The 576,716-nt window shown below is 46.5% G+C and overlaps 5 protein-coding genes, 1 long non-coding RNA gene and 1 pseudogene across 9 annotated transcripts; 5 read left to right on the forward strand and 2 right to left on the reverse strand.

The window, feature by feature from the left end:
- Positions 1 to 554: 554 nt before the first annotated feature.
- On the forward strand, positions 555 to 26,351 carry LOC144249864 (fibulin-7-like). The gene is given in 8 exon segments (XM_077792063.1): positions 555 to 657; positions 12,856 to 13,015; positions 16,741 to 16,911; positions 20,594 to 20,719; positions 21,640 to 21,789; positions 22,271 to 22,408; positions 24,546 to 24,684; positions 26,102 to 26,351. Coding segments are annotated over 8 exon segments (1,209 nt in total). The 5' UTR covers positions 555 to 582.
- A 36,661-nt stretch (positions 26,352 to 63,012) lies between these two features.
- LOC144249722 (uncharacterized) lies at positions 63,013 to 86,669 on the reverse strand. 3 transcript variants are annotated; one of them, XR_013342278.1, is made up of 4 exons: positions 86,463 to 86,669; positions 84,995 to 85,041; positions 84,182 to 84,320; positions 76,353 to 76,637 (listed from the first exon to the last, which is right to left on the reverse strand). It is a non-coding gene; the product is annotated as an uncharacterized LOC144249722 (long non-coding RNA). The 3 variants fall into 3 exon arrangements; XR_013342280.1 differs by lacking the exons at positions 76,353 to 76,637; positions 84,182 to 84,320 and adding an exon at positions 63,013 to 63,090; XR_013342279.1 differs by lacking the exon at positions 84,182 to 84,320.
- A 56-nt stretch (positions 86,670 to 86,725) lies between these two features.
- Positions 86,726 to 86,965, forward strand: LOC144249727 (mitoregulin-like). The gene has a single exon (XM_077791888.1). The coding sequence runs from the start codon at positions 86,726 to 86,728 to the stop codon at positions 86,894 to 86,896; it is 171 nt and encodes a 56-aa protein (XP_077648014.1). The 3' UTR covers positions 86,897 to 86,965.
- Positions 86,966 to 90,456: 3,491 nt separating this feature from the next.
- Positions 90,457 to 132,319, forward strand: LOC144249726 (nephrocystin-1-like). Of its 2 annotated transcripts, XM_077791886.1 has the most exons (12): positions 90,457 to 90,532; positions 94,277 to 94,337; positions 95,348 to 95,472; positions 97,416 to 97,629; positions 99,077 to 99,178; positions 103,649 to 103,732; positions 105,051 to 105,179; positions 113,460 to 113,542; positions 122,867 to 122,943; positions 124,151 to 124,250; positions 129,202 to 129,364; positions 132,144 to 132,319. In XM_077791886.1, the coding sequence occupies exons 4-12, from the start codon at positions 97,492 to 97,494 to the stop codon at positions 132,237 to 132,239; spliced, it is 972 nt and encodes a 323-aa protein (XP_077648012.1). In that variant the 5' UTR covers positions 90,457 to 90,532; positions 94,277 to 94,337; positions 95,348 to 95,472; positions 97,416 to 97,491; the 3' UTR covers positions 132,240 to 132,319. The 2 variants fall into 2 exon arrangements, with proteins under 2 accessions (XP_077648012.1, XP_077648013.1); XM_077791887.1 differs by lacking the exons at positions 124,151 to 124,250; positions 132,144 to 132,319 and having other exon boundaries at positions 129,202 to 129,354.
- A 10,533-nt stretch (positions 132,320 to 142,852) lies between these two features.
- LOC144249643 (xylosyl- and glucuronyltransferase LARGE1-like) lies at positions 142,853 to 398,786 on the forward strand. The gene is made up of 13 exons (XM_077791753.1): positions 142,853 to 142,920; positions 148,049 to 148,131; positions 159,667 to 159,790; positions 189,072 to 189,243; positions 290,963 to 291,067; positions 325,462 to 325,574; positions 327,753 to 327,878; positions 349,772 to 349,927; positions 363,663 to 363,826; positions 373,553 to 373,831; positions 389,961 to 390,107; positions 395,232 to 395,427; positions 397,314 to 398,786. The coding sequence occupies exons 1-13, from the start codon at positions 142,888 to 142,890 to the stop codon at positions 397,509 to 397,511; spliced, it is 1,896 nt and encodes a 631-aa protein (XP_077647879.1). The 5' UTR covers positions 142,853 to 142,887; the 3' UTR covers positions 397,512 to 398,786.
- LOC144249885 (BH3-interacting domain death agonist pseudogene) lies at positions 275,715 to 276,633 on the forward strand (annotated as a pseudogene).
- Positions 398,787 to 463,529: 64,743 nt separating the features above from the next.
- Positions 463,530 to 480,567, reverse strand: LOC144249815 (hibernation-associated plasma protein HP-27-like). Its single transcript, XM_077792020.1, has 3 exons — positions 480,463 to 480,567; positions 467,690 to 467,818; positions 463,530 to 464,984 (listed from the first exon to the last, which is right to left on the reverse strand). Exons 1-3 carry the CDS (start codon positions 480,503 to 480,505, stop codon positions 464,518 to 464,520), a joined length of 639 nt encoding a protein of 212 aa, XP_077648146.1. The 5' UTR covers positions 480,506 to 480,567; the 3' UTR covers positions 463,530 to 464,517.
- Between the last annotated feature and the right edge of the window lie 96,149 nt (positions 480,568 to 576,716).

Consider the following 576,716-nt stretch of genomic DNA (forward strand, 5'->3'; position numbering starts at 1 on the left):
TAGGGCCGACCTAGATTTGGATCTTCACTCTGCTCCCTGTCCCTGGGTGATATCAGCCTCTGTCTCCCCGATTGGGAAATGAGGATGGTCTCGCGTGGACCAGCCCAGGATGGGCTACTGGTCTCCAGCACGTGTGCGGGACCCCGGCCGCTCTTTCCCGCGAAGGCCCTGAGGATGCCCACGCTCGTCCTCGGCGTCGCGCCCGGCCTCCTCGGGGCGCCGCGGCTTGGGCGCGCTCCCAGGCGCATTCCTGGCCGGGCAGCCCCTCCTCCCTCGGTCTTGGCCAAGGGGCTGGCGCCTCCCCGCCTCGCCGGGGCCGTCTCGTGCCGGCGGCGGCGGCTGCGGACGCTGGTGGCCGCGGGGGCTGCAGGGTCCGGCGCGCCGCGCACCTGGCCCAGAGACTGCGCCTCGGCAGCGCGGCGCCGATCCCCGAGGGGCCGCGCTGCGCCCGGCGCCTCCCGGGTCCCCGCGCGCCCGCCGCTCCGGGCCCTGCAGGGGCAGCTGCGGCATCTCCGGGAAGGGCTCGGCAGGGAGGGCGCCGAGTGATCTCCCTTCCCAGGCAGCGAGGTTCTGATTGGCAAGATGGTGCCCCACTCTTGGCGCGCGCTCTTCCTTCTCCTGCTGCTCCTCGCCTGCCCTGCGTCGCGGGCTTCCCAGGTCAGTGTCCCTGCAGCCCGCCGCTCCCTGTCCGGCTCGCGGGAGAGGCACCACTGAGGCGGGAGGGACCGGGCTTGCCACATGGCACTCGGACGCTCGGGGCGGGGGCTTGGAGCGAGTGTCCGGCTGCGCTTCAGTTTTCGGAGAAGCGCAGAGTCCCCCATCTGTCATCTCAGATGCGTCTCGGGCCAGGCGCCTGGGAGGACCCGGGCGGGTCTAGCGGGGCAGTTTGTGCGAAGCGTCGATCCGCCGGGAGAGGGCTCCGCGTGAGAACCGGGGAGGAGGCAGAGGTCTCCCGGACTTCGGAGACGGGGTCTTTCTGGGTCTCCGTGAGCGCTCCCAGCCATCCTGTAGGTTGGAGAGCGTCCCGCCCTCCAGCCCGGCATTCACACTGTGACTGGAGTGTTCCTGGCGCCACACACCTCAAACCCCACAGAACTTTCTTGGCCGGTCAGCTCTTCCCAGGGGGACTGACTGGGGAGCTTCTGAGTCCGTGCGCTCCGAGCCCGCGACCGCGTTTTCTTCCACGCACGTACAGGCAGCTTGCTCTCTTTTTGCGGTTTATGTTTGTTCAAGTCCCACTGGGTTTATTTACTCCATCAGATTCACGTTCCCATTAACTATTAGGAACTGGTTTTTAAAGCCACAATGCAGATAAAGATGCATCTTATTGAGGTGGACCTGGAATCGCCAAGTTCAGAGCCAGCATCCAGCAGACGAGACTAACTTGGGCAGTCAGAGATTCCTTCCCTCTGAGAGGGGCCTGGCCCTGGACAGCCCACCAGTTACCCAGACCTTCACTGCCACCGACAGCAAACAAAGTGGCTGTATGTGGAGGGGAGGGGACAGATGCCACCAGGATTCTGTAGGCTTCTTCCAGGCACTGCATCCTCCTAGCAGCCGGGAAGCAGGATCCTGGTCACCCCCATGTTGCAGATAAGGAAATTGAGACCCAAGGAGTCTGTGACTTAGTCAAGATTACACCTCCAGGAAAGAGAAGTGTAAATCCAGCGGCCCTTGTGAGACTCCAAGCCTCCCTTGCTTGCAGACTCTTAACTGTACTCCTTGCATTGGGGCAAAATCCTTGGAACAAAAATTGGGACAAAAGCCTGGCAGGCATGCCCCAGGCTATCTGGAAACCCCCTGGAGTATAAGAAGGGACTCCCGGGAGGGAAAATTAGCTTCAGACCAGACCTGGTGAGGATAGTGCTATCAGTGGTACTTAGGCTTCTCGGGGCTGCTCAGCAGCTAGGCACTCAGAGGCCCCATTTGGGGCCACAATGAACCCATCCCCAGAGAAATGGAATCTCCCACTAACTTCACAGACACCAAACAAAACAAAATCTGCATCCTGAGTTCATCCCAGCAGCACAGGAGGGTGCATCCTCTAGGGGTTCCCTAGCCCTGGCCCTGGAGGGGGCAGAGTATGCAATGAGAAGCTTGATGCCCAGCCCTGCATCACCTGATCTTAGGTGCTCAGGCAAATGCCTGCCTCCTGAGAGCACCTGGGAAACAGGTGAGACTCAGGCAGCTGTCCCCAACATTGCAGCTGCTGCACCCAAAATGAACCTTCTGGGGCACCGTTCTCAGGAGATGGGGATCCACTCCCTGCCTGCCACATCCAGCTGTCTGCAATTCTAAGCTGTAAGAGCACCTGACTCAGGGGCAGGGGAGCAAGAGAGACTGTTCATTGATGCTTATTTCAACGTTCATGTGACTTGCACTCCCCACCCCTCCTCCACTCCAGCCTGCCCAGGCAAGCCTGAGGGGTGAACCACAGGGAGGCCTCCGGCTGGCCGGCCCCCATGCTTGCTGGAGTAAGCATTACCTGGCTTCTTCTCATCTTTCAGATCTCTGCTCAGATAAGCACCCCTCTGCCAAGGCCTTCCGGACCTCCTCTGTCCCTGCATTTTCTATTATTAAGGGAAGTGGAAGGTGGCTTTGCGCAGGGTCTGCAGCAGGGACCCTGGGCCTGGCCAGGCTCCCAACACCCCTCCTGTCTCCAGGGCTTTCCGCTACCTCCCACTTGTGAGCAGTCTGTCTTGAGTCATTTTTCCAGGTGTTTTGTGACTGGTTGATGGAGAGTGGGTGGTTGCTGGGAGGCAGGGGAGGTCAAGCAGCAGGGGGACCTTGCAAGGGTGGCTGTTTCTCAAAGCTGTGCCCTCTTTTCCCACAGGAGAAAACTGGCTTCACTGGGGAGACAGGAAACATGTTTACCCACCCCTGCTACCCCCCCCCTCCAGCCCAGAGGTTCTAGAGAAGCACAGGCTCCCAGCTCCTCCTTGCCTGTGAGGTGGGCAAGGTGTTAGAGGTGGAGGGGTTGGGATGTTTCAGAGGCTCCCCCCTCCCCAAACCTTTCTGACCTGAGATGTGTCAGGGTTCCAAATCCCACCATTACAGGGTTATGTTTTGGTCCATCACTTTCTTCTTCTTCTCCTTCTTCTCCTCCTTCTCCTCCTTCTCCTCCTTCTTCTTCTGCTTCTTCTTCGTAATGTGGTTGAACCCAGGGACCTTAACCACAGAGCCACATCCCCAGACCTTTTTTAGAGGCAGGGTCTCGCTAAGTTGCTGAGGCTGGCTTTGAACTAGAGATCCTCCTGCCTCAGCCTCCTGAATTGCTGGGATTACAGGCGTTCAACACCACACCCAGTTGGTCGATCACATTTTACAGTTAAATAAAAACACATGTTTTTAGTGTTCATTTCCATTATTTTAACCATAGATCTGTGGCAACCACACCACTACAATTAGGATACAGAGTGGTTCCACCACCCCCAAAACTACACCATGCCGCCTTGTGAAAAGTCACACCAGACCATCCCCTATAACCATCATCTGTCCTGCGTCACCAAAGTACCATCTTCTCCAGTGTCATAGCAATAGGATCAAGCGGGGCAAAGCCTTTGAACTTGGCTTCTTTAGCATCAGTGTTCCAGGTCCCCCTGTTGGCGTGGGCTGCACAGCGCCCTACCATGGTGTCACCTCCAGTTTGGGGCAGTTATGAGTAGAACGGCTATAAACATTTACACACAGCTTTAGTGTGGCTGTAAATTCTCATTTCTCTTGGGAAATACTTAGGAATGGAATTGCTGGGTCATTTGGTCAATGGAAGTTTCACTTTGTAAGGAATCGCCAAGCTGTGTTTCTTTCTTTCTTAATCTTATTTATTTACTTGTTTTGGTGGGGTTCTTTTTTTTTTTTTTTTTTTGTCTTTTTTGGAACTGGGGGTCAAACCCAGGGCTGTGCGAGTGCAAGGCAGACGCTTTGCCACTGAGCTACACCCCAGCCCAAGCTGTGTTTCTTAACTGATGTCACCTTTTACATTCCTGCCAGCATCACATGAGACACCCAGTTGCAGGCTGGGGACATGGGCTCCGTGTGCTAAGGCCCTGGGTTCAATCTTCACTTCCTGTGCTTATTTGCCACGTGACTAGTCTGTTGGGTGAAGCACCCATTCAGGGTCGTGTTGTTGTTCAGGCTGGCCTCTGACCCCTAGCTTCAAGTGATCTGCTGCTCAGTTGCCACGTAGTTGGGACTACAGGGTGCGTCACGGTGCGTCACTGTGCGTCACTGTGCATCACTTGGCATCACTGTGTCAAGCTTGCCCGCTCTTGTTGCTGTTGTTGTTGTTTGTTTGTTTGTTTTGTTTTATATGGAGACAAAGCCAAGGGCGCTTAACCACTGAGCCACATACCCAGCCTTTTTATATTTTATTTGGATACAAAGTCTTGCTAAGTTGAATAAGGCCTTGCTAAATTGCTGAGGCTGGCTTAGAACTTGTGATCATCCCACCTCAGCCTCCCGAGCCGCTGGGAGTACAGGGGTGTGCCACTGCACCTAGCCAGCTTGCTCATTTTAAAAATGTTTTATTTATCTTCTTGTTGTTCAGTTTTGAGTGCTCTTTACATATTTTGTATACTAGTTCTTTTTTTAAACATGCGAGTTACAAATATTTTCTCCCAGTTTGTGGCTTATTTTGTAACTTTTTTTTAAAAAACAATGTCTTTTCTAGAATAAAGACTTTCAATTTTAACAAAGTCCTAGTTATTAATATTTTTATTTTTATGGATCAAGTTTTTGGTGGTCAAGTTCAAGAACTGTTGGTCTAAGGTCATGAAATTTTTCTTCTAAAATATTTATAGCTTTACATTTTTACTGTGGTCCATTTTTAGTGACTGTTTTTGGACCAGGGACTAAATTTAGGCGTGCTTAACCACTGAGCCACATCCCCAGCCCTTTTTTTGTATTTTATTTAGAGACAGTGTCTCACTGAGTTGCTTAGGACATCTCTAAGTTGCTGAGGCTGGCCTTGAACACTCAATCCTCCTGCCTCAGGCTCTTGAGCCACTGGGATTACAGGTGTGCGACACCAGCCTGGCTTTTAGTGACTTTTTAAAAAAACTCACAGGTGAGGTGTGTGCGTCCCTGTGCATCCCTTGTTTATTGTTCCAGTTTGATTTGTAGACAGATAGTTGGATTCCCATTGATTCTTCCTGGCAAGTTGGTCAGAAGTCAATTCGTCGTCCACGTTTGGGATACTTCTGACCTAACTTCATCCATTGAGAAAGTCAGTCCTCCAGCTTTATCTTTCCTTTTCAAAACTGGCTATTCTCGTTTCTCTGCCTTTTCAATAGAAGTCTAGAATCAACTCATCTGTATCTACAAAAAAATCCTACTGATTATCAGTATTGCAATAAATATAGATCAATTAGGAGAGACTCAAGATCTTAAAAATATTGCACAGTGCTGAGCACAGTTTATTTAGTCTTCATTTAATCCATTGGAGTTATTTTTTTTCTTTTTTTTTTTTTTTTTAGTTGTAGGTGGACACAATACTTTCATTTTATTTATGTGGTGCTGAGGATCGAACCCAGGGTCTCACACATGCGAGACGAGCGTCTACCACTGAGCCCCAGCCCCAGCCCCTCTGTCAGAGTGTTTTAGTTTTTAAGTCAAGCATGGCTCATCAGATTTATATGAAATAATGAGTTATTTCATTTTTGAAGCTATTTTAAATGGGACTTAATTTCCAATTGTGTGTTTCTAGAAGATGCCAATCCAGTGGGTTTTCCTGTGTTGTTCTTATGCCTTATGACCTTGTGGAACTCACTTATCCGTTGTATGGATTTTTTTTTTTAGATTTCCTCATTTTTTAAATACACACAACTGTATTGTCTGTGAATAAGGGTGGTTTTATGTTCCTTCTACTCTCTTCTGTGTGTTATCTATTTAGTTTTCAGCCTGACAACATGAACTAAAACTCCCAGTACTACATTTAGGAGGAGAGTGGACAGGCTTGTCTGTTTTTTCATCTTGGGTTGAACCCCTGTTGTTCCACCACTGAGCCACATCCTCAGCCATTTGTATTTTATATTTTGAGACAGGGTCTCGCTAAGTGACCCAGCCTGGTCTTGAACTTGCAGTCCTCCTCCCTCAGCCTCCTGAGTAGCTAGGAATCCAGGCATGTGCCACTGCGCCTGGCCATGGCCATTCCGTATTTCTAAGCAGCTGGTCTCCTGTGGTGACAGATGGACACTTTCCATTGTTCACTCCCCAGGGTACTAACCTATTTTAGCTTTTTTGCTGCTGTAACTCAAGGACCCAACCAGAGTTGCTGTAAAGTAGGAAAGGTTTATTTAGGGGCTCACAGTTTCAGAGGTCTCAGTCCATGAGAGGCTGGCTCCATTCCTTGGGCTCGAGGTGAGGCTGAGCATCAGGGCGAAAGAGTATGGCAGTGGGAAGTAGCTCAGGTGATGATCAGAAGCAGAGAGAGACTCTACTCATCAGAGACAAATATATATCTCAATCCCCACCCCGAAGCCCCCTCCTCCACCACACCCACCACCTCAGTTTCCACTCAGTTCATCCCTATCAGGATTAATTCACTGAGTGGGTCAAGCCTCTCACAGCCGAATCATTTCTCCTCTGAACCTTCTTGCGCTGTCTCCCACTTGAGCTTTTGGGGGCACCAAGTCTAAACCACATCATGAACCTTTCGAGCTGTCTATTGCCTGGTGCCGTAGGTGGGTTCTGCTGAGGCCCAGAAACTGGTGGCTGTAGCCTGCGGTTGGGAGCAAGGCCAGCGGGGAGGGCGACGGGGGAGATGACCTCGTGTGCTCTCCCCGACTGACTCAACGTCCACTGGCTTCCCGGGAAAACCAGTGGCTCTTGCCAGGGCAGGATTCATGACCTATTCCCCAGTCTGAGGACGAACGAGATGAAGAGGGTGGGAGAAGGGGACCCAGAGCATGTCCCTTCCCAGAACGGTGTGGCCCTGCACTTGGCCCTGGACTTGGCCTGTTAGTTGCAACTGATGCCAATGTGGTCAGGCTGCTGGGACCGCCAGGAGTGTCGGTGGGGATAGACTGCTGGTCACTTGGGAGCTCACGCTGATGAGGGGTGTCTGCCAGGGTCACAGCTCCAGAAGTGTTTGCCGACCCTGCAGGAGCTGGAGCCTCGGAGTCTTGTGCAGAGCCGAGACGGGGTATGTGGTGAGACACCGATTTGGTGCCCACAGTGGCCCTGGCACCGGGAGCAAAGCAGACAAGGGCAGCCCAGCAGTCCAATGCTGAGAGGCCTGGCGAGGCTGCAGGTCGGCATGGCACCTGGACCAGGCAGCAGGAAGTGCCAGGCAAGGTGGCTCCACGTCAGACAAGCAGAGAGTGTCCTGGCCTCGCGCTGGTTCATCTGTGTGCTCGTTCAAATGAGCACCTAGTGTATACTCGGGTCCCACACTCCACAACAAGGTCCTGGGTTATCTGAGACTTATTCTGTGCCCAGGAGAGATGCAGGGCAAGGGAGAGGTGGGATGTGGGACACTCTCTGCAGCAGGTCACATCTGGTTCTGGAGCAGATGCCCTGGGGTCCGAGTCCTGGACATGTCACTGTGGCTAAGAGACATTCTGCCTCCTCAGATACAGAGTGGGCCATCGTGGCACCCACGTCCTGGGCTGCCTTGGGCATGTAATAAAGCATTCATGTGACACATGGTTTAAGTGCCTGCTCTTGGCTCCTGCCATGACCGTCATCGCCCCTGTGACTGTTTTAGAACACAGACAAGAAGGGGACACAGTGTGAGTGTAGAAACATGAGCAGCCAGAGGAGGTAGAGCTCAAAAACTTCCAGCACGCGGGGCTCAGAGCCCAGAAGGAGGCTCCGTGGTGGACTTCCTGTCCACCTGTCTAGGCCTTGGTATCCTGGTGTTGGTCAACTTAAGTGTGGGTGGTGCTGGGAGGCATTGTTCAGAAGCCACTAGCCTTCGATCAGTAGGCTTTAAATAAAAGAGATCACCCTCATGGTATTATGGCTCGGCCTCCTGCAAAAGACGGATCCACCCCTCCCCCAGAGGAGGGGATTCTACCTTTGAGGCTGCCCTTGGACTTGAGCTACAGCCTGCAGACTTCCCTGGTCTCCAGCCTTCCAGCCCAGGAGCCGGTTCCTTACAGGCCTCTATCTTTCTCCATGTGACTTTTAGCATGTTAAATATGTGTGCTATGGATTACACAGGGATGATACCTGATACATACTAAACACGTGTTCTATGTCACACTTATAGGAAGCAGACATACGTTAAATAAGCTTGTTTTGTGTGTATTCCTACTGCCTGCTTCTCCGGAGCACCCTGCCTTACACCAGGGCCCTGGGCCGCTCCCCTGGTGAAATCCTCTCACTCCCCCAAGATGTGTCCCCTTTCCCTGCTCTCAGGCAAGGATGCCGGGTGGGGTCCCCAGGATGAGGGAGTTGAGGAGCGGTAACCGGCCTCCAGTTTGGCCTGGAGGAAGCCTTCGCCCCCTTGGGCGTGACTCCCGCTCCGAGGGCGTCAGGTCCTGGCCAGCAGGCGTACATCTGGCAAGTGCACGGTCCCTAGACCTGAAGACATCCAAACATCTGGGTTGCTGTTAGCAACGCGCTGACCTCACACATAGCTGTGGCTTAGGCAGACCAGCGCGAGAGGCAGCCCCTCCAAGTCCGAGGGGTCATCTGTGGCCATCTGAGGCTCTGGACTCTCCTGCCATAGATGGGACTCTTGAAGGGTCCTCAAACCCAGCCTGACACTGAGAAGGAGACCTTTCCGCCACGCCTCGAGGGCCACCTCCCCTGGTGCCCCCACACACCCCTGAAGGCTTTACCCTGCCTGCAGGGCCTCAGGAGCAGACTCCAGGTCTGTGAGCTCCAACAGCAGGGGCACCTGGCTAGGACGGAGGGTCAGGCCTACCAGGGTGGGGTGTGGGGACCAGGAAAGCTGGGGTGTCACAGTGATCTTTGGCTATGTCCACCCCTGGCCACAGGTGGGGTCTCCAGGTCTCACATGCCTCTCCCGGGGTGGCCGTGAGCTCTGAGGAACCTCCCATGGATGCTCTGGAATGAATATGGTGAGGAATCGGCCTGGGGAAGATGTGCTGAGGAGGGGTGTGGCTGGAGTATGCTGTGGGCCTCGTTCTTCCAAGAGCCTTAGACCACCCCCCTCCATAGCTATTGGCACTGACCTGAATGTTCCAGAACCAGCTATGTCACCTCCTCCCAGCTCAGGAAGAGCTGTGTGGGCCGTGCCTGCTGTTACTTCTCTAACTGTTCAAAGAGTCTCACCCCAGAGATGGCAGATCTTGACTTTTTCCTCCTCAGTGATGGAAGAGTTTCACAGAATGTCTTTTCTTGACCCCATTTCCAATAAGTGACTACTTCAAAGAGGAGGGGATTCTAGTTTTCATTGCTTACTGTCCACAGCAGAAGCCAGGGAAGGAGCCGGGTCTGGAAGGAATGGAAACGTTTTTCGGGGATCTCTTTAGGGAGAAGAGTAGAGGGACCCAGAAGAGGCCAGAGGAGTCAGACTCGATGTGGCAGCTTCAGACCTCCTAGGTGCAGTCCCCTCCCGGTGTGCAGTCCTCCCTGGCCAGGGGTTGACCTCGGCCTGTCCATAGCCCTGGTGAGCTTTCCCGCCAGGGTAGGGGTGGCACTGAAGGAAGTGACTTGCTCCCATCGCAGCTCTTCTTGGCTCAGAGAGATGGAGGCAGGGGCATGGGAGGGAGGGGAGCAGAACCGAGGCTGAGGGTTGCCCTGCTCTGTGACAGGTACCATGGCCATGCCAGCCTAGAGGAGGAGAGCAGAGGCCAACCCTGAGTCACTGGCACGCGCGAGCAAGAGGACATTGAGCCTTGTGCACGTGGGTCCCCCTGAGAGCTGGAACCCAATGAAACGCTCACAGATTGTGGTCCTGGGACACAATCTTTGTTTTGATGTTGTTCCTGTTTTGCACTTGGTTTAGCCAAAAGGCTAAGGTGTGGTGTGGTGTTTTTCTTTGTTTCTGAATTGTTTTGCAAGGAATATGCTGTCATTGTAGGATCGAGCAAGATGGTAAAGTTTGAAAGGGGAAACGCTTGGATTCTCAGTCCCCCTCCTGCGACCTCATTTTTCCCCCTTGCAGAGGGACTCAGTTCCACCCGTGCCCAGGCTGAGCTCAGGTGGCAGATTCTGAGCTGGCTCTGATGGCTGGTCCTTGGGGATCTGCCTGTTAGGAGCTGCTGCTGCACATTCCCCCAGATCCCCTGCGGAAGGCACTCATTCTCTGCTTCCCTGGCGCCTGGCCCTGAACCTGGCATGCTGGCCTCCCCAGAGCACCAGGGACCTTCCTGGTACCACGTTGGCCGTGTTAGCATCGTCCCAGGAGATCCTGAGGCCCTGGACTTCCCTCAGCGAGGCGGCCTGCAGCCCTTCCATCTCCCCGCTCGCCTGGGTGCTGCCCGAGTTTGCTTGGTCACAAAGGTTTTAATATTTTCCAGTTGCAACCAGGGACATGAGTGTGTCTCACCCCTAATGTCCATCTCCGGGAAAGCAGCTGGTTTCCCTAGAAACAGCTGTTCCTGGAGCCAGGGGCACTGAGGTTGGAGACACTGGCTGGCCTCTTCCCTCCACCCGCTCCCCTTCCCCGGTCAGGGTTTGGAGCCTACCCCACCACCCAGTCTGGGCAGCTGCCTGCTCTTCCCAGCAGAGCCCTTGGCATTGAGTTCTCTCTGCTTCAAGACAGAGTTCTTCCATGTCCACCAGGACAGCTATGGCCCACAGAGCCCTCTCCCAGCTGTCTGGGCCCTGGGCAGCTGTGGAATTCGTGGTGAGGATGTTTCCTCCACCGCTTCCCTGCCCCCACTGTCCGACCTCAGTGCACACAGGGTTGACCCTGCTGTGGGACACTGAGGTGCCAGCATTTCACTCCCTCGTGCAAATTCATCAATAAGACCATTCATCATACAGGGGCGTGTGAGAACCAAAGAGAACGCCCACCGGGCATGGGGACTGGGCTAGAAGTTGCAGGAGCAGGGGACGGCTCTGCTGCTCCTTGGCTACACCCATCTGGGCCAAGTCACTTGATTCCTAGCCTCCCTGTCTTCATCTAGGAGAAGGAGACAAACATATCACAATAACAAACCCCAGTGGAGACTGTCTTCTCCCAGGGTTGCTGCCGGCTCGTGGCTGCCGGTGTTTCTGGAAGAACTCGGGTATTCTCCCCTGTGAGGCACTTCACCAACAGGACTGACACACAGCCACGGAAACACCTCCGAAGCAGTCCTGTTTTCTGTGAGAGGGAGGAGGCTGGGTGGGTCTCCCTGCTGGGCAGGTAGGGATGGCAGGAGGTCCCCGCCGGTGCCCCCAGGCCCTGCGTGGGAAGGCCTGGGGGTTGGGGGAGGAAAACAAACAACTTCCATTCCAGGCAAGGCTGTGGGGCTGTGCCTCTGAGGCCCTGGTGTGGTGGGGCCAGGAGCCCCCGTGGATTAATGAGTTCCAGGGGCAGTTGGCAACACAACTTTGACAAAAGCGTCCATTGAAACCGGCCATGAGTCATCTGCTTGGTAAGAGCAGCGGGGTGCAGGGGCCTGGCAGTCTCGCAGCCTCCCTGGGAGAGCAGACGTGGCTCTGTCCACGTGGCCACCGTGGTGGCGTCCAGTGGGCGAGGCTGGCAGCCTCCCAGGCAGCAGAGGCCTCGTGCCTCAGTTTCCCAACGGTGCCGCTGGCTTTGAGACAATTTCCCTCAAATCATAAAACTAATACTCTATGGACAAAAAAATCAGTATAAGAAAAATAAAACTCAACACATAAATTTGTCCCTAAGGATATCCTTGATCTTCATCTTGACCTAGCTCCTTTCTTCCCAGCAGGTGACACAAGTCAGGTGACATGAAGCTGTGCCCCAGCTGCGTGTGCACAACCTTAGAAGCCAGTGGCCCTGGATGTCAGGTCCCCCGCCCACTCACCCAACTCGCCCTCCCCTCTCCCTCCCCGTCCTGGCACTTAAAGTCAATTGAGATTAGAGACTCTGGGATCTTTATCATTGAACATGATGCTTACCTTGCTTTAGGAGTCTATCGATGACAAGCACAGTTCTCAATTTTTCCTTTTTTTTTTTTTTTTGGCATTTAAAAAATCATCAGAATTGGCCAGAGATGGTGGCTGGCGCATACCTGTAATCACAGAGGCTCAGGAGGCTGAAGCAGGCAGATCCTGAGTTCAAAGCCAGCCTCAGCAACTTAGCAAGGCTCTAAGCAACCCTGCAAGACCCTGTCTCCAAATAAAAATTTTAAAAAGGGCCAGGGATGTGGCTCATTGGTTAACTACCTGGGTGCAATCCTGGTATAAAAAGAAAAAGAAAATTATCAGAGCTGGTCGTTGACTTTTATGAATGCCTCTTTAACTGTATTGAGCTTTTTTCTTATTTTCCCTTGTACACTCGTGTGCACGTACACACACATACACACACACACGCAGATGCATCAATACTGTTTTTGTGGTACTGGAACTTGAACCTAGGGGTTTGCACATGCTAGGCAAGCACTCTACCACTGATAGAATCTCAGCCCTTTTCATTGTTTTGAGACAGGGAGGGCCTTGTGAAGTTGCTGAGGCTGGCCTAGAACTTGAGATCCTCCTGCCTCAGCCTCCCCAGCCACTGAGATTACAGGTGCAGTCGGGCCCTCATTTGGGTTTTTTTTTGAGAGGTGAACTGGGCTATGATACACGTGCTGTCCTCTGGTGATATAACCAGGCAGAGTGGGGCTGGAGTGCTGGGCAGAGAGGGCATCTCAGGAGGCCACTTCCAAATGGTGCTTAATAAGAGAGGTTTGGATCCTGTGTTTGGGGATGTCTGGAAGCCCAGAGCCAGCACGTGGGTCTGAGCCCGTCCTGATTCGGGGTGGGCTCTTCTCTCCCCAGAACTGTCTCAGCAAACAGCAGCTCCTCTCGGCCATCCGCCAGCTGCAGCAGCTGCTGAAGGGCCAGGAGACCCGCTTCGCGGAGGGCATCCGCCACATGAAGAGCCGACTGGCCGCACTGCAGAACTCTGTGAGCAGGGTGGCCTCGGACGCGCCCCCAGGTGGGTCCCCGTGTTAGCACTGCTGGGGCCTAGAACCCACTCAAGCGGCCCGCAGTTCTGTCCCCAGCCCAGGTCACCCCTGCAGGAAGCCCTGGACGGTCCTCCCTCCTCCCTCCTCCCTGCCTCCCTGCCTCCATTTCCATCAGAGGGCACATCTTAACCCTGGCTGGAGTGTGTGTGTGTGTGTGTGTGTGTGTGTGTGTGTCTGTGCGCGCGCGCGCGCTCGTATTAAAACTGCGCCTACTGTCTCCCCCGACATGTCACCCTCTTTCCTCTTACACCTTCATTCTGGGCTACACAGCCATCATGGCCCTATGATCCTGCAGAACTGCCAAAGCAGTTGCTCAATAAATGTGGATGGCATCAATGAATGGATTCCAATTAGTTAGAAATCAATCGTCAATCAATCGTCTCCACTTTCCTGCCCCTACCCAGTGGGACAGCAATGGGCTTGTCATTTAACAAACTTTTTTTTTTTTAAGCACTCTTAATGGAAATAAGGGCCTTGCACATGCGCGGTAAGCGCTCTACCGCTGAGCTTTACTCCCCATCCTTAAAGGGCTGTTTTTTAGGGCAGTTTTAAGCAAAACTCCTGGGAAAGCGCCAGAGCGCAGGCGCACGCCCCACCCGGTGCTGGCGTCCCGCAGCGGGTCGGCCCCGCTGCTCTGTGCGGGAGACTGAGGATCGCTCCGAGTGTTCAGGCGTGAAAAGCATCCTCCAGGGATGTTCCAATGCGGGGAGGCGGGGAGGGTGCCCCCGGGACGAGTCCCGCTTGTCTGTTGAGGTTGCAGCGCGGCCCGAGGCTCCTCTGCAGGGGACAGCTCCGACCGCACAGGGGCGCCTTCCCCTGGGTGACCCTGCGGGCGGGCGCGCTGGACGCGGGCGGGTGCTTTCCTCTGGCTCCCTGTCCTGGGGCGGGCGGGGACCGAGCCTCTGGCCTGACCGCACCTGCTCACCGCAGACACACCATCGGGGCGCTCTTTGCGGTGGAGACCGTTTCCTGGGCCGCTACTTTACAGAAGTTGTGGTGCAAATCCAGAGGCTCAGCGCGGAGCCCCCTCCTGCTTCCCTTGGCTGGGCTCAACCTGCCAATCAAAACTCACCCTTCCCAGGCAGGTGATGCCCCAGCCCTCACACACCAACTCCAAGGGGCAGTCAGGGCGTCCTTCTCCCTACAGACTGGGAAACTGAGGCCAAGAGAAATGGGTTAGCAGCCTCGGGCCCTTGATCCAGTGATTCTATTTTCTCCTGTTAAAGGCTGGACTCCACAGAGCCTGTTCCACGGGATTGCAGAGAACTGCCTGCAGGGAACCTTAAAGCACGGCCTGCCCGTGTCTTAGGCCCCTGTCCACCAGACCCACGGAGAGGCAGTGCTCATGACATAACTCCTCCTCTCATCCCCAGCTTGGGGCTTTCTTCCCTGAGCCAGGTTAGGTTTTTTAAAAGTGGTAAGTTCTCTTTTTAAAAAGTGCCCATCGTGTACTGTGCCTCACAATAGGTGCTGGACGCAGTGCTGGGTGCGTCACAGGGGTCCAGCCCCGGGACAATCCTATCAGGTTGTCTTGAGGTCCCTGGGCCTCGGGAAGGCCAGACATTGCCCCAGATCAAATGGCCAGTAGTGGGGAAATTATCTTCTGCTTTGTTGTGGGGGCAGGGGCATTTGCTGGGGGTGAGCAAGAAGAATTGCTGGTCTTCCTGTTTCTGGCACCAGGCCCTGTGTCTCCCTGACCCCAAGCTGCTGTGATGACTTATCTGCTGATCTCATTCCTTACACACTAACCTCATTCCAAAAGGTGCAGGGAATTCATGTGGCCCTATGTACTCACCAGGACATGCTCATAAAGTGGATCCACCCAGGGGTTCCTCCTCATCCTCCACTAGAGCAGTGGCCTTCAGCTCTCTTTGGGGATGTGATTGACCATTGATTTCTAACTAATTGGAATCCATTTATTCATGCCACCCACATTCATTGAGCCACTGTTATGTGCCAGATACTATTCAAGCTATCTAGGTACAATTACTTGTGTTGTCCTTCTTGAGGGTTTTTGTTTTGCTCTTGGGTTTTTTGTTTGTTTGTTTTTTCAGTACTGAGCATTGAACCCAGAGGCTCTTTACCACTGAGTTACAGCTCCACCCATTTTTTTAAATATTTATTTTTAGGTGTATGTAGATGGACATAACACAATGCCTTTATTTTTTTATGTGGTGCTGAGGATCGAACCCGGGTCCTGCCTGTGCTAGGCGAGCGCTCTACCACTGAGCCACCATCCCAGCCCCAACCCCCCACCCATTTTTATTTTTTATTTTGAGACAGAGTCTCAGTAAGTTGCCCAAGCTGGCCTTCAGCCTGAAATTCTCCTGCCTCAGCTTCCCAAGTCACTGGGATGACAGGCATGTCCTATCATGTCTGGCTCTTTCTTGAGGTTTTTAAATATTTCTTCTTCCCAAAGACACCCTATTCCTTTCCCCCTACAGTGTTTTAAACTTTGTCAGCATGATAAAGTTATTTAAAAATAACCATAGAGTCACCTATCTCAGGCTCTGGGCAGCGCCCTGTGGGCCTGCCGGCCTCTGGATGTAAGCTCCCTCCTGCCTCAGGAACTCCCCATTAATAAGAACCCCTGAGAGCTTCAGGGATCAGCTCCTGCCCTCCTGCCCCTCCAGGCTGCCCTGGCTGCCCCGTGGAGAACCCTTGCTGAGTCTGGCCGGGGTGCAGTATCAGGGCACAGTGCGGTGGCCTCTTGAGGGCTGGGTTTTGTCTGTCTTGGTCGCCAGTGGCAAATTCTCTTTTTAAAAAGTGCGTTTTACCTGGGGACGCAGGGAGAGCCCAACACATGATGTGTCATTCATCTGCTGGTTCAAGAACCATTTATAGGTCATTCACTAAGCGCCAGGTATAGGGCTGGTGCTGAGGACACAGCGGGGACCAGGCCAGACGGCACCCAACAGAGAATACTAACCCCAAGGTGGAGACAACCCGGCCAGCAAGGATGTTCAAATGGTTGCCAATCTAAGAAGAAAGTCAGGGAGCTGTGGGGCGAGGTGCCCTGGAGGTCTCGGCTGGCCATGGTGGCCCGGGAGCACTCACTCTGGGCGGTTCTAGCATTTGAGTAGAGACCTGAAAAGCAAGAAGGGGCCAGCTGGGAGAAGTTCTGGGGAACATTTCAGGCAGAGAGGCCTGGAGATGGCCTGAACCTAGCCTGTTCAGGACACTTAAAGAACCCGAGTGAAGCCAGGGCTGGTGGTGGACACCTGTAATTCCAGTGTCTTGGGAGGCTGGGGCAGGAGGATCACAAGTTCAAGGCCAGCCTCAGCAACTTAGCGACGCTCTAAGCAATTTAGGGAGACCCTGTCTCAAAAATGTCTGGGGATGTCGCTCAGTGGTGAAGCACCCCTGGATTCAATCCTCAGTACCAAAAAGAAAAAGAAAGAAAGAAACCCAGGGGGCTGGAGCTGCCAGAAAGCAGAGCCAGTAAGTGGCAGCGAGAGGGCGAGGCAACCATGACAGGGCGGAGTCCGCCCCTCTCTTAGGCTCCCACTTGGTGTCGCTGAGCCTTGTTGCGCCTTTCATCAAGCAGGCACCCCAAGAGCCCCTGAGGACTGGGTGAGAGGTGTGTCCTGCATGGCACAGCCTGCAGCGGGACTCACAGAGGTCCCCCTCTGTAAGCCAGGAAGCCGACTATGGCCCGGAGGAGGGCTCCTCACCCTTCCTTTTCTCCTTACAGTTTCCTGCCCGGCGCTGAGCGCCCCACCTGACGGCAGGAAGTTTGGAAGCAAGTACTTGGTCGACCATGAAGTGCATTTTACCTGCAATCCCGGCTTCCGGCTAGTGGGGCCCACCAGCGTGGTGTGCCTTCCCAATGGCACCTGGACAGGGGAGCAGCCCCACTGCAGAGGTACGACCCAACGCACTGCTCGGGTCTGCTGGGTAGGAAGGGTTGCTCCCTGGGACACTTTCGCTTGATTCTTTAATCATTCCTGGACCACAGAACATGGGGAACTTGTCTTGACTCCAGGCCTGGGCTGATCTCTGCATGAGTTTGCTAAACCCTCACAACAAAGTCATGTTCTTGCATAGAGGGAGATTGAAACCTTGTGGTAAGGTCACACAGCTGGGAACACTCTGACCCCAGAGTCTTTGTTCTTCAACACCTTCCTCTGCCCTGGATTCTGGCAACTGGGTCTTATTAGTTGGGGGCAAGAAGCCATCCGTGCGTGAGGAGAGGGACAAGAGGCAGGGCCTGCAGTGGTCACTCTGTTCTGGGGTTGCGGTCTGCTTGTGAGCTGCAGGGGTTCCTCAGGATGGAGGAAATCCCACTGGTGTCCTTTGTGTCTGTAGACAGGCTCAGGGAGAGTGCTTTGAGATGTGTGGACGCAGGACACGATTTTTTTCTTTATGCTAGTTTGAAAACAGAACTTTATGATGTGGAGTGCCGGGTTTCAGTTCTAGCAACTAAAAGGCTCAGGGGTCATTCCAGTTGAACTGGGCTGACTGGATTGTGCAAAATAACCACACAAGAGACACAAATACCTTTTTCTTTGGGGTCTCTGTGACAACTCCTCTGACCTTAAGGGTCCGCAGGAAGAGAGAGAGTGAGAGCACATGCTGACCCCTTTTATTGAGAAGAAGCTATTCAAATGAGGCAAGAGATCAGGTTTCAGGGGGGCTGAGTCTGTCTTCATGATGTCCACTGTCAGCAGGTTGACTGACACCTAGGTAGGCCAATCAGGTAAATTCCTGTTGAGAGCAGAGTGTCAAGGCAGCTGCAGTCGGCTAACTTGGGAGAAGCCGTGTCCAGCAGCTGCTGAGAGATGGGTAGTGACCTACGAGTACTTCACTGCAGCTACCACAGGGTGACCACCACGCCCAGTTTATACTTAGATGAAAAATACCCTATCCAACCCATTCTAGGACTGGCCACTACCTTGCTCCCTATGCCAACCCTTCCCAAATGTTAGTATACGTGGCCCTGGTATAAGTCCAGGTGGGCTGCACCATGTGGTCCTCTGGTGGGGAAGGACAAATGGCCAGGAAGGAGGCTGCAGAGAGAGAGCTCAGGATGAGTCTGGAATGAGCTGGGGAGTTGAAGATCAACAATCAGGAGAGCACCACGTGGGACCATGGAAGAGGTCAGCCGACTCACCGCCATGGTTGGCAGGCAGGACCGTCCACTCCACACAATGATCTTCAAGGGAGAATCTGACCTTCCGGGCTCTGACTTCGGTGAGGGGCTACGTAGCTCTCCCAAGACATCAGGCAAGAGGCAGTGAGCCTGTTCGGATGTCCCCCCTGGCCAATGGGTACGAACCCTCTGTCTAGTGTAGCTTGCTTGTGACTGGCACCACACTGGCTGGTTAGGGCCCCAAATCCATCCATGCTCTGAAACTCTCAGGATCTTCTCTGCTTCTAGTAATAGCAGGAACAAATACAGGGAGTTTCTCAAAGTTGAGTTAATATCAGTAATAACTAGAGAATATACTAAAAGTGCCGATTTCCTTGGTCTTTGGAGGCCTCAGTGCCTGCTTCCCGTGAGCTGTCTGGGTGGCTCTGGAGCACACTGCACAGAGTCATGGAGGAGGTTCTGCTCAGCGTGGGGAGTCCTCCCTCATGACGAGAGCACCCAGGATCCCTGGAAGACACCCTCTTCAAGTCGCAGAGACAGAGCTCAGCTGGGGGGCGCCAGGGGTCCCACCTCTGTCACGCAGCTCTTTTCCATGCCTGGGCTCCTGGCCCCCACGTTTGTAGCTCTCTGCCCGAACACATCCTCCCAGGTCTCTTCTCTGATCCACTCCTCTTGTCGTCTGAATCACACGATGCTCACCATAAATGCACGCTCTCTTCAAGGACAGAGAATATGGGTGGTACCCAAACAGTGAGCCGGCAGCACCAGGCCATAGAATGCCTCTGACTGCACCTCAGATTAGAAATGTGAGCGGTGTGGTGGTGCACACCTGTCATCCCAGCTCAGGAGGCTGAGGCAGGAGGATCACCAGTTCAAAGCCAGACTCAGCAACTTAGCAAGGCCCTAAGCAACTTAGCAAGACCCTAGCTCTAAATTAAAAATAAGAAGGCTGGGGATGTGGCTCAGTGGTCAAGCACCCCTGGGCTCAATTCCTGGTACAAAAAAAAAAAAAAGGTTAGAAATGTGGGGAGTTTGTATGGAGCCTGTCAATAAATGAGCATCCTGGGCAGATCCAGAGAAGGCAACAGGACGGGTCCAGGGGCACCTGTGTGTGTATGTGTCTGGCCACTGAGGCCCCAACAGACTCCAAGTGGAGGCCAGACTCTGTATCTTCCACTGGAGGCCCCCAAAGAGAGGCAGTGGCCCCCAGCCCTTGGGGTCAGGCTGAAAAGACACCAGTGTTCACACCTCTTGACTCTCTGCCTCTCCATGGCTTAGTGGTGGCCCACTCTTGGAGTGGGCTGGTGGCCATGATGGGGCTGGACCACAGGTCCACACAGCAGTCCAAGCTCCATGGCATTTGTGAGCAGTTGTTCCAGCCCGAGTCCTGGAAACTGGTCACCTGAGAACAAAATGGCTGGCGGAGGGCACAACCAGGCTGAGGTTATAGAGCCACGGAAATGGGTCCTGTCCCCTGGGCAGGTGACATTTGCACAGTCTGGGCCCTATGGACAAACAGAAGCCCTCAGACAGTTTATATAACAAGGCAGCCCCACAGGAAGCCAAAGTCCTCTTGAATCCCCCCAAACAAGGCTATGATTCTCCTCAGGCAAAGCACCTCCCTCTTAGAGGGGTGGGCGAGGGGCTCTTAGGTTGATGAGGGCAAGGGTTCAAGTTCCCATATGCTGCCAGCAGGTCAGCAGGCAGACCTCTTCTTCCTGCGCAGATGATTTGTACCTGGACTGAAACCCAGCTTAGGAAATCCATAACAAGCACACAGCCTGAGGGCTTTGAAAATCATCTTTACATAACTAAGATATGCAGATGAGTGTTGGGGAAAGTGGATGCATACCAAAAGCTATAAATAAGCCAAGAACAATCACCTAGCACTCAGAGAAAAATGGAGTGCACTTTTACAGTCCGTGTGTCTACCTAGAGCTCTTCCACAGACCCGTCGAGGGCATGAGCAAGGAATGGCATTACTGAAAAGTCAATCACTCCTGCCTGGTGAAGCATAGGAGAGCTTGCGGCTGTGAAACTGGGGGACTCACTGTTCCCATTCCCAGCATCCTGCTGGGCTATCCCTCCCCTTGACAACACCCCTGAATTTCACTCCTGTTTAAAGGTTGTTCCACTTTGACGCTGGCTAATGGGGACAGAGGGAGTGGGCAAGAGGACAGAGGCCTCCGCCTGGTTACAGCTGTCTACACTGCAGCTTTGCACACTAAATCAGTGCCTCCGGTGGAGCACGGCCAAGTGCCAGGCCCACTCCTCACAGAGAGCAGGGTTACTGAGGAGAGGAGCCAGGGCAGCACGTCAGCCAGGTGGAGAGGGCTGCCAGGTCAGGTGGGAGCAGACAGCTGGAGGAGTCCCGTGACAAAGGAAGTTGGCTCATGATTGCCTTTTGTTTTAGAGCTGGAATCACATCTGTGTTTGGGAATCCCTTCTCTCCTAGGTACCAGCGAATGCTCCAGTCAGCCTTGTCAAAACGGCGGAACGTGCGTCGAAGGCATAGGCCAGCACAGGTGCATCTGTCCCCCAGGGAGGACTGGGAGTCGCTGTCAGCATCAGGCTCAGACTGGTACGTAGCTGCTGCTGGCTGGTGGCAATGCTCCACTGCAGGGAGGTGAGGACCCTTGTCACTGTCACCAAACACAGATGTGTTGGGAGCTCAGTGCCCCTCAGTGGAGTGTGTCTGTCCTCTCTGGTGGATATCCTCCCCGTCCCTAAGGTGGTCACTTGGAGGGAACCTGGCTCTCCCATGCAACCCAGTAGCTCCGCCCGTGAGGATGTGGCTGGGAAGCCTCACTGTGGTCCTCTGCTCCATCAGCATCTCAGCCAGCAGAAGTCTTTCCTCCAACCTTCACGTGCTACAAGATGGGCAGTTGCTGATGCAGTTCAAAGTATTTGAAAATCTCAACAGCCAGACATTTGAGTAGTGAGTCCCAGTATATTCCCAGCAGAGGTTTAATGTGCCACACGGTGGCTCGTTTTGCACATGGCAAGAAAACCTCATGACAAGGGACCTGTGGAGAATGGAAAGGTGGTGGAATGAGATGGACATCATTACCCTAAGGTACATGGATGGCTGCACGTAAGGTGGGACGCTGTGTCGTGCACAACTAGAGAAATGAAAAGTTGTGCTGCAGTTCTGTACACTGGATCAAAATGCATTCTGCTGTCATACCTAATTAAAATACATTGATTAAAAAATAAAAAGCGCTGGGGGTGTTAAGAAAATAAAATAAAAGGAAGGGGGACTTCGCGCCCTGGGGGGCCTTGGCGGGGACCGTCTGGTGGCCTGCGTCTCCACGCAACATCTCACTCGGGCGCCCCCGGTCCTCGAGGCTTGGGCGCCCTGCCGGGGTCCTGGAGACCTGCACGTCTTCCTTCTCCACTCCAGGGGCAGCGCTCGGGAAGGGCCGCGCGGGGCTCCCCAGGGCTGGGCCCCCCCGCAGGTGCACCCGGCCGGCACTGAGGAGTCCCGTCTTCTCCCCGCAGCGGCCCGAGAGGACGAGGACGAGGGCGACGTGGCCGGCGACCCTGCCTTCAGCCGCGCGCCCCGCTGTGCGCAGGTGGAGCGGGCGCAGCACTGCAGCTGCGAGGCCGGATTCCACCTGAGCGCCGCGGCCGGCCGCAGCGTCTGCCAGGGTAGGCGCGGGTTCGCGGGGACCCCGGGACACCCGGGGAGTGGGCGGGGCTCCCTCCGCAGCCCGCCCACCTGCAGGGAGCCCGCCCCGCCCTGGGTACGCGGGAAAGGAGAGGGTGGGGCGGAGGCCGCTTCCTGGGCGTGGTCTCGGAAATCCCCGCCCACTTCGCTGTTTTGAGGTTAAACAAATAGATGTAGCTGCTGGGTAGACCGTGGGGGTGCTCCTCAGAAAGCCAGCCTAGAGAAAGCAGCGGGGCGGGGTGGGGATCCCAGGCGCCTCCCCTTGTCGGATCCCGGCCCCGCCTACGTGCCCAAGCCACGCCCCTTCGTGGCTGTTATCCAAGTGCTCTACTGCGGCTCAGGCTCAGCAGCTACCCCAAGTCCAGCAATAGCCTCAACTGCTAGAGAATGGGGCCACCCTAGTTGGTGGCTGGATGACACCGGCTTCGTGGCTCCTGAAGTCAGCGGCCTTTCTCTCCTCAGATGTGAACGAGTGTGAACTCTTTGGGCAGGAGGGGCGGCCCCGGCTCTGCATGCATGCCTGCGTGAACACCCCGGGCTCCTACCGCTGCACCTGTCCCAGTGGATACCACACCCTGACTGACGGGAAGACCTGTGAGGGTGAGTGAGCTGCAGCAGGGGCAAGTGGCCCTGGGTCTGGACAGTACCATCTGTACCTGATCACCAGCTGCTGCCGCCACGCATCCTAGCCCCGACCTCACAATCAGTGTCAGTGTCTCAGGTCCATTGATCTTTAAACACAGCAACAAAAGGGCCTCTCAAAACCAGACCATGCCATCTAAATAGGAAATGAGTTGCTTAACCTGTGGGAGTGACTGTTTTCAAGGTCAGATCATTTCCACCCAGCTGGGGCTGGACCCAGAGGCAGAGCAGCCAGTCAGCCACTTCTGATGTACAACCTGGAGAAGCCCATTAGATTCCAAGGCCTTGTATGGGCATCTGCAAGGCCACCTTTAAAAGGGATGATACCTTACAGTCACTGTGCCTCCATGTGGCCAGATACACAATGCTGGCCATGTCCATGTCCTTCCGAAGGTGGAAGGCCCAGGGACTGGCAAGAGTGAGGGCTGCCACTATCCTTGTGCTTGAGCAGTGAGGAGAGGATGGGGTTTATCAGAGCCTCCTAGATGGCTGGGGGGATGCAGATGGCTGGGGCGGGGTGCAGATAGCTGGGGGGCTGGTGGCCACCACCAGATCTGGCCCCAGGCAGCGACCCTTCAGAGGAGCACACACCCACCCTCCTGCCTCCAATCTGCCAGCCCAGCTGAGAGTCCAGAGGGCTGAGAGTCCAGAGAGAGCCCAGGCCAGTGAGCCTCCTAGAACAGAGGGGGTTGGATGGGCACAGGTAGGAAGGACATGACTGGCTTAGGTTCTACCCCTGCTGAATCCTGTCCCTCAGTCCTGGGGGACTGGGTTGAGCTTTCTAAGGCTGGTTCCAGGAATGGTGACAAGGGGCCTTCATGGACAAGTGGGAGTGGGAGGCACCCAGGGGGCAGGGGAAGAAGTGTAAGTGGGAGTGGCTGGCAGAATGGAGAGGCTGAGAGCTCTTGCAACAGTCACTGTTGTCACCAGCCCCAGGGACAGGGACATACCAACAGCAGGCCTCCTGTGACCCCACCTCTCAAGTGTTGACATTAATAAACACGAATAGTCCAGTTCTCCACAGCAGCTCGTAGTCAGAGCGTGGTAGTCCCCGTCATCCCTGGAGGGTACGTTCCAAGACCCCCAGTGAATGCCTGCAGCCAGAGCTGGTATCCAGTCCTGTGTACATACCTATGTTCAGTGCAGCTTATAAATTAGGCACAGTAGGAGATTAACAGTGAAAAATAATATTAGAGCAATTATTAAAATATACTCCAATAAAACTTATCTATAACATGAATTATTTCTAGAGTTTTCCATTTCATATTTTTGGATCATGGTTGACCACTATTAACTGAAACTGAAGAAAACAAAACTGTGGATGGGGAGGGACTGCTGTAGACAGCCCAGGCTCCTCTGGGTGCCAGACCCTGAGCTCTGGTGCTGTAGCAGGCCTCTGGCGAGAATTGAATCTACTGACGTAGAACCACCACACACTGGCAGGACCCACAGCCCTGCTCTCCCCCATGTATCCCCGTGGACACAGTACACTGAGGGCAGTGCTGCCCTCTAGGGCAGTGGCAGGGGCCTCCTCCATGGGCAGGAAGAGGTGGCTCCCTGCTAACTTCTCTTGGGGGTCCCCTGCAGGCTCAGGGGGGTCCACCTCTGGGACTGGAGTAGCAGGAGGCATCCAAGGAGCTGCCCCCCAGCCCATCCCACAGCTCATGGAGGCCCACAGAGGACTGCTTGAAGTGGGGAGAGATGGTCTTCAGCGGGGGGGACTCCCTGGGTGCTTGGAAGGAGAGCAGAGCAGGGGGTGTCTGCATCTGGTGGAGGAAGAGCCCAGGAGGAAGGTTTTTCTGGAGATTTGAACCTCAGCATGCAAACACCAACACAGAGGCCTTTGGGCTGAGAGGGAGGGAAAGAGGTCAGATCCTGGGGAGCGTGCTCCCCAGCATGGTTCTGCAGCACTTCCGCAGGTCCCTGGTCTAGATGGCTGGGGGTGGTTCCTGCCTGAAGATAAGTGCCATTTGAAAGTCCACCTTGTGTGGAGTGCTGCACTCAGAGCCTGTTGGGGCCGCTCCTGTGGTTTGGTGATGGAGGGAAAGTCAGGAGTGGGTGGATGTTTACCCTGGGTTCCTGTCTTGTATTTCAGATATTGATGAGTGTGCAGGTCCACAGCCCGTGTGCCCGCAGGGGACCACATGCATCAACACCGGGGGAGGCTTCCAGTGAGTCAGCCCTGAGTGCCCCGAAGGCAGCCACAATGTGAGCTACGTGAAGACTTCTCCCTTGTGAGTACAGCCAGGGCCACCCACAGCTCTTTGCACCCAGGCTCCCACCTGTACTTGTGGCAGGGCTGGACGCCTCCAGGCCTTGGAGGAGGGAACAGCTGTGTCACAGGAAGGATGAGGGCCAGGGAGCTGGGCGACCAGCTTCTCTGAGCTCCCATTTCCCTTTAGAGGTTTGCATTTAACACTTTGCCATAAGAACCCATCTTGTCACGGGAGAGTAATGCACCAAGGGCTCCCCTGCCACAGATGATGGTGGCACTACAGCCACCTGTGGGCATGGCCAGGGAGGGCGACCAGACAGAAGCAGCTGCCTCTGATGTTACCTTGAATCCCACAGCAGCCAGAGGCAGGTATACATGACCCGATTTGGAAGATGGTCATTTTCTCAATTCCACGTAGCTGGTAACTAATGGACCGAGTCATGCACTGCACTTTGTGTTACATCATCTGCTTTTCCAACAGTGCTAGAAGGTTCAATGCCCAGTATGCTCCACACTTAAACAGTAGAATTGCCTTTTATGGGAGATGGACATTTAAGGGTAATAACTATCCCTAGCACAAAGCCCCCACACTTCTCAAAAAGATCCTGAGAGCCCTCACACTATCTTTAAGATGCAGAGAAGTGACTTCATAAGCTTAGTTATTTAAGTTGCTCTTTGGATCAAAGCGGAAATTAGAAGCATCAGGAAAATGTGTGGCACCTAAGAGTGACAGTTATAAAAGAGAATGAGGACTCCAGAACCTTCCCAAAGGAAGGGACCTGTCTGTTGTGGCCTCCAGGGACATGAGATTAACAGGTGAGTGTGATATTTGATCTGCAAAATCATGATGGTCAGAATCGCCAGACACTAAGTTTTATTTGTCTTTTGTGTTTGATAAGATAGAGAAATATGGAAAACTTTTCTATGGGACCCTGATTCCAAGTGGGTAAGGAAGACAGGGTTTCCTGCTTTAAGAATAAAAGTCATTGTATTTGGAAAGCTCGTGTGTGCTGTCCCACACTGCAGCTGACTGTGGGGGTCCTTCCATGACAGGGGGAGGTCTTCCCACCTGCAGAAAGGGGACCTGGTTTGAATTCCAGTGTTGCTATCATTATGAATCTTCCCAGGCTTCGTTTTTCTTTAAAAACTAAAATAATAGCACTTCAATATAGACGTGTACACACACACACACACACACACACACACACTCCCCACATGAGTCAGCAGGGCTCCCAGGACTGGAATAGATGCAGAGTCCCTTCCCTGGACATGCCTGACGCCAGCCACATTCACTTGCCTGCAGCTCCGGAGCCCCTGGGTGAGGGACTCAGGGCTGGGGAAGGCCCCCTGGTGATTTTTGCAAGCTGGCAGGTCGGGGGAGGGGGCCCTCTAGAGCTTCCCCAAGTCTGACTTCGTCCATCTTGCCTCTGCTCCAGCCAGTGTGAGCGAAACCCCTGCCCCATGGACAGCAGGCCCTGCCGCAGCATGCCCAAGACCATCTCCTTCCATTACCTCTCTCTGCCCTCCAACCTGAAGACGCCCATCATGCTCTTCCGCATGGCCACGGCCTCGGCCCCCGGCCGACCTGGGCCCAACAGCCTGCGGTTTGGGATTGTGGGTGGGAACAGCCGTGGCCACTTTGTGATGCAGCGCTCAGACCGACAGACGGGGGAGCTGATCCTGTGACCCGGCCCTCCTCAGGGCAGGAGAGGGGTGAAGGGGAGGGCTGCTGTTTGCTGACAGCTATCTTCTGGCTGCTGCTCCAGGCAGGTGGGTGACTAGAAGGAACATCATCATACAGAACCCACCCTACAGGGAAGGGGGAAAACCAGGGAAGAAAATCCATACAGTAAGTGGCCTGGTGATTTCCCAAAGTACTTTAACCTAAGGGACAAAACAATATCTGGCTACTGTGTTTAATTTTAAAGATAATCTTAACTTGTATGTCTGTATTAGCTTCCTTTTTCTTTAAAAGTAATGACAGTTTTACTAATACATCTTCAAATTCACCCTTCTAAACTATATAATCCAATGGATTTTTAGTCTGTACACGCAGTTGTACAGTCAACACCATTGATAATTCCCAAACATTTTCATGGAATATTTTAAGAGAAATTCTGTACTCTTAACAGTTACTCACATTTTCCATCCCACCCCCAGACTCTGGAGACCACCTTTTAGCTTTCTATAGATTTTCCTACTCTGGATGTTTCCTATAAGTGGAGTCATAGAATAAGTTACCTTTTGTATTTGGCTTTTAGTTAGCACAATATTTTCAAGGTGCTTCTGTGTTGTAGCATGTAGTATTCTGTTCCTTTTTATGGCCAAATAACATTCCATAATATGGAGATAACATTTTTTTTGTCTTTGCATCAGTTCAAAGGCTTTTGGATTTTGTTTCTGTTTTTGCTGTAATGCATAATGCTGCTATCAACATTCATACACTAGATTTTGCACGGACAACTGTTTTCATTTCTCTTGACTATACATACATAGGAAAGGAATTGTTGGAGCAAACAAAAAAAAAATCTATGTTTAACTTTATGAGGAACTGTCATACTGTTTTCCACAGTGGCTGAATTATTTACATCTCCACCAGCAGTGTGTGAGGGTTCAATTTCTCCACAATCTTACTAGCACTTGTTTTTATCTTCTTGAATACAGCTATCAGCGTTGATATGAAGTGGCATGTCATTATGATTTTGATTTACATCTTCCTAATAGCCAATGATGTTGAGCGTGATTCAAGTGTTTTTATTAGCCATTCATATATCTCTGAAACACTATTCATACCATTTTTCATTTTTTAAATTGGGTTGTCTTTTTATTGCTGTGTTTTAATAGATACAAGTATGAATTAGTCTACTCAGGCTTCCATAACAAAATAACACACTGTGGGTAGCTGAAATAACTGAATTTTGTTTTCTCACAGTTCTGGAGGCAGGAAGTACAAGGTCAAGGTACTGGCAGGTTAGTGTCTGGTGAGGGCTTTCTCCTTGGCTTGCAGATGGTACCTTCTTGCTGTCTCCTTACTTGACCTTTCCTTCACGCTGGGTGACTCTTCCTCTTATAAGGACACCAGTCCTATTGGATTAGGGCGCCTCCTTTATGACTCCATTTAATCTTAGTTATCTTTTTAAAAACCTCATCTCCAATTATTGTTCCATCGAGGGTTAAGGTTTTGACTTATGAATTTGAGGGGAGCACAATTCTGTCTGAATGGGGTGTTTTCTGTATATATCCAATTACCCCAGATCCAGTTGTTGAGAAGACTATCATTTTCCCAGTTAAATTGTGTTGGCCTGCTTGTTAAAATCAATTGAGCATAAGAGCTTGCTTCTGGGCTCTAATTCTGTTCTGTTGGTCTATGTGTCTACTCTGTGCCAGTACAGCACAAACGTGGTCGTTTGGATCTGAATTGCCTCCCAAAGCTCACATGTCAACGGCTTGGTCCCCAATGCAGCATGTTCAGAGGTGGGCCTTAGGGAAGTGATTGGATCCTGAGGTTCTAACTTAATCAGTGGATTAACCCATTGATGGAGCCACAATTTAGTGGACTATTGGGAGGTAGGGGAAATTTAGGAGGTGTGGCCTGGTTGGAGGGAGTGGTCCCTGGCAGCATGCCTTTAGGACCTATATGTTGTATGGACACCTTCCTTTCTCTCTTGCTTTTTCTGCTTCCCAGCCACCATGAGGAGAGAAGCTTTGCTCCACCACATGTTCCACTCCAGAAGATTCTGACTCACCAAGGCCCAGAAACAATGGAGTCAAATAACCAGGGACTGAAACCTATGAAACAGGGAGTCAAAATAAACCTTCCTGCCTCTAAAATTGTTCATCTCATGTATTTTGTCATAGTAATGGAAAGCTGAGCACCGCTGTAGCTCTTTGAAGTAAGATTTGAAATCAGGATATGAGTCCTCCAATTTTGTTCCTTCAAATTATTATTATTATTTTTTGCTACCCATGAGTTTCTTGCATTTCCATAGGAATCCAAGATTGTCTTACCAATTTTTGTTAAAAATAAAATAAAAGTAAAAAAGCAGCTGGTATTTTTTTCAGAAATTACACTGAAGTTGTAGATCACTTTGGATAGTATTGCCGTCTTCATGGCATTGTCTTCTAATCCATAAAACATGGGATGTCTTTCACTGATGGAACTTCTTTCCGCCATGTTTTGTGGTTTTTAACTTAAAAGTCTTACATTTCTTTTGTTGAACTTATCTCTAAATATTTTATTGATTTGGATGCTACCCAAAATGGAATGACATAAGCAGTTTTAAATGGAGTGATACTGCTAGGCATACATGGGAAAAAGAATTAAAGTTTTAAAAGAAAACAAATAATTCCCTTAGGGTGGCAATCATTAAATCTTCCTCACAAACTTTTCCTGTGGGCTTTCCATCGCTTTGTCCTCCTTTCCCTTTCCTTTCTGTGCACAGCTTTTCCTGGACAGACTTACTTAAGACGTGTAGGAACAAGCTCTATCAGCCTCTCCGAGGGGAAAAAAAGAAAAGGGAAGCTGAGTCAAGAAGCAAGGAGACCAACTGTTCTGTTTGTTGAAGGCTGGCTGGAGAGGCATTTTCCCCTGGAGTTCGTGTATTTGAACCACCTAATATGTCATAACCCAAGCGTCTTCCTTGAAAAAGGGGGAAAAAATGCTTAAATAGAAAAACCAACCTACAGAAAGGGTGTCCTGGGATTTGCCTTCATGCTAGATTATCCTGGTGCTTATTATGTCCAAGACTGACCTCAGGCATTAGCAGAAAAGGCTGCCAGCTATGCAGCCCGCTTTCATGGATTTATGGGAACCTCCCAGCTCAGTAATTACCTGAGAGAACTTGCTAACTACAGACCCCGACTTCTGGACTTAAAGGTTGATTCCTTTAGCTTGAGGAATAGCACTAAGAAGCACTTGCCTCTGGGATGGTTTGTGCAGGAAGGCTTGGAAGTCCTTTGTACCTGAGTGTATTTTCCTCTCTGATCAGGTCTCTAGAGCATTATTTCACGGAGAAAAGGGCAGGAGGGTATCCGGCCAGGTGAGGGCACAAAGTGAGCCAGATAGAGCAAACTCCCCCATTGCACCCGAAGGCCCTGCTCATCAGATTGTAACTCCTGTGTCAGGAACAGGCTTGGGGAACAGAGCACAGGTATTAGACCCAACTTCCTCCTCCTCATATTCTCCTATGGATGAGTCACACTTCTAGCCTGAACTGACTTTCCACAATCCTGCCCTTCCTGGCCTCTGCATATGTTACATACAAAGAAACTACACACCAAACAAGAGAAAGAAGGGAAAAAAAGTTAGGAAAAAACTGTAACCTGGGCAACCTGTCTCCTGGTACATGAAGTCTAGCTGCTTGAAGAGTCAGGACTGTGTTCTATTGGAGTGTTCTCTTGGAATCCAGGTGTGTGGTGTTATCAACAGAGCCACTTCTTAATCATATGTTAAACTATTCAGGATCACAAGCCCCTAACTAATGTGCAATTTGGCATTAGTATCTAGACTTAACCCAGGCTGTCCCAAAGTGTCCTTCTTCTATTACCAAAATTCCAATACCCCAAATCGATCTCCAACCTGTAATAGAATTTTGGGGAAAGACCAAACACTTGTAAGTAAGGGAAATGCAAAAACTCCCTTAAAAATTACTGTAGGCTTGAATATTCAAGACCTCTTCTAGCATTGCACAGATGAGCTGTACATGAGGCTAAGATGGCTGAGGCTGAATGCGATCTAGAATATTCCTGACACTCTCTTGGGATAAGCATATTTGAAGTTTTCATTATCACCAGGTTGGGCTACGTCTTCTTTGACAGACACATAAATAACATTTCTGTATGGCTGGTGGGAAAGCTATTTCTGGTGTGCACTTTCTTTAAATGGACTATCCCAGTTGATCCTGATGCCATCAAAGAAGAACTTGGCTTTAAAATTAGATGCACAGAGGCTCATACTTGATCCAAGGAAATAACCTCTCATATGCCTCACAGCTTGTGATTCACAGCTCCAGACTCCCTCAATGGGCCCTGGGGGTGGAGCAGACCCCAGAGTGAAAGGCTGCCCTCTAAGGGATTGGGGAATTCCAAACAGCTCTGGACATGTGGGGACTGAGATGAACTATGAGGTCTAGTTTTCCTCTTCAGATGTCCCCATTTTGACTGAAGCCATTAGGACAGACTGCTGGCTGTCTATCAGGGGCTGGGCCTTCTCCCTCTCTGCACTCAAGGTTAAAGCACATTTCCCAGCCTCCCTTGGAGCCTGGAGTGGCCATAAGATCAAATGCTCAGTGGAAGGAAGAAAACATGATTGTGCCCTTAGCAGTCCTGGGCTGTGAAGCCTCCTGGGAGCTCTTTTCTATGTCCTTGAGCTCCTTCCTGACACCTAGGGTGGCCCCAAGTAGAGACTTTTGGGATGCCAGAGATGGGACACGGCAGACTGCCATGAGACTGGACCCCTGAGTGGGTGTGTGGAGCAGAGAGCTGCTGACCTGGAACCCCCACATGGGACTGTTACACATAGGTGTCTGTCCAGAGCTGTCACTTGTTAAGGTCTCCTTGTTACAGTGTTTGACTTGAGCACCTGTCCCTGTGTTTTTGTCCCATTAACTTTTTTATCCTCCTTGGTATTTCTTAACCTGCTCCCCTCTAACCCTCCATTGCCCCTGTTATTCAAGCCATTCACCATCTCAACAGCCCCCTAACTGGATGGCAGAGCCTGACCCCCTGGCATGGTGAGTAGGGCCACCCCCAGTACACCCTGCCCACCCCTACAGCCTCAGCTCCCCATGCTCCCCCATCCTGGCTTCGTGTCACACTGAGAGACAGAGACCCACAGGCAATTCCCAGGCCCTCTCCGACTTTGTCACCTTCACAGAGCGATTCCTCTCTCCCCAACCCTTTTCCTTCTCTACACCTGCTAAACTCCTACTCAGCTTCACGGGAAGATGCACCTGATATCCTCAACTGGACCATGTGGCTGTCTCTGTCCTGGGAGCCCTGCCCCTTCTGGTTTCCTCTCCAATGAAACAAGTTTCTTCTGTCAGCTTAAGTGCACAAACATGCAAGGGACAAAATGATAGATACACATTAGGAGCTTCAAATGCAGAGTTACGAAGCCACTCAAGTTCCCCTAGTCAGAGTGACCTTTACTTCCCCCCTCTCGTCTCAGTTCCTGTGGCCAGGCCAAAAGGTCAGTGGGTCCTCACAGAAGGTCTAAAACCCTGTCTCTGGCAGAGGTGGTGCCTCCCACACTGAGCAGCATCAACCCTCAGGCGCAGCTCCCCACGGCAGGCCTGTGCTGAGTAGCTAGGTTGTGTGGCATAGGGACTCTGTCAGCTAAGGGACTTGCCAAGGTGACCCACAGGCTTGGGGTGAACAGAGAGTGAAACTGAGGCCTGACCTCCAGCTGTCCTCATCCCCACACATGAGGCCCTTTCATGCCACAAAAGGGAAGAGGCCATGCTGCCGCGTGACGTGGGGATTGGGATAGAACAGCCTCATTCTGTCTTATTGAATGGGGACATTCCTGGCCACTGGAGCTCTTCCAGCATGGGTTCATCTGGGAGAGGAGCTGTACGCAGTCCAAGCTGCCCAAAGACAGAACTGAAGAGAAACAAGGAAACAGACGTGTCCTATGGCAATGACCTACACCTTGCAGCACCCCCTTCCCATGAGGAGGGTTTGTGTCTGAGTTCACACACCCTTTTTCCTGTTTAACCATAACAAGATATTTTTCTGATTTTTGCCTCAGGTTCAGTGATTATATGGATGGAGAGTGGGTCATGACAAATAACCAGAAAGAAGTTCAACAAGCAAAACTCACTGAGCATAAACCCTACCTTTATAGAAATACAGCAAAATTTAAGCACTATGTTTTAAAACTATTAGTGTTAACAAATAATTTAGAAATATTATCCACAACTTCAAGTCCTCATGTTCTATAGCACAGTAGGGTGACTGTAGTTTACAACTATTTATTACATGTTTTAAAAAGAGACACCCCAAACAAAGGAAGGATAAATGTTTAAGGAGATGAAAAGGATAATTATTCTGATTTAATCGATACATATTATATACATGTATCAAATTATCACACTGTACCCGAGAAGTATGTACGTTTATTAGGTGCTGATTAAAATTTATAAAAATAAAATTCAAAAAAATTTTTAAAGAAATATTATTCAGAATTTTAAAATGACTTCTAGTTTTCCCCAATGAGTCAACTTCCATCTATGCAGTGGGTGGCCAGGGCAATGCTTACCCTTGGACTGGAGATCAGGAAACAGGGGCTCCAGCTCAGCCCTATTGCTAATTTGGACTCGAAGGAGTTCACCACCTCACTCAGGTTATTTATGTGTATCTGGGGCCTTTTGCAATTCTGTAGCTTGTATTTCTCCCCCAAGGGAGGCTGGGGGCCTTCTCGTAGAAGATGCTGGACACTAGCCCAGTCCAGGCTGAATACACATAAGAGGATGCCTGACCCACAGTGATGTCGTCCAATGTCATAAAACATCAAAGACCAAAGAGGGAGATCAGTTAAATTCTTTGGGGGAAAAATAATGCTAGATCCCAGTCTTCTGTACACTTTCTGATTTATTCTGAATGTAATCCTTGGCCTCTTTTCCCCACCTCCTGACCTTGAAATATTTCCATGGTTACTGGAGCTCTCCCTTCTTCCAGAATGTCTCTTGAAATTCTTAAAAGTTGAATTTCATGGTCAGTCTAAGGTTAAGTGTGGGATTATCTTACTGCCCTTCTTTCCCTACCTCCTCATTCCATTTCAGAGGAAAACTACACTTCCCTGCTTCCCCCACCATCCACAGCCCAGAGGACAAAAAGATACTTGCAGAATCATCAACATTTAATGATTCTGCTGAAATTGGCCTCCTTGGAGGTCACTAATGGAGAATGTGTGTCTGCTTTGAGATTCATGGCCTGTCCCCAAGGTGGCTCAGGTTCTTACCTGGCCCCTTTATCAGATCTGGTCATCAGATCCCATCATTGGATTGATTTCAACTGGGGCTCTTTGGCAGAGGAAACAATCAGAACCGGTTAGCTGAGGTTTCAGGGTGCTGAGCTCTGGAATCCGGGAGAGAGGCTGGTTTCAAAATTGATAGCAACACTGGATGTTACAAGCAAAAGAAATGTCATTGGCTCCAAAATAAAGAAGAGAAAAAAAATGGCAAAAAGCAACACAAGCTAATATTTATTTCTAATGCCAAATTATAAATTTATTATTATTATTAGTGGTACCAGAGATTGAACCCAGTACTCAACCACTGAGCCATATCCCCAGCCCCTTTTATTTTTTATTTTGAGACAGGGTCTCACTAAGTTGCTTAGGGCCTCATTAAGTTGCTGAGGCTGGCCTTGAACTCGTGATTCTCCTGCCTCAGCCTCAGCCTCCTGAACAGCTAGGATTATAGGCATACACCACTGTGCCCAGCAAAATCTTTTTAACTTTTTTAAAAAAATGTGAAAAGTGTTTTGTGAGGACCATCAGCTACTTGAGTGTGCCCCATGTGCTCTGGTAGAGAGGGCTCTGGACCAGGAAGAGGGGAGAACTCCAGATCCTACAGAGGTGCCCAGGCTACATTCAGCCTCTCGTGGAGGCCTCAGCAGGCTGGATTAAGGTGTGGCTGGTGATACCCAGAACAGGTGTGGCCCTTCCCTTGCTCAAATATGTAGTGCCTTTTGCCAGGGTGCACCCCGGGCATACCCATCTCCAATCTGGGTCCAGCTTTGAGCTCTATGACATACCCATGGGACCCCTTAATTCTCTCACTTTGATTAATCCAGATTGAATTCGTTTTGTTACTTGTAAATAAAACTCTTAGGAAAGAATCCAGCCTTCGTTATCACCCCCCTTCCTGTTTCTATAACTGGTCAATCAGTTAGTTGGCTGAAATAAGAAGTAAAATATTGAAAGCATTCAAATCAACCTCCATAGTTGTAGATTGGTTTGGGGTATCTGGATAGGTACTTCTTTTGGAATTATCCAAATAAATAATTTGTTGCTTATTATATGTTTGCTTTTATTATGTTTATCATCTAGGGTTTTCCTCTTTCTGCTAGGTATGAGTTCTAGGCAAAGTGGGGATCTTTACTTTTTCACTGCTTTACCAAAGGCTTTATAAGGTAGGTGCTTTATATATGTGACTTAGAAGAATGATAAGCAGTCTTGCCAGAAACACTCAAGCCTAATATTATTAATCTTATTACAGCAGTGATCCATTAACTATAGTTTCACTTTCCATAGTTTTAGTTACCGAAGGTCCAAAAATATTCAATGGAAAACTCCAGAAGTAAATAACATTATTATTATTATTATTATTATTATTATTATTATTATTATTATTATGCTGGGGATTGAACCCAGGGCCTTATGCATGCAAGGCAAGCACTCTACCAATGGAGCTATATCCCCAGCCCAACAACTCATAAATTTTTTAAAAATATATTTTGTAGTTGTTGATAGACTGTTATTTTATTCATTTATTTATATGCAGTGCTGAGAATCGAACCTAGTGCCTCACACAAGCTAGGCAAGTGCTCTACCACTGAGCCACAACTCCAGCCCAACAACTCATAAATTTAAAGTAAATTTATTATAGTATGTTGTTATAATGATTTCATTTTCTTACTAATAATGGTAGTTAGTCTCTTTACTGTGGCTAATTCACAAACTTTATCATAGGTATGAATACAAATTAAACTTTATCATAGGTATGAATACATGTATACAAACTGATAGTATGTATAGAACAGGTTGTTCTACCTGTAGTTTCAAGCATCATGGGGGTGTGTGGATTGTAATGTGTCCCCCAAGATAAGGGGGGGACTACTGTATTAGAAATAACCCTGTTAGGTTATTATCAAACTTTTTGTATCCTTTCAAAGAAATTGAGGAACAAAAGATTTTAAAAGGGGTAAATTTGATCTGTTCCCTTTATTTATATATTTGATACTGTGGATTGAAGTCAGAGCCTTTACCACTGAATTACATCCCCAGTCCTTTTTATTTTTTATTTTGAGACAGGTTTTTGCTAAGTTGCTGAGGCTGACTTTGAACGTGTGATCCTCTTGCCTCAGCCTCCCCATTGCTGACATTACAAGTATGTATCACCACACCTGGTTGGTCCCTTTATTTTATAGATGAAGAAAAACAGTCTCAAAGAAGGGAAATGACTTGTCCAGCATCTCCCAGCCCTGAAGTGACAGTTGAGGACTATAGCTTACCTCTCCCACTCAGATATCTTCCTGTAATACCACACAATCTCTTATTCCTATTACTTATAGGAGAGTCATTGGGCAGGTTTTTTTTTTTTTTTCCTTCTGCTACGAGGTGACAATACACACCAGGACAAGCTTGTAATTACTAGATGGTAGAGGATTTGGCTTTCCTGTCACCAAAGCACCAACAAAGCAGGAACATCCACCTGCAGGCTGTGGCAATAATATACTTTCTACTCTGGCCAATAGAAGGGTGTTATTTCACTGGCCTGAAATTGTTCTGTACCTACGAACAGCAGGGATCCCAGGCAATGCCCAAAATGATCACACCTTTTTCTTAGCCCTGACTTTCCAGATTCTTCCATGAAGCAACCCATCTCTCAATCACTTTGTCCCAGGCCAGGACCAATTTGGATCCCCTGCAGACAGGTAATAGAAGAAATTCCCATATATGGGCAATATTGTCCACTTTTGTATTCCTGAAAACCCCATGGTTCAGGATGGGGGATATAAGATGATTCTAGCAAATCCTGATAGTTGAGCCCCTGAGCTTCCCCTAGATTACTAAGGTATCCAGGAATTGATGGAAATATCCAAATGATTGAATGATGTACTCCATTAGCAAGTAAGAGTGCATCTATTCAAAATGTCCCTGCTGAGAAAGTTCAATGTGCTGTTAAATTGTGATCATTGTAGAGTATTTTCATTTTATTTGCCATCTACAATTTGTTAGATCAAAGAATAGTAATGTGTATATAATGATCATGTCATAAAATGAAGTTAGAAATAAGATGTAGCAATAATGTGACAAATCTGATAATGTGGCATGAAACTAGTTCTATACATAAATTTCCCCCTCTTAATACATTTAGAAAAGAAACTAGACAAAGCTAGGTACTCGACATGTGGAGACCTCTGGGAATGGAAACCTGATCCTAGGCATTGGAATAGGAACTATAACTCTAGAAATTAATTTATTCTTCATTTGGAGAGGTTTTGCCTGAAAAAAAAATCCTGATTTGTCACCATAAGAGAGTAAATTTTCCAAGGCCAGGGTTGTGGCTCAGTGGCAGAGAGCTTGCCTCACACATGTGAGGCACTGGGTTCCATCCTCCGTACCACATAAAAATAAATAAACAAAATAAAGATATTATATTCATATATGACTAAAAAATGATTTTAAAAAGAGGGTGATTTTTCCTTCAAAGGAGTCAGTTCCAGCTGGATGTGGTAGTGCACTCCTGTAATCCAGCAGTTTGGGAGGCCGAGGCAGGTGGATCATGAGTTCAGAGCCAGCCTCAGCAATTTAGTGGGACTCTGAGCAACAAAGAGAGACCCTGTCTCTAAATAAAATATAAAAAAGGGCTGGGGATGTGGCACAGTGGTTAAGCACCCCTAGGTTCAACCCCTGGTACCAAAAAACCAAAAAAACAACAACAAAAAACAGCTCCACAGTCCTTGTCTGAGACAGCTGGTCAAGACAGCTCTAACTGTGGGCCCTGGTGGCTGGTGAATTATTTGGCACCCCTTCAAACTGACATTCTTTAAATATTTTTTCAGCATTTTCTTAGTTGGGGTAGAAAGAACAGATTGTCTGCTAATAAAAACTGTATACCTCTTTCTGTACATTAAAAATAAAGGAGTTATTATATGCCTCTGAAATAAAAATTCACTGGAAATTAAGGAGCTGATTATTCAAAATGTTGCAAGAGAAAGAACATTCGTGGATGAGGAACTCCTCAAGGTAAAGGAAGAGGACCATTGTTTATTGAAGCAGGTAGACCAAGAGCCAACCATAAGGCCCGCAGCACTGGGAGAAAATTGGGCAATAAGTCTCATCTAAGTCACTCAGGAAGGGGGGATATAATCAGTTAGCCTTTTTTCCAGGACACAAAAGTTGGGGGGATTTCAGAAGACAGCAGGATGGTGAACTTCTTCATTATTGCCCTTTTCCATGAGCATGTGGCTCCATTAGATATTGTCAGGACCTATTTGACAACATTCACAATTTTTTCAAAAAAAATTTTTTTTTGTGTGTGTGTGTGTGTGTTTTATCAGAGGGGCTCTACACTGAACTTCATCTCCAGTCTTTTTTTCTTTTTTGTAACAGGGTTTTGCTAAGTTGTCAAGACTGACCTTGAACTTGCTATCCTCTTGCCTCAGTCTCCCAAGTAGCTGGGATTAGAGGAGTGTGCCATCATGACTGGCCATTTGAATGTTTTAAGGGAGGTTTTGAGTGTGTGTTTGTGTGTGTGTGTATGTGTGTGTGTGTGTATACATGAACCAGGTCCTTGTGAATGCTAAGCATGTGCTCTACCACTAAGCTACATCCCCCCAGACATTTAACTTTTTCTTTCATGTCACCATTTTTCTGCCATTTGTTGCTGGACAGTGTACATGGCATACACTTCCAAGGATATGCTCAAAACATATCTACATGTTCTTTCTTCTGGTTTGCATATGACAAATACCTCCCTATTTTTCTGAAGTTCTCGTTTTTCAGTTTTCTTCTGTTAGTTTCTGAATTTGGCAATTTCCTGTCAAAAATACTCAAGAGTTTACAGTTTACATAATAAAATAAATCACTCATCTCTATTATTAGCGCTAACCCAGGCAATTCTTTGTCTAACATTATCTTTGGGGGACTGTCAGCTGGTTGGTCTCAGACTCAGGGGTGTGTCCGAGGTTGCTCAGAACACTTGCTTGAATGCATAGAGGAAGACTGTTCAGTGGTAACACTAGTATTGTTGAGGAATGGTACATTTGTTGATTTTTTTCCCTTTGAGGACATTTTGCCAGTTGTTTGAAGATTCTTGTGTGGATGCTGGTGTTAGGACAACCTACTTCCCATATATTCTAATGATTTTTTTTAAAAATTAGCATCATCAAGACATAATTCTTATATCATAGAAATCACCCTTTTAAAAATGTACAAGTCAATGTTTTTGGTACATTCATAAAGTTGTCAAATCACCATTTCCTTCTAATTCTGGAATCTGTGATGGTGGGGGAGGTGGTGCTGGGGATTGAACCCAGAAGTTCTCTAAAACCGAGGTATACTTCTATCCCTTTTTATTTTTTGAAACAGGCTTCCCCTAAGTTGCCCAGGCTGACCTTGAACTTGTGATCCTTCTGAATCCTGCAGCTTCCTGAGTTGCTGGGATCTTAAGCATGAGCCAGCACACTTGGCTCTATTTCCAGAACACTTTGATCTTCCCACCAAAGAAGCCCTGAACCCATTAGCAGCCACTCCCCACTCACCCCTTCCTCAGCCTCTGGCAACCGTTAATTTATTTCTGTTTCTATAGATTTGCTGATCCTGAAAATTTCATATAAATGGAAACATAACCAATGTGGCTTCCTTTCATTTGTATCTGGTTTCTTTCACTTGGCATGTTTCTAAGATTTATCCATGTTGCAGCACAATCAACACTTCGTTCCTTTTTATTGCCAAGTAATGTTTCATTGTTTTGCTTTTTTCACATTTTATTCCCTCATCAGTTGATGGACATTTGGGCTGTTTCCACTTTTTAGTTATTCTGAATAATTATGTTGGGAATGTTTCTATACAAGTTTTTGTGTAGACATGCTTTCATTTCTCTTGGTACCTAGGAGTAGAATTGCTGAGTCTTAAGGTAATTCTATGTTTTGCTTTTTGAAAAACTGATAACTCTTTCCAAAGGAGCTACCTCAATTTGCATTTTACATAGTGATGTATGAGAGTTCCAATTTCTTCATATCTTGTTCACTTTGCTACTGTCCATATTTTTTAATATAGAAATCCTCGTGGGTACAAAGTGTATCTCATAGTAGGTTTGATTTGCATTTTCCTAGTGACTAATGCCTTGAGAATATTTTCCTGTTCTTATTGTCACATGTATATCTTTGGAGGATGAAGATTTGGGGTCATATTTCTGAGTTGTAAAAGTACTCTTTATATTCTGGATACTAGTCCCTTATTAGCAAATATTTCCTCCCATGCCTGGTTTGTCTTTTCACTTTTTTGACAGTGTCCTTTGAATCATAAACATTTCAAATGCTGACAAAGTCCAGTTTTTCTATTTCATTCTATGACTGCTTGTGCTTCCAATGTTTTAGGGCCACATAGAGCTTATGGCCCAGTTAGCCAGTGGCCTGACCCTTTCCTTGGTCTGGTCCATGTGAGGCCCTTGAAAGCTTTGAAAATACTATTACACATGTGTTAAAAGAACAACTTTAGACAAAGTAAATTTATCAGAATTTATTTGAGCCAAGAATGATTCGTGAGCCAGGAAGCACTCAGAACAAGAGAGGCTAGAATGCTCTGCCTGGCAGTGTGAGCAGTGAGCTTCCATAGGCTGAGTGCAGAGCAGACTGAGTAGGACATCACCTGATTGGCTAATGCCTGGGCATTTGCCACTTGAGGGGAATAATGTGATCAGTTAGCTGCCTCCATTGGCTGAATCTTGGGTGTTTGTGATTGGCTAAAATCGTTATTTGTTGCAAAAAAAAAAAAGAAGAAGAAAGAAAGAAACAAGTAAGGGGGGCTGGGGATGTGGCTCCGGTGGTGGCGCGCTCGCCTGGCATGCGTGCGGCTCAGGTTCGATCCTCAGCACCACATACCAACAAAGATGTTGTGGCCGCCAAAAACTAGAAAATAAATATTAAAATTCTCTCTCTCTCTCTCTCTCTCTCTCCTATCTATCTCTCATTAAAAAAAAAAAAAAAGAAAAGAAACAAGTAAGGTATCCAGGTCAAGTTAGGTTGGGGTCCATTAAGTAGGAACTCAAGTATGGACACAATCTCAGGCTAATGGCTTCCTACTTATTGCATTCAAGAACAGTTTATTGCTGTAACTACACTTTTTTTCCTTCAAGACAGCAATAATGGCAATGTCTCTGAGCATTGTCTCAGAAATACCAATGATATACTATGGAGCAAAGTGCTGACACCTTTTCCTATTTGAACTTTCAGAAGAGTTTGAGCATTCTTCAAGCCTTTGATAAAGCATTTCCTTCTCCTGCATTCCTTGGAATTTTCTTTCCATGAAAGAACAAAGGCCTTAGGTCAAATTTGAGTCTTCCACATTGCTCTCGAAGATTCACAAATAGATATTATAATAAGTTCTCTGAAAAGTTCTGTAATAAATAAACATGTTTAAACTAAAGCTGCACAAAATATTTCACCTTGAAACTATTCCAATAAGGACTTGATAGTTTTTCAACTAGTTCTTGCTTGATTGACGAGAAAGGATGGATGTCTTAGGAAAATCTCAACCACCTGACACAATCACAATTTATTTGATATTCTCATCAGAGTCTGTGAGAGATGAATGGGCCTCCCCTCTCTTATAGCCACACCCTCTGGGATATGTGGATTCTGAATTATCGGGGAAAGGAGAGAAAAAATGGGTGGTCTCAGATGGAGAACTTAAGGACTAGACCTAGACATCACTCTCCATTACCCTCTGCTCATCCCATGCTCCTTTGGCCTGGACAGATGGTCCCCAGTTTTTGATGATCTAACTTGTGAAATTTTTACTGCCTCCAGTAAAAACCATAGTTAATTTTTGGATTTGGGTCTTTTCCTGGACTGGTGATGTGTGGTATGATCCTCTCTTGTTTTGCTGGGCAGCAGCAGCAGCAAGCCACAGCTTACAGTCAGCCCCTTAGTCATGAGGTGAAGCAACTAACACTCTACAGTGTGCTGCGTTGCTAAGCTAGGAAGCTCAGTAGGCCAGTGGACTGAATGTATTTTGGACTTAGGATATTTCATACTTAGCCATGGAGGTACATGGATATAACTCCATCATAAGTTGAGGAGGAACAATTGTTATCTCTCTAGATGTAATGTGGTCTACCTGTGTGACTGGGGGAAAAGGGTTTTGACACCTAGTGTTGTATGGGCCACATACTTTTGGAAGCACTACTCGATTGGCTTATGTGCCTACAGAGTAAGTGCATATATTGACTGATGTTATGGGAAGAAGCTTGGTGTCTTATGTGGCCTCCACTCCTGGATGCCTCCTGATGGTGATGCTCCCTCTGAAACCAGAGAGAACATTGCTTATTCTGACCTTGCACATATCTGTCAATAATGTATATTCCTACAATCAACAGAGAAACATTTGGGAAATTATATGTCAAACACTTTCACATTTATATTTCATCAGAGGCAAAATTGGAAAGAACAATTGAGTGCAGTACTTTAATTACACCACCAAAAACCAGGTGGGTGTGATTGCTAATGTAAGGATATGTCTCTGTGGACATGAAGACCAGACAGAATTCTGAAAAATGGAAATAGTTGATGCATTTACATGGCCAGCCTTTATCTATTATTATTTAGTGTCTGGAGATGCAGTAAAAAAAGAAAACAAATGACTAGTGCTAGTGGTAAATACTTGACATTTTCCCAGAAAGAAAAATAGATCTTTCTGTGGTTGGTACATCGGTAGATACCATATGCTGTGTTCTAGACATCCATAAATAGCCCTGAAAGACACGTTAATATTTTACACAAGAAAATCAATAACCCCCTACTGTATGCATATGATTGCTATTATGCCTCATTAAAGTGTATTTAAAGCCTTTTCCATATCAAGTGGGATTGGAAAAGTAATGAGAGTCCCTGAGCATGTGGTGTTGAAAAGGAAGAAGTGACACAAAGGCTTAGAAAAGGTCCTCTGAGTAGAAGTTGAGGGGCTTCGGAGTGTCCCCAGATGGGGCACAGGCCAGGAGCAGCTGGTCCCCGCTGGCCAGCCTACCTGACACTCTCAAGGCTCTCCAGCATTCCTCTGCCTTCCAGTCTGGGCTACTGCTGAGACCAGCCTGTGCCCTTTCCTGCTGAAGGTGGCTGCCAAAGAGGATGCCCCAAGGTGATCTGTGCTCCAAGGTGCTCCAGGGACCAGTTCTCAGCATCTAGACAGAGGCAAATCTTGTTTTGGGTGAAGCCTAGAACAAAGGCAGAGTGCTGCTTCTGTTCAAGTCCCTGACCCTCCCAGCCAGGCCTGCTTCCTCCACTGTTCCCAGGGGCTACCACTATGCCCCTCCCTCTTGGGACTACAGAGAGGCCTCCAAATACCAGTGAGCCCTGATGCTCCCGTAGTTTTCAGGATAGTAGCCATCCCTCTTGCTGTTTGCTGGTATTTCGTTTTCCATTTTAGCACCCCCACCCGCTTTCTGTACCCCAGAGCTACACCCTAGCCTGCCTCACTGTGATTGCTCCCTTTTACATGTGCTCCCACCACTGTGTTGTTGTCCACCACAAGGACTTAACTACAGTCTAGCTCTTAAGTGTCCCCAAAAGTCATGTGTTAAGGGTTTGTTCCATGTCCTATGGTGCTACTGGGAGGTAGCACCAGACCAAACCAAACCAAACCAATATGAATTCACTCATGTTAAATGCCACATTATACATCTGGAAAAAGATCTCAAACAGACCAGATTTTCAAAAAAAAAAAAAAAAAAAAAAAAAAAAAACTTAAAGGAAAAAGATCTCAAACAGACTAGATTTAAAAAAAAAAAAAAAAACAGGAAATTCCAGTTTACCCAAGTCAATCTAACAAGAAAGACTCTATGCTTTAACCATTAACAACAACAATGGTAACCTGAAATAATCTGACACTAACTGATCACCTTTTTTTCCCTCTACTATTTGGTTTTGAAAACCCACAGTTTATAAAACCTACTGTTCTACCATTGCCTGGTAGGAGTGCTTATTCTATCCTATAAAATGAAGCCTGCCCAATTCATGAATTGCAAATAACAGCTTCATTATTAGTCTATTTCTCATTGCCATAACAGAATAAATATCTGAGGCTGGATACATTATAAGGAAAACAGGTTTATTTGGTTCACATTGCTGGAGGGTCAAATTCATGGCTGCTGGCATTGGTTTGGCTCTGGTGAAGGCTTATACAGTCAGCTTATGTTAGTCATATAACAAATACCTGAAATAGTCAACTTGTAAGGAGACAAGCTTTATTTTGGTTCATTTAGAAGTTTCAGTCCAAGATCAGAAAGTGCTCTCCTCACAGTCAGGAAGCCAAAAAGAGAGGCTGAGGAAGAGACTTGGGTCCCACAATCCCCTCTGAGGGCACATGCCCAGTGACTTGAAGGTCAAGCACTAGTCCCTACTTCTTAAAGGTTCTACCACCTCCTAGTAGTACCATGGGACATGGAACAAACCATTAACACATGACCTTTGGGGACACTTAAGAGCAAGACTGTAGTTAAGTCCTTGTGGTGGACAGCAACACAGTGGTGGGTGCACTGTAAAAGGGAGCAATCACAGTGAGGAAGGCTGGGGTGTAGCTCTGGGGCACAGCACCTGCCTAATGCAGGCAAGGCCCTGGGTTCCATCCCCAGTCCCTCAAAACAAACCAACCCCACACACTGAGGCATTGAGGCAGAGGAAGCAGGTGGTACTGGGCACAGCAAATGACATCATTGCCTTGACAATGGATCAAACAGAACATGGAACCCTGGTATCCAGGAACCCACTTCACTGACCAAGCCATCCGAGCTCACTTGGTTGGAGCCACTGGAGGGAGAAGGATGTTCTCCTGTGGTTGCAGACAATGCCGAGCCTCAGGCTCCCAGGAATCTCAGGGGGGCCAACTAGCCCTTTTGTGGATACACTGGGTGAGGCTTCATCTTAGACGCCAGAGGCTCTGGCGATTGTCGCAGAGGAGCTCAAGAGTAACAGTGAGTAGCACAGGGCAGGTGAGCCCAGCAGGCCCTCTAGTCTGATCCCTGATGAATGGCCCAGGACTCCTATTCTGACTCTGTGTGTGTGTGTGTGTGTGTGTGTGTGTGTGTGTGCGTGTGTGTACTGATGGGAACTGTCCCATTGTGCTTTGACTCTAGTGTATTGGCACAAGTCATTTTTCTGTTTGTCACCATTTCCATTTTGAACCCACCATTCTTGGTCCCAACCCAGGGTGAAAATGATCAGAACACAGAGGAGCCCTTCAGGGTTCAGAGCCTTGAACCTTACAGGCAGGACCAGCTTAGGAATGAGCTCCTGCCTGTCATTTGTGGGAGGAACCTACAGTTCAGCAGCAACATGGGGTTAATCTCCTGGGATTTCATCCCCACCCAGCAGGTGCTGGATCTCTTGTTCCCAAGGTAAGCACCAGACCACCAAGCCCAAGTGTGTAGCCCCCTCATGCCTCTGTCTTGGGGCTGCCATGTGCCTCTCAGGGACCCAAAGGTTTGTGATACCTAATGAGATAGAGGACCACACTCATAGTGGAATGTCAGCCCCGAATGGTACGAGTCCTGGAGGTGCCTGCCACAGCCTTGCAAGGGCAGTGAACTTCCCCTCTCAGGCAGAGAAACCATCCTGACTCCAGCTGATCCACAGAGGTCCGTGGAGCAGTCCCCACACACTGGGCACCACAGCTCAATGGTGTGCACTGAGCTCATTCCCAGGTGGACTCAGTGAGGCCAGGTGGTCTTTCTGGTGTGATGTTGGCTTTGTGAAGAACGTAGAACTGTACCAGAGGCGTCTCAAAACTCGGGCCTTGGGAAAAGCACTTTTGGGTTAATAAAGACATGTTAGTTTCCATAGTGGGACAGAGCGTCCTAGCTGGGACATAGCTGGACAGGGGCTTTGGACATGGCAGCTCCCACACCCAGAGATATGTGGGAATCAGCAGTTTGGGCTCATTCACTGGTGAACATGGAGAAAGCACCCACTGTGTGAAGACACGTTTCCAGTCACGTTTCATAATTCAGTGAAAAATGGGGTGCAAATGATTGCCATTGTGTCCCTTTTCATGGGGTCAGCCTAAACCGCAGGTGCCATGAGTACAAATCCTACATGGGACTGCATCCCTGACTCCATGAGGCATAACTGCACGCTGTCCTGTTCAGTGACTATGGTGGACCCTTGGACCAACTTCAACATGAAATGGGCTTGGGGTCAAGAGGGTGGGCTCCTGTTTCCAGAATAGGGACCTGCAAGGTGATTTGACTTGGGAAGGCTGAGGAAAGACTGCTCTCCCCAATTCTGTGTTCTGCCTGCAGTGTAAGGTGTGGGGCTTCAACAGTAGGAGGGGTAAGGCGGGGAGTTGTAGGTGGAGTCAGGGTCCTCTGGGGAAGGCCCTGGGATAATGGATCCCCCCACACCACACCTCCCTGTCCTCCCCCAGGGCCACAGAGATGTGGTCTGCACTCATGGGAGAAGAGAGGTCCACCGCTACTCAGGGGGACTCAGTGAGCTCACAGAGAATGAGGTAGCATTGCAGCCCACGCCAGGGGCGGAGGTGTCTCTTGAGCCCAGAGAAGAGTGGGCAGGAGGACAGACACTCCCAGAAGGTGCATTCCAGGTTGGAGAGCATGTAGCCAAGAGGAAGAAGAGTGTCAGGCCTGCCCAGAGGAGGGGAGAGCTGGTCAAACCATGGATCTAGCGCTCCTTCGTTGAAGGTTCTTTGCCTGTAGCGACCTGTCCTGACCCTGCCTGTACAGCCACTGTGTCTTGCCTGAGGTGGACTGGTGTGTTCAGAACCAGGGACGGTTCAGGAGGGTAGGGTCAGAGGTTTGCTCTGGAGGCCGTGGCGAAGGCAAGGCCAGGGTTTTGCTGACTCCACACCTGCCTCCCCACAGTGCCTCATCTTCCTTCCTGGGGACCTGGGTGAACTTCTACTCCGAGGCTTCCCATCAGCCTCCAGGCTCTCTGAGTCTGCAGCAGCTGCTGCCGTACATGTGGCTCCTCCTGAGTGGCTTTAACCTGGAGCACCAAGCACACCACCTGCTGGCCCAGGTTGAAGATGGCAGATCAAGCCAGGCAGAGCCTGAGAGCCAGGCGGACCGGGGTGAGTACCTAAGTACCTCAACACACCTCCAAACCATACCCCTCCAATTAGTGTAGCCCTGTATGAGTAGATGAGTCCACTGTCAAGGTGGAGGCACCCACCATCAAGTGCTTTTCCACAAACCCACCTGTGATCATTGCTGCAGTGGGGAGAAAACCTTCAACACATGAGTCTTTGGGGACCAATCCAGATACAAAGTCTAGCTGTTTCTCTTTGATGGGTCCAACGTGAACTAAGAGGTACTGGGGTACAAGGGGCTATTTCCTTGAAAGGTGTTCCTGTAGTGGACCTCCTGTGCATAGAGGGTCCTCAGGGATTAATCAGTGGGGAGTCTTTGGTGGAACAGAAGCTGGATTCGGGGGCTCTCAGGTCTGTGTGTGAGACCTGAGCTGGCAGAGGCTCTCAGTTGTGGGGGATGTTGGGTAGTGTATTCCTTGAGTGTCACCTACCACGCCTCTGCCCCTGCCTTTCCAGAGCTGAGGGTCCCTGCTGATGCGACAGTATATCACGGCCTGATTGGAGGAGTGCATTATGACTTTCTTCTTAGGGAAACAGATGCCAGCAAGTCGTTGAAGGTCAAACCAAAGGAGGTAAACAGCCACCTTCTTCACTCTTTACTCCTGGTGCCACTCCACATCCTCCAAGGGGACAAGAACCTCAGGTTCTGGATGGATGTTGTAGAATGCCCACAGAGCCAACTGCCAGGCTGGGTGGGGTGCAGTTGCTGGGCTTTGCTGATGTTGTAATCCCCCACAGTTCTTGGAACCTTCTGTGGCAGTGGCATCCAGGACCCCAGCAGCTGTGAGCAGCAGCTCTGCAGTGGCTGCAGGATCATTGCCCCAGGCCACCCAAAGCAATGAGTGCTGCATGAGAAAAGTCACCAGTAGCAGCTCCTCACTGCTTCACTCCAGCGAGCAGGTGGAAGACAGCCGCGTTGTTCACGTCCTCCTAGAGGGACAGAGCCTGAGGGAGACAAAGCGCATCCCGGTAAGCCCGACAGCAGGGCTGCCTCCTGGGTGTCCACACAGTGGAAGGCAGGAGACACAGCCAACCCCAGGGCTATGGTGGGAAATAAAGAAGAGAGAGGTCCGTCTTAAGGGCTTGACCTGAGGAGGGAGAGCATCAGCATGCCCAGCTTCAGTGGTGAGTGGGCCTGTGTATTGTGGGTTTTGCAGGCCATAAGTGCAGACGGAAGTGCTGTGGACAGATGAAGGCAGAGATATGTCCAGGGTGCAGGCTGCAGTGCCTAGAACTTGGTATTCTCAATGAGTGAAGTTGGAGCAGAGGAGGTGGCAGTGACTTGTCACATGTGTAGGAGGGGATGTGTTCCTGGTGGCAGGGAAGAGAACCTCCTTAGCATGACTAGGTGTAGGAATTTGGGGTCGGGATCACCTGGGGGGTCATGCCAAAGCTTCGGAATGTTAGGCTTTGCATGTATGTAAATACGGAGCTAAAGGGGTTCTTGGCAGAATTTCTATGGATGTGCAGTAGACACGCTAATGCTGCAGGTGTCCAGCTGCAGAGGAGACATGTTCAGTGACTGCCAGTGCTGAGTCAAGTACATCATTACAACCAGACCCGCACCGAGCTTCCAGAGGCCAGGGCCTCTCAAAGCTATCATGAAGCACTCAAGTGCACACTCTTGTATCTGAGTCTGTTTTGTGTCATGGCAGTCAGGACCCAAATTTTCAGTGCATCTGCCTCTTCCACCCACAAAGGCAGCCTGCATCCCAGATCACACTTGGTGCGCAGATCCCTGGCCCATTGCTCTCATCTCAGTGAGATGAGAGTGTGTCTGTGCATAGGCAGTTTGGTCCTTTGACATGAGTGGAATGTGGCTCCCCAGGGGGAGGGGAGATGGCAGGTACAGGCAGATATTTGTACCAGGATTGTTCTAGTAGCACATTGCAAGAACCCAGGTGGTATATGGAGGACACACTCAGGTAGCAGGATAACAAGATTGTGCCCTTGTATATGTAGCTGAGATTTCTCCTGAATGTTTGACCACAGTCTTCTGGGTAGCTCTTCTAAAAGCCATTCTCTGATGACATTTGTCCCACCCTGATCCAGGTGACCTTTCAGGAGACGGTGACAAGCCTCATCCGCAGGGCCTTGGACCAAAATTTGTTGCAGCATGAGGATGTGGACAACTTTGAGCTGCTGTATATGATGTCTGAGGATGAGAGTAAGTAGGACAATCAGACAGTGGGGAGACATGATCCACAGTGGGCTCAGGATAACTGACAGCCAAGAGAAAGTGGGCCTTGGCCCCAAAATACCAAAGTGTGATGGGCCTGGCGGAGACTCTCAGGGGTTGTGGGTGTTTTGTGGTATAATCCTTGAGTGCCACCTAACAATTCTCTCCACTTCGCTCTGCAGAAATCAAGGTCTCTGACCACGCACTCGTGTGTCTGTCCATGAATCTGGGAATACAATATTTCATCGTGAGGAAACGCCCCCAGGTCAAGGGAAAGGAGGTAAACACCTACCTTATTCAAGCTGTGCATGTGCTGCCATTCCACTCCGACCTGAGGAAATAAGAAGCCTCAGCACCTGGACATATTTGCTGGAAGCCCATAGAGCCAACTGACAGTCTGGGGTGGCTTTCTGTTTCTGGGTTTGCTGATGTTCCATCCCCCACAGTTCTCAGAATCAACCTGCAAGTCCTCCAGGCCGCTTTCCCACAAGCAGGTGGGAGACACCTGCTTAATTCGTGTCCACTTAGAAACACAAAGTCCAGAGATGGCCAAGAGTGTTCTGGTAAGCCTGGGAGCAGGGGTGTCCCGTGGTACTTACACCTGGATGGGGAGCAGACACTGGTCCAATACCATGGACTACTCATGCCCTCTTGAATTTGGAGCTTCTGGATGATCAGGAGGATAGATGGGAATCAAGAAGGGAGAGGTCAGTGTGAAGGGCTGGAGCTGAGATGAGCGAGTGCAGCAGCTTGTCCACTGCCATGTCTGAGGGAGTCTGTGTGTCAGGTGGCAGCATGCAGTCCAGAAGGGCAGGGACAGGTATGGGTGACAGATGAGAATAGGACAGGAACTAGGTTGCAGGTTCCCTTGTATGGGATGCTGACGTCTATGGAGGAGGACAGCAGTGTGAGGTTCTCCATGTTCCTTGAACAAGGAGCTGAGAGAGTCTCTCTGCAGAGTCGATATGGATGTGGAGCAAGCACACTAAATGTCCAGGTAACCCAATGACCACCCTTGCCGGATGAGGTGCCCTCCTACATCCCAGCCAGCACTGAGCCTCTGGAGGCCAGGAGCTCTCGTGGCTATCTTTCAGCACTCCTGTGTGTGGTCATGTTCCTGGGTCTGTTTTTGGCCCTGGCAATCCAGACCAAAGCCTCTAGGTTTCGTGCCTAGGCCATTCCCAATGCCGCCTGCATCCTCGGGCATACCTGGGATCTTGGAGGCTATTGTCCCATTCCTCCCAACTTGTGGGATGAGATTGCATCTGTATGCAGGTAGTGGGGTCCTTTCACTCCGAGAGGAGTGCAGCTCCACAAAGAGCAATGGCAGGCCCAGGAAGTCCTATGTACAAGGATTGGGCTAGTAGCCTATGGGAAGAGCCCACACGATGAGCAGGAGGTCAGCCTCAGGTAGTAGGGTCATGGATGTTGCCCTTGTATTTAGAGTGGAGGTGCCTCCAGAATGCCCCTGCCCACTGTCCTTGAGTAGTCACTTCAAGGCCCATTTCCTGAAGGCCTGAAGGCCTGTCTCCCATGCTGCTCCAGGTGACCTGCCAGGATAGGGCTCCTGTTGTCATCCGCAGCGCCCTTGACCTACACTTCCTTACTGAGGAGAATCCAGAGGATTATGAGCTGGGCCAAATCATCTCTCGCCGTCAGAGTAAGTGAGACAATCAGATGGCAGAGAGCAAGGGTCAGGATGTGGACTCAGGTCAACTCTTAGCAACAAAGAGTAGTCTCTGACCCCCAAGAACACTCCAACAGGTGTGTTGGGTTCGTGCACAAAGCCAACTGCACTTCTGCTGGTGGAAGGTCTTGAGGTCCAATAGTATACCCCAGTGGATATTGCGGCTCCCCACCAGGTGCCCTCCCCTGGACATGAACAGGCATCCAAAGCTGACATCTTTGAGGAGTGAGGAGGAAAGCCTCTCTCCAGGAGCAGTATGTTTTCATGGTCTGGGATAGGAGTGGTTTCAAAGGAACATGGGAATGCATGGGCTAAAGAGGGAACTGGCATTTTGTGGACTGAAGCAGTACTATTGAAAGCCTTCTGTGTGACCAAAAAACCACTGCCTGGGCAGAGCATTGCCAGGATTCTAGCAAGCAGTAACAGGATGAAATTGGGAAGAAAACACAGCCTGGGAGACAGCCTGAATCATCTGTTTTTGCATAAATTCCATGGTCTTACGCACCTGAGTCCACTAGGCAAGGAGTGATCACAATAGCCAGGTTGTGATCCCTAACTAAAGTCAGATGAGGGCTTCCTGAGCACTTAGCCACAGAGCTCATCTGATAATAATGCCAGCGCTTTTTTGTTGGTTGGTTGGTTGGTTTTTGTGAGCCAAACACCACAGCAGCCATTATCCCAGCCTATGTACCCTGAAGACCACCATCCCTATGAGTTCTAGGATCACTTGTCTCCTATCTTAACCTACTGTTAGGTTAGTAGAGTCTATGGAAGAGGAAGTCTGTCTGGGGCCTTGGTAGCCTAAGAAATTCATAGCAGAGATCTCCACATCCAACCCAGAAGGGATGGAGAACAGGCTCTAGGTTAGAGGAGGGCGACAGGAAACACATGTTCAGAGGAAGGAGAAGCGGCTGTTGTATTCCCCCACTCGGGGTCATGGCACCACTGGGCCATACACCATGTTGGAGGGAAGCAGTCCCTTTGCTGGTCTTTGGAACCATTGTTCTCAGTAGGGCAGTATTTGGAATGTGGCCTCCATTCTCAGAAGCCTGGTTCACATGGAGGCGGGCTCCACCAACGCAGAAGCATGGCTCTAACGTGGTATCCGTGCTGGTCAGCCTGTCCTCACTGAGGAGGAATCCTAGGCCTTTTCTCTGGGTTTTATAGCTTTCTCTTTGGTTGTGCACTGAGGCTGTCCATAAAGCTCTAGTGTGTGGCAGTGGAGAGCTCCTCAGCCCTTGCCACAAAGGCATAGACTGGGAGAGAGAGAACGAGGCTGGCAGAGAGGGAGAGAGAGAAAGATGGAGAGGGAGGACCTCTACTTGGAGAATGAGGATTCAGTGGAGCCAACAGGAACAAGGTACTGTTGCCCAGGGCACAACCCTGTTTAGGTCTTCCTCCAACCATGCTCAACCTTTCTTCCAGTCCCTCCCACCCCCCAGTAGTGTATTCATCTTGAATGAGAATTTCATGTTGACATCAGAGCACTCACCATCCAATGCTTCCCTCCAAACCCACCTATGAAGATGGCTCATGTGGGGACTGAATCTTCGGCACAGGAGCCTTTTGTGGGAGATTTCAGATGCAAACCCTAGTGGTGTGCTTTGGCAGATGCAAGAGGACCTGAGATATTCTGGAGTCCAAAGCCTTTGGTAGGAACAGACATTAGGTCTGTTGAAGTGCTCTGCCTAGTTCTTCCTCAGGGAGGACTGTGGAGGCTGTCTTTGTTGGTATTGGTGCTGAATTGGAGAGCTCTCAGGTGTGTGGCTCTGGCCTTTTCTGGCACAGGCTCTCAGATGTTGGCGTGTCCTAGGGAGCACCTCCTGAGTGCCACCTTCTTTTTGTACACCCCTCTCTCCCCAGAGCTGAGGATTCCAGCAGAGGCCAACGTATTTTATGCCAAGAATCCTCACAAAAAATCCAACTTTGTGCTGAGGAAAAGGAGCCTCTCCCAAAAGAATGATGGGTGGATCGAGCCTCAACCTCCCTCTCGTCCTGGAAAGAAGGCTCCTGCCCTCCTGAGGATGCTTGCAAAACCATTCTGCTGCTGTGTGCCTGGGTGGGGCTGAGGCAGCCCAGGAATATTTACATTGATTACTATTTTCTTCAAAGTTTGAATCTATAGTTTGCCATTGTCCTTGACCTTGTTTAGTAACACAGTTGTTACTCTATCCTGTATTTGTTGTTTCCATTAATATATTATTATTTTAAAATATATATGTTTTTGTTACCTGATCTACTGTGATGATTTGAGTATACTAAATGTAGCAGTGATTCCTAAAGGACACATCCAAACCAACAGGAAGGAATGTTTCATTCTATCAGCAAGAACTTTGGTTTTTAGGAGTTTGGCAGATGGCATTATCTGAGTCAGTTTTCCAATGGGGGCAATGAAGTATCAGCTATGATGGTACAAACACAAACAAAGACACACAAACACACACAAGAGCACACACACTCACTGAGAGATAGATAGACAGATGGAGTTGGTCTCTGCTGAAATACTTTGGAGACATGGTTCTGATTTCTCCCCTTTTGGAGTATTTTCAATTGCACAAGGTGTCTTGCAAATGAACCCATGTCTGAGGAAGACATGCATGTGTACTTCACATGCCACTTTTCACATAGCAGGAAGGTCATGTAATATTTTTCATGCAGCTGTCTTTTGACTGTGAACCATCCCATGAGGTCAGCTGTGGAATTTTCAACTTGTAGCATCACAATGGGGATCCACTCTTTGGATTTGGGGATATTTCCGATTTTCTTGATTCAGATTGGAATGATATATATATTAGTTTTTGATGAAAATTCTGCATTTGGTGGTAATGAATGTCGTGCATCTAGGAATCTGTAGAGTGCAGACAATGAATGGATGCCTACTGTTGTCTGGACTGGTCTGAAAAGTCCTGTAGCATCTGAGCATGTGTGAGGGCTGTACAGGTCTTGCAAAAAGTCCAGGTCAGATGATCCTGCACAAAGCTGAACTCCTAGTGGTCTCCACAACAGTGTAAGGGCCAAGGAGAAACACACTTCCACACAGAAGTTGGGAAGCTACCTTATGAAGGTGATCATAGATACGGGATCCTCTTGGTAGGACCCATTTTCTATTGGGCCAGAACTGTGCTCTGAATGTGGTTGCTAGAAGAACTTGGAATTTTCTAACTGAAGCAGTTCGTGCAAGCTACTTCCACTTGCAGGAACAAAGTGTGTTCTCATTGAGCACTTTAGGCTGTCCCTGGTTGAACTAGAGTGTCAGAAGCACTTGTAATGATTGGCATTCACGGTTTCACATTGAAGCCTCTGTGCCATCTGTCAACCAGTGATGGCTGCAAGTGGGGAATGGAAGCCATTTGCTGCAAGCAGTTTCAACTTGCAGGACTAACTTTGTTGTAAGTGGGCACATGGTGTTTTTCCTGTGTGAGCTAGAAGAAAGCAAAACTGCTTCTTACAGGTGACAGGCATGCTTTCACATTGAAGCTTTTGTGCCGTTGATCCAAAACAGTTCACTCATGTGGGCACCTGCACTTCAACTGTATGTTGTAAACAAGTGTGACAAATGGATGTCAGTGAGACTTTGGAAAACGGACCTTCTCAGCTGGTCCTCTTTCCTCCTGCAAGTTGGTGATCTCTTTCTGTCACACTTTGTGTTTCATGCCTGAACTGTGCTCTGAATGTGCTTGATGAGAACAGTTTAGAAGTGCAGAAGTGAAGCTGTTTGCAGAAGCAGCTTCAAGTAGCACAAGCTAACTTGTTCTCATTGAGCACATGGAGATTTTTCCTTAGGTGAAGCAGTGTGAATGAGAATGGCTTCTCAGAGCTGGTAGGCATGTTTGCATTTGGCAAACATTGCCATCTATCACCCAGAGTTCCTTGCATGCAGAAACCTTCTTTTTAAGTGTTCTCAGAAAGGTCTGATGAGTGGATTTCCATGGAATTTCGTGGAATTGATCTTTTCAGCAGTCCTCATTGGCTTCTCAAAATTGGTGATCCTGGGCACAAGGACTCTCTTGCCAGCCAACATTGTATTTTGGGCCTGACCTCGGCTCTGAATGTGCTTGCTGAGAGTAGTTTGGGAGTACAAAAGTAAAGCAGTCTCTCAGCAGCTTCAACATTCAGGAGCTCATTTTGTTCCCAGTGAGCACATTTGGGTTTGTCACTACTTAAACTAGCATGAAGAACCACCGCTTCTCAGAGGTGGCAGTTTCCCTCTGAAGCGTCTGTACAATTGGTCAATGCGAGTTCAATGCAGGCACGCACTTGGATTTCAAGTGAATTCTGTGACAAACAATTGAGCAATGGATTTCAATCCACCTTGGGGAACTGCTCTTCCCAGTGGGCCCACAGTTCTCCTCCAGTTGCTGAACCTAGGTCCAAGGGCTCTCTTGCTAGCACTCTTTGCATATGGGCTGAAACTGTGCTCTGAGTGTGTTTCCTGAGAATATTTTGGAAGTGCAGCACAGAAGAATTTTGGCAAGCAGCTTCCATATTAGGAAATGACCTTTTTCTCATCGTGCCCATTGAGCTTTGTACCTGGCTGAAGTAGCCTTAAATCCAATGGCTTCTGAGAGCTGGCAGGCCCAGTTTCCATTGGAAGCAACTGTGCTCTTGGTCAATGGCAAGTTGGTTACTGTCAGGTACCTGCAGTTTCAATGAGTTTTTAGAAGAAGGAGACCAAGGGGATAAGATGAAACTTGTGCAATTCATTTCCTAATCAATGTTGGAGATGCTAGGCCAGAGTGGACTTTTGCAATGATACTTTCTCATGTTTTCTTCAGGAAATGTGTTCTGAATGTGCATCCTGAGATGCATTTGTAGGGGGCAAACAGAAAAAGTTTGTGCACAAAGTAGATTTGTTCTCAGTGAACACGTGGCGGGTTTTCCTTGGTTGAACATGCAGGAAGTAGAACCTCTTGTCAGAGCTGATGGCACCATTTCACTTGGAACCATCAATGCACTCAATAAAGCAGAGGTCATTGGAAACAGGGTCATGCAACTTCAAGATAGTTTTCAGAATCCGTTTGAGGAATGGATTCCAAAGAATCTTTGAGGTATTGACCCACCCATCAGTCCTATCACTTCCTATCTGAGCAAGTGCTCCGAGGTACAAGGGCTCTCCTGCTAGCACACTTTGGATATTGAGCCTGAACTGTTCTCTGAATGTGCTCAATGAGAAGAGTGTGAAGTGCAGAAGAGAAGCAGGGTGTACAAACAGCTTCAATTGCAGGATGTAAAAGTGTTTCTAGAGAGCATATTGGGATTTGGGCTTGGTTGAACTAGTAGGAATTGGAATCCTTCTTAGAGCCAGCAGTTACGGACGGGCTTTACTTAGAAGTTTCTGTGTCTTGTGTAAAGCAGAGTTTGTTGCTCATGGGTACCTTCGTTCCCAGTGAGTTTTCAAAAAATTTGAGAAAAATATTTCAATGAAACTCTGGGCCATTAATCTTGTCAACCATCCAATGTTCCACGTGAATATTGGTGGTGTCCCAAGGGATCTCTGGGTAGCACAATTTGCACTTTGGTTGTAAATGTCGTCTGAACGTGCTGGCTGAGAAAGCTTGGAAGTGCAGAACAGAAGCATTTTGTGCAGGCAGCTTCCAATTGAAGGAACGGTCTTGTTCCCTGTAAGCACATTGAGGTTTGTTTCTGGTTGAAGCTGCATGAAGTGGAACCGCTTCTCAGACCCGGCACTCTCAGTTTCTCTCTGAAGCATCTGTTCCATTGGAAATGTAGATTCCCTTCAATAGGGCCTCATCTAGGGAGCCTGCCCATGTGCCTCCCACTTGATTCAAAACTCCAGTGCACTTGTTGTCAAAGCAGGGACTCCGAGGAGAGAGGGGCTCTCCATTCTCCACACTGACATCTCTCAGCAGGGAGGACTCCTCCATGCTTGGATGGCAGGGCTGTGATCACCTGGGAAGGTGGAAATAGGAGGCTGGTGGTGTTCCTAGCCAGGATGCTGGTGATTGCAGTGCATTTAATCTATGGATCTCAAGGAGCCTTATGCTGCAGATTTGTGTACTTCTGCATCTGTATGCACACAGTTCTTCATGTGGGGAAAAAGCAGTGTTCTCAAAGTTTGCTTTATATTATACTCAACTGGTAATTTACAAACCCCAGTGTCCCATCTTAGCCCAGAGCCATTCCATCAGCCCAGGGCCAGTAGGAGGTCCAGCGGTCAGTACTATGCACAGCTCCCAGGTGGCTCCAGTGTGCAGCTGAACTTGACAACCAGTGTACTGTAGGATTTGCCCTTGAGGTTAGAATTCATTGACTTCCTCTTATGTCATTTGACTAGTCAGGATGTCTCATTAACTATCTGTGAAATCTTCAAGTTAGCAATCTCTGGTCATTTCTACCCTCTGAGGCACCTGGTTCAGCGGTTGGTCATGGTCATGGGTAGTCCTGGGTCACAATGAGGGAGAAAAAGACAATAATGTGGAATGGTGGTGTAGAGAGTAAGGGTGGGGCCAGAGCCCACACTGTGGTTAGGGTAGGGAAGGGATCTGAAGAGACTACCTTGAAAGCGAGCTCTGGCTGCATTAACCAGGAATCAGGGCCTGGAATTGGAAGCCATGACAGGGCTTCTGACTAGAAAGGACACATCCTTCTGGGCTGAGTTGGAGGTCCATCCAGGCAGAGGCAAACAGAGAGGATGCAGGAGAGGGGGATGGTCTAGATCACAGAGCAGCTCCGTCATCATATCTTAGAGAATGGATTTTTTTCTTCCAGTTGTTGGTAAATGCTAATTCATTTACGTGTTACATTCACATCCACCTCGTCCATTGGAAAGGCCACTCAACCACCATAGGCAGTGATATCTTGGTGGATGTGTGCATTCTAAAAGGAGGTGAGGTTGGCTCCAATAGAGTGTGTGGGCACTCAGGCATTGGCAAGCTTGCTTTGGAGAGTGAATCCTCTAAATGTTATTGGGATGGCTTTTGAGAGCTCCTGTGGTTTGGCTAGACGTAGAATTCTTCCACACAATTTAGCATGGTGTATATTTTAGAGAGCATGATCACTGAGGGGCAGCTTGCCAGTTTGAAGCTGTGAGCATTAACATCTTTCAAGTTTCTCACCTGGAGTTGGCTACCTACCACTGGTGACAGTGTTTTGCTAATGCTGAGCAATACTGAACAAGTTTCTGGGCCAGTAATCCATTGCTGAACTACATCACCAACAAAAAGACACTGAGTGAAGGTGAGGACCAGAAGAGCCCGGGAACCACCTGACAGCAGCCCTGAAGTCCTGAGCTCTGGCACATCGTATGCCAACTCAACTGGGTATCAACCTTGTCTTCCTGGGCTCATTAGAACTGTGTGCTTCAACTTTCAGAAGCAAATGCAGAATGACAGAATCTTCTCTGAGGACACTTTTCTAAGTCTTATTTGCAGCACGTCTTCACTGGAATGAGTAGTCATTTGGCATTCTGTTGTACTTAAATTTTCATGAGATTCTACCCCTACTTGGTAGGTTGTGTGAAAGTGACTTGGCCTGAATGCATTTTACATCCCAAAATATGGCTTGTCTTTCCTCCTAAACCTATCAGGGCAGTCAGAGCAGCCAAGGAGTACTATAAATTTAGGCATAAAATGGCCAGATAGACTGGGATCACTGTACATCTTTCTAGAACCTTCTTTCATGCTCTGGCTTCCCTGAGGTAAAGTGTGGGGACTCTGGGATCCAGATTTGTTAGAAAGTAGTTTTCTTGGAAGGCGATGCTAGAAAACTCCAGGTGGGAACAGGAAGTGATTAGGAACTGGAAGACAGGGTGTACCAGCCAGTTGTTGTCATTGAGTGACTAAACACAGTTCTGATAAGGAGTGCTGGGGGTCCATGTAGATCATGCTACTAATAGAAGCCTTCCTACAGGGTGAGAGAGCTGGGGGTTCTCCACCCACTCCTGCCAGCCATGGCAGGATTCTGCTGCTGGCCTTCACTGTAGGCAAATGGGCCATGGTGCTGGGGGCTGGAGGTCAGCTGGGGTGTGAAGAAATGGCATAGTGCTGGACAATGTCATCCAGCTTTGAATCCCCAGACTGGGATCTTTAGCAGGGCAAGGTTAGAGACTGTACTCAATGCAGCGTCTACTTCTCAGCATAGTGCCAGGCATACAGCAGAACTTCATCAATGCCTGTGGAATGTGCTGGCTCACCCCAGCCCTGCTCCAGGCCTCTCTCAGCTGGGCTCTCTCTGCTGGTCCTGTATGTTCTAGTATATTCAGCTCTTGCTTCTTTGTATTTCGCTTTCCTGAATTATGTCCTCTTTCTCCACACTCCTGTGGTCACTCTTTCTCCACACTCCTGTGGTCCCAAATGGCTGTCTGGTGGGACTGTGGCAGAGAGATCTCATTACTACCAAAGATGGAGTTTTTAAACCAAATAAGACACGTGCTCTGCTGCTTAGGATTGTCTTCAGCATAACGTGAGGTAGAAGGTTTGAAATTAGGATTGTCCTCCCAATCTTAAGGCATGTCATCCCTGTGTGCAGACCAGGAAGTGCCCTGGGAAGAAAGGCAGGTGTGGGTTTGGAATCAGAGACCAGCATGAGAAACACTTTCACTGCTTACTAGACAATGAGCTTGGGCATGTTCTGTAACCTCTTGGGACCTCAGTGTTTGCAAATCTGAAATGGGGATAGTTGTATGACTGACTTCAGAAGGTGGGTAGACAGAATCCTAGAACTAGAGGAAGAAAACGACTGGCATCTGTGAAGCACCCCGTCCCCATCTTTAGTCTTTCCATGATTTTCTAAGCGTGTGTTGATTGACTGTTGGTTAGAGCATGCCTGCAGATCTACCTGATGTCCCGTCTAATCCACATGGATGGAGAAGCTCACTTTTGCCCAGTTGCCACATTTGCAAAGGCACCTTCTAATAGAATCGGATCTAGGAAGCTGGGGTCCCTTTGCAGAACATACAGGATCCACAGAAAAGTTCAAGCCCCTGAGACACAGGGCTTCTGCTGGTGTCCTCATGTCCTCATGGGCACTGCAATGCCTTTCTCCACTGATGTTCATTGAGAGCCTGGTCCAGGCCAGGCCAGGGCTCCCTGCTGAGGATGTGGCAGAGAATGAAGCACATGCCTGGCTGGCTTGTAGGGGACTCAACAATCAGGGGCAAGACAGGCCAGTGATGGTGAAGACAAGACCAGTTTGTTGACTTGTCCGAAGGTCTTGGAGCCAAGCACTCTTCTAAGCACCTTATCATAAAAGCTTCCTCATCCCTCAATAGTTGCAGGAGGAACAGTGCTTTGGTTGTCCCCATTTTCCATAGGTGACAACTGAGGCACTGCAAGATCAGGTCACTTGGCCAAGGTCATGGAGATAGCACAGGGGGAAGTGTTGGCTGCAAACCCTCCCAGGGGGCAACAGCTTTGGGCTCTTTATCACCCATGGCCTGCAACCTCTTGGTCATGCTGTGGCCCCTGTGACTTGTCTGTCACCAAATAGTGATTCACTGCAGGGCCTTTCCCGAGTCCTCTTCCACCTCAGAGTGCCTGTGTCTCACAGAGAGTTAACCAGTTTCCTGGGCCCCACTGGAGTTCCTGGTTTTGCCAATCTGGGGTGGGGTCTGAGAATGTGTGTTTGTAACAAGGTCTCAAGTGACCCTGAAGGTGATGGGTCTCAACACACGTGACTTTCCCCCTCCCCTTGGGTCATTTGACAGTGCCTGGAGACCTTTTGTGATATCATAAACCAGGGGTGCTGGTGCACAGCTCAGGTAGAGGCCATGGGTGCTGCTGAAAGTCTACACTGCTTGGGGAAGACCTCTACAGACTAAGAAGGATATGGCCTGATGGGCCAAGGGCATCAAGGTGAGGAACCCAGTGTGGAGTACAAGCACATGAACTTGGGTGTGTGAAGGTATGGCCTCAGGGCTTGTTTCAAACATGGCTTCTGTCAGTGCAAAATTCCAGCACCTCTGAGTGGCAGCGTATCTGACAAGCTCTGAGCAGGGATGCTGGTGCTGCTGACCAAGCGACCCCACTTTGAGTAGTCAAAGTGAAGTGGAGTTCTTAGGACACCATGAACTTCTCAGAAATGCAAAGTGGACATCTCCTGCATTGGTTCAGAAGGAAAGAAACTCTGAGTTGGAATAATCCTCTTTGGACTCACCTAGTTACAAGTTTGCCCTTAAAGCAGCGCTGAGACAGCAGGGCCAGGTGGGGGACAGAGCTCCACTTCTCTCCTAGCCGCAGGCAGAGGCCTGCTGGAAATGAGGAGGGTGCAGAGGTGGGTGAGAACTGCCTTGCTTCAGTCCCAAGCATCCAGTCAAGTCTATTGTCACCTGGAGTGGTGGCTTCTTTTCCAGGGTCCACGCTAGCATTGGGGTTTGCATCTGCCTGACTTTCAGTTCTGTGAATGGAAGGTGGGAACTGGCTGCGTGAGACATGGTTGCTCTCTTGGGAGAGGGTATGGGAGAAATGACAGGACGCCCAGCCCTCCTGAGCCCACACCCCTGCCCCTGTGATAAATGGCAGCATTAACAAGGTTTGGTTGAGAGGGTCCCCCAGATTTGTGACTTCCTATGTCCGCCAGGAGATGTCACTATGGCTGGCAGAACAGAAGGCCTTTCAAGAGTGAGCTGGGGGGAGCAGAGAGGGGAAAATATCATCAAATAGAAGGCAGAAGCCAAAAGTACCCTTGGCCTAGTGGGATATGGTCCATACTATCATTTTAGGAATGGGGGACATTCTCCAATAAACCCACTATCAGATCGTGTCACTGAGGTCCAGCTTCTGAGAGTTAGGCAGAAACTCTCCAATGAAACACAAAGTTCCTGGCTTCTCTCAACTGAGAAAGTCTCCAGGTTTTGACTCCTGGCCTATATGTATCAGGAAACATTTTCTTGAAGGAAACAAACACCTTGCACTGAATAAACATATATTTGTTGTAGCTTACCCTGAGACATCATATTGACGGGTTTTAAAAATTGATTCATTTTACAAATTCAGCAGCTTATTCTGAAGTTCCATTGCCCTCAAAATCCCTTACGATTGGCACATTAGCCAACAAGCAGAATTCTCTGAAGCCCCAGCAAGAAAAAAATAAAGTCAAATTCCTATTTGTTGACATTTGAGGAAAACAAGGGAGAAGCAAGGGGCCCCACTCATTGGTGACAAGGTCTGATTGAACATCTTTTATCTAATGCTTACCAAGAACGGTAGCAGAAACAGCACTGGTTCCTCAAACAGGGCAAGAGAGAGGTTGACACAGATGAAGAAGTATGTGGCCATCCGCATGGCCCAGTGATTATAAAAATAGTAAAGTCTGGAGAGGAAAAACAGTAAAGGTGGTTATAACCACTGAGCAGGAGTTATATAACACTCAAACTTCTGTGCTAAGACAAACAGGGGCCGGGGCTGGGGCGGCAGCTCAGTGGTAGAGCAGTACCCAGCACGCACCAGGTCCTGGGTTCCATCCCCAGCACTGCCAAATAAACGGGTAAATAAACAAATAAATAAATAAGACTCGTGATGGGTCACATGCCCTTTAGGTTCTCAGGAGCAGGGGTGATATTACTTGAGCTCAAACTATAAAACACTAACAGAAAACATCAAGATGATGATCATATCTCAAAGCACACTTGATGGACAGTCTCGAGCCAGGTTTAGCACCTTCTTCACGGAGTTGTTGTGACAGTAATAAGAGAACACTCTGAACCAGAGACTGACAAGGTGAACCCTCAGTTAAAGTGACCTAATGCCATGTGGGCGTAGCTGAGTCCAATGTGATAATGTGCACAGCCTGTCTCAACGCGGTATACTCAGGACAGATGTGGCTGCCACACGCCAGATCCCTGCAGGGTGGGACAGTTCCCCACTCCTGCTTGCAGTCTGGGCATATGAGGTGTTTGTTGCTTTTGGAGACACTGACACCGAGCGCTGATGTAAGAGTGGGTTTTTCCTTACTCTAGCCAAGGGCTTGGTCTTAGTTGAAACTTTAGGGGGAGATAGAAAAGGCTGGATTCCCAGGAAAGCAGTGAATGTGTGGGTAGCATTAGGAGGTGACAGAAGGGAAAAGAGAAGCCCTCTTTTGCACTCCAGGTAACGCTGGCTAGAAAGAAAGGTGGCCATGTGCGTCCAGCTTGGGCACTCCATCTCCTGGCCTTGGTGGTGTCCATTACCCCCGATCTGCTCTTAACTGACTGGATGCTCCCTGCACGTGGGACACTGTGCTCTTAGAACTTAACCCAAACCACCAGGCTCTGGGGCTGGGCTGCAGCTCCGTGGTGGAGCGCTTGCCTAGCACAGCCCCGTCTCTGGGTCGGCTCCCAGCACCGCAGAACACAACACTCTTGGGTTTTACCCAAATTATGTGCAGTACCTAGACCCCTCTGAAAAGTTTCTGTAGAAAGAATGCCTCCAGGTTTGTCTCAACCTCTAGAACTTAAGGTGGACAAGTGGGACAGCTAGATGATTAAATTACCTGATAGCCTGAGGGGAAGTTTGGAATGGAACATTCCTGTTGTACTGGGCATCAGAAACATAGGCAGCTCCAAGAGAAGGTTCTGGAAGGGAGAAAACGTCAGCAGAGGAACTAAACTGCTTTTTCCTAGTGGGAATGCATCAGGCACAGAGGGGAGCCCTGCCCCTCCACCTCCAGCCTGGCTCCCTAGAGGTTGCCACCATCAGCAGAGCCATAGGTGCCTTTCCTGGTGGGTCCTCTGGGACCAAGGATCCTGCAGCAGAGCTGGCCACGTGCACACTGCATTTTCTAGAACTCAAATACAGGTTCTCATTTGAGGAAGGAAAATAAGAAAGCACTGAACAGAATATGTACATGGCTTATGTGGCATATTTACACATAAATAAAGGTTCCATCTGTCCAAAAATACATATGAGTATATGCACACAAACCCAAGTATAGAAACCCAAAATTATATTTAAGCCACTTGGTGGGTGATTGAAGGGATTTTTGAGGTGAAATCTGACAAGTGAATTATCCATGTCTTCCAAATCTACTTAAGGTAGATCTCTATACATACATGGAACTGAAAACCAGTCACAAGGCTTTCATGTAACTCATGGTGGACACTTTTCAGCCAATATATTCTGGACTTTATCCCCCTGTCAGGACACAGAGTTGTATTCTTCTTAACAAGCAACTTATCATTCTGATAGTACTCATTTTTTTTTCTATTCAAACATAGTTGCATTACATATTCTTATGGGGGTGGGTACGACGGAACTCAGGGAGCTTAACCACTCAGCAACATCCCCAGTCCCCCTCCCCTCCCCCAGCCTTGAGACAGGGGCTTGCTAAGTTGCTGAGGCTGGCTTTGAACTTGCAATCCTCCTACCCCAGCCTCCAAGTGCTGGGATTACAGGTGTGTGCCAATGTGCTCAGCTCAACATTCTTTTGTATATTATACACACACACACACACACACACACACGCACACACACAAGAATATCACACGTGCACACATAAATATCTTGGGGCCCTATGAGTGTTTTTGTAGGATTAAAAAAGTGCATTACTTCTTGATGAAAGAAGACATAGATATCCCACAGGCTTCCAAATGGTATGGGAAAGAAGACATGCAGGTAAGCATGCGCATGCGCACGCCCAAACACATACACACGTGCGTGCACGTTCTCCTGCTTGTCACTAAGGGTGATGAGATTTTAAACAGTGTCTAATACCGACCAGCCAAAGGGGCTTCTAGAGAATTTGTTTGCCTTTCCTTAGGACCAGGACTGCTGCCTCCCTGTGTGATGATTCACATTCTGATTCTCCATCGATGAGATAAGAACATACACACACTGACCAGCTATTTAGCCCTTTCCATAGACTTCAGAAAGAAAAATAGTCTGAGAAGCTAATTGACTGCCTGAGCTATCCACTGTAAACAGAAGCCATCTTCCTGCCTGTTTGGAATGGGTGTCTCTTACTGGTCAGGCAAGTTAATCTTAAAAATGCATCACGTATTCATAGGGTCAAAAGATTCCCAACTGTATGCAGATGGTCAGTCATAGTTCTATAAAGCTGTTAAAAATTATCCAAACAGAAAAGAAATGCTTGAATTAAAAGTTGATGCAGAACCATATCCTTAGAGATGGATTCACTGCTGTAAGAATGGATCGCTTTTGGAGTCTCACGCATTCCAGGGCAGGCGGACACTTCACCAGGGCACGTTACCAAAACCTAAGATGCACTATATATGTTTTTGACACATTATACATTTTTCTTTAACATATCTAATAAAATATTAATAGAAAAACTATTAATATCAATTATTTTTCCATCAAGCATCTTTAATATTGAGCAATAAAGAGTTTCCCAGTATACTCTTAGAATTCTGTTTTAGGTAAAAACAACTTGTATCAATAAGAGTTGATTTGTTTCTAGCTTTTTTCAGTGCATGCACATCAACTTTAAGAAAATTCTTTACCTTATATAAATGTTAAAATAGATTCTACTGTCTTTTATGCCTAAAAAAGAAAAAGAAAAAAATAAATACATGTTTAAAAAAAATAAAGGCCTATTAAACCTCAGAAAGATCATACTGGGGCAGCAAAGAATTCTGACTTTTTCAAAAAGTATTTACAGCAATATCTTTTTAAAGTTGCTGCTGTTCCTGGTTTGAGAAGATGACGCAGGGTTTGGTGTAGAGTGTGTGCTCAGCCTGTGCAAAGCCTGGATTTGATGGACACCCAGGAAAAGAAATTTAAAAAATGAAGCTATTAACATCCTTATGACTGGACCCTGAGACAGGAGCCCTTTGACACTCCTAAGCTTCATGTAGACCATTCACAGGCCCTCCAGAGGGAGGATGGGGAAAACCACTCCCACCATCCCTGGGAGCCAGGCCAGGGGGTTATCTCCCTGAGACATCATCCAGACCATAGACCTTAATGAGACCAGCACAGGTTTCCCTCCAGTGCCCCTGGCCATCCGGACACCCCTGGTTGTCAAGATCTGCTCAGGCTCTGTAACACCAAGCCTGCTCCAGGACAGCCCACAGAAGTGCTCTCGAGGCTTTCCCTGCCTTAAGAGGAGGCACATTTCTGACATCTGTCTCCACTTGCAATCTCCTCTACTCTGCCTTCTGGGCCTACTTCCCTCCTTCCCGTTACTGTGCAACTTCTTTCTCCTGCCCATTTCATTGGGAAATGTTGTTCTCAGCAGATGAACTGTAGTAAGCACGCTTACTTGTTGTACTAAAGCCATTTGTGTCTTCCCAGAAAACAAATTCTTTTCATCCAACCCAAGAATGTGACCTATCTTAGACACCCCATTCCAACACTTTATATTCAAGTTCATATGGTGTATTAGTTGGCTTTCTGCCACTGTAAGACCTGAGGTTGCTCATTTATAAAGAGGAAAAAGTTTATTTGGCTCACAGATTCCATATCCAGTTCACATTTGATTGACCCTGTTGCTTTAGACCTGTAGTGAGGCAGCACAATATGGCAGGCAGTGCATGGCAGAGCTACCCACTCACCTCACAGCAGCTGGGAAGTAGAAAGAGAAAGCCAGGAAGGGACCAGGGTCCCAATATGCCCTTCAAAGGCACACCCTTAATGACCTCAGATCCCCCACTGGAGCCCACCTCTGAAACATTCCACTACTTGCCAAGAGAGTCACAGGCTGAGGATGGAGCCTTTAATATATGGGACTTTGGGGAACATTCTTGATCCAAATGATAGCCTTTGGGAACCACTGTCAGTATCTACCGTGAAAATGGCAACCACCAAATACAGATGCTCCCCTGGAGGCACCTCATACAGGCTGCACCAGCCCACAGAGGGCCCTGGTGGACACAGGGGTTCTCAGTCCCCACGGCAGGGGTCCACTCCCTGGGGAGCTTTCAAAGACCCTGGTGCCAAGAACACCCCACACCAGCCATGTCAGAACCCACAGGAGGCGGGACCTGGGATCCGCTTTTTAAAGTTCAAATGTGACTTGACGGTCCAGTGACAGTGGGAAACACGGTCTACACTGGCCTTTCCCTGCAGCTTCCCTCCTGCAGTTGGTTCTCACTGCACCGTGAGGGATACACCTCCCCGACTCCCTTGTCTCCTCTTCTCATAGCTGTGAGGTTTCCTCTTCTCCTCGAGATTGAAAACTGGATTTTAAACAGTTGTGTTTCCTCCCTCCCCTCCTGACCCAACTTTGTAAGCCTTAGAAGGGAGGGGAGAGCACAGAAAGGAGGGACAGATGACTCCAGAGGTTCTCAGGGGAGAGCAAGGACGTTCCTTCCAAACGCCCAGCAGACACCCTCTTCAGTCTCCCCTGCCCTAGGAGTGACCACCGCGAGCCCCAGATTCTGTCAGGCAGGCAGGCGACAGGAGCCGGGAATCGGAAGCTGCTGATGGAAGTGCTTTGAAAACACACTAACATGTCTTGATGATATAGATAAGAAAATCAGCAAAACTAGCCCTATCTCAAGGTCAAGAGAAGTCCCCACACGTCTTAACTTACATTCTTCCACTCGGGTTTTTCCTCCCATTGCCAACACTCCGTCTGTCACTACAAACAGTCTTGCCCCGTCTTGCCTGACTCCACTCCTGCCATAAACTCATCCTGCACGTGGATAAACAGAGCAGGCCCCCGTTTCCCAGGGCCCCCTGTGCAAAAGCTGCCAGTGACTTCTCTTCCCTTAGAGCTACTCTCCTTTCCCAGATAACCAAGTGGGAAATCCTTGGCTTGGCCTTTAGGGGCCCCACAATCCCCTCTCTCCAGCTTTCTCTCCCTGGCTTTCCCTCCAGGAACAACATTCTTTGGAAAAAACAGATGGGATTCCTTGTCCACTGCCCACCGCGGGCCCCCCCTCCACACCTGATCTCATGCTCAGGCGCTGCCCTCCCACTGTCCTTCCTTGGACTCCATCTCACACTGCAGTCTCTCCTGGAGGACGAGCGATCCCACATTTCCACATGGAAAGACCACCTGGAGAAGCTGGGGCAGTGCCTGTACAGTGCGCATCCTGTACAGACAGCAGCCACAGGTGGAGGGCACCGGCCACTCTGGCAAGAAGGGTGAGTGAGTGAGTGACTGCAAACAGGCATTAGGACAAACACCTCGTGTCCCTCAGCATAGCCACTTGCAAACCAACAACCCACAGGCCAAGTGCAGTCTAAAGGTATGTTTTGTTTGGCCTGTAGAATGTGTTTAGGATGTTGGCTACTAATTCAATTTTTTTTCAAAACTGGAACTTACACAAAAGTTTGAAATTATGATTTCTATTTAAAAGATGGATAACATCTGGTGAGGTGGGGCTGTGTTATGGTTAGTTATTGCTGTTCGCCCCAATACTTCATCACCTGAACTTCATATTTTCCCATGTTTTGCGGGTCAGCTGGGCAGTCCTTTTGGAGTCAACTTAGCTGATTCTGAAGGTCATGAGCACTGGGTGTTCTAGGAGGATCTTGCTCACATCTCTTGGCCATGTGCATCCAGAGCATCGAGAGAGCAAGCACCAACACTCATGGGCTTCACACACCTCTGCTTGTGGACATCTGCTAATGTCCCATTGGCCAAAGCAAGTCCCATGGCCCACTTCATGTTCAAGGGCTGGAGAAATGGACCCTAACTGTATGGAAAGGAATTGCAAAGTCATCTTGCCAAGGGGCCTGCATTCAAGGATCAGAAGACTTGGTGAGCATTTTTGCAATCGATGATCAACCCCATGACACAGCTGGAGGTGGGTGACTGTGCTTTTCTTAGGGCAAGGGATATGTCCTCCATGTCATCACAAGCGCTGTCCCCTCTGTCACTGAATCATTCCCACCTAGCTGGCTGGTTTTATGTTGCTCTTGAGGGCACTGCAGATTAAACCAACACTGCTCTCTGGTGAGCCCAGGGAGCCCTGGCCAGCCCTCTGCAGGCTTCTGGTAACTGCCATCTTCCCCTGACACGAACTTTTCTGCAAATGGCTATAAGGTAACACCAGGGACCCAAGAGCTTGAAGACAGAGTAATCACAGACCTGCATGAAAAAGTTGAAGAGTGAGAACATTCAAATAGAAGCACACAAAATATCAAGAGGTGACCACAGAGGACAGTTGACAAGAAACAGCTTGGGGCACAGGCTCTCAGCCCTGGCTGCACCTCAGAATCCCCCAGCAGCCTTAAAGTTACTGGTGGCATGAGCCACATCCTCACCAGTAAAATCAGAATCTCAGGGGCAAAGCTGAACAAAGTACCTTCCTAAAAACTTCCCAATGAGTCTGACCAACAGTGAGGTTAGGAATCCCTAGCATTGGGATATTTGTATTTCAACTCTGAAAGGGAGGGATGCTGATGCATTTTTCAGGGACTATGCAGTTTCCTGTTCTGTGACCCAAAGCTAACTTACAAAAGATAAACCCAGTCAACTGGCCACCCACCTCCCCATATCTAGATGTTCTGCCGCCTCAGAAAATATGGGGCTCTGCTGAGGACTGTCTGTTGGTACCAGGTGCATTACCCTTAGTGCCTGCTGCCTGGAGGAGGTCTCTTAAAGACCTGGAGTCACCAAATCTCTGGCTTCTGTAGACATGCATTAAACAAAACGGCTCACACTGGAGTCAGCCAGGACTCTGACTTATTTTCTGTTCTTCTTCTATTTGCTAAGTTGCTGAGGCTGGCTTTGAACTTGAGATCCTCCTGCCTCAGCCTCCCCAGCCACTGCGATTTCAGGCCAGTGCCACCATGCCCAGCTGTATTTCTTGATCTCTCAAAGTATTAGTCATTTGCATGTGTCTCTTATTTAGACAAAGAAATATGAAACACACAGAGGGAGGGCATCGAGCATCTCTGGCTAAAATGATTTTCTCTCCACTGAAGGCTCTCATGATCACAACGAAGCCTGTCATTTTGTAGATGCTGGGACCAAGGGCAAGACTGGGAACGAAGAAACCATCTCCTCCTCCTGTCCTTTGCCTGATCACTCATTCATTCACCCACTCACTGACAGAGAGGACTTAGTAGAATGCACCTGTTGGAAGGGGCCTGACTTCTGTGGGAGAACAGCAGGCCAGATGGGAAGCCCAATGTTCCACCCCACACATAAGGGCCCTGTGGACTCTCTCCAGCAGGCTACTAGCCCACTGGGAAGCAAGGGAGCAGGGGATGCCATTCAGCCCAGAGTTGAATGACAGGGCCAGCCCAGGAAAGATGGGAAGCAGGACTAAGACACTCTGACCTCCTACACACTTGCATGGCCTGAAGGAAATGACCAGCGTCACTGTGTGCCAGACACTGGGCTGGATCCAACCTGCGTGGTCATCCCACAAGGTGACTGCGATTTACCAATCCCACCTTACAGAGGCTCAAGGAGGAGACCAGCCCATGATCTGGAAACTGCTCCATCAGAACAGGGGTTCTTGCCTCTCTCTCCACCCTCTGTTTCTTATCCCTCCAAAGGAAGCAGCCTAAGAGCAGATGCTTGGAAGCTCCAAGTCATCCAGAGGAGCCTGTCTGTCACAGCAAACACACAGAGCCCACCCTGGAGCTGGGTCCCGCAGGCCCAGGAAGAGCCAGGGCTGCAAACCCCATCCTGCACTGGGAACCTTGGTTGTTTTCCTGCGGGTACAGAGTGCAGTGCGCAGCTCTGGAGCCAGGCCAGCAAGACCTGGAATCAGGTCTCCACGCAATCCAGCTCAGTCCCTGCGGATGGGAGGCCTCTCCTGTGGCACAGGCTTGACAGCTCCAAGTGACCACCAACTCGCAGGGCTGCCCTCCAGCCCACTGTGCGCTTTCCGGCTTCGCAGCTCTCCAGAGCAGCCTGGGCTCTCTGGGCGCAGAGGACAGAGAAAGCGCCCAGAGCAGAGGGGCTCCCCGTCCCATGTCTCCACAGGGGCCCTTGTTCGCAGCAGCCGGTGCTGGCTTTTAGCCGGGTTTGTTTTCTCCCGGGGCTTTTCTCTGGGGAGGCGTCTGGCACGGGGAGGGCGACCCGATGCGCTGGGATCAGGGCGCCCTCGGGCACGGGGGACTGCACCCCTTACCTTTTGGGCGAGAGGCTCATCGCGGGGCTCCAGACGTAAGCGACTCACCCCCCGCGGCTGGGCCGGTCCGGGGCATCACGGCTATGGGGCACCAGAAAGGGATGCTCCAGCATCGGGACCGCGCCAGCGGACTCTGCCCCCAGCAGGCTGGCGGCAGGCCTCGGTTGCTGCTCCAGCCAGCAGCGAGAGCTCTGGAGGCCCCTTCCAGGACACGCTGGCCGGGGCGGGGCGGGGTGGACCGCGCGGGTGGCCTGGTCAGCAGCCCTTGGCCCAGTGTGCAGACTGTGCGCCCCAGCGCGACATTGTGTGTGCTCTGCTTTGGGATCAGCGGAATATGAAGGGAACCTTCCTCCAGAGCTTCTTTGGAGAATTAAATGAGCTAATATATGCGCAGGGGCGGCTGCTGCTGGGCGCTGGTAAATATTGGTTCAGTCCTGCCCTGGTGGAGTCCCCCAGAGATGGGGTGCGGCCTCCTATGGGGGATACCCCCAGGGAAAGAGATGTGGGTCCTCCTTTCTTTTCCTGGGGCTTCCCAGTACCATCCTGACCTGGAACTCTGGGTTGCCAGAAATGCTAAATTTTCAGGAGAAAATGGAAATGTGAATTTGTTTATTTATTTTTTGTGTACTAGGGATTGAACTCAGGGGCACTCAGCCACTGAGCCACATCCCCAGCCCTGTTTTGTATTTTATTTAGAGACAGGGTCTCACTAAGTTGCTTAGAGCTTCGCTTTTGCTGAGGCTGGCTTTGAACTTTTGATTCTCCTGCGTCAACCTCAGGAGCTGCTGGGATTATAGGCATGTGCCACCAAGACCAGGAGAATTTTCATGATCCTGTTCCTGAGTTTTTTTCTTTTAATGTTGGCTATGAATTTAAAATAATGATAAATCCTTCCATGCCACCAAGGGCCAGCAAGGGCAAGTGTTGCTGGACACCCGTACCAACCAAATCCCTGGTCACCTCCAACAGAAGGGCGAGGCCTGGAGAGGCTGTGACTGGCTCTGTCACCTTTAGGCACATACTGTCCTTCTGGATGGTTCAGCAGGAATCTGCTAGGTCCTGATGGCTGGCAAGTCAAGGTCAGAGAAAGATGGGCAGAATTACAGCCCCAAGGATTCTATCCCTTATCCCTGGAAGTGTATAATCTATTTCTTTTCAGACAAATGAGAAGTTTACAGATGTAATTCAGGTTCCTAATCAAGTGACTTTAAAAATAGGGAGGTCACCCTAGATGACCTGGGTTGGCCCCATGGAATCCCAAGGGCTCTTAATGTCAGCAGAGGACGGAGGGGAGGTGAACCTTTCCAAGCCCACCAAGGACCCTGGGCAGGTTGGAAAGCTGTTACCTCCACCTGCAGGGGCAGCCCCAGACCTCCAGGAAGGAGCAAGGCTCAGCCCGTGCATTTATGGGTGCCTGTGAGACCCCACTCAGAGGATGCGGCCTCGCCTCACGGACCTCTGGCAATACAGGCTGTGTGAGAAAGTACTTCAGTCTCCTCAGTGTGTTAAGGTGGAAACCTGGCAGAACGCTGGCCTGCGCCTCAGAGCTCACATCATGCTCCAGTCACAAGGCTGGCCCACAGAGCCAACTGTGTGGCCTCAGCTCCCCGGGGGCGGCCAAATCCCACATCTGCAGCCCCACCTTTGATTGTTCCCGCCAAGGCCCCACCTCACATCCCCTCTGAGCCCTCCTCAACTTCTCAAGGCCAGCGGATCACGTCCTCTCTGTCCTGACTCTTCATGAAGACAGCCACGTGGCACTTTGCAGATGTAGTCCCCCCCCCACCCCTCAGGCCACAGCATCTGTCAGAGGAAGAAGACAGGCAGGCTCTATCTTTGAATCCCCAGCACCTGACCTAGAATGGTAAAGAAAATTCACCCTGGCTGCTGGCCACGGAGCTGTCTACAGGATGTATCCAAGACTCACCTTCGTAACTGTTGAGTGAATGGATTATATAAAACTGCCTGCCTGCTCTTGAGAAAGGCCAAATATTCCATTTCTATCTTAAGTGACAACTTATAGAATGGTTGCTTTATGGTAGTGTCTTTTAAAATGGCTTTTTTTTTTTTTTGTAAATGTGTTCAGTGTGAAGAGTTAAAACAACTAATCAAAGATCGAGCCACTGTGAGCACATTTTGATGGACAGCCTTCCCTACAGCTCCTTATCTGCACGTACACAAGCAGGCACACATGCTTCTGTAAAACAAATATCCTACCTGCACCCACTGTGGATAGCCTTCTACCCTGCATCCCAGGCTCAGGTCAGACTTTCACCCCTCTGTGTGGGAGGCCAACCTTACAGGTAACTGAGTTACACTCCCCAGCTGGGTGCTGAGGCACTTAGTCACAGAAATGGGTGTGTCTTGCTACAGCCCCATGGGTGAAGCTATGTTCACCTGTTCCTTTGTAATATAAACCCTTGCCCTGTTTAGGATAGAATCTTCCATGGAAGTGCCTTGTGTGTGTCCCCTCCTCTTACTGTGCCCTTGGGTATGGCCTACCCAGGTGTCAGTCAACCTGCTGACAGTGGACATCATGAAGATACTCAGCCCCCTGAAACCTGACCCCTTGCCTCACTTGAATAGCTTCTCCTCAATAAAAGGGGTCAGCGCGTGCTCTCTCTCTCTTTCTGCGGACCCTTAAGGTCAGAGGAGCTGTCACAGCAACCCCAAAGAAATAGGTATTTGTGTCTCTTGTGTGGTTATTTCGTGCAGCCCAGTTAGCCCAGTTTAACTAGAGTGACCCCTGAGCCTTTTAGTCACGAGAACAGAAACCCGGCACCTCTGTCCACAGGAGGTTCCTCCTTGATCTTGGTTAGTCTTCACAAGGAACTTTCCATAAGGCAAGTACATGACTGAAGTTTGCTCAAACTGACTAAAAAGAAGCAGCGGGTTGAAGGGGAGAGATGTCCTTCTCTCTTCCTCTCTTGTGCCTATGAAAGTAGACTTTAAAAGCATGTGTTCCTGGCTGGGTGCAGTGGTGCACGCCTGTAATCCCCGTGGCTCGGGAGCCTGAGGCAGGAGGATCATGGGTCAAGGCCAGCCTTAGCAGTTTAGCAAAGTCCTAAGCAACTCAGCAAGACCCTGCATCAAGGAGGTTTACCCAAGGCTTCAGTGCCCAGAGGTTTTCTTGGGACTTGGTCACAGGCTGCGTGGCTAACCCGTAGACTGCCGCCTATCTCTGGGCTAATACCTTTGGTTTGGTTCCTCTAGAGGTTGGAACTAATACTCCATAGCCCAGAGCCCCCAGGCAAACTCCATGTTTCTGCCCAGCAGGATGTTCCCAGTCCAGAGGATCTCCCAGTGACTGAGGGCAGAGGCTAGATCTCTCTTTGGCCAGGGTTAGTTCTTCACCACATACTTGTACTTATATTTGTTTTCTTTTTGCAAATTCTCTTCTTTTACTATTTATTCTCAAAAGGATAAAACAATCTAAATATTCACTAAGAGGGGACTAGTAGAATAAGCCAGCTAGAAAAAAAATGGGGCATATACCTATAGACCATGAGGCGATGGCCAGTATGTTACTCAGCTGTCCATCCCTATAACAAAATACATGAGATAATTAACTTATAAAGAGAAAATGGTTATTTGGGGCTCAGTTTTGAAGGATCTAGTTCATGTTTGGGAAGACCCAGTATATTTAGGCTTCTTAGTGGAATTGCTGGGTGGCAATGATGGGGACCACGTGGCCGAGAAAAACTGTTTACCTCGTGTCCAAGAAGCAAAAGAGAAGATGAGGGGGCACGGTTCCCAAATCCCCTCCAAGTGTGTGCCCCCAGAGACCCAAAGACCTCTATGAATTCTCCCTCTGAAATCCTCTACCACATCCCAATAGTGCTACCCTGAGGACCAAACCTTGAATACACAGGTTGCTGGGACACTTAGCCAAACTGCTGAAAGGAACTATTTAGTGAAAAGAGAAAGACGATGTTCATAGCAGCACAATTCACAATAGCTAGACTGTGGAACCAACCCAGATGCCCTTCAATAGATGAATGGATAAAAAAAATGTGGCATTTGTACACAATGGAATATTAATCTGCACTAAAAAATGACAAAATCATGGAATTTGCAGGGAAATGGATGGCACTAGAGCAGATTATGCTAAGTGAAGCTAGCCAATCCCTAAAAAACAAATGCCAAATGTCATCTTTGATATAAAGAGAGCAACTAAGAACAGAATAGGGAGGAAGAGCATGAGAAGATGATCACCATTAAACAGGGACGAGATGGGGGAGGGAGAGAGAGAGAGAGAAGGGAAATTGCATGGTAAAGGAAGGAGACCCTCATTGTTATACAAAATTATATATAAGAGGAAGTGAGGGGAAAGGGAAAAAACGAGAGAAATGAATTACAGTAGATGGGGTGGAGAGCGAAGATGGGAGGGAAGGGGAGGGGAGGGGAGGGGGGATAGTAGAGGAGAGGAAGGGCAGCAGAATACAACAGACACTAGTATGGCAGTATGTAAAAACGTGGATGTGTAACCCATGTGAATCTGCAATATGTATACGGGGTAAAAATGGGAGTTCATAATCTGCTTAAATCAAATGAAATCAAATGAATGAAATATGATATGTTAAGAGCTTTGTAATGTTTTGAACAACTAATAATAAAAAAAGAAAAAAATTTAAAAAAAAGAAAAGAGAAAGTTGGAAAAGACCTGGTTGGAAAAGACCTGTACATGTCATAACATCATATTTCTGTTTACCTGGAGGGGCTTGAATATGTAAACAGTCACTCATAATAAAGACACGAAGGAAGGTGATACTAGAAACCTTTTTAAAGGTCATCTCGGGGGAAAAAAATAAGGTCATCTTGGGGAATAAGAGAATGAGGCATCTCCCATGTGCAGATGCAGTTTTTAAATAGTCCGCATTACTAAAAGGAGAAATGGCTTATTCCAGAGACGGAAATACTCTACTCCTTGACTTGCAATGGGCCACAGCCTAATAAATCCATCACAAGTGGAAAATGTGGGGCTGGGGTATGACTCAGGATACAGCACTTACCCTGCATACATGAGGCCCTGGGTTTGTTCCACAGTGTGCGCGCACGTGCGCGCGCGCGCACACACACACACACTCACACATTTTTAAGTCAAAAGTGCATTTAATAACCTCACCTATGGAATATCATAGCCTAGCCTTGCCTATCTTAAGCATGTTCAGAGGACTTACATTAGTCTACAGCTGGGAAAAGTAATCTAATGTGAAGTCTGTTTTATAATGAAGTGTCAGGTATGTCACATAATTTATTGAATACTGTACAGAAAATGAAAAGCAGAGTGGCTGTATGGATATACACTCACATCATCCCACAGTCAAAAGATTGTTAGCCTGGAGTGGTGACATGCCTGTAATTCCAGCAGCTACGGAGGCCGAGGTAGGAGGATTGCAAAGTCAAAGCCAGCCAGACTCAGCAACTTAATGAGGCCCTAAGCAACTTAATGAGACCCTGTCTCAAAACTAAGCATTTTTTTAAAAAAGGGCTGGGTGTATTGCTCAGTGGTTAAGCTGAGAAAAAAAATGTTAATTCACAGCATCATTAAGTCAGGGACCCACTGTACACATATGAGCCTGGGACATCTTGTCATGCCAGAGAGCAAGGGGACTGACCTGAGAGGACTGGTCATGTATGGAAGGATTCAGGGACCAGCTTCACTGGCCAGAGATGACATCGTTGGAGCACCAACAAGGGCAATCATAGCCACAGGCTGAAACATGAAGTAAGCTGAACTCTGTGAGTTCCTAATGACATAAAGAGTTCAGCCAGAGGGGGCCTGGAAACCAATTCATTATTTGGAGAACTGGTAAATGAGGAGAAGACCCAACATCTACCCCAACTTTAATCTCATTTAATGAAACTATATTCAGGATACCACTGGGTGGACGGCAGGAGGTTTCTCCTTACTGCCGTATTCCAGGTGAGAAGTGAAGAAGAAATGAAGCAGTAGAGCATGACCTTGTGCAGTTCCTGCTGAGCTCATGGGTGAGGGCCAGGGCCACCGCGACTCCTGACATCATTGGGAAGAAAAACCACGTGCCTCTGTCTCCCCATAGCACCTATGATGTACCCAGGCCGAAAGTGAACTTGACAAGGTCTCTACACCTAAACAATCACTGTGAAGAAGAGAGAAAGAAAAAAAGAAAGTGAGGGAGGGAGGGAAGGAGATGGAGTGAGAGAAGGAAGGAAACATGGGAAGGAGGGAAACAGAAGAAAAAGAAGAGGGAAGCCAGGTGCCGTGGCACAGACCTGTAACCTCAGCAGCTTGGGAGGCTGAGGCAGGAGGATTGCGAGTTCAAAGCCAGCCTCAGCTACAGTAGGGGGCTAAGCAATTCTGGGAGACCCTGTCTCTAAATAAAATACAAAATAGGGCTGGGGACGTGGCTCAAGGGTCGAGTGCCCCTGAGTTCAATCCCCAGTAATAAAACAAAAAAGGCGTGAAAAATTCCTCTAGACATGGATTTTATTATTACATGCAAGTGTGTGGAGTGGTGATTATACACACACCACGTACAACGTGATTAGCATCGCCCTCCTCTTAAACATTCACCATTTCTTAGTGTCAGGAAGCTCTAATCTCCTCTCTTCTAGTTCCTTATAAATTTGTGATACGCTGTTGTAAACCACGATCGCCCCACTGTGATCTAACTGCACTTGAAACCATTATTCTCCCCAGAATGTAGATTTTAAGAAGAGTTTTGATTCTAAAAAAGTCGGAGTACTGTTGATGCTTGGTATTCTTGTCCTAAAGTCCCTGACCACTGAATTAGCCATGTTGACTGCCGCCCCTCGGGGTAGGTTCCTATGGGCTATGATCACATTTTCATCCACTGGTCAGGCTGCAGCCCTGTTCAATGTGCACTTCTGTTTCCCTCACTTAACTCACAGCTGACAGCACTGTATCTCATGCCCCAGTGAAGCTTACCTAGCATATTTTCCCCACAGGTAAGTCCCAGATCTTGCTCTTAGGAACACTACACAGCACTTCAGTGCTTGCTTGGGGCCACTTGAAACAGCAAAATCTCTAAGAAAAAAAAAATGCAAATATGCAAAAAAAAAAAAAAATCGTGGACTCAATAGAAAAGGACACTTGTTTGTAGCAAGTGAGAACTGAAGCAAAAAGTCAGAGTACCACTTTGAATGACCTCAGCTGGGGGTGTGCATGTGAAAGGACCCAAGGCTTGGCAGTTCTGCAGATGTCTGCAAATTCCTTGAAAAGCACTATGAGAATTGAGTACTCTGGGTATTGGTTTTGGAGTTGCACATACGTTTTAGCAGGTTGTCAAATTCACAGAATCTGGAGGAATGAGGAGTAATTGTATTTCATAGATCCAGGATTGTAGCTAGGTGAATGGACTTGCTCCAGGTAGGCTGTTTTTGAAAGAGCCATGGTGGTTTTCCAGTGATAAAGACCTTTGATGCAGCCATAGAAGTTTGTGCAAGCTTCTCTGCCCAGCTGAGAATCTTCCTCCACAGTGTGAACAACCCCCGCCCCAGTGCTGTCTCTGGACAGCGGATGGTCCTGTAGCCATCGGGTTAGTGCCGCCCACCTGGTCCACAGGTCCCACACAGTACCCAGATCCATCTATACCTGGTGCCTTACTCTCTCCCAGCCACTTACTTGTCTGTCAGTCTCCTGGATGTGCCTTGGGTGCTCAGAAAAGGTGTGCAAACTGACAGACACCAGGCTCTAAGCTGGACCTCTGAACTCGAAGTGAAATACAGGAGAAAGACCAGGTGTTTGGGGATGGAGGTGGAAGGATGTGTCACTCTGGTCCGGTAGGGGAAAAGTAAACAATTAAACTAGGAGGATCTGAGGCGGGTTTAATTAAAGGATGACTTATAAAAGGATAGGGGCTCTAGAATAATCTTTAGGGCTAGCCAGGCTGATCTGGCACCATCCTCAGCCCCCTCCCCAGGCCAAAGGGAGAGGGAGACGCAGCTGCTTCCGGGGGAGCAGGGAGGATGGAGACATGTCTGCCTTCAGAGGGGCCAGAGCAGAGTAAGAAGGCAAAGCCCTCTGTCCAAAAGGCACGGTCACTGAGAGGTATTACAGTGTCTACAGGGGGTCCTCCTGCTTCCCCTCTTCCTCTCTCGTGTTTTCAGTTCTCCTTCTCTCTCTCTGTCATGTTGCTTTTCATTGACTATTTAGAGTCGCACTCCCTCCAGAGAGGTTACAGACCCTCGCAGGCATCTGCTCTGGATCTTGGCAGACCCTTCCTCCCCACTGCAGGGTTCTGCTGCCTCCAGCCACAGGACTGGGTGGATGTGTCATGCCCCAGCAGGAGGCGAGCAAGTGGAGCCAGGCATCCTCCATTCCCAAGAGCTGCCACCCCAGCCAACATGGCAGGAAAAGCAACCCCCCAGGAATTAAAACCTTCACCCCAGGATCCACCAGGCACCCGCATGAGCTGGGGAAAAGGCGCAACCCTTCAAGAGGTGCCTATGGAAATGGCCAGGGTGCTGCCGACTTGTGGGATGGTGGAGGACGGCCACAGCCATGCCCCAGGTGTGGGCACCCTACCCTAACCCCCCATGCACCCACACCGTACCTGGGGGGTAGCATGGCAGCAGTTGCTGCACCAGGGGAGAAGGGAAGGCTAGGTGAGGCCAGGGCACTCAGTGGGAAAGCAGGTGGCTGAGAGCCCACCTTGGGAGATGGGCCTCTCCTGAGGCAAGGCTCCAGGTCCTGGCACATCCTCCACTATCCCGATTGAACTTCCCTTTAAAATGCAAATTCAAAACAAATTATTAAGAATTTCAAGATGGCCACTGCAGAGCCAGGGCCGTTCTGAATGTGGGACCCTGTGTAGCTGTGCCAGTCCTACACCTATGAAGCCATCCCTGAGAGGAGAGGGACAAGACCAGCTGGAGATGACACCCTAGAAGGGCAGGCAGGGAATAAGACCCCACCCTCGCTTTCCTCCCCATTTCTGGGTGGGTCTCTTCAATGGGAGAACCCAGATGCCAGCCAGAAGGCAAGATTGCCAGTGGAACAGAATCCACAGAGGTCAGCCTCCTGGGGCCGATGGAAGGACGAAAGATGTGGAGAGTCTAATCCCACCCAGTCTGCACCTTCGCCCCTCAATATTCACTCTTTAATATGGGTGGGAAAGAGCTACCATATCACTGGAAGCTAATGTCAGCTTGGTCATTGGTATGGTCTGAATGCTTGTGTCCCCCAGATTCATGTGTGGATCCCTAACCCCCCATATGATGGTCTTAAGAGGTGAAGCCTCAGCGACATGAGGGTGGGGCTTTCAGGAATGCAACTGGTGTCCTTATAAATTTCCATTGTTTATAAGCTACCCTACCTATGGTAGTTTGTTACAGTCACACTCCCACCTGAAACAGAAAGGGAGCCACCAGCGACATCCTCTATATAAAGTAGTGGGACTGCAGGCAACAATGAAGTAACAGCAGCATGACTGCAGAAACCCTGCTTCTGTAGCTGGTCCCAGGACCTACGGGGTAATGACATCCCTTCACCTGCTCCATGATCCCCTCAGCCTTTGCTAAACAGGAATCTTTAGCTGGCAGAGTGATCCCACCTTCCTCTCCTACGGGAACTCCACTGGCAGTCCCGTCTTACTTGGGTTGCTATAGTTTTTTTTCCATAAACTTGTACAGTGGGACATAGAAATATAATAAGAGATGTCCAATGCACCTCCAAGACTCCAGACCTGGCTCTCCCTGCCCCACTGTAGAGCAGATCTTCCCTTGGCCATTGGGACTACTAGCATAGGCAACATAGCACCCCTCCCTGTGCATGTTGTTTGGCAGCAAGAGGAGCCCAGAATAGGCAGGGATATTCTACTTGCAGTGCTTTGGTACCTGGTAGAGAGAGTCTCCCTTAAGTTCCAACACTGCTTTGGTTTGGAAGAGTGTATCCTACAGGTCCATGAGTTGGAAGCTGGGTCTGCAGGGTGATGCTATGGGGAGGTCCTACGGGCCTTTAGGAAGTAGGGCCTAGGTCACTGAGGGAGCACCCCAAGGTACATTCTGGGACCTCATGCCCATCCTCTCTTTTTCTTTGCTTCCTAGCTCATGATGTCAGCAGTTTGTTCCATTGTGCACTCCAAAGCCCCGAAGTAGTGGGGGAGTCACAAGGTCTAGGGATGGATCCCCCAGAACCATGAGCCCAAATAAACCTTTGGGCTATTATTACCTTCTATCCCTGGCTAAACAACCACCTTGCACATGAACCTATTTTGAGCAAGGGCCAGGGAGGCAAGGGAATGGACGTCTGGCACCCACAGGAAGGGCCATCTTGCTAGCTGGCTTGTTGAGCACCTTCTCTGTGTCAGGTGTCCCCTGGTGGTCATCCAAAACAGGTCCACTCATGAACCAGGAATGGGATGTTTCCAGAAAATTCTCCCGGTCCTCCTGAGCATGCAAGTGCAGGCTGAGAGAGAGGCAGGGAGCTGGAGGAGAGGCCAAGGGAATTTTGAGCTGGTTGCTCACACAGTCTCCCTGGGCCCTTGAACAGGCCCAGGCCCAGTCTCCCACTTATTATTCTCTCTTAAAAATGAGGCACTGCTGTATATACCCAGTTATCAGCCATCAGTAATATTCCTTTCACAACAGTCCACTCAGGCTCCAGAGTCCTTGAGATCACACAGGCAGGAGTGTAGCTTCTACTTGGGCTGACCAGCAACACAGGAAGTGCTGTACTAAGAGCATTTGCCACAGAGGAAGACGGGAGGTCTCCCTTGCAGTGCTCTACGTGGGGCTCAGCAGAAGCTCCTCATCTCATCCTCGTCACTGCCACAGATACTCCCAGTGCCAGAGCTGGCTCCATGATAACAACCAGGGGCAGAGCAGCTCGCCAGTCAGTCTCATGAGCTGCCAGGCTGGAGCAGCACCCCAACCCCCAGACCCAAAGAGACCGGCCACTAGATGTATTGCCAAGCGCAGCTACTTCCCGTTCACTTTAGAAGGGATATCCTGACCTGCCCAGACCACTGGACACCTGGACACTCACCATGCAGCTTGACCCTGAACTTACCTGTCTCTATGACCTTCCGACTTGTACCTGTCCTACAAAGGCACCCACAGTTCCTACTATTTCCTGTTACCAGCCCATTGCCATGAATGGACCAGCATGCTATTTTGCAGGATTTCAAGATTGTCAAGGTTCCTCTGAACAAATGGACAGAACCCTGAAGCAAGGCAGAGAAAATATAAGGCTGTCCCTGCAATAGAAATGCAAATTGCTTTTGACTTCTCATCTGATGGGAATGGGAAAGAGAGCCTTTACCAGGTCAATCAAACACTATGGTGAATGCCAAAAATCCATGTGCAGAGCTGCAAACTTCAGACTTCAAACTACAGTCCGACCACTCCAACACTACTGTAGCATTGTCTAACTTGAAGACATATATATTTTACTATATAATTATATTTTGCCATTTGTCTATGCTTAGTAACAAATTTGCAATTTTTTATTTGATATAACAAAGGCTTTGATGTAATTTCTCTTAGATTTTGCATTTTTCATTATTATTATGCTTAACCTCAAACATATTGATTCTTATATAATTGTATTAGTATTATGAACAATCACATGAAATGTTGTGAATATAATTATAGGGCTGTTTTTCATCTAGTATGAACCTTTCCATCAGTGTGGAAAACTAAGAAAATTTCTTCCCGCTGTATAATCTGGGATTTGTAGCTTAAAGTTTGTTTTTCTGTGAATAAAATGTACTCAATAAATGCTTATATAATTATAGCAAAATGGATTCTGCTGTCATGTATGACTAAAAAGAACCAATAAATTAAAAATATATTTAAAAATGCAAATAAAAAGATGAAAAAAAACCTATGGTGTTTAGAAATGAAATATTTGGGAGGTGATTAGGATTGAATAAATTCACCCCAGTGAAGTCCCCATGACTGGATACAGGTGACTTTATAAAGGGAGGGGAGTGGAGATTTCGGAGGATACCCATCCTTACACTCGTGGTTCTCGCCATGTGAAGCTCTGCCCTGGCTCGGGACGCTGCCAGCCAGAAGACCATCCTCAGCTGCTGCCCTTGCCCCTGATGTAGACCTAGGAAACAAACCTCTCCTCTTTATACTCCTCCACTCTGGTACTGTGTTATTAGCGACAGTGACTGGATTAATAGAAGGCAAATGCTCTGTTTTAATCAGATCACAGATTCATCTTTTATGGGCACATTCAAGTATAAAGTGACCACTTTACTGCTCAGGGCCTGGGAGTTGCAGAGGAAGGTAACGTCATTTATATACTTTAAATGAATTTACATAAGCAGCAAAGGTTCAGAATGGTACATGATAATGTCTTTTCCCTTGGTAAGTGCTTCAAACAGCAAACTCAACAGCAGCAATTAATGTATCCTTCAAAAGACACTCTGTAATCTATTAACTCATGACATTTGACTATTCAGCCTATTATTAATCCAAATTTAATATTCACCTCAAAACCAGTTTACTATTATCAAATCCACTAAAATGTCCTACTGAAACAATTTTCCAAGGTGAAAAAAATACAAAGATTCAAGCTGGGGACATGTTGGCTTCTTAAGAGGGATTTTAAGATTGTAGATCTTTGTCTCTTCCCAGCAGCTCTCTGAATATGACCCCAGTTTCCTCATGTTAAAATAAGGGCATTGCATAGTCTGGCTGGCTCTGCAGGTCTAAAGCTCCCATGTCCAGGATCTGCCTATTTTCAGCCCAAGGCATCTTAGGGATGAGGCCAGAATTCCAAATGAGGTTCAAATTTGCAACAACACTAGTGGCCCAGGTACACAGTCTCAGAAAAAGACTCCAAAATGACTTAAAATTAACACATCATACCAAACTTTTTGTTTTATAAGTGAGAAAACTTAATTAAGGAGAAATTTCATGTTTTCTTCTGATTAACCTACTTATCTTTCAAAATTCAGTTCTGAGCTGGAGGTACATAGCTCAGTGGCAGAATGCATGCCTAGTCAGTGGGAGGTCCTGAGTTCCATGCCCAGCACTGCAGGGAGGAAGAAAAGGAAGAGGAAGAGGGAAGGAAGAGGAGGACAGGGGGGGAAAGAGAGAGGACCTGAGAGGAGAGACTGATTTAATTTAGCCATTCACCCAGAAGATACAGCTGGCCACTCCCTACTGTCATCAACATCAAATATTCACTGTGTGTCAGTTATCTGCCAGTCCCTGTTCTAAGCACTTAGGATTCATGGTGCACAATGGAGAAGAAAATCCTTGCTCTCAAGTGGCTTATATTCTAGGTGGGGGGGGAGGGCCGGAGGCACTGCACTGTAAATGTAATAAGTAAATCATGCTGTATGTGGAAGGGAGCCAGTACTAGAGGGAGACAGAAAAGGATCATGGGGATCAGGAACACCAAGAGTGGGAATGGCTGAGTTTGTGAGTGACTTGTTTAGTTAGTTAGTTTTGAGTTTGAGATTTTTACCTAGTCTGATAGCTTCATAAAGAGGTGAAAGTTGATTAAAAAAAAAAAAAAAACTTATAGGAGATGGGGAAAGGAGCCAGGGAGTATCTAGAAGAAGAAGGGCAGGGTCCCACCCTGTGAACATTCTCCACCAGTTCAGGTCACACAGAGCCCTCGGGGCCACCACAGAGGCTTTTACACTCCAGGGTTTGAGTAGAGCAGTGACATGATCCAACTTCTTCCCTGCAGGCCCACCTGCTCTGGTTGCTGTGTGGGGAATAGAACATGGTGGACAGGAAGAGAAGCTCTGAAAGCCGGTGGGGGCTGTTGCAGCCTCTCAGGTAAGAGGCCAGGACTGCTTGGACCCAGGGCGGTGGCGGAGTTCGGCTCTGTCCTGAAAACACAACAGGGTGAGCTAAGAGATGAGATGACACTAATGGGAAACATAAGTAAAGTGTTTCCTTGAGTTTTGTGAGCAAACAAATCAAACCCGTGGACAGGGTTGTGGGAACTCCTGATTTATACCTGTCGGAAGTATAAGTGACAACCTACCACTTGAAACTGGCAATTTGAAGGGGGTGGGGTGTGGTCAGAGTCTTGTGATTCTGACTTCTCAACTTGTAGTATCTGACACTATTTCCAGATAGAATTGGAGGGCATTCAACTGCTGGTGTTCACTGCAGAACTGGTTGGTGTGTGGGGCTTCTCCCACATCTGATGTCTGAAGTACTGAGCGTCTGCATAAGAGGTAGTTGGTACTGAAAACCAGAGTGGGAAAGTGTTTTTCCCACACTATGTAACACATTGCTGCAAACTTTGCAACTTAAAACAATACACCCTTATTCTCTCACACTTTCCATGGGCCAGGAGTCTTTAGCTAGGTCCTCTGTTAAAAGTTTCACAAGGCTGCAACTAAGGTGCCAGGCTGTGTTTTCATCTGGAGGCCCCAGTGAGGAAAATGTGCTTCCAAGCTCATTCAGGTTGCAGACAGTTGGTTTATTTGTGGTTGTAGGATAAGGGATCTAGCTGTTAGCTTGGAGCACCCCGCCATTCCCAGGGGTCACTCACAGTTCTTTGATGTCAACTCCTTCAACACTTCCACCCTCTTCATCAAGCTGTAAGGAAAGTCTTCAATGTAACATAAAGCAATCAGAGGTGACACCGTATCACCTTTGCTTTATTCTATTAGTTAGAAGCAAGTCTCTGGATCTGCACACTTAAGTGCCTGAACACCAGGAAGTGGGACACACGCGGGATCACAGTGACCTGTATCATTAGAAGTGTGTGTGCCCCTCATCTCAACAATTCTGTCTCCTGTTAGCACTGGCATAGCATGGCTAGTGTGACAAAAGAACTTCATTTTCTTTTTAAGCTTTTGTTTTTAGTTGTTGACAGACCTTTATTTTATTTATTTTTTATGCAGTGCTTAGAATCAAACCCTGTGCCTCCCACATGCTGGGCAAGAGCACTTCCACTGGGCCCCAGCCCCAGCCCCAGCCCCAGCCCTAAGAACTTCATTTTCAATTTAAAGAAATCTAATGATCAATTTAATTTAAAAACCCATAGTAAACTCAGTTTCAGGGAAAAAAAATTTTGTGTAAGTAAATGAGACTTCTTTTTCAACTGTAAATTTTATAAAACTAGATACAGATCAAATATCTCCACTGAAAACTCAGTGTTTAAACAGTATGATTGATGTTAATTGTAAAGATATACACCAAGTTTCAAAGACAATACAAAAACCAGAAATCTCTTAAATAATTTCCAAACTGATGTTGAAATGATAAGATATATTATTAAAAACAATTTTATCTGCTTGTACTTATTTTTGAAAGAAACGAGTTACCAGAGGATTTTAAGTTGCACACGTGGTTCAAATTCTATTGCTGAGCAAAAATAAAGAGGTGCTGAGCTTACACTTGGCAAGACACCAATGTCAGCTAATAGTACAAGGAAACATCTGATGGGACACTGTGGAGGGCTCAGAGGGGTGCAGACGGGCTCTCCAAGAGCTGCAAGACTGTTAAGGGTGTGTGGGTGCATCTCGGGGGAGCCCAGGGAGCGCTAGAGGAAAATGGGGTGGTGGTCATTCCGCTCTCCTGGGCTCCACCGCGGGTGCCAGGCGCAGCAGACCTAGGAGCGCTGGCTTGGGAGCCCTGCCGCCCAGACCCCGGCTGCCCAGCCCCTCCCCCAGCTCGTGCGCCCCTGGGTCAGTCTTTACAGACACAGGGTCCACTCACTTCTCAGTGTCTACACCCCTGTCCTTGCTTACCTGGACCAGCCCAGTCACCGGACCTGTCCAGGGCTGCACCTTGGGCCTCCAAGTCTGCCCCTAGAAGGCTCCGTGGGCATGTTGAAACGTACCTAGGTCCCAGGCTCCTGGCACCCACAAGGCCCAGGAGCAGCCCGCTGCTCTCCTGCTCTCATCCCTCAGGTGTGATCCAGCCCCAGGGCCTTTGCCCTGGCTACTCCTGCCAGCTGAACCCTCCTCCCTCTGGTGTGCCTCACTCAGGTACTGCTTCCCCAGGAGGCCTACCTTGCTGTTGAGTCCTCAGCGAGGTGCTGCTGCACACCTGTCACTACTGGGGGAGAAGCTGAGGCAGAAGGATCACTAGAGCCCAGGGGTTTGAGACTAGCCTGGGCAGCATAGAGATCCTGTGTCCGTTGCTGACACACGTAGCAGGACGCCCCGCGCCAGCAGCTGCTCCACCGGCTCTTCGCCCGGTGCCCGCGTGAACGTGCGGCGTTGCTTGACCCTCGCGCAGCGCCGTAGGCCCCGAGGCACGCCGGGAGACCGCGATGGCGGAAGTGTCTGAGAGGACGCTGCAGGTGTCGGTGCTGGTGGCTTTCGCCTCCAGAGTGCTCGTCGGCTGCCAGGCGAACCGGCTAAGGAGGCGCTACCTGGACTGGAGGAAGCGGAAGCTGCAGGACAAGCTGGCGACGACGCAGAAGAAGCTGGACCTGGCCTGAGTGGCCGCCTCGCGATGTGCGCGCGCGCCGGCTTCCTCGCCCTCCCGCCCGCGGAGGCGTGGCAGAGGAGATGCTGCTGCGCGGGCCGCGGGATCCGCTGCAGGCGGTGCGGCGCCGCAGTCAGGAGCTGAAGCAGCAGGTACGGTGGGGCCGGGCGCACCCCGGGGTGGGCGAGGGGGCGCGGGGCGCAAGCAACTGCTCTGCGGGCTCTTCGCCAGGTGTCCGCTGTGAACGTGCAGCGATGCTTGACCCTCGCGCAGCGCCGTAGGCCCCGCTGCACGCCGGGAGGCCGCGATGGCGGACGTGTGGAGAGCACGCTGCAGGTGTCGGTGCTGGTGGCTTTCGCCTCCGGAGTGCTCCTCGGCTGGCAGGCGAACCGGCTAAGGAGGCGCTACCTGGACTGGAGGAAGCGGAGGCTGCAGGACAAGCTGGCTACCACGCAGAAGAAGCTGGACCTGGCCTGAAGCAGCAGGTACGGTGGGGCCGCGCGCACCCCGGGGTAGGCGAGGGGGCGCGGGGCGCCGCGGCGCTTTCCTCCCAGCGACCCCACTCCCTGGGAGCCGGCGTCCGACCCAAACGCTCCGCACCCGCGACCTCCCCGCGCCAAACCCCGCTCCAGCCCGCGCTGCGCCGGGCCGGGCCAGCCACGGAACTCCCGACCGTGCACGACCGACCGCGTCCCCCGCCCTGACGGCCCCCAGCCGCCGGGTCTGCAGCCCAGGGCTGCGCTGGAGCTGCCCTACCCGCGCCCGCCCCGCGCTCTTCGGGGTCCCTGTCCCTGGAGCCACCGCTCTTGGGGCCCAAGCCTCAGGAAGAGTCCTACTGTGTCAGGACTGCAGGACCTGGAGGGCGAGCAGGGACGTTAACTAGAGGACACACAAGTGATGTCAGCATGAAAATTAGCTTAAAAGACAAACCAGTGGCAAAGGAGATGAACTCTCCCAAAGACTGTGAAAATGGCCACTCTCAGTCTTGGGGAGGTGTGGCCGGCCTGGCACCTAGACTGGCTGCTCCAGGGTGTCAGGTTCAGCTTTCTGGAAAGCACTGTGACAAGGTATAGCCCATGTGCATGCACCCAGGCTGGGTAGTGGAGTTCCAGAAACCTGCCCTATGTAATAATGAAACGTTGGGACAGAGATTGAAAGATAGTAAAAATACTGGTCTCATTGTTGCTTAATAGAAAAAATGATACACTTTAATGAGAAGTAATAGGGCAGTGAATAACTTTTGATGGGATATAATAATACTATCACTAAACTTTTGTTAAATCTTAATGTGTTAGGGAAAATATTTGTGATCAAATGACAAGTTAACAAAAACAAAACGGAATAAAAGGTATCTTAATGACGTTTTTCTATATATAGTACATGAAAAAGATATAAAAGAAAACATGCTGAAATGGTATCTCTGTAGTGGAATGCTGGGAGTAGTGTTTTTTCTCATTTTTAAGTACACAGAACGCCTATGCCTTTTTTTTTTTTTTCCCCCCAGTACTGAGATTGAACCCAGATGTGCCCTATCACTGAGCCACATCCCAGCTCTTTTATTATTCATTTGTTTTTGTGGTACTGGGTTTAAGTCTGGGGCCTTGTGCATGCTAGGAATGTAAGTGCTCCACCACTGAGCCACATCACTAGCCCTTTTTATTTTTTATTGTGACACAGAGTCTGGCTAAATTGTTGAGGCTGGCCTTGAACTTGTGATCCTCCTGCCTTAGACTCCATAGTAGCTTGGATTATAGGTGTGTGCCATTTCATCCCAGGTCTATTACCTTGCGAGAAAAAAAAAAGTAAATAGCAATTAATAGGTTCATTTTTTTTAGATTCTTAATCAGTTTGCTAATTTTATTTTGTAAAAAGGATCTATTGCCAAGATTTTTACTCTAAATAAAATTATTTTATATCAGTTAAAAATAAGCCAGGCACCGTGATGCAGGCCTGTAATCCCAGCAGCTCTGGAGGCTGAGGCAGGAGGATGGTGAATTCAAAGCCAGCCTCAGCAAAAATGAGGTGCTGTACAACTCAGTGAGACTGTCTCTAAATGAAATACAAAATAGGGCTGTGGTCATGTGCCCCTGAGTTCAATCCATGGTACCTAAAAAGAATTTGAAAAAATAAATTTTAAAATGTACCAAAGAATTTGGCACATAAATATTTAAGTGACTTTGTATTGGAATCACAGTGGTACAGCAAAAGCAAAATTGTCTCCTGGTAGAAATGAAAAATATAACTTGATGGAGTATTGACTTACTTACCGGTAACTTACTGTGGTTCTGCACTTAATTTTAAATTTAGTGGGACATTAAGAGAACCAGGAAATTTTTCAAAAGTAAAGTATAAAAGCAGTTAGTAAAGCAAAAATAAAAGATGATTACAAAATTATTCAACTTGGGGACAAATTGATTCAGGAACCACTTGATACCTTGAATATCTGGAAAGGACGTTTTAATAGTATTAGCTCATTCTTTCTTGTATCCACAAAAGAAACCTGAAAAGAAAGTGGACGGGGCTGGGGATGTGGCTCAAGCGCTAATGTGCTCACCTGGCATGCGCTGGGGGCACTGGGTTCAATCCTCAGCACCACATAAAAATAAAGATGTTGTGTCCACCGAAAACTAAAAAATAAATATTAAATTTTTTTTTTCTCTCTCTCTTAAAAAAAAAAAAGAAAGTGGAATAAATTTCCAGCATGGTATCCATGGGACAAGGAATCAGCTTCCTATTTGGGTCACTGAGTGTATGAATTTTGTAAATGACTCAGGTGGATGCCAAATAATAAGGACAGAGAAGAAGCTAGTGGAATTTACTTTTTTATCTACTTTATCTTTTCCACATAATCTGCAGAAAAGAAACCAAGGAAAGGTGTGCCTTTTTGGAGGGGTACATTGACAAAGATGCAAGTAGTCTTTAGTAACACAGGAAGTCAGGACAAAGTCATGTAACATTCGATGCAATGAATACTATTTGGTAATACGGAATAAACTTATGATACAACAGTGTGGAAGCATAACATTACATGGTTCATGTAGACAAGCGTTCATACTGTACAAGTTCATTTATATAAAAGTTCAAGAGCAGGCAAAATTTAGGGTGGAAGAAAATCAAGACAAGTTTGTCTCAGGAGGAATGGGATGGAATTTACTAGAAAGGACAGTGGAGTTCTTCTATGAGGTTTCAGTTATAAACACACATGTTTGTCAAAATGCAGCAGATATACCTTTTAGGTTTGTGCATGTCTTTGTATGTCTTACATCAAATATTCAGCTCTCTTAGTGGTACCTATAGCACATTATTTAGGGGGCAGTGTATTGGTGACTGCGGTTGACTTCAAAATGCTTAAAAATAAAGTGGGTTGATGGATAGAAAGACCAAATAAGTAGGGTAAAATGTGAACAGTAGAATCGAGGTAGTGGCATATAGGTATTTGCTCTAAAATTCTTTCGACTTTATTGTATGCCTAAAAGTGTTTATTTCATAAGGGGAGAAAAGTAAATTTTTATTTCCTAAGACAATAGACATAACTGAAATGTAAGAATCATAACTTAATATGATGTTTTCCATAGGTTGATAGTCTGCTTTCTGAGAGCCGATTGAAAGAAGCTCTAGAATCTTATAAAAGTCGAGATATTTACCAAAGGTAAAGTATGCTCAATTATTGGGTTTTCTTGGGACTAAGCTTGTATCTCAATGAGTTGGATTTAAGGCACAGAAGTTGTTTGAGACTTTCTTGCCCTCTTTCCCTTCCTTTCTTGCTTTTTCTTATTATTTATCTATGTTTCACCCGAAAGACAAAATAATAATGGTAGATAATATTGAGGTAACAGTGAATAAGATTTTCTAAAATGTACTTTTAAATATTTCCTATCATTATCTATATCTACCTGGTCTTAATTTGAAATGATAAGATCAAATAAAGAATAGTAAATATTAAAAAGAAGCACCCTTCATTTATTTTATACCCTGTATGTGCCGGGCATTATAGTCTGTACTCCACAAACTTTTTCTTAAATTTTTTCAATAATACCATAAGGTACTTATTAACATAAATAAGAAAATCAAGGCTCACAGCAGTTAGTTAGTGCATCTAGCATTACTTGGCTTTAAGACACTAAAGTTGGGAGCCTATGAAAATGTTTTAAGGTGGCTAAGAAATGCAGAATTCCTTGAAGCAAGGGAGGGCACTTGACGAGAATCTCAGAGGTGCAGGGTTTAGTCCATTACAACCAAATGGAAGGATTGCAGGGTGATGTCATGAAGGTCTAGAAGGAACCAGCTACACCTAGTGGTTGTGGGCTTGTTGCTATTGTGCAGCAACTAAAATCTGCTCAGAATGCACTGTGGTGGCTCACGCAGAATTACCCTAGCCCAGAAATGATCAGAAATCTTGCTAGAAGCAATTTGTCTTTGCTTGGGATAATGACCTTTAATTTTCTTGAAAAGATACTGTGTTCTCTATATGAGTAAGTAGTTTCTGGTTTTAATCCCTGGGAAATTTTAACATTAAATAGACATAATGAACTAAACTGAACTAGACTGCTAACACTTTTGCATTAAGTTCAGAACATCATTAAGTAAATCTGCATATTTGGGGGTATTTGAAGAGTTTATAGCATTCAGAAGAACATGAGAAGGGGCACCAGGAGATAAATAGTAAATACTTAAGTAATAAGACCATGGGGAAGAAAAGAAAAGAGCATGAGATTCATTCTATTCATTTAAATTATTTATTAGAAGTATTTGGAAAAGTTTTAATTTAGCCAGGAATTCAAAGTGCCTAAAGGCAAAGTAAAATATAAATAATTTTTTAAATGTCAAATGGAATTTAATTTACCATTATTGGCAGGATTGATTGTTTAAGGAATTATTTCAAATTAAGTTAATAATAGTGAAGAAAATAATAAAGGTAATTGTGCTTGCTTTGCTAGATTTAAAAACAAAATAATATATACAGACTATATTTGAAGCCTTGGGGAAAGCTAAGTTTTGAATTTTCTTTTAAAAAATATTAAGCATTGGGGCTGGGGATGTGGTTCAAGCGGTAGCGTGCTCGCCTGGCATGCGCTGTGCGCTGGGTTCGATCCTAAGCACCACATAAAAGTAAAATAAAGATGTTGTGTCCACCGAAAACTAAAAAATAAATATTAAAAATTCATATTCTCTCTCTCTCTCTCTCTCTCTCAAAATAAAAAATATTAAGTGTTTATGGGGAGAAGAGATTGAACCCAGGCCCCTTTGCCACATGGTTACATCCCTCGTCCTTTTTATTTTTTTCTTCTGAGACAAGGTCTTGTTAAGTTGCCCTGGCTGGCCTCAGACTTTCAATCCTCCTCCTCAGCCTCTAGAGTTGCTGGGATTGTAGATGTGTGACACCCCGCCTGGCAATAATAAGTATTTTTAAGCCATAGTTAGCTTGGGAATAAAATGATCCCTTCACCGTCCCTTAAAAATTCACACTGATGTTTGCAAGTCTGAAAATGTCATTTTGCCCTTATGTTTGATTAATAGTTAGCTGGTTATAGAATTTAAAATAATTGCTACTAAAACTTTTGAAGGCATTATTCAGTTTTCTTTGCATGCAGTGATGCTGGTAAGTCCAATTATCGTTCCTTAATAATTAGCCTGTTGACTTTTCAGCCTTGGTGTTTTGAAATTTTAGCACAATATATTTTGGCATTGTTTTTATCTGTTTAGCACCAAGTGGATAGTTTCATTTTGAAAACTCATATATTTCTCATGAGCTCTGGGAAATTTTATTTTACTAAAGATCACTTCTTTACTTCCATTTATCTATTTTTTCTGAAACATCTTTGAGTCGGGTATTGAGTATCTTGGATAGATTATCTAGGTTTCTAAACCTCTCATGAATACTTTTGTTGCTTGTCTTTTTCTTACGCCTGGGAGATTCTCTTGACTTTTTTTTTTCCTCCTAAATGGAATTGTAATTGAGGATTGGGTAACAAATACTGACAGTATTTTGTATAGCAGCCACAATTAAGTCCATCAGACATTCCAAATAAAACATTAACAAAAATTTTTATAACTTCTATGAATGTTTTATTTTACTGATCATGTTGTTCATTTACTAGTGTTTTTTCTTGTTTTGAATCTTTTTTTTTAGAGTATCATATTTCTGCTTTCAGATTTTCTCCTTCCATGCTTAGGTTTGTTTTAAGTTTTCTTCTGTTCTTTGAATTGTCTTGCTTCCTTGGTGCTCGGATTCCTATTTATTTATTAATTTTACATTTCATCCTTATGTTGCTGGTTTTCTTTATTTAGTCTGGTGGCCCTTTGCTATTCATTTTTATTTGAGAATGTGAGCCTGGGTTGGTTATTCTAGAGCCCTTTCTCGGGTTCTTCCACTGTGGCATATCTTGGTGTCTTTCCTGTTAGCACCATATGCTGAATGCAAATCAAGTTCTTTGCAGGTGGACAGGGCTCATCATGGGGTCAGGAACCAGCCTTTAGTCTGAGGAGCCTTCAGTGCAGGAATAGGTGTGCTGGAAAGTTCTTCAGTAATTATGATTCTCCCCAAATCATTTATTATTATTATTATTATTATAATATTTTAAGAAGAATTTTCTGGTTCAGTGGGAAAACAGAAGGTGAGATAAGAGAAGAGAGCTAACAGGCTCAGGATTTCTGTTAATAAACTTTAAAAAGTTACTACATTTATTACAAAAGAGCCTTAACTAAATGTAAACTTAATGAGAATCTTTGCTCTTTCCCCTAGTAATACAAAGACCCCTGATGGCTTTAAGATTGATTTCCCTAAACGTGCACCCATGTGCATCCTAGACAGACCTTCAATGCCCAAAGCATTGAACCTGTCCCGAGAGCCTGTTCAAAAGGGGTGTGTAGTGGCAGTGGCAGTGGCAGGAAGAGGCAGCCACTGCCACTGCCACTAGTCCGAGTGCCCACTCGGAGTCCGAGTGCCCACCTGCCCTGCCTGCTGCCCTCCCAGGGACCCACTGTGGTTCTTTTTAGAACCTTATTTTCTCTGCCTGGAGTCGGGCTTGTTGGGAGACTTACACAGCTGTGGTGGGGGTCAGTTGTGTCTCATGTCCAGTTCCTTGGCCTTGGGAACTGTAGAGCTGGGGAGGCGTCTTAGAACCCAGAGCCCCTCCTCATTTTAGACTCAGGAGACTGAGGCCCCAGGTCCCTGACATTTCTGAGCCTGGTTTTCCTGCCCAGGGCCTTGGAGCGCCCCTTGGATCATCTAAAGCAATGGGTACAAAGGTTTTTACATGTGGATTTTTAAACATTATTCTTAACAGTAGCCAATGGCCTTGCCTGCTTAGTGATTGAATGATTTTTTTTTAAATAGCTTTCTAATTGTGACAACAGAAAAATCATTATATTTTCTTTCTTTTTTAAAATTTAGATGTATCCAGTTAAAACAGGCAATAGATGAGAATAAAAATGTTCTTCAAAAGCTAAGAAAAGTAAGTATTATGTGAATCATATTAGAAAACAAACTTTTTCTATAAATATTTTCACTAAGAGGAATGAATTGGAGTCGGTAAGTTCCTGGGTTTGCATTAGAAATAAAGCCCAACCCAGAGGTGCTGAGTGGGGGCATGGTCTCCCAGGTGTGCTTCAGAGCAGAAGAGAACCTCCAGCCCTGCTGAGCTCTTCAGCATTAAGGACCCAGAAACCCAGACACTGCCTTTCAAATGTGTGCATTGTATAACTTAGATGAGGGGCAGTTTAGAGCCATTTTGATTTTAATCCCACTGTGGGTAGAGTCTAGCCCCGGGTGAGTGGAAGGAAGTCTGGTCTCGGTGGTGGCTCTCACAGCAATGACTGCCAGATTGGAGGAGCAAGCTGTACCCTTGGCCATCCCTTCAGGACCTTTTTTTTTTTGTATGGGCCTGAGTTTCATCTACGTGTCTAGGGCTAGAGGCTCATGGAGCAAGTGGAAGTCACCTGAAAGTGTCCCCTGCCTGTGTCTGAATCCTTGTTACTGCATCTGAGAGTCTCTTCTGCATTTCTGCAGTGACACAGAACTTTTCAACGCAGGAGGCAGGCTCGCCCCGAGTTTGAAAACCTAGTTAACCCATTTCACAGATGGGAAAACAGCCTTCAAAGGTGAAGAAACAATGTCTCTGTCAGTAAGCGGCAGAACCTGGGACCAGCCCTCTCCTTTCTGACTCTGGAGCCAGTATCCTGTCAGACCCTGTCCCTTACTTGACTCTAGAGTGTCTGCAGTGCTCAGCAAGAAACAAAACGAAAACAAAACCATGTGGTTTTGTGTTTTCATTTGGCTTGCATTCCAACTCAATTACTTAACTACATTTCTTTTAACTCTGATGTATTTCCCTAAGGTAAGTATAATCTCACACTAGTCTTTATTTTGTCCTACAGCACTTACTGTGGTTTTTATTGTTATTTTTTTAAAATGAATGTAATTAGGAAACTAAAATTCATTTTTCAATGAAATATTCTCTCCTAGGCGGATGAGTCTGCACCTGTCGGGAACTATAATCAGAGAAAGGAGGAGGAGCAGAATTTTCTGGACAAGCTCACTCAACAGCTGTAGGCGCTTGCTGTGACCACAAGCAGAGAACATAGAACTGAGTATGCCATCTTCTTGCCTTCATTCCTTTCTTTCAGATATTATGTTGCTATCATTTTTACATTTGATTCTGAAGTAAATATATGCTATAACAGCATAGATATGAAGAAATGACCACAATGGTCTGAATAATGAGCAGTTTTATTGTACATGATAGGACATGTAAAATCCCAAGAGAGATGTAAGGATGTGCACGTCCTAGTCTTTGCCCTCAAGATGTAGCTGGGAAAGCAAAACAGAGGTGCGAGAAGCTACGTAAATAAGTGTTAAATAACTAGGATGATGCCCTGAGTGTCAGTGTTGATGGGTAAGGAAAATGACTTGCAGTGTCTACTGACAGGGTCTCCTTTCTTATAAATGTTTTTTAAAAATTTGAAGTAGACACATAATTGTTTTTCTGCTGGAGAGAATGTTAATAATCTCTCTTACAAATTACAAAAGACTTTAAACAAACCCAGTTTGTAAGGAGCAACAAAATATCAATTATTTAGACCCTTCAAATGCTGTTCCCCAGCTTTTTACACTGTGGGAAAAATGCTAAGAATATTGACTCGAAGATTCTAGAATTTTCACTGAATTCTAGCATTAAGAATGTCAGAATAGCTGATATTTTACTTAACTTTTCCACCACAAACAATTATAAAATCTGTGCAAATAAATAATATACATTCTTTTGAAGTGAACATATAACATTAGCCAAAATGAGCCATATAGGACCAGAGAGCAATTTTCAATAAATTTCAAAGAATTGAAATTGTATATATTTTTTGATCTCTTAGAATTATATTAAAGCTCAGTGACAGAAAAATAACTAGATATCATTAAAAGTCTGCAAATTAAGTTACATACTTTATCTGTGTGACCCATTAATTCAAGAAAGTGTTGCACTGGAAATTGGAAAATATTTCAAATGATAAAAATGTATGACTCTGGGGCTGGGTTGTGGCTCAGCTATAGAGTGCTTGCCTAGCACGTGTGAGACGCTGGGTTTGAGCCTCAGCACCACATAATACCTTTATTTATTATGTGCAACTACAACTAAAAAAATATTTTAAAAAGTATGTATGACTCATGGGTTGCAGCCAAAGTAGTGCTTAGAAAGGAATTCATAGCTTCAATGAATAATTTTAAAAGATACCAAAAATCAATTATTGAAGCTGTTAACTTAAGAAGCCAGAAAAAGAACAAGGTAAGCCCAAGGGAAAGGAAAAAATACAATGGGAACAGAAAAGAGTGACATCAACAGATAAACAGTAGGTGCAATCAGCAAAGCCAAACATTGACTTTTCTGTAAATATTAATCAAATTGATAAATTCTTAGCAACACTGATTAAGAGGAAAGAAATACAATAGTGATGAAGATAAATGGCTCTAGGTATATCCAGATACTCCAGGTATACATTCAAGATCTCTACCACTGAGCCACCGCCTCAGCCCGCATCTTAACTGGCTCTGATGGGAAGCTCACTGCAGGCAGACATTGTTCTAAACACTTTACGGATTGTCACTCACCTGATCCTCATGACAGCCTTAGGAGTCAGGTTCTGTTGTTATCTCAGCTTTATTTATGAGAAAGGGAGAGCTTACAAGAAGGTCACCCACGGAAGAGAGAGAGCCAGAATCAAAACCCCCACTTGTGTTTCAAGCACTGTGTGAGAGCACTCAAGCAGTGTGTCCTGAATGGGGGACCCAGGCCGTGGGTGGGGTGCTCTTGTAGCACAGGCCTCGCTCATATCAACCGGCTCCTTGTCCACCCTCAGTCCTTCAGGTCACGTGTGCTCAGCACGGTTTTGGGAACCATTAGTTGTACTTTCCTTTCATTGCTTTTTTTTTTTGGCCAGTTCCAAAAATGGAACAGTTCTTCAAGGTACAGAGGTTCTGCTCCAACTGGGTTTGTACTCGAATGTTTTTTCAAGAGATCTCCTCATACAAATGCTTTTTGTAGAACTGATGTGCTTACTGACAAAGAGGAAGATGAGGATTCTTCTGAGGAAGATGAAGAAGATGAAGATGATGACAAAATGGAAGAAAGTGGTGGAGAGGAAGAAGAATCAGAAGAGGAAGAGGAACAAGAAAATGAATCTCCTAAACAAACAAGTAGAAAATACATTGCTCTTGGAGATTTTAGTGCTCAGCAAGTTGGGGACCTTACATTTAAGGTAAGTAGAGAAGACGGGGACCTAGTGTAAGGAGAATGTTTCTAAAGGCTCAGTCTGTTTAAATAAGGAATTATGATTTACAAGCAGTATTTATGTGAGAGTCTATTATTAAAGTTACCTGTTCTAAAGATGTGGCTTTAGTGTTGATAAATCTTAACAAGGGGTAAAATTTTATAATTAGTTTCTGAATGTCATATGTACCAAGTTATTCAGGTGGGTTAGGCAGTGTTCTAGCTGAGGTAGGGGGAGCACTATCACACTTCTTCCTGTTGGCTTAGACTTGAAGGGGCGCATGTGCATTCTAGGCCTGTGCATAGATAAGTGGCAGGTAGGATAGAAAAATGAAGTTGTGGGGTCTTGTTTGTTTATGCAGAGCAGGGATCAGACCTGGCCTAGCCGGGCAGGTGATCTACCCCTGAGCTACAGCCTCAGCCATGCAGGTGTGGTTTGTAAAGGATTTGAAACAATTTTCTGCTAGTGAAATGATTCAAAGAAATTTTTATTGAATATATAAATCTTGATCTTTTGTTTAACTTCAAAGTGTGACACTCATTAATAGTAAAATATGCAAGAATATTGTACAACTAATATATTTATTGTTTTTTGTTTGGTTTGGTACCAGGGATTGAACTTGGGAGTGCTTTACCACAGCTACGTCCCCACCCCTTTTTTATTTTTACTTTGAGACAGGGCCCCTTGCTAGGTTGCTTAGAACCTCGCCAAGTTGCTGAGGCTGGCCCCAAACTTGCAGTCCTCCTGCCTCAGACTCCCAAGTCACTGAAATTACAGGCATGTGCTACTGCACTCAGCGAATACATTTTAATTCATAGGTTTTTTTTTTTTTTTTAACTTTTCCTGGAAAAATGCCACCAATACTAAATAATAATGTATATTCTAAGAAAGTCTTTGCTTTTACATGTCTTCAGTAGTGGAAATTACTGTTTTTCAAGGATGGATTATTCGTACATGAACTAGTATTGTTTTCAATGGACAATTATTGTTGAAAACATGGATTAGGTAGGTAGGAACATTGGGTAAACTATTTTTGTTTCAAAATAGGGCTTAACTTAATAGAATCATTTTTCTTTAGGGATTTATATGATACTCCTGGAAGAAATTTTGCAAAGAGAGACTTACAAATTCAAAAATATTTTCTGCAATAATCAAATTGCTAGAATAAGTATGGGTCCTCATAAATGCTTGTGGAAATGGTCCCCATTTGCATGTAGAATTTGAATGTGTATTGAGCAACCCAAAGGAATGATTCATTTATAGTCACAAAGGTATTGGGGTATGGCAGTAAGGAAGCATTTGATAAAAGTTAGGATAAATATTGAATTAAGGAAATGTTTCCTTTTTTCAGTGTATATTTTAAAGCATTAGTAATGAAATGCTACTCATGACTATTGAGCTTTATTTTTAAATTTGTACTTTGTTTTGCGTTAAGAAAGGAGAAATTCTTCTTGTAATTGAGAAGAAGCCTGATGGTTGGTGGATAGCTCAGGACAGCAAAGGAAACGAAGGTCTGATTCCCAGAACCTACCTGGAGGTGAGTCTTTGTTGTTTATGCTTTCTCCTTCAGATAGATCTAATTTCCAGTTAAACATTAAGCTATATTCTTGGATCAGTTGACTAGAGAATGACTTGAAATTTAAATTTAGTTTTACAGAGACAGGGCGTGGGGAGGACATTGTGTATTGAGGTCCTGGGGCCTGTGAAGAGCTCCGGTGAAAGTGAGCCCTGGAGCGTTCTCAGCAGGAGGTGGCTCTGTGAGCTGGTGGTGTTTATAACAACTAAGAGGCATTTATTATCATAAAACATGGTCACTGTCCACTTGGTGTTTACTTCCACAAATACATGACCCCCTTACCAAGATATCAGCATACTGTCCATGCCTGCTTGGTCCTGAGTCACAGCACATGCTGCGTGGTGCAGACACCTGTCTGGATGAGCTCTGTGGGATGGAAATAAGAAAACCCACACACGGGATTCCGAGTCTTCCAGTGACCACACTGAGTTCCTGACAGGGGGCGGGGTTATTCTCTGATACCACGGGTGTCATTTTCCTTATCAGCTCCTTAGCACCAACCAGTGTCCAGCAACTCAGTTGGATTCTGGCCTTAACTCCTGGATTTAGCACAGGTGTCACACAGTAAGGGCACAGTCCCACTAGACTGCCCTCTGTTCAGATGCCAGTCACATGTCCCAGCAGCCACTTGTACTTCTGACTGATTGGCTAAAAATTCAGAAGTCTCCTCTCCTTCTGCAGGGGTCTGATGATTCCCTAGGGTGACTCAGAGAACTTGGGAGAACACTTTCCAGTCTGTCCTCTGTATCTGAGGATACAGAGCAAAAATATCTTAAAACAGTTGCATCTATATTGAACATGTACAATTCTTTTTCTTGTCATTATTTTCTAAACTATACAATATAATAATCATTTATTTGGCGTTTACATTGTGTTAGAGATCATAGGTATTTTGTATATGATTTAAGGTATGTGGGAAGATGTGTACAGGTCATATGCAAATACTGTATCATTTTATATAAGTGACTAGAGCATCCTTAGGTTTAGTATCCATGGGGATTCCTGGGACAACTATACTTGGATGTATCAGTTTATTATAAAGGATGCAACTGAGGAACACCAGTGAAGAAGACGCACAGGGCAAGATGTTGAGGTGGGGCATGCAGGACCTAAGCATGCTGTTCCCCAAAGCCTTTGTGTATTCACCCACCTGGAAGATACCCAAGCCCCAGCCTCCCGGGGGTTTCTATGGAAGTTTGTTTATTCTCATTAACTAAATCACTGACCATTGGTGATGAATTTAATCTCTAGGTCCTCCATCCTCCCTAAAGTTTGGAAGGAAGAGCTGAAGGTTCCAACCTCTAATCCCTTCCTGAAGCTGTCTGGGGGTCCTCTAGAGGCACCTCACTAGCCTGCACACTAGAATGGTTGAACTTCTTAGGAATAAGAAAACTTCTTATGAATAAGAATTCAGGAAATTCCAAGAGTTTTAGGAATTCTTTGCCAGCAAAAGACACAAATATATATTTTCATTACACAGATTAAGAAGTAAACAAATAGGGGGAATTATTTTTAATATTTTATATTGTCTAATATATCAAAAATATCATTTCAACACATGATCTATATTTGGACATTGAGTTACTTGTTTTATATTAGGTTCAAAATCCAGTGTGTGTTTACGTGGACAGCACATCTCAACCTGTGCTAATGTGAAGAGTTCAGTAGCCACGGGTGGCGAAGGGCTATGCACCACGCAGGACGGGTCTAGGTCGTCCTCTGGAAGGCAGCAAGCATTCCAGCTTGTGGTGACATTTATTCAGGGTGTTTGCAACCTATAATCACCATCAATTATGCCACAAAGAACCTAAAATTAGCTTCTATGAGTTACCAAAAAATCTCCCCAAAGCAGCTCACCTGAGGTAGCTGCGTCTTCTCCCACGCATGGAAGGAGTGTGGAGATGGCTTTCTGGTGCTGGTTCAGGCCCCACCTGGAACTCCATAGCTCCAAGTAAGGCAGCTCTTCCTGGGTTACCTCTTTAGTTAAGTCAGTGGCCAAATCCTTTAATGATTCTGAGCAGCAAAAGGGAATTGAGGAAAGAATCAAGAAATATGAGCTGCTATCTAAGGAGGTAAAAAGTTTTCTGGAAGTTAGAAAACTTCAGCCATGTCTTGACGACCAGCATATTTAGTCCCCAGGCCACACCTAGCTGCAAGGGAGGCTGGCTGGCCAGATGGAATCTCAGCAGGCCCAATGAGTCAGCGGTTCTGCTAGAGAGGAAGAGGTGGAGGGTGGCCACCTGCAGCCTGTTTGGATCAGTCTGCATGTACCTCTTTGTAGACTCTTGGTTGTTCCTCTTGGGTGAAATCCTACATGCTTGTCAGTGCTTCAGAGGGTTTATACCTTTATATCTTGATTTATTTTGCCAGTTTTGTCTTGGCAAAATTATGGCCTCCAATGTCAAGAGGGCTTATTTCCCCATGCATCTGCCGAGGCTGGCCAGTACCAGTCTTTCTCAGCCTTTGCCAATGTGATCAACAAAACAGCCTCATAGATTTTATTTGTACTTGTGATACTCCGAATGAGGCTGAGCATCCTTTCATATGATTTACGACCATTTGCATTTCTTCTTTGTGGATAACCAGTTCAGTTTCTTTGACCATTTTTCAAATGAATTTTTTAAAAAACTTTTTCTTGATTTATAAGAGCTTTTTATAAAGTTAACCCTTAGAACTTGGTGTTAATGGTTTCTTTATTGACCTTCAGCTGCGTGCATTTTTTATTAGTGAAATCTGCTAGTATTTCCATTTATGATTTTTTAAACTTTGGTATCATAACTGCAAAGGGCTTTACCCCACATTTATTTTCTCCTATCAAAGGTAATTCTTTTAATTTTTTTCATTTGAATAAATTCTAGCTGGGATTTATTTTGATGAATTTGCTGTTTACTTTAGTCTTTGTCATTGTTTCACATAGTGTAGTTATCAGTCATGGGTTGAAATTTTTTCCCTGTCACATATAAATTCCCCTCTGTGCCTGAAAGTTTCTGAAAGTCGTAGCATTTTTATTGGTTGATTTTTGTGTTAGTTGGAAAGCACTTCCTGTTTCAACAGTTTTCCAGCCCTGTGCTAAGGAAGAGGAGCAGGCGACAAGTGAAGAGGGCAGTGAGGAGGACACCGGGGGGACGGAGGGTGAATCTGAAGCTAATCAGAGGTACAGAGTGAGGGAGAGCGAACAGCTTCTGCCGACTTTTTATTTATTTTTACTATTAAAATAATGCAAGATTTTCTTGAAATGGAGTCAGCTTATACCTGGAGAGCTTTTCATATTATTGTTGACCTAAAGGTCATGGCTACTTTAGTTTTGCAATTATTTTTAGTGCATTTAGTTCTAGCTTGGCCTCGCCTAGAGATTGTTTGGTCTTCAGAATCTACTGAGTGTTTGTACTTGTTCTCTGATTCGTGTGGTGAGGGGCAGAGGCTGCGCCTGCACTTACCTGCTCTTTCATTTCCCCAGAACTGATATTCGCCGCAGTGCTGTTCAAAAAGCTATCTCAGAGGCTGGTATCTGCTGTCTTATTAATAATACTTTATATTTGATGTCGTATAATATTTTTGGCAATTAAGACATTTGGGATGTCTTAAGTGTTTTATTACCTATAGTTCTGGTTGAGTTCAGATTCAAACCAGGATGGAGACTCTTTGAGACTGCCTAGATCTACCCAGGCTCAGGTGTGGAAGGTGCAGGGCAGAAGGCTTCTCTTTCTGCCTTAGCAAGCCTGAGCTGCAACCAGCATTTCTCATTAGGGCTTCTGTACAAGAAGAGTAGATCATCTCATTCATGGTGTGATTTCAGAGCTCGCAATCTTTCTCATTGATCCTATCCAGATTATTTATCATTTTGGCAAAGGCTGGCATTAGATTTTAGTTATTATTTGAAAAGTCTGAAAAACCCAGAAAGGTAAGACACTATCTGTTATCCTGTCATTTAAAAAAAATGACATGACAAAATGAAAATTCTCCACCCCGTGAGTAATCACCATGAACGGTTCAGTTAGCATCTTCCTGACCTTTTACTGCTCTTCTAACTCCCAAGGAGATGCTCTCGGTGCAGGTGGTTGGGGGTGCACTTATGCAAAGCACCTGACAGCTCCTTGGGCGTCAAAAGCGGTATCATCTGCTGAATGGCAGTGCAGTTGGGGTGGGCCTGGAGCAGGAGCATTACAGTCAGAATGTACTTGAAGCAGTGATCTAGAAACACAAAGCTCTGCGCCCAGCACTATGTGGGCCCCAAGTCCTTGTGAGAGTGCAGATCCAGTGATGGCCACGTCCTCTCAGGAATTGGGTCACGTTGCAGCACTTTCCCGACATGTGCATGTGGTGTTTTCCCGTTGGGTTGGGCTTGCTGTGGTGCTGAAGGGACACAGTGGGGAGGTGAGGAATCATAGATGGAAGCAAGCAGACCACTTTTGTTTGTCCTCTCCTCTGCAGATGAACGCCGTGGATGTATTAACCAGCATGGGGCTATCCCTGCAGGCTTCAGGCCTTCCACACTCTCCCAGCTGCTGGAGGAAGGTACGGTGGCGCTCGGCCTCTGCAGCCATGCTTGGAGGCTAATTTTTCTCTGGTAGCTAAAACAAGTTGAGGAAGATGCCGAGTCTCACTTCTCTTTGGAGCACATCCTTTCCTTGTCCCTCTTGTGATCATAAGCAAGGACTCCAGTTCTGTGAGAGGACCATCTGTTTACCTGTGTTGTGGGCTCCAGCCCTTCCCTATTCTCTTTAATTGCCAGCCCTTTCCTGCTCTCTAGCCTGCCTGTCCTGCCTTCCCCTGCCACCACTGTGAGCAGCGCACCACAGTGCCACCAGCCCATCCCGTCCCAGCGAGGAAGCCTCCCTTCCTCTGCTCCTCTTCACAGCAAGGGCTCTCCTAGAGCGTCCTCAGTGGGCTTTCTGATTCCTGTTCATCCTGGATTTCCCGGTACTTGGCAACTTTTGTCTAGAAGCTCATTTTGAAGGGGAGTCATGAGGGGCAGGCTGGCTCTTGTGTGCCTGAGCCATTAACTGTGGGTGGAAGGGCTGCTTCAAGGTTACTTGCCCCTAATCCTCTCACCCTGAGCATCAACTGGCACCTTAGTAGGAGGTGCTGTATTGCAAGTGGGCAGAGGGGCTGCTTGGTGCACCAGTGCTTGAGCAGATCACAGTTAATGCCGTGAACTTGTGCCCGGGAACTAAAAACCCAACTCTCATTACTTAAATAAAAAGGTGACAGATTATTGATATTATCTTATCTTTTGCAACAATATAAATTATTTAAATGAAAAGCCTTGTGATCATAAAGCAGAATGTAAAGTTTAGCTCATTGAAGCTGTTCTTTAAAAATAAAAATACAGAATGCCAGTTTATTTATTCACAATCTGACTTTTATCTGTGAAATAGATTTGAACAGTCAGACCAAACATTACATTCTATGTCAAAGCATCTAAGAGCCAAAGAGGAGGTAGCTGGGTGACATTAATGCCAGGTATCTTGGTTGTCATGCTAGGGTAACTGTCTACAATTCCACACATCGTATGGGAATGGGCCTGGAGACTAGAATACAGTGATTCGAGGGTCAGGTCATATATTTTACCTGCTAGTACTAGTAGTCTTTCATTGAAGTTTTTAAGTAGTTAAGAAAAAAATGCAAATATTTCAAATATAACTTTATGCAAAATTTACCTGAAATAACTGGGGTTGATTTTGAACAGACTATTGAAACTCTGTGTATGTATATCCATGTAAAAGTTTTCCTTTTTGTATTCTATGTATATCTTCTTAAGCTATATTTTACAAATGATGCTTTGGAAATGGATTTGTACTCCTATTAATAGGGTTTTGTGTTTTTCTTTCAGATTAAGTCAAGGCCAAGTCGTGTTTCCTTGATCCTCACCCTGTGGAGCTGTAAGATGATTCCTCTCCCAGCAACGAGCATCCAGGTGCTCAGCAGACATGTTCGCCTCTGTCTGTTTGATGGCAGTAAGGTAAGCTCATTGAGTTGAACCATCTCACACAGGATGATGGAGAAGCCCTTGTGTGGTACCACACATTAAAGGTGGAGTGCACTGTGTGTGTGAGTGTGTGGTACCACAGTGGGTTAACCCTGGCTCTTCAGTGTGTGATGTTGGTACACACACAGTTAACCCATCTGGGCCTTAGATTTCTTCACTTATGAGAGGGACTGGTACCTGTCTTCTAGTGTTGTGTACAGTTCAGGTCTAGGTATAGAGCATTGCGTTTTTGAAAATGCAACGTATATCCAGCTCCCCAGGCAAGATATGGAGCATGGCCATCTCCCGGGAGGTCTCCTGGAATCCTTTTCTGCTCAGCTCTTCCCTGATTCCTAAAAGACCACTTTTTACCTAATACCAAATGATAGTCTGAATGACTTCTAAAAAAATAATGTATCTTTCCTGAGATGTAGCTTAAGTGGTGCTTAGGTAGAAATTCGTAGCTTTAATTGCATATACTAGAAAGAGGGAAGGTTTAAAATCAGTGGTCTAAGCTGGGAACTTAAGAGACTAGAAATTGAAGAGTGAGTTAAACCTAAGAATGTAGAAAAGAGGAAATAACAAAGAGTGGAAATTAATGAAATAGAAAACAGATGGACAGAAGAGAAAATCAATGGAGGTGAAGGTTGATTCTTTGAAGAGATTAATAAAATTGAAAGATGCCCAGAAAGACTGACCAAGATACTTTAAAAAGAGTGAAAGAAAGCTGGGCGAGGTGGCACATGCACACCTGTAATCCCAGCAGCTCTGGAGGCTGAGATAGGAGAATCGCAAGTTCAAAGCCAGCCTCAGCAACAGTGAGGTGCTAAACAACACAGTGAGACCCTGTCTCTAAATAAAAAAAAAAAAAAAAAAAATAGGGCTGGGGATGTAGCTCAGTGGTTGAGTTCAATCCCTGGTACAAAAAAAAAAAAAAAAAAGAAAACAAATTATCAATATCTCCCATTGAAATAGAAACATCATTACTGATCCTGCAGACACTGAGGACAATAAGGGATATTATGAGGAATTGTATGCCAGTAAATCTGACAACACTGATGAAATAGATAATTTTATAAAAAACCATAATTTACTGAAACTGACATAAGAAGAAATAGAAAATTTGAATTTCTCTTTTAACGAAATTACAACTTCAATTAAAAAACTTCCTACAATGAAAACTCCAAGTCCTTATGGCTTCACTCTAGTGTCTTCCCGCAAACATTTAAGGAAGAAATAATACCCATCTTATTCAAACTCTTCCAAAGAATAGAAAAGGAGAAAACATTCCCTAACGTATTTCCTAAATCTAGGAAAAACATGACACCAAACGATGACATTACAAGACCAGTATCCTTCATGGATATTGAAACTAAAATCCTAAACAACATTCTCAAGTTGGATCTAGCAATTTATAGAAAGGACAGTAGGTCACGACCAGCTGGAATTTCTCCCCATGTTCAGATGTACACACCTGTGCATCCAGCATTGGACATGCGAAATTGTAATGTTATTTCATCATATTAGTAGACAAGAAAAAATCATGTGAACATCTCAATAAACAAAGAAAAAACATTGACAAATTCCAGTGCCCATTCACGAGTTTTAAGAAATTCCCTACAAACCAGGAACAGGTGGGAACTTCCTCAAATTTATAAAGAACAAGAAAAACCTAAATTTCTATCATTGACAGTGAAATGTAGAATTTTTTTTTTTTTTAGTCTAAGATTAGGAACAAGTCAAGGATGCTAAGAAATAAAAAGATAACTCAGTTTTTTAAATGAGCAAAAACTTGAACAGGCCCTTCAAAAAAGAAAACATGAGAAACCAATAGGCATATAAAAATATACCTAACATGTAATACATTATTAGGGGAATGTAAGAGTTTACAGTGAGAGACCCACTTAGATGCTCCATACAAGAAGCCCACCTTAAATAGAAAAGGTAAGTTAAAGGGAGGAGGGTTCACTATTCAAGATATTAATGTCAGGCTGGGAAAGTGGGTCTGTTGCTGAGCGCTTGCCTGGCATCTGCAAGGCCCTGGGTTCAACCCCCAGTGCATTAAAAAGAAAAAATGTCAAACAAAGTAGATACATACCCAGTCACCCCATGTTAGAGCTTCAAAACACATGACCTAAAACTTGATGGAACTGAAAAAAGAAATGGGAAAAGCCACCATTATAATTGGAACCTTCACTACTGTTCTCTCAGGAATATAGAACAAGCAGACAGAAGATGAGAAAGGATATTTGGAATTGATTAACCTATTGACAAACTAGGTAGAATCAGTATTGAGCAGCACTTCACCTCTAAACAGTAAGATGCATGTTGTAAGTGCATGTGGAATATCCTCCAGTCTACACAGGTGGACCTGGGTCAGAAAATAAACCCCAACAAGTCTAAAAGATTTGAGAGCCATGTACCGTATGGCCTTTGAGCACATGAGATTAAGCTAGATATCAGTAACAGAAAGATCCATGGGCAAAGTCTTCAAATGCTTGGAAATTAACAGATTTCTAAATAATCAATGAGTCAAAGGGAAATTAGAAAATATTTTGTACTAATCACAAAGTGGAAGTGAAACAGTCTGGTAGATGTCAGCTAAAGCCTAGTTAGAGGGGTTCCCAGAGTGGGTGGGAGCCGCAGAAGAGCTCCTCACAGCCTCACCCCCTGAGCTGAGGAGCCCCAGGCCTCCATGGGACTTGCAGGCAGAGGCCCTCTGGGGAGGGGACTCCAGGGGGAGCAGGGTGGCCTCCAGTGTGGAATCCTGACAGGGAGTGTCTGGAAGGCAGGCAGTGTGAGAAGCAGTGCGCATCTGTCCTAAAAACAGCAGAGGGCACTGAAGGAGGTGACATGATGAGATTCATGTTCTGGAAAGATCTCTGGCTCCTCTCCGAAGAATAAATAGAAAAGGTAAGTTAAAGGGAGGAGAGGGCAGCCAGAGGGGACTCAAGTGGACCACTGGGGGCAGGGCTGTGGCACAGCATGGCAGGCAGAGGACAATAGGCATCATCTTGAAGAAGCAAAATCTGGATCCAGCTTGCTTAGGATTGCCCCTGGCGCTGGCATTTGCACAACATGGGACCTTGACCTTGCTCTCAGGCTCCTCCTCTTGTACCTCCTGGGATCAATGTGAGCAAACTGGGTTAATATAAGTAAAGCCCGGAGAACAACACATGGAGCATAATAAGTGCAACCAAAAGAGTGATGAGGATTACAGCTTGGGTGGAGATGAGGTGGGGGGAGATGCAGGAGGCGGGAATCAACGGGATTGGTGGTGGGCTGAGTGTGGAGGGTGGAGGGAGAGCAGGTGTGGAGTGGGCAGTAGGTCTCAGACATCCACCCCTGGATAGACCATGGTCACATGCACACAGATAGGGAGGCCTGAGGGAGGACTGGGTGTGGCGGTGCCCTGGTGGTTTTCTTCCACCTGAACTTGGAGTAAGGGTGACCACAGGGCTACTGTGCACAAAAGCACCACCGCAAACGCGCCAGGAGGTGTCAGCAGTGACCAAGAAGAGAGGACCTGCTGTACTCTCCTGTTCTCACATGAGAACCGAAAACAAAAACTAGAATTTCACTTTTTTAACAGAAAATATGGGATTCATTTTTTATCCAGATCCTAGAAGTTCATTTATGAAATTAATTTTTATCAGAGTTCGAAATCGAGAAGTTTTACATTACATTTAATAGTTAGAAAAATGCATTATTTGCTTTTTGAAGGCTTCTTTAACAAATCTAGCCTATTACAAATGGAAAGCGCTGTTGTGGAGCCTGGGCAGCGCCAAGCCAGGACGCCCTCCCAGCACCCACCGTCCTTGCAGGGCAGGTGCACCTACACCTGCAGCGTCGGGGGGAGCCTCAAGCCTCTGGGTCTGCTGCCTGCTTTTCTTTTTTGTTTTATTTTCTAGGGCTCGGAGGGAGCCCGGCTTTGTTCTCTCTCCTTGTTGTCCTCTGTTCTCTTTCCTCCTTCTTGCGTGTGGCTTAGACGTTTCTTAGAACTCCATTCTGAATTATCCGTGGTGTTGAGTGGTCTCTCTGGGTGGCTTCCTGGGTGCTTGCTGTAGGTGTCATTTTAGACACCCAGCTAATCACAGTGACCACAGGCAGCGTTCTGGTTGGAGGGAGAGGCAGAGACTGCCCCTCTCTCTAATTCTCTTTGTCCTCATTCACTCACAACTGGCTTGCTCATTTCCTCTACATACACTGAAACCACATCACCCAGTCTTACAGTTTTTGCTTCAACCATCAACTGAGAAAATTAGTAGTATTTAGTCAGATCTTTACTGTTCTCATTGATCTCCTTCCTGATGTTCCAAGATTCCTTCTTTAGCTTGTCCTTTCTGTACAGAGAGTGTCCTTTAACCATCCTTTCAGGGTGACAGATTCTCTTAAACTAGCTTTATCTGAGTATCTGTCTCCCTTCCTTCCTAAAGGACCTTTCCATTAGATGTCGGACTCTGGATTGACAGTTCTTTTCGTCTACCACTTAAACAACCTGGTGCCACCTCTTCCTGGCCTCTGGTTTCTGCCGAGACACCCACTGCCATCTGAGTCATTCCCCTGGCTTAACCTGGCTGTTTTTCTCTCTTGCTACCTTCGGTGTATTTTTTTTCCTGTTTACTTTAGAAGTGTGTTGTACCTGGCACAAACCCTTTTGGATCTCCCCTGTTTGGAATTTGCTCAGCTTCTTAAATCTGTAGGTTTCTGACTTTGGCTGAAATTGGGGATTTTTCAGGCATTATTTCCTACAGTACCTTTGAAACTCCTCTCCTCTGGGACTCTGATGACACAAGTGTTAGATCTTCTGTTTTAATCCTATAGGCTTCTGAGGTTTCTACCTGAAGTGTCACTTCCTCTTCTAGTAAGCATATCTCAGATATGAGTATTCACTTGATGTGGTTTATTACTGTCACAAGGGCACAAATCTGAATCTGTTTTCTCAGCTCCTTCATTGTTTTATTAATAAGTATTGGGACCATTGTTTTCACTGTTTGAAAAGTTAGATGCATACTATATTGGATGTAGAAAGAAACCCAGATCTTACAGAACTGCATGAAATAAAAAATGGAAGCCCCTCCTCTCCCTCTGCCCTGACCAGTATAGCCACTGGTAATTATCTGGGACTCAGAAGGGTGATGTTTCCAAGAACTTCCTACAGCCTGATCTGAAATCGGAAAATCTTTCAGGTCCTGAGCAACATTGACACTGTGAGGGCCACGTGGCAACCCCAAAAGCCCAAAACCTGGGCCTTTTCTCCCCAGGTAAGAAATCTGCTGAGTAGCAGAACAGGAAACACCCTGCTTTCCTCCTAGGCGATCAGCAGTTAAGACCTAAGACGAGGCTGTGGAAGCGTCACATTTAGCACAGAACACATGGAGCCACATGTGAACCCTTAGATTCTTTACTGTTCCAGGAGGACTTTGATTAAAATTATTTGTGTTTCTGACTCACCAAGGTTACAATTCCAATGAATCATCCTATTCATTGGATTTCAATTTTAGGAAATGCCCATTTGATGAAAAATGCAGACAAGAAGATAAAATTTAGGAAGTGAGGTGTTTTTCAGAAATGGAGTCTTACAACTGCACTAATGACAGTTATGTTTTCCTCTGATGAAATGAAAGGTGACGCCTAGGGAACCAGTCCACTCCGGACTGTCAGAACTGGGAGGAGGTTAAGGTTTATACCACTGAGTCAGGCTCGCAGGGATGGATGCTAGTGAATCCAAGGTGTCTCTCTGTTCTTTTTATAATACAAATTGTCTGTGGTTCACCTACTTCTACCCCCAGGTTTCATTACTTGAGTGTTTACTTCCCTCCCTCAACTAACTCCCTTTCTTACTGCACCCTAATTACCCTTCTCCTAATAAAGATCTTAACACAAATGGGGGTTCATGGAGAGGGCACTGGCTGTGAGTGAGGCCCGCAGCTCGCTGGGTGCTGCACGCATCCTTGCTTGACTACAGCACAATGCCTGAAAGTGAGCGTGGCCTCCTGACCTCCTGACCTCGCTGCCTCCAGGGAGACACACCACATATTTTGGGGTCTGTCATTTCACAGTTCTGTGACGCACAGTTGTGTGTCATGCTTTCTCAGGATATAAAGGTGAGCTTTGGGAGGAATAACTAAGTGCTTGTCACCTTCCTGAATGAACTGAGGTATCTGTTACGTGCCCACATTCTTCCTAGGTGCATGAGGGTTTACTTGTATGTCAGTGGGGAAGAAACACAGCTGCAAATAATAAGAATGCTCTCTACTTAGGATGCTGTAGCCACGCACAGGCCCTTGGGTCCCTGCTGTATTCAATCCTTAGAGTCGCCCTTTGGGGGGGGGGGGTGCGCTATGGATTACTCTGATCAGGCAGGCTGTGAGGATATGGGTCTCCAAGCTCTTTGGGAAACACAGAGGAGGGGGAAGTTAATTCTAGCCCTTGAGCCTCAGGAGGTTTTGTAAAAGAAAACTAGACCTCAAAGACCGGGTAGGATTTTATAGGCAAGAAAGGGAGGATGTGCTGTGTAGGGAGAGGGGTGGGAGGAGCCCAAGGGGAGGGGGCCTGTTCCAGGCAGGCATCAGGAAAGCCCAGCAGACATGTGTGCCCAGCCACTCAATTCTGTTTAAAATGAACAGCGATTGGCATAAAAACCTTATAACATATGCCAAGCGGGCCTCGAGCACCTCTGGGTGGTTTGCCGCACAGGTTGTATGTTAGCCCTGCTCGGAGAAAAGTAAGTGAAGAGAAAGGTGTTTCCCTCAACAAGGGAGCTGAGTGTGTTCACCAAGTCCGTGGTGTGGATGGGTCAGTCCATCTGCTGTTAACTTTCCTTAAAAGTCCTTTGTGGTAATGCAGAGGCACAAGCCTTGTGCCTTGGACAGGACAGACCGCCCCTTCCCACTGTGCACTGTGGTCAGTAACCCACGTTTCTTTATCGTTCCGGGTCACTGGCATCTTGCCATGCTTGCTCCATGGCGACTGTTTTATCAGGTCCAATTCTTCATCTCCAGACCTGGGAATATTATTTGAACTTGGAATTTCTTATATTCGCAATGTATGTCAGGCGCAAGATAAATGTCACTTTATAATATACCAGTTAAAAGGGAATTGGCAGGCCGGGTGCCGTTGTGCAGGCCTGTGATTTCAGCGACTCAGGAGGCTGAGCAGGAAGATGGCAAGTTCAAAGCCAGCCTCAGCAACTTTGAGAGGACCTAAGCAACTTAGTGAGACCCTGTCTCTAAATAAAAAATTCAAAGGGATGTGGATGTGGCTTAGTGGTGAAGCACCCCTGGGGATCAGTTCCCAATACAAGAAAAAAAAAAGGAGTGCTGGAGTGTGTGTGTCTGTGAGTGAAGTCCTGGAGGGTTTCCCTAGGTGGGATTTTCATCTCTGGTGGAGCGAGCTGGCAGTGCTCATGATTCTTATGCAGTGCTGCTTTCTCAGTGGCAATTAGATGAACAGGACCTGCTTACATGTGTAGCACCAGTGAACGCCAGAGCTCCTAGAGAACAGAAATTCAGAACAGAAGGGGTTTTCAGAAATTGATCAGAAGCACTGTGGCACTCCAACCCCGGGACCCAGTGCACCTGGCCCTGCAGTCAGCAATTCTTATTGAGAGACCTGGCCAAGTGGCGGTTCTGTGCAGGGAACACCAGAAGCATGGTGTCATGTGAACTGCTGGAGCCGAGGCGTGGCCATGTTAGCAGCCCTCCATCTCCCACCCCCTAGCAGCATCTAAATGCAGTATAGGAACCCGGCCCCTCGTAGCCCAGAGCCACCACAGGTACCCTGTGTACTGCATCATCCCGTATTTCTTTAGGACAAGTAAACCCAGGGGAGTCGCAGATGAGTCAGCGCGAGGAGAGGAGCAGCCCGGAGCCAGGCCCAGTGGCCTCTGGCAGTGGACAGTGGGGCAGACTTCCAGGTGTCAAGGCCTTTGCATGCTGAATCCCCACAGTCCACTGCAGGGAGACAGAGCTTGCTGATCCAGGAGCACCCATGTGCCTCTGGGTGATGCCACAGGAAGTGCTCAGCTCCTGAGGCACCTGTTGGCACGTCATTAGTTTCAGGGATTTTCAAGGGCAATTTTGACAAAATGTGAGCATCACTTAAAGTGCCACCTGTGCTGTACTGTGGGACCCACCACGTTTCATTTGATTTTCTGGGGCAGAACTACTTAGCCCTAAGCGGGGATACTGGTCTTGTTCCTTTCAGGGGCTTGCATGTGCTTATAATTTGACTCGTTCAGATGTTGTTTCTCAGACTTGTTTTATTTCCTAGTCAACGGGTGAGAGAGGAGAGTTAAGTTGCGGCTGGGTGTTTCTCAGGCTCTTCGATGCCAGTGGCGTTCCGATACCAGCAAAGTAAGTGCGCTGTGTATTCCTAGCAGTTGTGTGATTTTGTAGAAGTTCTTTTTTTAGAATCAAGGAACTCAGGTTTGTTCTGTTGGCATGTCAACAGCTTTTGGGGTGAGGGCTTTTAATGTTGATTTTAGTGTTGTATAAAGTAGTGTACGAAAGCAACACACGCACTCTCACCCAGAGAGGGAGAAGGACACATAGGACATGTTCTAGAATATGCTCGCACTGTCTGCCTGCTGGGACTGTTCCCTGAAGTACTGGCACATTCCACCATGCTGAAAACAGTGCAAAAGCTAAGTCCAGGGTCCCCAGGTCCTCTGTGAATCTGTGTAGGACATTGAAATTCTAGCAGTTTTTTTAATATTTATTTTTTAGTTGTAGTTGGACACAATACCTTTATTTATTTTTATGTGGTACTGAGGACTGAACCCAGGGCCCCGCACTTGCTAGGCAAGTGCTCTTCCTCAGGCCCAGCCCTCCTGTAAGCAAATTTAAACTTTAAAAGCACAGTGCAAGCTAGAAGCAAATATCATCATGCATACCACAAAGTTGGAATGTTGTTAGCCCTAACGTAAAAAGAGCCCTTGAAAATTAATAAGTAAAAGATCATCTGAATTTTTATTTATTTATTTATTGGTTCCAGTGATTGAACCCAGGGGTGCTTAACCACTGAGCCACATCTCCAGCCCTCTTTATTTTTTATTTTGAGACAGAGTCTCGCTGAGTTACTTAGGACCTTACTAAGTTACTGAGGCTGGCTTTGACTTGTGATCCGTCTGCCTCAGCCTCCCAAGTCACTGGGGTCATAGGCATGTGCCTCCTCACCCAGCTCATGTGAATTTTTAAATGGGGAAAATAAAGATCTAAGTCTAGGATATAAACAGGACATTCACCGAGGGCTACAGATGGACAAGCAGTAGGTAGGATAGTGATCAGATTCTAAATTTGTCATTACGGAAACTCAGGGTGCTGGGTCCCACACTGCCTGTATAACAGGAGGTATGCGCCACAGTATCCAAATTCCCCCCACCTTTAATCTGGGGGAATAATTCCTACCCCACAAGCTCCTGGTGAGGATTAACTTGGATAACATGCCCTGCACAGCCTCCTTACCACTGAACCCTAGTTTCTAGCCTCATCCTAGCCGGAGCAGGAGGGGCGCCCCATTATCAGGAGTGAATACAGAAACTCAAGTTTCTTATGATTCTTTAAAAAATAAGGAAACATCCAAAATTCCACCTTGGCAAAGTGAGGTCCCAGTTATTTCCTAGGAGATGGAGCTCGATCGATAGGGAAGCATTGTTAGGAGCCACAGCAAAAATATTGATACAGGCACCTTTGGATTTTATTGACTGCCAGCCAGCAATTCACATTCATATGGTAATTGGACTCATGCTGTCCAGCTGGGCCCAATTTCAGGACTCAGGTTACTCATGTCACTCTTGTAATGGGAGAGTTCCCATTGGTTGGAAAAGGATGGTAGGAGGGTGTTCCGGGGGAAGTGGAAACCCCCCCGGCTCAGGTAGACACACGTGGCGGACCCACCTGTTAGGGAACGCACACGGCCTCTCTCTAAATAAAACTTTGTCTCAGTTTGACTGGCTTGTGTTTTTGTGCCCAACCGGGTTGCAAGATTGCAAGCCCGCGTGCACTGACAGCTCAGCAGGGGATCGCTCAGCAGGGGTGCCGCAGGCAGTGCTCGGCAGCAGGAGCGGGACTCAGCCGGCCCGGGGCCGGGCAGTTTGCGGCATTTTGGTGGCCCTGTACTGGGAACGCCCAAAACTTAAAGGTGAGTAATATCGCTCGCCCCTAAGGAAAGGCGACAGAATGGGTATTTCTGTTTTGATTTATTCTGCTCTTATTTCAGGCTCTCTAGCCTTACAATTTTTCCAGACCAGTTGGGATAAATGGCTAGCTCAAGGTTTGAAGTTATTCGGCCCTGAGAGAGAGAAAATTGACATAATCATTTTCCTCCTCTCCGTTTCTGTTTCATTCTGTTTTGGCTTTCTTCTATCCTATCTTATTGGGTTACGTTACCTTTATAGTAGATTAGAATCTAGTAAAAAACAAACCGAAAAACTGTTAAGTAAATTGTTAGAGGTCCAGGCCATGGCAGAAAACATATTAGGTCAAGCAAAACAAAAGGTCTCTCAAGCTAGTCAGATAGAAGAAAATTTGAACAAGGCAAGCTCAGGGAAAAAACGGTCATCAGATAGGGAGGCTGCTACTAACTCCGTTCCACCACCAGAGGGCATAGTTCAACCAACAGCTTTACCTGCCTCCATAGATGATGAACGGAATCCTGAGGCAGGACCCCAAAAACTAGCATGCCCTGTAGTTGAGCAGGGAGAAGAAAAAGAACGAGTTTACCGTGCCTTAGATTTCAAAATAATAAAGCAATTAAAGGAAGCTGTAGCAGCCTACGGCCCGGCCGCTCCCTTCACAGTCAGTATGGTCGAATCTATTACCGGCTGGAATTTAACACCAGCAGATTGGGCTAACGTGTGTAATTCTGTGCTAAATAGAGGACAGTATTTATTATGGAAAATTGCCAATGAAGAATTTTGCAAGGAGACAGCTAGGCGAAATGCAGAAGCAGGTTACCCTGAACGAGACCTGAAGATGTTACTGGGAAAAGAAGATTTTCAAGAGCAGATGCATCAGCTCAGATATGATCCTGGCGTATACGCTCAGATCGCTATAAATGCAATTAAGGCATGGAAAACTTTGAAGGGACAAGGGGATTTTCAAGGTCAACTATCTAAGATAATACAAGGAGTTAATGAGCCCTACGCTGACTTTGTAGCTAGACTTATTGAAGCAGCCTCTGAGACATTTGAAAATACAGAACAGGCAATGCCATTTATAAAACAGCTGGCTTACGATCAAGCAAATCGTTGCTGCAAAGAGGTCATTAGACCGTGGAAACAGGAAGATTTAAACACATATATTAAATTATGTAGAGACATTAATGAACAAGGACAAGTCATGGCAGCTGAAGTAAAACAGGCTTTAAGTACCAAGCCAAAAACATGCTATAATTGCAATCAAGAAGGGCATTTTAAAAGAAATTGCCCCATAGGAGGAGGGTTTAACAAAGCTAGGTATCAAAAGAGTAGAATCCCGGGTATTTGCCCACGATGCCATAGAGGAAGACATTGGGCTAATGAATGCCATTCTCAAACCACCATAGAGGGTATTCCGTTATCAAAAAATGGACAAAGACCAAGTGTCTACCCACGATATCGTGGAGAAAGGCATCAGGCCCCGTTGTCAAAAAACGAATTGGAGGGCCCAATGCCCCGGGGCCCAAAACCACAAATATACGGGGCAATGGAGGAACCCAGCAGCACCATCAAGGTGGTGCCCAGGACGCATTATCCATCAGATCCCTCATCAGACAGACTAGAGGGAGCGCAGGGTTGGACATCTGTGCCTCTGCCAGAGCAGTATTAACTCCAGAGATGGGAGTTCAAATCATTCCCACAGGAGTAAAAGGACCTCTTCCCCAGGGAACAGTAGGCTTATTATTAGGACGCAGTTCTTCTACACTTAAAGGACTTATGATAAGTCCTGGGGTAATTGATCCCGATTATGAGGGTGAAATAAAAATCATAGCTAGTTCTCCAAGAGGTATATCAGTAATTTCATCAGGAGATAGAATAGCACAGTTATTAATAATACCAAGCCTACATGATAAATTTTCCAGTTGTAATGTAGAAAGAGGTTCCAAGGGATTAGGCTCCACAGGTGTAGATTGGGCTATGCTATCTTTAAATTTAGATTCTCGCCCTATGCTAAAATTAAATATTCAAGGGCATGATTTTAATGGACTGCTGGACACAGGCGCTGACCTCAGCATCATATCTCGCCAGGAATGGCCTAAGCATTGGCCATTACAGCAAGCGACCCAAACGCTTAGAGGCCTAGGAGTGGCAACTAATCCCCATAGAAGTGCAATGGTATTAGATTGGAGGGATCCTGAAGGATGTGAAGGAACTATACAGCCCTATGTATTGGACCATCTCCCCATAAATTTATGGGGACGAGACGTCCTAGATCAATTAGGATTGACATTAACAAATAACGTCAATCCTAACGCGCCCACTACTAGGGCAAAACAAGGCTTTAAAAAAGAAAAGAGATTAAGAGATCAAGAACAAGATATAACAGCACCAATTCAAGTAGATCAAGAGATAGATAAACATGGATTGGGTTTTCAAAAAGGGCCACTGAGACAATCAAAATTACTTGGAAATCAGAAAGACCAGTGTGGGTTCCTCAGTGGCCCCTAACTAAAGAAAAGATACAAGTAGCCCATGATCTGGTCAAACAGCAATTAGCGGAAGGACATATACAACCTTCCGTATCTCCCCATAATACTCCCATTTTTGTTATTAAAAAGAAATCTGGTAAATGGAGATTATTACAAGATTTAAGAGCCATTAATAATGAGATGGTTATTATGGGACCTGCTCAATCAGGGATTCCCCAACTGTCTGCTTTACCAAAAACGTGGCATGTTCTAGCTATAGATATTAAGGATTGTTTCTTCTCAATTCCAATTCACCCCGAGGATAGTCCACATTTTGCATTTACTATCCCTGCACTGAATCATGAAGGTCCTGATCAGAGATATGAATGGAAAGTACTCCCTCAAGGGATGGCTAACAGCCCAACTTTGTGCCAAATTTATGTTGATAAAGCAATCCAGCCACTTAGAAATCAAAACCCTGAACTACAGATATTTCACTATATGGATGATGTGTTAATGGCACATAAAGATAAAAACACATTGCTAGAATGTTATGCCACGCTTACAAACTTATTAAAAAATTATAATCTAGAAATAGCAATAGATAAAGTACAATTAAATCTTCCAATTAATTATTTAGGAGTTCTATTATCCTCAACCATGGTCCGTCCACCAAAAATTCAAATACGAGTAGATCAACTCAAATCACTTAATGACTTTCAAAAGTTATTGGGAGATATAAATTGGATAAGGCCTTATCTAGGCATACCAACAGGAGAATTAGGACCTTTATTTGATATTTTAAAAGGTCCATCAGATCCAAATTCACCCCGCATGTTAACGCCTGAAGCTAGAAAGGCATTAAAAATCATTGAAACATATATGGAAAATATGCATTTGGATAGAATTGATATAAGTTTGCCTTTATTATTTATTGTATTACCGACAAAAAATATTCCTACAGGGGTATTTTGGCAAGAAGGTCCATTATTATGGATACATTTATCTTATTCTCCTAATACTATTCTTACTAGATATCCTGAGGCTGTAGGGCAATTAATACTCAAAGGAATAAAAGCAGCAAAAGGAGTGTTTGGGATTTCTCCCAATAAAATTATTACTCCATATACTATGGATCAAATTGATGAGTTAGCTAATGAGTTAAATACTTGGGCAATAATCATGTGTAAATCTAGTGTTGCATTTGATAATCACTTGCCATCTAATCCTTTGTTGTCCTTTTGGTCTAAGCATCCTGTAGTTTTTCCAAAAATGACAAGAAAAACCCCTATCATAAATGCTCCAAATATATTCACTGATGGGTCAAATAATGGTACAGCAGCAGTAGTTACTCCTGATCAAACTTTTACATTTTTAGTACCCAAACAATCAGCTCAAAAGGTAGAGCTCAATGCAGTATTGCAAGCTTTTATGATGTTCAAAGATTCTACATTTAATTTATTTTCTGATAGTCAGTATGTAGTTAATGCTATCGTATCTCTTGAAGATGCTGGTAGGATTTCTCCTTCCTCTACTGTTTTCTCTTTGTTCTCTGCTATACAAAGTCTAATCTGGGATAGAAAGGATCCATTCTTTATAGGACATATCAGAGCACATACAGGATTGCCTGGAGCCCTTAGTTTGGGTAATGAACTAGCAGATAAATCTACACATGACATACATATTTTCTCCACAATAGAAGAAGCTATAAATTTTCATAAAAGGTTCCATGTCAATGCTAATACTTTACAAAAACGTTTTAAAATAACTAAAGAACAAGCCAGACATATAATAAAACAATGTCAAAATTGTGTGACATTTTTGCCACAAGTTAATCTTGGAGTCAATCCTAGAGGACTGATACCTAACCATATTTGGCAGATGGACGTCACACACTTGCCAGAATTTGGAAAATTAAAATATTTACATGTTACAGTTGATACTTCTTCTGGATTTTTGATGGGCTCCCTTCATCCCGGAGAAAAAACTAAAGATGTTATAGCTCATTGCTTACAAAATTTTGCCACTGTGGGTGTTCCTAAACAATTAAAAACCGATAACGGTCCTGGTTACATCTCCAAGTCTTTTAAACAATTTTGCTCATCATTTGGCATTACTCATATAACAGGAATCCCATACAACCCACAGGGACAAGGCATAGTTGAAAGAGCTCATCAAACTATAAAAATGTACTTATTAAAGCAAAGGGAGGGAATTAGTAAGGGGTATATATCCCCCAAAGATAAACTTAAAATAACCCTTTTTACTCTAAACTTTCTAAATTTGGATTCATCAGGACTTAGTGCTGCGGAAAGACATATGTATCCGAAAAATGTACATAAGCCTAAGGTACTTTGGAAAGATATTCTAACAGGACAATGGAAAGGTCCGGACCCAGTAATAGTCTGGAGTCGGGGCTCCGTCTGTGTTTTTCCACAGGAGGAACAGCAACCAATTTGGATTCCAGAGAGATTAACTAAAACAATTTCTACAGAAAAAGAAGATGATTTGACTCAAATCCATAACAGCTGATATCCAGAGTTCCAGCCTGGCTATTCTTGCATCTGCGACAGTGATTTACCACGGTGCCTTTTTCAATATCTATTTTATTATTTGCATTTTTCCCACATCATAAAGTTCTATTTTATTTTATTTTATTTTATTTTACCTTATTTTTTAAGCTCATACAAACCTAGGTTAATGTTTTTCTGATCAGTTTTATTTTTTTGACTGTGTTTTATTTATTTATTTATTTTTTTTTAACTGTAAAGTTTTTAAACATTGCAATGGAGATTTCACCTAGCTATAGCTACAAGGCCTTTATTTACTATTGTCTTATATGTTCTATGTTATGTATGCTGTTTTGTGTTGTATGTGTGTATGTCCATATTTCATTTATAAGGAGCGCTCATGTATATATAGATACAAGTATTCAAAAAAAAAAAAAATTTAGTCACGTGACTTATATGGTTTAATTTACTTTAGGTAAACAGCTGTTATTAAATTTTGTTTTTAAAGGTGGTTAACAGATATGTTTGTTTACTTTCACCTTTCCTTTTCATTATATTTCATAATTCTGTTCAGGATAATGTCTCTTTAGCAACATGGCCATAATTCCCATCTCCATCCCAGTGCCGGTGAAGACTAAGACCAAACTACAACTTTTATGATAGCTATCACTATAAACTATATAAATTGATACATCAATCAAAATAACTCAATAAGACTGCTCAATCAAGGACTTAATTTACTTTGGGAGGAAATGGACATATTGATAGACTCCTCCAATTTGAACTGCTCAATCAAGGACTTAATTTACCTTGGGAGGAAATGGACATATTGATAGACTCCTCCACTTTGAACTGCTTACACAACTTGTCTGGACTATGTATCACCTGTATGCATTGTGTTCTATTTGTTGATACAGCGAACTGGTAGTGCTAAATATCTTAGCCGATGTGTCACCAGTGTTTCCATAGGAGCCTTCAATTGGCTTGGTGTCGTGGCAATTCTGCGTCTTTCTCCCTTCTGCTAGTGATGGTCTAAATTTGGGGGCCAACAGAGGTGAGGCAAGAACCTCACCCCCCCACTGGCACCAAGGTTAAATTTGGGGGCCAACAGAGGTGAGGCAAGAACCTCACCCCCCCACTGGTGCATAGGCCTATTACACAGGTATGGCTATATACTGGACCGGTAGTCAGTGACGGGTATGATTCGGTTACAGTGGTATCAACCTAAGCCAGGAGACTGACGCAATAAGGTCAGTTTTCCCATGACGGGTAAGAACCATATGTGAATTGGACATACCTAACAGGCACGGTCCCTAGCCACATTTGCCTGTTGTTTATTTAAACAGTAGGGGGCAGATGTTAGGAGCCACAGCAAAAATATTGATACAGGCACCTTTGGATTTTATTGACTGCCAGCCAGCAATTCACATTCATATGGTAATTGGACTCATGCTGTCCAGCTGGGCCCAATTTCAGGACTCAGGTTACTCATGTCACTCTTGTAATGGGAGAGTTCCCATTGGTTGGAAAAGGATGGTAGGAGGGTGTTCCGGGGGAAGTGGAAACCCCCCCGGCTCAGGTAGACACACGTGGCGGACCCACCTGTTAGGGAACGCACACGGCCTCTCTCTAAATAAAACTTTGTCTCAGTTTGACTGGCTTGTGTTTTTGTGCCCAACCGGGTTGCAAGATTGCAAGCCCGCGTGCACTGACAGCTCAGCAGGGGATCGCTCAGCAGGGGTGCCGCAGGCAGTGCTCGGCAGCAGGAGCGGGACTCAGCCGGCCCGGGGCCGGGCAGTTTGCGGCAAAGCATTCTGATGTGTATTGTGAGGCACAGGGAGTCACAGGGTGGGTGACAGACAGGGCAGGAGACTTACTGAACTAGGGGGAAGGACAGAGGAATTTTTCACTTTTCACGTGTCCTGTCTATGCCATTCCAACATTTTTCTTAAATATTTATTTTTTAGTTATAGGTAGACACAATATTTTAATTTTTTATTTTATGTGGTGCTGAGGATCGAACCCAGTGCCTCACGCATGCTAGGCAAGTGCTCTACCTCCAAGCCACAACCCCAGCCCCCATTCCAACATTTTACAACGATCTGTGTTACTGTTTTATTTTAAAAATCATGTAAATTCATAATGGCTTAATTTCAAATATTGATTCAACACATTTAAAAACAGTAATTACTTGCTATTAACAAGTCATTCAAGTCAAAACATCTTTATTTTTATTTGTTTATTTTTATGTGGTGCTGAGGACCGAACCCAGTGCCTCACGTGTGCAAGGCAAGTGCTCTACCACTGAGCTACAGCCCCAGGCCCATGTTAATAACAAAAGTCTTTCTCATTTTCATATAAGTACATTTCCTGTGTTGATGCTTGGGACAGAGTCTCTTTGCTGAGATGACACCCCATGGAAGGGTCAACACTGTCATTCTCACTCATCAATGAGACATAAGTAGAATGAATACATTTGTGCTAAAAATGTTTCACTTCTGGTTCGGGTGTCTACGGAAGGCCCGCCATGCGCAGCCATCATAGTGTGTTATTCCTTCACAGAACTTACGAGCTCTTCTTGAATGGTGGCACTCCTTATGAAAAAGGTGTTGAAGTGGACCCTTCAGTGTCCAGAAGAGGTACTGCAGTGGTGCGCTGCCTTCTGTCAGCTTTCGGTCGCTGTGACAACGTACCTGAGATAATCAACTTCAGAAGAAAGAGGTTTATTTTGCTTCGCGGGTTTCCGTCCATGATTGCTTGGCCGTTGCTTTGAGCCTGTGACATCATGGTGGGAGCACATGGCAGAGGAGGCCTGTTCATCTCATGGTTGCCAGGACTCAGAGGAAGGGTTGGGGTCCAGTATCTTCAACTGACCAGTGTCCTAGCCTCCTCCCATAAGGCCCCATCTCTTAAAGGTCCCACACCTTCTCCCTCAGTGCCACAAGCTGGTGACCAGGCCTTTCATTTGTGGGCCTTTGGGGAACACCTCAGATCCAAACCGTGGCACCTCCTTTTCCTTAAAGATGAAACAAATGGCAGAGGCTTCAGAGAAGGCAGCCATATTCCAGTAAGCATGACAGTTTCTACTTGGATTCACATGTTTTAAGATGTGCCATTTGGTGATGTGATCTTAGTCATTTTTATCTAAGTGATTGTTATTTTGGTAGCACGTGTAAGACTATAATGTTGAAAATCGTGAGAAATGGGGCCCTGCGTTAGTTCTGTCGCTGAACGCTGAGCTGATGCTGTGGCAGGTACAGAGTGAGTGAAGCCGGCTGCCTCAGAGATGGCCCATTTCAGGGTCAGGGCGTGTAGGCATTGAAATCGTGACATGCATGCCACTTCACCCTCCAGCCACCCTCCAGGAAGATGGAGCACCCGTCAGTATGTCTGTTGGCCAGGGGACACCAGGGAAGGGAGTGGAGGGCAGCACAGATGGGCCCTCCCTCGGGGAGCTGTGGGCTGACGGCTGGAGCCCCCTCGCACGCCTCAGCCCTCCCATCCTTGTGTGGTCCAGGACACCAACCCTGGCTGCTGCCCCAGTGCCAGGCTCTCTCCTCCTTGGAACAGGAAGGAGTTGGGGTTTGGGTGCAGGTGCTTCTTCCTGGGGCCGCATGTACCCTTCCCCCTTTCCCTGCGTGCTGCTGCGGCCATCTGCCCTAGTGGCCGGGGGTGCTGTAGGGAGGCCCCAGGTTGTTGTCACCGCCAGGTCTCTTCTGACAGCCGGAGGGATGTGGGCGCTTCCTGCCTGCTGTAACCACCAGTTGTGCTGACCTCTCACTTAATAGTCTTACCAAACGCCCGTTCCGAGCGCTGACGGATATGGGTCTGTTTCTGTTTTGACAGAGCAAGGCAGTGTTTTCCAGCAGATGATGACCATGCGGAGGCAGCCTCAACTCCTGGTGAAACTGAGGTCTCTCACCCAAAGGTCATGGAGCATGCTCAGGTGCGTCCCGCTCCAGGTGGCATCTGCCTTGGGTCCCCCCTGCTTGGCTGTCTCTTGTCAGTTACTTTTTCCCCCATTAATTATTTTTGCCAAAGAGCAGAAGAGAAATAGAAAAATAATAAAGCTTAGCATCATTTACTCTTCTTTACCACTTAGCTCAAGTGACAGACTTGGTAATAAATCCTTCAGCTACTTTTGAACAAATGAGACTTCCCAATGCCTGGGCCTATCTTCAGGGAAATCTTTTTTTACTTATTCTTTTTGGTTTTATAGGACAGGAGAATGTATTTTGACATATCCTACATACATGGTGTGCGACTTCACATTCTTGTGGTTGTACATAGTGTGGAGTTCCACTGGTCGGGGGTTCATATATGAACACAGGAAAGTGACGTCCCACTCATTCTGGCTGTCTTTCCTATTTCCAGCCCCTCTCCCTTCCCCTCATATTCTTTGTCTAATCCAGTGAACTTTTCTTCTTCCCTCCCCTCCCCTTATTGTGCGTTAGCATCTGCATATCAGAGAGAACATTGGCCTTTGGTTTTTGGGGACTGACTAGCCTATTTCAATTAGCATGATAATCTTCAGTTCCATCCATTTATTGGCAAATGCTATAGTTTCATTCTTCTTTAGGCTAAGTAATGCTCTCTTGTGTGTATAGATACCACATTTTCTTCATCCATTCATCTGTTGAAGGGTACCTAGGTTGGTTCCATAGCTTGGCTAGTGTGAATTGAGCTGCTATAAACACTGATGTGGCCAAGTCACTACAGTATGAACTTTTTTTTTTTTTTTTTTTTAATGTTAGTTTTATTTAGGTTTGACTTGCATGCAGTAAAATTTATGATTTTGGGGGTTGCAGTTCCTGGAGTTTTGACAAATGTACCGATCACATGACAATCACCACAATCCAAAGAATATTCCCTTTGCTCTCAAAGGTTCTTTTGTGTCCCTCTGTGGTCAGCTCCTAGCCCCGGCCTCGGGGAAGCACTCCTCAGTTTTCTTCCCCAGCACTTTGGCCTTTCCTAGATGACATAGGTGGATTCATGCGGCCTGCGGCCTCTGAGTCTGGCGTCTTGGACCATCATACATCCGAGGCTCGTCCGCGCTGTTGCCTGTGTTAGTGATTTGTTCCTGTTCATTCTAAATGGTAACTGCTGCATTTGATGGACATGCCACCATGTGTTTATCATCCTCTAGTTGGTGGTCATTTGGGTTTTTCTAGGTTTGGGTAACTATAAATAACCCTGCTCTAAATATTTGCATACACGTTTCTGCGTGTGTGGACGTGAGGCTACCTACATCTCAAGTAGGACTGCCTAGCAAAGGATTTGCTGTTACATCTGGTGTTGGTCTGGCTGCTTCCCTGAACGCCTGTGCCATTGACCCTCTCACCCTCACTGTGCACGTGTTTCAGTGATTCCGTGTTCTTGGCAGCATATGGTATGATTTTTCTGTTTAGACCAGTTTAAAAAGTGAACAGCAGTTTCTCACCATGGTTTCATTTGCCTTTTCCTGGGGAGATCCCAGAGCTTCCAGTTCTCACTGGATGCCCTGTAGTCATGTAACCTTCTCTCGGGGTTTCAGTGGCTGCCTCTTTAAAATGGGGATAATAGCAATATCAATTCCCTCCAGCTGTAATGAGGTTTAATTGAAAGCAAGTATATAAAACACTTAGTCCATATTTATAGTCCCTGGCTATAGGGAAACACAATGGTGTTGGCTATAATTATCTATATCATAATTATTTTATATCCAAATAAATGTCAGTGCACACCAGATAGATATGTGGTGCCATTTCCTGAAATTTGTTCAAATGAAGAGATGCAACGCAGCTGGTAGGATTGAGGAATTTAAAACAGTTGTTAACAGATTGGAGGGATAAGAGGGCCTTCCTCCAGGTCACACAGGGGACACGAGACAGTGAGCCTGATGCAGGTTGGGGAGCAGCAGGGGAAGCAGCCTGAATGGTGGCTTCCGCCCCTGGGTCAGGGCCTTGCTTTAAATATCCCCTGTTCCTTCTCCAGAGCTGACAGGTGCTTGTCGTCACACACGGTGTTGAGTCTTTCAGTAACTGTTAATAACGTGCTCCTGGGGATTCATCTCTCTCCTTACCTGCCCCACCTCTTTTTTCTTTCCTGGATGTTCGTGGCCCTTTTTTGGCAAATCTTTCCTCAGAAAATTGTGTTTTTTTTCCCAGTGTGAGGAGAGCAGCACAGTAGCGGTCTTTGTCAGGGGCAGCCGGATCCCATGGGGCCTAGTTCTCCCTCTTCTGCTGCTGCCAGCCGCTCCTCCGGGAGCCCAGGGCACCCACACAGCCCTGTCAGCACAGCGCTTCCGGCAGTTTCTGTGGCTCCAGATACTAGCTTTTAGGTCCTTTCACCATCTCAAGGTCAGGTTTGACTGTGGTGCAGGGGGTGGATGAAACTAGGAGCACTCTTCTGTGTGTTGGCTTACTAAGAAGGGCCCTGGGTCCTTGTCCCCAACCTCAGGGACTGAGGCTCTTGCTTGAGTATAGTGCACCGGGCACCCAGACCTTTGGTATCAGAGCATGCCTCTCAGGAGCCCTGCTGCTGCCGCCCCTGCCACTTACCCAGACTTGAGGGCTGTCCTGGCATTGCCTCTGCACATGGCGGGATCCTGCCGTGTGCGCCCCTGGTGATGCTAAGGGTGGGTTTGGGCACCCTGCTGGTGTGACCCAGGGACAGGCTGGCTCACCGACAGCAGGCCATGGCAGTGAAGCCAGAGGCCCTAGGCCTTTCCAAAGCCGTGGACCATGGGCTGCTGTGTACGTAGGTCAAGGTCAGGGGCTGGATGCGAACTTTAGGATGTGGCTGCCCTGCCTGAGAACCTAGGGGCAAAGGCAGGACTGACCCAACTGGGCATCCTCGCCACCCATCCTGCTACCTACAGAGAGAAGGGAGCGAGTGTGGCACCTGCAGCCCTCTCCTCTCTTTCCAAGGAGCATCCACCTCCAGCCCCACCTGTCCTGCCTACCAGCTCCAACTTGGCTCAGCCACGTCTCTGCTCACAGGAGACAGGAGGGGTCTTTCCAGGACGCCAGCGAGCACAGAACAGTGGAGCAGCAGCGCCAAGAGCAGGAAGCCCAGTATCTGTCTCAGAGCCCATTGTCCCCTAGGGCCCTAGCTGCCCCAGCCCACAGTCTTACATGAGTGTAGCCTGTGGGTGTCAGGAGACCTTGAAAATGAGGATGAAGCTGGGCAGACCCGTGCTCTCTGGAGAGAGCTCCAGGGTCCTGCACAGGGGCCCAGCAGACTGTTCAGTGAGCTGGCTGGGCTGGGACAGGCTAGGGGGCGCTGTCAATGTGGCAGGGAGCACACAGGTGTCTCAGGCTCCCTAAGGCTTGGCTTTCTGACTCTGGAGCTATTCCAGATCTAACTTAGTGCTCTATATTGTTTAGCCTTCTCTCAGGGTTAAATAGGAATTACCTTTCTCGTTCTGGAGCTCTTGTACAAAGGGTTCAATTTGCAGTGATCAGGTTCTCAGCCCCTTAGGGGAGGGGAAGCTCCGAATTTGAACTCTGAGTTCTGAGCACCAAGAAGTGCTGGCCTGCAGAAGCAAGCTATGTGCACGTGTGTGTGGCGGTGCTAGAAATGGACTTCCCTTTGCCTTTTTGATGCATTCTTTTTTATTTCTTTAATTTTTATTGTTGGTTGTTCAAAATATTACATAGTTCTTGATATATCATATTTCACACTTTGATTCAAGTGGGTTATGAACTCCCATTTTTACCCCGTATACAGATTGCAGAATCACATCAGTTACACTTCCATTGATTTACATATTGCCATACTAGTGTCTGTTGTATTCTGCTGCCTTTCCTATCCTCTACTATCCCCCCTCCCCTCCCCTCCCCTCCCCTCCCTTCTTCTCTCTCTACCCCCTCTACTGTAATTCATTTCTCCCCCTTGTATTATTTTTCCCTTACCCGTCACTTCCTCTTGTATGTAATTTTGTATAACCCTGAGGGTCTGCTTCCATTTCCATGCAATTTCCCTTCTCTCTCCCTTTCCCTCCCACCTCTCATCCCTGTTTAATGTTAATCTTCTTCTCATGCTCTTTGTCCCTACTCTGTTCTTAGTTACTCTCCTTGATGCATTCTTTTCTTCTCTTTTAATGCTGTTATATTATTGCTAAAAATAAATAGGATATGGCCTACCTGAGGCCCATTCACCCCAATCACAGCACCTCTGCCACCAGAGACTGCTGGTCCCCGTGTGAGGTCAAGAGGATATGTTCTTACTTCTTCAACTCAGCTAACCTTTGGTGACACAGAACTTTCTGGCCATCTTAGGTTTGGAAAAATCAGGAGGTTTCTCTAATGGAATTAAAAAAAAAAAAAAAAGTAAGCAGCATTGCCTCATGGAGTGGGAAGGTGCCAGAAGGAAAGGCGTGCCCACTGTGGGAGTGCCGTGCCTGCCAGACAGATGAACAGGGAGGTGGGCAGCAAACAGCAAAGGAGGGGGTGAGAAGGAAGGAAGGAAGGAGGGCTCCACCCTTCCCCTGCACAACACAGCCACCACTGTTACTCAGCAGCAGCTGGAACACAGGCCATGGGGGCCTGGGGCAGAACAGCCTCTGGAGTCGCAGCATGACTGCTGGGTGCACGAGGCACTGAGGCTGACAGTCTTCAAGTCCTAGGTCAGGAGTAGACGTGGGAACCTGAGTGGCTTCAAAGAGGGCTGAGGCTGCTCCCACCTAGAGGTGGGGGAGGGAGAGCTGGCCGGGAGCAGCCAGGGTCTACTCGCCCACAGGAGAGTGGGACCCCTGGAGGACTCTGCCACCGCCCTGGAGCCTTGGTCCCTGGTTGCCTGTCCCCTGGAGCCACCAGGGCGGTCCCCACGGCGCCCACCCCGCTGTCCAGGTTCTCACCTGAGGGCTTTTCCTTGGCAGAGCTGCTGTTCACAGCTGGGTGGATTTTGATTTGCAGGGTCCTGTTCAGGATGCGGTGGCCTCAGCAGTGTGGCCTGCGCCATGGACCTCAGAGGAGAAGAGGTGGCCTGACCTGCAGGCTCCCTGGAGAGGGGAGGGCGACTGAGGAGCCCAGTGTGACCTGGGGAGCAGGAGGCGGTTTAAAAGACAGACCCGCCCAGGTATTTCAGGTGTCACTGACTCTGTGTCTCCTTTTCCTGTTGCACCTGTGGATTTTGTTTTAAGTCCTCGCTTTAAAAGCCCTCTCTTGTTTCCTTCTGACCCATCATTTTAAACCATGTTCCAAGGTCACTTTTTGGTGTATGTGTGGTTCTGGGGATTGAACCCAGGTCCTTGAGCCTGTTAGGCAAGTGACCTACCTGAGCTCCATCCTCAGAGACCCTTGTAATTTTTTCCCCATTGGCCACAAGGTCTAATTGCCAAGGCTGACCTCAAATGTTCCTCTTCCTCAGCCTCCCTGGTGGCTGGCATGACAGGCATGCACCTGGGACTGTCACACTCGAGCCTGTGATGGGAACTCATGTGCATCTGTCCAGGGCTGAGCATGTTTCTGCAGAGCTGTGCTCCAGGCTCCCTGCAGGGCTGTGGAGGCTTCTGCTGCCCAGCAGCCCTGGTGCCATCGCCAGTGCTCCTCCCAGCTAAGGGCAGGCAGCTGCCCATTGCTGTAGGCTGACCTTATTTTCTTCTTATGGCACTCGTACATTCTCTGGAGTATGTTGGATGGTTTGTCCATTAGGAGTCTAACAGGTCCTCTAGAACCTTCAAATAATTAGTAAAATTCCTAAAGAGTAAGTGAGCACGCGCAGAAATTGGGCTAATGAGAAGAATGATGTTGGATGATATTTTCATGGCTTGAATATATTATCCAACATGAAGTTAGATTTTATTACTTACAAAATAATAAAATAATGAAGCAATACCATGGGCTGAGCCAAAATATATCCTCAGGATCTTAGGCATTCTGTAATAAATGTGCATCATTTGAAGGATAGAGTTGATCATCTCTGGGTAATGAAATGGAAGTAAAGGTATCAAAGCCAATGATCATCTGTTTCCAATTTTCTGTGATTTGGTTCAAGTGGTAAAGTGGTGATATTTATTAACAATGGACCAAATAGGTTCATAATTGTTTTAGAGTACAATTAGATGCCTTTACACTTTAGGCTATATGGGCACATTTGAGAACGGTTCCAGCCATTCTCTCATCCTTTGGGTCATTCCCCTCAGATGTCCTGTGAGACATTTTCTATGTGAGGCTTTAAGAAGAAGTAGAGAATATTCTGTAAAGAAAACCTTGTGATCTGTGCATTATAAAATTGAATGGGTTCCTTCAGAAATCAGAATTTTTATTGAAAGATATTTGCATGAGCCAAATAAAACCTATTTCTAGGCGTCCTGGTGAAGACAAGGTTTTATCTTTATATGTCTCATTGTTTCTGCCTTGCGACCAGCTCGAGCTTCATGAAAGAAGGTTCAGTTCATAAGAAATTGCTAGTGAGTTTTCAATTAAAGAGACAAGACTCTCATTACCTTTCACACAGCTCTGCGTCGGCTTCTCCTAGCTCCCACTTCTAGCCACCTAATGTGGTGGCGAGGTTTACACAAGAGACTAGGGAGAGAGGGAGAGCACGCAGGGAGTGAGCTTTTACTGGGGAATAAAAAATTCAAGGGAAAATCCCATCCAGTGAAGGTTAAGGGGGGCAGCATCCCAAGGTCAAGGACAACGATTGGGTCTTCAGGTCAGTGGCCAGGCACGCCTCTGCATGGACAAGCCCTCGGACCTGGGAAAGGGTGGGGAATGGCTCTGACACAACTGTGTTTGAGCGCCTCTCACCCAGCCAGGGAGGTAAGTCAAATCACGTGCGAGGATGGCCTCCCACAATTGTCTGTTTTTGTTTTTTTTTTCTTGTTGTTGTTGTTAAAATGAAATTCATAAGATGGCAGACCATTTTTTCAGATGTGTAACTAGTTGCCCACCTTTAAATGGTAGACATTTTGTACCTGAAAACTGCCTGTCGGCACCTTTTTGAACAGCCAGTCTGGGCTCAGGAGCCCAAATACCAATATTAGCTGGAATATGTTCTTCAGTTTGGCCTATTTGCCAGTATCCCCTGAGGTTATCTGTTCAATGAGCTTCGTTACTTCTGCTCCCTCACTGGCTTTCATAGAAACCACATACTGTCTATGAGTCAGGGACACCAATCCCACAACATTGTGTTCTTTGAGTATCCAAAGTCCCACTTTTCACTTCACCATGTCTGACATAGACAGTAATATTTATCAGCAAATGTGAGATTTTCAAAGATCCAATTCTATGTGCTCCTTTCTAAAAGAGCATTAGGCAGGGCTAGAGCATACATAAATATTAAGTAAAGGCCATAGTTTTAAAATGGCATCCATTGAATAATTGACACATGTCTGAGATACTTTTTATTTTGGAGGAGGTATTTTTTAATAGGGAATTCCAACAGCTACATAATAGTGAAAGGAGAAGTCTTGCATCCATTTTATTCTTTGTTTCTTATGATTTTTATCAGTAAGGATAAGATACTTCCTTGTTCCAATGCAGATGTTGCCCACTTCTGTAAATGGATGTGGGGTGTCACCTGCTACTGGCATGTCTGCATGTTGTGCTTGACACTAATATCGTACTTGGTAGGTGGCAGAAAGTCAATACTGAAGTTAAGCTCTTGTGTTGTAGCAGCAGAGCTGAAGATCCTTGGTGTGCCACCTTCTGCAATCCATGCTGCTCTGTTGGAGTCCTTTAATGACTTCCTGGTGGTGAGCATCATGGTCTCCTGGTCTTTGAGAATGGCCAAGCATTGCTCTGTGAATGTGGAAGAGAGTCATGTGGAAGGCTACAGGGAGGAGGGATCATTGAACATGTACTCTAATCCATATGCCTGTTTAATGACCTGTTTTTTCTTCTTGGGTTTTAAGGGAGACACTGCCCTAAAACACTTCTGTGCAGCTGGGAATGCAGGCTTCTGCTTCACCTTGCAGGAAGCATTAACGAATCCTTTCCAGAAGACATGAGAAGAGAGAAGTGAGCCTCTGGTATCATGCAGGTTCCTTGCATTGCCCATGGGCTAGAAGAGAGAAGAGTTGCTTCATGAGACTTGATCCCCTTTTTCCTGAAAAGTTCCACACAGAGGTGAGTCCCCAGCATGTTTAGAAATCATTTCAGACTGTTGACGGAAATGAATCACACCCCCTGAGGACCTTTATTCATTGACTTAGTTGTTAGTGATGATGGTTACTAAGACTAAGTGACTCTTTCAAGTCACATCACTTGCATGGTAGGGCTAGAGCATGGATCTTCCTAATTGATTTCATGGGACTCTCTCATGGAAACTGTGACTGCCTCCTAAACACACACTCTACATTTGGAGTGTCAAAATTCTTGGCACTGCCTCCTTGGCAAGTGTATCTTGTCTTCTACGTGGGAATTTCACAAATATTTTCCTTTGGTTTGTGGAGGTCATGCAGAAGGGATTTCATTTGAAATAGCCCAAACAAGAAATACCAGTTGTCTTTTTCGCACATGGATGTGTGTAGTGAACATCCCTTTCTGTGTGCTTGCATGAGTTGCTCCTTTGAATTTGTTGAAGAATGGTTGGCTGGGGAGCAAGGTAACGAGAGATGGATATCAATGCTTGTCCAGTATTCTGAAGTGAAGAATGTATTGAGGATGTGAAGGCTTTTCTAGCCAGTTCCTATGGCTCAGTCAGGGATCAGTCAGAGGATTCTGTCTGGTAGACTCTTTGGAACATATGTCAAAGTGGCCTGGTCTTACCCTGTCCAGGACTGAATGCTGAGCTTGAGTGGGAGCTTCTTATCAGTTCAAGTACTTCCATGAGTCTGTCCTCTGTTCTCTTTGTTTTTTTTTTTTTTTTTTCAGTTTTCAGTGGACATATCTTTATTTTATTTTATTTTATATGGTGCTGAGGATCGAACCCACTGACTCGCGCATGCCAGTCGAACACGTTACCACTTGAGCCACATCCCCAGCCCCCTCTGTTCTCTTTTTTCCGAGCAGTTTCTAACAGGAAAGGAGAACAAACATTGAAAGTACAGTGATTGATTATGTATACCAATGTTATTTGAATCAACTTTGTATAATTCAAAATTAACTTTTTGCTAGTAAAATTTCATATGTTGAGGAAATAATGAAAATATTGGGGTTGGGGGATGAGGATGGGCAAATCAAATATTTTTGAGCACCAAGACCTGTTTTTTTTTTTTTTTTTTTTTTTTAACTTAAATCATAAACTGCCTGAGGACCACAGCAAGTAGATATTTCCAGAGACAGTGGGAAGGTAGTAGCACATGAGGAAGGGAAGAGCTCTCAGGATGGGAAGAGGGGGCCGCTTCAGGACTCACCGGGCAAGGCACGAGGCTGCTGGCCATGGTACATGCCTGGGCCCACTGAGTGGGGAAGATCCATGCTCTGTGTCCCTCCACCCTCCTCTGTAGCTTGTGTTGGCAGCAGATCAGGGAATTGGGGTCAGAAGTGCTCCCAGTAATATAGGCACCAGCCCCCAGAGTGTGTTCCTAGCCCTTTCCCCACCTGGCCTGACTTGGTGCTTGTGTTGATGCATGGCTGAAACCCTACAGTCATCAGAGTGTGTCTGCGGTCCAGATCCACCCTGCATGGCCAACATGCTCAGACCTTCGGCTGGGTCCTAGGCCTGCTACAACCAAACTCTGTCAACTGGGTGGCCAACAACAGAGGAAGGGCCTTCCCTCAAGCTCCAGGGGCTCAACACACAAGGTGTTGGGCGGTCTCACTGCCAAAACACCTCACAGGTTCCTAGGGGACTGTCCCCCCAACTCTCCCAGCCCTTGCCCACTCTCCTATTGCTGCCCACGATCTGTGGTTCCCATATGGGCATCCCGCCCTGGCTCCAACCTCACATAGCTGGTATCCCCAAGTCTCCCTGGTCTCTGGGTCCAGACTCTCCTCTTCCTACAAGAATATCAGATATTGGATTTGGTCCCAGTTGATGCTGTGTTCCATCATGTGAGCTCTTAGCTTCATCACTGTGCAAAGACTCTTTTCCCACACAAGTTCGCACGACTTTTGGCTGGCTTAAGAATTTTCAGGCGACACTTTTCTAATGAGTACACTTTCCTTCCTTCCGATCTCCCCCCAGTGAGCATTCCTCGCACCCTTGTCCTAGTTCCTTTATGGCAGTTTCCCTCCTTATGGCTGAGAGGACCTAGTGACCCCTGGATTCACACGTCCTCCTTAATCACCAACACACTGCAGAATTCTCCAAAGGGCCATATATGCTCCTGGAAGTTGGTGTTGGAAATAGTTCTCCATCCATTAATCACTCCCTCACTCACTAATGTCCTTGTGTCCTTGAGAAAGGCTCTCCCTTTCCTGGTTTTCCTGAATAGAAATCCTCTTGCCTCTTGGGTGAATAGGGTTATGGGTTGTGCAGAGGGTGTTGGTCCACTGAGCATCTTAGAGACTGTCCTTTATGGAGCCTAATGATCCTCACTGGGGAATGAGGCCAGGGTCCTAACTGTGGTTAGTGTGAGGACACCCTGGGTTCAGAGAGGGAAAGAAGGACGAGGGAAACTCAGATGTCCCTTCATGGCCCCTGGAGTTAGAGGACTTACCCCTTTGCACCTGGGATCAGGAGACCTCATTTCCTCAAGGACACGCACACTCAGACATTAATCTTGAGTGTGGGTTCCTTTCTGGGGTCCAGGGCTGTTGTTAGCCACCAGGAATGACAGTGCTCTCCATGCTGAGTGGAGCCATTTTTGCCAGGAAAGAGCCCGTGGTCACGCCTTGTGCAAAGCATCCCGCGCCAGGGGCTCCCATCCCTACATTCCTGTCCTGAAAGGAAACCACTCAGAGGCAAGGTGGGTCCAACCACCTCCCATGTGTTCACTCATCACTGTGTTCCAGCATCACCCCAGTTAACAGTCCTGATGGGATTGGATGTGGCTCAGAGTGTCACCCTCATGAGCTCTACCCTGCCACAGCTGCAGTTCTGCAGTGGGAGAAACTCAAAACCTCAAAACACATGCACATGAAAGAAAAGAGCAAGAGCCAGAGCCCAAACAGGCCAGGTGTGGCAAAGACAGCTGGAGTGCCTAGGTTGGGACTCAGAATTCTGTCAGTGGGGTGGCATTGCTGCTGGCACCAGCATGATAACCGAGAGCCAGCCCTGCTCATTTTGGGGAGCAGTGTGTTGGGGAAGGCAGCAGAAATTGAGAGGCAGGATTGAGTTTGGCCCTAGGAGGAGGTTGGGTAAGAGGCCAGTGTGGGTTGGAGGGCCTGGGCAGATAGAGAGAGGCCAGGGCACACCCCAAAGCCTGGAGACTGCACTGGATGTCCAGGGTTGTGAAACACCCTCCCCTCTTACTCACAACTGAGAGCAAGGGGCATTGATGAGTTCAGTTTGTGTGCGGCTGCATCCAAGGTGGCTCGGCTAGGCACCTCTGTTTCCTTGACTCAGGAGGCTGGGAGTCCAGGCTCCACCGAGGCTCGGCTGGGAGGATCGGACTCTGAGTTTATGCCTGTGTTCCTGGTAGGATCCATGTTGGCTGAGCCTCAGTGTTTTTGTAATGAGAGGATGGGTGACCGTCATGTCTTTATCACAGGACACACTTGCTAAATGGATTTGTTTGCTCTGAGGAGGAAAGAGAGAGGGGGGAGTGGTGCTGGAGACAGGGATGCAGACAGGGGTCATGGACTTGGCATAACTCAGTCTTGGAGGTGATATCCCATCACCTGTACCCACTTCAATTCCCATGAATCCAGAGGCTGAGCCCCCTTGAGGTGAGGGGTGAACCGGTTCTGGGCAGCAGGATGCTGTGGTACCTCGGAGTCTCTGTGAGACCCCAACACTAGACACACTTGGCCCTTTTGAAATCTTAGGAGAAGCCTTGGGAAGTTGTATGGCAGAGGGGAGCAGCCTCTGCATCTCAGTCCCCTCCAACTTGCCATGGTGTAGAGAGGGAACTGCAGCCACGATGGGACGGACATTGGCCATGTCCCTGTGTGGGACACAGGCCTGATTGAGTTAGGGTGCATTCTTTGTCTCTCCCCTTCTTGTGATTGTCCCATCTGTACATTTGTGCTTTAGCCACCTGTGAGTCCCATCTCTGGTTTCAGAGAGAATAGAGGGTGTTAGGGGCCAATAGACACAATAAACCCTAGAGATTAGATGCTACCCTACTTTCCAGAAAAGACTGGGCACACCATGAGTTGCACAATGATGGGACCAGGGTCCAAAAGCTGCTGAGAGGGAAGGACTGGTTGTGAATGCATTTTTGAAGGCTCCAAGCTGGAACTCTAGTGGCACCAAGCAGGGCAGATGCTGGTGGGGATGTTTGGGTAGTTGTTGGTGAACACCTGCGCACCTGAGATGGGTAGGCATGGAGGAGAAATCAGCAGCCCATAGGGCTTTTGAAAGTGGTCTTATGTGAAAAGAGGCTCAGGTATGGGCACAGGAAATGACATCATTGCCTTGACAATGGATCAAACAGAACATGGAACCCTGGTATCCAGGCACCCACTTCACTGACCAAGCCATCCGAGCTCACTTGGTTGGAGCCACTGGAGGGAGAAGGATGTTCTCCTGTGGTTGCAGACAATGCCGAGCCTCAGGCTCCCAGGAATCTCAGGGGGGCCAACTAGCCCTTTTGTGGATACACTGGGTGAGGCTTCATCTTAGACGCCAGAGGCTCTGGCGATTGTCGCAGAGGAGCTCAAGAGTAACAGTGAGTAGCACAGGGCAGGTGAGCCCAGCAGGCCCTCTAGTCTGATCCCTGATGAATGGCCCAGGACTCCTATTCTGACTCTGTGTGTGTGTGTGTGTGTGTGTGTGTGTGTGTGTGTGTGTGTGTGTGTGTTTGTACTGATGGGAACTGTCCCATTGTGCTTTGACTCTAGTGTATTGGCACAAGTCATTTTTCTGTTTGTCACCATTTCCATTTTGAACCCACCATTCTTGGTCCCAACCCAGGGTGAAAATGATCAGAACACGGAGGAGCCCTTCAGGGTTCAGAGCCTTGAACCTTACAGGCAGGACCAGCTTAGGAATGAGCTCCTGCCTGTCATTTGTGGGAGGAACCTACAGTTCAGCAGCAACATGGGGTTAATCTCCTGGGATTTCATCCCCACCCAGCAGGTGCTGGATCTCTTGTTCCCAAGGTAAGCACCAGACCACCAAGCCCAAGTGTGTAGCCCCCTCATGCCTCTGTCTTGGGGCTGCCATGTGCCTCTCAGGGACCCAAAGGTTTGTGATACCTAATGAGATAGAGGACCACACTCATAGTGGAATGTCAGCCCCGAATGGTACGAGTCCTGGAGGTGCCTGCCACAGCCTTGCAAGGGCAGTGAACTTCCCCTCTCAGGCAGAGAAACCATCCTGACTCCAGCTGATCCACAGAGGTCCGTGGAGCAGTCCCCACACACTGGGCACCACAGCTCAATGGTGTGCACTGAGCTCATTCCCAGGTGGACTCAGTGAGGCCAGGTGGTCTTTCTGGTGTGATGTTGGCTTTGTGAAGAACGTAGATCTGTGCCAGAGGCGTCTCAAAACTCGGGCCTTGGGAAAAGCACTTTGGGGTTAATAAAGACATGTTAGTTTCCATAGTGGGACAGAGCGTCCTAGCTGGGACATAGCTGGACAGGGGCTTTGGACATGGCAGCTCCCACACCCAGAGATATGTGGGAATCAGCAGTTTGGGCTCATTCACTGGTGAACATGGAGAAAGCACCCACTGTGTGAAGACACGTTTCCAGTCACGTTTCATAATTCAGTGAAAAATGGGGTGCAAATGATTGCCATTGTGTCCCTTTTCATGGGGTCAGCCTAAACCGCAGGTGCCATGAGTACATATCCTCCATGGGACTGCATCCCTGACTCCATGAGGCATAACTGCACGTTGTCCTCTTCAGTGACTATGGTGGACCCTTGGACCAACTTCAACATGAAATGGGCTTGGGGTCAAGAGGGTGGGCTCCTGTTTCCAGAATAGGGACCTGCAAGGTGATCTGACTTGGGAAGGCTGAGGAAAGACTGCTGTCCCCAATTCAGTTTTCTGCCTGCAGTGTAAGGTGTGGGGCTTCAACAGTAGGAGGGGTAAGGCGGGGAGTTGTAGGTGGAGTCAGGGTCCTCTGGGGAAGGCCCTGGGATAATGGATCCCCCCACACCACACCTCCCTGTCCTCCCCCAGGGCCACAGAGATGTGGTCTGCACTCATGGGAAAAGAGAGGTCCACCGCTACTCAGGGGAACTCAGTGAGAGCTCACAGAGAATGAGGTAGCATTGCAGCCCACGCCAGGGGAGGAGGTGTCTCTTGAGCCCCGAGAAGAGTGGGCAGGAGGACAGACACTCCCAGAAGGTGCATTCCAGGTTGGAGAGCATGTAGCCAAGAGGAAGAAGAGTGTCAGGCCTGCCCAGAGGAGGGGAGAGCTGGTCAAACCATGGATCTAGCGCTCCTTCGTTGAAGGTTCTTTGCCTGTAGCGACCTGTCCTGACCCTGCCTGTACAGCCACTGTGTCTTGCCTGAGGTGGACTGGTGTGTTCAGAACCAGGGACGGTTCAGGAGGGTAGGGTCAGAGGTTTGCTCTGGAGGCCGTGGCGAAGGCAAGGCCAGGGTTTTGCTGACTCCACACCTGCCTCCCCACAGTGCCTCATCTTCCTTCCTGGGGACCTGGGTGAACTTCTACTCCGAGGCTTCCCATCAGCCTCCAGGCTCTCTGAGTCTGCAGCAGCTGCTGCCGTACATGTGGCTCCTCCTGAGTGGCTTTAACCTGGAGCACCAAGCACACCACCTGCTGGCCCAGGTTGAAGATGGCAGATCAAGCCAGGCAGAGCCTGAGAGCCAGGCGGACCGGGGTGAGTACCTAAGTACCTCAACACACCTCCAAACCATACCCCTCCAATTAGTGTAGCCCTGTATGAGTAGATGAGTCCACTGTCAAGGTGGAGGCACCCACCATCAAGTGCTTTTCCCCAAACCCACCTGTGATCATTGCTGCAGTGGGGAGAAAACCTTCAACACATGGGTCTTTGGGGACCAATCCAGATACAAAGTCTAGCTGTTTCTCTTTGATGGGTCCAACGTGAACTAAGGGGTACAAGGGGCTATTTCCTTGAAAGGTGTTCCTGTAGTGGACCTCCTGTGCATAGAGGGTCCTCAGGGATTAATCAGTGGGGAGTCTTTGGTGGAACAGAAGCTGGATTCGGGGGCTCTCAGGTCTGTGTGTGAGACCTGAGCTGGCAGAGGCTCTCAGTTGTGGGGGATGTTGGGTAGTGTATTCCTTGAGTGTCACCTACCACGCCTCTGCCCCTGCCTTTCCAGAGCTGAGGGTCCCTGCTGATGCGACAGTATATCACGGCCTGATTGGAGGAGTGCATTATGACTTTCTTCTTAGGGAAACAGATGCCAGCAAGTCGTTGAAGGTCAAACCAAAGGAGGTAAACAGCCACCTTCTTCAGTCTTTACTCCTGGTGCCACTCCACATCCTCCAAGGGGACAAGAACCTCAGGTTCTGGATGGATGTTGTAGAATGCCCACAGAGCCAACTGCCAGGCTGGGTGGGGTGCAGTTGCTGGGCTTTGCTGATGTTGTCATCCCCCACAGTTCTTGGAACCTTCTGTGGCAGTGGCATCCAGGACCCCAGCAGCTGTGAGCAGCAGCTCTGCAGTGGCTGCAGGATCATTGCCCCAGGCCACCCAAAGCAATGAGTGCTGCATGAGAAAAGTCACCAGTAGCAGCTCCTCACTGCTTCACTCCAGCGAGCAGGTGGAAGACAGCCGCGTTGTTCACGTCCTCCTAGAGGGACAGAGCCTGAGGGAGACAAAGCGCATCCCGGTAAGCCCGACAGCAGGGCTGCCTCCTGGGTGTCCACACAGTGGAAGGCAGGAGACACAGCCAACCCCAGGGCTATGGTGGGAAATAAAGAAGAGAGAGGTCCGTCTTAAGGGCTTGACCTGAGGAGGGAGAGCATCAGCATGCCCAGCTTCAGTGGTGAGTGGGCCTGTGTATTGTGGGTTTTGCAGGCCATAAGTGCAGACGGAAGTGCTGTGGACAGATGAAGGCAGAGATATGTCCAGGGTGCAGGCTGCAGTGCCTAGAACTTGGTATTCTCAATGAGTGAAGTTGGAGCAGAGGAGGTGGCAGTGACTTGTCACATGTGTAGGAGGGGATGTGTTCCTGGTGGCAGGGAAGAGAACCTCCTTAGCATGACTAGGTGTAGGAATTTGGGGTCGGGATCACCTGGGGGGTCATGCCAAAGCTTCGGAATGTTAGGCTTTGCATGTATGTAAATACGGAGCTAAAGGGGTTCTTGGCAGAATTTCTATGGATGTGCAGTAGACACGCTAATGCTGCAGGTGTCCAGCTGCAGAGGAGACATGTTCAGTGACTGCCAGTGCTGAGTCAAGTACATCATTACAACCAGACCCGCACCGAGCTTCCAGAGGCCAGGGCCTCTCAAAGCTATCATGAAGCACTCAAGTGCACACTCTTGTATCTGAGTCTGTTTTGTGTCATGGCAGTCAGGACCCAAATTTTCAGTGCATCTGCCTCTTCCACCCACAAAGGCAGCCTGCATCCCAGATCACACTTGGTGCGCAGATAGATCCCTGGCCCATTGCTCTCATCTCAGTGAGATGAGAGTGTGTCTGTGCATAGGCAGTTTGGTCCTTTGACATGAGTGGAATGTGGCTCCCCAGGGGGAGGGGAGATGGCAGGTACAGGCAGATATTTGTACCAGGATTGTTCTAGTAGCACATTGCAAGAACCCAGGTGGTATATGGAGGACACACTCAGGTAGCAGGATAACAAGATTGTGCCCTTGTATGTGTAGCTGAGATTTCTCCTGAATGTTTGACCACAGTCTTCTGGGTAGCTCTTCTAAAAGCCATTCTCTGATGACATTTGTCCCACCCTGATCCAGGTGACCTTTCAGGAGACGGTGACAAGCCTCATCCGCAGGGCCTTGGACCAAAATTTGTTGCAGCATGAGGATGTGGACAACTTTGAGCTGCTGTATATGATGTCTGAGGATGAGAGTAAGTAGGACAATCAGACAGTGGGGAGACATGATCCACAGTGGGCTCAGGATAACTGACAGCCAAGAGAAAGTGGGCCTTGGCCCCAAAATACCAAAGTGTGATGGGCCTGGCGGAGACTCTCAGGGGTTGTGGGTGTTTTGTGGTATAATCCTTGAGTGCCACCTAACAGTTCTCTCCACTTCGCTCTGCAGAAATCAAGGTCTCTGACCACGCACTCGTGTGTCTGTCCATGAATCTGGGAATACAATATTTCATCGTGAGGAAACGCCCCCAGGTCAAGGGAAAGGAGGTAAACACCTACCTTATTCAAGCTGTGCATGTGCTGCCATTCCACTCCGACCTGAGGAAATAAGAAGCCTCAGCACCTGGACATATTTGCTGGAAGCCCATAGAGCCAACTGACAGTCTGGGGTGGCTTTCTGTTTCTGCGTTTGCTGATGTTCCATCCCCCACAGTTCTCAGAATCAACCTGCAAGTCCTCCAGGCCGCTTTCCCACAAGCAGGTGGGAGACACCTGCTTAATTCGTGTCCACTTAGAAACACAAAGTCCAGAGATGGCCAAGAGTGTTCTGGTAAGCCTGGGAGCAGGGGTGTCCCGTGGTACTTACACCTGGATGGGGAGCAGACACTGGTCCAATACCATGGACTACTCATGCCCTCTTGAATTTGGAGCTTCTGGATGATCAGGAGGATAGATGGGAATCAAGAAGGGAGAGGTCAGTGTGAAGGGCTGGAGCTGAGATGAGCGAGTGCAGCAGCTTGTCCACTGCCATGTCTGAGGGAGTCTGTGTGTCAGGTGGCAGCATGCAGTCCAGAAGGGCAGGGACAGGTATGGGTGACAGATGAGAATAGGACAGGAACTAGGTTGCAGGTTCCCTTGTATGGGATGCTGACGTCTATGGAGGAGGACAGCAGTGTGAGGTTCTCCATGTTCCTTGAACAAGGAGCTGAGAGAGTCTCTCTGCAGAGTCGATATGGATGTGGAGCAAGCACACTAAATGTCCAGGTAACCCAATGACCACCCTTGCCGGATGAGGTGCCCTCCTACATCCCAGCCAGCACTGAGCCTCTGGAGGCCAGGAGCTCTCGTGGCTATCTTTCAGCACTCCTGTGTGTGGTCATGTTCCTGGGTCTGTTTTTGGCCCTGGCAATCCAGACCAAAGCCTCTAGGTTTCGTGCCTAGGCCATTCCCAATGCCGCCTGCATCCTCGGGCATACCTGGGATCTTGGAGGCTATTGTCCCATTCCTCCCAACTTGTGGGATGAGATTGCATCTGTATGCAGGTAGTGGGGTCCTTTCACTCCGAGAGGAGTGCAGCTCCACAAAGAGCAATGGCAGGCCCAGGAAGTCCTATGTACAAGGATTGGGCTAGTAGCCTATGGGAAGAGCCCACACGATGAGCAGGAGGTCAGCCTCAGGTAGTAGGGTCATGGATGTTGCCCTTGTATTTAGAGTGGAGGTGCCTCCAGAATGCCCCTGCCCACTGTCCTTGAGTAGTCACTTCAAGGCCCATTTCCTGAAGGCCTGTCTCCCATGCTGCTCCAGGTGACCTGCCAGGATAGGGCTCCTGTTGTCATCCGCAGCGCCCTCGACCTACACTTCCTTACTGAGGAGAATCCAGAGGATTATGAGCTGGGCCAAATCATCTCTCGCCGTCAGAGTAAGTGAGACAATCAGATGGCAGAGAGCAAGGGTCAGGATGTGGACTCAGGTCAACTCTTAGCAACAAAGAGTAGTCTCTGACCCCCAAGAACACTCCAACAGGTGTGTTGGGTTCGTGCACAAAGCCAACTGCACTTCTGCTGGTGGAAGGTCTTGAGGTCCAATAGTATACCCCAGTGGATATTGCGGCTCCCCACCAGGTGCCCTCCCCTGGACATGAACAGGCATCCAAAGCTGACATCTTTGAGGAGTGAGGAGGAAAGCCTCTCTCCAGGAGCAGTATGTTTTCATGGTCTGGGATAGGAGTGGTTTCAAAGGAACATGGGAATGCATGGGCTAAAGAGGGAACTGGCATTTTGTGGACTGAAGCAGTACTATTGAAAGCCTTCTGTGTGACCAAAAAACCACTGCCTGGGCAGAGCATTGCCAGGATTCTAGCAAGCAGTAACAGGATGAAATTGGGAAGAAAACACAGCCTGGGAGACAGCCTGAATCATCTGTTTTTGCATAAATTCCATGGTCTTACGCACCTGAGTCCACTAGGCAAGGAGTGATCACAATAGCCAGGTTGTGATCCCTAACTAAAGTCAGATGAGGGCTTCCTGAGCACTTAGCCACAGAGCTCATCTGATAATAATGCCAGCGCTTTTTTGTTGGTTGGTTGGTTGGTTTTTGTGAGCCAAACACCACAGCAGCCATTATCCCAGCCTATGTACCCTGAAGACCACCATCCCTATGAGTTCTAGGATCACTTGTCTCCTATCTTAACCTACTGTTAGGTTAGTAGAGTCTATGGAAGAGGAAGTCTGTCTGGGGCCTTGGTAGCCTAAGAAATTCATAGCAGAGATCTCCACATCCAACCCAGAAGGGATGGAGAACAGGCTCTAGGTTAGAGGAGGGCGACAGGAAACACATGTTCAGAGGAAGGAGAAGCGGCTGTTGTATTCCCCCACTCGGGGTCATGGCACCACTGGGCCATACACCATGTTGGAGGGAAGCAGTCCCTTTGCTGGTCTTTGGAACCATTGTTCTCAGTAGGGCAGTATTTGGAATGTGGCCTCCATTCTCAGAAGCCTGGTTCACATGGAGGCGGGCTCCACCAACGCAGAAGCATGGCTCTAACGTGGTATCCGTGCTGGTCAGCCTGTCCTCACTGAGGAGGAATCCTAGGCCTTTTCTCTGGGTTTTATAGCTTTCTCTTTGGTTGTGCACTGAGGCTGTCCATAAAGCTCTAGTGTGTGGCAGTGGAGAGCTCCTCAGCCCTTGCCACAAAGGCATAGACTGGGAGAGAGAGAACGAGGCTGGCAGAGAGGGAGAGAGAGAAAGATGGAGAGGGAGGACCTCTACTTGGAGAATGAGGATTCAGTGGAGCCAACAGGAACAAGGTACTGTTGCCCAGGGCACAACCCTGTTTAGGTCTTCCTCCAACCATGCTCAACCTTTCTTCCAGTCCCTCCCACCCCCCAGTAGTGTATTCATCTTGAATGAGAATTTCATGTTGACATCAGAGCACTCACCATCCAATGCTTCCCTCCAAACCCACCTATGAAGATGGCTCATGTGGGGACTGAATCTTCGGCACAGGAGCCTTTTGTGGGAGATTTCAGATGCAAACCCTAGTGGTGTGCTTTGGCAGATGCAAGAGGACCTGAGATATTCTGGAGTCCAAAGCCTTTGGTAGGAACAGACATTAGGTCTGTTGAAGTGCTCTGCCTAGTTCTTCCTCAGGGAGGACTGTGGAGGCTGTCTTTGTTGGTATTGGTGCTGAATTGGAGAGCTCTCAGGTGTGTGGCTCTGGCCTTTTCTGGCACAGGCTCTCAGATGTTGGCGTGTCCTAGGGAGCACCACCTCCTGAGTGCCACCTTCTTTTTGTACACCCCTCTCTCCCCAGAGCTGAGGATTCCAGCAGAGGCCAACGTATTTTATGCCAAGAATCCTCACAAAAAATCCAACTTTGTGCTGAGGAAAAGGAGCCTCTCCCAAAAGAATGATGGGTGGATCGAGCCTCAACCTCCCTCTCGTCCTGGAAAGAAGGCTCCTGCCCTCCTGAGGATGCTTGCAAAACCATTCTGCTGCTGTGTGCCTGGGCGGGGCTGAGGCAGCCCAGGAATATTTACATTGATTACTATTTTCTTCAAAGTTTGAATCTATAGTTTGCCATTGTCCTTGACCTTGTTTAGTAACACAGTTGTTACTCTATCCTGTATTTGTTGTTTCCATTAATATATTATTATTTTAAAATATATATGTTTTTGTTACCTGATCTACTGTGATGATTTGAGTATACTAAATGTAGCAGTGATTCCTAAAGGACACATCCAAACCAACAGGAAGGAATGTTTCATTCTATCAGCAAGAACTTTGGTTTTTAGGAGTTTGGCAGATGGCATTATCTGAGTCAGTTTTCCAATGGGGGCAATGAAGTATCAGCTATGATGGTACAAACACAAACAAAGACACACAAACACACACAAGAGCACACACACTCACTGAGAGATAGATAGACAGATGGAGTTGGTCTCTGCTGAAATACTTTGGAGACATGGTTCTGATTTCTCCCCTTTTGGAGTATTTTCAATTGCACAAGGTGCCTTGCAAATGAACCCATGTCTGAGGAAGACATGCATGTGTACTTCACATGCCACTTTTCACATAGCAGGAAGGTCATGTAATATTTTTCATGCAGCTGTCTTTTGACTGTGAACCATCCCATGAGGTCAGCTGTGGAATTTTCAACTTGTAGCATCACAATGGGGATCCACTCTTTGGATTTGGGGATATTTCCGATTTTCTTGATTCAGATTGGAATGATATATATATTAGTTTTTGATGAAAATTCTGCATTTGATGGTAATGAATGTCGTGCATCTAGGAATCTGTAGAGTGCAGACAATGAATGGATGCCTACTGTTGTCTGGACTGGTCTGAAAAGTCCTGTAGCATCTGAGCATGTGTGAGGGCTGTACAGGTCTTGCAAAAAGTCCAGGTCAGATGATCCTGCACAAAGCTGAACTCCTAGTGGTCTCCACAACAGTGTAAGGGCCAAGGAGAAACACACTTCCACACAGAAGTTGGGAAGCTACCTTATGAAGGTGATCATAGATACGGGATTATTAATATATCCAGGTTGGCATCTATTATTTTTTTAGCTTTTGACTTTCGCAGCTGTGGGCATCTTGACAACCATCAACTCCCTGTAAGCACAGACAACTCTATAAGAACCTGAGGATAAATTTCCCTGTGCATGTCCCCTTGTGAAACTGCTTAAGCACCGCCTGGTTTACACACAGGTGGAATTTCTAGGTCAAAGTGTGCATGTTTACTTCTTTGACTAAGCACTGCCAGGTGGCTCTTCTGCATATCTCTACCTGTGGCCAGGATTGTATTATCTAGCTTTCTAACTTTTGCATGTTGAGTAGATACATAGTGGGAGCACACTGTTTTTGTTGGTATTTTTCTTGGTATCTATTCTGATGCTTTTCACTGGGGGATTTTTTCCTGTGAAAATGGGCTTCCTCTACTTGACCTTATTTTCTTCTTTTAAAAATTTTTTCAATGTGACTTTTTAATTTTAGTTTTATTAAAGACATTGCCCCTTGCTTGCATAGTCTATATCTAAAGCACTAGTCCTTGCTCCAAGGCCCAGCTTGCTCTCAGCTGCCCCAGGAGGGGAACAGTCTTTGGCGGTAGACAAGAGACACCCCTGCAGGGGGCACAAGTGCTTTGGCCCTCTGGTGTCTTGCCAGCAGTGCTTCCCATGCTCACAGAGGGTTTCAGACACTGAGTCAATGGTCCAGGTGGTCTTTTGTTCAGTCTGATCTCAAATTGAGCTCCTCTGAGAGGTCATATTGAAGTCCTTGTGTGTACCTGATCCATCATTTTAAACAATATTCCAAGTTCACTTTTTGTGTGTACGTGGGTTCTGGGGATTGAACCCAGGGCCTTGAGCCTGTGAGGCAAGTGACCTACCTGAGCTACACCCTCAGAGACCCCTGTAAAAGTATTTCCCCTTTGCCTCGGGGTCTAAGTTGCCAAGGCTGACCTCAAACGTTCCTCTTGCCTCAGCCTCCCTGGTGGCTGGCATGACAGGCATGCACCTGGGACTGTCACACTCGAGCCTGTGATGGGAACTCATGTGCATCTGTCCAGGGCTGAGCATGGTTAGGCAGAGCTGTGCTCCAGGCTCCCTGCAGGGCTGTGGAGGCTTCTGCTGCCCAGCAGCCCTGGTGCCATGGCCAGGGCTCCTCCCAGCCGAGGGCAGGCAGCTGCCCATTGCTGTAGGCTGACCTTATTTTCTTCTTATGGCACTCGTCCGTTCTCTGGAGTATGTTGTATGGTTTGTCCATTAGGAGTCTAACAGGTCCTCTAGAACCTTCAAACAATTAGTAAAATTCCTAAAGAGTAAGTGAGCACGCGCAGAAATTGGGCTAATATTTTGGGAAGAACAATGTTGGATGATATATTCATGGCTTGAATATATCATCCAACATGAAGTTATATTTTATTACTTACAAAATAATAAAATAATGAAGCAATACCATGGGCTGAGCTAAAATAGATCCTTAGGATCTTAGGCATTCTGTAATAAATCTGTGTCACTTGAAGTATAGAGTTGATCGACTCTGAGTAATGAAACAGAAGTAAAGGTATCAAAGCAAATGATCATCTGTTTCCAATTTTCTGTGATTTGGTTCAAGTGGTAAAGTGGTGATATTTATTTATTCACACAAACTGTGTGAGCCATGGCCTCTCCTCTGGACCCAGGTGGTTGATTTATCCTTTCAGGGTGTATTTCTTCCTCCTCTATTTTACCAGTCATCTTTGTCTTTGTGCTTGGGGGCAGGGGACACAGTGTTTGCCTATTTGAACCAATCACCATTTCTCTCGTCCCCAAAATGTAATTGAAGAGTCTTAATGGCTTCCAAATGATGATAGCTCCATAAACCAATTAAAAAGGCTTTAATAAAACTGTCTTGTGATCCTCTCACAGAGGCAGATGGTGCCCTTTGTTGTCTAATGATCCCAACTTTAAAGAAGGGCTTTTGCTTCCTTGCGGGGCCGCAACTCTGGGAAGGCCATCTCCTGCCTGTCTCAGTGTTCATCCTGTGTTCTTCTCCTCCTCCCAGACGATCCACGTCGCCATCGTCTGTGCCGGATACAATGCCAGCCGAGACGTCGTCACCTTGGTCAAGTCCGTCCTCTTTCACAGGTAGGAGCATCCTTTACATTCTAAGGGCTGGGGTATCTCCCTGGCTGCCTGGGGGAGGGTTAAATAAGAGTGACATTACACCCATCTTTCTTGCTGCCATGAAAACACAATTTTTCTCCCCAGTCCTGGGAAGGTTATTGTGGTCATAATGTTTCCTGGCAGCAGTTAGGTGCTGCCTTGCCATGGTGAGAGTTGTAGCTCTCAGATGTCGAGGGACCTTCCAAGTCACCCCAGATTAGGTGCTGCCATTCACCAGATCTGCTGCCATTCACCAGATCTCTCTTTTTATATACCTGCCTTGGGGAAGGTTATGTCTTGTGTCTCCCCAAAATTCATATCTCAAAGCCCTAAACCTGATACATCAAAATTCCACTGTTTGCTGATAAGAACATAAAAGAGGTGTATAAATTTAATAGATCTATTTGGGTGGGCCCTAATATAATATGACAGGTCTTTTAGGAAAAAGGAGATCAGGACACAGACCCTTAGAGAGGGAGACCATGTGAACACACAGTGAGAAGACAGCCCTCTGCACACTAGGAGGGGTGGCCTGAAGAGATCTCCGATTTCTAACCTGCAAAACTCAGAAAAATGACCTTCTGTCATTTCAGCCAGCTATTTGGGGCATTTTGTTATGGCAGCCCTCCTAAACTAATACACATTACTTTCTCTGGCCCATCTCTGGGTTTTTGTGACTGTTGAGAAGTCCTGCTTTATATTAAACTGAAATCTACACGTGCCCATAGCTTATATTCGTTGGCCCTGGTGGACTCAGTTATGGAACCAGTTTGAGAACTGGTTTCTCATCCACCTGAAAGCAGAGGTGCCTCTCGAGAGTCTTCCCTAAGTTAAACTTTCACCATTTACTTGCTTTCTCATAGGATGTTTCTTCTGTCCTCTCACCATTTGGTTGACATCTAGACATACTCACATCCAGAATCATGTCTGCATTTCCAGCTCGTGGCCTCGGCTCTGTGCTGACTTCTTACCAAGAGTTCAGAGGAAGCTCATCCACAATAAATAGTGCAGGGTATATCAGATGACCAAGGCAGGCTCCAGAAGGTTCTCGTCAGAGTCAGAGTCTTGAGAAGCTCTCAGAGTTCAGGGTAAAGCTTTACACCTGAATTGCAACATGTGGCCCAACATGTGGCCCAACTAGGGATGGGCGATACCAAGACATGCCAACCCTGCGAGACCCTGGGGTTCCACCTTCTCCCTCAGTCCCCCCACCAGGCTGTCTGTCATCATGCCTTGCGGCTCTCCGTAGATGTCCCTCAGGTCCACCCCTTCCTCTGCATCCCACTGTGGCTGTCACAGCCTAGGTCTACCTGTTCTCTGACTCACAGATGTCTTCCTGCCCTTCAGACCCACCTCTTCTGACACCAGAATGCTGTTTCAGACAGGCAGCTGTGAACCTCTTTGCCCGTGACATTATGACAGTGTGTGTGTGTGTGGGGGGGGCTCTGAGGCCATTCTCCATATCCCTGTCCCTCCTCTCCTGCTTTGGCTTCATGCCCTGCAACTCTGAGCTGCTCGTAGCTCCCTGGCCTCTCCAGGGGTTCACTGGCTGATCTCTTCCTGGCAGGCCATCTCAACACTTCGTCCCTCTTCTTCTTCTGCCACACCCACAGTGGCAGCTCCCTCCACTGCTTGTTTTGTGTTGCTGTGACAAAATACCTGAGATCAACGCCTTAGAGAAAGACTGATTTTGGCTCACAGTTTCAGAGGTTTCAGTCCATTGTTGGCTGGCTTCATGGGGGGGGGGCTTTTGGTGAGGCAGAGCATCATGGTGGAAGGGCATGGTGAAGTGACATTGTTCACGGCACCTGGGGCCAAGAAAGAAAGTGACAGAAGCAGTGGGGACAGACTGAGAGAGAGGAAGGAGTAGGATCTACCTTCTCTTCTTATTATTTTTCATTTTTTTACTTGTAGATGGACATGACACCTTTATTTTGTTTATTTATTTTTATGTGGTGCTGATGGTCGAACCCAGTACCTCAAATTGCAAGGCAAGAGCTCTCCTGCTGAGCCACAACCCCAGCCCCAGGGTGTACCCTTTAGGGGACATCCCCAGGGGTCTTCTTCCCCCAACTGGACCCCACCTCCTACAGTTTCTTCCACCTTCCACTGATGGCATCCAATTACTAATGCATCAATGGATTAATCTACAGAGGAGATGAGAGCCCTTATGATCCAATCACTTCCTCATAGCCCCGCCTCTGCACATTTTTGCTTTGGTGACCAAGCCTCCAACACATGAGCCTTTGGTGACGTTCCAGATACAAATCATGATAACCTCTTACCATGGAAGTCTTCACAGGTAACCCTTTAACGGAGAGCCCTTCTGTGCCCCTCACCTGTGGTGTTGGCCTCTCTTCCACCAGATGGCAGTACCCTGTGCATCTTTCTGTCGTATTTCCTACCTTGTTCTCTGTGTATCCAAAGTATGTTTTCTGTGGCAGAATGTAGGCTTCACTATACCTTATTTTTCTGTATCCTCCATTATCTTAGCAAATATATGTCTTAGCAAATATCTTGATGCTTGATGAATGTGCACTTGTTTACCAAGTGACTCTGGGGCCTCGGGTAGTGAAGAACCTGGAGATACATTCATTCAATCAACCAGCTGACAGGCCCAGCCTAGACTTAGTTCAGTTTCTGACTTTATTCAGAATTGCCACCACACAGCTGAGTGACTTTCAGCGGGTCACTTAAACTCTTAAGTTCCTGTATCACTTAGCTTTTGCTCCGAAGCCGTTCACTCCAGCTTTCTTGGTTTACATCATGGACCTCTTCTTGCACTCACCTTGGTGTTTCTTTTGAACCGCCCCCTCCCCCCACACACACAGGTGGCTGTATGTAGCTGCAGGTTAGCCAAACATCAACTTGGCTGTCCTATTGCAGTGGGGACCTGGTGGAAGAAGGGAGCAGGAAACCTACATAATAGTGTCAGTTAGAGAAGGGGTCTCCCACCTCTTCTTCCTCCTCTGTCTACTTAGGACTATGATTTCAGTTGCCCACTGGAGGAAGAAAGAGGACTGTCAGGGAAAGAATGGCCAATGGGCTCAACCCCGTGGTCTTCCGGTTCCAGGGGGGATGTGCATCCCACACGGCCCAGGCTGCTGTGCCATGTCCGAGCCGCCTGTGGTTCTGCAGCCTTTGCCTGGTGCTTAAAACCAGGGGCCGTGTTAGCTGAGCCGAGTCAGATGAGATGAGTGAGTCTCTGCTGGTGTTTGTTGCCTGTCTCCCTGATAGAAAGAGCCCACTGTTCTGAAAAAAGGGTATTTGCATGATTATAGATATTCAATTATGCTATTTCTCAATTATGACTAATTTTAAGGTCACAGGATCTTCCTAGGTTATTGTCGAGTATAAATTTTATTCCTGTTGCTTTTGCTACAGATCACATCATCCAGTAGTTGCTGAAATTGTGAAAACCCTGTTGAGTATAAACTTTCACTCCTACAGTCACCATGCAGCACAAAGAGGTTAAAATTAAAAATAGCAGTTTTATTGTCAGCAGCTGCCGGCAGGACTCCCTTCCATGTGGGCCCTGGGTTTGGGGAATACAGGCAGTTTAATGTTTGTAATGAATATTCTGCCACTCTGTGAATGGCTGCTTGATCTTCCTGGACCAAATACCACTGAAGCCCACCCCAGTCTCTGAAATCCTAGGAATAAGAAGGATTGTGTGAACTGAAGTGCTGGTGATAATGAGTTGGGATATCAAGACAAAAGGACATTAAACAGACTTTCAGCTCAGAAAGTCCAGCTATAAATAGCTTCATTGCCTCCCAAACACATATGGAGATTTACTAAGACATGATTATGAAATATGTTGACAAATGAAGAGCCTTCCTAATGTTAATAATATAATAATAGTGACACACAGTGCTTCTTTGGGCTTTCACTGTTAATTACAGTCATTATATTTATTTTCCATGCAGGATTTTCAGCAAATTTCCACTTAAGTGTGGCTTTGTTATGTCAATTTTCCTTCTGCAGTGGTGACAGTGAGCATCCTATATTTTAAAAGGCGGTGAGAGAGTTATGTGAGCACTCTTGTCCACCAATACTCGCAGAGAAAATTTGTTGCTGTAAAGTTTTGGAAACAAATTTCATTATATATGCCAAAGGCCTTGGCCTTGTCCTCATAGGATGACCCAAGCTAGAGAAAAACCTTTTCAAAAATATTGAATGTATTTTAAAACAATAAGAATAATTGAATATCTTCTTATAATAAACCGTGCACTCAGCTTTAGAAAATATGTCATCACACAGAGCAATGCAGATGATCTAAAATGAGCAAAAGTAAAATTGAAAATAGAATGTGTCACCTGAACTCCAATGTCCAGACAGGCATGCACGCACGTACAGGGTCAAAATACAGGGATGAGAAAATAGCAGAAAATATATGAAAATGTCACTTTTGCAAATAGTGTTTGGTGAACTTTGTTTATATTTTCTCCGTTTCGTATATTTTTGGGTCCCGTCATTACACAGCCTTTATGTTGATTAAAAAAAAAAAAGGTGGATGAGAAAAAAAGATACAAGGTGTATGTGATGATGTTTTAATATTAGTAGAAAATAGCATAATACACACCCATGTCACCTCCGCAGAAGAATATTCAGTGAAAAGTTTGGAGAATGCCAGGAACACCAATCCCAATGGTAAATCAACTGGGAAATATTGCTGCTCTTGAAGAAAACCCAGCACTTAGCAGGCAGAGAAAATAAATATTTATTTAGTAACTAAGCATTTACCTCCTGGGCAAGAGGGTGGATGGCTTGTAAAATTTTAATGTTTTTTTGCCAGGATGATCTACTGGCTCTCAGTTTGCATTCCTGTTGTCAGGGAGAAAATAGTTATTTCCCTTACTTTGCATATCAAGCAGTTTTTCTTCTTACTGTTTTTAAAAACTTCCCTGATGCCCCTGGAGAGCGGGGAGGGTAAAAGCGTGTCTGTGGCCAGAGTGTGCCTGTGGTTGTCTCATTGCTGATTCCAGGACACTCCTGCAGAAAAATCTTTCAGGTTGTCAAGGTGGGAGTGAGACTTGACTGTGAACAGGAAGCCCACCGAGGTGCTAGTTTCCTCCTGGCAGGAGCTGGTGACCTAGGCAAGTCACTGCGCTTTGGCTCATTCCCCACCTACCAGAGAGCTCCCTCTGCATCAGGTTCTGTTCTAAGTGCTGAATCCCCTATGCCTCCTTGCAGGGGCACTTTCATTACGTCATTTTCCAGACAGTGAAACTCAGGACCAAGAATGTGAGGTCATGACCTAAGGTGACTCCAAGAGGGTGGTCCAGGCCAGCTTAGAGCCCCCTCAATATAGCTTCCGAGTCTGAGCTCTTTACCAGAGCAAAGATACTATCTTTAGTATCTTTATTTTTGTTTCTAGTTTTAGTCATCAATTTGGGTGGTAGTACAGACATCCTGCTCATTACTGTGATCTTCATAATTATCTTTCTCCTTCTCAGACTTGTGTTTTTGAGGTGCTGAGTGTAGATGCATAGAGCTTTTAAAGGCTGGGCTTCTGGCATCTGGACAGACTGAAGACGATAGCATGGGTGAGGAGCATCTGTGACCAAAGAGGAGCTCTGTGCTCTTTGGCCATGCTGCAAATGTGAGTCCAAAGAGAACTCACCTGATAGGTGAGCTGCCGAGCTCCACGTGGGCTATTGCATTGGAACTTCTCAGCCCGATACAGTGGATGCTGCTAGTCCAGCAAATGGGTGGGAAACCAAGGGCCTGAGATGTGAAGATGCTTGTTCCCTCCCAGGTGCTGATCCAAAGATCCCCCCGTAGCTGTTCTAAGTCCCACCTCCATGCTGTTGCTGCATCACTAGGCCTTTTGATTTTTCTAGAAAGCTCCTCTGTTCTTCTCCCATGGAGAGCATTACTGACTTGTCCTTGAATCTTCCCTTATCATCAAGGCCACTTGACCTCCCTCAGACCAAGGACTCACGCTGAAAACCCTCATCCCAGCTGTGGTGATTTTCTGAAATGAGTTCTATTAAATCTCCTAAGTGTCACAGATTCACTGAGCATTCGCAGTGCTGTCACAGGCTCTTTCATCTCCTAAAATTGCCATCACATCGTAACTTAATAATTAGAGATGATCTCAGCTCCTAAGGCCTTCTTGTGTATGTTAATATCAACAGACCCCAGATGCCCTTGCGGGGGCTGCAGTTCATTCCCCACAGCATAAGAAAGGGAAAGCAGGAGAAAAACGTCACCTTGGCTCCTTTGTCACCTTGTGTCTGTTGCATCCAGACCTGGAACAGGGGAGCCTCTTGGGAAACAGAGGAAGCAGGAGCGCTGCTCATTAGGACAGAAGTTGCAGGCCCCGCTGAAGGCACTGTGCTTACTTCCCTCTGCACCTCGAGGACTGTTGGAGGAAAATGGCTGATGTCTGTAGCCGCCTCTGGGATGCTGTAAGCCAGGCCAGCGAGGTGGGGCCACCTGTCCCCAGACACCTCTTGTTACAGATCTAAAGCAGTGCTCCCCCAAATGCATGTACAATTAGTGACTGGCGTAAAAGACTATTTAGGTGTTTCACAGGTATAAAGCTCCATAGCCTTGAATCATTTATTGAGAAAATCATTCCTTTGGAAGGGGCTTCTATTAACTTCAGTTGGTAAAATTCACTTTGGAGTAAATATGTCCTTAATACTTGTGTAACTGGTGCTAATCATTCTTTGAACGAGAGAATAAGCTCTAGGTTCACAGCCTGTAGCTGATGTTGGAACGTGTAGGCCTCTGCCATCACAGGGCTGGGGAATCAACCCTCATGAATTATGAACTGAACATGAAATAAGACTCAGAAATCACACAAATGGAGAATGAAGTAATCTTCTTGACTGCTGTCAGTCAGAAGTTATGAGCTGCTCTTTCAAATGTGAATCGTCTGTCTCGCATGTCCCCATGAATTGGACTTAGCCTCCCATACTTCCCAGCGAAGGGACCATCCTGGACTCCTCCTGGGCCTCCCTCCTGGCCACCTCACTTACTGCAGGAAAACATGGCTCAGCCTGGAACTGCACCATGGTCAGGCACTTTGTAAGCACTGGGGAGAGAGAGTGATCAAGAGAATAAATACTGCATCAAACTGGAGACGCTCCACGCTGGCAGCTCACAGTTTAGAGGAGGAGAGGAGGTAGACCTAAGCTGAGTTTGGAGATCCACAGCATTGACAAGTGCTAGGAAGAAACCAAACAGGGCCTTGGCAAGGATAGTGGTGAGGGATGGGGTACCTTGGGTGGGGTAGCTCTGGAAAGCCTCCCCGAGGAGGTGCCCTTGGCGTTTGTTCTGCAGGAGGAGCAGGAGCTGGTCACAAGCAGAACTGGATACACATATGGCTGGAGTGTGGGCTTGGAGGAAGAAGAGGGAAGACATGAACTTTGAGAGGCAGAGAGGGTGAGATCCTCGAAGGTCAGCTCCTTGCAGGAGGCCAGACCCTATGCCTTGAGCGATGGCCAAAGGTTCTGTGATCATTTTGGAGACTGTACTTATGAGATGGAAGATGGGTTGAAGGGAGAAGAGAGGGAGAATAGGAGTGACTGTGTTCATGAGGTGGCGCCAGATGGGAGAAGGGAGAATGACGATGACGTTTACCAAACAAGTCCTTACCACCCGCCAGTGTCTATGCTAAGCGCCTCAGATATTCAGCTAATCTGACTGAGCTGGTGAGGCTGAGGGAATCAAGCACTTTGGATTGGCAGGAAATGCTGGAGGAAGAACTTGTAAGGGACCAAAGAAGGGCAAAGGGGTTTCTGTTTTGGGAGTCAACTGAGCTGTTCATTGATGCAGTCATTCAGAATACAGTCGAGTCCCCACTCAATATGCCAGCTGGTTCTGGGGAATGCTATGGTACAGTATGAGTGACATACCGAGTCTCTGTCCCCTGGAGTTTGAATTCTAGAGCAGAGGCAAGTTATACACAAACACTCCACAAATAATCAGTAGCTTGGTGTGTTTGCAGCATTGTAATTGGGGCCTTCTTGATTCCTAGGATCCCATGGGTCTGTGGGGCCATCTGGCTGGCAGTAGGATTTGCAAGTTCATGCTCAGGGGAGACATTCTGGCTTACCCAGGGGCTCTGCAAAATGTAGTCTAGACAATGTTTTCAGATACTTTCACTGCGTGCGGCATGGTGCACCTTAGAAAGGCCACCGTGAAGTGTTGTTTACAGGGACCACAGTCTCATTTGGAGATGAGTTATCAGTTCTCTTGATGTCCCCCAAAGTGGAACATGAGTAGACCCCCCTGAGTATTCCTCTTAACGGGCGTGACACACAGCTGCTGCTGGTTGGCCAGCCTTTGATGCCAGGAAGCTGACAGGGCCAGTGTCACTGGGTGGGGGCCATATGTCCTCCAAATAAGCACTTTCTTATCCTTCTACTGAGGGAAGCTGGGCAAGAACACAAGCCCCTTTCACGGTACAGACACCTAGGCCTGGCCTATAGGCGAGGAGCGTTTCATTTCCCATTTACTCTTGCTCCTGAGAGAGACTTTACACAGTGCAGAGGAACACAGACGGGAAGCCCCGTGGATGGTTGGCAGTGTCCTCCTTGAGAGCCTGCTCCCTTCTCCTTGGCTCTGCAACCAGCCCATCGTCTCCCAGGACCATGGCTTTGATCAGCTGCCTGCTGAGCCTCTGGACCTTGTCTGGTTCTTTTGCTGTTGGATAATCTGAAGTTTGTAGTTCTTGGGAATTCACATCCTCAGGCCCTGTCGACCCTTAAGTCTTTGTCTCTCTTTCGTTTTTTGTCCTCCTTGTTCCTGGCATACAGGAGGTGTCCAGGGTATGCTGTCTGATCCAGCCTGGTGGGACTGTCCCCTTTCCTCTGCAGGCTCTGTCCTTCCCACCTGCTCTTTCCCTTGTTCTGTTTTCTACTGTAGGATACCTCCTCCAGCCTTCTTCTGCACCCTCCCAGAGCTCCTGTTTAATTGCCATATCGTCCACGAAAGCTTTCGACATTCTCCACCACAAAGAGGTGGTCTCTTGTCCTCTGCTTCCTGCAGAGATCTGAACAGCTCAAGTTGTGGATCACCACTGTAGGAGTGCCTTCACATTATTGTCCAAGTAGGCATTCTGTTCACAAGCTATGTGGCTCTGTGAGACAGCCCAGCCGAATGGCACATGTTCTAAAGATCTTGTAGTTCCCTCTACCAGATTGTTAGCTCCCAAAGAGAGAGAGAGAGAGCTCTTAGCTCCTTCCAACTGTATCCCAAACGTATCTTGTGTGTCGTTAAGGCTTCATAGTGATTTGTTGAGCATTTATTTATACACCCCACCACATACACACACACCATTGCTTTTTTTTTTTTTTTTTGGTCTATGTATAGGAGAACTAATTGAAAATATTTTATTAAAAATGCACCAATCAGCACTAGAAATGGTGATTCAAAAGTAGTAAAGTAATATTGTAAAGTAATATCTTGTAAAGTAATATTGGTGATAGTCAGCATTTATTAGAATCTTATTATGTACCAGGTACTTTACTGAGCACTTTATATACATATTATCTCACTTTATCCTCACAATTACCCACTGTGATATTACTCACCAATATCATTTCTGTTTTGAAGAGGAGATAGAGAGGTCTAGAGAGGTGAAGTAACTTGACAGTGCTGAAGCCAGTGTTCCAACCCCGGAATTCTGGATCAGGTTGCCGTTTGTTCTTGGTTAGTAATCATTTTCAGGCATAGACTCTGAACTGTCGTGTGGAGGGTATCGTGTACTAGTTTTAACTTTTAGCATGGCGTTTTCGCTGACACAGGAAGGTCACTGTTTTTTCCTCCTGTTGAACATGTGTATTGTGGACTAATAATTTGCCAGGCTCTTTCCTGGTCACTGTGGATGGGGATGAATAGGTGGCCCTGTCTTCAGGAGCCTTGTGGTAGACTGGGAGATTGTGTATCCCAAGGCCCCATGAAGATGGTCGATTGACTCTTCAAACAAGTTCGCAGGAGAAAGATAGAAGGAAGGGTTTCAAGAAGGTGGCCCAGAGGAGAGTGCTTACAAGGAGAATTTTGAAGGATGGGCAAGGGTCTTCGAGTAGGGAGAGGGTCTCCTCTGCAGAGGAAAGAACACCAGCAGATGAGCAGAGAGCATGGACAGTGGAGCAGCTAGACCTAGCTTGGCCCATTTAGTATTGCCACCTCATGGCTCAATTAGCGGACAGTCGTGTGGGCTTGCACGTATTCACTCTCCGCGAGCGAGGCACTGCCGTGGCTAGTACGACACTGGGAGGTGGTTGTGCCAACACTGAGGGATAAGTGGACCACCTCTCATGGCTGTGGCTTTGTCTGGCTGCCTTGGCCTTGGCCTTGGCCTTCGGGTAGCTCACTGGCCACTGAGCAAACTCATGTTCTCTTGGGCCACAGTCACCACTAAGGCAGCTTCCGAAAGGGGAGCTTCTCATGGGGCTCCCCTTCCCTTAGAGGGTTGAATGGGAGAATCTGCAGGATTCTGCAGTGGTTCCCTTGGGCAGTTTGCAGAGCCACTTGTCTCTTTAATTCACCCACTCAGTTTGTCACTCTTAGGCAGTTATACAGGTGTGGCAGTTTGTTCTTGGTTAGTAATCATTTTCAGACATGGATTCATCTATACAGGAGCGGCAACTGGCCTGGCCAACCCCTTCTTAAACTTGTGCTCAGTCGCCAACCCAGGAACCGCTCTCTTGCCCTTGGCTTCTTCTGTTCCGTTTTTGTCCCATTTGTAAGATCTTTTCTCCTAAAATTCCTCTAGATTCAGCTTCCTGTTGCTCTTCTTCAGACTTTGTGTCTGTATTTTGTGCTACTATAACATAATGCCAGAGAATAATGTTTAAAGAACAAAAATTTATTGAGTGAAGAATTTGGAGGCTGAGAGTTCCCATATCAAGATGCCAGCATTTGGCAAAGTTCTTCTTGCTGTGTCATCACATGGGAAAAGGCAGAAGGGCAAGAAAGAGCAAGGGTCTAATTCATCCTTTAATAAGGAACCCATTCCCACAATAACAGTATTAATCTATTTGAGAGGGGGCACCCCATGACCCAAATACCTCTCTTCCATGAGGACAGGGCTCTAGATGTCTCCATCATGAAAGCCTATTTTCTTTTGGAGAAGAACAAGCAGGAAACTCAACTTACCCTGTGCCTGGGGAGAGGTGTCTGGCCAGCTGTCCACCGCTGACCTAAAGATGTGGCCCCTCTGTCAGTGTGTGTCCGCACTAATGCCCGTATGTTCCCCTGGTAGACATAATGTTTGGCCACATCCTCCCTGAGACTTCTACAAACACACATCCTCTGGTAACAGAGGATTGTCTTGGGTGGCCCCTTGATACCTTCTGTGGTGTGTGCCAGTCACCTCTCTGAAACACCAAGGTTCGGAGAAACGACCTCCTTCCTTTCACTGCTGTGTCCTCACCACAAAGCGCCAGATGTAATTACTTTCCCAAGTGCTGTTGGCAAGTGGGAGCTCGGGAGGGATGTGCCTGATGCTGGAACTCCCGGGCCTAACTCTCCCTGGCCTTCTCCTGTCCCCTGCAGACGGAACCCTCTGCACTTCCACCTCATTGCTGACTCCATCGCCGAGCAGATCCTGGCCACGCTCTTCCAGACCTGGATGGTGCCCGCTGTGCGCGTGGACTTCTACAATGCAGATGAGCTCAAGGTAGGGGAGGGAGGAAGCCCGAGGCCTCCCTGGCCTGTCCCCATGGGGGGCTTTTCTCTGCCCCTTTAAATTGACTCACAGTGGCAGACGTCAGGGCTCCTCTGGATAATGTCCAGGATATGACGGAGGTTGGCATTATTACTGAGGCAACCAATCCATTAACACAGAATCCATGCAGTCCCTCGGTGCGGGAGGCCATATCTGAAAGTGTTCCATGGTAGGATTGGAGAGGATTTTGTTCCCCAGTGAGGTAAATCCTGAACTTAGTCTGAGCCACCTGGGTTGGAATTTGTGTATTGTCATTGACTGGCCTTAAGATGCAAGGTGAGTCACCTTCCTCTGGCCCTGTTTTCTCAATGGTAGGAAGGTGGTTAAAATTTCAACTCACGGTGTAACTAAGAGGCTCAAATGAGCGAATATATGTGCAGATGTTTTAAAAACACTATGCTGAATAATTATGTGTCAGACCGGAGGGATTCAACCAAAAGAGATCCTTGCTTAAAGTCCTTCCGTAGTGCCACCTTGCTTACATGGAGACTGAGATCACATTCTGATTAGAAGCCCTGTCTTTTTGCCTCTTGCCTCTTCTAACAGCACCATCTCTTGTAATTTTTGCATAATTTCCCCCATTCCCAGCTCTGATTAACAGAGAAGTCCTCCAGTTCTCTTTGCCTTCTTTTCTGTGTTTGAGCCTTTGTTTATACTGATCCTTCTGTCCCATGTGCCCTTCCCACCTACCTTGTCACAATTCCTACCCACTATTAGGACCCAGTTGCATTACCACCTCCTCTGGGCACCGTCCCCAACCTCCCCAGGGAATAGGAAGGCATTTTCTATTCTCATTTATCTACTGCAACATTCTTAATGGGGTATGGGGAAAAGAAGCACACCTTATTCTTTTCAGTATTTCTGGTGCAAAATAGGCGCCCTGTAATGCTTGCGGATTTAGCAAATTGTTATTATTAGAGGAACACGGAACGTTGCAGAAACGCGTTGATGCTTTGTCTCCAGTCACCTTGGGAAGGACTCAACACCTAGGCAAGAGGCTGATTCTGGTAAATTGCTTGTTTCAAACCTTATAAAGCCATTATCTTTTCATTTCAGAGCCATAACATTTTAAATAGATCACAGAGATGCCAGCCGGAGTTTCTGATTTTTCACGTGTTTCAGGCTCTGAGGTTGATCGAGATGTTCAGAATTTAGCATTTGGGGATTGTCGCGGTAATTTGTGTGCCATTCCAATCTATTCTGAGCTAAAATTGATTAACACTCTTAAAAGGGGAAAAACAAAATTTAGCAAATTGCCGCACTAATTAAGGTGAAAGCAAGCCACTCTGTCTCCCAGGGTCTTAGCGCCAACACCATGGGGAGAAGCAACGGGAGAGGAGGAGCAGCAGCTGTCGCGGGTGGAGGCCTCTGCCTCCTGCTCCCTGTTCACCCTTCTCTGTGCTGCGGCCCTTGCAAACCTGTACTCTGTGCTTATCAAGAAAACACAGCAGATTGAAAGAAAGCCCTAGTTCAAATCCCAGTTTCCCACTGAAGAACTGTCTAAGTGGATCTGATGGTTGTTTCTCTCGCTGTTGAGTGAGTAGGGACAGCCTCAATGGCCCAGGTGAAGGGCCACCAGTGCCCACAACCAGGCAGTTCTCAATGCTGACTCCTCAGTCAGGGTAGTGTGCACCTGTGGTAGTCCTAGCTACTTGGGAGGCGGAGGCAGGAGGATCGCTTGAGCCCAAGAGTTTGAGGAAGCCTGGGCCATTTAGCAAGGTGATGCTTGCTTTAAAAAAAAAAAAATCCTCTGCTTCATGGCTATATGCTACTTAAAGTTGCTTGCTTGTGCTCATGTGGCCTTTTATGAAGTCCTTTGGTAGTTGGGAGGCAGAAATGTGAGGCAGTCTGGGCTGAGCTCTTCTCCTGGGAGCCCAGGGCTTCTCAGAGGTCTCAGATGCTCTAACTCCTGTGCCCATGTCCATACAGGTAGACCAGTTGTCCACTGTTTTACATAGATAATTCTTATCCATTGGGAATTGAAGCTCCCCTGGCTTAAAAAATAATAATCTTAACAATATGAAGGGTTCAGAAGGACAGTCTCCAGAGTCTTGTTCTCCCCCCATCTCTACCACTGACAACCCAAGAGAAGAGTCGTAACACCTGCATAGTTCTCTACCAATTGGTCACCCCCTGTTGATTTCCTGAGCCCCATGAGACTTGTCAGAACCCAGTAGGACACTGAGAATGAAAGATTTTTAGAGAACTTACTTTTTCCACCATAATAATGACAACGGTAGTAATAATTTACACAGAATCCAGCTTAACACAGCCACAACCATCATCTGCCCATTCCTCCTGCCCAGCCCCCTCATCCCATGACACTGTCATTTACACAGCTGCTCATCCAGACCTGGGAATTCCTCTTTTTCCCTTGCCCTGCCTCCAACCATCACATGTGCTAGCTTGATCCTGCTATTCCTGTAATCCTACTCCTTCTCTTCCCAACTCATGTGATCTTCCCCAGCACAATGGCAACTTTTTTTTTTTTTTTTTGATACAGGCTTGTCTCCACCCTTCTCTTCCACTCACCTTTTCTCTCCCAAATTGCTATTCATGGGCAAGAGTCAGCTTTCCAAAAAGCAAGGCCACCTGACCTACCCCTTTCCTCTGGTAAAACCACCATGGCTTCCCAGTCCTCGTAAGACAGAAACCACTTTCGAGCAGACTGTTTCCACTGGCAGTTCAGCTGTTCCCCAGCCTCCTTTCTCCACCCCACTGGTAGTTAATCCAGGTTCTTTGGCTGAAGCAATGTTCACAGAGGAAAACCTGCCCTGCCTTCCTCCTCTCATAGAGGTTCTTTTGTTATATGTTCTTGTAGGATCACATACATTTCTCCTGGAAACTCATTAGAGTGGATTTTTTCGTGCTGTTGTGTGATGAGCTGGTAAATGTCTCTGTCTTCCCTAGACCACAGACTGCAGAATGACCAGGTCCTGTCTGGTTTTTACCACCCTCGTATGCCTCATGCCTGGTGTGATAACTGTGTGAGTGACACACAATGAGTTCAAAGCTGGGTCCTTAAGAATGACAAAGCCTCAGATTCCTTTGTCCCCACCACAGGTCTTCATTCTTGAGGCCTCTTGTGCCTTGGGCTTAGGCGGGCAGCTAGGTGTTTGCCTACCTGTGACCACACAGTGGCATAAATCAGGCAGCTCCATTTGTACCAGCCCAAGTCCCCAGAGCAGCCCTGTGACAGCTGAATGAGTGCTTTTCCGTGACAGTTACAAGGAAGGGCACATGTGGAAACATCCTGTAGATGACATCAGAGAATGAGTTGGAACAGGAGAGAAGCAGGCTCAGGCTGTGTTCCGCAGTTGTGTTAGATAAGCGTGTCAGACGGCACCTTGCGGGCACAGAGGATGGCCTCCCTTGATACAGCTCCAAGAAATCACTTCGTGTAGCTGTTGGAAATGGCGTTTCTAAGAAATGCTCCTGTGGGCCCCTTATTATATCTGCTTGTGCTGGAGATTGAGTAATAGGGAATAGGAACTTTATGAAGGATCGGTGCATGATTAAAAATGAACTGTGGGAAATTCGCGATGGACCGGTACGCGTCTCCATAATGACCAATTAGTGTGGATTTGCAAATAGCGATCGCTCAGCCTGCCCATCTCTGTGGTGTGCGGAATGCTCATTGGTCTTCCTGATATTTACATGGCCCATTTATTTTCAGCCTCCAAGTCCCCATATCAACAGACTACCAGGACTGACTGGCCACATTTCTGTTCTCTGATCTCTGCTCAAAGCATGCAGCTCTGAACATCCGCAGAGGAGGAAGAAGAGGAGGACTCCTTTGGTGTAGAGCTTTGTAGATGGTGGCATGCTGACACTCGGGGCAGTCCTGTGCAGTGGAGAGAAAAGTTTGTTTACCTCCATTCACAGATAATTCGTAAACTGGAATACAGAGTTGAAAAATAGTTGCCTAAAATCAGGCAGCTAAGAAACGCCAAGGCTGATATTTGAGTTTTCCCTTTGAAAACAAAATGGTATCACATACAGGATTATGTAATCCACTGGACAGGAAGGAAAGGATAGAGCTACGTGAACTTGGGCTCAGGATTCCTTCTGTCGTGTGTCCATGGCCACACGGACTGTGTCTAACCTCTCATACTGATGGACCATTTACTTCATTTCTGTATTTTTCGTGCTTCTCTCCTGGAACTCTTCACCCAACTCTGTGGAATAGGTTCAATTGTCCCCATTCTACAGATAAGGCATCCCAGGCTTAGGGAGGCTAAATAACTCCAAAGCATGTGGCTGCTGTGCCAGAGCCGGGATTAAAATCCAGAACTCAGTCCACAGCTGCCAGTCTTTCTCCTGTGTTACATCTCCCTCTCTGTGGCTTGCCTAAGCTGGAATACCAACTTTAATTCCAGCTAGACAAGGGTCCTCTAAGCTCTCTCCTCTTCTGGCTGTTCCTGAAGAACAAATGAATAAAGCGTGAACCCTGGATTTAGAAGCCCGCTAAGAATGGTGCTTCCTGCTGGGGATAAAAGGGACCCATTCCAAGGTGGTTTGGGATGGCTCTGTCTCTGCCTTCCTGGGATCAGGTTCTAAACTAGGCGGCCATCATACTAGAGGGTTTGCTTTAAATCAGCAAAACATCCCTTGCCAGTTTTCAGACAAGGCCCTGCAGGTCTCCCAGCCTTTCATCTTGCCCCATTTGGCCCAGAAAGTCACCCTCTTGCCCCCGCCCAGGGGCGGATGATCCTGAGCTCCTGAAGGGAAGCAGCTGGGCCAGTGGCTGTTTCATGATCCGCCTGTCCAGCGGGGAGCCCTAATTTATCTCCTTTTCCCTTAGACCTGATGCCTGCTCGTTACCCACATCAGAAAGCTCATGAAGTGGGATTCAGGACTGTGGTTCAGAAAATATTGATGGTTGACTCTGAAAATTGGCTTCCTACTCCTCCTTAATTGCTTTGTGGAGTGTGGAGGCTGTTCAGGTGGCTGTGATCGCTCAGCCCCCTGCCGTCTTCTGGGAGGCAGCTTCCATTGTTCTTGTCCCTGGAGGGGTGGTCAGCTGCCCCTCGCCCGTCTAGGTCCTGGGAAGGCATACCTCCTGAAGTTGGGCATTTTCAGCTGGGAGGCCATGGAGAGAACACAACCACGGTGTCTCTGAGTAGGAAGGGAGCCCAGGACCCATAGCTTTTTTTTTAACAAATGGGTCCTTGAGGGGAAGATGAGCTGCCTGAGATCTCTTAGATGATTCTTCCTGGCATAGACCTTTTCCCAGAGCCGGGTCTGTGTTTGCTGATGCCAGGCCTTGGAATACAGTTCAAAGGTTCCACATTCGGTGATGGATGGGCTTCAAGTGCTGTGACCAGATATCCCCATGGGGCTGGAGCATTTCCAGAGAGACCTGGGCACATCTCAGGGACGTCCTGATCTGCTGCTCTAGGATGCCCTGCCCAGGAACGGGAGTGCAGTGGGTGTGAGGCCTTCTGATCAGATGGACACCCTGAATGACGTCCGGAGCTTAGTAGCCTGTGAACTCAGAAACTCGGATCCCCTTTTGTTGGTGATGATTAAGAGCAGTTAAAGCCTTTTCATGCACTCAGTGAATTCTGTTTCCTTCCCCTTCCCTCAGTTGTCTGCCTTTTGTATAGACAGTCCCCGACTCATGGTGGTTCGACTTCACAATTTCTCAGTTTTACAGTGGTAACAATGTACTATGCATTCAGTGGAACCTGTTCTGTGGATTTTGAATTTGAGTCTTTCCTGGCTGTAGGTACATGGTAGGTGCATCCACTCTTGTTATGCTGGGCAGCAGCAGCAGCAGCAGCAACAAGGAGCTGTAGTTCCAGCCAGCCCTGCAATCAAAGAGTAAAAAATCAGTACTCTACAGTGTTCTGTGGTGCTCAGCTGTGACTTTCGGGAGGTTAGGTGCATTAAGTGCATTTTTGAATTGTAATGATTGCAACTCAAAATAGGTTTATTGGAATATAGTCCCATTGTAAGCACCTGTATTTGAAGATAGCAGGAATTTACGTTTTTGTTTTTTGGTTGTTTTTTTTTTTTTTTTTTTTTTTTTTTTTTTTTTAACCAGAGATTGAACCCAGGGGTGCTTAACCCCTGAACCACATCCCCAGCCCTTTATTTTTTTAAATTTATTTATTTTTACCTTGCTGAATTGCTGAGGCTGGTTTTGAACTCATGATCCTCCTGTGCATCAGCCTCCCAAGCCACTGGGATTACAGGCATGCACCACTATACCTGGTTCCTCTTTCATTTTTAAAATAATAATTACCATATCACAGAACAGTAGATACCATGTGGCATCTCCCTGCATGCATATCACATAATTTGGTCGGTTTTCCTCCCCAGAACTTTCCCTCGCCTCCCCTCTGCCCTCCCACTTCTCCCCTGCCTCCCAGTGCTCTCTCTTCTATTTTCATGACGTCTCTTTTTTACTGTTTTCCCTTCAACTTCTACATATGAGAGAAACCATATGACATTTGTCTTTCTGAATCTGGCTGGTTTCATTTAACATGATGTTCTCCAGATCCATCCATTTTCCTACAGATGATTTAATTTTGTTCTTTATGGCTGACTCCTGTGTGTATATGTGCCACTTTTTCTTAATCCATCTGTCTGGTGACAGACACCTAGGCTGGCTCCATAGAGTAATTATTGTCTTACACCTTCTTTTGTCCAATCCCACGTGTCATCACCTCCCCTTCTCCCACAGTGACTGCTGGCCTCTCACGAGGCCATACATTGTGGCTTTGCTTTTATAATAGTGGATGGGTTTATGCTGTTGTTCCTCCTGTTCTTCTTGGTCTCATGGTACAAAGAAGATCTGGCAGAGGATGAGTATATGCAGGTGTGCAAAAATTTCCACACACCCATTTTCTTTATTGCTTTTCGGTTCCCGGGGTATCCATGTGGTTTGCGAGTATGGAGCTGGTTCTCTGAAACCCACAGGGCACCTCTGGCCCTTTGCAGAGGCTGATCTCTCAGATAGTGAGGGCAAGGTCACAGAAAGGACATGGATGGGTAAGTGTAACTTGTTTGAATACACACTTTTATATATTTAGAAGACTGGTCTTTGGCTATTAAATTAGGAACCTTAAAAATGTAGGCAACTGGCCAGGGTAGTGGCTCAGTGGTACGGTACTTGCCTAGCATGAGTGAGGCACTGGGTTCGATCCCTGGAACCATGTAAAAATAAAAAACAAAGGTTTTATGTCCACCTACAACTAAAAAGTATCTTTAAATTTTTTATTAAAAAAATTTAGGCAACCATCTGAAATGTTAATCTGCCTTAAAGAAAAACCTTTTTATGTCTGTTAAATTCACTTGAGATGCCAGCAAATTTTTTCTTTACATAAGTGAGAGTTCTCTTGACTGGTCCTTGTCACTTTTTGAGAACAGTAGAATCTTCATTAGGAAGGAATTTGGTGGTCATCTGGCATAACCTTCTACTTGTTTTTAATAACTTTCTATACAAACAGTCTTCTGTTTTTGAACATGTCCAGAGATAAGTGGTCATTCCCTCCCACAGTACCTTGCTCCATATTTAGAAATTCTAGTAGAAATACTCACCTTGGGCTGTACTGAAACTTTCATCTTTTTGAACTTTCCCATTGGTCCTGAGCATTGATAAAAACCAAGTGCAATCATGTATGCCCTTCGTCAGCCAGCGTAGCCTGTCTGCCTTCCCTACTAGGCTGTGAGAACCTGGAGGGCAAGGGATATAACTTCCATCTCTGTGCCCAGCTCTTAGTACAAAACCTGGCCAATGGTGGCCCCCAAACAAATGAGTGGGTTCTGTGCACTGGGGCTGGGCAGAGTTGGGTCAGTTGGTGGCTCGAAGACCTGGAGTATCCACTGAGTCTTCTCTCCTCCTTAATGCCCACTTCATTTCTACAGGCATGTCTCAAGTGACAGTGCTCAGAGCCTTGATGACACTTGGGTGTCTTCTGCCCTGCATGTTGGTAAATGGTCTCCAGGTGGCTGTCTTGCATGGACATCTTCCATTTTATCTCTACCTCATATCTTTATCATTTTCTGAGCTTTTAAAATCACTGCATTTTTTTTTCAAGATTCACTTACATGATATTTCCCAGCTGGACCTCTAATTGGTCTGAGCTCAAAGACTTATCAAACTTACTGAAAACAATTAAGTGCCCTGGACTAGCCCTGTTCCTATTGTGTGCATAATTTTTTCTCGTTTTGCTGATTTGCTGTGGTTTTCCTTCTATAGCTCATTGACCTTGAAGAAGGCGGTGCTTTTGCATACCTGATGTCTTCATGTCCCATCAAGAACTCCAGTCCATACATGGGGCACATGTTTATTTTATTAGTAAGGAATTTGCCAAATGGATGATCAGAATGCTACTGACCAGAGGTGGAACTGATGGTAGCGTCTAATTCTTCAGACCTCCTCTGCTTGCTGTTCTCTTGTACCATAATCTTGCCAATCAGAAATTGGGTTAAAAACAACTTCTTCAAGAGTGCGGTTGTTATAATGGAATTTAGAATTAAGCTGAATCAAACAAAAATGGGAAGCAAGGGAGGGCGGGAGGAACTTTTTGCAATCGGAACAGTCTTGGTCCACATGATAGAAATGTTAAACGTCTAATTTGGGGGAGTGAAATATTAAAGCTTTAGTATCTTACGTGAGCTCCTCCTTGTATTTGTTTGGGGCATGTTAGCCTGGGATGGAGTAGCTAAGACAGTATGGTGTAAAAACAGTGAAAATCAGGGTCTCCTGTTACTGCCAGGGCCAGAGTACTGGATGGTTTACCCTTAGGATCATGGCATTCAAGAAAACTTGTCAAGAGTTGAAAAGATTTGTATGCATGTCAGTCAAGAGGGGCCTCTCCAGTACAGGTAAATCAGTGACAAGCTGCCCTCATCATTTACACCCTGAAAAAACATTTGAATTGAAAGGATTGAAACAAAACCCTTCCTTTAAAAGTAATGGTTCTAGGGTGGGGAATATAGCTCAGAAGAGCACTTGCCTAGCACACACACAGCTCTAGCACTGTTTGGATATGCCGAATTTCTGGTGCTTATAAGCCACATAGGGTCTATGGCTATGGACAAGTACAGTACTTGACTTCTAACACCACACTGTGATGCAAGCATAAGGGGGGAAGAGAAACATTAGCTTGGAAGAATAAAGGCCCTGCTTCAGCTCTTCTACGGTGATAATGTGTCCAGAGAAAATGTTTGCAGAGTTTTGTGCAAAACAGGCAGAGATCCAAGAATACTAACCAGGTGCTCTTGTGTATAAAGGCAGTAAAAACCAATATGCTATGTAGGAGCTCCAAAAATACACACCAATGGTTTGTTTTGTTTTGTTTTGTTTTTTGTCTGTTTGCTTTACAGTACCTGGGTTTAAATCCAGGGAGCACCCTGCCACTGAGCTGCCTCCCCAGCCCTTTGTTTTTATTTTTCAATTTTAGACAGGGTCTCCCTAAATTGCTCAGGCTGGCCTCAAAATTGCAATCCTCCTGCCTCGGCCTCCTGAGTCACTGAGATTGCCATCGTATACTGTTTGAAGAAACTATCCTAGATCATTTGCTAGCAATGCAGAGAAAGTAATTGAATGAATACTCAAGAATGAAAAGGCCTTATTCTCAAGGGACAGGCAGTGGGTGCTCAGAGAAGTTACATGTGGAATGATCTATAGATAATTGTTCTAGGTCAAGTGCAAAGCCAAACACAAATGGCACATATTTGTTTTGAAAACATATACACATAACCAGCTGGTCACAATCATTTCACAACACCCTGGGGAGTGCACCTCGGGTTTAGAAACATCTACATTTATTACATTTTGTGGGGTAACTCAGGGGAATCCTTTAACCCTTTGCCTTGATTATTCTAGGGATAAAAAAGTGTGTTTCTGCAAAGCTCAAATGTGACGACTGAGGTAATTATGAATACAGCCAGAGCAAGTTATTGGAAAGATGGTGGCAAATGAAATGAAGTCTATGCAAAATAGGTAGGAAACAAAGAAAGTAGGGAAGAAACAGTGACTCTGGAACATTAGATATTCATATGAAGGAAATAAATAAGCCTTGACTCTCACTTTTTTTTAATTTCCTCTTTTATTTTTTATTTATTTTAAAAAATTGCTTTTATTTTTTAAATACATGACAGCGGAATGCATCACAATTCTTATTGCACATATACAGCACAATTTTTCATATCTCTGTATATAAAGTATGTTGACACCAATTCATGTCTTCATACATGTACTTTGGATAATGATGTCCATCACATTCCACCATCCCATTATCTTCTCCAACTGCATCCATTTTCCTGCAAATGCTATGATTTTATTCTCTTTTATTGCTGAGTAATATTCCATTGTGTATATATGCCACATTTAAAAAATCCATTCATCTACTAAAGGGCATCTAGGTTGGCTCCACAGTTTAGCTATTGTGAATTGTGCAGCTATAAACATTGATTTATTCCACATACCTTTCTGTCAAGAGGAAAGCTTCCAAATATACAAAAGCATAAGTGAAAGACATACAGACTTTGTTAGGAAAAATCTCAGTCCCTGAGAAGGATATAGTGTACTGTGCAAACAAAAACAAGTGTCATAATATAATTGGTATCAACAGGTATCAAACTTTACATCCATCAAATGGAATAAAAATTGATTTCCAAACGCTCTCAAAAAATTGCAAAACTGATGGCATGCTAGGCCACAAAACATCATTAAATTCTACACCAGAGACATGTTACAGGCCCCACTCTTGACCACAGCACAGTGAATCTTCCTATCAGAAAGCAAGCTTTCAAATGGTAGGTTCAAAATACTTGGAGGACAAAGCATTTTGCCGAAATGTTTATTTAATCCAAAAGGAAATAAAAACTAAAATTGCAGCTTATTTTGCAACCAGCAAGGGGGGAATATTTCACACTAAAGTTTATGGAATGTGCCCAAAGCTGTCACTGGAGATATTTTAACAGCCTTCAATCCTTTTATTATTCAAAAACAAAGATGATGAAAAAAAAATCTACATTTCATTCTGTAATTGAAATAGGAACAATCACGTGATCCTAAGTAACGCAGAAGGGAAATGGAGTTAATAGCAGAGACCAGGAAGTAAGAAAATAAAAACCAGGAAACTAAAAATATTAACTCTGAAAGCTAGTTCCATTTATAAGAAAATGATAAATCTGATAAATATAGTAATAAAGAATATTAAAATGCAAAACAGTAAATCAGGTGACACATAAGAATATGCATAGAAGAATTGTAATAAAATAACAATAATAATCAGCACTTATTTTGCTCTTATATGTAAACAATTAATGTGGAGTGTCTTTGAGAGGGTGCTGTTAGGATTCTGTTTTGCAGATGAGGAACTTGGGAATAAAGACAGCTTGGCCAACACTTCTTTCTTAGCTAGGAAGTGGAGGAAATTGCACCGGAGCCCTTCAGCCGGGGCTTTACCCCTTCCTGCAATGCTATATAAAGCTCCATGCTGACATACATAAGCTGTGAGTTGTAATGTTGTGTTTACCTGGAAGAATATTTGCATTTATTGCTGCCAGTTGCCTGAGGAAGTAACAGTCCTAATTGCTCGAAATTAAATTCTCCACTTGGGACAGCTGGTGACACTGTGCTGTGGTACACATGAGAGTTTGAGTTCCTAGGGAGGCTCCCCTGGCTGCCACCCTTGTTGCCCTAAAGGGAAGGACTGGGGTCTTTCCTGCTGCGTATTGGGCTTTGCTTCTAGATCACTTCTCTACCTGGAGTGCAGATTTGGGGGCACAATATTATTCAGTGTCCTCTCTCTGCCACCATATTACTTAGTCTGACTCTGGGCTGCAACTCCATATCACTAGGACAGAAGTTCAAGAGAGGCCTGCCTCGGGGCTGTACTTGGTATCAGGAAACACAATCAAATTATCCCTCTTGGACCTCCTTTTAAAATTGCAATTTTGCTTTCAGGCTAAATCAAGTCATACACATGGAAATGCATACACACAGTGCAAAGTGTGCGACACATACACATATACACACATATACATTTATGTTTTTTTTAACTTTTATAAAACTTTTCACTGAGAGGATTTTTCTGCTTATCTAGTTAAGTCACCTAAAATAGAGGTCTTCCCTTCCTCCTTCCCACCTGGTCTCCTGTTTAGAGCTTGGTTTAAATCTCGAGGAGACTGTTTTGACCCACCATTTCATAAGCAGTGGGTCCCCCTGCTGTGGGATACCGTGCCCCCTGGGCTTTCCTCTGTAGATGTGTCATCAGGTACTGACTTGAACGACCTCTGGTATGTGAATATTGCTTATGTGCCTGACTTGCCTACTACAGGGTGAAGTCCACTGGAGGGACCCTGCTGCCCTTCTTACCTCTGCATCCTGTTCCTAGCCTGTGTTCGCTCAGAATGAACTCGAAGGAAATAGTCAAAGGAAGAAGCTTTGGGAGGGATTCAGAGACTTTTCCTTGACTCAGCAAGAGAGAGTCCCTGTTACTTTTATCTGTGCTGAATATGAAAAGGGAAAAATTATGTTCTGGCTGTCAATCATCCTTTGCTCAGGGAAAAAATTCCAACCTTTAGATAATGAATGAGTTACTCAGAAGAGGCGTTTTGTAAAGGTGGAGCATTTGGGAACAGATGGGATAAGATATTACCAAACATAAAAATATATTTTTGGCTAGGGAAGTGGCTTAATGGTAGAGCATTTGCCTAGCATGTACAAGACCCTGGGTTCAATCCATAGCACTACAAAAAGAAAAATAAATACAATTTGTATTAATTGAAGACTTATTAACATTATGATCTTTAAAAAAATCTGGAAAAATATGAAAAGGTTTCTTGAAGGGCAATGGATTTTTGTGTATATGCTCAAGATAAATGAAAAAAATTCTAAAGGAAAACTAATAGGTTTGAAACAGATGTAGCATATAATATACAAAGAGCTATTACAAATAAAGAGAAAAAATTGACCAATGGAAAAATGGGTAAAGGAAAAGTACAAAGCAATTCCCAAAGTAAATGCAATTAGTAAAAACATATGTATAGTAATATAACAGTGTAATAAATATTCATAGAAATAAAAAGTAAAATTTTTGTATCTAAATAGGAAAGACTAAAAATTTTTATTATCTATTATTAGCAACTAAGTAGGCACCAGGATTAATTAATATTCATGAAAGTATTTGTTGTAAGTGAACATCAGAATAACCTTTCTTTTAGTTGTCTAGCAACATCTGTCAAAATTCTTATAAAATATTCACTTTGTGTGATGTAGAAAATTTTGGCCCCAAGGGATTAAAGATGGATTCAAGGAGTTGTTCATTTGCAGTGAACCTTAAGCCTAATTGCAGGGTGGATAGAGTATGGTGCATCCTCACAAGAGGATATTAGAAGCTTTGCAGAATTATTTCTAATAAGACTTTTATTGATTTAATAATAGAATTTTGTTTGCATAAATGGGAAAATAAAAATACCTGGAACCGTAATATTACGTTTTTAAAAAAATCACAAAACCATCTTACTTCAAAATTTGAAGGTGTCTGTGTAGTTTTCCAATCATTTAAGAGTCTGGCAGTATTTGATAAGGTACCCGTAACTAGAGGAATTTCAGTGTTTTTGTTTTTCTTTGATTATAGTTTATGAGATTGTTGTTGTTTGGGGATTTGTTTGTTTGTTTTTCAGTAGTATATTTTTTTAAATGTATTTTTCTTTAGACTTTGAAAAAAACAGAGGGAGGAAAGGAATAAGAAGAGACAGGTAACTGGAGGAGAAGCCTCACTGTTCTCTCTTCATGGGGGCAGCCCCGTGTGTTCAGGAGGCTCTGGGGTCACCCCTTAACTGTCAAGATTGCCACCATTTCTGTAGGAGGGGCTCATCCAGTGAAGATCTGGCTGGAACTGTGCCCTTGAACCTCTTCACTCTGTGCACTAGAGAGCCACTTCTTTAGTCATATCATATTTGAGGTTTCTTAATGGGACGCATTAAGGCTCATCACGGGAGAGGGCCCTGGGAGTCATTTCACAGCCCTCTCAACAGTTACCATGGCCCCTTTCTGGAAAAAAATAAATAACCAAAGTAAAAATGGCTTGAGCAATTTCTTCATTTTCCCATTTAGCAGAAGCCCTGAGATTGTCAGTGCCAAGAAGGGTGGGTGCTGTCCTGAGAAATCTTTTGGTCTCCTCGTGATCACAGGTGGCCACAGCAAATCCAGCAGTCAGCTCAGCAACTTAGAGCACAGCAAGGAAGAAGAGAGACTTATTCTCATATTCTCTCTCTCTCTCCCCCCTTCCCCATCCTCCTCTCTCTCTCTCTGTAAGGGAATTATCTCCTCTGCCTCTCAGGTGACTTCTCCTCAGGTGTGTGGGAATGGGGTCTTACCCTCATGCCTTGTCTGTGAAGACTCAGAAAGTAACTCTGTGTGTGTGTGTGTGTGTGTGTGTGTGTGTGTGATTTCAGTAGAGAATTGGAAGTGTAGGTCTGGGGAAGCAACCAAGAGTCTCACATTTGCTTTGTAGGTTTGTTGTGAGAACAGAATGCCTACTTAGGAAGCAGAGATGATCAATAAATGCAAGTTTCACCCTCCTCTGGCTTCTTTGGAATCTGACTTTTCAGTACTCAGGTTGAAGTCTGGGTTGGGTAACTCTGTCAGGATTCTCTGTGTGCCTGGGGAAGGTGGCAGCCCCTCCAAGATCAAGGTGGGCAGACTACCTGCAGTTTCCATTTTCTCAGCGGCGCAGGGAAACAGGCTGGCTTGGGAAACCTGATGCTTGCTCTAATTAATAGGTAGCTGAGTCCCCAGCTGATTGGGAGGAAGCAGCTCAGTTCTGTACTGTGCTGCAAATCGATGAGTAGATAGGGAATGCGCACTCTGCTGAGCGCACACTCTGCCTGGAGAATACAGATGCAGGGAGGCTAATGCCTTCTCTAAGAATTAGTGAAACTAATGAAATAGGGAACAGCATGATACCAATCAGTTACCAGCTGGTAGTTGGGGGGTTACTTACAAGAAGAAGCAGGGCCTGGAGCTGGGTTTGGGGGCCTAGAGTGGCTTGCAGTCCCCTTGTTAGTGAAGCACATCCTCGCCGGGCACACTAGATTTGAGCAGGAGGTGGGGGGAAGGCATAAGGCAGTTATCTGGCTCTGTGGACTGATGGCAGGCTTCTGCTCCCCAAGCAGGGCTCATTATCTGCCAGGGTGAGCTATCAAATTACTATCCTTATGACTGCAGTTTTTCTATCAGAAATGAAATGCCATTTTTTTTTATCTCTTTGGCACTTTTTTTTTTCATTTATGAAGGGTACACCTTTTTGATAGTTGAGAAAACAAATAAAGGAGATCACTAAAACTATCACCAAGAGACTGTTCAGGGTGTCCAAGGAAACAAGGATTGACTTTTATCTTCCATGTTTATGTGTGCATAGTCATCATGTCTGCATCTGTGTGTGTATAGGTGTGGCACTGGGGGTGAACCTAGGGGTGCTTCACCACTCACTCACCTATATCCCATCCCCCTTTAAACTCTTCTTTTCTTTCTTTCTTTTTTTTTAAGAAATAATATTGCTAAGTTGGCCAGACTTGTGAATCATCCTACCTCAGCCTCCAAATTAGCTGGGTTTACAGGTGTGTGCCACCACACCCAGCTAGTGTGTCCACATTTTAGTTAAGAACAGACAAGTCACAATAAGAGGGTGTACTCTGTGCAGAGCATCTTAGAACACACTAGGGCACCCTCCACTGAAAGTGGTATATCTCTCCCACAAACAATGCTCATAGGAGGAGAGAGATGCATACCCCGGGAGCCACCCAAGGATTAAATCAGGCGAGGGGAGCACACTTAGTGGCTGACAAGCATGATGCTAACTGGCCTCATTTCTTTATGAAATCCACACCCCAACCTGTTCAGCGAATGTGAGGGCAGAAGAGGGGGATACTGGATGAGACAGGCGTATGGTTCAGTTGCTTCCTGAGTTTTGATTTTCTCTTTTGTTGGATAGTTTGCAACAGAATACCAGTTGTATACCCTGTGGCTTGTTGTTAAGAATACACATAACTCTTGTGCTATGGGTGTCCTATTAAGGAGTTAATAACAAGAATCAACAAATGGGACTTTCTTAAACTGAAAAGTTTTTTCTCAGCAAGAGAAACAATAAGAGAGGTAAATAGGGAGCCTACATCATGGGAACAAATTTTTACTCCTCACACTTCAGATAGAGCTCTAATATCCAGAGTATACAAAGAACTCAAAAAATTAGACAATAAGAAAACAAATAACCCAATCAACAAATGGGCCAAGGACATGAACAAACACTTCACAGAGGAGGACATACAATCAATCAACAAGTACATGAAAAAATGCTCACCATCTCTAGCAGTCAGAGAAATGCAAATCAAAACCACCCTAAGATACCATCTCACCCCAGTAAGATTGGCAGCCATTATGAAGTCAAACAAGTGCTGGCGAGGATGTGGGGAAAAGGGTACTCTTGTACATTGCTGGTGGGACTGCAAACGGGTTCGGCCAATTTGGAAAGCAGTATGGAGATTCCCGGAAAGCTGGGAATGGAACCACCATTTGACCCAGCTATTGCCCTTCTCAGACTATTCCCTGAAGACCTTAAAAGAGCACACTACAGGGATACTGCCACATTGATGTTCATAGCAGCACAATTCACAATTGCTAGACTGTGGAATCAACCCAGATGCCCTTCAATAGATGAATGGATAAAAAAAATGTGGCATGTATACATCATGGAGTATTACGCAGCACTAAAAAATGACAAAATCATGGAATTTGCAGGGAAATGGATGGCACTAGAGCAGATTATGCTTAGTGAAGCTAGCCAATCCCTAAAAAACAAATACCAAATGTCTTCTTTGATATATTGAGAACAACTAAGAATAGAGCAAGGAGGAAGAGCAGGAAGAAAAGATTAACATTAAACAGAGACATGAGGTGGGAGGGAAAGGGAGAAAAAAGGGAAATTGCATGGAAATGGAGGGAGACCCTCATTGTTATACAAAATTACATATAAGAGGTTGTGAGGGGAATGGGATAATAAACATGGAGGGAAATGAATTACAGTAGATGGGGTAGAGAGAGAAGATGGGAGGGGAGGGGAGGGGGGATAGTAGAGGATAGGAAAGGTAGCAGAATACAACAGCCACTAATATGGCAGTATGTAAAAATGTGGATGTGTAACCAATGTGATTCTGCAATCTGTATTTGGGGTAAAAATGGGAGTTCATAACCCACTTGATTCTAATGTATGAAATATGATATGCCAAGAGCTTTGAAATGTTGTGAACAACCAATAAAAAAATTTTAAAAAAAGAATACACATAATTCTAAGACCCCCATCGTAAAGTTCTCAGGCTTAGTGACCAAGTGACAGCATGGATTGCAAAGGGCAGACGTCTCTGTGGAGAGAGAGAAAATCAAGATAGAATGAAATCAGTTTATCTTCCAGAGACAGTTCCCAAGGAGTAGGTTTAGAAGTATCTTGGAGAAGAGCTCCCTGCACAGATATCCATGCAGCTAGCACATGGTGGGGGCAGATGTCTTGAAAGCTGAGGTGACAGGGTGCGGAGCATGTTGGGTGTGGTGGGGATGTAGACCTGGATGTGGAAGAGAGGGACCAAGACTGGTTTCTAGAATTCTGGAACCAGCTGGTGGGTACGTGGTTGTGAACAATTAGGGAGATTAAAGGAAGGAGCAGGCTTAGCAGGAAGAGCAAGTGTTGGTGTCGTCCTGAAGATGAGAGTGAGGACCGAAGCTGCCCCCAAGGGAGCTGTGCTTTCCTTTCCTTTCCCCCAAGTGCATATGCAGGATCGGCGGGCCCATGCCTCGCTCTCTAGGCAGTTGGGGATAGGTGTGCCCAAGCAGGGTCACAGCCAGGTACACCCTGGAGCTGTGCACCAGCAGAAGGAATCCGCTGTCCCCTTCTTTTTGTATTGGGCACACAGGAGACTGCTCTTGACCTTGAGATTTAATTTGTGGGGTTCAGATCTTGGAGAGTCTAAACATAGGCTGAAGTATATAGGGGAATGTTAAAGCAGTCCAGCACCCAAAGGTTGGAGACCTTGGTTTAGGTGAAGTTGTTTAGGGTGAGACTTATCTGCTGGTTGAACAAGGTGCCTAGGTCTGCTGGACAGGGGTACTCTGCTTGCTCGGAGAAGGGCAGCCAAGGGCTAGCTCACTGACTTCAAGCAAAGAGACCTCCCAGGATGCTTCACTGGACAGTCTTGCTTTTCCCAAATTTGTATTCCTTCATGGGCAAGTTTCATTTAATCATCTTGTTATTTGTAAGAATTATAAAGTTGTCACTGTTGTTCCTTTAAGGAAGGAAGCTAAGGACTTCAGATCCTTGCCTCCTTCCTCCTTCGAGGTATTTTCTTACCCAAAGCAATATTTTCCATCAGGTCAAAACAGAGGCCAGACTTTTACTGTCGCACTAGGTCACGACAAGACTGTGCTTGTTCATCCACCTGCACTTTTATAAGTTTTCATAGGACTTTTGAGCAAGGTGCCTTCACCTTAGCACCATTGATTTGGGGGCCTAATGATCTTGAGAGCTAAGAGTGTTGAGCAGCATTCCTGCCGCTACCCACTAAAATTCAGTAGCACCCCACCCCAAGTTATGACAACTTAAAATGTCTCTTAGTTGTCTTTTTTGTCACTGTGACCAAAAAGACATGACAAAAACAACTTAAAGGAGTAAAATTTTATTTTTGGCCCACAGTTTCAGAGGTTCAGTTCTTGGTTGTCCAGCTCCATAGCTCTGGGACCAAGGTGAGGTGGGACCTCATGGTGGAAGGGCGTGGTGGGGGAAGGGGACCCAGGGCTGGGAAGCAGAGAGTGAGTTCTTTTCACCAGGGACAAAACATAAACCCCAAAGGCACTGGAGGGTGATCTACTTCCTCCAGTCATATTCTAACTGCCTACAGTTACCACCCAGTTAATCCATATTGGTGGATTAATCCACTGATCAGGTTATACCTCTTAATAATCTAATCATTTCTCTTTTGAACATTATGGCATTTTGTTGCAAATGAGTTTTGCGGGGACACCTCATATCTAAACTATAATAGGCTCCAAGAATTGATAAATGTCTCTTGGGGCAAAATAAGCCTCGTATTAGAATCTCAAAAAACGGGGGGTGATGTCACTGTTCGGGTTAATGGTGATATGATGATGAAGGTGGTAAGATATAAAACTCAAGCCGCTGAAGTCAGAGAACAGCTGAATGGATTTGTGCCTTTTTAGTCCCAACCTTGTGAGACATGGTGTTGCCTTCACTGGATACATCCCCTGGCCAGCCCCTGTTTGTCCTTTGTTGCTATACATTCGTGACTCTCTTACCCCATTTGGGACCCTGCAGGATCTAATTCTCTTGGTTCTCTAATCAAAACGATGTGGAAAGCAGGCCAGAGTGATTTCCAAGATGACTCTGAATAAGAATCTTGGAAACATTCCCGGCTCTCATCCCTGGTTATGCCATGTCATCAGCTTGGTTTGGGGCAAAGATGTGTTTATGTATCAAAATGTGGGGAAGGCCCCCTCAAAGCCTGTTGTTCCTACTTGTGTCTCATGATGAAGCATGACTTTAGACTCGTGACCGTGGCTTTCCTGAAGGTCAGGCGGGGGGTGAGTTTTAACTCTGCCAATTACTAGTTGTGCCATTTTGGACAATGACAACTTTTTTAAAGCCTTACTTTCCTACATGTTAAAAGGAAAAATGAATCCGTTACTTGTCCAATTTGTAGAATTATGTCAAGAATCAAATGAAATGCCAGACAGGAAATTGCATTGCAAGTGAGGCCATCCTGTACTTTTATTATTATTAATGTGATCATCATCATCCCTATTGTCAAAGATGGACATCTTCATAAACTGACCTGTTAAATTTCTTTTTATATACCCAACTCCCTTGGCTAAAAAAATCATCTAACTAGGATATTTTCATTGGATTGAACCACTCAGCCTGGCTGAATTCAAGAACCCCTGGTGGGTTTTAAATCCGCTTGCTACTGCCTAAATAATACTTTGGAAGAGAAAATAGCAAGTGGTGATCAACATCTTATTCACAGGCATAATCGCTCTGCTGCAACTCCCCCTTCTCATCCCCTGTTATTATTAATAGGGTGTTATTGCTTAACATACACCGTGTCCCACAGTGTGCTTCTTGCCTTTACATTATATATACATAACCTGTGAGCCCTACCCTCCAAAACCAGCCATTGTGAAGAACCAGAGGAGATCACTGTGTCGACAGACATGGTCAGGGACCAGCGATTTGAGCCCCATCACTGCCACATAGTGAAATATTCATTCCCTCTAGACTCAGGATTAACTAGGAACATGTGATGGCCGATTCAGGTGGGCACTGTGCTGCGTAATTCCCTGCACAGCATGCCAGTTTCGGGCGTGCAGAGCAAGCAGGTGGCTTTGTCTCTGTTTTTCAGATGCTGAAGCTGAGAATCAGAGAAGGGAGTTGACCGCACCTGACTTGTGTTTTCAAATTCTCAGGACATTGCTGGTTTCATTACTATATGTTGATTCCAGATCCATGCAGCGTGAATATTTGCCAGGGATTTTTAAAAATATGCTGTGTGGGATCTTTTCAATGTTCATGCAGACAACAAAATAAGAACTGAAGTTACAGAGCAAAGCCATCAATTTGGATCTTGACTTCTCCCTAGTTTATCTTTATTTCTCCAACTGTTATGGACCTCAGGCTTGATTGCAGAGAAGAATCACCTGGTAGGTATTAGTAGTGCAGTAACACCCCCCAAAAGATGCTGAGGCTACCCTCAATTCCACATTAGCATCAATGTGGAATTTGGTGGTCTTTCTCATATGCAAACAAGCCACAATGCCAGCCTCCCCTCCCCCCGTAGATGGTTGGTTTTTCTGGGGCAGGCCCAGTAGTGGGCCCATATGAATGTGTGGTCAGTGCTGGGCTGGGGCTGCAGCAGGTCTCCATCAGTGTGCTGGAGAAGAGAATGCAAACCTCCAGTGGACTGCTCCAGGCCAGCAGTGGCATTGTTCAGACACTAACCATTGTTTGTATAAAGCAAAGAATCCGAGACTACAATTCCCCCCACATGGTGGTTAGGTGGTAAACAACAGAAGTTTTTGAATCCACTGCAACAATCTTTTAGGATCTGAACATGTTTTTTCAAGCTTCCTTATCTGCTTTTTGTTTTGATTTTAAGAGTTTTCCTAATACATTGCTACTGGTCAGATGCGGTCCTATGGAGATTGGGGGAGACATCTATAATGAGAAGGAATTATCTGTATTGAACATAACTATGTTGGAGGATCCACTTATGCTAAAGTGTGGGCTCCATAAAGTGGTCATCGTTGTCTTTTTTGATTTTACTTCCCGTTTCCATCCTAAGAATTTTAGTACGAATTTTGTGCATTATTTTTACTACTTAATCATTGTCAGAATATCTTACTTGAAGAATCAATTTCTGGGAGGATGGAGATTTTTGGAATGAGAGAGACTTGATTTCCAATCCCAACTCCTATAATTCTTTTTATTTCTGGGATTTTCTTGGCATCTGCTTGTTAGCATTATTGTGTGGATTAAAAGATGACATTTGTACATTGCTCTAGGGTAGTCGCTGTTACATAGTGAGTATTGAACAAGTATAAATTTACCATCAGTAAAATAATATTCTGTGGTCTTTACCTATGATCTCCAAAGAAATAAACATCTTCCAGCTTTCTATATCTAGTACAGAATTTGGCATACACAATAAATAGATAAATAGTGACTTTTAGAATTAGTTGATGGGCAGCCAGGTCTCCAAGTGGAAGCAAAGATGTAATGGAATTATCCTGATCCACGTGCCATTGTCTTATAGTACTTTCCAAAGGTGACATTCTCTTCCCTTCTGCATTTTCATGTATGGTTATTTCTGCATCTAGACAGGTTAGACGGCTATCCTCAATCTGGTTTCCTTGACAACCATCATAAAAATGGCAAGGGTCTGTTGTGGAGGGAGAATGTCAACCTCACCACAGTCTATGCAGCCTCAAACAAGGCTTCAAGGTCAAGGTTAAAATATTTGAAATTACAATCAGACCTTTGGTTAATGTTTGTTAGATGTTTTACAAGAGCTGAATGAAGGCATCATCTTTTCAGGGTTGAACAGTGAAAAGGGTCATTTTGGCTGTTAGCTGGAAGAAATTCAGACTGCTATGAACAAGGTTTCTCCTGAATCCTTTCACTAATCCTAAAGAGAGTTCCACAGTTTTATTTATTTATCTTTTTAACCAACCAGAAATTAATTGACACCTCTGATTCATCCTCCCTAAACCTCCTTACCCACTTGGGAGTTGCCCTTCCCATGTGTTTAAAGTTAAATTCACCTACAAGGTGGATTTCTGAAGCTGAGAACAGAGGTGGTCACAAGCAAGGGCTTCACCTACAAAGTGCTCCAGAGCCCTCTGCAGATGAAAAGCCAAGCGCCTCATTATGCACAGCGGCCAGATGCCTGTCTAATTGCAGCCTATGTGGCTGCCCTTTAGATGGATCCCTGTGAAGCAGGTGGTGAGAGTGGAAAAGAAGGAAGAAGAACGGGGTGGGGGCGAGAGTGAGAGATGGAGCCCCCTGCTCTCCGATGATGAGCCAGAGGACAGAGAAATGTGCTTTCTGCTTAAGCTGCCTTCTAATTAAATTCAGGAAGGGAGGAAGAACTAGGAGACTCAGCAGATGGTAATGCTACCCTCTGGAATCAGGTTTCAATGTGTGTGTGTATGTGTGTGTGTTTGCACACTTCTCTGTTTTATGGCTACTTTGGTGTTATATCAGCCTATATAGCTGTTTCTCAGATTCTTCTTAAAAAACATCATCCCTATCCCCAAAAAACCTTTGGAGATTTGACTCCCTAATTTACCCCAGTTGCTCCTGTCCTGAGATTTTAATAACCAAACCACTGGAATAAAAGAGCTCTGATATTTTTTTTTCTCATGAGAACCAGATTTTGCCCCCGTTAAGAGTGCATGCAGTAGAGTAAATTCTCAACAGTGGGGAAACAAGGCTTATTTATTTTTTTTCCTGATGTTTATTATCTCCATTCTCAGCACTTTGAGCAGCAGGTGAGTGTAACTGTAAAAATATGTATGCATATACATGCACATGCACATATACAGACACACACACGACACTGACTTAGAATTAGGGGATCCTTATCTCCTCTAGACCACACTGTGTCCGCAGATCATGGCTGATACTTTAATCCACAGGTACACACACACACATGAAGATTGGAGATACGCTGATCAGAACTGGTTCCCTCTAACTTGGAAATAGATGAGTGTCACCCAAGCCTCCTGAATATCACCATCTTATCCCCAGCTCCCCTTCCAAACCCCCATCAAGTAAAACCATGTCTTCAATATATATAATTATCATATTATATTATTATATCCCTCCAAACCGTGTCATTACTTTCTCAAAGCAGTCAGAGGCTCATCAGAGCCTCAAAGTTAGAAGTCACTTAGGTGTTTATTGAATGAATAGATGAATGATGAATAAATGAATGAACCAGTTGGGTTCGCCAGTGTGTAGCAATCAGGAGGAAAAGTTTTCAGTGAACATTGTTTGTGTAACTGTATTGTTTTACTTTTTCAAAACTCCTCACTGAGTACCTTTGGTGTGTCTGACACTGTGCTAAGTACACATACATAAATACACACTGTGCACTGTAATAAGAAGAATTGCAGCTTCTAAAAATATTAAGTCCAGGCTACGCAGGAGCTAATGCAATTTTCTCCTCAGTGCATTGAAAAATCTATTAGTTGCGAAGGCAGCTATATTTCAGGAAATTAAACCACTGTAACAGTCCAGTTCACAAATCAGAACTCCCAGTGCGTTGAAATGCTCCATTTCATAACATAGAGCACTGAGGGATGTTCAGGCAATCCGTAAACGCTCCAGTGGCCAATCCCCTCCAGCTCCACAAGGCTAAACAGAGGGTGTTGCTTGCCAGGTGATGAGAAAGGGAGGGGTTTGACACCTCCAGTGGGAGGAGATATGATCACCTTCCCTGTGACTCACTGTGTCTTCATCCCTCTAAGATTACTTCTGTCTGTAGAAGATGGTTTCTGGGTGGATTTCTGAACAATGGGCATGTCAGGGGAAAGCCAGCAAATCATGTCAGGCGAGGCCATGCTGAATAAACACATGTTCACTGATGCCTGCAGGAGATTGCTGTCCCCTTCAATGACCAGCTTTGAGGCTCTCGGGCAGTTTTCCTCCAATGGCTGATGTAGGAAGATATGAACTATGTACTTCAGCTCTCCTCAGGTTGCTAGGAGTGTTCTTGTCCGCTGATGGAGAGCTATTTCTATTGAAACAGGATATCTAGGTTTAAAAAGAATTACAGCCAGGGAACGTTTTTGGCTCCATAGTCATAAATTTTTTGCAAGGCACAGAGATGCCTAAGGAATTCCTGATCTTATATCAATACTGTCTTTCCTTAATCTTTGAGAAAGGTCTTCTCTCCCTGTTCTTCCAAGAAAGTGGCAATTTCAGGTGAGACACATGGACTGGGGGCTGTCTTATGACTTGGTCTGAATGGTGCATTGATTGTTAATCCAGTGTCACCTGTTCAGCCCAGAAGACCTTGAGAAATACTGTTCTCTGTCTTCTCACTTAACATCTTACAGAGGATCATCTAGGACTTTAGAATCACTTTCATTTAGTCAGTGGGCACTGTTTAAAAATACAGATGTCTGGGCCCTACCCCAGACTTGCTGAATCATCTTCTGTGAGTCTAACCCCAGAAATCTACCTTTGCCGTACGCCTCAAGGTGCTGAAGCTCTCAGCAATTACGTTTTTCTCCAAAAGTCACTGGAGTCTATTCCAACAACAAGATGAGGAGGTCATATGTCTACTAGTGAAAACCTTTTTTTTTGTTTTTTCTACTTTTCTAGGATATTATCCAGTGCTCTTTAGCGTGGTGTGCAGGACTCTTCAAAATTCAGCTCTTCCCTGCCTTTCTGTATCTTTCTCCATCACAACCAGCTCCACATCCCCATCAGCCCCCCTCCCCCACCTTTTTGCATTTTATTTAGAAACAGGGTCTCACTGAGTTGCTTAGGGCCCTGATAAGTTGCTGAGGCTGGCTTTGAACCTGCAATCCTCCTGCCTCAACCTCCCGAGCTGCTGGGATTACAGGCATGTGCCAATGTGCCCAGCAAAACTCCAGCACTGCAGTAAGAGCTTTATATATGATGTCTTGTGGAAAGCCTCAGAGCCCTACTGGTGCCCAGGTACCCAAAGTAGAGGGGATGTAGGCCAAGTCCTTTTCCATACTGTCATCTCAGTCCCCAGCCTCAGACATCTACTTTAAGTGAATGGTTTTCTCTTCCCCTCCTTTCAGGTGCCCTAACCGACTCAAGTGGGCTTTTCACTCCTCTGGATTCCTGCAAGGGCAGAAGTGAGTCTCTTAAAAAAAAAAAAAAAAAAAAAAAAAAGTCCTGATTCACCAAGCAGCAGTTTTTTGAGGAGTTAGATACTAGCACCTTAGAGTTGGACATTCCTGGCTTTTAACCTCTCGGGGCCTGAATTTTCTCATCTGTAAAATAGGAATAATATCAAATATAAGGAAATGCAGATGGCTGGGGACCATCTCAGAAACCAGTCACCACACCTGTAATTACAGTACAGAATGAATGGGATTGTGACGAATTCCAAGTCCGTGTAGCCGCAGTCTAGCAGGAGGATAATTAAAGAGGAGTGGCGGGAATGGAGAAAGGATGAAGCAGGTGGAGATTTCTGGAAGACAGGAACCTTAAATTTTGTCTTGAAGAATAAGATAAAAGTGTAATTTCTCAAATATTGGAAGGGAAGGATGACCGGTGAAGTACTAGCATTAAGAAAGGCACAGAGGGAAGTACAACCAACCAGGTGTGTGCCTGCACTCGTGAGCACAAACCAACTAACTATGCTCAGTTGCGACATTCGGGCCTGGGCTCATGTTGAGATTAATTTATTCCTGTAGTCTTACTGTTTGGTGATGCATCCGAGTGTCTCACATGTGTGTTAAAAATAAAGCTGAGAGTCAGGGCCATCTAATTAGATGGCTTAACCCAGCACGGTGGTGTTCAGTGTGCACCCAGCTCTCCCGCTTTGATGGCAACCAAAATAGATGAATAAGTTAATCAAAGGTCTGATTAAATAGCACGGCTCTGCAGCATAGACCACTGATTGCCAGGCTTCAGTTCAGGCAGATTCCCAGAGGAGGGAAGGAAACGAGCTGAGTTCCACAGGCCAGGGCTTTCATGAGGAAGAGTTTTATAAAGCACACTGGAGGGAATTGCTCACCGAGTTCTCAGATCTTAAGGTGATGGCTAGTCAGGAAGCCAACTCCCAAAGAAGGGTAATGTGGTTTGGGGAAAGAGCACCACCACCTCCTGGCAGATACTAACTATAGCTTGTGGCTCGCCTGCTGCGGGAGGTGGACACATGGCTCAGCCGCCTGTGCCATTGATTGATTTCAGGTGTGGATTTTGTGCCTGTTAATGTGTAAGGCCCTCCCTGTGCTTCGTTCTTGACCTTGCTGTTTAGTTTCTGTACCTGCATTAGCAGCAGGACTGCTGGTTATGACAGATTTGCCCATCCAGGTCCTCCCTAGGCCTCCGCTGCCCTCTTTGGGCCCCCTGAGACTGACACAGAAGGGCGGCACCACTTCCCTTCTGGTCCTCATCTGGATTGGCCGAGAGGCACCTACTAGGAGATGGGGGACCTGGGGAGAGTGAGGGTGAGACAGGTGCCCCAGTTCTTGTCCTGTGGGCTGCCACAGAGAGGCCTCTAGTGAAGGCTGCTGTTCCTGCAGGTGGCCTTGCTCATGGGGCTGCCCTTTCTGTATTCCACCAACTGCTGTCTTGGCCTTGTCTGCTGGGGTGGCACCTCCCTTCCCAAGTATCGGTTCTGTCTCTAATTCTGCATGCACTGCAGTAAAGAGTCTATTATTATTATTATTATTATTATTTAGTTGTAGATGGACACAACACTTTTATTGTATTTAGTTATTTTTCTGTGGTGCTGAGGATCGAACCCAGTGCCTCACACATGGTAGGTGGGCACTCTACAACTTAGCCACAATCCCAGCCCCAGATTCCGTCTATTATTAAATTGTCCTTAGACTTCCCAGTTTGGGTGTGCTATCTATTTACACCCTCACGGATGTGAAGAAGTACACTCTTACAGGATCTGCCTTTTACCAATGGCTGCCGAGACTAAGCAGACTTGTCCAAGCACACATGGTGATTGTTGGTACTGGAGTCCAAGTCCAGGTGCACCTAGCTCTAGAACCCAAGTGTTCTTCACACCAGGCACCACCTTCAATAGGAAGCCATTCAAGAGATGTCATTGTACTTGAATGAGGGGCCCAGTCAGCATTGCTGAGAGTCTTTCCCATGCCAGGAGCTTAAATCCTTCACCCCCTTTTGTTTTTCATCAAGCATATAGTGTAGGCATGTAGGTATATAGACACAGAAAAATGCCCCCAAATGATCCCTCTGAAGAAGTTGATGTCTTGTTTCCATTTCTTCTTTCTCTGCATAAATTTCAGCAGATGTATTTCCGTGCCATTTGAGAACTCATAGTGGGTTTTAAGCAAAAGTCGTTTTAAAGCTTGCTTTTTTTGTTTGTTCTTAACCATCAAAGCCAATTTCATTTTGTTACATCTTAATCTACATTGTTTCAAGCTGCTGGATAGTATGCTATCAATCAAAAGTGTATCATGTTTTAGTTAACTGCTCAATTTGGGGACATTTGGATGGTTGCTATTTCTTTACTTTATAGCATGGTAACAAACATCTTTGAGAATAGAACTTTGGTTTTTCATTTTAAAATTTGATTTTTTATTCTTTTTTCTTAAAGAACAGTGTCTTCTAAATGGAGTTAAAGGACAAAAGAGTATTTTGTAGGATACTAAAGATGATCCCATTTCCCAATAAAGGGGTTTTATCACAAGTTACCTCTTGAGAGTGCTCTCTAACTAACTCCAGTGGAAACTCCCCTTCACAGCTGGGATGGCACCCCTGTCCATAATGACCTTCACAACTGAACCTGCACATAGAAAAGCTGTCATCACAAAGTGTAGCTTTGAATACCAAGTGGCACCAAGAGGTGTGTGTGCCTGGCTGTTGACTCTGTTCACCTGTGGGGCACGGATGGTTCCCGTGTCCTATGAAGGCTGCAATATCAGCACCCACTGGGTTGTTCATTGCTGTCCCTGTGTATGGAAGCTTTGTTGCTGTTAGGTGAGGACTGTCCATAGATGATGCCCCAGCCCTCCGTGGGCATTTATTTGAGAACATCAAGAAGGCACCAGTACTAACCTATTCAATTACAGCTTAAAAAATATAGCTAAGCATAAGTTTTAAAATGCCAGTAAGTAGTGATGTTTATAACGCAGGTTTGAGATATGACTTAAACACACACACACACACACACACACACACACACACACACACACCTGCCTTGGAACAATTTGGTACTGGTTGCAGAAGTATGATTCAGTTTTTGTTCCTTTTTGTTTTCTTTTTGCCTATCTTTCTTTTCTCCAATGAGCCTATATAATTTCTCTAATAGCCAAAATTATATTCTAAAAAACTTCAACATGGGCTTTTTATGTAATAATTATTTCATAACTATTGCTTTTCCTCTCACTAGATTCAGATTTCTTTCCTGAAACTGGTGCCAAATGTAAATTACATGAACAGAACTCTAAGAATATATTCACTCACTTTTTCAACAAATTTGCATTGAATACCCCCCAACCCCACTTCTGGCCTGGTGTCACATACCTCGAATCCCAGCTGTTCTGGAGGCTGGCAGAAGGATAAGTTTTAGACCAGCCTAGGCAATTTAAAGAGATTCTGTCTCAAAATAAAAATTAAAAAGGGCTGGGGATGTGGCTCAATGGTAGAGCACCCCTGGGTTCCATCCTCAGTACTGGGGGGAAAATAAGTCAGGTTCCTTTCTTTTATCATGTTCTTATAATCAAAGATTTTGTTAGCACTGGTTGCATTGTGCTCTTAGCATAGTAAAGTGGTAGCAAAGTTGATTAGAAGAGGACAAACAGGAGAGCCCCCTCAAGGGAGCACGGATCCTCTAGGAGAGGGGAGCTAAACTCAGTGCTTTATGTGTCTCAGGCACCATTTGTAATGTTTTAAGCAAAGAATTAATATAGTGACTTTTTTCCCCTTCTCCAACTCCCTCTGTGCCTTATCCTGTCCAGTCTGAAGTTTCTTGGATCCCCAACAAACATTACTCTGGGATTTATGGCCTGATGAAGCTCGTCCTGACCAAAACTCTTCCTGCCAACCTGGAGAGAGTCATTGTCCTCGACACAGATATCACCTTTGCAACCGACATCGCAGAGCTCTGGGCTGTGTTCCACAAGTTCAAAGGTAATCTTGGCTCATTTCTTTCTAGTATTTGTGGCTCATTTCTTTCTGGTATCCTTGTAGGTGTGGACATGTCAACCATGGAGATTATATTTTTTTAAGGAGATGAGTTTAACTCCGATAAGCTTGTGCTATTCAAGTCAATAAGAAATTACAAATACAGTTATGTTACAATTCTACTTCGATTCGATACATGCTAGAGTAAAACTGGAATTTCCATTTCTTTCTTTATTTTATTTATTTACTTGTGGTGCAGAGAATTGAACCCAGTGCCTCACACGTTAGGCAAGTGCTCTACCCACTGAGCCACAAGATCTGTGTTCATAGGAAGAAACCAATTTGGGATACTTTGTAACCATTAAATATCAAATGTGTGTATTTTGTATGCAGTAATTGAGTGTTGACATACTTGTGCAGAAACATGCATTTATTAGTTTTCTCTTTTTATCAAATAATTCTTTGATTGCCGAGAAAGCTTTTGAGGTAGTAGAAACAGGTATTGATTAGAGAGTGTTTGAAATGTTCTTCTGGCTTTTGCTTTCCTTCGCATCATGGCTTATTATTTTGAGGTATGTTTGGTCCTCTCTTCTCATCTGGTAATCTTCTTCTTAGCTCTTATTGTTGCCTTTGTCACTGTCTCAAGGTACAGGAGCCCTTCTGATGGGCAATTTAAACTCAGTAGTTATATCTGACTCTGGTGGGGCCTATGAGAGAAGTGACAGGTTAGCATGAGTTTAGGGCTGTTTTAATACCCCTCCCCTCCATGTTGTATTTTTGAGGTTCCTCTCTATATTGGGCAAATGCAATGAGAGAGCAGTTTGTTAGTGAAATCATTATATATTTCTTATCTTTTTCTTTGTCAAATTGCACACTACCTTCTGCCTAAAATCTCTCTGTGTCTTCTCTTACTTCTTTATTCTAAGAGGGTGAAATCCTCCTTACTGATTTTCAACAAATCATTTCCATAAACCCTGTTGGGTTTTGTTTCCTTTCGTGGGCAGGGTAAATTCCTTGCCTAGTGGTCACTGTCCCCTTCCTTCTGGGAGGATCATGGCTCTGGGCTAATTGAGGAAAGTGTTCAGCAAATCACAGGGTTGACATGTCCCCCCCATCCCTTATCAGGATCAAAATTAACATTTCTTATCTGGGTCAATAATGGCATTAGGGAGACATCCTTTAACAAAACTGGGAAGCCAGTGAGTCTCCCCTGTCTAATCTCTTCTGCATAAAATGCTGGGTGGGACCTACCCTTTTATTTCCTAAGTCAAGCCCCTGAAGTTTGGAGGGACTCAGGGTTTTGCCCAGAATTGAGATCAGAAATATGTGTGCCTTGCCTTCTCTCTGTTGCTTCTGCTGTTTCTCTTTCTGATCACACAGAACTCATTGGGGACAGTTTTTCTTTAATTGCACTGTATTTTATCCATGTTTTTATGCTGATGTTCAGTGTTCAGTGATGCATATATTCTACAACGTTTATTGCATTCCTACTGGGTGTCAGGCTGTGTACCTAAATCATGAAATGAGGAGTGATGAAGGGACAGTGAGAGTTGTCACCTGTCCTGGAGAGGGGCAGAGCAGTCGGATGGGACGCATCACAGGGTGTGGTAATTGTGCACTGTTTTATTGGGAAAGAGCAATAGATGCCCAAGTTCCCCTTTGAGAAGAGAGGACTCACTTCTCCAGCACCTAGGATTTCTCTCTGGCTATAGAGGGAGGGCTGCAGGCATCAGCCCTCTTTGGGGATGGGCTCTGATGAAGAGAGTGACTGTGCCTGGAACCATGCCTCCTGCCGGGATGCACCATGTCATGCATTGACTCAGGAGCCATAAGATCCTACCTGATCAGTTGCTGTATCCCTGGAGACTGCCTCACAGTCTGAAGTCTCCTCAGTCCAGTCCTGCTCATTCAGACCTGCTGTTCCCTAGAGTTCTCCCTGATTAAATGTTCATGTGCTGATTTCTGTCTCAATCTGCTTCCCTGGAAACTCAGCCCATAACCAACATCTACAGCACCGAGTATCCCTTGGATAAGTGCAACTCAGCAAAATCAGTAGGACAGGTGGTCAGAAGTTGCAGTGCTCTGGCCGGGAAATCTCTTTTATTCTGTTGCAGCCAGAACTGGCTGTCGTGCTAGCAGGATTTTTGTGTGGGCAACAGCAACAGCATGAATAATCATGGTTCTAATCACTCGGCATCACCTGCGGAAGGGAAGGAAACCATTTGGACTCTTGCTGCCCCTGGAGCTGCAGATTTGGAGGACTCTGAGGTTCCAGGCAGTTCCTGGGGATAAACAGAGTATGTGGACCAAGGTCAGGACAGGACCAGGGGAACTTTGAATACCAGAGCTGAGTTATTGGACTGTCTTCTATCTGTTCATTCTTTGATTTGTCCATTTCTAACATTTATCAGGCCCTCAAACTGTGTAAATGTGGCACCAGCCTTCAGGGAGCTCCCAGATGGGGCAGATGATGTTACATCATAAACACCTGCCGAGGAGCAGAGAACGTCTACTGTGGTCCTCCCGTGCCCATCCTAGTGATCGTAGGAAAATGCAGAGGTAAAGAGAAAATAGGAAAGCCCTTCCCCCTGCTCCACGTGTCAGGACTTCGGTATTTTCTTTTTAGTGGACTTATTTTTCCTTAATGATATCTATTGGAAGCCAGGTCGTAGAACAGGGAGAAGCCTTTTAGGACAGACGCATAAATGTTCTGGCCCAAGAGAGAGAATGCCGTTCTCATGAAGGCACTACTACTTGACATCTTTTGTTGTGAACATTTTGATTGACAGTGGTGCCATTTGCCATTGGTCATTTGTGTCTGGTACATTGTCTGGGGCTGCCGTGGCACTTGTGTACAGGTCATACACAGGCTTGGTCCCTCCCTAGTGCTGTGGAAACCCCAAAACCTAGCTGCACCACGTCAGCTTCTACTAAGAAGCCTGTTATTAAGGACACAGACTCATCTTCACCACCTGCTGCAGGGAGCCCCCCAGTGGCTCTTGGAGGCATCCATGGGCACCATGGGCCTGAGTTCACCTCAGTGGCAAATGCCTACCTTCCACACCAGTGGTCTGTACCCCTCGCCAGCCTGTGCAGCCACTAGGGGTTCTTCATACCCAAAGTAACAGAACCAGAAATATCACTAGTGGCTAGAATCCAGAGTCACCCACTCAGTTGTATTTCCTGAGCTCCTCTAGTGGTTGGTTAGTTTTCTGAAAGTTGAGTTGGGAATATTGCAAAAAAAAAAAAAAAAAAAAACCCAAGCCCTACTGCTGAGAATTTAAATTTGGGTGGAGGAAGACAGAAAATAAATAATATGCATAAATCTTAGATGGTAATAAGTGAATGGATGCGTGTGTGTGTGTGTGTGTGTGTGTGTGTGGTTTATATTGTTTAAATATTCACATAAGGTATTAATGCAAGATCCCAAAAGAAGGGTGACATTTAAGCAATGAAGTTTAGAGAAGCAGTAACCGTGCTGTGCCAGGGGACGGGGAGGAGTGTCTGAGGCCTTAGGACAGGAACATCAACCTTGCTGTGAGTTGGTGTGTTAGAGGGATGGGACAGATGTCCAAACATAGCAGAAGGAGCCCAGGAGATGGCTGGGGTTGACCAAGTCACATCACAAGAACCTGGATCCAGAGGGGATGCTGACTCTCCTGTTAGGCACCTAGGGGACCCAGCAGAGGCAAGACTTAACCTGCTGTGTTTATAATGGGTGGTCCTGGCCGCCCTTGTTAGGACAGAAGGACATGAGGACACCATATAATTCCAGTCCTCCAGGTGGGAGATGCCCTGGGCTCAGGCCTAGGTGGAGCAGTAGAGGAGGTGGAAGTCATCTCATCAGGGTAGGTGTTGAAGGCCAACTCACCAGGGGAGAGGAGGGTGGAGGATGACCCCTAGGGTGGCTGGGTGGGTGCAGTGGCACTGGTGAGCCAGAGAGGACTTCAAGGGGAGGTCATGGCAACTCTGGAGCTTGTGAGCCTTGTTAAGTTTGAGGTCCTGGCATTGGATATCTGCATAGAGAGGTAGGGAGGCAGGCCGGTAAGTTATATTTGCAAAGCAAAGGGAAGGTAACTATTCTTTATCAAGTGCTTCTTCTGTTCTGGCACTGACTAGAAGCTTTGTACATTTAAAAGTTAAATAAACTGAGCCTGAGGGAGATTAAATTGCTGTCCCTGCTCAAAGAGCTTTCACACATCAAAGCAAAGCTGACCGCAAGCCCTTTGACTCCAGAGTCCATGCTGTGTCCACTGCTTTGTATTGCCTCTCCTGGATCCCTGCTGGGGTGGAGAAGGGGATGCCCACCACCCTGGGAGGCAGGGTCTGCACATAGATCAGGTGTGACTGGTGATCCTGAGCCAGCAAGACCCTGGAGTGCCTTAGTTAACTGCACACAGAATCAGAAGCCGTATGTGATTGTAGCAGTCCAGGGAGGAAGTTGTGGAGACTGTGATGAGTAGCTGTTGGAGGAGAGCCTTGCTGGGCATTAAAGATGGTGTTGTCATCCCTAAGGGCACACGCCTGACTTGAAGAGGGCATCTTGCCGTGGCGTATAGTTCTGGCCTTGAAGCAGGTTGAGTCACTACTCAGCTTACCTTCGTGTGCCACAGGAGTGCCATCGGGCATCTTTCAAGGGCCTGCCAGGCGAACCATGGCTAATCACAGCTCCTGGGCTGAGCTCTTCCTCCACACCAGCTGCTTGGTTAAGCGCCTTGTGAGTAAACTCAAATAACCCGCGCAGCCCAGCGTGGAGCCGGCATTGTTCATGTTCCCTCTTGAAAAGTTTGGGAACAGATGCTTCAGCTTCTCTAGAGCCTCAAAGGTCTCAAGGAGTAAATAACCCAAATCCAGTTCTCTTCACCCAGCGCCCCACACTCCTGAGAAGAGAGTAAGGAGAAGCATCATGTGGCTGTGGCCAAGAGTGTCTTTGGAGAGACAAAAGGGGGAGCCCTGGGTGACTGTGTAAACCAGTTTGTAGAGGTCAGGCCCAAGGTGATGCAGGCATTCAGAAGATGGAGGCAGAACCGGAGGCACAGAAATGTACAGGTGCCTGCATCCTGCCCTGCGTGTGACTTCCCAGAATTCTGCGTGGGAAATCAATTGTGGGCCCCAAGAGCTCTATCCGGGCCTCAACCTGGGTGATAGATTAAGCCAACTGGAGCTCACTGGTAACTCTTGCATAGGCACTATATTCTGCATGTTTGTGTCCCCCAAATTCATTACTCCAAAGCTAATCCCCAATGCCATAATATGAAGAGGCCGGTCCTTCAAGAAGTGATTAGGTCATTAGGGCTCCCTTAATAGGGTTAATGCCTTTACAAAAATTGCCTCAGGGAGGATTTCTTCCCTTCTGCTGTGTGAGAACAGTTAGGAGGAACCATCCATGCAGCAGAGCGTGAGCCTTCACCAGACACCAAATCTATTGTTGCTTTGATCCTGTGACTTTCTAGCCACCAGAACTATGAGAAATTAATTTCTGTTGTTTATACATCACCAGTTCTAAGGTATTTTGTTAGAGCCGCTCAGTCAGACTAAGACAGCAGGTTACTGGTTTCTCAGGGCCCAGATGAACTGAGAATGGTGCTAATGGGGTCAGTGTGGGACCCACACATCACGTCCGTTCTTCTTGCAGTGTTCCATTTTCTCTGGGGACTCCTGCCAGCACATGTGGCGTCACAGTGGACATTGTTTCTGTGTATCTGCCCCATTACCTCGCAGATCTGTCCATCAGGGCTGAGGGTGGCTATAAATGTAAAATATCATAGGAAAGCGGAACATGAAAAACGTCAGAGGTGTTATTTCTGCAAAGACATCTGTAGAACTTTTATGCTTATACTTAGTTGCCTTGAAGAAGTTTTTAAAAACTCTTTCAAGTTCTTCAGGTCTCTTTTTTCTGGCCTTGCCCATCTCCCCCGATGGGATTGGTGAAGTGGCGCGAGCTTAGCAAAGAAAGAGACGGAGTTCAAATCCCTGCTGGCCTACTTATCAGCAGGTGAGTTGGGAGGTCATTATCGCCGCCTCCTCCAAAATGAAAACACTGAGGTCTCTGCACAGCGGTCAGGTGTGGTATGGGAGGGCACTGGGCGCTGCTAGTACCCGGGAGACTCTCACACCATGTGGTACCTTTTCTCTTTCCTTCCTCCTCTCCCCCACATCCCACGTCACTATTATTGGTCCCTTTTCCTTTGACTTTAAACCCCCCTCCTCTCTTCCTCCACCCACCTCCATATCAGGCTCTCTGCTCCCTCCTTAGCCAGTGTGAAAGGAATCAAAGTGGACCTTTCGGGACAACCCCAGCCCCTCGTGTGGGCCAGTTTCCCTGATTAAAGCCGTAGCTTCTCTGCCCGTGCGACGAGGTCTCTCCCAGTTTTCACGTACTTGTCTCGCATTCTCTCCTGATGGTCCTAACTTGAGAGTTTGGCTGCAGGGAAGAAAAACAGACATTTTTAAAAGATAAAAATTCTCAAATAAAGTGCTTTAAAATGCCATCAACAGCTGGCGTCCATTCGGGTGACGTGCGGTGAGTACAGCAGCCTGGAGCTCCTTGGGGTGAGAGTGAGCCTGGGCCTGCGTTCTTTGTCCTCAGTCACGCAATTTAGCTAAAAGGCTGGGGCATGTGTTTTGTTTTTTTTGTTTTTTGTTTTTTTTTTTAACAATGGAATGTTACTCAGCAATGAGAGAGAATAAAATCATGGCATTTGCAGGTAAATGGATGGAGTTGGAGAATATCATGCTAAGTAAACTAAGCCAATCCCAAAAAAATAAAGGCCAAATATTCTCTCTGATATGTGGATGCTGATCCATAATGGGGCTGGGTGGGGGGCAGTATGAGAGGAATGGAGGAACTCTGGATAGGGCAAAGGGAAGGGAGGGGCATGGGGGTAGGGAGGAAGGTGGGATGAGATGGACATCATTACCCCAAGTACAAGTATAAAGACATGAATGATGTGTCTCTACTTTGTATACAACCAGAGACCTGAAAATTTGTGCTCTATTTGTGTACTATGAATTGAAATGCATTCTGCTGTCATGAATAACAAATTAGAATAATTAAATATTTTTTTTAAAAAAATCTGTACCATGTTTTAAAAATTATCTCTTGCTCTTCTAGTATTGATGGGCCTCCTTCCTTGTCACTAAATTGCACAGTGTGGCTTCAGTTTTTGCCTCCTAGCTGATTTTCCACTTGGAGAATTTCAGTGGCTTCTTGCAAACCTCTTCTCCTCTCTGTAAGTCCTACCTTCCTGCTCTCTTCTCATCTCTTATCTATCCCTGCTGCCTTCGGTCCAGAATCAGAAACCTGCACGTCTCTTGTGAGATGCTCCTGGTCCTTCTGTGGGCTCAGCAGAGGCATGAATCACTGGGGCGACATCAAGGCTGGCACCCCTGGACACAGGAATGAAAGGGTTTTCATTATTTTCCCATCAGCTTGGATGTGAATCTGCATTTTCTTATAACATTAGAAGACCATTTAATTTCTCCAGGCCTCTTTGGTGGTGGTGGTTTTCTGTAAGAATGAGGGAAGAACCCATTCAGAGCTGCCCCATAGGCTTTATCTTGGTGGTGAGATCAGACAATGGTTGTGTATTGCATGTTACATAATAAATGACAGTTGGCGTCCTTTTCTTCTACCTATTTTTTCTTGTTCTTAAACCTCAAATACCTGAGATTTAAGAGAACAGCAACATGCTCCTCTCCTTCCCTCCCTCCCCTCCTCCTTCCCTCCCTCCCTCCCTCTCCCTCCCTCACCCCCCTCCTCCTCCCTCCCTTCCCTCCCTTCTTCCCCTCCCTTCTCTTTCTCTGCTGCCTTTTCTTTTTCTCTCCTTTCTTCCCTCTCTCCATTCCCGCCTCCCACATTCACTCAGTCCTTCCTTCTTTCTTTCCTTCCTGACCTGCTCAGCCCCTGGGCCAGCTCTGATCCTGGAGATGAAACAGTAGACAAGCCCCCTGCCCTGACCCCTGTTTCTCAAGTCTGACAGCTCTGTTTAGGTGTCAGGTCCTGGACCATCTCCTTCATCTCTCATGGTCATCTCCGAGTAGCTCACCTGAAGTCACTATAACAAGGAGGTAGTGACAGGACCGGGCTCAAAGCCGGGCTGACCTCCAGCGTCCACACTCCTAACACGAGATTCCAGATCCCTGTGAACGCATCAAAGTGTGGGACGTGCTTTGAAAGGGAAGGTACCCGCCGGCTGTGGTGGCAGCTTACCTGTGATCCCGGTGTATCCGTGGGCAGAAGCAGGAGGATCACAAGGTCAGCCTCAGCCACTTAATGAGGCTCTAAACAACTTAGTTGAGACCCTGCCTCAAAATAATAAAAAGGACTGGGGCTGGGGCTTAGTGGATAAGTGCTCAGGTTCAATCCCCCGTCACCCTCCACAAAAAGAAAGAAAGAGAAGATGTAGGTGAGGGAGGACCACACCGTGGGGAAGGGGACATTGGGGGTGGCTGGGAGGGCCTCTGAAGCAAAGATCGGGAGGTGGCGGCCTTCTGTTCCGCACTAGCAATGAATGGAAGAGGCCTAGGCCTGCGGCCCAGGTAGACAGCCGTACAGAGAAGGTACAGACGGGACTGGAGGAAACATTAAACGGGCTCCTCAGACAGAGGGCCGCTGCTGCCTTTGTTCCTCAGCTCTGATGTCCTGCCTTCCTGGAACGCTTGTCCTCCAGACCTCCCCAGTCTCGCGGCCGTGAATCCCTTCAAGTCTCTGCCCCAATCGCAGCTTCCAGAGAGACTTTCCCTGATGGTCCCATTTCATCTGCACCTTGGGACGCCTCCTGTCCCTGTCACCCTGCTCTTTAATTTTTTTTTCTTCAGTAACAGTCTTGTCTGTCTGACCCACTGAGTCATTACTTATCATGTGGGTGGCTCTGCCCCACCCAGGAGGTGGCACAGAACAGGCCCAGGCACCCAGGGTGCAGACTGCTATGCTGGTCATTCTGTGTCCTACCTATTGGTAGATAAGTATCAGGAGGGCAGGGACTGTTGTCATTATGTTTCTGGTGTCCTAGCACCTGGAATTGTGCTGAGCATACAGTTGATGTTCAATAAGTGTTTGTTGAATAATGAACAGATAAAGCCAGTGATTCTGGGTGGAGTGAGTGGTGGAGAAAGAGGCCAGAGAAGTACCAAGGCTCCTATAGGTCTTGGCTTGGGTTTATCCACTGATCATTGGTACATGGTTCAGAGCTTCAGAGGCAAATGTATATGCTCAGATTTTCAGAAGTTCCTTTTGGGTGAGTGGGGCATCATCTGAAAGGTGAGGGAGGAAATCAGTACAGCAATCCTCTCCTAATCTGTGGGGAGATTGTCCAAGCCCTACAGTTGAGCCTGAAACTACTGGTAATCCAGAACCTTATACATACTTTTTTTTTTTTAAATACAGACATGCCTATGCCAAAATTTAATCTATAAACTAGATGCAATAAGAGATTAACAATAATAAAATAGAACAACTTTAACAATAGACTGTAATAAAAGTGATGTGAATGAGGTCTCTTTCTCTCTCCAAATTGCCATAGTCCGTCTGCAGCAAAATAACCGGTGGGGTGACGAGCAACTTGTGTAGATTGATACAGCAGGAATGGGAGCCGTTTATTGTAGGACAGGAGCAGTATTTATACATTCCACACAGCTTATCTTAATTAGCATAAACTAGATACATCAGTCAACCAATAAGAAATCTCCACACTTAATGGCTCACTGGCGTTACTTCTTAAACCAGTCCCTCTGGCATTTTGCCAGGTGCCATCCAAACTTGTTTACAGACTCTAATATTTCCCCCTTTTGTTTAATTTAAATAACGACCATAGTGGTTTTTACACAAACACCATAAATAATCTGCTACAAGCAGAAGGGGAGGATACAAAATGCCACAATACCAAGCCAATTGATGGCTCCATGCAAGAAGCCCTTGGAAAAATTATACCGGCAATGACACCGTTAGCAAAGATACCGAGTTACAATTTGTTGTAGATTACAGTTTGTTGTCTCAGTCCAGGTAAAGCAGTGTCTCAATAGATTAACCCACAGTCCAGGTAAATCACAGTCCAGGTAAGTTCTGCAGGCAGCTAGCTTGTTCCGAAGTTTCATCCATTTCTCAGCAACACTGGAAATTCTTCCATCCTCATCTTCATTGGCACTGGGACGAAGTCAGGAACTCCCGCAATGATGCTAAAGAAAATCCTGTAGTATTCCAGCAGGCACTAAGAAAACAAACTTCTGGAAAATTTAGTACATTATCTCAAGGTTTTTCACATTTGAAATAAGCCTTAATAGTGCTCATTACTCATTAGTTTCCAGGTGTGGGAGAACCATTGTAGTTACTGGCCTGGGAAATGATCAGACTTCAGGGACGTAGGCTGTCTTCTGCCTGCATTGTCCTGGGCAGCCCCAGATGGCCCCAGAGAGTGTCCTGGACTCAAACTGCTACTGGGCACAGGGAGCAAGAGCCTATGAGACTGTGCCTCCAGGTCGGGTCTAGATTTGGGCTCTTGCAATGGCGTCCCGCTCCACAGAGCGGGGGTGGGGGTGGGGGTGGGGGTGGGGAAGAGCCAGCTGCCGCTACTTGGAAAGCCCTTGCTGCACCATGACTGGCTCGCGCACGTGGCAGCTGCCACTCCGATTTACGCACCCTCCGGTAACAAAAAGTATTTAGTAATAGTCTTTTGCTGCAACTTTTTTCCTGATAATCCTTTCTCCTCTGAACTTTCTTCTTTTTGACTAGAGTTCCTGGGCTTCCATCAACACATGCCCTAACTATTCTTGGTTCCACTGGGGTGTCTCCTTCCCTTAGTAATTCACTTCTCACCCCTTCCATATTTTCATCATAAAGACAATACAATACACTGAGACAAAACAAGACACAAACATACTGTATCAATCTTCTCCATTTTCTCAAAATGGCCATTTTTCCTCTCGCCTTATCTGCCTAGGGACGAGCAGATTTGCTCCCTTCCTATCTATGGACAGGCAGCTTTTTTTCATCACTTACCCCCCAAGTGTCCTGGGGTTCCCCGTATGGGCCACCAATTGCCGCAGTCTGGCTGGGCACAAATCACGAGCCACTGAAGCAGGAACAAACTTTATTTTTGAACTGCAAGAAAAAACCTCACACACGCTCCTGGGGAATTCTCCCAAATGCCACGCGGCTGGTCCAGGAACCCCCAGCCAAAAAATTCTCTCCCGGAAATCCCGCCTCCTGCACTTCCCCAACCAATGGGAACTCTCGGGGAATCCCCGGAAATCCCCATGAGAACTCCAAAATAGTGCAAGAACTCAAAAGTAGCAGCAGAGGCGGATAGTAATGCCTCGCCTGTCAATCAATACTGTTGGCAAAATGCCAGGGGCCATACAGACTCGGCCATGGCTCTCAACACCAAATATCTTACTGTGCTTTTACCTTTAACCTAAAGAATGCCCTTAACATCTCCTCTTTGGGATAATCCAATGGCTATCATCACCATTCTTATATTTTGGGACTGTTATGAAGAAAAATAAAGGTTGCTTGACTGTAACCACAGGTAACACATACAATGACTGCAGTAGCTACCAAGTGACTAATGGGAGGGTAGGATATACCACGGAAGTGCTGAACCTCAACAATGATGTACACCCTGAACCAGATTGAGCAACATTTGATCATGCTACTCAGGATGGCGTGGAATTTAAACTTTTGTTTATTTTGGGGACTCTCTGTTTAATATTTTCAGACCATGGTTGAGCGCAGGTAACTTAAACTATTAAAAGTGAAACCACAGGTAAGGGGGGACCACTGGACTGTGAAAGAGAGATTTAGCAGCACATGGGAGCTACTGCTCCAGTCTCAGCACGGTACAGCAGTGACTGAAGGGGGTAGAGCAAAGGCCATGAGGAGGAGAGTGGAGGGCACTAGTGGCAAGTCCTGTTTGGACTTGCAGATCTGGATCCTCCAAGACCTCTGGAATGAGGGCATCTTCAGGTATTTCCTCTTAAATGTTGGTATGGAAATTGATGCTCTTACCAGATAATTTCAGTTTGCTTTTATGGACTTGCAAGTGTGCTCCATAGTAAAGCCCCCTCCAGGGTTCCAGTCCTGGGGATGGCACCAGGTCCTGCAGGGAACAAGGCTGGATTTGCTGTCTCTAATAGAGAGCTAAGTGGGTGGGGGCAGAAGGGAGTCAACAAGGACCAAGTCTGGGCAAGGTGGGATTGATGAACTGAGATTCTAGTGGAAGAGGAGGATCTGTTGGATGCCTAGCAGAGTCAGCAAGAACCCCTGGTCACATTCCAATTGTGTCTGGCGCTGCTGCTGGTGCAGGCCAGGCCATCAAGTTATGCTGGTTCCTGCCTCTGAATTGTAAGGCCAGCATGCCCTGGGCACCTGGAGCAGGGGATGGAGCCATATTGATCTGTCACTAGGATTCACTGACCTGATGGGCCTCTGACAATTTCTTGACTTTCTTAAATGTACAAGGGCCAGGCTATCAGGGAGGACAGCTTTTGCCTTATCATAAAGGAGAGGAAAGACTAGCTTCTGGATATGGGCTTATCTTTATTTTCTCACTTTCTTTCTATCTCTACTTCTGTATCTACTTGCAGAATGGTAGGAAAGAAGCTGAGGCCATTATTTTGGGTTGTTCAGCATCTTCTTGCCATCTTTATAATTTTGGTGCATTACTGAGATCTCTGAACCTCTATTTCATATGAACAAAATGGGGATCACAAGACTCATAGGGTATTAGTATGAAAAGTTAGCTTTTTGTCTCTATAATGAAATACCAGAGACAAGCAACTTATGAAGAAAAGAGGTCTATTTAGCTCATAGTTTGGGAGACTTAGAGTTCACAGGGCATAGTGTTCTATGGCAAAGGCCACCCCTTGGCTGCATCACTCCCTGGCTCATCATAGCACAGATAGCAATGGTAAGAGAAGGTGGGGGACCAAGTGATTACATCATCTTAAACCAGGAGCAGAGAGTGCTGGGGTGGGGTCAGGCTCAGGCCTTTATAACCATCCTCCTGGAGTAATTCAAGGGATCACATCAGAACTAGCACTGAAGAGCATGTCCCCTGGACCTGAAGACCTGCCTCCCAGACCTACCTCTTTAAGTGTCAGTCACCTCTCAGTAGCACCTTGCAGCACACCAAAGCTTGAATCATGGTGGACCCTTGGTGTACACTTAAACCACTTCCAGAATGTAGGAGGTGTAACATGAGGTGGCCATATGAAGGTCGTAGTGAAGCAGGGGACACAGTGTAGGCCCCCTTCCATGTTGGCTGCCACTGTCCTTAGTACTGGAGTCACCTTGTGGTCATCACAATGGGCAGCCTCTACACACCTAAAAGGTTCAAGATGGCAGAGGTGGTTGATATTAGAGGGGACGGTACTAGTCCTCCATGAAGAAGAGGGGTACCAAGTGGCCGGGATCGCGATGGGTGAAGGAGGCCTGGGGAAGGGGGGACAGAGGTATCGGGGGTCTTGTTCTAATTGGAAAGAAGTGGCCACGCATCTCAGCAGGGAGAAAGCAGGCCGTGGAGTGAGACTGCCCAAGAGCCGGTGAGAGGCCTCGCCCTTCCCCGTACTTCATGCCTCAGCTTCTCCTCCTCCAGGGAAACAGTATTTCAGGAGCAAAATATGGAATTCACCTAGTACTTTGCAGGTATTTTCTGTTATCTCAGTTACACAATGCAGGGTTTTTCACATTTTGCCATTTCTGAAATTGAGATGTAACTTGCAAAAGCAACTTGACAGATGGTCTTTTCTCCTGGAAAATGTTTCGATAGATCCTGCAATCAGTGGCCTCTTAGAATCCAGGAAAAAAAAAAAAAGATGGGTGTTATTATTTTTATTAGTATTATTTTTCTAGCTTTTGCTTTTATCTTTGAGTGGAAGAAGAGAGAAAGATGGAGGGTAGAGCTCAGGACTGGAAAGAAAGAGAGCAGCAAGGGAGGGGGTAGGGCCACAGGCAGGCCACTCCTCGGTTACCTCGTATTGTTTGGCAGGATTCTGGAACATCTAAACCATCAGTGTTTTTTGGTAAATATCAGGAAGCAGTGCAGCTAGGAAGTCTCTTCTTGCTCATTTGGATATTCACACAATATTTCTTGACTATCTCCTTGGAATGAGACACACCCATGATGCTCTGTCCATTAGAAATTCATGTCAGTAACTCCTCCTTTGAATAAATCTGATAGTTCTGGGAACACTGTAGGGTTATGTACCATCACGTGAAACACTGGCCTAGAGACTTGACCAGCATTAGCTGATATCTGCTGCCTTGGATTTGGGAGACATTGAGTGTAGCCTTGTGGGTGCTAGAGGGGATCGGGCTACGTAAGTTATTCTGGGGAAAAGCGGGGTGAGGGAGCAGGTGGGACACAAGAAAAGCACCAAGAGAGAATAAAGAAACGAACACAGGGAGACAAGAAGCATGCTTGTTGAATGAATTTAGGGTGACAGAGACCAAGCTGTCTAACTTTACAATCATGTGTCCAAGGAAAGAGGCCGATTTATTTTTCTTGTTGCTCTACAATGGTCTTGACCCAAGGGACCTTACTTACATTCTCCTCCTGCTCTACGTTAGCAACTCACCAAATTGGATTAGTAGGCACATGAAAGCCGCCCAGGGCCTGATGATCATTTACAGCTTTGTCCTTTGGGCACACGTTCTGAGGTGCAGGGTGGAGGGGGACTTCTGTATTACAGCAAGCTGCAGAGTCTTCAAATTACACAGGTCTGCACCCCCTCTCATGCCCCGTGGTGGCCTGCACACCACCGCTGATGGAGAATCAGTGCTCTGCTCCAGGTTTCCCTCCTTGGTGCTGTTGACATTTTGGGCTCCGTGACTCCTTGTTGTGGAAGGAGGGGTGCTGCCACACATGCTGTACGATGTTGAACGGCATCGCTGTCTTCCACCCGCCAGATGCCAAGAGCATCCTCCCGCCTCCAGCTTGATTATCAGCTGCTCACTGGGAGCCTCTTATCCACATGCCTTTGAGTGACATTCTGAATAGGTTCCATGATAAAACTCCTGTTGCTTTAGACTTTCTTTCCTTTCCTGTTGATACTCCACACCAGCCACAAAAGAGGCTTGAACGGTGAATTTTCTCTTGGAGAACTGCAGAAATGGACCACCTGTAGCAAATATCCTCTTTCAGAAGATAAATGAATGCATCCAGCGCCCTCTCCCTGAAGGTACACACCACCAAGGAAAGTTACGATGGCATGAACCAGACCCCAAAGCCTCCGTGCCCGTGAAAGGCCGCAGATTTGATTAGGACTCACGAGAATTTCTGATCTCCCCTCAAAATTACAAGAGCCACCAGTTTGCTCCTCATCTGCATATTTGTGAAAAGAAGACATCAGTACCTGCTGCTCTGTGACTGTCAAAGGGACACAGCTTTACTCTGCCCTCTTAAATGCATAGGGATAGGTTTTTAGCAGCATTGCATATTTGACAGGATGGAGATGGCCTGTCAGGAAGATGAATGCTGGGTGTCTTTTCCTCACAGTGCTCTGGGTTGTCCACCTGGAAGAAGGCAGCAGGCTGAGCTGGTGGTGTGTGCAGAGCCCTTATTAAGATGGATGGAGGGGCCTTCCATGGGAGCTCGGTCACCCAAAGTAGGTCACAGTGCTTCCCTGGACCAGATAGAGGTGTGGAGCTATATCAGACTAGGGGGGAGGCTTCAGATTCATTGTGTATGTGTGTGTGTACGCGCACACACACATACGCACATGCACACACACGCAATGCACACACACGCGCATATGCACACCCACATAATCACCTACACACATATATGTATGTTAGACTGTCCACATCCCTTGGAATGGGAGTCTCTGAATTAGCTCTAAGCTAAAGCTTCTACTGAATCTGCTTTAGACATCATTTCATATTTCTGTTTCCCTCCTCTAACAACCACCTCCAGCAGAACAGAAAACACTGGGGTGTTTTGGTTTTGTTTTCTTATTTGCCTTTTGTTGGGCCTTAGGGACCAAGGTGGTTTAGAGATTTTAGGCTTCACTTCTTTAATGCTTAGCTGACAAAAAGATCAGAGTCATCTCCCAAGATGACAAAAATTCTTATGAGATAAAAGAGAAAATTCCTCAGATCCAGCCAATAATCCTCATTTTTAGAGATGAGGTTCTCTTGGGTATTAAATAAGGAGGTAGCCCTCAAAGCACATGCTTTACATGGTGGAGGAGAGGAGAGATTGATAGTAAGTGATACAAATTGATTTAAAAAAATATTTTTAGTTGTCAATGGACACAATACCTTTATTTATTCATTTATTTATTTTTAATGTGGTGCTGAGGATCGTACTCAGTGCCTCACATGTGCTAGCAAGGGCTCTACCACTGAGCCACAACCCCAGCCCCCAATATGATTTTTTTAATAAACTTTATTTTGAAGCAGTTTTAGTTTAGCAAAAAAAAAAAAAAATGAATATGGTGTCTACAATTGTAACTCAGTAGTAGAGCACTTGCCTAGCATGTGTGAGCCACTGGATTCAATCCTCAGCACCACATAAAAATAAATAAAATAAAAATATTATGTCCATCTACAATAAAATTTTTTTAAAAAATTAATAAAAGACTTAGGCTTAAAAAATTAATATAGAATAGAGAGTTCCAATATACCGTGCACTCAGTTTTCTTTAATTAATATCCTGTATTAATCTGGTGCATTTTTTTTAGGAAACTCACCTCCTAAGCTTCTGGTGTGGTCTAGATGGCCCTTATTCCTTAGCTCCTGTCTTGGTCAGCTTGCTGTCACTGCAGCAGAATACCTGAGACAAAACAGCTTTAAAGAAAAATGGATTTATTTCGGCTCATGGCTTCAGGGTTTTCAGTCCATGCCCACATGATCCCTTTGGCTTTGTGCCTGTGGTGGCATTGCATACCATAGGGGTGACAACGCATGGCAGAGAAGGCTGCTCACCTCAGGGTGGCCGAGAAGCAAAGAAAGAGAGGAATGGGCCCATGCCCCTCTATCCCCTCCAAGGGCACATCCCCACTAACCCGAGTTCCTGCACTAGGCCTCATCTCCCCAAATCCCACCACCTCCCAATAGCACCGTGGGCTAGTGACTAAGCTCTCATCCCCATGAGAGTATGGGGGATGCTCAGAGCCAAACCCTATCAGGCTCCTTTCTTCTCACACACATCCTGACACGTGAATGGTTTAGTCCTCACTTTACGAAGGAGAGAAGCCATGGGATGAAGAAGTTGAATGACATGCTGCATTCACCCATCTAGTAAGGGGCAGAGCCAAGGTCAAGCCCGTCCCCCCTTTCCTTCATCAAGTCTCTGCTCAGGTGTGTGAACAGTCCTCCGGGTCAGTCTCTCAGTGAGTGCTCAGTCTGTGAAGATGGAGGAGATGGTCCACCTGCTGTCATGAGAATACCAGGGTGTCTGAGAAGTCAGGAGAGCAAATGGTAATAAAAGACTGTGAAGAAATAAGGGGTCATAATCTAAGCTCAGGGGGCCACTATGGAGAGAGGAATTAACATTGAGAGCGACAGAGTGGACCAAAGGCACAAAAACACAAAATGGCCTGGTTTGCCTGATTTCAGGAGGTTCTCTGTGGGCAGAATATCTAGTACTCAGAACCAGGGAGGGGTAGGGGGTAGTTGGGCCAGTGATGAAAGACTGAGGAGAGGCCAGATCATGGAGTGTGGGTTTCCCTGGAAGATGGTGAGAATCCACTGGCAGTAATCCAGAAATTATCATTGCCTGGACTCCGTCCAGGAGGCTGGGTACAGCGACAGAATCCAGTGCTCTTAATATTAGACATCAGTATCCAGGTAAGAGAGGGTACAAAAAGGAAAAGGGGTATGGGTGACCATAATTTCCCAGACTAGTGATCAGGTGGAGAATATAAAAGAATAGCCAGGTATAGGGTGAGATAATACCTTTGTCTCTTCTGTCTCTATGGCTCCTGTTTGTTTGTGGTCATTGGTGTTTTTAGATAGCAAAGTCTTCCCTGTAGAGGGACACTGGTGCTTTCTGGCTGCAGGAATAAGGCTATGGCTTATCCAGGCTAGCCACAACTCCTCAGACATCTCCCTGGCCATGGAGATAGGCCTGAGGTTGCAATGTTGCCCAAGGTGAGCCCACCAGAAGTAATGAGCATCAAGTCAAGGACTTTCAAGAACTACCAGCAAAAATATTCTTTCCACTGAGGACGCTGAACTCTGAGGACACTGAGCTAGAACTGCCTGCAATCATGTGGACACTTAGGATCCCCAAGACCAGCTTAGGCCCCATGGTTTGCTTAGAGAACCCCTAGGGCTCAGCATTCTGTCACCCTCGTGGATGTGATTTATGACAGGAAGCAGATATAAAACAAAATCCACAAAAGGCAAAGGCACATGTGGGAAGGCAGAGGAGACTGAGCTCCAGCTTCCAGAGCCCCTCCCTGCAGAGTCACCCACACACTCTGCATTCTCCAGCCAGGAGTCCTGGGAGCACATGTGAGCACCCGGGGAGCTCAGCAGAGACTCAGCACCCAAGGTTTTTATAGGCGACTGGTCACACAGGCCCTCTCCCTAGCACAGACCAAATCTCCAGATGCTCAGAAGGAAAGCAGGTGTCCAGCATAAACCGTGGTTTGCAAAACCTCATTAGACATGGTGAGCCATCATCAGGGAATGACAACTCTCCTTCAAAAACCCAAGTGCCCAGATGCGGGCCGAGGCCAACCTCACCAGCAGGCCTTTCTAGGATTGTGGTCTCAGGACAGCTATGTACCCTCTTTCCTACACAGCCGCTTGGTCTGAGAGTTCAGGTGGGTGTGAGAGCTTGGAAAAGACACCTTCCAGATTCTATTGTGTTGTGGTCACCAGTTCTAGGCCTGCCTGAAGCAAGATTTTCCTTTTTTTCTTAACTTCCTAAATCAGTTCAAGTTTCTGTCCTCAAGACCTTAAGAAGCTTGCTGGCTAGGAGAACCCATTCTCCCTGACAGAATGTTCTCTTGATGTCATTTCCACTCATCACTATCCATGCTTCACTTCCTAAACAGGGCGGGACTCATTGGCAGTGCCTGCCCTCTCCTAGACATTTAGAACGTTTTGATGCCCGAGTAAGTTTTCTTATCACTTTAGAGGATTGTTCTGTTTTGATGGAAATGGTCTATAGCCTTTTTATCCAATAATGTGAATGAAATTAAAATGTTGACCCCATTGATTATGTCCTGTATCCTCCCTTTTACAAGTCATCCTTCTCAGAGAATTCGAACCCTGCTCTTGGGGAGCACGCCCTCTAGTTTGTCTCTCTGTCCTGAGCTTTCCTCCTTGTTGGCCTAATTAATCATTCAAGCAAATTAGGTGTATGCCTTATTGGGAGATCAATTAAAAATGAATCCATGTCTGTCAAAGTGGAGGAGACACTCCGAAAGATAAATTTTCTTTCAGACTTGTCTGGAATTAGTTGGGAACAAAGGATACTTTATAATGGCTTTAGTGACATGCACACAAGTGGAAAATAAGAACTGGGAGGCATCTTAGGGCTCATGAGTTAGTTCAGTGCTTTTTGTTGTAAAGGTGAAGCAAGGTCCAGAAGGTCTTCAACTCGTGTGATGTGATTACAAAATAACTTCACTGGGGTGCAGGTCTGTGCTTTATCTTTAACAGCCTTCTGCAAATCTCTCTTGTTGATCCCAGGCTATCTGTTCAATAAGCATTTACTGGATGGCTGTTGAAGGAGTGAATGATGTAAAATTTGTAGGCGACCTTGGGGTCCCTTTCAGTTGTGCAGATCTTATGCAGCTTTGCGCCATCGGGGGCAAAGCCCAAGCCACATACACAGACTAGTCTTGCCCTCCCACCTGCATTTGTCTTCAAGTACATCCTGCTAGCTCTATCTTCAAGGTTTATCCCAATGCAAACATGGTAGACACTAAAACATTAGTTAATGAATAAATACAATTAGTCCTTCAACCTCTATAAATTTTTGATTCTACAACAATTTTTTTTCCTATTCTTTTCTGATAAAACAGCAAATCATAGGTTTCCTGGAACCACCAAGGAGACTTGAATCACTGGTATCAAATCCAGGCATGAAACGTTATCCAAGGCAGAACAGAGAAGCAGAGTAAAGGACAGAGATGAGATCAACCCCAAAACAGGGTTTCACGAGACTTCAGATCTCCTAAGAATAACAGTGACCAGTGAGAATCTCAGAGTAACATTTGGCTTCCAAAGCTTTCCAGATCCTCGCCTGTGCCTGTATCTACAGAGACAGACTTGAAGTCCTGCCAGCAGAAGGTGCTTTTCAGAGCAGCATACATTAGGTACTCAACCAAAAGTGTTTGTTTCCTTAATATAGGAAAAACAAACCTGTTATTCCATGACATCAGGTCAACTTTTTTTTTTAATTTTTGGGAAGAAAATATGTTTTCTTTGTAGAACAGTAAGAGGAGATCTCCAGACAGGATTGGAGTAGTAAATAGAGATTCCCGCAAGGCATTACTCTAATAGTGAAGGAACTGCATGTCCAGAGGCAAAACCAGATGCTTTCAGGAATAGACTGCTCTCACCATTGAGGTTCACCAGATGGATCACTGTACATCATGAATAAAATCAAGAGTGTTCATATCAGCTTTGTGAAAGAAATTCTTTTACATTTTAACTACCTAGTTAGGTGTTCTAATATTTCAGAGATTTTTCTGTACAGAGGAGACCTCATGGATTTTTTAATCATTATCATATTATAATGCTGTTTGGCTGTTTTTTCCTCCTAACTGTGCATTACTATTGACCTTGTTATGCACCAAGTCATGGTCTATGCCTCCTGGAGTCCATGATACAGCTGTGCTACAATGTGCCTGTTCAGGTCTTCTGTTTTGAATTCTTGGGCTGTTTCCACCTGTCTGGGGTATTCTAAAGAATACCCTTTCTTTGGAGCTCCGTCATGCTGTGTCTCACAGGCATCTGTGGGTACTGTGAGCTCAACAGTGCAATATAATATCATGGCTACCATACATCACACAGCCCTGTATCCACAGCCGAGCCTGGCCGTGTGGTCTTTGGTGACCCAAAGCTCTCCTGCCATGTTTTCTTTGTACGAGGTCAGGGGCTAGTGTGTGGTTAAAGGAGATTACCCACCTCTGTGTCCCCTTCCTTTCTTCCAAGTGCACAGTCGTCCTCAATATTGGCTTCAAGTTAGAATCATCTAGAAAGCTCCTGAGTGAGGATTCCCAGGCCAACACCGTACTAACCAGGTCCTGGCCTCTGGTATGGGCAGTGTCCCTCCAAATTTTTAAACAGTGTAAACATAATGCTAAAGTGCAACCAATATTAACACTCACTTTCTTAAGCTTGTTGACTGGGGTCTGATGGTCACTTTAAGAAAAGAGACATTATTCCTTGGGTGCTTTGCCATGGAGGTGGCAGGGCAGGGTGGGATTAGGGAGAGGTGTTTGGAGACAGGATTGAAATCCTGGCATCATGCCTCCTGGGGAAAAGTGTCAACCTGTTTATTTTGTGTCAAGAGCTCAAACAGTGATCAAAATCCAATCTGACATCATAAATACCAGAAAAGGTCAGGCCTGGGCTGGTCATGGGATCGAGCACACAGAGCCAGGCCAGGGTTGGCAGTTAGTCAACTCCAAACTCTTAACTGGCAAATAGCACGGGGGGGGGGGGCTTGGCAAGGCCGGGCGCTTGGCACCCCAGTCATGAACCACAGGTTCTCATGGCTCTGCCGTTTTTGCCGAAGGAGGAAAAATGCCATGTTCTCCGCTGCCCTCTTCTCTGACTCATTAGTGTAGTTGGCATGTGGTTACTTCTTAACTTCTCTGCAAACATTCATAGAAAAGGGGAGTAGAAGGCAGGAGGTTCATGTTTCCTGAGCTCCTATTTTGTGGGAACCGCTGGCACCAGGCCTGCTGCCCGTGGTGGATATGAGGCCTGAGCCCTGCCAGGCTTCAGAAGGCACAAGGTCCACAAGTGGCAGGGCCAAGAATTCTATCCCAGATCAGCAGAATTACACATCTGAAGAATTCGGGGAAGTTAATCAGACCATTTCTGGAAAATCTGATCTTGATGGTGAGAATCCAGAGGAAATCCCACTGTCAGCCATTAAAAGGAACTTTCCACATAGGTTTGTCAGGACAGCCTAAGTAATAGAGCAAGATATAGTTATGCAGGTCATTTCCCCGTGGAGACCACACAGAACCCATTGGCTCCTTTAATAAAAAAAACCATGCCAGTCCTTACGACGGGCCCTGGAACAAGTGAGATGTGCAGGGTTCATGAGCATGGGAGTTTATCTACCAGGCCTTTTGTTAAAGGACTTGGTAGGATTCCATCACCAGGCGCTGCCATCTTCAATCTGCAAAGCATAGATGTAGGGCTTTCTGCACATTTTACGATTTTTAGACAGTATCCTACAGTAAGAAATACGTTTTGCATCACAATCTAAAGACCTATGAGTATATAGGCATCTCTCTCCCTCTCTTTCCCTCCCTCTCTCCATATGTATACACACACACACACACACACACACACACACACACACACACAGGTATGCAGATTGGCAACTAAAACAATATTTTTGTAAAACAATAGTTAACCTTACTGTGTTCCATGTCGTATTTCTTTTCTAGTTTATCGGATGTATTTTAATTTTTAAAATGCTCACTGAGACCCACCAAATTATTTTTACAATCCAAGTGTGTTGCAAACCCTCATGTCTAAAACACTGCATGGAAAGTCTCTTAAGGTGCTTTTAAACTCTGCAGTAAACTTCCTAAAGTTTCAGCAAGGCCGCTCACAATCAAAGAGGAGGTCATAAACTGATTTACCAGAATCTGCAGGCTGACAGGGGCCTGGGGTCTCATCTCAGCTGATTCTCTCTACTCTGTTGCTGTCACTTGAATGAGCTATTGTGTGGCACATAGTAGGGGTGCCATGTGCTGCATTTTCTCACTTCCCAGGCAGGGACCACGTGCCCTTCAGCACTATACTCCTAGCAACTAGTATGGTGCTTAACGTGGGCTCAGTAAATTGATGGGGGAGAAACAGGAAAAAATGTGGCTCAAATCTCTTGTTCTATTCACCTCCAGGGAAGGCTGCACAATCTACCTTTATGGTGCTATTTAAACTGGCTTCAATTCAATTCAGGAAATGAATTTAATACCTACTGTGATCCCAGCAATGTTGAACATGGGAGACATTAAATAATGCACAAGAAATGGAAGGGATTGCAGCTTTTAGAGATGAATGAAGAAGAGGGAGATAGAGCAGAAATTAATGAAGAGTGTTGGAGAGTTTGCAGCATGGAGGTGTAGAAGACGGAGAATCAGGGCTGTTCAGGGGGGAAGCACTTGAGCTGGGCTTCAAAGTCTAAGTAGGAGTTCATCAGGGTCCAAGGAGCAGGGAATTCTAGGCAAAAGGAGCACATTGGAAAAGCATGGGAGAATGATCCTGCAGGATCTAGTTGAGGAACAGTGATCTCTAAGCGTGGCTAAACTGAGTTCACAGAAGAAAGGTACAGAGGGTGGGGTTAAAATAGCCTTAAAGGCGTAGGACAGAGACCTGAATCCCTGATCCTGCTCTCTGCCTGTGCTTGGCTGAGCCATGCCTCCAAAGATACCCTCATTCTAATCCATGTCCCCAGAATCTGTAAAAGCTACCCTGCATGGGAAGAGGACCTTGCACATATGATTAAGTTGAGGATTCTGAGGTGGAGAGGGGACCTTGTTCTCTATAGGTAAGCCCTAAATATAACAAATGTCCTTAGAAGAGGGAGGTGGAGGGAAATTTGCTGCAGAGAGAAGCAGTGGTGTTGTGAGAAGCAGCAGCTGGAGCCACTTTGGAGATGGAGCTAAAGACCTGGAGTCCAGCGGGAATGCAAGTGGCCCGCAGAACCTGGAAGAGGCGAGGAAGCAGATTCTCCCCTCAGAGGCTGCAGAAAGAACCGTCCCACGGCCACCCTGACTTTATCCCTGTGGGACTGATGTCACCCTTTGGACCTCCAGAACTGTAAGCCAGTTGTGTGTTTCCAAGCCTCCGAGTTCGTGGTAACTTGTGACAATAGCACAAGAAATGAACACACTCCTTTAAATGGCCTTGGGAATTTACCTAACCTCTTGAAGCTTCCATCTCCTCGGATAAAACTGAGGGTAGGGGCCAGTCATGGTGGCACATGCCTGTAATCCCAGTGGCTCGGGAGGCTGAGACAGGAGGATTGCGAGTTCAAAGCCGACCTCAGCAAAAAGCGAGGCACTAACAACTCAGTGTAGACTGTGTCTCTAAATAAAATTAAATATATATATGACTGAGGATGTGGCTCAGTGGTCAAGTGCCCCTGAGTTTAATCCCCAGTTTAATTCATCCCCCCCCCAAAAAAAAAAATGAGGGCAGGTGAGAATAAGTTTGCCTGAAGCAGCAAGCAACCTTAGAGGAAAACTTCCACCCAGTAAGGATTCCATGTGTTCCTCAAAATGAGGGCCTTGCTGGCACCTGGCTCGTTTAAGAAGCCCAAATTAGTTATGGAGGCAGATCAAGCAGAGCAGAGATGTGGTCGTGGATTAGATTTAGGTTTTATTAAGACCAGTTCTTGTCTGGCTGGTTCTCTCTCCCCAGTCCGTGCACACTATCCAGCATGTTAAACCTTCTAGAATTAATTGATAAACAATAAATGCTTGCTCTGGTACATGTGGAGAGTCTGAGTCCTAAGTAGCACAGAGGGCTGCTTGCAGGAGGGAGAGATCAGTAGGGAGACTCCTGTCTCTGCAGTCTTCCTGGAGAGATGACTTTCCCTCTCTGGTTAAAACCCCTCAAGTGGCCCTTTCCTGCTCACACCCTTCATTTCTGGTCTTGGAGCAAGAGAACAGCTGTGAATTGTCGTCACATCATCCTTCTCTACCATTAGCTTGTTCTTCTGTCTTCCCTTTCTGAGCAAAAAGACCGAAACTATTATGGCTTTCCCCTGTTCGGAGGGCCATGTCATGCTGCCTTGCAGATGTTGCAGGCAGGTGGCCCACAGGACATATTTGGCTTACATGTGAGTTCTAAGTAGCCCAGCACCCTTTTTTGCCTAAAGTGAATTATAAAACCTAGCAGCTTGAACACATAAAGTGGCCAAAAAGGAATAAAATAAGACAGAAGTTCACAAGGACAGAGATAAGGAGAAGGGTGAGTACAGCAGACAAGGGGTGGCAGCAGATTTGAGTGCTAGAAATCAGAAGGGTTGGGGTGAGGCTGGTATCATAGAGCAGGGACCCCACTGGTCAACAAGGCAGAATGGGGGCCACTTGGCTTTACTGAATGTAGTCAGACTCAGCAGCAGGTGGCTCCAGGTGTCCCCAAATGCCATGTGAGATAGAAGCACAGCCTCAGAGAAGCTCAGTTGATTGTTGAGAACCGACAGGATCCCTAACCTACCCCCAGCCCTACAGCCCAGCAGAGGCTCCTCTCCCAGCCCAGCCCACCACTGGGGGTCTTCTCTTGGTCTCACTGCATAGGGTGGCTTGGAACACAGACTAAGATAGGGCCACAGCAGGACACTGGAGTGAAATAGGAAGACTGACAGAATGTCCGCCCCCCAATGGGAAGGGAAACCCCTAAACAGCGTCTTCCTCTGCTCAGAGGCCAGAGGGTCCCAGCTAGTTCTCTATTTTCCAGAATAGAAACCTTATGATTCCTCTCTAGGCAAACAGCCACGCCGAGGTTCTGACGCTGACGTTTGTGGGTACCCGCTGTGCCCGTCTCTCCTGGGGCTGGTTCTCAACATTTCAGCATTCACAGCAGCTCTTGTGAGTTTCTGTGGAGGGTGCCCTGGGGGGACACTGCAGCTGAAGGGGCAAAGGGACTCACTCCCACTTGCTGCTTCCTGCTTTCCTCAGAATCATCCAGCAGAGCTTCCTCATCTGGTTGTCTGGTTGGCTTTGGTGGCTTTGGTGGCAGTGCCCCCTGTGCTCAAGCCCAGAATGGCGTGGGCGCCCTTCCTCGGAGGTCTGAACCTCTGTGTTCTTATCATCCTGACTCCTCCCATTTGTCACCCTGGCCCTGGAATGGCAGTTGGCACTTGCAGCTGCTTGTGTGGAGGACCTTAGCTCCCCCTGCCTGGGGGCAGCTCTCTTCCCGGTCCTTGGCTGAGCCCTGATGGATGGACCCAGTGAGAGGCCAGGACTTACCCCATCACCCTCCAGTGAAAGCTGTTGCTTTTGACGGTTCTGTAGACCCGTCAAAGCCGCTTACCCACTTTTAGCATCTCACTCTCTCAGTAGCGTGGGGAGTCTGTGGGCCCTGGAGGAAGAACTCTAATGTAAAAATCAGAGGTCAGTTTTGACAAGTTGAAAAATGGAGTGACTAAGAAAGAGACAAGGCGGAGAAAAGCCAGAAACTTCAAAAAAGCTGAAATTAAGGAGCTCACAGAGATGAAAAAAAGCTAATACGGTCCTAAAACACAAGCAGGCGCTTACATTATAAGGTTAAAAAAATAAGAATCTTCAAAAAATAAGGTGGAGCCTTAGGAAATGAAAAAAAAAATGTGAGATTTGACATTTTTTACCTAATGTTCAAAAGTTAGAAGCCAAAATTGGGTGGTTCACCATCTAGAATCCTGCAGATGGCTCGAGGCTCGTGAGAATAAACTGAAGTCAGACATGAAATCCGGGCATTTTATACTCATGGTGAGACTCCGGGGCGCAGAGCACACTGCCTGATTTCCCAGCTCCCCTCAGCCCCACAGCCTCTGAGAAAGGGAACCAGACACCAACCGAGGCAGCCGCCCGAGAAGCTTCCGAGGGGCTGTACAGGGAGACAGACTCTTCCTCATCTAGCTAATTAAAAAAAGCAAGGTGTTCCACGTAAGGCAGGGCTGATATGAATAGTCCCAGGAGGGGACTCATTCTTTCAGGCATGGACAGGGCCACCCGGCAGCTGACAGTATTAATAAAATTGTCAGGCAGCTATTAGAATAACTTAGAATTATCCAAATTTTTATAGGTTCCTAAAAAGCCCGAACAGCTCTTGTCTTTGCTCATAAAACGAACATCTGTTAGCTCCTGAAAGATGGGAACCCGTCCTTAATGGCTGGCTGGCCCTTGTTCCATCACTCATGGGAGGATGCTGAGGAAGCCTGGTGGGCTTTGCCCCCTCCTCTAAAGTGGTCCCGACAGCAAATGTACATGTGTGGGGTTGCTCTCCCCTTTCCTGTTTCTCTCACTCACAGGCCTTGAAATCAATGTTTGGCACAACAAGCAGCTCTTGAACTCTCATCTATCGCGTGTCTTGCTTCCTGTTGGCCACTTGGGGCACTGCTTCATGCTCTCAGTGGCCATTTGGAACTGGACATTTTGTAGCAGCAGCTTCCAGTCCCATTGTGCCTGACGCCATGCTTGGCACTCACAGGGCAGTGAACCCGTCCTTGGCACATGTCTGAGACTAAAGGATCTCAGGTCTGAGTTCTTTCTGTCATGATGTCAAATCAGGGTAGTCCAAATTTTATGTCTGAGAAATGTCAGGTGGAGCAGGCATGGTGGCACATGCCTGGTATCCCAGTGACATAGGAGGCTGAAGCAGGAGGATCTCAAGTTTAAAGTCAGCCTCAGCAACTTAGCAAGATCTTGTCTCAAAATAAAAAATAAAAAAGGACTGAGGCTATAGCTCAGTGGTAGTGTGCCCCTGCATTCCCTCCAGTGCTGCTAAATAATATATACACACATATAAAAATACGTAAATAAATAAGTAAATAAAAATGGAAATGAAAAGAAGAAATGTTAGAAGACGTGGAGGAGCCTAGAACTTAAGCAGCTGCTGATGATGATTATCTTGGTCCATTTTCTCTTGCTGTAACAAAATACCTGAACTGGGAGTTTATAAAGAAAAGAGATTTGTTTAGCTCATGGTCTAAGGCTCAAGGTGTCACATCTGGTCAGAGCATTCTTCGGTACTCGGTACAGTCCCAAGGCAGCACCACTAGGCAAGGCCAGCGTCTCAGCTTGGGCATCTCCTCCTCTTATACAGCCATGATCCTGTTGGATTAAGATCCCACCCTCGCGGCCTCCCCTGTCCTTAAATGCCTTACAAAGGTCCCGCCTCTAAATTCCATGGTTGGGTTCAGTTCATACCTTCTTAGTAAGAACTCACTGTGCTGCTCAGATTTCAGCATGAGTTTGGGTGGAGACATTTAGACCACCGCAATGATGATGAGAATATTTTTCACTGGAACCTGTGCCAGCCTCTAGCTGGCTAACACCCACACCATGGCAGTCAAGCTTTCTTAGCCCTGGTTTTTATATCAGCAAAGTGGGGATGAAAGTGTGTGCTTTAGAGTATTGGCGCCTGGGTCATTCAAGATATTTATTAAATAGTTAGATTGGCGCCTGACATGGAGTTGAGGTTTTGTGAATGGCTGGTCCCTAGCTCCCCTTTTCCGGGACTTGCATGTCTCTACAATCTCCTGATATATGCACAGACCCACCCAAGAGCCTGTGGGGAGAGAAGCAAGTATAGATCAGCATCCTTTCCCCTTCGCAAGCCTAGGGTCTGGTACTTTAGGGCCTCCTGAAGTTCCTCAAGGGTGAGTAGAGCAGGCGGTGTGGGTGGGGAAGGGGTGGCATGTCGGGAGATTAACAACGTACAGAACACAAAGTCTTACAGAAATGGACGCACTTGGCAAGTGGTGGGGTAAAATCAGGGATGTGTCTGGTCTTCCTGTTCCCTCTGATGTTCCTCTATTAATTCAGCAAATATTAATTAGTTGCCTCCTACCTGCCAGACACATCAGAGTTCAGCATGATTGCTGCATTGAAATTCTTTGCAAAATTACACTAAAACGGCTCCCAGCCCCTCCACAAAAGCCCCCTCCTTGTGGGAAGTGACTTCTGCAACTTGCACCCATGGAAGGGAGCTCCCCTGGATGAGTGTGCTCTGCCTCCAGAGCTGGAGCAGACCTCGGTGAAGCCTAAAACAGTCTCTCTCTAACTTCCTCTTCCTGGTTTGAGTTTGTCCTTAACACACTCCAGCCTTGGCTGATTGGTTCTCCTGTGACAGTCCTCAGGTCATTGGCGGCCACTGTCACCACCACAAGGAAGGCTTCTCTCCTCCAGACCAGTCCACGTTTCTCCAGCTAAAGGATTCCGTGTTCACCAGGATCCCTGCCTAGAGGGAGCCACATAGTCACAGCAGCACAGGAAGAGCAGATTTCTCTTCCTCTGTGCCATTTTCTAGCTGTGTGCCCTTGAAGTTTCTCTTCACTAGGCTCCTCAGATGATGCCCATCTAGTGGTAACTTGAGGATTAACTCAAGAGTGCTGTATGCAGAGTGGGTACCCCAGTTGTCTGCAGGGACAGTGCCAGGTCTCAGGTTATAGATTAGGAGGTAAAGTTCAATCAGGCAAGTGGTCTCCCTGGGGACACCTCTGTTAGTGAGAAGATGAGGTGCTGAGATCAGGTACAGGGCTCCATTCTCACCAACATCCGAATGGAAGGTCAGTCTCTGCAATGCCTGAGCCCCTGCTGTGTGACTGTAGAATATCAATGGCTGTCTCTAAGGTACTGTCCTTTCAATAGCAGAGAAAATGACCAGAAAAGCAAGTAAGTGCATCAGAATTCTATGCCCTGAAAAAATCCCCATAGTTGTAATGTGCATCAAAAACTAACCCACAGGAACATTTTAGATCCTCTACCTCAGCCTTAGGGATTCAGATTCTGCAGGTTCTAGGGTGGGGATTGGACTCTTATTTTCATTTGAAGTTAACAAAGAAAATATAAAAACTATCATTAGAATGCTCATGTGGTGGCTTAAAGACCTTAGCAAAAATGTCTTTCCCAATGGGCTGTGGTGTTTCCATTCAGTCGGCCTTGGGTTAGGGTGTGTGTGTGTGTGTGTGTGTGTGTAGTGGGGATGGAACCCAGGGGCTCACACATGCTAGGCAAGTGCTCTACCACTGAGCTACATCCTCAGCCCTTTTTATTTTGTTTGAGACGGGGTCTTGCTAAGTTGCTGAGGCTCCTCTCAAGCTTGCCTTCCTGTCTCAGCCTCCTGAGTAGCTTACATTACAAGAATGTGACACTGTGCTCAGCTCAATACACAACTTTAGTTTTCTAATTTCTGTGGTAGCTGCTATGCTGCTATTTATATCATTTTGGTTTTCTTTTAGCTGAAAGTAAATTTTTTAAACAATAAACAGTAAAGGAGTCCAGTGTTTGAACAGCAACTCAACAATGATTCCAAGGTCCCAAGTTCTTCTCCTTTTCTCCATTCTCGCCATAGGCCTTTTTTGTTTGTTTTTGTCTGGTTTTTGATGTTTCTATTGCTGCATTACAATTTTACACATATTCCTATGTGCACATGACTTGCTCCATTGAATTCTTCAGTCATGCTTCTCATCTCATGGTTGCAAGATGATTGCCATAGCCCCAGACATCATGTTTTCACTTCCTTTCCAAGTAGGAAGGGAGAAGAAAAGCTGAATTCTTTCTTCTCGGATGGTCCTGCATTCTTACTCAGGATAGGAAACTCCAGAGCAGACTTTCCTTTATATGTCAAGGTTTAGAAATTAGTTTAAAACTGAGCCCTGTACCCTAGACCCTTTCAGTACTATTACCGTGAATGACTCTTAGATTTCAAGACATCCTTTGGGGATAGGGAGAGACTCACCTGCTTAAGCAGGGAAAGGCATTTGTATAGGTGTGTGCAGTATCTCCCTTGAAGCTCAGAGAGGATAAGTGATTCTCCAGAGACACACAGCCAGGAGCCAGGGGTCCAGTTTACCTTTGAAGCCTGCGTTTCGCCTATTTTTCCACCCTGCATCTGAGAACACAGCGCCTTCTAATCAACCAGAGATACTCTGCTCTGGGAACCTTAGAGAAGACCCCACCCACAGCCCTCCTTTCACAGATGGGAAAACCATGGCCAGTGTCCTGAAGACAGTCCACCCAAGCTCTCTCTGCTGCCTGGCGAGCTGTGAATCTGTCACCTTTCTTGGCACTCAGTGCCTTCTGCCCTGCCAGCTGCTATCATAGGGGCTGCCTTTTGTCTTCTGTGTTTCATTGTCCACCATTTTTATTGGCACCAGCTTCCCGACTGGTATGTCTTGCGTGGATTCTCAGGAGGTAATCGGGTGCCCACAGTAAATTAAGAAGGTGATTTTAGCTGTTGCATTTTGATGCACCTCAGTCCTGGAGCTGTGGCCACACCCTGGTCTAACCCAAGGACCGCGGGAAGGATGGAGGGCAGAGGTGCTGAGCTGCCAAGCCGGGAGGTCATCGGGGTCCTCCATGGCATTGACCGAGGGTCTGGAGAGGGGCCACGTTTTCTCTCCCACACAAGCAAGATCACCTCTGCAATACCTCTCCCAACCCTTTCAGAAAGTTCCTTTGGGATGAGGCCTGTTTAGGAAGTGGGATAGGGAAGTGGAAAGTTTCATCCCAGGTAAGTGGCAGGTTGAGTTTCTCCACCCTGAAAGATGGGGGCACGACAGCACCTGCCTCAGGAGCATGCCGAAGGCTCAGCGAACCCCGTACACACTCAGAACAGTGCCTGGCATGTCCTAGACCCCAGTCACTGCCACCCTCTGTTGTCATAGACATGGTAGAGTCTTTGTGAGACCTGACCCTCCTGAACTCATAGTTTCTAAAGGAGAAGGCAGCCGGGGTCGTGCACTTTGTGGCAGGGTCTGTTGCTAGAAGGTGTTATTCCTATTGTCATTTGTCCTTGAATCTTGGTAACAGCCTGAGAGATCAATATGAATAGTCTGATTTTACAGAGTAGAGAATTCAGAGGATCCAGAAAGACTAAGCTATTTGTTTAAGGCCAGAAACACATTGACACTGAGGTTGTCCTGCTGTTCTCTACAGGAGACTCACCTCTTCTTGTGCCTGGCTGAGGCCTGCCCCAGGAATTGGATGGTTGCCATGGAAAAACAACTCTTCACTACCTCCAGGGCCTTCCCTGTCCCTCATCCCTTCCTATTTTTTTGCGGGGAGGGGCCGGGTACCAGGGATTGAACTCAGGGACACTCAGCCACTGAGCCACATCCCCAGCCCTATTTTGTATTTTATTTAGAGACAGGGTCTCACTACATTGCTTAGCGCCTCGCCATTGCTGAGGCTGACTTTGAACTTGTGATCCTCCGGTCTCAGCCTCCTGAGCTGCTGAGAATCCCCTTCTATTTGTTATTTCAGTTTGGCACTTTCTCTGTGTTCTCACCTTCCTTTAATGGGTCCGCATCTGAGAAGAAGACGAGACCTTCCTTAAGGAAGGCAAAAGGAGCCAGGGAGCCTCAGATTCTAGGTGCAGCGGTATCACACCTGATAGTGGGCCTGTCCATCATCTGGATGCAGAAAGACCAGAGGGGTTCTACCTGGGCCTCGTCATTGAGGGGTTTTCTGAACTGGTCCTCATCCTAGTACCACCCACTGGAGAAGGAATCATATCAGAATTTGCCTCTCCTGTGGCAGTAAGCCCGAATGTCCCTGTGCTTTCTCTGCATTGCATAAGGGACCCTCCAGAGCCTGGGAGTAAGCTGCTGCCACTGTCTTCTTGTAGGTACTTTCCACGTATAGCCTGTCTTTCTCAAGGTGGGTTGTGAGGAGGACCACCTGCCTCAGAGTCATCTGGAACACCATGGGAAAGCAAATTCAGTTACCTTGCTCTGCAAAACTATGAGCATTTTATCGTTAAAATCTGTATCTTTAAGCTACTTCCTTGGTGACAGGGATGCCATCTTTGGGCCAACCTTTTAGAAACATGGCCTTCAGCTATGAGCTGCTCCGGGAGAGTGTCTGAAACTTTCTCTTTGCATACTCAACACCTCCCCTAGTATATTATTTTTAATCAAAATGTGGATTAATTGAATACAAGATTAATTCATGTACAAAGAGAACAGAAGAAAGTCCAGGAAATAGAAAGTTCTAGTTTCCTAGAGTGAAGAAAAATAGAAAGAATACAAGTTGCCCTGAGAGATCAGAACGGCCTTTGCAATTTAAGGACTTCTGCTGGGTGTTCTAGGGCCCCATCCAGGGCCAGGGCCTCCAAGTCAGTCAAGAGCATCTGCTCTCTGCTGTACACTGTGTGATTGTAACCTCCAGCCAAACCCTTAGGTGGGAAACCCAAGTGATATGGGAACAGATGCCCCTCCTAGGTGTACCATCAGATACACTCCTCCCCAGGCCCCAGGTCTACCATGAGCATGGCTTCCTCTCTGAACTTCATTCTCCTTTCTCCCTGAAGCCAAGAAGGCTCCATCTCTCCCTCCGTCTATTGTCATCCATTACTAAAATACTCCTCTTTATGGGGCCTGCACTGCAAATTACTTGTTCACATGTAAAACTCCCTCATTACACAAGAAATCCTCGAAGAAAAAGAATTCCAAGTGTTGTGCACATAGTAGACACAGTAAGAAAACTTTCTGGAATGAATTTATTAATGGAGCAACCAGATTCTGTTGCCAGCTCTGCCTCCTAGGAACTATCTGATTTATTCTCCCTGCATCTAATCTTGGATGTCAGAAATTCAGTGATTAAACAGTTGATCGTGCTGTGAATAAAGAAGATGCTAAGAGGTAGGGCAAAGGGTCTTTTATCACTTTTAATAAATGGCACTGAGGACAATTATTTTAGCTCATCCTCCAAAATGGTAAAGGTACTAATTAGTTAACTTTGCTTTGATTTCCACCCCTGCCCCCAAAACTAATTTTTCAGCAGGCATTCGCTCATTTACTCAGTCTTTCGTCAAGTATTTTACGCCAAATCTTTTTCTTTTTATTTATTTTTATAGCAACTTTATTGAAATGTAATCCACATACCATAAAATTCACCCTTTTAAAGTGTGCAATTCAGTGGGTTTTAGTATATTCAAATATTCAGAGGGTTGTGCAGCCAGCAACACTATTAAATTTTAAAGTGTTTTAATCACCCCAAGATAGATGCCCCTACACCTCAGCAGTCTCACTCCCACCCCCGCTCCCACCCTGAGCTGATGGCAACTTACTAGTTTCTGCTCTGTCTCTAGGATTTTTCTGCCCTGGATATTTCATATAAATAGAATTATATAGTATATAATCTTTTGTGACTTGCTTATTTCACCTAGCATATTATTTTTAGTGTTCATTTATGTTATAGCATGTATCTGTACTTCATTTTTTTTATGGACAACTGATATTCCACTTTATGAATGCAGTACATATTTTAATGATTTTACCAGCTAACAGACATTTGGGTTGTTTCCACTTCTTGACTGCTGTGAATAATTTTGCTATGAATATTTACAGATATTGTTTTCATGTGGGCATACATTATAAAATCTCTAGGAGTAAAACTACCAGGTCCTGTGGTGACTCCATGTTTAATATTTTGAGGAATTTCCAGACTCTTTTACAAACGATGACAAGCCTATATCTTAGACTCTGCGCTTCCCATGCTGAGAATACCAATACCTTGTGTCTTCATTTAATGCCAGCTACCTGGACAGGTGAATCACAGGTGAGGAATGGGAAGCAAAGAACTGTAGAATCTTCCCCTCCCTGTAGCCACTCTCAGTGCCAATTCAGAAATAATGTATCTAGTGTGCTGGAGAAAAACACAGAGGATTCCAGGCTTAGGGTCATGTAGGAACAGATGAAGTTGTTTAGCCATGACGCACAGCCAGGAAGATCTTTAATAGACTCATTTTCATGTCCAGGGCCTTCGTGTCAATCACAGATCAAACGTTACTTGCATCTGCTTCTGACTTCCCCGTGGCATGCAGCAGCAGGATTTGAGAGGCTACTTCATACCACTTTCATCTTGCTCCCATCTCTTTTCCTACCTTGCCCAGTGGCCACAGGATTCCTGATACCCACAACTTCTTATTGGAGCTCACACTTTCCACGCTGCAAATCATGCTGAAGCCACGTCCCTGGGGTGGCAGTGGAAATAGCATAGGAAGCAATTTTGTTGAAGGTATATTTTGGGGACATCTCCATCTGGAAAGATGGTGTCGACTGTGTTCCTGACTCCTCTGCTCTTGGTGGCAGAACTGCATGATGTGGATGGGATTGGACTTTGCTTCTCCCACCTCCCTTCCCTAACTAATCATCAAATATCTTACCTGACATGGAATCCATCTTCATGATGTCAACACATTGCCTAATGGAAAGGTTCTAAACAAAAGATCCACTCTGAAACCTCTGTAAGCCAGAAGATCTGGGCCCGGAATTAAGAAATGCAAACACCTCTGCAGTTGTTCATGAAGAACTTCCTGGAGTCCCTCTTGCCTGGTTTCTTTTCTACAACAAACTTTCTGCCCATCAGAGGTAAATTCTGTAGATGATCAGGGTAGAGAACAAGTCCTTTGTGTGTGCCTCCTCCCTGTGGGCTGGACTTTGTTTATGGCTTCTGTTTGCCATACGTTTTTGTCTGTTTGTTTGTTTGCTTGTTTGAGCTGTGCCTAGCAAGTCCTGGTTGCCAGGGTCTCCTGCCAATCAGAACGAGGCAAGCAGCTTTCTCAGACCCTTGGGGAGATTTGCAGGATCAGGATGGGAAAGGAGAGTGACTGCCTGTAAGCCCTGTGGGATGGAAGACCACCATTGGCAGGAAGTGGAACTGTTGGCAAGGAGCAGAAGATGGGAAGTGTGATGGGGAAGATGTCCCGTGGCTGGGTTGAAGTTTCTCCTGCTCAAGTAAACAAATATTGCATCCAACTCTACCCTTAGGACATTAGAGAAGATTTCATAAGAATGGCAAGAGAGTAAAGAAAGGAATATATAGATTAGAAGGGAGTTAGTATTGGTGACTAGAAGTTAGGGAGGGCGGGTGGCTGGGGTCCTTGTGACTTTAGTGGGTGGAGTCAGGGGGATCTTTGCCGTGATGGAGCAGCTGTGTATCTTGACCACCTCAGTAGTCACATGATTCTGTGAATGTAGGAAAATGGCTTAGAACTACACACATGTTGTCCCAATGTCAGTTTGCTGGTTTGGACATTGTACTATAATTCTCTAAGTTGTCAACACTGGGAAAACTGATTGAAGGTACCTGGAACCTCTTTGCTCTGTTTTTGTGACTTCCTGAGCATCTATAAAGCAACATGATTTTTTAAAAAAAGCCTGAGGTAGGGGAAGGAAATAGTAATACAAATAGAAAAAAGAAATGATATGATGACCAATATAAAGAACGACATGGAATATAAACACATGTGTCCTCCACTGGGCTTCTGCAAATGGTGGCATTTAAAACAGGGGGACATTCCTATTGTATCTAATGCCCTGGCCTTCAAAGGATTTCCTAAGAGGAAGATATTTGCCACGCATTCAGTGAGCTCAAGATTTTACACAAAGAATTTGAAGAATTAAATACTTTAAAAGATCAGTAATCACAGGCAAAGAATAACAACACATTGTTGACAGAGGAGGAACACGAAAGAGACCCAACTGCTCCCTCGAAAAAATTAAAAAGGATAACAAAAAAGAGAGAGAAAGGGGATTGCAAAGAAAATAGTGCTAGGAGACCACTTCTTAATTCTGGGATTTAATTAAAAACCTGATAAATTGGGGAACGTGTTCTATTGGGGATGCTTTGGAAAGACGCTATCTCATTCTTGGCTGCTGGGAACGCAGATAGGTGTACCCCTGTGGACTGCGGCTCAGCATATTGACAAAATGCCTGTGACGGAGACGGCTAACTGATCACCGTGATCTGTTTCCACGTCCACAGTAATCCAGTCAGAGCCAGAGTTAGCTGGGAGCTCTCCTTGTAGATTTATTGCTAGTGTAGATGGAGGATCTCTTATCCACAATGGATAAGACCAAAAATGTTCCAAAAATAAAATACTTGGGAATCAACTTAATGAAAGAGGTGAAAGATCTATACAATGAAAACTACAGAACCCTAAAGAAAGAAATCAAAGAAGATCTTAGAAGATGGAAAGATCTACCTTGCTCTTGGATAGGCAGAATTAATATTATCAAAATGACCATACTACCAAAAGCACTATACAGATTGAATGCAATTCCAATCAAAATCCCAATGGCATTTTTCATAGAAATAGAAAAAGCAACCATGAAATTCATCTGGAAAAATAAGAGACCCAGAATAGCTAAAGCAATTCTTAGCAGGAAGAGTGAAGCAGGTGGCATCATTATACCAGACCTTAAACTATACTACAGAGCAATAGTAACAAAAACAGCATGCTGTTGGCACCAAAACAGACTGGTAAACCAATGGTACAGAATAGAGGACACAGAGACTAGTCCACAAAATTACAATTTTCTTATATTAGACAAAGGTGCCAAAAACATGCATTGGAGAAAAGATAGCCTCTTCAACAAATGGTGCTGGGAAAACTGGAAATCCATATGCAACAAAATGAAATTAAACCCCTATCTCTCACCATGCACAAAACTCAACTCAAAGTGGATTAAGGACCTAGGAATTAAACCACAGACTCTGGTCTAATAGAAGAAAAAGTAGGCCCTAATCTTCATCGTGTGGGATTAGGCCCCAACTCCCTTGATAAGACTCCTGTAACGCAAGAATTAAAACCAATAATCAATAAATGGGATGGAATCAAACTAAAAAGTTTCTCTTTGGCAAAAGAAACAAGGTGAGGTGGACAGAGAGCCTACATCCTTGGAGCAAATTTTTACCCCTCACACATCAGATAGAGCACTAATCTCTAGGGTATATAAAGAACTCAGATTTTGGAACATTAGCATAAAGTTGACCTATGGAGCATTCTTCATCCCCAAATCAAATTTTCTCCCAAATCCAAAACTTTTTCATCATCATGTTGGATTTTCACATTAGGGACCCTCTGGCTGTACTCACATAGTGAAATGGGAATAGGAAAAAGGTGCACATGTGTGTGTTTGTAAAAATGGCCACAAGTTCTTTCCCTGATGATGTCCAGGACACTGCAGTCCCTCCTATCAAGAGAAAGAGTCTGGGGTGGACTTGTCCTTTACTTTGGTCAATGGGATGGTCTCAGACGCCAGGGAGGCAGAGACCCTAACATTGCTTGAGCCTTGGTACTTCTCCCGCTCCACTGGGAATCCTTGTGCCAGGATGGGAGCAAGCCCAGGCTAGCCTGGTGGAGGATAGCAGGCCACACGGAGAAAGGCCTCATCATCTGGCCTGTCCTCTGATGCCCGTCAAAACCAGACCACACTAGCCAGCGCTACTGACCCACCACTGGCTTCAGAGGCAGGAGCAGGCCCTACCCACACCAGCCCACCCCAGAACAGCTCAACTGAGCCAGGCCAACTTATCACCTGCACTTTCAGCCACTGCATTTTGGGTGGCTTCTCACACAGCAGCACAGACTGATACCAGTGTGGTTCTTCTGGGCCTGGGTTTCTAAGAACCACATGCCACCAGCATCTTCTCTTCTCACCATTCCATGGTGGCTTCTGTGACAAAGCAGAGTTCAGACCTACAGAGTGCCTCGTTTGAGGAAGGCAGGACCAGCAAACTCTCATCCAGGCTCTTCTTGGCTAAATGTGTGCTTGAGGGCCATGGGACATCAGCAACACAACTCCTTCCTATGATTGATGGGGAAAGGAGGGCCTCTGGGAGCAGGCCACAGAATCAACACCTGTGTTTTGCAGTCTGCTAGATCCCACAGAGCATGACTGAAACCAGGTCAGAAAGACACAGGAAACTTTGGGAATCAGACAAATCAGCCTGAGTAGCTTGGGGTTCAAGTTCAGGTGTAGATGGCATAAGCAGCCTGGGAGATAACTTCTGTCCAGCTGAACATCAAGGTGGGTCCATGGGCATGTGGGGCTGGGGGCAGGGTGTAAGTTAGATGTAGCCCTGCTTAGCTGCCGTTTCTGCAGAGAGCACCTGTTATCTCTGCAGAGAGAGTTAACCATTATTGCTGTGCTGTAGCTTAAAGTTGTGATTATCCTCTTGGCTGGTGAGGAGCGCAGAAGCTCAGGGTCCACCCCATCAGGACTGTGGCATCCAGGAACTACAAACATGCTCATGAAATAGATGGACAGTCTCTTAGCTCCTCTAAGGGAGGAAGCCAATGTCGGATTTAGAAATTCTGCCTTCCTCAGAACATGACTTAGGAATGGCCTCTTTTCTAGCCAGAATGGTAAACAGTGCTGGCTGGCAATGTAGCCATTCAGATCAGGCTCCTGAAAGAATGAATTGCTTTTGGTTTGGTTTTGTTTCCTTGTTCTTCACTGTTAAAATATGAAATGTTTTCCTTTGGGTAAAGAACAGTTATTGAGTAGAGCCGGGGAGGATGTACAAGTAGTGAGAACCAAGAGAGAATCAAGTTTTGTTGTTGTGTTTTTGAATTGGGAAGTGAAATCCTTAGGGCTGGGAGATGGTGGAGTTTGGGGTCTGGGGGGAACCCAGACATCTGTCTGTGCGCAGCCAGGGAAGGGTCTGGCACTCATTCTATCAGCTCAGGTAATCTGATTCCTGACTGTGTCCTGAGATGCGTTTTAGAGGGAACAGTGCCCCCTTCTGGCTGAAGAGAATAAAGATTTGAGGATTTTGAAGCATAACTTGCAAAACCTCCCATAGATTGGAGTTGTCCTTTTTCTGTGAAGCAGAAGCCAGGTCTCCTTTGAAGTGAGCCCTCTCCAGGGTAATTGTGACTTGCACACATGTGGGCAGCCCAGGGGCCCGCAGGTGTTGAGACATCACATACTGAATTAGGATCCTGGTCTTGACTGAATCTTAATGCCCACCTTAAGCACATGCTTTAGATAATTTTTTTTTCTTTTTTAAAAGCTGGAGTCAGCCAGTGTTCTGTGACATGATATCAAGACTCTGTGAAACTTTTATTTTCCTTTTGTCTAAAACAAGATCAAACTAGCTGACATGATGAAATTCTCTCTCTTTTCAATCTGGAGTTATGGGTAGGATGTGTTTCTTCCCAGGTACACCAGAATGTGATTAGAAGAGAAACTGCCCAACATCACTACTGCACCCCTCTCTCTCTCCCCCAGCCCCCCAGCTTTCCCAGCTGTTGCAAATTCTGGCAAATGGCCCATACAATGTGTGTAGAATTCTCCCGCTTTGCCGCCTATCCATTTGAATTCCTCTTGGCTTGGTGGCCTAGGAGGGAACCTCTGGTGAGACTGAACACTGAAACAGTCATCAGTAATGGAGAGGACCAAGACTCCAGAGCTGCTCTCGCTGTGCTCAGTCCTAAGTCTGCCACTTGCAGGTGCCCTTGGGCAGCTAACCTTGAACAGGTGATGAAATGTATTTGGGTCCCAGTTTCTCATGTATAAAGTGCCTGACTGATGGCATTTCTGTGACTCATAGGAATCAACATATGCTGTGTGTTGAGGACAGGGCTAAGTGTGTCCAGGTGAATCTGCTATGACCAGTCCTTGTTCCTTCTGGTGTGCTCTATCTGTTGAATGTGTACTTTGGAGTCTGAGTCACTTCCTTCCCATGCACCCTCCTTTCTAAGTCAGGGGCTCTTACCTGGGCCTATAGATTGATTTCAGGGGTTCTCAGCTCCTCTCAGGAGTTGTTTACAAAGTTTTTGTGCATTATGTGTGTGTGTGTGTGTATGTATGTGTGTATATATATTTTTTTTCAGATTTTTTTTTCCTCTTTGCAGATCTTCTCAGCATATTTCATGTTTCCCTGGAGGGAACTCTGCTAGAGATCTAAATGTGTCCAGTGCTTGACGGGTGATGATGGGGGACATAAACTTGTAACCATTTCCCCATGTTTCCACCTACAGGAGCTTTCCTAAGTAACCTAGAGTTACCTTTCCAGTGGCTCGGGATTTATGGCCTCAGGATTATCAGTTAATACTTATTCACAATTAAGGAGAATCTGCAGAAAAGCAGCCATGTGCTGCCTTCCAGAGCTGGGCATGCTCAACGGCTCTTCTGAATTATTCACACTCCTCATTCCTCATTCCCTTTATTAATGTTGATAATTAGGAGTTGGTGGCATTTTGGAGGCTCAGGCCAAATTATAAGAGTGTTTGTTTTCTTTTCAAGATTCCAGCAAACATTTAGAAAGAAAATGGTGGTGAGGCCAGAGACACCTCTGTGACATTCTTGTCAGTGCTCTCTAGTTAAACAGGGGACAGAGGTACTTAAACAGGAAGTGGGGAGGCCGCCTCCTTGCTCTGAAGCTCAAAGCAGGACTAGCTGTCTGATGGGGGGCCCTGTGCACAGTTCTTCTTTAAAGAATTGTCACAAATTTCAAAATGTCAAGAGCAGATTATTAAACCAGCAGTCTTTCTCAGGGTGGGGGCCCTGTTGGTCCCATGGTCCTGAGGCAGACCTGGCAGAGATGCCAGGGTGTGGGATCCTCTCCCATCCTCATACGACTTCAGCCCACGGGTCTCCCTGCACCCCGGTGATGCCAGCACATGTCTGCGGCACGACTTCCTGTTCTCCTGCCTAGAAGTCTGTGTCCCCAGGTGACCCTACCACCCACTGCCGTCTTTCCTTCAGGATTCTGCTCAGCTGTCACCTTAGCAGAGGACCTCCCCCCAAAGTCCTTTCAAAGCTCCTCTCTCTCTCTCTCTCTCTCTCTCTCTCTCTCTCTCTCTCTCTCTCATCTTTCACTATGCATTGATTTGTCACTTGCTGTCATTCTCACTGGTGATGTATAAGCTCTTGGAGGGAGGGGACTCCAGGCATGTACTCAGTGGCATCATCCTGGACACAGGCTTGCACAACGCCAGCCTTTGCGGGGACACAGGCTGAAGTGCCCTTTGTTGAGAAGGCCAGGCACTCCCACAGGGTGGGAGGCCAAGGAAAGCAGGGAGGTGGGCTCAGGACTCTTCCTGGCAAAGTGATTTCTTACTGGCACCTTTTGCCATTCTGCATCCGTGTGTAAGACCCAGAGCCTGACCACAGAAACACTGAGAAGAGACCTTGGTGCAAGAGGCTGAAATCATGCAGGGCCTTGGGGATTATGCTCAGATGCACTCCTTCAGGAGTGTGCTCACAGCTGTTGAGTAGGAGGGTCCTGAGCTCAAATGCGCTGGAGGGAGTTGGGTTTTGTAAAAAGGTCAACAGGTGGCTCGAGTTCAAGATTCTTCGGAGCCCTTTCTGTGCACATCTGCTTACAGTTTCACCAACTCATAAGGCTACAGGAACCTCTGCTGCATGGGGCGCCATTCATCTGTTGGAATACCCCTGGGGCACCAGGGAATTGGGACAAACGTGCAGCCTGTTACCGGGAGGCTACACCCCATCCTGGTCTCAGCACATGCTTCTGGGCAGATCACCTGGAGGATTTTCACCACCCCTTGCTAGCTTCTTCATCCACAAAGTGAGGATGTTCCTCACCTGGGTAACTTTTCTCAGAGTTTTCTAATGAATTGGCCTGGATGAGCCCTGACCCCTTGTCTTGTCCAACATCAAGGAAAAGGAAATCCTGGCTTTCTGTTGTTCCGCTCCCTGCCAGAATTCATTCATTCATTCAACAAATATGTATGAAGTTCCCCTCATGTAGAGTACTCTTCTAGGCCTGGGGGCATAGCAGCCCTCTGCCCTCACTCCCAGATCCCGCCCTTTCATAAGTGTCTGTGATGAACAACCTGCGTGGATGGTTTGGCCATCTGTCCAGGTCTCTGTTTCATTTGGCATGGGAAAAGTCACTTGAAATGATGCAAAAGAAGGAGCACGTGGACCCTAGGCCTAGAGACCTGGGTTACCTTCCAGGCTGCAGCCTCAACACAGGAGGCTGTGGGGGCAAGAGCCAGTGGTCTGAAGCCACAGCGCCCAGGGGCCCATCTCAGGCTCTGCTGTTTGCTAAGACCTTGAGTGAATAACTTCTCCATTATCAGTCTGTTTTGGGTTTTGTTTCCATCTGTAGAACAGGGATGGGAACACCACCTGCCTCTGAGGACACACTGCCCGGGAAGCTGTTAGGATGGCGCTGGTTCACACTGCCCACACAGTGCTGGGTACATGTCCTCGTTATGGACGGTCTCAGTGAACTTGGGCAAGCCACTTTTTTGGGGTCCTGGCTATCCTTCTATAAAATGAAATGCCTCTCCCAGCTCTAGAAGGGTCTGTGGTTCCAATTCAATTTAGTGTTGGAGCTCAGCCCATTGTCTCCCCCATGTACACCAAGTGAAATAAGGCAACGCATATTTACATGTGTGTGTTATGTACGATACATGTGTTATACATGTACATAGGTGCATGCATGTATATACATATGCAACACCATTCACACACACACACACACACACACACACACACACACACACATACTTGAAATAGGAACGTTAGCTCTTAGTTCTCTAGAACTTTTCTGCATCTGTCATTGTAATCTCTCCGCCAGCACTCCAGCCCCTGAGATGCGCTGCTTTTTCACATATGTGGGCGTGTTCTAGGCTCGGAAAAATGAATTCATGTCCCTTCCAATGCCAGACTTCTGTCAGTCCTGTTGCAATCCAGGGAGATCTTACTCAATTTCCTCCTTTGAAAGTGTTTGTGTTATTCCTGTTTATTCAGGAGAATTGTGTCTGCCTCCCTCCTGGATCACCTACCCACCTCTTTGTCACTGATTTTCTGGGATGGAAGAGTTTTCTTGCTCAGTCTCCATCCTTGTGGATGCCATTTGTGGGATTCAGAAGCCGGGCATAGAACAAAATGGTTTGAGTTGCTCTGTGCTCAGTAAAGCTCTGGTTTCACAAGGCTCAGCCCATTTAGCACACAGAGGAGTCTCAGCCAAAATTTAGACATGGGTAGGTTTTCTTATTACCTTGAAATTAGTCTTGATTACCCTTAAATTATTGAAGATTGACCACTATGCAAAGTGGTTTCCCCTTTCATTAATCTTACTAACTGGCTGCATTTGTTACAAATCTTCCTTCCCAGCCAGCACTGGGTTTCTTTCCGGCAACAGGCTCCTCCATCAGGGTTTTTCTTTTCCATTCCTTACTTCTATTTGAGCCTTTAATGGATGGTCACACCAGAGCCCCTGCTGGCAGCCAGCTTCCACCTGTGTCTCACCAGCAAAGCCATCTGGAGGCCAGGTTTTCGTCCTCTGCGATCCTGGGGCATAAGGCGGTGCCTCCTTTTGCAGAAGCCTTGGTCAGGGTGACATGACAGCAATTGGCTCAGGCATTTAAAAATAACATAAAAATGCAACATTGAATATATTTGCTCTCTATAAAGTACATCATGGGGTAAGCTGGGGACTAGAAAAAATTAGGGGAGAGATGACAGAAATCATACATTTCCTGTTCCCTAGAGACCACCACCATTTGATTAGTTACTTCCAATCTACTTTGCTGTACATTTTTCAAGTAATGTTTTCCTTCTCTGCACAGTTCTGATGGCTGGTCTTTTATTTACACTTAGGATGATTGATCTTTGGGGAAGTGGATGTAGCTCGGGGTAGAACACCTGCCTAGCATGCACGCGACTATGGGTTCAGTCCTCAGCGCCATGAAAAAACATAAGTAAAAAATAGTATTGATCTTCATAACTATCATTTTTCCTGGCTGGGTAAATTTTCATGTAGTGATAAATCATCTTTTTAAGACATTCTCCTATTTTTGGCCAGTGAAGATGTTTCTGATTTTTTGAAGATTTAATTAAGGCCTTGTTAAATTTCTTTGGCATACACTCTTCCCTATTTCAGATTCATTTTTTGTATAAATTAGCATAGTATGATTTCTGGGTCAAAGGATTTGAATTTTCTGAGGGTTCTTAATCTATACTGTCAGTTTTCTCCCTAAGAGGGATGTACCACATTTTTAGTGCAACCAAAGATGTGAGAAAGAGCTCTGGCAGAGGTAAATATAATGTTTTAGCTCATAATGAAGTTCTGCCCATGACTTTAACTTTTTACAGTACTTTTTGATTTAAAAATAAACAAGTGCCTTTGAATAAATAGTTATATGGCCAACTCACAAGTAAACAGTTCCTGTCCTGGGCCTCAGTTTTCCTGACTATAAAAGAAAAGGATCAGCTGGGATAATTTTCTCCCATTCCATTTGCATCTGTGGGATGGTTATTACAGTTGGACATTTGGACAAGCATCTTCTTTTCTTGTGGGACTGAAGGAGGAAGGGCTGGCCACTAAATGGAAAAACAACCTTCTGTTTCATGGAAACCACGAAACGTGGACATCATTCAGATTGGCCTTCCCAGGATGCAGCGAGCCGAAACTGCTCACAGGAGATGCAGGGGACTGTTGAGGCTGTCGGAGGTAAGAAGGGTCTGGGGCCTTGCCCAGCTGGGACATGCCCCCCCCCACACCAAGTACATTCCTTCTCCTGAGTCCTTCTCCAGGGTGGAGCATTTCCTCCCTACTATAGCTTTTCGGGGTTCCATTCTCTAGAGGAGATTCGTCCTGTCTTTATGGGATTAATCCCAGCAGTGGAACCACTTAGGTCACCTAAATCCTTAGAACATTGGGAACTATGATAACAGAGCTGGAAGTGCTCTGGGGTTTAGGATGCAAAGCTGAATCCTGCCTTGCTCTCTGCAGTAGCAACATGGATAACATGTAGAAAACCTCTTAAACCGTGCCCGTGCTTCTGTGTCAAAGACTTCTAGCCTGCTTAGCCGTATAAAAGGTGTTCGATACATGTTAGCACATGGGCTGAGCAGCTTCCAGATCACTCCACATCAAGGCATAAGGCAGCACAGGCACAGGTACTGCTCGTGGGGGTGGAATCGGCAACATAAAGAAGCAGCAGCAATAAAAGCTGCATGTGGAGGTGCCCAAGTAGAGCTGCCACATGTGGGAACATCTGTCCAAATGGGAGCAAAATCTGGCTGCCCCAGATTGGTCTCCTTAATCACTTAATAGCCCATCAGAAGAACAGGAAGAAAGCCGCTGTGTGTGATGGATAGCCTGGCGGGATGGCATTGGACACTCATCACCTTGAATTATGCTTGTGGTTCATGCATCTTCCCCATCCCATGGTCAAGGATCATGTGCCAATCACTGGGAGCCTGGGGTGTGTAGCATAGGCTTCAGAATCAAAAGCAGAGTTGATTACTAACGTCTGAGGGCTTTGGTTTTCTTCTCTGCAAAACATGAGCGATGCCACTTACCAGTGGAGGTATCAGCTATAGCAGCAGTGGCAGCACATCTGCCAGAGCTGGGTGGCCTGTGGGCAAATTTTACCTACACCTTCTATTCTATTAGCAGAACGACATCGGCCAAGTTATTCAACCTCGCTGTGGCTCAGTGTCCACATCTGTAAAGTTCCTAACTGATGGCGTTGTCATGGTGATTAAATAAGTAAATACATATAAAATGCTTAGAGGAGACTTGGGACCTGCTCAGCACCGTCTCCCTGTTTGCTATCCCCTTCACCACCTCTTGCAAGGTGGCAGCCAGGAATGGGGTTAACAGCTGCACACTTTTTAGTGTGTGGTTTGAGCCCAATAAATGGTCATGACTGTTATTGTTTAATGTCTTTGATGCCCCACTCACTGCCTGATTATGGTGTTTTGCTGCATGAGGTCATTCCTCATGTTCGTGCTTGTTTTGTTTTGGCTATGAGGTGTCCCCCAAAAGCTTCTGTGCTAATGCAGGCAGTGAAATGCTTAAGAGCAGTAAGCTAATCAGTGGATTAATCCATTTGGTGGATTAGTAATTTGAATGGATTATCAAGTGGTGACTACAGACAGATGGAGCACGGCTGGAGGCAGTGGGCCACTGGGGGCATGCCTAGGGGATTATATATGTTGTCCCTGGTTCCTCGATCTCTCTGCTTCCCACTGCCATGAACTGAGCTGTTTCCCTCTGCCACACCCTTCCACTGTGATGCTCTGCCTTACGTCAGATCCAGAGGGGTGGAACTGGCTGACCATGGACTGAAACCATGAACCAAAATAAACTCCTCTAAGTTGTTGTTGGATATTGTGGGCACAACTATGGAAAGTTGACTGACACAATCCTCTAACCTTTTAGAGAACTGTTTATTACTGCATTCACACATTCTCTATTTGGGTCTTAAATAGAGATGAAGTGCAAGTTAAGAGATGGGCACAGGGCTTTGTTCTGACTGCCAAATTTTCATAGATAGATGAAGCCCAGGTACATATGCCTCAGTGACTGTTCCTTTAATCTTTCTAGGATTCATTGCTGCCCCAATGAAATGGAGAATAGAGCAATTCCAAAGCACTCACTTAGTCTTGGGGAAAACACAAATCATTCATTTCTAAAGTCCCCATCTTTGTGTAATGTCTCTCTGTTAAACATAGCACCATTTCACCCTTGCATTGAGTGGTGTGTGCATGAGACCCAGGGTGAACTTAATACTCAAGGTGAACTTGATACTCAGGATGAACTTGAGATCCAGGATGAACTCATGTTGCACTGTCTCCATTTTGCCGATGAGACTGCTGAGATAGGGCGAAGAATCCTGCCTCAACTGAAAGTTATAGGGACAGTATTGATGAGGACAGTGGTTCCCAGGAGTTGGCCCTAGGGCTAACAGCATGAGCATCATTTGGGAACTTGCGAGCTGGTCAAAGTCTTGGGTCCACCTGGACCTACTAAGTCAATAACGGGATCAGGGTTGCTGCTCCTCTGTGCTCTTTACCAACTCCTGGAGGGAAAGTTGGAGAACCTCTTCATTAGGCTGAGCATTGCAGGCAGGGTTTGTCTTTTGTAAGGATAGGCTAAAGCCTGGTATACCTGTTCCTTTCCTCACTCCCCAAGCAAATATATACCTGTGACCACACAATCAGAGCGGTAAATTGAAGCCAATTAGCAGCTAAGTAACTGCCAGCGCTTGTCACCAGGGTAGTTGTTAGTAATTAGCACTAATGACTCTAGAGAGGGAAAGCAGTTGTGGTTCAAAGACATCCCCACCATTTGAATTCACTCTGGGTTTTTTCGACATTTTTCTGCCATATCTTTCTTTTACATGAAAACACCATCACAGTTGGGTGGATGCTTCTCCCGAGACGGCAACCGCAGGAAGTAATAATATGCAGTAGTGTTTCAGCACTGGCCAGGATGAGCTGCTCCGGTTGGAGCTTATGGGAAGGTTGTGGACTGTCGCTTAGATGCACCTTTACAGTTGCTACAGCACGTCAAGACCTACAGTGTGCCTTTCCCTGGATGTGGTGTGTAGGCATGACAGAGATGGCTGGATGAGACCAACCAATGACAGTTCTCCCTGCATTTAGTGAGACTGGAACCAGAGAAAAAGAAGAGAAGCCAAACACTTGAGGGAGAGAGAAAATTAAATGTGCAAACTTTGGTGTCAAGTTACCAAAGAGAGAACTCTTCCAGTAAATTCCTGAACAGGGAATCATCCCTCTTCTCCCACCTGGGCCCCTGTGAACACAGTGTGTGTTGGAAGAAGGGAAAAGTGACTTTGGGACCCACAGGCGCCTGCAGTTTGGGAGGGATTGGATCTCAATCCTCCCAGTTCCCTGTGGTGGCACCGTGCCTTGCCCAGGGCGACACCTGCCCCTGGTCTTCAGAGCGCTGGACTGAGATGAGTGAAGGTGGGTAGAACCCCGCCTGGTGTGGGCTGCGTGGCGTCCTCACATTCTGTCTAGACACTGTGCTCCACCCTGATCAAAGCTCATCGCCGTGGCAGTGTTTGAAGCTGGCAGCTGTTTGGTTTTGTGGGGTCTTGTTAATTAGGAGAGGGAGGGAGGTATCAAAGGGAAGCGCGGCTGCTTCACTTCTGTCTCCTCTTCTCCCTCAACCCAGAGGCAAAAAAGTTGGGGACATTTGTCAGAAACTTGGTAAGGAGAGGTAGACATTGTGGGATTTAAAGGTTCATCTCTTTCAGGAGTTGACAGCTAGTGAAAACTGCTAAACTGAAGAGCGAGTCGGCAGCTGTCCCCATGGGCAGGGGACTCAGGTTCACACAGTACAGACCATGGTGCCACCTCTCAGCTCCCTCCTGGATCCTGAGCATGGCTCTAACATAGCACACACTGCCTGGTGGATTCTGCCTTCTTTAAGGAAAACACACACACACACACACACACACACACACACACACACGTCACATATATATCATGGTAAAATACACATGGAAAAATGTACCACTTTGCCTATTTTTAAATGCATTGCTCAGTGACATTAATGACATTAACTCTGTTATGCAACCATCCCGACCATCCATTTCCAGAATGTTCTCATCTTCCCAAATTGAAACACCACATCCCTTAGCTAATAATCCCCCCAGCCTGCCCCACCTTGCTCACAGTCCCTGGAAACCTCCATTCTGCTTCAGCCTCTATACATTTGGCTATTCTACATAGCCCTTAGAAATGGAATCCTACAATATGTGCACTTCTGCGTCTGGTTTATCTCACTTAGCATAATGTCTTCACGTTTGATCCGTACCATAGCAAGCATCAGAATCTCTTTCCCTGGGCATATCCATAAGGACTATCAGCATCTTTCGCCACAATCTCAAAACTCTCCTCTAGGATTCATTTTCAGCACTCACACAGGCATCTCTGCTTCATTTATAACTTGCTAAGCCAAACAACCCGCCTGCCCTCAGGTCTCTGCCTTTGCAAAAGCTGATACGTGTGCAACGGGTGCCATCTTATCAGCCTGCTGGATTGCAGCTCATTCCCTTGACCGTCATCATGGTTAGGGGAGTGTGTGTGCCTAGATCATGCGATTCTCTAGTGACGCCTGATTTTCATCCATTTGTGACTACCCATTTCAATCCCTTCAGGCTTGAGAACCTTGAGAGAAAGCCCTACCTTGCTCCTTTGTACATCTGTCCTCAGGAACCAGTGCAGTCTCCGCTGCCCTAGCAAGTCTCCTGGGGTTTCAGATCTTGCTGAACAGGCCAGATGAGCCAGAATTCTACTGGAATCTTAACTGAAGAAGGAAATATGTTTGTGACCACTCGAATTCTTCATCTAGCCCCTGCACTTTCTCAGCTACTCCCCGAGGGGAATGTTGCAAGTCAGGTTCAGCCTAGGCAAAGAAGAAGTTTCCCAAGAACAGAGCAGGTGTACAGACCTGATGCTGCTCCATCTCTGGCACCAGGAAATGCCTGGTCTCTGTGCCTTGTGCAGGGTTGTCCTTTATTGCTGGGCCTAAATGTAAAATTGTCCCACAAGCAGCAGCTGCATCCTCAGATCAGAATAAAACAGTAAAAAGAAAAGAAAGAATAAGGAAAAAAAAGCATGTACTACATATGAAGCATCCTTCATTAAGGGAGAGATTTGAATGAGACCCCATTCTTCCTTCCAGGGAAGAGCTCATCTTGAAGGGAAGCCAGGTGTGGGCCAATGAGTGAGTCCCATGGTCAGGTGGTGATTGGAAAGCAGGGGACACTGCCCTGTGATTTGCACATCTCACACCTTCTGTGCTTCAGGGGTGTATGGGACAACTGAATAGGTTCCTGTTAAGAAAGATGGCATGATACAGGTTAAAGGTTCCTTATCCAAACTGATGCTTGTGTCCAGAACTGGGGTTTGGAATTTTATTTATTTTTATTTTGCATTTTGGAATATTTGCATATACATAATGGGAAATACTTTGAGAATGGGACCTAGGTCTAAACACAAAATTCATGTCTGTTTCATGTATATCTTATTCACACAGAAGGTGATTTGAAACTATTTTTAATAATTTTGTGCATGAAACAAAAAATGCATTATGTAAAATTTTCTACCTGGCGATGCTATTCAAAAGTTCTGGATTTGGGATTTTCAGATTAGGGGTGTTCCATGTGTAATCGCATCCAGTACAGACCAGCCAGTGCTTTGTAGAGGAGGGGAGGCACCCGGGAGCCAGGTTGCTGTCAAATCCATCACTAACTAAGCACTGGTAGGTGAACGAAAAGAAATGGAATTGATTCCAAATGACAGGAACCAAGAACTGATTCCTGAACGGACAAAAGAATACCATGACAAAGAATCCTGAAAGCCTGGGATGGCCACTTACCTTACCTACGCCATCAGGCAGCCTGTGCACAGAACCACACACACACACACACACACCGTGACAGGGAACTCACCACCTATCATGACAGCTGGCTGTGCCTCCAGAGAGCTCTGTCCTTTTAATAGTCCTTTGTATCTAACCCACCTCTCCCCCTATCTTTCTCTTTTGTTTTGACTTTGACCCCTCACCATGCACAATAAGTCCCTCTTCCCAGAGTTCCCTCTGTCATGTCTGTGGCCTCCCTAATGAGCGAGGCTAGCCTTTTCTTCTTCCTGGGAAACCAGCCTCAGTTCTTGCAGCCCCTCAAGAGGTGGGGATGACCCTTGAGCCACACAGGGGATTAGTAGAACCCTGTTGGATCCTGTCATCTCTGCCGCACTAATGGCATTAGCCACTCTCCAGCTAGCCGCCTGCATGCCTCTGCAAACCTACCAGTCCAGGGCCTCTGCTCAGCCCAGCACCCAGATGGGCCACAGGAAGCAGCTACTAACTGCGGGTAGGCCATTTTATTCCACTAATCTCGGCCCTGTCCTGAGCTAGGATCCATCTATACCCTTCAGGCAGAGAACAGGAGAGGAAGTGGACAGACTGTGAATCTGCATACCTGCTCAGTCCTGTGAACAGGGCTGTATAGGAATCGTGGCATCTTGAGCATTCTTTACTTTCAATATGGAGGCATTAAAGGTAGAGTTGCCGCCTCCTACCTAACAGCTTCAGCCATGGGTTTTCTTCTGCCTCAGGGCCACCACCTTTGCTCTATCTTTGCCTCCCAACTGGGACATGTAGAAAATACAGGAATGTAGCCTCACTTGCAAATGTAGCACATTGTGCTTTTGAATGCAGTTTGCTCTTCAGAAATCACTGCAGCTACTTACGGTGTGACACTGTGTTGACTGCTGTTTCTTTTTTTAGATGTGAGTATCTCTGCAAAGGTAATGCCAACACTTCAGGTGAAATATGGGTAGTGGCAGCATCCCCCTGAGTTGGTGCTGTGCCTCCCATGCTGTGCACCAGCCCCGAGGTGTGTGTGTCACCGTGTGCTGGGTCACGCTGCTTAGCAGTCAGTGGAGCTGGAGTTCAGAGGCTAGACTGTTGGTGTGTATTGGAATTTTTAGTCGCTATTTTCATTTTTGAAGATTACTTTTCCTCTTGATATATGATTTAATGGTGTATAATTCACCCACTTACAGTGTTCATTGGTTTGAGCAGATTCACGGAATTATGGGACCTTCACCACAGGCCAGGTTTAGAATTTTCAGTACCCCCAAAAGGAACCCTGTACCCGGAAGCTGTCACTGCCCTCCAATTACCCCAGCCCCAGACAACCACTAATCTAATGCTCTAATGGTCTGCCTCTGTCAAGTTGCCTCAACCCTTCACATAAGTGGAATCATACAACACATGGTCTCTTCTGTATGGCTTCTCCAACTTGGCCTGATGCTTCCAAGTTTCACCCATGTTCTTGCATGTGCTGATGTGACATGGCTGTCTTGGCAGAATAGCATCCAGGTTTGTAGCTGTCTCACCTCTTCTGTTCATTCACTCATCACTTAGTGAGCACTGAAGTTCCACTTTCCGCTATTGTGAACCTGGCTGGTGTGAACTTTCATGCACAACTCTTTGCATGGATACATGTTTTCATTTCTCCTGGGATATCACTGAGGATGGAATGGCTGGGTGATGGGGTAACTCCGTATTTAGCATTTTGAGGAGCTGCCAATTTTCGAAAGCCGCTGCATTGTTTCAACCAACTGTTCTTGACTGATTACCTGGAGTCAAGGACTCCTCTCTTGAGTGTTGTGGGGAGCCCTCCTCCCCACACTGTTCTCATTGAGCAACTTACTTGGTAGAGTTGCACCAAGCAACTGGGTCTTACAGTTTCCAAAGCATGCCTGGTTGGAATCTCAGCTTGGGAACTTTGCACCTCTGTGACCCACCTTGGATTTATCAACTCTTCTTTCTCTATCAGCAGAAAGAATTGTTACAAGGATTTAGTGCAAAGCTATGTGTTAAAGCCTGGCACGAAGCCCAGAGCACAGTAGGTTCTCTTGCATTTACTCAGCACTTAGACTTGAACTTCCTACTGTGTACTGTAAAAGCACATAGTAGGAACTAAAGGGAGGGGATACACACAAAGCTTACATACCGAGGATGGAGAGAGATGGTGCTCGGTGTACTTGACTGTCCACCTTCACAGCCCCTGCCTGGCTCCCTCTCTCGAGAAACACTGGTGTCCTGTGCTTCTGGGCATCTCCCTCCCTCGGGGCCTTTACTCCTGCTCTTGCCTCCAGCTGGAACCTCCTTCCCTGTGTGCCACAGGCCATGCCAGCCCAACCTTTGCCTGGCTGACTCCTGCATGTTCTTTCAACCTCACCTCTGTCCTGGCTGCCTCAGGAAAGTCACTGTCCAGGTAGAGTCCTCCTGTTTTCTGACCCCCACAAGGACTGGGTTTCCCCTTCACAGTACTTCCTGCAGCTGTCATTTTTTATTGAGTTGATGTGCATGATTCTGTCATTAGTGCCCATGTCCCGCACTCTGCTGTAAGCCATTGGAATGCTTGCTTGGGGCTAGAGGAAGAGCATCACCCCCATCATGGCTGGGGAAGGAAGAGTCACGGAACAAGCCACTGATTGCCCCGTCTGGGCCCCCAAGCTTGGTGATCGATGCTAATATGTACTGATGGACGACCAGGTGTTAAGCAGGTTGACATGGAGGAAGATTTGGGCTACCTCCTGCCAGTTCCAGGAAAGAAACCCAGAGCATATCAGATCCGAACTGAGGGCTTCCCGCAGGGATTTCAGGGAAGGCAGCCCATCTTCTACTCTGTTTTAAAGTTAATTAATCTGCCCTCCCATTCATCCTCCTCCTCCCTGTGACCACTGGCAGCTCCTGATCATCACAGGTGTGGCCTCCAGAGCTCTGGCCCCCTGGGACTCCTTTGGCAGCAGACAGGGGCAACCTCCCAGCTGCTCCCCCTCAGCATCTTCTGTTCCTGCTTCTGCTTTGGTGAGGCACAGTGCCTCTCCCCAGCCCCTCTGCTGCTCACTGCCTTTGAAGTATAAGTAATAAACTTTTACAGATGGTGACAAGAAAAGGCTCATTAGCTTCGTCCCTGACTCAGAGAGTGGCTCTAATCCACTCGCCTTCTGAGTCCCGCTCTTTAATGTATCATTTTCAATCCTGTACCTCTCAGATACAGCCCTGAAGCTGCTTTGAAGTGTCACCAGCTGCACCCCCTCCCTCCCCTGGCTCTTGTCTCATCTCTGTATTCTAGGCCCATCCTTGGAGGGTCCTGTGCCAAGCCAGGAAGTCATCCATGAGCTCTCCTGAAGCTTCCAGAAGTCTCCTCCCAGATCTAGCCATCGTGGTGTGTCTCTCTTCCCTGAACTCATACCTGTGCAGGGAGCAGAGGACCCCCCTCCTTCCTTCTGGGGAGGGCAGTTCTTCTTGTAGTTTAGCTGTGAATTTCCTTTAAGCCACTCTCTTGGGTTGACTTCTGTGTTAGCCAGCGGCAAAGTAATAATAATAATGATGACGATGCAGCCCATTTGTTGACAGTGCCCCTCATTAGACCAGTAGCTTTGTGTGTATTGCCTCACTGAATCTCCCAACATCAGGTAAGCAAAGGTGCTTTCGTTGCCCCCACATCTGTGATAAAGACACGGAGAGGTGAGGAGCTTGCCCAAAGCCACATGGTCAGCGAGGAGGGGCCTGCACTTAGAACCAGGCAGTGAGCGGGGTGCCCTTCATTATCACACTGAAGTTTTTATATTAAATAGTCTCCCCCAGGAGACCATGCACGTGATCATGGCTTGCCCTTGCCTCAGTTGTCAACATCGTCCTCAAAAAGTGTCTGTCTGATTGACAGATGAGAGTGCAGATTTTGGAAGATTGAGATAAAGTAGGTGCTTTGCCAGTTCTGTTGCTGCCTAAAGCTGTTCTAAAGCTTCATTGTGATGGTCTTTTGGAAGGAGCACAGCACTTAGCCCCTGGGGACTCAGGGTGATGAGACCCACCTCTCCTTGAGAAACTTATGTGTGGGAGATAGAAACACATGAGTGGACTCCTATATCACTGAGTGGTTACATATGGACTTCAGTGTATATGCGTTTAAATTATGATCATGCCTTTGCCTAACTTGTCATAACATGTGTCACACAGGTGTTGGGGTACAGAGAGGAGTTAGGACTCCTCAAGTTTGTAAGTGAAGAAAATTCTTACCCAACTGTGTTAAATAATAAAAGGATGGATTTCTGGAGAAGCAGAGTGGGCATCAGGGGGCTCTACCCTGCAGGATTCTCTCATCTTTGTCCTCAGGGTGGCTCCCCTTGGGTAGCAGGTGATTTCCATGCACCTCTTCGATTGTGGGTCCTCATTCAGCTCTTGGGGAGAAAGACTTCTGTACTGTGTTCCACCTGGCAGCTGTGCCATTTGGGCTCATTTGCCCACTGCTTGTCCAGTTGTTACTTCTAACTAAGGGGCTCTGCCAATGGTCTTCCTCAGACAGGGTCTACACTTCCGAGCACAGGTGAGGTCTATCCCACCTAAAACTGACACCATATAGTACAGAGGAGTAGAGATGAGGCAACCACAAGCACTAGCCTGCTACAAGCACCTCCTTTCTGTACCTAATCACATTCAAGGTAGAAAGCCTTGGGCTTGGGGTTCACTTAGACACCAGAGTCCACCCTCCTACAAAGCACTGGTATCATCCTGTAGAACACAACAGGCAAAATGTGCTATCTGAGCAGCTTCTCTGGATGCCTCTCATCCCAAAAGTCATGTACAGAATTGCCTTTAAACCCAAGTCACCAGGCGCAGTGGTACACACACGTAATCCCAGTGGGTTCCTGAAGCACGAAGATCACAAGTTCAAAGCCAGCCTAAGCAAAAGTGAGGCGCTAAGCAACTCAGTGAGACCCTGTCTCTAAATAAAATACTAAATAGGGCTGGGGATGTGGCTCAGTGGTCAAGCACCCCTGAGTTCAATCCCTAGTACCAAAAAGAAAAAGAAGTACAAGCTGCTGTTTTATAGTCAGGGTTTTTTTGTTTTTTTTTTATAAGAATGAACCCTGGGCTGGGGATGTGGCTCTAGCGGTAGTGCGCTCGCCTGGCATGCGTGCGGCCCGGGTTCAATCCTCAGCACCACATACCAACAAAGATGTTGTGTCCGCCGAGAACTAAAAAATAAATATTAAAGAATGAGCCCTATTACCTTCCTTTACTACCATTTTATTTACAAGATTTAAAAGTGCATAGGATTCTTGGCTTTTTCTCAAAATCAAATTAATTCTCAAAGAGAAAGATCTGATGGCCCTTAGGTGTTCGGATGAACGTGTTTTGGGAGGTGAGGGCCATTCCAACACACCTGACCACCACAGCAGTAACTCTAACAGCAACATCATTAATACAATCTGTTAGTTACATTGTTAATAGAAATCGATAATATAAATCCACATCCCTCTGACTGTTCTGAAGAAGCTGGCCCAATCACAGTTTGCTTTTTCCTACCAAGTCATTCTAAGGAGATTATTTTAAGAGTACTGTTACTCTTATTGAAGGGTGAAGGAAATGTAATTAGTGAAAAGATTAAATTCAGATCCCTACACCGTTAGGCCAGAAAAGTGCCATAATCCCATTTCTGACCCTCAGCTTTTCCATCTGTAAAATGTGTGCACTGTAAATCTTTCTTTGTTCAGTATAGACAAACTGAGATCAAGTCTACAAAAGCTCTTCTAAACCACTAAGGTGCAGATAGCAGATGATGGCGTATATATTAACTTCAGTTATTTAACAGAGCGTTAGGAGGGTGTTGGAGGTCGCTATTAACATGTCTCATTGATATTCATGCCTTGCTGTAGAAGAGCTGCTCTTACTTATTGAACATGTCATGGACACCTTGTACGTTTGGTCACATTGAAAACCTGACAAAAATACAGTCCTAAGCCCTGGCAGGGATCTTATATGAATTCACTCCGCGGCACCAGCCTCTTTTAGAAGGTAGGCAGAGTAGCTAAGAGAGCCGCCACTGCATTGGCCTGACTCTGACCCAGCCACCGGGAGGCAGGCACTACTGTTTTTGTTCCTAGTTTTACTGAACAGAGTGATTCCTTCATTTGTCTAAAACCATAGTAGGACTTGTTTCTGGGCTTGTCAGCCTGCTCCTGTGTCTGGGTTTGGGTCCCTGCTTGTGTTCTGGGGAGTGCAGAATACTCAGAAAGAGCCTGGTTTTATTGACAAGGACAGATCAAAAAATAGAGAGATAGGAAAAAAAAAAAAACAAAGTTGAATCGATTATCTCTTCCTTACCAAGTGAGGCAGCACATGCCAATGGAGGGATTTACTGAATACAACCCAGAGAGGAAAGGAAGGAGATTTTAAGTGCAAAACAGGGAGGTGGAGTGGGAGACAGAGTTCGAAGACCATTTTCTGGGCAGGACAGAAGGACTTCATAGGTTTGTACAAAATTGAGGAAAAGGACTAGCTTGGCAAATTGGCCAGGAGGCAAGAAAGAGTGCTCTTCAGGCCTGACTCAGTCTGTCCAGGCTTTTGAGCGTGTAAAGGGTGGTCTGCAAACCACCTGCATTTCTTTCAGGTCTGGAGTCTGGGGAAGGCAGAATCAAGACGCTGGCAGAGTTTTGTCTGGTGAGGGCCCATGTTCAGGTTCCCAGATGGTGCCTTCTTGCTGAGTCCTCATGCAGTGCAAGAATCCAGGTAGCTCTCTGGGTTTTCTTTCATAAGGACACTCTTGATCCCACTCAGGAGGGTCCTACTCCCACAGCCTAATCACCTCCCAGGGCCCTGCCTCCTAACGCCATCACTCTGGGGATTAGGTTTCAACGTAGGACTTCTGGGGACCCACACATTCAGACCATTGCAGGCAAAGTTAGAGTCTATGGTGATCATGGCCCTTGAATGGCTTCGGCTGTGGAAATCTGGTTATGCCCAAATCAGTCCTTCAGTTTTGACCTCTCCAATGAGTGCTCCCGGGAGTGGGAAGCTTGGTTTTTAAACTCTACACAGGTTGCTTCTCCAAAATCCTGGGGACCAGAAGCGTCTTGGATTTGTTTGTTTTTTTTTTTTTTTCAGGTTTTGGAATATTTGCATATGCATAATGAGATAGATACCCTGCAGATAAGACTGAAGTCTAAACACACCATTTGTTTCACATACACCTCATGCACCGAACTCGAAGCTATTGTACCATATCTTTCGAACACCGGGGTTTTGACTGCAGCCAGTCACATGACATCACTGATACTGGGGCAAAGGACAGGGAGCTGATTATCAAAGGAAAGGAAATGGGCAGATGGCACTTCCTCCATCAACCTGTTGCTCACAGCCTCCAGGGTTAACACAAGCAGTCACCTCCTGGACCACTCTCTTCCTGCCTTTTGGTCACATAGGCATGAGAAGAAAGGAAACCTATAAAGGGGCAAGATACCCCCACTCCCTTAGATACCAGCTCTAGGTCCCCATTTCCCCACTGGAGAAGGCTGTTTCTGTTCTATCCTTTAAATAAAATTTGCTTTCTGCTCTCGCCTTGGCATTTAGGACACGGCGGTATTGACAGGGACCTGATCCTGATTTTCAAGACCAGTATCAGCAGGTGTGAAGTGTTTCTCTCCTGGATCAGCACTCAGAACATCTCAGATTTTAGAGCATTTCGGATTTCAGATTTTTTTTTTTTTTAGAATTTCAGATTTTTACAGTATGGATCTGTACCATGAACTGCATAAGGTGACCAAGGCCACCAAGGGGCTTGATAGACCATAGAAAAGCAAAATAACTCCAAGAATCCAGTGCTATGAAGGATGTGAGAAGGGCCAACCTGATAAAGACCAGTGGGGTGGGAGGGGTGCTGCATTGGAGAGTTACCAAGGACGAGGAGGGTGGGCCCCGAGGAGAGGCAGAGGGAAGGGGAGAAAACACAAAGATTAAGGAGAGAGGTCACTAGGTTGGAAAAGAGAGAAGGCCAGTGTCCCTGATGAGCAGCAGGTGGGGGTGAAGCTGGGCGCCGTCAGGGCTGGCTCAGGCAGGCCTTGCTGATGCACCACACATGGAGAACAGGGAGAAGGCAGGAAGTGAGAGAGCCTTTCTAGACTAGGCTTGGGTAGCATTTCTGAGAGTGGGCAAGTGGCTGTCCTCTGAACCCGTGGTGCGGGTGTCTGCACAGAGTCAGCGAGGCGAGGGGTTAGAGATGGAAGGACAGTCACCAGCCCTCCCTCCCACGGACTTTCTGTGTGATCCTGGAGAAGCGGGTTATCTTTCTTCACTGTGATTTTGCAGAATCTGCAGGTGTTGTGGGAGCAGCCCTGCAGAGGGGAGGAGGAGAAGCAGATTTCTAGTCAGGGTGCAACAGATACCAACTGACTTAGGGGTTGAAGAGTTCTTTCCCCTTGCTGAACTTCTGTTTTCTCACCTGTAAAACGAGGATGACAAGTTGAGTTGCTTCCCTGGCAGGAGAGTCAGGAAACTCGTTGAAAAGTTGGTAGGAAAGCAGTTTGAAACTGATTAGAAGATACACATTTATAAGGTGCAGATGTTATTGATCTGATGAATTAAAATACAGCAACACAATGTCTAATAATTTAATTATCACCATCATCTCTGGAACACCACGTCAGGCACTTAACATGCTTAAATCTGTGTCGTATTTTAGTAGTAGTTCAGTCACTTTATTTATTGACCCGAGCCATCAAGTAGCGTTAAGCCTGGGGAAACTTAATCTTTGCCATGAACTCCAACAGGCAGATATTGCGTCTGCAGTTTACAGGTGGGGAACTGAGGCCTGGCAGGTGGATTCAGTGCTCAGAACCAGAAACCTATAAGTGGAGGAAACTCCAGGTCACACCCAAGCCTTTTGGGGTTGGACCTTGTCACATGACCACATGCAGCAATGCCTTCTCTCAGCAAAGTGTGACACGGCTGTTCGCAAGCTTCACTGGTACCTATAAATTAATTTACAAACTTGGGTTCTGGGCCAAAAAAGCTTAAAAAGCAAATTGTACTTGGATGTTTATCCTTGTACCTGTGTCAGGAAAGGAGCAGCATGTCCTAGGTGACAGTCTTGATCCGGGACCGAGTAACTGCCCTACACTTTGCAGATGATCATGTCTCACAACCCCTCCCCCATCAGAAGACAGTAGGCCCCAGACAGCAAGTGGGTGGGAAGGAGCCTTGATTATTTCAGGGGAGTAGGCACATCAGTGTTGATTAGCTTTCTACTGTGCCATGGGGACCAGGGAGCCAGGCTTCCTTGGGATCATTATTTAAAATAAAGACTCTTGAGTCCAACTTCAGGTTAGGCCCAAGAAGTCCCTGCTACGTCACCTTGCACAAATGCCCCCAGCTCTGTGTCTTCAGTTTCTTCATCTGCAAAATAAGTACACTAGTACCACTACCTGTGTGGTTGTGGAGAGGAGTTATGGGGGTGAGTCTTGTGAATAAAGTACCCCGACCAGTACCAGGCCCAGCAAGCAACCTAGCTCTCATCACCATGGGCTGAGTCATCTTGTCACCTTCATAAATGGCAGACATGAGCATATTAAAAACACCCTGCTCCCCTGCTCAAAGAGATACCCATTTGGACAGAGAAGGATTTTAGCAGGAAAGTCACATGGGTAGGCTTGCTCTTTATTTGAGTGCATTCAAGTTATGTACCATGATGCTGATCCTCCCCCCACTCAGCCAGCCATTAAGCACAATTTCGGCTTTAATGGGATACTCCGATAATTTCCATCTTGCCCTGAAAATGGATTGTCAGAGAGGCGGCCGCATGGTGGGAAGTGTTGCCCTTCACAACGGGTACTCACTGGCCCTGCCCTGCCCTCCTGTCCTTATCACATCAGGAACTGTTCTAAACCCCCAGGGTGGGATGTCCTTCCATATAGTAACTACAAACATTTTTTTTTTCAGTTAAAACACAATTGTATAGCACAGTAAAATTGAAAATGTGCACAAATGATTAAAATAAAAATTAAGACTTCAAAGAAATCGGTCCCTAAGTGACAGGCCGATGTGGTCTGTGTATTCTCTCCTCGAAACTCCTAGGCATAGCTATGTTGGTGGAAGAATTTGCAGAGCTCTCTTGAGTGTACAAGCTGGGTCTTCAGAAAGATTGCTCCAAACACCCCTCTGCTTTGAAGCTATTTGCTGTGTAACCGGAAAGTGTTACTCAGAGGTTCAGTCGGATTCCTCCTGCTGAAAATCAAGACAGCTTTTTCCACTAAAAGGGGTTTAGGGGATGATCAAAAATGAGGCCGTGTATAAAGGAAGAAGAGTACACCGGGAAGGTGTTTGCGCCTGATATAATTCCTCACCCTCTTCTAGCATCGCTTGACATTAGTCAAGGTGGGCCAGCTCTGTCCCTTGGGCCTTGGTCCTCACAACTCCAGCCCTGACCCTGTGTCTCTGTGCTCTAGGGACTTTATCTCAGAAACTGGAGCCTGCTGATGCCTTTCCCTGGCGTCTCCCTGAGTGATGCATGGGCTCATCTGTCATCTGCCAGTGGTGACCGGGCCTCATCGGTCTTGCTGTCACCTGGGTACCCACCTGCTTCTTCTCTGTCATCAGCCCTTCTCAGCCATGGCCTGTTTGCAGCTCACTGCCACGAGCACTTTTGCAACCTCGGAGTTTGAAGTCTTCCATGGTTTTCCTCTCTCTGCCTGGTTCAGCCTCCCTCTCAGCAGAAATTTTGCCTTACAGCAGGCTCTGGAATGGGTTTCTTTTGCCCCAGACCTTGACTACATTTCAGAGTAATTTAGCCACATCTCGAATCCCTGTCTTTTCTGTGGCAGCTTGGTGATTTTAGCACCTACCCTGTGCTGGGCACGAAAGTGGCACTGTAAAATTTATGATCAAGTTTCAGTTTCAAATTAAGTGGCTTATGGTATACACAGAGCCCCTGTGATTCCCCCTTCAAGGCAAAGAGCTCAGCCTCGGGAGAAATGCAGTCAGCTCACACTTTAATTAAAAGAAAATTTCTAGAAGATTCTTTCATCTTCAGAATATTCTCTCACCTTGAAATGAGCATCCAGCATTGTCTTTTAAATTATTGAGCCCTGGCTGGCAAGGAGAGTCATTTGAGAATATGTATTTGTCTTTTTAACTGCCTTTATCAAAGATTCTGTCTGGCCCTCCACCGATGTGGGTATAATGACCCCAACCCCTTCTTATCCTGTAAAATACAGCATCCTGCTGGTTCCTGAGTAAGAGTTCTTAAGCTGCAGCTACCTGTCTGTAGTAACTGGCCAAGTGCTCAGAAAGCAGCATGTCCTAGGGGCTCCACTTCCCACAATGCCCCTGAAAATGCGCACAGGCAGAGAACCCCAGCACTAATAGCAGTTGTGTATACCAAGTCCCCTGCACTGCCTTGACAGCAGGCAAAGCCGTCCCTGTTCTACAAGACAAGATTCTGAGTCTCAAAGATGTTTTGCCCAGGAGGTCTCACAGCCGCTGGTCTGGGGCTTTGGGTTGCTGGCTCAGGGTTGTCTGGCTGGGCCGCTGAGGTTCTGTCCCTTTATAGAAAATATGCAGGCAACTTACAAGAGTGCAAAAGGGAAGGGAGGGACTCAGAGCCAGAAACATGCCCAGGGAGGCAGCCTGTGCCGCAGAGGTGACCGGCAGAGAAATCTCATGATGTGGAGTGGCTCTGCAGCTCAGGGAGGCCTTCGAGGGGCCAGGGACTCATTTTGGGAATAGAGAGCCAACAAAATGTCAGTCCTGTGGGCTCCAAAAAAAAAGAGTGTGTCCCCCATATTTGATATTTTGAAAGTGTGGAGACAGTGAAAAGGACCGGTGACCTCATCTAAATCCAAGTAGTGCCTTCGAATGCCAGCCATCCTCCAGTATCAGGGAGGCTGCCAGGGTGGCTCAGGACCCACCTGGACTCCATTGGAAGTCGGGTAGGGGTTCTTCTCACTCAAGCGGCTGAAATCAGAAGCATTTCAGTAATGCACTGGATGACAATGTCATTAGAAAGCAGACATTAAAAACTGATTTAGTAACAAGATCATGGCATTTGCAGGGAAATGGATGGCATTAGAGCAGATTATGCTAAGTGAAGTTAGCCAATCCCTAAAAAACAAATGCCGAATGTCTTCTCTGATATAAGGGGGGTGACTCAAAATGGGGTAGGGAGGAAGAGCATGAGAAGAAGATTACCTCTAGATAGGGAAGAGGGGAAAGGGAAGGAGAAGGGGACTTGCATGGAAGATGGAAGGAGACCCTCATCGTTATACAAAATACATGTATGATGATGTGAGGGAGGAAAAAAGAATTGGGTCACATTAGATTGGGTAGAGAGAAGTGATGGGAGGGGAGGGGAGGGGGAAGGGGGGAATGGAAGGACAGCAGAATAAAATAGACATTATTATTGCTGTGGGTATATACGTGACTGCATGACCAATGTAATTCTGCAACCTGTACACTCAGAAAAATGAGAAATTATATCCCATCTGATTCAAATGTATGATATGTCAAGATAAAAAAAAAAACTGATTTAGATTAGAGGTAGGTATAGCCACAGTGACCACGGACTGAGCAGCCTTTATGGTTTTGGTGCTATTCTAAACCCTGCCTTGTATCATTTTTATTTAAATGACACATCAGTCCTTTGGGATAAAAGAACAAGATGGAGAAAAAAAACACATCTTCAGGCTGGGGGAGCAGCTACCTGGTAGATGCTCTTGCCTCCCATGCATGAGATCTTGGGTTCCACTCCCAGCACCTAAATAAATAAATAAATGGAAAAGAGAAAAGCACATCTTTTTGGAATAAGGACAAAATGGCAGGGACATTTCTTTTACTCTCCAGGTAGGGAAGCTGGGCAGGGCTTGTGGTGGTGATCTGTGAAGCGTCAAGTGAATACATGAAGGTGGATAAGGTGCAGCCTTATCCAGTGTGGACCTAATGCAAATCACATACCCATGTGCATAAATATGGTGCCCTCTTGCAGGGCACTGGATCCACTAGGTATTTGCCATCACGGAGAGGACTCAGGTATGGAAGCAAGTAATTTCACTTGGGAGGATCAGCAAGTGCTCCATAAGAGGGTACCAATTTAGTCAGAGCTCAGAGGAGGAGGGGAAGGAGGAGTAGGAGGTATGAATCATGACTTCCAACAGTGAGCCACTATCTGCAGCTGGGTGGGAACCACAGGCCAGCCCAGCCAGGTATTCCTGCCCCGCCCCCTCCATTGCCAGCTTCAGCCCTCTTCTCCCTCTGAGCTCCTACAGTGCCTGGCTGGTTTATTGTCTCCCTGTGCCACTAGAATACAAGCTGTCTGTCTCATGCTGGGACTTTCTATTTTGTTGTGTTCTTGCTTTTGCCCCAGTACCCAGAACACTGTATCTAGTAAATGTTCAATAAAAATTTATCGAATTGAAGGGCAAGTTCAAAGAATTTGCAAAGATAATTAATATAATTTCTGGAAATAAGAAAAGCCTACCAGACCCTAATTTCTGCTCAAATTTTGGTCTGTGTGGCTCATCATCATTTGACATTCTATGTGCCTTGAATATTGATTTGTCTGTTGTCTGTCTTCTGCCAATACAGTGTAAGCTCCAGGAGGGGATGGATTGGACCTTGTTCTCTGTTGTCTTCCTTGCTGTGTCCCATCCCCTTTTGTGGCACTGGACTCCTTGCAGTAGTCCAGAAGGAATTTTTGAGTGAAGGAAGGAGGGAAATTGACGCATGGGGACTGGGTGGTCAGGGCAGTTAGTGTGGTGAAGGGATCCTGCCCCAGCTAAGGGCTGAGAGCCAGTGGGTGCTTGTGAAGGTGGGAAGCTGAGTGTTGTGATGGCATTTGCAAATGGATCTCATGGCATGGCCCAAGGGGAGTTGGGAACAAGTTGGAGAGAGACAGGTGAGACCTAGACTAATGACTGCTTGCATCCCAGAATATCAGAAAGTGTTTCCCCAGATCGTGATAACCAGAACACAGTTTATTTGGGGTCAAGTATTCCTTTAGTGCTGGTTATCAGAATTAACCTAGTCAGGGCAAAACGCAGGGGACTCTTTGACTTGTAGGAGTAGATTCTATAGGACTATTTTTTTTCATGTCTTTATCTTTGCCAATTAGTAAAAGATGTGGAAATTGAATACCCTTTAATGGTATTGAGCTGTTAGTAACCATAGCTACTAAAGCTGTTCTGTGAAACCACCCATACACCCTAGAAAGCGCTTCATCGGCACAGCCCCAACGTGAGAACAGCCTGAACCTATGAGCCCTGAAGAATGCGCTGACATTTGATGTTCGTTCAGGGGCTAAAGCCTCATGCCTTTCCGTTGACTTTTCTCTCATGTCCTATTTCCTGCTCCCAGGCTCTGTCCACAGGACTCTCTGCACAGATGGAAGTATTTTGTATCTGCATTGTTTGATATGGTAGCCACTAGCCCCATGGGGTCATGGAGTGCTTGCGAGATGGCTGCTATGACTAAGGAAATGAAATTTTAATTTTGTCTAATTTTGATTTATATACATTCAAATGGCAGCAGGGGCCAGTAACTACCATCTTAGACAGCGTGACCCTAAACATTTAGATCAGTCCTCTCTGAAGTCTTCTGTGCACCAGGGAAAGGTGTGAGCCCTGAGCTTTTCCAGTCACTCAGAAAACCCTCTTCCTGGGAAACAGACAAGGCATCAACCTTCACCAGCACCTTTACCCTGAGGCTAACATGAGTAGCACACCGAACTAAACAAGATTCTGTGTTCTGTTCACGTGCTTCACACACTGCCTGGCTCATAGCAAAGGCTTCATAGGTGGTGTCTTTTCTGTAACCCTCATGGCAAGCCCAGGGGCAGATATCCATATCTCCATTATGCAGATAGGGAAACTGACACTCAGTATTTTAAATCAAGTGTCCTCGATGGTCCTGCACCCGGGCATAGCAGAACAGAGATTCTTACCCAGATGTGTCTGCTTCCCAGAACAGCTGGCCAAGAAGCACACTTGTTTTCTAGATTTCAGTGAGTTCTATACCCTTAAATGAAGTCATCTCTGATAGCAGCAGCACCACACCATGTCCTTGGCCTGTTTTCCCACCCGCCGATATTCCAGAAGCACGCTGACCCTTTGGGATGGATAGGCACTTTTCTCTGATTACCCAGCTTGGCAGCTGAAGGAAAAGCCCTTTAAAACCAAAGCACTCTCCAAGGTCCTGAACTGAGTGGCTCATGAGGCAGCACAGCAGCTCAAGGGCTGGGTATAGGGAGAAGGACCCCAGGCTGCAGTACAGAAGCCTATTGGGCAGATGCAAAGCTTGGTGGGAGCAATTAGTGGTCTCCATCACCAGTGTGCAGTGGGGATTGGGGACTCCAGCAGACCCCCAACACAGGTGGGAGGCAGCTCTCTCACTTGGGGTGTGAGGAAATCACATCTTTCTCTCCAGTTTGAATGAGATTCTTTCCTTCCATCACCTCCGTCAGTGTCTTGTTGATGGTGCATGCTCAGTAATTATCCATCAGATGGTTGAACAGGTGAATGAATGAATAATTTGATGAGCCTAAACCACTTACTGTTGCCCTGAACCACTCTTGCTAAAAAATATAAATAAATAAATAAATAAAAGATGGTTTTCTGCTGCAGGCTTGAAGGATTAGAGAGCAAACTCAGGCTGTGGTCACTCATCCGGAGAGAAAGTAGAAGGAATATTTGTTTCTGCAATTCAGATCTAGCCTTTTGATAAAACTCACAGAATTACAATAAGAGCAGTTACATAATCCAAAAGATAACAGAGGAATCTTGATATCGTCTCCTAAATATGTAACAGAAGTTTCAGGATCAGCTTTCTGAGAATTCTGCAACCCTACTCCCTAACCCCGGCCAGGTCTGGGGGGTGAGAGCTGGAAACACCTATCTTGGTTTGGTTCTGTTTGCATCGGAGCCGCCAAGAGGAAGCACGGGAGTAAATTAGGACGGCTAGATTGACACCTGTGTGTGCAGCCCCCTTTGGGTTGGTGGACTGTGACAGTTGCTGGAGGAGTATTTAAATAAGATTAGATGGATTATGGAGAAATAAACTCCTGCCTCTTGGTGTTCTTGCACTCCCTGTCTCTGAAGCTGCGTTTAATCTCACTGATGGATTCCCGGCCTCTCTCTGGTGTCCCCTCTGTTAGCCCTGCTGGCTCTACCGGGCCTCGATTGTAGGTGCACTCTGCTTCATTTTGATTCTCAGGCTGATTAGTCAATAGAGAAAATTAATGAGATAATATAAGAGAAAGCACTTTGTAAACTGTCAAATGCCCTGCTTATGGAAGGGAATAGAGGACAAGTGATCAAATCCTCTGTCTTTGGCTTTATAGAACCCCCCAAACTTCATGTTATTTTCTCCATAGTCTGAATGATGTCATAGAACAAGAAAATGGAAGCGCCCTTGGGCATTACCTTCACCCAGCCCTGTCATTTCCATAAAGAAGGAAACTGAGGGTCAGAGTGGATGAGCCTCTTGCCCAGGATCAACAGTTTACAACAGAGCCTGTGCCAGCAGCCCGGTCTCATGTTCTCCTTCCTGCCCACACCCCTGCTGGCAGCAGGGCCAAGTGGCAGATCAGCAAGGCCATTGTCCTCAGCTATGGTTCTGTTTCTGGGGAGCTTCCCTTTTCTGAAATGTTGGGGACCAGAAGTATTTCAGATTTGGGAGTTTCTCAAAGTCCATACTTTTAAATCAGAAATACTTAACCTCTGGTGTTTTCTACCGTCAAGAAAAGAGAAGGTTTTGTGCGTCCTGGGATAACCAGCACTTCTCCAGCAGTCCTTGGTCCTTGGACACTCGGGACAGCAGCAGACAGAGGCCCCATGCTCACGGGGCGGAAACACAGTGTGTGGGTTCGCTGGATGGCCACACAGGCCTTTGTAGGAAGCAAGGCAGAGGACAGAAGGGTGGGTCCCAGGGGATGGCAGGTGCTGTGCTGAATTGGAAGGTGGAATTGAGAAGCCTCACCGATAATGTGGGGTTTGACACGATGGCTGAAATTTGGGTGGTGTTCTGACCTAAAACCCACAGTCTAAATTGAGTAGAAATCAGGATAAGATTTTAAAAACAAACAAACTAAACGATCCAACCACAGAAAGTCATCAAATATCCACTAAAATCTTAACCCTGCCAATGTCTAGTTGATGGGTTTACAGTTACTTTTAGCTTGTGGATTTTTACTTCCTTAATTTCCTGCGAGGAATCTACATTATTTTTGTGCGAAAGTCAAAGACACATCAATGACTTAGGGTGAGGGGTGCTCAGCGTGGCGAAGTGACAGGAAGCCGCGGCGGTTGAGTAGGAGACGAGGGGGGTGTGGGGAAGGAGCAAAATGAAACCACAAGAAGCAGATGGTGATGCTTTGGTCCTGATGCCACATCTATTGACAGATGGAACTAAAGGAATTTGGAGGAGAGAGAGTAAAAGCAACAGTTAGCTGAGTCCTAATTTAAATCGAGGAGAGTGGGGCACAGAGTGGGCTGCTTGGACCCTTGAGCCTAGCCTGCCCCCTTAAGATGCAGAACCTCTGAGAAGATGGGAAAGAGGAAATTTATCACCCTGTAACATTTGTTTTCCAGAAACATTACCCTCTTCCCAAGTATGATTCACAGTAAGATTTATGGAACAAGTCCTGGGCCTGCATTTAAATCATGATGACATTGGTTTGGGTAAAAAGAAAGATTCTTATATAATCATTAAGTTGAAACTCCTCAAGGTGAGGGACCAGGCAGGGCTCATTTGTCTTTGCATCACCCATAGTATCTGCCCCTATAAATATTTATTGTTTTATTAGGAAAGATGATGTGATAAAGTGAGGAGAATATCAGAACTATAACTAATATTTTTAAACACAGACATCCGAAGTTGCCCCCAAGGTTTTGGCTATTTCTTTGTGGGTGTGGCAAGGAGCCCCTTTGAAAGATGTCACAGCAGCAACTCAGGTAGATGAACGTGTGTGCAGGAACAGGGCAGAGGGCGTGGGCCCAGGTCACCGCTTTCTGCAGCGTGCACCCCAGGTGCTCAGAGATTACCAGAAAATCTCAGCCTCCATCCCCATTGGCTCTGGGGTTCACCTCTGAGCCTCCCACCGTGATGTCCCCCGCCCCACTGTGCCGAGCAGTGGAGGACTGAGGTGCACCGGTGGCCGCCTCTGACCCCTTCCAGATCGGCAAAGCTTTCATGTGTTATCCCTCTTCCTCAAAAAATAAAAGATTCCAAAAGCCAGTGGCCCACTGTCCTGCCCCCATCAGTTTAACAGAGTGAGGATAATTTAATCGTCCTTTAACGAGGCAGGATCTTGAGTGCCTTGCGGTTATAATTAAGAGCGCCAGTGATTATTATCAGCATCCATAATTCTTGCCCGGCCCCTCCTCTTCAGTTCCCCTGGGCTACTTTTCTGGTCACTCTCACCTGTCCCCATCTTTCTTTAAGTGTCTCGAGCTGCTGACTACACAGTTCCTAATCTGCCCCTTCTCTACCCTCATTTGTTTACCTCCTTTCTGTCCCCATCTGCTCATAGACCTGGGAACTCCGTGGCCAGGTTTGCCATTCAAAGCTCCCCACTCCTATCCATCGTATCCCCACGCTTTGCTGGATGGTTGGTTATGACGAAAGCATTTCCATTATGGTAATAGGACCTTAGGTCTCCAGGGTGGCTCTGGAAATAAAAATGCCTTCTCTAAGAAAAAGAGCTAGATGAAAGAGCATACCTCTGGCCCACTGCATGTGACCTTTGCCTGTGGGCCTTTCCATTCTGCTGCAGCCTGCTGGGTGGCCCTTGGGATGATACGGGCTGGCTCCTGTGTGAACCACATAGAAAGCAGACAGCCAAGATTTCTAAAAAGATTGAGAGTTTACAATCAGAAAGGAGGGTGGAGAAAACCGTCTTGGTAAATAGAACACAGAGGGCCTGAGGCTGGCTGAGAGGAGCTACCCAGAGGCAGTTTCTGGTCTGCATTGCCTGGTTTGCTTGAAGGCCTCCTGCGTTGGTTGGTCTTGTCCCTCAGGTGGCCTGATTTCCCAGTACCCCAGAGCAGCTGCAGCACCCAGACCTTGGCGTAGGCAATGCCGGGAGCAAATGTTTCATTTCCTTTCCCCATCCCTTCTCTTAACCCTGGCTTATCCTCTAAAGGAAGAAGATTTCTTTAGGGGATGTGACCAATCGCTCTACAGAATCCTCCCAGAAAGGCCTGCCTCCCACAGGAAGGAGATGTTCTTACAGATCCAGAGACTGAGGGCCATCACTGAATTTTGTCCAACCTCAAACCCCAGGAGCTGACACGGGGCTCAGCACAGAGCACCACAGAATGACACTCAGTGAATGTGTGAGCACCAATAAGAGAAGAGGGCAAGGGGAAGAATGGAGAAAGAAGCAAGAATAATGAAGAAAAAAGCTACAACAATGTGTTGTTCACCCACCACCAGGGCAGACCTACTGTTTGCAAAGGGGGTGGTCTCTCAAAAGTTTCTCTAAGTTATAACCCTTCCTGCTGCTCAGCCTCCAAGACTGCAGGCCAGATAATCCCACCTTATTCCTAATCCAAATTAGCAATAAAATGTCCCAGTCGCTGTGGGAACACGTAAGTGCTTTCTGCTGGGTGTAGGAGCTCCCCCATGCAGGTGGTAAGAAACCGGAAATTAAAGTTGACCTGGCTGGCTGATAGGCAGAACCGAAGGTTCCTGACCCTGTCTCTGACCCCCATGTCAATGAAGACTTTATGTCTCAACTGAGTGGCCTGGCTGTAGCTAAGAATCAGTTTCTGTACTAACTGCTAGCTTCAACCTGGGCTGGCACTTGTTCTAGGGGCAAGGTTTACCAGGGGATATGTGCCTTGAAGAAAACCCCTTTGCTCATCCAACAGGCAAACTGGTGACATCCCTACAGCAAATGGGGGTGCTTGTTTCTTGGGCCCACACTGAGCAGCAGGCAGGGTTACAGCTTAGAGAAACCTCCGAGCCGCCGCTCCTCCTGCTAAGGGTTGGCTGATACCCATGGTGTCAGACAGACCCAAGCTGTTATTCTTGATTTTCTCCCCACCCTTTCTTCTTTCCCTCTTCTTGTGTTTCTCAAATATTCATTGACCATCGTTCTGTGGTGCCCATGCCAGCTCCTGGGGGTTCAAGGTTGAGCAGCATTCAGGAGCAATTCTCACACAGTGACCTTTCTCATCTCTTGCTGTGACAGTTACTGCTTGACATGTAAGGAGACAGGAAACTGCCAATAAAAACTTGGGAGGGTAGAGGAGGAGTGGAAAGAGCACCCTATTTATTTATTTATTTATTTATTTATTTTGCAAGGAACTACTCTAGGGATAACATATATCCTGGATCAGTATTTCAATATGTAAAATGTTCCTATAAATCAATAAAAAAGTAAAGAAAGCAGTGAGCAAAGGACTTTGTTAGTCTTCCCTGAAGACATAAACCCCTGGTAAGTCATTTTTCCCATGAAAAGAATTTTTTACTTCACACACACACACACACACAAAAAAAGTGAAAACTGGAGCAGGAATTAAACATTGGCAGAGATAATAAAGGTAAGAAAAAAATGTCAACACTTCTTGCTGGAGTGTAAATCCCATGAGCATTTTTATAGAACGTTTGAGAAAATGTATCTAAACATGAAAAATATTTTTTATATTTGACAGCAATTTCATTTGTAGGAAATTAGATGAGAACAAGGAAGCTTTACTATTATGTATCATGAGAAGACTTTCAAGACAGGTCCAACTTCCCAAAACAGGGACTTGTTAGATTTTGGTGTATCTGTACAATAGAATAATATGGAATGCATGCATAAAATGTAGAAGGTTAACATAGAAAATGCTGGTGATATATTTACAGATCAGCTACAAGTAAGCAAAGGGTTTGCAATGCCTTGCCATTATTCTGTTGTTGTCAACATATATCAGAATATCTCAAAAACATGGAATAAGAGTCTAAGTTTACAATCGATCACCTCCACCTTCTTTGTGTTGTTTTTTTTTTTTATGGTTTGCACATTTTATGAAAGGAATGTTTTTTTTTGTTGTTGTTTTGTCATCAGAAATAAAGATAAAGTACATCCAGAGCTATTGAGAACATGAGATTTGACTTCCAGAACCGTTAGCCACGCAGCCTCTGGAGGGGGTGTGCTGCTCACAGCCGGGCCTCCATCACAGGCTGCTCCCTGGGAGGAAAGGAGCAGCAGCTCTTGGGCTGGGGAGCACCTCCCTGCTCGCCTCTCCTTCCTGGGCAGAGAACCAGAGAAATGAGCCGGAGATTTATACCCGCTTGACTTCTTGTTCTTATCCTTTTTGATTAAAAAATACATCAAGACATGAGACGGATGGAAAATCCCATAAAAATTGTTTTACTGCATCATAAAAGGCTTACATTTCTGACATTAGGATCATGAAGGGATTAATTGATAGTGTCACTGTGTGCTTCCAGCAGGGCACACTCTGGCTAGGGTGGCATGGCCCTGCTCCGTGGCTTGTATGAACCCACAGAGGGTACCAGCTCCTTCTCCACCTTGTCCTCGTTACCCTCCTATGGGTGCCATTCCAGGTTATTTTGGCTCCTGGAGGCCAGGGACACTGTTAAACTTTGTCCTTTGCTTATCCGGTAGGGGACATCCATTTTTATTGGTATCCTTCACCATTCACTTTAATTTGTATGACTATTTAAACATGCTAATCATTGTTGGGAACAGGAAGTCATCTCAGAGCATTTGATTTGCCAGTGAATAGGAATAATTTTCAGCCAATTTTCAAGTTAATTGATTCCATCATCTGTCTGTTCATTCAACAAATGTAGTTTTAGTTTCTATTACAGTTTATACACTGTTTTAGTCCAGTTGGCTATAAAAGCGATGGAAAAAGGACAGAGGCACTGTTTCTAAGGAGTTTATATGCCACTGGAATTGGGATCAGTTCCTTCTTTCTTTCTCTTCTTTCTTCTGTTGATCCATCCATCCTTCCATCCATCCACCCACCCATCCATCCATCCATCCATCTACCTATCATTTATGGAGCATTTACACCAAGCAGCAGGCTCTGTGCTAGGAACTAGAAGATACTAATAGACAAGACCCTGTTCCCATTCTGAAAGAGTGTAGGGTCTAGTGGGTGAGATGATGTCACATTTACTGTCTAGTTATGTCAGACATACTCCCAGGGCAGCACTAACAGGGTGCCTTGGAACTCAGCCCAGCTATAGATTATATCTTTCTTGACGAGAGCAGAGCCCATAATTATCTACCTCCTGTTTCTGCAGCTTACCTGCTTGCTGGGAGGAAAGTTGGTCTCCAAATTCAGGCATATAGAAGTCCAAAGCACTAAGCCACCTTGCTTCCAGGAACATACTGGTGACATGGCTGCTGTGTGGTGGACACCTTAACGTAACTACATATATGACCACCTGCTTTATCCTGGGGCTTAAACAGAAGATGTAGGTCCCACGACACCCTGCATCCATGTTCTGAGGAGAAGACTGTTCTTAAGGTGCCGAATCAAAACCCAGAAACATGGACTGTCCTAGCTGCTGGAGCACCATGAAAAAAGAAGGGCAAGAAAGAAACTGATGGAGCACCTGTTAGGTTTCTCCCAGGCCTTGTGCCGGATGCTTCCATGTGCTATCTCATTTAATTTTCACAGAAAAACCTCTGACAGTTCATTATGTTTTCACAGATGAAGAAATTGTGGTTCCAAGAGGTTAATTGACTTGGCCAAGGTCACGGGTAGCCAACTGCAAAACGGAGTTGCCAAACAGAATTCTCTGACCTCCCCTTCCTTCTGCAATTAGGAAAACAGCACGGAAGAGGTTCACCCTTTGGCACTGCATTTGAAGTTCTCCCCTGGGGATTCTTTCATCCCGCTCTCTAATGCAACACTATTTCCCAGTCGATTGTGCAGAATACAGGATGTTAGTACCTGTTCTAGCCAAAGGAGCCTCCATGGTAAAATGAACCATGGAGTTGCTGGAGCGAGCTGGTGTCAGGTGGGAGGAGGAAACTGCGGCAGGCCTAGACAAGCACACAGTGTCTCGTGTTGCGTGTCACTAGTGTCCCGTGAACCCCAGGTGGGGTCATTTGGCTATTTAACCTGTTGGTCCCCTGAGAAGGGCACATGGGGTTCACATTCTTGCTGCCTCTGGACAGTGAGCAGAGATGGTGTTTTATTTTCCATCTCCACAGTGACGACCAGACTTATTAATAGAGCACCCACCAGTGTTATATGGGTGAGTGAAATGGAGCCCAACCTTGACCCTGAGGACCGTCAGAGCCATAGATTTAGAGGAGGGCATTCAGGAGAAAGGAGTTGGACCTGTGGCTCAGGTATGAGTGGACTCCCTGCGTGTTTGAAAAACATAGGAAGAGGTTTGGTTGAAGCAGAGGGTGAGGGTTGTACATTTGTGATGGTCAGGGTAGGGTTCAAGTTTGTACCCCAAGTGTTCATGTTTTGAAATGTAACCATCACCATCAGATACAAAGAGGATGAAACTGAAACTTAACTGAACTATGGTGTCCAGAGGTCAGGCCTTTGGGAAGTGATTAGGATTAGATAAGGTCATCTGAATGCAGCCCCCATGATTGAGTCCTGGTGGCTTTATAAGAAAGGGGAGACAGACACTCATGTACTCCCTATCTCTTGCCATGTGATACCCTGTACCACCTTGGGACTATGACAGCAAGAAGGCCATCCCCAGATATAGTGGCTGGAGCTTCCAGAACTGTGAACTTACTGAGGCTCTGTGCTAGGCCCTGGAAGATACTAATAGACAATACCCTATTCCCATTCTGAAAGAGTGTAGGTCTAGTGGGTAAGTGAGATGATGTCACATCCACCTGTTTTCTATATAAAGTGACCCAGCCTCAGGCATGTCATTATAGTAATAGAAATGGGCTAATACGTGGATTTTTTTTTTTTGAGCAGTCATACTATTTTTACAGCAACGATATGGACTTTTTAGGATAGCAAAAGACTGATGGGTTTCAACAGTCTTAATTCTCCTTTTATTACCGATTATCTGCATTGCTCACCGCTCCTAAGTTGTAGCCACACTGCTTCTTGCCCATTCCTTGAAGGTGGAATTCAGCTGAGCCTAGGACTAGAGAAGCTCACTAAAGTTCTGGGGATGGCATGTGTGCAAGCTTCTGAGGGGTCTTTTGAACCCACTTACTATTTTTCTTGGACATGAAATTAAGGTCCTGTGAGGACAAACATCTTTTGTTTATCTCAGTGGGGACACTGATAGACAAATTTCCCCCTGATCTTTTGTTGAATCTAAAAGAACCAGCAAGCGTGATTCTAAACAAAGAGGGACTTTTCACAAAGAATCTTTCAAGGGCATAATTATCAAATAGAAACTTTCAACAAAGAGCCCTTTCGAGATTGCAAAATCCCCCTCTCCTTACCATGGGAAGCAAGCCTCTCTGGAGGGGACCTATTGGCCTCGCCTTACTTTTGCTAAAGGGTCATAATTGTAGTTGGTTGATGTTCTCTTGACTCACCTCGGAAGGAAAAAGTATTTTCATGCCAGCATCAGGCTCTCTCCAGCCCCAGGAGGGGCTTTTCTGAGAACATTTCCTTACAGAATCTACTTGTCACCAGCGGTGCTTTGAAAACCGTTAAGTGGCCATGCAGTTCTTGGCTCTTCTTTTCCACCTCTTTGAAAACTTTTCCCAATAAAGTTATTTCAACATGACCCGAGTTAAAAAGAACTTGCCACAGTCTCCTAAAGCAACCCCTATAAGAAATCATTTCTGTGTGCGCTGGGCAGCCCTGAACCTCCCCAGTGCCTTCAATTCCAGGGTCTAGCTGGAGAGCACATCTCCATACATGTGAGTCCTGTCACTGAAACTCGATGTCACATTGATGAAGAAAACCCCGCATGCGCCTTCTGCTGATGCCGGTTATCTGCCCTGACATGGTGCCTGCAGTATGGGCCTCTCTGATTTCTGCCCTCCTCACTCATGACCTTACAAGAATGCAGACCTCCATGGGACTCTACTTAATTAAGCCCCAGTCTTTCCCTGGGGTGGCAGGAGGGAATAGAATGCAAATGAAATGTTCCTTTAGCATATTCTAATCACATCTGTTCAAACTCTAGGCTCTGGATGGTCTATAGCAACAGAAGTGTGTGTGATTAAAAAAAAAAATTGCCTAACTGTATAATATGTTCATTATATCTCAGTGAAGCTATGAAAAAATTAATGACGACTGATACTGAGGACCAGGATCTGGATGACACATTTGCTCTACTCAGAGCTCCCTCAATTTGTCTTCCTAACAGTCTCTACCATGTAAATCCTATTATTATCAGCCTTCCCTAATGAGGTGACAGAATCAGAGATGCACATCTTGGCCCTGTGCCCATTAGTACACCTCAAAACTCACCTTCAGTGTTGGATTTGGCAAGAGGCTTGCAAAAGCTTCTAAGCTCCCTATTCTAACCCCCTAAACTCTGTTCCAGCAAATGCAATGTACCATTCCCTGTCCCCAAGTTCATCTCTTTTCCCCACCCACCTGGCTGCTCCATTATGTGTCCCCAAAATGAGTTGGGATAAAAAGAGCTTCTATTTGACAAGAGTCCATGGGGCCTCAGTAAGTCCTGATGTTACTTTCAGAAGCAGATGCGCCTGGCTTCTCGCTTCCATTCCACTATCTTCCTTTTCAACCAGTTCTCCCTTGAACAAAATTGCTCCAAGATTGCAGATGAGCAGCTGTGTTTTGGGTACAGGAGTTTTACCATCTTGCTGACAGCTGAGTTTTCTCTGGGGACATCAGCGAACCCAAAGCACCCTGCTGTTTTCTGCGCTCCTTATTTTCCTGTAAGCTTTGGTTGGTTTCCTCTTGTGACCATAAACGAATCAGAAAGAGAACTGTTTTCCAGTTATTCCTTATTATCTCAAAGCAGATGTTCAAGGTGACGCTCAGGATCACTTATCCAAAATACAGAAGGGCATTCGTGTCCTGATGGAGAAGACTTTCAGAATTATATTTATGCAGTGGAGGGCAGGTGACATCAGTATGCAAAGCTTCCTAGGTATTGGGTAGCAGGTACTATGTCTCTTGCATTGTCACTAAATGTGACACCTGTCTAGCTCTCTTGCCTTTCAAAAGACAGACTAAATACAACAGCTAACAGAGCATTCTGAGGCCCTTTAGGTAAAGATTATTCAGATTCAGTGGCCTTGCATTTCCATTGAAATCTGTGATATTAAGATTCCTTATCAGATGCTAGGCCAACCTACTCTCTATTCAAAAGTTGTGTTGGAGAAGTATTGCAGAAAACAATAATTGGAGATCTCTTCAAGTCATGAGATGATGGGATATCAGCCAGCCATGCGTTTCTAGTAAGGAGCATGAATATGGAATCATTTGTAACTCTCAGAAAATGGTCTCTCTCTCTCTCTCTCTCTCTCTCTCTCTCTCTCTCTCTCTCTCTCTCTCATGAGTGTGCACATGCTCTCGCTCTTGCTGTCTCTCTTCTTCCATTCATTTGGTAAATATTTTTTCAACACTTTCCATGTAGCTGGCAACATGTGTGCATATATAAAAAAATAGGTGGTATGATATTATAAGTAGAATGTATTTCAATGTGCTAATGCTTAGTAGGGAGACTAACTCATCTCAATTTGCCTGCAAATTTCCTGATTTTATCATTAAAACCTCGTGTCCAGGAACCTGCTCATTCCTGGGAATACAAGACGGTTGCTCACCCTGAATGCCCAGAAGTGGCTGCTCTAGAAGATGTGATGAAATAATGATGTCCTTGCATGATAGAATTCCCGTGCATGTGACAGCCAGCTATGCAGAAAGACATGGGCACGTTGGATTGGTGACTCACATCCTCCAAGTAGCTATTGGCATCATTATTTTACAAAATGATGAACCACTCTTGGTAAAATTCCAAGCAAAACAGAGTACAATCTTCCCTCGATTTATATGGTACTTGCTTTGCTAGAAAACTCAGCATATATTAAAATGTGCAGAAACACTTGAAGTTTAAATATAAAATATGATTTAGATTTTATACACAGATGCTTATTAACATCTTTCCACTTCGATGAATATCTGGGGAGACATTTGAAAGCCATGGGAAGCGAGGGACAATTCTTTGTGGGGTGAAATTGCCCGGTACACTACAAAATATTGACCATCCCTTGACCTTACCTTCCAAATTTAGCCAGTGATGTTCTCCAATCATGACAAAAAACACCTGCAAAGATTTCCAAACTCTCTCCTAGAAGTCAGTGCTGCCCTCATGGGAAATCACTTTACTCAATATTTGAGCAATAAGTATTTAAGAAGGGGAAGGACAGCTGCATTCTTCCTCTGTCCCTATTTTCCTTTTTCTTTTGCCCTCTCCCTCCTTTCCCTCCTTGATCAATTAGAAATTGTTGAAATCCTCTCCGTGTGCAACATCCTGCAAAGCCCTTGGGAAAGTCTGCCATCTTTATCTGCAGAGAGCTTAAAGAGTGGTAGAAAATACAGAACCAATCAACAGGATCAGCTCAAAAATGACCCATGGCAGTAAATTAAGATTATCTGCTCAGCTCCAAATGTGGCTGGATTGATTGGGTGTTCCTCCCCTGGCTCTTAAATGAGGTTCTACTTCTTATCTTCTATCGATCATAACATCAGCCCAGTGCTTCCAAACTCTTCTTTGTACTCTGCTCTGGCAACAGAAGAGGGGGACAGAGGTAAGTCCCACACCTCCCCGAGTGGAAGAGTTTCCTGGGACACCTCGAATTTGCCTCTGCCCAGTCATGCCCATCGGCAAGAGTTTGGGTGTGGCACGGTGATGGGAAACAAGACAGAAATAAGACAGAAACTAGTGACTGGAGAGAGACCAGTAAGAAATTAATTTAAAAAACACAGTGAGAACTTGATCAGATGCATAATAGTCATAAGCAATGTTATTACTACTGCTTTTATACTTTGCTGAGTTGATTGGGGGCCTCCTCAGAATCGATTTCGTATTGTTGGAAGAAGGACTCCTAACATGATTATGTCCATCGCCTTTTACTCAGAGGGAGTTTCCAGAACTGAATCTGAGTGCAGCCTTCGATTGTGTTGGCAGGACCAGAATAGGGGATGGCCCTCAGGCAGCGACAGCGAGTGCTTACTGTGGAGAGGCCCATAGAAGAAGCAGGACACACCCCAGCCCTAGAAATAGGGAAGGATTTACAGAGGAGAGGCTTACGGGGGCCCTTCCTGAGAAGTGATCCAGAGCACGGGCCCCACACGGGCTGCAGGGGCTTCAATACTAAGTCGGCCTCATCAGCACCCAGGCACTTTCTGGAGTGTGTATTTGGCAGAGAAGAGACTTGAACAGAGGCCTGAAAAATGGACTCTGATAAACGTCCACTCACAGGCCCTAAGGGCCTGTTGAAGCCATGCCAAGGAGTCCGGGCTGGAAGCCATCACCAGGAGAGGGTCTGACATCCTTTTTTGAGTTCATTAATAATAGTGTGACTTCTAATTAATGAAACTTGCAGTTCCTGGGACATGGCTTTACAGGAAGATTGACTTGGCCTTGGTACAAGAGGGAGAAAAAGATGTGTGTCAGAGGCAAGGATGGGGAGACTGGAACCACACCAGCTAGAGAGGAGGAGGGGACGATGCCGAGGTGTTGGGGATGGAAGGACTCCGACTTGTGGTCAGAGGAGCCTGTGTTTGAATCCCGCTGTAGCCCTTTGCAGCTGTGTGCCCCGGGGCAATAACTTTCTCAACTTGTTTCCTCATCTGTACAAATGGGGACTAAGGTCTGTGCCCTTAGAGATCTAGAGGCAAAAATTGCATAGATCATATATGTAGAGCAGCTGTTCCCAGGAAATGTTCCAAAAATACTATGGCCTTTTAGTCCTTCATTCCCTCCCCCAAAAGAATTCTTAATTACAATGTGTAATTGATGAAATTCAAGGCTGTAGAATGTGCTTCCTAAAAATGGTGAATCTAAGAAGAAATCAGGTGTGTGGGCTTTTGACCTGTCAACTCTGAGTGACAATCTATTTGAAATGTCTGGTACAGGGTTAGGGATATCGGACTGGAACTGAGGCAGGGTTTGATGGGAGTGAGTGGCACAGGGAACATGGCTTCAGAGAGTCCCCAACAAAGAAGTGAACACTCTGCTCAAGAAGTGACAAGATGGAGCAGAGGCTGGGTTCTCTGTGTTCAACTTACTAATTGGTCACCACATTTTAGCAAACAGTGTGTTTAATCCCATCCAGTGGGACATTTCTAGGTGTTCCTTCAAGATCTGGGCAACTCTCCAATTTCTCATCTGCAGGGTACCCCTCAAAGCCCCGTGATGACAAGAGAGAAACTAAGATCAGACACATCTCTGGTATCTAGAGTAGGCAGGGCTGTGCCGACGTGTGCAGGCAGGTGGAATTGAAGACTGAGGCTTTTTGTTCCTTGATTCTTAACCAAAGCAGTTCCTGATGTTAGACCCAGAGCTCCCTGTTGCTTCCCACCCAGATAGAATTAAAATTATCCAGGAAAAAAAAAAACAAAACAAAAAAAACGCCTAGTAATGAAGTCTGGGTCACTCCCCATCTGTCTCACTAAATGCCACTTGGAACCAGCGCCTTTTCATTTGACAATAAAATCAATGAATGAAATATCACAGGGTTGAAAGCGATGCCGTACGGAATTCATTATGGGCAGCGCTGTGTTCCAGAGGACGGAGAGCCTTGGCCCTCTGCACTTTACTTTCCCGTAACATCAACACATCTACTTAATGAAACTTGAACCTTCTGTTAATCCTTCACCTGTTTGCTTTTGAACTTGAATCTCTTGAACAAAATTTGAGAGGCCTTCTCTTTGGATTCTGGCTCTTTGTGAATGAGCTGTCGTTTTTAAAAAATGAAATATGTAACAGGTTAAGGAAAAAGGAACTAGTTAACGGGAAAATGGTGCATGAGATTAGAGGACTTTTGCTGATGATCACTGGGTCCCTCTTGGCAACAGCTTTTCCTTTGGATGGTCCTTTTCCTTTGAGGAATACCTCAACACCAAGCTCACTGAGTTGAAGGTCACAGTTTTTGCAGATTCAGAGACAGCCACAGAGTTCATGACCAAAGAATGGGGCCTGGAGAAGAAAGGGAGTCCCCAATTTTTTCCATGGAGTTAATGCCTGCCCCTTAGATAATGGATCATTGAAACAACAGTGTTACTTCTTTAGAAATGTTGAAAAAACAGCATCAAAATGAAAGAACCAACTCTTAAGCTATGGGTATGCAGAATGAGGAGAACAGAGAAAAACCAGGGGAGAGTAAAGCCAGGGCTGGCCATTCTGCTACCCTTTCTGCAAGAAAGTATTCATTGCATAGGAAGGTGGGCATTTGATTTGCATAAGGAGATCACAAGGACAAAGAGAAACATCTGAGATCACAGGTAAAATATAGTGCATTTAAAGAATAACCTTCCTTTTGTGTATAGGTATCAGTTCAACAAATATTTACTGAGCACTTATTATAATCCAGATATTGCTGGGTCCTAGAAATAGTCAACAAGTCTAGGCTTCCCCAAGAGCTTATGTTCAAGTGTGAGAGGCAAAAGGACAAGAATACACACACATGTGCATACATACGTATATACATACATATATATACATACATCTATACATACATATATAATATATACATTAAATATGTATATATATACATTATAAATGTATATACATCTCTCTGTCTCTCTCTCTCTCCCTCCCTCTCCCTCCCTCCCTCCCCCCTTCCCTTCATTGGTGATTACCAATAGTTTTCCAAAATGGTTGTTCTAATTTTTACCCCACCTGATGATAAAGATTTCTCATTGCCACCCATCTTTAGCCCCGTTTACCCATGATTGTTTTACTTTTTAAAATCATCACTTTACAGTTGGTGATGACTGATGCCTAACTGGAAAAATAATTTGCATTTTTCCATTACTAATGAGATTACACCTTTTAATGTGTTTATTGCCTAGTTGGATTTTCTGTTCTAAGAAACACTCATTTATAACTTTTTCTCATTTTTCTATTGAGTTGCCCATCTTTTCGTTGATTTGAAGCCACTCTTTGTATTACTCTGGACACTAAGCCTTTGCTAATTTTATACGACTGTAAATATATCTCTCAGTTTACTGCATGTTTTTCCAGTACACTGAAGTTGTAAATTGTCATGTAGTTGAATTTATCCTTTATTTTCTTTATGGTTTACAAGCAGTTGTGTTTAGGAAAATAACCCACAACCTGGAGTCATAAAAATGCTCTCCATATGTTATCCTACATTTTTGAAAACTTTGCCTTTTATATTTAACTCCTTCATTCATAGGAAATTGATTCATATATAAAGTCTTGATAACATGTATTTATTTTTTGTATAATAATTACCATGGTGTGAATATATGCCATGGGTCAGTTTGTATATTCCTGTATCAATACCACATTATTGCTGACTTTATAATAAGTGTTGGTAGCTGGGAATGCTATTTCCATCACTTGTTCTCTCCCTTCTTTACACTTAAAAATTGAACTAGAAAAGAAATATAATAAAAACTCAAAAAAAGAATTTGTGGTACTTATTAACTATTTAAAATAAGTTTTTTTCAGTCAAGTTCCATGAGTGTGCGTATACACATACATATTATAATCTTGATTTTATCTATCTATCTTGATTTTATTTTATCTTTGACTGTCTATAAACCAATTTGATGAGAATTTTGATATTTATAAAAATGAAGCTTCTGATATATAAGCGTGATTTGTTAGTGTTTTATTTGTTCTTTATTAATATCATCCAATAATAGCTTACAATAATTTTCATAAAATATTGCATATCTTCTATATGTATCTTTGGATCTCTAATATATTTTTGCCATTAAAAATGTATTATTGTGTATTTTTTAACCAATTGATGGTACATGCAGAGGATTCATTTTTGTATAATGATATTGTTTCCAGCAACCATGTAAACTCCCAATGTAATTCTAATAATGTCTAAGTAGGCTTCTCTGTGTTATCATGCAGACTACCTCTTATAAGCTGGGCACCCTGATGCATATCATAATCCCAGAGACTCAGGGGCTTAGGCAGGATGATTTCAAGTTCAAGGCCATCCTCAGCACTTACTGAGACCCTGTCTCAAACTAAAAAATAAAAAGGGCTGGGGATGGAGCTCAGTGTTAGAGCACCCCTGGGTTCAACCTGCAGTGCCAACAAAAGAAGACTACCTCTTATGACGTGTATTACTTTGAAGTTTCTTTTACTTATTATTAATGCAGACACACCAAATTTCCTTTGATTTATATTTGCCTTTTATGTCTTTACTATCTTTTATTTTAAAATTATTAAAAGACATGTAGATGAATTTTTTAAATTTTTCATATGAAAATTAGAAGCAGCTTCTGTTTACTAATGACAGTTATTATGGGGTTGGTGTCATTTCTACCATTGATACCATGCCTTCTATATGTCCTTTCTTGATCTCTTTATTTCTTCTTTCTTGCCATGTTTGGATTGAATATAGATTTGTATTTCTTTTTTTATTAGTTGCTCAAGACAATGCAAAAATCTTGACATATCATACATTTGATTCAAATGGGATATGAACTCTCATTTTTTCACGTGTACAGATTGCAGGATCACATTGGTTATATAGCCACGTTTATACATACAGCAATACTAGTGTCTGTTGTTATTCTGCTGCTTGTATTTCTTATTCTAATTTTAGCCTATACTAGATGGAAAGTTATGTAATAGGAATCTTAACATGCTCTTTTTACTTAAAATCTGAAATTAGTATCTTCACTCTCTTACTATAGTAAGTATCTCCACCAAAATAATATACTTATTATTCAATGGATAATAAGTATTTTATTTTGTTTTTCTTCTGGTTTTATTAATTAGGTAGCATTGTTGATTTTCAGTCGGTGCCTTTTAAAATTGTTACCTATTCATTTGCTGTTTTCTAGTCTCACTGTTCTTTCTCACCTTTTAGAAATTACTTCTGGGAAATTTTCCTCTTCCTGAAGTATATCTTTTAAAATGTCCCTTAGTAAGTGTCTGTTGCTAATAAGATCTGGTTTTGATTCTCTGAAAAATGTCTTTATTTTGCCATCCTGATGCATGCTTTCCTTGGCTCTGTAATTCTGGATTGACAGTTATTTTCTCTCTTCCTGGGTGTAATTCCACTCTCTTAAGGCTTACATTGTTTCTGCGGAGAAATCAGCTGACAGTCATTTTTCATTTCTGCAACTTTCTTCTTGATGCCTTTTCAAATATACCTGGTCATTTTTTTACAGTGTTCTTTCTTTTGTTGCACTTTTTTATATTCTCTATAGTTATCTATTCATGCATAATAAATTACAATAAAACTTAATGGCTTAAAACAAGTCATTTATTATGTCTCAGGGTTTCTGTTCCACAGAAATTCAGGAGGGACTCTGCTAGGCATTTCTAATTTGTGGTCTGTCCTGCAGCTGTAGTCGTATGTCAGTTGGGGCTGCACGATTGGTTTTATGGAGGGTGCACTCACACCACTGCAACTGGGTGGTCGCTGTAGGTGAAGGGCTTTCAGTCTGCCCTGCACAGTGTGTTTCCAGGTATCCTCACAGGATGGAGACTGGCTTCTCCCAAAGTGAGCAAATGGAGCGGGAGGGAGGGCAGGAGAAAGAGAGAGAATGCACTAGGCAGAGGTCATACCCTTATTCAAAAGTCACTTAGCATCATTCCTATCCCATTCAATTTATTAGAAATGAGTGACTGAAACAATTCAATCAATGGGAAGGAGACTCTACCTTTTAAAGTGGAAGGAGCAAAGGAATTTGGAGACATATTTTAGGGCCACATTCTGTGTCCTCTTATTTCTTTAAACATATTGAACACATTTTCCTTATGTTCCAATTAATCCTCTTTGGGAGTCTTAATTCTTCATGCTATTTCTGCAGTGCTGTTTCCTAGTCGGTTTTCTGCTGCTGCTGTGAACTCACCCTCCCTGGAAATTTATTTGTAGGAATTCTTCACATTCAGGTTTTAAAAAACAGTGCTCCAGAATGGATTTATACGTGCTTCTGCCAAGTGCTAGGGTTCACAGTGGTTTTCACATTGACAATCCACAATAAATTCTGGCCCCCAGACTACAGGAGGATGGGCCTTGAGCCAGGCAGTTCCAGTGCCTGCCTGTGCCTTCCAGCAGATGCAAGTCCAAGGCACAGAGCTTCCTGTGCTCTTCTGCAGGACTCCCTCTTCTCCACCAAGGCCGTGACTTTGGAGACTCTGACTTTATCTTTGTTCACCAAGGTGTTCTTGCACAGTCCTGGTCCTGTCTCCTTTTCCCAATTGGTTAAAACCAATGCTTGATATTTCTTGAGATAGATAGGAAGGCTCCCAGCCTAGGCACTACCTTCAATCTGCCTACCTCTCAGAATTTGTACTGTCTTCTATTTCTTCATTGATTCTGAGACTTTACCTCATGTTCTATACACTCACCTGTTCCTTTAACATGCATACATCCATACTTTTTTAAAAAAAAAATACACAGTTTTAAGTTTGTTTATTTGTTTTGTTTTGTTTTGGTTTTCATGACAAGGTTCTGGTTTTCAAGTTTTATTGTCTTCTATATTGCCAGACACAGAGGTACCTAGGAAACTCTTTAAAAATAATTCCCTGGTCCATCTCAGTGTTAGGAAATTTGCACATTAGCATCTCCTGAGATGGGGGCCAGGTACATATATTTTTTTTTAAAGCCTCCTAAAGGATCCCAATGCCCGCTACTGCTGAGAGCTAATTATTATAATGAAGACATGGTCCAGAAGCAGTGGAAACTCAGCAGGAGAGCTTAATTCAGCCTATGAAGGCGGGGAAGGCTGGATAGAGGAGGAAATTGCATTTTACTCTTTTTAGACATTCCCTCTCATCCTCTGGCTGCTATAGTTAGCTTTATGTTATGTATGCACCTCCACTTCAGCATCACACCCCATGTTTGAAGGCCCCTGGGAGTGGCCAGAATGGCCATCTCTTCACTGTGTGTGTAGCTTGGGCCTACTTTGCAGTATGGGGCTCCCAGCATTGCTGATGCCCATCCACGCATCTACCCATCACTTGGGCTCACAAGCATCGTGGACTAGCTTCAAGAGTGCATTGTTCTCTAGTGCCATTGTGGGGTATGTGGTTGGCACGTGCCTCATAAGATATGAGGGGAATCTAGCCAGGAAGGTTCTATGACAGAGACAACTGTGAGAAGTCAGATCCCATTCTTGCATGACCCTGAACTATATCAAACCCTGTGATGTGAAAAGAACTTTATTTGACTTCACCCTTCACTTGCTCGTAAAGGACTTTCACTGAGGATGACATCCATGAGCCTCATTGAAAGGAGATGAGCTGTGACATCTGGAGTCATGTGGACCTGGTTTGATCCCAGCTCCACGGCGTCTCAGCAGCTTCTCCACAAGCAGGGGACTTCAAGTTCTCTGCAGATGTTTCCCTTTTCTATTAAATGGAAGGTTATATTTTCTATCTTAGGTTTATTTAGAAGATGAAAGTGAAACAATGTGTCTTAAATGCCCTGTTCACTACACCTGGTGTCTAGTAGACACTTCTGTTTATTATCTTTGCTACGTGGTGCTTTAAAACCCCAAGGAGTGGGTCATCCGGCCCGCGTCCGGGCTCTCTCCGTGCGCTTTGGGGACTTTACCTTGGTGCGGACGCGCCCTGCGCCCGAATTCCCGCGCGGCATCTGGGTGGTGGAGATCTTGGACCTCCGTGAACCAAAACTGAGTTGGAGCTACCAGGTGCTGCCTGTGCCATGGACTCTGAGGTCAGCAATGGTTCAGACCTCAGGAATGAGTACATCACAAACTTGCTGGTGCTTGACTTCCTCCAAAGCTTCTCTGACTGTAAGTTTCACCAAGAGCTGAGAACTCTGGGCCAGGAACTACCTGTGCGAACTTACCTGGAGGGGGAACATGAAGATGAGCTGCAGACTGATGGCAACCGTGCCAGTCTCTTCATGGGAAGAATAGAGGCACATTCTGAAAGTCAAGAAGAAGTTATACAGAACATTGCCCGGCATCTTGCCCAAGTCAGGGATGAAATGGACCGTAGCATCCAGTCAGAACTGCTGAATGAACTGGTGGCACATTTTATGAATGCTGGACTGTCAGAGGAAGACAGAAGCAACTGCCTGGACGCCACCCTGAAAGCAGCAATGCAGACTTACCCTAAACATGGAGAACGAGAAGACCATGCTGATTATGACCATGCTATTGGCCAAAAAGGTGGCCAATCATACACCATCCTTACTCCATGATGTGTTTCGTGCAACAGTCAACTTTATTAACCAGAACCTATTTGCCTACGTGCAGGACTTAGTCAGAAATGAGATGGACTGAATAGATGACTGCAGAAGCACAACAGGCTAAATTTGACGTTGTGACAGCAGTGTAGCTGCCTCCAGAGAGGAGCCATGACCACGTAAATAGACATCTTAGAAAAGAGAGGCCCGGAGAAGAGCTCTTTCTCCCTGATTTCAGGATATTTTCAGCTGGTGACCCATTTAGAAATTTCTACATTGATGTATTTTGGACGAAAAAGTCAACTTGCCCACCTTTGAGTGGGTCTCATCTGCCATCTCCTACATGTGTACCTTGTGCCTTTATCTCAACAGCTTACAGGTTCCCATTTGAAAATTACATTGAAAAATAAGTTGTAAGGCAGAAGGGAAAACATACTTAGTGATTTTTGATTTTTTTTAATTGCTGTTTATTAAGAAGGAGAACTGCACATACCCCATACATATTTAAATTTCTGCTAAAAGCAGGGCACATTATGTTTCCAAGAGAGTGATAAATATAATCTGTGTGAAATCCCAGCCAAATGGCTCAGAGGTTCTGGACCAAGGTGCTATTCCCAGACCATGGCAAACTCTGGCCTCAACACAGATGTTTAGTTTGATTTCCTTGTGGATTTGGTTTTTGTTTGTTTGTTTTGTTTTTGTTTTTAATATTTTTATCTGTAGATGGACACAATATCTTTATTTTTTTTTATGTGGTGTGGCAATTTGAACTCAGTGCCTGACACATGCTAGGCAAGCGCTCTACTACTGAGCCACAACCCCAGCCCGATTTCCTTGAGTCAAGAGAATTATTTAAAAGGTATCATGACAATATGAGGGCCCATGTAAACCTCTGTGTCCAAAATCAAGCAGCTAAATATATTTTTCCTCTTTCCAAGAAGTCAAGGCTTTGATAACATTTGGAAGCTCATGGAATGCCAGATGTCCTATTAATAAACTTATCATAATTGTTTTCAGCCCCAACCCCCACTGAGTTCATCCAAGCATGGAATCTGCCTCAGGACAGAACAGGCCTCTAGGCATAAAAGACAAACACTCTTAGATTTATCAGTTATGCAGGTGAAGTGCTTCCCCTTCTGAGAGACAGGGTCCAAATAAATACAGGTAACTCCAACTCACTCAGGTAGAACCTTTCCTTTATGGAAGGAAAAGCTTCAGGTTAGCAGTGGTTCAGAATGGGCCTTTCACACCTGGAAGCCACGGTCTAGGTTCCAGTCTGGAAGTGTGGCGATGTGTGTTGGGCCCACATCACTTGTGCAGTAAAGTCCTATGTCTGCAAATGTAATGCTTTGGTCTGGATGTGGTGGTGCACACCTGGAATCCCAGCTCTTCTGGAGGGTGAAACAGGAGGATCAGAAGTTCAAGATCAGCCTATGCAACGTAGTGAGACCCTGTCTCAAAATAAATGAATAGGACTGGGATTGCAGCTCAGTGGTACAGCACCCCTGGCTTCAATCCCCACAACCTGGAAAAAACAACAACAAAAAAATGAACAAACAAAACAATGTGATTACTTGGGGGAGGCTTATGGACAAGAGCACAGAGGGACTAATACACAGTTTCTTCTTAACCAGAAACATTTTTTTCTGTTCCTTAAGAGTTTAAATTTGCTTTTGGAAACTACATGAGTTTGAATTCATCAGAAAAGAAAAATCTCCTATTTTGGTCAGCATTCAGCACACACCACCCTAGGGCTGGGTATGTAGTGTGACCAAAAGGTTACAAATACTCAAAGCAAACAGATACAGCCTGCAGTATGAAGGCCACCATTTGAAATAAATCTTTAAGTGATGCTATTAAAAAAAAAAAAAAACCCAAGGAGTAAGTAGGTATGGGGCCAGGATTATCGTGATATTTTGGTTTGGTTTGGTTTGGGTTTTTTTGCCTTTAGCAAACTTGAGGTCCCCTTATCTCTACATACAAGTCAAGATTAGACTTCTATAGCCACAGGTTGAGCCTCGTCTTCCTTTTTGAATTCAGTTTCTTTTAACGATAGTGATAACTCGAAGCTCACCTATTGGACAAGCTTGTAGCGTCAGGCACCACGTCCGACCCTTTACCAATGTGACCCGTTCTCCTTATAACAAACTGCAAGTCAGTTTTATCAGCCCCATTTGAAACAGAGCAGCCCAAACTCAGAAGGCAAGGATTCTACAAGATTATACCTGTGGCCAGTGGCCAAGATGAGTCACTGAACCAGGATCATGTGTTTGGGTAAGTGGCCGCCTTTCTGAACCATGCACTTCTTTCCCACAATCGCTTCTCAGCCTGGCCTGATGCTGCCTCAGCTTAAGTGGCCTGCGACCTCCTACCTTGCCTCTACATTCTTACCTGTCCTTGAAGAGCCAAGACAAACACACCTGTCTTTTGAGGTCTTCCTCTGGCCCCGTCAGTTGCCAAGAATTATCTTTTGCAAGATGATTCATAAGTGTCTCCTGTGCTTGCTTCTCTGCAGTGTTTTCGAGGTCATTATGTCTTACTTACTTTTTATTTAGCAGGAATCATCCATTATGCTTAATAGATATCGATTAAGTATTTTTTGAGTTAATAACAATTACATGCAGAAAGGTTGTTATTAAGTTTATTTTTAAATACGTTTGTTCTTAAATCTTTAGCAATGCCAGACAAGTGCCTGCCTTCCATTAGTGAAGGAAAAAAGTTGACACACATTGGCCCTAGTGCCTAGCTCTGGTGATAGCTACAGAAGTTGTCAAATTGCAAATGTCCAGGTCAGAGAGCTACTGCACAGCCCGGTTTTGTGAGCTGCAGAATCTTATTCTCCTTGAACAGATCTCCTGTTCCCAGTCCAGGTCTTTGTCTATGCCCCCTACTGAACGTCTTCATTCACACCTGGCACATTCTTCCAAAGCTGCAGAAGGTGACCGAGTGGCATGTTGAGTTCTATTAGCTCAGAGCTGTGGTTGCCTCCACGATCAAGCTCTTTAAAACGATTCATCATGAGGAGACTTACACTTAAGATACTGGGTCACCATCAGTCAAAACTTGCATAAGTGAAATGGAATTAGACTCTCTTGGGAGCTAAAAGGTTGCATTTCTAACAGGTTCTGCCATTTCTGTGATGTCTTTCATCCAGTGACACTTCAAGAGAAAGTTAATTGAAATGGAAAAGATCAAGCACAAAGGCAAAAAGCGAAAAGGGCTTTATAAGATGCTTAGGATTGTTCCACACTTTGACGAGGCATGGATGTGGAAGCCACAGGCATACCAAAAACTTTGTTTCAAAACTATTAAGATTATGATATGGATGATGATATGTCCAAAGTCGGCCTGTCTCTACGAAAAATTCAGTGCACCCCAAATAGGCAGTATTGATTCATCAAATAAGGTAGGACAGAGTCCTGTGTCTGTGGGAAACTTGGGGTCCCCAGGGGACTGGTGATCATGTTGAGGTCTTAAGCAGCTTTGAAATAATTGACTGTGGGATCCTGGAGTCAGAATTCAAAAGTGCTTTTGGAATCATTTCATAGGAATGTCTTGTTTCCCTAAAGTGCAGATTCAGGACTCCAAACAACTGGGCCTGGCCCAGAGTACAGGTTTCTCATTGCTTGTTTCTGTTCCTGTCCTGGAGATGGGCATCTCTCCTCCTTTTGAAGACTCTGAAATGCTCTTCTGTCATTTTCCACCTCGTGTCCCTACTGGCTACCTCTTCACTCTCAAGTGGCCTTGAGGCCTGAATCAGGAATAGCCGTCATCCCAGGGGGACGTCCTCTGCCACTCACTGCTAGACTGGTGACCATTTCCAGATGGGGTCCGTGGCCACAGCGCTTGTGTGTGGCCATCTCCCCTGGACAGGTGCACCAGGGCTGCCCTCGTCCTTTCCTGGAGGCCTCAGCACTGGGCCCCTCTGTTCATCTGCCATTCTCTTCTCAGCTGGCCCTCCTCTGAGCAAGAGGTACTTGCCCTTTCTCTTGAAGTGCCACCTCAGTTTTGCTTCCCGAAGCCCTGCTTGTGTGGGGACCACTGGCCGCTGCACCCCGTCCTCTCTGCCCCTTCATCTGCTTTCTTCCCAGGATCTTCTGTGGCCACTTGTGTTTTATCCTGTATCTGTTTGTGATCTCGATCTCCACTAGAATGAAAGTGCTCATGAGACAGACACTTAGTTTTTTGAGTGTTTTTTGTCGTTTTTTACAACTCAGAGCCTGGAACAGTGCTTGGCATCTAGTTAACACTCCACAAATACCTGCTGGATGGACAGGTGTGTGGATGGATGGGCACGTGCATGGATGGGCGCATGCATGAAGGGGCGTGTGGACGGATAGATGGATGGGTGGGTAACAAGTGATGAACAAATGAATGGATGGATTTCTGTTGGAGCTCCAGCTCTGGCTCTTTGTTAAGGATATTTCTGCAGCTGAGCGGTCAATCTTTGCTTAGTGGTTCCCACAGGCCATTGTATTCCCGCTTTGGCTCCCCCTCACTGCCGCCCACCCCCATCTCTGCGACTTTGCCGGACAGAATTGTTTTCTACCCTAAACTTGGACTCCCCATTTAGTCTCCATCAGAAAGGACATCAAACTATTAAAAGGCCAAGTGTCGTGCATTGTTATTGTTGGTTTGACGCCACTTGACTGTGGGTGACCTAAGGCCACACCAGGGGAGGACTCTTTGCTGCCGTAGGTGTGTTGCCATTGGTTTACAAAGGGAGCTTTCTCTCCAAGGAGGACAGCAGAGAGCAGGCTTGTAGAGAGTGTGGTCAGCGGGCTCCCTCTGGATGGGCCTTGCTACAGAACCCAGCTCTTGACCCCAGTGGTTAGTGTATTGGAGTGCTTGCCTGTGGACCTTTGGGTCCTGAAGGAAGCCAGGTCTAGATACACACCCATTCTAGCTCTTCATTTCTAGAGATTACTGATTCTTTTTCTAGGTGTGATATTTTAACCATATAAAGACCCTCTGTACACAGTGTCCTGAGTCAGCCCTGTTAGCACACCTGTGTTAGAACACACCATTCAACCCACCTGTGTGGTGGTGTGCACTGTGGCCCTTGGGAAGCACGCTGTTCCTGGGGAGAAGGATAGCCTGTCTGTGGTCATGTCTCCCAGGGTCCCTCCTAGAGCCTAGTACTGGAGCTTTCCATGAACAGTGAGGCCCAGCTTTTCTCCACACCTTGGCTAACCTCTTGATGAGATGAATACATGTGCAGTAAAAGCAATTAAGTATCTACTACTTAAAGACCCAGAAATGCTGGCTAATAATATTACTCCATCAGAATTCAACAATATTTGACAATTTACATCTCATTTTGCTCTCAATATATTAGACATAGGGTGAATCTTATTATTAATCATTATAAAGAAATAAAAACTAAGTTTAAACATCAAGCAGTTGGGTGCAGGTTGCAGTTAGTAATTGGAAAAGCCAGAATTTAAAATACTGGCCTCATAATCCTGCAAATAAGGACCTTCTCTGCAACCCCAATAGGAAAAATGCAAAGTTTGCTCTCCTTGACCATTGCTGGTAAGGCAGAGGAGTGCCTGCGAGTAGAGTTCTGGAAGATGCCAACACATTGTGTTTTTAAAAAAGAGAGATCCAAAAAGCACAGATAGAGGTGTACCGGACAGAGTCCAGCTTCGCTTCCCTGACGGAGGCCGCGCTCTGAGGTGGTGGCAGCCACGCGCTCTGGGACTCAGTGTGATAAAAGCAGCCTTGGAAGGAAGCCCAGCAGCTCGGCATTCCTTTTTTAGTTTTTCCCATTTCCAAAGACCAACGATCACAGGAGGAAGAAGAGAAAAATCGTTATTTGAGATTGAGCAGGCGTTTTTAAGCCACAAATTAAGTTTCAGGCCCACCCAGGGAAGTCTTGAGGGTAGGTGGGAGCCTTGTTCTTGGATCTTGGCAGATGCTCATTATCTGGACCTATGTTGGATGGCAGACTCCTCTCTGAGTCTCAGGGCTTCCTTTGCTGTTCTCCTGAGGTGCCCTGGGGCGGGATGTGCTCTCCTCTCAGTGCCCTGGGATTACTGCTTCAGGAAATTAAACTCTCTGCTCCCCAGTGGGTAACGAGAACTTTCCAAAGGGTCTTTTCTGCAGCCCCAAGTGGGATTAAAGGGCGGAACAGGGGGGTGGTCAAATGTGCCCTTCTCCTCAAAGTGCCTATGTCCCTGGACCCCTCCCCATATTGGCACCACTGTAGCCCTTTCCCAGGAGAGAGAAACATTTCCATTTCAGATGATTTCTAACCCTGAATGGATGGAGACTTCTACAGCACGGTGCTGGGACTACAAGACTCCGCTCCAGGCCTCCTAGCCCCTTGGCCTTGACCAGAGATTTTACTTCTCCAGACCTCAGCTTCTTTTCTGGAGGTTAGAAATCAGGGCAGTGCCTGCCTCCTGGGGGCCCTCGAGGCATTTCTGAGATGGTTCATGGACAGCGCCTATTCCAAGGCCTGGGCCAGGGACTCACAGAGAGCCACCTGCCCTGGGAAGCCCGGTCCCCTCCAGGGAAGCCGTCCACACGTACAAGAACACCTGTGAGATTGTCCAGCAGGAGGGGACACTGAGAAACTCATCATGGGCATAGGATTAAGAAAACTCACAGTGAGTTTGGAAGGGAGCATTGAGGTCACCATGTTCCTGTCTGCTCTGTGGACAGTCCCCGCCTCCTTCTGCAGTACCTGACAGGTGACACCTACCCAGAAAGATCCCCAAGCCGGAATGCATCAGACTCCATGAGGCTATTGTTAAAGATGAAACTGCCAGGCTACTCAGATAGTCTCTGCTTCAGTGAGATTTGAGGTGAGACCTGGAAGATGGCATCCAGGCTCTGGGAGAAGCTCTCTGGAGAATCGGTCCAGAAGGACAGAGACTGGGTCTGTCTTCATCACTACTGTGTCCCTGGTGGTTGGCACAGAGCCTCATTCAGAGAAGGGACTCAGCATGTCCTGCTGGATGAGGGCAGAATCCTGCAGCCTCTTCTAGAATCATCCAGTGTTTGGAAGCTTCTCCTCAGAAAGGCAGCTCCTGTGTGTTCTGGTGACCTCTCCGGGCTCTGTCTGGCCTGCTCATCGTAAGCAAAATCTAATCTTCTTTTCATCTTCACTCACTCAGCCTCTCTGAGGGACACGGAATCTAATTCCTCTCAGAGGGATTAGGTCTCATTCACCGACGTCAGCAAGGGGGGATGCTTTTTCTCCATGGAAAATCAGGGCTGGCAGAGGTCTAAGGTGGGGTGGGGTTGCTTCCTTACCAATGGAAACCCAGGCTCCCTCCCGGGGACATGCTGTATAAACCAGGGTACATGAACCTAGTTGAGAGTCCCACTGCAGCCTGTGACACAGTAGCCATCAGCCTCTCACACGAGGGAAGTGGAGAACTCCAAGCTGGCTCAGAAGTTCCTGTGCTGTGCATGACCACTGGACTTTGAACCAGGCAAGAATTAGCGCTAATATTCAAAGAAAGAAGCGGCCGCCACATTTGAGAAGCAGAGACGAAAGGAAGCCTGAGCTCAAAGTCAGAGTCAGAGTCCTCGTAGTTCCATGGACCCCGGGTCCCTAAACCCCTCCCTGCCCTCATCGGCTGCATCTGTGGAAGTAGAAGTTTCCAGAGTCATGACTAAAACCTTCGAAACTCCTCTAGGTGTCTGTTACCCCAGAGTGCATTGAGCTGCAGCTGAATTGTCCAAGTAGGAGCTGTGAGACAGGCGAGTTCAGAAATGGTCCCTTTCAATCTATTCAGGGTTGTTTAAATGCCCTTTTGTGTGCATCTTCTCAGGAGATGTTTTATTATTCTGCACCGACTAGCCAGGGCACCTGGGGCTGTGTAGAAGCTCTTTCAGGATGTTTAGTAAATGGCGATATGATACTCTATGTTTTTCTTATTATAGACATCCCTCGCTCAGACACGCACTGAATGGTGTGTTTAAAGGCTTTTCTAGTTGAAAATAGCTTATTAGAATAAATATGAGGTTGGGAGGGCATTGGTGGGTCTCTGTGAGACTCAGGACAGCTTGTGGTTTTAATATTTTAATATTCGCTTGGTTTTATTAGCACAGTTGTTTTGATAGGCAGCCTTTCTCTATACCCAGGAACTTTCCTGGGGGTGGAACAAAGGAGACAGCTCTTTAGGCGTCCTACAGATGAGGCAGGAGCTGCCTATCTCTGGCGTAGTACTGGACAGGGCAGCTGACACACCACCACTTCCCTTCCATTGAGATAGAGCCCACCAGTTACTGATGGGCTGGGCGGTGGGTTGGGCAAAAGATTCACCTTTCCTTCATTCATTCATCCACGCTATACTGGACTCCAGGAGCATTTAAGCACTTTTTGGTGCAGGCGGGGAGGGGGGGTACTGGGGATTGAACTTGGGGGCACTTTACCACTGAGCCACATCCCCAACCCTGTTTTATATTTTATTTAGAGACAGGGTCTCACTGAGTTGCTTAGAACTTCCTGCCTCAACCTCCTGAGCTGCTGAGATTACAAGCACATTTAAGCATTTTAATCAAGAAGGCAAACCATCCAGTGTATACTTTCAAAATATTTCTGTGGCTCAGTAAGCAGAATGGAATGGTGAAGAGCTACCCAGAGGGGAAGGTGACTGGGGACATCTGCTAAGGGACCCCAGAAAGGGAGAGAAAAAGGACATGGCTGAGCAGGGGAGGGGATGAATTCCAGAAATACTCATAGGTAAAATCCGAGGATCTGGTTGTAGGTGGGTGTGAAGAATGGGAAGAGAGTGGTGTCAATATGGATTCAAAGTCTTTGGGCTCCACAGGCAAGTCAGACCTCGGTGCGCCATTCAGCAGGCCAGGCAGGGCTCAGAGAGCCGAAGAGGACATGATTCTGAATTTGGTCCTGCTTAGGTCAAATTGAAAATCACTGTGAAACGGCCAAAAGGAAACAGTGAGCCCACAGAAGCCTTTAAGAACAAGAGGGTAGGAAACGAAGCCTGGGCTTGGGGTGCAGATTGGCGATTACCTTCCAGTTGGTGCTCTCTGAATGAAGCCACTGGAGCAGATTCCGCCGTCCATGGATGAAATGTAGAGCAAGAAGGAAGGGAACCAAGCTCTGGAGTCCGTGTTCACCGGGAGGAAGGGGACGTAGAGAGGGGAGCCCCAGGAAGGAGGCCGGCAGGAATGTTCCCAGGGACATTGGCATCACAGAAGCTAAAGACTCAGAAAGGCAGAGTGGAGTATGGACAGGGGACAGCAGGGCAGGGAAGGGGACAGTGAGGCTGAAGTTTGCATAGTCCAGTTTACACGGCTAACCTTAGCTCCTGAATAGGAAAACGTAGACAGTGTGAACAGTGACAATCCAAAGAGGAAAAGAAGGTCTTGAGCATCTACCATGAGCCAGGTGCTCTGCATGTATTATCCTATTTGATCTGCATATTCATTTCAGAGGTGAGGAGAGGTTTGATTCTTAGCCTTTTGTAAAGAAACTCAGAGTTAGAGTGGTTGTCTCCTAGTCACAGACCTGGGGCTGCAGCCTGTCCTGCCTGAGTTTAAACCCCATCCTTCGGTTCCTGCCTTCTCCCACCCAATGAACCAGCTCCGCCTGACCTTCCCACACCAGTTGCTCCAGGTGGGAGCAGCATCCTCTGCCTCCTGAACAGCAGGAGCCCTGCCTTGAGCCAAAACCTGCAGAAGGAAGGAGAGAGGGGAGTTCCCGGCCTGCAGCCATCCGTCTGCCGGCTGGTGACACCGACACCAGGGCCCCGCAGAATACCGGGCTTGTTCTCCTGTCTGGCTGTTAGTGGTGATGTATGAATAAGCAGCGGAGACGGCTTCATTTTCATAAGTTAACTTGTGCCGAGAGTAAGGGAGACAGAGAGCAGCGCAGTCAATCATAACCACAGGGCCAGCTCGGGAAACAATGACAAAGCCTTTTCTGTTAGTCACGGTGTTTTATTGTAATGACTCCTAAGGAGACGAGGTGGGAGGTGCACAATGCTGAGCCGGTCCTCGCACGGTGGCACCCAGGGCATCTCCCCAGGAATCCCCGAGGTTTCCTTCCTAACGGGATGGCAGGCTGAGGATGTGCAAGATCAAGGTTGAGCCTTTGGACTCGGGTCTCTGGAGATCAGGATTTGGATGCCACCAGGCCCATGAGCTTGGATGGCTGTCTCATCTGTACTGTGACAAGGGAGCAGAGGGGACCTCGATGCTGGATGTCTGCTGCACGGCACCCTTACCAGAAAAGCTGTGGGGAAGTTGGGAGCTTGGAGGTCTGCACGGGAGGGTGAGGAGTCATACGTGGAACCGAGCGGAGGACTAGGGAATTCTGAGGGTCATGGTAACTGCAAGTGAACACGACCCCAGCTTCCAGACATTCATTGGTAGTGGTTTGAAAAAGCAAAGAACACAGCTTCATTTTCACAAATTAACTTGTGCCTGGAGAAAAAACAACTGCAACTAATTCCGGCCATATGTACCCTTATCAACTCCACTTTACAAACGAATGAAGAAACAGACAGAGACAGGTTAAATAGCATACCCAGAGACATGCAGCTAGTAAGCGGAGGAGCCAGGATTCAAACCTGGTAGTCTGAACATGACATTCATTTTCTTCACTATTTTGTTGTGTTCAAGAAGTATAGCACTGGAGACCACCCCCCTCCTGAATATTGCTGGTTTATAGGCTGGATTTAGACACCACTTGAGTTTATCTTGTGCCAGTGACGCACAGGTGAACCTGACCTTTGAGGAAGGCAGACAGAGCTTCCAGACCTCTCCATCAGTTATTCCCAAACTTTGACACTCATCTAAATTACCCATGGGTTTGGGTTTTTAGTGCCAATTACTAACTAGTCTCAGGATCAGAATTCATGTTCATGAGTGTTGGGGTCTATAGGAATGAATATAGGGCGCTAAACCCACGCTCACATATACAGATACCGCCCAACTTAGAGGAGCAAGAGCAAAATGTCACCATATTTATTGAAATATGGTGAAACTGGAAGACTCGGCCATGCATCCACAATGGATCCTCCTAAACCCAGAGCCCAGAGTTGCACTTCCCCCAACCCCTCCTGGGACATGCCGAGCATGCTGAGGTCCTCACAGGAGGAAACCTGCCCTATAAACCCACATGATGGAAGAGCAGATTGATGGCAAGCTCTCTGCAACTCTCCAGCTCCCAGAAGAAGGGATGGAAGAGGAAGCGAAGCTGTATAACTTTTCTGAAGTTCACCAGTCAGGCAGCCTCATCCGCACCAATGGGGAGAGAAGGGTTCAGCAGCAGAGGCCAGGAAATCCCCCCTCCAGAAACTAGAGAATCCAAGGAAGCAACCTCCTGATAACTACTAACCTCTAGGTTGTGGCCCTGACTGGTTCTGAACAGAGCCTCCGTTCTTTCTGAAGCACGTGGCCTCCAAACCACACTTGGAGAAACAAAGCTTTGCCATGGCCTAATTGGGCTGGGTGACCGCCAAAGAAAGCTGCATGGCTAGGGGCTCGCTGGCTTTCAGAAGCTGGCCGGTTAGCTTGGACAATGATATTTATAAATAGCGACCAGTTATGTCTGCTTAATGTGTTCCACCCAGTACCGTAAGCACTCAACACATTGGAACAGACATAAGTTATACAGCAGGCAGAGAGAGGTTAGGGGGTTTCCTCAAGGCTGCACAGCAAGCAAAATGTCAGAGCGAGAATGGGAAACAAAGTCTGACCCCGGACTCTGCACCCCTGGCCCCCAGCCGGGCTGCTCCTCGGGTCCTCTGTCCACAGATACCTCTGCCTGGGGGAGGCACTGAGCGGATCACTCAGGGAATCCATTAACCCACACACAGAACTCCACACTGTTGAGACTAAGGAAAATTGCTTCTCCTCATTCCTGTTTTAATAATTGATATAGCAGCAAATGCATCCATTTAAAAGAGCAAAATGAAATCTTAGTGGCAGTTGATTGTTTTGTTTTTCCTCAACCGATGGATATTAAAATTATAACCATTGTGTTACTAAATAAGGATTTTTTTAATGTGAAAAGATTATGGGCTGCCATGAAGGCAGCCCAGGTACAGATGGAGAGCTTTGAATCTTCATCTTGGCAATGCCGGGACTTCAGGGTGTCCCTGCAGATTCTTCCTTCTCTGGAGGGTGAGACCTGGAATTCAAGCCTCAGCCGAGCAGCCGATGGAAGTGCTGTGCTTCACACTGCTGCCTTGTCTTTGCAGTTTTCAACATGGGGAGGCAGAGGCTTGAGCTCACAGAATGGACAATGTGTTGAGGTTGGGGGCACGGGGAGGCTGAACTGCTGAAGACAACACACCCCAACATTAGCCTCATCCCGGTTGAGAGGGGTTTTCCCACCCGAATGAGTAGCTACTTAGTGATTCTACTAATGTCTTAGTAGCAGACAGAGGCTAAACACCTACTGTGTGTCAGATACTCTGCAATCCTTGCCTTGTAGACCAGTGCAGGAGATGGATATTTAACAAATAGGGTGTCACTGGGCCTCAATACTGCCCACTTGGTCCTTTAAAGGGCCTGAGTCACCTGAAGATAAAAATACCCACAGGAAGTACTGGGTAGAGATGTCTGTCACCTCATGTGGTCAAAGATAAAGGAACTTGGTTGTTCGTGGGGCATCAAAGCTAGAGACAAGCCACAGAAGAACTGTGGGCAGGGTTTGGCAGGGGCAAGGACAGTTCCTGCCCAGGGCCAGCTAAATAAGCAAGAGAGAGGTGACTACACAAGCTAGAAAAAACATATTTTCCTTTTGGCAGGAATGAAGTGTGGCTAGTGGAGGATTTGAGGAAGAAGATTGAGACTCCAAATCAATGTGGGGGGGGTGCAACAATACAGAATTTGGATTCTGATATCTGAAGATGTCCTTAGCTGGGATTCAGTTGGCCACCCTTAATTCAGTGAAAGCTCATTCCCTTTCTTCAGTTCTTCATGTATGACACATTTTAACATGCCAGAAGAACAGGTAATACCAACCGGGGCCCCTAAAACCATTGTGATACCAACCTGGGCTCCTTAGCCATCGAGAGTCATCTCTCCCAAGCACCCCTTTGTGATCCACAGTTACTAAGTGAGGTCTGCAGCTGGTCATCGCGGACACTGCCCCTGAGCTAAGGACACCAGGCTTTCCTTCTAGGTCTATCTAACCGTTTTGCACACACATCCCAAACCTAGTTAGTTCATGTGGAATTGATTGGTGCTTGCCCTCCCTGAATTGGGGATGCATTTTTCTGAGGGATTCTACAAGTTTTGGATATGATCAGGCACAATGACAAAGTGGGCGGGCGGCAGTATTTTTCCCATGCCTCTAGTTTATGTATTTGTGCTAAGGTGATGATTTAGATAGGAGCCCAATAAATTGTTCAAATAAATTACACCAAACCCACACACCGTCATCTCAGGGAGGTGTCATCCTACCAAGGAGGCCCTATATCACCCAGCATGGTATTCCACAAGGACCCCTGTGTTTTCTGAACATGCAGCAGGCTTTCCTTGGGTCAGAGAGTTCTTTGTTATTTCTCAGATTGGCCAGCATCCTAAGAAATTGCCCTTCGGAAGACTTCAGCCAGTTGTGGAAGACAGTGATGATTCAATGTGCAACTTTTAGCAAGTTCCTTAAACTCTTTGTTTCAGTTTCCCTTTCTATAAAACATCAATGCATGATGCCTACCTCAAACTTTTGTCACAGAGGTAAGCAATAATGCACTCAGTCAAGAAGACCTGCAGTCAGGTAATATGTAATTAATTATACCCAAGCTCCTGCAGGAATTGTGAAATCCACTCTCCCAGTCGGTCAAATGATGTTGATGACAATTCTTAGAGAATGCCATCTGCAAGTGGCAGGCCAGATTCATCTAAAGGAGGCCTATGTGGAGGGCCCAGTGACTGGCTCCCACCCACACCCCGGCATCAGCATCCTAAGAGATGCACTGCAAGCCCCACCCACCTGAGAAGCTGAGGTGCCACAGAGACAAGACCAATGTCACAGCCCAGCTCTGGGCACCCAGGTGCAATCATCCCTCTAGACTACACTCCTATGTGGATGTGATTCTTGTTGACAGAAGACATGGATTTATTTATTTGTGTTTTGTTTGTTTGTTTATTGATGGTGCTGAGTATCACTCCCAGGGCCTGTGCATGCTGAGCAGGAGCTTTGCTAGGCAGCCACAATAAATCTATTTTGGAGGAAGCAATGAGTTTGAGCACAAAACCATCGTAAGCAGCTGATCACAAGGTGGCTCTTTTCCTTGGTCTCATCTCTCCAACCAGGGATCATTCCCTCCTCTCTGATAGGAGAAAACCATCTTGGTCCATGCTCAGAAAACAGATCAATTAATACACAGTGGGAAATATTGGACTTGGAATGATTGAAGACTAGTGTGTCCCATGATTTCTGGAATGAACACGCTTCCTTATGTGAGTGAATGAATAGCCGTGGATTCGGGCTAGGTCACAGATAACCTGGGTAACCTTGCACAGAGTCCTGCACTGCTCTGGGATGCAGTCTTTCCTCCATGAAATGGGGAATAATAAATCAGGTGCCTGGTGGCAAGGATAACATGCGTTAACTCAGACTGAACAGGTAGGTCGGTATGTGGTACTTAGGAGACCGCCCCGTGAACGGAAGCTATGGTAATGATGACCTGTCACCGTTGATCCCTGTGATCAGTAGTCCTCACTGGTCCTGATGCTGTGGTCCTCCTAAGCCTTTGTATTCTCTGTTTACAGGTCAGCAGGTCCTGGGCTTGGTAGAGAACCAGAGTGACTGGTACCTTGGAAACCTGTGGAAAAATCACCGCCCGTGGCCAGCCCTTGGGAGGGGCTACAACACAGGTGAGTCTCCAGGGTGGTGTGGGCAGGGGGTCCAGAGGGACCTGTGCTGTAGGTATTCAGGATTTGTCTCATTGCTTGTGTTCACTTATGGGATAAGGAAGTAGCAGAGGTCATGTAACCTCTTAAATTTTCTTAATATTGCATTGGCTAAAGCATGTCATGTGGCCATTCCATCCTGTGAAGGGGAGGGCAGGTACCACCTACTGTGCACCTGGCCAGAGAAAAGGCAGACCTTTGGAAATCAGTACTTCTGAGCACACAGTGTGTTGTCTAAAATCAGATCCTTTATTCCACCTTCCACCACCCCAAACTTGCTTCTTCCGTTTCCCTTTTGGTTCATTCATTCCACTGTTCCATTTCCATATCATTCGCTCTTTCCTCTGTGCTTTATCTGACTGCTTGCTGGGTCCTAGGCCCCAAGCTGGCGTTAGACATACTCTGTGACCTCATGGAGTGAGTGAGCATGGAACTCCAGCAACCTGCCCCACCAGGCTCAGTGCCTGCCAGTGTCTGGCTGTGGAGGCCTCTGGGTCCTCTGCCTCTCCCTCCCATTTCCCTGCTGTGGCTCCCTGCCCGTCAAGCATGCCCATCTTTTTCATAATTAGAACTTGGAGCTCAGGGAGCAATGGGGTAAGTCAAGCCAAGATAGGAGGGACTCAACATCTGAGTCCAGCAAGTATTCGGGTTAGGGACAGGTGTCTGGGGACAGGCACAGACACCTGAAGATGCTATGCAAAGCCTATTCTGGAAGCTAAAGCCAATCTGTAGTGAGAAAAGCCAAAAAGTCAACTCTGAACCCTGATGTGCAACTCCAGAAAAGTTGAATAAAAACATGGGCTCGCAGCGGGAAAAGGACACGAGACAAGAGACCGAGTTGACAGTCCAGTAATATAGTCAGAATGGGTCAGAGCTGGAGGAGGACAAGGAGAGGCCAGGGGATGTCCTGAGCAGTCAGATGTGCAGCCATGGAGCCCTGTGTGGAGGCTGGGCAGCGTTCCTCCTGGCATGGTCACCTGAGTGTCACTTTTTGGGCATATGGAGGTCACCTTGGAAGAACTGTAACCACCCACCCTTGTCAGGAGGCTCCCCTGCTGTGTTGGGCATTAACCCTTTAGTTGCTGTATAGCTGGGAACTCTGAGGGGTCCCTGAGAGGGGCCTGGATGGGGAAAGGGACTGAAAAGAATCAGCGGCGGTAGGGAAGTGCTTCAGCTTTTCAGTAGCAGGGGAGGCTGTGCCTCTAGGGCCTCTACCAGCTGAGTGAGAGCCAGGCTCTCTGCCAGGTGCTGCATGGGCGATAATCTCATTTGATCTTCACTCTCACCCGTGAGGCAGGCTCTCTGCTTATCTCTGTTTTCTCCTAGAGGAAACCGAAGCTTCGAGTTTAAGGAGCCTGGTGTTCACTACTGACCTTCCTAGCTTGAACTTTAAGGGCTTCAGCATCAAACACTTTCTGAAAATGGAGAATCCCGGACTCTGCCCTTTAAGAGCCTGGTTGGGTCTGTTGGAGGAGCCCAGGATCCTGCCTGCAGGCGGCCTGGAGAAGCCAACCAAGGAAAAACGAGAGGGCTCTGTGTGCTCTCCACCGGGAAGGAGAAGGGCACCCGAGCTTGTTTGGGTGGGAGAAGGGACATCTCGGATAGATCCTGGTGTGTCCATTTAGCTTCTGGGCCTCCAAACACACAATAATAGGGAATGGCCCAGGGGGAGGCAGCATGGGGCCTTGGTTGTCTGTTGGAAACAACAAGCCTCTGGTCATCGATGTGGGCTTTCAGGGAAAGGAAAAAGGTAGCGCCCTGGAGAATTTATTATGAGAAACATGGTGTGTCCCTTATTTGCTGCAGAGTGTGGAGATGGGAGGCACCTGAGCCAACCCAGCTCTTACTTGACATGCCCAGGCGGTGAGTCGCTGCCCTCCTGGCTGGGACTAAAAGGGCAAAGCAGATGGAGGAAAGCCCTGTTAGGAGCCATGTGTCCATTTAAATCACGCCAGTGATACCAGGTGATCCTTGTAAAAGGATTTATGCAACACTGAGATGCACTGGCTCTCCTGATGGAGATTTGTTATTTTAAGACCAAGAATTGTGGCACACATCAGCAGATGAGTCATCCAGACATTTAGGTTCTCATGGAAATTGAGGACTCTGCCAGAGGGAACCTGCCACCCTGAATCCCAGCCATCTCGGCCATGCAAACAGGGTCTCTCCAGCAAAGGCACTGTGGTGCTTTCAGCATGATGTTGGGGGGAGTTAGAACACCTGGGTTAGGACCATGTCAGGGCCACTTGTCCTGCATGAGCAAGGTCACTTGCTCCATGTGTTTGAACCTCTTTTCTTCATTGTAAAGTAGGATGATAACACTGAGCGTATGAAGATCTCCAAGTTAGGAAGTCATCGAAGGAGCCTAGCCTTCTGTTTGGCACGTAGTAATCCATTGCATTTTTCTACCACTTATTCAGTCAGGGCATGAGATCCACCCTCCCTGAAAACGATGGGATGGCTACGTAGCTAAGTGCACTTTGCTAAGGTCTCCCAAGCCCTCAGGTCAAAAGCAGCCAGTAAGTTTTTCTGTTTTGCCCAAAAATAAAGCAGCCACTTTTGACATTTCTGTCTCATCTCTTCACTCTCTGGAAAAGGGGTTAGCTTTTCATATTATTTTAAGAAGAAAATGCCTATTTTAGTTCATTGATCAGCTTCCTGACCATTTTATGAAGCAAATTTCCAGAAAATGCATGAGCCATTTCAGTTGGATAATCTGCCTTCAAGACCTGACTTGGTCACTTTAGACTCTCTGCCTTTTGGAGAGCTTCTCCAAGCTCAGCAAGCTCGGACCTCCTCATCTGTTACCCAGCTGAGAATCCTGCCTGGGAGCAGGCCCTGTGGCTCTGTGGTGGCAGAGCAGCCGCAAGTGCCAGTAACCAGAGCACTTCAGGAACTTGTAGTTTTTATTTCTCTTCCTGACCCTATCCTGAGTAACCGTTTGCAAATATTCAGATTCAGCCCAGGCATCGCTATGCATGATCCTTCTTGAACCCTAGAATTATCTGGTAAAGTAGCATTTCTCCTTAAATGATCCGGCGTGGTTCCCACTTCCTCTGTTTTTGTTTTTCCCTTTCTCAAAGGACCCCAAAAGTTTAGGGAGATGCACTCTTCCTCTCCCCTTTCATCTTAAGGGGATGTCACTTATTTCTATATGAAGGAGGCTACTAAGCCATAGCAGCTGTGGATGACCAGGCAGATCCCAGCACCAGCTCTTGCCCATAATGGTTCAGGTGGACTTAAGGGCACCTCTCACATCCTTGCACAGAGAAGGTCCATCCCCACTGTATCCATGTGTCAGTCACCTCCTAGGAGCAAGAAGCTGTCATTCACAGAGCATGCAGCTGTCAGCAGGACTTCAAAAAAAAAAAAAAAAAAAACAGGATTTTAACAGTCTTATTAAGATTCAACTCATTTCAGTTTATAAGCTGACGGGTAAATATCTTAAAAAGCGAACATCAGCCAAGGAGCGGAGAGGAAGGAGGGCTGAAGGGAGCGGAGAGGGCAGGGTGAGGTGAGGGAGGCAGGTGGGGGAACAAGGTGGCAAGTTCACAGCTAAGCCGGTTGGCACAGGATCCCAGAGGTAACTGGAGGAGCAGGTGTGTCCTCCCAAGATGAAGGGCATCATGTTAGCCAGAAGACTTTCAAACACAACTTAAGAATAAAATACATCACATTCCTTTCTGTCCCCAAATTAGGCCAGAGACAGGGAGATGGAGAACTGGCTCTCTAGAGAGGGAGGGAAATTTTCTCTAGAAATCCTTATCTGTACAGCAACAAAATTGGGACATTCAAGGACTGACTCACCTCTGGGATTGAAGCAAACACTGGGCCGTGAGGAAGTGAAACGTGATCGGTGATAAAGTCAGACACTACGGTGCATTCTGTGACAGGGATTCAAAAAAAGAAAGCAGTTGACAATTTGAACTGGAACTGAGAACCACATGGCTGGAGGAGGGTACGCAAAAGTCAGGGGTAGGTAACCTGACACCTCTTGGCCTATGGCATTGGCCTCTGAGATCCTGAGCACACCCCTTCATTTCTTTGAGCTTTAATTGTCTCTTTGGTCAAGTCCCTTAATGATTGAAAAATATTGCACTTGGATGATCTCTGTAATAATTGCACCCAGACAAAGGAGACTTAAATGTAGTTCATTCATTCATTCTGTACTTACTACTAAATAGCTATTATTGTGGCAAAGTTGAGGTAGAAAGATTCTTTCTTTCCTTTTTTTTTTTTTTTAAATGGGTGTTTGACCCTGTAGATACCTATGATTTCGCTCTTTGAAAGTGACAACTGGACCTGATTGATGTACAGCAGCTATGATCCAACTGTTGGAGGGCCACATCTGGCTTGGATAATTCAGCCCACTGTCCTGAGTCACTGAGAACACCTGTGCACCTGGGATGTCCAGCCCTCCCCCAGGGAGGGTGGATCTGAATCTCGGGGTGGGGCTGGGCCTGTGATTCCAGAGCTTCCTCGTCCAGTCTCTTTCTGAATCCCTTTACTACTGCTTAGCACCTCAAGCTCCAGCTGAACTCAAGTTCAACTAAAAAGCTGCATGAACGACTGCTCAGCAGACGCTTTCTGTTCTGTGCTTCTGTAGTAGATTCACTGAGCCTCAAGTACAGATGTTCTATTTATTGCTGGTGAGCTTTATCTGATTTGGGCCAATCTTTACATCATTTCATTAGGCTTGATTTTTGTTCTCATCTACAAATTTGTGAAAATGCCTTGTGTTCACTCAGCCTCGGCCCCATCTTACAACATCTTTTGAATGCCTCTTGTACCATCCTAAAATCAAATTCAAATGTATTATACGACCTCCAAATATAATTTTTTTTTTACAAAATCAATATAGTGGCCTGGCTATAATACAATGAAGAAATAAAGGGACATTAATTTATTATAAAATAGTATTTACTTCAACTGGGAATGAGTTTGGTAACTCTGGCTTGCCTGAGTCAGATGACACGAAGCATGGTCAGCTGCTGCTGTGCCTGTGTTCAGGATAGAAGCATCTTCCTTGTAACGGGGACAAATGCAGAATGGCGCTGATGTGGTACTGGCCATCAGATTCCAGGAGTGGCTTTGCCGTCTGTGAGCAGTTCTTCCAACATTGTGTACAAGCTGGACACGGTGGCACAGGCAACTTGGGGGGCTGTTTTAGTCAGCTTTTTCTCTATGACTAAAACAACTCACCCAGAACAACTATAGAGGAGGAAAGGTTTAATTAAGGGCTCACAGTGTCATAGGTCTCCATCCACAGACAACAGGCTCCATTCCTCGGGACTCAAGGTGAGGCGGGACATCATGGTGGAAGAGTGTGGCAGAGGGAAGCAGCTCACATGATGATCAGAAAGCAGAGAAAGGGGTCTCCACTCACCAGATACAAACAAATACCCCATAGCCATGCCCCAGTGCCCGCCATCTCCAGCCATGCCCCAATGCCCGCCGCCTCCAGCCACACCCCACCACCCTCCAGTTACCACTCAGTTGATTTCTATCAGGGGATTAACTCACTGATTGGGTTAAGACTCTCACAACCCCTTCATTTCTCCTCTGAACCTTCTTGCATTGTCTCACATGAGAGCTTTTGGGGTACCACCTCACACCCAAACCAGAACAGAGGCCCTTGGAAACTTAGAAAGACCCTGTCTCAAAATAAAAAATAAAAAGGACTCTGAATGTGGCTCAGTAGTTAAGTGCCCTGGGTTCAATAAATATACATAAATAAAAGTACAAAAAATATGCATAAATAAAAGCCAAAGTAGTGAACAACTGTTGGTGTGTTATGAGATAACAGCGAGTGCCAAGTTCTATCTCCCCATGTTTAGTGTCTGTTAAAGTCATGCCAAAATAATAATAATAACACGTTTAAAGTTTTTTCCATAAGTCACAACAGTTTCAGGCTCAGTTATAACAATTATGTACAATTGTAATGTTCACCGGGCTGACTCTGATGCAAAGCAGATGTGTTCAAGGGCTTTCTCAGGGTCAGCACCAGGGCTCCTGCTTACAGTAGGAGGCGTTTAGCCAGCCGGAAGGTGCTTCGCAGTACGGCCACCAGCTGCTTCTCTCTACTTGACCCTTTTCAAGGTCTGTGACTGACCCAAAGCCTTGTCTTCTCCATGTCCTGAACCAAAACCTTCTCTGGCCTCAGAACCCTTTTGTGCAGGTTCACACAGAACAAATTGATTCCTCCTTCTCCCTGGCAACGCTTTAGATGTCTTAAGTGAGAGAAGCCAGTGCTACACCCACCTCTCTCCCTGGGGCCTTCCACCTCCTGGTTCCCTTAGTGACTCCTGCACGTCACCTGGTCTCTGAGGCCCGGTTTGCTCCTGTGTGAGATGGGATGGCTACAGGACCTGCCTCCCCAAGGACAGCCATGAGAAGCGCATGAGGTAATAAGTATGTTAGGAGGAGAAAGTCACTGGCCTGCTGTTTCCTATGAAGTGGACACAGGGACTGCAGGAGGTCCGGCCTCTTGCAGTATTGGTGACATTACTCCTGGGCCCCTGGGGTTCACATTTCTTTTTCCTTTTGAAAGACAGTATTGCTTGTGTTCCAGTTGGTCCAAGTCTGGACTCCACCTGCTCTCAGTGCCATGTTCCTGGCCAGTGAACAACCTGTTCTTCCTGCGTCAGGTTAGGATCCCGAGAGCTCCCGCCGCCCAGGGTTGCTTTCTTGAGAGCAGGAGACCACCTCCTTAGCATGCCTGGGACAGAGTCCAGGTCAGACATCAATACTGACCCTTTCCCTTTATGCTTGAGGCCCATAAGAGGGGCAAGGTCCCCGCGGCTCCTTGGCATCTCTTCCTCGTAGCCACCTCTGTCACTGAAGCCATCTGGGACTGAGTGCTCCTCCCAGGGCTGCCTTTCCCTGTGTCCTCTGGTTTGTTGCTCAGGTATTCGTCACGCATCTCACATGTGCAATGTGCGGGCACCTCCCTGGGCCCCGGGGGTGCCTCATGAATGAGACACATGGGAGCCCTGTGTGCAGAGCCTCCAAGTTACCATGGGGGAGAAACTGTCTTCCCCATGCGCCTTTGGTGTTGTCCCCCCTAGTGTCCCCAACTCACTCAGCTCCAGCCACCCGCTTCCTTGCTGTTTCTGGAACACACCTTTTTAAATCTGCAAGCCTCTTCGCCTCTACATCTTGCCTATCATTCCCCCTTTGTCTGTCTTGTTCTTTTCCACGGCACTGTCTCCGTCTGACCTACTGTGATTTTGCTCATTTTCGCTCTTTCCTTCTGTCTCTTTCCATGCAGATGTAACCTCCTCCAGGGTAGTAATTTTTTCAACTAATTTCACTGCTCCGTCTCCCTTACCTACAATCATGCCTGGCATACATTAGGCAGTAAGTATTTATTGTTGAGGTAAACAAATAATTTTGGAAATACAGTGCCATAGCAGTGCTCAAGGGAATCGTTGGGAAACGATGCTACTCCAGGAACATTGTTAATCTCTGGAGACATTTTTGCTGGTCACAACCAGGTAGATTGTCCCAGCATTTCACGGTGGGATCCAGGGAAACCGCTAAACACCCTATAGTGCATAAGAGAGTTTCCAACCATAAAGATTTGTCCTGCCTAAAATGTCAGTAGTACCTTGGACAAGAAAGTCAGGCATAAAATATTCTTCTCGAAAGGGAAGATTAAGAGAAGGGTCTCTGAGAACGTGGCAACTGAACTAAAGATGTGAAGAACAGGAAGGTGGCAGCCATGCTCAGAGCTGGAGTGAGAGCAGTCCACGCAGAGAACGGCAGGCACAAAGGCCGCAGGTGGGGTGTCCTGCAAGCCTTCCCAAACTGCAGACAGTCCTTGCCATATGTGGGCCATTCCTGCTCCTGCAAACCCTGCCCCTGCACCTATGTCTAGTAGTACTTGAGTCCGAGTCCCCAAACACTCAGGGTCAGAGTGCCATCTTTTTCTTGCCTTTGTGCCCTTTGGGTATTTGGCCCATCAGACACAATCTAGAACCAGGCACATGGTCTTGTCATCCTGACTTCACCCCAAGGTGACAGTGGCAGAATGCAGCCTCCAAGGAAAGGAGTCCACCCGAGCTGGCCTGGCCAATTCCGGGTCCACAGCCTGCTCTCTCCCCTGCTTGCTCTCCCACTGAGCTGCTCTGGCCTGCTGACTGACCGTTCCCCAGGCCCATTCCACACCCCAGAACCTGAGCTCTCCACCTGGACTGCTCCTCCAGCAACTGCCCTCGGGCTCCTTCCAGGACTCCCCCATCTCTGCTTAGGGCTCATCTCACAGCATGTGTCCCTAACTATCAAGCCAAAGCAGCACCCTCCAGCTCACTTTCCTCCAGTGTCAGGAAGAACAAGTTTTTGATGGTCCGACTCTGCCTGTTATGGTAGGCAGAATGCCCCCTCCACCCACACACAAAGTCCCTGTCCTAAGCCCTGGAACCTGTGAAGATGTTGTCACATGGCCAAAGAGGCTTTGAAGCTGTAATTATAGGCCTCAAAATAGAAAGCTTATGCTGGATGACCCAGTGGGCCCCGTCTAATCACCCGAGTCCATAAAAGCAGAGGCCCTTCTGCACCTGGACCAGGAGAGAAGGGCAAGTCACAGGAACCAGACGAGGAGGAAGGCTCCACCTGCCCTTGCTGGCGTGAACATGGAGAGAGCACCGGGCAAGGAATCTAGATGGCCTCTGAGAGGCTCCCAGCTGAGCTGGACAGGAGATGTGCACCTGTGGCTCTGAATTCTGCAATCAATATGAAGGAGCTTGCAGGTGGATTCTCCCCTAGAGCCTCCAGTGAAGCACCCAAGATGGCCATCACGGTGATTCTGACCTCACGGGCTCCAAGTAGATGACCTACCTAAGCCCCAAATATTCCAGACCCATATAGCTGTTAGATAATAGACGGATTCATTTTAAACTGCTCAAGGAATTTGTTGTGACAACAATAGGAATCTGAATCCTTATCTCTCCCCACAAGAGTGAAAGCCTGTGAGGACAGGGATCTTGTTCTACTCCTGTGTCCCTGTCTGGGACATGGAAATCTCTCAGTGAATATCAGTTGAATGAATAAAGGAGTTCCAGTCACCCTCCGCCTGCCTTTCTCCCCAGAGGGGACCATCAGGCTGATGGTCAGGAAGACGGGAGGGTGTGAGAAGTGGTGAGAGTCATCCCACATTCTCAGCATGCCCACCTTAGGCAGGTGCTCAGCAGGCACGGGGTGCCTGGCATTACCTTCTGTGCTAGGAACACAAATTTAAAAAATAAGATGTAGACTTTATTTGAATCACCATTATCCCCACCCCTCAAAAATCCAGGTGGTTCACCTGGTTTTTTAAAGAGAACAAGGTGAAGAACAATTAAGTGCAACATGGCCTGCACCTGCTAGGGGGTGGGGCGGGAAAGGCTGTGGAGCCAGGAGGACCACAGGTAGGGAAGAGGGGGGACCCGCCCGCTCAGGTGGGGAGCTGAGCAAATACTTGGTGAGGGAAGAGCACGCAGTTTGCCTTTTTAATACAACCAAAGATGCATGTTCTAGAGTATATGCCGGGCACAAAGGGAGCAAGGAAGAGTTCACTCATGAACCCCAGCCACTTATGATTCTTTGGAAGGCCTCAGGAAATCTTAGGAAATTCTCTTTTTTTTTTTTTGTGGAGGGGAGCTGACTCCTCACCTGTAAGGAGGGAGTATTAGTACAGACTCGTGGGACTCCAGGAAGAATGATGTGAATGGAAAATGCCTGGTGCATTCATCACGGTGACAGAGTATCTTAGAAAATAGTCTTTAAGGTGAAAGATTTCTCTGGGCTCACAGTTTCAGAGACTTATTGATTCCAGGCCTGTGGTGAGGCAGAATGTCATGGCGGAAGGGGGCAGCAGAGCAAAGTGGCTCACCTCCTGAGGGCCAGAAGCAGAGAGAGAGCTAGAGAGAGGGGGCCAGAGGCAAAATCAGCCCTTCAAAGACCTCCAATGACCTCCTTCTCTCAACGAGTCCCCACATCCCAAAGTTTGCACCACCTTCCACGGCACCACTAGCTGGGGACCAAGCCTTCAACACTTGAGCTTGGGGCACATTTGACATCCCAACTCTATCACCTGGCAAGCAATAACGCTCAAAAAAATGGCAGCCAAGACTCCCGACGCAGCTGTGTGGAGTGCAGGATCAAAAGCTCACGCGCCATTGGAGATGAGCAGGAGGCTCATCTGTGGCTGGGGCGGGCTTAGGCCTGAATGCTAAAGAGGCAGGACCGCCTTATCCAGCAGGCTGGGGGTTGGAAACAATAGTTTCCCGACTGGCCCCAGAGAGAAGCCACCTGCACCCAACATCCTCTTCTCTTTTTATTGTCTCTATTTATGTCTTGTCCCTGAGCCAAGTTTTCTTCTCTCCAGACTGTGGCTGTAGCATGTGCAGACTGATTCAAAAGCACCCACCCGCAGCCCAGGGCACCCAGCCCACCCCGTCCCTGTAGCCCCGCCGGGTTCTCTGAGGCACCCCAGCAAGGCAGCCAAGCGAGAGCCCCCTCGTCAGACCTGACGGGGGCCTCTAATTAAACTGAGCACTGAAGAGTTTTCCCAGCTGCATCCTGAAAATATGGCAAGAGATCCCCTTGCCCTCCCCCCGGAGCCAAAGCCACTGTTCCAGAAGAATCACTCACCATTGCTTCCTCCCTTCCTGAGGCATGGGCCTCAGAGATATGTGTTTAATTCCAGGCTTCCAGAATCTCACTTAAGTGCAAGGGGTCTGCTCGCCACCCTCTCTCAGAGAGGCCCTCTCTTCTGAACTATTTTCCTTATACAATCATCCTGTTTCCTTGGTGGGTCTGGCCCTAAAGGCTCATGGATTGTTTGTTTGTTGTTTTCTAACATGTATTTTTTAGTTGGACACTGTATCTTTATTTTATTTTCATGTGGTACTGAGGACCGAACCCCTTGCCTCATGCATAGTGGGTGAGCGCTCTACCACTGAGCCCCAACCCCAGGCCCAGGCTCCTGTTTTTCCTCTCTTTTGCTAAATAAATCACAGGCTGCTGAGTGCTGAATAGAAAGGAGGGGGGAAAAAAAATCAAAACTTCCCCAGCTGAGCCGTGCTCCACCTGCAGTTGCCTCAGGTGAGCTGGAACGGCTGCATCTGCAGGCCCCGAATGCAGAGTACTGGGCTTGTCACTTACTGCTTGTGCAGCATGACCTTAAGGTAGTCAGGCCACTTCTTCAAGCCCCTTTGTCCTCTCCTGTGAATTGAGATTGATAATACTGGCTCAGACCATTTGGGCTCTATTCCTCAGCTGGGTAGCTTATAAGCAGCAAAAATTTATTTGAAGCCAGAATTCTGGAGACGGGGAAGTCCAGGATCCAGGCAGATGCATTTTCTGGTGAGGGCCCGCTTTCTGGTTCATGGACAGTACCCTTGTACCCATGTCCTCGAGTGTGGGAAGGGATGAGCCAGCTCTCTGGGGCCCCTCTCACAGGAGCACTGTTCTTACTCATGAGGGTCTTGCCTCTATGACCTAATCTCCTCTCAAAGGCCAACACTACAAATCAAAGACTGTGTTTCTTTCTGGAAAGACAGTGGGCACTCACTGACCAGCCACCATGGCACTGACATATAGCAATATATAAAGATACGTGCCCCTTATTCCCTGACAGGAAGTGCTATTAACAGTTTGCTGTTTATTCTTTGTGCTTTCTGCATGTGTAACTATCTTCTGCTCCTCTAAATCTGCATCTTCTTATGCATTGTTATGTGCCCTGTTTACTTAAAAATGAAATATTGCATGTCTTTCTAAATTAGCACATAAAGGTATGTTTTCTTTCTCTTTCAGAACTGCACAGTTTTCCCACTTCATGGGTACACCATAATTTATTCTTTTCATTTCCTACTGCATGGTATTTTAGTTGTTCCTAAGTTTTCTCCCAATTATGAACAATACCCATATGTAGACATCCTTATTATTTCTTTTTGTTTGCTTACTCAAGTATTAATATACAATAGATTCTAAGGAATGACTCCACTATATCCACTATATCGAATGTTAATGGAGATTTTAAATTTTGATAGATCAAAAATGCCAAAAGTATCATATAGTCAAAAATAGGTCATATTTTGAAGTAAACCATTTTAAAATTAAAGTGCATGTGCACCCCTATATGTTTCTGTGCTGGGCATGTAGCCTCTGTATTGCAAAAGAATTAGTATTTTGCAGAGCATCTACTTACTAGAGAGCTAGCTTCAGCTTTTTTAGATGAAGCAGATGGTCTCTGGCTAAAAGGCCCAGGCTTTGAAGCCATAAATCATGGACCAGCAGCCTCCTGGAGCAGAGCCTTTTCCTCACCATGGATTGCTCTACCTGGCTCTGTTTTTGAGCACTCACTGGGCTGAGTTGACCTAACCCAGCATAACACAAGGAGTGGCCTCCCATGCAAATTCTTTTGCTTTGCTGTGCTGGCCCTGGGAAGGTTGGGGCTTCTCTGTCACTCACTCAGGTCTTTAGCTCCCAAGAGCTTACAGGAGCTATGACCCAGAGCCCTGTGTGGCTCAGTGTGCAGTGAAAGACTGGAAGGAAGCTCATGATCCTGAACCTCTTCTCTATCAAGGGTCATCCGGCGGCCTTCGTTCTGTGCATGATTTTCTTGAAGATATATTTAGGATGGGAAGAAACATCTAATTTCTTTGGGGCTTCTCAAGTTCAAGGTAGTAATCTCCTTGATTTGACATGTGCTTTCATGTGCATTAGCTCACATAATCCCCATTTTACAGAGTAGCTGACGGAGGCTCGGTAAGGTTAATGGATTTCCCAAGCTAGCAGAGCCAGGAAACGCAGAGTCCAGTGCTTAAGCCTGCCTTCTAGGCTCCAGGGCCATGGGGCTTGGGAAAGTTTCTTAGTTCTGGGGATATGTTCAGCCCCCTCCCCGGTAAGCAAAGTTAGATGGCTGTGGACCCTCCTACTAACATTATGACTTCCAGGACACTCAATGGCACTGGGAATTCATGGCTGTATATTAGAATCACCTGGAAAGATTTTTATAAAGTCCTGGCATCCAAGACTCACCTCACACCAATCAAATCAGAATTTCTGGGCTGAGACGCCCAAATGCCAAGCTGGTGGTTCCTATCAACCCTCATGTCATTCCTGAGATTGTATTATTTCTACCTTCACTCCTTTTGGGGGCGGGGGGTGAATACCGGGGATTGAACTCAGGAAAACCCAACCACTGAGCCACATTCTCAGCCCTATTTTTGTATTTTATCTAGAGACAGGGTTTCACTGAGTTTCTTAGCACCTCAGTGACTGGCTTTGAAGTCTGGATCCTCCTGCCTCAGCCTCCCAAGCCGCTAGGATAACAGGCATGCACCACTGCACCTGGGTCTCCCTTCACCACTCTTTACCTGCACCGTTTTGTTAACTGTCACTGGACTCTTGGGCTCCTTAGCTGCTTGCATTTGGTTACATTCCTTCAGCAAAGATGAGTGGAGTATCAGCTGTGCATCATGTCACACCCCACACTAGGTTCTGGGGATGCTTGGGTGGCAAAAAGAAGCCACACAGACTGCTCTCAGGAGAGACCTACTGACGGTTACAAACCATTATAGTGCACATGATGCAGAAAGCCTGTGGGCCCAGAGAAGAGGGGGCCAGCAGGAGGCAGCACCAGGGGCCTATTTCCATTCCTGCCGCTGCCTGGATCCTGGCCCATAATCTCTTACTTTCCCTTATGGCTGACAAAACTCAGCTTAAAACACCAGGGATCACAGACAGGGAGACCAGCCTCCTACTCTTTCAGTCTCGTTGTGAGCTGCTCCCTGTCATCCACCATTATGCTTAAACAGCCCTCCTTGTCCTCCTGAGCCCTCAATTGCTGCATCTTGTTTTAGAACATATTTGACATTTCACCGCAGCAGGTCCAATGGATTTGAATCGGAATGGCGCCGAGGCTTCTGAATTGGTTAGCAGAGCCCCATGGGACTGCTCCCAGTGAAGGGGGATCTCGGCTAAGGTAATTATCCAAGAGAAATAGCCCATCTCTCAGCCTGATCGCTGTTGCACCAGGCAGGCTTTGCTTACCAGGCCCGCATGCATTAAACACAGACGTCACGGCCAGCCCAGGGAAGCAGGTTCGTCTGTAGCCAGGCTCAGTGACAAAGGCAAAAGACAGAGAACCTGGCCTTGTCTTCCAGACACCCAGCAAAAAAGTGGGAGTGGCGAGGCAATAAAAGTGAAGACACATTTATTATGTTTTCTTAATCTTTTCCAAGTCTATTTAGTATCTTCCTAATGAATATTTAACTGTTTACAGCTGAATCTGACATGTGCCAAATCTGGCTGTTGCCTGTTTTTTATGTCCTGAAGCTAAGAATGGTTTTAACACTTTTAGATAGTTGAGAAAAAAAAAAAATTTAAAGCAAATCTATTTTGTAGCACATGAAAGTTACATGAAATTCAAATTTCAGTGTCCATTAATAAAGCCCCGTGGGCTCACTGTCACGCCATTTATTTTCATTTGTCTGTGGCTACCTGAGGGTTGCAATGTCAGAAGTTGAGAAGTTGCTACTACAGAGACCTGAGGGTTTCCAAAGTCAAAAATATATACTTTCTGGCCCGTTAAGAAAGAACTTGTCCACCATGGTTTACAGCAAGCAGAAACAGTGGGTCTGGAGAAGGCTACAGCAGACTAGGGTTAGAATCCTGTCCGCACCACTCGTCTTTCCACAGCTGATGAATGGGAATAAGAACCCGATGCCGATAGGCTGCTCTGAGGAACAACGGAGCTGTTGGAGATGTAACATAAAACCCAATGGCCTAGAACTGGGATTGACATTCAGCAAACCTTAGTTACCTTCGCCCACCTAATTATACACACACAGTCTCCTGTCCAGGCACTGAAAGAAGGACAGGCTTATAGGAGCCCTGGTCATGCTCACAGCTGCAGAGATGGCACCGAAGCTGGGGAGAGAGGGAATGGAGATATTATGTCTATCTGATTAGAGTTGGCTCTCTCCTACTCCACGCTTCGCAGGAGGTCGGGGTCAGCCCTGGCGTATGGAAGGGGTTTAATAAACTTAATAAATTTAATATCATTGAATAATAGATGTGTTCTCACATTCTCTAATAATTGGTAAGGTTCTCTAATACCTGGCCTGCAGAGTCAATCAAAATGAGGCCCCAGGTTCTGCTCCTCTGTGCCTCTTCACACAAGCTCACTAATTTCTGTCCCCATGTCACCTGAAGATTCAGGTATTCAGAAAAATATTGCCTAGGATTGGTGTCATGACTGAATGAAACTTAATGCATGCCAGAGACATCTGCGACCCCAAAGAGGGGAAAGGCATAAAAAACTGAGTGACAGCTTGAACATCCAAGTCAGAACACTGATATTTTGGAATGCAGACTTCCTTGGGAGCTGTCTTGACGATTTGAGAGCAGGGATCCTGGCATGGTCTGGAGGTGGAGAGAAAGAGGAGAAAAATTCCAAGATGTAAATCTGGTCTAGCAGCAAGCGTCAGCATTTAAGGGGCAGCTTTATGGAATGGACACACAGGAAAGGGAACACGTGAACTGTTCAAAAGAAGCGGGGGAAGTGGACAGAGGATAAGCCAGCCATGTCGAGCGGCTGGACAAGTGTGCGATGGGGAAGAGCTGTGGTCATGAAGCCAGCCTGGGTGAGCTTGACAGTGAATGAGAAGCCACCAGTCATTTGCTTTAGGCCTGGAGACCTGTTGCAAATGAATCACTAGGTCCCTCCTAATGCACCCCACACCTCTTTCTCTTGAGCACATACTTCTTCAGCCTGGTTTCCAAGCTTGTTTCTGGTTTCACAGTTCTTTGGATTTATTTTATAGTGATTGGTTGATGAGGCAGAGGAAATACCTAAGTGTAATGGCAGTTCATCCCCGTTGTGAAGATTAATCTTTGTAAGTGGGGGGCCAACATGATTCCTTACACTGATTGCTGACACTGATTTTTAATGGTCTTTGATATAATAGGCGAACATAACCACAGATTAGTAAACAGGGACCATGCATCTTTGCAGGGGATGAGGGATAGATTCTCATACATCAAGAGCACAGTACTGTGTAATGGCACCAGCAGCTTCCAGAGCTTTAATTCACTCTGCACCAAGTCCAGTGCTGGGGCTTTCCATGCTGTCCTTGCATCATCCCCACCACGTCCTTGGCCAGAAGGACTGCACACTGTATTCATTAGCTCACTCTTAGTAGCAAAGCCAAGACTGGAACATTGATCTTTCTGTCACTCCAGCCTGTTTTGCCTTATGTATATGATCTGCTGATATCTTCACTCCCTACCTGTGAAGGCAGCAAGGGCAGAAGGAAAGAGAAAGGAATGGCTTTAGCTTGCTGTTGCTACCAGGATTCTATGATGGACAGTAACAGGGACAGAACTCTCTGAGGAGGTGGCATTTTGGTCCAGACCTGAAGAGTGACCTCAAGTCAGCTGTGCACAAACCCAGAAGATAAGAACACAGCAGACCAGACATGGCACTAGCTTGTTCTGGAATTGGCCGGGGAAGGAATCAATCCAGATGAGACCAGGAGCTTTTACGAATCTGTGGTTATGTTCGCCTGTTATATCAAAGACCATAAAAATCATTAAAAGACCAAAGGCTTTCTGGGCCATGATAGGATGACACAGAGTCTGAATCTTGTTCTGTGACACAGTGGTAAGGGTAGCACCTGGCTGGGATATCAACACTCTTTCGTACTTGGTCAACTAGCAATAATAGATACTGTGAAATTTTATTTATGAGACCTTATTCAGCAGTGACTTCACGAGACCTTTCCTTGCATATCGACAAGGTGGTATTGATTTGCACACTAAGAGTCCTTGCCCCTCCCCAACATCCCTGGTCATCTCTCCAAGTGTTCATATGATTGTAGACTCTGAGCTACAGGTTCCTAATTCTGTGTTTCAACTGTTGAGTATTCTCAGAGAAATGGTGGCTTCTTCCCCTATGCTTCTTCCTGGCCCCTTGCAGCTTCTTCTGACTCTTAGGTGATGGTGCAGATGACTCTGGGATGTGGAGCCTGGGGAAAAATGAGCCATCCAGCACTACCTGAGGCCTCTCCTCACTCCCTCTCCTCCCATTTCCTCCTCTTGGGATTTTCGCCAACAGACGTGCTCAAAAATCTTTGTATGATTAGAGAAAGTTTTTTTTAATAAAATGGACTAATATTCTGCCAAGAGTGTAATATTCCCTACAAGAAGCTTGCCTTTGGAGATAAAGACTGTGTTATTCCCCCACAGTGCACAGATTCTCGAGATCAGAGATCCAAGGAGGCCGAGACACTCCCCAGGGTCTCTTAACCAAGGGGTGTCAGAAACTAGAATCAGATCCAGATCTGTGTGGCTCTAATCCAAGCTCTTTCTAGTGCTCTCTACTTAGACCAAAAGGCAGATAATGGGCCGAGGAGGTCAGCCAGAGAGAACTTCCTACTAGGCAGCATCTGTGACATCCTTCGCCCTGGGTGGAAGATGGGTCCTCATTTAACAGACGATCAGATTTTGACTGCATGGCCTCATTTGTCCTGGCAGAAGGCTAGAGAGACCCCTACCTCACCCCCATTTATCCAGAACCAGCTACCTACTTCCTCCAGAGTCCTGAGAGGACTTTATCCCAGTAGAGGAAGCACTGCTTATGATGACCACCTGCCCTTGGCAGCTGGCACGGGAGAGGACCTGTGGTTGTGACCGTCTCATTTGTGTGTATCCCAGCACTTTCCACAGTTAGTCACTCTGCAGATGATAATGAGGGCTCTGAAATACTGCTGGGCAGGCCTCTGGCTCATTTCAGATCTCACGCCCTCGTTTGTCCATTCATTCATAAACATTCTCTGCTGGGCCTGCCGTGTCCCTCATGGACACTGGTGTGCAGCAATGACACCATCTGTGCCCTGGGCAACTCCACATCTCACGGGGACAGGACGGAAGACCGTCCAGCAGTGAGATGAATGTTGCAACAGCATCTCAGTGAAGAGGAGGCAGGTGGGTGGTGGGCTGTGGTCCTGGGGGCTTGAGAAGAGAAGGCTGGGAGGAAGGAGGAGCAGAGCGAGTGGAGACTGAGTGGAGGATGGGGAGAAAGAGCACCTCAAGTCCTAGAAGAGCGTGCAACTACGCTGAGCCCCTTTGGAACTCAGAACTCTGGCTTTAAAGAGATTCATAATGGGTTCTGAAGGGATCCAGGGGCAAGAGAGAAAAAGGTAAAGGAAGCACTGCTTATAATGACCACCTGCCCCTGGCAGCTGACAGGAGAGAGGAGAAGTCCTTCATTCTCTTACCCTGCTACCCAGCAAGGAGCCCATCCATCGGGGAGCCCCTGTGCTGGCCAAAGAGACTAAGAGGCCCCCAGATCATTGCTCCAGTATGGCTTCCCCTCACTTCTCAGTCCCTCATTTCACAGAAGCAGAAATCCCTTTCTGGAAAAGAAGATTCCCCTGCGTTAAACAGGTCCGTAAGAGGACAGTGCAGTTTGGCCCCACCACTTTCCTTACTTTGGAAAAGTTATCATCAGAGGAAGGGCATTTGCCACTTTGAAAGCTGGAGCCAGGGTAATTCTGCACATTCTTTTTAAAGGATTGGCAACACAACAAAGCTAGTTCTGATTCTTTGTGCCCAACACTAAATGCATGTCCCACTAATCTAATTTCTAGAAAATCCTCTTCCATAGGCCCGTGGGTTTTCCCTCGGCAGGCTGGCGAAGAGCAGATAGGCCCATTCATTAGCACGGGTCAGACCTCAAAGTGCTGCCAAGGCCCCGTGGTTACCAGAGTTCCCTCCCAGTGGGTAGGAGCCGGTACTGACAGTCCCAGCTCTAGCATTTGTTGAACACTTGTTGGGAATGTGGTTTTTCAGCTGAATTATCATCATGATTAACCTCACAGCAGCCGTGAGCAGACGCTCCTTGCCTTCTCTAGTGTTATCAGCTGGCACAGGGCCTTTGCCTCTGAGCATCAGCATGGCATGGCGCACTACCTCGCCTCCTGCAGGTCTTGGCTCAGATATCCCCACTTCAGAGAAGCCTGTGCTGACCACCCACTTAGCTCTCAACATACCCTGCTTCTCCTTTCCTCTCTGCCCTGCTGTATTTTTATTATCCTTTATGCTATATGTTTAGCTTACTTTCCTCTTCTGGTAGCTTACAGGCCCCACCAGGGTGAGGATCTCTATTTTCTAGTGGGTTCCAGTACATAGGAAACTCTCGAAAGACACTAGTGAATGAGAACAATAAAACATGATATCCTCCAACCTATTTTGCAACCTAGGAAAAAAAAGTTTGCAGAAATTAGCTTATGTGTCCCAATATGGAAAAGAGATACTGGATCTAGACTTAATCTGGGTCTCAGGCCTCGGTGTTTTTACAACACCATGTGCCAGCACTGGACCAAATACAAAGCCTTCTGTAGACCCATGGTTGAATCAAGACATAAGGAGATGCTACTGCCTGCTGCTTCCATTCAAGTGTTCCCTCGAAGTCCGCTTATTAGCACACAGGATGACAGGATTTGTCTTAATGAAGGCGTGTTTTCCAGCCCCTCCTCTGCTGTAGGACTGAGATTGTGGAGATCCAGAAAAAAAATAAAGGCTGGTCTCAGTTTTTTTGAGGTTCACTCCTGTTCAGCAGCAATGCAGGACGTTAACACTGGTATCAGGAAGACCTACTGTGTGCCATATGCTGTGTTGGAAGCTGTGGGTACAATGAGACATACTGGAGCTCATTCTTTGGTGATACAAGGCGTCTACAATAGCTACAGCTCTGAAAAAGACAGACCAGGTTACATTGGTTTGTTTGCGGCCACAGTCCTGTCCTAGTTATGTCCTGCTTCCTCTCGTGGACACCAGTATTGGGAAATGCATGGGCCTTGGAGCAGAGGAAACTGGGTTTGAATCTGGGTCCTCACTTTTTAGCTCATTAGTTACTTATTCAGCCTTTTGGGGACGTTTTGTGTAGGGAGCAGTTCATGGGCATGCCAGGGGCCATGCCTGAAACCTGGTGTGCTGCTGCCTTTGTTGTTAGTTATCAGTATCATCAGTAAGTGTTATCATCCAGCTTCTGAGTGGGTGGTGAGTGGTGAATTCCATGCCCACAGAAAGAACCTAGTTTTGGTTTAAAAACCTACCCCAGGTAATAACCACAGCTCCCTGTTAAATTGAGACTAATCATCAGGGGCACAACAAAAGGGACCGAGAGCAGGTTGAAGACCTCGCATCCATATTCTAATTCTGCCACCATGTTGGATTCCTGACCTTGGGCACTGACCGGACACCTCTGAGTCTCCCTTTGCTCCTCTAGAAGATGCAGAACTTGCCCTGGTGAGTCCAGTGTCCTCCCCAGTCCGTGGGCCTCTGGCTCTGTGGTGTGGCTCTTCATTCAGCATGCTACAGGTCTACCCAAGTCAGCACAGAGTGTCACTGGAGTCAGGAAGACCCAGCTGTGCCACTCACAGCTATATGCCATCTTGGAGCTTCATTTTCCTTATTAAGTAAACTAAAACATCCCGATTTCGTGATGTAAAAACCTCATAGGATTAGCAGACGTCACATACGGGCATACGGGCAACAGGATCCTGTGAAGAATAGATCTAATTAGATGGCTCAAGCTATTTCAGTGAAAGGACTGTTATAGGGATGGAGGGACAGGACTACAGGTCTCGATGGAAGAAGCAGAGAACTGTAACCAGGTCTGGCCTAAGAAATCTGGGTTACTTTCTTATGAAGGACATAGCCAACTACCACAGAGTAGGTGATTTGTACAACCAAATGTGCATTCTCATACTCCTGGAAGCCCAAGAGGGAGGAGTGACAGGGGATTCCTCCTTGGCCTGTAGGCAGCCGTCTCTCCGTGTGCCCCCCGTGGTTTCCTTCCGTGTCTCTGTGTCCTGATCTCCTCTTGCCAGTCGGATTGGAGTCAGGAAGCTTACCCTAAAAGAAATACGTCACACCCCATTTTGACTTAATCACCCTTTAAAGATCCTATCTCCACATACAGTCACGTTCAGGGCGGGGGGGTAAGGAATTCAACATAAGACCTCGAGGGGACACGATTCAGTCTACCAAGAAGCAGGAGGAAGAGGCAACGCTGCCAGAACCCGGTGGGGACATGTCCTGGAGGAAGGCCACCCTGCGGAGGCTGCAGCGGGGGAGACAAGGTGCTCTTGGAAACAGTCCCGTGAAGGGAAGTGCCCTCTCTTTCCTTCCCCCCTCCAAGTCTGTTTTCAGTGCTTCCAACAAGCAGGAGCCTCGGGGATCCCAGATGATTCACTGCATGGGGGTGAGTCTGCAGGGCACAGGGAGCAGCAGGATGGACTCGCCAGTGGATTCGTGGAGAATCTGCAGTATAATACTTAGGAGTCCCTGGCACGTAGGAGGCATGCAAGAAGTGTGCGTTCCTTCTCCCTCAAGAGCATCGATGCCAAGTAAAGAAGTGGGCTGTGAGCTTCACATACCTCACTTGATGTTCTTGCAGCGAGAACATCAAGCTGGTTTTCTTTGAGCCTGGGAACAAGTGCATAATAAAAGCATGCACAATGGTGCCCTTCCAGTCCTGCTCACTTTGCTCGAGTTCAGAACGACAGAGAGCTCTGTGCCCTTTGGGCAGCCATTCATTCATCCGTCGCTGCATCAGACGCCAGCACATGTTCAACTGGTCAGAACTGTTCAGCCACCCAAGCTCCCTCACCCCTGTTGGTAGGCAAATGAGACATTATCTTGTGCAGTGAAGCATCTACCAGACTGGTAGGGAGAGGCAGGCTCATTATGTGTAAAAAAAAATTAAAATCTCCATGCCAACAAGCAGGTCAGCACATCTGACTTCCATTCAGAGAGTTGTAGTCATTTTTCAATAGCTGGTGTAAGGCTTGGGGAGTGTCAGACATTCACTGTGCCGTGCCTCTAGGCTCTGCTGTGCCATCCTGGGCTATTGTATCTGCCTCCAGCTTTTCTGAGCATCGTTTTGTACTCCATTTTATTCAAGAGAGATGATAAGATCAATATCTTGGTACTCTATATATGGTTCCCTATAGCTCCAGAAACACCTTCCTGAAAGAGGCAGACAAGCAAGTCCTAATAACTACCTTGCCCGTAGTGGCCTGAGCATATTCAGGATGTCTTTCTTCAATGTCTGCATCTCCTACTTTTGTCTCAGATTGGGTCCTGTAAGAAACTTGATCTCCTGATGAATCTTCTGGGTGGAGGAAAACAAGACCCATGGAGTAATGAGTGTGATTTATGCCCTGGGTTTTGGTCATCTAAAATGGGCATAATTACTCAGGTTCTAAGAATTAATGATCACCCAAAAATCTGTTCAAATCTGAAAGATGACAGTAAGAAGATGACCAAAGTCCACAACTTAGCGTCCTTAAGAATTAAGTTATTCTTGTATGTTTCTCTGGAGCAAGGCAAAAGGTTTTTGGGTGCTGATGCTTAAGTTAATTCCCTAGAACTGCCATACCAAGGTACAGGTTGGGCATCCCTCATCCAAGGTCTGAAGTTGTAAATGCTTCAAAATCTGAAACTTTTTGAGCATCAGCATGATGCCCCAGTGGAAGATTCCACACCTAACCTCAGCAGACAGAATGCAATAAAAATACAGGTGCACTTCAGACGCTCTGTATGACCCTTGGGCTGTGCACAGAAGACATGTGAGAAATACAGAGAAAGACTATGTTAGACTGAGGTCCTATCCCTGAATCATCTCATTATCTATGTACAAATATTCCAAAAGATGAAAAAAATTCCAAAATCTAAAACATTTATGGTCACAAGCATTTCAGAAGGAGTAGTAGACATGTGCCACAAACTAGGTAGCTTTAAAAAAAAAATAGAAACTTAATCTTTCTGATTACGGAGGCTAAAAGTGCAAGTCAGGTGTTAGCCAGCCCACGCTTTCTCTGAAGCCTCTGGTCACAGCCCCTTTTCTTCTTCCAGCTCTGGGACCCAGGCTGGATCCTGACTTGCAGTATCATAACTCCTACGTACTCCTCTGGGTTCCTGTGGCCATCTTCCCTCTGTGTCAGTCTCTCTTCTCATAAGGACATCAGCCATTGGGTTAGGGTTCAGCTTAACACAGTACAACCTCATCCTACATTGATTACATCTGCAAAGACCCCATTTCCAACTTAAGATCACTTTTACAGGTGCTTGGGTTAGGACTTGAACATATTGTTTTGATGGCCACAGTTCAACCCATGAAAGTGCTTTTTTCGTAACTGTTTTTTAAAACCACTCTCTAGTTAAGAGGATTTTTTTTTTTTTTGGTAGAATCTTCTGAGGTCTGAAGAGTTGACCAATCTGGTGCCACGTGTTATGTGTTGATAGAGGGACATGGAGACTCGTAGAAGAAGGAGAGAGATCACAGAAAGAAGGGTAGAGGGCCTCTGGGAAATAAGTCTTTGGCCTTCTTTATTTTGTGTTAAATTGTTTTACTTTAAGCCAATCACCTTTCTGAGCTTCATTTTACTCAGGGAAATGGGGATGGGATGGGCTCATTGAGTTGATAACTTCTTTGAGGATCAGTCTAGCTTAATACTCCATGGTTTCCAAAAGACTGATAGGGTGGGCAGCCATCACCTCCTATGCAGGGGAGTCCAGCCAGCTTTGAGAAATGGGTCTCTACTGGTGCATCGTTAGACATATAGAGCCAGAGACCACTTGTCTCCAATCATCTTTAGAAACCACCTAGATTAAAAAAAAATAAAAATAAAGAGAGAAACTAAAAATAAAAATAAAGAGAGAAACTCCTACAAACCATTAAGAAAAAGGCAAACAACCCAATAGAAAAATGAGCAAAAGATTTGAACAGGCATTTCCCAAAAGAGGATACCCAAATGGGCAATTTGCATGTGAAAAGATGCAGAGTTTTTTCGTCATTAAAAATGCAAACTAAAATCCATAATGCAATACCACAACACTGTGCCAAGTTTAAACCTTTTCCAGAAGGTCTAAAATGCAAAAAGCCAGAGAATGACAGTTATCAGTGGGAACAGAGAACCATATTACCTTGCATGCACAACTGATAGGAGTAGAAATAGCAAGAACTGCTTTGTGACGTCTACTTAAGCTAAACATGTGCCAACCCACTGACCCAGGAAGTGCACTCCTAGGTGCACATCCAGCATACCTGTGGTTACTAGTGGTTGCTTTGTGTTCAGCTCTTGTATCTTTGCAAGAGATGATTTTAAGCAAGACATGAGGCATAGTGAAAGTACAGCAATATTTATTAGAAGACAAAGAAGGAGGTAGGGAAATGGCACACTCAAGGGAGAGATTGGATCCTCAGAGAGGAGCACAACAACTCATTTCTTTGTGAGCTGGGTTTTTATTGGGTTTAAGGGGTAGTTTTTAGAGGATCTCACCTAAGCATCACCTCCTAACTCTTGATTGACCATTGGATGGTATCAGGTTTCTAAATCCCTATTGTGTAAGTCTAACTCATGAGTGTCCAAGGGAAACCCACATAGGCCAAAATTCGTAATTATAGTAAGTTTAAATAACATGTCAAGACCTAAAGAGAACTTTGGTCATCCTGACTCGTGCTGGCCAATTTTACCTGCACTTGGTTTTGTGGACCGAGTCCACTGAGCTCTCCAGCCTCTGTCAGGGCAGACTTTTTTTTTTTTTTCTTAATCAAAGGAGCAGTCTTGGGCAAACACTCCTCAGCCCTGTGAATAAGTACCTTAAGTCAGAATCGGTCTAGGATAAATTTATGTAATTTGTTTCTTTAAAATCATTTTGAGAGTTGGCTTGTAGGCTCCATCTGGCAAATTAACCTCTTAATTTCTGTGTCCCCACCACTCATGTCTACCTGCCACCTATCACTATGACAATAAAAGATGCACTCAGAATGTTTCATAACAGCTTCCCAAACTGCAAGGAACCTAAATGCCCACAAGCAGGATCAATGGAATAAGATGTCATGACATGACACATCATTAGGCAGCATTAACATGAACAAACTGTAACTGCAGGCTGTGTTACGGGCAGACTTCACGCACATCAGATTGGACCAAAATGCCAGTCACAAAAAGGGTGTGTATTGTATGACTCGATTGATAGGAAGTTCAGAAATGAATAGATCTGAACTACGGTCTTCGCTGTGGGGATAAGATAGTGCAAGGAGATTCTGTGCTGCCAGAAATATTTTGATTCTGGTCTGCGTTTTAGTTACGTAGTGAGTTCACTCAGTGACAATTCATCACACTGTATACTATGATTTCTGTACTTTTCTAAATGTATTGTGTTCATCATTATAATGTTTGCTGATAAAAGCAAAAAAGAAAAAGAAGAAATATTCTGCCAGGTATTAGCCAGCCACCAAACCCCAAGTTCTTAGCCCTGTTACAGTCTTGGCCAAGCGTTGTCAATGAGATGAAGTGTTAAGTGTTGTTCTCTTAAAAGACTTTGCCCATGACCTGAGTTCCAACCACTTCCTCTGCCTAAAACATACTTCTTTCTGTCTGTTTGAGCATCCGTAGCACTTTCAAGCTGTCAGGAGCAGGGGGCCATTTATTTTCTCTCTATCCCAAGTACCTGGCATGTACAAACTGCTCAATAAATATTTATCCAATGAGTGAATAAGTGAATGACTACTAGCCTTCTATGGCCTTTCTACTGTGTCTTATCCACACTTTGATAAAACCCAGCAATATCAGCAGAATGTTTCAGGTGGAAGGTCCCATTTTCTCTCTCTCTTACTCTGGTAAAAGAGCTTTTAGCAAGGAAAAAGTTAAAAAGCAATGGTAGACCACAGAACCTTTTAATTTATTTGATCAAAAGTGAGTCCCAGGTAAAATCAGCAGGGGATTTTAAATTAAGTCGTTTTTAATAAACTTGCCTTCTTATTGGGTCATGCATGAAAAGAGAACTCGGGGGCTTCAAAGCAGAGGGAGCAAGTGGTGATTTCGAGGGTCATTTTCATAAACATCTCTGGGATGAGAGCCTCCTGCTCCCAGGAGCTTCCTACAGAGCCGTTGCTCAGTGCCCACTTAAGGTTTCTCTGCTCCAGACCAGGGAGTAAAGCCACAGGAACCGCTGGGGAACCAAGGAACAAATCTTCTGTTTGGCTGGCAGCCTGTGCAATACAGGTGGAGCTGAGAAAATGCAGACAGAAGCCATGGGGACCCAAAGTGAAGGGGGCCAGCATCTATGAGATTCCTGCAGCGGCCAGAGCTGGTGAAAAACCACCTTCGAAATTAACTCTGTACCATGTTTTATGGAATCCTCTTTAACTCTGCTTCCTGTAGGGAGTCCTAGACTTATTCCCTTCTTTAGTCATTCTTCCTCAACATCCGCTAGCATCCTGTGCAATGTCACTGTGGGAAATGCTGAGTTGAGTAATAAAAGGTGGAATTGGAAGCCTGCTGGGCACCAGGCTGCAGGAGTCACGTGGCCACTTTGGACCTCAGCTTCTCCACCAGGTTGAAGGAAGCACGTGGCCTGAATTGGCTTAGCCAGGCCTCGCCTTATTCTTCAGCTTGGCTAAAGCCTGAAAGCGGGCTGCAAATAAAGAAAAGTAGGGGGGGATGAAGAGGAAGTAGCCGAAGATCTCTTAACCCGGGTCTTCCCCTTGCCTGCAGGAGGAGTCTGCACATTCCGAGAAGGGCCCAAGTGGGCTCAGGTACAGAAAGGCAGAATCCCCCAACACGCAAGAGGGAAGGGTGGCCTGAGTCAGCTCTGAAACCTGTCCTGATGAAACAGTCCTGGGCTCCAACTAGTTACCCAGTCACTTAGGGGAGATGCAGCCCTGTGCTGGGGGACTGTCCTCATGGAAGTCCTGCCCTGACCTTCTTGATGCAATGTGTGGCCTCCTCCCAGGTTTCTAGGGGCAAGCTGGCTGTGATCTGTGATCTCTGACATATACTCTCAGGTCCTCTAGGAACTGCTGCTTTGATTAACTGGGTCTGATCACACTTAGTGTGAGCACATTCTCAGACACACTTACATGCACACACATACAAACACACACACACAGCATCATTGAAAGACCACAGTTAGAAAATGAGATTTACTTTGGCACTTACAAGGTAGTTTTTTATAAAAGTATCCATTTTTATAAAAGTATACAAGCATAGATATGTGTTATTCTAATTAGGACCCCATTCTTAATTTCTTCATTTGTGAAATGGGGATAATTCCATCACCCTTGCATTTATTTTTCTTTTCTTTCTTTTTTTTTTTTTGGTACCCAGGGGCACTTAGTCTCTGAGCCACATCCCCAGTTATTTCTTTTTTATTTTTAATTTTGAGACAGGATCTCTTTAAGTTACTTAGGGCTTCGCTAAATTGCTGAGACTGGCTTTGAACTTATAATCCTTCTGCTTCAGCCTCCAGAGTCACTGGGATTATAGGCATGCACCTGTGCGCCCAGCCTCCCTTGCAAATTTGTTGCAAGAATCAGAGGTCTTGTAAGCAAACTACTTGCTCCAGTAGATAGCAGTTGCTTGAAAGATGATAGGTATCATCATCATTGTCACCAGTTTTCGCCTCCGTTTTGCAATTGCACTGGTAAAAATCAATGTCTGCCTCATACAAAGAAATTTTTAAAAGTACGCTTGTCTCTTGTCTCTGCAGATACCTCCTTATGTTGTCTGCTATAGAGCTATCAGTTTAGAGGGGAAAATTGCCCTCCAATGCCCAGATGAAACAGTGTACCAATGGACCAGCTGTTCAAGGGAGAAGTCTTTGGTTTTGAATTTATTTTTTCATTCATTCATTTCCTGTTGGGTCTATGCTCCTGCACAGCAGTTGTAGGTGAAGCCCTGAGGCCTGGCACCCCCTGATCTGCTCCTCTGAGAGGCCCTGTCAAATCTAAGCCACTCTGCCTCCATGCAGAGCACTCCAGGGCAAAGGGCCGGCTCCGTACTCCTGGACCCAAAGGCAAACATGGAAATGGGCAGACTACACAGCAGCAAATGCCAGACAAAGGCCAAAATCAAACATTTTGCCACCACATTATTCCTGAAAGCAGAAAAGCAGTGTCAACATCCGACTTGGGGCATGCATTTCAAAACCAGATCTGTGTCGTTTCAGCCTGAAAAGGTGCAATTGAAGGTGCAACCATTTTCATTATTTTAACCAGTGTGCACTTAAAAAGCTTGTCCCTGCTTTGCCTACATGCACATGATTTATATTAATTCAGGTGGGAATTATACAAGTTCCAGTGAGTGAGAATTAGGCACCTTAATGGGGAAATGCACAGTTTCTGTGACTGTTGTTTATTAAGCTTTTGTGTACCACTTTATATTTCAAAAGCCCTTTCTAGTCATTAGTTACAATATCTCCCCAGCACCCTATGAGTGAGGTCAATAAATAGCTGGGGTTGTGTTCATCTTAGAAATATTGTTTTTCAGCTCTTTTGGTTATTTAGAGTTCTTTTTCTCTTGAAAGGACTGTTTTTCTGGCCTTTTTACCACCTATGTGCATACTCCTAACCTTTGAAGAAACGGGCAGATTCTCTCCTAAGCTTCTATCAGTGTGATTAGATTTCACATTCTAAGCAAACTCCTAAGCTGCTTAGGAACATAATTTATGCACATAATTTTCCATGTGGTGGATTTTCTTGCCTTTGTTTTTATTTTTTTTTTCCTTCCCTGTGGTTGTGTCTCTTAGCTGCCACTTGCAGGAACCCCAGGGGATGTCCTAATAACACTGGTGGTGACACCATAAACAGACTATAATCAGAAGACTGAGGGGCCCGGAAATATGTAAAAATGTTGCTGGTATATCAAGTGTCCAGTACGTTGCGCACACACAACGGGACATTGAAGATTTTTCAAATGATCTGTAAATTCAGGCTCCTTCATGAATTACTAGGTCAGGATATTAATGATCAATTACTAGTTCTCAATTCAGCATTAATGGATCCTGTTCCTACTGTATACTTTTTTGTGGTGCTGGGGATTGAACCCAGGGCCTTGTGCATGCAAGGCAAGCACTGTATACCAACTGAGCTATATCCCCTGAACTTTTGAAGATACAATTAATCCTCCAAAAATGTGGGATTGTCCCATATTACAAATAAGGAACCAAGGCTCAGAATCGTAGTGGCCTTTCCAGGAGTCACTTCTGCAGTGAGTAACATCAGGACTCATTTTCCCCATACTGTGGTTCTTTCTCTGCATTCAGCCTCCCTTTCCAGGGTGGCTCCAACAGCACCCGTGTCCCCAAGATTCTTTCTGTTGCATTAGTGTGAGGACATGAGGATATTTATTTTATGACTAACCTGTAGCTAATTATAGATTCATGCGCAAACACAAATGTTTTTCCCTGTGCTACACAACTTTAGGTATCCTCTTTTTAATCATCTTTTTGGGGAGAAGAGGTGGAAATGGACCATTACCATTTTAGTTCTGCTACTCAAGTGTGGTGGGGAAATCTGCTATCTACCTGATCATCATTCAGAAGCCCATCCCAGTGAATCCCCTGTCCTGCAGGGAGAAGCCTGGCTGGCTTGACCTTCACTCTTGTTGTCTCTCACTGAGATAATCCTCTGCATCCTGAAGGTGATGGTTTAGGCATCCTTTATTCAGGAAGCTTTTCCTTGATGCTTCCCCTTGACTGCAACCTTGCTCCTTGTCCCCCAACGACCACAGCAGTTCCACCACCTGCCATTGGTCAGGAAGGTGCATCTTGCCTCTTGTTAGTTACCATCCTCTTCCCTGTTAGGCTTTGCTCCCTAAAAACAAGGATTGTGTTCCACTCAGTTCCCAGTTAACTCAGTGAATAAAACAGGGGGAAAATTCCTTGAACGAACTACAGAAAAAATAAGTTCTGAATTCAAGGCCCATATTAAAGGCCAGACAGGGCCCCAGTGGTGGGCTTGTGAGGTCAAGGATAGCGCACTAGCAGACCTGGAAGCTGCGATTCCCATGTGCCATTGTGCCAGTTCTGCTGGAAAGAGTGATCTGATGGAAAGGAAAAGAATTAACTCGTGGCAAAACTCAGATGGAGCTGCCCTAACCAAGGGTCAGGGCTTGTTCTTTAAACCAGTCTGAGATACCAGAGGCTTTGATCTTACGGAATGACTTGATAAAGCATTAGGTTGGCATTTCTAAAACAAATTTAGTCCCGGCCATTTCCTTGCTCAAAACCCTTCTCTAGCTCCCAGGAATCCTCAGCAGAATTTCCCAATCAGTGTGCCATACACGGGTGACATTCCCTGAGCTTTGGGGTAATTGATTGGGGCCAGGGCAGCTGGAGCCCCTGGATCAGCCCTTCTGTCCATGGGTTATTAGAACATCATTTTAATCTTGGAAATTGCATGGAAATGGTGGAAAGCACCTGTGCATAAATGAAAGACTTTTCAACTCATTCCCTGCTCACCTTCTAACAGTTGCCCCATAGCATCCCATATTAACCAGCACACTCTCTGGGTCATGCATAATCCAGTCTTGCTACCCTGTCTCCTCCCTCCATTCCTTGGTCCATGTTGCTTCCCCAGACTCCCCACCCCCCTCCCCAGATGCCTGACCAGATCCTAGCCAGGCCCAGTGAGCGCCCCCACCCCAAGTCCCATTAATAAGCAGCACTCATCCTCAGTGACTGCAGTGATTACGTGGAATCCTAGTGGAGTGGGAGTCAGAGAGATGGAATCTGTATTCCCACAGAAAGGCCTGGCAAATGTTGCCCCTCCGGTAAATGTATGTTGAGCTAAGATCTTAAATGTATCCCATGAGACTGGGAAACAACGGGAAGAAAACCAAGTGCAAGTTTGGTTACTACTACTCCATTGGTTAGCACAGAGTAGACACTCAATAAATAACTTGAATGAATGAAAGAAGAAAGGTAAAACTCATTTTAAGTGTGGAATCCGTGAGTCTCAGTGAAGACATGACTAGTAGAGAGAAGGAAGATGGAGTAGTTGGAGATGTTTCAGAACAAGTCGCACCATCAACACTACAGTTCTTATACAACTTTGGAGGCATTTCCTGGCTAAATCCTCATGCCTTTGCCCAAGGAGACATGAATTGGGATCAGGATGTTCATTGCAGCAGCATTTTTTGATGGGGGTGGTTTGGGATTTTTTGGGGGGCACTCGACCACTGAGACGCATCCCCAGCCTTATTTTGCATTTTATTTAGAGACAGGGTCTCATTGACTTGCCTAGTGTCTCATCATTGCTGAGGCTGCCTTTGAACTCTCGATCCTCCTGATTCAGCCTACCAAGCTGCTGGGATTACAGGCCTGTACCACCACGCCCCGCTGCAGCATTGTTTATAACAGCAAAAACATAGGCCATAACCAAATATAGTTCAGGAGGGGAATACTCAAAAAAAATTGTGGTATGTTTATAAAATGAATGAAGTAATTGCATATTTGAAATATTGACATGGTTAAATCTTTTTTTTTTTTAATACCAGTAGGTTTTTCCTTTATTTTTTTTCCCTATAGTTAACACAGGTAAATATACAGTGATACTGGGGCTGGGGATGTGGCTCAAGCGGTAGCGCGCTCGCCTGGCATGCGTGCAGCCTGGGTTCAATCCTCAGTACCACAAACAAATAAAAATGTTGTGTCCACTGAAAACTAAAATAAATAAATATATAAATATTAGAAATTCTCTCTTTCTCTCTCTCTCTCTGTCTCTCTCTCTCTTTAAAAAAAAATATTGCTCTGTCTTCTATCTTAAAAAATATATATATACACAGTGATACACAACCCAACATGATTAAATCTTAAAGAGATAACAGTGGGTGGAAAGGCAAGTCAAAATGGGAAATAGGTGATGCAGAACACCAAAACCAACATATATTGGTTGTAGTCATATACATAGAGAATAAAAATATAAAACCAGGCATTGACATGAAGCACAACCACCACGGGAATCTGGTTGCCTCCATGGAGGAGAGTAGGTAGGATAAGTTGGAAGATCTCTGAGTGGTGGGTATTTTTTACATTAGTTTCTATGCATTTTTTACATCAGTTTCTCTTAGTTTGAAATAACTTATCATTTTAAAAGTAAGTTAAAAACCACATAATTAAAGTCTCGGTCACTGGGATAACAGACTTGTGTTTCTCCATTTAGTCCTCTGGACATTCTTTATCAGACGCAACCGCAGCCCCCAGCTCCAGCTTCAGCCCGATTTTGTGCCCTGAGATGTCCTCTGTTCTTGACCCCACCCCTTTTCCAGTAGTCTAGCAAACAGTGCTGGGTCACATCTGCCACTTAGGCTCAACAAGTCTTAGCACCATTTAAAAGTATCAGTTCTCAACTCGGCCCCCAGAGACAGGCCAGATCTACCGTGGATCACTCTGGAGGCTTTAAAATGTTCATCTAGATCTTCTAAAATCCCCTCCCCCATTTTTTCTATATGTTGGAGCCTTGATCCAACCTAATTAGAATTAATTTTTGCAACAAGACATAATGAAATTCTCTTTCACACATTTGACTCGAGTCTATTTTTTGCATCAATCACCAGTGACTTACATCGCAATGTTCTCTTTAACTTGTAAATGTCTTTCCTTTTTCACCGAAGAAGCAATCAAATAATACATCTGTGGCAAATTTTACTGTTTCTAAAAATATGTCCATATTTGGGGAACAGTTTCAGTGGTGTGCCGGATCTTGCTCATATGGCTCAGGAGGGCCAGTTGTCTTGCATTCCTTCCCAGCTCCGTGTTCAACGACATCACACAACTCTCTTGAAGTGACCCTAACTGGGGGTGTTTACACCATGGAAATTGGCATGCGCTTCGAATGAGGTGGTTTGGGTTTTCTCCAGTAGAATTGTTGGGTAAAGGCCACCAGCCTACCACAAGGGCATGCCAGTTCTCTGAGTAGTGTAGGGCAAGCAGCACTCTCCTCATGTGGCACAGGTAGGAACTGAGAATCAGCCCTCCTTGGCTCTGCGGGGGGTAGACTGGTAGGCGCTGCACTGGCCTTAAAGTCAGGCAGATCCGAATGAGTCTGATCTAGTGACTTTTAAACTGTGAGTTGGACAAGTGTCTGAGTCAGCCCCTCAGCCTCCCCACGGATAAACTAAGGATGATGAATAATACCTTGTAAAGAGCTCGGGGGTTTTAAGGAAGTAGTATATGCAGAAGCCCTAATGAAGCCCAAAGGAGATCGATAAAATGGGCCTTCTGACTTACGAATTCTTCCCATCTCCATGCATGTGTTTTAGTACAACTCTGTCAACCAAACACCCTTCACTCAATGGTGAATATACTTTTTCTCCAAATATGTGCCATTTGATTAAGTAAAAAGTCTTAGAGTCACCATTTATGTCTGACTTGGGGAAATCAGTCTTCCTACAGCCTTAGAAATGTATGTACCAGGTATCGACTGAGTTCATTTTTCAACCGCCTGGAGTTTGCTCCAGTGGCCGTTCTGCTGAGCTAAGCATCCTGAAGAGGATTGATTGGGGGGGGGGGGCTGGGTGTAACCATCCCATCAGCCACACCAACTGCAGTGGCCTACAGGGACATTCTCTTGGCTGTTCGTGTTCTCAGCTCTGGGCTTTCTCTGCACATTTGGACTGAACCTGTTGGTAGACAGCTGTTTCTAAGCCACTCACCTAAGCCAAGATGTACTTCCCAATTAGATTGTAATTAATTGTAGAATTAATTAATTGGCCTGAGCAGTATATTTAGTTGTGCAAGCATTCTTAAAAATACCAAAGGATAAACAGTGGAAATTTCCCTCCCTGTACCATTCCCAATTCACCCAGATCCCTCCCCACAAAAACCCTAAGAAGGTGGGAAGGAGGAAGAATCCAGCTCCTATTACTAGTTTCTTGTGAGGCCAAAGACTTTAGAGCTCATCTTAAAGACCCAGCATCAGCATGGCCTTCAGCTGAAGTTGAAACACATGCTGACTCCGCATGAGCCGGAGAAGACCCTCTGGCCACTGGGAACACTGAGGCCAGCCCCACACTTGTCAATAATTGTTAAGCAGATTTGCAAAGACAAATAAAGTCACAGAGGAGCTGTTTCTGTCTGTAAAGATAAGTCGTACCTAGGCCACAGGTATCAGCCATACTGACTAAGAGTGTCCTACCTCCAGGGAAAAAGGCAGGGGGAACCGAGCACTTGTAAGAAAGGTACTGCTTGTCAAGAGCAAGCTGGGATCGTCACTGTCACTGTTGGGGTAAAGCATGCACAAGTTTGCCATTTTAGCTACATTTATGTTACAGTTCAGTGACGTGAAGTCCACAGCCTATTGTGGTGCGGCTATCACCACAGTCCAGCTCTAGAAGGGGCGAGGCACAGTCACCCACCCCACTGGTTCTCGCTGCAGCCCTGGGGGTCTTGGTGCTTCCTTGTGCAATGAGAATGCCTCAGACACACTGTCCCCGAGAGACTGTGGCTGTGCCAAGCAGGTATGCCTGTCTCTGTCTTACTGTTACCTTACTCTCCTATCCTATGCCATTGCCCAGGGGTGATTCTGCTGCTTCTGGACAAGCTGCGGAAGATGAAATGGGAGCAGATGTGGAGACTGACGGCTGAGAGGGAGCTCATGGGCATGCGGTCTACATCCTTGGCTGACCAGGTGAGTGGCCAAGTTAGGGCTGTTATTCTGAGTGCCTTTGGGTAGGTCAGCATACAGTGTGTTATCTCCATAACACACCTGCAACGATGGGCTGATAAACAGGAAAGGTTTGTCTTGGCTCAGAGTTTCTGAGGTGTCAGTCCTTGGTCTCTTGGCCACGTTGCCTTGGGCCTGTTGCAAGGCAGCATGTCACAGCAGGAGCACGAGGAGGAGCAGGGAAAGTCACTCACCTCCTGACCAAGATAAAAAAGAGAAGAGGAAGAGACCCAGGTTCCACAGTTTCCTTCAAGGGCACATCCTCAGGGGCCTAAAGACCTCCCCCCTTGGCCCCACCCCTCAAAAGTTCCACCACCTCCAACGGAGTTCTGGGGGGGACCTGGGCTCAACCAGGCCTTTTAACACAGTCCAGATGCAAACTTGCCGCAGCCCTTGTGCTGTTGCTCATGGAGATCTTAAAGCAGCTGGCTCTGGGTTATTTTGCCACCTGTTATTGACTCCGAGGGAAAGAGCTGCCTTGGCCCTGGCAGGCTGAAACACTGCTCCCCTCACTGGTTCTTCCTTTGGTTCATTTGTTTGTTCATTTAGCATAGTACCCTGAGCACAGTGGACACCAGGGCCATGCTCAGGAGAGGTAGGACAGATGAATGGGGATGCAGCTCTTGGTCTCAGGGAGCTCATGGTTTTTTGAGGCAGGATCATAACTTGCTGTCAGTCCACTGTGCCGAGAGGAGGTCACTGTCTTCATCAGAGCCATGGCAGGCCCCTACTCCCCCTGGCCCCAGTGCACCACCACTTGTTTCCTAGTCGAGTTTTCATGCCTCCATGGCAAATAAGTCTAACCTGTCAGGCTGAGACCCTGTCCTGGTGACCCTGAACTTGAGGGAAGTACATTTAAGTGGGAAGAACAAACTTCCTGGCTCTAGAAACCTCCCTATTATCCAGGCAACCTGAAAAGATCCTTGAACTCTGTCCATATCAATAGATATTCATAACAAAACCATTTCTCATTTTGACCAGGAAAGTCAGGAGCCTCCAGTCTTTGCCCTTGGATCAACAGGTCACTATAGATTTTGACCTTGCTGGGATGTTGGTGGCTGTCTTGGGAACACAGAGATGATTCCTCTGCATTTTGTCATGTCACCTCCCTAAATCCATGGCGCTCATCTCCGTGCTTCTGTTCAAAGTTCAGTTACCTGAATCCTCAAGTTCCCACACAGTTTTCTAATACAGAGGAAACCAGATACTGTGCAGGGTAACTTTTCTATTTTTTAAGCATTGCTATTTGGGATTTCTCAGATAGCCAGAAACTGATTTCCTTTTCTAAACAATGAGATACGGTATAATGAGTGAGTTAAAGAAAAAAAAATCCTTGGGTGCTCTCTTAAGCCTGAGAGGACATCATCCATCATCCTCATGTTGTAAGTCAGGTCACCAAGGCTTGAGTGTGTCCCCCAGAGCTAGCAATTGTGTGACCATGCCCAGTGAGGATAGTCAGGTCAGCCAAGTCCTGTAGCAAAGGCCCATAACTCACCTCCTGGTGCCACCATCCATGCTGGCTAATAAGTGTGGCCCCTGAGAGAGCTTGGAGAGGAGCCCAAACCAGGGGACTGGTCCAGAGACAAGGGAGACTTGGCCTGGAAAGGGGGGCTGCCTACTCTGGCCTTGTGGCCTGTAGGAGTCTAAGCAGCATCCATCACAAGCCCACCCAATGCCCAGGAAACAGCTGCTGGAAGGGAGGATCTATAATCTGTCTCAGCCCCTGGGTGAGCTGGGCCACTTGTCACCACATAGTTTCCTCCCTGGGAGGCTCAGGTGGAGAACTCTGGGCTCCTGGATGGGACGGTAGGAGGGGAGGAGAAGAGACTTCATTTATTAAATGCCAGGGAGCACAGGAAAGATGCTCCCTTGTCTGCCCCCACATGAGCTCCCTGCCTGATGCTCTGCGAGACCTCAGGACCACAGGCGGCCAGTCGGCCTGCGGCATCCCTACCTCCATCCAAACATCATCGCTTGGTTTCTGGAGATAACAGGCCAGAGAAACGCCCTGGGTGCAAACTGTCCTGTGCCCAGGCAGGATGCCCAGGGCGCCCTCCCACAGGGGACATGCTGCTTCGGGAGCCAGAACCGGAGGCCGAACCCGCTGCCTGCCTTGACCCCGCTTTGGCTCTCATCCCCCAGGATATTTTCAATGCCGTCATCAAGCAGAACCCCTTCCTGGTGTATCAGCTGCCCTGCTTCTGGAATGTGCAACTGTCAGACCACACCCGCTCCGAGCAGTGCTACAGAGACGTGTCTGATCTAAAGGTAGGGTCAAGACAGGCCTCTCGGGGCGGGGCGTGGGCCCCACCCCCAGGGGAAGGGTGAGGAGCCCTGGGGAGCAGAGGGAAGCTGCGTGGGGGGTTGAGGGGGCCCAGATGACTGTGAGGTTGGTGTGCAGCTTGGTGAAAGAGAGGGGGGCTCCAAAGACCAGAAAGGGCATGCTTGTCTTAATCCGTTGGCTCTGTGTATGCTTGCGCGCGTGCGTGTGTGTTGGGGCTTTCTGGAAAGCATAAAGACCTCTGGAGTAAGAACCAGCTTGTATGATTATTTTTCTTGCCATCTGCTGCCAGCTGTTTTGGTTCATGTCACCTCCCCGAAATCCATTCATTTCAGTCAAGTGAAAAGTAAGTGACGAAGTCCTACTCTGTGCCAGGCGCTGTAGATGCTGATGTGAATAACTTCCCATTTCCAAGTCCCTTATGGCATAGAGGGAGTGAGAAATGTGTTAAGGACATAGGCGTAAAAAAAAAAAAAAAAAAAAAAGAAGACAGCTGCTGTGGAGCTTGTGGTAGGTGTGGGAGGGTCAGACATGGGATGAAGCATACATCTCTTTCCCCTTCCGAGAGAAGGGACCATGACACAGAGTTTTCATCATGGCTCTCTAGATACCGAGCACCGTGGCAGGATCTGCCTGTAAAGAAAAAGACCAGGTGCCTCAGTTGTCTAGCGCTATAGACAACGCTGCATAACAAGCCATTCTAATCGTGGCTCAAATGGACCACCATTTATTTAGTTGATGAGTCTCCACTTTGGATGGTTCTGATCGTCCCTGGCTTAACCAACTATCCATGGTCAACTTCAGTTCCAGAACCAGGAACCGAACACAGTCCTAACTAATTCCGATTTGCCTCTCTAGTTGTACCCGAGAAGGAGTAGATACATACATCCCTAAAGAGTTTGCTTCCTTTAAAATTTATATTCATTGCCTGTGCACACTGTAAGAACCATAGTTTAAGTTTTGAAAAAGAAAAAGGATCTCAGACCTCACTTTCTTAACAGTGAGGGTTTCCAGTTGGCTCCTGGTCTTGTACGTGTCATGTCGTATCTGTAGTCTTAATGTGCATTGAATTCTCTTTTCTGCCCATTGCTTGTTTTATATCGTAAGCACTTTCTGAGTCAGCTGCACAGTATTAACACACATGCCCACTACTTCCATAATAATCCATGACTCAGCCACCTTCCCCTGACCCTTACTTGTTCTCACGTGTTCACAGATACGAATTGTGTTGTTATGAACAGCTTCCTTCTCTTTCCTTCTATGTGCCTTCCTTCCCATGAGTAGAATCATGGAGCCAAAAGAAAGAACTTATGTTTTTTTACTATATTTCACGTTTATTGCAAAAGATTAGAAAGTATTTAAAACAGAAATATCCACATCATTTATTCTTTCAACACGTATGCAGTTCCTTGTATACCCCGTGTTCTTGTTAGACATCCGGAAAACAGATGAAATAGGAATATTTGATGAATACTGTGGACTAAGAAGTTTGGAGGGGAAGAAAATAAAACTAACCCTATAAAGGACACCTGAAAATGCTGGGTTAAAACTGTTTTTTTACGCTGTTTTGAAAGCATAGATCTGTCTATGAAGTAAGGAAAACAAGAGACCAGAAACCATGGTAGACTGCAAGTTCAAAAGGGTAAGATTTAAGCAAGGAGCCTCTGCCTAAGGCATTTGCCTGTGGGGTGATATGCTGCCCCCTGGTGGCTGGGAATGTGGATAAAAGGTAGTGTGGCATAAACCTGAAGTCGGCCTTTGTCCCTGGTTCCTGGAGCAGTCATTTTATAAAAACAGACACAAATAGGAATGCAAGAAAAGAAGGTGAAAATAAAAGCATAGGAAAAATTGGGCACAGAAAAGGCAAGAAATTGAGATGATAGAAGTAAGTCCAAATATATCAATAACCAAATAAATGTAAACTAATTGTGATAATGAGAAGACCGATCTTCAGATTGAAGAGAAAATGTTATCCGGGATACACTGTTTACCAGCCACATACCCTTCTCATTGTAATCTGAAAAGGCTGACAGTAAAATTATGGGACAATATTATCAGGGGAAGTGTCTAAAAGGAAACAGGATAGTTATGTTGGTGTCAGAGAAACCATCTGTAGGGAGAGAGGTAGTCACACTTAAAAATAAAAGTTAATAAGAAGGAAGAGACAAAAATGCAAATTTGGATGCACTTCATGCTATAACACATGTGTCTTTAAATATATGTGTGTAGAGGCATATAAATATATATACTTATGAATTTTCATATATTGTAACATAATTGTACCCACATAACACAGATCACTAGAAAGAAGTGGACATGTCTACTATTGTAGTAAAATATTTTAATGTGTCCTTTCCAAATCCTGAAAGATCAATCAAAAAGTTGATAAAAATATAGCAAATGTGAACTATGCAGTTAACCACTTCACTTGGGCAAGTGAAGAACCTTGTATTTAAAAGTCAGACAATGTACATCCTTCTCAAACTCACATAGAACATTTGCAAAAATGTTACCATGTATAGGACTATAAAGCAAAATCCTAGTACATTTTACAGAATTATACTATATCGTAGTTCTCTGAACAGAATATAATTAAATTAGAAGGCTATAACAATAAGATAAAAAATATGTATTTGATTAAAATTGAGAACCCATTTCTAAATTCCACATGGTTCTAAATGGAAATCATAATTGAAACTGAAAACTTCTTAGAGACTAAATGAAGATGAAATAATATGTGTCAAAATTAGTGGAATGAGTAAACTTGTAGGGAAATAGAAAACCTTAAATGTTTGTATTAAGAGAAGAAAAAATGAAAAAGTAATATGCCTGGTTTGCCACGGAGGATGATATACCAAGAACGTTGAAGCATATTCGAAGGAAACTAGAAGCAGGACATAAAGAAGGTAAGAGCAGAAATTGATTAACCAATTATTCAATAAAGTCAAAAGTTGGTTCTTTGACAGGGACCAGTAATATAGACAAAGCTATGGCAGGACTTATCAAGAAAGAAAGAACTTACCAGGAAATGAATGGGGTGGCATGAATCCAGATTCATCGACGCTGTCTCTAACGGTGCCTGAGCCAGCAATTCTTCTGAGTTCTAGGAATACAGCAAAGATTAAATGCTCTGTCGGTTTGTGGAGCTTTCAACTCAATACATAAAGCAGAATGACAGAGATTATCAAATAATGTGAGCAACATTATGTCAAAGTACTTGAAAACTTACATGAAAGAGACAAATTCCTAGAAGTGTAGAATTTACCAAAACTGATTTAAATATATATGTGTGTGTGTATGCGTGTGTATATGTTATAATGTTATATTACCACACTAAACCTCACCAAGAAAACAGTCCCTTTAGGTCTACAAAGAAATAATTCCTATCTTTTTTTTTTAATCAAAAGATATTTCCAATCTTAAACTCTTCCAGAGAGTAGGAATTGAGAGATAGATTTTAACCTGTTCAGTGAAACCAGAATGTTCTCAATACTGAAATTACACAAGGAGAGTTACAAAAAAGGAAAACTAGAGCCTAGTTTTGCTCATAAATACAGATGTACAAGTTCTTAAGCCAAATATTAGCAAACCATATACAGTCATGTAGAAAATAGATAATATATCATGGCCAATTTGGGTTTATTCCGGGAAAGACAAGGGTGATCTAACATTTAAAAAAATTTACAAATATCATTGAGCATGTTAATAGATTAAAGAGAAATTCCATACAATCATCAAAATAGATGTGGAAAATTTATTTGATGAAATTAAACACTCATTCATGTTAAAAACTCATAAATAGTAACCACTAAAAATCTATGGCAAATTTCTGCTGAGCATTTGCTCTGGGGTGTGCCAGATGATTAATAGAACAGAGAAGAGAGTCCAGGAACACCCACACACTTATGGAAACTTGACACGGGAAGAGATGGCATTGCCGATCCTTGGAGAAAGGGTTACATTTTTCATAAATGATGTTTAGACACCAGATTCTCCATATGGAAGAAAAAATTAAAATGGATCCCTGTCTCACACCATGCACAAAATATCCATGGATTATAGACTTTAAACCAAATTGAACTGTTATCTTAAAGGGGGTCTGGAGGATAGTCCTAAGATCTCAGAATAGGAAAGAAGTTATTTAACAAGACACCAGGACACCACCACTCCGTGCTGGGCTTTAATTGTCAGTTAAAACAAAAATCAGAACAAATTAATCTTCATTAACTCTCCTTTCATCTATAAGTCATATTTCTGGGTCTGCTGATTAAGTGAGTTATCTGGCATTAAACTCCTCCATTATGCATTTTGTAGGGTTATCGGAGTCCTTTTCTTTAAAGTGGAGCAAGAACTATAAGACCTTGCAAAGCAATTAGAGGGCACCCTTGAGTTATTTTTTTTTCCCTCCCATTCTTTTGGATCACCCACACCTAATGGAAGGGAAATGTTTTTAGGGATTTATATTCCTTGAGCCATTGCAAAGCACTTAGCTTGCCTCTCATGAAAACACAAACTCTTTTTGCACTTACATATCACTAATTCAAATAGTGTTTAATTGGATTTCCAATTACCTGAGAAACACAGGAATAAAAACACCTTTAGTAGCCAACACACCTCACTCCTAATACGCATAGAGCTCAGCATACTGCAGCAGATCCTTTCAGATCCTGCTAGGGACAAGATCCTTTCAGATCCTGCTAGGGACAAGATCCTTTCAGATCCTGCTAGGGACAAGCTTCCTAGCTGTGAGCATCTCGCCTACCCGGGTGCCATTCGAGAACTTTGTACTGAGGTCAGTTAAGGAAACGTGTTTTCGTTGAAGAGGCGGAAGAAGTGCATAGTCTATTGGAGCCAAGCAATTCTGTAAATTCTAATGACAGTTCTACTTCGTACCAGCTGAGGGACTTGAATAAATCACTTAAGATCTTCCAGTAATGGAGACCATTATTCTTGGCCCCAATCTCAGCCAGGCCTCTTGAGGGCTCCTAGAAAGAGCACTTGACTTTACCACTGTCTTTTGTGTTTCAAAGACCTTCAATTTTATCTCTGCAGTTCTAAGCCTTAATGACTCAGCCTTCCCTGGCTGAGTCTTAACTTGAAAGAGATAGGGAGGGACCCAAGGAGTATCTTTGTGTCCCTTTACCAAGAACACAAACTCTTGGAGACCAGCAGAGGGTCCCTGTGCTGGTTTAGAGAAGGGAGACAGGGATGGGGTCTGGGAGACTTTGCTCTAGTCCTCCAGGCTTCCATGGGCCATTAGAGAATGAAGTGCTGGCCAGACACAGTTGGGACTGGCCAGGAAACAGCAAGCAGAGCATCCATCCTGGGTCTGTAGCTGTTACTGGGACACTAGAGCCGAGTAAGCCATGGTTCCTGCCCTCAGGAGAATCACCAGGTAAGTGGAAAATTCCAGAACAGCCTGCTGAGCACTGTGACATAAGGAAGTGAAGGTGGCTGTGGAACAAGAGGAGGGCCCTGTCCCACTGGGGTGTGATGCAGGCTCTGGATCCCCCAGGCTTTCTGTAGAAACCAGAGCTGAATCTTCACATCCAAACTCCCAGATGCCTGAACGCTGCTCCTTCCTCATCTCCTGGCCCCGCCCTCTCCTCAGCCTACAGCATCCGTGCTGTCCCCCTCCCAGTCCTGCCCAACCACCGCTCCTCCCCTGCTATGCCCTGGAGCTAAGAGCAAGTCCAGGGCTAAGTGCAGAAGACTGGGAACCAAGTGCAAGTTAGGAGCAGTGACAGAGATGTGGGTGGGCAAGCCATGGGACCTGCGCCATCACTGCAAGAATGTGTGTGGGATCGACAGGGAGCACATTTCAGAGGAAGTCAGCCCTACGAGTTTCATCCTCGCCCTCAAAAGATGCAAAGGCATTTTCCAGATCTATTGGGTGGGAATAGTGTTCCAGACATGGCTCCACCGAATTGTCACAGAAGCCTAAACAAGGTGAATCTCAGACTGTTTTGTAAGTCAGGAGACCAAGGACCCTACAGATTAAGGCTGTACAGATGACTTGCCCAGAGTCATACAGCTAAATATGGCAGAGCTGAGACTCCAACCCACACCTCTGACTCTGGGTGCGGAGCCTTCTGTGGGGCAGGGGCTGAGTTTCTACCTGAGCGTATTTTCCAAAGAAACACAATACGTGATGAACGGAGTCCCCAGGGCTGTTCTGCGTGAGCCCTTTTTGAATTTAGTGGATTTCACAAGCTCGCTCCAGAACAAAAATCATGAATGCAACGTTGTCTCCTTGAAAGAATGTTTGGATTTTAACCAACAGATTCAGAGGTTGAACTTTAGACCCCAACCCATTCATAAACTGGGAATCAAATACACCTCAAAGAACACCCAAGAGAACCAGGCCATCTGTGCCGGGCGCGGGTGAGGGGGAAGATCTACTTTCCTAGAGGGCATGGGTAGCATTTGTATAAAAGAATAGCACATAACTCAAGTTTTAAAACATTCGACAGTTCCTAGAGAGGTGTGGGTTTCCACATCTTTTGAGGAAGATGAGGCACCCCTGGGCATCAGCATCCTGGAGGTCCCTCAGCAAAGCAGACTGCGGTGGACCGTGAAGGGAGAAACCAGAGAGAGAGTGAGGAGGAGGAGGAATGGGACGGTCAGAGCGGTTGGAGGAAGAAGCAGCAGTGGTTTGGGGATAGAAGATCTAAAATCTAAAAGCCAGGCAGATCTCTTCACTTGAGGCCAGTGCCTTTTGGGTTTCATGGCGTGACCTTAGCACAGGGACCCTGGTGTTTCACTATCTCTGGGCTTACTCTTGCTACCAGTACCCTGAAGGAGTCCAAACAGGAGCCGCTGTCCCCCTGTCTGGGCACTGGCACACGGCGGCTGTGCCTTGGAATTGCTTGACAGCTGCAGTGCACTCGCCCTAGGCCACTGTAGGGCTGCTGCATAGTTCTCCAGCCGGTCCCAGATAGGAAAGTGACCACGACTTTACAGAGATGTGAAATTTCAAAGGGATGATGTGCCAAGCAGCTAGGACAGCCCAATGAGACCTGAGTAAGTCTGCTATGATTAAAATAAGAAATCGGCGTCGCTCCTGAGCTCTCTGGGAATTTCCTTCAGCTGGTGGGCAGAAACACACCAGCCAACAGGGCTCTTCTCATTCATCTGTCCCAACACTCCACTTCACTGATGAGGAAACAGGGACCCAAAGGGAGGAAGTGGCCTGCCTGAGGTAAGCCCTGGCTGTGGTACAGCTGGAATGGGCACCTGCACTGGGAATCAGGGCCCTGCTCTCACAGGCTTTGGGTGTCACTGCTGTAAGTTATCCATCCCCTGCTGTTACGTGTAGCCAATGTGCCTCGGATGCCGCTATTCCTAGAAATATCAGCAGGATTCCTAGAAGAAAGGCCCCTGGAAAATTACCCTACTGCAGCATTTCCCAGAGAATATGTCAAAACACTGCTAAGAGTTGCTAATGGGAATTCTTCAGATGGGGGGGGGGAGCTGAGTTCTAGTTCTGTGTATGAAGTACTGTGTTCTGAAGACCCGAGTAGGAGATCCATGGTTTTATTGATCCCTCAGCTCCTCTCAGAGGCACACAGAACAGACCCTTTGTGATTGTAGAATACCTTATGGGGCAGGGTCCTCAGAAGCCCACTGAAAGAAATAATCCCCACCTAAAGTCAGAGTCTCTGAATAAGAACAAGGTTGTGAGAGAGGCAAACACAATGCTTGGTGCCTGTGGACAGGGGACCGCTGACCAAGAGTCTCCTCTGGGGAAGGTATGGGTCCATAGCATTAGCACTGGGCCTCAAAAGCCAGTGGGACTGGCCCAGATTCTGGAGAAGACCGTCAGTCTAGAGGCTCATGGTCCACAGCCAGGCGGTGAGCAGAGGAGAGTATCTGGGACCAGCAGGAGTCCCTGCTCTAGTTCTCTGGTTATCCTGAAGAGGAGCAGGCAGGTGGACAGCCAGGCCAGCATCTGAAGACCAGGACCACTCTGGAGGGAAGGCCTGCTGAGCAAGTTTCTGTCAGGCAGGCGACCCAGAACTGAGTGTCCATGTATGAGTGCAAGAATTTGAGGATGTGGAGTCCTGCTGAGGGTAGACAGGCAAGGTCATCACCGTGATCCCTGCCCTCAAAGAGGCCCACAGTCAAACCAAGGGGCAGAACTTTCAGCAGATAATTTCCACACACTACAGACAGTAGCATGCAGTATCCTGGTAAGACATGAGCGTGCTTTTAGAGAAAGGGAACATCAATGAACCTAGAGGGCTAAAAGATCCCAGGGTCCCCAGAAATGACAAGTGGGTGGGTGTGAAATGTGGGGCATAGGGTCCAGGCCCCAGGCTCTGTTAAAGAGCTTGGTTTTGACTTATGGATCATAGCACTGAAATACTGCTGAGCTGACCTGTTTCAATATACATCTGTTCTATCACTGTACCTGAATAGATCATAGACCATAGAACATCTACTCTAATACATGTTTGAGTAATTTTAAGTTAATTTATTAATAATAAGCCCTTTTACTCTTAGGGAAAACATTCTTAGTATTCATATCTTAAACTATGAAAGACATTATTGAATGCCCTTCATTATTTTCAAAATGTCAGTATAGTTCTTTGTGCCACAGTAATTCATAGTTGAATTTTTTAAGGCCTGTTATATAAAAGTACTTTTTTTTAATGATTACTATTGCAAAAGAAATATCTCCCTATAATATGTAGATCAAAACAGAGGGAAAGTACATTGTTGACTAAGCTGCTTAAATTTTATAGTCATTTTTTTTCCAATTTAATCCAAAAAATCACATGCATGTTTTGGTAGCATTCAAATTTAAGACTTTCTTGATGACAATCATTTGGTTTTGCTAATTTATTGATTTTTAATATCTTTGTTTTTGACAAACCTGCTCAAAAACCTGTTGTAATTATTTATTTGGAAATTAATCTTGAAGGTTAAAAAACACTTGTTTTGAAGTTTTGGAAGTGTGTAGAAATGAGGGTTTTGATAGATAACATCATTTCTGGCATTGTAATCCCATGACCATGGAAACAGTTTCAAACATTGATTTTTCTAAAAGCTGTATCTATATCAGAAATCACTTTCTAAAAGTACTTATTTTTTCATTCATTACAGCTATATCAAAGACTCAGACTAAAAATGTGCATTTTTTTTTAAAGTTTGAGATGCCAAACTACTAATAATCATCTTTTCGTAAAAATGGGGCTCTGTGAATCACCTGTGTGCACACCATCCCCTTAGGAGTGATCCTGAGAAGCTTTGCGTGATATAGAATTTTTTTTTTTTTTTTGACGCTGCTCATGTTGGTGGAGAGTGTTGTAAAAACTTTTATGAGATTTTCAACTGGCATTTTATAAAATTAGCCAGATCAATGGCATCAAATAATATTTGTGCACCTGGCTTTCAGTACTTTGTTGCAGACTTGCCTATCAGTGATGCGACCTGGGGAACCCGCTCTCTACGGGGACCCCCAATTCCTGTTACTCCAGCTAAAGCAAACCCATTCAGAGGCTAGCAAAGTCCTCAGAATCCTCCGTTCTTCGGCTAAACTCCATGGCAAAGCTCCTATGAAATTTGATCTAAAATGAGTTTCTTCAAGCCTTCGGCGTTGTTCCCTATCACTTTTCATTCCTGTAATATCTGTTGACAAAGGAATTTACTTCATTTCATGGCTGTGTTCTCTTTTGCACATTTTTTTTTCCTATCCATTTTTGCCACGACAAGAAAAGCAAGTGTTTCTCCTACTGGACTTTACTAGCTTTCATTTTTACGAGAGAAATCTCCAAAGAGACTTCTAAACCCTTTTCATCCGGTGAAGTGAAACATTATGAAGTTTCTAGACTGTCACAGGACTTTAAATAACCACCACAACAAAATAACATGACGGAGACTTGCCTTCGCCATTCTGGAAGGCTCGGTTTGAAATGTCTTGCTGGTCATGCATCTTTGAACCAACATGAAGAAAGATCCCAAGTCCCAGAACACACTCAGAGGGAAGCCCTTTACTAACCGCGGTGGTTGTAAATCCATATTTCAAACACTCTTGAGAATTTTGCGTTTTTGCCAGGTTCTTGTCCCATCTCATTAGATGCTCATTTCTGCACTTTGTGAAGGACCAAGGAATGAGCTTGTGCAGGGAACAGAGGTGTCAGCTCAGCTGTTTGGCCATTCCCAAGAGCTTACCTTACTGTTGGTCTGTCATTTTTCTGTGGAATCTATTTTTTCTTTTTAAATATAAATCTTTATTTGAAGGAATTTGAGACTCACGGGAAGTTGCGGAAGTACTAGAGAGGAATCTATGCACCACTCATCCAATTCCAGTGTCCCCTGGTGTGAACGTCTCATCTGGTACTGGCACATTTGGGAAAACCAGCAAACCAGTGGTGGTGTATTACCATTAACTAACCTTGGGTTTCCGTTGCAGTTCACCTGTTCTTCCATTACTGTCACATGTCCTTAGTCTCCTTTGTTCTGTGATAATGTTTCAGTCGGCCCTGGTTTTCCATCACTGACCTTGATAGTTTTATGGAGTACTGGTGGGTAGCTTATAAAATATCTCTTAAACTTGACTTGTCTTGTTTCTCATGAGGAGGTGGAGGCTGTGAGTTTGGGGAAAGAATATCATGGAGGTTCAGTGGATGTCCCCTGTGGAGCCACCTGATTTCCAGAATTTCTCCATAAAGAGCATTTTTCTCTTTTCCTCCACTTATAATTATTTTTAAATCATTTATTTATATCCATATGGACTCATGTATATTTATTTTGTACTTTGGATTATAATGCAAGACTCTAAGTAATTCAGTTTCATTTTATGAGGGTTGTTTTACAATTTATAATGCTGTTATTGAATAATTTCATTAAGTCTTCTACAAACAAATAATAGTTTGACAGGTGCATTTAGAGTCCAGTACACGCCAGTATGTACGAGGACCGTGTCATACCCCTCTGCATTGACACAGTTAGGAACATGTGCTCAAATGACACAGCCAATCTCCTGGCTCTCTGAGAGCCTTTGCTTGCCCTGTGGGCCCAGAGTGACTTCTAGGGGACCGGCCAGTGTACAGGGCTCAGCTCTTCAACAGGTCTTCACTGCACACTTGCTATGAGCATGGGTTGTTAGCAGTGCATGAGGCAATGCAGACCTTTCCAGGAGTTTATGTTCTACTGCAGAATACAGATGTCACACAGGAAAATGAGTGCTCTGACTGGCCATGGCAGGAAGTAAAATGAGCCACGAAGAAAGCCAAACAGGGTAAGGTGAGAATGGTTGGCATCTATGATGCCAGGTTGAAGAGTCCCCTCCCTCCCTCCCTCCCTCCCTCTCTCTCTCTCTCTCTCTCTCTCTCTCTCTCTCTCTCTCTCTCTCTCTCTCGTAATTATATATAATAGTGGGATTCATTTTGCCATATTTCAGGTGCACCTAATGTAATTTGATCAGTCTCACTCCCTAGAACCTTCCCTTTCCTGCCCCTGGTCCCTTCCCACTTCCCCAGATCTGCTTCTCTACTCTTCTTCCTTTTATTAATGTCATTGTTATTTTAATAAGTGCATTGTAATATATATGCAGGATTCAGTGTGGGATTTTCATACGTGGACATTGCATAACCTGGTAGAGTTCATTCCCCGGTCCTTCCCCACGCCCTCCCCTCCTCCTCTTCCTTCATCCCGTCTGCTCTTGTAGGTCTCCTGTGCATTTTCATGAGTTTCCTCCCTCCCTCCCTCTCCCCCCCTCCCCCCCCCAACTCTCTCTCTCTTCCTCATCTGAGAGATGCACTCAACCTTGACTTTTGGAGACAGGCTTGTTTTCCTTAGCATAACATCCTCCAGTTCCCTCTGTTCACTTTTTGAATATTTTGTACTTATTTCGTCTTCCTACCCCATTTTCTCTTCTTAGGGCACCGTAACTGTATTGTCTTGTAGAACTCTGTAGTTTATGTAGTTCCTGCCCCTCTCTCTCGACGGCTCCACAGAAGGACCCCATTGACCTTCTTGAGACACGTGCCCATGCTGACCCGGTGCCTGTGTTTGTAGGAATGGTCAGGAGTGACTCCTGGGTCAGCCTGAGTGGCGTGTGCTTCCAGCAGGTTGGGCAGGGCCGCTGGATCACAGGGAGAAGGAAGCACCCAGCTCTGCAGGGAAAGGGACGAAGACAGAAAAAAGCACCTCAGGTGCCCCTGCAGAAGGTGCCCTCGCTGGGCGCCCAAGCAGTGACTCATGTGGCAGCCCCAACACTCAGCCAGCTGGCTGCAGCCCATGCACTAGGAACCCAGGGGGTCTCAGCAGCCCTGCTGAGATTCTCACCTGAGACTCCAAACCTGTCTCCAAGGTGAGATCCACCTCCCTACATCCTCCCCAGCTCAGCACACGCCCCCCCAGAGGACACCCTGGGGATTCTGCAAATGATTTTAGTTTTAGTAATGAATTCTACAGAGAGGGGACAGGCTGGTCATCCTTTGCAGATCTCTATTGGTCGTCTGCAGAGAAGCTGCTCTGAGGACCACTCATTTAGTTTCTTCATCTGGAAAACGAGTTGAGTTTGGTCTGCTTTCTTCTCCCTTCCTGGGTTATGATGCATTTTTGTCTGGGAAGAATTTTCTTCATTTTTACTGAGACCTGTAAAAACCAAGAGGCAACAAACAGAAACCTGAGTAACAGGAGGCAAAGCATCGTGAGTGCCAGGACCCCGAATGCACCACAGCAGAGCATTTGGGCTGGAAGAAAAAGCCTCTAATAAAAGTCTTGGAATCAAGAGCATCATTTTTATATAATACCTGGTAGTTGTCAGGATTGAGAAAAGAAAATGAAGTTTGGAAGAGGAGATTCACGGTAGCGGACCCACCTTGGCCAGGCCTCACCTCACATACAAGTCAGGCCCCACATTCTCCAAGGTGCAGGAGTCCAGGCCTTCAGACAGCACCTTTTGAGCTTGTGCAGAGCCTTCCTCAGGGAGAAACTCCCCATGGAGTACGTGTTCCAGTTGATGCCACGTATGGAGCACTGATCTGTTTTGGGCTGTATGGTGCGCACACCACTGTTTCTCTTTCCATGGCTTCAACTACCTGTGATCCAAACATGCTAAGTGGAAAATTCCAAAAGTATATAATCCGTCAGTTTGAAATTGCACACCAAAATCTCACGCCATTCCACTTGGTCCCACCCAGGAAGTAAATCATTCCTGTGTCCAGCGTATCCACACCTTATACACTACCTCCCCATTACTCATTTCCTAGCCATCTCCGTCGTCAGATCCACGGCACTGCGGTGCTTGTGTTCAGGTGTTATTTCACTTAAGATGGCCCCACAGTTCACAGCAGTGATACAAAGGAGATAAAACAGGGAAAGACTGATTAACTTTAGTTCCATGTGGCAAAGCTGCCGGGCGCACAGGAAAAATCATAGTGCACATAGGAATCAGTGCTCTCTGTAGTTTTAGACGTCCCTTGGGGGTCTTGAAATGTTCTCCTCCACAGACAGGGGGGCACTGCCGTATTAGGTTCTCCAGAAGAAAAGAACCAATAAGAGATACAACTATTCTTTCTTTATCTGAGGAGGTTTATTATTTAAAAAAAAAATCTGAATTCGTGACTGGGGAGGCTGAGAAGTCCCACCTGGGAGACTTGTGGGTCTCCCACAAGCTGGAGACCCAGGTAGACTGTGTCCTACCTCAAATGTGCAGAAAAAAAAAAAAAGGTGGGGGAGCAAATTCTCCTTGCTCAGCCTTTTGTTTTATCCGGGCCCTCAGGTGAAGGCCACCTGCTGTCCAGAGTCCACTGAATCAGATGCCAGTCTCATCTGGAAACACCAGAGTCAGATAGCTGGACGCTCCATGATCCAGTTAAGTGGACACATGAAATTCACTGTCAGCATCGTCACTTCCTTTGTCCCTTCGATCCTCAGCTCTGAGTATTATTTCCTCTTAACATAGGGAATTAGAGGGAATTACTGGGAAACAGAGGTTCCAATACATTAATTTGTTTGGACGACAGAGTTGGGGACAGCCAGGGGTAGGATTGGAACCCTGTGCTTCTGACCAAGGCCTTGCTGCCTGCCTGGTCGCACTCTCCAGGCTCTGCCCAGTGTCAACCCCACTCCGAAGTGTTTTCTTCCTGAACAGCCCCCTGCAAGTCTCCTTGAGATCTGGCCAGGGGGAGCCCTGGCCCTGGCCGGGTGTCTCTGGGCTATTGTCTGTAGGCTCCCCAGCCTGGTCCCTCGGGCTCTGGGACTGTCTGCAGTCCCTTATTTAAAATCTTGTCTCTCATTCTTCCTTCTCCCCGTAGAGATTCGGTTCTCATCCAGTCTTCCTGGTTGGTAAGGCGACGGTTTCATGAGGTCTAAACCAGATTTCTTTTGTAATTGAACACATGTGATACGTCTTCATGTCTCTATTTGTCAGGGTCCTCCGGAGAGATAGAACAAATCAGATCTATATAGATAGATGAGAGGGATGTATTAGGGGAGTTGGCTCACACCATTATGCAGGCTGAGAAGTCCCAGGACAGCACACTGTCTGCAAGCTGGAGCCCTGGGTAGAAGGCTCACACCAGGGGGGCGGGCGGTGTAACTCTCAGCCCCTGCCCTGTGGGGTCTAAGAATACTGGGGGCCACTGGCGTAAGTCCTGGAGTCCCAAGGTTGGGGGTCTGGAGTTCTCGTGTCCAAGGCAGGAGGAGAGGAGGGAATCCCAGCTCTGGAGAGAGAGGAAATGGCCTTGGTGTTCTGTCGGGACCCAGCTGATAGAGTGGTGCCCACATCCAGAGTGCACCTTCCCCACTCTGTCCACCCCCACATGCCCATCTCCTCCGTGACCCTCTCTCTGCCCTAATCCAATCAAGCTGACACCTAAAATCAGCCTCGCCCTGTCCATGCTCACACCAGTCCTGTCTTGACCACACTCTGCAGGGCAGCTGCTGCCGCACCCCCTCCCCAGGCGAGGTCCAAGGTCCTGGGCAACCTGGCGCAGGTCACAGGGCCGACGGGAGCCATGGTGAGTCCGGCTGGGAGGTCTGTCTGCTCCTTCTTTCCCACCTGGAATCTGAATCCCGACAGTGGCGAGGGGGAGGACTTGTGAGAGCGCTGTCCTTCTCTTTCCCAGGGCCAAACATGTAACAGGGTGTTGAAACTCCTTCTAGAAAAAAGTGACAAGCGGGTTGGCCCTTCAACAAAGAAAAGGTGGCTCTGTTTCTCTATTCTGCAGCCACTTTGATGGGGCTTTTATAACTGATTTACTGTCAACAGACTGAATGTGAGGATTATTGAGAATGTCGTCATCGTGATTTCTATTCTTGAACCAAAGGGCAGCTATTGAATACTAACTATCCTCCAGGCACCATGGCACTCAAAAAGAATAATAAAGTCAAGCTCTCTGCCAGCCTAGAAATTCTCTTTCCAACACTTCCAGGTGCAGGCATGTAAATAAATAATTACAAGGGCATGTGGTGTGTTCTCCCAAAGAGTTAACTGCAAGAGTCTAGGGAGTACTGAAGAAGGAACCAGTATCTCCCTCAGATTATGTTAGAAATGCTTACAATAAGCAACTTTTAGAATTTCTCACCTAAAAATTCTGGAATAAGCAGTTGCAGACATTGGTTCATAAGTCAGAAACATGTTGCCCTTTGCCTCATGGGCACAGGATGGCTGTGATGGTTCCAGTCATTACATCTCTCCTCATGACAGAAAGGTGGGTGATGGGGGAGGAGGATGTCAGTGGCTACAGCTGAACCTTTGTATTAAGAATCAAATGCTTTTCTGTGAAACTTTTTGGGAACCCTAGCTGCAAGGGAGGCTGGAAAATCAAAACCTAGGATCTTCATGGTTAACGTCAACCTTGAATGGATCGTGACCCATTCACAGGGGCTGGGGACATTGCATCTACCAACGAAACTGGTGTTTTGTTAGGAATTAAGAATGGAGTGGGGAAGAGAGAGGTGACCCAGGAGGTGACCTTCTGCCACAGTGTTCAAGGAGGGCTTTCCAGAAAGGGTGCATTTGAGTGCATCCTTGAAGGTCACACACAGAGTCACAGTAAGTAGAGAAGAAGGGAGGATATGCCAGGGAGGGACAAAGGTTTGCAAAGGCAGAGTCGTAGAAGACAGGTCAGGAAACACCAGGATGCCTCCTACCTAGAGGTCATGCGGGATGGTCAGGCTGACGTGCCAGGCTGAGGAGAAGGTGTTGCTCTGTGGACCCTAGAGAGTCTGTCATCTAGTCCTCCTGTCCCAACCTGGAGGAGATGAGACCCTGTTCTGATTCACCTGGTGTTTGCCCGTGGGCTCTGGTTTCTCGGCTTTTGCTTTATGTTTATGACCCCTCTGGGGTGTGGGTATTTCAGAAGCCAGGGTTTGGGCCAGACTCCTTCCATGGCCTTGTCCTCATGCCCAGGTCTTGTGTCTACCTTTGAACCGCTTTCCTCTGTGCCCTTGATGGACGATGGCCTTTCTGGTCTCCACTTTAATCACGTTGACTTCTGCTGTCTTCCCAGATGACGTCTGGGTTTCCTGGTCAGTAATCAATTTCTGGCAGTTTTCTCCGGCCCACTAAAGGCCGACTCCAAATCTGCAGAGAGACTCAGCCCCCACAGACATTTCACATCCAACCGGGTGGCACCCCCAGGGCCCTGAGGCTTGGTGGGCAGCTCCTGCAGCCCACCTGGCCACCCACCCCCACCGTCCCTCCCTGTTTCCTGCTGGGCCACGGGCTCAGCTCAGTATCACTGTCCCAGGGATATGGAGAGGTTTCATTTCTGATGCTGACCTCCTCTATAAATATGGTATTCATATCTGCAAACAGTTGTTTCATGGTTACAGACAGAGGAAAAATGAGATCCCTCATGTCCCTCTCTGCCTGGGTTCAAACGGTGCCCGTCTGCTTTCTGGCTGTGTGGCTTAGAGCAGTTTGCTAAACCTTCCTCACCTGAAAAGTGGCATCATGAGCTTGTCCACTTGCCTCACTGGGACGAGCTGCGTGCTCAGAGTGGTGTTTGGCGCACAGTAGGTATCTAATGTATGCTGTACTCTTGTGGTGTTCATGTGCAGAATGAGCGGTAATGGGCCCTCATTTCCGCCCTGCAGACCCAGCTGCACTCACCAGCCTTGCTCCACAGTCTATTTTGGGCGCGTTCTCTGGTGTCGTCAATCTCAGGTGTGACAGCTTGTCAGTGTCTGCCTTCTACACTGCCAGCTTGCTGCCCCCAAGCCAGCCATGATGGGTGATTGGTCCCCTAAGGAATCGGGAAGTGACATTTCTCACTAGTCAGACAGCCCTGATTTAAACCAGCAGTGGCAGCAGGAGTCCTGAGTCAGCAATCAGAGTCGGGAGCCTGGTTTAGGGGAAGGAGAGGGAAGTGGCCTCTGCCTGCACCTCTGCCGTGTGACTCTGGGCACAACTCTGGGCCTCGGTTTCTTTGCACTTCACATGGCTCCACCCCCCCCCCAAAAAAAAAAATTCACTGTCCAATCTCCGTGGAAGCACATATCATGTCAGAATGGCTGGCGACTCATTGTCTACCTGCTGCTCTACGTTGTGAGTTCCAGAAAGACAACACATTTGTTCATTGCTGCATTCACACCCCTGGCCAGTGCCTCACTCACCATCAGTGCTCACTTGGATATTTATTGAATGAAGGAATGCAGTGAAAGAAAAAAAGACTTGAGAGCAAGTCAGACCTGGTTTTGCTTCAGACCTGCAAAACTAGCTTCGTGATACTGTGCTCCCTGACCCTTAGACTCATCATCTGTAAAATGAAATCATTGTAGAAAAAACAACCACCAGGTGGTTTTGAGAAATAAACGTGATGGTGTGTGTGTTTGTGACGTACATACATGTATGTGTGTCTACATGTATGTATTTATGCCCACACATCTAGAAACCTGAGACCTAATGTCCAGCATGTAATGGGCATTAGAAAAATGAGAGCTATTATTTATTTCTCTGGAGCACAGCTCAAGGTAGTTTTCTGTGTCCTGGTGATGGAAAACTGAAGGCCAAATGCCAATCAGCCCATACCTTCCCAGGCTTCATGGGCTTACCCACCCAGGGCAGCTGCCTTGTAGAAGGTCTTCTGCAGCCCCTCCCTTGCCATTGAGCCCCCATCCTCTCCGCCCACTTTTCCTTTACCCTTGCTCCTAATCCAGCCACACGTTCACCTGCCAGGCCACTAGATAAACCTGACCACTAGACAAACAGAGGCTGGCAGGGTGGGCAGGAGAGGGCTGAAGTGGGTGGGGAGCCTGGGTCTTGGTCCCAACCCTGGCCTGGCACAACCCACCATAGGATCCTGAATAGCACCTCTCCTCTCTGACCTCACTCTCCCCTTCTGTGAAGTGCTGAGAACTGGACATGACAGTGGTCAAGAACCCTGGATTCAGGGGTTCAAGTGGGCTTCAGGCTCAGCCCTGCCCCTTACCAGCTGTGAGATGTGGACAGGCCACACACAACCTCGGGGACACGAACAATAAGGGCAGGTGACCTGTTTGGAGTCTTTAGTGAGCATTACCTCCAAAGCACCATAGGTTTGTACAAATGCATTGAGATGTGTCTGGGGGTCTGAGGGCCCTGTTCCCACTTAGGTCAGGTGTCTCCCCATTGAGGAACCCAGGTTTCCCAAGTCAGGTGGTACCCAGCATCTCTCCTCCTGGCTCAGCAGCTGGAGGGCACCAAAGTCATTTGAAATGAAGACGTGGCCTCACAGGCAATTGTTTCAACCTGTGGCCCAGGGTCTTCTCAGGCCCCGAGTGGGTGTCTTCTCAGGAGAATCTTCTTCTGACCCCTTCAAAAGGCACAGGAAGAAGACTGCATGTTTCCCCCTCAGCCTTCCCTGTAATGCCAGCCTCCACAGCTGGCCTCCTTCAGGTCTCCAGCCCTCCCTGCACCCTCTTGAGCTCCAGGTGCTCTCTCCCTGTGGCTGCAGGTCGTCCTGCTGGGAACCACATTTATGGAGCCACCCTAACTCGCAGGCCCTGTTGAAGGCATCTGTTCAGCCTCGACGCTACTTTATCAGGCGTACTGATTCTCACCTTGCAGAAACTGAGGCTCCAAGAAGGGAATGGCCAGGATGCCTCCTCCAAAGGGAGCGCAGAGAGAGGTGTCCTGCAGACAGGAGGTGGCTGAACCAGGAAGTGACTGAGCTGAACACGCCCAGTTCCTTTCCTCAGCGTCTTTGGGCCACTGTGACAAAACAGCATAACTGGGTGGCCTAGAACCAGCAGATGTTTGTTTCTCACAGTTCTGGATGCTCGGAAGTCCAAGGTCAAGGTGTGAAGGATCTGGGATCCGTCAAGGGCCACTTCCCTGTTCATAGATGGCCTCTTTGGGTGTGTCCTTGCATGGCTGCAGAGTGGATGGCTTCAGACTCTAACCCCTTCTATATAATCTTGTATGAGGACTCTTCCCTCAAGACTCAGTCATCTCCCGGGACCAGTCCCCTAATACCACTGCTTTGGAGATTGTGTGAACTGAATTCAGGGGTGGGGGGCTTCCATACATTCAGTTCATTACGTTAGGTATGCTAGTCCAGCCCCCAAGGTGAAGCAGTGAGACCACGGCTACGTAGGGGGAAACGAGAGCTTATTCTGCTTTCTGTGTAGTCAGTCATGGCATGAAAATGGAAGTGGTCAAAACCTGGCTTCTCGTGCTCACCACAGTACAGAGGAAAGTCCTGGGTTTGGGGGGTCAGAAAGTCTCATATGTGAAGCCTGGCTCCCACATTTGCCAGCTAGATGCCTTGGGGCAAGAACTCCTCGACAATTTCCTCATCTTTAAAATTTCTTGCCTTCTTAGGATGATTAGGAGGAGGACTCCAATTATCTCAGCGTGTTTTGTGTTGCTATAACAATACATGTCAGGCAGGGTAATGGACAAAGCACAGAAGTTGATTTCTTACAGTTCTGGAGGCTGGGAAGTCCACCAGTCAAGGGGCCTGCCTCATGCAAAGGCCTTTGTGCTGCCTCATCCCATGGCAGAAGGCAGAAGGGCAAGAAAGTGAGTGTGAGAGGGAAAAGGAGAGAGTGAAAGAGGGAACAACCACTTGGGACCAGGGCCACCATCTCAGGGTAACCCCTTGAGGTCCCTCCCTGGCTCTTCTGTTTCTCTGTGTGACCTCCCTCACCTGAAACCACCCTCCCTGGGCATGCACCCCTCTACCCCACCCCATCCTTCAGGGCTGCTGCAAGAGTCCTTCTACATATCCTGCCTGCACAGGGCCCTGCGTGTCCATCTCAGAGCCAGCAGAGTGCAGTGGTGAAGCAGGTGGAATTGGGCTGCTGGGGTGCTGCGCCTAATTCTGTATGACCATGGGCAAAGGGCAGAATTGTCCTGTGCCTCCCTTTCCCCATCTGTAGGGTGGCGCCGACCACTGTGCTGCCCCCATGGGCTTATATCAAAACAGTGAAGACCAATTCTCCATTGCTCATAGTTCCTATAAGTAATGATAATTATTAATCCTAATAATGAATGCTGCTATGTATTAATAATTAAAGGGCTCAGTGCAATTTTAATACATAGTAAATATTCTATAAATTTGCACTTGCCTTTTCCCAACTTTTTTTTTTGTGTATATATCTTGTCTTTCCAGTGAAATCAGAAAATGTGTCACCAAGGCCTCGTTTCTCAGCTGGAAATTACAACTGATTCATAAGCAGCCTGAATTCACCCCCCCCACACACACACACACACTCCACACTGGTCTTCTCCCTTACAGTCTGAGGGCTCTTCCCAAAACCTAAAGTTAGCAGTTTCCCCTTCACAGTCTCTACTGGCTGCAGCCTGGATCGGAACGTGGGACTCCTGGGTGCAGGGCATCAGCCTGGCCCAGTGCTCGGCCACCTCCCTCACCCCTGCCCCTGCCTGGGTGCTCCAGCTTCAGCCTGTGGCCTCCCCCAACATGTGGCCTCCTCGCAAGCCTCTCTTCTGCCTTGTCTCCCCAGAAACCACATGCCCACTCCAGAGCTGCCAGAGATTCTTGCTCTTCCCTCCCTCTTGCTTTCTCACACCTCTCCCCAGCAGACCATGAGCTTGCCATAGGCAGCCCCAGGGTCCTCTGGACACCTCCAGGTCCAGCACACTGTGGGTGCAAAAATGGTCAGAGCCAGTGTCCATTGAGCACCTACCCTGTGCTGGGCTTAATGTCTGCTAACTCACTCAGAGCCCGAGCTGAAGGCAGAGACCACCCGATTTCATCATTAACATGGCAGCTAAACGTGAAGCATTCACTTGAGACCTCCATAAAACAAAAATAGAACATTTCAGGGAAGTTACCACCCCTAGAGCTGAAGGAGCGGAGGGAACAGGTGGGATTATTAATGCCTGCGCCTCCAGGGTGGGGTCCCCAGCCAGGCTGGAGGCTCTGGGCAGAGAAGGGAGGCGACCAGGATGTCCTGAGTGTCACCAAAGCTGCCAGGGGGATTTCCCTGCTGTTTGAGGGAGGGCGTGTTGCGCCAGGGAGAAGACAGGGCATCAGGGGAGGCACCCGGGAACAGGAAGCCAGGGGAGGAGCACTGCTCCCCTCCCCCGGCCTCCGTCTCCCTCTGTGGCCCTGTGGGCAGTGCCACACAGATTTAGGGTTTGCAGAACCCTGACCTCTGCAGCACAAAGCAGGTGTGGGGCCCAGAGAGGGTCATGTAATAACTAGTCCAGGCTGGACCCATGAGGATTCCCGTTTCACAGATGAGGAAACCGAGATACGGGGCAATTCAGTCATCTATGCAAGTGACACCTGGACTGGCCAGGATTTGAGCCAGGTGCCCTGCCCTTAGCCACTGATCTGTCGATGCTGGATGAATGAATGAATGAATGAATGAATGAATGGCAGTCCCGGGAGTCCTTCGAGGGCCAGGTCCGGGCCCCCTGCAGGTGCAAGGTCCCTCGCCTCCTGACTGCCCCCTTGTCGCCTGCCAGGTCATCCACTGGAACTCCCCCAAGAAGCTGCGGGTGAAGAACAAGCACGTGGAGTTCTTCCGCAACCTCTACCTGACCTTCCTGGAGTACGACGGCAACCTGCTGCGGCGGGAGCTGTTCGGCTGCCCCAGCGAGGCCGACGTCAACAGCAAGAACGTAAGTGGCTGTGCCTGCTCCTCCAGGTGCAGTGCCAGGCTCCAGGTCTGCCTTGGACTTGACGCCTCGCCTGCCCTGGGAGCCCACTCTCGGGTGCAAGGACACGTCAGTGGATCCCTTTCATGCTGTTCCTTGCGGGTCCCAGAGGGGACAGTCATCCCAGCTGGGTGGGTCAGAAGACCACCTGTGAAACGGCAGGTGAATTGTCTCGTGGCCAGGAGGCCCCCTTTGTCTTTGAGGACGTGGCATCTACCCGGGAGATCCGGGATCCAGGTCGGGGCAGTGCGTGGGGGGTGGGCACAGAAGGAGATTTCCACAGGTGTGACTTCATCAGTAAGGACAGAGTTAGGCGAGTAGTCGGAGGCACAGCTGACATCTCATTCTCCTGTCTCTTTGCTGTTTATAATTTTATCGTATGCTCTATCTCATTTGGTGCTCGTAGAAACCCTGTTTTACATTTGAAGCAATAGTGATACAGAGAGGCTAAGCAGATTATCCACAGGCACACAGCAAACTAGGAGCAAACTTGAGGCTGTCCCTCAGCTCTAAGGATATGGGGAAGCAGCACCTAGCAGACCTGGATTTATTTCTGGCCCCTTCCAATTAGCACCTGTGTAACCTCAAACACCTGCGTGACCTCTCTGTGCCTCAGTTTCTTCAACTGTCAGATGGAAATCCCAGCAGCTTGGGAGGCTGAGGCAGGAGGATCAGCACTTCGAAGTCAGCCTGCAACTTAGTGAGGCGCTAAGCCACTCAGTGAGACTCTGTCACTAAATAAAATACAAAAAGGGCTGGGGATGTGGCTCAATGGTTGAGGGCCCCTGAGTGCAATTTCCAGTGCAAAAAAACATCAAGAAACTGAGCGTGAACAGCTAGCTCAGGCTGCCATGTTAGATGCTCGGTAAATACCTGCTCCCGGCTCTTCTTGACCTTAGCATCAGACCCAGAAGTGATCGGTTCACTCAGTCCACAGTCATCATTGATCTAAGCACTGAGTGTTCATAGGTGGAGAGGGACAGTCGTCCCTGCTCCCGTGTAACTCAAATCCTAGTGGAAGAGAAGATTAATAACGAACCATCAGGAAAAATTGACGGCTAGTGGTGGGTGCCACCTAGCTATAGGCTAGTGAGGAGCTGGGCAGCTGTGTTGGTTGGGGGTCCAGGGAAGGTTTCCATGAGGAGGTGCTGTTTCATCTGAAATCTGAATGACAAGAAAGAGCTAGCCATGGCGGAGCCAAGGAAGTGCTCTGCAGGTGGAAGAAGTAGTGATGCAAAGGCCCTGAGGCAGGGCAGGCGTGAGGAGCAAAAGGATGGCCAGTGTGCCGGGGACTTGTGGGGAAGAAGAGGATCAGGCGGGCAGGGCCATGCTGGAAGGATTTTTAAACTAGAGTAAAGAAGGAGAATTCTGATTTTTCACCACGATTGTCATTATTTCTATGGTTGTTTTGGATGCTCTGAGAGTTCTTTTATCTTCCAGTGGTGGGGGAGGGTGACTAGAAGGTGCAGAGGCCTGTCTCACCTGGCTTTTTATCAGCACTGGTCACAGTGCTGCCCTTGCCCTTGGCCTCCAAGTCATGGTGAGGTCACAGCCAGCCCTGGCCCTTCTTCCCTTCACCCTAGAAGCCTCCTCCTGATGGTGGAGGGAAAGCCATTAAGTGCTTAAGCACTTAGAGGTTCAGAGAAGCACTCGGAGCTTTGAGCCGAGCTGGGTTCCTTGGGTTTTCTGCCAGTTCTCTGCTCACATTGGTCTCTGTCATCGTCATCAATATTTGAGTGTCCTCTTGACACTTCTCTGAACGCTGAATGAAAACACTTCTCTTTCCGTTTCCCCCTCCGTGGTGGAGGCCGAGGTAAAAGCCTTGCAGAAGGAAGCCCTCGTCCATCACCCAGGTCGGTGGCTTCCTGGAGCATGCTGCTGCGTCCTCAGAAGCCCCCTCTGCAGGTGACTCACCAGCTTTTCCTGCCGTCTCCGTCCCTGGGTGGATCCCCAGGGTGAAGGCGAACCTGGTCTTTCCTGGAATCTGTGACAGCCTTTATTTGCCCATAAGCCTGTGTGGATGCCGGTCACCCTCCCGGCACAGTGCAGGGCACTGGGCTTGACCTTGGAAACGGACCCGCCCCTGTGTGTAAGGTGCCATTTAACGCCCCTTAGAGAAGCTGAGAGGAGAGTCTGTCCAGGCCTGAGGAGGGCCTTGGACAGCAGTGCAGCCTTCCCTAAGCGCTCACCATGGACGTCATCCTAGCCTGTCCCCCTTGACTCCCACACAGGAGTGACGGCCAGCTGTCGGCAGCCAGGCTCAGGCTGGGCCACGTACTGCCAGTCCCACTGCCCCTGGTTGCTCACGTATCCCAGTGTCCATCAGCAGAAACTTCCTCTGACCCTCCTAAAGTCACCCTGCCAGTCACTTTGTGTCACCTACCTTATTTTCTTTCCTTCATAGCACACACTTCTCTCTGCAGTGTTCTGGTTCCTGTATTTGTTTCCTAGGTTTTTTTTCCCTTAATAAAACCAATATAGCAGCCTCCTAGATGGGGAACTGTACTGTTCTCCTTTCAGGTCCCCTCCCCTAGGGTAGAACTAAGTGTATAATAAATATTTATTGAATGAACATAGTGAGCAAATTTTAAAAAGAAGTCCTGGGTGAAGGAAAGAGCAGATAAAGGAGTAAAGAACCAGAGAAAGAACACGTCAGCTGTGTCCAGGAGCGCAGGCCTGTCGGGGAGCATGGGGCTCAGTGTGGCTCTCTCCTGTGGGCGGTGAGGTCGGTGACCAGGTTTTAGGCAGGGTGGATTTACACTGGAGAAACATCAGTGCAGAGAACAGAATGAAAGCAGCAAGACTGAGGCAGGAAAACCACGCCACGCCGAGGCCTCGCCCCAGCCCAGGGGCTGAGATGACAGCGGGGTCTGCTCTGGGGCGGCAGAGGCGAGCGGAGGCAGCAGATGGGTTCTAAGCCCAGGGAGCAGGTGCTCATAAATCAAAGACAGTGGGCCCCTGCGCCTGGGTCCAGGCAGATGTCTCCACTGGCTAAATCGACTCTGGGCAAGGAGAGGTCTGGAGACACTCCGCAGCATGTTGAGCACTGTCTGCAAACACAGGGAAGGAGGACGATCTTGCATGGGGCTCAAAGCCAGATGCGCCCGACTCTGGGAAGAGGGCATTAGAGCGCAGATGGTGGTGAGGCTGGAAGAGACAAAGGCAGGGAGCTCTTCACCCGACTTCGGGTTCCAGATGGAAGCAAGACCCCATGGCAGAGTGTCCAGGTCTCTGGATTCATTCATCCACTCCGCAGATGCTCATTCAAACAGGCCCCAGCCTCGGGCGGGAAGCCTTGCAGGCTGAAGTCCAGCTGAGCAGTGCACACAGGCAAGGGGTGGCCATGCGAGGGGACAAGGGCCAGCATGGTGGCTGCACTCTGAGAGTGCGTGAGAAGGCATTTCACTGACAGGAGAGAGAGATGCACCAGGGTGCACCTCCTCTTCCTGGAGGAGGCCAGATTTGGAGGATGAGCGTGTGGCATGAGGCCTCTGGAGGGTGGACTGTGGGAGGAGGGGCAGCATGTGCAGCGGAGACCAGAAGTGAACGTCAGCATAGCGCGTTTAAGGACGCTCAAGGGGCTCAGATCCCAATGAAGACGATGTGAGGACCGTGAAGGGTGTTACAAGATCATTGTTGTTCCTTCGGTGGGGAGGTGATGGGGACGTCAGGCGTGAGCGTCCTGGTGACGTGCTCCCCTGTGCCATAGACAGATGACCTCAGAGAACTCACACATATGCTCTGAGCCTCAGGTTTACCACCTGATAAATGGGCACAGTGATGTCTTTGTCATGGTGTCTCATGGGTTATCTCTGTGAAATCATCCACTAAGGAGGACGTAATCCAGGGACTACCTCCTCAATGAGAAGCTGAGATGTGAGGAGCAGAGCCTCTGATTGGACTGCGCTTTCTAGGACAGGACAGTATGGCTTAGAAGCAAACTACCTCCACCAGTGGTGGAGAATGACCAGGAGTGGCTGGTGGGACCCAGCCACTCCTGTCCATCACTGATCTGGGTGTCTCTCCCTGGAACCGGTGAGTTGGCTTATGTAAGGTGGAAGGCACTCGGGGTGCATCCGCGACTGTGAGTTGACTGAAGAGGGGATGGAGGTAGGATTCCATGCCTTGACATTTCTCTCCCTGACCCTCAGTGGTCTCATCCTTCAAGCAATCCAAGAAACCCTGGGACTCCACAGAACACAGCTGGGTAGCCGTGGATCTTCTGCATCCCTTCCCCATTCAATATTCCACCCATAGCATCCTACCCAGCTCGTACCTGGGCTCTGCTGGAATCCTCCTACGCACAGCGAGCACGCCTCCTCCCGAGCCAACTCTGCTGCAGCTCATGAGACCCGGACACTAAACCCCACCCTACCTGGTGTTGACTTGAAGTCTTCCCCTAAGAGACTCGTTAACCTGAGGCCTGTCTTCTGGAGCAGTAACAAACAGGGACACCCACTCTTGTCCCTGATGGCCCATCCTGGCACTGGTGGACAGAGTTCTGTAGGATTGTGATTCTGAAACACGCAGATCCCCTAAGCCTCTATCTGCAGAGTGATGCTACATCACCAAGGAGCCCTTGCACCACCCAAGGAAGTTTCCAGATAAGGGAAGCTGACCTTGCTAAGCCACACCCATTAAGATGGACAGGTTTTAACACATCTGGGTGGGAGTCGTGTTCAAGTCTGGGCCCTTCCCTGAATAATGACATGAAGCTTAGGTGGTCATTTTTGATGACCAGGGTTACAATGGGTAAAGCCAGAGGAGCCAACGGTTGGCCAGAGGAGGGAAGATGCTATTTATGCTGGCAGGAAATGGCCAGGGACCACTTGCTGCTTGTTCTGCAGATTCCTTTCTGACAGCTGTCACTTTCAGTTTATCGTCTCCAGGAACAGCCCTCTGCGGGCTCACTTCCTTCTTCATCCTCCCCATGGCATCCACAAAAAGGATCAGACACACAGAGGGTTTTAATTCAGAAAGACTAATGGTAAAGGAATGATCCGTTATATGTCAAAAGTTAAATTATGAAACATATCTGACATCCAACAAGTGCAGAAACCAAAAGACTGGGTACCAGTTTGGAAAATTTGGAATTTGCATAGAATTGTAGTCAAGTCGGGCGTCTGTAGATAACAGCGTTCTACTCCTGGACCACAGCAGACATCACTAGTTGAGGACTGCACTCTGTGGCCCTGGCCCAGGCTGGAGTCCCCCAAGAGCCACACTCCAGGTCATCTGTGCTCATGGCCTCGCCCTGGCTCAGTTCAGAAACCCGCTGGGCATCCCTGTGCTGAGTATTAGTCACTCAAGTCTCCCTGGTGCTAGACAGCTCTGGGCTGTTCCAAGACCTTTTCCTGCTTTCTTCTAGCCTTTTAGCCTTTGGGAATGGGAGATTTCCTGCAGAGGAAGAGGAAGGGACATACAACCAGCATCTTCACCACAGTGGGAGGGAGGCTTCCTGGGTCAGACTGCACAGAGCCCCAGGAGGAGATGAGTTACTTGTTCAAGTCACACAACCCCTAAAGGATGGGGCCAGCATTTGAGACCAGCTCTGCCTAATCTAAAGGCACAAGACCAGGACTGTGCTTCACAGGTACAGGTAGCTGCATATTTGGAAGTCGCATAATAATAACGGCTGGTGATTCCTGGTTCGCCCAATTGTTTTACTTAGTTTTTCTTCCTCTTTAGTTAATCCTGCAGGTATTTGTTATTGTGTCCATATTATGGCAGTAACCACCCCTACAGCATGCCCTATCCCTCAGGGCTCCTTCCTTTCGTTTACTTTATAGCCCTTACCACCAATCAAAATATTCATGACATTAATTTTGTTGATTATCCATCAGTTTATCTTTGTGCCTATTGAAGATCTCCTGGAACCTGGTTCCTGATAAAAAAAAATTTTTTTTTGTTGAATGAATAAACTGTAACAAGGTATTTTCTTGAAGCCTTTGTGGTATGCCAGGATGATCCCCGTGTTTGGAATCAGGAAATCCAGCCCTGTGTGAGATCTCTAATTTGGGGCATATTCTAGCATTTTGTAAGTCTCAATTTTCTCACCTGTAAAATGGCCAGTAAGTAAGCCCTCCCAGGCTGTTTTAAGAGAGCTGAAGGGATTAGAGTGGCCAGTGTGCTCCGAGACCTAGGTGGTCATAGTCAGGAGAATTGGAGGAAAGTTTGGGGGACCTCCCTGACCACCACTCTGAGGTCCTGCTGAGAAGGTGGCGGGCTGGCCCCCTATGCACCGTGTCCCCCATCCTGAGCCCACTAAGGGGAAAGACAACAGTATCACCAAGGCTCAATTAGAAGTTAAAAATAAGACACATAAGAACAGATTCTATAAACACTCATGTCGTCATCCAGCGCCGCACCGCCAGGAACAGATGGCTGTGTGGAAACAGCTGTGTCCCCGAGGAGCCCTGGAGGAAAACCGGAATGCATTCCTGCTCTCACGTGCAGCCGTATGTCACTGGCTCTTCAATCAGCGGTGGGCAGCAGGGCCCAGGCTGGACAGGCTGCCCAGGGCTGCTTGCCAGTGACCCTCAGAAGCTCCAGAGGCAGAGTTGCTCACTCTCCCTTTTTCCTTTTGTCAGACTCCCCCTCCCCTGAGTGACACCCCCTTCCCCTTTTATGTATGCCTTAGGTCAGAGGCATCTCGGCATAAGATTGCCACACACAACATCTCAGGAGTGCCAGCTGGGGGACTGGAGGCCATCCACTCCAACTCCCTGTGCTCATCTGCAAATGCAAGTGGCAGTGATTCCCGCCTGATTGACTTAAGAGGACTAAATCAGGAAAGACAGGAGCTTAGGTCAACGTGGCACAGACCCCTCCCCAAACCAAGCTGTGTTCATTTCAGATGGCACGGTCACCATTGCTGACCCCTCTGCCTCTCCTTCTAGACCACAGGATCAATGGAGGGCAGATACGGGCTCGTTTCCCATTCCTAGCAGAGGCATAGCGTGTGTGATGTATGAATACCTGGGACAGAGGACGCCGTGCCTCGGCCGACCCTGTCTGAGCCTTCACTGAAGAGCCCTGGGTGCAGCCTCCCCGACCCATGAAAGAATGAAGGGATGAAAGGGGCTCATGGTGTTTTCTTGATTAAAAAAAAAAATCCTTTGGGTTCCTGGAACTTGTTGATTAACACACAAAGCAGATGGCCATGGTCCTTCCCTCCCTCCCCATCGGTGTGATTCAGTAAAACTGAACTGCTCTGTGGAGACCACAGGGAATGCCTGGTCAGGTTTCAGGAACCGAGGAGGGGATCCCTGTGCCCTGTTTCCTCATCTTTCTGCCATGGAGAGTGAGGCCAGCCCTGCCTGTCTCAAACAGGTGTGGGGAGGGACAAATCAAACAGTGGAGATGAAGGCCACCAAAAGGTGAGAGTCACATTGAAGGTAGAGGAACTCTCTCGAGTGTTAATTGATTCCCCAGTGTTTCTATCGATTTCTCTAACACCCAGAGGGAAAAGAAGTCTCTAGAAGAAACCAAACAAGTGACCTCCTAGACTTCATTTGGTCCCTTGTACTCTGAGGCCATTGCTTCCCGATGAGAGTGCAGTGCCTGTCAAAGTCCACAAGCAGCTGTCAGAGGACTGCGCTTGCTAGAAGTCATGCTCGCAGCAAGTCCAAATGGGTGCTCCTGATCAACAGGGGACTCTTCTACAGGCTCAGACCCAGACTCCTTCCACCTTGTGGCTCTGCCCTCCATGAAGTCCTAGATACTTCTTCTGGATTCTCTTTCTCTGGGTGTCAGCCCAGAAAACAAAGTGAGCACTGTACCTCAGTGAGGCTCAGAAGTGGTGCCCGTGCTAACCCAGGCCAGCCCAAGTTCCATGGACATCAGCCACAGGGTTACCCTAGACTGTAAGGACCTGGAAATGCAGCCTAGCTGGGTGCCCAGGAAGAGAGAAGGTGGATATTGGTGAGCACCATGCCTCTGCTACCTTGAGGAATGCAGGTACTGAGTCCTCTTCATCCCTGCTTGAGGAGTCCTTGTAGTGGTTTGGTGACTGCAAGAACTCGGAACAGATTCACCAGGTCTGAATCTCAGCTGCTCTGCTCACTCATCATGAAACCCGGAACAAGTGGCCCAGCCTTTCAGAGGATGGGTGCCTTCCTATCACTCTCCTAACTTGGGGAGCTGGTTGGATGAAATGAGAGTCCCTGCCAGGCTGGGTGCACATTCCCTGGTCTTTCAGAGGTATTTTTGAATCCCAAACTCTTTGTTTGGACTTTCTCAAGGTCTCAGAGAAAATGAGTGTCAGTGAAATTGGGGCTCAGTTTCCAGTTTTATGCCCATAATCTAAGTCTTTTGCTTTGCCCAGCTGTGAACAGAAGTTCGTTAGGCCAGGAACTGGGACAGACTTCCACCCCTCTACCCCCTCTGGCATGTCTACCCATCATTTCCAGCAGCTCAAAGGTCAATCTAGGCCACTGTCCTTAGGGATGGAAGAAAATAAATGCAAACCGCTTAAAGGGCCGATTTCCCTTGAGTCTAAATCTCCCTGTGCCTCAGCTGGCTGCCCAGAGAAGCAATTTAGTAAATGCATTTGATCTCAGGAGAAATCTGTCTTTAGTTTCTGTGACTTGCTTGCCAGGAGCCCTGTGTTCCTCCTGTGGCTGAAGAGCAGAGTAGGGTAGCATTCAGACCCTCTGAAGGAAAGCAGTCCCTGCCACTCAGTCTCTCCAGAGACACTACCCCATCCCTGGGTGAAAGAGAGGCTGATTTTAAGCTGCTAGAGTCTTCCTCTTGAGATAACATCGGCAATAAAAAAGCCTGTATTAGAATCTGAAAAGGCACATTATGTAATCATAGAGCACATTGCTCAGGTTTGCATAGCACTTTACAGTTTACAAAGCACTTTCACATGCATTAACTCATTTGAGCAAATTGCAGGGAATCAGTTAACTACAGAAAAGTATAAAGGAGCAATAAAATTTATCTTTGAACCCATCACTCAGAGAAAAATCTTTGTTAACCTTATAATGTTCCCTTTGATCTATTTTCTAGCGTTTTTTGCTAGTTTGCATTTGTCTGTTTGGGGACCCTAATGCATATACATTTTTATGGCCTGTCTTCTTTACAGAACACTGTACCTTCAGCCTCTCTGACCTTCACATCTGTCCAGGGAAGAAGTAATTGTGCTGTGAAATGTCCATGGTTTGAAATCCAAAGACTGAGTCTCCGTTTTCTCTTTTGTGTAAGAAATGTGTGCTGAAGGGTTAAACTAATGAAGCAATGCAACAGAGAATTTTGGCACTGTACCTAGCACATAGTAGGTATTCTGTTTATAACAGCTGAATATAGGTGACAGTCACAGTAGCGATAAATATTATACCAAAGCCCAGGATGACATCTGCTGGACCTGCAGTCTTGCAGACAGCTGTGTCTGGCAGCTTCCCACAGTATCTGGCGTGGTTCCTAGACCCCACCTGTTAAGCACCAGGTGAGCTTGGGAGGTAGATTCCAGTGAATCATATTAGTGGTGCTGCAGAGTTCACAGACAGAGGCCACTTATCCCGCAGGACACTGGTGACACTTCCTGCCATGGCAAGCTGGCCATGGTAGATCTGGAAGCTCTGTCCTTGACCACTGCCCGCTGTGTTACCATGCAGGGAGGGGCTGAGCACGCCCACGGAGGCTTGCTGACCTCACCTGCTGCTCCAGAGGTTCCAGGCTCAGGGCATTCAGAGATGAGTCAGGTTCAGCCCTTACCTGAGCCCACCACTGCACAACTGCTCTCTAGAAAATGGCTCTGCAACCCACTGACCTTAGGGTGTCTTTCCCCCGATGAAAGGAATGTGTGTGCACGTGTGTGTGTGCGTGTGTGTGTGTGTGTGTGTGTGTGTGTGTGTAAAGGGGAGGAGAAAGCCCCGTACACACATGCATTTTTCATGCCCTGGTCATTAGTGTTCTTTCCCACAGTGAGGATAAGCCCCAGGTCAGGGAGAGCCCCTCTCTCCACAGACACCTGCCTGCCTGCCCTTCCAGACACACGGCCCACACTCTCCCTCTCTTCTGCTCGTGGGTCTTGAAGCCGTGTGTGTACCTTTGTGAACACATTCAAAATACAAAACAAAACCAAGGGAAGAAGACAATGAGCCCCTCTCTTGCAAAAAGAGTTTCGCAGCTGTCTGGTTTCTGAATGGGAATGGTGGTCTTTTCTCTTTTGCAGCTCGGGTGAGGGAGAGGACATCAGTGGGTTAAGTTTCCTCCTGGGAGGTGACATAATGGTTTCTAGTCACAGTTGAGTTCCTCAAGGAGACGGGCTTGGCCACACTGCCTGCTCTTCATGAATCAGAGTGTCACCCCACTCAGCCAGCCCTGCATCCCCCAGGCCCTTGACATACAGTCTTCTTCAGGTGTCCTCGGGCCCAGGTGTCTCCTTTCCTACTAGGGTCCTAATAACTGTGATAGCAGGTGATGTCTGATGAGTCTCTCCTTTTATCCAAACACTGGGCTTTTTGTACACAGCATCTCTCACCATCCCCTGGTACCATCGCCGTCCCCCTTTTACAGTTAAGGAAATCAAAGCTGGGTAAGGTTAACAGCCCCCCCACCTCCTGCAGTGGTCCAGGCAGGAGAGCCATCTCCGTCCGAGGCCTGGTGAGCATCTTTCCTGGAAAGGAGCCAGGTGGTGGAGGGGCGAAGACCAGCTTTGACCTCCCCGAGTGACCTTGGGAATCTGAAACGGCCTTCCCCACCATCAAGGCATCTTTGGTGTGTCACTGGTGGGCACCGAAGGGAATGAGTAGGCACACTCTCAGATTCCCCAAGCAGAGCTTGGTGCCTGTTTGTCTGCTCTCCAAAATCTTTTCAGCCACCACAGACCCTTGAACTGCAAATAGCAGGCAAAGAGTGGATTTAGGAATGGACTTATTGGTCACCTTCTGTGCACATAATTAGAGGACAAGGGAGGAAACTGGAGGGATGGGTCTTCCCCATGATCCCAGTCTTCTTGTCTGCAGATACTTTTCATGCATGCAACACATGGGTATGGAGCACTTCCAAGAGTGAAGTGTCACCGTGTCACCAAGGTAGTTGCCCTCAAATAATTGCAGTTCAAGTTGACAAATGCTTTCATGGAGCCATGGGGCAGTTGTTCTTGGAGCACAGAAAAGAAGGATCATGGAACCGGGCACAGCCACCAAAGGTCTCAGAGAGACAGTATATTACATCGTCTGTGCTAAATTTTGAAAGGTAAATAGAAGGTCCCTAGGTGTAGAAGAATAGGGTGGGGTGAAGGAGGGCCAGCAGCGGGGGAAGAACACGACATGGAAGAAAGTCAGAGATGTGGAGAGAAAGGCAGGTTTGGAATCACAGGGAAGATCCTTGATGGGAGTATTGAATATGTGGGGGTGACAGGCAGAGAAAGCTTTGTGTGAGTGTCCCCCAGGAAATCGGGATTTAGTCCTACAGTGATATGTAGGACTTTGATAAGGGGTGAGCCTGCTCATAGGATCTTAGCTGCACTGAGACTTCCAGCTCCTGGTCACCCGCCTGTAATCCCAGTGGCTCAGGAGGCTGAGACAGGAAGATTAGGAAAGCCAGTGCCAGCAACTTAGTGAGGTCCCCATCCACTCAGTGAGACCCTGTCTCTAAATAAAGTAGTTTAAAAAGGGCTCAGTTTGTTCAGTGCCCCTGGGTTCAATCCCTAGAACCAAAAAAGAAAAGAAAAAAGTTGGCATAGGGGAATCTTCAATTGGGCAAGGCCATCAAGCTGACTTGAAAAGTCGGATAATATCCCTGATTGCAGTCTTTTTCACTGGAAAAATTTTAAAGGTAGCCTATAACATCCCATAGACACTAGATCTCAGCAGATTCCCCAAGGAGCATCTGGAAATATGGGACTACATTTAGGTTGTACTGAGCCATCTGTAGAGGCTATGAGCATTTACCTTTGAAAGACTCAGGAGAGCAACTGTCCTTAGGTGGTGCGGACCCTGCCATGTAAAAGGGCCCCCCACACAGTGCTAATTTACATTATTAGTTTTCTCTTCTTCAAACCCCATAAAACATCAATGACCCAAGAAATGTTTGTTGGAGCAGAATTGTTGATCTTGACAGGACCCATCACATGACTGGGGCAATTGAGGAGAATGTGCCCTGCCCCAGCTGTCGGTCCTGTTGGGGCAGGCTAGTCTAGACCTTTTCTCTTGGCTGTGGTAGAAGTGCAAGAATTACATGCGTTTTTCTCTTGAAGGCTCACCTCAGAATGGGAAGGACATTGATCCCTTGCATTCTTTTAGCAAAAGCCCATCACAGGTCCAGTCCACATTCAGTGGTTGGGGAGATAGACCCAGCCTCTGTCATAAGCCCCACTGCAAAGGGTAGGATACCGTGGGGAAAGGAATGAAGAATTAGAGCAATTGATAGAATCATCCACCACAGCACGACTCTTAAGAAATGACATCATAGCGTGATCTAACAAGGCTGTGGTCTTAACTGATAGAAAGCCATGCAGAAGCAAGTTAATGTATGGTGGTTTTGAAATTTAAAAAAATAAAAGCATCTCCTTGGAAAAACATTATTCCTTCTACTCCTTTCAGCCAGATTGGTAACTCTAGACACATAAACTTTAGTCTATATTCAACTGAATGTTATCAAGTGATGGAGAAGGCGGATGTAACAGAAGAAACATAGGAACCAATTGTGTGAATGTTGGCCAATTATTGTTTTATAGAAGTCAATTATACTGAAATACAAACTGCATGCAACAGGCCCCACTGTTCTTAGTCTGCCTCTAGGCAAGTGTCCCCAAATGTGTGCACCCTGGTAACCATCATGCCAGTTGGGATGTGGGTCATTTCCATCACCCTTAAAGCTCCCTTGCTCTTCCAAGGCCATTCTCTCCACACTCCACATCTGCAGATTCCGTTTCTATCACTGAGGATGAGCTTTGTACCCAGTTTTGTTTTGTTTTGTTTTGTTTTGTTTTAATTCCAGTTGTTCATCTGTAACCCAGGTGCCCTCATCCTGTGGTTATTGGTTGCTGTGGGGTGTAGTGAGAGGGTGTGGCCTGGGCAGCTGCATCTGCATATCAGTATTTGCATATCTCATGAGCATCCAGGTAAGGGCCAGCCTGCTGTCTCCACCAGTCCAGGTAGGAGGAAGTAGAGCTGAAGACTTCTGCAACAGATTATTGAAGTGAGAATTTCTTAGAGTTAGGGAAAAAAGAGAGAAGAGGAAAAAAAAGTGGTTGTTTTGATGTTGTTTAAACATAGGTAAAATTAAAGGAAATAAGAGTTTTATTTATATATTTGTTTGGTTTGTTTTACAATATTTGGCCCAAAGATTGAAATCTGTAGCCCTAGGGGAAGAAAAGCGTCAGGTCACATGGAGGTCCTCCTGTGTGGGTTTTTCTCCTCTTTGGACTTTCTCCCTGTTATCATTTTTGGTTGTTCTTCCGGGTCACCTAGTTTACGGGGAATGAGTGGCAGTCAGTGAGCATGACCATTGCTCCTAGCCAAGCGGGGCTCAGCCCTCAGATGGTGAGGCTTTTGTCCTCGTGATTACCTTTTTGAAATTAGATTCAATCTCTGGGGAAACAAAGATGGAGATTCTTCCTGCATCTGCCAAAGCACCAACAAGGCCCCAATATGTGATAAACTCTGAGAGGGCAGAGCGTGCTGGCAGCTCGCTCGCCCCTTGGAGCATTTATTCTCGTCCCCAAGCCCTGTGCCCTCCTGCCTTGCAGCTCCAGAAGCAGCTGTCGGAGCTCGACGAGGACGACCTGTGCTATGAGTTCCGGCGAGAGCGCTTCACCGTGCACCGCACCCACCTGTACTTCCTGCACTACGAGTACGAGCCAGCTGCAGACGGCACCGACGTCACCCTGGTTGCCCAGCTCTCCATGGACAGGTATGGCCAAGCGGGAGATGGCCTCACAAGCTTAGGATAAGATAGGGCCAGGCTGGTGTCTCAGCCCCTCCCCCACGTTGCAAACGAGGACCTTCTTTTTCCTGCCGCTGCTGTTGGCTGTGGGTCACGGGGAGGGCTGATTCTTTCGAGGTGAAGCCCTACTCAGATTCATTGCTGGTGGGACTGCAAATTGGTGTAGCCAATGTGGGAAGCAGTATGGAGAACCCTTGGAAAGCTGGGAATGGAACCACCATTTGACCCAGCTATCCCACTCCTCGGTCTATACCCAAAGGACTTAAAATCAGCATACCTCAGGGACACAGTCACATCATTGTTTATAGCAGCACAATTCACAATAGCTAAACTGTGGAACCAACCTAGATGTCCTTCAGTAGATGAATGGATAAAAAAAAAATGTGGTGTATACACAATGGAATATTATTCAGCATTAAAAGAGAATAAAATCATGGCATTTGCAGGTAAATGGATGGAGTTGGAGAAGATAATGCTGAGTGAAGTTTTCCAAGCCCAAAAAAACAAATGCCAAATGTTTTCTCTGATTTAAGGCTGCTGATTCATAATGGGGGGAGGGGTGGGCATGGGAGGATTAGATAAACTCTAGATAGGGCAGAGGGAAAAGGGGAAGGGGGAGGGGAGGGGCATGGGGGTTGGAAAGACGGTAGAACGAGATGGACATCATTACCCTAAGTACATGCATGAAGACAGGAATGGTGTGACTCTACTTTGTGTACAACCAGAGACGTGAAAATTGTGTTCTGTATGTGTACTGAAATGCATTGTGCTGTCATAAAAAAACAAATTAAAATTTTAAAAAATGAAAAAAGTGGGGGAGGGGATGTGCAGTCTGGAGCCCCAGGGAGGTATTTGCTATTCCTTTTCTATGTATGTGAGTGGATGCAACAAACCTTCGTCCAGCATTGCCAACAGTACTGAGCCTGGCCCTTATATAATGTGCAGTCTGATGCGGCATTTCTCAATCTTGGCCTTGGACAAACTGAACCATGTGGGAGCTTTTATAGCAAATTCACATCCAGGGGCCATGGCAGACCCATTACTTAAGAATCTTTGTGGAGGTGGAGTCCTTGGCGTTGTTTGCTTTAAGCTTGTGGTATACAGCAAGGCAAGAGGCATAAGTAGCAATAACAATTAAATAAAATTATAAGTGTAATAAGTGCTTTGCAGGAACAGGGACAGATAACACCAATGGCATGTTGGGGGACCTTCTTTAGGCAATATGGTTAGGGGGCATCTCTCTGAGGAGGGGACATTGCTATAGAGACCTGGAGAGACTCAGCACATGCATTGCTGAGAGAAGAGCCTTCCAGGCAGACAACTGAGCAAGTGCAAAGCCCCTGTGGAGGGAAGGGATTCTGCATATTCAAAAACCTGGCAGAAGACCAAGGGAAGTTTCAGGGGATTGGGAGGAAGGTGTCATGGGATAAGATCATGGAACACTGGGTGTTCGTAAAATATTTGGATTTTATTCAAAGTACAGTAAGAAGTTATTGAAGAAATTCATGCAATCAATCATTGATCTAACTCACATTTTTTAAGCCATCTCTTTGGATGCCAGGAGGTGGGCAGATGTGAAGAGTCACAGTTGGTCACTCAGCCCCACACAGCTCTAAGCAGGGCCAGTGCTTCCCCGTCCTCAGTGTTCTCATCTCCAAGTCCATGCCATCACACAGCCCGTATAAGTGTCTTCATATTCATGTGCCAGGGCTCTGGGGCTGGGAATATCTGTATGAAGACCCCGTCCCTGCCACTTAGGACTCAGGCAGGGTATTTGTTTCTTATTGTCAGGTAAGAAATTACCACCCACGAAGAAACTCAAGAAAACGCATGTTTATTACCGTACAGTTTCTGGGCTCAGGAGCCTGGAGGCTCGTCCGCAGGGTCCTCTGCTCAGGGTCTTGGGACCGAAGTCAAGATGTCGGCTGGGGCTGTGAGGTCATCTAGGAGGAGTCAGCCACTTGGAAGCTCCTTCACACTTTGTTAGAGTCTGGTTCTAGGACTGAGGTTCCTGTTTCCTTGCTGGCTATTGACTGAGGTCCTTCTTAGATCTGGAAGCTTCTGTCAGGTCCTAGCCATGTGGCCCTCTGACAGCATGGCGAGCTGAGAATCTGTCCCTTATATTCCCAGATCCTGCCCACACCCAAGGGGAAGGGATTCAACAGGGTGTGTCCACCAGGAGGTGGAAATCTCAGAGGCCCTCTTAGAGTCCTGCCGGCTGCGGCTGTGGCAGATAAATAGGTCCTGTGACAGAGATCCCTGAGTTCTGAGTGCCCGGCAGGAGGCAGGGAGGCATTGGCAGGTGCCATGAAGCCTACAGGAGGATCCCCGTCCCCCAGGGATGGAGAAAGGAAGACCCGGGGCGTGTGTCAGAGGGAAGGTGTCACCTGAGCCGAGCTGGGGTGGGTGGACTGAGGGTAGGGCACATGAAAGGAAAGAAGGAAGGTTCTCCAAGGAGGCGCACGCAGCACCGTGTGGTTGGGGCTCAGGGAAGAGGAGGGAGGAGCGGGAAGGAGCTCAGCCAGGTGGGCAGTGGGGAAACCAGAGGAGGCAGCCAGGCCTCGTGGCTCAAGTCTGTCAGGCACCCGCGATGCCCCATAGGCACCTGACCTAGACCAGTGTCCTGGAGTCACACCCAGACTTCCCATGTCCCTTTGCCTTCTACCCATCTTTCAGTGCAGCTGTCTAAGCTCCCCCACCCTCCGCCCCTCAGTAAGTCACCTGGCCACACCAGCCCTGTCTTCTCCCGTGTGCCTCCCCCCACCCCCGTCCTCCACGTCTCTCACAATGAGTGTAAGATCTGACCTCCTCATGTGAGTGTCCGATGACGGTCCATAGCCTCCAGGTCCCCAGACTCCTAGTACCTGAGGCTCAGATACCTTGGCCTGCACAATCCAGTGAGCCCTGCCTAAGCCCAGGTTCCCATCTCTCCCAGCACTGGGGGTTCTCCCCTGCCCACCCGCACCTCCCCATAATGCATTTGGATTAAGAGCAAAACATTCTAAGTCAAGATTAATGGCCTGTGGCTACCAAAGAAATTGGACATGCTTTCTAATCTGAGTAAACAGTGGCATTGCCATGAAGAAATTCATGCAATCAATCATGTGATCCCTTAGCATCAGACACTGAGGGTTCTTTTGCGTCTCTGCCACCTTTTGAGTTTGGCCTTTGGACAAAGTCACTTCATCTAAACCTCAGTTTCCTCCTTGGTAATCTGGGAATGGTAATAATATCTTCATTATCGTCATTTCTAAGGTCCTTGTGAAGATCAAATGAGAATGCAAACCCAGCACTTAGCCCCAACGTACATTCCACAGTGACAACAGAACTTGTGACCAAACTCGGTGCTGGGTAGAAAGGCACTAGACCTTGGATCAAGGAGCTCTGGTTCACACTCCGCCTGCTCCTTCTGTCCTCAGCTGACAATCCTGACTTAGTGTCTTTGGGTCTCTGTCTTCTCCTATAAGACAGGGTTGAAAATACTCACCTCCCGGGGTCCTGGTTAGGATTAAATGAGAGAGTCTGACAGCCCTTGGTGCGGATTTAGCATCAGGTAGAGATGGCATGCACGTGAGCCTCCTGTGGAGGCAGGTAGGAGAGGGAGGGAAAGAAAACAAGAAAGACCTGGACTCAGAGTCCAGCTGTGCCTCTTCCCAGCTGTGTGTGCTTGCGCCAGGTACTTGCCTTTTTGAATCTCACTCTATCTGCGAAGTGACGGTGATACTGTCGAGCTCAGGGATTGTTATCTTGGATGCTCTAAAATAAGAGGATGTAAAATGTCCAGTAAGTAGTTGACATTTCATCCTGTGTCTTTACCTCATTGTTGGCTATACACTTTGCTGTTTGGGATTCACACATCAGTAGAAGGAAAATGTGTTCAGTTAACAACCCAGACTCATCCTTTTTACACACTTACTATCAGTAGACGAATACCAGGAAAACCAAGCGTCTCCTTCCAGTGCAAAGGGAAGCACCCCCCACCCCAGCCTGGGCCAGTGGTGATCCTGGCAGGACCTTTCTTGTATTCATTCAAAGAAATCTCTGGTCCCCTGTCTGTCTGCAGCAAGCTCTGGCCGCAGTGGCCTCCCTTCCCAAAGCACACACATGCCAAGCATAGCAGATGCCTGCTACCCCCGATGCACAGTGATAAGTACTGCCATCCAGGCAGGACCTCAGAGAACCCAAGGAATTGTAGGTCCCCCTGACAGACACTGAGCAGGACATGCTCAGAAATTCCAAGAGCACACGGCGGTGCAGTGGGAGAAATTCCCCAGCCTTCTGTGCTGCACATCCAATTATGATACAGCACGATGACTGGTGCCTGTTGGATTGATTTTTAATTTGGGAAACACTTCGGGTGTGTTTGTAAACCTTTGAGTCAGAAGTAGCCCTACGTGAATGCCACAATAAATTAGGGGAGTCGACAGGCCGCCCCCATGCCGTCTCCCTGCAGATTTCCACTCAGAGAGGATGAGTGTCACTGGCCACGCCGTGGTGCTGGCATCTCTGTCAGTCACTCCATGGGGAGGGCATCTGTCCTCTGACACCTGGCCGGGGGAGACACTCCTTCTCTGGTGTCCCGTTGTCACAGTTGTTGAAGAACTGACCACCATTAAAGGCATCGTCTGACTGGTGAACGTCCTCTCTGCTTTTTGCAAAAAAAAAAAGAGAGACCAGAAATACAAGTTCTTGGGTTCAGCCCAGACCTCCTGAACCAGAACCTCCAGTGTGTGTGTGTGGGGGGTGTGTTTTTAAATGAACCACTAATCAGACCAGTGTTGGGAAGCCCCAGCCCTTTTCTGAGAGTGGAAAGTACTTCTCCCTGTGATGGTCAGCGTGCTCTTTGAAGCATTTAAATCTGGTCCCAGCCCTGAAGTCCCTGGTGATCCCCCCTGCACTTAGAACAGCGAGCCCACTGCCCACGTGGCCTTCGAGGCCCAGCCAGACGCCTGCTCCTCTCCCACACACAGTCCGTCCACACTGGCCCTGCTTCTTGCTTGACTGAGCTGGACTCACTTTTGCTGCAGGTTGTTCTGGGCAGCTCACCCCGGACATCCACAAGCTGCTCTTGCTCTTTATGTAGGGGTCTTGGGCCATCCTGCCTACTATTAAAAAAAAAAAAAAAATTCCAGAAGCACATTTCTCACAGCTCTGGAGGCTGCAAGTCCAAGGACAAGGTGCTGGCAGACTCAGAGTCTGGGGAGGGCCCATGTTCTGGCTGATGGATGGCTGAGTCTCCAACTCTATTCTCAAGTGGTGTAAGGGGAAGGGTGCTCTGTGGGGCCTCTGTATAAGGGCATTAGGAACCTAGCCTTCCCAAAGGTCCGACCTCCTAATGCCATCACCGTGGGGTTAGGATTCCTACATAGAAGTTTGAGTTAGACACCAAGAGACACACATGGCTCTAGATCTCAAATGTCACCTGGAGAGGGCCTTCCTAGGCCAGCCCACACAGCCACTGTCTGTCCTGTTGTCTCTCTACTCTCTTAGTTCCATCTGGATTGAACTGAGTTTGGTTTGCTTATTGTCTCCTCCCTGGAACACAAGACCCTGACGTCCAGGAACCTTGTCTGTCTAGCATCCAGGCACATTGGAGATGATAAATATTTGTCGGGTGAATGCCTGTTTGAAAGGCAAAGATGGAACCCCAAGGGAAATGATGGCTGTCCTATGCTGAGCACCTGCTATATGTCTAGCTGCATCTCATTTAGGGGTCAACTCCACTTAGATATTGTATCAGTTACCCATTGCTGCTTAACAAGCCATCCTGCCCTAGGAGCTTAAGATGACCACCCTAGTGAACTCAGGATTCCGTGGCTGGGCAGCTTGGCCTGTGCTTAGCTGGACCCATCCAGGCATCTGCTGTCAACCTGGGTAACTCTTCTGCAGGTTGTCTGGCTATTAGCCAGGTCCGTGGGGATACCTGGATGTCATCTAGCAAGGTGGTGGGGGCTTGTCCGCATGGTGGTAGTCACAAGGTTTCCAAAGGACCAAGCCCTGCTGTGCCCGCACATTTTAAAACCTCGGTTAATGTAATGTTTGCTAATGTCCCACAGACTGAAGCAAGCGAGGTGGGGCCAGGCCAGGGTCAGTGTGGGAGAGTCTTCCCAAAGGATGTGAAGAGAGAAGAATGATTTATAGCTATTTTGTAAGCTATTCTGTCCCATGAACATTGTTAGAAACTGAAGCTCCAAGCTCAGAACTCTTGCCCATGTGTACTGACCCAGCACAGGGGTCAAATCCAGGACTATCTGACCCCAGAACCCACAGTTGCAAGCTATGATCGTGTCCCAGGCAGCGTCTCTTGCTGCAGTGTACCTGAGGGGCGTGGGCCAGCTGGTAGGGTGGGCGTGTCCCATTGCAACAGAAGCCAGGGAGGCCCACAGATGCTCTGGAGTCCCAGCCACCTCTGGCCATTAGGTTTCTCCCTGCCTGCTCCTTAGTAAGCTAAAGACTGTGTATGTTCAGCTTTCCATCTTAGTGGGGCTCCCCAGAGTAGACCCGCCAGACACCAGAGACTTTGCCTCCCCCTCCCCAGCAGGAAGCAGCGGCAGGCTCTGTGGGGAGTGGAAAGGAGCTGGGTGAGTCTGCCCCTCTGGATTCTGGAGTTGGCTAATTCATCAGCTCCTCCTGTTCTCTTGAGCAAGTCACACCCCCTCTGTGAAACTTACCTCTTTCCTCTTTCATCATGAAAATGGTCCGGGCAAAAAAAGAAAAAAATATCAAAGCTCCTTTCCAAATGGACAGTTCTGTGGTTTTAGAATTGATCTCTGTCTCCTGAAATCTGCACTGGTTCAGCCTTCGCTGTGCCGGGCACTCTGTCTTCCTGTCGAGGGGACCGGAGAAAGATGGGCACCGAGCTCCACACAGCAAGAACTGCAGGGGCGCCCCTCCCAGAACAGATGTGGAGAGAAACCGCCCTCAAGGAGCAGCCAGTGGTGGGTCTTGGAAGCCGCCCCCAAGAGGGACCGGGGAGGAGGAAGGAATAGACAGAAGTTGACATCAAGGGAGGAGGGCCCTCTTCTGGGGGGAAACAGGCAATGAAGGGAAGAGATTTGGGGGGCATTGTCCTCCACCTAACACCCATTCTTACCAGCTGATGACCTGGGCTTTGAGGTCAGGGAGACCTCCACCCATCTCCTGCACCTGACAGTGGCATGCCTTGAAAGAATCGCTTTACCTCCTCGCCTGCAAAACAGGGATCAGAGTCTCAATTCTGTAGAGTTCCTACGGCCATCAGATACGATAAGAGCCACAATGTGGGTGGCACCTGGCAAGTAGGAAGTAAGGGGGACGGATAGATCTGTGGTTGTCACCGTTTCCATGTTGTCCTTGTTGGGAACCTGAGGTGGTCTCTGTTGTCCCCATCCTGGTAGAAGTTTGATTCTTAGGGAGAAAATGTTGGAGAGGGCTGGCGGCTTGGAAGACATGTGGGTTGTGTCGTCTGCACACACACTCCTGGCTGAGGTTCCACGGGACGCACCTGACACCATTTCCCATAAAGCTCAACTTAATCTTTCATGAACGGCACGTTCTCCTGAGAACCTTCAGTAGCTTCCTGCATTCTCCTGTGCTCTCAGCAGAGCTTGGCCGACGGGCTGTGCCGGGTAGGCTTGCTGCCTGCTTAGAAAACAGAGTCAAAACCCCAGTGAGTAGAAGAATCCAGAGCAAAGCCGCCCTCTCCCCTGCTCAGCCCAATGACCTCCTTCCCCTGACACACGCCAACAGTCTGCATGCGAGAAATGGTTCTTGCCCTTTTACTCTCCTGCTCACAAAAGATTTGTGCAAATAGATCTCCCTGGAAGTACGGAGTCCACCATTGTACACAGATGAAGCTGAGGCACTGGGAGATCATTCAAAATCCCAGACCCTCAAGCCCAAGAGAGAACAGGGCCCGACAGTGGAGGCTCAAGGCCAGGGTCAGCGAGCTGAGGCGTCTGTAGAATGCTACCTTTACAAGGTGACTCCGGTTGGTTTGGTTAGTGGATGTGATCAAGGGTGACAAATGGAGGGCATTTTACTCTGGTGAGTGTCTCAGTCTTCCCTATTGGAAAAGGGGGCAAATCTAGGCAATACCAGAGTTACTGAGAGAAAACTCTGGAAGTCCAGAGAGAAAGCCATTGACAGGAGATAGGTGTGCCCGTTTTCTTTGGTTTGGAAGCGTGGAAATGCAAAGAATCTCTTTCTTGGTAATCATCTGAATAAAGTGGACAGACATCCTGACCAGAAGACTTCTGGTCATGTAACCTCTTTCTGGAAAGAGGGGAAAATTAAAATAGGCTTTTGCTGTCTCTTTAAACCATAGATTTTGTGTACCCGGCATTTCTGATGCCTTTGAGGGGGTAAAGAAAAAAGAAAAAGAAAGCAGAAGAAAAATCCTCATGGATTTCTTTTCAAACCTGTCCCCAGAACACCTGTGAGAAGCACCTTTTGTTTCTTCCTCTGGCCTCTGTCCTCCCCACTTCCCTGGCTCAGTGCTTTCTGGTAGCCTTGTGAACTTGGCCTCCAGGCAATAAGCGCCCTGAACGTGAAGACATGACCCCAGGTGCCCTTGGGATCCCAACATTCCCACGTCCTTCTGTTCCCTTTGCCAAACACCCAGGGTTATTATTTCTCAGTCACCTCAAGCCCCATTAAGGTCCCTGTCTACACATCTCTGGTTGATAGGTCCAAGAATCTGAGCTGGAGCCTCAGGTCCATTATTAGGAAACTGGGAGAATAGCTATGCTCTACGATGCTGGGAGAAGTCTGGAAGGCGCCTGGTGGGTAGGAACGCATCCATAACTCTAGTTGTTTCTCATGTTCTCCTTGTTGGTTTTGGTGCTCCTTGTCAGTCAGTGTCCTCCATTAGTCTAAATCTTCTATGGCCGTTCACTGCTTTAGATCAGTAGAGCCGTTTTCCATCTGGACTGAGAGAGGAGAGTTTGGGCTGGATGAGGATCTTTGGATAGTTTACTATAGTCACAGCCTACACCTTTGCATTAGTCTGTTTTCTGTTGCTATAACAAAATAGCTGAGGCTGGGTAGTTATAAAGAAGAGGATTACTTAACTCACAGTTTTAGAGGTTACAAATCAAATCCAAGATGGGGAGGCCTCATCTTGTCAGCCTCTGGTGAGGGTTCCTTTGACTATATCACAAGATGGCCAAGTAGCAGGAAGGAAATGGCTCTGTGCAGAAGAGTGAGCACTCCCATGGTGAGACGAAAGACAGAGGATCCAGGGCTCAGGATAACTGTTCTTCTAAAACACTTTCATGGGAACTTGCCAAGGATCCATGAAAAGTACATTAATTCGTTCCCAGGGCCCACCCCCAGTGACCTAGCCACCTCCCACTAGGCCCCCGCCTCTAGAAGGTTCCACACCTGAACACTACCACACTGGAAACACTGAAGGTTTGGGGGCAAGCGCATCCAAAACCATCGCACCATTGAAAAGAGGAGCCTGAGGCTCATGAGCAAGGTGACTTTTGCTATCCTGTATTCAGTGGGAAGCAGAAGACGAGAACCAGCACGGCAGATGTTTTTATGTCTATTTATGGGTAAGAGAACTGAGTGGGTCATATTCCGAGACCAGTTCAGATTTGCAGCTGATGGACTGCCCGCGGGTGGATGGAGGTAGAGGCCCACAGGAGACCTGGCAGATGATTCAGGGACAGGCCAGGTCCTCACACCCCGCCTCCCTTTCTCTTCCAGGCTCCAGATGCTGGAGGCCATCTGCAAGCACTGGGAGGGACCCATCAGTCTGGCCCTCTACCTGTCGGATGCTGAGGCCCAGCAGTTCCTCCGCTACGCCCAGGGCTCCGAGGTGCTCATGAGCCGCCACAACGTGGGCTACCACATTGTGTACAAGGAGGGCCAGTTCTACCCTGTGAACCTCCTGCGCAACGTGGCCATGAAGCACATCAGCACCCCCTACACGTTCCTGTCGGACATCGACTTCCTGCCCATGTACGGGCTCTATGAGTACCTCAGGTAAGGACCTGCTGGGCCGGCACTGCCCACCCTGCTCCTGGAGCTGGAAGGCTTGTCGGGCCGTGCGGGGGCCGGAGCCAGAAGCCCCTTAGGATCCTGCTCTAGTCATGTGCTTTCATAGATGGGGCAGCTGAGGTCAAGAATGGGGAATGGCCTGCCTGGTCACCTAGAGGTAGAAGGCCTGCCTGCCAGGTGTGGGAGATCCAGGAGGCCGTTGTCCCGGGGAACAGCCTGGAGCCCGAGTTTGCATAATGAAGTGTCAGTTGGGTCTAGGAAGCATCCTGTCTCCCATCTAATGCTCTTTCTATAGCATCTATGAAAACACACTGTCCCTCTTCCAATTTTGGATCAGACAGCCTTCACGTAACCATTCTAAAAAGATCACTGCCTATTCTTTAAAACAAATCTAAGTGATAATGATGCCTAACATCTATTGAAGTGCTTGCTGGGTGCCAGAAGCTGTTCTGAGTGCCTGACAAGTCGGATCTCACCCCCCACCCCCCACCCCCGACCCTGCCGCAAACCCTGCCTCAGGTAGAACAAGACTAAGCCACTGGCCCAAGGTGACACAGGAGCGAAGGGGCAGCTGGGGTCAGAACCTAGCCCCTGACTCTGGACCCATGTGCCTAATCACCTCCAGGCCGTTTCTGGATCTCCAATGTCCTTTTCTAACTGTCCCCACCTAGAAGGACAAACGTCTAGCCGCTGGAGAAAGCCGTGACGGAGAGCCGCTTGGCTGTGTGGGGAGTGGCATTTATTTATTACAGAATAACAAACAGCATGAACTGAAAGACACTAGAATTCATATAGCCCAAGGTTCCGTTCCCTAGGTACAGATGCACCAACCACACTCTTAAAGAATCCGCCTCTCCCTACTGTCATTCTTCAGTATGCGTTACCTCCACTACCAGGGCAGTGCTTGCCTGGCTCCCAGGTACCATGAGGTGGTTTGCATTTCTTATCCTGTTGGATCCAAAAGCATGCATACCTCCCCCATTTTCCAGGGGTAGCAGTGGGGCTCAGAGAGGCCAAATCCCCTGCTCCAGTCCAAGGGTTGTGTCAGGATTTGAACCAGGGTCTGTCGGATTCCAGGTTTGAAGGCCATGTTGCTGCTCTGGGGTTTCTGACTGTCCAAAACAATGTGATTTGGCAGGATGTGATTTCTTTCTCTCTTTTTCTCTGGCCTGCCCTCCTTCCATCCATCTCTGTCTCTCTTTCCCTGTCCCTCCTTATCCCTTCCTATCTCTCTCTTAAAAGATCTCCAAGATTCTTTAAACCTTTTGTGCTTCAGCCGAAGCACGGGTTTCATATCAGCAGCCTCCCTGCCCTGCTCTCTCCAGAGCAAGGAAGACATCCTGTGTCCAGCCACTGGATTGGGTTCATTTCCAGGGTCATGTTGGGGTTTCATAGCTTCAGCCCCTCTTGTGAGCAGGGAGGAGCCCCTCTTGGGCTCTCTGATAATAGCAGAGTGGGCAGCACCCAGACATCTTGCAGGCAGGCAGGTGCTGGAGCACAGAGCTCTGGGAACCAGGACTCTTGACTGTATCAGGCTCTTAAGAAATGGAGTTTTTCCCCAGCTCTGGCTCCTTCTGGGGCTCTGAATCCCAGTGTGTGGGTTGAGGGTGCCCCCATGTGGTCACCTCTGTTCCTGCAGCTTCTGAAACCTCCAGTTTTCAGAGATGGAAGAACAGATGGGTGGGAGAAGAGTGTGGCCCAATACCACCAACATCCCCCACCCCCGACCTGGACCCATCAAAGAGAGGCTTTTAGGGCTGGACCCTGCCCATCGCCACTTTCTATTCTTAAGAAGCACCTGGAAGCCTTCACTCGGATGAGTTGAAAGGGAACAGGCCCCATTCCATCAACACTGTGGTCTTGACTCTCCAAGAGCTATTTTATGACTTTGCCTCATGGGCATCATGTTTGAAAACAAGTATACAAGAGCAGACATGTATGTTGGCCCCTTGTGCTTTACTGATCCGAGACCCTAACTGATGATCAACATCTTATTCAATTTGAGGTAATTAATATTGCCTTTTAATTAACATTTTTGCTTAATGCAGAATCACTGGAGGTTGCAGTTCGGCCACCTTATCCCAAGTGCCTGTGGTTTCCCTCAGGGGGTTTGAAATACTGCAAATTGCTCCTAGATTCAATTATTGTGTAAGCAGACCTTGCCCAAGAATACTGAGCACAACCTAGTAGGGAGACCATAGACTCTCCACTGCCGTATGGAATTCCTGCTCCAGGGGACCAGGACTGAAGTTAGGCAGTCCTGCAGAGGACCTGGGAATCTGCATTTCTACATAAGACTTTTAATATCAGCAACTTACTAAAAATAAGTTTTTAATGCTGCTAAGCTAGACCATACATGTCCCCAGGCTGCAGTGAACCTGCCATCCCCCAGCTCCTCCAGGCCACCAGTCTGTGACCTCTGACTTGGTTATTCCTTAGGCACTGAATTTAAGAAAACAGTAAGGGACATGATTCTATCAGAAGCCCTAAATAAGCATCTACTGTCCATTTCCTTTGAAGGCCACTATATTGACTGGTAATTGGCTTGGGAAGAATTTTTTCTAGTATTTGGAAAGGATTTATTTCTGATCCATATATTATCAGTAGATACATCCCAACAACAGCAGAATTATATCACTGGTTTGGGATGAGGTTAGGGATGCTGTTACCTTTGGAGCTCAGCGGGGCCAGCAGATCCCCTAATTGACTGACTTCTTCAGCACCAATATCTGACAAAACGCTAGACCCAGATTCTGTGAAGATATGACTAATAAAAATGATGGTTACAATGAACTGAGCCTGACCAAGTGCTGGAAGCTTGGTTTCCATCGCCTGCACTCTGACACTTCTCTATGCAGTGGTCACCAAACCAAGGCCCCAGAAAGTTTAGTCTTATTGTGAGAGGAAACCGTGGACTTCTGTCTACACAGCCTGTGCAGAAGGAGCCAGATCACTCTCAAACCCCACAATACGGAGCAGGCTAACCAGCAGCCCTCTGGCTGCACCCCCAGACACTTGCTCATGTCACCCTTCTTGAGGTCCTCCCTGGTTTCCAAAAAAAGTTCAGCATCGTAGCTCTCTGAGCAGTTGCCTAGCAACCAGCTAATATTTCAGCAAAAACAAACAGTTCAATCGGAAAATAATGAAATCAGCTCTATTCAGGGACAGAGCTGCAGAATTTCACTAAAATCTCTCTTCCACGCCTTCTCCCATTTCTGCTAACGAATGAGCTTGTAGACGTGCGGCTCGCACTTCTGTTTATAGAAATGTCCACTGGAGTTCAGCGGGTGTGGCCAAATCACACAGACCTGCATTTGAACCCAGATCCTCGATACTTTCCAAGAATGTGATGTGGGGCACTTCTGACCCACCCTTTCTCAGTTAATCCAGGAGCTGGTAACAGCCTCTTGCAGGGTCAGTGCTCAGCAGCTAGTTTTCTGTCACACGGCCTCTTCACAGCGCTCAGTATTGGACTCCTTTTCCAGGCCCCAGTGCCTACCCTTGTAAACTGCCCGCCACCTTCCAAACAGCCGAGGTAACTGCATGGAACCGTTTGACATTCTCACTCCCTGAAATGAGAACTATATACAAATGGCCCCTGACCTATGACAGCTCAGTGTGCATTTTTTTTAACTCTACAAGGTTGCGGAAACAGTATGCAGTCAGTAGAAACCTTGCTGCACGTTTTGAATTTCAGTCTTTTCCAGGAGGAGTGATGCACGTCTGCTTCTCTCTCCTGATTCTGGGGGGACCACGAGCTGCAGCCCCCAGTTACAAGGGGAACCACCCGTCTCCTCGGTGTGCTGTGTGGCTACGCTATGACATCCAGGACGCTGGGTGTAGAGAACGTATTTTCCACTTTCCACATTTCAACTCATAATGGGGTCTGTCAGGTCGTAACGCCATCGTAAACGCTCCTTACTCAGCATTGACTTGGCCTTGGGAATGGTACTTGACATCCCTCACTTATGGTATCTGTGAGATGGGGACAATACTGTTTCTTCCCTTGTAGAGACTTGGAAAGCACCTAGCAGTGCCCAGAACATCCTTCTTTCCATGAGCAGCCATTGCCTCTGCGATGGCCACGCACTGTTCTGGGCCATGGAACAGTGGACAGAAGGGGCAAGGTCCCTGTCCTCTGGAGGTTTACACTCCACCTGGATGTGCTATTGCTCTTGTTCTTATCACCATTAGAGATGCAGAGGTAAAAGATACAGGACCCCAGTCTAACAGCACATGGCCCAATGTAGCCAGGTGGGACAGGTCTCAGGAAGAGCTGCTAGTTGAGATTGAGCTTGAAGATCAGTGGTTTGAGGGTCACTGAAGCCACTGGTGTGGTTGAAGTTCCAGAATGGCAGGGATATCAGGAATGTGACATCTCAGCCAAGAGTGACCTCAACCATGGACTGGGGCACATTTCTAGCCTCTTCCACCTGCAGAATTCTCATCTCTGATTGGTGCTTTAAAGCTTAAAGAGTCTCTGCTACCCACGTTGATTCTGTTTTTTAGGGGACACATGTGCCACACTGGCAGGGATGGTGTTGCACAGTGTTTCTGTAAGAACAACGAGTCAGTTTTATTCTGTGCTAGGCAGGAGGGCATCTGGCCAACCCCCATTCACATTTTCCCAGGCACACGATGTCTGCTCCGTAAATTCTTAAGTGAGTGCAAAAACGTGAACAAGGCCAGGTAGAAGTGGCGCCAAGTGAGATTTACTGGCTGCCTTCCAAGAGATGTTACCAGGTGGCCTTTCCTTGGGTTACTTTGTTATTTTAATTCTGCTATATCTGTGACATTTAACGTTTATTGAGCACTTACTATGTGCCAAGCACTGTGATAAGCACTTTTGTGTGTATTTTATCATTTAACATTACCATGGTTCATTTTACACAAGAGGATGTTCATGCTAGGCCTCACGTTCAAGGGCACAGCACCAATAAGTAGGCACCTGGCTTGCTCTGGGCTCATCCAGAGGTGTCTGTGCCTAGCCTCCTGGTGGGCCCATGTCCCACTTCACCCTGGTGGCCATCATCGTCATCACAGCTTGCCTTTACCAGGGATAGCCTGGGCATCTGGGAATTCTCTTAACCTTTACACGAGAGGTTCCATGAAAATCCACAGCACACAGACACTGATGCTTACCCCGACTCAGAGAAGAAAACTGTGGCTCAAAGTTGTAACTTGCTCAAGGGTTCAAGCTGGTAGGTGTCCAGATGGGATAGGAATCCAGGCGATCTGTCCCCGAGCTACCCTCCTGTCACCTCCCGTGACCTACAGGCTGCATTGAACATTGCTGGTGCTTAGGGTGCTTCTGGGATGTACTAGTTCCTCGTGTAAACACCTGGACAGTGGGGGCATTTAGTAGGGTGTTGAGCATTGCGTGACTCGGGCAAGTGCTCAACAAATTGCAACTCTTACTGTTATTTCTGAAATTTGCCCCCAAAAGCTCATTCTTAGTTCCTCCTTGTCGCCTTCCCCTCTCTGACTCACAGGTTCTGCCTCTGGCTAAGTTCATGCCATCTATTTAGAAACCACCCAGATCTTACAGGGGCCAGGGAGCCCCTCCTGCTCACAGGGGACTGTGCCCCTGTGGGCCCTCATCTGCTGCGTGCCTATTTTGCAGTTACCCCTCTGTGGGAAGCCTCCCTCACTTATGAGTCTTACCTGTTGTCCCCACCTACCTCCCGAGTCCTGGCTGCCAGCTCATCTCCTAGGCAACTCTCCCAGTCGCTGAGCAAACTCTTACCTGGCCTCCATGTTTGAGGGGGTGAAGGAGGATGAGGAGGCTGTGCCGAGTCCTGCCTCCACAGTCCCCTGCACAGACAATAGGCACAACCCCGCTCTGCGCCTTCCTTCCTCTGCCTCTGGATTCCCACCCTGAGGTGGGTTGCTGGGGCCTCAAAGGTGCGGTGCAGAAGGTTCCCACCGTACTCGGGGGAGCCGTGCTTAGATCAAGCACCACTGAAGCTGGGCAGAGCGCCAGCTGTGGGGGACAGCTAGAGACAAGGGGCCTCCCAGCGTGTCTCTCTCTCTCTCTCTCTCTCTCTCTCTCTCTCTCTCTCTCTCTCACACACACACACACACACACACACACACACACTGCACACGCCCTTCACGGGCCACCTGCTCCCTGGCTCGGTTTGCACCACACCCAGGCCTTGTGCCAAGAGGGACCTGAAATCAAAATACTGTGGCTGCATCTCAGCCCCAGGTCTCAGGTTTCTCCTCAAACAAGGATGAACCAACCCTGTCCCTCTATGCCCCATGAGAATCATGAGGACATGAGGCCACAGCCATCTAGAGAGGACCCAGGAAGGAAGAAGCAAATGTTTCCGTGGAGCAGCCTCGGTGTGAGGCTCTGGACAAGTGCCACCTCTATGTGACAACCTAGTCGAAGACACATGCTTTTATGCTCGTTATACAAGTGAGAAGATTAAAACATAGGTCCTTTCCCCAAGGTCATTTGGATTCAAGTGGCAGAATACACTCTCAACCCAGGTCTCCGTCATTCCCAAAGAGCCCTCTCCACAGTGCCGCCCCCCGCAGTGTGTGGGGTTGCGTTCCGAGCCTTCATCCCTGTACTCTGACTGAGTCCCTCATGTGTGCCTGGCACCGAGCAAGAGCTAAAAAATTACCATGGCCGAGGATGTCCCCGGCCGCAAGCCCAGCAGAGCAGATAGATAATGAGCAGGTGGCCATCATCAGTGACACAGTGGTCCTAGCTGAGCGAGTCCCGGGAAGATGCAGACTTGTCATTAAGGGGGACATGTGGGGAGTCAGCAAAGCCAGCAGAGGTGAGGCGGCATGTGCAGGGGGACCAGCTCGTCCTGCTGGCTTTGCAAAACTTGAGACAGAGGGAGGCCGTCGTGGGGGAGAGCAGAAGCACGCTCCAGCCTGAATTTCTCCTCCCTCCTGTCCTCTTTTAATATCACTCGTGTAGGAGTCCCTGGGAACTTGTACAAGAACCACTTGGCTCCCTTCCAACTCGGGCTTGATCACACAGCGGGCTCTCGCGGGCTCTCGGGCATGTCGCGGCATGGGACTGGGCTGTTGAAGTGGGGGGCTCCTAACACTGACAAGCCGGGTCCTCTCCTGGCCTTCTGAAGCAGCCCTGCCTCCAGCCCGGTGGTTCCCAACAGTTTGTCACTTGTGTCAGCCTCCGTCATTCATTAGCGCTACACAGAGAAGCAGCCCAGCCCATCCTGCCGTGGAAGTGGACCTTCACAGGGGGCAGAGATGGAGCGGGGGCAACGGGAGGGTCCCAAGTGGTTGCAGTATCAAAGAGGACAGAGGCTCCCAGCAGTCACCTTGGTCAAAGCAAGATGCTCGGCAGAATTCTCCCCAACCAAGGGCAGTGGTCTCTGGAGCCAAGGGCAGAATCAGGAAAAGTCAAAGTTAGGTTTGACGGGAAGAGGACATGGCTGACCTTGGCCAGATCAGGGAGTCAAAGACAGATGATAATGGTTTGAGAAGCTCATGGTGGTGAAGAAAGGAAACAAGGGGCCAGGGCCCATGTGTCCTGCCCCACCACCCCACCCTGATAAAGCACTGCTTGTTTCCTGGCCTCAGCCCTAGTCAGTCCTAGGAGACGGGATCTGCCATGTGGGCAGCATTGTCCTTTAAGAAACCTACCTGAGCAAGCAGGCCGTGGCCTATTGCCTGCTCCCTGCATTGTTTGCTAACCACTCTCCCACCAGCTCCCTTGACCTTGAAGTTCAAGACATTCATTGCTTCTGTTGCAGGGTTGGAAAGACAGACAGGAGTCCCCACATTTGACAACCTTGGCCGAGTAGATGTGTGATTGCCAGTCTTTCCCAGTTCATTCTAAACTGGTGCTGTCCTTATTACTGTCATTGTTATTGTCATGTGATGGTGGTACCTGCCCGCTGCTCAGTGGTTACTAATGTACTCAGCCCTCTGAGCTTTGCATCTTCATCAGTCAACTGAGAACACTAGTACCAATGTCATAGGTTGCCCTGATGTTTAATCAGTGATACAAATGCTGTGCTGAGCTTAGGGCTTCATCCAAATACACTGAAGCACTTATTTTTATTTACTGATCAGCTACAATATTCTTTAGCAGTTATTACTGTTTATCAATCACTTACATTATACCAGGCCTGCTTTTGGAGATTCAGTTCTGCTGAATGTCATATGCTTCCTGATTACCAGAGTTCGGCAAGTACTGGAACACTTTGTCCTGACTGGCTAAGCCCTGCTTCTGGTCAGAGCACAGCTCTGGGTGCCCTAGGTCTCCGAATCCCTCTCTCACCACACTTAGAGCTCCATGCTGAGGTTATATCTATTCTTTCGGCTTGGTACCTAATGTCTCTGTGTCTGGCTTCATTAATATTCATTAGTTAAGGAATATATTATCTTACTTAGTTCTCTTAATAGCCAAGTCCATAAAGTATTATTATCAAGATAAGGAAACAAAAGCCCAGAGAGTTAAGAAAATTGCCCCTGATTATGCAATTACCCAAGTGGTGAAGTCGAGATAGAATCTACATCATCTGATTTAAAAGATCACACTCTTGGTCTCATGGTTCAGCCCCCCTTCACACCGGCCTCCCCTGGGGAGACATTCAGCCCTGGTGTGTGGAAAATCATGTCAGTCGGCTTCTCGTGAAATATCGGACTATATGGTCACACTCCATGTGGCAGCCCCGGAGCTGCGGTTGAAGAGCAGCTGCCTTGGTGCGGGGCAGGGTCTTGGTGGCTGCTGCCCCTGGCCATCCTGCCTGCTCCTTGCCCGCCAGCGCCCCCACTCACTCACAGTACTGGCCCCACCCCCAGCTGCTTGAGATGGTCCCTGATATAGACAGAGCCGGCAGGAGGTCCTTTCCAACCCTTTTGTTCCTGTTGAAACAGGACTATGCTTTCTCCTTTCTCTGGACCTGAGAAGCAGGCTCCTTTTCTAACTGCGTTTTCCTGGAGATGGCATCCAGTTGAGTTTGTGACACGTAAGCCCACACCAGAGGAAGAATCTGTTTCCAGGAACAGGGAGCAGAGTAGAATGTGTGAGAGCAGAGAGGTGGGAATTGGGTTGTTCGTCCTTTGGTAGGAACTGGCGAGTGACTCAAATCCTATTTGCAGGTAAGTTGTGCTCATTCTTGAGACTCCTGGAGGGGTCTAATAGCTTTATCAAAGGGCTAGCATTGGTCATGGGGTGTTACTCATTTTCTCCCCTAGGAACCACAAAAGCTAATTTCCTCCACCCTGGGTCACTTAAAATGAAACTAAATTTTTTTTTTTTTAACAAAAGGGATACTTGTTACAACTTAGCTGCATGATTTTGCCGTAGATGAGTCCCCAAGTCCTGCTTCTGCTATGGTAGCCAGGCCTACATCTCGCCACCAGTGTGCATCCAGGATGGGGTATGAGGTGATAGTGTGGGGTCCGGGGTTCTGTTCCTTAGTAGCTCTCCAATCCTGCCCTGTGTGACTTGCTGCATTTCTGCAGAGCTAGAGGAGTGCCAGTCTAGACAGCATCGCCATCTCACCCACCCTTTCCAGGTCTTGGTGAGTGCTCCTGGTGCTCCTCCGGGTGCCACTAATCAAAGGCAAAGCCACCGGTGACTCCGCACTGCCCAAGTCAACGTCAGTCACCACCTCTCGTTGTACTTGACCTCTCGGCAGCACCTCACTGCTGCTGATGCCTCATGGATACACCTCTTTTCTTTTCCCTCTTGATGTGAGTGGCCGTGAGCCATGGAGTGTGCGTGGTCTCCAGAAGGCCAGGAGGCAGATTTCTGGGGTTAGACCTTGGGCATCTTTGGGGGAAGGGGTGTTCTGCCCACCTTAGGGGAAATGCCTGCGGTGCTCCCCTCCTTCCTCTCTGCCCCCATGTCTAGTACCCTCCCTACCCCTCGTTCTGAGCTTGTCACTGTAGCCTCCGTGCTGTCCCTTGAGCACACACCTCCTTCACAGTGAGGTCTGCTGCACCTGGAAAACTGTGACTCCAGACAACACGTGACCTGCCCCCACCTGCTCCGCGGAGAAGCTCACGTCTCTCCTTCCTGAGGCCAGCCCTGACCGCTCGTCGCCCACTCCCCACCTCAGGCATTCCTAAGCCCCTTCCTCAGCTCCGTTCTCCCCCCCACACACACACAATGTCACTTTCCAACGTACTACATAGCTCACCCACTGTGCTGGCTCCCTATGTGTCTCCCCCCACACACTAGGAGGTACGCTCCCTGAGGGCAGGAACAGGTACACAGACAGCCCTGGGCATTGTGGAAAGAGCAGTAACTGAACAAGAACAAAGTGGCCGAATCAGCTCTTGGCGGACCTCTCAGGCAGCAGGCAAGGCCAGGATTGGTGTCACCCCTAACCCTGGGCCGCCGTGTGAGAGGAGGGGAAGCAATCATAACCAAGCCTGGTGTGTGCTGTGTGTTATTATCTGCCAGGCTCTGTTAAGGCCCTTTCCACTAAGAATCCAGCTCCCCACAGACGCCCTCAAGGACTAACACTGCCATCACCACCCCGTCTCCCAGAACCAGAGACCGCAGAACCAAGAGGGCACGTTGGCAGCCAGGGTGCCCCTCCCGCTCCAGGGCCCAGGGTCTCCTTCCCCACTGTGACCCAGAGAGGCGGTGTTTTAGTCAGGGTTTTTGCTGCTGTGACTCAACGACCCCGCCAGAGCAACTGTAGAGGGGGAAAGGTTTGTTTGAGGGCTCGCGGTTTCAGAGGTCTCAGCCCTAGACAGCAGGCCCCCTCCTCGGGACTCATGGCAGGAGAGTGTGCTGGAGGGACGCAGCTCACATCAGGGTGATCAGGAAGCAGAGAGAGGTCTCCACTTGCCAGGTACAAATGTATACCCCAAGCACGCCCCTCCCCTCCTCCAGCTCCCCTGCCCACCTCCAGTTAGCACTCAGCCAGTCCCATCGGGGGTAGTCACTGATTGGGTTACGGCTCTCACTACCCAGTCACTTCTCCTCTGAACCGTCTTGCACTGTCTCGCACGTGAGCTCCTGGGGGACACCTCACATCCAAACCCTGACAGGTGAGGTCCTAGGAAGCGCACTGTGGCTGGCTGTTCCCTGTCTCCTCTGAGACATTCCCGTGGCCTCTTCATGCCAGGGACCTGGGCTGTTTCCCTGGTTAAAGCACCTGCCTGCAGGAAAGGACAAAGTTAAAAAGACAGACAGAGGGAGGGGAGTGTGTGAGGCCAACTTCCAGGGTCTGTCTGGGGTCTGGTACCTGAGCGCTGAGGAGGCCCGTCCAGCAGGCAGTCCGCCCTTCCCTGCCATCTCCCGGGCTTATACTGAGCCCCGCGGGAGGCTGCGACCTCACAGCCTCCACTCACTCCCTGGGCTTAGGAAGCCTCTGGACTCACTCGTGGTGCCCCCTGCCCATCAGCTCTGCGGGAGAGGGGCGGGAACCCCTGGCACACTGAGTGACTTGGGAGAAAGGGGCCGAGGGAATGTGAGACACCCAGGAGGAGCTTCAGGGCTCGGCAGATGAGCTCTCCCCAGCACACAGTTTCCCTGCCAGGCAGCCACCCGGCACTGGAGGAGGTGAATTTACTGTGTCGAAAAACCTGGGCTGTTTTGGACATGAAGAAAGATTCAGAGGGCTGGCGGGAGATGAAGGTCCAATCCTCTGTTTTCATAGATGAGCAGCCAAAAACAGTAACACAAGCAAGGAGTGTTACCTTTCTGACTGTCCCCTGCCCGTGCCCACTCTCTCGCCCTGAGCCCACTCTCTGGCCCTGAGCCCACCAGCCCACTGAGCTGCAAAAGGGGAAGAGGATGCATTGCTAATCTAAGTCAGGCACCGCTGAGGCTCTAGAACCCTGCAGGCCAGAGCTAGCGTCCCCATCTTCACTTGTGGGTGAGGAACCTGTGACTAGAAGGCTGTTCAGTGTGCCCAAGGTCAGAAGAAAGAGGGGCAGTTGGGCTCCCAGACACTTACGTGTGGGTGTTCCCCATCTTCTCAGCAGGGTCCCCCGGTGCTCGGGTAGATGAGCCTGAGTTCCTCAGCCCAAAACGTGGCCATAGGTTTATGAATAATTTTGCAGGGATCCTTTTTTAAATATTAGCAAGAATTCCTTAAGGCAGACACTCTGATGTTACTACTATTAATGTAAAGTGGTTTATATTTTGGGATGAAGAAATTTGCATATATTTATCAAGAGTTAAAAATTATTAATCCATAGAGATTCTTTTCCTCTTGACTACTCTGCCCCTTCTCTCTCCACATTTGGCAAGGATCTTGAACAAGAAGCAAGGCAGTGTACCAGCCAGGGTCCTCCAGAGAAATAGAACCAATGGGAGAGATAGAGACACAGAGAGATCTAGAGATATGGATGGATGGATGGATTGAAAAAGATACAGCAGGTCTAAGGAATTGGCTCACATACTTGTGAGTGTTGGCAGGTCTGGAATCCATAGAGCAGATCAGCAGGCAAGAAATGCAGGAAGAATTTCTGTGTTAAACTCCTGAGGCTGAGTTCCTTCTCTCTGTCTGTCTCTCTGCATTTTAATTCTGTATTTATTTTATATTTTTCCATATTTTAATCAATGCATTATAATTATGAATAATGGTGGGCTTCGTTGTTTCATACATGTGTGTACAGATGATATAACATTATACTTTTTTCCATGAAAGCTCAGTATTTGTCTTATCCCTTTAGCTAACTGACGGCCTTATCAAGGGTAATCTTTCCTTAAAGTAGTTGTAGATGTTCTTTGTATCTTCCCTGTGACATCTAGGCTAATGTTTGGCTAACACCAGACACAGTACCCTAGTCCAGTGGACATATAAAACGAACCATCGTAAGCAGCAGTTGTGAGTTCTGTGCTCTGTTCGGGCTGGGCTTGGCCCCAGGCACTGCCACATACACTCTGCTATTCCTCATCAACATGCTGTACACGTGCACAAACTCTGGGACTCAGATTGGTTACAGTGACTTGCCCAGGAGGCCATCTCTGATAGAGTCAAACCTGGCTTCCAGGATTTTCTGATTACCACTCCACAAGACTGCCTTCCAAAAGCTTCAGTGCGAAGAATTTAGATTCAGCAATAGAAGATAGAAGTGTCACTCAGCTTATCAGGACTGGACCTGGAACTCAGGTCTGTTGGCTCCCAAGCCCGCCTTCGTGCACACCATAGAGCCCCCTGGCTTCCAGAAAATTCGCAGTCCCTGCAGACTAATGCTGGCAGCAGATTGTTCACCCCTGGCCAGCAGGTCCCAGCCGAGGCAGGATGTTCCAACCGCGCATGCTGCAGAGGGACAACAGCTGTCATTACCTCCTCAATAAACAGATGTGCTCCAAGTCCGGGCCCTGCAGCCACTCTATTGCTGAGACAGCCTCATAATGAGATACTTTCAGGGCATCAATATCGAAACCTCCTTGAATGGAGCCTGAAATGAACCTATCTAGTGACAAATCCATCTTTGTGGCAGTTTGCATTTCAGGGAGATTAAAGGGAATTTGCAGAAAGTCCTCCAGAATCTAATGCTGTCCATGCAGAGGGAAATAAGGCTGGCGAGGGCTCCATCTGGAAGGCCTGCTGCTCTCCAGGTCTATTTACTCTGGATATTGCAGAATATCGATTAGGGTTGTTTCATTGCAAGGAACAGAAACCAATGCAAGGTAGTTTAATTAAAATAAAAAGAAGTTAAAGGAAAAGAAACAAAAAATTGGGTGGTACATCTTATGGAATCAAAGTAGGATTTGGAAAAACAATACGGAAGCATGAAATTAACCAGGGCAGCTCTAGGCCTCTCTAGCAGAAGTTCCAAAGCCCGCAGTGCCCTGTCTGACAGAGCGCAAGTCAGCTGTAAAGTTTCCCAGTTTCTATTTCTGTGTATATTTCCAAGGGTGAGAACTAGACTCATTCAGCTTGTGTCATGTGTCTACCCCTAAACAGCCTGCCCTGGCCAGGGGTGCAGGGATCCAGGCAGAGCTCTGTGAGTTGTTCCTAAGTGTACTGGCCACAATAAAAGGGGCAATTATTTTTTTTTTAACAGGACACTCCCCAAAAATGGCTGCTGGAATAACTGTGATTGTAATAGTAATTATTTGAGGCTTACATGGGTAAAAGACCTGGTATTTAGAGATCTCTGTACCTATGGTGTGCATGTGTGCATATATTTTTCCTTAATGAACCCCTTTATAATTCAGCCCTCTCAGTCTCCAACTCAATTTCCGTTGCATCATATCTTAAAATCACCAGCTGCAGATGCAATCTTGTGCCCCAATTTAGAGATACTTATCCTCAGGCTTTTAACATATTAAGTCATTTAGACAAGATGCAAACACCACCCCAGCTGAGGACAGCTGTTTGTTACCCTGTATCTCTAAGGACCAAGCACATAGTAGGTGCTCAGTATTTACTAAATGAGTAGCAACCATCCACCAATATAGGGACACTTTCTTCCATGCCCTGAGGTCCCAGGGGCTTTGCCATCTTGACCCAAGAATATAATTTTTTTGACTCATGTCTCATCCTTACCACCTGGACTCAGTAGATAAGGACCACATTTCCTAGGGAACAGGTAAAGGGCCACAGCTCTGCCATATGTAGTATAAGTTGGATATAAAAGAGATGCTGCCTTGACCCTAGATGCCCCGTGGTGGAGGAGGGAATCGTGAGTGTTTGAAAACTGACATCATTGTTCAGACAGACAAAGCAGGCCAGGACAGGCTGACTCACGCCTCTGGCCCTCACACTGGCTAAGTATAGCTCAGCCCCATTCTCTCTCACTGCCATCCTTACAGATCTCCTCTGAAATAGTAACACGAGGACTCTACATCACCTGGTGTAGAGTTGACTTCAGCATAAGAATAAAAAATGAACTAGAAATGACATTCCAAGGGTTCCAAATGAGCCTCCAGTTCATCTCTCCAGCTACCTCTTCTCCAAAGGGAGCTGGTAAGAACCTTAACCCAGAGTGGCTTCAGAAGACATTCTGACCTGGTCCACATTTCCCCTCATGGCTCCTTGACACCAAGCCTGGCCAATGTCCTTCTTGATCTGTGTTTCTGTTCTGTGCCACACTGCACTGGGGCAGCGTAATTACTGATAGTAGGACTAGTCTTGCAGATCAGCCTTAGTCCCTGCTCATACAAAGGCTCAAAATTTTGTTCAGTGGCGTGACCTTAGTAACACAGCAATAAGCTCTTATAGGCTATGGGGAGGGAGGGTGCTTCTTCCAGTATTTTTCAAAATGTCTTCGAGTACTTATTATTTCCCCAAGGGAGGCTGCTTGCTCTCTTCTGGTGATTAACTCAGTGATGAGGCATTGAGACTCAGAAGTCAGTGGTCTGAGCAGGAAAGTGGAATGACATACCACATTTATAGCCAACAGAGATCCTAAAGATCAAGGTAGGGAGTAATGACAGTCTCCATGCCTGCCCTGCACCAGGTGTGCCAAGCAGTGTCATCACCTGGCTCACAGGACCTCCAGGAGGCAGACACTATTGCCACCATTCTGGAGGAACCCAAGGTAGGGAAAAGCTAAATGACTTGGCCAGAATGGCAAGACTCACTGAGTGGCATTACCAGGATTCAAATCCAGTCTGTGCTCACTCAAAGCATCATGCCGGGTGGCCCTCCCTGAGCTTCTGTTCCCTTTCCAAGGGTGGCCGAGGAGCTGGAGAAGAGCAGACAAATCCAGAGGTCAGGAGCGTCTCCAGGGAGCAGAGCCGAAGGCTGGGTGTGGAGGCAGGAGCTAATGAGAGATTGCAGAACTCTCCTCCGGCACGTGGCGGACCAGAGCTCTGACATGCCTGGCTGGGTGCTGGCTGTGTAGGGACAGTCGGGGTCCGGGGCACAAGTCTGGCTCCTTTCAAGACTCAGGGTCCAGACTGTTCTTCTGGTTGAGAAGTCACAGGCTGGTGAATCTCTCCCCACCTTTGTGGCCACCTGCTCTTGGGTGGCCAGTGGGAAGAGGGGTAGAAAGTCCTGTGAGCCCTTCTGCTGCTCCTGACTCTGGAAGGAGCACCCCGCAAGTGTGCAGGAGGCTGTCCCAGGCCTTCCTCTTGTGCAGCATCTGGGAAGCTGCTCAGCCTCTCTGGGCCATTCACTACCAACCCTCACAAGGGAAGGACTTTGGCCTGGAATCACAGACACCCGCTCTTTCTCTGCCCACCCCCTCTTTCCAGGAAGTCTGTCATCCAGCTTGACCTCGCCAATACCAAGAAAGCAATGATTGTCCCCGCGTTTGAGACACTGCGCTACCGGCTGTCTTTCCCCAAGTCGAAAGCAGAGTTGCTATCAATGCTGGACATGGGGACCCTCTTCACATTCAGGTAAGTGGCCCTCACTGCTGTCCTCTGGGGTGCCTAAAGGACTTTTCTCCTGGGAAACCCAGACACCAAGGCTGTTGACCCAGAAGTTGGTGGGGGTAATATGCATGGGTCCATTGGAAGGCAAAAATAAAGCCAGTGTCCTTGCAACCCCCCACCCTGGCCAATGCACATGGTTTGCATTGTCCATGACGACAGGTGTGTGTCTAGGTGGACGGGCATGTTTAGGTCAGAAGGCCGGTCATGCTTCTTTTCATGTTTTTCTAAACTGATCTCAGACCCCTTCTCCGTCTCCTGACCTGAATTCTCCTTGGGGCATTCCCTCCCTGGGTGAACAGTTTCATTCTGTGAGCAGCCTGGGTGTTCCCTTTTTCTTTTTGGTGTGAGTGGTCTGTTTTCTAAGCCCTTTGGGACTGCGACGAGCAGTAGTTACTTCAACTTAAAGTCACCGAGGTGACACCAGAGTTGCACAGACCCCCTTCAGGAGCTGACTTTCCTGCTGCCCAAGTGACAGATGCAAACAAAACCCTCATTTCCTAGGACCTGCGTCCTGCAGGGACCTGGCAGGGCGCTACCCTGCTTCACATCCAGAAGGCCCCAGGAGACTCGGCAACTGCACAGGTGCAAATGGGTTCTGGCTCCGGAGCACAGGCCCGGGCAGCATGATGTGTGACAGTGGGGGACAGGGGAGTAGGAGTCCTGCTGGGTCTCTTGATTGAGCAGTCAGAGGAGAGCTGTGCTTCAGCCTGCTTTCTGTTAAAGTGAATCCTCGAAACAATGTAGGAATGGTCAACACTTCCTTGGAGTTCAAAAGCATACAGCTCTAGGCAGTCTGAATTGTCCTGCAAAGACTGTAGTCATAGCAACTTAGGTTTTCATCTCATACAGCTTCTAGAAGTTTCTAAAGCTTTCCTCCAACTGTTTTGTGAAAATAACTCCATCAAGTAGGATGTCCATTCAGCAGTTTAGAAATTACCAGTTTTGTACGTTTTATGGAGCATGGAGAGGCCCTGGAGGTGCCAGGACTGCACCCCATCCTTTGTCCTCCATCCAGAATTCTGGAAAACAACCCAGAAGAGCTAATTCCTCCCAAACCACTGCTTTCCAGAAATAATACCAACTGCCATTTGTTGAGTGCTTTGCATGAACCGGGATCTGTGATCAGCCCATTTAATCCTCAGAACAAACCCGAGGTGGATACCGGAAAGAAACAAATAGACCCTGAGGTTCTGAGAGGTCAAATAATTTGCCCATTGAAAAGCATCCAGGAAATGTCAGAGCCAGGATTCAGCCCGGCCTGAGGGACCACTGAACCTGTGCTCTTCACTGACCCAGCACCGGGCTGCTGAGTCCTGACTGCTCACACGAAGCCACGTTTGAAGCTGCAGAGTAAAAACCTACTCCTGGAAATTCGAGACCAAGCCTTCATCTGAGTCCCCTGCAGTTGCCATAACCTGGTGGCTGAACACCTGGCAAGTTTCCAAGATGTTCTTCCTTCCATCTCCAACCCCAGGTGATTTGAGAAATCATTTCACAGCCATGTCCGTGGGCGTGAGAGCTGGGGTCCCGCCTGCTGTGTCCGTGATTACTGCTCCCGCTAACAGCTTGCAAGCCACCATGCCAAGTGCTAAATTACAGACCTTCCCTCCGAGAGATTGCTTTTGTCACCTGCTCTCCAAGTAACGAACACTTAAGCCTCTGAGCAGCTGAAAGCAACTCCCGGCCACACCTGGGCACCCCCCCCCCACGTCCTCTTGGGGTGTGGCTCTCGGAGCAAGGACCCTGGGAAAGTAGCATCTCATCGCCTGGGTCCTTGTTAGAAATGCAGAGTCTCGAGCTCCAGCCAGAAGTCCAGAATCAGAAACCCTGGAACTGGAACCGACCTTCCCCGTGTCTCTGACGTGTACCTGAGCTTCAGAACCTCAACAGCGTCCTGTGAGGTGCAGCCGGGAAACAGCCATCTGAGCCCTGTTCTGGAGGCTACCTGATGTGGCTGGTCTCCGTCTCAGCCATGCCCTGAAGTCCAGTGTCTGTTGGACTGACAGCAGGTTCCTGGGGGCAGTTTTCAAGCTGTGGCTTGCTTCAATGGCAGGTTAATTGCAACGTCCCTGCATCCTGTGCGGCCCAGCCTTTCAGCACGCGGTCAGCGTTCCAGACTGAGCAGCTTCTCTCTGCTCAGCCAGACGAAGGGAACTGACCCATCCCTGCCCTTCCCTTCTCTCTCTTTTGTGTATTGTAATAAGCCCAGAATTTAGATTCGAAAGATGGAGAACAAACAAAACGTTCATCAGTACACTGATAACACAGACAGCGAGACCACTGTGGACTGACATCCTATTCAGGAGGCGAACGAGGAGAAATAATGAGAATGTTCTCAGTTTTCAAGGAATCACCACGCATCAGACACTGCCCTTTGTACTTTATGTGAATTAATTCACTTGATCACCAGGGATTATGATTTCCTTGTTTACCAAGACGAGGCAACAAAGGTGCAGGGGAGTTATCCTGTGGACACCTGCTGAATGACAGAATGCACACCCACGACCAGCATTCTAAACCATTTTGTTAAACTGCCTTTAGGGAGCTAGTATATTTTGAATGTCTCTGGCCAGCTCTCTGCCAAGTTCTTCCCATCATCTCATTTAAACTTCTTGGAAATTCAACAAGATAGGTGTTGTTTACCCCAGCTGATACAAGAAGAAACCAAAGCCTAGTTAAAGTATTTTGTTATGCAAGATCCTCAGCTCCTGAGTGGTAGAGGTGGGATTTGAACCTTGGCCCAAAGACTCGACTGTGCTGTGTTTGGAACCTAATACAGGCTCCTGGTCATCACCCATGCTGGACAGATTCTGTCCAAGGCACTAAGTGTCAAGAGTACCTGTTCAACAAAATAACAAATAGAAAATCAGCTATTTGGGGGCCTAGTTTTTGGCTGAGGCTTGTGATTGACAGCTGTCACAATATTCTTTTTCACACTCCACTAAAGTAGCGTTACTCAGCCTTTTTCCAGTTAAGTGACTGGTTTTGGTGGACATCGCTGCAGTGATGGGCTGGGGGTCAAGGTCCTGCCTTCCCCAGCCTGCCTGTCTCATCCAGCAGCACTTCTTAATGAAAACCCACCTGTTGGTCAGTGCTCATTCGGCCACACTGAGGGTTGGACGACAGTACAGTGTCAGTGAGGAACGAGCAAATGAAGGGAGCAGTCGCGTTCTGTCATTAGAGCACACCCTGCCACCCTCAGCCTGTACAGAGCCTTCCCTAAGGAGATGAGAGCCAGCACTTCCTGTTCCTTTCTCCTGCAGCTCCTCTGTTGGGTTCCCACCCTCCATTCCGTCTCCCCTGCAACGCCAGAGCTATGTGTGGAGTGTTCCTATCCCACTCCACACCCCGTCTTGTGTACCCCACAAGTTTTAGGTTCCTCGCTTGTTCACTCCATTATTCAATTTGAGTGCAACCATTGAGTGCTTTTTCCATTGTCCAGAGAGCATAGGGAATGGTGACATACAAGGATGGTTTTCCAAAAGTGGGTCAGAGTGCGAGTCCTGAGCTTGAATCCCAGCTCCACCACTGTACGATTTATAACCTGACATTGGGTAAGTTGTAAGAATTAAAAATCTGTATGGGCCAGGTACAGCGATACATGCCTGTAATCCCAGTGGCTCAGAGCTGTAGAGGAGGATCACAAGTTCAAGGCTAGCCTCAGCAACTTAGTGAGGCTTTAAGCACTTATCAAGAACCTGTCTCAATTTTAAAAATGAAAAAAAGGGGGGGTACTAGGGATGTGTCTCAGTGGTTAAGCACCCCTGGGTTCGATTCCTGGTACAAAACAAAAATAAAAACAAAAAAATACACACACACACACACACACACACACACACGCTATGTGCATGTTTTTTAAAAAAAGTTCTAATACATAAGGTTAATAAATACTAGCTTCTTGCCATTATTATATGGTGATATTCATTTTCTATGCTGTAGAACAAAGCACCACAAACATAGCAGCTTAAAACAGTTCAGATTTATGGCCTCACTGTCTATGGAGTCTGGTCCAGACCCAGAGAGTTGGCAAAGCCACAGTTCTCCAGCCCACATGCTTCCCTTCCCAGCTCCGGGGCTGCTGGTGCAATTCCTTCTCTTGTGATTGCAGGCTGAGGTTCCTGTGCTTCTGCTAGCTGCTGGCCCGTCACCCCTCTCAGCTCCTGGAATCTAGTCCTGTCCTGTGGCCCCATAGAACCCTCTGCTCTCAGCAGGGCTCCTCCTTCTACATTAAGACCTGAAGGTTCATGTGATCCAGTCAGACCACCTCCACAACCTCCTGTTTAATTAATCCAGGGCCATTCAATTAATAACCTTAACTATGTCTACAAAACTCCCTTTTGCTGTCTAATATAACATGATCACAGGAGTGGTGTCCTACTCATAGGTTATGCCCCAAGGTTATGCCCCAGAGAGTCACCAGTAGGAATAATTGCAGTTGTCAACGAGATCAACCTGTAGTTGGTTCCACAGAAATGACAGAGCTTCCAGGAGCTCACTAACCTTTTCACAGGGAACATCTCATTAGTGAAGGATGTGGACAACCAATGGTATCAGTCTCCTGGGGCTGCTATGATAAAATCCTTAAAACTAGGTAGCTTCACATAACAGAAATTTGTTTTCTCACAATTCTGGAAGCCAAAAGACCAAAGTCAAAGTATCTACAGGTTCATACTTTTCCCAAAGGCTCTAGGGAAGACCCCTTCCTTGCTTCTCTCTGCTTCCTTCCGGTGGTTGTGGGCAGTCCTTGACACCCCTTCATCTGCAGACAGGTCCCTCAGTCTAATCTCTACCTCCATCTTCCCATAGTAGAGTTCCAGAGTGTGCCTGAGTCCAGATTTTCCTCTTCTTATAAAGACACCAGCCATTGGATTAGGGTGGGCCCTAATCTTGACCTCATCCTGACTTGACTATATCTGCAGAGAACCTATTTCCAAGTAGGTCACCTTTCCAGGCTCTGGGTCAGGATGTGAGCATGGTTCTGCAAGGACGCAGCAGCCCACCTGTTAGTATCTCTTCTTCCCTCAAATCAGCCGGCTCTGGAAAGGCCTCTTCCTTCCCTTCACTCAGGGCTTTCCTCTGTGTGCCCAGGTACCACGTCTGGACAAAAGGCCATGCACCCACAAACTTCGCCAAGTGGCGGACCGCCACCACGCCTTACCGGGTTGAGTGGGAGGCTGACTTCGAGCCATACGTGGTGGTGCGTCAGGACTGCCCCGAGTATGACCGGAGGTTTGTGGGCTTCGGCTGGAACAAGGTGGCTCACATCATGGAACTGGATGCGCAGGTGAGAACAGCGTCTGGGGCTGGGGACAGAGGCTTGGATCTCACAGCTGAAGGGTGACCTGGGGACAGAAAACAGGGTCTGAAGAGGGAACAAGATGTGTTCAGGACCCAGAGTGGGAACCTGGCAGTGCTGGTCCTCAGGCTGTGGTTCTCAAGCCATTGCTTTCTTCCACCCTGGTACGAGAGTCAGGTTCCTGATACTGCTCAGCACTCAGCCTCTGAGTCGCAGAAGGGACACAGAGCATCCTAAGGGTTCAATGTACTTGGCACTAAGCTCACCACAGGCACGGCTCACCTAAAAGAATGGTGATTTTTAGGCAGCATTTAGTCTTTTTAAAAATATTTTTTAAAACTTTTTTAGTGGCAGCCACATCAGTGTATATAGCAGCTCAATTGACAGTAGCTAAACTATGTAACCAACCTAGGTGTCCTTCGATAGATGAATGGATAAAGAAAATGTGGTATATATATTCAATGGAATATTACTCAGTTTTAAAGAAGAATGAAATCATGGCATTCGCTGGTAAATGGATGGAGCTGGAGAATATCATGCTAAGCAAAATAAGCCCCAGCCCCCGGTCTTTTCTCTCTGTGCAGTTCCCCAGCCACCTCCGGCTCAAGCACAGGGTAGCTATTCCTTAGCAAGACCATCCCAGATTTGGAAAAAGTACAGATTGGATGCTGCGTGTTGGCCCTCCATGAGCTTCACCACAGGGACTTCGCAATGGTCCCACTGTGTTTAAGAGCAGTCCCAGGTGACCGAGAACCACTGGGCCTGAGAACCGCTGATGTCAGAAGAAGGTGCTAGAACAGCGTCCATATTGCACGACAGAAAGCTGTTTTCATAGCACCTGGTGGGAGCCCAGAGCTGCCCGCGGGCTGCAATGTGGCGTCAGCCTCAACTGCTGCTAGAAAGAATGGTGGTCTAGTGTCCAGCCAGGTCGTGAGGTGAACCAGTTCAAAGAAAGCTCATCTTGCGGTACTTTGTTTCTGCAGCTTAGCAGAGCAGTGTTAGGCATTCTCCTTTCTTTGCCAGGAACACATCAGACACGATTTTACCCTTTCCGTGACTTAATGGGGGCACACCCGACAGGTCACAGCGCTGCACCCAGGGGGCTATCGGTCCTCTCGGGGCGCTCCGTCCCTGTGCCCCAGACACAGCCGGGCTGGGCGAGTTCTCGCATTTTGTCTTCGCGGTTTCTCCCACCCCTTCCTTGCTCGGCTGTCAGTGTTGCTGCCTCCGTGTTCCACCTGGGATGGGCGCTGTCCCCTGTCCCCAGTTGACCTCTCTGGGTTTATCCTCCTCTGCTCTGAGCTGGGGAAACAGATGACCAGGATCAGGAGTAAGAGGCAGAAGGAGGGCGCACTGCGTTCCCTGGGAGTTACGTGTCCTAAATTTGTGTCACCAATTTTGGCTCTTCGGAGGCAGGCCTTTTATTTTTGGACTGAATTTTTATCTGGGTTCTGCCAGGTCGAGGGCTCGTAGGAAGGAGGAGTCGGGGACAGCTTTGTCCTTGAAAAGCTTCAGTCCTGTGCAATGTTTGTTTTTATTTTCTTCTTTTTTTTTTTTTTTTTGTCCCGTTTTGAACTTATCTGTGGATGTCAGTCGTTGGGACAAGAGACCGTCCCATGCTGCCTCATCCTAGAGCTACCACGTGGGTGTGCGCTCACGTCTGTCAGGGCCTTTAAGGGGCCTGGGGGCCAGCTCAGCGCTGTCCCTACAGTGGTGCATCCAGGCAGATGTTATTACTTCCACCTTGATTTTGAGCAGCCCAAGGCTCAGATCAGTCAAGTACCTGCGGGGGTCAGGCTGTCCCCGTGCCGCCTGCTGTCCCCCAGGTGGTTGATGAACTCGGCGTCACCCTCTGCCCTTCTCTTTCTCTCCAGGAATATGAGTTCATCGTGCTGCCCAACGCCTACATGATCCACATGCCCCACGCCCCCAGCTTCGACATCACCAAGTTCCGTTCCAACAAGCAATACCGCATCTGTCTCAAAACCCTGAAGGAAGAGTTTCAGCAGGACATGTCCCGCCGCTATGGCTTTGCCGCCCTGAAATATCTCACGGCCGAGAACAACAGCTAGCACCGAGAGGCCACCGCTAGGGAGAGACATGCCACAGGGGACGAGCGACTGGCTGTTTGGGGCCCAGCCTTCAAAGTCGAAATTGAGCATTTGGGGTTTCATTTTTCTTTGTCCCTTTGGCCCTGCCGGGCTGCTCTCGCTGCAGAGTTCTTGACAGGGACGCAGCCAGCTGCAGAGAGTTTGGCATTCCCAGGGCGTAGAATTCCCAGGCCTGGCGACACAAGTCTCCTCAAGAAGGGACCTAGAGGGGAGAGCGAGGAAGGGGTTATCATCTTACCACAAAGCCACAAACCGAGACAGGGCTTCCAGATATTCTTATGGCTTTTTAATAGTCATGGGTCCCCTGGTAGCTGGAGGTGGGGAGTTACAGTGCTGGGGTTTACTCATCCCGGGAAATAGGAGCACGTCGTCTGGTCCTTCAGAGGAGACCTTCCTCACCCTGCAGCGGAGTTCGGCACCCAAGGGGAGGGCTGACCAAGGATGGGAACTAGCCATTGGGAAGAACCCCGTGGGGACACCGGATACAGAGGGACCTGGAGTTGGGCTGGTCGATTCTTTATCCTCAAAGTCACTCCTGTTTTCTTTTGATTTGCTTTAGTTTGGGGGATTAAGTTTATTTTTGGTCCGGGAATCCAAACTAGAAAATCTGGTCCTCTCAGGCTCTCAAGGAGAGTCAACTGCCTCAACCAGCGTCCCCTGTCAGCAGTGGCCCCATGAGGAGGACAGGAATCTCCAGCAACCATCCAGACCTGGGCAGCTGGCGCTCCTCACCCCAGGCCCCTCTCCAGGACCCAGGGCTGCGACGGGGACTGCAGAGACACAGCTCCTGGTGTGCGGTCACGTTTCCCATGGGCAGCGGCTGGGTCACGAGGAAAAGGCTTTGAAGGAGCTGTTTCGGTGCACACAGAAGGGACAACCCTCTCAGGCCTGCAGAAGAACTCGAGGCATTCCCGGGTGCCCGATGCTGAACACTCGTGTGACCCTGGGGGAGGCCCCCAGGGAAAGGATGGAGCTGGGGTTCCTCTGTTCTTGCCCACTTCCCTGTGGAGGGGAGGAGGTGGCCACCTGAGTGTCCCCTGGGGACCTGTCCAGGGGGGCAGGCACCTTCACCGCTCCACAGACGGAGGAGACACTGGACTTTTTACCCGTTTTCTTTACTCTTCAGTATTAATGTTGTGTTTACACTGATGAGAACACACGAGTGGACGCCCCTGCCCTGCGCCGGGCTGTTGGTATGGCCTTGCCATGTGACCAGGGAAAGCAGCACTCAATAAAGGAAAGTACTGACTGTTTCTCCCGCTCCCTCCCCTCGCTCCTGTAGGAAGCTGCAGAGACACCCCACAGGGTGAGCTCAGAAGGCAGCTTGAACGTCAGCCTTCCTTTTCTCTCCTTGCCTGAGGTTAGGTCTCACTTTACCCTCTAACCCTCAAGCCATTTCCAAACTCTCCATTCAGCTTCTGTTCTCACCACTGAAGTCTGGGGTTTTATGGCACCGCGTGTGCAAATCGTGGGAATCAGTAGAAAAACGGACATCATGGGTCCCCTGGTCCTGCCAGTCACACATCCCTGATTTTGCAGTGGCCTGTGTTACCTGCTCAGGTGGAGGTGAACCTGAGCCTGCGAGCAGAAATGGGAAAACTTCAGCTAGGACTGATTCTCACACAGTTGTGGATAAATCTACATCTGTGTGTAGAAACAGAGAGCGAGGATCAGCATTCACTATTACAGAAGTAATCCATGCGCACTGTGAAAAGTCAGCACCCAAAAGCATTCAAAACACATGCAAGTCCAAGTTCTTTGGTGATGTGCTGGGGCCAGTCCCTGAAGGCACGAGGATGACTGTGCTTCTCTCTCCACTTCACTTCTTGGTGATCTCCCCAACCAAGAGCTGCTGGAGAAATATTTATAAGCAGCACCCACTGCCTCTTGCCTTCTCCTGTACATGCACACACACACACACACACACACACACACACACACACACACACACACTTCTCTTCCTTCCCTATAGAGGCCCAAGTGAGCAGATATACTTTGAATTAATCATTACCAGCTACTTGAGCCAAGTTGAAAATCAGCTGGTCATGCCAGTTCCTCGGTGTTAAAAATCAATTTTTAATTCCCTAAAGCTTTTTTTTTTTTTAATTTGTCCTGGCACTTGAATCAAGCCCGGCCACCTTGCTTTCACTTACATTTTTATGGGCATAGCTGGTGACCATAAAATTTGTCCTCCAAACTGGGTCACTTCTAAGAACGAAAGAAGGTGCTAATTACTTTGAGATGATGGGTATAAATGGGGAGATGAGGAAGCCTCGTTCACACGGAATGTACTAGAAGCAGAAAATGACACTCCCCGCCAACTGGAGAAAATCTCATTTCCCACAAAGAAAGACAGGTGCCTGATGCTATAAACCAATCCCAGGGACTGGAGTTCAGACATTGCTGGTGTGTAGGTCCATGTGGAGGCCACCAGCCTCCGGAAGGCCTCCAGAGGTCTGCGGAGCCAACCACACGAATTCCCAGAACTTGCAGTGGGAGCAGTCACTCTTTGCCAGCTCTAGCTCATGTGTGGGGGACAGCCACCATTTGGGCAGAGGATGCTGTTCCTTGGTATCAGTTCCCTGGGGTAAAACAAACAGGATCACAGTCCTGTCTTGGCTTTCTGCTGAGAGGAAGAACAGGGCTCTCTCTTTAACCCTTATCATGGTCACTGTCCAGAATCAACCCTTATGTGCACAATCTTGTATCCTTAGCTCATCGGGCCCTAGGAGCAGATGCAAAGTGGATATGATTGTTTATCGAGGAGGAAACTTGAGTGTGCTCTGTGAAACTGACCTCCCCAAACTCACACAGCCACTAGATGACGAGAATCGAAACCCATCCCTACTTGTTCAAAAGCCAAAGCCACCTAACCTGCAATGCTCCTCCCTCCCCAGGGAGAAGGATGCAGATAGGAAACGGGCAGACGAGAGTGTCCGAACCCGAGGAGACAGATGGCTGGGTTTCTAGGCTTTATCCGTGCAGTTGACTAATAGTTTCTTTGTGCCGCACCGTGGAAGGACAATCCCAGCCTTAACACTGTTCCTTTCAAAGATCTACTGCCTTTGAGTTGAGGCCTCGTTTGTGGTCACCAGGCCCTTAGGGAGCTCTGTGTCAGTGGACACACAGCCTGTGTGCACTCTTGGTACCAGTAGTAGGATCTCATTTATTCAGCCAAGACTTGTATGGTGGCTACCACTGTGGGATCCTCATGGCCATGTTATAAGAAAGGTTTGATTTTCCCTCTTATTTATCTAGTAGAGCTGGCTATTAGAGAAATTATGTGACTTGCCCAAGGCCACACAGATTATTCTTGGCGGTGTTGGGATTCTAACCCAATTCTGAATGGCTTCAAATCGCATGTCTCTCCACTCCTTTATGCTCCTACCTTCCCATATGATACTGCAGTGAGCTCAGCTACTGGGCTTAGACAAGTCCTACCTTCACGGAGCCTGCGCATTATCCTCTTTAGAAAACAACTACAGGTTATTTTTCAGCTTAATGCCATTAAAATTTGTGAAATGTCATTTATTTACCAATTACCCCAACCCTCATATCAAACTCCAAGAATCAGAAGTTGGACCTACTACAGTCTTCATTTTCTTTCATTTAACAAAACATTGTTCTGAGAGAGTGGCCCGAAATTTCAAGGAACAGCTGGTAACAACTGAGAGTAGGCATTGGGGACCCCATAAAAAAGGTTGGGTTTCTGATTTTTGAACAGATAATGGATTTGGTCATTGCTTTTTTCTGGCATATTCAAATAATCTTGAGAGACAGTGATTTCTGGTTTGAAAGAATTTGTCAGTCAGCTGTGGGACAGTGTCTCTCAAGGTGTAGTACCAAGCCATCTGACCAGCAAGGCTGGGGTGTTGTCGTGACATGACTGGCAGGGCTCACTGAGAGCCAACTCTTCACCCGTTTCCTGGATAAGACTCCATCTATCGTGATGACAAAGAAAGAAAATAAGGGCTGCATCAGTAATTTCATGGCATTCTTTATCGTTGCTCACTAAATTCTACAAATTGTTTATTGAGCATCTACTCAGTGACACTAAGAATACAAGGATGAACTAGGTAGAGTGTACTTTTCACGTGTGGCACAACTGACTAGATGGTAGCAAAGCAAACATAATATTAAGGCAGTTTTTGCTTTATTACATCCACATAAATGTTAGTTTAGTTTTATTTTCATTTATCTATTTCTATAACTCTTCTGTGCATTTTCAAACTTATTCAAGAATTGCAAGAACAATACAGATGGCATTTGTACATCTTCCATTTAGACTGATCAATTGCTAACACTTTGCCACATGTGTCTCATGGCTCTTTGTGTATAAATTATTTTCCCTGAAACACTTGAGAGTGAATCGTAGATGCTTGACACGTTTGAGTCTACAGGCTTTGGCACATATTTATTAAAGCCGCGGCTTTCTCTTATATACCCACAACAGAACCGTTGAATTCAGGAACTTTAACATTGATACAGTACTGTCATCTCATGCTCAGTCTACCAACTTTGCCAACTGTCCTGAGAGTGTCTTGCTGGCAGCAACCCAACCCAGCCACACACTCCAGTGCCAGGATCCCATCCAAGATCACCTACCACCTTTAGTTGTCTCTAGTCTCTGATCAGGAACAATTACTTGTGTCATGTTTCATGCAAAGGTATTTTTGAAGGGGGAAGTCCAGTTGTTTTATTAGTTGATTGTTTTGAATGAAAAAAAATAATGTTATATACACAGGGCAATGCATAAAATTTTCCGTGTCTCTAAACTCCTTAAGTTATGCTATGTGACAGAGTACTATGGCGGACGGTGTTAAGAAGTTCAGAAGGTTCACCTGGATGTGCGAGCATTGCCCAGACAGCCTGATACGCCGTTGGGGCCCTGAGGCAAAGCTCACTGCCCAGGCACCTCTCTAATTCACCTTATCAGCAGACAATGGAAGGGATCCTTTTCTACCCACTTAAAGATTTTATAGTGGTTTTTCAGTTCTATTCATTAATTGAAATGCTCTTTGTGTAAGGATGAGGGTTTATTACTTTTTGTGGATATAGATGTGGACCTTCATAGCTTTGTTTTTTTGCCCATTTCTCAGATCTGCAAGGAAAAAAAGATAAAGCAGCTTTGGGAGATTTCCTGACCTCTCCGACTTCACTCACGGGGCCTGGTGTCTGAACATCAGAGCTTTGACTCTCCCATCTTTCCCCAGAGACAATTTAATATGTAGGTAGAAGGGAATGACTTGACTTATTTCTCATGACTATTGAGATCAACATTTAATATTTAGGCCGTTAGCAGATCACAAATATCTTTACCTAGGAGAGAAAAATTGCCTGCCTCCCCTCATTCCAACAGCCCTGCAGTCACTGGCTTGTCAATCTGGCCTCAAGACAAAAAGCTCCGTCTCGGTTTTCCGCGGTGGTCCACGAGGGCCATGCCAAGCTAAGCCAGCACTCTGGAATCCCACAATGCCGGGCGGGCCTGCCTGCATCAGGGATGTGTCCCCCTGCCTGGTGTATCTTGAAGTCCACAAAAGCCAATTCTGAGCCTGAGTGTTTCATCAGCTGTGAGTTATCTGAACCTGACCCATGTCTAATCCAGCAGGAAGAAATTGAGGGAAGGCTCATCTTTAATCCTGTTCTCCAACCACAGATCTGCTCCAGACGCTCTGATACCGCGCAGAGCTGCCTGCATCTGGAGAGCACCTGTTAACAGGCCGCTGTGCTTGACTTGTGGCTTCTGTCACTCACAGGAGTCCCAGGAGTGGAGCAATTATTATTTTAATAGATGTGAAAACAGAGACTGAGTGAACCTGGGTAATCCGTGGAGCCACGAATCAGGCTGTTTTACTTACTCCAACGCCATCGTGTGCAGCTTTGGCGGATAAGGGTGACCTGAGTGTGGAAATGGAGACAATGATCATAGGAAAAATCAGACGGGAGTCTGTCTGCTGGTCTCCTCCCTCACCCATCCTAGACTAAGCCAGGCCATCTGGTCCCTCCCTTGGAGACTCAGCCCTTCCACACCGCTGCTCCATGACAACAGGAGCTCTGCTGGTTAACACAGGCAGAGATCAGTGCAGGCCCAGGAGAGGAACAAACATGAGCTGAACAATAGGCGTCGTCTGCTCTGCCCTAGAAAGAATGAGGCAGGTATTGTCTCCATTGTAAAGATAAGGATACAGAAGGTCAGAGAGCTTAGGTAAGAAGCCTGAAAATTAATTAACCTTTGTCCTTTGTGGCTCCAGTTCTCCGTTTTCCAGGCGTTCAGATTCAACACAAGTTCATAGAATCTTTGTTTTAGAAAGGACCTTATTAGTCAGAATAAGCCTACTCATGGGGAAGTTGGTCATTTCTTTGGTCTACACTGGCCCTTCTCAAATTGCATATGCATAAGAATCAGTTGTGAGGATCTCATTCAATCGGTGCAGCCTGGGATTCTGCATTTCTGACAAACCCTCCTGGTGCAGAGGCTGTGGTCCATGGAGCACAAAGTATGGTCTTTGTGTTTAGTAATCAGCCTTCTTCCAAATATCTATGGAACCTTGACACCACGGCTAGCATTCACCACTAGATACTGAGGAAAAGCCCCATTTAAGCAAGTGATTGATGATTATTATTTTTTAATAGTCACCAGGATTCAGCAACTGTTCCAGCTGGTAATAATTCCTAAATGAATAAAACATGGTCTCTACCACCATGGACCCAGTGGTGGGAGAGGATGGACAGGTGCATGAATAGTAATAGTGATAAAGGGACAGTGAACTTAGGATGAAATGGGAGCTGAAGAAAGGAGGGTCACCTCCGATCAGAGAAGGCATCCAACACAAATGACACCTAATGAGGAAAACACTGTTCTGACACTTGGTAAAATCATAAGGAAGATTTTATTCAAGACCATGGCACTAGAGGAGGGGACTCAACTCAGAACTGAAGCCAATAGTTGGGGATTTGCTGCTAATGAACACAGTGAAGGTGTCAGCCAATGGGAAATAATTAAGAGGAAATGTATTAGTCAGCTTTGCATTTCTATGACAAAATACCTGAGGAAAGGAAACCTTTATTTTGGTTCATGGTTTCAGAGGCCTCTGTCCATGATCAGCCAGTGCTATTGCTTTAGGCCTGAGGTGAGGCCGAATGCTGTGCTTACTTCATGGTGCCGAGAAACGGGGATAGGGTGGCAGGGACAAGATACAGTCCCCAAGGGCAAGCCTTAGTGATCTACTTCCTCCAGTTGGGCCTTATCTCCTGGTCCCCATGACCTACCGACAGTGCCAAATTGTGACTCCATCAAGGGGTTGATCTCTTAATGAGGTCAGAGCCACCGTGATGCAATTAGTTCTCACAAGCCCCGCCTCTGAACATCACTGCCCTGGTGACCAAGTCTTCAACACACGAGGCTTTGGGGGACACTAGTGTAAGAGGAGAGATTTATTTATTCATTTACATTGAGGATTTAAGTGGCCCGTCCCGTGTGATCAGGCCTCATGCTCCTTGACCCTGACCTGGGCCGACTTTCCCAGGGGTGGCTTAGAACTGGACATTTTTTGAGTGCATTATAATTATACATCACAGTGGGGCTCATTTTGATGTAGTTATAAGTGCAGGTAGCTCAGTCTTCTCTATTTCAATGCTCAGGACCTCCTCTTCCCCTCCCCTGCTCCCCTACCCCTCCTCTATGGGTCTTCCCTCTGTTTGTTTATTCTTCTTTGTTTTAGATCCTTGCATTTTAGTTACAGATGAAGTTGGAATGGATCGTGAGATAGTCACACACGCACAGAGTGTCACTTGGTCAACTTTACTCCCCGTTGGGCTCCAAGAGTCCCCTTCAGAATTCAATTTGGCCTGTGGATTTAGAACCATCCTCCTGGCTTTGCACAAAGCTCTGTGCCTCTGAAGCCCAGTGTCCACGTCTGCAGGATGAGGCTGCTCATCTTCTGCGTTTATAAGCAGAGTCAGTTTTTGTTTGATTTGATGATTAATGTTAGGAAACTCTTGGAGAGTGCTGTGGAACCTTGGTGGTTGTTCTAAGTGGCTTACATGTAGTAAGTCCCATAGTGAGTTAGTTCGAGTAGTGATCTATGATCAGTTCATGATCTCTAGACCCATTCTACAAAGAGGATATTGAGGCACAGAGAGGCTAAGTAGTTTGCCAGAGGTCACACAGTAAATACTGGGGGTGGGATTTGAACCCAGGCAAGTTGGCCCCAGAGGTCATGTCCTTAATCATTGTGTTCTACTTGGGGATGACATGACATGCAATTATAACACCCCTCGCTGTGTGCTCAATATCTTTGAGGAGTGTGTTAGTGACCACCCATGTGATATCACATCACATTCCCAGGTGCCACCCACCCTCCAGGAGAGGGGATTACACAGGGTGAGTCACCAGGGCCTGGACTCTTGGAGGTCCTCTTAGAATGCCACCTGCCACCGGGGAGACTTCAGAGAGAACTTTGAGATCAAGAAGTGGTTTCTGCAGAGTGTGCCCACTGCCCCGAGGGTGGGACCATGGGTTCAGCTCCCCCCAGACACAGGGCACCGCAGAGTGTGGCGAGCATGGAAGTCAGGCTGGGTGTCAGTTAAGCACCTGAGGAGGCGCCTGGGGGTTTACCATCAATGGGATGAGCTAACAGCCTCTCACACAGGGGACAGTCCATGGGGAGGCAGCCGGGCATGCTCAGAAGAACAATGGTCTGGGGCCACTAACGGGCCTCTGGAGCCCTGTCCACCCGCATCTCCAGACTGGGCAGTGACTGACCATAGGGAGTTTGCCAGAAAAGAATGTGACTCTCCTGGCTTCTCACCAGGATGGGTTTAAAAGAAATCAGAGGAAGAAGTGCTCTTGAAAGAGGCTCAGAAGTAGTTTTAGGAAGCCCCGAGCCAGAGGCAGCACAGCCTGGTCAGGACAGCGCCATATTGAAGTCAGAGGCACCCAGCACCTGTCTCCACTTTACAACAGAGGGGCCGAGCCAGGTCGTGTCACGGCCCTGGGTTTGCTCACCTGCAGAAAGGGAATAAATCCTGCCAGTCTCTTGGGGATCACGCGGAGGTGCGAGGCATCACAAGAGCTTACGGGACTTCACAAGCCTTAAGCAGCCCATCAGCTACTGCCTGCTGCAGAAGGTCTGCTCATCCGTTTCCCCTCCTGCTCCGAATTAGTGCTTCTCTGGGGGAAAAGAGAACCAACCGCTCAGTAATGAGCATTCCCAAAGCAGAGAGGCCTCTGGGGCATCCGCCCAGGAGCTGGGGACAAACCTCACAGCGGGGCGGCCATTGCTTCTCTCTCCCATGGTGAGGGGCTTCGTCATCTCAGAGATGGAAACTGAGGCTACGGAGAGGATGAGCTCCCGAGCTCCTGAGCAGAGCCGCCGCTTGTTGCCTTCTGATTCCAAGACTCGCTTCCTGCACACTCTGCCCGGAGTCAGGTACAGGATTTGCCCCACTGAAATTCTCGAGTGAACTGCCACGTTTGGTGTTGGGTTTGGGGTTTTTTTAAGAATTTTTTTTGTTTGCATTCATTTTTTTGATGTTGTTCTTTTTATAAAAGAAACAAGATTTCCACACACCCTCCTTCTTGAGAGCTACTTTGAATCAGAATTCGAATTTGGGGCACAGAAAAAGGACCCGATGCCTTTGGTGCGAGATGTGCCAATCTAAAACAACCTCGGAGAGGGAGTGCCTCGGGGAGTAATGCTAGCTACTTGGGAGCAGCAGAGCAAGGCCATGGGCTACACATGCCAGGGCAGACCGAGGGCACGTTCACGAAGGTTGAGACGAGGGAAAGATTTTAAAGACAAAAATGAGGATGATTACATCAGATAATTGGGAATGACAATCCTTGGTTACAATGATTAATAGCAAGAGGGTCATCACTCGGAGGCTGGACAGAGAGCTGCTGGGCAGATGTCCTTGTGGAAGTACTTCTTGGGTAAGGTTGAGGTGGCCTCCGTGCAGTCTGTTGTGACAGTGGCCATCAGGCAGTCATGGGTAAGAGCCCTTTCTTCGTGACCTCCTGGCTTTCTGTTGATGATGTCGTTAGGGTTGGTGACACAGTGACTCCATTTTGTTCTGACAGCTTTCACAGGACAGCAGATGATCCTCCCGGGCTCAAGTGTAGACAAAGGAGAGAATTGGGGACAGAATCCCCAGCGCTCCTCAAAGTCCCAACTCTCATTATTCTCCGGAAGTTTAATCATCGCAAAATTTCCATCAGGATAGAATTAAAACCAATGGAAAATGGTGAGAGTATCGATGGCAACACCATGGGAATGAACCTCAAGTTCACACAACCAAGCAACCTCCCTCACCCTTCTCTCTCCAGGATAGACTGGGCACTCCTTAGAGCAATGGCCACGTCTTACTCACTGCTGTGTCCCCCTTGCTGGCACAATGCCTGGCACAAAGGCATGCTCAGATTACACATGCTCAATGAGAGCTGATGAAATTCCAAGGTGGTCCTCGTACTGGATGGCTCTTCCCTTGGATAATGCCAGGCTTACTTCCTCCTTTGGCAGTACCAGCACTCAGTGGGCGCCCACATTTCATTTTGTAGACTCTGACACTGAAAACACTGGAGAATGAAATGGCATCTCCAGCCCGTGTGTACCTTCTCAATAAGTATTTATTTCCTGGGGAGAGCAAAATATCCAATCAGTTAAAAGCTCAGGGTCAAAAGACGTCCTCATTCTAAATCTGGGATGGGCCACTTTCCAGCTCGATATTGAACCGCTGATCCTCATCCGTGGAGCAATGACATTAAGAGTCCCTACCTCCCAGGGCTAAGAGGTTTACGTGACATGGTTCTTGGTTCCTGTGACCAAAGTCCTGACAAGAATAATTAGAGGAGGAAAAGTTGATTTGGGGTCATGGTTTCAGAGGTTCAGCCATAGATGGTCGACTCCATAGCTTGGACCCAAAGTGAGGCAAAGCATCATGGCAGAGGGCATGGCAGAGGGCATGGCAATAAAAGTGAACTCCCCTTACCAGGCACAACATAAATCTCAAAGCCATGCCCCCCGTGACCCACCTCCCCCAGCCTCATCCTACCTAGTTAGTCCACATCTGGGCATTAAAACACGATTAGGTTGTAACAGAGTCTAATTATTCCAACTCTGAAGTTCTTGCATTGCCTTACACATGAGCTTTTGGGGGATACCTCATCTCTAACATAACAGTAAGTGTAGACACACACACACACACACACACACACACACACTCGATTCTTTCCTTCCCATAGTTTTCTTGCTGGTTCCTTCGTGTCTCCTTGAGAGAAGAGAGGGTGGAGAGACTTTCCGGCTGGGCTCTGAGGACCCCCTTGGGATAGGGCGGAGAAGGAGACAGGAAGCACGAAGCAATGAGAAGCTGGGACTGTGGCGTGTAGGAATCGGGAACTGGGAAGGGGAGTATGGGACAGGAGGGAGGGAGGGACAGAGGGCCGTTCCAGCAGCCCCTAGTTTCTAACCAGGCTCCTTCCCAGGTCCTAGCTCTTTACACTCAAGCTGCACTTACCACGAGTCTCAGCCCATCTGTTCCAGAACACTGTGCCGAGATACAGGCCTTCTGCGCACTTTTATGCTGATATTACAAATGGGGTCATAAAGCCGAGCCTGGCTTCCCCAAGAGCTCCAGGTCAGCTGAACTGCGGGCTCTTGGGAGTACTTAAGAGCCCCGGGGCAAGAGGGAGGGAGCAGCTCAAGAGACCGTCGGGTCCAGAGGGCTCACCAGAACTGCACCCTCAGAGGCTGTGAAGGGGAAAATCAAAGGCCCTGGTTGGCTGGAGGTGGACCACCCAGGAAGCAGAGGTGGAAAGATTCAGCAAATCACCCACAGATTTTCCGAGATTCCTGGGTGGCTCAACAATGCTACTGGCAGCAGCAACAGACAGTAAAGGGCTCCTGGATCCCAAAGGGAGGAAGGAACCAGAGTCGCCAGGCAGCCCCAGGTCCTGGGTCCTGTGCTGGGTGCGTGACCTGCGTTATCGCCTGGAGTCCTCAACCAGCCCTGGGATCCTTGTGGCTACAGATGGGCAGGGAGGGCAAGAAGGTCAGCTGGAAGCTCTGCGCTTTCACAGCTCCTGGGAGGCAGAGCAGGGCTCGCGGCCCAGGCCAGCCAGGCTCCACGGTCCACATCTTTCCGCAGACACATGCCAGTCAGACTGGAGAGTGTCTCAGGAAAGATGGAAGAAGAGAGTCTGAGAAAGGTGTTTTCAAACGGGTTTTATTGTTCAGGTACGGGGAGACGAGTCCATCAGGAGATGGCTATGGTCGGCAGAAAATTAGTCACTCACAGCTCCTGGGAGAAGGGAGCACTCCTGACAGGGCTTCGGGCCTCCTGGGATGGACAATCTCCAGTTGTCTGATTCCTGGCCCTGGGAAGAATAGATGGGGAATAACGGCCCAGAGTGTCAGGGGTGGATAAGGGGTCCCTGGGGAGGAGGAGCCTTGGACTGATTGATTTGCACATGGATGGCCACCCTGGGAGGGGGCCTCTCTCCAGGGTCAGCAAGGCCCCAGGCCAGAACATCAGAAGCATGGTTGGTAGGAAGAGGCAGACAGGTGGCCTCTGGAGTCTTCCAGTGTGACTGATGATGATGCTCCCAGTCCTGTTTCCCTGATGTCAGGATGGAACACCTGAGAAACACCTGGCAAGGGTCGAAAGCAAGTTTTATTTAAAGGGTAGAACAGAGACAGACCTCTCCACAGAGAAGGGACCCCAGAGCTGGGTGTCCAAAAAAGTGGGGGCGTCCAGCCCTTGTACACATTTTAGATTTCCCTGGTCCTCGTGTTCTGTCCTTCCCCATCCTGCCTATGTGACTAGTGACCAAAAGGTGGGACAAAAAGTGGAGGGATCCAAGGGCTGCCCAGGAGTACAGGAGTACGTGAAGGGAGAGGCCCAGGGGACCTCATTCACTACCTCTCTGCTGGGAGGAACAATGCCTTGGAGGCAGTAAGCTTGGCCACAGGAGGAGGAGGGGGAAGGGCTCGGCCCCACCTGCCTGACCCAATCATGCATTACCTGCGCTGACTCTCCTTTGCCGTCCCCCTCCCCAATATCGTCCCATTCTGAATTGGAAACTGAAGTGACGCAGACCAGAGACATCCCTCTCTACCCAGAAGACTCTGACCATGGTTAAGCAGAAACCCCCACCATATTTGTAACCTGTAAGTCCCTCTTCTTGTCCAAAAGCTTTTTACACAGGATATCAGCTATCAGCAAAATATTCTGCAGAGGGCACTGTGGTTTGCAGCTTCCTCTGTGTTTGTAAACGCCAAGTTTGCAGGAAAGAAATTACTTGTATGTAGACTTCAGCAAAAATGTAAAATACCAAGTCCTCCTCCCCTCCCGCTGGTTATAAAGTTCAAAGTATTTCTAGACTCATGGTCCAGAGAACCTCTCAGGCACAAGCCACACTCTGGATGAGCTGGCTGCGGCCAATAAACCTGCTTCCTGGAAATTCCTCGGGTGTCCAGCTTCATCTGTCCTACTTCAGAAGCACAGGGAGGTTAGGAAGGCTGCTGAAGGTCACACAGCTTGTCAGTGGAAGAGCAGGGATTTAAGCCGAGTCCTTGTGGCCCTGGAGTTTATAGTCATAACTATCTTCTCTCTAAAGGAGACATCTCTAAAGCGATGGATAGCTCATTTGCTTACCTCTGAGAAACTGGAATGGATGGATGGACAATGGCCAGTCCTCATCTGATATTAAAACTGAGACCCACAACTTGTGCAGCAACCAGGCCAGGCAGCTGAACCACACCCCCTCAGCAACAGTCCTAGAATTGCCAATGGGCAGGGGTCAATGACTTTATGTCCCCCACATCCAATTCAGAATCAGCCAGAGGAAGCAAGCATGCTCCCCGACCCAGACGCATGACCATAGGTCCCATTTCTACTTGGCCTAACTCCAGCATCCTGGGGCCAACAACCTAGGCACACACCAACCCGAAACTTCTGTCAGTACCACGAGCTCTCCCACTCCTCTGCCTGTCTTTAAGCCCCTGTAAATGCCAGCAATGGTGGCTGGCCCCTAGCCAGCTTTGAGTCTGTGGCCCCTGTGAGTCCCCCTGGGTGGCCTCCATTTATTTGAATACACTCTCCTTGGCTGGGATCAGTCAATGACCAAACCTTGCAAAAAGGAGGCTGGGGAAGGCAGTCTTTCCGTGGGGGCCGCTGGAAATGTGACGTTCTCCTACCAAAAAGGAGAGAATGAAAACGCGGAGGCAACCAGCAGTGTCCTCCTACCTGCCACCCCTGGGCATGGGGCCCTCTGGCAAAGATTGGTGACAATTTCTCAGAGTCACGGGTGATGTCCAGTGCACCCTCAGGTGTTGCTCCACAGTATTTGGGGAGTTGGCGCTCTTTCCGGCCTTTCTGATCTCTGTCCTTTACCTGGTCGGCTTCCTCCTGACATGCTGTGCGTCCTCAGAGGGGCCCCTCCCTCTTGTCTCACCCTCTGAAATAACTAGACCTCCTCTTCATTTCACTGGGGTTTGGGAGAAAAAGAAGGAGATAATAAAAATAACTTGTGTGTATTAGTTCCTGTATGGTATGATAATTGTTCTAAGAACTTTACACTTTTAATTGATTTGTCACAACAACCCTAGAAAGTAGTCAGCTTATCCCTATGTTATAGTTGAGTGGACAGAGTGGTTAAGTAACTTGCCCAGGGTCCCACCAGCCAGGAAGTAGTACCCTGAGGATTTTTCTAAACAACAGCTGGCCTGGCTTAGGAATATTTGCTCTTAATCACGGCCCAATATTGCTTCTCTGTGCTGTCTTCAGAGAGCTTTTGCTTTATACCCTATAATGCTTTAAGATAACGAAACACCAAGGGCCTAGCTCTCTCCCTGTAATGGGAGCAGGGGGAATAGAGAACACAAATGACCATTCCTAAGGGCCGTCCTGCAGGACTTGCTAGAACCTGGGAAGCCATCAGGAGCTTGTCTCCTGGGTTTGCTGCCTGCAGTAGACACAAGGGACTTCTGTGTCCTTTCTCCTCTCACCAATTAATTGTGTACAGTCCTATTAGGTCCCATATCCCAGGCTTTGAGTTCATAATGAGTTCATTCAAATGGCTGACCCAGACTGAAATACCAACTCAGTCTCAGCTCCGAACTAGTAGGAGGGAGTCTAATTCTCCACGTGTCTAAGAACTGGAGTGGTCTCCAGAAGGTCTCCTAGGCTCTGTTCTTTTTTTGGTATTGAGAATTGAATCCAGGGGTGCTTAACCACTGAGCAACATTCCCAGACATATATATATATATATATATATATATATATATATATATATATATATATACACATATATATAGACACACACACACACACACACACACACACACACATATATATATATATATATACTTTTTTTTAAATTGGAGGCAGGGTCTCACTGAGTTGCTAAGTGCTTGCTTCGCTAAACTGCTGAGGCTGACTTTGAACTCAGGATCCCTCTGCCTCCACCTCCCAAGCTGCTGGGATTACAGGCATGCACCACCGCGCTGGGCTTAGGCTCCGTTCTTTAAATGTTATTATATTTGCAGAATCCAGATGGGAATCATCACTGACATTGATAATAAAACCAAAATAAAGAATTATATGAACCCCAAAGAAACCTTCCAGGAAGAGTAGATGCTGTCCAAGTTGTAAATAATACCACAAAGCAAACAGAGAGAAGTGTACCTGTTAGGGCAGACATGAGAATGTTAACACTCGGAAGAGGAAGGTAAATGACTTGATTTCTATTTTTCTCCACTGCCAGGGGGAATAATTCTATCTATAAATGATGGAAAAGCTACCTTTCAGAGGACACTTTTCCAAAGATGAAAGATAATAATATGAGATCATTTAATCTGCTTTAAAAGAACCCATATTCCCAGGACCAGAATAATTACCTCTCAGGGCGCAGATGTATTAATAAAATGCATAAATGTTGATGGAGTCAACACCACGACTCATTAAGGAATGATGGCATACTGGGGGAAGGTAAATGTTGATCTGTTTTACCAACAAGATAAAAAGGAGGGATTCTGGAAATATATACTAATGAGCTTGAAATTAGAGCAAGAAAAAAAATTAAAGGAATTATCATTTAAAAGATGGTTTGTAAATATTTATAACTTAAAACATGATTATTAGTTAGCAAAAGTTTATTTGATTAATTAATTTATTCATGCATGAAAACACTTTATTGAGAATGCAGAGCAGGCCAGACACAGGGGTTATAAACAGTATAAGTAAGATTGAGCTGTACCATCAATCTAGTAGCATTTACAAACAAAAAAATCAGAGCGAACTTGCTTTGCTTTATTTTGTACTAATTTTGTCGGTTACGCAGACCATAAGGATGAATTTAGATTTCCAAAAGTCCTTTGAAGTGGACTCTCATGGCCTGTGGAGAAGATGGAGCTACCTTTTCCCACTTGACTTACAAGAGAGTGCTAGATATGAGAAGAATTGGTGGAGGGAAACCAAAACTCCACCTTTATTACCGAGAGTAATTGATGTGGGTAAGCGTCACACATCTGCCGGCTAGAGCATCCCCAAAATTAGAATCGCTGGCCCACCTGTCCCAGGGAACAGTGGAGCAGGCCCAGATTGCCCATGCAAAACAGCCCCTGATCCATGTGGGCACAATCCCAAGAGGAAATCACAAATCAGATCTGTGAGAAGAGTTAAGGCTAGGTGTATTTCACTAGGAGGACGCATGTCTTTCTTAACGAGGTGCAACAGAAAGAGCTCATGGGTGTACACACTCAAAGGCACACAGTGGTTTATATTACCACGAACGCCGGAAGCATTGAGTTCTAAGGTATCCACTATGATGGGTGAGGCTGGGCAGCGAGGGCTCAGGTGTTGAGAAGCAGGAAGTAAAAGATAGACTATACTTAAAGGAAGAAGACATACCACTTCTTCACAACAGAGATACCTAGGTGTGTGAGTGTAGGGATGGCTTTTAAGACACAACACAAAAGACATGATCCACAGGGAAATAACTGATAGGCTAGACTTCATTAAAATTAAATCTTTTTGCTTTGTAAAAACATTGTCAAGAAAATGAGCAGATGATGCACCGGCTGTGGGAAAATATTTGCCAAGAGAGCGTCTAATAAGGGACTGCTAGGCTAAGTACACAAGGGCTCTTAAGACCGAACAAGAAAACACACCACCTGATTAGTAAGTGGATCAAAGACCTTAACAGACACCTCGCCAAAGGAGACATCTAGATGGCAAAGAAATAAATGAAAAGATGTTCAATATCAAACGTAGTCCAGGAGGTGCCACTTCAAACCATAATGAGATACCACAGCTGTTAGAATGTCCCCAAATCAGGTGCATTGTCAGTGCCAGATGCTGGTGAGGCTGTGGAGCGGCAAGAACGCTCCTTCCTTGCTGGTGGAAGCTACTTTGGTGGTTTCTTAGAAAACTGAACATACTCTTACGGTGCAACCCAGGAATTGTGCTTCTTGGTACTTATCCAAAGGAGTTGAAAACTTACATGCATACCAAAACCTGTCCACAGATGTCTGAAGTGATTTTATTCATAATTGCCCAAACTTAGAAGCAACCAAGATGTCCTTCATAGGTAAATGAAAAATAAATTGTGGTACATAAAAACATGGAATGTTAGTTACCACTGAAAAGAAAGGTACTATCAAGCCATAACACTTGAATGTATATTACTAAGTGAAAGAAACCAATCTGATAAGGGTTGATCTATGATTCCAAGTGTATGACATTCTGGTAACTATGGAGACAGTTAAAAGATGGGTGGTTGCTAGAGGTTGAGTTGGGGCTAAATAGGTAGAGCACTGAATATTTTTTTTATTTGTTTGAAATAAAACTTTTTGTGGTTTTATGTGTAATCAAAATGATTTTTAACTGAAAAATAATGTAAATATACACACATATATTGTTTAAATAGTTAAATTCTACAGAAATACAAAATATGAAATATAAAATGAAAGTAGTTCTTCATTCCCATTGCCACAATTTTAATTATACTGCTTGCAGTCAGCTCTCTGGAACCTAGAATTGTATTTTTTTTAATTTTTTAAAAAAATTTATATAAGATAGTGGAATGGATTACAATTCTTATTACACATATAGAGCACAAATTTTCATATCTCTAGTTGTATACAAAGTATATTCACACCAATTCGTGTCTTCATACGTGTACTTTGGATAATAATGTCCATTACATTTCACCATCATTGCTAACCCCCTGCCCACTCCCTTCCCCTCCCACCCCTCTGTCCTATCTAGAGTTCGTCTATTCCTCCCGAACTCCCCCTCCCTACCCCACTATGAATCAGTCTCCTTATATCAGAGAAAACATTTGGTATTTGTTTTTTTGGGAATGGCTAACTTCACTTTGCATTATCTTCTCTAATTCCATCCATTTACCTGCAAATGCCACAATTTTATTATCTTTTATTGCTGAGTAATATCCCATTGTGTATATATGCCACCTTTTTTTAACCCTTCTATCTAAGGGAATCTAGGTTGGCTCCACAGTTTAGCTATTTGAGTTGTGCTGCTATAAACATTGATGTGCTGTGTCCCTGTAGTAAAACACTCAATATTTTATGGCATTAAAAATACTCCATATGATACTGTAATGATGAATGATGAATAACTAACGTTAAGCATTAGTTCCACCCCATAGAATACGCACCCAAAGTACACCTTAATGTGAACTATGTCCTGGGGGTCATTGTGGTATGTTAATGGCTGTTTATTAACAAAGGTACCTCTTTGATAGGGGATGTTGACAATGAAGAAGCTGTGTATGTGTGTGTGTGTGTGTGTGTGTGTGTGTCAGGGTCAGGCAGTATATGGGAATCCTTGAACTCCCAATTTTGCCATCAATTTAAAACTGCTCTAAAAATTAAAATCTTAAATCAAGAGTAAAAAATTGATGATGAAATTTCAAGTTTGGAACAAAGAAATGGCAAGACTGAGTACTGTTGTTAACTTCGTCAATAGTCTATGATTCAGGGTAATTCCCTGGTTCAAGGGCGGGAAATTTCTCGAGATAGGAAAACGCAGTCAGAATTTCCAACAGTGTTTTTTTGTATGTTTGTTTGTTTTCTTTTTTCAGAATTTTCAGACCCCTTCATGGGCACTGGTTGAGTATGAAACACCAATGACATTATTATTACCCAGCTAGATGACAGCTTAAGATACGTGGCCAGCTTCTGCAGTCAGTACATTACCTTACCCTTTTTTCCTTATGTTTTAGCTTTTTGTCCACTGTAAGCAAAAGGAGGAAGAAAAGTTTATTTGGGCTCATGGGTTCAGAGATTTAAGTCTATGGTCAACCGACTCCATTGCTCAACATCATGGCGGAAAGGCATGACAGAGGAAAGCCACTCAGTTCATGATAGCCAGGAAGGGGAGAGAGAGAGAGGAGAGAGAGAGAGAGAGAGAGAGAGAGAGAGAGATGCCAGGGACAAAACATAAATCCCAAAGGATCTATCTCCTCCAGCCACACCCTACCTTCCTATGTTATCATCCAGTTAATCCATTCAAGTGGATTAATCCACCGATGAGGTTACAGCTTTCATAATCTCATCTTTTCACCTCTGAACATTCTTGCATTGTCTCACTCATGAGCTTTCAGGAGATAAACTCATATACAAATCATAACACCTTCTAAATTGGAAAATTACAGCTCATGATTGTGAGGTTATTTAGATAATTCTAGGTATTTAAATATAACATTAATTGAGAAAAAATCAACTTGTATGCAAAGATTACTTTTCATATTTCATTAGATATAAATTCATCATAAGCACAGTTTTATCTTTCAACTTGAAAAGTGAATATTAGTCCATTCTTTGGTTGAATGTGCCTCTGCAAAATATTTGTACATGATTTGTAGCAGCCATTGAATGTGATTTTTTAAACTTCATCAATAATATATCATCAATTTCTTTCTCTGACAGTGGAAGAAAATGATCAGCCATAACGATCAAATAATTTACTCACAGTTTGATCTTTTTAATAAACCTAAGTGTTTTGTCCTGAACATTATATATGATAATCCTTTGGGATGAAATGAAAGATTTAGTTTATTCAAGATACTGACTATGATTTTAAAATGTATCAATTCATTTTAAGTAACAGAAGTAATCAAATCACAAAGAAATTTTTTTTTATCCCTAACTTCAAAGAGAGAGAGAACATTTTGGTGTGGGAATCATGGTGTATTAGCATGAAATAAGTAGAGTTTGTATTTAAAAACCATGTTTTTTTATGCACATCACTGAAAAGATGTACTTATACTGCCTGTAATTTAATCATAGCAAAATTTTTCACAGTACTTTTCAAACTTGGATCAAGATTCTGAGGCATATTGTTGGCTACTGATTATTCTCTGTGAATAGAACACACACAAAAATTTGTGGGCACCATTGGTTTGGGTCCCAGTACATTGTGTTTTGTTCTCCTCTTGGCTCACAAAATCATTATAATTTAAATTTTAAAAAAAGACTTTTCTTATGGTGCAGGCTTCCTTTCAGTGATAAAAAGTTGTTGAACCTTTCTCTGTCATATACATACTACACATAGAAAAAGAGTTGATTCACACTCTTCATATTGGTGGTTTGATCCAAATGTAAAGCAAAATATATGCTAGGCATGTATGCTTAGTAATTTCTTGTTACATATTTTATCATTGGTGATAAATAATATCCCAATGTGTTACTTGGTCATAGAATTTTGCAAACTTTTCATCAATTCTTTGATGCCCTCTCAGTAACAGTGGGATTTTTACAAGTTTTGAATGATGCCTGTGTAGTTTTGGCCTCTTTTCTACACTGGGATGTAAAATTCACATATTACACTAGAACGCTTTATTTGGTGTAAGGAGTAGCGGGAGAGATTTGGCTGGATTTCCAAAGAGGTGTTTGCTCTTTAATTTAAAAGGCACATTTCTCTAGGGCTCTGCCAGTGTTGCTAAAGTTTCAAGATTGACAGTTCCCTGGGCAGCAGAAACAAATGGATTGCAAGTTTGATAAAATACATTTTCAGATGTGAGTTATCTTTCTTTATTTATACTTCTCAGTTTTTTTGACTGAAGATTTACTTTTCATTCTATTTCATTTCTACAATTTATATTTATAATGCCATTATCATTTTCATCACTTTTGCATTACAAAGAAAGGACTTTGAGCCAGTGGTACATTTTTAAAAGAACATTTTGCATCATAATATGACATAACATAGTAACATTAAAAAATGAAATTTAAAAAGTGAAAATGATCACACTAATTATGCAAATGATAAAATACCATACAATAGCTTTGTGGTATGCATAAAACTTTCAAGAAGGTACAGGCTTTAAGAAATGAGATTTGTACAAAAAATGTAAATAATACCAATTAATTTCCAGTGTTTCTGACACTGCCAAACTGCCTCCAGCCATTGATCAGTTTAGGAAGTGTACTCTTGGCACACAGGCGGGAGAGGGGGAGAGGGAAGCTGGGACATGGAATGGGATGAGGGGTGACAGAGTGGGCCAGCACTGTCTTCTCAGCAGGACTTGTAATCAGGGGCAGAACAAATCCAAAATTCATGATTGGGCCCTCAAATCTCAGAGGGTGGGACCAAGATTTAATTACAAGTCCCACCAATCAATATGGGCAAATGCACTAAGGAGACATTTCTCAAAAGATGATATACAAATGATCCACAAATATATAAAAGAATGTTCAACATGCCTAGCAACCGTGGAAATGCAAACCAAAACCACACGGAGATTTCATCTCAGCCTTATTAGAATGACAAGCACCAATAATATAAATAATAACAAATGCTGGTGATGATGTGGGGAGAAAAAACTCTTACACATTGTTGGTGGTACAGCCACCTTGGAAAGCAGTAAAGGAGATTCCTCAAAAGACTAGGAATAGAACCACCATAGCACCCAGGTATCAGCACAGTGTAGTGATATAGCCACTAAGACGTTTATAGAAGCACAACTAGCAATAGTCAAGTTATGAAAGCAGCCCAGGTGCCCACTGACAGATGAATGGATAAAGAAAGTGGGGTCTATATACACAATGCCATCTACTCAGCCATAAAAAAATGAAATTATGGTATTTTCTGGTAAATGGATGGAACTGGACAGCATCATGTTAAGTGAAATAAGCCAGACTCAGAAAATCAAGGGTCAAAACATTTTTTTTTTCTCCCATGAAAGCTAGAGAAAAATAAGAAAAAAAAAACTGGGGAAGGGAATCTCATGAAAATAGAAGGGAGAACAGGAAAGTAGAGGAATGGAATTGAAGGGGAAGGAGAAGAGGGAGATAAAGGAGAAGAACTGTGAATGGAATAATGTATATGCATATATAAATATATCACAATTAATTCTACTTGTATAATTAAATGCACCAATTTAAAAGATTAAAAATAAGTAAAAGAAAGACCAGTAGAATAGAGCAAGGAGGTCCGGGGAGGGAAAAGGGAAATGCAGGGGAACAAGATGGAGGAAATTATGTTATATGCATTTATGAATAAGCCACAATGATCCCCACTATTATGTATGATGATAATGCATTAATAAAGACATTAAAAAAGAAATTTGGCATATTCATGAAGTGAGATACCACACAACAATAAAAGGAACAGACAGACTGACATAAACAACTGGATAAGTCTCCCAGGTGTTATGCTTCAGAAAAAAAGCCCAGCACCAAAAACTACATAGTACATGTCTCCAGTGAATTTATGAAGTTCTAGAATTGGCAAAACTAATCATTGGAGACAGAAATCAAATAACAGGTTGCCAGAGCTGTGGTTGGAGACAGAATATTGATTAAAAGAGGAATCAGGGGATTTTCTGAGGTGATTAAAATGTTTTATGTCTTGGTAGTGGTGGAAGTCAAATAGACATATACATTTGTCAAAATCCACGGAACTCTGAACTTAAATCTGATGTGAATTATATCTAAATAGAGTTTACTTACAGGGCATATTTTGATAAAGCTTCTTTTGACATTTTAGTGGTTGGTGTTAATTCTGTCTTTTCTGAGTTGAATTGTGCTGCCCCCCCCCAATTCATATACTGAGGTCCTCACCCTGGAATCTTGGAAACAGACCAATGCAGATGTAAACAGGTAAGTTCAGATGAGTTCGTCCTGGAGGAGGATGCGTTAGTCAGCTTTTCATTGCTGTGACCAAAATATCTGTTAAGAACAACTTGGAGGAGAAAAAGTTTCATGATTTCAGAGGTTTAACCTGTGGTCGGCCAAGACCATTGCTCTGGATGGAAGGTGAGACAGAACATCATGAAGGAAGTGGGCGGCGGATGAGCAAGACTCACCTGGTGGTGGTCAGGAAGCAGAGAGAGAGGGAAAAGGGCTAAGTGGCCTCGGGACGATGTCCCCTTCCAGAGCATGTCTCCAGTGGCCCAGCCATGCCCTGCCTGCCTATCGTTACCGCCCAGTTATTCCATTCAAACTAGAATGAACCAGTCAGGTTACAGATCTCACACCCTCACCATCTCATCTCGGGACTTCCAGGACACCTCACGTCCCAACCATAACAGAGGGGGAGCACCTCATCCAATGTGACTGGTATCCTTACAAAAAGGGGCACGGAGGCATGCCCACCCGTAGAATGCCACACAAAGGTGAAAGCAGAGACAGGAGATGCCAAAGATTGCCAGGGAGCACCAGCCGCTGACAAGGGCACAGGACGGTCTTCCTCACAGAGCCCAGGAAGAACCAGCTCTGCTGGGACCTCAGACTTCCAGCCTCAGGAACTGCAAGAGGATACATTTCCACTGATAAACTGCCCAGCTGTGGTGCTTGTTATGGCAGCCCTCGCACACTAATACACACCCCTCTAGTTCCCAGCCTTGCTAATTGTTGAATTCAATGCAGGTTTATTGAACACTATCCAGGCCCTGTGGGGAAAACATCAGAAATAAGAATTACCCTCCTAGGGGAAAATATATGTGAACAGGGACAGGAGGAAAAAAAGAAAACGAAGTTCTTTCATTCCCAGCAGGAGTTCTGAGATTGTATCCATGTCAAGCCAAATTATAGAAAATAGTTCTGAAAAGGAGAGAGCCAGAATCCCCATTTACAGCACGGAATTTATCTACCTGGAGACCAAGAGTGTTCAGCTGGCCAACACAGCTCTGTTGCAGGTTAGGAAATCTACTCAGGGAAAGGCATAAAGACTGGAAGATTGATAGGTGCATATAAATTGAATTTGGAAAAGGGATATTTTTAACAAGTGCTGGGAGCCGAATGAGTCATCTGTCTCTGCCTCAGGCACATAACTACCATGAAGTCTATAGTGAGTCAAGAGGACCGCTCTCCACCACTAGACCCTAGGTAGACTGGGAGTCTACTTGGAATTCTTTTTTTTTTCCTAAAATAATTTCTATTTTTTATTGACAGGTAATAGTTGTATATATTTAGGGGGTACAATGCGATTTCCCCTTGTATTTTCTTCTTCAGACCATGAATTATAGAGTGGATTCTTAGTTATCAAGTGAGGGTAGCTTTAGAACATTGTGTTTTTGTTATCTCTTCCCAATTTTATGGTATGAAAAAATGTGTATTTTTGGTATCTGCTAAGATTTTATTTAAGGGCTGTTCAGTGGTCAGTTTTTGCAATGGCTTGATATGAATTAGAAACAACATGTTCTCTGTGAATGTCTCTGTCCATGAGCACAGGTGGAATTGTTGGACTGTTTAAATGCCGTAAATTCTACTAATATTTGGTCTGCTGGATCTATGCATTTCTAAGAGATATACCTTCAAATTTCTCCCTATAATTAGGGTCTGTCAATTTATTTTTGTAATTATGTCTGGTTTTTTTTTCTCCACATGATTTGGGTTCTTGGGCTAAGTCCTGGCAGGATCAAGACATATTTTCCGGATCACCGGATTCTATCCTCCGGTCTGACTTCTACTTCACCTTCTCTCTACTATCTTCTTGGTGACTTTGCTCATTTCACTTCTTCTCTAATTGTGTCCAGTCTGGTTTTAACCTAACTGCTGAGGTTTTCTTTTTTAATCTTCATGGATAATTTTTATTTCTTGAAGTTCTATTTGCTGCTGGTTTTTAAAACTCTAAACATCTGTTTCCTGTTTATTAGCACTTATATTCACTATTATTTTATTCATTTTAAATATATTTTCAGATCTTTTAGGTGTGTTTTATCAGCCCTAATTTTGGGGGAAGGGTAACTCTCCTGTTATAACACATTCTCATTCTCATTCATTTCCTTGAGTATTCTGTAATTTTTTCTGAGTGCATTTATCAGGATTCACCTTTCTATCTCCCTCCCTTTTTTCTTTCTTGTTTATCTTTCTTCTTTCATCCTGTGTGTGTCTTGGGGAGAGAGACCCATGACCTCTCTATTTGGAAACACTTCTTCAGGGTGTTGCTTTTATTTCTTCAATCCTAGGGATCCAATCATCTTGGAATGATTTTATTTTTGGATTCTCAACTTGGGCTTGTCATCAGGCTGATAGTATATTTAATTCTTATGTTCATATGACAAAGGTAGGGAACCTTAATATCTTATGGACAACTTTCTCCCCATTTCCTCTCCCTGACACTAAATTATCTGGATGCATAGTGAAGCCCCCATCCCCCACCCCACTCACCAATGGTGGAGTCCTGAACTGCTGATGGCCGAGTCCAAACCTGTTCATATGTTAGTGGATTCCCTGATGAGGAAGAAGTCAGGCAGGTTCCACAGGGACGTGCTGGGAAGATCTGCTGAAGGTGGACTTAAAGACTATTATTGTTCAACTCTAACCGCCCAACGTGACTTCTGTTGTCTGACAGTTGTTCCATTTTTCCAAGCTCGTCCACATCCACTGTCCCATTGAAGATGTCAGTGGGGGCTGGGGATGTGGCTCAAGTGGTAGCGCGCTCGCCTGGCATGCGTGCGGCCCTGGTTCGATCCCCAGCACCACATACCAACAAAGATGTTGTGTCCGCCGAGAACTAAAAAATAAATATTAAAAATTCTCTCTCTCTCTCTCTCCTCTCTCACTCTAAAAAAAAAAAGAAGATGTCAGTGATTCAAGCGTTAAATCTCAGGTTCCTGGTGAGCAGCTGGAGAATGGCTTCCTGGGACATCTCAGGAGGCACAGGAGACTCCTCTCAGCCTCCCCTCCCCATGCCTGGGACCAATGGCATCTTTTCATCTTGGTAGCTGTCACCTCTGCTCAGTTCTGCGGTGTCCTGTCTTTAGGTTGGACCAGACCCGGCGCTCTGTGAGGAGGAGCATCAGCAACACCTGCCGACACCCTGGTGATTAGTTATGGTTCCTTGATCCCGGCCACAGTGGGAACCCGGGAACCGTCAAGACTTGAGCTCAGTGTTTGCAACCTGCTCAGGGAAAGTTTGAGATTCAGTCTGGCAGAAAGAACAGTGAAACCTAAACGTGGAGGCACAAGCGGTAGGACTAACCCCGGGGAAAATGTTGTTGCTTTGTTCGTACCCCAGCGCTATCCAGGGAAGGTACTGGGAGACTCACAGCAGGAATCACACACACACACACACACACACACACACACACACACACAAGCTGGGTCATAAATAGAAATAGCATGTACGAATGATAAAGAGAGAGGAAAGCAAGCTGCCACCTACTAAGGCTGTCACAGCTTTGGGATATGAACAGTTGTAGCACATGGCCTTTTCCAAACACGGCCACAGCCATATAACGCATCACTCTGCTCTTCTGTATGCACCTGAACACTCTCTGCAGGAAGTGTGTCTATTTCCCCACCTCTGGGCTTGTTTTCTAGGGTTGTCATCACCAAATCTACAAATGGGCTTTAAGACAACAGAAAAGTGTACCCTTCGCCATTCTGGTGACCAGACACATCCAAGTTGTCCACAAGGTTCCTTCCTGAGGGAGGGTCTGCCCCAGGCTTCCTTCCTGGTCCTGTGGTTGCTGGCAGCCCTTGGCTTTCTTTGACTGACAGCTGCTTCCCTGATGTATGCCTCTGTCTTCCCAAAGCTTTCTTCCCTGTACCCCAATGTCTGTGCATCTCCTTTTATCTGAATGCCACCCCAATCCAGTATACCTTCATCTTCACGAGTCACACCTGCAAAGACACCAGAAAATAAGGTCCTATCCTGAAATTGTTGGGGGACATGAATTTTATAGGATGCTCTTCAACTTGGTGCAACCCATTTGGATCTGGGCAGGAGACAGATCCCATTGGTCCCAGGAGGGAGGGGAGGGGAGGCTGAGAGGAGTCTCCTGTGCCCTTAAGAGACGGTTTCAACTGGTAGATACTGAAGAAGTGAGCCCGTGCTGATGTCATATTCTGTCATCTGCTTTTTAGAAAGTGTCCTCTTGAACCTCTTTTCTTGGAACCCAGTCACCACTCCTGAGAAGTCCATGTCACCCAGAGAGGCCACAGGGAATGTGGAGAGGCTGAGTGTGTCCTCAGTGAGGCTCCTAGCTGACAGCCAGCATCGGCCACCAGCCGTGAGAGTGACCTTCCTGGACATTCACACCAGTGGAGTTGAGATGGTTACAGCCTCAGGCAGCAGTTGATTGAAACGGCATGAGAAGCCCCTTTATTTCCTAAGTCCAGAGTTTGCCCCAAACTTGAGGCCTTGGAACCAACTCTTCCTTTTGCCAAATGACTTCTTCCTCAAGCACGCACATGGACGGCTCCTTCCTGTGGTACAGATCTGACTGCAAATGTCGCCTCCTCCAAATAGCCACTCGGTCCTTCTAGACGGTAACCTCACTTTCTCTTCCTCATACTTGTTGATATCTGACATTCCTTATTACATAAGGGTCTTCTTGGCTTTTATTCTGGGTCTTCCCTTCCCCCTGAGGTTCACGGCCCTAGTCCCATCCCCCTCAGAGTGACACATGGTTGACGCTCAAAAGATTAATGTTAAATGAATGAAAAATGAGAGCCTGTGTTTTAAACTTAGAAGGGGCTCCAGTAGGCAGGGGTTCGATTCTCGGTTTACCATGAATGGGCTCAGTTTCGTCAGCAGATCATTGTTGGAGCCAATGGGGGTAAAAGCTGCTCCCCTCCTGGCCAGGGAGTAAGAGAGAGCAAGGAAGAGACCAGGCTCCCACACTTGCCCTTAGGGGCACGCCCCCGATTAGCTGAAGCCTTCCCACTAGCCCAGCTCTTAAAGATTCTTCCTCCTTCGCACAGTGCAACCCTGGGGACCATACCTCTACCACACCAATATCTGGGGGAGACATGTGAGATCCAGACTATAGCAGAAGGTGACAGTGAGAGCTCTTCTGTAGGGTTGATAAGATGATTAGATAGTTTAATTCAAGCTGAAGCATTTATAACTAGACCTGGCATGCAGGAAGGGCTCCATCAAGGTTTGGTGATACCGGCTGCACACATCTACACACGGGGATTTTCCTTGCAATGTCCTTGCTCATGTCTGGTCTTGGTTAATGTGTCCCTGTTTCATTTTCCTTGTTCCCAATGACACACTCCTTTAGCATTTCAGCCTGTCTGTCTGCATTATGTCTCACCTGCCTTGGGTGCAAAGGGCTTGGTCGCTCTGGGTTTGAAAAGTCTTGAGAGGTGAGCTCACCCTCACCTGCATGGTCACAACCCACAGCCAATTCTTCTCCGAGGTCTCGCTGCGTCACTGTATTATTTGGCAAAGAACCACGGTGCCCAAGTACTCCTGTGCCTTCCCTTCTGCTGTGGTTTTCCCATGGTCCATGTTAGGGCGTGAGTTGTGTCTTTGTGGTGCTTTGCTATGGCAGCCCTGACTGACGCATCATGTCTCAAAGTGTCAAGCTATAGGGCCCTTTTCTTAGGGACCCTCGCCAACACCCACGCCTGGTGTCCCCTCTCCTCTGGCCCTAGGCTGGGAACTCTCTCACCTTCCCACTTCTACCTCGGGAAAGCGGTCACACATTCCGCATGGTCTAGGACTCCTCTGGCCTAGAGTTTTCAATTCCCAAAACATGGGAGAGGGGGAGTTGTGTAAAGAGGAATGGGAGAGCCCAGAGTGAGGGCAAGAGGCAGAGAGAACAGGACACTAGATGTGGTACCTGTCCCCGATAGATGCCATCCACAGAGGCTTGCCGTAGAGCAAACGCTCCACAACTATAGCTCATACTGTTTTATCAGCATCACCTGCACGGAAGCTGCTGGTTACCTGCTAGACACGCCCCACACCTGGAAGTGGCCCGCCTGCACCCTCAGTCTGCTGTCTGGAGTTCACTGGACATTTCTCCCAGCGCCTTACACGCTCAGACGCCGGACTGCCTTGGGAGACAAGCCCCTGGTAAGGCTCGGCAGCCCTCGACTGAGCTGCGGTCACTCAGGACTCCAGCCCACGCTACCTTCAAAGCTCTGCAGGGGTTTCTGAGCCCCATGAGCCTGGCCCAGCTGATGGTGTACAGCAATACCACGTGAGGGGCCTGAGCATAGGCTCCTGCTTCAGGAAAAGTGGCTTCCGCGGGTGCACAGCCGCCTTCTCATTTTTCTCCATCACTGTGAAGCGTGATCGCCAAGTTCTGCAAGACTCACAGTCCGTACGTCAAGCACCTCGCAAAATGGCTGCCCTTTCTCCCTCAGTTTTCCTCTCTGCCTGGCGAATAGGCCCTATTTATCTGTGGCTCCCACCTGCAAGCCTTTCTTCTCCCCTTTATGGCTTCTCATTCTGTCAGTGAGACGACAGTGAAGCCATCATGTAGGGAAGGCCACAAGCCAGCACAGAGGACCCAAGGAGAGAGTTGAAGGGCCCAGGCTTTCCAAATGGACTTGTCCCTTGAACTGATCTTCCAGGAGTCCTCGGCCAGATTCCCAGCCCGTGGTGAGTTCATCTCGGTCGTCTCTTGGTTCCCTTTAATTTTATTCCTATAGTGCATAAGCATGATGGAGCCCATCATTGCCCCTGGTGTCCATGTGACGTCCACGGTCTTGGCATGTGTGGGCAGGGCTGCGCCTCCCTTTGATGCTGTTACAGTTCTTGGATCAGAGGCATCTGCTGGATGCAGCGAAAGCGATCGGCCTGTGCTCTTCTAAATCATTAAACCGCCACTGCGTTTTGACAAATCGGTGCCCACCTTCAGGCTCTGCCCTCGGGAGCAATCTGTTGGGCAGGGTGTGAGAAACAGCTGTAAGACTCCTGTAAGAATCTCTTCTCTTGTGTTCAGATCCGTTTTAGGTACAGAGGCAGATTGGCGAAGCAAGGCACAGTCATGGGGACCAGGGGCATCCAGGGTGGAATCCCCACGCTTCCGCTTGCTGCTTGTGGCTGGCGAGCAAGTCAGTGACCAGTTTCTTCCTCTGTGAAATGGGGACTTCAGCGCAGTTCTCCTGGGACGGTCATGACTAGACATTATACTTCTTCTGAGTCTGACCCAAGGTTGGTGTGTTATTCAATCGCTTCTAGTAGTGAGGGTGGCACAGTGGCCACGTTGATGATGGCAGGAGTTGTCATTTCAGTATTAATAGTAACAGTTGCTGTCAGAGCAAAATATAAAGTGATAAAAAACGTAAGAGGAGAAGCCAGGAGACTTGGGTGGTAGGCGAGAAGGAATTGGTGGGATGAATTTAAGACCGAGGGTCCAGATGCTGGTGTCAAGTCTTGATAGTTCCTCAGATGGTGCAGATCAGTGTAGAATGAAGTGGGGTCTTCAAATCCTCACGTAGATGCCCCTCTTTTCCTCCAGGAAGTTGAATAGCAAGTGTTTCTTCCCTTTTCTGTACCATTTAAATGCTAATAAAAATAGCAATCCGTGCTAACACACTGAACATATTCTATATGTCGAATTCATTTCAATTTTATACATTTTGCTTCTTTAAATTCTTACAAGTACCCTATAGGATATGTTTTAATTTCATTCCTATAGTTAGGTATTGAGGCACAAAGAAATTCAGCATCTTATCCAACGTTGGAGAATAATTGTAAAATCAGAATCAGAACTGGGGGAAGCAGGATCTGGATCCAGATTTTATTTTCTCACTCACAGTTTGACACAAACATCCCTGGGCTAGAGAATGAAGTTTTTTCTGTTTTTTTTTTTAAATTTTATTTTTCTTTCTCCTTTTCACATTTGGAGGAGCACCCCAAGGTTTCCAGTCTTGTGCACGAGACCCTGTTAAATACATTTCCCTTCCTTCTCTCCCCATGCCCAAGACCAAGTCTCCGTCGATGGCAGTCTTCCCAGTGGGTAGTGCAGAGACCTGCCCCTGAGACCACCATGCGGAGGACATGGGCCACACCCCCTCCTGGGGCCCTCGCCTTCGTTTCCCACGGGTTTCCAGCGTAGGGGTATTTATTTTGATTCCCCTGAGATTAACCTAAAGACTTAGGATAGGGCTATAGTTCAAGGAAAGCATATCATGACATGGTTCCTATTGCACTTTTTCTGACTTTATCCAGTATTTACTTAAGGAAGTCCTGCCAGTGACCTCTGTCTGCTGTGTCGTCAGAAGTGCCTCACCCAGCACCCACAGGTGCTTAGCTTCCCACACAGCCAGTGCCAACAGGAGATTTTCTGGGTTAACTTCAGGGCAGCTTCCAGAGTATCCCTCTGACTTGATGCACTTGTCAAGAAATAGGTTAATTATACGGTAAAGGTTAACTCCCCTAAGATGTTGCCTAACGACACAGTGGTCATGTGAAGGATGCATTTCCGCTGTTTCAGTTATAATAATTCATTTAAATTGCAGCCACACCACATCTTTTATCTCTGTCGCTGCGACCCATGGTTGGGATTGGCCAATGGTAATACTCACCATAACTGATCTGTACAGACCTCTTGCTGTGTGTCAGGCGCTGCTCTGAATAGTCCCCATACATAATTCCAGCTTGTCCCTGCCATGAAGACCTGAGGCACGTGACCTGACGTAACTTGCCAATGGACACCCCGTGGTGAGGCCAGGATTCAGATCCAGGCACCCAGATGTTGGAGCCCATGCTTAAGGAAGCAGTCAGATAAATACTTGTTAAATTGAAAAATAGAAAAATGTCAAAATTATTATTCGACCACCATCATCTTTGGAGGAGAATGCATCTGAAAGAGGTCCTCATGGACTCGGAGCAAATGGGTGACTGGCAGGCAGGAGAATCTGGAGGCAGGACTCAGGTTTGGAAAGCTGCAGAGGAGTGTGGCCAGCCCAGAGGTTTGTGGCAAAGGGTTCTGTTCTTTCAGACGTGGTGCCAACACACCCGTCGTAGAGCTGATCATGGATTGTGGCAAGATTTTCCTTTAAATTCAGCTTTAATCCTAAAATCATCCATTCTTAGCACTGCAGAGAAGGGATTTAAAGTAAAGCTTAAAAGTATCTTAAAAGTATCCATCTATAGATGGAGTGTTCTGAATGGAGGAAAGAGCATATTTTTTTTAAATCGTATGGGTTCTGAGTCAAATATAAGCGTCACTGCCTGTCGTGCCTCAGTTTCCCCATTTGTAGAGAGATCAATGGTGAGGACAACTAGCAGGGTTTTTTGGGAGACTGATTTATATGCTGTAGTTGGGGAAGGAGTCCCATGCCTGACCACAGCATTACCAAGCCCTCAATGATGGGAAGAGGGGATGTCCTGAATTTGAAATTTCATCTCTAAGCCCATATAAGCTTGGGCTTGGCCTTGGGACTGACCAGCTCTCTCTCTGTGCAGGAGGGAATCTCAGCAAGGCAGCATGGTCTAGTGGTTAAGAGCACCAACCACATAGTCAAAGGACTTGGGTTAAAATCTCACTTTGCTACCTGCAGGCTGTGTGACTTTGAGCCAATTATACCAACCAGCTCTCTGTGCTTCAGTGTCCTTGTATGTCAAATGGGGTAAAAGTCAATATTACCTCATAAGGTCATTGCAAGGATTAAATCTGCTAATATTTGTATGACAGCTGGCATTTTATCTTTTTATTTGTTCTTGTTTGTTATACATGACAGTATGAACTATTTTAAATATATTTATAAAAGAATGGAATAGATGTTATTCTAATTAGGATCCCAGTCGTATAAATATATGCAATGTTGAGATTCAGTAGTAGATATACACAATGGAATATTACTCAGCCAAAAAGAAGAATGGCGTTGTGGCTGGCATTTTAATAGGGGTTATGCAAGGATTTGTTAAATAAATAATGTGGCCATCAGAGGTAAAGATAATGTCATTTCAAAGGTGTTTGCCTCAAGACCAATGTTCAAATCTCCTATTTAATAATGTAGAGTCTGTCTTTGCTATGGATAGGTGCCTCTCCAATGTTACTACCTTAAAAACCTTTTTTGCTTCCTCTTGTGAGGCACAGAGAATGAGAAGGGGGCTAGAATTGCAATGATAAGACATTATAAAGACGGTTCTATTCTTGTCTGGTAAATGAATGAGTCCCACATCATGGCCTGAGGTTAGCAGCTTGGGGTGCATGCAGGAGGAGCAAGAGACATGAGTCACCCGTCAGTCCTGCGTGGGCGAGTAGTTGGGAGACCTTCTTTGAGGCTGAGGCCTGGAGCCCTGCACAGCACGATGGCTGTGATTCCTGTGCGGAAGCAGGAATATCGCTCGCTCGCAGAGAAGCAGTATTCTCACTTCCTGGGTCCTAAGCCTCTGGCCCGCCATCTTGGATCCCTGTACCCGCTCACTTTGGAAAAACACATCCAGCACAAAAATTTTGTCCTTGTGTGCACTGGGGCCTTGAGGGAATCCTGTGTGGCAGAGGGCTCCACGTGGCAGAGTACAAGGGGCCTCAAGGGACCGGCAGCAGTGTGGAGACATGGCTTTGAGGCTCAGAGCAGAGCCAGAGGGAGATCTGTCAAGCAGCAGATAGGTTTGGGGAACCTAGAGCAGCCTGGGATTCTTGGGGATGCCTAGAAAGCAATATCAGGATGAGTGTCTGTGATTATTTTAAAATACTCTGAAATTTCGTAAGAGGTGGACACACAGTGTCTGTTAATAAGGTAGTGGGCACACTTCAGAGGCCAATCCTGGATCATTTTCTGCCCTTTTTCTTTATCTTTGGTCAACTAAGTTACTTTCAAGGTATCCCAGAATTAGGACCAAGGGGACCAAGGGACGTAGCTTCCTCCGGCCCTGCCCCCGGCTCAAGACAGCCCCAGGGCTCTGCTAAGCAGGCCCTGCTCAGGTGCCTCCCCGGGCTGGTGTCTGTCTGGCCCAGAGCTGTGCCACGCAGGGACACCTGTTCCCTGCAGGTCAACAGGTGTTCTTTGAGGATGCCGAGTCAAGGCCTTCTCAATGACCCTTTGACCGTCCACCGCCCCCGCCAGAGGGAGCTTCATGTACAGAATGGGCTTCTAGGTGTCCTTGCGGGTGCCCTGGCAGGGGCCTGTCCGACCCGCACATCCATGCACCCTACGCATTTCTTACAATAAAGAATGTTTCTTGTGACTTTTTCCAAAATACACATTACTGTTATCTATAGTTGCCACAAAACATGATAAACAGATGAGAAGAAAGATAAGTTTACCCTGTTTGCAACATCTCCCCGCGTGTACGTGCACTGAAACATCACATCATACCCATGAATACGTGCAATTGTTATGTGTCAATTAAAAATAAATAAATAAATAAAAGAAGAAGAAGAAGAAGAAAATCTCTTCTTCATTCTTCTCCAGACCAAATGCTTTAAATAATTGTCCCAATTCATTTCCTCTGGCCAGTTGTCCTGGCTGTGTCTTCTTTGGGCAGGGGTCAACAGTGTGGACAAGGTCTCCTGATTCTTCTGGACCCCAGCTCCCCTTGTCCTGTTGCTGACAGGTGCCAGGTTCCCGATACCCTCTGGCAAAGCTTCAGGTCAGCGTCACATGCATCATTCGCCTGCCGCCGGGAGCTTGTTGGATCTTGCGGTTCGGGTCATGGCCCAGACCTAGAAGGATGCTTCCAGATATGCCCAATAATACTTCACAGCATGGTCTTCAGGGGTGCTTGGGTCAGAATTTTTGCTGCTGTAACCAAAGGACTGACAAGAACAATTAGAAGAGGAAGGGTTTATTTGGCACTTAGAGTTTGAGAGGCCTCAGTCTATTGATGGCTGAGTCTGTTCCTTGGGGCCCAGGGTGAGGCAGGACAGCGTGGCTGAAGAGTGTGGTGGAGGAGAACAGCTCAGGACATGGCACCAGGAAGCTTAGAGAGAAGGGTCTCCTCTCCGTGACTCCAGCCACAACCCTACCTGCCTATAGTCACCACCCGGTTCTTCTCTATCAGGGGGCGAATGCACGGGCCAGGTTGTTGTTGTTCTCAGCTCAACCAGCTCCTCTCTAAATCCTCTCTTGTTGTCTCACCCCTGAGCTTTTGGGGACACAGCAGAGCTAAACCACAAGTGGTACGTGGACTGAATGTTTTGCTGCTGTAGGAAGATGCTGATTTTTATTTAGGCTGTAAAATTTCCCTTTAAACTAGTTTTTCTACTGGAAACATTTAAGGGAAAAAAGTGAGTGGACTTAAAGAATACCCAGAAGATAATAGGACAGGCAGAACGCAGCTATGGGAAAGGTCACAGAGGTGACCTATGAGCAAATACATCTTAGGCACATTTGACTCTGGGAGGAAGCTGTCCTGGTTGTACCCACCGGACATTTGTTCACTCTTCCAGTCACTCAGCCACTTCCTGAGCCACCACCTACCGTCCTTATGACTCTGCAAAGCACAGTTACAAACACCACAGCCCTGAATGTTGAAATCCCGAAAACTGAAATCTGAAAAGTGCAATTCCCATGAGGGGGAAAGCTATAGAAGAGGGACAGAAAGCGGAAATTTGAGGAGCAGATTGGCCACAAGGTTAGGCAATGTCCAAAACTTAGCTAAAAAAGAAATGCATCCTTGTCTGCGCTGACTTTCCTTCCAGCTGATGAAATTAATGAATAATTAATAATCAATAGTAATTAATAATTAATGAATTAGAGCTGCATTTGCTCCAAGAAGCTGGTGAAGTTACTGATTGGTTTAACAATAGTCATGTTCCTCAGGCTGGGGTTGTGGCTCAGCTGTAGAGAGTTCACCTAGCACATGTGAGGCCCTGGGTTCAATCCTGAGCACCACATAAAAATAAATAAAAACAAAAATAAAGGTATTGTGTCCAACTACAACTAAAAAATAATATTAAAAATAGTCATGTGCCCAGTGGAATAAGAAGACATCTATGCAGCGCCCTTGATGTACCATCACTGTGATCTGTTTGCAAGTGACATGGAGCACGCTCCAGACCCCAAACCACACGGAAGCTTAGCCTAGAAGACAGGGAATCTAATAAGGAACATTCATGTTAGAGGGTTTCGGATCATAGGAGAATTTCAAAAGTGTAGACCATGTGGACCATATCATATTCTCCAAGGAGAGCCATGCCCTAAAAGGGAGAAGCTATTCATCAGAACAAAAGACTTCAAAAGAGTTAATGAGTGAAAAAGCCAGCCAGGCCTCCTGGACTACCTCTGTGCCATCACCCGGATCCTGTCCCTTTAATCCATTTTTCCATATGTCAAATTTTCTTGTTAGTTTTTTTCCTTTTTCTAAATCTCCGCCACACACTGTTTAAAACTGTCAGATAATAGCCTCTGCCTTGAGTTCCCTCTGTGCATCACTTCTAAAAGTGGAGGTATACACGGTACAAAAATTTTTAGAGAGTTTTGACTTGTTTTCTGTAATTTCTGCAGATTGAGCTCTGAGAAAGGGCACGATCACGATGCTGACTTTTCGTGGAAGCCCATACATAAGAATGTTGAAACTTCCTCAGTGCACGAAGAGATGCTCTTCTATGTATGTCTGGTTTTGTGAAAGATAAAATTTTTTGAGGTCTCAGCTTTTGAGGCCACTGCATGTGCAGAATGGAGGCCCACCCTGGGTTTTGATCAATTGCTTCATAACACTTAGGTGTCCATTGTAATGTTTTGGATTATTAACGTTTCCGTTATAAAGCTGAGTGCACACAATGATCACCTATAGTGAAATGAGTTTTTACATCTTGAATTTTTTAATTTGTTTTAATTAGTTATACCTGATAGTAGAAAGCATTTATGTACTTTGATAGATCATACATAGATGGGATATAATTTCTCATTTTTCTGAGTGTACATGTTGCAGAATCAGACTGGTCATGCAGTCACATATATACAGTAATAATGTCTGTTTCATTCTACTGTCTCATCCCAAATCCTCTCCCCTCCCCTCCCATCACTTCCCTCTGCCTAATCTAAGGTAATGCTATTCTTCCCTAGTGCCCCCTGCCTTATTGTGAATTAGCATCCGCATATTAGAGAAAACATTTGGCCTTTGGTTTTTTGGGATTGGCTTATTTTGCTTAGCATGATAGTCTCCAACTCCAACCATACTGTCAAATGCCATAATTTCACTATTCTTTAAAGCTGAGTAATATTCCTCTGAGTATATAGACCACATTGTCTTTATTCATCCATCTATTGAAGGACACCTCGGTTGGTTCCATAGTCTAGCTTTGTGAATTGAGCTGCTATAAACATTTTGATTTTTATATTTTTTCTTTATGAGTACAGTTCATCTGCTCATAACTACTATATCTGTGAGACTGTCATGAGTATACCTGAGTATCTGTGTGCAAAAATCAGTTCTTTTTATTGTGTCACATGACCTGTGAAGCACTCTGCTGTGTTATATGTCTCTCAAATAAATTCCCCTTTAAAGACTTTTAAAATTACTTCTTCCAGAATTATATTTTGGGGATTTTGGTCTTTCAGGAATTTAGACTTCACAGAGTTTAGACTTTAGGAAGTTTAGACTCTAGGGATTTCAACATTCAGGGTTATGGCATTTGGGGTTAATAGTAATTAATCTCTTTCAGAATTATGCCCCTCTCCCTCCCCTGGCATATACTAGACTGTTGAGAAATGCAGGCTTCCTGGTGGAGGTGAGCACCGAGTGCGGGGCTGTGCCAGCGTCTGTGAACTGCATCGCGACCTGACCTGAGGCTTTCATTCAGCAATAGCAAGGTGCTTGGTGGCTCTGAGAAGGGTCTGTTCCCAGAGGCCTAAAGTGAGACAATGTCAGGGGCTGTTCTGTGTGAAATGTGGGCATTTTTAGCTAACTGTAACAAGCATGGGTCTTTGATTCCAAACTGCACCACAGACAGGGAAAGACTAACTCAGCGGGTGGCCTTTAAAGGATTGAATTGAGTGCAGCTTCCATATGAATGAGGGGGAGGAAGAGAACCCTGGCCTTTCCCTGTTATAATGGGGAGTCAGCATTGCTGACTGCCTGTGGACAGAGAGAGGACCTCACTCCCTGGAGGGCACCTGAGGGACTGTTTGCACTAGAATTGTGGATTTCCAGGCGGATGATGGGCCACTGTCTGGTTCTACCCAAGTCAACACATTAGGACCATTTTTCAGGAGATGGAGGTAAAGCATTTTTGGGGCGGGAACATCTCTGAAAAGGCACAGCTCAGTCCTTGAAATGGGCCAGCAGAGCCACCCTAGGCCTCCTGTTCCCTCCTATCTGGATTTCTGCCTGCCATCAAATTCTTAGCTCACTTTCTGCTCACAGCTCTGCCTTGCTCCTTTCATTTATTTCAAGATTTTAGGAATAAAATAAAAAAATAAAATAATAAATCTCTTTTTCTATCCGAGAGACAGGCAAAAGAGTCCAGCACATGGAGGTCCAGATATCACCACGGTCACAGTGAAACTGGGGGAGCGGGAACCAGCCACCGGGACGGCTCCTTCACACTCCCCTCTCCCCCTTGTACACACTCAACACCCTGTACACTGGCAGACAGCAGGTGAGGAAGGGGTACAGGTGGGCAGGTCCCATATGCAGGAGACAGGGAGAGTCTGTGACCTCCTCGGGGACCTGGCCAGGAATGCCAACTAGGTTCCTGGGGCTGCTGTAACAGACAATCATAAACCAGGTGGCTAGAAACATCAGCCATTTATTCCATCACACATCTGGAGGCAAGTCCCAGTCAACGTGTGGGCAGAGTCATGCTCCCCTCGCAGGCTCTACTCCTGGCTTCTGGTGGCTGGGACACCACTGCTGTCTGTGCCTCCATCTCCTCCTCTCTCTGTGTCTCCTTACAGGAACAATCACTATAGCTGTGCCTTGATAATCTGGGATGATGTCATAGAGAGAGCATCGATTCAAGAACATCACAAAGACCCGTTGTCCTCAAAGGTTACATCTGCACATTTGGGGGCTCTGACATATCGTTTAGAGGAACACCATTCGACACACTGCACAAGAAAACATGAAAAGTAGAGAATAAATGTTCTTCCCCGGCTGCTTAACCACTGAGCCAATCCCCAGCCCTATTTTATATTTTATTTAGAGACAGGGTCTCACTGAGTTGCTTAGGGCCTCACTAAGTTGCTGAGGCTGGCTTTGAACTCCCGATCCTCCTGCCTCAGCCTCCTCAGCCGCTGGGATTACAGGCATGTGCCACTGCAGCTGGCTCCCAGGGTTCTTCTTTCTCGGCAGTGCAGCCCCCAGGCTCATGTCGGTTAAGCCTCTCTGTTGCCTGTGGACAGCTCGCAGGTGAAGCGCCCGGGGTCACAGAAAGGTCCCCGCAGTCTGCCTGCTTCATCTGTGTGGTCACCAGTTGCTTGGTCCTTCTTCTTTTTTCTTGGATGTATTTTTAGACTTATGTTTGAAATGATTCCTTGGTGAGTCCTTCCCCTGCCACCCATCCCATGTGTGGCAGGAACCAAGCTTTTTGTGGAAATGGAGAAAGTTATATTTTAATGCTCCCAAAAGGGGTGGGAAGCAAAAGAGAGAGGAGAAAAAATGACCAAAAAAAAAAAAAAAGACTCATCAGAATTGAGTGAAACAAGCTGAGCGACCAATGAACATTTTCAGTTGACAGGAGTCCAGAGGTGTTTAAGAAGGGCGAGGACTGGGGTGTTCTTGGTGTCAACGTGGATTTCCTCCTTCCTTTTGAGATCTTTAGTAAAGCCTTAAGGTTCATGAATGATTGAGGGGGCTGTTTGAGCTGGGAAAGGGGAGGAACGGGGCCGCAGGAAGTGTTGCCTTTCATATCCGGGTCAACGCCTTGCCCCGGAAGGGGCAGCCTGACAGGAGTCAGGATCCCGGAAGTAGAGGAGGGTGTGGAGAGGAAGATCCCAAGAGTTGGCAGAAAAACAGGAAAAGGGTTTCAGGCTCCCACAGGACCCGAGGTAGAGAGAGACCTAACCGGGTTGTGCCCCAATCTTTCAGAGGTAAGGAGACACCCATCTAATGTCTGGGTGACATTTTTCCAGTCTTTTTTCCCCTCAGTTACGGAAGCAACACAGACTTCCTTTGGTAAATCAACATCGGCTTGGTGGTATTTTTTTTTTTTTTAATTCTAGAATAGCGACATAGAAGATTTATATCCTTTTAAAAAATAATTTCTGCCTTTTTAATACATAATTCAAAACTATGTCCTGATCTTTGCGTGGCAGGTTGTGGACCCTGATGGGAGGGGGACGGGAGGACCTGGGAAGAGATGGTCACCACCTCCCTTGGATGTTCAGAATCGCCCTGGCTAGTGGCGCAGATGGCAGCACAGTATTTGTAACTCGAGTTGCTTGTGAGAACACCCTCTCGTTTAATTCCTCGTGCCCTTCACTCTCCCTGTTTAATCACGGCAAGGTGGTGGGTGACACAGAGCAGGAGGCTGATGACACAATGTCAGTACTGTTTTTGAAGGTTGGACGGAGGATGCCTAGACTTCTGCTCCGGATGTGTGCCCTGAGTGAGGGTGGGAGTGGAACCCAGGGGTCCTTGAGTCCTCCAGGACCTCCCAGTTTCTCAGGGCTCTTCCTGTGGGAGTGAGGGGAACAGGGATGATGTGCGCCTGGCATCCTGGCTCCAACTATGCATAGCTAAATATTTGTCCCCCGAATAGCAAGGGGTGGCCTGCAGCTGCACATCTAGGGATTCAGCTGAATGCCTTCCGGGAGGTGGTGGGAGGGGAGGCGGCAGCCAGCATGGGACGAGAAAAGGCTCCAGATCCAGAGACGGGCTCTGCTCCTGTGGCCGCATCGTCTCCTGAACACACCAACTCAAGGTCGTCTAAGGACAGCCACAGGCTGTGCTCAGGCCATTTAAGACCTTCTAGATTATCCCTCAATACCTGTTTTAGGCCTGGAAAAAAAGAAGACAGATTGCAGATAATTTTTATGGGTCAGGAAAGTAAAAAGCTTATGGTCAAATAAAAATGGAATGGAGGCATCAGGACCTACCTGCTCACCCTTCTCTGCCATTCTTTTATCCATTTCTGTATTTTCTCTGTGCTTTTTATTTATTCAGACTCTCCACTTCCCTCCCTTTTCTGAGTCTTTTTACTTGGTGTTATTTTTTCTTCCTTGATTTTTTTTTTTGCACATTTAAAAGAACTGTTAAAACAAAAAGCCGAGTTGATAATAGAGTCATTGGGTATAATTTTATGAGCTCATCTCTGAGCTTCTCACAATATTTGCACACTATCTCTCCCTAGGGAGATGGTCATTTTGAGAAAATGGCTCGAGCTGGCCGCACACGCTGGATTTCTTGCTGCCTGAGTTGTGCATGGCCTCACACCTCCAAAGATAGCCTTCCTTTGTCCTCTTCCATCAAGACAGGTATTAGGGTTTGGATGTGAGGTGTCCCCCAAAAGCTCACAGTGAGACATGCAAGAAGGTTCAAAGGAGAAATGATTGGTTGTGAGAGTCTTGACCCAATCTGCAGTAATCCCCTGATGGGATTAATTGAGTGGTAACTGAAGCCGGATGGGGTGTGGCTGGAGGAGGTGGGCATTGAGGGCGTGGCTTTGTGGTATATTTTGTACTTGGCAAGTGGAGACCCCTCTCTCTGCTTCCTGACCATGATGTGAGCCGCTTCCCTCTGCCACACTCTTCCACCATGATGCTCTGCCTCACCTTGAACCCTGAGCAATGGAACCTGCTGTCTATAGACTGAGACCTCTGAAACCGTGAGCCCTCAAATAAACTTTTCCTCCTCTACAGTTGTTCTGGTTGGATCTTTTGGTCACAGCAGTGAAAAGCCCGACTAAAATAACAGACCATCCATTCTCTCCAGAGCCCACTGCATCGGGGTCCCCGATTGAATCACGTTCACCATCAGCTGTATGATCCCAGCAGTTACCAGCCTTTGTAGAATATTGCCATAAAAGCTATAGTGGGCTTTTATCAGAAAGTAACCTTAACATTTTTCCTCTTCTTGAGACTAAGGCTATATACAGAGTAGGATTCCAGGTCTTTTATAAGAGAGATTTCTAGGAACAAGCTGTCCCTTATGACAGAGGACAGTCTGACCCCAACTGCTGCTTGAAGCTTCAGACTCATTACCTGCTCCATTGGCAGGCTGGACAATACACACGCACCAGGTGGGGACCGGAGTTCTGGCAGCTTGAAAGACAGCCTCCAGCCACGGACAACAGAGGGTCATTCCTGATAATGGCTCACTGCCTTCCTTACTCAAGAGAAAATTCAAAAAGTGCTGCCAGTGAGACTCAAGGGAACAGCCCTGGACTTAAATCCAGAAGACAGGAAGGCTTAGGATGTTGGGGTTTAAGTGTGCAGAGTTTAGCTCCCTCAGCCTGACACTTTGCAAGAAGCTGTGGCTGTGATTTAGGTCAGCTGAAGGCATGCCTCGCTAGGAGGAGGAAAGGTCCTTTTCCCCTTATCACAAGACACAAGCTTCTGCATGGTTTGGCCTAGAGGAAGAAGCTTCCTGCATACTGGACCTGGGAACAGTACATTCGGGGATTAGATAATGTCTACAAAGAACTTTGGGAGGGTACTTATCAAAAGGAACAGGAACAACTTGAATTTAGCTCTGTGTACCCGCTGAGGCATGATATTTGGGCTATGTGGACGAAGTGTTACTGAAGAATTGCTTGCTTTGTTAGAAAAGATTATAAAAGAAACATGCAAATAAACCTCAGCATGCAGTTGCAATTGCTGCCTTGGCTCTGCATCCCCTGTGTCCCGGTGATTTTGCGACCCTTACCCAGGGACCCGAACGCACTAGACGTTCACAATTGGCGCCCGAACAGGGACCCTGCTGGATTGTCAGGAAGGGTGAGTTATTTTTCTTTATATTACAGGGTGATGGGACAATCTTCATCTTCTCCTTTTTTACGTATTCTCAGGCATTCACTTGCCATCTATGGTATTACTATTTCTCATTCTGATATAGAGATGTGTCTTAAGGTGGTCAGGGAATGGAATCCCTGGTTCCCGAAAGAAAGATATATAGATATGGATAAGTGGAAATGGGTCCATTATAATGTTAAAAAGGCAATGAGGCAAAGGGAAAAAATTCCAATTCGGTTTTGGTCTATCTGGTTTATTTTATATACAGTGTTTAAAACTATGGAGGAAGAAAGGTTGATTGACAATTTACAAAAGAAACTAGCTCCCTCTATTCTAGATCTCCCTCTGGATATTAGTAAAAAGGAAGAAATTCTAGGGTGTCTTAATAAATTAAAAGCTAAAATGGACCCTAGGCCTTTATAGGGAACCAAGCCCTCTGCCCCTCCTGCTATCAATCCTTTTTTGGCAGCTTCTTTAAAAGCTGTCCAGGAAATGGACTCAGAGCCTTCTGATGATGAGGACAAAACTCCTTTCTTTGCTTTTCCTATAATCAGGCCTGATCCAGTTAATGGACTGGCACATCCACCTCGGTGTGAGGGGATTGATATTGATCATATTGACAGATTAAAAAAGGCAGTGACAATGTACAGACCTCAATCTCATTATGTAAAAAAATTGCGTAATGCTTTTGCTATTCATTACAATAGTTTTGCTCCTGAGGATTGGAAGATTGTGGGCCGTGCTCTTTTACGGGAACCTAAATATCTTCAATGGCACATGTGGTTTTTAGAAGGATGTGCCACTAAGGCTAGAGAAAATGGTAACAGTCAAAACCCTGTTATTCGTGCCATAGGATATCCTATGTTATCTGGTGCTGGTATGTATGATGACATTCAATATCAAATTAATATTCCTCCTGAGATTCATGAACAATTAAAAGAAAAACGCCTCATTGAGTAAATATATGTAAACTTGTGCTGGAGTGGGAGAAATTTAACATCAAAGTTTCTATTTTTACTACAGCCATGGCTAAAGGCCTTAAACCCAATAAATCAAAAACTTCTTTCAATTGTGAAAAAACAGGTCATTTTAAAAGGGATTATAAAAAATAAAATAAAATATATAAATAAATTTTATGGTACTTTCTGATTACCGACCGGTCATTTTTTTCTAGGACTCTTGCTTTTTCCTAGGTTCTGTATTTTTTGAGCTCATAATTTTGACCCTACGGACCTAAATTAATGTTTTTCTGATCAGTTCTATTTTTGATCAACTGTAAAATATTTAAACATTACAATGGAAAGTTCACCTAAAATAGCTACAAGGCCTTTATTGTGTTATGCGTGCACATTTGTATTATATGTTGTATGTCTGTTTGTGTGTATGTCCATATATCATGTACATGATATAAAGATTGATATATATGTAAAGAGCGCTCATAAAAATTTAATGGATCCAAATATTTTTAATTCACTGATTTAAATGGTTCAATTTAAATTGGGTAAACAGATAAAAAATAAGATGTCTTTAACATGTTAATGACTGATGTGCTTTGGTTCTAGGACTTTTCTTCAACAACAACAACAAAAAAATGGCTAACACTGTTCATTATACTTGTCTAATGTTTTGATAAAATAAGTAAATTAATTAGACATAAAATTATTTATTTATAAGTACTTTTGGTAAATATCTGATTTACAAGGTTGATATGCTAAATGTTAAATATACCATTAAAATGCTTTTAACTCCTTAAATTACATTAGATAACATTATTAATAATTTTTTAAGTTGGTAATAATATAAATAAATAAATAAATGGTTCTTTATCATCCCTAATATTTAGACACTATAATTTCATAACATGGTAAACAAATGTGATTAATTGTGTACTACAAATAACAAAATATCTCTTATTAAAATAAAATAATTTGCCTAAATTAAAAAATTTACAAGGATTACTAGATATGGATTTAATTTTAAAAAAATATGTTTCTAAAAGTAAATAAATAAAAGGATTTAAACAAGTGATAAAAAAAGGTCTATGTATGTTGGCTATATAGTTTTAAGTAAGTGATAAAGAAGGTCTATGTACGTTGGCTATATATGTAAATTTTTGAACAAATAATCTTAAAAAAAATTAAGAATTATACAAATATGGTTAAATAACAACTGTTATTTTGCAATGTTCTATTATGTTATTTCTTTAGGAACTAAACTCTGCACACTTAAACCCCAACATTAGGATACCTTTCCAAATAAAGACCTAGTTGGCATATACTCTTGTCCATCGACTAACACAACGCATTTGGATCTCCAACACCGTGTAAGCACTGTGATACATACAAGGTAGGAGACAGTGTTGTTAGAGAAAAGCTTCCCAATAGTCACCACACACCAGGTTCTTCTGGGGACATTTGAAACAGTGCAGATGTTTTTGGTCACAAATACGGAAGACTTTCATTTTTAAAGTCTGGAGTGAGGAGAAAGGAGAGGAGAATAGGAGAAAATATTTTCAAAGTATGTATCTGAGAAGGGATATAAGATATAAGATATAAAAAGATATAAGAAGAACTCCTGCAATTTAAAAGCATTCTGCAACAATGGCAAAACCCCATAACTTGATTAAAAAATAGGCAAAGGATTTGAATAAAATTTGTCTAAGATGATTTACAAATGGCCAAAAACATAGGAAAAGATGCTTGACATCACAAGTCATGAGGAAAATGGAAATGAGATAGAAAACCACAAATGAGATAGAAACCACAATGAGATAGAAACTCATATCTGTTATAATGGTTATTATTTTAAAAAAACAGGAAATAACAGGTGTTGGGGAAATTTAAAAACGACGTAAACACTATGGAAAACAGTATGGAGCTTCCTTTAAAAATTAAAAATAGAACTACCATATGATTTAACAATCCTACTTCTAATTATACAGACACAAGAATGGAAAACAGCATCTTGAAAAGATTTGCTCTCCCAGGTTTATGGTAGCATCACTGCAATAACCAAAAGGTTGAAGTCACTTGAATGGCCATCAACAGGTAAATGTGTCTTATGCATACAGTGGAATACTAATCAGCCTTGAAAAGGAGGAAAGCCCTGTCACAGGCTGCAACTTGGAGGAAACTTGAGGACATTATGCTAAGTGCAATTAGGCATGAAGAGAGAAATGCTGTGTGATTCCACTTTGGTTAGCTGTTGAGAGTAGTCAGTCACAGAAACAGAAGGTCAGATCGGCGGTTATCAAGAGCTGCTGGGGTGGGAATAAAAATTTGATGTTTCAAGAACAGAAAGTTTTGATCTTTCAAAATGAACAAGTTCTGGAGCTCTGTACCACAAGAATGTGAATATACTTAATGCTACTGAATTGTAGAACTAAAATGATAAAAGATGTTTAATTTAATTTTGTCCTATGTATTTTAATCACCATTTAAAAAATGTATACATAGCTTTAAGGAATAATGCAATGAAGTACTCAAAAGAGAAGCATCTCATCAATGCATTGGTCTGCTGTCTGTCCCTGTAGGTTGCGTGTGGCCTGCTCATTCCCCTTCCAGAAGGAGCTATTCTGAATTGGGTATTTTAACTCCTATATAGATCTCTTTATCTTTCTGCTTCAGGTGCCAGTGTCTGTGGGCAGTATAATATACGCTGCACAGTTAAGCACTATATGTAATGGTATCAAACACTATATGTAATATCAGATGAGTGTGCTGTTGCACACCTGATTTTTTGCCCCATGTTAGTTTGGGGACACTGATGTGCACTGTTGTAGCCCAAGTCCAGCTGTTCTCCAGTGTCCCTGTGCACTGAAGTTACCCGGAGGACTGTGTGTGCTCAGATTGCACAGTTGCCAGAGTTTCTGATTCCGAGGGTCTGGGGTCAGACTCGAGAGGTGACAGTTGTAACTTCAAAGTGTAGTTTATCTGCTTTCAGCTCAACCCTCTCCCTATCCCCTGCCTGCTTTGAACTTGACTTCATCACTGTCACCTGACTGCAGTTCCCTCCAGCAATTCGAGCTGTATCAAGTCCCCAGCCCTTGCTTGCCCTGTGCCTCCTCCAGGGACTCTCTTGCCCTCTCATCAGGGGTTTAGCCCTATCTTCCCCAGGCATTACTTGGGAAATTTGTCCCCCAGGGGTCCAGCTCTGGGCACTTGGACTGCAGTGGAGCAGTGCTGAGGAAGTGGTCGCGGTGAGCAGTGGGGCTGGTGGAAGATGATCAGGTTATCCCCACGAGGCTGCCTAAGATGACCACATCCAAATCTTCAACCTGAGGAGGAAGGGAGAGGAATGTCATGGAAGTTAAAGCAACAAACTCAATGCCCTTGGACACCAGCCCTCCCACATTTGGGGGGCGCAGCAGCAGTTATCTGTGGTGTGAAGCACAGAGCCCAAGGGACCCTGTGAACAGGTAAGAACATCCAAGAACAGGCCCATGTGGCTGCAGCTCAGGGCTGGGCCAGGAGTATGTGTGAGCAACTGGTGTTTCTCGGTGGCAACAGGGAGTGGAGCATGCATGGTGTGGGCCACCATACTTGATACTAGGTGTGGACAGGCCACAGCTGTCAGTGACATAAGGACTGGGAACAGCTGGCACAGCAGGGTAAACACTGTGAAAGCCAAGAGTGAGGTTAGCGTAGTCTGTGGGAATTCAGGTCAGCTTGCCATCTTCCTGGAGTATTGTCATCTTCAGTGGACAGTCCTAGGAGGCACACACTGCAGGTTACCTGTTGACTTCTTTTGTCATTTTCACTTCTGTACCACTAGGTGTCACCCTTGTGTGACCCTGGCTTCCTCCTTTACCAGAGCTGTGTTCTGCAAAGGGCTAAGAGGGCCAGGGCCCTGCTACCACCCAAAGGCCAGTGGAGGGAGCTCTCCGTGGGCCAAGGTGAAGAAGGGTGGGAAAGGAACAAGAACTATTCCTGGATCATACTACTACAGATTAATTTACAACGGCATTTCTCAGCTTTGGCTGCCTTCCAGCAACTTCCGGAAAGCTTGAATTAGCTGCTGCCTGGCTTTTACTCTCGAGAACTTCAGTGTGAGTTGGTTGTGTGTGTGGTATGAGCATCGGGAATTGGGAAAAACTCCCCAGTAGTTTAATGTAGAGCCAGGGCTGGAGCTCCATGGCTGTAGGCTATGGTTGTGATCTAGATATCGCACAAGAAGTGCATGTTTACCCCATTGCAATAGAGTCAAAATGTCCTCTGGAAGTTTGCTTTTGTGGGACAAACAGAATAAAGGAAAGTTGGCAGAGTTTAGGAAGAATTAACCCTGCCATATTAATGTTGCCCTATATTTGAATCCCATTGGGAGCACCGAGCCGCCATTGTAAAGGTGCTGCTTGCCTCAGCTCATCAGGATGAGGCAGTCCAGTCCCATGACCAGTGTCCTTCAGCCTCCCCTCTATAAAGAAGAGACTGGAAATTTAGAAATGATTGGGCCAACGACACAGAATGTCTAAAGTGGAGTGGCATCCAATTAGACAGCTGCCAAGGAAAGGGAACAACTAAGAATGTGAAGAGAGAACCCACAGAATGGGAGAGACATCTGGGCTAGCTGCTCTTCTGACAGAGGATTAATATCTAGAACCTGTAAAGAGCTCAAAAAACTTCACACACACACACACACACACACACACACACACACACAATCAAATGGTCCAATTAAAGAAAGGGCAAATGAATTAAACAGACACTTCTCAAAAGAAGAAATACAAATGGCCATCAAATACTTGAAAAAATTGTTCAACATCGTCAGCAAATAGGGAAGTGCAAATCAGACCTACACTGAGATTTCATCCCACACCATGGCAGTCATCAAGAGTACAAATAAGAATAAATACTGGAAAACAGGCAAAGGAAAAGGAACACTTTTGCCCTGTTGGTTGGGTGGTAAATTAGTACAACCACCAAGGAAATCAATAGGTATGGTCCCTAAAGGACTAGGCTGGAACCACCCTCTGGCCCAGCTGTCCTGCTTCTTGGTATTTATTCTGAAGAATGAAAGATACCTCACTGCAGGGAGATGTGCACACCCATGTTTATAGCAGCACAATTCACAATAGCCAAACTATGGAACCATCCTAAGTATCCATCAGGGGATGAATGGATAAAGGAAACCTGGTATCTATACACTGTGGAGTTTGATTCAGCCATCAGGGAAAATGGATGGAACTCGAGACCATCATGTTAAACAAAATCAGGCAACTCAGAAGGTTAAGGGTGGTATGTTTCCTGTCGTATGGGGAAGCTAGAGAGGAAAAAGGAAAACCAAGGTGGGGGTGGGTCTCCTAAAAATCAGAGGGAGATCAGTAGAGGAGAGGGACCAAGGGTGGAAGATGGAGAGGGAATGAGAGAGGAAATGCTAGGGGGTGGGGATATTGGCCAAATTATATTGTTATATTGGTTCCAGGTACGAATAGGTAACAACAAATCCCATCGGTATATGCAAATATAATGTGCCAATAAAAAATGTGAGAAAAAGATACAAGTCATTGCCTTTCAGGGAGAAAAACTGCATTTCCCCTTTTCCCTTCCTCTCTCAGTGGTGCCCACCCACTACTCAAATCAAACTGGGGGGTGCTCTGAAAGACCCTCTAGTGGAGACTGTGCCTACAAGAGGGCGCGGGACAGCCATCCTGCCTGGTGTACCTCTGCTGGAGTCGTGCATCTGCCAATCGTCCCCTGTGTCTGTTTGGAAAGAGAAAGAGGAAGAAGCAGAGGGCTGGCGGGGTGGACAGAGGTGGGTGGTGGGCAGCTCGCCCACTCACTCTTGGGTGAGTTTTCAGGGTCCCTGTGGAAACCACCAGTTACCCAGCGTCAAGCTGATCTTTCCAGGGCTCCTCGATCTCCCCAGCAAGGAAGTGGCCAACAGGTGAGGATAAGGAGTAGTAATAAGTAGCAGGGTACCCTGGAGAGTATTTCCTGGGCAGGAGGGAGAGATGGTCAGGCTGAGGTCAAACCAAAGTGCTCTCCTGTGTCAGAGGCCCAGGGGGCTCCTGGAAGCACTGAGATGTGCTCTGGATTTGAAAGTCCACCGTACCCAGGGAAGGCCCCTAGACTAAGTGCTAAGATGCTTTCCCACTGTCCTCTACCCCCCCCCTCTTCCTGAAGGAAAGGAAGGGACAGGAAAGGAGTAGCCCACAGCACTTGTTTGAAGACTGTCAGGCGAGAATAAACTCACTGTCTTGTAATCAACCAAGAATGTGATCATTCAATAAGCTATTTACAAGTTTCACAGGCAAAAAAAATTCAACTTTACAGAAAGGGAATTATTATGGAGCAGAAGGGACCCTTTTGACTATCCCACGCTTTCCGTGGGGTTTATTTGGGGCCCCAAGCACGTGAACTACATGTGTGTCTTGGGCCTGGTCACAATTCTAGACCTTTAGTAAGTGGCCTATCCTAAGGGACTGGAACCAAAAGCTTTAGTCCCGCTGTAAGGTCACTGAAAACATAAACTCCATTTAACAAATCTGAATCTTTTGCTATTTAAGGCAGGAGGAAAGGAAAACTTGCATAAGAAAACAGAAATTAAAAGTCCTAACAGTTGATCAGAGTTCAGTGACTGCCTTCTCCTTTCTTGGGGCCAGTAACTTGAGTATTTCGGGTTGCTCGGTGTGAATCTCAGGCTAGAGGGAAGCTTCCTGTGTTCTTGACAGTGAGCCCTCTTTCTGAGGTTGGATGAAGGGAAATCAACTTTGATGAGACCATGTTGACAATGTGATTCTGGAATGAAGAGCAGTGGATCACTTATCAGGCAATTCTTCCGTGTGGCTCTGGGAAATACCCATGGATCTTTGACTGGAGCCTATATCTGTAGCCTTTCTGGTTAATTTTTGTTTGCATTACTATTTTGCTGATTGTGAATCCTCCTTTTGTGAAACTGAATTCTGCTCACTACAAACCACATGCAGAAAGTTATGCGGTCACTTTGCCCAGTTTTATTGTCCTTTAAGCAGTGAACTCTTTTTGTGTGTATCCTTAGTATCTGTCTCCATCCACTGAAATATAAGGGTCAAAGAAACAGAGACCTTTTCTACTTTACTCAACTTTGTGTGTCCAGTGTCTAGCACAGTGCCTGGCCCACAGGAGTCCTGCAATTTCTTTTCTTTTTTTTTTTAGTGAATGACTTCTGAGAAGAGGCAATGAGGAACTGGTGGCACAGAACATTGTCACAAGGCAAACAAAAATCTGCAGGTAAATTAATTATGGACAGATGCTTTGCGGGGGAGTGATATGTGACATTTGAGCTAGATCTTGAAGAATGAGCATTGTCTTAGTTGGAACTAATGGGCAAAGGTGAAGAGTCCTGTTGGGGAAGAGGCCCATGGATACCTGAGCTACAGTCTGACAAAGCTGGGTTTTCTTCACAAGTGTCCCTCCATTCACTTTTAATTATTTATTTGTTCATTTCATAAATTTGTTCTGAACATTTGCTATAGTCCTTTCCGCGCTAGAAATGAAGACCCCCGATACCAAAGCTAGGCACTTCCTTGGATCACTTTCAGCCAGTCAGGGCAGACTAAGGCACTCAGCAAAACCCCTTTATAGCAGAGGCTTGAAAAACCCCTGGGGGTGCAGCCATGTGCAGGGAGAGCATGGGGTGGGGGTGGGGAGCAGCGGCCACCTCTGTTCTTCCCAAAGCTGGGTCTCAATGGAAGGCCCCCCGCTGCACCCCGGCCTTCTTTGAAAAGGGGTCCAGGTGCAGGGGTATCGCCAACAGAGGAAACAGCAGGTTCAAAGGTGTGGAGAAGTGAAAGTGCTTGGAGTGGGAAAGGGCATGATTTGTTCTGGGGACATTGGTGGTGTCCAGCTTTGCCACATGGAGGGGGATGAAGCTAAGAGCATGGAAGCCCTTCATGCCACACCATGGAATTTGGGCTTCATCTTGTGCATGATGGAGAATAGTCCCATGGAGAGTTTTGCAATGACATTTGAGTTTTAGGAAGGTCATTCTGACAGAAGTGTAGATATAGGCTGATTGGAAAAAGGTCAAGCTGAGTAGGGAACTTTGAAAAGCAGCTCAGGCTGAGGGTCTGGGCCATGCCCCACAGTGTGCATGGGTCAGAGCCACTAGATTTAAGAGCTGGTTCTTGTATAACAGAACCTCACTTTGATGATTAATTGGATGTTGAAATTAGGGGAAGAGGAGAATGGAAGACATTTTGGACACTTGTAGTTTGGGAAGCCAGAAGTTCATTAAATGAGAAGTTTCCAGGCAAGAAATCTTACATTTCAGAGAAATGCATAGTTGGAACCCTCTCTAATGGCTTTAGTGACCTGAATTGCAGTGCTTTAATCCCAGCCTAAGCCTTTCTGTGACTCTCCTGTGCTTCTAAAGTCATGAGCATGATGATCCTTATTATATTAATTTTAGAATTACACAAATAGCTCTTTCTCTGATGATGAAATGAAGGCACTCTCTTGCCCTTTCCTTTCTCCTAATGACATGGCTTCTATCATTTTAGATTCCTAAAATTTTAGATTTCCTAAAATCTTTGTAATCTTCTGCTCCCATTTGTTACTGTGCACACTTTTCCATTCTTGGGTTTTGCATTCACTTATTCTTGCACACTCCTATCAATATTAATTGAAAGATCCTCTTGCTGAACCTTGGGGGATACACAGAATACTGAGGCAAGTTTGGCCACACTTCAGGACCCATAGGGTACATAGGAGACAAATATGTGAACATCGAGGCACATACTTATGTACTATGGGAGCAGAAGGAGATGCTTGATTCTACCAGGGCAGGGGTTCACAAGAAGGTGATGCTTCAGCCAGGTCTCCCAAGAGGTACAGGCACTAAGAACAGTGTGGGGAATGCACCCTGGGAAGAGGAAGCAGGCTGGACAGTCACAGAGAGCCAGATGCTTGAGGTGCTGGGGAAACCATGAGGCATTCCTGTGCTTTCCTGAGCACACTGGTCACCACCTCTGCCTGCCTGTCTGGCTCTAGGACATCCCGCCCTCCTCTCTATCCTCCAGCTGAAAACACTGGTAGCTGCAGAAACCCTCACAGCACCTGGGAATCCATCCAGGGACAAGAGACTGGAGGAGCTAAAGCCAAGGATCGTGCTCTGTAGTCCCCTCATCCGAACACTGGGTGGCACTGTCCACCCACCAAGGAGATTGTTCTGGTAGGTAAGAGGCTTAATTATCCCACCTGAAGAACATGTCTGACTGTTAAGCCATTAGCTCAGAATTTTAAATGAAGCCATAGGCAAGCAGGGGATCTTGAACTAGGACACATTATTTTTTTTTAAAATAGCATTAAGGAAAAAGAGGTCCGTCTTTCTGAATTAGGATCTTGAATCAGGACCTCTTCCCCATCTCTCTTTCTCCCTGTTTCTCTCTCTCTCTCTCTCTCTCTCTCTCTCTCTCTCACACACACACACACACACACACACACACACACACACACAGAGTTTTAGGAACTAGGTTCTATCATGGCTGCTAAACTCTTTGCGGATCTCTTTTTTTGAAGCCACGTTATCTTGCTATCATGGACAAATGACTCATCACCAGCAGAGGGATGACAAGGACTTGGCCAGCTCCTGCCAACATCTTGCTTTCCAGGACCCTCCACCCTTCTGCCCTTCCTGTTGCCATCTGTCCTTCCCATTACACCCCTGGGACCTTCCTTAGGGCATCGAGGGCAGCAGGGCCCTGGCTCTCGGTGTCTAGGGCAGCCCACGTTGAGAAACAATGTGATCCCCCGGGAACTTCTGGGCTTCCAGCCATCAGTCCCCATCTGTGAAGGTGAAGCCCTAAAGGAAAACGAGGCAAGCAAGGAAGGGGTGGAGAAGAGCCCTGCTCTTTATAAGCCCATCTCTGAGTCTATCTGGTTCGTGTATTTCAGGCCATTTATCCTCGGAGAAGTTTCCAAAGGCAGGGGCTATAAGTCTCAGGGGTGGGCATGTTCTCCTTTATTGGTCTGGGGGGGAACACGACCTAATGTCTCTCCTGGAGGTGAATTGAATGACTTCAAGTCCATTTCCCATAACGGGAAGGCTGAGCTGGTGTATGGTTTTGGTACCTGACCTTGTATGAGAGGATGAGGATGAGGGGTCTGTCCAACCCTGGAAGCACAGAGTCAAGGGGCCATGCCAGGCTCCTTGAACCTGGTGCAGACCCTGCCCAGCATGAGAGGCAGTGTGGAAATGGGCTCCACGCGTTAGGGGATGGCTAGCCAGCGCAGTAATTAGTTGAATTCATCAAAGCAAATTAGTAAAAGCCATTTCGTATCCACTCATTCTGTGTTACCTTCTCACCATAGCAATGCTCATTCTGCCTGCAATCTTATGGGGCAAACTGAGTCTCACAGAGCAGACTCAGGTAAGCATAGGTAAGTGGGGACTGTGATTCTCACCTAGGCCTGTGGCCTCCTGTGTTGGTGGTCTTAAGGCTGTTCTTCCAGGCCACCTACACATACAGATAATCACATCCACACCTAAACACGTCTACACCCAGCTGGCTGGAGAAGCACCCCTCATGATGCCAGAGTGCCTAGTTTACCAAGAACACTGGCGTTGACCTCGGGATGTGCATGGATCCAGCTCTGCAGCAAACACAAGGCCAGCGTTGAGCTCCAGAAGCAGCATCACTTCCTGCTTCTACAGTAGGTTCCCTGACAGGCGCACCGGGCTGTCCGCCTCGACAGCAGTCCATCTGGGTCTTCTCCCATCTACCAGAGCCATCCTGATAACAGGAGAACCCACGCAGCAAAGGCTACAATCCTGAATGTTTTCCTTAAAGAAGACTCTGTCTTTCTATGTAGAGGGGTCCACTCCTCCCAAAAGCCGTCCAGGTGTTTTTCTCAACCAATCTGGGATGTGAGATAGGAGAACCCTCTTTCTGCTGCTGTTACCAAATGCCATTGTTATGGTTTGGATGTGAGGTATCCCCCAAAAGCTCATGTGTGAGACACTCCAAGGAAGTTTCGAGGTGAAATGATTGGGTTGTGAGAGTCTTTACCAAATCAGTTAATTAATCCCCTGATAGGGATTAACCCAGTGATAACTGAAGTTGGGTAGGGTGTGGCTAGAGGAGGTGGGCATTGGGGACGTAGCTTTGAGTATATATTTTGTATTTGGCAAGTGGAGTCTCTCTCCACTTCCTGATCACCATGTGAGCTGCTTCCCTCTGCCACACTCTTCCACCTTGATGTCCAGCCTCACCTAAAACCCTGAGGAATGGAGCCGGCTCTCTATGGACCGAGACCTCTGAAACCATGAGCCCTCGAATAAACTTTTCCTCCCCTAAAATTTTTCTGTTCAAATCTTTTTGTCACATCAGCAAAAAGCAGTTGACTAAAATAACCATAGACCAAGTAGCATATAAACAACAGGTTTATTGCTTACAATTCTAGGGCTGGGAAGTCCAAGATGAAAATATCCAGAGATTCAAGGTCTGGCAAAGGCTTTTCTCCTACTTTGTAGATGACACCTTCTTCCTGTGTCCTCCATAGGTGGCAAATGAGTTGTTCAGGCTTCTTCTGTAGAAGAAGGGCCCTAATCAACTCACGAGCCCTCCACCCTCCTGATATAATCACACCCAAAGCCCCACCTCGTCTTGGGGGTTAGGATTTCAAAATATGAATTTTCAGGAAAAGCCAACATTCAGACTACTGCATCCCAGTAGTTAGAATGCCCAGCTAAGTGCCCCATCCCTGCCCCCCAAAGTCCTCATATTGCCTTCCTTAAAAAATAAACAAACAAAAAGATTGTTTTATGTTTATATGAGCACAATGGGCCATTTAATTTGATTTTTCTCCAACACATCCTTCTTCACCTCTGTAAATAAAAATAAAAATACCTGGATGCTAAGTGGTATTTTTTTTGTCAACTATGATAATAACCACAATTGCATTTGGCTTTCCTTAGCACCTGGGACTCTCAGTTTAAGTGAGAATGAAGGTCAGAGAGGTGAACTAAATTAATTAAGAGAGATGAGTTAATTTGCTCTAAATCACACTTTGGTAGAGCCAAGACTTAAGATTTAAACACCTGTACTCTTGAGATTAAAAATAATGAAAAGGTACATTTTTTAAACCATTCTATAATTTGCTGTTTTCATAAATAACATGCTTTTAAAAAATTTCAGGCATTTTTTAAAAAGTAGATGGAACAGGCATAGGGTATTGTCCAGCTGCCTTTCATTGATGGTCACTCTGGTGGGCACACTCTGCTTAATGACTTCCAGCCACGATCCCTCCATCCCCAGAGGCTCACTAACCAATGGGCAACTAGGGATCAAATGTGATATGATAGTGTTTCCTAAGTAGCCTGGCTTACAGTGTTACTCAATGACAAATTATTTATGTGCTACCTATTTTAAAAATGAACAAAAGTTAAAATGATACATGAGTATCTCAGTCCATTTTCTTTTGCTCTGAGTACTACACCCTGGGTAATTTATGAAGAAAAGAAATATTCACCTTTTGGAGGCTGGGGAGTTTGTCCTATTTTAAATTTCTTTATGAACCTCCATATCGTCTTCCATATGGCTGTACTTCCCATTGTCAGTGTAAACAGTTTTTCTCCTCAGTATACATCCAAAGAATTTGAAATCAGCATACCACAAAGGACACAGCCACATCAATGTTTATAACAGCTCAATTCATAACAGCTAAGCTATGGAGCCAATTCAGGTGCCCTTCAACAGATGAATGGATAAAGAAAATGTGGTATATATACAGAATGGAGTATTACTCAGCCACGAAGAAGAATGACTTTATGACATTTGCCAGCAAATGGATGGATCTGGAGATTGTCATGCTGAGTGAAATAAGCCAGTCCCCAAAAGCCAAAGGTTGAATGTTTTCTCTGATGTGGAAGCTAACCCACAATGGGGAAGGGTGAGGAGAAGAATAGAAGTTTAGTAGATTAGACAATGGGGAATGGAGGGAAGGGAGCAGGGACAGGAAAAGGAAAGACAGTCGAATGAATTGGACGTAATTTTCCCATGAACATATAGGAAAACAGCACAGCAAATCCCACCACCATGTACATCCAGAAGGATGAGATCCTAACTGAGTAAGATATATTCCAGGCTTGAATAATTCATAAGAATGGATTCTGCTGTCATATATAACTAAAAAGAACTAATAAAAAACTTCCTGTTTTCTCCAGAAACACTTATTTTCCTCTTGTAGATAATAGCCATACAAATAGGGGTGAGTTAATATCTCCTAGTGGTTTTGATTTGCATTTCCTTGGTAATTAGTGATGCTCTGTGTGTGTGTGTGTGTGTGTGTGTGTGTGTGTATTTGTGTGTGTATATATATATTTGCCATTTTTGTGTCTTTGGAGAAATAAACATCACATTCCTTTGTGTAATTTTTAATCAGATTGCTTTTCTGTCATTAAGTTGTATGAGTTCTTCATAAATTTTGGATATTAACCCTTTATCAGATATATTACTTGTTAATATTTTTCCCAGTCTGTAGGTTGTTTTATCATATTGTTTATTGTTTTTTATTGCTTTAGTGGTAGTCCCACTTATTTATTTTTGCTTTTGTAATCTGTGCTATTGATATCCAATGTCCACTGCCAAGTACAATATCAAGGACTTTGCCCCTATCTTTTCTTTTAAGAGTTTTATGTTCAGGCCTTATGTTTATGTCTGTTACCATTTCATTTGATTTTTGCACATAGTGTAAGATAACTGTCCAGTTTCATCCTTTTGCATCTGAAAATCCAATTTTCCCAACAGTATTTATTGAAGAGATGATCCTCTCCCTCTTGTGTTCTGTGGCTGCCATTGTTGAAATGACTATGTATAGAATTCACCCAAGCAGTTGATTAAAAATCACAAATAGACTAATTTCAGAAATGTCAGAAAACAATTTAATGGGACATTGATGGTCGGATGATATTTCATTGGCAAAAGGAAAAGTGAACCCTGTTTGGAGGTAGAAACTTTTTATCTACAAAGCCTTATATGCAATTCCAAGTTATAGTGTCTTCAAAAAAAAAGCAAAACAGAAGAAAAATTGCCTCTCCAATCCAAGAAAAATGATATATAATATAAATGTACCTGCCAGTAATTCAGTTATTAGTTATTAGAAGGGAATTTTAAAGTAGCCATAATTTGTTGAGAGCCACAGCCGAAGGGGCCCCAGCAAACTTCCAGCTTCCAGCTGATGATTGGCTCACAGCGGCCCCAGCAACATCTAGCTGATTGGCTCCTCTGTGGTGATTTCATTGGGCTGTTTCCCTGCCCTTTCAGACCCTGGAGCTGCTCACTGGGGGACTTTTTTGGCTCCGCCCATGTGACCCAGCCAATCGGCCTCAAGAGCAGGAGGATTGGGGGAGGTGGAGAGAGGCTGGAGTTGGTGGGAGAGGCTTGGGGGAAGCCGGTGGTGGCATTTGGGCTCTGAGGGTTTTTCCTGAGGAGCTGTTTTGTTTGGCATGTGTGGTTCTAAAAATAAAGTTCGTTTCTTTTGACAAGTGGCTCCTGAATCGTGCCCAGCCAGACTGCGGCATTTGGTGGCCCGTAGGGGGAGCGACTGAGGGTAAGTAAACTGCTCGCCCCTGAGGGCAGGGCGAGAGGATGGGTAGCCATTTTAAGATTCCTCTTTTGTTTTGCTTCATTTTTGTTTTAAGTTGCCTGTCCCTGGAGATGAGTGAGAGGGACGAAAACCGCTCACATCTGAGGAAAAACTATTTACGTCTGAGGAACAGATAGGGAGAAAGGACGGATGCATTTTGGTTGACGTTATTTGTTAATGTCAAACCTAATTGATCTAGGACATCTCGTCCCCATAAATTTACGGGAAGATGATCCAATACATATGGCTGTATAGTTCCTTCACATCCTTCAGGATCCTTCCAATCTAATACCATTGCACTTCTATGGGGATTAGTCCCCACTCGTAGGCCTCGAAGCGTTTGAGTGGCTTGTTGTAATGGCCAATGTTTTGGCCATTCTTGACGAGAGATGATGCTAAGGTCTGCACCTGTATCCAGTAGCCCATTAAATTCATGTCCTTGAATATTTAGCTTTAACATGGAGCGAGAATCTAAATTTAAAGAAAGCATAGCCCAATCTACACCTGTGGAGCCTAATCCCTTGGAACCTCTTTCTACAGCACGACTGGAAAATTTATCGTATAGGCTTGGTATTATTAGTAACTGTGCTATTCTATCTCCTGGTGAAATTACTGATATACCCTTTGGAGAACTGGCTATAATTTTTATTTCACCTTCATAATCGGGATCAATTACCCCAGGACTTATCATAAATCCTTTTAGAGTAGAAGAGCTGTGTCCCAATAATAAGCCTACTGTTCCTTTGGGAAGAGGTCCTTTCACCCCTGTGGGAATGATTTGAACTCCCATCTCTGGAGTTAGTACTGATCTGGCGGAGGCGCAGATGTCCAACCCTGCGCTCCCTCTGGTTTGTCTGATGAGGGATCTGATGAACAATGTGTCCTGGGCACTACCCTGACGGGGTTGCTGAGTTCCTCCAGTGCTCCGTATATTTGTGGTTTTGGGCCCCGGAGCATTGGGCCCCCCGTCCATTTTTTGGCAATGGAGCCCGATGCCTTTCTCCATGATATTGTGGTTAAACACTTGGTCCTTGTTCGTTTTTTGATAATGGAGTACCCTCTATGGTGGTTGAGAACGGCATTCATTAGCCCAATGTCTCCCTCTACGGCATCATGGACAAATACCCGGTATTCTACTCCTTTGATACCTAGTTTTGTTAAATCCTCCTCCTATGGGGCAATTCCTTTTAAAATGTCCTATTTGTTCACAATTGTAGCATGTTCTTGGCCTGGCATCTAAAGCCTGTTTTACTGCAGCTGCCACGACTTGCTCTTGTTCATTAATGTCTCTACATAATTTAATATATGTGTTTAAATCTTCATGTTTCCATGGTCTAATGATATCTCTGCACCAACGATTCGCTTGGTCATAAGCCAGTTGTTTTATTAATGGCATTGTGTGTTCTGTATTCCCAAAAACTCTGGTAGCTGTTTGAATGAGCCTATCTACAAATTCAGCATAAGGTTCATTAGCTCCTTGTATTACCTTAGATAACTGACCTTGTAAACCTCCATGTCCTTGTAAAGTCTTCCATGCCCTAACCGCCTCTACAGCAATTTGTGCGTATACGCCGGGATCATATGCAATTTGTTGCTGCTGATCCTCATAAGGTCCCTTTCCTAACAACATATCTAGATTTCTCTGAGGATAACCAGCTTCTGCATTTCGCCTAGCCGTCTCCTTGCAAAATTCCTCATTGCCAACCTTCCATAACAGGTATTGACCTCCATTTAGCACAGCTTTACACATATTAGCCCACTCTGCTGGCCTCATGTTCAAGTTGTTAATGGATTCGACCAAGCTTACAGTGAAGGGTGCTTGAGGACCATAGGTTGTTACAGCCTCTTTTAGCTGCTTCACTGTTTTGAAATTTAAAGCATGGTAAATTCGCTGCCCTCCTACCTCAAATACAGGGCATGTTAATACTTGAGATCCTGTCTCAGGATCCCAACTATCAACTGCGGGGGTTGGGAGCCTACCAGCATATGGAGGTGGTGCTGTTGATTGGACACTTATGCCCTCTGGTCATAGAAAGGTGTTAGTAGCAGTCTCCTGTAGAGGTGGCGCTGTTGGTTGGACACTTATGCCCTCTGGTGATAGAAAGGTGATAGTAGCAGTCTCCTGTTGTAACTTTTCCCCTGATGGCTTTTTCTGCTCTAAACTTCCTTCCTCTGTCTGACTAGCTCGAAAGACCTTCTCTTTTACTTGAATCTTTTCCTCTTTCTGACTAAATTGAGAGACCTTCTCTTTTACTTGAATCAATATGTCTTCTCCTTCCTCTACCTTTGTCTGAATTGAAGGCTTTGGACTAAGCAAATCAGATACAAACGTCCACAATGGCAATGTGCCAACTGGCAGAGTCCCTGGGTTGTTCTTTTCTATTCTTTTTAAATCTTCACCATGATGGTTCCATTGTGATATATTCAACAACTCCTCCTTAAAAAGCCATGGGCTACATTTTTGTATTGTATCAACATATGCCCTGACTGCTCTTGATTTTACTGGGATGCCTCCTTCCTCTAACAATTTACTTAACACTCTTTTGGTTTGTTTTTTACTAATTTCTGATCCTGTATTTCTACTATAATACAACCCAACAAGATGACGCCAAACAAAACCGAGACAGAATGAAATAAAAATGGAACAACACAAAATCATTATATTCTTTCTATCCTCCTGACATGTGCATATATCTTTATATGCTAAAATAATGCAAGAATGGGTTAAAGATTTCAGCCATGGTTTTAGCACCCATGGCAAAAATACTCATGAGGCACATCTTGAGTGGAATATAACAATGAGTGAACTTAAGATCAGTAGATGGATTTAATGACACATTCCACACAAATACAAAGGAATAGTGAACCTAAAGTGGGAACTCTTGGTACTTCACAGCCTTCATAAATGTAAAAAATAAATTTCATTTGTTTATAATTTTCTTAATTTACAGTATTTTGGTGTATCAGCCCACACAGACTAAGACAGATTCCAATTTGACACACCTGAGGAGGTTTATATACGTAGGGAATGGTGCCTGGGTAGTTCATGGTTAAATTATGGAAAACTAAAGTGGAAAAAGTCTTAAAAAGAGTAAAGTAAAGACTGACGTCTATTAAGGGCAAACAATAAGAGCTCCATCGATATTTCAAGGAAAATAATGAAAGGTGCAAAACAGTGGAATGAGATAAATAAAAGTTAGCCTGGAATTTTATGGCCTGCAAGAATATGGTTGTGAATGAAGGGGAAGGGAAGTGCTCGTGGCTAACATGGGCTGAAATGATGGGTCAGCAGCAGCCTCCCAACACAAAGAATATGGCGTCATTCTTCAGAGGGAAGGGAAGTGGACCATGTTGCAAAAGAGTACTGCTAAAATGAACAAAAAACCTTGCAAAGGGTAAATGAGTGACAGATACACAAGACTACTGATTGTTTCAAAGAGCAACATAATGATACCCCACAGAACTTAATATATATGTGAGACAGAGGATATGGGTGTATGTCACAAGTCAAGAGAGTGGTAAATGGATGACTTCTAATATGATTTTCACTTTGTATGCAAGTGGGAAATGTTCTTATTTTAGGGAGATCCTGTAATCAGTCAAGGCTTTTTTAAATTATAATGTCCAGTATAGCCATGAAAAGAAAAGGAAAGATATTATAGCCAAAATGTAAACAAGGAAAAAGTAAAATAAAAATAATTAGTCTAAATATATTTATAGAGAGAAAATAAAGAAATAATAGATGATGAAAATTTTAAAAGAAATACAATATCACTAATTATGATGCCTAATGTTTTTTACCTTGACCTGGCCACTGAGTGGCCAGATATTTGGTTAAACATTATTCTGTTTTGTTTTTTTTCTATGAGATGCGACTGTATGAGATTAACATCTGGATTGATAGATTAAGTGGACAGATGACCTTCTCCAGTGTGTGTGTACTGGACTTATCCAGTCTGTGGGAGGCCTGAAGACAACAAAAGACTCGACAAGAAAGCATTAATTCTCTGTCTGAAAGTCTTTGAGTTGAAGCCTTTGTCTCCCCCCACTTCAGATTCAGACATGGCCAGAGCTTACACCATGGGTTCTTTAGGTTCTCAGGTCCTTAGACTTGGGCTTGAACTACACTGTCAGCTCTCCCAAGTTTATAGATTGCAGCTCTTAAGGCTTCTCAGCCTCCATAATCATGTGAGCCAACTCTTAATAATACCTTTCTCTCTTTCTCTCATTAACTCCTAATGGTTCCATTTCCAAGAATCTTCTTCTTGGGGCCTAAAGTATAAAAATCTGGGTGTCTGCCTGAGGGCCATGAACACATGTGGCTTAAGCAAAACAAAGCAGTGCACATCCAACCCTAACCAGGGAAAGATATTCTGAACCCCTGCACAGATGGGCTCTGATCGCCTGGTAAGGAAATGTGCACACCTAAGGTGCATTTGTATGCCACCCAGCAAGGGTTCAACAGACTGTATGTGACCGCCTTTCCTGACAACTCTGAAGGCTCAATGCACTGGGAAATATAACAATTCAGTATTTGTATGCAGCTGAAAAGATCTATTAGAAATGGAATAGAGTAGTAATAGAATAACAAGAAGACATGGTCAAATTCATAAATATTACCTGAGTTTCAAACACTCTGCTCTCAGTAACAGAAGAAACGGAAAAAACCAGTAATAATACAGAAGTACTGATAAGCAAAATTAGCCAACACATCCTAATTGATTTTTGTAGAGCCCTCTAGCCAACAACTTCAAAGTGCACCTTCTTTTCAGAATGGAAGAATTTTGAAAATATTTCATATGCCATGCTACAAAGCATTGTAGCATGAATATTGAAGTGTCAAAAATCATGTTAAGTGTGTTCTAAAATTTAGTGGCATAAATAAACAACATGTCAGATGTGTGACATTGACTTTGAGATCCAGCAACAGGTAGAAGCCAGAAGAGTCTAACAATGAGTAGTGGAACCTTGGTTGTCCTCAGGGAGAGTTTCAGAAAAAATTAAAGAGGGCTGTTGGTGAGGAATGAATGGGAGGAAAATAAAACTGGAAGAAGGAGGATGCTTACTCTGTAGTAGTAGAAATTTGGCAAAGCTGAACTGAAATAGGTCATTAAATGAGAGTTCATTCAATACATCACAGATCTGTTTAAGGGAACGCATCACCCAAGGATCTTAAATGTGTGAATTACACATCCTCAAAGATAAGTCTTTTTAAGATGTAAGAATCCAAAGGTTATTGTCTTATTATAATCATGAAGTGAACTCAAGCTTTCTCCCAAATATTTGTGGTGGTTGTAATTTGTTAAAGGGAATGCATCCCCATAGGATTCAGAAAAATCTTACAAGTAGTTCAAGATAATTGTTCTGAAGAATATTATTAGCTTGAACTATAGGGGGAGAAATGAAAAGTGTCCTTTGGACTCTATAGATTTTGTCCAGGAAGCATCCTGAGAAAGTGACTGGGTTGCAAAGTTATTTTTCCTTTGGAAAATACTCAGAGAGCAGAGCCATGAGTTCAGAGGCCATGGTGATGATGGTGGTGGTGTATGTGGGGGAGGTGGGGTGGACAAAGCCACAGGGAACAATTCTGAGACAGTAGAACTGAGTCCAAATCAAGGAACTGGCAACATGTGTCTGGATATCAAAATGGCTGTGGAACACTAAGTCTGGGTGTCTCTAGTTTTCCCTCTTGTGAACACAAGTATCTACCATAGGTATCCTATTCCAGTCCATCACTGTATGTTGGGTGTGTAAGAACCAGTTAACTTGTCTCCCTGTCTTACAGGTCTTCAGATGGAAAGAAAAGGAGCTCTAAGAAAGTGTTCTTGAGCTGCCTTACTTGGACTTGGCCCTCATGTAAATGAGCTACTGAAATTTGAGCTGATGACATAATAATGAAACTTGATGTCTCTAGGAAGAGATGAGTGTTTTGCATGTGGGTGGGTGGATTGAATAGGAGCTGCACATGATAGAGAATTCTCTCTTGCTCGGTGCTGATGTTTAGATCTGGAATGTCCCCCAAAGGCTCATGTGTTGAAGACTTTGTCCTCAGTGCAACAATGTTCAATAGTGGGACCTTTGGGGAGGTGAATGGATCATGGAATCTAACCTCACCTCATCAGTGGCTTAGTTTGTTAATGGATTCATGATTGGGTGGCATTATTGGGAGGTGGAAACTGTAGGAGGATGTAGGACCAAGCTGGAGAAAGCAGGTTAGTAAGACTGAACCCTGGATGGGTATATCTTGTCCTTGGACCCTTCCTGCCCTTTTCTCTCTGCTTCCCAGCAAGCATGAGGTAAACAGATATCCTCCACCATGCCCTTCTGCCATGATGTTCTCTTCACCAAGGCCCAAAGTAATGGAGCCAACCACCACAGACTGAAACCTCCAAAAGTTGAGCAAAAATAAATCTTTCCTCCCTTAGATTGATTTTCTTAGATGATTATCACAGTGATGAAAAGTTGACTAACACATTCAAAGGAGTCTGCCATTTTTGTTCCAGTCAAGTCATCCACGTGGAAGAGGAAAATCCACATTTTGGACTGCAATCTGCTCTGCTCAAAGTTCACCAGTTTAAAATTTTGATCTCATCCAAACACCCTCCAAACTGACAGATCAAAGTAACCATTGCAGTCACCATGCCATGAGGAAACCCAGGTAGCCCATGAAGAGGAATGGAATGGGAACCCTTGGCCTACAGTGCAGCTGAGCTCTTGGCTGAAAGTCAGGAACTACTTCACAGGCCTGTGAGGAAGCCGTCTTCAAGGTGGGCTTTTTAATCCACGAGGCTAACAGACCTAACTGAAGCCACGTGGGACAGAAGTAAGACTTCATGTCTGAATTGCAGATACAAATTAAGGAAAATTAGTGTTATTTTTAGTTGCTCTGTTTTGGAGTGCTTTGTTATGTAGCAATGGATAGATAATGGGTGCAGTGTAGTTCTAGGCACATGGTGGCTTACCAATAAAGTAACAGTGATTGATTGATTTCCTGGTTGACATATCTTTATTGATCTTGGTAATATGTAAGGAGAACTTACTGTTGCATTAGAAGCTCATTAAATCTAAGTTGTAATCATTATTGAAATCTACTGATGGGGTGTGATAGGGAATAGAGGAAAGGAGGAGAAAGTCCTAAAGTCAGGTCCTTTTCTCTGAGGAGGAAATTGCTCACATTCACTGAGGAAAAAAAATATTGATGGGAAAGTTGGAGAGGTCCTGCCACCTCCAAACTAGGAAAGAGTGTTTTACTGAGTCGCTTCCCATACAGCAGGTTGCGGCTAATTTAGTGTGAAATAGGAGAAACTCAGGACGCATTTCTTCAATCCTACTCTCCTTCCCATTCATTCCCTCCTCAGAAGTAGAGGAAATTCATCAGCATTTTTATTGTAATTTAAGCCAATATTCACTTATCACAGAGACAGTTACATCACCACCTTCCTCTTTGATTGTGAAGGGGAAAGTGAGGGCCTGGAGGAAAGATACCAGGGCTGGAGGTCAGAGGGGAGTGGGTAGCAGCATCATGCTCCAGGATCATCGTCACCCAGCAGCTCCGTAGCCTGGAGGAGGCTGGCTCTGCCTCCCCCCAGGACTTCATCCTTTTCCATTCACTGTGCGCGTGTGCACACATGCACACACGCACACACACATGCATGTGCACACTCACACAAAGGCTAGCACACTTCTGGGCATGAACTAGAGGCAGAGTCTAAGGACTTCCCAGTTATGCTTTTATTCCTTTGAGAGCAGTGCTTTGATCAATTCTCTGCTTAACCCAAGATGTGAGCATGGTCTCCTAGGAATCCTAGTGAAAAGATTTATTACTGTATTATCATTCATGTTGTCTCCTTTCCAGTTTTTTTTTGCTAACTATTTGAGTAAGATGCAAGATTTCTTTTAATGCACCATAAATTGAAAGATCTCCATGCTTCATATTTACATAATTTTTCCCATGTAGGTAAAAAAATCCAAAATACTTTAAAATAATATGAATTAGTGGACAGCCTAATGGAGGTTCATTGCCTAGTTTCAGTGATCTGCTTTAAAAATCACCTTATTAGTCATGTATTTTATTCACATCCAAATGATAATTTTAAAGTATACAATCATAAAGGAACATTCTGTTTTTAAATTATTTACTTGTATTTTGACTAACATCATATTTGTACTTATTTATGAAATACAGTATTATAATCCAATATAATCCAATAAATGTGTACAATGTGTACTGATCAAACCAGGGGTAGCACTTTATATCATCACATAGTATCAGGTTTTTATGTGCTGGGATTGTAATTTTGAAAGGAAATGAGGACCTTAGAAGAAAGAGGAATATTCTTTCTCTGAAGTTGGGCCCTCTTAGGGAAAGGGTTGTAGTACTGATATAAACCAGGGCTCTTAATTTTCATGAATCAAAAACCCAGAGAACACAGCTTGAATGGTCCCCCTTTCAAGTTCTGTTTGGTTCAGCTTGTTCTCCAGCCAGACCTTGTCTCCCTTTCCCAGCTGTAAGATAGCCGTTCCTGAAATGTGCTCATAGCCATCCCGGGCCTCTGCTTCTTTCTCCATGACTTGGGTGCCATCTCTCATGAGGCTCACCTTCACAGCCCTCTGGACGGCTTCCATGTGAAATCCGAAATGGTAGAGTCCTGGGACCGTGCAGGTGAATACACCAGTGGCCAGATCAAAGGGTCCCTGAGAGTCATGCAGGGCTTCCTTGAAGATCACGGGCTGGGAGGGAGCTGGGAGCAGCTCATCTACCTTCACTGCAAAGGCCGATGTAAGTCTGCTGTTGCAATCCCTCAACATTCCTGGTGGCCCTTGTGGCCCTGGTATCCCTGGTGGTCCTGGAATACCGGCAAGTCCTAGACATCAAGATAAATAGAAGACAGAGCGAGGCGCTGTGAGCAGTGGTTTTCTGCCTTGTGCTCCTTCCCTACCTCCACCTGCTGCCTTCCACGTCATCTCCATCAATTCTCTTAGGGACAGCTCAGTCATTACCTTCTCATCTACACCCTCCTGGGAATCTCTCTCTCTTCAACATTTGTACTGACAGTTGTACAGAACTTATGACTCTACGATATCAAACCTGCTTAACGTGTTCACATTCCCTCTTTGTGGGTCTCTTGAGGGCTATAATACAAAATTTGCATCTAATTGTTAGGAAATTATTTTTGACATGGAATTGTCTCTTATCCCTTGCTCATTAAATATACTAAGGAAAGAATAAAGGTCACAAAGAAGAAATGAAAGAAGGTGAGAGGAATGTAGAAGGGAGGGAGATAGAGAAGATAAGAAAAAAGCATCCCCGATGCTCTTCCCAAACTAGTTTACAACTATTCAGTTAAATATCTATTTAAACTAGGAATTCTCAAGAGTCAAGATATCAGAGCAGGGAGAATCTATAGTGAATGTTGCAAAACTCTTAGAAATACTGGTCTATGTCATGGCATCTTATGCAGTAAGAATCAGCTTAATATTGAAAATCAAATTATGGAATATTAAAATAATGGGAATTAGTATTGACCCACAGGTCTGAAATTAGGCAGTATAAAACTTGAATAATGAATACATATGTCACAGAATAAGAAGAAAGAAACCTTAGAATATTAGCCATATCAGACCTTCTTGAAAAATTTAACATTACTGCTTGAATGTGTATTTCCACAGCTTTCTATATTCATAACATATTTCTTAGGGTGACAGTGAACTAAAAGAGTAAACTACAGTGCTTGAGGGCATTTCATCGATGGATAACCTTGTTCTACAATTTGATAAAATTATTTTTTTGGATTTAAAAATTCAAATACTTTTTTTTGGTACTGAGGATTTAACCCAGGGGCATTTTACCACTGAGCTACTATTTTTTTGAGATAGGGTCTTGATAAGATGCTTAGGGCCTCACTATGTTGCTGAGGCTGGTTCTGAACTTGAGGTCCTCCTGCCTTAACCTCCTGAGTCACTGGGGTTACAGGCTCAAGTACCCATTTTTGCAACATAGTTGATTTGTTTGGCCTAAGTCCAAATTTCTCTTTTCTTTTTATAACCTGGTGAAATGACTTCTGTGGAATCACACAGCTAGTTTATGGCAGGATTTCTGGCTTACTGTACTTTCCACGACATCACTCAGACTGATAGATAAAGGAATTATAAATATTTGGATGTAGCCCATATACCCTTGTATAAGTATCATAGATATGGTATCTGATGGGATAAAATATTCATATGCAGCCCAACTTTGATCCTTCCTTAATCACCAAAACCAGACCCAGTGGAGGAGCTGATGTCTAACCTAGATTTGCTGTTTATTAATCATTTTAATTTTGCCTATTCAAGGTCATGTAATCTTTATCGGTTGAAATGTGAAATGTATTGTGTTGGGAAATGTGTCCTATCTTCAAGAAAATGAGACTGAGGCACAGGGAGGTTTGGTGTTTTTGCTACCATCACACACAGGCCTTTCTTGAAAACCTCATTGTAGGGAACATGCCAATGGTAAGATTGTACTTTTGGGTGTGTCCTAAAGGCCCATATAGCTGTGCCAATGTAGGAAAATTCATTCAACAATTTCTAGGAATAATCACTGTCATTTCTTTTACATTCTTGTAACTGCTGTGAAAATCAATGTTGCATATTTTTCTTCTATAATATCACACTGATGTGTAACATTCAGTTAAATGATCTATATAAACAGCTTGGCAAAGTTCCCAGCAATATTAGTTTTTAAGTTATTATCTTAATTGTTTAAAAATCCTGGATACCAAATACACTAACTTGCTCTCCAAACATAGAGAAATTACTTAACTCTGTAAGCCACAAGAGTCACCAGTTCTAAAGACACCCTACCTGCATGTCAGAATAATCCTGGGTCTTCCAAGAAATACAAATGCCCTAATGCACTTTCCGAGAGTCTGATTTATGAGACCTGCAGCATGGATCTTGCTCTTAGCTTTTTACTCCCTCTCTGCCATGTGACCTTGAAGTACCCGAGGGTGAGTAGAGTCTACTTCAAGGCCATTGAGTCTGGCTTGTTCATGTGAGTATTTTGATCATGGAAATAGGATAGAGTGATGGTGTGTAAGTTCTCACCTTAGTGTTAAGGGACCTCACGTGATCAACCTCTTAGGCTCCTAGGATTGCCCAAAGAAACATATGGTCCTAGTGGCCATCACTGTTTTACTCTGAACTCCAAAGAAACAGAGAAAGTCCCTTCACTTAGGCCTCAGGACCAGGCTGAGCCTCTTCATGTGACCTGCATGCTTAGTTGGAATATGAAGTTGTGTGGATTTTTCTTTGGAGCACTTGGTTTGGGTTGGTTCATGTTGAAATATTTGCATGACTGTAGTTGGTGTTCAGAAAATAATTTTTAAACATATGTTGAGCATTTTTATATGCAGCTATGGTTAAGAATTGATGAAGAAGGAGCTAGAACTCCCCAGCTCCACAGCCTTCTAACCAAGCGGTTTTCTGTGAGCATCACGTCCATCTTGGTCATCTTGGACCTTTAATGATGTAGAGTCATTTTGTCAAATGATAGAAAAGTACAAAGCAGAAGGAGGATGTTTCTTACCTTGTGGGCCTCTTAATCCTGGTAAACCTGGGATTCCTGGAGGTCCTTGAACATTACAAGATTCAGGATTTGGGGGATATTCAGAACCCATCACTGACATTAGTACTGACAGGGCCAAAATCCAGATGCCTGCATCAGGAAAAAAAAGAGATGTGGAAACATGGCCAGGTGTTACCTTCATTAATGGTTCCTGTCTCCTCTGTGTGGAGGCAGCACCTCCCAAAGATGCCCAGTGACTCACAAAACTTGGTACAAAGCCCTACAAATGAAACCGGGTCCTAGCCTGCCTTGGCCTTAAAGGCCAGGAGTGTTCAATCCTCCAATAGCATTTTCAGAAGTGGCAGAAATACTTTCAGGTTATAGGGTCTGTGTAAAAAATTGCTCTTCTATATTAAACTGTAATGGTTCATAAGGAACTCTCACTTGGCAATATCCCTTCCAAATATGTTAATTATATGAAAATTTGCCAAAAAATAAAAAACCCCTACATTAAATAGACAAGCAATCAGAACCACTAAAAGCCCACAATTGCATTTTTTGTCGGGAAATTCTTGTGATTGCTATTCAGAGCATCTTTAGTTTTCCCCTACACATGAGTCTTCTAGAGAAATCTATTTCTTAATTAAGTATAAGAATGACTTATAGGATCCTCTGAAGCCTGTGTGATTTTGTTTTGTTTTGTTCAAGGCCATGGGGCTACATGCAGGAAGATACCAGCAGAGGGGAGAGCTCTTCTTCTGTGCAATTTGAAGCTGATGAATTACCCATTAAATGCACCCACCACTTCTTATCTCTGGGAAGAGGTTCAGCACACACTTGTAAAATGTAGCTTTGTTCTGGAAGAACATTTGAGCTGTCCCCAAGTTTTAGATACAGCAATTATCAGCATTCAATACTGAGAGGAAAACATTACAGGGTATGTTTGGGCTTGGTGGGGGCTTTGGTACAGAGAGTGTTGGTAAAAATGTTGCATTTGGCCTAATATCCTTTTGCGGAATCTCTGAATTTCTATAAAAGGCAACAGAAAATGTGGTAGTTTTAAATACTGAGTGCGTCAAATAATGATTGCAGTTTACTAGTGACCCTGCTATTTAATGCTCAAACAACTCCAGGAACCATCCCGTACCGCTGTTTCCATTTTATTGGTCAGGAAACTGAGACACAGAAAGCTATAATAAGTTGGTCCAGAAGTAGACCCCTAGTAATAGCTAGAGCCAGTATTCTAATTCAGGAGTTCTTAAACAGGGACTCATATTGCCTTGGAGTAAGTCTGCTTAAGTAGACTCTCCTGTTTCTCAATGATGAAGACACATTAGGGGCAGATGGTTGCGGGTGGGAGAGAGCAGCTCCTGATGAATAAAGGATGAATTTCTTGAGCGACAGCAATTATATTATGCTTCTGTAACGCTGGCCGCAAAAAGAGGTAACGCGTTTATTTTTGATGTTTCATGTTTTAATTGAGGAAAAAGAGGTCATACTCATTCAAGAAAACAAGTTTGATAAATATCAACTCACAACAAGACTTCTCCTTTATGCCTCTCCCTTCCACCTGCCTCTCAGGGCTATTATGAGCCAATTCCAGATTCCTTTGTTACACTTATAAATATATTTCTAAAAGTTACTCTCACAATTAGCTTTCAAAAGGTGGTGACATCCACCTGGCCTGCACCATCACCGTTGTCTTCTTGGCCTGTGTACTTTGATGAATCACTTGGCCATGTAGGAGAGACCTGTGTAGCAAGGAACTGAATGTCACTTCCAGCCAATGACCAAGAAGGAACTGCAGACCTCAGTCCCGCAAACTTCAGAGAGCTCAGTCTTTCTGGTAACCACTGAGCTTGATATCAGTGTTTCCCCAGGTGGGTGGAGATGACCACAGCCTGGCCCTCTCTGTGATTGCAGCTTGTGAGAGGTCCTGGAGAAAATGACTCAGATACACCAGGCCCAAATTCCTGACTAAAGCCACTGGGGGGCAATAAAAGTGTTGCCTGAAGCCATTAAGTTTTGTGTGATTTACTACTCAAGGAGGAATTTTTATTTTAATTAAGTTTTATCACTGTAGTTTTGCTTCCTATGCTTTGTGCTAAATATCTTTGCTTATGCCCACGTCATAAAGATATTCTTTTTTTTTGGGGGGGAGGTAAGAGTTTTACATAGAGCTATAATCTAAAAATCAGGTCTATGATCTGTCTTAAATTAATTTTTGCATAAGGTATAAGCATAGTCAATGCTAATTTTTATCTTTAAAAAAAATCAGTTGTCCCAGTACTATTTGTTAAGGAAGGCTTTATTTCCCTCTGAATGATCGGTGACTTTTCAAAAGTCATTTGATTATTTCATTGTGCATCTCTTTCTGGGTGCATTTTCTTATTGGAACACTAATTATATACAGTAGCAGGATTCATATGTCATACTTGTATACATAACATACCTAGATCAATCTCATTCCCAAGACCTTCCTTTTCCTTCCCCTCCTCCCTCCAGATCTGCTTACACTACTCTACTGATCTCCCTTCTGTTGTAAATTATTAGTACGTTATATAGTATAATTAATTAGTATTTATAATAATGAATTAATACTACTAATAATTAATTAGTATGTTACATATATATATTCATACATAGACATAAGATAGTTTTAATTCCCCTATACTTCCACCTGCTCTCCCCTCCTCTGTTTTGATTCCTTTTCTCTATTCTGTTGTCTCCCTTCTATTTACTTTTATTATTATTTTTTTAAAATTTCTTCTCTCTCTCCAGCGTCCACTTAGGAAAGAAAATATTTGACCCTTGAATTTCTATGTCTGGTTTATTTCACTTACCTTGATATTCTCAAGCCCTATTTACTTTTCCACAAATGAATCAATTCCATTCTTCTTTATGGCTAAGTAAAACTCCATTGTGTTTATAAACTAAATTTTCTTTATCCATTTATCTGTTGATGGCATTTGGGCTGGTTTCAAACTTGGCTATTGTGAATTGTGTTGCTATAAATATTGGTATGAATGTATCACTCAAGCTTACTGATTTTACATCTTTTGGACAATTACCAAACTGTGCAATAGCTGGGTTATATGGTGGTTCCCTTCCTAATCATTTGAGAAATCTCCATACTGCCTCCATAGTGTCATACTAATTTATAATCCCACCAACAATGTATAAGTGCACATTTTCCCCCATATCTTTACCAGTAATTATTGTTATATTATTTATGATTGCCACTCACTGGCATGAGATGAAATTTCAGTGTAGTTTTGATTTACATCTCCCTCATTGAAGAGCATATTGAATATTTTTCATATATTCATAGACTATTTGTATTATTATTTCTCTTGAGAGGAATCTATATGTTGTTTTTGGTAATATGCCCATTTTAACAATATTAATTCTACCTATGCAAGAATGTGGGGTTTTTTCCCTTTCATTCATTTTCTCTTGAGAGGTGCCTGTTTAGATGTTTTTCCCACTTATTGATTGGTTATTCATCTTTATGTATGGTTTGATGCCAGTGCCAGGATGGTTTTATTAGGATAGCTCTGTAGAATAATTTGAGATCAGGTATTGAGATGAGCATTGCTCTTCTTGCTCAGAACTGCTTGGCTATTCTGGGTCTCTTATTCTTCTAGTTGAAGTTTAGGAATATTTTTTTTTCTGATCCTGGAATGCCATTGATACTTTGATGGGAAAACATTGAATCTATATGTTGCTTTTGGAAATATGCCCATTTTAACAATATTAATTCTACATATGCAAGAACATGGGAGTTTTTTTTTCCTTTTTGAAGTCCTCTTAAATTTCTTTCTTCAGTCTTATATTCTTTTCATAGTAGAGGTCTTTCATCTCCATAGTTATATCTATTTCTGTTTTAGACAGCTTTTCTGTCACTGTGACCAAAATACCTGACAAGGACAACCTAAAGGAGAAAGAGTTTATTTGGGGGCTATGGTTTCAGAAGTCTGAGTCCATAGATGTTAACTCCATTGCTCTGGGTCCAAGTTGAGACAGCACATCAAGTGGGGAGGGCCCAGTGGAAGAAAGCTTCTCAGCTTATGGTAGGGTCAGGAGGAGAGGGGGAGGGGAGGGGGAGGGGAGGGGGAGGGGAGGGGGAGGGAGAGGGGGAGGGACAGGGATCCTAAATATAGGATCATGTCATCAGCAAACAAATAATTTGAATTCTTATTTTCCTATTTGTATCTTTTAATTTTCTTTTCTTGCCTGATTGCTCTGGCTAGAGTTTCAAGAACAATATTAAATAGGAGTGGTGATATTGAATATCCTTGTTTTTTCCTGATTTTGGCAGAAATTATTTAAGTTTTTTCCATTCAGTATGATGTTGGCTTTGGATTTGTCATATTTAGCCCTTATGATTTGAGGTAATTTGCTTCTATATCTAAGTTTTTGAGTGTTTTTAATATTAATGGATGCTTGATTTTGTAGAAGGCTTTTTCATCTATTGAGATGATCATGTGATTTTTGTCCTTGATCCTATGTATATTACATTTATTGATTTATGTATATTGGAGTAAACTTGCATCTCTGGAATGAAGCCAAGTTGATTCTGGTATACAATCTTCCTAATGTGTTTTTAAATATTGTTTGCTAATATTTTATTAAGGATTTTGCATTTTATTAATTTTGGCTCTGAGTTTAATTATTTCCTGTATTAATTTGGTTTTAGAATAGCTTTATTCTGCTATAACATTAGATTATTTATTTATAATACTTCCTTTTTTTGATGTAGGCACTTAAAGCTATAATCTTTCCTCTTAAAACTGCTTTTACACTGTCCCAGGGATTTTGGTATGTTTTATCACTATTCTCAATTGAGTCTAGAAATTTTAAAATTTCTCCTTTCATTTCTTCTGTGATCCACTCCTTGTTTAAAAGAATATTGTTCAATTTACATGTGTTTATGTATTTTCTATAATTTTTCTTGCTGTTGATTTCTAATTTAATTTCATTGTGATCTCCTAAAATGCACACTGAGTATTCAAGTTAATTATATCTCCTCTTCGAGGTTGAAAGTTCTGTTTTCTATGTAATTTAATCTTTTGGCCATAACAGGTCATAACAGGAAGGTAAAAAATATTTAAAATATTCAAAACATGAACATAGGATAAGTAGGATCATATTTTCAAGTGAACTTTTGTTCATATTTTCAAGTGAACTTTTCATTTGATTCATTGTGTATTCATTATCAGGAGTTTGATTGGTTTCTTTTCAGAATTTCTACCTCTTTATTAATATGATCATTCAACTCCTGTTTTTGCTGTCTTAATTCAATCCTTAGATCTTCTTTTCGTTCATTACACATTGTAATATATTTGGAGGGTGTACCTGGGATTGAACTCAGGCACACCCAACCACTGAGCTGAATCTCCAGCCCTATTTTGTATTTTATTTACAGACAGGGTTTCACTGAGTTGCTTTGTGCCTCCGTGTTTCTGAGGCTGGCTTCTCCTATCTCAGCCTCCTGAGCTGCTGGGATTAAAGGTATGCACCACTGCACCTGGCAAACATTTTAATACTTTCTATAGTCTTTCTCTGGAATTTCACCCCCATCCATGTCTGAGTGTTCCTCTGCTGGGGGATTGTGGATTTGGGGTGGAGATTTGTTTGCCTATTTCCTTGTGTTTTCAAAGGTCTTGGTATCTGTTGAAATGGAGTCCTCTTCCTTTTTTATGAGAGCCTCCTCTGGTGTGTAGAGAGTTTTTTTAATACCTTTATTTTATTTTTATATGGTGCTGAGGATCGAACACAGGGCCTCCTCATGTGAGGCGAGCGCTGTACCACTGAGCTACAACCCTAGCCCAGGGAAATCTTTTTTTTTATTATTATCTACACATGACATTACAATGATCTTGGCAATTCATACATTTGTATCATTGTAGTTATTTCTTTTATAGTAAGTCCTGTGTTGTTAGTATCTTTTTGCTTCACCACACAGGCTCAGCATAATCCAAATATTAATTTCAATTGCCAATGACTCTCAGTTTGCCACTGCAGAACTGATGATTTGTTTCAGTCTTGGAGAGCTGCTGCAACACCGTGGGTTCCTTTGAGTCATTGTGTCGGGACCTCTCTCAATTTCTGGCATAGGAGTATATGTCAAGTGCAAACTGAGGACCCTGCTAGCCACTCCTACTTGTGTCATGGTCATTGGTTTTTGGTTCTTCTCTCCCTTATTCTAGGTGTTAAAGTATTGTTGACACTTGCTTAGGGTTAGGTTGAGTGTGCAGTAAGGTGGGCTGTCACTTGGCAGGGTTGTGGGTGTGACCCAGCAACAAAGTGTCTGTCGTATGAATTCATAGTGTCCTATTAGTTCCAAAAATCTCTCAGAAAAAGAGGAATCAAGCAATAGCAACAATAGTAGCAACCAACATACAGCACCACAATAAATGTCCCATGCCTACTATGACATCTATAACACTAACTACCACAAGAAGAGGAATGGCATGGTCAACAATTAAAGATAGCAACAACAATAAACAGCACAAACTAGACAAAGTAAACAGCAGGTGTCAACTATACCACCCACAGTACTAGTAACTGCAAGAATTTTCTTAATATTAACGGTGGGGATAGGAATTACATCAACTAAATACTTCTAAAAGATAGCAAAATTATAGTTCATCAAGAGGAAGTGGAACAGGAAGGAAAAATAAATGTTTAAAATATCTAAAACGTGAAGAGAGGGTGAGTAGGGAAGAGATAACAAGGGACAGCAATAAAGAAGGAGGAGTCAAAAAAACTGAAACAAAGAGAGGAAGAGAGAACAAGACAATTTGTCTACTCTAAGGGGGGAAAAGGGGAGAAAGAGTAATAAGAGAAATAAAAACAAGCAAAAGCTCAAACCTGAACAAACACAAAACTCTTAACCCTCCAAAGTCAAAACAAGGCAACAAATGGGTGGGGAAATGATAAAAATGAAAGAAAAAAATATATCCATGTAACACTCAGTACAGAAAGAAACCACACGCACTGGAAAAAGAATACAAATAAATGAATTTTCTCTCTTGAGATGAACAAGACTATTGATGAGGATGACTTTTCGCTGCCTTGTCTTACTGCCCCTCTTTCTAATTTTGAATTCCCTTTAAAGAGAGCAAGGGCTGGTTGTTGTTAAGCCTATCCACTTTGTGTTGCTCACCAAGTTGCTGGTGGAAGTGACCTAGTTGTAATAGCTCTCAGTTCCATTCTCACTAGTAGAAGTTAAGACAGTAAAAAAGAAAAAAAAAAGAAAAAGAAAAAATATTCCACAATTGGATTTTTGTCTGGACAGACTAAATACATCCGCTCGCAGAGCATGGTTAATGCAGAGTGGTAATGGGAAGTTCTGGTGGCTGGTATTTAGCTCTGATCATCCTTTAAAACTTTGTTGGGTGGTATCTGCCCCAGAAAGTTTAGAATCACATCTCTTATTGCTGGGCAGGACATCTGGATCTCAGGAGCCTCCTGCAAACTGAACTCACATGGTTGGGTAACTATCTCTCTGCAGATCTCACACACCACTGCCTGCAAATGTGGTCTTCCCAGGATCAGACTCCTAGTGCAAATGTACCCGCCTGTCCAGATTTTGGACTCTCCCCAGCTGGTCCCGTAATCTGCCCGAAGCCAAGGGAAAGTGAGCCGTCCATATCTCCCTGTATGAATACCCCTGGGAATAATCCTTTCTGTGCCTGTTTCAGTCATGCCCCACTGGTCACACTCTAGATGGCATGCTAGGCACTTGCTGGGAATCTTTTTATACTCTACTGGGCTCTGGCAGCAGAGAGCTTCCTCAGGGCCACTCCACCATGATTTCCCATCTCAGCTGTCCCTCATCAGCCAAGGAACACAGCACTTTCCAAACACCAGCTTGCTGTGCTGCCTCCGGTTCAGGTACGATCAGGTTGCCTTTCATCCCCACATTGTCCCCTACCAAATGATTTTTTACAGGGGTTCTTGGCTTTGCCTGTGACACCCCTCCCCTCTACAGTGAGCTGGCACCACCTGTATGGCTATTGAGGCAGCGGTGTGTCTTGTCTTGTATTCAGAGTTCCCAAATGTACTTGTCTTTGATTCTCTTACTGACTGATACTGAATTTTAGCAAATTCCCTCTGTCATCCACCTCCTGAGAAGCAATACTCATGTTCCTTGGACCCTGAGTCACAGAGCAACTGGAAAACACACCTTTGCTTTAATCTGCCATCTTTCCTTCCTGGACACAATTTTTAATTTATTAATTTGCTTATGTATGCCTATGTCAATTATATTCTTCTTTATTTCTATAACTTGAATTTAAGTGGTGTAAAATTTCTTGTGTTTTTTCTTTTCTTTCTTTCTTTTTTTTTTGAAATGTTTTGGCAATCTGAGACATTTTTATTTCCTAATAATTTTACAGGCAAATCAAATAAGCTTGTCAATTTTAAAAACTAGTTACCAATATGATTGGAATCTAATTGGATATAATCACAATTTGAAGAGAATCACCATCTTAACAATATTTTTGTAACAACTTTTTTTGGCACAAACATTTGTTTTCACCTATTTGGTTTAAATGCCTCAGACTAAAATGTTTTTATTTTGGCATTAGTATATATTACACTATTAAAGAAATGTTTTCAAAGTGTTCAAACCATTTTACATTTCCACCAAAAATTTATAAGGACTTGAAGTGCTACAATTATTTTTATCAATACTTGGAAAAAATAATCATCCCAATTGTAGAATTCTATGAGTTTACAATGTCATATAATACAGTTATGAGGCTTTTAAAATTTTTATTTTATATTGGTAATTTGTGTTCTCCAAAAAATGAGTGCATCTCAATTAATTTACCTAATAAATTTAAACAAAAATCTTAACATTCCCTCAACATTTCTGTACTTCAGTTGGTAATTTGTGTCTCTGTTAGTCACCTTCCAATTACTGTAAAAAAAAAAAAAAAAAACAATGCCTGAGAGAATCAGCTTAATATGAGGGAAGGTTTTTCTTGGATCATAGTTTTGCTGTTTTAGTCCCTAATTGGTTGACCTCATTGCCTTGGCACTGTCGCAGGACATCATGGCAGAAACTTGAGGCAAAGGAAAACTGCTCACCTCTTGGCAAGTGAGGGAGCAAAAGAGAGTGAGAGCAAGGGCCAGACAGTCCCAGTGTCCCCTGGAAGGGAACATCCCAATGATCTGAAGGCCTCCCAGTCTTCAGAAATATGATTTGCAAATATTTTCTCCCATTGGTCCGGTTGTACATGTGTCTTTGCACTCCCATGATGGGGATTTCTCTCTTTTATTTTCAGTGCTGGGGTAGAGCCCAGGGTATTGCAAGTGCTCCACCACTAAGACTCACCACCAGCCCATGTGATGACCTTCAAAGAACAACAGCTGTTATTTTTGATGAGTCTATTGAATCCATATTTTTCTTTTGTTCTTTTTGCTTTTGGTGCTGTATCTAAGGAATCTTTGCCTAACCCTAACCCAAGCTGTGAAGACTTTCTCCTGTTTTATTTGAAGAGTTTTAAAATTTTATCCTTTACATTTAGGTCAATGGCCCATACTGTGTTACTTTTGTATATGGTTCAAGGATAGGAACCTCATGGTACTCTCTTGTATGTGGGTTATCTAGTAGTCCCAACAACATTTTAAATTGTTAAAAATATTTAATTGACAACTAAAAATTATATATATATCCAAAGTGTGCAACGTGAATATTTGATATACATATACATTGTATACTGATAACCCCAGTTAATCTAGTCCATCTATCGCCACCCATAGTGAACATTGTGTGTGTTGGGGGTGGGGGCGTGGAGAGGACACTGACAACCTGCTCTCTCATCACATTTGAAGCAACAACATGGTCTGACTAATTGTGGTTGCCATGCTATATATGAGATCCCTAGAACTTTTTAATTTTGTAACTGAAAGTCTGTATCCTTTGACCAATATCCCTCATTCCTCCACTCCTTAGCCTCCTATCAACCACCATTCTTCTCTCTGCCTTTAAGTGTCTGAATTTTAGATTTCATGCATAAATGAGATTATACAGTGCTTGTCTTTCTGTGCTAGCTTATTTCACTTAACATTATAGGCTCCAGGTTCATCAAAGCTTTCAAAAATGGCAGGATTTTCTATTTTTTATGGCCATACAATATTATTTTTTTCATTGATCAACAAATGTTTGCATTTTTATTTATTTTTATTTTTTTTCACTCTTTTTAGACGTACATGACTATAGAGGGTATTTTGACATATTATACATATCTGAAATATAACTTTAATTTAATTGGACCCCATTCTTGTGGCTGTATGTGATGTGGAGTTTATTGGTGTTATTTTGCAAACATCATATTGTTTTGATTTCTATAACTTCATAATGTAGTATAGCTTTTTAATGGAGTTTGAAATCAGGGAATATGATATTTCTAGCACAGTTCTTTCTCAAATTGCTTTGGCCATTTGGCATCTGACATGTTTTTTTTTTAAATATTTTTTAGTTGTTGATGCACCTTTATTTTATTTATTTGTATGTGGTGATGAGAATTGAACCCAGTGCCTTATGCACGCCAGGCAAGCACTCTACCACTGAGCCACAACCCCAGCCCTGTTTTCTTTTTTAAGAGAATATTCTTTGTGTATAGGTTTTCTTGTCATCTTTGTTGAAAATCAATCACAAACAGATAACTGGGAAAGATTAAAGACCCATACACATAAGAACACACACACACACACACACACACACACACATACGCACAAACAATGTAAAAGGTAGAAAGCAAAGAGACAGAGACAAGGAAGAGTAAGAGCAAAATAATGTGAGTACTAATTGATTTTTGCAGCTGATTTCTTAGAATGTGGGACTCCAATATATAACAAAAGTTCTATACAAAAATATTAAATATTTCAAGTTTACTGAATTTTCTATTTATACTTTAATCATGTTAGTTTCTGGAAATGATTATTGACTGCAAAACAGTCAAGAATAATATAGGCCAATATCATGTCCATGCACAGAATATCTGGATTCAAATACAGTCTTCCAAACAGATGACTTCAGACTAATTAGCTAAGCTTCATTAACCTCAATTAAAAAAAAATCTTTAAAATGGAGATCATATCTTCATTAATAGACTAGAGTAAAAGGCATAAAAAGAGTTAGAATATTATCATGGACACAGTAGACACTCTATTAAGTAGTGTACCTTTAAAGAGTGTTGCAAGTAAACTATTAATAATAAGAGGACCTTTCATAATGACCATAATGGCCACCTAGAACTGACTGCTGTATGATCTTTTAAAGGGATAAAGAGAGTATGGTTTACAAAGGCCAAAAGTTCTCTGTGTTATGTGGATGCTAACTCACCCAGTTAATCCCCATCAGCAGATCCATGCACTGACAGGGTCAAGACTCCCACAGCCCAACCATTTTACCTTTAAACCTTCCTGCACTGTTTCACACATGAGCTTTGTGGGACACCTTATATCCAAACCATAGCACATGAGATAGGAATCTCATGGGAGGCTTCAAGTGTGTAGGAGAATAAGTGATCAGTGCTGTAGGCTGGCTGAGGCCACGTGGCATTGAGCAGAGCAGGGCACTCATCTGAGAGATGGTGGGTGACCTGAGCATTGCAATCAACCAGAACTCAAAGTAAAATCTCACAGGAGACCAACAACCCTGCCCAAGCATCACCTTGGGCTCTACCCACCCACACCCAGTCTAACAAAGGCAAACTGCATCTTAAGAGCAAACCAGGGCAGCTGCCTGATGTTAGGGACCCACCTTTTTCTCTCTGCCTTCCTCATGACACATACACCAGAGGAGCAGGTCCAGGACAAAGGAAATCAGATGCAAAAGAAGAGGAATACCCGCCACTGGACACCAGATCCACAGACCAGCCTGACATGTGCAACGGGGAGGCACTTTGAATCATACATGAGATCAAGTGACTAGAAAATGATGAAGTTGGACACTATTGATAGCTACCCACTTGAGTTCCAAAGAGCACAGCTGGAGGTGGGCATGGACTAGTGAAAACTTACCATCATAGACTCCAGACGTCAAATGGTACCTTTCAAGCTTAATAGGTAACTGTTCCTATATTTCTTGAGAAGGAAAGGGAACACAAAAACAGTAACCTACTTAATCTGGCTGTTATGAGGACTAGACATGGAGAGTGAAAAAAAGGGGTGGGGGGAGGGGGACAGGAAGAGGAAAGACAGTGGAATGAATCTGATATAACTTTCCTATGTATATATATGAATATACCTTAACGACTCTCCACTTCATGTACGACCACAAGCCTGGGATCCTAACCAGAATAAGGTACTCTCTTTGTTTGTATAAATATGTCAAAATATACTTTACTGCCATATCACTAACACCAATAAAGAAAAAAAGAAAAATAGTAAAGTCTCAGAAGAGTGAGCTAGCATAGGGAAATGGTTCAATAATACTTATTTGTCAAATTATTGTTTCATCTTTATACCTTAATGAATTGAGGTTATTCAATAGCCTATTCCATTTGCCTGCCATCTATAATCTATTATTTATCTGTCCTCCATTCACTCTCCCACAGATATTGTCTTTTTCTGCTTTGTTTCTATTCTTATTCCTCCTTTCCTGAATTAACAAATACTAAGATGATGTCTGTCCCTTTTTGTAGTGTTACAAAATCTGTCACAAGCTCTAAGAACAAAACTGAATGAAACAGTGAAAACTCACTAGAAAAGTTAGCACCATATACTAATGGAAAGCATTGTTCGGCAATCTTGTGTTTAATTCAGATCCTTACCTGTACCTCCCATGAAGGAAGCTCTTTTTCCTGCTTTGCCCATTCCAATGTTCAAAAGGAAGACTGAGATTTTGAGATGTCGTTCTTGTTTCTCCAGTTTCTCTGTCAAAATTCTTAGACCTTATTGATTTTTTCAAGTGTTGGATTCACGAGCTCTCCTAAGATCAATAGGTTGGTTAATTTTTAACCATGAAGAAAGTGCTGCAATTGATGTTCTCACTGGAACATTTCCTCCCACCCACCTCTGGCCATGGACCCTTGCATAACCATAACCCTGCATAACTCAATTACATTGAAAATATAATATCTAACTCCAATCTATTCCTGTCCCAGACTCTACTTCATATTCTAATACCCAGTGGAGGATATTGCATCCCATTCTAATGCCTCCAGTGTCAGCTCACCCAATGTACAAAGTCTTAGGAGGACAGCAAAAAGCCAGTTTATACAATGAAAATAATATTCAGTAGCTAGAATGTTTAAAGTGGCCTTTTTACCATGTATGCAGAGCTTCACAAGAAGCCAAATCTTCATGTGACGGATACTTGAGTGTACATCAAAGTGACAGAATGGCAATAAGCTAAGACTGACTGAAGGGTACATTTCCAGAAGAGCTGGTGGGACTAGGAGTCTGGGACTGTCTTGATTGACAAGGCTTTCCTCTTTTCACTGCGGATCAGCACTGCACCCCACCTGCTGTGACCCTCTATAACATGTGAAGCCACCCAGAATTCACATTTCTTTACACTTGCAAATGAGAAGTACAGGAGTGAGCCATGGTACTAGCCATGCTGATCATTCACCTTTCAGTCATCTCATAGATATTTTAGTCGTCTAGCTGGGTCTTAATGTGTTTTCTCTTGCTGAAAGCAGGTGTCTTCCAGGAGTCACATTAGATCCAGGGAGGGGATACCCAACATGGCGGCCGGCGAGGAGGCAGCACTTTCAGTACCTCCACATTAACGGGATAAGAGAGACACATTAATACGCCTAGATTCTACCTGCTGAGAAACTTCTAGCAAAATTCCACTGAAAGGATACCTGCCGGGAATTAGTAAGTTTATTGGAGGTGACAGTTTGCCCCAGACGAGTGAATCTCGGCCACACGGCGCAGAGGTCCAGTCCTGCCGGCCGCCGCCAAATGGCCGCCGCCAAATGGCCGCCGCCCACCCGGCTCTGCAAACAGCCCCCACTGGCCCGGCCCTGTGAACGGCCCCCGCCCGCCCGGCTCAGGAGGCGATGTGAAGGGACTCTAACCAAGCCTTTATGAAATAGCGAACCGGGAACTAAAACCAGAGATTGAATCAGACCAGAGACAAGCCAGTACCACCCCTCCCTTCAGACACTCCAGCAAGGAGCCAGGGGCCCACCATAGCAGAGAGGGGAAGTCACCAGAGTTTGGCCAACGAGATTCCTTCCCAGCGGAATCTACTTTAGCAGGTGTGTGACTCCACCCCCACCAGATACAAACAACCGGGAAACTTCAAAAATCTCTCCGTGAGCATGACCGTAAGGGCCAAGGGACTCCTGACCCCCAACTCCCCCTACCGCCAGTGGCGTGGGCGTGACGGTAGGGGCGGAGGGAAACAGAGGGCACTCCTGACCCCCAACTCCTCCTACTGCCAGCGGAGTGGTCGTGATTGTAGGGGCTGAGGGAAGCAGAGGGGATTCTCGACCCCAAACTCCCATTACCACCAGTGGCGACACCCAAGGTCTTAGCCGCCAGCTTCCGAAGGCGTGCCCACCAAAGGGGTCCGGAAAAATTAAACTATTGACTCCCAGACCACAGCTCCACAGCACTGGGGCTTAGATGAATGACAGAGAGAGTGCTCAGTCGTTCAGGAAATAGGGCACACAGTGGGGCTGAAAGTGTAACCAGATCCTGTGGAACCGCCTCCGGTGAGCAGGACCTGGCTGGCTGGCAGGAGAAAGGGGAAGAGGGGCTGGAGAACTGAAACGGCTCTGGACTAACAGGATTGAGAGACTCCCAGGAGTCGCCTTACAGGGATTGCTGTCGACACATAGAGGGCAGAAGCTCAGCTCGGAGGGCACAGCTCTGCCTACTGGAAGAGAAGAAAATGGATCTCTAAGACCTAATTTTATTTCTTATTTTATGTTTTCTCTCCCCTTTTCCTTCTTTCTTTCCCTTTTCAAGTTTTATTGTTCTTTCCATTCTCCTCTATCTATCTCCCTCTCCTTCTTTCTTTTTAAGAGCACCTTCCTTCCCCTACCCCCCAACTTTCATCCCAAGCATTACGTCCTCCATTACGTGTAATTGTCTAAATGCAAATAGGTGAATGTTTCGAGACTGTCTATAGGGCTCCTAAATACCTAGCTACTACCAACACCCTGATCCAATCGACGGTTAGTATCCCCCTTCAGCAGAGCAACCTTCTAAAGTAGCCAAGACATACTAACCCTTATACCTTCATAGCACCTAACCTAAACATAAAGTCCTAAGAACAAACAACAAATCACTATATGCATACAGAATATGGAAGCCTTTTATAAATTGAATGAATCAGCTTTAAAGTACAATAAATCCCAACATCTCTAGGCATAATCTCCCACCACAAAGGAGAGACAACAGAGATATACAAAGCCAAAATAAATTTATAGGAGAAAGCAAAAACACAGCAGTCAAACAGAGCTGGGAAGTAATGTGAACAACATAAAAAAAAGGGAAAAAAGGATTACAAACAATGCAGGACAACTTAAATCTACAGGAGGACCTAGAGGCATCAGAAAAATGGACAGAGAAAGAACTCAAGGCATACCTAACTCAGATGGAACGGAATATTAGAGAAGACATGAGACAGCAAGTCCAAGCATTGAAAGTATATTTTGAAAATGAAATAAATAAACAAATCCAAATGGCAAAGAATGAGCTCTACCAGGAGATAGAGATTTTTTTAAAAAATCAAACAGTAATCCTAGAAATGCAGGAAACCATAAACCAAATTAAAAACTCAAACGAGAATATCACAAATAGACTAGATCAAGTAGAAGTCAGAAGATCAGATAATGAAGACAAAGTTTATCAACTTGAAAAGAATATAGTCAACACAGAAAGGATGCTTAAAACTCACGAGCAATCTATCCAAGAGATATGGGATGTCATAAAAAAAAACCAAACTTGAGAGTCATTGGGATAGAAGAAGGTATAGAGGTCCAAACCAAAGGAACGGACAACCAATTAAATGAAATAATCCTAGAAAACTTCCCAGAGATGAAAGATGGAATGGATTGCCAAATCCTGGAAGCTTACAGGACCCCAAACATTCAAAACCATAATAGACCAACTCCAAGACACATAATTATGAAGATATCCAACATACAGAACAAGGAGAGAATATTAAAAGCTATGAGAGAAAGGAGGCAGATTGCATTCATGGGTAAACCAATTAGGTTAACGGCTGATTTTTCATCACAGACTTTGAAAGCGAGAAGATCCTGGAACAACGTATTTCAAATGTTGAAAATAATGGATTCCAACCAAGAATACTGTATCCAGCAAAATTAAGCATCAGATTTGACAATGAAATTAAAATATTTCATGATAAACAAAAGCTAAAAGAATTCACAGCCAGAAAACCAGCACTGCAAAGCATTTTGAGCAAAACACTACAAGAAGAAGAATTGAAAAATAGCACCCAAAACTAACAGTGGGAGGTATCTCAGTAAAGGGGAAGAAAAATAACCAAAGAGGAAAAACTAGCCAAACTAAAATAAATAAATAAATAAACATGACTGGAAGTACAAACCATATTTCAATTGTAACCTTAAATATTAATGGCTTAAATTCACCAATCAAGAGACATAGGCTAGTAACCTGGATTAAAAAAACAAATCCATCAATATGCTGCCTTCAGGAGACTCATATAATAGGAAAAGACATACACAGGCTGAAGGTGAAAGGTTGGGAAATATCATACCACTCACATGGCCCTCAGAAGCAAGCAGGAGTGGCCATACTCATATCGAATAAAATCAATTTCAAACCTAAGTTAATCAAAAGGGATAAAGAAGGACACTATATACTGTTAAAAGGAACCATCCACCAACAAGACATAACAATTATCAATTTGTATGCACCAAACAATGGTGAGGCAACGTTCATAAAACAAACTCTCCTCAAGTTCAAGAGTCAAATAGACCACAACACAATAATTATGGGTGACTTCAACACACCACTCTCGCCATTAGACAGATCCTCCAGACAAAAGCTGAATAAAGAAACTATAGAACTCAATAACACAATCAATAACCTAGACTTAACTGACATATATAGAATATATCAACCATCATCAAGTGGATACACGTTCTTTTCAGCAGCACATGGATCTTACTCAAAGATAGATCATATATTATGCCATAGGGCAACTCTTAGTAAATATAAAGGTGTGGAGATAATACCATGCACCATATCTGATCATAATGGAATGAAACTGGAAATCAATGATAAAAGAAGAAAGGAAAAATCCTGCATCACCTGGAAAATAAACAATATGGTACTGAATGATCAATGGGTTACAGAAGACATAAAGGAGGAAATCAAAAAATTCTTAGAGATAAACGACAATAGAGACACAACATAACGGAATCTATGGGACACAGTTTTAAGAGGGAAATTCATTTCCTGGAGTTCATTCCTCAAAAAAAGAAAAAACCAACAAATAAATGAACTCACACTACATCTCAAAACCTTAGAAAAGGAAGAGCAAAACAATAGCAAATATAGCAGAAGACAAGAAATAATTAAAATCAGAGTGGAAATCAATGAAATTGAAACAAAAAAAAACATTGAAAAATTTGATAAAACTAAAAGTTGGTTCTTTGAAAAAATAAATAAGATTGACAGACCCTTAGCCATGCTAACGAAGAGAAGAAGAGAGAAAACTCAAATTACTAACATATTGGATGAAAAAGGCAATATCACAACAGACACTACAGAAATACAGAAGATAATTAGAAAGTATTTTGAAACCCTATATTCTAATAAGATAGAAGATAGTGAAGATATCGATAAATTTCTTAAGTCATATGATTTGCCCAGATTGAGTCAGGAAGACACACACAATTTAAACAGACCAATAACAAAGGAAGAAATAGAAGAAGCCATCAAAAGACTACCAACCAAGAAAAGCCCTGGACCAGATAGGTATACAGCGGAGTTTTACAAAACCTTCAAAGAAGAATTAATACCAATACTTTTCAAGCTATTTCAAGAAATGGAAAAAGAAGGAGCTCTTCCAAATTCATTCTGTGAGGCCAACATCACCCTGATCCCGAAACCAGACAAAGACACTTCAAAGAAAGAAAACTACAGACCAATATCTCTAATGAACATAGATGCAAAAATTCTCAATAAAATCCTGGCGAATCAAATACAAAAGCATATCAAAAAAATTGTGCACCATGATCAAGTAGGATTCATCCCTGGGATGCAAGGCTGGTTCAATATACGGAAATCAATAAATGTTATCCACCACATCAATAGACTTAAAGATAAGAACCATATGATCATCTCGATAGATGCAGAAAAAGCATTCGAGAAAGTACAGCATCCCTTTATGTTCAAAACACTAGAAAAACTAGGGATAACAGGAATTTACCTCAACATTGTAAAAGCTATATATGCTAAGCCTCAGGCTAGCATCATTCTAAATGGAGAAAAAATGAAGGCATTCCCTCTAAAATCTGGAACAAGACAGGGATGCCCTTTCTCACCTCTTCTATTTAATTTAGTTCTTGAAATACTAGCCAGAGCAATTAGACAAAAGAAATTAAAGGCATAAAAATAGGAAAAGAAGAACTTAAAATATCACTATTTGCATATGACATGATTCTATACCTAGAAGACCCAAAAGGATCTACAAAGAAACTACTAGAACTAATAAATGAATTCAGCAAGGTGGCAGGATATAAAATCAACATGCATAAATCAAAGGCATTCCTGTATATCAGCAACAAAACTTCTGAAATGGAAATGAGGAAAACCACCCCATTCACAATATCCTCAAAAAAAATAAAATACTTGGGAATCAACCTAACAAAAGGGGTGAAAGATTTATACAATGAAAATTACAGAACACTAAAGAGAGATATAGAAGAAGACCTTAGAAGATGGAAAAATATACCCTGCTCATGGATAGGCAGAACCAACATCATCAAAATGGCGATATTACCAAAAGTTCTCTACAGGTTCAATGCAATGCCAATCAAAATCCCAACAGCATTTCTTGTAGAAATAGATAAAGCTATCATGAAATTCATATGGAAAAACAAAAGACCCAGAATAGCAAAAACAATGCTAAGCAGGAAGTGTGAATCAGGCGGTATAGCGATTCCAGACTTCAAACTGTACTACAGAGCAATAGTTACAAAAACAGCATGGTACTGGTACCAAAACAGGCGGTGGACCAATGGTACAGAATAGAGGACACAGTGACCAATCCACAAAACTACAACTATCTTATATTTGATAAAGGGGCTAAAAGCATGCAATGGAGGAAGGATAGCATCTTCAACAAATGGTGCTGGGAAAACTGGAAATCCATTTGCATCAAAAAGAAGCTGAATCCCTATCTCTCGCCATGCACAAAAGTTAACTCAAAATGGATCAAGGAGCTTGATATTAAATCAGAGACACGGCATCTGATAGAAAAAAAAGTTGGTTATGATCTACATACTGTGGGATCGGGCCCCAAATTCCTCAATAGGACACCCATAGTGCAAGAGTTAACAACTAGAATCAACAAATGGGACTTACTTAAACTAAAAAGTTTTTTCTCAGCAAGAGAAACAATAAGAGAGGTAAATAGGGAACCTACATCATGGGAACAAATCTTTACTCCTCACACTTCAGATAGATCCCTAATATCCAGAATATACAAAGAACTCAAAAAATTAAACAATAAGATAACAAATAACCCAATCAACAAATGGGCCAAGGACCTGAACAGACACTTCTCAGAGGAGGACATACAATCAATCAATAAGTACATGAAAAAATGCTCACCATCTCTAGCAGTCAGAGAAATGCAATTCAAAACCACCCTAAGATACCATCTCACTCCAGTAAGATTGGCAGCCATTAGGAAGTCAAACAACAATAAGTGCTGGTGAGGATGTGGGGAAAAGGGTACACTTGTACATTGCTGGTGGGACTGCAAATTGGTGCGGCCAATATGGAAAGCAGTATGGAGATTCCTGGGAAAGCTGGGAATGGAACCACCATTTGACCCAGCTACCGCCCTTCTCAGACTATTCCCTGAGGACCTTAAAAGAGCATACTATAGGGATACTGCCACATCAATGATCATAGCAGCACAATTCACAATAGCTAGACTGTGGAATCAACCTAGATGCCCTTCAATAGATGGATGGATAAAAAAATGTGGCATTTATACACAATGGAGTATTACGAAGCACTAAAAAACGACAAAATTATGGAATTTGCAGGGAAATGGATGGCATTAGAGCAGATTATGCTAAGTGAAGCTAGCCAATCCTTAAAAAACAAATGACAAATGTCTTCTTTGATATAAGGAGAGCAACTAAGAACAGAGCAGGGAGGAAGAGCATGAGGAAAAGACTAACATTAAACAGAGACAAGTGGTGGGAGGGAAAGGGAGAGAGAAGGGAAATTGTATGGAAATGGAAGGAGACCCTCATTGTTACACAAAATTACATATAAGAGTTTGTGAGGGGAAAGGGGAAATAAAAACAAGGGAGAGAATTGAATAACAGCAGTTGGGGTAGAGAGGGAAGATGGGAGGGGAGGGGAGGGGGGATAGTAGGGGATACGAAAGGTTGCAGAATACAACAGTCACTAAGATGGCATTATGTAAAAATGTGGATGTGTAACTGATGTGATTCTGCAACTTGTATTTGGGGTAAAAATGGGAGTTCATAACCCACTTGAATCAAATGTATGAAAGATGATATGTCATGAGCTTTGTAATGTTTTGAACAACCAATAAAAGAAAAAGATCCAGGGAGCTTGGTGGGCACTGAAGGTGCAGGAAGGCCCAGTCCAGAGGTGCCCGAGTCATTCTATGTTAGTCTGGCTTGTTGTGCTTCCTGCAGGCCGAGGTGCCATGGTCTGGCTAGAGACGCCTATAGCTCAACAGCTTTTCTCCCTGAACACTGTGGCCACAGGTGCCCTTCCATGTGTAGATGCTCCTAGAGCTTGTGCAGTGCCTAGAGCTGCTTCTCAGACTCAGTGAAGTTCGCTGATTCTCCCTTCTCACTGATGACTCCAGGAGTTCCACTCCTCTCTTCTCTTTGCTTTGCATTATCACCAACTACTCCATCCTTTGGTGGATTGAGAAAGTGGCATTTACTTTTGCCTGCTAGACCAGGTGTGACTCTGGGCCCTGAAAGTTCTGGCAGTCCTTGAGGTTTACATGGCTGAGGATGTACCAAGGATCCAACCTCAGCCACAAGTTCAGGGACAAGTAATTACCAAGTCTGGAAACATGGAGCAGAAGATTAGGAGATGATCGGCCACTCTTGTGGGAAACGCATCACCAACTTTATCAAGTAGCAGTATATTTTCTAAATTCTCAAAAACCAGTTATTTTGGAGTTTATTTTCATGAAATGCCACATGAGTCAAGGCTGGGGCTCACCCAGAAAAGATCATGAAGTACTTTGAGTTGTTTTCCTGTTGGACACAACAAAATCCAAGCAAACCAGCAAATACATATTGTTGGAAAACAATGCTGCTTTCTTAAACTCATGCCGACTCTAGTGTGTTTCTTGTGGGCACAGAGTCTGTTGTCATCTGTTTAGCAGTCATATTTAAATAATAATTGGAGTAATCTTATTCTTACGACAATTATGCACCTCCTTTTCCCAAGTGTTACTCTTATGTAAGTTTTATTGCTAATGCTGGCTCTCTATCTCAGTGGGCTTGCAGCAGAGCATATGGGTGATGAATAGTTCTTTGATGGTAAATGAATAAAAACTACCAAACATTGAATTAACCATGATTCTTTGCCACTGATCTAAAAATTTTTATTTAGTGCAGTGTCCATTTCACTCTGAAGTATTAAGTCAGTTAGACCAATATACCAGAATTACACTTGCTCACTTTAATACATTTATTATATTGCCTCCTTTGTGGGACTACCAGACCCTTAAGGGCAACTCTCAATCTCTTATCTGTTCTCAATAATCTACCTAAAACATCACAAATTTTGTAACAATTTGTAACAATTATTGGAATTTATCTGAGGAAACATAATCAACTTTTGCATGATATATTACACTCTTGCTACTAAATGTTAACCTTTTTGTCAGTAATCATAATTTTAGAATATACCTTCAAATTCAAACAAGCCATCAATCAAATTTTGGGGTCACAAAATCTGGTCCTAATTTGTGATTCAAGTGATCTTACAAAACTGAAGGGAAGTCATGAATGGAGAAATATCACAATTATTGATGAGTCTGTTTTTAAAATTAGAGGATGTTGGATTCAAATCCCTGCTTTGCTACCTCCAAACTAAGAGACCTCGTCAGTTCACCTCACTTCTCTCTTGACCACATATGTACAAGAGTTTTGGGTTAATTATTTAGTAATTTTAAGGTTGAAAGATGATATCTGTAACTTTTTAATAAAGATAAGTGATATATATTTTAATTTCTCAAAAAGTTATTTCTTATTACTCTCATTCTTTGCTGCCATCTATGGAAAGTGCTATTCTAATTTTAAAACTGGGGAGGATATTATTTCCAAGAATTTTGACAACCTATCACATAAAAACCAAGGACACATCTCAAAATAACTTTAAAATGACTCTGAGAATATTATGAATGCTTAGACACATTCCATGATGTCAGACTTTCCAAACTCTTCCAGAAAATAGTGAGGCACTTGGCATTAATGAAACAACAGGAAAAAAGCGGGGCGGGGGGGGGAAATGCAGAGGCCTAGAAGAGAGATGACTATACTTTCTCTAAACTTAATTTTCAAGGGTAGAATCAGGGCTGAAATGCACTTCTCCAGGCTTTTATTTGGTTTGTAATTTCATACCAATATGGTGCTGGGTTGCCTATGACTTGGTGGATATAAATGGGCAACGAATTTTGTTCTCAGTCTGACACTCTAATCCCATTTGAACTGTTCCCAACACATATATGCACACACACACGCACACATACGCAAATACATAATCAAACTTGAATCATAAAGACCCCTCAGTTGCAGAGGAAATATTTATTTTCCTGAACTAATAACAGCATTAGTCTCAAAACATACGATGTTAGGACAGTACACTGACTATAACATGAAGTCCCTCATTGATTTTATTGTAGGAAAGATGATTAGGACTTCAAGGTTTACCTTACTCATTGTCCACAAATGAAAACTTAGCAGATTTTCCTTTTGACTTAAGTTCAAAATCTTCAGAGAAAAGGCAGACATGACCTTCACAGAAAATATAAATTGTCTTCTAATGACCGTATTTCTTTCCACGTTGTTTCATTACCAATCTTGGATCCAAATTTTCATGTAAATTTCTAAAGCTATCTTTACAACTATACTTAACATACATGTTTTAGGCTTTTCTGTAATGGATGGGTGTGTGTGTGTGTGTGTGTGTGTGTGTGTGTGTCTGTGTGAATGTGTGCTCTATTCATGCTTAAACTGTCAAATGATAATATGTGAATCCATATAACTCTCTAAAATACACAATTCACAATAGCTAGACTGTGGAATCAACCTAGATGCCCTTCAATAGATGGATGGATAAAAAAATGTGGCATTTATACACAATGGAGTATTACTCTGCATTAAAAAATGACAAAATCATAGAATTTGGAGGGAAATGGATGGCATTAGAGCAGATTATGCTAAGTGAAGCTAGTCAATCTTTAAAAAACAAATACCAAATGACCCCTTTGATATAAGGGGAATAAACAAGGACAGGGTAGGGACGAAGAGCTTGAGAAGAAGATGTACATTAAACAGGGATGAGAGGTGGGAGGGAAAGGGAGTGAGAAGGGAAATCGCATGGAAATGGAAGGCGATCCTCAGGGTTATACATAAGGACATACAAGAGGAAAGGAGGGGTAAGACAAGATAATACAAATCGAAGAAATGATTTACAGTAGAAGGGGTAGAGAGAGAAAAGGGTAGGGGAGGGGAGGGGATGGGAGGGGGGATAGTAGAGAATAGGACAGACAGCAGAATACATCAGACACTAGAAAGGCAATTTGTCAATCAATGGAAGGGTAACTGATGTGATTCAGCAATCTGTATATGGGGTATAATTGGGAGTTCATAACCCACTTGAATCAAATTGTGAAATATGATGTATTAAGAACTATGTAATGTTTTGAATGACCAACAATAAAAAAAAGAAATATTTAACCTTCAAGTTAATCTACTGCAGAAAAAGAAGGCATGTATCAATATCAATTTTTTAAAAATCAGAAATCATTATGAAGCAGATATAAATAAACACTAAACAAAGATATCCTCATGAAAAAAAAAAGTATAACGGACATCATTCATCTTTTTATTTATATCTTAGAGACACTGATTTTATTAGAATGATTTGACATTAATTCCTTATTCTAAGAGTCTTGATCTTCCCAATTGGGCTTCTATTTCTTCTAATCCTTTCTACAGGACAGATAAAATTGGTAAATTTAAACAGGTCTCTCTTTTTAGTCCAGCATTATGAGATGAATAATTACCCTTTAAGGATGTTCTAATTAAAAAATAGAAATCACACACAAGAGGAAAAAAGTACTTGGGAAACTGCTGTGTTGATACCATGGGTCAATTTCCTCAAAACAGACATTAATAAAAAAACATTCCCTTCCCAGGGAGAGAGCTCTTCCTCTTCCACTGTGGACGCTCGTTCAATGATCACCTCCTGGCTGTCTTATTCCTGACTTCTCGGCTCAACCTTTGAAACTTTGCAGAGATGGTGATTTCTTATCTCAACTTTTGATTTTCTGTTCTCCTGGACCCTGAAGTCAGGGTAAATTTTCTAACCAAGCAGTGAAATACTCAAATACATAAAGGAACATAAACATGTGGACAGTCCAACTAAAACACACCCACTCTCTGGTAGCTCCTTTGATTATCATGGCCAAGCCTGGACCTCATAGCTGATGAACTTTGCTTGATTGTTCCCTCTCTACTGATCACTCAATCAACATCACCCTGAGAGTTCATCTCTGAGCTCAATATATCCAATATTCTATCGGTTCGGTTCACTTTGATTATGAGCATCATGGTTTTAAATATTAATATTGAGTTGGAAATAAAATATAATGGGGCTGGGGTTATGGGTCAGTGGCAGAGCGCTCGCCTAGCATATACGAGGCCCTGGGCTAGATCCCCAGCCCACAAAGTAGAGATATGGAACAGCCCTGATTTCCCCTAATCTAAATCTGTAATTTTATAGACTTAGAAAATGAGACGCAGGAAGAAGGGAAAACTCAGTGAGTGAAATGAGTGAAATCAGCATCAATCAAATCAGGACAATGGAGAGATTTTCCTCCTAACCTAGAACTCCGTATGTCTTTTCCTGATTTTCTTTCTTGCTATCCATATTTTCATACCTTAACAATTCCTCCACTGATAACCTTGCATGTGCCAGGCAGCCTCTCTGTGCTTGCTGAGGTGAAATAAGTTAATTAAAATTCAATTAATTGAGGATGAGATATTAAAATGGCTGGGTAAAGAGTTTAACAATCCTTTTCTCTAAAAATAAAAATAAAACTGGACAAAAATAGTTAAAACAAACCTTTTAAACTTGGGAAAATGGCCAATCGTATACAAAAATGAGTATTTACTCAAAAAATTCCACTTAATCTCAGTAAGAACAAAGGAAATATGTACTTTCTTCACCTGGAATTATACTCGCCTAGCCCAAAGCTCTGTAGTACAGATATCCTACTAGGGTGTGATGGGGTGGGAGAACTAGTAGAGGTTAGGGACAGGCGGAACTTTGACCAGTAAGTAGAATGAATAATTCATCCCAAGGGCACTGTCAAAAATAATGTTTTTTAAGTATCAAACAACCAGGGAAGGCTGAACTTTTAGTTATCCTGAGATCCTGATACTAACTAGGTCAAGCAATAGACCAGCCATAAATTTAGCAGGGAGATTTGGGAGAGGGGGGATACTCAAAAATGGCTTTGAGAAGACCCCATCTATCTAGAAGGCAGTCTAGAGAACTGTGGACATAAACAGACTTCTTTCCAGCTCAGAAAGACCTGAAAGTGAAGTACCAAGCCAATCGTTCCTGGCTAAATATGAAAGTTTAGGGACGAGCAAGTAAAATCAAGGTCAGACCTGAAACTTGTCTGAACTTGATTTAAGTACAACTTCTAAAGAATCATTGACTGACTAGTCACCAGTTCTGACCCAGGGACAATCCCTAGAAACCCAGGCTTAGGAAATAAAAAGAGTTGAGAAAAATTGAGTAGATATCAGTGGCAGTACAGAGTGAGATACACTGTAATGACAATCAATCCCCAGGGGAGCGAGATCAGAATCCAGAATTATGGCAATCTCTTAGTGATAACATCCATATGCTAAAAAATCTAAAATGAACAAAGAAACAGGAAAGTGTGATCCTTACACAGGGAAAAGAAAGAAAAAAAAGAAAAAAAAAAGAAGTCAATAAAAGCAGTCTCAAAAGGAGCCCAGGTATTTTAGACCTAGAAGATAAAAGTTAGAGAAGTAATTATGTTCAAATTATTAAAGTAACTTGAGTTTTAAGCATTACAGGAAAGTATGATGACAATGACCCATCAAATACACTATGTGAATTGGTTGAGAAGTTATTTTTAAAAATAACCAAATGGAAATTCTGAACCTGCAAGATACCACAACTGAAATAAAATATTCACCAGATGGGTTTACCAACAAATTGGAATTGTAAGAAAAATCCATCAGCTTGAGAGACCGAGAGACCTCATCTTATCTGAGAAACGTAAAGGAAAATAAAGAAGGAAAGAACAAAGAGCCCCAGAAACTAGAGAGACACTACCAAGCACACCAACATACATGAGACAGGAGTCCCAGAAGGAAAGGACACGTAGGAAGGGGGGAAGATATTTGAAGCAGTAATGGCTGAAAGCACCCAGATTTGCTGGAAAACATTGATCTGCATCTCCAAGGAAGTCCATGGGCTCCAATGAGGGTAAAACTAAATAGATCATCAACAAAACCAACTGTGGCAAGTTAAAAACTTTTTTAGAGTTCTTGAAAACACGAAAAGATTATTAAATCATCATGAAAAAGCAAACCACTATAATATGAACAGCTGTCTTGTCAGAAGAATCTTGGAAACCAGAAGACAGTAGAATGGCATGCAGAATTCTGAAGGAAAACTATCATTTCTAAGCTTTTGATTTGAAGTGAGAATGTGCAACTCCTCCTTAGAGACCATTATAGGATTCTTACTTGGTCTAATTTCAATATTATTGTATCTCAGGGATGAGAGGAGCTGGGGGAGGAGGAGGAAAGTGGGGAAACAGCTCATCGGTGTAACATCAACACACACACACACACACACAATGTTTATCAGTTAAGTTCTCCATTTTACATGGGTGACAATTTGTGTTTTCCCCAAACAATTACAATATCAAAATCAAAGATATCCTGAGCACATGTCCCACGACAGTTACAATAACAATGAAGAAGTTTGAAATATTGTGAGAGTTACTGAAATGTGGTAGATGTGAAGCAAGCACAAGATGAAACAATGGCTCTGAATGAACTGCTAGATGCAGGTTGCACAAACCTTAAATTTAATTTTAAAAGCCCCACAAACCCTGCTAAGTACAATAAAGTGAAACACAATAAAATGAAATATTTATTTATTTATATTTTATTATACTATGATCTGAGTTAATCAATACAAGTTGTAGGTTATAGATTAGAAATATAGATTAATAAAATAGTATAGTCACAGCCACTCTATCTTTATGATTCCTATGTAAAACTGTTATATGAGCTATTTTTAAGATGATAAAAAATTGTCTTTCTGCACTTTGTGCACCCACAAATGTAAAGTCCCCAGGATGTGGTGGTCTGTATTTGCTCTGCTCACTGCATTCTCAGCCCCTGGACTCTGCTTGCTTACAATCTGCAGAATTCCATAGGATGTGGTTTTAATATTTAAATATTTGGACCACAAACAGCTAGAGGTGCTTCTTTCAGAGAGACACTCAGACTCAGTCAGAAGCATTGCTGGCCAGGAAAAAAATAAATAAAATAAAATTCTTTGATTTGTTTCAAAATCAAACTTAGTGTGTTTTCTGAGCAGTTGCCTCATAACAATTATTTTTATTGTTTTCAGAGTTTGGGATTCATCATATAAATCTCATACATATTTTGTTACATTCATACATAAGTACTTCAGTTTTGGGAGTGCTAATGTAAAAAGAATCATTAGCACAGGGCAGGTGAGCCCAGCAGGCCCTCTAGTCTGATCCCTGATGAATGGCCCAGGACTCCTATTCTGACTCTGTGTGTGTGTGTGTGTGTTTGTACTGATGGGAACTGTCCCATTGTGCTTTGACTCTAGTGTATTGGCACAAGTCATTTTTCTGTTTGTCACCATTTCCATTTTGAACCCACCATTCTTGGTCCCAACCCAGGGTGAAAATGATCAGAACACGGAGGAGCCCTTCAGGGTTCAGAGCCTTGAACCTTACAGGCAGGACCAGCTTAGGAATGAGCTCCTGCCTGTCATTTGTGGGAGGAACCTACAGTTCAGCAGCAACATGGGGTTAATCTCCTGGGATTTCATCCCCACCCAGCAGGTGCTGGATCTCTTGTTCCCAAGGTAAGCACCAGACCACCAAGCCCAAGTGTGTAGCCCCCTCATGCCTCTGTCTTGGGGCTGCCATGTGCCTCTCAGGGACCCAAAGGTTTGTGATACCTAATGAGATAGAGGACCACACTCATAGTGGAATGTCAGCCCCGAATGGTACGAGTCCTGGAGGTGCCTGCCACAGCCTTGCAAGGGCAGTGAACTTCCCCTCTCAGGCAGAGAAACCATCCTGACTCCAGCTGATCCACAGAGGTCCGTGGAGCAGTCCCCACACACTGGGCACCACAGCTCAATGGTGTGCACTGAGCTCATTCCCAGGTGGACTCAGTGAGGCCAGGTGGTCTTTCTGGTGTGATGTTGGCTTTGTGAAGAACGTAGATCTGTGCCAGAGGCGTCTCAAAACTCGGGCCTTGGGAAAAGCACTTTTGGGTTAATAAAGACATGTTAGTTTCCATAGTGGGACAGAGCGTCCTAGCTGGGACATAGCTGGACAGGGGCTTTGGACATGGCAGCTCCCACACCCAGAGATATGTGGGAATCAGCAGTTTGGGCTCATTCACTGGTGAACATGGAGAAAGCACCCACTGTGTGAAGACACGTTTCCAGTCACGTTTCATAATTCAGTGAAAAATGGGGTGCAAATGATTGCCATTGTGTCCCTTTTCATGGGGTCAGCCTAAACCGCAGGTGCCATGAGTACATATCCTCCATGTGACTGCATCCCTGACTCCATGAGGCATAACTGCACGTTGTCCTCTTCAGTGACTATGGTGGACCCTTGGACCAACTTCAACATGGAATGGGCTTGGGGTCAAGAGGGTGGGCTCCTGTTTCCAGAATAGGGACCTGCAAGGTGATTTGACTTGGGAAGGCTGAGGAAAGACTGCTCTGCCCAATTCAGTTTTCTGCCTGCAGTGTAAGGTGTGGGGCTTCAACAGTAGGAGGGGTAAGGCGGGGAGTTGTAGGTGGAGTCAGGGTCCTCTGGGGAAGGCCCTGGGATAATGGATCCCCCCACACCACACCTCCCTGTCCTCCCCCAGGGCCACAGAGATGTGGTCTGCACTCATGGGAAAAGAGAGGTCCACCGCTACTCAGGGGAACTCAGTGAGAGCTCACAGAGAATGAGGTAGCATTGCAGCCCACGCCAGGGGAGGAGGTGTCTCTTGAGCCCCGAGAAGAGTGGGCAGGAGGACAGACACTCCCAGAAGGTGCATTCCAGGTTGGAGAGCATGTAGCCAAGAGGAAGAAGAGTGTCAGGCCTGCCCAGAGGAGGGGAGAGCTGGTCAAACCATGGATCTAGCGCTCCTTCGTTGAAGGTTCTTTGCCTGTAGCGACCTGTCCTGACCCTGCCTGTACAGCCACTGTGTCTTGCCTGAGGTGGACTGGTGTGTTCAGAACCAGGGACGGTTCAGGAGGGTAGGGTCAGAGGTTTGCTCTGGAGGCCGTGGCGAAGGCAAGGCCAGGGTTTTGCTGACTCCACACCTGCCTCCCCACAGTGCCTCATCTTCCTTCCTGGGGACCTGGGTGAACTTCTACTCCGAGGCTTCCCATCAGCCTCCAGGCTCTCTGAGTCTGCAGCAGCTGCTGCCGTACATGTGGCTCCTCCTGAGTGGCTTTAACCTGGAGCACCAAGCACACCACCTGCTGGCCCAGGTTGAAGATGGCAGATCAAGCCAGGCAGAGCCTGAGAGCCAGGCGGACCGGGGTGAGTACCTAAGTACCTCAACACACCTCCAAACCATACCCCTCCAATTAGTGTAGCCCTGTATGAGTAGATGAGTCCACTGTCAAGGTGGAGGCACCCACCATCAAGTGCTTTTCCCCAAACCCACCTGTGATCATTGCTGCAGTGGGGAGAAAACCTTCAACACATGAGTCTTTGGGGACCAATCCAGATACAAAGTCTAGCTGTTTCTCTTTGATGGGTCCAACGTGAACTAAGAGGTACTGGGGTACAAGGGGCTATTTCCTTGAAAGGTGTTCCTGTAGTGGACCTCCTGTGCATAGAGGGTCCTCAGGGATTAATCAGTGGGGAGTCTTTGGTGGAACAGAAGCTGGATTCGGGGGCTCTCAGGTCTGTGTGTGAGACCTGAGCTGGCAGAGGCTCTCAGTTGTGGGGGATGTTGGGTAGTGTATTCCTTGAGTGTCACCTACCACGCCTCTGCCCCTGCCTTTCCAGAGCTGAGGGTCCCTGCTGATGCGAAAGTCTATCACGGCCTGATTGGAGGAGTGCATTACGACTTTCTTCTTCGAGAAACAGATGCCAGCAAGTCGTTGAAGGTCAAACCAAAGGAGGTAAACAGCCACCTTCTTCAGTCTTTACTCCTGGTGCCACTCCACATCCTCCAAGGGGACAAGAACCTCAGGTTCTGGATGGATGTTGTAGAATGCCCACAGAGCCAACTGCCAGGCTGGGTGGGGTGCAGTTGCTGGGCTTTGCTGATGTTGTCATCCCCCACAGTTCTTGGAACCTTCTGTGGCAGTGGCATCCAGGACCCCAGCAGCTGTGAGCAGCAGCTCTGCAGTGGCTGCAGGATCATTGCCCCAGGCCACCCAAAGCAATGAGTGCTGCATGAGAAAAGTCACCAGTAGCAGCTCCTCACTGCTTCACTCCAGCGAGCAGGTGGAAGACAGCCGCGTTGTTCACGTCCTCCTAGAGGGACAGAGCCTGAGGGAGACAAAGCGCATCCCGGTAAGCCCGACAGCAGGGCTGCCTCCTGGGTGTCCACACAGTGGAAGGCAGGAGACACAGCCAACCCCAGGGCTATGGTGGGAAATAAAGAAGAGAGAGGTCTGTCTTAAGGGCTTGACCTGAGGAGGGAGAGCATCAGCATGCCCAGCTTCCGTGGTGAGTGGGCCTGTGTATTGTGGGTTTTGCAGGCCAGAAGTGCAGACGGAAGTGCTGTGGACAGATGAAGGCAGAGATATGTCCAGGGTGCAGGCTGCAGTGCCTAGAACTTGGTATTCTCAATGAGTGAAGTTGGAGCAGAGGAGGTGGCAGTGACTTGTCACATGTGTAGGAGGGGATGTGTTCCTGGTGGCAGGGAAGAGAACCTCCTTAGCATGACTAGGTGTAGGAATTTGGGGTCGGGATCACCTGGGGGGTCATGCCAAAGCTTCGGAATGTTAGGCTTTGCATGTATGTAAATACGGAGCTAAAGGGGTTCTTGGCAGAATTTCTATGGATGTGCAGTAGACACGCTAATGCTGCAGGTGTCCAGCTGCAGAGGAGACATGTTCAGTGACTGCCAGTGCTGAGTCAAGTACATCATTACAACCAGACCCGCACCGAGCTTCCAGAGGCCAGGGCCTCTCAAAGCTATCATGAAGCACTCAAGTGCACACTCTTGTATCTGAGTCTGTTTTGTGTCGTGGCAGTCAGGACCCAAATTTTCAGTGCATCTGCCTCTTCCACCCACAAAGGCAGCCTGCATCCCAGATCACACTTGGTGCGCAGATCCCTGGCCCATTGCTCTCATCTCAGTGAGATGAGAGTGTGTCTGTGCATAGGCAGTTTGGTCCTTTGACATGAGTGGAATATGGCTCCCCAGGGGGAGGGGAGATGGCAGGTACAGGCAGATATTTGTACCAGGATTGTTCTAGTAGCACATTGCAAGAACCCAGGTGGTATATGGAGGACACACTCAGGTAGCAGGATAACAAGATTGTGCCCTTGTATATGTAGCTGAGATTTCTCCTGAATGTTTGACCACAGTCTTCTGGGCAGCTCTTCTAAAAGCCATTCTCTGATGACATTTGTCCCACCCTGATCCAGGTGACCTTTCAGGAGACGGTGACAAGCCTCATCCGCAGGGCCTTGGACCAAAATTTGTTGCAGCATGAGGATGTGGACAACTTTGAGCTGCTGTATATGATGTCTGAGGATGAGAGTAAGTAGGACAATCAGACAGTGGGGAGACATGATCCACAGTGGGCTCAGGATAACTGACAGCCAAGAGAAAGTGGGCCTTGGCCCCAAAATACCAAAGTGTGATGGGCCTGGCGGAGACTCTCAGGGGTTGTGGGTGTTTTGTGGTATAATCCTTGAGTGCCACCTAACAATTCTCTCCACTTCGCTCTGCAGAAATCAAGGTCTCTGACCACTCACTCGTGTGTCTGTCCATGAATCTGGGAGTACAATATTTCATCGTGAGGAAACGCCCCCAGGTCAAGGGAAAGGAGGTAAACACCTACCTTATTCAAGCTGTGCATGTGCTGCCATTCCACTCCGACCTGAGGAAATAAGAAGCCTCAGCACCTGGACATATTTGCTGGAAGCCCATAGAGCCAACTGACAGTCTGGGGTGGCTTTCTGTTTCTGGGTTTGCTGATGTTCCATCCCCCACAGTTCTCAGAATCAACCTGCAAGTCCTCCAGGCCACTTTCCCACAAGCAGGTGGGAGACACCTGCTTAATTCGTGTCCACTTAGAAACACAAAGTCCAGAGATGGCCAAGAGTGTTCTGGTAAGCCTGGGAGCAGGGGTGTCCCGTGGTGCTTACACCTGGGTGGGGAGCAGACACTGGTCCAATACCATGGACTACTCATGCCCTCTTGAATTTGGAGCTTCTGGATGATCAGGAGGATAGATGGGAATCAAGAAGGGAGAGGTCAGTGTGAAGGGCTGGAGCTGAGATGAGCGAGTGCAGCAGCTTGTCCACTGCCATGTCTGAGGGAGTCTGTGTGTCAGGTGGCAGCATGCAGTCCAGAAGGGCAGGGACAGGTATGGGTGACAGATGAGAATAGGACAGGAACTAGGTTGCAGGTTCCCTTGTATGGGATGCTGACGTCTATGGAGGAGGACAGCAGTGTGAGGTTCTCCATGTTCCTTGAACAAGGAGCTGAGAGAGTCTCTCTGCAGAGTCGATATGGATGTGGAGCAAGCACACTAAATGTCCAGGTAACCCAATGACCACCCTTGCCGGATGAGGTGCCCTCCTACATCCCAGCCAGCACTGAGCCTCTGGAGGCCAGGAGCTCTCGTGGCTATCTTTCAGCACTCCTGTGTGTGGTCATGTTCCTGGGTCTGTTTTTGGCCCTGGCAATCCAGACCAAAGCCTCTAGGTTTCGTGCCTAGGCCATTCCCAATGCCGCCTGCATCCTCGGGCATACCTGGGATCTTGGAGGCTATTGTCCCATTCCTCCCAACTTGTGGGATGAGATTGCATCTGTATGCAGGTAGTGGGGTCCTTTCACTCCGAGAGGAGTGCAGCTCCACAAAGAGCAATGGCAGGCCCAGGAAGTCCTATGTACAAGGATTGGGCTAGTAGCCTGTGGGAAGAGCCCACACGATGAGCAGGAGGTCAGCCTCAGGTAGTAGGGTCATGGGTGTTGCACTTGTATTTAGAGTGGAGGTGCCTCCAGAATGCCCCTGCCCACTGTCCTTGAGTAGTCACTTCAAGGCCCATTTCCTGAAGGCCTGTCTCCCATGCTGCTCCAGGTGACCTGCCAGGATAGGGCTCCTGTTGTCATCCGCAGCGCCCTCGACCTACACTTCCTTACTGAGGAGAATCCAGAGGATTATGAGCTGGGCCAAATCATCTCTCGCCGTCAGAGTAAGTGAGACAATCAGATAGCAGAGAGCAAGGGTCAGGATGTGGACTCAGGTCAACTCTTAGCAACAAAGAGTAGTCTCTGACCCCCAAGAACACTCCAACAGGTGTGTTGGGTTCGTGCACAAAGCCAACTGCACTTCTGCTGGTGGAAGGTCTTGAGGTCCAATAGTATACCCCAGTGGATATTGCGGCTCCCCACCAGGTGCCCTCCCCTGGACATGAACAGGCATCCAAAGCTGACATCTTTGAGGAGTGAGGAAGAAAGCCTCTCTCCAGGAGCAGTATGTTTTCATGGTCTGGGATAGGAGTGGTTTCAAAGGAACATGGGAATGCATGGGCTAAAGAGGGAACTGGCATTTTGTGGACTGAAGCAGTACTATTGAAAGCCTTCTGTGTGACCAAAAAAACCACTGCCTGGGCAGAGCATTGCCAGGATTCTAGCAAGCAGTAACAGGATGAAATTGGGAAGAAAACACAGCCTGGGAGACAGCCTGAATCATCTGTTTTTGCATAAATTCCATGGTCTTACGCACCTGAGTCCACTAGGCAAGGAGTGATCACAATAGCCAGGTTGTGATCCCTAACTAAAGTCAGATGAGGGCTTCCTGAGCACTTAGCCACAGAGCTCATCTGATAATAATGCCAGCGCTTTTTTGTTGGTTGGTTGGTTGGTTTTTGTGAGCCAAACACCACAGCAGCCATTATCCCAGCCTATGTACCCTGAAGACCACCATCCCTATGAGTTCTAGGATCACTTGTCTCCTATCTGAACCTACTGTTAGGTTAGTAGTGTCTATGGAAGAGGAAGTCTGTCTGGGGCCTTGGTAGCCTAAGAAATTCATAGCAGAGATCTCCACATCCAACCCAGAAGGGATGGAGAACAGGCTCTAGGTTAGAGGAGGGCGACAGGAAACACATGTTCAGAGGAAGGAGAAGCGGCTGTTGTATTCCCCCACTCGGGGTCATGGCACCACTGGGCCATACACCATGTTGGAGGGAAGCAGTCCCTTTGCTGGTCTTTGGAACCATTGTTATCAGTAGGGCAGTATTTGGAATGTGTCCTCCATTCTCAGAAGCCTGGTTCACATGGAGGCGGGCTCCACCAACGCAGAAGCATGGCTCTAACGTGGTATCCGTGCTGGTCAGCCTGTCCTCACTGTGGCCATACTTGAGGAAAATAACTCAGAGGAGGAATCCTAGGCCTTTTCTCTGGGTTTCATAGCTTTCTCTTTGGTTGTGCACTGAGGCTGTCCATAAAGCTCTAGTGTGTGGCAGTGGAGAGCTCCTCAGCCCTTGCCACAAAGGCATAGACTGGGAGAGAGAGAACGAGGCTGGCAGAGAGGGAGAGAGAGAAAGATGGAGAGGGAGGACCTCTACTTGGAGAATGAGGATTCAGTGGAGCCAACAGGAACAAGGTACTGTTGCCCAGGGCACAACCCTGTTTAGGTCTTCCTCCAACCATGCTCAACCTTTCTTCCAGTCCCTCCCACCCCCCAGTAGTGTACTCATCTTGAATGAGAATTTCATGTTGACATCAGAGCACTCACCATCCAATGCTTCCCTCCAAACCCACCTATGAAGATGGCTCATGTGGGGACTGAATCTTCGGCACAGGAGCCTTTTGTGGGAGATTTCAGATGCAAACCCTAGTGGTGTGCTTTGGCAGATGCAAGAGGACCTGAGATATTCTGGAGTCCAAAGCCTTTGGTAGGAACAGACATTAGGTCTGTTGAAGTGCTCTGCCTAGTTCTTCCTCAGGGAGGACTGTGGAGGCTGTCTTTGTTGGTATTGGTGCTGAATTGGAGAGCTCTCAGGTGTGTGGCTCTGGCCTTTTCTGGCACAGGCTCTCAGATGTTGGCGTGTCCTAGGGAGCACCTCCTGAGTGCCACCTTCTTTTTGTACACCCCTCTCTCCCCAGAGCTGAGGATTCCAGCAGAGGCCAACGTATTTTATGCCAAGAATCCTCACAAAAAATCCAACTTTGTGCTGAGGAAAAGGAGCCTCTCCCAAAAGAATGATGGGTGGATCCAGCCTCAACCTCCCTCTCGTCCTGGAAAGAAGGCTCCAGCCCTCCTGAGGATGCTTGCAAAACCATTCTGCTGCTGTGTGCCTGGGCGGGGCTGAGGCAGCCCAGGAATATTTACATTGATTACTATTTTCTTCAAAGTTTGAATCTATAGTGTGCCATTGTCCTTGACCTTGTTTAGTAACACAGTTGTTACTCTATCCTGTATTTGTTGTTTCCATTAATATATTATTATTTTAAAATATATATGTTTTTGTTACCTGATCTACTGTGATGATTTGAGTATACTAAATGTAGCAGTGATTCCTAAAGGACACATCCAAACCAACAGGAAGGAATGTTTCATTCTATCAGCAAGAACTTTGGTTTTTAGGAGTTTGGCAGATGGCATTATCTGAGTCAGTTTTCCAATGGGGGCAATGAAGTATCAGCTATGATGGTACAAACACAAACAAAGACACACAAACACACACAAGAGCACACACACTCACTGAGAGATAGATAGACAGATGGAGTTGGTCTCTGCTGAAATACTTTGGAGACATGGTTCTGATTTCTCCCCTTTTGGAGTATTTTCAATTGCACAAGGTGCCTTGCAAATGAACCCATGTCTGAGGAAGACATGCATGTGTACTTCACATGCCACTTTTCACATAGCAGGAAGGTCATGTAATATTTTTCATGCAGCTGTCTTTTGACTGTGAACCATCCCATGAGGTCAGCTGTGGAATTTTCAACTTGTAGCATCACAATGGGGATCCACTCTTTGGATTTGGGGATATTTCTGATTTTCTTGATTCAGATTGGAATGATATATATATTAGTTTTTGATGAAAATTCTGCATTTGATGGTAATGAATGTCGTGCATCTAGGAATCTGTAGAGTGCAGACAATGAATGGATGCCTACTGTTGTCTGGACTGGTCTGAAAAGTCCTGTAGCATCTGAGCATGTGTGAGGGCTGTACAGGTCTTGCAAAAAGTCCAGGTCAGATGATCCTGCACAAAGCTGAACTCCTAGTGGTCTCCACAACAGTGTAAGGGCCAAGGAGAAACACACTTCCACACAGAAGTTGGGAAGCTACCTTATGAAGGTGATCATAGATACGGGATTATTAATATATCCAGGTTGGCATCTATTATTTTTTTAGCTTTTGACTTTCGCAGCTGTGGGCATCTTGACAACCATCAACTCCCTGTAAGCACAGACAACTCTATAAGAACCTGAGGATAAATTTCCCTGTGCATGTCCCCTTGTGAAACTGCTTAAGCACCGCCTGGTTTACACACAGGTGGAATTTCTAGGTCAAAGTGTGCATGTTTACTTCTTTGACTAAGCACTGCCAGGTGGCTCTTCTGCATAGCTCTACCTGTGGCCAGGATTGTATTATCTAGCTTTCTAACTTTTGCATGTTGAGTAGATACATAGTGGGAGCACACTGTTTTTGTTGGTATTTTTCTTGGTATCTATTCTGATGCTTTTCACTGGGGGATTTTTTCCTGTGAAAATGGGCTTCCTCTACTTGACCTTATTTTCTTTTTAAAATTTTTTCAATGTGACTTTTTAATTTTAGTTTTATTAAAGACATTGCCCCTTGCTTGCATAGTCTATATCTAAAGCACTAGTCCTTGCTCCAAGGCCCAGCTTGCTCTCAGCTGCCCCAGGAGGGGAACAGTCTTTGGCGGTAGACAAGAGACACCCCTGCAGGGGGCACAAGTGCTTTGGCCCTCTGGTGTCTTGCCAGCAGTGCTTCCCATGCTCACAGAGGGTTTCAGACACTGAGTCAATGGTCCAGGTGGTCTTTTGTTCAGTCTGATCTCAAATTGAGCTCCTCTGAGAGGTCATATTGAAGTCCTTGTGTGTACCTGATCCATCATTTTAAACAATATTCCAAGTTCACTTTTTGTGTGTACGTGGGTTCTGGGGATTGAACCCAGGGCCTTGAGCCTGTGAGGCAAGTGACCTACCTGAGCTACACCCTCAGAGACCCCTGTAAAAGTATTTCCCCTTTGCCTCGGGGTCTAAGTTGCCAAGGCTGACCTCAAACGTTCCTCTTGCCTCAGCCTCCCTGGTGGCTGGCATGACAGGCATGCACCTGGGACTGTCACACTCGAGCCTGTGATGGGAACTCATGTGCATCTGTCCAGGGCTGAGCATGGTTAGGCAGAGCTGTGCTCCAGGCTCCCTGCAGGGCTGTGGAGGCTTCTGCTGCCCAGCAGCCCTGGTGCCATGGCCAGGGCTCCTCCCAGCCGAGGGCAGGCAGCTGCCCATTGCTGTAGGCTGACCTTATTTTCTTCTTATGGCACTCGTCCGTTCTCTGGAGTATGTTGTATGGTTTGTCCATTAGGAGTCTAACAGGTCCTCTAGAACCTTCAGACAATTAGTAAAATTCCTAAACAGTAAGTGAGCACGCGCAGAAATTGGGCTAATATTTTGGGAAGAACAATGTTGGATGATATATTCATGGCTTGAATAGATCATCCAACATGAAGTTATATTTTATTACTTACAAAATAATAAAATAATGAAGCAATACCATGGGCTGAGCTAAAATAGATCCTTAGGATCTTAGGCATTCTGTAACAAATCTGTGTCACTTGAAGTATAGAGTTGATCGACTCTGAGTAATGAAACAGAAGTAAAGGTATCAAAGCAAATGATCATCTGTTTCCAATTTTCTGTGATTTGGTTCAAGTGGTAAAGTGGTGATATTTATTAATAATGGATCAAATAGGTTCATAATTGTTTTAGAGTACAATTAGATGCCTTCAAACTTTAGGCTACATGGGCACATTTGAGAACGGTTCCAGCCGTTCTCTCATCCTTTGGGTCATTCCCCTCCTATGTCCTGTGAGACATTTTCTATGTGAGGCTTTAAGAAGAAGAAGAGAATATTCTGTAAAGAAAACCTTGTGATCTGTGCAGTATGAAGTTGAATGGATTCATTCAGAAATCAGAAATTCTATTGAAAGATATTTATTTGCATGAGCCAAATAAAACCTATTTTTAGGCATCCTGGTGAAGACAAGGTTTTATCTTTATGTCTCGTTTTCTATGTTTTGTTGTTGTTGTTGTTGTTAGAATGAAATTCATATGTTGCCAGACCATTCTATCAGATGTGTAACTAGATGCCATTTAAATTACCCACTTTTACATGGTAGACAGTTTTTAATGAACACTGCCTGTCTGCACCTTTTTTAAAAACAGGACTGGGATCAGAAGCCCAAATACCAATGGTTAGCTGGAACATATTTTTCATTTGGCCTATCTGTCAGTATTCCCTGAGGTCATCTGTGCAATCAGCTTCATTACTCCTGCTCCCTCACTGGATTTCATAGAAACCATATGCTATGTGTGAATCAGGGACACCAATCCCACAACATAGCATTCTTGGAATATCCAAAGTCCCACTTTTCACTTCGCCATGCCTGAGATCAGCAGTAATATTTATCAGCAAATGTGAGATTTTCAAAGATCCAATTCTATGTGCTCCTTTCTCATAGAGCCTTAGGCAGGGATATAGCATACATAAATATTAAGTAAAGTCCATAGTTTTTAAAATGTCATCCATTGAATAGTTGACACATGTCTGAGATACTTTTTATTTTGGAGGAGGTATTATTTAATAGGGAATTCCAACAGCTACCTAATAGTGAAATGAGAAGTCTTGCATCCATTTTATTTTGTTTCTGATGATTTTTATGAGTAAGGGTAAGATACTTCCTTGTTCTGATGCAGATGTTGCCCACTTTTGTGAATGGATGCGGGGTGTCACCTACTACTTGCATATCTGCATATTGGGCTTGACACTGCTATCGTACTTGGTAGTTGGCAAAAAGTCAATACTGAAGTTAAGCTCTTGTGTTCTAGCAGCAGAGCTGAAGATCCTTGATGTGCCACCTTCTGCAATCCATGCTGCTCTCTTCATGTTCCTTATTGACTTCCTGGTGATGAGCATCATGGTCTCCTGGTCTTGAGAATGGCCAAGCATTGCTCTGTGAATGTGGAAGATGGGCATGTGGAAGGCTCCAGGGAGGAGGGATCATTGAACATGTACTCTAATCCATGTGCCTGTTGAATGACCTGTTTTTTTATTTTTGGGTTTTAAGGGAGACACTGCCCTAAAACACTTCTGTGCAGCTGGGAATGCAGGCTTCTGCTTCACCTTGCAGGAAGCATTAACGAATCCTTTCCAGAAGACATGAGAAGAGAGAAATGAGCCTCTGGTATCATGCAGGTTCCTTGCATTGCCCATGGGCTAGAAGAGAGAAGAGTTGCTTCATGAGATTTGATCCCCTTTTTCCTGAAAAGTTCCACACAGAGGTGAGTCCCCAGCATGTTTAGAAATCATTTCAGACACCTTTCTGGACGGAATTGAATCAGAGCCCCTGATGATGTGGAAGAGCTAAAGATGGGTTTGCTATGAATTTTCTATTTCATTCATCAGGGCCTGAGTCAAGTCAGTCATTGTGCTGTCAACACATGAGCTGCTGGTCAAATGTGAGGAAGTGGTCTTGCTTTATGAAAACACCACCCTGATTCAGTGAGCCAGAGGCAGCCTGCAGTCCCTGTTTTCCTGTAAAGGCAGATTGCTGTGGATGGCCTCTGGCCTCGTCATGCAGCCCTGCTCAGAGTAGGGGATTGAGGGACCAGGCAGATCCCTAGTTCCTTTTGACCTTTATTGCCATTGGGCCACCCCAGGATTCTTGGACTCTACCTGGTCTTCTGGCCTGGGTCAGGGGATGTAAGGTTTGGAATCCCCCTCTGTGGCAGGATCCCAAGCCCCCCCAGCCACTTGAGGACAGGCACAGCCTTCCCTAATTGTGTTAGAGTTGGAGACTTCTCCCACCCATCCTCATCCATGCTCATCCCACATTTTGTAGCTTGACACCTGAGGACCTTTATTCATTGACTTAGTTGTTAGTGATGATGGTTACTAAGACTAAGTGACTCTTTCAAGTCACATCACTTGCATGGTAGGGCTAGAGCATGGATCTTCCTAATTGATTTCATGGGACTCTCTCATGGAAACTGTGACTGCCTCCTAAACACACACTCTACATTTGGAGTGTCAAAATTCTTGGCACTGCCTCCTTGGCAAGTGTATCTTGTCTTCTACGTGGGAATTTCACAAATATTTTCCTTTGGTTTGTGGAGGTCATGCAGAAGGGATTTCATTTGAAATAGCCCAAACAAGAAATACCAGTTGTCTTTTTCGCACATGGATGTGTGTAGTGAACATCCCTTTCTGTGTGCTTGCATGAGTTGCTCCTTTGAATTTGTTGAAGAATGGTTGGCTGGGGAGCAAGGTAACGAGAGATGGATATCAATGCTTGTCCAGTATTCTGAAGTGAAGAATGTATTGAGGATGTGAAGGCTTTCCTAGCCAGTTCCTATGGCTCAGTCAGGGATCAGTCAGAGGATTCTGTCTGGTAGACTCTTTGGAACATATGTCAAAGTGGCCTGGTCTTACCCTGTCCAGGACTGAACGCTGAGCTTGAGTGGGAGCTTCTTATCAGTTCAAGTACTTCCATGAGTCTGTCCTCTGTTCTCTTTGTTTTTTTTTGTTTTTTTTTTTTCAGTTTTCAGTGGACATATCTTTATTTTATTTTATTTTATATGGTGCTGAGGATCGAACCCACTGACTCGCGCATGCCAGTCGAACACGTTACCACTTGAGCCACATCCCCAGCCCCCTCTGTTCTCTTTTTTCCGAGCAGTTTCTAACAGGAAAGGAGAACAAACATTGAAAGTACAGTGATTGATTATGTATACCAATGTTATTTGAATCAACTTTGTATAATTCAAAATTAACTTTTTGCTAGTAAAATTTCATATGTTGAGGAAATAATGAAAATATTGGGGTTGGGGGATGAGGATGGGCAAATCAAATATTCTTGAGCACCAAGACCTGTTTTTTTTTTTTTTTTTTTTTTTTTTTTTAACTTAAATCATAAACTGCCTGAGGACCACAGCAAGTAGATATTTCCAGAGACAGTGGGAAGGTAGTAGCACATGAGGAAGGGAAGAGCTCTCAGGATGGGAAGAGGGGGCCGCTTCAGGACTCACCGGGCAAGGCACGAGGCTGCTGGCCATGGTACATGCCTGCGCCCACTGAGTGGGGAAGATCCATGCTCTGTGTCCCTCCACCCTCCTCTGTAGCTTGTGTTGGCAGCAGATCAGGGAATTGGGGTCAGAAGTGCTCCCAGTAATATAGGCACCAGCCCCCAGAGTGTGTTCCTAGCCCTTTCCCCACCTGGCCTGACTTGATGCTTGTGTTGATGCATGGCTGAAACCCTACAGTCATCAGAGTGTGTCTGCGGTCCAGATCCACCCTGCATGGCCAACATGCTCAGACCTTCGGCTGGGTCCTAGGCCTGCTACAACCAAACTCTGTCAACTGGGTGGCCAACAACAGAGGAAGGGCCTTCCCTCAAGCTCCAGGGGCTCAACACACAAGGTGTTGGGCGGTCTCACTGCCAAAACACCTCACAGGTTCCTAGGGGACTGTCCCCCCAACTCTCCCAGCCCTTGCCCACTCTCCTATTGCTGCCCACGATCTGTGGTTCCCATATGGGCATCCCGCCCTGGCTCCAACCTCACATAGCTGGTATCCCCAAGTCTCCCTGGTATCTGGGTCCAGACTCTCCTCTTCCTACAAGAATATCAGATATTGGATTTGGTCCCAGTTGATGCTGTGTTCCATCATGTGAGCTCTTAGCTTCATCACTGTGCAAAGACTCTTTTCCCACACAAGTTCGCACGACTTTTGGCTGGCTTAAGAATTTTCAGGCGACACTTTTCTAATGAGTACACTTTCCTTCCTTCCGATCTCCCCCCAGTGAGCATTCCTCGCACCCTTGTCCTAGTTCCTTTATGGCAGTTTCCCTCCTTATGGCTGAGAGGACCTAGTGACCCCTGGATTCACACGTTCTCCTTAATCACCAACACACTGCAGAATTCTCCAAAGGGCCATATATGCTCCTGGAAGTTGGTGTTGGAAATAGTTCTCCATCCATTAATCACTCCCTCACTCACTAATGTCCTTGTGTCCTTGAGAAAGGCTCTCCCTTTCCTGGTTTTCCTGAATAGAAATCCTCTTGCCTCTTGGGTGAATAGGGTTATGGGTTGTGCAGAGGGTGTTGGTCCACTGAGCATCTTAGAGACTGTCCTTTATGGAGCCTAATGATCCTCACTGGGGAATGAGGCCAGGGTCCTAACTGTGGTTAGTGTGAGGACACCCTGGGTTCAGAGAGGGAAAGAAGGACGAGGGAAACTCAGATGTCCCTTCATGGCCCCTGGAGTTAGAGGACTTACCCCTTTGCACCTGGGATCAGGAGACCTCATTTCCTCAAGGACACGCACACTCAGACGTTAATCTTGAGTGTGGGTTCCTTTCTGGGGTCCAGGGCTGTTGTTAGCCACCAGGAATGACAGTGCTCTCCATGCTGAGTGGAGCCATTTTTGCCAGGAAAGAGCCCGTGGTCACGCCTTGTGCAAAGCATCCCGCGCCAGGGGCTCCCATCCCTACATTCCTGTCCTGAAAGGAAACCACTCAGAGGCAAGGTGGGTCCAACCACCTCCCATGTGTTCACTCATCACTGTGTTCCAGCATCACCCCAGTTAACAGTCCTGATGGGATTGGATGTGGCTCAGAGTGTCACCCTCATGAGCTCTACCCTGCCACAGCTGCAGTTCTGCAGTGGGAGAAACTCAAAACCTCAAAACACATGCACATGAAAGAAAAGAGCAAGAGCCAGAGCCCAAACAGGCCAGGTGTGGCAAAGACAGCTGGAGTGCCTAGGTTGGGACTCAGAATTCTGTCAGTGGGGTGGCATTGCTGCTGGCACCAGCATGATAACCGAGAGCCAGCCCTGCTCATTTTGGGGAGCAGTGTGTTGGGGAAGGCAGCAGAAATTGAGAGGCAGGATTGAGTTTGGCCCTAGGAGGAGGTTGGGTAAGAGGCCAGTGTGGGTTGGAGGGCCTGGGCAGATAGAGAGAGGCCAGGGCACACCCCAAAGCCTGGAGACTGCACTGGATGTCCAGGGTTGTGAAACACCCTCCCCTCTTACTCACAACTGAGAGCAAGGGGCATTGATGAGTTCAGTTTGTGTGCGGCTGCATCCAAGGTGGCTCGGCTAGGCACCTCTGTTTCCTTGACTCAGGAGGCTGGGAGTCCAGGCTCCACCGAGGCTCGGCTGGGAGGATCGGACTCTGAGTTTATGCCTGTGTTCCTGGTAGGATCCATGTTGGCTGAGCCTCAGTGTTTTTGTAATGAGAGGATGGGTGACCGTCATGTCTTTATCACAGGACACACTTGCTAAATGGATTTGTTTGCTCTGAGGAGGAAAGAGAGAGGGGGGAGTGGTGCTGGAGACAGGGATGCAGACAGGGGTCATGGACTTGGCATAACTCAGTCTTGGAGGTGATATCCCATCACCTGTACCCACTTCAATTCCCATGAATCCAGAGGCTGAGCCCCCTTGAGGTGAGGGGTGAACCGGTTCTGGGCAGCAGGATGCTGTGGTACCTCGGAGTCTCTGTGAGACCCCAACACTAGACACACTTGGCCCTTTTGAAATCTTAGGAGAAGCCTTGGGAAGTTGTATGGCAGAGGGGAGCAGCCTCTGCATCTCAGTCCCCTCCAACTTGCCATGGTGTAGAGAGGGAACTGCAGCCACGATGGGACGGACATTGGCCATGTCCCTGTGTGGGACACAGGCCTGATTGAGTTAGGGTGCATTCTTTGTCTCTCCCCTTCTTGTGATTGTCCCATCTGTACATTTGTGCTTTAGCCACCTGTGAGTCCCATCTCTGGTTTCAGAGAGAATAGAGGGTGTTAGGGGCCAATAGACACAATAAACCCTAGAGATTAGATGCTACCCTACTTTCCAGAAAAGACTGGGCACACCATGAGTTGCACAATGATGGGACCAGGGTCCAAAAGCTGCTGAGAGGGAAGGACTGGTTGTGAATGCATTTTTGAAGGCTCCAAGCTGGAACTCTAGTGGCACCAAGCAGGGCAGATGCTGGTGGGGATGTTTGGGTAGTTGTTGGTGAACACCTGCGCACCTGAGATGGGTAGGCATGGAGGAGAAATCAGCAGCCCATAGGGCTTTTGAAAGTGGTCTTATGTGAAAAGAGGCTCAGGTATGGGCACAGGAAATGACATCATTGCCTTGACAATGGATCAAACAGAACATGGAACCCTGGTATCCAGGCACCCACTTCACTGACCAAGCCATCCGAGCTCACTTGGTTGGAGCCACTGGAGGGAGAAGGATGTTCTCCTGTGGTTGCAGACAATGCCGAGCCTCAGGCTCCCAGGAATCTCAGGGGGGCCAACTAGCCCTTTTGTGGATACACTGGGTGAGGCTTCATCTTAGACGCCAGAGGCTCTGGCGATTGTCGCAGAGGAGCTCAAGAGTAACAGTGAGTAGCACAGGGCAGGTGAGCCCAGCAGGCCCTCTAGTCTGATCCCTGATGAATGGCCCAGGACTCCTATTCTGACTCTGTGTGTGTGTGTGTGTGTGTGTGTGTGTGTGTGTGTGTGTTTGTGTGTTTGTACTGATGGGAACTGTCCCATTGTGCTTTGACTCTAGTGTATTGGCACAAGTCATTTTTCTGTTTGTCACCATTTCCATTTTGAACCCACCATTCTTGGTCCCAACCCAGGGTGAAAATGATCAGAACACGGAGGAGCCCTTCAGGGTTCAGAGCCTTGAACCTTACAGGCAGGACCAGCTTAGGAATGAGCTCCTGCCTGTCATTTGTGGGAGGAACCTACAGTTCAGCAGCAACATGGGGTTAATCTCCTGGGATTTCATCCCCACCCAGCAGGTGCTGGATCTCTTGTTCCCAAGGTAAGCACCAGACCACCAAGCCCAAGTGTGTAGCCCCCTCATGCCTCTGTCTTGGGGCTGCCATGTGCCTCTCAGGGACCCAAAGGTTTGTGATACCTAATGAGATAGAGGACCACACTCATAGTGGAATGTCAGCCCCGAATGGTACGAGTCCTGGAGGTGCCTGCCACAGCCTTGCAAGGGCAGTGAACTTCCCCTCTCAGGCAGAGAAACCATCCTGACTCCAGCTGATCCACAGAGGTCCGTGGAGCAGTCCCCACACACTGGGCACCACAGCTCAATGGTGTGCACTGAGCTCATTCCCAGGTGGACTCAGTGAGGCCAGGTGGTCTTTCTGGTGTGATGTTGGCTTTGTGAAGAACGTAGATCTGTGCCAGAGGCGTCTCAAAACTCGGGCCTTGGGAAAAGCACTTTTGGGTTAATAAAGACATGTTAGTTTCCATAGTGGGACAGAGCGTCCTAGCTGGGACATAGCTGGACAGGGGCTTTGGACATGGCAGCTCCCACACCCAGAGATATGTGGGAATCAGCAGTTTGGGCTCATTCACTGGTGAACATGGAGAAAGCACCCACTGTGTGAAGACACGTTTCCAGTCACGTTTCATAATTCAGTGAAAAATGGGGTGCAAATGATTGCCATTGTGTCCCTTTTCATGGGGTCAGCCTAAACCGCAGGTGCCATGAGTACATATCCTCCATGGGACTGCATCCCTGACTCCATGAGGCATAACTGCACGTTGTCCTCTTCAGTGACTATGGTGGACCCTTGGACCAACTTCAACATGGAATGGGCTTGGGGTCAAGAGGGTGGGCTCCTGTTTCCAGAATAGGGACCTGCAAGGTGATTTGACTTGGGAAGGCTGAGGAAAGACTGCTCTGCCCAATTCAGTTTTCTGCCTGCAGTGTAAGGTGTGGGGCTTCAACAGTAGGAGGGGTAAGGCGGGGAGTTGTAGGTGGAGTCAGGGTCCTCTGGGGAAGGCCCTGGGATAATGGATCCCCCCACACCACACCTCCCTGTCCTCCCCCAGGGCCACAGAGATGTGGTCTGCACTCATGGGAAAAGAGAGGTCCACCGCTACTCAGGGGAACTCAGTGAGAGCTCACAGAGAATGAGGTAGCATTGCAGCCCACGCCAGGGGAGGAGGTGTCTCTTGAGCCCCGAGAAGAGTGGGCAGGAGGACAGACACTCCCAGAAGGTGCATTCCAGGTTGGAGAGCATGTAGCCAAGAGGAAGAAGAGTGTCAGGCCTGCCCAGAGGAGGGGAGAGCTGGTCAAACCATGGATCTAGCGCTCCTTCGTTGAAGGTTCTTTGCCTGTAGCGACCTGTCCTGACCCTGCCTGTACAGCCACTGTGTCTTGCCTGAGGTGGACTGGTGTGTTCAGAACCAGGGACGGTTCAGGAGGGTAGGGTCAGAGGTTTGCTCTGGAGGCCGTGGCGAAGGCAAGGCCAGGGTTTTGCTGACTCCACACCTGCCTCCCCACAGTGCCTCATCTTCCTTCCTGGGGACCTGGGTGAACTTCTACTCCGAGGCTTCCCATCAGCCTCCAGGCTCTCTGAGTCTGCAGCAGCTGCTGCCGTACATGTGGCTCCTCCTGAGTGGCTTTAACCTGGAGCACCAAGCACACCACCTGCTGGCCCAGGTTGAAGATGGCAGATCAAGCCAGGCAGAGCCTGAGAGCCAGGCGGACCGGGGTGAGTACCTAAGTACCTCAACACACCTCCAAACCATACCCCTCCAATTAGTGTAGCCCTGTATGAGTAGATGAGTCCACTGTCAAGGTGGAGGCACCCACCATCAAGTGCTTTTCCCCAAACCCACCTGTGATCATTGCTGCAGTGGGGAGAAAACCTTCAACACATGAGTCTTTGGGGACCAATCCAGATACAAAGTCTAGCTGTTTCTCTTTGATGGGTCCAACGTGAACTAAGAGGTACTGGGGTACAAGGGGCTATTTCCTTGAAAGGTGTTCCTGTAGTGGACCTCCTGTGCATAGAGGGTCCTCAGGGATTAATCAGTGGGGAGTCTTTGGTGGAACAGAAGCTGGATTCGGGGGCTCTCAGGTCTGTGTGTGAGACCTGAGCTGGCAGAGGCTCTCAGTTGTGGGGGATGTTGGGTAGTGTATTCCTTGAGTGTCACCTACCACGCCTCTGCCCCTGCCTTTCCAGAGCTGAGGGTCCCTGCTGATGCGAAAGTCTATCACGGCCTGATTGGAGGAGTGCATTATGACTTTCTTCTTCGACAAACAGATGCCAGCAAGTCGTTGAAGGTCAAACCAAAGGAGGTAAACAGCCACCTTCTTCAGTCTTTACTCCTGGTGCCACTCCACATCCTCCAAGGGGACAAGAACCTCAGGTTCTGGATGGATGTTGTAGAATGCCCACAGAGCCAACTGCCAGGCTGGGTGGGGTGCAGTTGCTGGGCTTTGCTGATGTTGTCATCCCCCACAGTTCTTGGAACCTTCTGTGGCAGTGGCATCCAGGACCCCAGCAGCTGTGAGCAGCAGCTCTGCAGTGGCTGCAGGATCATTGCCCCAGGCCACCCAAAGCAATGAGTGCTGCATGAGAAAAGTCACCAGTAGCAGCTCCTCACTGCTTCACTCCAGCGAGCAGGTGGAAGACAGCCGCGTTGTTCACGTCCTCCTAGAGGGACAGAGCCTGAGGGAGACAAAGCGCATCCCGGTAAGCCCGACAGCAGGGCTGCCTCCTGGGTGTCCACACAGTGGAAGGCAGGAGACACAGCCAACCCCAGGGCTATGGTGGGAAATAAAGAAGAGAGAGGTCCGTCTTAAGGGCTTGACCTGAGGAGGGAGAGCATCAGCATGCCCAGCTTCCGTGGTGAGTGGGCCTGTGTATTGTGGGTTTTGCAGGCCAGAAGTGCAGACGGAAGTGCTGTGGACAGATGAAGGCAGAGATATGTCCAGGGTGCAGGCTGCAGTGCCTAGAACTTGGTATTCTCAATGAGTGAAGTTGGAGCAGAGGAGGTGGCAGTGACTTGTCACATGTGTAGGAGGGGATGTGTTCCTGGTGGCAGGGAAGAGAACCTCCTTAGCATGACTAGGTGTAGGAATTTGGGGTCGGGATCACCTGGGGGGTCATGCCAAAGCTTCGGAATGTTAGGCTTTGCATGTATGTAAATACGGAGCTAAAGGGGTTCTTGGCAGAATTTCTATGGATGTGCAGTAGACACGCTAATGCTGCAGGTGTCCAGCTGCAGAGGAGACATGTTCAGTGACTGCCAGTGCTGAGTCAAGTACATCATTACAACCAGACCCGCACCGAGCTTCCAGAGGCCAGGGCCTCTCAAAGCTATCATGAAGCACTCAAGTGCACACTCTTGTATCTGAGTCTGTTTTGTGTCGTGGCAGTCAGGACCCAAATTTTCAGTGCATCTGCCTCTTCCACCCACAAAGGCAGCCTGCATCCCAGATCACACTTGGTGCGCAGATCCCTGGCCCATTGCTCTCATCTCACTGAGATGAGAGTGTGTCTGTGCATAGGCAGTTTGGTCCTTTGACATGAGTGGAATGTGGCTCCCCAGGGGGAGGGGAGATGGCAGGTACAGGCAGATATTTGTACCAGGATTGTTCTAGTAGCACATTGCAAGAACCCAGGTGGTATATGGAGGACACACTCAGGTAGCAGGATAACAAGATTGTGCCCTTGTATATGTAGCTGAGATTTCTCCTGAATGTTTGACCACAGTCTTCTGGGTAGCTCTTCTAAAAGCCATTCTCTGATGACATTTGTCCCACCCTGATCCAGGTGACCTTTCAGGAGACGGTGACAAGCCTCATCCGCAGGGCCTTGGACCAAAATTTGTTGCAGCATGAGGATGTGGACAACTTTGAGCTGCTGTATATGATGTCTGAGGATGAGAGTAAGTAGGACAATCAGACAGTGGGGAGACATGATCCACAGTGGGCTCAGGATAACTGACAGCCAAGAGAAAGTGGGCCTTGGCCCCAAAATACCAAAGTGTGATGGGCCTGGCGGAGACTCTCAGGGGTTGTGGGTGTTTTGTGGTATAATCCTTGAGTGCCACCTAACAATTCTCTCCACTTCGCTCTGCAGAAATCAAGGTCTCTGACCACTCACTCGTGTGTCTGTCCATGAATCTGGGAGTACAATATTTCATCGTGAGGAAACGCCCCCAGGTCAAGGGAAAGGAGGTAAACACCTACCTTATTCAAGCTGTGCATGTGCTGCCATTCCACTCCGACCTGAGGAAATAAGAAGCCTCAGCACCTGGACATATTTGCTGGAAGCCCATAGAGCCAACTGACAGTCTGGGGTGGCTTTCTGTTTCTGGGTTTGCTGATGTTCCATCCCCCACAGTTCTCAGAATCAACCTGCAAGTCCTCCAGGCCACTTTCCCACAAGCAGGTGGGAGACACCTGCTTAATTCGTGTCCACTTAGAAACACAAAGTCCAGAGATGGCCAAGAGTGTTCTGGTAAGCCTGGGAGCAGGGGTGTCCCGTGGTGCTTACACCTGGGTGGGGAGCAGACACTGGTCCAATACCATGGACTACTCATGCCCTCTTGAATTTGGAGCTTCTGGATGATCAGGAGGATAGATGGGAATCAAGAAGGGAGAGGTCAGTGTGAAGGGCTGGAGCTGAGATGAGCGAGTGCAGCAGCTTGTCCACTGCCATGTCTGAGGGAGTCTGTGTGTCAGGTGGCAGCATGCAGTCCAGAAGGGCAGGGACAGGTATGGGTGACAGATGAGAATAGGACAGGAACTAGGTTGCAGGTTCCCTTGTATGGGATGCTGACGTCTATGGAGGAGGACAGCAGTGTGAGGTTCTCCATGTTCCTTGAACAAGGAGCTGAGAGAGTCTCTCTGCAGAGTCGATATGGATGTGGAGCAAGCACACTAAATGTCCAGGTAACCCAATGACCACCCTTGCCGGATGAGGTGCCCTCCTACATCCCAGCCAGCACTGAGCCTCTGGAGGCCAGGAGCTCTCGTGGCTATCTTTCAGCACTCCTGTGTGTGGTCATGTTCCTGGGTCTGTTTTTGGCCCTGGCAATCCAGACCAAAGCCTCTAGGTTTCGTGCCTAGGCCATTCCCAATGCCGCCTGCATCCTCGGGCATACCTGGGATCTTGGAGGCTATTGTCCCATTCCTCCCAACTTGTGGGATGAGATTGCATCTGTATGCAGGTAGTGGGGTCCTTTCACTCCGAGAGGAGTGCAGCTCCACAAAGAGCAATGGCAGGCCCAGGAAGTCCTATGTACAAGGATTGGGCTAGTAGCCTGTGGGAAGAGCCCACACGATGAGCAGGAGGTCAGCCTCAGGTAGTAGGGTCATGGGTGTTGCACTTGTATTTAGAGTGGAGGTGCCTCCAGAATGCCCCTGCCCACTGTCCTTGAGTAGTCACTTCAAGGCCCATTTCCTGAAGGCCTGTCTCCCATGCTGCTCCAGGTGACCTGCCAGGATAGGGCTCCTGTTGTCATCCGCAGCGCCCTCGACCTACACTTCCTTACTGAGGAGAATCCAGAGGATTATGAGCTGGGCCAAATCATCTCTCGCCGTCAGAGTAAGTGAGACAATCAGATAGCAGAGAGCAAGGGTCAGGATGTGGACTCAGGTCAACTCTTAGCAACAAAGAGTAGTCTCTGACCCCCAAGAACACTCCAACAGGTGTGTTGGGTTCGTGCACAAAGCCAACTGCACTTCTGCTGGTGGAAGGTCTTGAGGTCCAATAGTATACCCCAGTGGATATTGCGGCTCCCCACCAGGTGCCCTCCCCTGGACATGAACAGGCATCCAAAGCTGACATCTTTGAGGAGTGAGGAAGAAAGCCTCTCTCCAGGAGCAGTATGTTTTCATGGTCTGGGATAGGAGTGGTTTCAAAGGAACATGGGAATGCATGGGCTAAAGAGGGAACTGGCATTTTGTGGACTGAAGCAGTACTATTGAAAGCCTTCTGTGTGACCAAAAAAACCACTGCCTGGGCAGAGCATTGCCAGGATTCTAGCAAGCAGTAACAGGATGAAATTGGGAAGAAAACACAGCCTGGGAGACAGCCTGAATCATCTGTTTTTGCATAAATTCCATGGTCTTACGCACCTGAGTCCACTAGGCAAGGAGTGATCACAATAGCCAGGTTGTGATCCCTAACTAAAGTCAGATGAGGGCTTCCTGAGCACTTAGCCACAGAGCTCATCTGATAATAATGCCAGCGCTTTTTTGTTGGTTGGTTGGTTGGTTTTTGTGAGCCAAACACCACAGCAGCCATTATCCCAGCCTATGTACCCTGAAGACCACCATCCCTATGAGTTCTAGGATCACTTGTCTCCTATCTGAACCTACTGTTAGGTTAGTAGTGTCTATGGAAGAGGAAGTCTGTCTGGGGCCTTGGTAGCCTAAGAAATTCATAGCAGAGATCTCCACATCCAACCCAGAAGGGATGGAGAACAGGCTCTAGGTTAGAGGAGGGCGACAGGAAACACATGTTCAGAGGAAGGAGAAGCGGCTGTTGTATTCCCCCACTCGGGGTCATGGCACCACTGGGCCATACACCATGTTGGAGGGAAGCAGTCCCTTTGCTGGTCTTTGGAACCATTGTTCTCAGTAGGGCAGTATTTGGAATGTGTCCTCCATTCTCAGAAGCCTGGTTCACATGGAGGCGGGCTCCACCAACGCAGAAGCATGGCTCTAACGTGGTATCCGTGCTGGTCAGCCTGTCCTCACTGTGGCCATACTTGAGGAAAATAACTCAGAGGAGGAATCCTAGGCCTTTTCTCTGGGTTTCATAGCTTTCTCTTTGGTTGTGCACTGAGGCTGTCCATAAAGCTCTAGTGTGTGGCAGTGGAGAGCTCCTCAGCCCTTGCCACAAAGGCATAGACTGGGAGAGAGAGAACGAGGCTGGCAGAGAGGGAGAGAGAGAAAGATGGAGAGGGAGGACCTCTACTTGGAGAATGAGGATTCAGTGGAGCCAACAGGAACAAGGTACTGTTGCCCAGGGCACAACCCTGTTTAGGTCTTCCTCCAACCATGCTCAACCTTTCTTCCAGTCCCTCCCACCCCCCAGTAGTGTATTCATCTTGAATGAGAATTTCATGTTGACATCAGAGCACTCACCATCCAATGCTTCCCTCCAAACCCACCTGTGAAGATGGCTCATGTGGGGACTGAATCTTCGGCACAGGAGCCTTTTGTGGGAGATTTCAGATGCCAACCCTAGTGGTGTGCTTTGGCAGATGCAAGAGGACCTGAGATATTCTGGAGTCCAAAGCCTTTGGTAGGAACAGACATTAGGTCTGTTGAAGTGCTCTGCCTAGTTCTTCCTCAGGGAGGACTGTGGAGGCTGTCTTTGTTGGTATTGGTGCTGAATTGGAGAGCTCTCAGGTGTGTGGCTCTGGCCTTTTCTGGCACAGGCTCTCAGATGTTGGCGTGTCCTAGGGAGCACCTCCTGAGTGCCACCTTCTTTTTGTACACCCCTCTCTCCCCAGAGCTGAGGATTCCAGCAGAGGCCAACGTATTTTATGCCAAGAATCCTCACAAAAAATCCAACTTTGTGCTGAGGAAAAGGAGCCTCTCCCAAAAGAATGATGGGTGGATCGAGCCTCAACCTCCCTCTCGTCCTGGAAAGAAGGCTCCAGCCCTCCTGAGGATGCTTGCAAAACCATTCTGCTGCTGTGTGCCTGGGCGGGGCTGAGGCAGCCCAGGAATATTTACATTGATTACTATTTTCTTCAAAGTTTGAATCTATAGTGTGCCATTGTCCTTGACCTTGTTTAGTAACACAGTTGTTACTCTATCCTGTATTTGTTGTTTCCATTAATATATTATTATTTTAAAATATATATGTTTTTGTTACCTGATCTACTGTGATGATTTGAGTATACTAAATGTAGCAGTGATTCCTAAAGGACACATCCAAACCAACAGGAAGGAATGTTTCATTCTATCAGCAAGAACTTTGGTTTTTAGGAGTTTGGCAGATGGCATTATCTGAGTCAGTTTTCCAATGGGGGCAATGAAGTATCAGCTATGATGGTACAAACACAAACAAAGACACACAAACACACACAAGAGCACACACACTCACTGAGAGATAGATAGACAGATGGAGTTGGTCTCTGCTGAAATACTTTGGAGACATGGTTCTGATTTCTCCCCTTTTGGAGTATTTTCAATTGCACAAGGTGCCTTGCAAATGAACCCATGTCTGAGGAAGACATGCATGTGTACTTCACATGCCACTTTTCACATAGCAGGAAGGTCATGTAATATTTTTCATGCAGCTGTCTTTTGACTGTGAACCATCCCATGAGGTCAGCTGTGGAATTTTCAACTTGTAGCATCACAATGGGGATCCACTCTTTGGATTTGGGGATATTTCCGATTTTCTTGATTCAGATTGGAATGATATATATATTAGTTTTTGATGAAAATTCTGCATTTGATGGTAATGAATGTCGTGCATCTAGGAATCTGTAGAGTGCAGACAATGAATGGATGCCTACTGTTGTCTGGACTGGTCTGAAAAGTCCTGTAGCATCTGAGCATGTGTGAGGGCTGTACAGGTCTTGCAAAAAGTCCAGGTCAGATGATCCTGCACAAAGCTGAACTCCTAGTGGTCTCCACAACAGTGTAAGGGCCAAGGAGAAACACACTTCCACACAGAAGTTGGGAAGCTACCTTATGAAGGTGATCATAGATACGGGATTATTAATATATCCAGGTTGGCATCTATTATTTTTTTAGCTTTTGACTTTCGCAGCTGTGGGCATCTTGACAACCATCAACTCCCTGTAAGCACAGACAACTCTATAAGAACCTGAGGATAAATTTCCCTGTGCATGTCCCCTTGTGAAACTGCTTAAGCACCGCCTGGTTTACACACAGGTGGAATTTCTAGGTCAAAGTGTGCATGTTTACTTCTTTGACTAAGCACTGCCAGGTGGCTCTTCTGCATAGCTCTACCTGTGGCCAGGATTGTATTATCTAGCTTTCTAACTTTTGCATGTTGAGTAGATACATAGTGGGAGCACACTGTTTTTGTTGGTATTTTTCTTGGTATCTATTCTGATGCTTTTCACTGGGGGATTTTTTCCTGTGAAAATGGGCTTCCTCTACTTGACCTTATTTTCTTTTTAAAATTTTTTCAATGTGACTTTTTAATTTTAGTTTTATTAAAGACATTGCCCCTTGCTTGCATAGTCTATATCTAAAGCACTAGTCCTTGCTCCAAGGCCCAGCTTGCTCTCAGCTGCCCCAGGAGGGGAACAGTCTTTGGCGGTAGACAAGAGACACCCCTGCAGGGGGCACAAGTGCTTTGGCCCTCTGGTGTCTTGCCAGCAGTGCTTCCCATGCTCACAGAGGGTTTCAGACACTGAGTCAATGGTCCAGGTGGTCTTTTGTTCAGTCTGATCTCAAATTGAGCTCCTCTGAGAGGTCATATTGAAGTCCTTGTGTGTACCTGATCCATCATTTTAAACAATATTCCAAGTTCACTTTTTGTGTGTACGTGGGTTCTGGGGATTGAACCCAGGGCCTTGAGCCTGTGAGGCAAGTGACCTACCTGAGCTACACCCTCAGAGACCCCTGTAAAAGTATTTCCCCTTTGCCTCGGGGTCTAAGTTGCCAAGGCTGACCTCAAACATTCCTCTTGCCTCAGCCTCCCTGGTGGCTGGCATGACAGGCATGCACCTGGGACTGTCACACTCGAGCCTGTGATGGGAACTCATGTGCATCTGTCCAGGGCTGAGCATGGTTAGGCAGAGCTGTGCTCCAGGCTCCCTGCAGGGCTGTGGAGGCTTCTGCTGCCCAGCAGCCCTGGTGCCATGGCCAGGGCTCCTCCCAGCCGAGGGCAGGCAGCTGCCCATTGCTGTAGGCTGACCTTATTTTCTTCTTATGGCACTCGTCCGTTCTCTGGAGTATGTTGTATGGTTTGTCCATTAGGAGTCTAACAGGTCCTCTAGAACCTTCAGACAATTAGTAAAATTCCTAAACAGTAAGTGAGCACGCGCAGAAATTGGGCTAATATTTTGGGAAGAACAATGTTGGATGATATATTCATGGCTTGAATATATCATCCAACATGAAGTTATATTTTATTACTTACAAAATAATAAAATAATGAAGCAATACCATGGGCTGAGCTAAAATAGATCCTTAGGATCTTAGGCATTCTGTAACAAATCTGTGTCACTTGAAGTATAGAGTTGATCGACTCTGAGTAATGAAACAGAAGTAAAGGTATCAAAGCAAATGATCATCTGTTTCCAATTTTCTGTGATTTGGTTCAAGTGGTAAAGTGGTGATATTTATTAATAATGGATCAAATAGGTTCATAATTGTTTTAGAGTACAATTAGATGCCTTCAAACTTTAGGCTACATGGGCACATTTGAGAACGGTTCCAGCCGTTCTCTCATCCTTTGGGTCATTCCCCTCCTATGTCCTGTGAGACATTTTCTATGTGAGGCTTTAAGAAGAAGAAGAGAATATTCTGTAAAGAAAACCTTGTGATCTGTGCAGTATGAAGTTGAATGGATTCATTCAGAAATCAGAAATTCTATTGAAAGATATTTATTTGCATGAGCCAAATAAAACCTATTTTTAGGCATCCTGGTGAAGACAAGGTTTTATCTTTATGTCTCGTTTTCTATGTTTTGTTGTTGTTGTTGTTGTTAGAATGAAATTCATATGTTGCCAGACCATTCTATCAGATGTGTAACTAGATGCCATTTAAATTACCCACTTTTACATGGTAGACAGTTTTTAATGAACACTGCCTGTCTGCACCTTTTTTAAAAACAGGACTGGGATCAGAAGCCCAAATACCAATGGTTAGCTGGAACATATTTTTCATTTGGCCTATCTGTCAGTATTCCCTGAGGTCATCTGTGCAATCAGCTTCATTACTCCTGCTCCCTCACTGGATTTCATAGAAACCATATGCTATGTGTGAATCAGGGACACCAATCCCACAACATAGCATTCTTGGAATATCCAAAGTCCCACTTTTCACTTCGCCATGCCTGAGATCAGCAGTAATATTTATCAGCAAATGTGAGATTTTCAAAGATCCAATTCTATGTGCTCCTTTCTCATAGAGCCTTAGGCAGGGATATAGCATACATAAATATTAAGTAAAGTCCATAGTTTTTAAAATGTCATCCATTGAATAGTTGACACATGTCTGAGATACTTTTTATTTTGGAGGAGGTATTATTTAATAGGGAATTCCAACAGCTACCTAATAGTGAAATGAGAAGTCTTGCATCCATTTTATTTTGTTTCTGATGATTTTTATGAGTAAGGGTAAGATACTTCCTTGTTCTGATGCAGATGTTGCCCACTTTTGTGAATGGATGCGGGGTGTCACCTACTACTTGCATATCTGCATATTGGGCTTGACACTGCTATCGTACTTGGTAGTTGGCAAAAAGTCAATACTGAAGTTAAGCTCTTGTGTTCTAGCAGCAGAGCTGAAGATCCTTGATGTGCCACCTTCTGCAATCCATGCTGCTCTCTTCATGTTCCTTATTGACTTCCTGGTGATGAGCATCATGGTCTCCTGGTCTTGAGAATGGCCAAGCATTGCTCTGTGAATGTGGAAGATGGGCATGTGGAAGGCTCCAGGGAGGAGGGATCATTGAACATGTACTCTAATCCATGTGCCTGTTGAATGACCTGTTTTTTTATTTTTGGGTTTTAAGGGAGACACTGCCCTAAAACACTTCTGTGCAGCTGGGAATGCAGGCTTCTGCTTCACCTTGCAGGAAGCATTAACGAATCCTTTCCAGAAGACATGAGAAGAGAGAAATGAGCCTCTGGTATCATGCAGGTTCCTTGCATTGCCCATGGGCTAGAAGAGAGAAGAGTTGCTTCATGAGATTTGATCCCCTTTTTCCTGAAAAGTTCCACACAGAGGTGAGTCCCCAGCATGTTTAGAAATCATTTCAGACACCTTTCTGGACGGAATTGAATCAGAGCCCCTGATGATGTGGAAGAGCTAAAGATGGGTTTGCTATGAATTTTCTATTTCATTCATCAGGGCCTGAGTCAAGTCAGTCATTGTGCTGTCAACACATGAGCTGCTGGTCAAATGTGAGGAAGTGGTCTTGCTTTATGAAAACACCACCCTGATTCAGTGAGCCAGAGGCAGCCTGCAGTCCCTGTTTTCCTGTAAAGGCAGATTGCTGTGGATGGCCTCTGGCCTCGTCATGCAGCCCTGCTCAGAGTAGGGGATTGAGGGACCAGGCAGATCCCTAGTTCCTTTTGACCTTTATTGCCATTGGGCCACCCCAGGATTCTTGGACTCTACCTGGTCTTCTGGCCTGGGTCAGGGGATGTAAGGTTTGGAATCCCCCTCTGTGGCAGGATCCCAAGCCCCCCCAGCCACTTGAGGACAGGCACAGCCTTCCCTAATTGTGTTAGAGTTGGAGACTTCTCCCACCCATCCTCATCCATGCTCATCCCACATTTTGTAGCTTGACACCTGAGGACCTTTATTCATTGACTTAGTTGTTAGTGATGATGGTTACTAAGACTAAGTGACTCTTTCAAGTCACATCACTTGCATGGTAGGGCTAGAGCATGGATCTTCCTAATTGATTTCATGGGACTCTCTCATGGAAACTGTGACTGCCTCCTAAACACACACTCTACATTTGGAGTGTCAAAATTCTTGGCACTGCCTCCTTGGCAAGTGTATCTTGTCTTCTACGTGGGAATTTCACAAATATTTTCCTTTGGTTTGTGGAGGTCATGCAGAAGGGATTTCATTTGAAATAGCCCAAACAAGAAATACCAGTTGTCTTTTTCGCACATGGATGTGTGTAGTGAACATCCCTTTCTGTGTGCTTGCATGAGTTGCTCCTTTGAATTTGTTGAAGAATGGTTGGCTGGGGAGCAAGGTAACGAGAGATGGATATCAATGCTTGTCCAGTATTCTGAAGTGAAGAATGTATTGAGGATGTGAAGGCTTTCCTAGCCAGTTCCTATGGCTCAGTCAGGGATCAGTCAGAGGATTCTGTCTGGTAGACTCTTTGGAACATATGTCAAAGTGGCCTGGTCTTACCCTGTCCAGGACTGAACGCTGAGCTTGAGTGGGAGCTTCTTATCAGTTCAAGTACTTCCATGAGTCTGTCCTCTGTTCTCTTTGTTTTTTTTTGTTTTTTTTTTTTCAGTTTTCAGTGGACATATCTTTATTTTATTTTATTTTATATGGTGCTGAGGATCGAACCCACTGACTCGCGCATGCCAGTCGAACACGTTACCACTTGAGCCACATCCCCAGCCCCCTCTGTTCTCTTTTTTCCGAGCAGTTTCTAACAGGAAAGGAGAACAAACATTGAAAGTACAGTGATTGATTATGTATACCAATGTTATTTGAATCAACTTTGTATAATTCAAAATTAACTTTTTGCTAGTAAAATTTCATATGTTGAGGAAATAATGAAAATATTGGGGTTGGGGGATGAGGATGGGCAAATCAAATATTCTTGAGCACCAAGACCTGTTTTTTTTTTTTTTTTTTTTTTTTTTTTTTAACTTAAATCATAAACTGCCTGAGGACCACAGCAAGTAGATATTTCCAGAGACAGTGGGAAGGTAGTAGCACATGAGGAAGGGAAGAGCTCTCAGGATGGGAAGAGGGGGCCGCTTCAGGACTCACCGGGCAAGGCACGAGGCTGCTGGCCATGGTACATGCCTGCGCCCACTGAGTGGGGAAGATCCATGCTCTGTGTCCCTCCACCCTCCTCTGTAGCTTGTGTTGGCAGCAGATCAGGGAATTGGGGTCAGAAGTGCTCCCAGTAATATAGGCACCAGCCCCCAGAGTGTGTTCCTAGCCCTTTCCCCACCTGGCCTGACTTGATGCTTGTGTTGATGCATGGCTGAAACCCTACAGTCATCAGAGTGTGTCTGCGGTCCAGATCCACCCTGCATGGCCAACATGCTCAGACCTTCGGCTGGGTCCTAGGCCTGCTACAACCAAACTCTGTCAACTGGGTGGCCAACAACAGAGGAAGGGCCTTCCCTCAAGCTCCAGGGGCTCAACACACAAGGTGTTGGGCGGTCTCACTGCCAAAACACCTCACAGGTTCCTAGGGGACTGTCCCCCCAACTCTCCCAGCCCTTGCCCACTCTCCTATTGCTGCCCACGATCTGTGGTTCCCATATGGGCATCCCGCCCTGGCTCCAACCTCACATAGCTGGTATCCCCAAGTCTCCCTGGTATCTGGGTCCAGACTCTCCTCTTCCTACAAGAATATCAGATATTGGATTTGGTCCCAGTTGATGCTGTGTTCCATCATGTGAGCTCTTAGCTTCATCACTGTGCAAAGACTCTTTTCCCACACAAGTTCGCACGACTTTTGGCTGGCTTAAGAATTTTCAGGCGACACTTTTCTAATGAGTACACTTTCCTTCCTTCCGATCTCCCCCCAGTGAGCATTCCTCGCACCCTTGTCCTAGTTCCTTTATGGCAGTTTCCCTCCTTATGGCTGAGAGGACCTAGTGACCCCTGGATTCACACGTTCTCCTTAATCACCAACACACTGCAGAATTCTCCAAAGGGCCATATATGCTCCTGGAAGTTGGTGTTGGAAATAGTTCTCCATCCATTAATCACTCCCTCACTCACTAATGTCCTTGTGTCCTTGAGAAAGGCTCTCCCTTTCCTGGTTTTCCTGAATAGAAATCCTCTTGCCTCTTGGGTGAATAGGGTTATGGGTTGTGCAGAGGGTGTTGGTCCACTGAGCATCTTAGAGACTGTCCTTTATGGAGCCTAATGATCCTCACTGGGGAATGAGGCCAGGGTCCTAACTGTGGTTAGTGTGAGGACACCCTGGGTTCAGAGAGGGAAAGAAGGACGAGGGAAACTCAGATGTCCCTTCATGGCCCCTGGAGTTAGAGGACTTACCCCTTTGCACCTGGGATCAGGAGACCTCATTTCCTCAAGGACACGCACACTCAGACGTTAATCTTGAGTGTGGGTTCCTTTCTGGGGTCCAGGGCTGTTGTTAGCCACCAGGAATGACAGTGCTCTCCATGCTGAGTGGAGCCATTTTTGCCAGGAAAGAGCCCGTGGTCACGCCTTGTGCAAAGCATCCCGCGCCAGGGGCTCCCATCCCTACATTCCTGTCCTGAAAGGAAACCACTCAGAGGCAAGGTGGGTCCAACCACCTCCCATGTGTTCACTCATCACTGTGTTCCAGCATCACCCCAGTTAACAGTCCTGATGGGATTGGATGTGGCTCAGAGTGTCACCCTCATGAGCTCTACCCTGCCACAGCTGCAGTTCTGCAGTGGGAGAAACTCAAAACCTCAAAACACATGCACATGAAAGAAAAGAGCAAGAGCCAGAGCCCAAACAGGCCAGGTGTGGCAAAGACAGCTGGAGTGCCTAGGTTGGGACTCAGAATTCTGTCAGTGGGGTGGCATTGCTGCTGGCACCAGCATGATAACCGAGAGCCAGCCCTGCTCATTTTGGGGAGCAGTGTGTTGGGGAAGGCAGCAGAAATTGAGAGGCAGGATTGAGTTTGGCCCTAGGAGGAGGTTGGGTAAGAGGCCAGTGTGGGTTGGAGGGCCTGGGCAGATAGAGAGAGGCCAGGGCACACCCCAAAGCCTGGAGACTGCACTGGATGTCCAGGGTTGTGAAACACCCTCCCCTCTTACTCACAACTGAGAGCAAGGGGCATTGATGAGTTCAGTTTGTGTGCGGCTGCATCCAAGGTGGCTCGGCTAGGCACCTCTGTTTCCTTGACTCAGGAGGCTGGGAGTCCAGGCTCCACCGAGGCTCGGCTGGGAGGATCGGACTCTGAGTTTATGCCTGTGTTCCTGGTAGGATCCATGTTGGCTGAGCCTCAGTGTTTTTGTAATGAGAGGATGGGTGACCGTCATGTCTTTATCACAGGACACACTTGCTAAATGGATTTGTTTGCTCTGAGGAGGAAAGAGAGAGGGGGGAGTGGTGCTGGAGACAGGGATGCAGACAGGGGTCATGGACTTGGCATAACTCAGTCTTGGAGGTGATATCCCATCACCTGTACCCACTTCAATTCCCATGAATCCAGAGGCTGAGCCCCCTTGAGGTGAGGGGTGAACCGGTTCTGGGCAGCAGGATGCTGTGGTACCTCGGAGTCTCTGTGAGACCCCAACACTAGACACACTTGGCCCTTTTGAAATCTTAGGAGAAGCCTTGGGAAGTTGTATGGCAGAGGGGAGCAGCCTCTGCATCTCAGTCCCCTCCAACTTGCCATGGTGTAGAGAGGGAACTGCAGCCACGATGGGACGGACATTGGCCATGTCCCTGTGTGGGACACAGGCCTGATTGAGTTAGGGTGCATTCTTTGTCTCTCCCCTTCTTGTGATTGTCCCATCTGTACATTTGTGCTTTAGCCACCTGTGAGTCCCATCTCTGGTTTCAGAGAGAATAGAGGGTGTTAGGGGCCAATAGACACAATAAACCCTAGAGATTAGATGCTACCCTACTTTCCAGAAAAGACTGGGCACACCATGAGTTGCACAATGATGGGACCAGGGTCCAAAAGCTGCTGAGAGGGAAGGACTGGTTGTGAATGCATTTTTGAAGGCTCCAAGCTGGAACTCTAGTGGCACCAAGCAGGGCAGATGCTGGTGGGGATGTTTGGGTAGTTGTTGGTGAACACCTGCGCACCTGAGATGGGTAGGCATGGAGGAGAAATCAGCAGCCCATAGGGCTTTTGAAAGTGGTCTTATGTGAAAAGAGGCTCAGGTATGGGCACAGGAAATGACATCATTGCCTTGACAATGGATCAAACAGAACATGGAACCCTGGTATCCAGGCACCCACTTCACTGACCAAGCCATCCGAGCTCACTTGGTTGGAGCCACTGGAGGGAGAAGGATGTTCTCCTGTGGTTGCAGACAATGCCGAGCCTCAGGCTCCCAGGAATCTCAGGGGGGCCAACTAGCCCTTTTGTGGATACACTGGGTGAGGCTTCATCTTAGACGCCAGAGGCTCTGGCGATTGTCGCAGAGGAGCTCAAGAGTAACAGTGAGTAGCACAGGGCAGGTGAGCCCAGCAGGCCCTCTAGTCTGATCCCTGATGAATGGCCCAGGACTCCTATTCTGACTCTGTGTGTGTGTGTGTGTGTGTGTGTGTTTGTGTGTTTGTACTGATGGGAACTGTCCCATTGTGCTTTGACTCTAGTGTATTGGCACAAGTCATTTTTCTGTTTGTCACCATTTCCATTTTGAACCCACCATTCTTGGTCCCAACCCAGGGTGAAAATGATCAGAACACGGAGGAGCCCTTCAGGGTTCAGAGCCTTGAACCTTACAGGCAGGACCAGCTTAGGAATGAGCTCCTGCCTGTCATTTGTGGGAGGAACCTACAGTTCAGCAGCAACATGGGGTTAATCTCCTGGGATTTCATCCCCACCCAGCAGGTGCTGGATCTCTTGTTCCCAAGGTAAGCACCAGACCACCAAGCCCAAGTGTGTAGCCCCCTCATGCCTCTGTCTTGGGGCTGCCATGTGCCTCTCAGGGACCCAAAGGTTTGTGATACCTAATGAGATAGAGGACCACACTCATAGTGGAATGTCAGCCCCGAATGGTACGAGTCCTGGAGGTGCCTGCCACAGCCTTGCAAGGGCAGTGAACTTCCCCTCTCAGGCAGAGAAACCATCCTGACTCCAGCTGATCCACAGAGGTCCGTGGAGCAGTCCCCACACACTGGGCACCACAGCTCAATGGTGTGCACTGAGCTCATTCCCAGGTGGACTCAGTGAGGCCAGGTGGTCTTTCTGGTGTGATGTTGGCTTTGTGAAGAACGTAGATCTGTGCCAGAGGCGTCTCAAAACTCGGGCCTTGGGAAAAGCACTTTTGGGTTAATAAAGACATGTTAGTTTCCATAGTGGGACAGAGCGTCCTAGCTGGGACATAGCTGGACAGGGGCTTTGGACATGGCAGCTCCCACACCCAGAGATATGTGGGAATCAGCAGTTTGGGCTCATTCACTGGTGAACATGGAGAAAGCACCCACTGTGTGAAGACACGTTTCCAGTCACGTTTCATAATTCAGTGAAAAATGGGGTGCAAATGATTGCCATTGTGTCCCTTTTCATGGGGTCAGCCTAAACCGCAGGTGCCATGAGTACATATCCTCCATGGGACTGCATCCCTGACTCCATGAGGCATAACTGCACGTTGTCCTCTTCAGTGACTATGGTGGACCCTTGGACCAACTTCAACATGGAATGGGCTTGGGGTCAAGAGGGTGGGCTCCTGTTTCCAGAATAGGGACCTGCAAGGTGATTTGACTTGGGAAGGCTGAGGAAAGACTGCTCTGCCCAATTCAGTTTTCTGCCTGCAGTGTAAGGTGTGGGGCTTCAACAGTAGGAGGGGTAAGGCGGGGAGTTGTAGGTGGAGTCAGGGTCCTCTGGGGAAGGCCCTGGGATAATGGATCCCCCCACACCACACCTCCCTGTCCTCCCCCAGGGCCACAGAGATGTGGTCTGCACTCATGGGAAAAGAGAGGTCCACCGCTACTCAGGGGAACTCAGTGAGAGCTCACAGAGAATGAGGTAGCATTGCAGCCCACGCCAGGGGAGGAGGTGTCTCTTGAGCCCCGAGAAGAGTGGGCAGGAGGACAGACACTCCCAGAAGGTGCATTCCAGGTTGGAGAGCATGTAGCCAAGAGGAAGAAGAGTGTCAGGCCTGCCCAGAGGAGGGGAGAGCTGGTCAAACCATGGATCTAGCGCTCCTTCGTTGAAGGTTCTTTGCCTGTAGCGACCTGTCCTGACCCTGCCTGTACAGCCACTGTGTCTTGCCTGAGGTGGACTGGTGTGTTCAGAACCAGGGACGGTTCAGGAGGGTAGGGTCAGAGGTTTGCTCTGGAGGCCGTGGCGAAGGCAAGGCCAGGGTTTTGCTGACTCCACACCTGCCTCCCCACAGTGCCTCATCTTCCTTCCTGGGGACCTGGGTGAACTTCTACTCCGAGGCTTCCCATCAGCCTCCAGGCTCTCTGAGTCTGCAGCAGCTGCTGCCGTACATGTGGCTCCTCCTGAGTGGCTTTAACCTGGAGCACCAAGCACACCACCTGCTGGCCCAGGTTGAAGATGGCAGATCAAGCCAGGCAGAGCCTGAGAGCCAGGCGGACCGGGGTGAGTACCTAAGTACCTCAACACACCTCCAAACCATACCCCTCCAATTAGTGTAGCCCTGTATGAGTAGATGAGTCCACTGTCAAGGTGGAGGCACCCACCATCAAGTGCTTTTCCCCAAACCCACCTGTGATCATTGCTGCAGTGGGGAGAAAACCTTCAACACATGAGTCTTTGGGGACCAATCCAGATACAAAGTCTAGCTGTTTCTCTTTGATGGGTCCAACGTGAACTAAGAGGTACTGGGGTACAAGGGGCTATTTCCTTGAAAGGTGTTCCTGTAGTGGACCTCCTGTGCATAGAGGGTCCTCAGGGATTAATCAGTGGGGAGTCTTTGGTGGAACAGAAGCTGGATTCGGGGGCTCTCAGGTCTGTGTGTGAGACCTGAGCTGGCAGAGGCTCTCAGTTGTGGGGGATGTTGGGTAGTGTATTCCTTGAGTGTCACCTACCACGCCTCTGCCCCTGCCTTTCCAGAGCTGAGGGTCCCTGCTGATGCGAAAGTCTATCACGGCCTGATTGGAGGAGTGCATTATGACTTTCTTCTTCGACAAACAGATGCCAGCAAGTCGTTGAAGGTCAAACCAAAGGAGGTAAACAGCCACCTTCTTCAGTCTTTACTCCTGGTGCCACTCCACATCCTCCAAGGGGACAAGAACCTCAGGTTCTGGATGGATGTTGTAGAATGCCCACAGAGCCAACTGCCAGGCTGGGTGGGGTGCAGTTGCTGGGCTTTGCTGATGTTGTCATCCCCCACAGTTCTTGGAACCTTCTGTGGCAGTGGCATCCAGGACCCCAGCAGCTGTGAGCAGCAGCTCTGCAGTGGCTGCAGGATCATTGCCCCAGGCCACCCAAAGCAATGAGTGCTGCATGAGAAAAGTCACCAGTAGCAGCTCCTCACTGCTTCACTCCAGCGAGCAGGTGGAAGACAGCCGCGTTGTTCACGTCCTCCTAGAGGGACAGAGCCTGAGGGAGACAAAGCGCATCCCGGTAAGCCCGACAGCAGGGCTGCCTCCTGGGTGTCCACACAGTGGAAGGCAGGAGACACAGCCAACCCCAGGGCTATGGTGGGAAATAAAGAAGAGAGAGGTCCGTCTTAAGGGCTTGACCTGAGGAGGGAGAGCATCAGCATGCCCAGCTTCCGTGGTGAGTGGGCCTGTGTATTGTGGGTTTTGCAGGCCAGAAGTGCAGACGGAAGTGCTGTGGACAGATGAAGGCAGAGATATGTCCAGGGTGCAGGCTGCAGTGCCTAGAACTTGGTATTCTCAATGAGTGAAGTTGGAGCAGAGGAGGTGGCAGTGACTTGTCACATGTGTAGGAGGGGATGTGTTCCTGGTGGCAGGGAAGAGAACCTCCTTAGCATGACTAGGTGTAGGAATTTGGGGTCGGGATCACCTGGGGGGTCATGCCAAAGCTTCGGAATGTTAGGCTTTGCATGTATGTAAATACGGAGCTAAAGGGGTTCTTGGCAGAATTTCTATGGATGTGCAGTAGACACGCTAATGCTGCAGGTGTCCAGCTGCAGAGGAGACATGTTCAGTGACTGCCAGTGCTGAGTCAAGTACATCATTACAACCAGACCCGCACCGAGCTTCCAGAGGCCAGGGCCTCTCAAAGCTATCATGAAGCACTCAAGTGCACACTCTTGTATCTGAGTCTGTTTTGTGTCGTGGCAGTCAGGACCCAAATTTTCAGTGCATCTGCCTCTTCCACCCACAAAGGCAGCCTGCATCCCAGATCACACTTGGTGCGCAGATCCCTGGCCCATTGCTCTCATCTCACTGAGATGAGAGTGTGTCTGTGCATAGGCAGTTTGGTCCTTTGACATGAGTGGAATGTGGCTCCCCAGGGGGAGGGGAGATGGCAGGTACAGGCAGATATTTGTACCAGGATTGTTCTAGTAGCACATTGCAAGAACCCAGGTGGTATATGGAGGACACACTCAGGTAGCAGGATAACAAGATTGTGCCCTTGTATATGTAGCTGAGATTTCTCCTGAATGTTTGACCACAGTCTTCTGGGCAGCTCTTCTAAAAGCCATTCTCTGATGACATTTGTCCCACCCTGATCCAGGTGACCTTTCAGGAGACGGTGACAAGCCTCATCCGCAGGGCCTTGGACCAAAATTTGTTGCAGCATGAGGATGTGGACAACTTTGAGCTGCTGTATATGATGTCTGAGGATGAGAGTAAGTAGGACAATCAGACAGTGGGGAGACATGATCCACAGTGGGCTCAGGATAACTGACAGCCAAGAGAAAGTGGGCCTTGGCCCCAAAATACCAAAGTGTGATGGGCCTGGCGGAGACTCTCAGGGGTTGTGGGTGTTTTGTGGTATAATCCTTGAGTGCCACCTAACAATTCTCTCCACTTCGCTCTGCAGAAATCAAGGTCTCTGACCACTCACTCGTGTGTCTGTCCATGAATCTGGGAGTACAATATTTCATCGTGAGGAAACGCCCCCAGGTCAAGGGAAAGGAGGTAAACACCTACCTTATTCAAGCTGTGCATGTGCTGCCATTCCACTCCGACCTGAGGAAATAAGAAGCCTCAGCACCTGGACATATTTGCTGGAAGCCCATAGAGCCAACTGACAGTCTGGGGTGGCTTTCTGTTTCTGGGTTTGCTGATGTTCCATCCCCCACAGTTCTCAGAATCAACCTGCAAGTCCTCCAGGCCACTTTCCCACAAGCAGGTGGGAGACACCTGCTTAATTCGTGTCCACTTAGAAACACAAAGTCCAGAGATGGCCAAGAGTGTTCTGGTAAGCCTGGGAGCAGGGGTGTCCCGTGGTGCTTACACCTGGGTGGGGAGCAGACACTGGTCCAATACCATGGACTACTCATGCCCTCTTGAATTTGGAGCTTCTGGATGATCAGGAGGATAGATGGGAATCAAGAAGGGAGAGGTCAGTGTGAAGGGCTGGAGCTGAGATGAGCGAGTGCAGCAGCTTGTCCACTGCCATGTCTGAGGGAGTCTGTGTGTCAGGTGGCAGCATGCAGTCCAGAAGGGCAGGGACAGGTATGGGTGACAGATGAGAATAGGACAGGAACTAGGTTGCAGGTTCCCTTGTATGGGATGCTGACGTCTATGGAGGAGGACAGCAGTGTGAGGTTCTCCATGTTCCTTGAACAAGGAGCTGAGAGAGTCTCTCTGCAGAGTCGATATGGATGTGGAGCAAGCACACTAAATGTCCAGGTAACCCAATGACCACCCTTGCCGGATGAGGTGCCCTCCTACATCCCAGCCAGCACTGAGCCTCTGGAGGCCAGGAGCTCTCGTGGCTATCTTTCAGCACTCCTGTGTGTGGTCATGTTCCTGGGTCTGTTTTTGGCCCTGGCAATCCAGACCAAAGCCTCTAGGTTTCGTGCCTAGGCCATTCCCAATGCCGCCTGCATCCTCGGGCATACCTGGGATCTTGGAGGCTATTGTCCCATTCCTCCCAACTTGTGGGATGAGATTGCATCTGTATGCAGGTAGTGGGGTCCTTTCACTCCGAGAGGAGTGCAGCTCCACAAAGAGCAATGGCAGGCCCAGGAAGTCCTATGTACAAGGATTGGGCTAGTAGCCTGTGGGAAGAGCCCACACGATGAGCAGGAGGTCAGCCTCAGGTAGTAGGGTCATGGGTGTTGCACTTGTATTTAGAGTGGAGGTGCCTCCAGAATGCCCCTGCCCACTGTCCTTGAGTAGTCACTTCAAGGCCCATTTCCTGAAGGCCTGTCTCCCATGCTGCTCCAGGTGACCTGCCAGGATAGGGCTCCTGTTGTCATCCGCAGCGCCCTCGACCTACACTTCCTTACTGAGGAGAATCCAGAGGATTATGAGCTGGGCCAAATCATCTCTCGCCGTCAGAGTAAGTGAGACAATCAGATAGCAGAGAGCAAGGGTCAGGATGTGGACTCAGGTCAACTCTTAGCAACAAAGAGTAGTCTCTGACCCCCAAGAACACTCCAACAGGTGTGTTGGGTTCGTGCACAAAGCCAACTGCACTTCTGCTGGTGGAAGGTCTTGAGGTCCAATAGTATACCCCAGTGGATATTGCGGCTCCCCACCAGGTGCCCTCCCCTGGACATGAACAGGCATCCAAAGCTGACATCTTTGAGGAGTGAGGAAGAAAGCCTCTCTCCAGGAGCAGTATGTTTTCATGGTCTGGGATAGGAGTGGTTTCAAAGGAACATGGGAATGCATGGGCTAAAGAGGGAACTGGCATTTTGTGGACTGAAGCAGTACTATTGAAAGCCTTCTGTGTGACCAAAAAAACCACTGCCTGGGCAGAGCATTGCCAGGATTCTAGCAAGCAGTAACAGGATGAAATTGGGAAGAAAACACAGCCTGGGAGACAGCCTGAATCATCTGTTTTTGCATAAATTCCATGGTCTTACGCACCTGAGTCCACTAGGCAAGGAGTGATCACAATAGCCAGGTTGTGATCCCTAACTAAAGTCAGATGAGGGCTTCCTGAGCACTTAGCCACAGAGCTCATCTGATAATAATGCCAGCGCTTTTTTGTTGGTTGGTTGGTTGGTTTTTGTGAGCCAAACACCACAGCAGCCATTATCCCAGCCTATGTACCCTGAAGACCACCATCCCTATGAGTTCTAGGATCACTTGTCTCCTATCTGAACCTACTGTTAGGTTAGTAGTGTCTATGGAAGAGGAAGTCTGTCTGGGGCCTTGGTAGCCTAAGAAATTCATAGCAGAGATCTCCACATCCAACCCAGAAGGGATGGAGAACAGGCTCTAGGTTAGAGGAGGGCGACAGGAAACACATGTTCAGAGGAAGGAGAAGCGGCTGTTGTATTCCCCCACTCGGGGTCATGGCACCACTGGGCCATACACCATGTTGGAGGGAAGCAGTCCCTTTGCTGGTCTTTGGAACCATTGTTATCAGTAGGGCAGTATTTGGAATGTGTCCTCCATTCTCAGAAGCCTGGTTCACATGGAGGCGGGCTCCACCAACGCAGAAGCATGGCTCTAACGTGGTATCCGTGCTGGTCAGCCTGTCCTCACTGTGGCCATACTTGAGGAAAATAACTCAGAGGAGGAATCCTAGGCCTTTTCTCTGGGTTTCATAGCTTTCTCTTTGGTTGTGCACTGAGGCTGTCCATAAAGCTCTAGTGTGTGGCAGTGGAGAGCTCCTCAGCCCTTGCCACAAAGGCATAGACTGGGAGAGAGAGAACGAGGCTGGCAGAGAGGGAGAGAGAGAAAGATGGAGAGGGAGGACCTCTACTTGGAGAATGAGGATTCAGTGGAGCCAACAGGAACAAGGTACTGTTGCCCAGGGCACAACCCTGTTTAGGTCTTCCTCCAACCATGCTCAACCTTTCTTCCAGTCCCTCCCACCCCCCAGTAGTGTATTCATCTTGAATGAGAATTTCATGTTGACATCAGAGCACTCACCATCCAATGCTTCCCTCCAAACCCACCTGTGAAGATGGCTCATGTGGGGACTGAATCTTCGGCACAGGAGCCTTTTGTGGGAGATTTCAGATGCCAACCCTAGTGGTGTGCTTTGGCAGATGCAAGAGGACCTGAGATATTCTGGAGTCCAAAGCCTTTGGTAGGAACAGACATTAGGTCTGTTGAAGTGCTCTGCCTAGTTCTTCCTCAGGGAGGACTGTGGAGGCTGTCTTTGTTGGTATTGGTGCTGAATTGGAGAGCTCTCAGGTGTGTGGCTCTGGCCTTTTCTGGCACAGGCTCTCAGATGTTGGCGTGTCCTAGGGAGCACCTCCTGAGTGCCACCTTCTTTTTGTACACCCCTCTCTCCCCAGAGCTGAGGATTCCAGCAGAGGCCAACGTATTTTATGCCAAGAATCCTCACAAAAAATCCAACTTTGTGCTGAGGAAAAGGAGCCTCTCCCAAAAGAATGATGGGTGGATCGAGCCTCAACCTCCCTCTCGTCCTGGAAAGAAGGCTCCAGCCCTCCTGAGGATGCTTGCAAAACCATTCTGCTGCTGTGTGCCTGGGCGGGGCTGAGGCAGCCCAGGAATATTTACATTGATTACTATTTTCTTCAAAGTTTGAATCTATAGTGTGCCATTGTCCTTGACCTTGTTTAGTAACACAGTTGTTACTCTATCCTGTATTTGTTGTTTCCATTAATATATTATTATTTTAAAATATATATGTTTTTGTTACCTGATCTACTGTGATGATTTGAGTATACTAAATGTAGCAGTGATTCCTAAAGGACACATCCAAACCAACAGGAAGGAATGTTTCATTCTATCAGCAAGAACTTTGGTTTTTAGGAGTTTGGCAGATGGCATTATCTGAGTCAGTTTTCCAATGGGGGCAATGAAGTATCAGCTATGATGGTACAAACACAAACAAAGACACACAAACACACACAAGAGCACACACACTCACTGAGAGATAGATAGACAGATGGAGTTGGTCTCTGCTGAAATACTTTGGAGACATGGTTCTGATTTCTCCCCTTTTGGAGTATTTTCAATTGCACAAGGTGCCTTGCAAATGAACCCATGTCTGAGGAAGACATGCATGTGTACTTCACATGCCACTTTTCACATAGCAGGAAGGTCATGTAATATTTTTCATGCAGCTGTCTTTTGACTGTGAACCATCCCATGAGGTCAGCTGTGGAATTTTCAACTTGTAGCATCACAATGGGGATCCACTCTTTGGATTTGGGGATATTTCCGATTTTCTTGATTCAGATTGGAATGATATATATATTAGTTTTTGATGAAAATTCTGCATTTGATGGTAATGAATGTCGTGCATCTAGGAATCTGTAGAGTGCAGACAATGAATGGATGCCTACTGTTGTCTGGACTGGTCTGAAAAGTCCTGTAGCATCTGAGCATGTGTGAGGGCTGTACAGGTCTTGCAAAAAGTCCAGGTCAGATGATCCTGCACAAAGCTGAACTCCTAGTGGTCTCCACAACAGTGTAAGGGCCAAGGAGAAACACACTTCCACACAGAAGTTGGGAAGCTACCTTATGAAGGTGATCATAGATACGGGATTATTAATATATCCAGGTTGGCATCTATTATTTTTTTAGCTTTTGACTTTCGCAGCTGTGGGCATCTTGACAACCATCAACTCCCTGTAAGCACAGACAACTCTATAAGAACCTGAGGATAAATTTCCCTGTGCATGTCCCCTTGTGAAACTGCTTAAGCACCGCCTGGTTTACACACAGGTGGAATTTCTAGGTCAAAGTGTGCATGTTTACTTCTTTGACTAAGCACTGCCAGGTGGCTCTTCTGCATAGCTCTACCTGTGGCCAGGATTGTATTATCTAGCTTTCTAACTTTTGCATGTTGAGTAGATACATAGTGGGAGCACACTGTTTTTGTTGGTATTTTTCTTGGTATCTATTCTGATGCTTTTCACTGGGGGATTTTTTCCTGTGAAAATGGGCTTCCTCTACTTGACCTTATTTTCTTTTTAAAATTTTTTCAATGTGACTTTTTAATTTTAGTTTTATTAAAGACATTGCCCCTTGCTTGCATAGTCTATATCTAAAGCACTAGTCCTTGCTCCAAGGCCCAGCTTGCTCTCAGCTGCCCCAGGAGGGGAACAGTCTTTGGCGGTAGACAAGAGACACCCCTGCAGGGGGCACAAGTGCTTTGGCCCTCTGGTGTCTTGCCAGCAGTGCTTCCCATGCTCACAGAGGGTTTCAGACACTGAGTCAATGGTCCAGGTGGTCTTTTGTTCAGTCTGATCTCAAATTGAGCTCCTCTGAGAGGTCATATTGAAGTCCTTGTGTGTACCTGATCCATCATTTTAAACAATATTCCAAGTTCACTTTTTGTGTGTACGTGGGTTCTGGGGATTGAACCCAGGGCCTTGAGCCTGTGAGGCAAGTGACCTACCTGAGCTACACCCTCAGAGACCCCTGTAAAAGTATTTCCCCTTTGCCTCGGGGTCTAAGTTGCCAAGGCTGACCTCAAACGTTCCTCTTGCCTCAGCCTCCCTGGTGGCTGGCATGACAGGCATGCACCTGGGACTGTCACACTCGAGCCTGTGATGGGAACTCATGTGCATCTGTCCAGGGCTGAGCATGGTTAGGCAGAGCTGTGCTCCAGGCTCCCTGCAGGGCTGTGGAGGCTTCTGCTGCCCAGCAGCCCTGGTGCCATGGCCAGGGCTCCTCCCAGCCGAGGGCAGGCAGCTGCCCATTGCTGTAGGCTGACCTTATTTTCTTCTTATGGCACTCGTCCGTTCTCTGGAGTATGTTGTATGGTTTGTCCATTAGGAGTCTAACAGGTCCTCTAGAACCTTCAGACAATTAGTAAAATTCCTAAACAGTAAGTGAGCACGCGCAGAAATTGGGCTAATATTTTGGGAAGAACAATGTTGGATGATATATTCATGGCTTGAATATATCATCCAACATGAAGTTATATTTTATTACTTACAAAATAATAAAATAATGAAGCAATACCATGGGCTGAGCTAAAATAGATCCTTAGGATCTTAGGCATTCTGTAACAAATCTGTGTCACTTGAAGTATAGAGTTGATCGACTCTGAGTAATGAAACAGAAGTAAAGGTATCAAAGCAAATGATCATCTGTTTCCAATTTTCTGTGATTTGGTTCAAGTGGTAAAGTGGTGATATTTATTAATAATGGATCAAATAGGTTCATAATTGTTTTAGAGTACAATTAGATGCCTTCAAACTTTAGGCTACATGGGCACATTTGAGAACGGTTCCAGCCGTTCTCTCATCCTTTGGGTCATTCCCCTCCTATGTCCTGTGAGACATTTTCTATGTGAGGCTTTAAGAAGAAGAAGAGAATATTCTGTAAAGAAAACCTTGTGATCTGTGCAGTATGAAGTTGAATGGATTCATTCAGAAATCAGAAATTCTATTGAAAGATATTTATTTGCATGAGCCAAATAAAACCTATTTTTAGGCATCCTGGTGAAGACAAGGTTTTATCTTTATGTCTCGTTTTCTATGTTTTGTTGTTGTTGTTGTTGTTAGAATGAAATTCATATGTTGCCAGACCATTCTATCAGATGTGTAACTAGATGCCATTTAAATTACCCACTTTTACATGGTAGACAGTTTTTAATGAACACTGCCTGTCTGCACCTTTTTTAAAAACAGGACTGGGATCAGAAGCCCAAATACCAATGGTTAGCTGGAACATATTTTTCATTTGGCCTATCTGTCAGTATTCCCTGAGGTCATCTGTGCAATCAGCTTCATTACTCCTGCTCCCTCACTGGATTTCATAGAAACCATATGCTATGTGTGAATCAGGGACACCAATCCCACAACATAGCATTCTTGGAATATCCAAAGTCCCACTTTTCACTTCGCCATGCCTGAGATCAGCAGTAATATTTATCAGCAAATGTGAGATTTTCAAAGATCCAATTCTATGTGCTCCTTTCTCATAGAGCCTTAGGCAGGGATATAGCATACATAAATATTAAGTAAAGTCCATAGTTTTTAAAATGTCATCCATTGAATAGTTGACACATGTCTGAGATACTTTTTATTTTGGAGGAGGTATTATTTAATAGGGAATTCCAACAGCTACCTAATAGTGAAATGAGAAGTCTTGCATCCATTTTATTTTGTTTCTGATGATTTTTATGAGTAAGGGTAAGATACTTCCTTGTTCTGATGCAGATGTTGCCCACTTTTGTGAATGGATGCGGGGTGTCACCTACTACTTGCATATCTGCATATTGGGCTTGACACTGCTATCGTACTTGGTAGTTGGCAAAAAGTCAATACTGAAGTTAAGCTCTTGTGTTCTAGCAGCAGAGCTGAAGATCCTTGATGTGCCACCTTCTGCAATCCATGCTGCTCTCTTCATGTTCCTTATTGACTTCCTGGTGATGAGCATCATGGTCTCCTGGTCTTGAGAATGGCCAAGCATTGCTCTGTGAATGTGGAAGATGGGCATGTGGAAGGCTCCAGGGAGGAGGGATCATTGAACATGTACTCTAATCCATGTGCCTGTTGAATGACCTGTTTTTTTATTTTTGGGTTTTAAGGGAGACACTGCCCTAAAACACTTCTGTGCAGCTGGGAATGCAGGCTTCTGCTTCACCTTGCAGGAAGCATTAACGAATCCTTTCCAGAAGACATGAGAAGAGAGAAATGAGCCTCTGGTATCATGCAGGTTCCTTGCATTGCCCATGGGCTAGAAGAGAGAAGAGTTGCTTCATGAGATTTGATCCCCTTTTTCCTGAAAAGTTCCACACAGAGGTGAGTCCCCAGCATGTTTAGAAATCATTTCAGACACCTTTCTGGACGGAATTGAATCAGAGCCCCTGATGATGTGGAAGAGCTAAAGATGGGTTTGCTATGAATTTTCTATTTCATTCATCAGGGCCTGAGTCAAGTCAGTCATTGTGCTGTCAACACATGAGCTGCTGGTCAAATGTGAGGAAGTGGTCTTGCTTTATGAAAACACCACCCTGATTCAGTGAGCCAGAGGCAGCCTGCAGTCCCTGTTTTCCTGTAAAGGCAGATTGCTGTGGATGGCCTCTGGCCTCGTCATGCAGCCCTGCTCAGAGTAGGGGATTGAGGGACCAGGCAGATCCCTAGTTCCTTTTGACCTTTATTGCCATTGGGCCACCCCAGGATTCTTGGACTCTACCTGGTCTTCTGGCCTGGGTCAGGGGATGTAAGGTTTGGAATCCCCCTCTGTGGCAGGATCCCAAGCCCCCCCAGCCACTTGAGGACAGGCACAGCCTTCCCTAATTGTGTTAGAGTTGGAGACTTCTCCCACCCATCCTCATCCATGCTCATCCCACATTTTGTAGCTTGACACCTGAGGACCTTTATTCATTGACTTAGTTGTTAGTGATGATGGTTACTAAGACTAAGTGACTCTTTCAAGTCACATCACTTGCATGGTAGGGCTAGAGCATGGATCTTCCTAATTGATTTCATGGGACTCTCTCATGGAAACTGTGACTGCCTCCTAAACACACACTCTACATTTGGAGTGTCAAAATTCTTGGCACTGCCTCCTTGGCAAGTGTATCTTGTCTTCTACGTGGGAATTTCACAAATATTTTCCTTTGGTTTGTGGAGGTCATGCAGAAGGGATTTCATTTGAAATAGCCCAAACAAGAAATACCAGTTGTCTTTTTCGCACATGGATGTGTGTAGTGAACATCCCTTTCTGTGTGCTTGCATGAGTTGCTCCTTTGAATTTGTTGAAGAATGGTTGGCTGGGGAGCAAGGTAACGAGAGATGGATATCAATGCTTGTCCAGTATTCTGAAGTGAAGAATGTATTGAGGATGTGAAGGCTTTTCTAGCCAGTTCCTATGGGTCAGTCAGGGATCAGTCAGAGGATTCTGTCTGGTAGACTCTTTGGAACATATGTCAAAGTGGCCTGGTCTTACCCTGTCCAGGACTGAACGCTGAGCTTGAGTGGGAGCTTCTTATCAGTTCAAGTACTTCCATGAGTCTGTCCTCTGTTCTCTTTGTTTTTTTTGTTTTTTTTTTTTCAGTTTTCAGTGGACATATCTTTATTTTATTTTATTTTATATGGTGCTGAGGATCGAACCCACTGACTCGCGCATGCCAGTCGAACACGTTACCACTTGAGCCACATCCCCAGCCCCCTCTGTTCTCTTTTTTCCGAGCAGTTTCTAACAGGAAAGGAGAACAAACATTGAAAGTACAGTGATTGATTATGTATACCAATGTTATTTGAATCAACTTTGTATAATTCAAAATTAACTTTTTGCTAGTAAAATTTCATATGTTGAGGAAATAATGAAAATATTGGGGTTGGGGGATGAGGATGGGCAAATCAAATATTTTTGAGCACCAAGACCTGTTTTTTTTTTTTTTTTTTTTTAACTTAAATCATAAACTGCCTGAGGACCACAGCAAGTAGATATTTCCAGAGACAGTGGGAAGGTAGTAGCACATGAGGAAGGGAAGAGCTCTCAGGATGGGAAGAGGGGGCCGCTTCAGGACTCACCGGGCAAGGCACGAGGCTGCTGGCCATGGTACATGCCTGCGCCCACTGAGTGGGGAAGATCCATGCTCTGTGTCCCTCCACCCTCCTCTGTAGCTTGTGTTGGCAGCAGATCAGGGAATTGGGGTCAGAAGTGCTCCCAGTAATATAGGCACCAGCCCCCAGAGTGTGTTCCTAGCCCTTTCCCCACCTGGCCTGACTTGGTGCTTGTGTTGATGCATGGCTGAAACCCTACAGTCATCAGAGTGTGTCTGCGGTCCAGATCCACCCTGCATGGCCAACATGCTCAGACCTTCGGCTGGGTCCTAGGCCTGCTACAACCAAACTCTGTCAACTGGGTGGCCAACAACAGAGGAAGGGCCTTCCCTCAAGCTCCAGGGGCTCAACACACAAGGTGTTGGGCGGTCTCACTGCCAAAACACCTCACAGGTTCCTAGGGGACTGTCCCCCCAACTCTCCCAGCCCTTGCCCACTCTCCTATTGCTGCCCACGATCTGTGGTTCCCATATGGGCATCCCGCCCTGGCTCCAACCTCACATAGCTGGTATCCCCAAGTCTCCCTGGTATCTGGGTCCAGACTCTCCTCTTCCTACAAGAATATCAGATATTGGATTTGGTCCCAGTTGATGCTGTGTTCCATCATGTGAGCTCTTAGCTTCATCACTGTGCAAAGACTCTTTTCCCACACAAGTTCGCACGACTTTTGGCTGGCTTAAGAATTTTCAGGCGACACTTTTCTAATGAGTACACTTTCCTTCCTTCCGATCTCCCCCCAGTGAGCATTCCTCGCACCCTTGTCCTAGTTCCTTTATGGCAGTTTCCCTCCTTATGGCTGAGAGGACCTAGTGACCCCTGGATTCACACGTTCTCCTTAATCACCAACACACTGCAGAATTCTCCAAAGGGCCATATATGCTCCTGGAAGTTGGTGTTGGAAATAGTTCTCCATCCATTAATCACTCCCTCACTCACTAATGTCCTTGTGTCCTTGAGAAAGGCTCTCCCTTTCCTGGTTTTCCTGAATAGAAATCCTCTTGCCTCTTGGGTGAATAGGGTTATGGGTTGTGCAGAGGGTGTTGGTCCACTGAGCATCTTAGAGACTGTCCTTTATGGAGCCTAATGATCCTCACTGGGGAATGAGGCCAGGGTCCTAACTGTGGTTAGTGTGAGGACACCCTGGGTTCAGAGAGGGAAAGAAGGACGAGGGAAACTCAGATGTCCCTTCATGGCCCCTGGAGTTAGAGGACTTACCCCTTTGCACCTGGGATCAGGAGACCTCATTTCCTCAAGGACACGCACACTCAGACGTTAATCTTGAGTGTGGGTTCCTTTCTGGGGTCCAGGGCTGTTGTTAGCCACCAGGAATGACAGTGCTCTCCATGCTGAGTGGAGCCATTTTTGCCAGGAAAGAGCCCGTGGTCACGCCTTGTGCAAAGCATCCCGCGCCAGGGGCTCCCATCCCTACATTCCTGTCCTGAAAGGAAACCACTCAGAGGCAAGGTGGGTCCAACCACCTCCCATGTGTTCACTCATCACTGTGTTCCAGCATCACCCCAGTTAACAGTCCTGATGGGATTGGATGTGGCTCAGAGTGTCACCCTCATGAGCTCTACCCTGCCACAGCTGCAGTTCTGCAGTGGGAGAAACTCAAAACCTCAAAACACATGCACATGAAAGAAAAGAGCAAGAGCCAGAGCCCAAACAGGCCAGGTGTGGCAAAGACAGCTGGAGTGCCTAGGTTGGGACTCAGAATTCTGTCAGTGGGGTGGCATTGCTGCTGGCACCAGCATGATAACCGAGAGCCAGCCCTGCTCATTTTGGGGAGCAGTGTGTTGGGGAAGGCAGCAGAAATTGAGAGGCAGGATTGAGTTTGGCCCTAGGAGGAGGTTGGGTAAGAGGCCAGTGTGGGTTGGAGGGCCTGGGCAGATAGAGAGAGGCCAGGGCACACCCCAAAGCCTGGAGACTGCACTGGATGTCCAGGGTTGTGAAACACCCTCCCCTCTTACTCACAACTGAGAGCAAGGGGCATTGATGAGTTCAGTTTGTGTGCGGCTGCATCCAAGGTGGCTCGGCTAGGCACCTCTGTTTCCTTGACTCAGGAGGCTGGGAGTCCAGGCTCCACCGAGGCTCGGCTGGGAGGATCGGACTCTGAGTTTATGCCTGTGTTCCTGGTAGGATCCATGTTGGCTGAGCCTCAGTGTTTTTGTAATGAGAGGATGGGTGACCGTCATGTCTTTATCACAGGACACACTTGCTAAATGGATTTGTTTGCTCTGAGGAGGAAAGAGAGAGGGGGGAGTGGTGCTGGAGACAGGGATGCAGACAGGGGTCATGGACTTGGCATAACTCAGTCTTGGAGGTGATATCCCATCACCTGTACCCACTTCAATTCCCATGAATCCAGAGGCTGAGCCCCCTTGAGGTGAGGGGTGAACCGGTTCTGGGCAGCAGGATGCTGTGGTACCTCGGAGTCTCTGTGAGACCCCAACACTAGACACACTTGGCCCTTTTGAAATCTTAGGAGAAGCCTTGGGAAGTTGTATGGCAGAGGGGAGCAGCCTCTGCATCTCAGTCCCCTCCAACTTGCCATGGTGTAGAGAGGGAACTGCAGCCACGATGGGACGGACATTGGCCATGTCCCTGTGTGGGACACAGGCCTGATTGAGTTAGGGTGCATTCTTTGTCTCTCCCCTTCTTGTGATTGTCCCATCTGTACATTTGTGCTTTAGCCACCTGTGAGTCCCATCTCTGGTTTCAGAGAGAATAGAGGGTGTTAGGGGCCAATAGACACAATAAACCCTAGAGATTAGATGCTACCCTACTTTCCAGAAAAGACTGGGCACACCATGAGTTGCACAATGATGGGACCAGGGTCCAAAAGCTGCTGAGAGGGAAGGACTGGTTGTGAATGCATTTTTGAAGGCTCCAAGCTGGAACTCTAGTGGCACCAAGCAGGGCAGATGCTGGTGGGGATGTTTGGGTAGTTGTTGGTGAACACCTGCGCACCTGAGATGGGTAGGCATGGAGGAGAAATCAGCAGCCCATAGGGCTTTTGAAAGTGGTCTTATGTGAAAAGAGGCTCAGGTATGGGCACAGGAAATGACATCATTGCCTTGACAATGGATCAAACAGAACATGGAACCCTGGTATCCAGGCACCCACTTCACTGACCAAGCCATCCGAGCTCACTTGGTTGGAGCCACTGGAGGGAGAAGGATGTTCTCCTGTGGTTGCAGACAATGCCGAGCCTCAGGCTCCCAGGAATCTCAGGGGGGCCAACTAGCCCTTTTGTGGATACACTGGGTGAGGCTTCATCTTAGACGCCAGAGCCTCTGGCGATTGTCGCAGAGGAGCTCAAGAGTAACAGTGAGTAGCACAGGGCAGGTGAGCCCAGCAGGCCCTCTAGTCTGATCCCTGATGAATGGCCCAGGACTCCTATTCTGACTCTGTGTGTGTGTGTGTGTGTGTGTGTGTTTGTGTGTTTGTACTGATGGGAACTGTCCCATTGTGCTTTGACTCTAGTGTATTGGCACAAGTCATTTTTCTGTTTGTCACCATTTCCATTTTGAACCCACCATTCTTGGTCCCAACCCAGGGTGAAAATGATCAGAACACGGAGGAGCCCTTCAGGGTTCAGAGCCTTGAACCTTACAGGCAGGACCAGCTTAGGAATGAGCTCCTGCCTGTCATTTGTGGGAGGAACCTACAGTTCAGCAGCAACATGGGGTTAATCTCCTGGGATTTCATCCCCACCCAGCAGGTGCTGGATCTCTTGTTCCCAAGGTAAGCACCAGACCACCAAGCCCAAGTGTGTAGCCCCCTCATGCCTCTGTCTTGGGGCTGCCATGTGCCTCTCAGGGACCCAAAGGTTTGTGATACCTAATGAGATAGAGGACCACACTCATAGTGGAATGTCAGCCCCGAATGGTACGAGTCCTGGAGGTGCCTGCCACAGCCTTGCAAGGGCAGTGAACTTCCCCTCTCAGGCAGAGAAACCATCCTGACTCCAGCTGATCCACAGAGGTCCGTGGAGCAGTCCCCACACACTGGGCACCACAGCTCAATGGTGTGCACTGAGCTCATTCCCAGGTGGACTCAGTGAGGCCAGGTGGTCTTTCTGGTGTGATGTTGGCTTTGTGAAGAACGTAGATCTGTGCCAGAGGCGTCTCAAAACTCGGGCCTTGGGAAAAGCACTTTTGGGTTAATAAAGACATGTTAGTTTCCATAGTGGGACAGAGCGTCCTAGCTGGGACATAGCTGGACAGGGGCTTTGGACATGGCAGCTCCCACACCCAGAGATATGTGGGAATCAGCAGTTTGGGCTCATTCACTGGTGAACATGGAGAAAGCACCCACTGTGTGAAGACACGTTTCCAGTCACGTTTCATAATTCAGTGAAAAATGGGGTGCAAATGATTGCCATTGTGTCCCTTTTCATGGGGTCAGCCTAAACCGCAGGTGCCATGAGTACATATCCTCCATGTGACTGCATCCCTGACTCCATGAGGCATAACTGCACGTTGTCCTCTTCAGTGACTATGGTGGACCCTTGGACCAACTTCAACATGGAATGGGCTTGGGGTCAAGAGGGTGGGCTCCTGTTTCCAGAATAGGGACCTGCAAGGTGATTTGACTTGGGAAGGCTGAGGAAAGACTGCTCTGCCCAATTCAGTTTTCTGCCTGCAGTGTAAGGTGTGGGGCTTCAACAGTAGGAGGGGTAAGGCGGGGAGTTGTAGGTGGAGTCAGGGTCCTCTGGGGAAGGCCCTGGGATAATGGATCCCCCCACACCACACCTCCCTGTCCTCCCCCAGGGCCACAGAGATGTGGTCTGCACTCATGGGAAAAGAGAGGTCCACCGCTACTCAGGGGAACTCAGTGAGAGCTCACAGAGAATGAGGTAGCATTGCAGCCCACGCCAGGGGAGGAGGTGTCTCTTGAGCCCCGAGAAGAGTGGGCAGGAGGACAGACACTCCCAGAAGGTGCATTCCAGGTTGGAGAGCATGTAGCCAAGAGGAAGAAGAGTGTCAGGCCTGCCCAGAGGAGGGGAGAGCTGGTCAAACCATGGATCTAGCGCTCCTTCGTTGAAGGTTCTTTGCCTGTAGCGACCTGTCCTGACCCTGCCTGTACAGCCACTGTGTCTTGCCTGAGGTGGACTGGTGTGTTCAGAACCAGGGACGGTTCAGGAGGGTAGGGTCAGAGGTTTGCTCTGGAGGCCGTGGCGAAGGCAAGGCCAGGGTTTTGCTGACTCCACACCTGCCTCCCCACAGTGCCTCATCTTCCTTCCTGGGGACCTGGGTGAACTTCTACTCCGAGGCTTCCCATCAGCCTCCAGGCTCTCTGAGTCTGTAGCAGCTGCTGCCGTACATGTGGCTCCTCCTGAGTGGCTTTAACCTGGAGCACCAAGCACACCACCTGCTGGCCCAGGTTGAAGATGGCAGATCAAGCCAGGCAGAGCCTGAGAGCCAGGCGGACCGGGGTGAGTACCTAAGTACCTCAACACACCTCCAAACCATACCCCTCCAATTAGTGTAGCCCTGTATGAGTAGATGAGTCCACTGTCAAGGTGGAGGCACCCACCATCAAGTGCTTTTCCCCAAACCCACCTGTGATCATTGCTGCAGTGGGGAGAAAACCTTCAACACATGAGTCTTTGGGGACCAAACCAGATACAAAGTCTAGCTGTTTCTCTTTGATGGGTCCAACGTGAACTAAGAGGTACTGGGGTACAAGGGGCTATTTCCTTGAAAGGTGTTCCTGTAGTGGACCTCCTGTGCATAGAGGGTCCTCAGGGATTAATCAGTGGGGAGTCTTTGGTGGAACAGAAGCTGGATTCGGGGGCTCTCAGGTCTGTGTGTGAGACCTGAGCTGGCAGAGGCTCTCAGTTGTGGGGGATGTTGGGTAGTGTATTCCTTGAGTGTCACCTACCACGCCTCTGCCCCTGCCTTTCCAGAGCTGAGGGTCCCTGCTGATGCGAAAGTCTATCACGGCCTGATTGGAGGAGTGCATTATGACTTTCTTCTTCGACAAACAGATGCCAGCAAGTCGTTGAAGGTCAAACCAAAGGAGGTAAACAGCCACCTTCTTCAGTCTTTACTCCTGGTGCCACTCCACATCCTCCAAGGGGACAAGAACCTCAGGTTCTGGATGGATGTTGTAGAATGCCCACAGAGCCAACTGCCAGGCTGGGTGGGGTGCAGTTGCTGGGCTTTGCTGATGTTGTCATCCCCCACAGTTCTTGGAACCTTCTGTGGCAGTGGCATCCAGGACCCCAGCAGCTGTGAGCAGCAGCTCTGCAGTGGCTGCAGGATCATTGCCCCAGGCCACCCAAAGCAATGAGTGCTGCATGAGAAAAGTCACCAGTAGCAGCTCCTCACTGCTTCACTCCAGCGAGCAGGTGGAAGACAGCCGCGTTGTTCACGTCCTCCTAGAGGGACAGAGCCTGAGGGAGACAAAGCGCATCCCGGTAAGCCCGACAGCAGGGCTGCCTCCTGGGTGTCCACACAGTGGAAGGCAGGAGACACAGCCAACCCCAGGGCTATGGTGGGAAATAAAGAAGAGAGAGGTCCGTCTTAAGGGCTTGACCTGAGGAGGGAGAGCATCAGCATGCCCAGCTTCCGTGGTGAGTGGGCCTGTGTATTGTGGGTTTTGCAGGCCAGAAGTGCAGACGGAAGTGCTGTGGACAGATGAAGGCAGAGATATGTCCAGGGTGCAGGCTGCAGTGCCTAGAACTTGGTATTCTCAATGAGTGAAGTTGGAGCAGAGGAGGTGGCAGTGACTTGTCACATGTGTAGGAGGGGATGTGTTCCTGGTGGCAGGGAAGAGAACCTCCTTAGCATGACTAGGTGTAGGAATTTGGGGTCGGGATCACCTGGGGGGTCATGCCAAAGCTTCGGAATGTTAGGCTTTGCATGTATGTAAATACGGAGCTAAAGGGGTTCTTGGCAGAATTTCTATGGATGTGCAGTAGACACGCTAATGCTGCAGGTGTCCAGCTGCAGAGGAGACATGTTCAGTGACTGCCAGTGCTGAGTCAAGTACATCATTACAACCAGACCCGCACCGAGCTTCCAGAGGCCAGGGCCTCTCAAAGCTATCATGAAGCACTCAAGTGCACACTCTTGTATCTGAGTCTGTTTTGTGTCGTGGCAGTCAGGACCCAAATTTTCAGTGCATCTGCCTCTTCCACCCACAAAGGCAGCCTGCATCCCAGATCACACTTGGTGCGCAGATCCCTGGCCCATTGCTCTCATCTCAGTGAGATGAGAGTGTGTCTGTGCATAGGCAGTTTGGTCCTTTGACATGAGTGGAATGTGGCTCCCCAGGGGGAGGGGAGATGGCAGGTACAGGCAGATATTTGTACCAGGATTGTTCTAGTAGCACATTGCAAGAACCCAGGTGGTATATGGAGGACACACTCAGGTAGCAGGATAACAAGATTGTGCCCTTGTATATGTAGCTGAGATTTCTCCTGAATGTTTGACCACAGTCTTCTGGGCAGCTCTTCTAAAAGCCATTCTCTGATGACATTTGTCCCACCCTGATCCAGGTGACCTTTCAGGAGACGGTGACAAGCCTCATCCGCAGGGCCTTGGACCAAAATTTGTTGCAGCATGAGGATGTGGACAACTTTGAGCTGCTGTATATGATGTCTGAGGATGAGAGTAAGTAGGACAATCAGACAGTGGGGAGACATGATCCACAGTGGGCTCAGGATAACTGACAGCCAAGAGAAAGTGGGCCTTGGCCCCAAAATACCAAAGTGTGATGGGCCTGGCGGAGACTCTCAGGGGTTGTGGGTGTTTTGTGGTATAATCCTTGAGTGCCACCTAACAATTCTCTCCACTTCGCTCTGCAGAAATCAAGGTCTCTGACCACTCACTCGTGTGTCTGTCCATGAATCTGGGAGTACAATATTTCATCGTGAGGAAACGCCCCCAGGTCAAGGGAAAGGAGGTAAACACCTACCTTATTCAAGCTGTGCATGTGCTGCCATTCCACTCCGACCTGAGGAAATAAGAAGCCTCAGCACCTGGACATATTTGCTGGAAGCCCATAGAGCCAACTGACAGTCTGGGGTGGCTTTCTGTTTCTGGGTTTGCTGATGTTCCATCCCCCACAGTTCTCAGAATCAACCTGCAAGTCCTCCAGGCCACTTTCCCACAAGCAGGTGGGAGACACCTGCTTAATTCGTGTCCACTTAGAAACACAAAGTCCAGAGATGGCCAAGAGTGTTCTGGTAAGCCTGGGAGCAGGGGTGTCCCGTGGTGCTTACACCTGGGTGGGGAGCAGACACTGGTCCAATACCATGGACTACTCATGCCCTCTTGAATTTGGAGCTTCTGGATGATCAGGAGGATAGATGGGAATCAAGAAGGGAGAGGTCAGTGTGAAGGGCTGGAGCTGAGATGAGCGAGTGCAGCAGCTTGTCCACTGCCATGTCTGAGGGAGTCTGTGTGTCAGGTGGCAGCATGCAGTCCAGAAGGGCAGGGACAGGTATGGGTGACAGATGAGAATAGGACAGGAACTAGGTTGCAGGTTCCCTTGTATGGGATGCTGACGTCTATGGAGGAGGACAGCAGTGTGAGGTTCTCCATGTTCCTTGAACAAGGAGCTGAGAGAGTCTCTCTGCAGAGTCGATATGGATGTGGAGCAAGCACACTAAATGTCCAGGTAACCCAATGACCACCCTTGCCGGATGAGGTGCCCTCCTACATCCCAGCCAGCACTGAGCCTCTGGAGGCCAGGAGCTCTCGTGGCTATCTTTCAGCACTCCTGTGTGTGGTCATGTTCCTGGGTCTGTTTTTGGCCCTGGCAATCCAGACCAAAGCCTCTAGGTTTCGTGCCTAGGCCATTCCCAATGCCGCCTGCATCCTCGGGCATACCTGGGATCTTGGAGGCTATTGTCCCATTCCTCCCAACTTGTGGGATGAGATTGCATCTGTATGCAGGTAGTGGGGTCCTTTCACTCCGAGAGGAGTGCAGCTCCACAAAGAGCAATGGCAGGCCCAGGAAGTCCTATGTACAAGGATTGGGCTAGTAGCCTGTGGGAAGAGCCCACACGATGAGCAGGAGGTCAGCCTCAGGTAGTAGGGTCATGGGTGTTGCACTTGTATTTAGAGTGGAGGTGCCTCCAGAATGCCCCTGCCCACTGTCCTTGAGTAGTCACTTCAAGGCCCATTTCCTGAAGGCCTGTCTCCCATGCTGCTCCAGGTGACCTGCCAGGATAGGGCTCCTGTTGTCATCCGCAGCGCCCTCGACCTACACTTCCTTACTGAGGAGAATCCAGAGGATTATGAGCTGGGCCAAATCATCTCTCGCCGTCAGAGTAAGTGAGACAATCAGATAGCAGAGAGCAAGGGTCAGGATGTGGACTCAGGTCAACTCTTAGCAACAAAGAGTAGTCTCTGACCCCCAAGAACACTCCAACAGGTGTGTTGGGTTCGTGCACAAAGCCAACTGCACTTCTGCTGGTGGAAGGTCTTGAGGTCCAATAGTATACCCCAGTGGATATTGCGGCTCCCCACCAGGTGCCCTCCCCTGGACATGAACAGGCATCCAAAGCTGACATCTTTGAGGAGTGAGGAAGAAAGCCTCTCTCCAGGAGCAGTATGTTTTCATGGTCTGGGATAGGAGTGGTTTCAAAGGAACATGGGAATGCATGGGCTAAAGAGGGAACTGGCATTTTGTGGACTGAAGCAGTACTATTGAAAGCCTTCTGTGTGACCAAAAAAACCACTGCCTGGGCAGAGCATTGCCAGGATTCTAGCAAGCAGTAACAGGATGAAATTGGGAAGAAAACACAGCCTGGGAGACAGCCTGAATCATCTGTTTTTGCATAAATTCCATGGTCTTACGCACCTGAGTCCACTAGGCAAGGAGTGATCACAATAGCCAGGTTGTGATCCCTAACTAAAGTCAGATGAGGGCTTCCTGAGCACTTAGCCACAGAGCTCATCTGATAATAATGCCAGCGCTTTTTTGTTGGTTGGTTGGTTGGTTTTTGTGAGCCAAACACCACAGCAGCCATTATCCCAGCCTATGTACCCTGAAGACCACCATCCCTATGAGTTCTAGGATCACTTGTCTCCTATCTGAACCTACTGTTAGGTTAGTAGTGTCTATGGAAGAGGAAGTCTGTCTGGGGCCTTGGTAGCCTAAGAAATTCATAGCAGAGATCTCCACATCCAACCCAGAAGGGATGGAGAACAGGCTCTAGGTTAGAGGAGGGCGACAGGAAACACATGTTCAGAGGAAGGAGAAGCGGCTGTTGTATTCCCCCACTCGGGGTCATGGCACCACTGGGCCATACACCATGTTGGAGGGAAGCAGTCCCTTTGCTGGTCTTTGGAACCATTGTTCTCAGTAGGGCAGTATTTGGAATGTGTCCTCCATTCTCAGAAGCCTGGTTCACATGGAGGCGGGCTCCACCAACGCAGAAGCATGGCTCTAACGTGGTATCCGTGCTGGTCAGCCTGTCCTCACTGTGGCCATACTTGAGGAAAATAACTCAGAGGAGGAATCCTAGGCCTTTTCTCTGGGTTTCATAGCTTTCTCTTTGGTTGTGCACTGAGGCTGTCCATAAAGCTCTAGTGTGTGGCAGTGGAGAGCTCCTCAGCCCTTGCCACAAAGGCATAGACTGGGAGAGAGAGAACGAGGCTGGCAGAGAGGGAGAGAGAGAAAGATGGAGAGGGAGGACCTCTACTTGGAGAATGAGGATTCAGTGGAGCCAACAGGAACAAGGTACTGTTGCCCAGGGCACAACCCTGTTTAGGTCTTCCTCCAACCATGCTCAACCTTTCTTCCAGTCCCTCCCACCCCCCAGTAGTGTACTCATCTTGAATGAGAATTTCATGTTGACATCAGAGCACTCACCATCCAATGCTTCCCTCCAAACCCACCTGTGAAGATGGCTCATGTGGGGACTGAATCTTCGGCACAGGAGCCTTTTGTGGGAGATTTCAGATGCCAACCCTAGTGGTGTGCTTTGGCAGATGCAAGAGGACCTGAGATATTCTGGAGTCCAAAGCCTTTGGTAGGAACAGACATTAGGTCTGTTGAAGTGCTCTGCCTAGTTCTTCCTCAGGGAGGACTGTGGAGGCTGTCTTTGTTGGTATTGGTGCTGAATTGGAGAGCTCTCAGGTGTGTGGCTCTGGCCTTTTCTGGCACAGGCTCTCAGATGTTGGCGTGTCCTAGGGAGCACCTCCTGAGTGCCACCTTCTTTTTGTACACCCCTCTCTCCCCAGAGCTGAGGATTCCAGCAGAGGCCAACGTATTTTATGCCAAGAATCCTCACAAAAAATCCAACTTTGTGCTGAGGAAAAGGAGCCTCTCCCAAAAGAATGATGGGTGGATCGAGCCTCAACCTCCCTCTCGTCCTGGAAAGAAGGCTCCAGCCCTCCTGAGGATGCTTGCAAAACCATTCTGCTGCTGTGTGCCTGGGCGGGGCTGAGGCAGCCCAGGAATATTTACATTGATTACTATTTTCTTCAAAGTTTGAATCTATAGTGTGCCATTGTCCTTGACCTTGTTTAGTAACACAGTTGTTACTCTATCCTGTATTTGTTGTTTCCATTAATATATTATTATTTTAAAATATATATGTTTTTGTTACCTGATCTACTGTGATGATTTGAGTATACTAAATGTAGCAGTGATTCCTAAAGGACACATCCAAACCAACAGGAAGGAATGTTTCATTCTATCAGCAAGAACTTTGGTTTTTAGGAGTTTGGCAGATGGCATTATCTGAGTCAGTTTTCCAATGGGGGCAATGAAGTATCAGCTATGATGGTACAAACACAAACAAAGACACACAAACACACACAAGAGCACACACACTCACTGAGAGATAGATAGACAGATGGAGTTGGTCTCTGCTGAAATACTTTGGAGACATGGTTCTGATTTCTCCCCTTTTGGAGTATTTTCAATTGCACAAGGTGCCTTGCAAATGAACCCATGTCTGAGGAAGACATGCATGTGTACTTCACATGCCACTTTTCACATAGCAGGAAGGTCATGTAATATTTTTCATGCAGCTGTCTTTTGACTGTGAACCATCCCATGAGGTCAGCTGTGGAATTTTCAACTTGTAGCATCACAATGGGGATCCACTCTTTGGATTTGGGGATATTTCCGATTTTCTTGATTCAGATTGGAATGATATATATATTAGTTTTTGATGAAAATTCTGCATTTGATGGTAATGAATGTCGTGCATCTAGGAATCTGTAGAGTGCAGACAATGAATGGATGCCTACTGTTGTCTGGACTGGTCTGAAAAGTCCTGTAGCATCTGAGCATGTGTGAGGGCTGTACAGGTCTTGCAAAAAGTCCAGGTCAGATGATCCTGCACAAAGCTGAACTCCTAGTGGTCTCCACAACAGTGTAAGGGCCAAGGAGAAACACACTTCCACACAGAAGTTGGGAAGCTACCTTATGAAGGTGATCATAGATACGGGATTATTAATATATCCAGGTTGGCATCTATTATTTTTTTAGCTTTTGACTTTCGCAGCTGTGGGCATCTTGACAACCATCAACTCCCTGTAAGCACAGACAACTCTATAAGAACCTGAGGATAAATTTCCCTGTGCATGTCCCCTTGTGAAACTGCTTAAGCACCGCCTGGTTTACACACAGGTGGAATTTCTAGGTCAAAGTGTGCATGTTTACTTCTTTGACTAAGCACTGCCAGGTGGCTCTTCTGCATAGCTCTACCTGTGGCCAGGATTGTATTATCTAGCTTTCTAACTTTTGCATGTTGAGTAGATACATAGTGGGAGCACACTGTTTTTGTTGGTATTTTTCTTGGTATCTATTCTGATGCTTTTCACTGGGGGATTTTTTCCTGTGAAAATGGGCTTCCTCTACTTGACCTTATTTTCTTTTTAAAATTTTTTCAATGTGACTTTTTAATTTTAGTTTTATTAAAGACATTGCCCCTTGCTTGCATAGTCTATATCTAAAGCACTAGTCCTTGCTCCAAGGCCCAGCTTGCTCTCAGCTGCCCCAGGAGGGGAACAGTCTTTGGCGGTAGACAAGAGACACCCCTGCAGGGGGCACAAGTGCTTTGGCCCTCTGGTGTCTTGCCAGCAGTGCTTCCCATGCTCACAGAGGGTTTCAGACACTGAGTCAATGGTCCAGGTGGTCTTTTGTTCAGTCTGATCTCAAATTGAGCTCCTCTGAGAGGTCATATTGAAGTCCTTGTGTGTACCTGATCCATCATTTTAAACAATATTCCAAGTTCACTTTTTGTGTGTACGTGGGTTCTGGGGATTGAACCCAGGGCCTTGAGCCTGTGAGGCAAGTGACCTACCTGAGCTACACCCTCAGAGACCCCTGTAAAAGTATTTCCCCTTTGCCTCGGGGTCTAAGTTGCCAAGGCTGACCTCAAACGTTCCTCTTGCCTCAGCCTCCCTGGTGGCTGGCATGACAGGCATGCACCTGGGACTGTCACACTCGAGCCTGTGATGGGAACTCATGTGCATCTGTCCAGGGCTGAGCATGGTTAGGCAGAGCTGTGCTCCAGGCTCCCTGCAGGGCTGTGGAGGCTTCTGCTGCCCAGCAGCCCTGGTGCCATGGCCAGGGCTCCTCCCAGCCGAGGGCAGGCAGCTGCCCATTGCTGTAGGCTGACCTTATTTTCTTCTTATGGCACTCGTCCGTTCTCTGGAGTATGTTGTATGGTTTGTCCATTAGGAGTCTAACAGGTCCTCTAGAACCTTCAGACAATTAGTAAAATTCCTAAACAGTAAGTGAGCACGCGCAGAAATTGGGCTAATATTTTGGGAAGAACAATGTTGGATGATATATTCATGGCTTGAATATATCATCCAACATGAAGTTATATTTTATTACTTACAAAATAATAAAATAATGAAGCAATACCATGGGCTGAGCTAAAATAGATCCTTAGGATCTTAGGCATTCTGTAACAAATCTGTGTCACTTGAAGTATAGAGTTGATCGACTCTGAGTAATGAAACAGAAGTAAAGGTATCAAAGCAAATGATCATCTGTTTCCAATTTTCTGTGATTTGGTTCAAGTGGTAAAGTGGTGATATTTATTAATAATGGATCAAATAGGTTCATAATTGTTTTAGAGTACAATTAGATGCCTTCAAACTTTAGGCTACATGGGCACATTTGAGAACGGTTCCAGCCGTTCTCTCATCCTTTGGGTCATTCCCCTCCTATGTCCTGTGAGACATTTTCTATGTGAGGCTTTAAGAAGAAGAAGAGAATATTCTGTAAAGAAAACCTTGTGATCTGTGCAGTATGAAGTTGAATGGATTCATTCAGAAATCAGAAATTCTATTGAAAGATATTTATTTGCATGAGCCAAATAAAACCTATTTTTAGGCATCCTGGTGAAGACAAGGTTTTATCTTTATGTCTCGTTTTCTATGTTTTGTTGTTGTTGTTGTTGTTAGAATGAAATTCATATGTTGCCAGACCATTCTATCAGATGTGTAACTAGATGCCATTTAAATTACCCACTTTTACATGGTAGACAGTTTTTAATGAACACTGCCTGTCTGCACCTTTTTTAAAAACAGGACTGGGATCAGAAGCCCAAATACCAATGGTTAGCTGGAACATATTTTTCATTTGGCCTATCTGTCAGTATTCCCTGAGGTCATCTGTGCAATCAGCTTCATTACTCCTGCTCCCTCACTGGATTTCATAGAAACCATATGCTATGTGTGAATCAGGGACACCAATCCCACAACATAGCATTCTTGGAATATCCAAAGTCCCACTTTTCACTTCGCCATGCCTGAGATCAGCAGTAATATTTATCAGCAAATGTGAGATTTTCAAAGATCCAATTCTATGTGCTCCTTTCTCATAGAGCCTTAGGCAGGGATATAGCATACATAAATATTAAGTAAAGTCCATAGTTTTTAAAATGTCATCCATTGAATAGTTGACACATGTCTGAGATACTTTTTATTTTGGAGGAGGTATTATTTAATAGGGAATTCCAACAGCTACCTAATAGTGAAATGAGAAGTCTTGCATCCATTTTATTTTGTTTCTGATGATTTTTATGAGTAAGGGTAAGATACTTCCTTGTTCTGATGCAGATGTTGCCCACTTTTGTGAATGGATGCGGGGTGTCACCTACTACTTGCATATCTGCATATTGGGCTTGACACTGCTATCGTACTTGGTAGTTGGCAAAAAGTCAATACTGAAGTTAAGCTCTTGTGTTCTAGCAGCAGAGCTGAAGATCCTTGATGTGCCACCTTCTGCAATCCATGCTGCTCTCTTCATGTTCCTTATTGACTTCCTGGTGATGAGCATCATGGTCTCCTGGTCTTGAGAATGGCCAAGCATTGCTCTGTGAATGTGGAAGATGGGCATGTGGAAGGCTCCAGGGAGGAGGGATCATTGAACATGTACTCTAATCCATGTGCCTGTTGAATGACCTGTTTTTTTATTTTTGGGTTTTAAGGGAGACACTGCCCTAAAACACTTCTGTGCAGCTGGGAATGCAGGCTTCTGCTTCACCTTGCAGGAAGCATTAACGAATCCTTTCCAGAAGACATGAGAAGAGAGAAATGAGCCTCTGGTATCATGCAGGTTCCTTGCATTGCCCATGGGCTAGAAGAGAGAAGAGTTGCTTCATGAGATTTGATCCCCTTTTTCCTGAAAAGTTCCACACAGAGGTGAGTCCCCAGCATGTTTAGAAATCATTTCAGACACCTTTCTGGACGGAATTGAATCAGAGCCCCTGATGATGTGGAAGAGCTAAAGATGGGTTTGCTATGAATTTTCTATTTCATTCATCAGGGCCTGAGTCAAGTCAGTCATTGTGCTGTCAACACATGAGCTGCTGGTCAAATGTGAGGAAGTGGTCTTGCTTTATGAAAACACCACCCTGATTCAGTGAGCCAGAGGCAGCCTGCAGTCCCTGTTTTCCTGTAAAGGCAGATTGCTGTGGATGGCCTCTGGCCTCGTCATGCAGCCCTGCTCAGAGTAGGGGATTGAGGGACCAGGCAGATCCCTAGTTCCTTTTGACCTTTATTGCCATTGGGCCACCCCAGGATTCTTGGACTCTACCTGGTCTTCTGGCCTGGGTCAGGGGATGTAAGGTTTGGAATCCCCCTCTGTGGCAGGATCCCAAGCCCCCCCAGCCACTTGAGGACAGGCACAGCCTTCCCTAATTGTGTTAGAGTTGGAGACTTCTCCCACCCATCCTCATCCATGCTCATCCCACATTTTGTAGCTTGACACCTGAGGACCTTTATTCATTGACTTAGTTGTTAGTGATGATGGTTACTAAGACTAAGTGACTCTTTCAAGTCACATCACTTGCATGGTAGGGCTAGAGCATGGATCTTCCTAATTGATTTCATGGGACTCTCTCATGGAAACTGTGACTGCCTCCTAAACACACACTCTACATTTGGAGTGTCAAAATTCTTGGCACTGCCTCCTTGGCAAGTGTATCTTGTCTTCTACGTGGGAATTTCACAAATATTTTCCTTTGGTTTGTGGAGGTCATGCAGAAGGGATTTCATTTGAAATAGCCCAAACAAGAAATACCAGTTGTCTTTTTCGCACATGGATGTGTGTAGTGAACATCCCTTTCTGTGTGCTTGCATGAGTTGCTCCTTTGAATTTGTTGAAGAATGGTTGGCTGGGGAGCAAGGTAACGAGAGATGGATATCAATGCTTGTCCAGTATTCTGAAGTGAAGAATGTATTGAGGATGTGAAGGCTTTTCTAGCCAGTTCCTATGGGTCAGTCAGGGATCAGTCAGAGGATTCTGTCTGGTAGACTCTTTGGAACATATGTCAAAGTGGCCTGGTCTTACCCTGTCCAGGACTGAACGCTGAGCTTGAGTGGGAGCTTCTTATCAGTTCAAGTACTTCCATGAGTCTGTCCTCTGTTCTCTTTGTTTTTTTTGTTTTTTTTTTTTTCAGTTTTCAGTGGACATATCTTTATTTTATTTTATTTTATATGGTGCTGAGGATCGAACCCACTGACTCGCGCATGCCAGTCGAACACGTTACCACTTGAGCCACATCCCCAGCCCCCTCTGTTCTCTTTTTTCCGAGCAGTTTCTAACAGGAAAGGAGAACAAACATTGAAAGTACAGTGATTGATTATGTATACCAATGTTATTTGAATCAACTTTGTATAATTCAAAATTAACTTTTTGCTAGTAAAATTTCATATGTTGAGGAAATAATGAAAATATTGGGGTTGGGGGATGAGGATGGGCAAATCAAATATTTTTGAGCACCAAGACCTGTTTTTTTTTTTTTTTTTTTTAACTTAAATCATAAACTGCCTGAGGACCACAGCAAGTAGATATTTCCAGAGACAGTGGGAAGGTAGTAGCACATGAGGAAGGGAAGAGCTCTCAGGATGGGAAGAGGGGGCCGCTTCAGGACTCACCGGGCAAGGCACGAGGCTGCTGGCCATGGTACATGCCTGCGCCCACTGAGTGGGGAAGATCCATGCTCTGTGTCCCTCCACCCTCCTCTGTAGCTTGTGTTGGCAGCAGATCAGGGAATTGGGGTCAGAAGTGCTCCCAGTAATATAGGCACCAGCCCCCAGAGTGTGTTCCTAGCCCTTTCCCCACCTGGCCTGACTTGGTGCTTGTGTTGATGCATGGCTGAAACCCTACAGTCATCAGAGTGTGTCTGCGGTCCAGATCCACCCTGCATGGCCAACATGCTCAGACCTTCGGCTGGGTCCTAGGCCTGCTACAACCAAACTCTGTCAACTGGGTGGCCAACAACAGAGGAAGGGCCTTCCCTCAAGCTCCAGGGGCTCAACACACAAGGTGTTGGGCGGTCTCACTGCCAAAACACCTCACAGGTTCCTAGGGGACTGTCCCCCCAACTCTCCCAGCCCTTGCCCACTCTCCTATTGCTGCCCACGATCTGTGGTTCCCATATGGGCATCCCGCCCTGGCTCCAACCTCACATAGCTGGTATCCCCAAGTCTCCCTGGTATCTGGGTCCAGACTCTCCTCTTCCTACAAGAATATCAGATATTGGATTTGGTCCCAGTTGATGCTGTGTTCCATCATGTGAGCTCTTAGCTTCATCACTGTGCAAAGACTCTTTTCCCACACAAGTTCGCACGACTTTTGGCTGGCTTAAGAATTTTCAGGCGACACTTTTCTAATGAGTACACTTTCCTTCCTTCCGATCTCCCCCCAGTGAGCATTCCTCGCACCCTTGTCCTAGTTCCTTTATGGCAGTTTCCCTCCTTATGGCTGAGAGGACCTAGTGACCCCTGGATTCACACGTTCTCCTTAATCACCAACACACTGCAGAATTCTCCAAAGGGCCATATATGCTCCTGGAAGTTGGTGTTGGAAATAGTTCTCCATCCATTAATCACTCCCTCACTCACTAATGTCCTTGTGTCCTTGAGAAAGGCTCTCCCTTTCCTGGTTTTCCTGAATAGAAATCCTCTTGCCTCTTGGGTGAATAGGGTTATGGGTTGTGCAGAGGGTGTTGGTCCACTGAGCATCTTAGAGACTGTCCTTTATGGAGCCTAATGATCCTCACTGGGGAATGAGGCCAGGGTCCTAACTGTGGTTAGTGTGAGGACACCCTGGGTTCAGAGAGGGAAAGAAGGACGAGGGAAACTCAGATGTCCCTTCATGGCCCCTGGAGTTAGAGGACTTACCCCTTTGCACCTGGGATCAGGAGACCTCATTTCCTCAAGGACACGCACACTCAGACGTTAATCTTGAGTGTGGGTTCCTTTCTGGGGTCCAGGGCTGTTGTTAGCCACCAGGAATGACAGTGCTCTCCATGCTGAGTGGAGCCATTTTTGCCAGGAAAGAGCCCGTGGTCACGCCTTGTGCAAAGCATCCCGCGCCAGGGGCTCCCATCCCTACATTCCTGTCCTGAAAGGAAACCACTCAGAGGCAAGGTGGGTCCAACCACCTCCCATGTGTTCACTCATCACTGTGTTCCAGCATCACCCCAGTTAACAGTCCTGATGGGATTGGATGTGGCTCAGAGTGTCACCCTCATGAGCTCTACCCTGCCACAGCTGCAGTTCTGCAGTGGGAGAAACTCAAAACCTCAAAACACATGCACATGAAAGAAAAGAGCAAGAGCCAGAGCCCAAACAGGCCAGGTGTGGCAAAGACAGCTGGAGTGCCTAGGTTGGGACTCAGAATTCTGTCAGTGGGGTGGCATTGCTGCTGGCACCAGCATGATAACCGAGAGCCAGCCCTGCTCATTTTGGGGAGCAGTGTGTTGGGGAAGGCAGCAGAAATTGAGAGGCAGGATTGAGTTTGGCCCTAGGAGGAGGTTGGGTAAGAGGCCAGTGTGGGTTGGAGGGCCTGGGCAGATAGAGAGAGGCCAGGGCACACCCCAAAGCCTGGAGACTGCACTGGATGTCCAGGGTTGTGAAACACCCTCCCCTCTTACTCACAACTGAGAGCAAGGGGCATTGATGAGTTCAGTTTGTGTGCGGCTGCATCCAAGGTGGCTCGGCTAGGCACCTCTGTTTCCTTGACTCAGGAGGCTGGGAGTCCAGGCTCCACCGAGGCTCGGCTGGGAGGATCGGACTCTGAGTTTATGCCTGTGTTCCTGGTAGGATCCATGTTGGCTGAGCCTCAGTGTTTTTGTAATGAGAGGATGGGTGACCGTCATGTCTTTATCACAGGACACACTTGCTAAATGGATTTGTTTGCTCTGAGGAGGAAAGAGAGAGGGGGGAGTGGTGCTGGAGACAGGGATGCAGACAGGGGTCATGGACTTGGCATAACTCAGTCTTGGAGGTGATATCCCATCACCTGTACCCACTTCAATTCCCATGAATCCAGAGGCTGAGCCCCCTTGAGGTGAGGGGTGAACCGGTTCTGGGCAGCAGGATGCTGTGGTACCTCGGAGTCTCTGTGAGACCCCAACACTAGACACACTTGGCCCTTTTGAAATCTTAGGAGAAGCCTTGGGAAGTTGTATGGCAGAGGGGAGCAGCCTCTGCATCTCAGTCCCCTCCAACTTGCCATGGTGTAGAGAGGGAACTGCAGCCACGATGGGACGGACATTGGCCATGTCCCTGTGTGGGACACAGGCCTGATTGAGTTAGGGTGCATTCTTTGTCTCTCCCCTTCTTGTGATTGTCCCATCTGTACATTTGTGCTTTAGCCACCTGTGAGTCCCATCTCTGGTTTCAGAGAGAATAGAGGGTGTTAGGGGCCAATAGACACAATAAACCCTAGAGATTAGATGCTACCCTACTTTCCAGAAAAGACTGGGCACACCATGAGTTGCACAATGATGGGACCAGGGTCCAAAAGCTGCTGAGAGGGAAGGACTGGTTGTGAATGCATTTTTGAAGGCTCCAAGCTGGAACTCTAGTGGCACCAAGCAGGGCAGATGCTGGTGGGGATGTTTGGGTAGTTGTTGGTGAACACCTGCGCACCTGAGATGGGTAGGCATGGAGGAGAAATCAGCAGCCCATAGGGCTTTTGAAAGTGGTCTTATGTGAAAAGAGGCTCAGGTATGGGCACAGGAAATGACATCATTGCCTTGACAATGGATCAAACAGAACATGGAACCCTGGTATCCAGGCACCCACTTCACTGACCAAGCCATCCGAGCTCACTTGGTTGGAGCCACTGGAGGGAGAAGGATGTTCTCCTGTGGTTGCAGACAATGCCGAGCCTCAGGCTCCCAGGAATCTCAGGGGGGCCAACTAGCCCTTTTGTGGATACACTGGGTGAGGCTTCATCTTAGACGCCAGAGCCTCTGGCGATTGTCGCAGAGGAGCTCAAGAGTAACAGTGAGTAGCACAGGGCAGGTGAGCCCAGCAGGCCCTCTAGTCTGATCCCTGATGAATGGCCCAGGACTCCTATTCTGACTCTGTGTGTGTGTGTGTGTGTGTGTGTGTGTTTGTGTGTTTGTACTGATGGGAACTGTCCCATTGTGCTTTGACTCTAGTGTATTGGCACAAGTCATTTTTCTGTTTGTCACCATTTCCATTTTGAACCCACCATTCTTGGTCCCAACCCAGGGTGAAAATGATCAGAACACGGAGGAGCCCTTCAGGGTTCAGAGCCTTGAACCTTACAGGCAGGACCAGCTTAGGAATGAGCTCCTGCCTGTCATTTGTGGGAGGAACCTACAGTTCAGCAGCAACATGGGGTTAATCTCCTGGGATTTCATCCCCACCCAGCAGGTGCTGGATCTCTTGTTCCCAAGGTAAGCACCAGACCACCAAGCCCAAGTGTGTAGCCCCCTCATGCCTCTGTCTTGGGGCTGCCATGTGCCTCTCAGGGACCCAAAGGTTTGTGATACCTAATGAGATAGAGGACCACACTCATAGTGGAATGTCAGCCCCGAATGGTACGAGTCCTGGAGGTGCCTGCCACAGCCTTGCAAGGGCAGTGAACTTCCCCTCTCAGGCAGAGAAACCATCCTGACTCCAGCTGATCCACAGAGGTCCGTGGAGCAGTCCCCACACACTGGGCACCACAGCTCAATGGTGTGCACTGAGCTCATTCCCAGGTGGACTCAGTGAGGCCAGGTGGTCTTTCTGGTGTGATGTTGGCTTTGTGAAGAACGTAGATCTGTGCCAGAGGCGTCTCAAAACTCGGGCCTTGGGAAAAGCACTTTTGGGTTAATAAAGACATGTTAGTTTCCATAGTGGGACAGAGCGTCCTAGCTGGGACATAGCTGGACAGGGGCTTTGGACATGGCAGCTCCCACACCCAGAGATATGTGGGAATCAGCAGTTTGGGCTCATTCACTGGTGAACATGGAGAAAGCACCCACTGTGTGAAGACACGTTTCCAGTCACGTTTCATAATTCAGTGAAAAATGGGGTGCAAATGATTGCCATTGTGTCCCTTTTCATGGGGTCAGCCTAAACCGCAGGTGCCATGAGTACATATCCTCCATGTGACTGCATCCCTGACTCCATGAGGCATAACTGCACGTTGTCCTCTTCAGTGACTATGGTGGACCCTTGGACCAACTTCAACATGGAATGGGCTTGGGGTCAAGAGGGTGGGCTCCTGTTTCCAGAATAGGGACCTGCAAGGTGATTTGACTTGGGAAGGCTGAGGAAAGACTGCTCTGCCCAATTCAGTTTTCTGCCTGCAGTGTAAGGTGTGGGGCTTCAACAGTAGGAGGGGTAAGGCGGGGAGTTGTAGGTGGAGTCAGGGTCCTCTGGGGAAGGCCCTGGGATAATGGATCCCCCCACACCACACCTCCCTGTCCTCCCCCAGGGCCACAGAGATGTGGTCTGCACTCATGGGAAAAGAGAGGTCCACCGCTACTCAGGGGAACTCAGTGAGAGCTCACAGAGAATGAGGTAGCATTGCAGCCCACGCCAGGGGAGGAGGTGTCTCTTGAGCCCCGAGAAGAGTGGGCAGGAGGACAGACACTCCCAGAAGGTGCATTCCAGGTTGGAGAGCATGTAGCCAAGAGGAAGAAGAGTGTCAGGCCTGCCCAGAGGAGGGGAGAGCTGGTCAAACCATGGATCTAGCGCTCCTTCGTTGAAGGTTCTTTGCCTGTAGCGACCTGTCCTGACCCTGCCTGTACAGCCACTGTGTCTTGCCTGAGGTGGACTGGTGTGTTCAGAACCAGGGACGGTTCAGGAGGGTAGGGTCAGAGGTTTGCTCTGGAGGCCGTGGCGAAGGCAAGGCCAGGGTTTTGCTGACTCCACACCTGCCTCCCCACAGTGCCTCATCTTCCTTCCTGGGGACCTGGGTGAACTTCTACTCCGAGGCTTCCCATCAGCCTCCAGGCTCTCTGAGTCTGTAGCAGCTGCTGCCGTACATGTGGCTCCTCCTGAGTGGCTTTAACCTGGAGCACCAAGCACACCACCTGCTGGCCCAGGTTGAAGATGGCAGATCAAGCCAGGCAGAGCCTGAGAGCCAGGCGGACCGGGGTGAGTACCTAAGTACCTCAACACACCTCCAAACCATACCCCTCCAATTAGTGTAGCCCTGTATGAGTAGATGAGTCCACTGTCAAGGTGGAGGCACCCACCATCAAGTGCTTTTCCCCAAACCCACCTGTGATCATTGCTGCAGTGGGGAGAAAACCTTCAACACATGAGTCTTTGGGGACCAAACCAGATACAAAGTCTAGCTGTTTCTCTTTGATGGGTCCAACGTGAACTAAGAGGTACTGGGGTACAAGGGGCTATTTCCTTGAAAGGTGTTCCTGTAGTGGACCTCCTGTGCATAGAGGGTCCTCAGGGATTAATCAGTGGGGAGTCTTTGGTGGAACAGAAGCTGGATTCGGGGGCTCTCAGGTCTGTGTGTGAGACCTGAGCTGGCAGAGGCTCTCAGTTGTGGGGGATGTTGGGTAGTGTATTCCTTGAGTGTCACCTACCACGCCTCTGCCCCTGCCTTTCCAGAGCTGAGGGTCCCTGCTGATGCGAAAGTCTATCACGGCCTGATTGGAGGAGTGCATTATGACTTTCTTCTTCGAGAAACAGATGCCAGCAAGTCGTTGAAGGTCAAACCAAAGGAGGTAAACAGCCACCTTCTTCAGTCTTTACTCCTGGTGCCACTCCACATCCTCCAAGGGGACAAGAACCTCAGGTTCTGGATGGATGTTGTAGAATGCCCACAGAGCCAACTGCCAGGCTGGGTGGGGTGCAGTTGCTGGGCTTTGCTGATGTTGTCATCCCCCACAGTTCTTGGAACCTTCTGTGGCAGTGGCATCCAGGACCCCAGCAGCTGTGAGCAGCAGCTCTGCAGTGGCTGCAGGATCATTGCCCCAGGCCACCCAAAGCAATGAGTGCTGCATGAGAAAAGTCACCAGTAGCAGCTCCTCACTGCTTCACTCCAGCGAGCAGGTGGAAGACAGCCGCGTTGTTCACGTCCTCCTAGAGGGACAGAGCCTGAGGGAGACAAAGCGCATCCCGGTAAGCCCGACAGCAGGGCTGCCTCCTGGGTGTCCACACAGTGGAAGGCAGGAGACACAGCCAACCCCAGGGCTATGGTGGGAAATAAAGAAGAGAGAGGTCCGTCTTAAGGGCTTGACCTGAGGAGGGAGAGCATCAGCATGCCCAGCTTCCGTGGTGAGTGGGCCTGTGTATTGTGGGTTTTGCAGGCCAGAAGTGCAGACGGAAGTGCTGTGGACAGATGAAGGCAGAGATATGTCCAGGGTGCAGGCTGCAGTGCCTAGAACTTGGTATTCTCAATGAGTGAAGTTGGAGCAGAGGAGGTGGCAGTGACTTGTCACATGTGTAGGAGGAGATGTGTTCCTGGTGGCAGGGAAGAGAACCTCCTTAGCATGACTAGGTGTAGGAATTTGGGGTCGGGATCACCTGGGGGGTCATGCCAAAGCTTCGGAATGTTAGGCTTTGCATGTATGTAAATACGGAGCTAAAGGGGTTCTTGGCAGAATTTCTATGGATGTGCAGTAGACACGCTAATGCTGCAGGTGTCCAGCTGCAGAGGAGACATGTTCAGTGACTGCCAGTGCTGAGTCAAGTACATCATTACAACCAGACCCGCACCGAGCTTCCAGAGGCCAGGGCCTCTCAAAGCTATCATGAAGCACTCAAGTGCACACTCTTGTATCTGAGTCTGTTTTGTGTCGTGGCAGTCAGGACCCAAATTTTCAGTGCATCTGCCTCTTCCACCCACAAAGGCAGCCTGCATCCCAGATCACACTTGGTGCGCAGATCCCTGGCCCATTGCTCTCATCTCAGTGAGATGAGAGTGTGTCTGTGCATAGGCAGTTTGGTCCTTTGACATGAGTGGAATGTGGCTCCCCAGGGGGAGGGGAGATGGCAGGTACAGGCAGATATTTGTACCAGGATTGTTCTAGTAGCACATTGCAAGAACCCAGGTGGTATATGGAGGACACACTCAGGTAGCAGGATAACAAGATTGTGCCCTTGTATATGTAGCTGAGATTTCTCCTGAATGTTTGACCACAGTCTTCTGGGCAGCTCTTCTAAAAGCCATTCTCTGATGACATTTGTCCCACCCTGATCCAGGTGACCTTTCAGGAGACGGTGACAAGCCTCATCCGCAGGGCCTTGGACCAAAATTTGTTGCAGCATGAGGATGTGGACAACTTTGAGCTGCTGTATATGATGTCTGAGGATGAGAGTAAGTAGGACAATCAGACAGTGGGGAGACATGATCCACAGTGGGCTCAGGATAACTGACAGCCAAGAGAAAGTGGGCCTTGGCCCCAAAATACCAAAGTGTGATGGGCCTGGCGGAGACTCTCAGGGGTTGTGGGTGTTTTGTGGTATAATCCTTGAGTGCCACCTAACAATTCTCTCCACTTCGCTCTGCAGAAATCAAGGTCTCTGACCACTCACTCGTGTGTCTGTCCATGAATCTGGGAGTACAATATTTCATCGTGAGGAAACGCCCCCAGGTCAAGGGAAAGGAGGTAAACACCTACCTTATTCAAGCTGTGCATGTGCTGCCATTCCACTCCGACCTGAGGAAATAAGAAGCCTCAGCACCTGGACATATTTGCTGGAAGCCCATAGAGCCAACTGACAGTCTGGGGTGGCTTTCTGTTTCTGGGTTTGCTGATGTTCCATCCCCCACAGTTCTCAGAATCAACCTGCAAGTCCTCCAGGCCACTTTCCCACAAGCAGGTGGGAGACACCTGCTTAATTCGTGTCCACTTAGAAACACAAAGTCCAGAGATGGCCAAGAGTGTTCTGGTAAGCCTGGGAGCAGGGGTGTCCCGTGGTGCTTACACCTGGGTGGGGAGCAGACACTGGTCCAATACCATGGACTACTCATGCCCTCTTGAATTTGGAGCTTCTGGATGATCAGGAGGATAGATGGGAATCAAGAAGGGAGAGGTCAGTGTGAAGGGCTGGAGCTGAGATGAGCGAGTGCAGCAGCTTGTCCACTGCCATGTCTGAGGGAGTCTGTGTGTCAGGTGGCAGCATGCAGTCCAGAAGGGCAGGGACAGGTATGGGTGACAGATGAGAATAGGACAGGAACTAGGTTGCAGGTTCCCTTGTATGGGATGCTGACGTCTATGGAGGAGGACAGCAGTGTGAGGTTCTCCATGTTCCTTGAACAAGGAGCTGAGAGAGTCTCTCTGCAGAGTCGATATGGATGTGGAGCAAGCACACTAAATGTCCAGGTAACCCAATGACCACCCTTGCCGGATGAGGTGCCCTCCTACATCCCAGCCAGCACTGAGCCTCTGGAGGCCAGGAGCTCTCGTGGCTATCTTTCAGCACTCCTGTGTGTGGTCATGTTCCTGGGTCTGTTTTTGGCCCTGGCAATCCAGACCAAAGCCTCTAGGTTTCGTGCCTAGGCCATTCCCAATGCCGCCTGCATCCTCGGGCATACCTGGGATCTTGGAGGCTATTGTCCCATTCCTCCCAACTTGTGGGATGAGATTGCATCTGTATGCAGGTAGTGGGGTCCTTTCACTCCGAGAGGAGTGCAGCTCCACAAAGAGCAATGGCAGGCCCAGGAAGTCCTATGTACAAGGATTGGGCTAGTAGCCTGTGGGAAGAGCCCACACGATGAGCAGGAGGTCAGCCTCAGGTAGTAGGGTCATGGGTGTTGCACTTGTATTTAGAGTGGAGGTGCCTCCAGAATGCCCCTGCCCACTGTCCTTGAGTAGTCACTTCAAGGCCCATTTCCTGAAGGCCTGTCTCCCATGCTGCTCCAGGTGACCTGCCAGGATAGGGCTCCTGTTGTCATCCGCAGCGCCCTCGACCTACACTTCCTTACTGAGGAGAATCCAGAGGATTATGAGCTGGGCCAAATCATCTCTCGCCGTCAGAGTAAGTGAGACAATCAGATAGCAGAGAGCAAGGGTCAGGATGTGGACTCAGGTCAACTCTTAGCAACAAAGAGTAGTCTCTGACCCCCAAGAACACTCCAACAGGTGTGTTGGGTTCGTGCACAAAGCCAACTGCACTTCTGCTGGTGGAAGGTCTTGAGGTCCAATAGTATACCCCAGTGGATATTGCGGCTCCCCACCAGGTGCCCTCCCCTGGACATGAACAGGCATCCAAAGCTGACATCTTTGAGGAGTGAGGAAGAAAGCCTCTCTCCAGGAGCAGTATGTTTTCATGGTCTGGGATAGGAGTGGTTTCAAAGGAACATGGGAATGCATGGGCTAAAGAGGGAACTGGCATTTTGTGGACTGAAGCAGTACTATTGAAAGCCTTCTGTGTGACCAAAAAAACCACTGCCTGGGCAGAGCATTGCCAGGATTCTAGCAAGCAGTAACAGGATGAAATTGGGAAGAAAACACAGCCTGGGAGACAGCCTGAATCATCTGTTTTTGCATAAATTCCATGGTCTTACGCACCTGAGTCCACTAGGCAAGGAGTGATCACAATAGCCAGGTTGTGATCCCTAACTAAAGTCAGATGAGGGCTTCCTGAGCACTTAGCCACAGAGCTCATCTGATAATAATGCCAGCGCTTTTTTGTTGGTTGGTTGGTTGGTTTTTGTGAGCCAAACACCACAGCAGCCATTATCCCAGCCTATGTACCCTGAAGACCACCATCCCTATGAGTTCTAGGATCACTTGTCTCCTATCTGAACCTACTGTTAGGTTAGTAGTGTCTATGGAAGAGGAAGTCTGTCTGGGGCCTTGGTAGCCTAAGAAATTCATAGCAGAGATCTCCACATCCAACCCAGAAGGGATGGAGAACAGGCTCTAGGTTAGAGGAGGGCGACAGGAAACACATGTTCAGAGGAAGGAGAAGCGGCTGTTGTATTCCCCCACTCGGGGTCATGGCACCACTGGGCCATACACCATGTTGGAGGGAAGCAGTCCCTTTGCTGGTCTTTGGAACCATTGTTCTCAGTAGGGCAGTATTTGGAATGTGTCCTCCATTCTCAGAAGCCTGGTTCACATGGAGGCGGGCTCCACCAACGCAGAAGCATGGCTCTAACGTGGTATCCGTGCTGGTCAGCCTGTCCTCACTGTGGCCATACTTGAGGAAAATAACTCAGAGGAGGAATCCTAGGCCTTTTCTCTGGGTTTCATAGCTTTCTCTTTGGTTGTGCACTGAGGCTGTCCATAAAGCTCTAGTGTGTGGCAGTGGAGAGCTCCTCAGCCCTTGCCACAAAGGCATAGACTGGGAGAGAGAGAACGAGGCTGGCAGAGAGGGAGAGAGAGAAAGATGGAGAGGGAGGACCTCTACTTGGAGAATGAGGATTCAGTGGAGCCAACAGGAACAAGGTACTGTTGCCCAGGGCACAACCCTGTTTAGGTCTTCCTCCAACCATGCTCAACCTTTCTTCCAGTCCCTCCCACCCCCCAGTAGTGTACTCATCTTGAATGAGAATTTCATGTTGACATCAGAGCACTCACCATCCAATGCTTCCCTCCAAACCCACCTGTGAAGATGGCTCATGTGGGGACTGAATCTTCGGCACAGGAGCCTTTTGTGGGAGATTTCAGATGCCAACCCTAGTGGTGTGCTTTGGCAGATGCAAGAGGACCTGAGATATTCTGGAGTCCAAAGCCTTTGGTAGGAACAGACATTAGGTCTGTTGAAGTGCTCTGCCTAGTTCTTCCTCAGGGAGGACTGTGGAGGCTGTCTTTGTTGGTATTGGTGCTGAATTGGAGAGCTCTCAGGTGTGTGGCTCTGGCCTTTTCTGGCACAGGCTCTCAGATGTTGGCGTGTCCTAGGGAGCACCTCCTGAGTGCCACCTTCTTTTTGTACACCCCTCTCTCCCCAGAGCTGAGGATTCCAGCAGAGGCCAACGTATTTTATGCCAAGAATCCTCACAAAAAATCCAACTTTGTGCTGAGGAAAAGGAGCCTCTCCCAAAAGAATGATGGGTGGATCGAGCCTCAACCTCCCTCTCGTCCTGGAAAGAAGGCTCCAGCCCTCCTGAGGATGCTTGCAAAACCATTCTGCTGCTGTGTGCCTGGGCGGGGCTGAGGCAGCCCAGGAATATTTACATTGATTACTATTTTCTTCAAAGTTTGAATCTATAGTGTGCCATTGTCCTTGACCTTGTTTAGTAACACAGTTGTTACTCTATCCTGTATTTGTTGTTTCCATTAATATATTATTATTTTAAAATATATATGTTTTTGTTACCTGATCTACTGTGATGATTTGAGTATACTAAATGTAGCAGTGATTCCTAAAGGACACATCCAAACCAACAGGAAGGAATGTTTCATTCTATCAGCAAGAACTTTGGTTTTTAGGAGTTTGGCAGATGGCATTATCTGAGTCAGTTTTCCAATGGGGGCAATGAAGTATCAGCTATGATGGTACAAACACAAACAAAGACACACAAACACACACAAGAGCACACACACTCACTGAGAGATAGATAGACAGATGGAGTTGGTCTCTGCTGAAATACTTTGGAGACATGGTTCTGATTTCTCCCCTTTTGGAGTATTTTCAATTGCACAAGGTGCCTTGCAAATGAACCCATGTCTGAGGAAGACATGCATGTGTACTTCACATGCCACTTTTCACATAGCAGGAAGGTCATGTAATATTTTTCATGCAGCTGTCTTTTGACTGTGAACCATCCCATGAGGTCAGCTGTGGAATTTTCAACTTGTAGCATCACAATGGGGATCCACTCTTTGGATTTGGGGATATTTCCGATTTTCTTGATTCAGATTGGAATGATATATATATTAGTTTTTGATGAAAATTCTGCATTTGATGGTAATGAATGTCGTGCATCTAGGAATCTGTAGAGTGCAGACAATGAATGGATGCCTACTGTTGTCTGGACTGGTCTGAAAAGTCCTGTAGCATCTGAGCATGTGTGAGGGCTGTACAGGTCTTGCAAAAAGTCCAGGTCAGATGATCCTGCACAAAGCTGAACTCCTAGTGGTCTCCACAACAGTGTAAGGGCCAAGGAGAAACACACTTCCACACAGAAGTTGGGAAGCTACCTTATGAAGGTGATCATAGATACGGGATTATTAATATATCCAGGTTGGCATCTATTATTTTTTTAGCTTTTGACTTTCGCAGCTGTGGGCATCTTGACAACCATCAACTCCCTGTAAGCACAGACAACTCTATAAGAACCTGAGGATAAATTTCCCTGTGCATGTCCCCTTGTGAAACTGCTTAAGCACCGCCTGGTTTACACACAGGTGGAATTTCTAGGTCAAAGTGTGCATGTTTACTTCTTTGACTAAGCACTGCCAGGTGGCTCTTCTGCATAGCTCTACCTGTGGCCAGGATTGTATTATCTAGCTTTCTAACTTTTGCATGTTGAGTAGATACATAGTGGGAGCACACTGTTTTTGTTGGTATTTTTCTTGGTATCTATTCTGATGCTTTTCACTGGGGGATTTTTTCCTGTGAAAATGGGCTTCCTCTACTTGACCTTATTTTCTTTTTAAAATTTTTTCAATGTGACTTTTTAATTTTAGTTTTATTAAAGACATTGCCCCTTGCTTGCATAGTCTATATCTAAAGCACTAGTCCTTGCTCCAAGGCCCAGCTTGCTCTCAGCTGCCCCAGGAGGGGAACAGTCTTTGGCGGTAGACAAGAGACACCCCTGCAGGGGGCACAAGTGCTTTGGCCCTCTGGTGTCTTGCCAGCAGTGCTTCCCATGCTCACAGAGGGTTTCAGACACTGAGTCAATGGTCCAGGTGGTCTTTTGTTCAGTCTGATCTCAAATTGAGCTCCTCTGAGAGGTCATATTGAAGTCCTTGTGTGTACCTGATCCATCATTTTAAACAATATTCCAAGTTCACTTTTTGTGTGTACGTGGGTTCTGGGGATTGAACCCAGGGCCTTGAGCCTGTGAGGCAAGTGACCTACCTGAGCTACACCCTCAGAGACCCCTGTAAAAGTATTTCCCCTTTGCCTCGGGGTCTAAGTTGCCAAGGCTGACCTCAAACGTTCCTCTTGCCTCAGCCTCCCTGGTGGCTGGCATGACAGGCATGCACCTGGGACTGTCACACTCGAGCCTGTGATGGGAACTCATGTGCATCTGTCCAGGGCTGAGCATGGTTAGGCAGAGCTGTGCTCCAGGCTCCCTGCAGGGCTGTGGAGGCTTCTGCTGCCCAGCAGCCCTGGTGCCATGGCCAGGGCTCCTCCCAGCCGAGGGCAGGCAGCTGCCCATTGCTGTAGGCTGACCTTATTTTCTTCTTATGGCACTCGTCCGTTCTCTGGAGTATGTTGTATGGTTTGTCCATTAGGAGTCTAACAGGTCCTCTAGAACCTTCAGACAATTAGTAAAATTCCTAAACAGTAAGTGAGCACGCGCAGAAATTGGGCTAATATTTTGGGAAGAACAATGTTGGATGATATATTCATGGCTTGAATATATCATCCAACATGAAGTTATATTTTATTACTTACAAAATAATAAAATAATGAAGCAATACCATGGGCTGAGCTAAAATAGATCCTTAGGATCTTAGGCATTCTGTAACAAATCTGTGTCACTTGAAGTATAGAGTTGATCGACTCTGAGTAATGAAACAGAAGTAAAGGTATCAAAGCAAATGATCATCTGTTTCCAATTTTCTGTGATTTGGTTCAAGTGGTAAAGTGGTGATATTTATTAATAATGGATCAAATAGGTTCATAATTGTTTTAGAGTACAATTAGATGCCTTCAAACTTTAGGCTACATGGGCACATTTGAGAACGGTTCCAGCCGTTCTCTCATCCTTTGGGTCATTCCCCTCCTATGTCCTGTGAGACATTTTCTATGTGAGGCTTTAAGAAGAAGAAGAGAATATTCTGTAAAGAAAACCTTGTGATCTGTGCAGTATGAAGTTGAATGGATTCATTCAGAAATCAGAAATTCTATTGAAAGATATTTATTTGCATGAGCCAAATAAAACCTATTTTTAGGCATCCTGGTGAAGACAAGGTTTTATCTTTATGTCTCGTTTTCTATGTTTTGTTGTTGTTGTTGTTGTTAGAATGAAATTCATATGTTGCCAGACCATTCTATCAGATGTGTAACTAGATGCCATTTAAATTACCCACTTTTACATGGTAGACAGTTTTTAATGAACACTGCCTGTCTGCACC

Source organism: Urocitellus parryii, chromosome 12 (genome assembly GCF_045843805.1).
Source record: "Urocitellus parryii isolate mUroPar1 chromosome 12, mUroPar1.hap1, whole genome shotgun sequence".
Taxonomy (NCBI): domain Eukaryota; kingdom Metazoa; phylum Chordata; class Mammalia; order Rodentia; family Sciuridae; genus Urocitellus; species Urocitellus parryii.

Bases quoted from the DNA above. Each gene is read 5' to 3' on its own strand.
- LOC144249726 (XM_077791886.1), top strand. From the start codon at position 97,492: ATGGAAGAAAGTGGTGGAGAGGAAGAAGAATCAGAAGAGGAAGAGGAA. The intron at 122,944-124,150 runs GTACTGCAGTGG...CTGTTTTGACAG, and splicing joins CCCTTCAGTGTCCAGAAGAG to AGCAAGGCAGTGTTTTCCAG. The intron at 124,251-129,201 runs GTGCGTCCCGCT...TTTGATTTGCAG, and splicing joins AGGTCATGGAGCATGCTCAG to GGTCCTGTTCAGGATGCGGT.
- LOC144249643 (XM_077791753.1), top strand. From the start codon at position 142,888: ATGAGCTGGGCCAAATCATCTCTCGCCGTCAGA. The intron at 148,132-159,666 runs GTAGGAGCATCC...TGTCCCCTGCAG, and splicing joins AAGTCCGTCCTCTTTCACAG to ACGGAACCCTCTGCACTTCC. The intron at 291,068-325,461 runs GTGAGTCTCCAG...GCCATTGCCCAG, and splicing joins TGGGAGGGGCTACAACACAG to GGGTGATTCTGCTGCTTCTG.
- LOC144249727 (XM_077791888.1), top strand. From the start codon at position 86,726: ATGGCGGAAGTGTCTGAGAGGACGCTGCAGGTGTCGGTGCTGGTGGCT.
- LOC144249815 (XM_077792020.1), bottom strand. From the start codon at position 480,505: ATGGGCAAAGCAGGAAAAAGAGCTTCCTTCATGGGAGGTACAG. The intron at 467,819-480,462 runs GTAAGGATCTGA...TTCCTGATGCAG, and splicing joins TTCCTTCATGGGAGGTACAG to GCATCTGGATTTTGGCCCTG. The intron at 464,985-467,689 runs GTAAGAAACATC...CTTGATGTCTAG, and splicing joins AGGATTAAGAGGCCCACAAG to GACTTGCCGGTATTCCAGGA.